The 571,503-nt window shown below is 49.8% G+C and overlaps 4 protein-coding genes across 19 annotated transcripts; all 4 read left to right on the top strand.

Moving 5' to 3' along the window:
• Positions 1–114,214: 114,214 nt before the first annotated feature.
• On the top strand, positions 114,215–480,102 carry CUX1 (cut like homeobox 1). 8 transcript variants are annotated; one of them, XM_045819302.1, is made up of 24 exons: positions 114,215–114,499; positions 192,752–192,862; positions 281,204–281,251; positions 312,164–312,242; positions 334,183–334,320; positions 338,337–338,460; positions 342,401–342,477; positions 343,826–343,892; positions 379,760–379,808; positions 387,349–387,453; positions 394,322–394,504; positions 403,239–403,297; positions 407,203–407,251; positions 407,997–408,093; positions 409,103–409,771; positions 410,867–410,932; positions 412,234–412,335; positions 414,615–415,456; positions 417,301–417,466; positions 417,964–418,020; positions 437,423–437,725; positions 441,179–441,367; positions 448,170–448,434; positions 453,608–463,016. In XM_045819302.1, exons 1-24 carry the CDS (start codon positions 114,437–114,439, stop codon positions 454,290–454,292), a joined length of 4,593 nt encoding a protein of 1,530 aa, XP_045675258.1. In that variant the 5' UTR covers positions 114,215–114,436; the 3' UTR covers positions 454,293–463,016. The 8 variants fall into 8 exon arrangements, with proteins under 8 accessions (XP_045675258.1, XP_045675257.1, XP_045675261.1 ...); XM_045819301.1 differs by having other exon boundaries at positions 394,316–394,504; XM_045819305.1 differs by having other exon boundaries at positions 114,217–114,499; positions 409,406–409,771.
• A 2,718-nt stretch (positions 480,103–482,820) lies between these two features.
• Positions 482,821–503,822, top strand: SH2B2 (SH2B adaptor protein 2). Of its 5 annotated transcripts, XM_045819312.1 has the most exons (11): positions 483,537–483,919; positions 484,393–484,430; positions 491,359–491,491; positions 492,458–493,185; positions 496,260–496,361; positions 498,111–498,202; positions 499,258–499,349; positions 499,460–499,621; positions 500,059–500,267; positions 502,617–502,788; positions 503,308–503,822. In XM_045819312.1, the coding sequence occupies exons 4-11, from the start codon at positions 492,487–492,489 to the stop codon at positions 503,646–503,648; spliced, it is 1,869 nt and encodes a 622-aa protein (XP_045675268.1). In that variant the 5' UTR covers positions 483,537–483,919; positions 484,393–484,430; positions 491,359–491,491; positions 492,458–492,486; the 3' UTR covers positions 503,649–503,822. The 5 variants fall into 5 exon arrangements, with proteins under 5 accessions (XP_045675270.1, XP_045675267.1, XP_045675269.1 ...); XM_045819311.1 differs by lacking the exons at positions 483,537–483,919; positions 484,393–484,430 and adding an exon at positions 482,971–483,099; XM_045819313.1 differs by lacking the exons at positions 483,537–483,919; positions 484,393–484,430 and adding an exon at positions 482,976–483,095.
• Positions 503,823–526,972: 23,150 nt separating this feature from the next.
• PRKRIP1 (PRKR interacting protein 1) lies at positions 526,973–552,073 on the top strand. The gene is made up of 6 exons (XM_045819618.1): positions 526,973–527,140; positions 527,876–527,954; positions 529,272–529,372; positions 535,644–535,729; positions 536,912–536,979; positions 549,274–552,073. Exons 1-6 carry the CDS (start codon positions 527,015–527,017, stop codon positions 549,372–549,374), a joined length of 561 nt encoding a protein of 186 aa, XP_045675574.1. The 5' UTR covers positions 526,973–527,014; the 3' UTR covers positions 549,375–552,073.
• A 5,616-nt stretch (positions 552,074–557,689) lies between these two features.
• ORAI2 (ORAI calcium release-activated calcium modulator 2) lies at positions 557,690–568,385 on the top strand. Of its 5 annotated transcripts, none has more exons than XM_045819401.1 (3): positions 557,690–557,867; positions 562,161–562,448; positions 566,567–568,385. In XM_045819401.1, exons 1-3 carry the CDS (start codon positions 557,727–557,729, stop codon positions 567,104–567,106), a joined length of 969 nt encoding a protein of 322 aa, XP_045675357.1. In that variant the 5' UTR covers positions 557,690–557,726; the 3' UTR covers positions 567,107–568,385. The 5 variants fall into 5 exon arrangements, with proteins under 5 accessions (XP_045675357.1, XP_045675359.1, XP_045675358.1 ...); XM_045819403.1 differs by having other exon boundaries at positions 557,710–557,867; positions 562,211–562,448; XM_045819402.1 differs by having other exon boundaries at positions 557,710–557,924; positions 562,211–562,448.
• The last annotated feature ends 3,118 nt before the right edge of the window (positions 568,386–571,503 follow it).

Here is a 571,503-nt window from a genome sequence, read left to right as displayed (position 1 = left end):
GCAACTTCCTAATTCCATCTCCCCAAAACTTTTTATCTTTTTGAGCAAAGAACTTTTCCAGGTGCCTTTTGCAGTCTTCTAAGGAATTGAATTTTTTTTCCCATTAAGAGAATTTTGTAAAGACCAAAATAAATGGAAATCTGAATGTATAATGCCTGGTGAATACAGCAGATGAATCAGAACTTCCCAACCAAACTGTAATAATTTTTTTCTGGTCATCAAAGAAACATGCAGTCTTGCATCATCCTGATGGGAGACAATGCATTTTCTATCAATTAATTCTGAACGATTTTTGTCGAGTTCTGCTTTCAGTTGGTCTGATTGGGAGCAGTACTTGGAATTAATTGATTTGTTTTCCAGAAGGAGCTCATAATAGAGGGCTCCCTCCTGACCCCACCATACACACACCACCACCTTCTTTGGGTGAAGACTGGCCTTTGGTGTGGTTGGTGGAGGTTTACTTTGCTCACCCCATGATCTCTTCTATTCCACATTGCTGTAAAGTGCCCAATTGTTATCACCCATTACAATTTTTAATGGAACATTTTTATTATGTTTAAGTAGAGAGAATCTCATGTGGAAGTATGGTCAGGAAGGTTTTTTTCATTGAACTTAAATGGAACCCAAACATCAAAGCGATTAATGTAACCAAGCTGGTGCAAATGATTTTCAATGCTTGATTTGGATATTTGAGTATGTCGGCTATCTCCTGCTTGGTACGACGTTGGTTGTTCTCAGTTAATATCTTGATTCGATCGCTATCAACTTAAACTGATCCACCCAAGCGTGGAGCATCATCCAATGAGAGATCTCCAGCATGAAACTTTGCAGACCACTTTTGACATGTTTGATCAGTCACTGCACCTTCTCCATACACTGCACAAATCTTTTTTGTGTGTTTCAACTGTGTTTTTACCTTTCTTGAAATAATAACACATAATATGCCAAAAGTATTGCTTATTTTCTCCCATCTTCAATATTAAAATGGCTTCACAACAATTCACCAATTTTGATAAGATTTTTAAAATGCACGCTGATATGACAGCTGTCACAATACAATCTAACAAAATTATTTTGAGTGACATTAAAGACAACTAAGTACTACTAGAGTACTCTTACACAAAAGAGCTTTTTGGTGAACCCAAGAGAAGGGTCCCAGTAGAAACTGGGGACACTGTGGCTTGATGGCCCTGCCCTGGAACATCTGAAGAACTTAAGACGCAACAAATGAAAGCAAAAGAACAGGATGAGGAACTTCCAGAGAAGTAAAAGCTGGACTCTGAAAAAAGGACAGTGGGGGCCCCTCTGACTATTTACATGAACATAATAATGGAAGCACGTTACTTATTTCCAAATTTCATAATCAGGCCTGTAGGCAGAGAAGACTTCATTAGGTTTAAACATGCAAAAAGTTTAAGCCACAACAATGGAAGTGGCAGCTGTAGGGAGGGGGGTCAGGAAGGGAGCCAACATAAATGGGAGAGGCACCAGAAGCCTTATCTTGTGCGGCAGGTTGTCAGTGATGGATGGAACAATTAAAATTCTGAAGATAAGTCATAGAGTAATTGGAAGTGGGGGCTAACTATGTAAGGAGGAGAAGTGGGGCTGGAGTGGGGATAAGTAAGTTAAATCTTCAGGTCTCAGAGCAAGAGGGCTTCAGCTATCTAAAATTGATAAATCAAGAAACACCAAGGTAGTAGATATATGTCATCCTTATTGGTCACTCAGCATCTGAGCCCCTCTCCATTGTTTGGGGACCCCCTGCCCCAGAGGAGGAGAAAATGCCAATACTCTCTCCTAGCCTCCCATGCAGCCAGGGTCAGGTTCACGCCCTCGTCAGACAACAGGATGCATTCGCTCAGAGTGTGCTGCAAAAACCAGGCGATGGAGAAGCAGACACTGTGCAGATTCCATTCCCGTGAGACTGGAGGCTGCTCGGGGCAGCCCCCCTCAGCTTCCGCAGGTAGAGGGGACTGCAGAGCACGGTGTCCAGCACTGGGGTGCTGGAAACACAGGCTGCAGCATCTGGGCCCCACAGGAGTCTTCACCAGATCAATGCCAGGTGAAACCGGGGTATCCTGGCCTCCTGGATATCGAGTCTCCCGTAGACTTTGTGACTCTCTGGACAGACTTCTAACAAATGCCCTTTCTGCAGAAATGTACCCGGAGTTGGCTTCTGTGGCTGACCATTCAAACTGCTGACAGGCACAAGTGATATGACTACCTTCATAGAGAAAAGAGAGTAATCTCCAGGAAGAAGGGAAAGCAAAATAGTTATGAATGCTGTCGCTGAAGAAGGGGACATGGGCAGGGAGGAGTGGGCGGGGCTCTACTGCTTTTCCTTGTATAAGCTCCTCTGTGTGATTAAAAAAAAACAACACGTGCATGTATTACTCTGATTACAATTTAATTTATATACTTTTCTGGTTAAGTTCATGGGTCAAATTCAAGTTGATAACATGGCCAAGGTGTGTCAGTTGGAGGAAATGGCTGAGTGGCATAGAGAGGGATTCGCAGTCCAGGGCAAAGGTGGCCCAAAGGTCATGGAGGCCGCCGGGGTGGCAGCACTGGAGGAAGCCAGCAACGGAGAGGCTGACAGCCTCACTGCATGAGTGGGTGCGGGCAGGTGAATGGGGCTTCCTCAAGTCTTCAGAGAAGTGTCTGCCGCCAAGCCAGGCTGGCACCTTGCAGCCCTGGGGGACCAGGGTCTGTACTTGGTCCACTGGCCCAAGCGCCCTGAAGGCCCCCAGGCCCATGTCCCTGCTGGTCCCTCCTGCCGCATATCCACGCCCACCAAATGCAGACCAAAGCCTGTAAGGACATTCCCAGGACCTCATAAAGTCCCACACAGGCTGCAGCGGATTTAGTGTTCAGACAAGTCAGCAATGATGTGGGGAAGGGACAGAAACACAATAAATTTTCTCAGAAGGAGAAGGATTTGGGGGTGGAGGGAGGGAGGACTGGGCTGCCATAGGTGACCATCTGCAGAATACCCAAGGAAGACAAGGTGGACTGTGGTCTGGGACCGCAGAATGCTGAATCATCAGCAACGGGTGGATGCTCCCAGCTGTTAGAGTTGCGTTCAAATCAGAAGCACACTTAAGAGTGAGCTCCCTGACAGGAGAGGTATGTAAGCAGAAGCTGCACCTCTACACAGCTGGGGTTGGCAGGATGTGTACATGGAATGAGATTCTCCGGCAGCCCTGAAATTCTGAGAAAAGGAGATTAAGGAGAGGAGCAAGGGGGGAGGGGAGGGTGGGACAAACCAGGGCCCAAGGCAGGAAAGAAGACGCCACAATAACAGCTGCAGAAACAGCAGCTCGAGATGGAAAATGCCCTTATTTGCCGGGAATTTGTTTCAGCAAATGAGAGACTGCGATGATGCTCAGGCTGTCTCCTGAAATGAATACCATCTGGAAAAAAATACCGAATTTAACAAGACCAATTTTTTTTCCACTTAATGAACTAAGCCAAGTTTTGTGCCCGTCCTGATTTATCTGTTTAGAAAGAAGCTCTTTATTCCCATGAGCCAAGCCACCCTGCCGGCCAGACAAGGGCTCAAGAGCACAGAGAAGTTACATGTCTGAGCCTTTTTGGTAAATTGATGTTTACTGTGAAACATATCAGTTATACCCAGAATAGATTAAATATATAGGTACAGTTTATATGATAAACATTAACTTAACACCTGAATATTCACCTTAAGAACTAGAATATTGTTAGAAACTTAGAAGCCCCCTGTGTGTCTCTGGGAGTAACCACTGTTCCAAATTTCAGACTAATTTTTCCATCAATTTTCCTTTAAAACCACCCACATATGTATCCCTAAGTAATGTATTGTTTCATTTTGATTGTTGTGACCTTAAGGTAAATGGGCTCATACTACACACATCCTTCTGTGACTTTCTTCTTTTATTAAATATTAGTTGGAGATTCATTTATATTGATGTGTGTAACTAACTATACTTAATTTTTCTTTTTAGATTTTATGTATTTATTTTTAGAGAGGGGGGAGGGAGAAGGAGAGGGAGAAAAACATCAATGTGTGGTTGCTTCTCACACACCCCCTTACTTGAGACCTGGCCCACAACCCAGGCATGTGCCCTGATTAGGAATCGAACTGGTGACCCTTTGGTTGCAGACCGACACTTAATCCACTGAGCCACACCAGCCAGGACATTTTTCTTGTTCTCAATAATATTCCACTCAATGATCATGGATATTTTTTAATTGACTCGTGGATTAAGAGGTTTTTCTTTCTTGATTTCCAAATGTAGACTGGTTTTCTAGTTACCTATCACTGATTTCTAAATTAATGTGATTGTGGTTTTTATCATATCTTATTGTGATCATTTTATCATATAATTTTATCATCAGACTGGGATATGGGCTCATGATACACAACCTCTGAAATTTGTTGTGCTAACTTGATGAGCTACCACGTAGTTGTTTTCCCCAATGCTCATGTGCCCTTGAAAATAATACTCCCCTGTTGTTGTGTCCAGGGTTCCCTCCATATTCACTCGGCCAAGTGTGTTATACATACTATCAAGTCTTTTAACTGCTTCCTTATTTTTATCTACTTGATTTATGAGTTATTATAAGCAATAATTTAAACTCCCATTAAAACAGACTTCCATATTTCCTTTTATGTCTGTCAACTATTGCTTTAAATGTTTTAGGCTATGTTATTAATGTATAAAGATGAGAATTTTTCTCCATCTTCCTGGTGAATTAACTCTTTTGTATTCTTCATTGACCCTTTACCACTAATAAAATTTTTGGTCTTAAAGTCCAAATTTTTTCTTACTTCAATATGACCTTCCCGTTTTTCTTCTCTTGTTTCTTTTTCATTGCCTAGAATATACTTTTCCATCCTTTGATACTTGATCTCTGGGTCCTTGTGGGGTTTTTGTGTATCCCTTGCAAATAACATGTGGTTGAATTTCATCTTAATGTCTTTATCTTTTAACTAAAGAGATTAGCCATTTATATCTTAGTGATCAGTTTGGGCTTATTTCCACCATCTTATCCTGTTTTCTCATTTGCCCTGCATTTTCTGCTTCTTTAGTCTCCCTCTTTTCTTGTCTTCTTTTGATCTGTACATTAATTAAATATTACTGCAAGAATACTGAATAATAAACAATGCCAAAATCTCAGAGGATTACAAAAAAAAACGTATTTCCCCCTTTTAGGTCTGAGGCTACAGCTCTGCCTGATCTTTTCGCTATTCCATATCATGGGTAAACTCTAAGACTATTCTCGCTGGGGCTGGGTTGAAGCAGCAGAGGTTATCTGGGGCAGGTGGCAGTGACAGAAACACAGGAGACAACGCCACATCATTCAAGGACACTTAAAGCCTCAGCGTTAGTCTACTCACATTCCATTGGTTGAAACAAGTCACATGGTCAAGCTCAACGACAGTGATGTGGGGAATTAAACTCCTCCCATGGGGAGGTGGGAAGGCAGAGTGAATATTTTCTGAACAAGAACACATCCACCAAGAGTGACAGATTTTTAGGGGTTTTCTCTCTTTTTTTCTCCCATTTTGTTTTCTCACCTCACCCCCATTTGTATGAGTTATATATTGTATGTCTATTTTTCTAGCTATTGTGTTAGTTATTTTAACACGCACACTTAATAAATTCTAAAGTTATTTTCTCCTCTTGAAAAATATCACCCTGAACTCTTTAGCTTAAATCACTCTCCTTCCAATTTACGTGTTATTTCTGACGAGTATTTCGGTACTAACCTGTGTCCTCCGTGAACATCAGACGTTATTATTATTTACACAGACAGTGTTTATTCTCACCATTGCATCTACCATTGTGTTTGCCCCTCATTTCTTTTTCATCTCAGTCTCTCCCCGGAGATGAAATTCGTTCCTCAAGTACAATCAAATTTCATTTCATAAAGGTCTAGCTGAATTTTTATTTATCTGAAAATGCCACTCTCTGGCTGAGTATAGAATTGGTTTATTAATCCAACACTCTGTATTTGGGGGCCTACTATGTACCAGGACACATTCTGGACATTTGGGACACCTCAGTGAGCAGAACTCAGAACTCTCTGTCCTTGTTGGCCTTACGCTATAGAAGACAGGAGAGGAAGAATAAACAAAATGGACAAATCAAGTATCGTGTATGTGAAAGTGAAAACCTACGTCAAAAAGAAAAGTAGAGTCTTGACTCATGTAGCTCAGTGGGTTGGGTGTCATCCCACAAACCAAAAGGTCACCAGTTTGATTCCCAGTCAGGACACATGTCTGGGTTGTGGGCCAGGTCCCCAGTTGGGGAGAGCAAGAGGCAACCAATCAATGTTTCTCTGGCACATCAATATTTCTCCCTCTCTCCCCTTGCCTTCTCCTCTCTCTAAAAATGAACAAATAAAATCTTTAAAGGAAAGAAAAGTAGAGCAGGATAAAGGGAAGTCAGAAATGCCTGGGAGAGAGAGCGCATATGGCAACAGTAAATAAGATGCTCAGAGTAGACCTCACTGAGAATGCCACATGTGGGCAAAAACTGGTGAGTATCTGAGGGGTGAGTATCTGAGGGGTGAGTATTCTGGGTGGAGTGAAGAGCTGGAGCAAAAGCCCTGAGATGCGCATGTGCTTGGCATGTTCAAGAAACAGCAAGGAGGCAAGCATGGGTGGAACAGAGTATGAGAAAGAAGGAGTGCCTAAGGCAGTCAGAGATAATAGAGGAACCAAACTTCATGGGGTGCTAGGAGCTGCCCTGCCTCGTTTCAGGAGCTGTAACCCTGCATGGCTAAGGCTGAGTGAGCGATCTTCGGACCATAAGCCACTAAGGAGACAAAGCTTATCTCCCTGTCAGGAACGCTGCTTCTGCTCCTTTTTTCATAACTGGCCCCCAATGCTTGGTCGGTTAGCCAATGATGGGTAAGATTCCCCAAGGAGGGAACGATCTAAGACAGGCATGATCACGTGGAGGCCCCAGGGAAGTACTTGGGGGGCTATGGAGAGAGAGGGTGATGAACCCTTGCCCCTCGGCTTTGACTTAGCCTGAGTCTCTATCTGCAAGAAGTCTCCTAATTCCTTGGCTATCTTGCCTCCCCTGCCTGACTTAATCCTGAAACAATGACAGAGGGTGGTGCAGCCCTGTGCTAGAAAGGGCAGGTTCCCTGGGAGATCAGGCCTAAGAAAGAATACATAAAATCCTGTGAAACCTGCTTTGCTAAAAATGCTCTTAATTAAATGATAAAGGCCCGGTAGGAAATGAGTTTGTTCCCTTAAGTTTTGTAGCCTTTTAGCTGATAGACCCTGACTCAGAATGAGCACTAATAGTTCTTTGTATGTTATCTATCATTTGATCCTTCCTGCCTGACAATGATTAATAAGCTGTACCTGTATTCCTGTGCAAATTGATCCCAATTATAACCGGTGGAGGCAAGGATCAGGGCGCTCTCCCCTAGACAGAGTGGCCAGGCCAGGCCACTCCAAGGCACCCTCCCCTTGAGAGGGTAGCTGCACCGTCCCTTTTCCTCCACAGGACTCGGTAGTCCGTGTGAATGTATCTCATATCTCATCCATAACACCGTGGACACTGCTGGCCGGTGTCTGTGTCAGTGGGGCTTGTCGTCATTGTGGACTTCAAGCAAAATGAGGAGCTACTGAAAATTTTCAGGCACGATGACATTTATCTGAGTTTTTATAGTCATCATTCTGCCTTCTCTGTTGATAGCTGAATGTTATTTTGTTTCAGCACACTGAAACAGTGTGTCAGCCACTATCCTCCGGCTTCCACTGCTGCTCTCGAGAAGTCAGCTGTCATCTTAATTGCTTGCTTTGGTGATCTGTCTTTGCACTTTTCCTTTGGAGTTCTGCAGTTTGCCAGAAGTGTGTCTGAACGCATATTTCCATGCATCTTTCTTGCTTGAAAGTCATTGGAATTCCTAGATCTGAAGGTTAGTTTTTCAATAATTCAAGAAAATTTCTAACCACTACCCATTCTCCCTTCTCCCTATTTCCTCCTTCCGGAACTCTGATTAAACACATACTAGATCTTCTCACTCCATCCTTCATGTATCTTTGCTTCTCTTTCATATTTTTCCTCTCCTTTGGCCCTTTGCATTATGTTTTGAATAATTTCTTTATATCTTTCAGTTCATTGACTTTTTTCTTCAGCTGTGTTTAGTTTTCTTCATTTGTGAACATGTTTGTTTTATTTTCAGTTATTGTAATTTTTATTGGTAGAAATTCCATTTGGTTATTTGGTCTTTTTTTCAAATGCATTTGTTTCAAGTTCATATATTCAAGCTGATCTTACATTCCTTTAAACATATGGCCCTGGCTAGTGTGGCTCAGTGGGCTGAGCACTGACCTGTGAACCAAAAGGTTGCTGGTTTGACCTGTGAACCAAAAGGTTGCTGGTTTGATTCTCAGTTGGGACACATGCCTGGGTTGCAGGCCAGGTCCCCAGTTGGAGGCTTGCGAGAGGCAACTGGTTGATATTTCTCTCAAACATTGATGTTTCTCTTCTTCTTTCTCCCTCCCTTCCTCTTTCTCTAAAAATAAATAAAACCTTTAAAGAAACATATAAACATGGTTGTTATACATTTTGTTTAATAATTCCAGCATTAATATCTTTGTGAGTCCATTTTTGATATTAATATCTTTGTGAGTCCATTTTTCCTGTTAGTTCTCACTTATAGTGCTTTTACTGTCTGTGACTTTTGACCCTAAGCCGCTCGTTTCCCTTGGAAACTTGTGAAGACAGTTTGAGCATAGAAGTCGCTCACCGGGGAGTTTCTAGTGCCACGAGCTGACACTGCCCGGCTGGCATCCTACCTTCATGCTGCTCCTGCTCCGCACCTCTTTGTATCTCTTTCCAAAATTCCTTTGTCCCTCTTTTGTTGTAAATGTGAGAATAATGCAGTCAATCTTCATTATTCCTGGTAATTAAGTTCTAGAAGGTTGCCATAAACACTGAGTGAGTATCGCAACAGTGCTCCTAGGAGAAAGAGATGTGTGTGCGCGCACACACCTCACATAGATTATAGTCTTAAATCCTAAAACAACTCATCCTGGTAAATGTCTATGTTTTTATTTAAAAGAGAGAAAATGAAGTTCAGAAGTGTCCGTTGCCTTGCCTCGGGTGGCCCCACAAATGGGACTCCAGTCCCATTGGCTCGGTCCCGGAGCTGGAGCCTCTTGCACCGCCCCACACTGCCCGCCGCCTCGGTCCTCCGGGCACTGCTGAAGGGCGGCTGAAACGAGAAGGCAGCGTGGCCTCGCTCAGCCTCAGCGGGGAATGTGCCTTGATGGACAAATCAGAAGTTCCACCACTCTGCGAACATATGTGGACAACAGTAGAAGCAGTGTCCCTACTGACTTTGGGATTATGAATAAATGTCAGTGAGTAGGTGAATTTGTAAATGTGGGACTTGAAAACATCAACTGTATATAATCTTTTATCCTCTGTCACAAATACAATAATTAGTTGTCTGATTCTTTAAGCACATCTCCAGGGTGGGGGTGTTTGAGCAAAGGGGTCTACATCTCTGTGCTTCAAGTTCTTCATCTCTAAAATGGAAAGAAAAACACCAGCTTAAAGGACCAAGTAGAATAATGTAACAGTGCTTAACAAACAATAATGTATGTGAATGTGCTGAACCCACAGCGCAGTGACGACCTGGTCCGGGGCACCACTTCCAGTGATTCCCACGGACCCCGAGTGGGTGTGGTCGGTCAGTGCCCTAGGAGCTATCGAGCCTCCTCCCCTTCTCTCGCTGACCACTTGAGAAACTTTCATTGAACCTGGGTTATGAGTTGGACCCCGTGGAGCTGCTTGGTGGCAAGAAGATCAGAGCTGAACGAAAGAGGCAATCAAGTGCCAGACCCAGACCTCGAAGGGTGAGGCAAAGACAGATCCATCCACAGATGAAAAACCAAGACAGGGATCCGTCTACCCAGACTACCTAGGAGAAGCTGGAAGAACGGTCTGTCGTCCAGACAGTGCCCTGACCTGAAGTCTGTCTGCCCTGCCCACAGGGACTCTGCAGGGCAGCCACTGGAGGGGACAAGAACGCAGGGTCACCGAGGCCAAGTGGGGAATGTGCTTCCAGGAGGAGAGAGGTCGGCTGGGCCAAAAGTTACTGAGACGCCCAGTACGATGCAGACAGAGAAAGGCTCATTGGATTCAGCGTGCCACCTCATTTCATCCCCATGTGTCCCTCTGGAGGTGGGTTCAGAGGGACAAGTGTCTTGCTGATGAAAACACAGGTGGGAAGTGCCAGAGGCAGGATTTAAATGCCTCCGGCTGAGGGCTCCCCTACTGGCCCCACAACAGCGTCTGGGGCAAGAACCACACGGGCTGTGTCAGTGACTCTGAGCTGGCCATCCTAGGAGGACAGCCAGCCCTGTGGGCAGTCGTGGTAAGCTTTACCTGACCACTGACTACCCAACAGGCTTGGTTCGAAGGGCTTGGCCCATGCGGACCCTTGTTCTTCACAGGAGCTGCAGAACATGCTGTAAGGTGACACACTGGGCGATGTTGACATTGCCTTCTGAAGAGAAGTCTCAGGGTCCTGCCTGAGCCGCATGCCACAGCTGAGGAAACTGGGGCTGACGAAGTGTGATTACTTGCCCGACATCACTCAGCGTGCCAATGGCAGAGTTGGGGCTGGGGCCCAGGCAGTCTGGCTCCAGGGCTCGCCCTCATTGCCCCAAGCATCGGCCAGAAAACTTTTCGACTTGTCCTGAGTCAAAATTTTCTTACGTGGCAGAAATTCAGCCCCCACCTTGTCCTCTCGGGTCCTGAATGTCTGGGCTGCCATCTGAACCACCCAGGGGCCGGTTGGAAAAGGGGAAGGGGCTGCACACGGGAAAGAAAGCGCACTTGTCTGGAATAATCTTGGAGGCACTGTGCCGCCTGTGGTGGGAGAGGGGGAGGGCTTTAGACTCCCCCACCGGCCCTGACGGAACACTTGGGTGTTGATCTCTTGGGTTCATTTGCCTTCTTGGTAAGGTTTCATTTGAAACAAGGGTTGTTGAAGCACGGGGTGGGGAGGGGGAAGAGATCTGAAAACCAATGGCCTCATATTCATTGGTTTTGAAACTTGAATGTGATCAGGATACTTGTTAACTTGCACGAGGGATGGGAATGGTCTCTCTGCAGGGTAAGAGGCCGCAGAAGATTCTGGGAGGCTGGTTGGAGCCGCAGGTGGGGAGTGTAGCCTCTTTCCTGACGGACCCTGTAGCTGGGGATCCCTGGGTTCTGTGGGGCTTCCACCCCCAGCGCTGCCTGCCAACACCGGCATCTGAGCCCATCATCTCAACTGCACCCAGGCCTCACAGCCCTGGGGCAGAGGGTGCCCCCTTCCTCTGGCCAACCTGGCCCAGGCTCCTGCAGGTGCTCCTCATTAGTGACAGGACGCTGGCCTCGCTGCCTTCCAGGCCTAGCAGGGGCTGAGAGAAGTTGAAACAACAGCCCTGACTGCCTTCCAGCAATCCATCATTATCCCTTCCCTCCCCGGGTCCCACCACCAGGTAATTCTATTGTTAATTAAAATCCTGCAGCCTTTAATAACACAGCTCATAATTGCTGTTTTCATCAACCCTGGGTTGGCTGTGCAGGCCTTGAGGGTGACTCAGGGTTTTGTTCCCTGGGGCTTGGCTGTGATAAAGCTCCCTACTCTGTATCCACCCACTTGCCCTCGGCCAAGAGTCCTCCACAGGCTTCAACAGTGGGGTGAGGTGGCCTAGGGGCCACCCCACCACTCGCTGGATGTCCCCAAAGAAGGAGGCTGGCCCTCCACCCCCAGAGACAGGGCTCCAAGGCGCAGCCCCTGGCAACGCACTCAGTCCACACGCTGACTTTGTCTACACGCGGCCACGCTTTTTCTCCTCCATCTCCCCTCTGATGCGCCCACCGCCGAGCCCCCACCATGCAAGTGAGGAAGCTGAAGATCAGAGGGGAAGGAGAATTTCCCCAGGCCACACAGCAGGCAGGCAGCAGAGCTGGGAGGACCGGGGTCCAGACCCACTGTTCCTCGCCATGCTCCCTGCTGCTGGTTGACTTGCAGGAACTTCTCCACTTCCTGGTTCCCAGCCGCTCCCTCCTCCCCCTCCTCCCCCTCTCCCGCACACTCAGCGCCCCCCACCCCAGCCCCTGCTTCTCTTCCTCAGCCATTCTGAGTGAGGACCTGGGGTCCTGCAAATGGCTTTGGGAGAAATGGGGTGTGGGGCGGGGAGGGGGGAAAAATGGAAGGGACCAGGAGGGCCACAGCTAGAGGTCACGAAGGTCAAAGGTTGGGGGCCCTGTGGCAACAATAGAGTTAGGTCAGCCGAGTTTGGCCCTGACTTAATGACCCACTGGAGTGGACACTCTGCTGCCCCATCCAAAGTCTCCTCAAAATCTTAAGGATTACCCCCAGCTGCTGGGAAGGTGACCGAATTACCCTGTTCTGAAATCACCCCACCTGAGGCCCCCAAGGCTGGCCCTTTCCTGGGGTAACCTGCACTTGTGAGAGATGGGTGCTGGGTCCTGGGCTGTGAGGGCCCAGCCCCAGCTATGAGGTCTGACTGTGGCCCCCAGCTCTCCCTCTCCCCCCACTGCTGTCCCTCTCTCCCAGGTGCTGATCCCAGAGCACCCTGTTACGCTTCCTGCACACAGCCTTCGCCCAGAGCCTACCTCTAGGGACTGACTTCCTACAGCATTCCTGCCCTTTGGGAGTTCAGGTCCTGCTCCCTTCACCCTGCCCCTCTCCCACGGTCCCCTCCCCCAGGGTCCCCAGACGCTCAATCCCACTGCCAGTTACCCAGGCCCGGCTCATGCTCCAGGCCCCTCCAGGACAGAGGGCATGGCCAGTGTGCTTAAGCTGCAAATAACCTCAGGTACCTCCAGCCAAAAGACTCTGAAGGCCAAGGACCCCTTCAGTGTCTATTATGGCTCTGAGTTTGCTGTGTCATCCCCATTTTGAGGATGAAGGAACTGGAAAAGCGGCCACCTGCTCCAGTCTGCAGAACCGGAAAGTGCCAGGGACGGAACTCGGACCGGCCTGCTTCTCACAGCTCACGGCCTCGGCCGACCCCTTCACTCCCTGCTGGCTTTGCGAGGACATCGGTCCCCTAACCACTCAGCCTTCACTGATGCCTCGGAGGGAAGATCATATTCACTAAGGACTGCTTTCATTCATTCACTCACTTATTCATTCATTCATTCATTCATTCGGCAGATACGTTCTGAGTCCCTACCTTGTACCAGGCACTGTGTTGGTGGTGGGGACACCTCGGTGAAGTAGATGGGGGATGAAGTCCTTGTTCCCATGGAGTTCCTATTCTATGGAGGAACACACCCAATAAACAAAATAAATAAGTAAAATAAACAGATCACTGGTTAGATGGTGGCACATGCTAAGAAGAGAAAAGTGACAGGAAGAGTCTGGGGTGGGGCAGAGGGTGAAATTTAAGACAGGGTGGCTAGCAGAAGCCCCACCAGGAAGGCGACTTTGAGTACAGGGCCAGCCATGAGCCTGGCGGGAGCTGTTCTGAGCTCCTCCAGGCTGAGAGCACTGCCTCTGCACCAGCCCTGCCTCCCCATCTTGTCCTTGTGGGACAGCCAGCAGGGCGCACGGCCACACCCAGGGGAGGCTGTTTCGAGCAGGCAGAGACCCCCCCTGTCCCTGCCCAAGCCCAGCTCTCTACTCTGGGTGGCCTTTCTGACACTCAGGACCTCCAGTATGCTCTAACAAAGAAATGCTTGTGGGCTCCTTGCAGAGACCACTGTAGGACCTCAGCATACCCTGAGGTCGAGATGCAAAGAATCACAGAGCAGAGGTTGCCTGTTCCCTGGAGCAGATTCCAACCGGCCCCAGCTACTCGGCTTCAGCCAGTCACACTCGCCTCCGTGAGGAACGTGCCTGGCACTGGCATCCTGGCTGGGGTTCCTTCGAGGCCTGTGAGTGAGTCAGCACATTCTGCAAATCTGATTAGCTAGTTTCCATGTCTTCACCTCTGTGAAGGCGCCCACTGACAAGGCCCAGTCCCAGACTAGAGCCCAGTGGCCTGACACTGGAGACCTTTGGTGAAGCGGTGCTGGCTGCCCCTCTGGTAGCTAACAAGCCTTCTTCCTCGGGGTCAGGGACGAACACCAAGCTCTGCCCAGTGTGTGACCAGGACATCTCTTCGGCTCTTACGTGTGGAGGAAAGGATTGGAAAGGTGGCAGTGGAGGTCAAAACAGAGGAATGAAAGTGTGACAAATGCAAGACAAACTGCCTGGGGTCTTTTTGGAACCGTGGCTGGGAGGCATCTGATTCCACAAGGCAGATTCAGTGGGAGTTACAGGAAGCACTCTGCTCAAGACGGGAGGGCAACGGGGGAGGTTACGTCAGAGCTGACGACAGTTACAAATGCATGGAAAAGGGAGCTGCCTCGGACTGGGCAGCGGGGACCTTGCCTCACTCGGGGTCGGTCCTGATGGAGAGTGGGCCCCCTTTGATTCACGAGGAAGCTGGGACTCCGAGAGAGTCAGCACCTTCTCCCCGTGGTGCAGCGGGATTCACCTGCATCTCCCCGACTCTCAAGAGGTGTCTTCTTTCCAAGAGTCGGCCAGCCCCGCCAAGGGATAAGTCCCTGTGGGTCGGTGGGCCCTGGTCTCTGACACTGACCCTGCTGTGAACCTTCCTCGTTTGGGGTTGCAGTGAGCGGCCTGAAGACTTGAGGAAATGTTCTGTTCAGAGCTGTCGCTGAAAGGGAGGCCCTCCTATTGGCCAACAGGGTCACAGATGCCTCTTCACTCCATTTGTGTTTCTTTTCTCCATTCCCTCGGACACCCAGTGCCTGGATCTCCCCCCTCTCCCCCCTCTACACCAAGGCCACCTAGAGTGCCAGCAGGGGGCAGTGTGAAGTGGAGGGAAAGAGCAAGAGCTCTGGAATCGGTCGGACCTGGCTCAACGCTGTGCCATCTTGGGCAAGTTACGGAGCCTCTCTGAACCCCATTGTACTAGCTTCCTATCGCTGTTGTAACAAGTTGCCACAAATTTAACAGCTTAAAACAACACAAATTTACTATCTTGTAGTTCTGGAATCGGAAGTTTGTGATGGGTCTCACGGGGCTAAAGTCGGGGCTGCGTTTCCTTCTGGAGGCTCCAGGGAGAAGGTTTCCCTACTTTTTCCTTGGACTTTCCTCGTCCCTCAGCCACAGCCCCTTCCATCCTCAAAGCCAGCAAGTGGCATCTTCCAATCTCTAACTCTGACTTCCCCTTTGTTTTAAAGGGCCCTGTGATTACGTTGGGCCCACCCAGAAAATGCAGGATAATCTCCTGATCTCCGTGGTATCACTCTGCCCACCACACCCACTTTCCTGCCTGAGGCTGTAAAGTCCAGATGCGATTGTGCGATGAGGGCCCCAAGCACAGGGCCCGTCCCAGGCAGATGTTTAATAGATGGTCCCTGTGAGTATATGCTTTAATGCTACATTATTTCAGTAAAAAAAACGGTTTAGAGAGAAATGTAAATGCATCAGGGAAATGCAAATAAAAGCCACAGTGTGATACCACCTCAGACCGAAGCCAGCTGGCTCCTGGTGTCCGGAAGTTTTAGTACCTGGGGTCTCTCCGTTGAGCCTTCTAACTCTTCCTCGGATATTTCAAAAAACCCTGTTCTAAGTGAATTTGCTAACTTGAGGTCTTGGGCATTTAAGGGAAATTCATGCCATTGTCACCAGGTTGTTTTACAAAAAGACATGCAAAGTCCTTGAATCCTTCAGCTCTTTTTCTTAAGAGACAGGACATCAGATTTCTCTTGTGAGGCGAGCCCAGAGCCGCCAAAGGTCTAGCTTCAGGGAGGAAGGGGAGCTTTAGGCTGCTCCGGCTCTTACCGAAGGGTCAAGCGTCTGCCCGTGGCTACCACGGACAGTCAGGCAGCTGGTGCCAGCACAGACACCCCCCCCCCACTGGGTGTCGGGGCCTGAGCATGGGGACTGGGGTTCAGCCCACACTGCACTAGCCAATGGCATTTGTGCCCCTGGGCCGGGCCCTCCCAGAAGGGGATGCCTGAAGGCACAGAACAAGCTCAAACTCTGCCTCTCAAGCTAGACTGTCCATCTCGGGCAGTATGTGGTTCCTGCGCACACGGCCAGGGTGCTTCTCGGGGCCATTGTGACACATCTCGCAAGTGGACAATGCTCAGTGTCATTGTGCACTATTCTGTATTCAAGGAGACAGGTTCATGCCTCCAAGCTTAGTTGTCATGGCAATGTTCAATTTCTCTCCAGGTGTCTAGCCATGCTCGGTACCTGCTTGTCTGGTCTTGACCAGTCAACTGTTTGCATAGCCTGGGCCTGGAAGCAGCCCTGTTCCCACCCATTGGGGGTCCCCCAGGGATACCCTGGGGCCTCCCGACCACACTTTTCGGGAGCTAGTCAGAAACCGAGGGCAGAGGTAAGGCCTGCGAAGGACTTGAGGTGAGGGAGGGCCGTCCAGAAGAGAAGGGCAGCGAGGCCCTCCTTCCACAGGTCCCCTGCACATGCTCTCAGGGGCTTCTCAGCTGGCCGGGAGAGGCCATCTCAGAGGAAACACAGGCCCTCGGGGCTCTTGGCGGCTTCCTGGCTTATGTCCCGTTTGGGAGAAGGCTGATGTTAAAACCTCCACATGACCTTGGACCTCTGGTCCAGAGCGAGATGACATCAGCAAAGCAAGGTGTTCTGGTTACCTATTGCTGTATAGCAAAGTCACCTTAAAGCATAATAGCTTTAAATGTTATATTATTATCTCTCTCATGATTCTGTAGAGCTGACCGGGGTTCAGCTGGGGTGGTGGCTCTGGCCTGGGGTTGCTTGTGTTATTGCACGTAGGTGGCAGCAGTGGCTGGAGTCATCTACATGCTCAGCTGGGCTGAGAGTCCAGGACGGTTTCCTCACTCACATGAGGCCCGGCCAGATCTCTCCGTCTCCCCTCCAGATGTCCCCATGTGGCAAGCTTGGGCTTCCTCACAGTACGGAAGTCTCAGAGCAGTCAGACTCAGAGCAACCCCTAGCTGAGAGCCAGGTGAGAGCTGCAAAGCTTTCTTCTGATGTGGCCTTCGACGTCACTCAGTTGTGTCCTCCACATTCTATTGGTGCACACAGGGCCAGCCCATACTCAAGGGGAGGGGCTATCCAAGGGTGTGAGCAGCAGGAAGCCTGTGGTTCATTGTGGGGGCCATCTCTGAAGATTATCTACCACTAGGGGGCTTCCCATGGCAGGGGCAGGGCTGAGGGAACAAGGCCAAAGAGCCAAGACGCCAAGACGGGAAGACAGCCCGACTATTCCTTCTGACTCAGGACTGAGCTGGACCCTTTTAGGAATGTTGTCATTCATTGATATCATAACAATTCTCTGTCTCGTGCCACATTGATGATGACTCAGAGCCAGCCCTGCCCTCAGGATGCCCAGAGTCACCAACTCTTAGGAACATAAGTGCCTTTTTCCCATTGCCCTATATTCCTGTCTTCCCCGCTTAATGCCAACCACTGACTCAAATCTATGTTTTATTAACTGAAGCCTATGCCGTGGTCCAGCTATCTTAGAAATTACTCAGGAATTTTTTCCCCTCAAGCACATTCTCAAAATCCTTTAACTCACTAGCAGATTCACAACCAGACCAAGGAGGCACACAGCTCTATATCCGTCCACCCCTGTGATTCTGGCCAAGCTCCTCCCTTTCCAGGTCTCAGTTTCCTCCTGTAAGAGAAGAGGTTTGGGGAGATAGGTGAGGCTTACCAGAAGACTAGACTCTGAGAGACACTGTCGTGACCAATGGGTTCCAACTATCCCTATGGCCTTGGACAAGTCCCTGTTACACTCCTAACCTCCCACCTGTAATGTGGGACATCAGACAAGATGCCTCTACACATTCTTTGGGCACCATCGTTCTCGGATTCAGACTCCTGTCTGGACCCACTTAAGCACCTGCAAGAATGTATCCATCAAGTTAGGTTTGGGAGTCCAGCCCTGCTGCTGAACACAGATTGTTATTCCCGGACCCAAGCGCCCAGCAGTTCAAACACTGCAGACAGGCAGACGCTGCCTTGGAAACTGACCTGGAATCCACTTGCTGGCTCCCAGCTGCAGGTGAGTGATGGGCCGGGATGGGTGGCAGGTTGGTGTAGGAGAAAAGATTAAGATGAGGGGTCAACCAGGCTGGGTAAAAATCCAGGCTCCTATTTGGTTATGGTATGGCCTCAAGAAATCCCTTAACCTTTCAGAGCCTCAGTTTCCCCATCTGTAAAGTGAAAGCTATGATGCACACTTCCCAGGAAAGGCCCAAGGATTCAAGATCACATCTGAGAGGGTCTGATATAGTGTTTGTTATTATTCAGACTGCACGCTGGGAAGCAACGTCTGTTTCAAAGGCAGTGGTGCTGAATCTTGTCACCAGCGCAGAGCCTTCCCAGAGATAATTTAGGAGGTCTGGGTTTGGGAGCGCTCCCCGGCCGAGCTGCCGTCCCCCCTGCCGGCCAGGGGATGGATAGGCTCCGCAGCCAGGCTGGAAGGGCTGGCGGTGCCGCTGCCTCCGAAGGCGCCCTGGGCTGTCGCACTCTCCGTCACGCGGCGCTAAAAAATGACTCCGAAGAAAAGTAAGCAGACACTCCAGGCCATAAATATTTCAGAGCAAAATGAACGTCCTCTCCCCAGCACTGACTTGCCATATATATTATTTATAAATCCATAACTTGAGTTGAAAGGTAGTCGTCGAAAGAACAGGCAGTCTCAGATTCACTTGGTGATTGGAAAAACTATCCGGAAGAGGGGAAATTGTGTCTTGGCTAGATGAGGTCAGAGGAGGTCGTCTGGCCAGCCTCCAGCCTGGCCCAGAGGGAGTCTGGCCAGAGCGGCTGGTCCACACAGTTGGGAGAGGCCCTGGACGCCAGCAAACGCCTGGGTTCACACAGCCTAGGGCCTCACTGGCTTTGGGGGAAGCTTCCATTCAATTACAAACGAAAGTCCCCAACTTTAAAACAAAACAAAACAAAACAAAAAACCCTTTCGCCCACCTCAGTAACACGGAATGGAGCTGTCATGAAAGTAGAGGTTGACAAAAGCTACCAAAAGCCACTGAGTGAGCAGAAAGAGCCCTGGACCAGGAAGAGGAAGATCAGGGTTCTAATCCCGGGCCTGCTCATTCACGGTGTGACGTCTGGCAGGTCACTGTGCCTCCCTGGGCCCATTGTTCCCATCTGTGAAGTGGGGGGCTCAGGAGTCCTCGCTCTGTTAGACTCAGCACCCTGCTCCTATTAGAGAAGCCTTGTAATGTCTCCTTTTCTCTCCAGAAATAAAGCTCATCGATGATGCAACCTCTCTACATACACAATTTTACAAATTAGTAAAGCGACACCTTAACCTGCATATAAAGAAAAAATAAAAGGAAAGTGATGTATAAGCTAACAATATTTGAATAATGTGTAAATGCTGGGCATGTTGACCCCAGAGGATAGAAGGAAGCGGTGGGATCAGGCACCTGTTCACATGCTCGCCACCAGCACGGCATCTCAGACACAGGCCAACCGTGCCGCTGCACCGGCCACTCGGACACCACGGGCAGTCTTGTGCTGGGGGTGCAGCTGTCTGAAACCTCTGTGACAAAACGAAGGGCAACCTTCCCTCTGTTTTCACCACCGCTGCATTCTGGAGAGAGTCCGTGTATGTTAAAACTGTGCAAAGAAAACACGGTGTTAATGTGTAAAACAGACTTTGGTTCTAGGCTCAAATTATTTTAAACAGGGTTTTCACCCACTGGCATGTCTGGTGGGATCTCTGCTGTTTGAGTGAGAGGTAGCGACCACTCCTCACGAAGGGCGCCACTGGGCACACGAGGGTCCTGAGCATCCCGCCCACCCGATGCCAGCCCCTCCACGCAGGGTTGTGATGACCGATCACACCCTCACGCACGTCCAACCCCCCGGGATGGAACAAGCCCACACAGAGCCACTGGATGATGATCTGTCCCCAAGGCCTTTCTGCTCTGCGCTGATTCTGTGACACCACCCACCAATGGCTTGATGGCAGACACTAACCTAAAGGCCAGATCAGCCTCAAGGTGACCACATCGTCTCTGCCCTGCTGTCACACTCGGTAGCAGGGCGGCCAGACTTGCCAGACACACCCAGCACTGCCTGGACGGAGCCTGGAACCAGCCGCTGTGGGAGAGGTCCCTGATCCTATCCCTCTTCCCCTCCCTGCTCGGGAGGCCGGCATCTGATGGGCACGGAGGGCGTCCAGCACCCCACAGGCCTGGATTACAAGCTGTCTAAATAGTGTGCTCGGAGGAGGTGAGGAGCCCAAGCCGGTGTCCTGGGCTGTGAACACCCACACTGTCCACCCCTCACCCTGCCCCGACTGTCAGCCAGTGGGAGAGAGGGCAGGTGCCACGAAGGGACGACACAGAGAGTGTGAGTCTCACCCTGAGCCCTGGCTTCCTGCTCGATTGAGAATGAGCTGCAGCCAACTCGCTCTCAGAGTCCAGGTGTCTTGAAGACAACCATAAATGTGCTCTAGAAGGTCCGGGGGGCTATGGCATTCTTCCTAAGAGCATGCACCTCCCCCACCGCCCCACCACCCTATCACCCCACCACCCCACAACCCCACCACCCCAGTCACGTCCACAGCCCCCAGCTGCCTTCCCTCCCGCAGATGGGGCCAGACACACAGAACCCTGGGGGCCATTGTTCAGGCGCAGGAAAGGCTTCCCTGCTCACTGCCTCGGATGGCCGGGTCTGGTTTTACTTTTTCTATTATGTGCTCATTGTAAGAAACTTAGAAAATGCAGAAAAGTATAAAGTAGAAACAAAAGTCACCAGTAATTCCATAACCTAGAGGTAGCTCCAGTTACCATCTGGGGTATGCGTGTGTGTGGGTGTGCGCACACCTATGTAGGTGCATATGTGGGTGCCTGCCTCTACATATACACATGTATGTATATACACATACATACACATAGATATCCTACAGGATAGTCAGCGTGAACTTGAATTAGTATGAACTGTCCCCTACTTTTGTTCCCATCTAAGGAGATGGTCCCCCAGGAAAACCCTGTGGAGGCCATCAGACTGGCGAGCGCAGCAGGAATGAGGGCCTCCTGGCAGGAAGTGGGGGGCTCAGCAGACCCAGAAAAAAGTGCTGGCGCCGAGGCCTGGCCCAGCTGCTGGGGAGCTGCACGATGCATGGGGGCTGGCTGAGGAGGGATCAGGACCCAGTGGGTTCTCCTGGTGGCGTCCTGCTAAAAGTGAACAGGGACCAGGCTCAGCTTCCTGGCCAAAGTCGCTGCCCCGCACTTGCTGTCCTGTGCCGGTGGTCGGCGAGCACTCAGGACTCGGGGCACCGTCGGAGAGGATCCGGGGCTCCAGGAGCCACTGGACAGTCACCTGGCCCATGCCAGGAACCAAGAGGGTCCCAAAACTCTGAGGGTCTTCAGCCCTGGGGCTCACAGCTACATCAGGGAGGTGATGCATCCACGAAGCCATGGAATGACGGCAGGCATGTGCCACCATGGGCAGCCAGTATGGGGTTTGCTGTCTGATGCCCTGCCAGCCACTGGTCACCCTTGAAGCCTCAGTTTGTTTTAGTCAACTTTAAAACGGGCATAAAAGTTGTGCCCACACTCTAAGTTTATTGGGAAGACCATGCATATAAACTGCTCAGTAAATGGTCTCTCTTGTAGTGATCACATCCAGAATTTCCCCATGCCTCACCAGCCAGTTTCTTGTGAGAAGTCCTATGTGCATGACTCTGGCCCCCACCCCTGACCATAGGACCGCCCTCCCAAAGCCTCGCCCAATAGCAGGGAGCACCACAGCGCGTCTCACAAGGCTCCTGGCTCCTCTGCCACCGACAAAGCCGTCATGGATGCTGCTTCGCACCCCCCCCAATCAAGACCACCTGTCTATGCAGAGGCCCCTTTCTCACTGCTAGAGAAAAGGCCTGCCTCCCAGGGCACCCCATCTCTCGGCCACGGTTGGGGATGCCTCCCCATTCTAAGCTGTCCTCTTCTGGCATTCCGGCCCTGGGCAGAAGGCCTGTACCCGGCTCCTCAGGGTCTGGTGTCCCAGGTCTTGCCTGCAGCTGCCTCTACGCAGACCGGACCCCAGGCCAGGGGCCAGGCTGGGTGTAGATTTCTCCTTCACCCCCCTGCTCAGACTGATGACTCCAGATGGGGGGCCCACGCACCTGCATCCCAAGGGTGCTGAGACATTTGACCATGCCAGTGGACACAAATCTGACACCCAAGGTTAGCGTATCGCGGTACAGAGTGGCGGGGGGCGGGGGGGGGGGGGAAGGTGGCGGAAGGTGCATGGGCTGCGAACAGTTTGAAGGCTTCTCAGAGAACCTGGGCTGGGGAAGCCTGGGCACTGGTGGGGCCTGCTGCTGAGAGAGGGTGGACCTCCCAGGAGAGGAAGGATGTTTACCCAGCCCCCAACCAGAGACAGATGTCGGCCGGCCAGCTGGCAGCCCGCAAGGCCACAACATCCCCCAGGGGCTTGAACTCACAGGCTCTCTAAGATCAAACACCTTCCGTGCCCTGCTGAGGGTGCTGGGAGCAGGGTCCCGCCCACCGTGCCACTTCTCCAGGGGCAGAGGCCCCTCACCTGAGACATGCACGGAGTCTGCCATCGCGGACCCTGGGGCAGGTTTGGAGGTGGAGGCAGCGTGAATGTGAAAGCCGTAGAGGCAGGGCCAGGCCCCGCAGGGCCCGTGCCAGTGACCACAGGCTGGTCACTCACACACAGGCAGGCCTGGGGAAACTTCCAGACTGCTATCTCCGGGCAACGGGTCCCAGGGGGCCTGCTCAGGGCCCCAGGAAGCCACACCCACTTGCTCTCACATGCTTCTAGTCGGTGGGCACAGAAACAAAAAAAGCGTCCAGGAAATGTGCTTTGTGAGCAAGGACGTTCTTCAAACGTGCATTTCCACGCCCCACCCCCACCCCAGCAGGACCGGAGATCACGTCCTCTGCCGGAGTCTGCTCCCGGCAGCCCTCACGGCCTTCTCACGGCAGCTGTCTCCGTCCATCCACCTCTCCCGACCTCCTCCCCATCTGTACCCACCCACCCCCAAATTAAAAAAAAAAAAAGAAATAAAAAACTGGACAAGTTAATTTGCTCAAATGGAACAGAGTGCAATAACTGATTACATTTTCCCCCAAAGGAAACGAGTTAATTTGGCTGGTGACTCATATGCCAGGCTGCCAGTTACGACACCCCATCCCAGACACAACTCCTCACTGGGCCCAGCTGGCAGCGCCCGCCGCTCCCCGCTGCAGCCCCGGCTTCCCTCCTGTGCGGGGCGGGGGCAGGAGCAGAGTGCCCACGGGAGAAAGAGCCGTTTGTGGCACTTCTGAAAGTGTAGCACACACATGCACATGTGTCTGTACAGAAGCACGAGCTACGGCGAAACTCCGCTTGGGCCACTCAGTAAGTAACTCACTCGGTGATAACCTCTGAATACCATACTGGGGGAAATCCAATTAAACAAACTCATTACTAAGTCATTCCTATTTTCCCAGCATCTTAAAGCTTCTGGGGAGAGCTTTAAGGGGAAGGATAAGCAGGATGCTGAAGTGACCCTTAGATGGAAATCCCTGGCTCAGGATCCTGTGGGCGGAGGCCCCGGATGAGCTTCAGTGTCTAGGCGGCACACAGGGGACATTGGGACCCCACTCCCACCACTGACACTCCTCACGTGGCCGTGTGGACCAGGGAAGCAGCACCCTGCTTGGGAGGAAGCCCTCAAGGAAGGCCTGAGACTGAAGACGCAGTAGGCCCGATCTCGTCACTCACAAGCTGTGTGGTCTTGAGCAAGACACCCTCTCTGAGCCTCATTTCCTTCCGTAAATTATCTTGGCGAAGAACAGGCTCCCAGTGGGTCTGGTGGCGGTCAGGAGCAGGGAGGGCAGAGGGAGGCACAGCACCCAGTACCTGGTCCTTTGGCTAAGCCCATTACGGAAGAGAAAGCTGAGAGAGATGGAGGAGGCCTGAGAGGTCGGCCAGAGCCTTGGGCCAGCCAGGAAGAGGCAGAGGCTGGGAGGCCCACAACGCAAGCCCCTTCGCACAGGCACAGGTGGTCAGCACTCACCCCCTCACTCCCAGATGAGAGGACGGAGGCAAAGCCCACCCCTGAGTCCAGGGCTTTGTGTGGCCTTCCTGCCCATATTGTCTCTTGGGCCCCTCTGTTTGAGGTCACGATGTGGGTCTCCCTGGGGCCTTCGGGGGACTGGCCAATCTCCTAGAGGAAGACAGGAAGGACCTCAGTGACCAGTCCCAGCCCTTAGAGTGCACGTAGGGGAGCGGACAGGGAGTGCTGGGAAGGGAGAAGGGTGGGGAATGCCCGCTGCCTTCCCAGGAGGGCCTCTTGCCTCCTTGGGAAACCCAGGAGCTGTTATCAAGGATGAAGGGCAGAGACGCCGGTCCCAGAGTAAGCTCTAAGAAAATCTCTCCCTGGGGGCTGGCTTGTGTGGACAGATCCAGGAGGCAAGGCCCCACCCTAGACTCCTGCCTCAGCTCGGGACCCAAGGCCGAAGCACAGAACAGCGGTTCCCCATGATATCACGGCCCCGGGGGAGCAGCGGCCAGATTTCTGGACAGCAGGCACCAGCTGTGCCCACTCTGAGGCATTTCCAGGCCCTACCCTGCCATCGGTATTGGTCACCGTCCCTGCCTCTAGGAATCTGCACAGCCTGAAGGTCGGTCAAGGCTGGGTCAAATCCTCCCTCTGTCCCTTACAGAGGGACCTTGGGCAAGGAGGTTGGATGGCCACCCTAAGGCGTGGCCCCTGACACTGAAAGGAAATACCGCACTGGGGGCTTCATGAGCTCGCAGCCCTCAATCAGCGGGGGCCCCCCTCCCTCTGCCGTGGACACCAGTGGCCTGCGGGCTTCTGGGAAGGGCACAACAGAAGGACACACGACGCCAATGAATCTGTGCTCCACATCCTCCAGTGTCCACCACATTGTCATCTGAAGATATAAAACACGTGCCGACGTGTCCCTTCTTCTCCAAAAAACAGGCTCTGAGTGTGGTCACAAAATAAACAGGCACATAGCTGCCTGTGTCCATGAGGCCCTACTGTGCGTCTGGGTCTCCTTTCCTTCTCATCTCAGGTCTGGAGGGGCAGACTCCAGCCTGTTTCAGGCCCCAGACACGGCAGAAAAAATACTCTTACACCTGGCTTTTGAGAGCACACAACATATGGCTGCCCAATGTCCTCGTATTTCCCACCTGAGTGTCCTCAGACAGGGTGCTTGGGCCGAAGGCAGACAACCAGGTGGCCCCAGAGTCCGGCTCTAAGGAGAAAGTCCCCCTAGCCAAGGGCCAATGCGAGCTCCTGCTGAGAGTGAGCCTGTGGGCAGGGGCTGAGGCATGGGCCAGGTGGGGTGGAGAGGAGCCCCCACCTGGATGGAGTTTGTAGGTCCTTCTGGGGGACATAGGAGGGCGCCCAGCTGCTCCAAGAAGGGGTGCAGGGCAGGGAGAGCAGGTTGCCCCAAAACGCATAGTCAAAGGGATGTCTCTGCCTGGTGCTTCACTCACAGGTACGCAGATGTGCCTTTGCACACATACGGACACACATTCACACACACAGACACCATCAGACTAATGTCCTAAAGCAGGTGTGTGCGGCCTCGCCTTTCACTGCGGCTCCAGCAGTAACGGGCTCCCATTCACCCCTAGGCCCCTGCCACAGGCACGTGCAGCCTTAGCAGCAGGGATTACCCAGCACCACACGCAGGGACTTTGCTAGGGAGGAACTGTGCTTGCCCCAGGTCACGGGCAAATTCAGGGCAGAGCCGGAACAACCTCCCCCCACGTGGGAGACAGAGCATCCCCCTCCCCCCATGACCCCCGGTACCATGCGGGCTGTGCAGCTCCCATCATTGGCCTCGGTGAAGATGTGTCCGTGTTTCTTGACTCAAATGTGGTGAGTTCCTTGTGTAGGGAACAGAGGAGGGGCCAGCATAGGGCAGGAGGATCAGGACAGAGAAGGGGCCATCTCAGAGCGGGCTTCTGTTGGAGGGGAGTGGGGGAGCACCTCCAGTCTCTGGCCTCTGGCAGCCAGCCATCCCCCAGCAGGTCCTTGTCCTCCCTGCCACCACTACCACCACACCCTCTGCCCCGCTGCAGCCTGACTCCCCTCTGCTTCCAGCCTCACTCTGGGTCCCGGCTTCTGTTCAGACCTCCCCCAGCCCTGCTGCATCCTCAGAGCCTTTCTTCCTCCTTGACCCGTCTGGACAACTTCCCTTTTCTCTCTCCTCCTCCTGCAGCCCAGAGGTTGAGGAGAAGGCAAACTACCCAGACTGGGGTCAAGGTCAAAGCCTAGTGAGCCATCGAGCCTCCCTCCAGCCTCCTCCTCCAACCTCCAGCCATCCAGCCCTTTAGAAGTCAAGTGTCACCTCCTACTCTTTAGGTGAGGTTGAGGGCAGCCCCTATCTCCTTGTATCTCCACCCCTCTTTTTGTCCCTGGGGGCGCAGGAGCCAGAGGAACCAGGGACCCGCCAGCGGGGAGGGACGATGTCATGCGGCCGCTTCCACAGGACTCCGCTAGGTGGCGCCGCGCTAACGAAGATCGGGACAGAAGGGACCCACAGCGACCAAGCAGCTACCGACTGAGAGCTAGGCCCTCCGCTCACCCCTCCCTCGCGCCTGCACCCACCTGGGTCCTCCTGCCTCAGGGTCCCCATGTCAGTGACCCCAGCCCTAGCCCCACTCTAGGCCCCATGCTCGCCCCAAGTTTCAGGGCACACACCCTGGGGCCCCCTCCAGGACTTCCATTCCTGTCCGTCCCTTTCCCCTGAGTGCCCCAGGGCCTGGCCACCGCCCCAGCCTCACGGCCCCTGCAAGGGGCGCAGTGCAGTGGTGGAAAAATAGGAAACTTGGTGAGGGAGATGAGCCTGAGAGTCTGGGATGGGGCTCCCCACCCCCACCCCGGTGGGTCATTCTCTCTCTAAACCTTGCTTCCTTTATCAGTAAAGTGGGGTTGATCCAGTCCACAGCGTAGATGGAGTCAGCATGCACGAGTCCCAGCACCAGGCAGGGCACAGACTTGGTGCTCAGTAAGGGCAGCGCCTCTGTTTTCCCTCTGCATCTCCCCAGATTGTACCTTACCTCTGCCGTGGCCCCCTCAACTTCAGGGTGCTGGTGCCCCCAGCCTTTCTCAGGGCAGTACAGGCTGCAGCCCAGGAGCACCTAATGAACAGCTACCTGCACCCCACTTTGCCACCTCTATTCTCCTTAACAAAATTGGCCGATTCCCACCCCCTCCAGACTCCAGAGAGACAGAGGGAGGCCTTTCGGACACCACCCCCACTCACCAAACTCATCCCGGCCTCTGAGTCTATCCATCCGCACCTCAGGCCACACGCCCCTGGGACAGACATCCATCCACTCAGCATGGCCTGGCACAGGGAGGAGGACACAGTAAATGCTCCATAAATGCTTGAAATGGATTCACGTGACAAAGAGACAGGGCACTAACAAAACATATGGGCCCCACTCTGTGCCAGGCACCGTGCGTGCGAAGGGCTTCTTTAATGTATTCCTCATGAACATTCGGTGAGTGGTTGGCCGACCAGGAAGCCCCACCACAGAGAGCCCCAGGTCTCACGGGGGATTGATGACAGAAACGGGATTGGAGCTCAGGTCTGGCTGATGCCACTTCCTCCCCTGCGGTCATTTTCGGAGCCCCAGATGCTGCTGCCAAGAACCCCTCCTTCCCTGCCTGAGACTGAACCGCGCGAGGCCCGGCCACCGGGCCACTCTTGGACTTCCCAGCCTGCATTCCACTCTGTCCTTCAGGGGCTCCTGCTGTCCTCAGAGCATCTCCGGGCCTTTGCAGGGGCTCGTCCTCCACCGGGAAAGAGGCCTGCCCAGCCTCAGCACCTGCAGCAGGAAGCCTCCTAGGACTAGTCCCCAAGTGGCAGCTTCAGTGGGCCCCCTGCAGGGCCTTAGCGCCTTGCTGGGGTCCCTGGCACAGACACATCGTGGACCCTGCCAGCAGTCAGGGACCAGCTGATGCGGTTTTGTGGCGTGGTCCACCCCGCACCCCAAACCCAATTTACAAAGAAGCTTTTAGAAAGGCATTTAGGGTATGGACAGGTTGTGCCCCACCCCGCCCCCACCCCAACCCAAATTCCTACGCTGAAGCCCTAAGCCCCTGTGTGATGGTATTAGGAGGTAGGGCCTCTGAGAGGTAATTGGGTTTAGATGAGGTCCTAAGGGTGGAGCCCTCCTCATGGGATTAGTGCCTTTATAAAAAGAAGAAGAAGAGAGACCAAAGCTCTCTCTTCCCATGCACACAAAGAAGAGGTCAGGTGAGGACACAGCAAAAAGGTGGCCATCTGTAAGCCAGGAGAAGAGTTCTCACCAGGAACTGAATCTGCCAGCACCTTCATCTTGGACTTCCCAGCCTTCAGAACTGTGAGAAATAAACGTCTGTTGTTAAGTCGTCCAGTCTAAGATGTCTTATTATAGCAGTCGGAGCTGACTGAGCCGGGGAGATGATGAAACTAGGGCCCAGAGGGAATAGGTGAGCAGCGCAGTCCCACAGCACCCAGAGCAAAGACTAGACACAAACCAAGGTCTGCCACTATGTTTAGTGAAGAAAAAAAAAAGTGGAGAAAAAGAAAGATGGAAAGGGATGGATTTAAACCACACGCACTCTCAAGGAGCAAGACAAAGTTGAGTTGTAGAATGCGCTGGGTGAGGGGGTGACTCAGTGCCGGAGTCCCAAGCCTCCATCACCGCACACACCTGCCACCGTCTGGCTTGTGTAACAGAGAAAGCTCTGCCTTGCCGTCACCGCCGGGACTTGTGCCCTTGAACACCTGGGGCTGGGCCAGCCCAGGCAGCCCACCAGCACCCGCACTCTCGGGGTGGCGCAGGCGGCGTCACTGGGCACCCGGGACATCCTGGAGCCAGCCCTGGATTGGGGTTGGAAGCCTAGGTTCACGTCCAGCTTTGCTCCTGCCCCTGTTGTAGCCTAGGGCTCTGCTTCGAGCTTCATCAACACGACAGACAATGGGCTTGGAGAGCGTGGGCTGGAGGCGGCTCACACTGCCCTAGAGAGAGACTGCGTACATCTGGTTTTGGCAGGAGAATTTACACCATGAAAAGGAGCAAAACCCCGCTGCTCCCTCCCCCCTCTCCCTTCCTTCCTCGCTTCCTTCCCTTCTTTCTCTCCTTCTCTGCCTCTGTCTCTCTTTTTAGAGCCAGTGTTATTCATTTACCTTCAGGGGCTGGGTGGGGGGGTGCAGCACATTCCTCCTCCACCGACAGGACAGGCCAGCCCAGGAAACAAGCCAGCGCCTCCCAACCGCAGGCCTGGCCCCTCTGGTGCCTTGCAGCCCACCGGGCTGCGCAGAGGAAGGCGGCAACATCTGTTCTTCCACTTGCTTGATTTCTTCTTTTCTTTGCACAAGGATGGGAAACCGTGCCGATCCCCCCGCCCTGTTTGAGATCTGCCTCAAGCATGTCTGGTCCCAAAGTGCCCCTGGAGGAGATAATATTTTAACTGAGTCACCTCTGGGCCTCTTGGGGACCATCAATAACAAGGGGAGGATGGTTTCTGAGGTTCAACGCAGGGGACGAAGCAGCAAGCCCAAGCCAAGGATAGTCGCACACACTGCCCCGGGCGATCACAGAGCTGATCAACCAGTGAGGGCAGCAGGCAGGGCTGTCAGGAGTTTGGGCGGCACTAGTATGGAGTTGGCCTAATTTGGCCATGGGTTCAGCTCAAGCTGGCCTTTTTGAACAATCTAAGGGGGAAAAAAAGGCTTTGCTAAGCTATAAGCAGGATCACAACAGAGATGCTTAACCTACTTAAGGAAAGTGATTGCTTTCAAACACTTCTATTTTAATGCAAGCGTTCAGGTACACCAGAAGCAGACACCCAGTTATGTTCTGCCCTTTGTTCCTCGAGACTGACACCCTCCTCAGCGCTACCTAGGAGTCAGCATTGCTGCCTGCGCTGAGCAGTAAGAGAACCCTGTCTAAGAATATCCAGCCACCCATGCAGCCAGCGTCCTTCCTCTCATTTGCTTAGCAGCATTCACTAAACCACAGCTGTGCCAAGCCCCGTTGCACCCACATGCTCAGACACCGTCTCTGCCACCCGGGCCTGCCGCCCCCTGCATGGGGCATGACTGCAGGGGCCCTGGAGGTGGGACATCATGGGACCACACATGTCCCCAGTTGGCACAGGTGCCGTGTCTGACTCCCCACCCGAGTGTCGCTTCACCTGGAGGCTGCTCCTTCAGTGCTCTCGGGGTGAGCACGGACTGCTGCTGCTGCTGCTGCTGCCGCTGCCGCTGCCCGCACGCCAGGCAGGTGGCTGGCAGGGAGGCCGGGGGAGGAAGCCGGCAAATGCCGGCTCTGGACTCAATCTGCAGCTTTCGTCGGCTCAGCAGCAGAACTCGCCGTACAAGTGAGGTCACAGCAGAAACCCAGGATGCGAAAGGACCGAGAACAGAGCAGCTCCAGCGAGGTGCATCAGCCAGCTGCCCCCTCTTCCTGGACCTTCCCTGGTTCTTTCAGCTGCGACGTCTTGGGTTTCCACTGAAGTCGGATCTTCTCTTCATCTGGAAGCCAGGTGTAGAAGTCACTCTAACCCAGGGATGTTTAAAAAATATGAGGAACAAAAACAAGGTTACAACAATAACCCCAAAACACCACGTTCTGCGTGCCACCCTCATCTGCTTCACCCTCATTCACTCCGTGGATACTCCGGCTCCCGGGAGGCCCCAGGAAGAAGAATCCTCTTGGTTCTCCCCTGATGGAGCCCTCTGCCTGGACTGCCACAGGTCGCTGTGGCACTGATGTTTCTGGTTACAGCCTCTGCCATACTGATGACTGGGGCACTGACGCCTGCAGGAGACACCATGGCCTGCACCTGGGACAGACTGAGCCGAGGAGCCAACACCCAGGACCACCCAAATAACAATACATCACTCAGTCTTTCATTCCTTCGACAACACCCACATGTGAGGCCCTGTGCTGGGCACCAGGGACACAGCGGGGCCCAGGTTAGACAGAGATACTGCCCCCGTGGAATATCAAATGGGTGCCAGGAAGGATGCAGGCAATCACATCCTGGAGTCTTATGTGCACCTGTGAGGGCAGGAGGAGAGATTTGGAGCACAAGAGAGGAGCCTGACTCAATCTGAGAGGGAGGGTAGGCTTCTTTGAGGAGGTAGCCTCTGTGCCGATGCCTGGAGAGTTAGCCAGAGCAGAAGGTGCAGGTGAACTGGGTTCTGGGAAAGATAAAAGCATGTACAAAGGCCCAGGGGCAAGCACAAGTTAGAGAAACCTCGCCAGGCATGTGGGGGCTAGAGTTTGGTGTGGATTAGAATGAGAAGGCAGGACAAAGGGCAAGGCCAGGAAGGCAGAGAGGGGCCTGCAGGCAGCCTGGGCAGATGGCCTGGGGAAGGCGGAACCAGCCTTTGCAGTCAGTTATTCTCTTAGGGCTGGAGTCAGGGTGGCAGTGGGGAAGCCAAGTGTTGTGCTGAGCCGGGTGTGCCTGAGGAAGGACAAAGAAGGACCTCACCCTTTGTGCTCCCAAGTCCCAGAGCCCTTGGGGAGCCGGCCTCCAAGTGCGTGCCGCTCTTCACCACAGCCCTCCCCTGTGCCTCGGCACTGACCCCTGGGCTCCGGGGCACAGCCACACTGCAGGCCCTGAGCACTTGCCCGTGGGCGAGGCTGGCCCTCGCTGCTCCAGGATTCCCAGCATTACCAGCCAAGGCACTGTGGCCACCGGGTTAGGCCCCCACGGAGTGCCTTCTCCTGGGCTGCTGTGGGCAGGGACTGCTCGTGCCCCCTGCAACGGGAATGTTGTCTGGGACGCTGTGCTCCGCCTGTCCCGGGCTTGCCTGTGGGGATGCACAGCAGGTCCTTCTCACAGGCCTCAGTCCCTGGAAGGAATGTCCCCCTCCCTGGCTGCTGCCTGGGTCCCCACGGACCTGTGGACGTAACGACTGATCGAGTTCCCCTAATCGTCAGGCCCAGCAACTGGCATGCAATGATCACAGTTTTAGGGACTGACTATTGATTGATTATTGGCTATGTATTGAAGGCTATGTGGACTGCTTTACAGGCTTCATCTTGTTTGATCCTCACAACAGCCCCAGGCTCCATGTCACCCACATTTTGGAGACGAGGGAGCGGAAACCACAGGACTTTGTGGACCCGGGACTCCAAGCAGCCCCTCGGCCTTCTGCCTTCTTTGGCGCCTGGGGGCCTTCTCTGTCTTTTACCCTGTATGCATTTCTATATGTGTCTATCTGCATTTCTGTGTGACTGGTGAAATTCTTTTCCAGACCAGCAGATATAACTAGGCAGACAAACAATTACATTTAAAATGACCACCCCCCCCCACCACCACCACCAAGCACTGACCGAACCATCGTCCCCCGCCCACAGGTGTGTGTCTACAAGCCCAGGTGACTTCATTCCCAGGGAGCTCCAGGCTTCTCACACGGACGAGCCCAGAGCAGGCCTGACCTCAGGTGTCTGTGTGCCCTGACAGCTCAGGGGGACAAGGCTTGGGACCAAGCTAGGATCTGCCTGCCCGAGCCATCCATTCATTCACTCGGTCATTCACTTGCACAGCACAAGGCTGGCCTGGGGCTCCAGTGCGATCACTGCTCTGGCGAACCCGTGTCCAGGGGGTTGGGCTTCAGCGGTTGACTGATGGGGACAGTGCGGGCAACACTGCAGCCTGAGACAAGATCACTGCGAGCCTCCAGGACCGGGGTCTGTCCGGACCACAACCTGAAGCAGCCCCCGGGTCGGGCCCCAGAGTCACTAGTCCTGCTCCCTGCACGCACCTCCCTCACCTGCTCGGGCAGCCCCGGGGCCTCGCTGCACACACTGCACCGACTCCCCGGAGTGCCGCGGCAAGGCTTCCCCGGGGCGGCTGCCGCTGCAGCCTACACGCAGCCTGCCAGGATCCAGAGCCAAAGCTCTTGAGGAGGATTTGAGACCCCCACCTTGCACCCTCCTTCATCAGCCTGGCCTCCATCCTCAGCAGAGAGAGGTAGTGGGAGAAGAAGAGACCTCGTTTTCCCCGTTGTGTCAACATGCAGGCAAACTGGCTCTCGGCACTGCAGGACCGACTTCCAGGACTGGTGAGGACGCTCTCACAGAACAGGGTGCCACCTTCCCTGGGGCTCCCCCGACTGTGGCGATGAAGGCTGGGGAGAGGTCTCGGGACGGGCAAAACAAAGGCAGGCAAGGTGCTGCCCAGGTCTCACGCCGGTCCGCCCGGGCTGCCCGGGCCACCGCCGCAGGACGCTGTGCTGGCCCGTGAACTCTGCGTGGCTCCTGGAGGAGCCATTGCCCTCATTTTCCAGAAGGGCGCCTTGCAGGCTGAGAGGTGGGGAAAGAGTGGCGCATTATTGTGCACTTTTTCTTAAGTCTGTGATAAGCTCCTTCTATTAGACTATAGATCTCGTCACATAAAATAGATTTGTGGACTCGCAGCCAGGGAGAGCCACGCTCCTGAGCTGCGGAAATGGCTCATTTTTTCCCCTCTTCCTCGAGTAACTGATGGTCATGAATTTTTCACCCAAATGTCGCCACTAAAGATGTCACCAGCCTCCCACCCCTAGAGATTTTATGATCTGGCTCTAATGGGGTGGGGGTGGGGGCATGAGGAGAGGGGACGGCTGTTGTCCTGGAGCCGGAAAGGGGACTCTGCCTGCAGGGGAGTGGGGACTGAGGGCAGAGGCCGGGGTTTCGGTTCCGGAGACAACGGAGCTCCGTTTGCTGAGCAGGTGCTCTGGGCCGACCCACGCCGAGCACTTGACACCCACGATCTCCGCTTCATCTTCACAGCAACCTGTAGAGGCAGGTGGCAGGTGGGCTGGGACTCAGAGAGGCTGAGAAACTTGCCCAAGGTCACAAAGCTTATTAAAGCAGCGGAACCACAGGCAAAGCCCCCTCTGAAGGGCTCCAGAGTCTGGGCCATTGATGATTGTCGTTTCCCGACCTCAGTCACAGCCTCAGGACCAGGGGCTCAGGATCTTGATGAACAAATCAGACAATCTATGGAACAGCAAGGCCCAGAGTTGAAACTTGCACTTGCACTTCAGCTGGGGAAGGGGCAGGGGATGAACTTTTCACAGGGAGCACATCAAAGTCACATTCCATGGAGAAATAGGCTTCCCTCCTGCAGGGCTGAACTCTGAGGGCCTGAGAGGTTCCCTGTGGCAAGGTGTGTTTGCCTGTTGGGTAACTCCTTAGGGTGACCTCCACAGCTGTTGCTGAGGAGGGGACGGAATCAGAACTGGAAACACCATCTTCCTGCTCTGGGGACCATAGGCAGACTCCCCCACACCAGGGGGAGCAGTGAGGGGCCTTCATCAGCTCCTGGCCAACTGCTGCAGCACCAGAAAGGAGGGAGCCCTGACTCTCCATCCACTGGGGAGGGGCAGATTGCCGGATTGAAAGAGAGGATCCTAGGAAACAGGAGGAGAGAGCTGGGTATGGGGAGGAAAGATGTCTTTGGGGTACAGCTCCCCCCAAAGGTTGCCACCCACTATATAATCCTTTGAGGTAGGAACTGCAGGTCAGGATTACTGTCCCATTTTCCAGATGTGGACATTGGAGGTAGCGGAGGAGGGGGCTGGGAGAGCAGGGCTCTCTCCCCTGTCCCAGAGAGCCATGCCCAGCTCCCGCCACCTCCTCTTCCCAGTTGGTTTCTGGCCCTGCCGTGTGGCCGTGCAGACCATTCTGCACCCTCCGGTCACGCTTTCCCAGGCCTCAGGCCCCAGAGCACTGGCTGGGAAGTCAGTTACCCAAGGAGGCCTGGGACAAGAGCCGGGGCACTGCCCAAACCTCCCCTCACCCTGCCCAGACTGAAGAGTAGAGGCCCTTGTTCTAGTCCCCTTCTGTCCCTCCACAACTCACCTTGGCTTCCTCCTCTGAAAGATGAAGGAAGGGGCTTCAACAAAGTGAGACCCCTCACCTGCATCCTCTCTGTCTCAGTAGCAACCCACACAGTAGCCCTTTGTGACCTGTTGCCCCTGAAGCTGCCAGGGCCTGGTGCTGGGGGTAGGGATGTGTCACCTGAACCTGTGGGACCCTGGGTATGCCTGGGGGGCTGCAGTGAGGCACCCAGGAGGGAATGATGGCAGCCCCTCAGCTCTCCAGGACGAAGACCCAAGACAAGCAGAGGTCCAGGCCTTCAGACCCCTTGCAAAGCCTTCTCCCCAAAGGTGAGGAGGCTCATCTGGGGTCTGCTTGGAGCCTGTGGTAGGGGGCAGCAAGGCTGAGGGGTGGGGACAATGGGAAGGAGGAGACAAATCCAGCACCCACCCCTAAAGGGAACTAGAAAACGTCCTGGATTGATTGACACTTTACAAGAATCAAACACTTTGCACGTGGCACTCCAGGCTGCAGCCGTGTTATTGCCCTATAAATGAGTAAGAAGAATGTTGACTGATTCACGACCAGGAGGGATTGAGCCCGTGACAAGTAAACATGCGATTACAATGTAGCCCAATAGCTCTAATAAGTGCTCCAGAGAAAGGTAGTGCAGGGTGTTGCTGAGCAAGTTACTAACCTGCCCAGGGCGAGGAGATGGCTAGGAATACTTCCTGGGAGAGCGGACAAGTCAGCTAATAAACATGAGGGGCACTTGGGCTGCAGCCGCCCTGATGGCAGAGAGTGATTCACACCCTGAGGTGGGCCGGGTGGGTGGTGGAGAGAGGGGCTGAAGGAGGGAGGGAGGGCGGGGCCGAGGGCAAGTTCAGACTGCTTGAAAGCTTTGAGTTTTATCTTGAAAATACATTTTGTCATTACTTATCAAAGTTGTAAGTAGACAGATCAATGGGACAGAGAGAAAGCCCAGGAACAGACGCAAAAACACACTGGAACTTAGTGTTGATGGAGGTGGCCTCTTATATCAGGGAGGTAAAGATGAAAATTTGGGTGTCTTTTTAAAAATTTTTATGTATTGATTAGAGAGAGAGAGAGAGACTGATATTGATTTGTTGTCCCACTTATTTATGATTCATTGGTTGATTTTTATAGGTGCCCTGACTGGGGATCAAACCTGCAGCCTTGGCATATAGGGGCAATGCTCTAACCAAATGAGCTGCCCAGCCAGGGTCAAAGTTCAGGGTTTTATTTTTTAATTTTTATAAGAGTTTATTTGGGTGAAACTGATGACATAGGCCAGGGAGCAAGATCTCAAACACTCCCAAGAGGAGAGTGTTAATAAATGGTGTCGGCACACCTGGGACACTGCCCGAAGACCAGCTCACCTGGAGACCAGGACACGGAACTCCAACGGACCCCACACCGAGATGCAGAGATTAAAACTGTGACAGAACCAGAGGAAAGCATGAGGGAACGAACCCCTTTATGATTGGAGTGTGGGAAAGTCTTCCAATAATAACTCAAAATCCAAAAACCAGAAAAAGGACAGTGAATTAATGTAATAATAAAGTTCTACATGATAAAGAACACCTTAAACAAATTCAAAAGACAAACAGGGAGAAAAATCTTCACAACTCACATCATAGCCAAGGGGCTGATCTCCCTACAATGTAAAGAGTTCCTAGAAAACAAGAAGAAAAAGATTAACCACCCCATAGAAAAGTGGGCAAAAGATTTGAACAGAGCATTCCAAGGAGAAAGACATCTGAGTGGCCCTTAAACATACTAAAATGTAGTCTACCCCGTTTGCACTAAGAGTTACAAGATTTAAAACCAAACCAGGATGCCTTGTCTTACCTATCAGATCGGCAGACACCCAAGAGCATGACAGCAGAGCCTGCTGGCGGGCCTGCCGTGTTGGGAAACTGCCTCCCTCGCGTGTTGCTGGTAGGAATGAAAAAAGGGCCCTGATGAAAGGTGGTTTAGTCATTTCTTATCACAGTTACAGAGGCATTTACCCCGCGACCCAGCGATCCCACTTCTGGGAACTTACTCGACAGATGCACCTTGAACATGTGAGAAATGACGCTCATTGCTGCAGCTGGGTGGAAGAGCAAAAACCTGGCACCAGGCAAGTGTCCATCCGAAAGGCGAGTGACACAGACAACGGTACATCCACACAACGGAATACTATGCAGCTGTTGGAGAAGAAGGAGAGGAGGAGGGAAGGGAGAGGAGAGGAGAGAGGAGGTGGAGAAGGGGCAAAAGTCTCCCATCTGTGTCACTTGGTAAAAACCTGAGAAGTGGAACGGAGCATGTGTATACAAATGCATGTCGTTTTTTACATTCACATAAAGGGCACTGGACGGATACACAAGGAACGAGTTAAGTGTTTCTCTAGGATCAGGGGGTCGTGGCTAGGACATGAGGAGAAATGGGACTTGCAATGCCTTTCAACAGCAGTTTGGATTTTGAACCACGTGAGTGTATTACACATTGGAACTTTGATAATGATGTTAACGCAAACAACTTGCCACGTATTGTAAGTAAGCATTGATGTTTATCAGGTATGTGTCTGGTGGCTTGTTAATCTCTAAATACCAAGGCCTAGACCCGTAACAACCTGCCCTCCCCCAGATTTGGGAAAAAGGGCTGTAGTCACTACAGTGACTGACGGGCTCTGAGCAGGGCAGGCACCCAGCACCCCAGGGAAGCCCCAGGCTCGGGACCACCAAACATCCATAGGGCAAAGGGACTGTGGCCGGAGCCCTGAGGTAGAGTTGAGTCAAAGTGGGACCGCCTGGGGGCCCAAGCCCCCACACCCAGCATGTTCAATGTCCAAGCTCCCAGGAAGCAGCTTGGCACCCAGCTCCTGGCTTCTCTGCAGTCTGCTTTCTGCACAAGAAGAGGGTTCCCTGATTTGGGGAGAGAGGAGCTACCTCAGTGGGCTTAAGTAAGCCCAGGGTCCAGGGCCTGGGCTGGCCGGGTCCCAGGCCCTCAGCCCATACGATAGCAGGTGGCCAGAGAAGCAGCTCTGGTGCTCAGTGGGGACCTAGTGGGTGTCCTTCTCCTCCCTCCCTTTCAAGATCAAGACTTCCTTCCAGCTGCAGACAAGGGATAGGCAGGGAAGAAGGGAGTCCTAGTGGGTTCTCCACACCCCGCCTCCTTCAGGAAATCTTCCTGGGTCCATTGGGCTGGTGAGACACCTCTTTGAACGCCCTCTGCTGGGCCACAACTGGTCCAGGGATGGAACCCTTGGTCCTGATGGCGCCCCACCCCATGAACGCCACCTCAGCACTGGCCTGTTGGTCTCCTGACGTGGAGCACCCACCCCCTCACCAGGGTGGGTAGGGCTCTGTCCTTACAAACACTCAAGCAAGAACAATTTGCAGACTGTAAAGAGCTTTGCATGGACAGTATCTCCTTGGGGTGGGAGGGAGGGAGAGGAGGGGCTGTCTGACTGTGGGTCCCCACCACAGGCCTGGGTTTTACTGCCTGCATTAAATGCCATGTTTGCTGGCACCCCACCCAGCGGCCTGTACACACCTGTACATGGAAGGCTATAATTTTTCTGCGTGAGTCACAGGTAGGATCACACCCAAATTACCGGCACTCCGCTCCTTAGGGCGGGCTGGCCAGGCAGTCGCCTTTGTCTTCCAATTATGCTGTTTTTTATTGCTCTTTTAACTATAACAGAAACACCCAGAGAGGCAAGGTCTGGAGGGCAATTAATGACATATGGAAAATCCAGCCAAAGCCACCAGATTTGGCACCCACTGGAAGCCCTGTGTCTGGCCCCAGCACCAGCCACGTAGTTGGGAATAAAGAGGCTCCACGGTGTAGTGGCTAGTGAGTGCGCTCTGACCTCCTGCAGGCTCGGGGGGTTCAGGTCTTGGCTCTGGTCTAATCAGCTGTGTGACCCTGCCCAAGCCCCTCTACCTCTCTGGGCCTCCGTCTCCTTTCCTACAGAACAACTGCTGGTGGGTAACTAGGCCGACACTCCACCAGCGCCAAGTCCTCCACAGGCCCTCGCACAGTTGGTGCTTTCAGTTTTGGGGGGCATATTTCTTTTCCTCCAACTTCCCCTCATTTTCTACAGCCCCTGACACACAGCCACACACAATCGGCACACAGGACAGCTGAACGAGCACGGGTTTGGGAGTCCGGTTTTCACCCATGTTGCAAATATTAACCAAAGATCTTGATGTGTCCAGTGCTGGGGGTCCTGAGATCCCATCTCTGCCCACAAGAGGCTCGCCCTCCCTGACAGAGAGGAGACCACGAGCAGCAGCAAGTGAGACAATGCAGGGGGCAAGCACCGCCACCCTGGGGAGCGGGAAGGCATGCCTAGAGTGATGCATGCCTGAGTCCTAGCCCTGGAGGAAGAGTCAGAGCGAGGCAGACTAGGACGGCTGTGCTCTCAGCAGCAGAACGTGTGCGAAGGTCTGGAGGCAAGACTCAGCCGGGGGACGTCTGGAAACAGCCGGAGCCTGGAAGGAAGGACAGGGAAAGATGGGGTTCCAGGAGCCACCGAAGTCCGACCTGAAAGGGCCTTTACACCCAAGCTAAGGACTTTGAACTCAACTGAAAGGACAGGAGGAGCTCCTGGATTTCAAGTGTTCTCAGGCTCTGATGTTGAGGGTGGGAGAAATGTGTATTAGGAGGCGGGTGGCAGAGGCCATTCAGAAGCCGCAGCCGTGATCCAGGCAAAAGATGGACAGAGCCTGAATCTGGAGCGACTTGCAATCTCTCCTCAGCCCCTTCCCAGCTGGGAGACCTTAGGAGAGTGATTTACATACTCCTGGCCAGGGTTCCTCACTCCTAAATCACAGTAGAGATACCTACTTCCCAAGATAGCAAGATTTAATAGAGATTAAAAGCAGGACTATGCCACACTGATATAAAAAAAATGGATAAATAAATAAATGGAGGAGAAAAGACAGCTCTTCCATCCACCAGACTGCCAATTAACACTGTAGAAGAAAATGGGAAAGGCATCTTCAGACAAATGCCTGGTCATAATTGTTGCAAATGATACCTGCCAGCGGCGGCTACACGTGATGCCCAGACGTGTGAAGGAACACGACGTGCTTGGTGCCAATCACGCTGCGCTCAGCCTCACACGATGGTTCTCCCATTACTGTGAAGTGACGAGGGAAGGAGGTCAGCGCCTGCGCGGGACAAACCCGGCGGGTGCCCCGGAGCCGGGCGGTCAGGCTGACGCTCCAGGACGCGCTGCCGTGGCCGCGGAGAAGGGCGCCACACTGCTCTGCCGCCTCCTCGCCCCAAACGCGTGGCCTCGCTCCAGCCGTGAGAAAACACGGGACAAACTAAGATTGAGGGGAATTCGACGAAATAACCGATCGGTATTTTTCAAAACTGCCAAGGTTGTGAAAGATGAAGGAAGGCCAAGGAACAGCTCGAGACACAAGGAGAGTGAGGGAAAGTGACAGTGGGGGCGGCGTGGGGCCCTGGATGGGACTCTGGGACCCGACGGGACAGCAGTGGAGAGACTAGTGAAATTCAAGCAAGATCTGCAGTTTGCTTAATAGTGTTGTGCCAACATTAATTTCCTGTTTTCGATAATTGTGCTGTGGTTGTGGGAGATGCTAACTTTAGGGAAAGCTGGGGGAGGGGTCTGTAGGAACTCCGCGACTATTTTTGCAACTTTCGGTAAAACTAAAATTAGCTTAAAATAAAAAGTTTTGTTGTTGTTATTTCTTTCGGGGCTATATCAGCGGTTTTTAACCTTGGAGACACACTGGAATTAGCTAAAGATTTTTAATGACGATGCCCGGGAACCTCCTCAGACCAGCTGGACCAGCGCCTCGGGGGCGGAGCTCAGGCACGGGCAGCCTTTGGAAGACCCCGGTGGTGCCAGCGGCAGCCCCGGGTGAAGGGCGCCCTCTCTGTAAGTCGCCCCGCCCACATAGTAGGCCTTTAGTAAACCATCCTCCATATACATGAGTCGGTTCACCAACTGACACTTTTGTGCAGTCAACAAATATTGTTGAGTACCTACTATGTGCACAGTTAGGGATGAGCAAGAAAGACAAGATCTCCATGTTCTAGTGGGGGAGACAAACAATAAGTGTCAGATTATTACACATGCGACAGGGACTTCTAAAGGAACAAGGGGATAGGATAGGGAGGAAGTGAGGGGTGGGAGCTCCATCAGACCGGCGGTTCAGAAAGGCCTCCCTGAGGGTTTGACATTTAAGGAGACGTTCTCATTGGCCAGATGGAGTGAGAAGAAGAGCTGTGGGGTGGGAGAGTACCTGTATTTTGCTGTGTATAATGTGCACTTCCTTGTCCAAATATTTAGAGGAAAAATAAGGATGCTCATTATACATGAGTAGTACTAATAATGTATCTTATAAATATTTCTTTTTTTTTACTGTTGCTCAAGTACAATTGACTCCATTTCCCCCCACCCTCTTATAAATGTTTCTAAATCTTTTATTTTTTGCTTATGCATTAAAAGTATAATGGTAGAAAGCAACAATTATATCTGTATGCAAAATAATACCCCAGAAAACAATAGTTGGGTTTGTTTCTAAACATAAATATATAAATAATTGAATTAAAAAAATTAAAATGAAAGATTTCTTTCCTGAAAGTTGGGGCCAAAAATGTGGGGGTGCATTATACACGGCAACCTACAAGGTGGGATACCCGGAGAACAGCCTGTGCCAGAGCCCTGAGGCAGCCTCGCAGCCACAGGGCGGGAGGGGCACAGAAGAAGGACCATGATGAGGAGCCTGGTTTTCACATTCGGTGCAGTGGAAAAACTTCAGCAAGGGCTTAAGCAGGGTGGGATAGGGGAATGTTCTTTTCTCTGATTTAGGATTTTAAAAGGCCTCTGGAAAACAAAAGGATCACTCTGGCTCCCGGGGAAGAGGATGAGTAGAGGACCCGTTAGGAGGCTCCTAGCTCTGTTTGTGAGAGAGGTGGGGGTGGCCTGGACCAGGGGGTGGCCTGGACCAGGAAGGTGGCCACAGAGGAACTGAGATGCCAAGTCATTGAAACAGGCCTCTGTGTTGAGCCCAGGTTTGGGGTGAGCAGCCCCCTGGCTGCCCAGTCCCCTTCAGCCCCTTTGCTGGGCAACTGAGCCAGTCTTCCTTCCAGATGCAGTCAGAACATGCTGTCAGAGCGCCACTGTGCCTCAGACCAGCGCTGCATGGCCATGCAACCCCCTCCTGCAGAGGCACGCACATCCCACATTAACCCCCTAAGTCACATGCTCTCTGAGTCCATGGTACCAATAGGGAAACTGAACTCAGAGAGGGGAAGGCATTGACTCAACATCACACAGCACATGGAAGCCAGGCGGACTGGCCCACTGGCCTAGACTGGGTCCCTGATTGGGGCCCACTTCTTCCCCTGAGCCAGGAGTCTGGGGGAAGCAAAGGGACTGGCAGAAAGCTGCCCTGATGCCCTTGGCAAGCAAGGCCAGACTGACAGCCTGAGACAGGCAGGGTCAACACAGCCTGAAGATGGCAGGACTGAGATCCCAGAGATGTGGCTGTGGGCTGGTCTCAGATCCCTTGACACCCTAGCCCTGAGAGACCAAGCTCCCAGGAAAGTCATTCTCACTAAGGTGTGAATGACTGATAGACTGTCCTTTCCTGAAAGGAGAGAGCCCATGAAAACACACATTGGGTTCCAGAAGCAGGAGAAAGGGAAGGCACTAAAGATCATAACTTTGTCCCCCCACCCAGTTGTAAGCTCTTGGCAGCTGTAGGCCCTTCGGGCTCAGTTACTAGCTGCAAACTCCTCCACTTAATTCTCCAAATCAACAACAGATGCAGGAACTCGGCCTCTCATCCACCTCCCACTAATGCTGGAGTCCCCTCCACTGTCGGTGGTGGCTGTCCTTCCCCTGGCTTTAGATTCTTATGTTGTATGACAACTACTAGAAAAGTCTCTTTGTGCAGGAGGGCAACAGGGAGAGAGGTATAAAGCAAATGCAGGACGCTCTATTAATTTCCCTTTTATCGATGAGGGAGCTGAGGCACAACATCACACAGAAAAGAGCAGAGCTCGGACGCAAACCCGGGCCATACGCCAGACTCCAGAAACCTGTCCAGTAGATGGTGTGAGGGGTCCAGCCTGGCCTACTTACCCCATCATTAGCAACCCCTCTGGTGGCAGGGCGCTCTCCCAAAAGCCACTGCGAGGTGGGGGGGGGGGCGGGGCATGACGGTGGCACAGGTCCAAGGTCACAGGCCCGGGTCCAGAGGAGACAAGGCAGGGTTGCAGTCCTCAGGATACCACTTCTCCTCTCTGAGCCACACTCTGAGCAAGGCTGGGCCTATATGCCTGGCTCCCCGTGAGCCAGATAGGACATTCCCTCCTAACCTTCCCCCTTCCCACCATGTGGAGCACACATAGGGCTCCCTGGTAGAGATTCTGGGACTCTGTGATGAAGGGGCAACGGAGGCCCCGACCTCCCCTCTGCGCATTCCCACATTCCTCCAAGGCTGACCCAGCCCCTGCCCTGTTCTCCTGGGGACTCCACCCGCCCCCAGACCCAGCCTCCCACCCAGGCTCCAGCTACCTCGGTCCAGGCCCCCTCCCTCCCTGCAAAAGGCTGCGAATGCTTCTGAGGGCTGGAACATCTGGCTAATGACGGGGAAAGTGCTGAGACGACAGGTTATTTCAACACTGTCATCATCCGTTGGGTATTTCAACACTCAGTGCTTGTGCAAGAGACATAATGGGACCTATCATAAACTCGCACTGTCTCGAAGCTCGGGCACGTCGCGGCGGGGATGCTGGGTAGTTGCTGGGGTTTAGCAACAGGCACCGTCTTGGGGCCCGCAGCCACCTCAGGGTTATTTTGGCTCCTCCATGGAAGGCCCCGGAGAAAAATCTCAAGATGTCAGAGAAAACCCAGCGCAATTACCTCGGGGGTAATTAGATGGTGGCAGAGATAGACAGCCCACCTTACTGCCTTTCCGCTTCCCTCTGCCTGCCAAGGAGAGGGACAGGAAGAAGAAAGGACCAGCAGCCCCATCCCACTGGGCCAGCCCCCACCCAGGCAGCCTTGTGCATGTGGGGACGAGGCTGAATGAAGATGACCTCATGGAAGCAGCAGCTGTGAATCACGGCCCTGACCACAACTTCCCTGGGGGGGGGGGGTGGACAAGCCTGTGGGTCCTCAGAGGTGCAGCTCAACACCCACAGCTGGCTGCCCTCCGACTATGGCGGCTTCCCCGGAGCTGTGGGGAGGCTCCAGGAACCCGCTGAACTCTCTGCAGCACACCAGAGTCAGGGCTTGGGCTCAGAACCCTTGATTCAGCTCCTCCCCAACCCAAGATTTCACCTGGTTCCTGACCACCCCTTTAGGAGGCTAAGTGGAAGGTGGAGGTAGCTTAGCACCAGCTGCAACAGGAAAGTGAGGTCCAGAGGAGGGCGCTGCCAACCACATGAAACAGCTGCAGCTGGGAGCAATGCTGGGCTCCCCGCGCCACCACCACATGGGGCAACAGAGTCAAGGCCCCAGACTGGAGAAGCTGGAGGGATGAGTGGTCAGAGGCCCCCCAGCCAAGTGAAGCCTGAACACGGCACATCCAGGCTGAGAACCAGCCCACACCCTCATCCTGACCCTCCAAGCCATGTCCACCTTACCCCCAACATATGTCTCCAGAATGTTCCGGGGGAGATGGTTCTGGCTGGGGACCTGGAGAGAGCCCGTGGGGATTGGGCTGGGATGGGAGCCGAGGATTTCTACCCCTGGAGATGAGGTGTGGGAGGTGCCGGAAGAGAAGGCCCAGGGAGAGGGAAGAGTGTGGAGGGAAACACGGGGCCTGGAGAAACGTGATGCTGAGCCCAGGCGGGGAGGCCCAGGAGCGTGGGTCCCTGTGAGGAGGGAGCCACAGAAGGGCTTTGATCACGGGAGTCCCAAGTGCACCACAGAGCTCTAAGCCCCTCATAGACTCCGGCTGGCAGCAAGAAGCAGGCAGAGAGTTCTGGGGAGGGGAGAGGAAGGCGGGAGGCACAGAGCACGACCGTTAGTCCGGACTATAGCCATAGGGGGACAGTGGTCGGAACGAGGGGTGGAGGAGGAGGCAAGAGCGGCTGTGGGCCTGAGGACGAGCGAGTCCACTCCCCAGGACTCAGTTCCATGCTGGGGGACTGGGGCGGTAAGGGGTCCTTCTCAGACACGGGCTGAGCAGGTGGAAAGGGTTCCCGTGGGACCCTGGGTCCGCATGGGAACGGGCCCTCCACCAGCAAGGATGCTGGTTCTCTGCTCCAGTCAGAACTTTCAGGGCCAGTCAGACGTTCTCTCAAGGGGACACACCATCCAAGAAAACGATTCTATAGGGTTCTTGGCTCGTGCTCCAGGACGCAAACTGCAAACTCCTTCCCTGTGAACCCCTCTCCCCTGGTCCCACCTCCCGGCCTGTCTCCTCTTTCTCCAGTTTCCCCTCCTTGGCCTCCCCTGGGCTGTACTCAAGGTCCTCCATAAGGTCACTAGGGCAGCCCCCCACCCAATCCCCTGGCTGAACCCCACTGAGTCCTCAACGCAGCCCATGCCTGTCCCTCCCCTGGTGTACCCACTGCTCGGCCCCCACCAGGCCACCTGCTCCTCCCTGGGCTCCCGCTGCAGCCTCCTGCCCTCCCCTGGCGGGGCTGCAGCCAAGCCCCTCCCCACAGCCCCTAGCCTCCGCCCCACCCCGCTCCCCTGCGGGAAGAGCAGCCATCTTGCCCCCTCGTCCACAGGGCTGTCCCATCCCCTCTGCCAGCGGCTCTTTTCCAAGTGCTGCTTTTACAAGGAGAGTGTCACCACCTTCAGACATAAAAGGCTGGGGAGAGGGACAGTTTCCTCTCACTGGTGACCGGGTTTCAGTGATGCTTACTCCCATCCTGTGTGGCAGGTGCCACCATTCCATTGTACAGGTGAGGGTCCCGCTGCCCCTCATTTGTTTCCTGGGTGGGCGGTCACCCAGGCCCACCCTCCCCAGCACCTCAGCCTGGCTTCCTCTCAGGCCCCTGTGGCCCCTCCTTGCCCAACACCACCCTTGCCCACACTCACAGGCCCACAGCAAAGCTGCTCTGAAGTGGAGCACCCTGGCCTTGGGCTGGCAGGCATGGCGTGCTGGCAGTCCCAGCTCCACCCTGGACTTTCGCCTTATCACCTTGGGGAGCGTGTAGCTATCCCTGGGCTTTTTCTTCTGCATGAAAAGGAGGCAGTGGTCTCTGTCTCCGGCCGAGGTCATGCATGGTGGAAAAACACCTCTGAGTGCAGGCAGCTCTGCTGGTGTGCAGTGCAGCTCTGCCCCTGCGAGCTGGGCCCCTCACGGCTCTGGGCCATGTTTGCTCATCTGTACATGGGGTATAGTAACATCACTTTTACACAGAGCCCCAGGAAGGTGTGATGGGGGTGCTGTGCAATGTTTTCAGTGCCATGGTCATGGTTCCATCTGGCTCCAGAACTGTCTCTTGTTTCTTGACAGACGGTCTCCCCGGAGCACTCAGCAGCTCTGAGGCTGGACCCCCCCAGTGCCTTGACAAAAACAGATCTGTGGTCTCAGTAAAGCCACAGCTGCAAACCCAGAAATGAGTCCATTTCCCAGAAGCCTGCAGAGAGATGCTGGGGCCAAGCCTAGAAGGCTGACACCACTGAGGCCGGGCAATGGCTCGGCAGCAGCTCAAGCCCCGGCCCACCCAGCAGGGCCGACTAACTCCAACACACTCTCCCGCTCTCACTCACCATCTCTCCCACTCCTCCCACCCCAATGGATGCCTTACTTAGAGCCCCTTCTCAGAACGTGACCTACCCCTTCTCAACGTAAGGCACCTTTGAGGGATTCGAGGCTGATTCACATAATGACAGGATACCAGACACTAGGAACTTGGGGTAGGGATCAGAGAAGGAAGAGCCAGCCCCCCACAGGGTAGGGATGGTGGTGGACAGGAATGGCCACATTCCTTCCTGCTGGCTCCACTCAGGTGCACGCTGGGCCCCGGTGCCAGAGGTCCCTGCTCCCACCAGCCCAGGAGACATTCTCAGCCCACAGGCAGCTGTACACAGCGTAAGAGAGGCCCCCAGCCCCATCGGAGTGGGGCCTGCAGAGCAGCCGTGGTGCCATGGGAGTCTAAGAGGGCATCCAGGCTGCCCCGAGTCCCTGGGCATAGGAGGAGCCTCACTGCCCAGCCTCCAGCTTGGCGAGGGGCAGCCGAGATGCCGCCGGTGGTCCAGGCTGCGGGCCTCCCATTGTCGCTTCCCCCACTGCTCTGCCGGATGGCATCGTCTCCTAATGCATCTGCCTGTTTACATTCCCCCAACGAAAAGCAGCTTTGTTTATGGAAAAAAGGCTATTTTGGTTCCACGTTTTCTCTCTCAACTCCTCCGACTCTCAGGCAGAATGGCTGCTGCTCTCTTGGGGAGCTGAGAGGAGCCTTGGAGCCATCCCCACCTCCTTGGGGAAGTGCCCCAGGGCTTCCGCAGGTGGAGACCCAGGACAGGGGACTGGGGCACAGTGCCATCCCTCCCTTCCAAGGCTCCAGGGAAAGGACCACTCTGAGAGCCAACCTTCTGCACAGGGCAAGCAAGTGTTCTCCGGGGGGCAAGAGAACAGGGTCCAGAAAGCTGGTGACTGGGGACACCACTCCGCCAGCCCTGCGCTCACCACACAGGCCCTTCTCCCCTGCTGGGCATGTGACATCATCCCCATTATACGAGTGAGAAACCGAGGTTCCCAGAGGTGAAGTGGCATCTCCAAAGTCACAAAGCTAGTGAGGCCCAGGAGTTTCCCCCCAGATATCATGCCCATTCCCCAACATGTGCCCTGGGATGCAGGGAGATGTGCACGTCTAAAGAGGAAGTCCACGGACACGGCCATCTCTATAAAAAGCCACAGCAAACATTGCGTTCCGGGCTCAGGAAACAGTGAACCAAGTGGGAGCAGGCATGATCGAGTCCTATGACACGGGCACTTCTCCAGAGGGAAGTGGCCACTTTCCAGATGGGGAACCCAGAGCTCGGCAGGGGTAAGGGAAAACAAGTCACAACATCCTTCCGAGACAAAAACAGGAGGTGAGCTCCCGAGGCCCGTGCACCTGCCACCCTGGTGGGAGAAGGTAAGCGGGGTGGCGGCAGAGGGCTCCACTGAACATTCGCCACACTCCGCGCAGAACACCTCTCCCGTCCTCCCACCCTTTACGGCCATGCTCCCTTCCTCTGCAGAATGTGTGATTTTTGGTGCATGCACATCACCGGGACCGCCAAAGCAGGTCAACAGCTGTCACCATGACAACAAAGAAAATGAAAAAGAAAAGCTGACAGAGGTGGCACACCCCCTATGAGAGACTACAGGACACCTTCCCCAGCCCTAACTGCCTGTGGCGAGAGCAGTGATATAGGCCTGGGGTCACCTGCTCTAGAATAAGGCCATCGGCTCTAAGCCTTGGGGGACACTGCTCCCCTCAGAGCCTTCCACCCCTGGGCTCCTCTCGCCCTGCCTTGCCCACTGAACCACGTGCAAAACCACAAAGAGAACTTCCAGACCCTGGGTGGAGGGATACACAGAACTCCTGTTCCTTGGGCAGATGGGTGTGTACTCCATAAAGGTGCCTGGAAGCCACCCTGGTACCAAAGCACTGCCACTTTGAACACCTTTTTGCCATCCTCAGGTTAACCCCTGGAGGGAGAGGAACTGTATATCAGGGTGACCCCACCCCCGCCACCACCAGGCGGGGGGCAAGCCTGAAGGGGAAGCTCTGAGCTCATCTGAGGGGTGGTCAGGGCTTGCTCGGTGGGACCCCAGGAGGTCACTGTGACCGAGGCAGCACCCAGGGCCTCTGGGAGTGACTTCCAGAAGAGGAAAAAGTGGCCGCCTGGCCTAGTGGCCTCCTGCCCCAGAAATCCTCCCCAACAGTGATTTTTTTCAGTCTAACAGTGGGAACAGGCAACTTGACCCAGGCCTCCCCAACTCCGTGAAAGCGCTGTGTGGTTTATAAGTCACAGTCAGAGTCTCCGCCAGCCCCGGCCCCCTCTTGCATCGCCATGCATGGGGAGAAGTCCTGTGACCTGAGAGGCAATGGGGCCCACCCACACCCCATAGGCCCAGGGCCTTGGTTCGAAGGACCCCTAAACCTGAGCACAGCCCTCTGCAGTTACCAAAAGGCTTTCCCCTGCCTCCTCCCAATGCACCCTTCGAGCTGAATGAGGAAACAGAGAGAGGATGTCACACACCTGGAAAGCACAGCGCCAGAACCCAGCTGCCTTCATTCTTCACCTCAGCCCACAAGCAAGTGCCCACGTGCCCCCTCCGTGCCTCTGTGCCCAGTGCTGGGGAGTAGAGGCCTGAGGTGGGTGCGGACCTGGCCCTGCTCCTGGCCCCAGCCCAGGCCATCCAACCCTGCATTCATCAGGGGGATCCTGCCAAGATCTAGATCAAATCCCACCCCTGGCCTGCCCAGATCCTTCAATGCATAGTTCCCGCTGCCGAGGTGATCCACTGCGTCCTCGGCCTGGTGTGTGGAGGCCCAACACAAAATCGCCCCTGCCTGCCTCCCCCTCTCTGATTCCTCTTCATCACTTCACACTCTCTTTATTTTGGCCCAACAGACCCAATTCTTCCTTCCTGAGAACTGCTGACATATGGCAAGCACACCCTATTTCCTGTCCACCAGGACTATATTAAGCTGCCAGAACATTCCCTGTACACACTCAGTGTGCTGCCCTCCAGGCCTTTGCCTGGGGTTTCGTGTTCCCCATCCATGCATCCATCCATAAACCCCACACGCACTCTGATGGCCAGCTCAAAATTCTACCCTCCACCAAGTCCGCCCGCAATGCACGCAACCACTCCCCTACCTCACAGCGGAAGTGGGTCACTCTCTGCCTGGCGTCAGAGTTGCCAGCCTGTCTCTTATTCCCCCACCAGATGGTGAGCTCCTGGGGTGGCAGTGGGGCCCACGATGAAGGGTGTGATTCATCCCAGAGACCCTAATACTGAGCACATGGTCCTCCAGAGCACGACTGTTCCTGATGATTGACCGACTGAAGGAAGGAAGGAATGGGCAAAAGGACAAATGAAAGAAGAGGAAGTAGAGTGGCCTTGGGCAGGACTTTGGGGTGTCCGTCATACTCAGATCATGCTGAACAGAGGGCCCCCCACCCTCTGCGTTACAGAGCACCTGTGCATCATTCTTTTCCTTCCCCAAGCCTCTGAACCCTCCCCCAATGTCTGGAGAACTCCCCACCTTATGAGTTCCCATCTTCCCTTGCAGAGGCCAGTCGTGTGCCTTCTGGCCTCACTTGCAGCTAGGGTTTATTTAATCATGTGGCCTGGGCTCCACCAATCACACACCCACCAGACTCAGGAAGGGGTGACCTGGGAGACAGATGCCACATGGAATTCATTCTGGCTGGCAAGGGTCAGCTCCCATGTCCAGTTTCCAAAGGCAGTGCCATGACTGGTGTGGGAGGGAATGCACGGGGGCCAGCCCACAGTGCCCAGCACAGCAATTCTGCAGTGGGAACTGGGGCCCCACTCCTGGTTCCGGTACCCCGGCTTTCCCAGAAACCTGGTGCTATGGAGTGTCCTTGAATAAATGTCTGTCTGCCTAACATGGCCAGAGGTGGCCTCTGTGTCTGAAATTCCATGAAAGTGGCCCAGGAAGCCTCTGCCGAGCCCAGCTCAGAGAGGCATTTGTGCTTGAGCAAGACGTCAAGCCGGGCCCTGTGCGGCACAGCGGGCTGGGCAAGGAGGGAGGCCAGGCCCTCCCTGGCCTGTACGTGCCTACCCACCAAAGTGGGACCAGGACAGGGGTCCGAGAGGGGGTGCCAGAAATCCTGAAGTTGCCTCACTGCTGTGGGCCTTGGCTCCCCCCTCTGTGCCTTCACCCCTGCTCTTGCCTCTGCCTAAAGACCCTCTCGGCCTCTGCTAACTCCTTCTCATTATCCTTTAAGACTCAGCTTCTCATCGTCTCTTTCAGGAAGCTTCCAGCCCCACCTCTCTTGGGCTAGGTGCCTCCTTGGTGGTCTCAGAGCCCCCAGCCAAATCTGCCAGTGCCCTTCCACACCTAGGATAACTGTCCATCACCATGTCCATCTGTGTCCCTACTGGATGGTGACCCCTAGGAGCAGGGGTCCTGCCTGGGCCATTCTGAACCGTCCACGCCAAGTATGGTCTGGACACACAGGGGATGCTCGGGAAATGTTTGCTGAGTGAGTGAGTGAGTGAGTGAGTGAACATGCTCACCAGTGGGAGGAGCGAGAGGTCTCAGCTCAGTGAGAACTGGGTGAGAGGCAGTTGCCAGGGTGGCCCTGGGGCTTGGTGGGCGCACCCACCCCTTCCTGACCCGCCAGGCCAGCGATAGCCTGCTCGGCTTTGTCTGTGCAGAGCGGACACGTACAGCTGGTCAATGCTGGCTGGTCGATGCCCGCCGCTCAAGCTACCATGGGTTTCTTAGCAAATCCAATGGAAAAAATATTTCCCAAGAAACAAATCTGGAGCTTCCAGCTGGCTTCAAAGCCCCACTTATCCCACACTTATTTGTATCTTACAGGTTTAAACCTCTCCATTGGTTTGCTTGGGACCCTCGTTCAACAGACGTCAAGGAGGGAGGCAGCAATGGTGGTTCCCTGGGCAGCTGTGAGTGGAAGTCAACCCCTCGGGATAGCTCTCATCACTTCTCGGACTGTTGGCGAACAAAGGTCATGTGTGAAAGAGCTCTTCTCCCCCTGACGTGGGCAGGCGAGGGAAGTTCCCAAGGGGCTCCTCGGGAGCATCGGGCCGCCCCACTCTGCCAGCCCTGCCGCCATGGTCGGTGCAAGAGCCCACGTGCGAGGGCACTGACGCCCTGGTGTTGCAAGCCGGGGTCAGCAGGGTCGTGCTGACGTCGCGAGGCTGCACCAGCGTGACTCACAGCCCACCCCAGCTGTGGATGGTGGAACACTCTGCGCTCCTTTCCCAAGACATCTGAGGAGTCTTGAGGTGGGGGCAAGACTGGTCACATCTCACGGTTGCCCATGACCTGAAGCCCTGCTCCTACTGAATTTCGGTTTAGAGACATTCTCGGCGTCTTGCTCAAGATCCCGTAGACCTCCGCCACAGCCTTGCAGATGTCCCTTAGATTCCACCCCCAGCCCACTTCCACCAGGCGTTGTGTGGCTAGACGTTTACTGGCAGCTGGAGAGACAGAGAGACCTGCTTCGCAATGAGGAGACTCTTTCTCCCTCCATGTGTCTCTGCCGTCCTGCCCTGCGTCCCACTTCTGCATCCTCCCGCCTCTCAAAATCGGGTCTGCTGTCCCAGTACAACTGTCCAACCCCTGTGGTCCTGCTTTCTCCCCCAGGAAGTCTAAACAATTTTCCAAAGCAGGGACAACTCCTTTCTAAGGGGTGTTTGGTGCCACTTTTTGAAGCGATGGTTTTTACCCCACTCCACTGGTACTGGACTCCCCCTCACAGCTGATGCCGTTCCTGGCATCCCTTGCATTCCCGGGACCCAGAACTGAGTGGGCAGAAATCTGGACCCCGCAGAGTCCAGGGGACAGGAAGGGGAGCCCTAAGGAGACACGATAGGGTGGACAGGGAAATGCTGGGAGGGCCAAGCACAACACAGACTCAGAGAGGGCCATGGGGGCAGCTCCTTCTACCAGGTGGAGCCAGAAATGGCTTCACCAAAGAGGTGACAGGAACGGTGGCCTTACAGGGGAGGAGGCAGCTGGAACAGAATCCGCCATCAGTACCTCTCTAAGATGCACTGCTCAGGCTGGGCTATGGGTCGTTGGTTCTTGTGTCTGCCTTCCCCATCGGACTGGGAGCTCCTGAAAGGTGATCTCCCTTCAAAGGCCAAGTTCAAGCAATCTCGGCCTGGGAGGAAGACAACTGGAGGTGGGAGCAGTGGCAGCGGCATAGAATCCCTGGGCACCCAAAGCCACAGAGCCCCTGACACTGTGGCAGAGACAAGAGGTGGCATTGGATGGATTTGCATCCTACACAGGGCAGAGGACACGGTCACTTCACACTGAAGGTCAGCAGGATGGGGGCTGTGGGCCCTTGGGCCCCTCCTATGAGGCTTTCCTACCAAGCACTTGTGAGCCACCGACAATCCCACCACAAGCTCCCTGTTCTGACACGAGCCACAAGCTCACATCTGTCCAGCACTCTACACTTAGAAAAGTATTTCCAAACCCATGAATTCAGTAGAATCAAGATGTGAACCGTATAGTCCACTTATGACCCACAGAATTGAGGAAGGAGAGGAACAGGAAATGCTGTTAGTCAGTAGGTTCTCTGGAACTTATTCCTGGAACTCCCAAATGAGAGTGGGCAGCGCGCAGTGTGACAGTTAATTGCAGGCTGCCTTGCCTTGTTCTCTAATCACTGTTTCAGGCCTGGGAGGCTCCTCACCTGCACTGGATCCTCGAGCACAGAGGAGGTACTTTCTGCATCTTCTCCGTGCCCACCAGCCCCGCAGTGCCAGCCCAGCCCCGAACCAGGTCCACCCACACCCTCAGAACCAACAGGCTCGGCTGATTCCTCTACACACTGGCTATACATTAGTATCATTTGGGAGGTTTGATAAAATACTGACGCCCAGGCCCCACCTCCCAGGAGACTGATTTAACTGGTCTGAAGTGGGGCTTGAGCATCGGTATTTTATTAAAACTGAAATGATCAGTTTAATGTGCAGTGGGGGCTGAGAGCCTCTGCGGCTGCACCTTGTGCAACAAATGCAGCAGACGCCACTGGGAAGCACGTGCCTGGAAGGCTGACTCGATACTGTTTCACCTCTTTTCTGATCTTACTCACCTCGGTGGCTTCAGTTCCCCCCACCACATCGGATGGCTCCTAAACCTCGGTGTCCCACCAGGGAGATTTTAGGCTCCAAAGTAAACCCCACAGAGACAGACACACACAGTATGAAGCCCCCTCAGTACTAGAGCCTGGGCGAAGGGCACCACCCCCGTGATACACAGCTGCTTGCATTGTACCCTTTAGGCTATCAGCAACGGGACACCAACTTGAACTAGTTCAGGCAATGGAAGGACTTGGGGTATCGTCTGTCGCTGTGGGTTTAAGGATCATTAGCACCACCAAGAACCATATCTCTTTATGGTGAAACATCCCAGAGAAGAGCCCTGTTGACCTGGTCGTGCCTGCCCTGCGCCAGCTCGCTGAGACCGGGGGCAGAGGTCGCACGGCATGGGCACAGCCGATGGAGACGGGGACACCGTACAAGATGGGGAAGGAGGCGGGGCTCCACAATCTCTCTTCCGCCCAAGACTAACCACGTACAGTTTAGATGAGTAACAACAATAATGACACAATACAGAGAGGGCATTTTTGCTAACTTGTGGACTAGGGACCGGGTAAGAAACAGACCTCACACTCAAATGGGGAAACTGAAGAAATGTAATAAGGAGACTAGTTACAAAGCGGAGAGCTAAGAGAATCAGCACGGGTGGCGGGGCACCCACGGATTAGACGTTACACCCCCTTCCCAGGCATGAAAGGGCACGGGGAGGCCGGCTGCCCTGCAGCCACGGACAAACTCGGAAGAGTGGGCACTGGGGAGACACCACAACCTCTCTCTCTGCCCGGCTTCTAATTTCCTTCTGGGGCCTCATTGGCTGAACATCCCTGGAAGCCAGTGGGAGCGCAAGTGCCGCCACCAGGAGCCGCCGGCCTTCCGGGCGGGCGCGGAGCAGCGGGAGAAGCAGGGAGAGCACGTCTGCAGGAACTAACGTGAGGCACCTGCGCGGGGGCAGCCGCCCGGGCAGATTCCGCTCTCTGGCCTCCAGTCTCCCAGCAGCTGTAACTCTAAGGTCGCTCTTGCGTCCCCCGTGTGGCTTCCACCCTATTCCATCTCTGAGTCCTACTGATGTCACCTCCCAAACACTTCTGGAGTCTGCCCCTCCTCTGTCATTATTCCCTCTCCCTTGGACAATTGCAAATTATTTCTCAACTGGCTGGCTTCTCTGTGTCCAAACAAATCCGCCCACCAAGAGGCAATTGACTCGACTATGGCCCGCGCCCACTGAGGCCCCTCCCAGACCCTCACTGCCCTCAGAGTCACAGAGCCACCGGCCTGCTCCAGGCGGGTCAGAGACGTGGCAATCTGACTAAGGAACTGGATCTCCTGCTTTGGGCAATGGGAAATAAAGGGAGCTTTTTGAAAGCAGGATTTTGTTGTTGTTAACTTTTCATTTTGAAATAAGATGATCTAAATGTTAACATCTTACACAACACAATAATCAAATCAGGAAATAGTACCCCCTAACCCATAAACCTCGCTCGAATTTCCCAGGGAGTCCCACTAGTGTCTGTTTTCTGATCCAGGATTCAGTCCAGGATCCCTTGCTTTTCGTCGTCACGAGTCCGCAGCCTCCTTTAACCAGGCACCGTTCCTCGTCTTGGCCTCAGCACTTTTAAACGGTTCTGGTCGGTAGTTTTGTCTGGTGTGTCCTCATCGTAAATTCACGGTATTCATTTTTGGTGAGAAAACCACAAAAATGCCGTTGTATCTCTTTCTCAGTGCCTCATACCAGGGGGCGCATGGCGTCGGTTTCCCCAGTGTTGTTGATGTGAATTCTGACTGTCTGACCAGGACATCGCCTGCCCGGCCCCCCAGCGTGGCGTTGCCCTTCCCCTGTGTTGTTGACAAGTGCCCTGTGGAGGAAGTACTTTAGGACATAAATACCCTGTTTCTTAGTATACTTTTTGCCCACCAGTTTTAACACCCATTCATGATTCCTACCTGAAACAATTCCTACTGTGGCATTTGCCAAACGGTGATTTTCAAGCCCGTCATTCCTTCCACATTTATTAGTTGAAATTCCACCGTAAAGGGGAAAAAAGGCAAGATATCCATTCAGCAGAAGATGATCTCCGGGGATTAAAACAGCTCGCTCAATGTATTGCAAATCATTTGCCTGATAAAGGACTTGTATCTAGAATATATAAAGAACCATTACAATTCAATAATAAAAAGGCAAAATAACCCAATTTTAAAGTGAGCAAAGGATATGAAGAGACATTTCTCAAAAAAAATTACAAGTGACCAATAAGCACATGAAAAGATTTTCCACATCATCAGGCATTCGGGAAATGAAAGCTAAAACCACAGTGAGATGTTGCTTCACACCCAGCTAGATGGCGACAATGAGAAGGAAAAAGACAGATAATGAGACGGGTTGGAGGGGTTGGTGGCAAAGGCTGCAGGGGTCGACCTTGCGGGGACAGAAGGGGAGATTCAGCTCGGGGTGGTGGGTGCACCACGCGGTATACAGATGGAGCATCCCAGAACTGAACATGAAAACTGTCTGCTTTTATTAACCAATGTCACCCCAAGAAATTGAAAAGAAGGAGCGTTGTGAGGACATGGAGAAATTGGACCCCTCGTATGCAGCTGGTGGGAAAGTAAAAGATGCAGTTGCTCTGGCAAACAGCCTTTCCTCAAAAGGTTAAATGTAGAGTTACCACCTGACCCAGCAATTCCCCTCCTCGGTGTGTACCCAAGAGAAATAAAAACACACGTCCACACAAAAACACGTACACAAAGTTCACAGTGGTATATTCACGTCAAAAAGAAGGAACGATCCAATGTCCATCACGCGATAACGGGGACAATAAGGTGTGGTCTATCCGTACAATGGATATTATCCCGAGACACCAAGCAGTGGCGCACTGGCACATGCTGCAGCGCGGATGAGCCTCGGGAGCATTGTGATCGGTGAGAGAAGCCAGACACAAAGGACCACACATTGAATGAGCCCATTTATGAAATATCCAGAATCAGCAAATTTATAGAGGCAAGTAGATTAGTGGTTACCAGAGGCTGGGGTTGGGGAAGGAATGGGGAATGACTGTTAATGGGTACAGGATTTCTTTTAGGGGTGATGAAAATTTCCTGAAATTGTGGTAATAGTTGCACAACTCCATGAATACACTGAAAACCATTAAATTGTGTAGCTTAAATGGGTGAGTTGCATGGTATGTGAGTTATATCTCAAAAAGCTGTTTTTTTCAAAACCACACACACACAAAACAATAACCACCCACCCTCCTACATCCACACTTGGCCTGAGTTCTGCCTCCAGTGATTCTTTGCATGCTAAGGTGTTTGCACCCAACAAGCCAAGCAGAAAAACAGCATTCTCTCAGGCCGGGCAAGCCCAGTGCCAAGTTGACAGAGTTTCCTGTGATTAAGACGGGGAGATTCGTGGCTGCATTATGACCAGCTATCTCCTTACTCCTGAGTGAAATACACTGAGCCAGACTGTGGTTTTGTGACTTGAAGTCCAAGGCCATGAATCAACATAATCTACTTATCAAGACCAAAGGCTGTGGTTGCCATGCATGTAAAAGAAACAAGTGGTGCTTCTTGGCGCCTTCATGCCAGAGGGCTGGGCTGCATGCACTCTGGCGCCCACTGGGAGCCGTGCCCATGGGTCCTGCTGGACTGACCACATGCCACCCTGGCAGTACCTGTTCCGCAGCTGCCATGGCTGTGCCGCTCAGAGCCTGACATTCTGACTTCCCGTTTGCCTGGTCAGCCACTCCCGGTGGGTCAGCCAGGCCTGGCCTGGCCCATGCCGGATCCTCTGGCTTTGGTTTTCTTGTCTTGATTACATCATGGTGTAAAACACGACTCCGTACGGGGCAGGCAGAGTGGGAGACGGGTTAAAAAGCACAAATTCCCAGCTGTAAAATAAATATGCCCCAGGGTCTAATGTGTGGCATGGTGACTGCAGCTAACAACACTGTCCTGCATGTGTGGAAGATGCTAAGAGAGTAGATCTTAAACATTCTCATCACAAGAAAAACAAAATTGTAACGGTGTGGTGGCAGATATTAACTTGACCCCTGTGGTGATCATTTCACTATCTATACAAATATTGAATCACTATGTGGTATACCTGAAACTAATATGTCAATCATATCTTAAAAAAAAACAATGCAATCCCAATCAGGGGCCCTTCCTTTGGCCAAAAGCCTTCCCAGGATAAAGACAGAGCCCCCAACCTGGCCCTGTCCTCGCGGAGCCTTTGCCAGCTCAGGGTCACCATGGTGCCCTCACTCCCAACCACACGGGCCTCATTGCAGCTTCTCCAAGGCCTCTGTCCCCCTAACCTCCCAGCCTCTGGATAACCTCCCCACCGTGCTTTTCTTGTACCTAGTTTATTACTTCACTGTGTCTTGAGGTCTCTGCTGAAACCCATCCTTTGAGGGAGCCTTCCCTGCTGCATTGGGATGCTTGCACATCTCTCTCCAGCACTGGTCAGCGTGTTGACATGGGTGAGATTATTGAACTAATGTCTGCCTCCCCTCTAGGTCGTGCACCCCCCAAGAACAGGGGCCTGTCTGCTTCACTCATGCTGACGCCTCCCAGAGCCAGCCCAGGGCCCAGCCCAGGGCAGACGCTGGAAAAGCTTTGCAGGTAGAATGGAGGAATGCTGTTCTGAAGTCTCACTGGAGCCCATTCCTGTGCTCAGCTTCCTGAATCACCCCAGTCTTCCCAAACTTAAATCAGATCAGGCCTCCTCAGCCAAGACCCCTCCAAGAGCTTCCCGCTATGATTATTACAATCAAATCTAAACTCCGCAGGGCCTAGCCCCTGCACAGGGGAAGCGCCTGGAGGGTCATAAGCAGAGAAAGGCCTGGGCTTCTGAGCTGGCACTTCAACCTCTTTGTGTCCCTGAACCCCTCCAAGTTCATTTCCATCTCAACCTTGTGCAGTTGAGATGGAAATCAATCAAAAAGGAGGGCCAGCCCTGAGCACAAGCTGAAGAGTCCCTGCAGCCGCCCAGGGATCTGCACCTCCGGTCACAGCAACAGGCAGAGGGAGGGCGCCTGCCATCCCAGCGCAAGGAGTGTCTCATTTCCCATGCAGCTTAAAGTTGCCAGCACGGTGAACCTACGAGCAGGCTGAGTCCCAATTGGATTTATTGCTGATATTCAGTTCATTATGGTGACGTACCCCCTTACTGCCTGCACCCAGGCAGGGCCGTCCACACGCCTGCCCCACTGGCACACTACTGCTCTGCCGAACGTCATCCCCCAGTCACTGCCCTCTTGGTCAGGGGCAGGGAGAGGAGGGATGCAACCTCCTCATGTTCACCCCGTAGTGGCTACTTGATATAGGTGAGGCAGACACGGGTGTGACTTTGATGTCACCCTACACGGCTGGGCAGGACAGTCCTTTCCTGCCAGGCAGAGTAGTGAGGACTCAGCCACTGGGTCACACTGCAGGGATTTAAGCAGTCTTCACATGACAGGCTTTCTGGATTGGGACTTGGGAAGGTCTATGCCATTCACATAGGACCTATGGGCTTTCCCTGTGATAAGCATGAACATTCTAGATGCTTCCTTGAGCCTCTGTAGAAGTTAGGCTGCTGGAGGCCATGAGAGACACTGTTCATGGGGTGGGGTGGAGGACAGGAAGAGCCTCTGAACACTCTTCCTGGTCATTCCCTCTGCCCAGCCTCCACCCCGCCCCCCTTCCTGACCTACACAAATCTCACCCTCGTGTCCGGGAGGCCGAGTTCCTTGCTTCTTTTTAAATGAGTAAACTGGGCATAGTTGCTGCCCATGAGAAGCAGCTGGTCAGACTCCAGTGGGGACCTGCGCAGTTTGTCCAACTGCCCCCACCAGGGCCTGCCCCGCCCCTGTCCCCCTGCCACCCCGCTGCCTCACTTCCTGCATCAACAGAGAGGGGATAAATGACAACAGGAGAAGAGGCAGGATTGGGGTCTGATTCTCAGAAAGGCTCGAACAAGGTCCTGTTTAACGCCGGTCAGTTGCGCAGTGGAAATCCCTGTGAACTGTAACATTTCAGCAGAAGCTCCAGGGAAGAAAACTCTGGCCAAGTGAGCAGAGAAACGTTGGCCAGGAAAACAGCCTCTCTGTTCCACTTCAGCAGGGGGATTAAAGAGCGATTTGGCTGCTCATATCCACCCCTTGTCAGAGGCCGGCCACTGTCCCAGGCATGAGCGTCCACGTCATGATTCATTTCATCCTCATCGAAACCCCTGGGGGAGGGTGAAGTGTGCCCATCTTACAGGTGACGGAACTGAGAGAGGCAATAACTGTAAGGAAGCCGAGCTCTCTGCCTTCCAGCCCAGAGCTGTTTTCAGGGAAACCGAACCCTGACCTGCCTGCCCACCCTCTCTCCCCACTCTGGCACCCAGCACAAGTCCCCAAGTCTTCCGCTTCACCCACCTGCCTGCAGGCCCATGGCTGGCCACTGCAGGAGAAATTTCAGGCCCCATCCCCAAATATTTTGTAAGAAGAGAGCTGCCAGAACTTTGGGTCCAACATGAAGGACATTAGTAAGTGCTAGAAAAAATAGTAAAGTGTGAAATGAATTCCTGCAACCTCCCGGGCATGCTGAGAACCTTCATTTCGCCATCTGACAATCCCACAGCCAATAACTCAAAGAGGGAGGCCAGGGCTGGAACAACCAGAACAGAGCTGGGGCCAGATCCGCACGGAGCTGCTGAAGGGCCAGAGGGACTGTGCTGGCTGAGGTCCTTTCCTCTTTATCTCCGGCTTCCTGCGCTTTCTCAGTTGGAGGCCTTGCTCTCACAGGTGAACCCAGAAGTGAGACAGCCAGGGCTAGGGGCTCCCATCACAATGGGGTGTCAGGGCTTCTGGACGGACAGATCAGTTTGAGGGCCCTGAAGAGGGCACACCTCCCCCCAACACACACATACTCACACAGTCTCCTGAGACCTCAGCTCCTACTACTCGTACTCCTAGTTGACTAAGCCCCACCCTGTCCCTTCTCACTGTAAGCCCGTCTAAGTCCCTGAGGCACAGATTTCAGCCATGGAACCAAAGAGACTTATTCAGAAACTTACTTTGAGTTCCTTCACTCTCTGAGCCCTGGCATGCAGGGCCTGAGCCTCAAGGGTGCATTTCCAAGCTGACTTTTCCTGTGGACAGATGAATTCCATCCTGCTGGCCCACCCAGAATCTAAGCTCTGTGAAGGCAAGCCTCAGGTGTGACCTAGTTTTTGCATGCTAGAATGCTAGCTAGGGGCCAGGCTGTAGAAAGAAAGAAGAAAGCAAGAAGGAGGAAAGCAGGAGACAAAACAAGGCAGGTGGCTTCCTGCAGCCTGTGCTTCTGTTCAGTTAGGGCCGTTCGAACACTAGAAACCATCTACTCAGCAAGTATTCACTGAGCGCCTGCTGTAAGTTTCGGCATTCTGGGGGTGCTGAGGTGACAGCAGAGGACAGCAAGAAGTTACTGTTCTCTTGGTGCTTATATTCTAGTGGAACTTCCCAAGGGGGCAGCAGTTAAAACTCTTTAGGTGCAAGTGACAGAAACCTAACTGGAATAAGTGTAAGCAAAAGTGGGGAATCTATCGACGCCATTGACCCTTATGTGGGCCAGGCAGGGAGGTGCTGGCCCCCTGGACGCAGGGCCTTGCAGGTTTCAGGCTCTGCCTCTCTCAGTGGGCCAGCCCGATCCACTCTCACCACAGACCCCTGGATCCATGAAGTGGGGGGTGTGACCATCGGAAGCCTTAGACTCATTTCTGCAAGCTCTGTGACCGGAACACAGAAGGATTTTGGTCTCTCCACTCTAGATATTAAAGTCCCAGGAAAGGATGGTGATAGGTCCAGACAGTGTCATGTGAAAACCCCTTGGACCAATCATGATGGCCAAAAGAACCGGATCAGTTAGAAATAGCAAGGAAAGGGTACAGGGCAGACAGACTAACACATGCCCACACCCAGGGATATTATTTAGTATGTGCCTCATGTCATCTCTTAGTGCATTCTGACTGATATAACAAAAATACCATAGGCTGAATGGCTCATAAACAACAGAAATTCATTTACCACAGTTCTGGAGGCTGGGAAGTTCAAGATCAAGGCACTGCAGATTCCGTGTTTGGTGGAAACCTGTTTCCTGGTTCAAGTACAGCCTTCTCAATATGTCCTCACATGGAGGAAGGGGCAAGGGAGCGCTCTGGGGCCTCTTTTATAAGACCACTAATCACACTCAGGAGGGCTCCCCCTCGTGACCTAATCATCCCCAAAGGCCCCGTTTCAAATATGACATTGGGGGTTAGGATGCAATATATGAATTTGCGGGGCTGGCGCAGGGGAACACAAACATTCAGACCATAGCAGAAAGCAAGAAAAAAAGTACCGGGGCCCCCATTTTCTGCCTGAGAAATTGAGGCCTTGAGAGCCCTTTCCTGCTACACTGGGCGGAGCCCGTGCCTGTGTCAGACCCAGCCCCCGCTGGCCAGGCCCCTGAAGAGAAATCATCTGGGACACAACTCCTTCTGCAACTGCAGTAAGAGAAGGGAAAATGGATTTCAAGTATGTTTTGAGAAAATTCACCAAAGTCAAAGTGGCATTTTCTAGCACACATCTCAGCACAAATGTAAACAGAGAGAAGGAGAAAGTCTCATTCAGATCAGCATCTCAGAGCCATGGATGTTAGAATCAGAAGGGTTTTAGCAATAATACTGTGGGTAGCATAGCACATTTAGGGATAATACTATCATGTTGTGCAATAGATAATACTATTATATATTCTATATAATAATGTATGTGGGTGGCCAAGGAAGTCCATGCAAAGCTGGAAATAGGATAATAGCAGATACTATTTATTGAGTGCTGGATCCCCTATGTACTGGGGGAGCTCTTACCACCCACCCCTGAAGTTTCACTGAGAGTACGGAACTCTCTTCACTTCCTGCTCTTCGTCCACTCGGTGAAAAGGATGGACTCACCAGACTGGTGGGCTTGGTAGAAAGAAGCGACTTTGTACACTTAGTCCCTTCTGGGCATGCTCCATTCTAATCAGCTGCCCCCAGAGAGGGTCTAACTCCTAAGTATTTCAATCAACTGGGTTCTGAACTTGGGAGGGGAAGAAGTTGTGTTTATTGGTGTCCCTAAATCTCTGGGCCTGTCTAGAGCTTAGCCTTTATTCTCTCTCCATGGCTCCTGCTCAGCTCCTCTCATAGAACAGAACTCAGAGAAGAACATCAGATGTCACTACTGCCTTCTAGAGCCTTGCAATGAAAACAGACACGATGACAGAAGTAGTATCAGAAGACTGCCTGAGATGCTGTGTCCAACCTTGTATAAAAACAGCCTCCTAGCTAAACACTTAGAAATAGCCCTGGCTGGTGTGGCTCAGTGGACTGAGTGCAGACCTGTGAACCAAAGGGTCGCCAGTTTGATTCCCAGTCAGGGCACATGCCTGGGTTGTGGGCCAGGTCCCCAGTGGGCATGTGAGAGACAACCACACACTGATGTTTCTCTCCCTCTTTTTCTCCCTCCCTTCTCCTCTCTCTAAAAATAAATAAATTAATTAAAAAATAAATCAATAGAAATAACTCTACTTACCTCACAGGGTAGTATATGAGTGTTCATTATAAAAATTCACACAGAATGATCAGATCTAGGCATGTTATGCAGTAAACATTCAATACAATCTGGCTCTTGCAATTATTACCTGTGTGGCCTTGGACAAGTCCCTTGCCCTCTCAGAACCTTAGTTCTCCTCCTGCACAATCTGTGCAGTAACAGCCCCCAGTGAAGTGGGATATATGGGGGTCCTACAGAGGAAAGGGTGAAGTTCTTTGCAATGTGTTCAGTTCAGGGCAACAATAGAGGGTTGGAATTCTCCCGTATGCCCTACAGCATTGTTCTGCCTCACAGAGGGCCAGACAGCCACAGCCCGGTGAGTGTGGGTGATACTGATGCTCAGAGCACTGTGACTTGGGAGCACTCCGTGTCATTCCATCCTCCAACCCGGGAATGCCAGCAGGCGATTACAGCCCTCTGATTCACTTTGGTTTCCCAAACCAGTGCGGGACCTGGCGCCAAGGAAGGGCTGGGTGAATAGCTGTGAGTGAACACATGGATGAGCTGTCAGTAAAGACTTAGATCCACAAATATTTGCTGAATGCCTATTATGTGCCAGGCATTTTGAAGTAAGAAGTGAGTGAAAATGGCCCTGTCCTTGCTCTCATGGAGCTTACAGTCTGCTGGGGTGGGATATAAAACAACGCAAATAGATATATCATGGAAGCCTTGTTTCTACGGCAAGTAATTCAGATTTCACTGTAAGTCTAATGGAAAAGTTCTAGGCTGGGAAAGGTGCCATCTGATTGACATCTCTTTTAATAGGAGCTGGGGCCACTATGGGTGTCCAGATGCTGGAGGATGGCAGCTGAGAAAGGGAAGGTGGCCGTGCGGGTGCTGACCAAGGGTATATGTGTCTTGTTGCTGGAAGGTGAGGGAGAGGGAGGTGTCAAGGATTCTCAGGCTTCTGGCCTGAGCAAGGGGGTAGAGGGTGGTGATATTTCCCAAGAGGAGAAAGAGTGAGAGTTGACTATGGGGCCTGGGAACTGGGCAAGCCCTGCAGACAGACAGCCAGGCAGAGGTGCTGGGGGCAGCGGGCACATGGATGTCTGTCTGGTGCTCAGGGGTGAGTGCCAATGGGCAAGAAGATGAATGAATAACCAAAGGAATTTAAGGGGGGATAGATGAGTGGGTACCATTGCTAGAGCCCAAGGGGGGAGCCTGCTGTCCTTGGAATCAACTCTTCAGAGAACCTACGAGGTGAGACTCTCCAGTGAAAGAGACTTGGTGGCCCTCACCCCTCCTGCCACATCCCACTCCTCACAGTCTAGGAGAACTCTGGATCCCACTGGGGACTTCTTCTACCATAGCGGTGCACATTCTACCATTTTGGGGAGAGAAGAGGCACTGACTGGACGGAAGACAGTGTGGGACCGACTCCAGGGGCAGAGGGAGGAGGAGAAAGGGACATGGAGTGGGCCTAGAAGCCCCTCCCTCAGTCTCTTTCTTAGCTGTCCAGGCCTGTGGCTTGCACTTCATTCCCTGTAGCTCCAGGGGAGAGCAACTTGGTGACCCTGGCCCTGGGGACCCTCTTCCTCTCTTCCCCACTTCTCTGAGCCCCTCACACTGCCCCTCTGTGCCTAGAAACCCTCTCCTCCCTGCCCTCTTCCACTCACCTCCCAAGGCCTAGATCCCTTTCCCTCCTTTCTGTCACTTTCCTGCCTGAATGCAAGCCCCCTTCTCCATGCCCCCAGTGTAGCCTGTATGAGAGCCACCTGTTCCTAGTTCTCCATCAGACGGTGAGCAGTTGAGGACGCAGTCTGGGTAGCCCTGCCATCTTTTTAACATCTCATCCCACACACACTGGGTGCTTAATGAGCGTTGGTGAATGGAATTAAAACTGCTTGCTTTATACTTCCCTAGTTATGACTCAAATACTCCCCCCCTCTCTTTCTCTGATAAGGTGGTGTTCAGGTGAGGTGGCTTCTCCAAGAGACCTGCCCAACCTCTGGATGGCTGCGGAAATTTTTTTTGGTTTCTTAAGATTTTATTTTATTTTTAGAGAGAGGGGAAAGGAGGAAGAGAAACATTGATGTGTGAGAGATACACCAGTTGGTTGCCTCTCGAGCGTCCCCTACTGGGGACCTGGCCTGCAACCCAGGCATGTGCCCTGACAGGGAATCAAACTGGTGACCTTTCAGTTCACAGGCCAGCACTCAATCCACTGAGGCACACCAGCCAGGGTGAAAGTTTTTTGTTTTTTGTTTCACCAGATTCTGGGTCTGAAAAATGTACAAACCAGCCTACCTCCAGCCCCAAGCTTCACTTAGCCATGTCTGAAAAGGATGGCAAGTGCCCTTTGCTGGGCACTCTGAGTATGGCAGGCGCTGTGCTAACCTCTTCACCTGCATTATGTTGGCAAATCCTCCCAACAACCCTGTGACACGAGCACTCTTATCACCTTTGCACAGTTTAGGAGGCACATTCCAAAGGGTCAGGGGACTCAGGAGAGCCATGGTGAGCCTGTCTGACCTCAGGGTCTCTGTTCCTGGTAACTTTGCCTCCTGACTGCATGCCCCTCAGGAAGCCCCTCAGGAGGGGTCACATTGAAGGGCCTGGGCAAGACCCAGAGGGTCACTGGAGGAAATAACATCACTTGGTGATTGGGCTCCCTAGAAGCCCTCCCCCAGGTGCACAGAGATCTCCCCTCTGTGACTCCCCACCACGACAGCTTGGGAGCCAAAGGCACAGCTTCTCTTGCCTGGGAAAGAGAGACATCAATGCCAGTAACGGTTTACCCACTTGGCTTCCTGTTAGGTTTTTTCTTCCTTCCCTGCAGGGGTGTCTCTTATCTTAAGTTTCTTGGGGGGTAGGGTTGTGCTGGGCTGTTTACCATTTGGTGACAGTTGGTGCCAGAACCAGCCTCTTGGGAAAACTGAGGTGGAGAAAAGCCAGCCCAGGTGGGCCCGCAGCCATCCACACGGCACAGGGTCCAGGACAAGTAGGCTTCTCACAGTCAATGCCAAAGCCATGTCCAACTGTCCTGCTGGTGTCCCACTCCATCTGCACGTGGGGCCTACTTAGGCAAGTGGAAGTGAGCTAGCTTGTCCTGAGCTCCCTTTGACTACAGGGAAGGGACAGGGAGCTGCGAATAATTCACCAAACAGACAACCAAGGGGTGTGGCTGGGTCTGCTGGGCTAAGGGGCTTGCTCTGGTCTCTGAATTAGGATCTCTGGGTTATTCATGACTAATGCAAAGTGAGAGAATCTGCTGCAGAAACTGACCCTGCCTCATCTTCCCTCTCGGGTAAAGACCACCTGTTGCCCCCCGTCCCTGGAGTGAGCTCTGTCTGACCTGTGACCCAGTTCTAAGTATCCTGCGTCCTCCTGGGGGCGCTAAGGTATAGTCCAGCTCCCAGCCCTGGGCCCATATCACCCTGGGTCCCAACTTGACCTTGTCAACCTGCCCAGCACCCTTGGCAGTTTGGGACCCTGTCACTCATTCATTTTCCCATTCCTTCTTCCACAAATACTTACTGAGCATCTTCTATGTACACAGTGCAGTGCAGAAATAAGAACACAGATTCCAGGGCCAAATAACCCAAGTTCAAATCCTTACTCTGCTTCTTTCTTTTCAATTTTTTACAGCAAAATACACACAACATAAAATTTACTATGTTAGCCCTGGCTGGTGTAGCTCAGTGGATTGAGCGCGGGCTGCAAACCAAAGTGTCGCAGGTTCGATTCCCAGTCAGGGTACACACCTGGGTTGCAGGCCATGACCCCCAGCAACCGCACATTGATGTTTCTCTCTCTCTCTATCTCCCTCCCTTTCCTCTCTAAAAATAAAAAAATAAAATCTTTTAAAAAATTTACTATGTTAACTATTTTGAAGCGAGCACTTGACCACTATCTGTGCCAAGGGACGGTCTGGCTCCCCCTAACAATATCTTTCAAGTGCTTTCTGTCTCCTGGTGGGCAAAGGCTGGGAATGACATATTATGGGTAGAAATCCTGGACCTTGGGAATGCTCTAGCTCTGCCCCGTTCTTGGGCAAGTGGGGTAGTGAGTGAGTGAGCGTGTGTGAGTGTGTGCTCGAGTGCACACGTGCATACGAGGTGGGGCGGGGGTGCCTGCACTTCACTCCTACATCTCTCCAGCCCTCCACAGCCCACCTAACTTCTTAAAAACTAACTTTGAAGAGCTCAGAGGCTCTGTTGGATGCCTGAGTCAGCCCCCGATCTGCTTCTGCTCTGGAGGCAAAACCAGCCCCTGGGACGTGAAGGTGAGGAGACACGGGCCAACTTCAATGGGGCAAGGGAAGGGGAATGAAGAGGGCTGGCCCACTCCGGGAGGGAAATCTCCAAAGGGAAGGTGGAGGGGCAGTAAATAACAGAGCAAAGGGGCTTTAGGAGAGACAGGCATGTTCAGGGCCTAAGGGAGGGAGGGTCTTGTTGAACACTCAAGAGGAGAACGACTAGGAATGAGAATGTTGGAGGGGCACAGCTCCTCTTTCCCCCAAAAGCAGGGCTCCTTGCAACCCTTCGCATGAACGGAGCGCTGACTGTCCAGGAAGGTGGATTTAGCCTCACTTGGGAGACAGACACTCACCCAGAAGACATCATTGGCTCTGGAATGTACCAAGAAGGCTGGGAAGGCAACCACAGGACTAGAGGAGGGCTCCTCCCTCCTTGCCTGTTCCCCACCCTAGGGCTGGCCCCTCTCCCTCCATCAGGGACACACCAGAAGAGACTTTTAGAGCGTCCTCAATGGAAGTGTCCTTAAAATCCAGCCACCTGTTTGTACAGACTGGGAAACTGGACTCAGAGAGTTGGCCCCCACCCTCAACCCCTTGCCACCCTACCCCAGCAAGCGTCTCCGCTCCGCCCCTGCCAGGCAGGGGGCGCCCTTCCCCGCCGCCCGGGCCCGCGGCCGCCCGCGCCAGGCAAGTCCCCTAAGGAAAGCCTCTTAAAGAGTTTTTCCTTTCGCGTGAACTCACCGCCTCCATCCAGCCGCGCGGTCTCAAAGGTGAACATCACAGAAATGCGTTACAGATGTGCTTCCTCCCATTTTTGGCTACCGCGGCGCGCCTGGAGCGGCGGCGGCGGCGGCGGCGGCGGCAACAGCATAATCCAGACCAGGTTTTCCATCCCGCCCGCCAACTTTTTCAGGCTGTAGTTATTTGATAATGATTTTTTTTAACCTCTCCCAATAATTGTTATCCAACCCGCCGGTGCAGCTCAGGTGATGGGCACAGACTGCAGATACGTCCTCCTCTGGGGGTACACGGCTGCTGCCCGGGGGTAAAAAGCCACAGCCCAGGCAGAAGGACTCCCAACAGCCCCCCATGAGTCCTCTGCACAATCACACTCCCCACCTTCCCCCCAAAGCAACCTTCCCAAACCCCACTCTGCAGGGGCCACAGCTGTCTAATGGATGACTGAACAGAGAGGGTGTGCTGGGCACAGAGTTCCACACTGCATTTATTGGGCACCCACTGTATTTATAGGTCCTAAGCAAAATGATGGTCTCAAAAACAGCCACTACCCTCAAAGCTCCCAGTTGGGAGGAAACTGGGGCCACACATCCATTATCTGGGCAGTTGAGAGGGATTTCCAGGGTGGGATTCTTGCTCAAAGTGGCAAGGCTGGACGAGAAGGGCCCAGCTCACTGCAGACCATTGCAAAGCTCTCTTCCACTCCCATAACCCTCATCCCTTCCTTCAGCCCCTGCAAAGTGTCACCACCGGCCTGGATGAAGGCTCCTCAGAGCCTCATAAAAAAACTACAGAGCTCAGAAAATTGGACCCAGGTTGCTGGGGTCTCTGAAGCCATTCTAGCAGGTGGCTGAGAAGCAGGTCCCCAACAGATGCACTAAAGCCCTTTAGAGTTCACCCCCCAAGGGGAGGGGCAGGCTGGTGAGCATGTGGGTGAGCTCTCCTGCATCCCACCTGAGGGTCACAGGTGTTGGATAGAGCAGAGCCCTTTGCTGGGCTAAATGAGTGGACCCTCAGCTTGGTTACACTCCCAGAAAGTGCAAAATTCTTTAGGTAAACCTAAGTTAATTTTAATTTTTTTTTAGATTTTATTTATTTATTCTTAGAGAGATGGGAAGGGAAGGAGAAAGAGAGGGAGAGAAACATCAATTGGTTGCCTCTTGCATGCCCCCAACTGGGGACCCAGTCCACAGCCCAGGCATGTGGCCTGACTGGGAATCAAACCAGTGACCTTTAGGTTTTCAGGCCAGTGCTCAATCCACTGAACCACACGAACCAGGGCTAATTTTTTTAAATGAATACATATGAGGTGGAATTTGGGAAGCCAGCAACAGGGGTGAAGGAGGAAGAAGTGAAAGAGATTAAGAAAGCAGAAGGGTAGGGTTGGGGCACTGGGAAGAAAGGGGCACTGTCTGGGAAGGTGTCCTCTTCAGAAAAGAGTGTCATTGGGTAGAATCGAATAGTCCTGCCCCTCCACCCCTCTCACCCCTGACCCTGACAAAAGCCCCCCACCCTTTGGAGGCATGGCACTCACCATTCCCCATCCAGTGGCCTGGCTCAGAGACAGAATGTCCTCAAGAGAGACCAACCAATCCCAATGTGTCCAACGGTAGCTAGGGAACACAATGGGAGGTATGTCAGCAGCCCCAAGGATCATCGTGGGTTACCTGGGGGGCTTGGGAAGACCCCAACTTGCTATCTGATGGCTCCTGATCCTTCGCTAAATAAATCCAATGTGGCTTCCTAGGCCCCTCTTCCATCTGTCCCTTAGACCTGTACCAGCTCCTGGCTAGTCAGTGCAGTAGAGTGATGAATCCCTTGCCCTGGAGTCGCACTGAATTCGGGGAAGGCCATAGAGTTACAAGAGCCAGTTACCACCTGAGTGGCACCTTTTTCCTGGGCATACCTGCATCATCACCCACTTCCAGGAGCCCAGAACTCCAGCTACAAGCTGGAGATGCCTGCTCAAACACCTCTGTGTTGCATTTCCTCAGCTCCTCAGGGCCAGATCAGGGCTACTTGCTCCAGGAAGCTTTGCAGGCTCCCCAGGCTACGTCAGGTCCTCTCTCCGTGCCCACAGTCCCCAGGCTTCCGCCATGGCCACCCCAGCACACAGTATTGCAGTTGTGTGTTTTCCCATCCCTCTCCCTCACTCCTAAGCCCCTAGGAGTGGGAGGGGGGGTCTCATTCCTCCATGTCCCCATTAACACAAGAAAACTGCCAGGGACTGCTGTGGAACCGAGCCTGATGATCAGGCAGGCCTAAGTGATTGCCACTTGCTCCAGCTTGCACTTTGTGTCTTGCTGAGATAAGGTGTGCTCAACTGGCCCTTTCACAGCCTGCCAACTCCCCCTAGTGAGTGGTGGGACCCTGTTCAGAGCCTTGGAGAAATCCCTCACTTCCTGTCTCCCGGGTTCCAGCTGTGGCCCTCACTGCCCTCCAGGGGGGGTCTCCCAGGGACGCCTCCCCCCACCTCCCGCAGTCCAGCCTGGAGGAGTGGGATCAGATGCTGGGCTGGAGGCCCCTTGTCTGTGTAGAAGCAGGATTTATCTCAGTTTGGGGAGGTCGGGGGCCCCAGAGCCCTAGATCATCATTAGTTCCATCAAAGAGGCGGCTATGATCTGAAGGGGCAAGATGCATGGCGCCCAAATTGAAAACAGCCTGGTAGGCTACGGGGCAGAAGCCGAGCGGGAGAGGGCCCAGCCGCCCCGGGGGAGCCCTGGGACACTGGAGGAGTCCCATAGACAGTGCACAGGAAGAGGAGGAGGAGGGAAGAGAAAACATTCCACTCGGGCTCCAGGGAAGAAAGCCGTGTGCAGTGGAGCGAAGCCAAGTCTGCGAGTCAACGTGACCTCCCCAAGGAGGCTGGGGAAGAAGGAGGCCAACCCCGCTCACGACACGCAGGGCCTCCCTCATCTGGCCCCATGCCACACACCTGCGTGCGCCCTGTCTCACCTCCTGCAGAAGTAGAAAGCATCCCCTTTGCTTTTTGGATGGGGAAACTGAGGCTAAGGAGGGCGATCTGATGTGCCCAAGGTCACCCAGGGCCCCTCGCAGAGCTGGGGCCCTGGCCCAGGTGGCTGATTTCCAGGACTTGACCACCTCTCTGAAAAAGCAGAGAGAGCAAGAGGAATATTGTTTGTAAGGTTCTTCATCCTTTTCTCTTGCTGTTTGTGCCCAGCATGGAGGCAGTGGTTCAATTTTAAACTCCAGGTTTAACATAGAGAAATAAGACAGAAATATCTTCTAGATATAAGGAAATGGCAATACTAGTGGGCAGAAATGGAATTTAAAGAACACATTCAACTATAAAAACACGTTTAAAGATCTCTCCCACCCTACTGCTCCTTGATGGTGACTACCCTACGTGTAGACACCCCATTCACTGCAGAGGATGTCCTCTAAGCCCTGCAGCTAACAGGCCTCCAGACATCCGACCCTCCCCTCGTCATCTCTCTACATCCCCTCTCTCCCAGGGACAGAGAGCATGACTATGCGACAACCCTCAGCACTACCTGGGTGCCACCTGGGTGCCGCCCCGTGCCTTCCTGGGCTTCAGTGCCCTTCTTGGGAGGGAGGGGCTCTGTCTTAGTGAGTTCCCCCCCAGCTCCAAAGGGGCCCCAGGAGGGAGCCCAGGAAAACTATTAAAATGTCTGCAAGGCAAGGTGATGACTCTTGAATGAGAGATACAGCCAGAGAAATGCTCTCCAGTAGCCATCTGGAGGGAAGGGGTACAGGGCTAAGTAACAAGACTTCTGCCGAAGGGTGTTCCAGAGCTTTATTTATAGTGGCGAAAAATGGACTGGTCCCAACTTTGTAAAACAACCATCACAACAAATGCACAGAAAAAGGCAGGAAGGAAATCTAACAAAATATTGCTGAGTTGTGAGACTTAGGAGTTCATTTTTCTCTATTTTCCAATTTTTCTATAAGGAGGGAATTTTTAAAATTCATTTTCATTAGTTACATTTCCCCCAATATTTTATTATGAACAATTTCCAATGTACAGCAAAGTTGAAATGATGTCATAGGGAATAAACATACCTCTCCCTACATTCTACCAATAACATTTCTTTATATTATACTTTATCACATATCCATCTATCTATCCCCACCTCCATCCACCCATAAATCCACCTCGTTTTCTCTTATGCATTTTAAAGTAAATTGCAGACAACAATATATGAAGTCTGTCTGGAAAAAGTCCAACCATTGTTAATATAATGAGAACCATTTGTGTGACATTGATATAACCTGACAGCCAAGGCGAGTGGATGGGAGTCTGCATGTGTGAACAATGATGACTTCACTATGTTAATCAGCGGGGGTGGTAGACACCATTGAGTGAGCATGTGTACTGTGTGGCTGTCGCATTCAAAATAACTGAGCAAGTAGAGCAATGAATCTGCATCACATTTTGTGTTAAGCCACGGAAACTATTAGGATGATTCAGAAGGTCGTAGTTATGGGCAACTGGTGATTGGCAGCTTCATCACGACAATGTTCCTGCTCATGCCTCATGTGCAGAGTTTTTTGGAGAAACATCAAATCACCCAGGTGACTCAGACCCCCTACAGCCCAGATTTGACACTCTGTGACTTCTGACTTCTCCCAAAACTAAAATCACTTTGAAAGGGAAGAGATTTCAGACTGTTGATGAGATTCAGAAAAATACTACGGGGCAGCTGATGGTGACTGGGAGAACTGTGTGAGGTCCCAAGGTGCCTACAATTGAAAGGGACTGAGGTGTCATTGTCGTTCATACAATGTTTCTTGTATCTTGTATCTTCTTTAATAAATGTCTCTATTTTTCATAGTGTGTGGCTGGATACTTTCCAGACAGACCTCTCATACGTCCCCCTGACGCAGGGCAGGAACCATTGTTTTTATTAGTCATCTAGAGGGCAGAGGCTGCCCTTACCTCTGAGGAAGGCAGCCCCCAAGCCCACCCTCCTTGCAGCAGGCTGGTCAGGAGCAGCCAGGGCGAGACTGGAGCGGGGCCCAGCCCTCCTGCCTTACTCTTTAGGTGAGCTGGTCAGTCCCTGGAGCCCTGTGACTTCCTCCCACCCCAGACAGGGGGACTCTCCCCTCCCAACCACCCGAGGCTGTGGTGAAAGTCCCCTGAGAAAAGGCCTGTACTCACCTTGGTTTCTTGCGGGGATAGAATGGTCAGAGTTAACAAATAAAAATACAAGACACCCATTAAACCTGAATTTCAGACAGACAACACATTTCTAGTGTGAGTATGTCCCCAGCAATGTGTGGGACACACTTATACTAAATAAAATATTATTTAGTCTGTGTTTTACTAGCCACCCTGTGCAAGATGGGGAAATGAAAACCCCAGGGAGGGAAATGGGTCAGAACTCAGGAATCAGGCTGGGGTTTCTGAGAGTGTAGTCTCCCATTTGTGCTATACTTGATGAAGTGGTTTTCTGTCAGCCAACTCACTGGACACTCACTATTACTCTCCAGGAGAGTATTTTTATTCCCATTTTGGAGTTAGACAAACTGAGGCTTGGGAAGTCCAAGGTCCCCACTCAGTTGACAAGGTGCAGAGTTAGCGGGCCGCTGTCAGGGGAGGCTCACCCCCAGCCTCGTTCCTGGTTTTGGGACCTCTGCAGACCCCCCATTTCCACACTATAACCTGCCCAAACTGGCCTGCACCATCTCTGTGATGGTTAATTTTACGTGTCAATCTGGCTAAGGTATGGGGTACCCAGAAACTCGGCTAAACCTTATTTCTGGGTGTGTCTGTGAGGGTGTTTCCAGATGAGATTAGCATTTGAATCAGTAGGCTGAGTACAGCAACTTGCCCTCCCCAGGGTAGGTGGCCTCATTCAGTCGGTTGAGGGGCCCAAGAGAACAAAAAGGCAGAGGAAGAAAGAACAGGCTCTCTCCCTGACACCTGGAGCTGTTGGGACAGTGGTCTTCTCGAGCACTCAAATGGGGACTTACCACTGGCTGCCCTGGTTCTCAGACCCGCAGGCTCGGACTAGAACTTACACCACCCATGCCCCGGGGTCTCAGGCCTCTGGGTCAGACTGAGACTGCACCAGTGGCTCTCCTGGGCCTCCAGGTCTCAGGCAGCAGATCTCGGGACTTCTCAGGCCTCTGTAATCACATGACTCAAGTCCTAAAATAAATCTCTTTCTATCTCTTTATATATGCATCCTATTGGTTCAGTCTCTCTGGATAATGCTAATACGATCTCCCTCAGAGGGAGGGAGGTCTCTGGGGGCCGGTTGCTGGTCCCACCCTAGGGAGCTAGGAGAAACAGGTGTGTGTTAACAATGTCCGCAGAGGCCTTGGCAGGTCACCTGCCACACGGTAGGGCTGAGACTCCAGAGGTCATGGGGCAAGCCTACAGCAGGACAGAGGGCACATCCCAGCTTCCCATGTCATCAACACTATGTTCAGGACGCCCTCAGGCCCAGAATGTGGGTTCTGTGGGAGGACACAGCTGGAGGTGGTAGCAATGTGGAGTGACAGGAGCTATGTGCCAAGGGCATGCAAGCAGGCACTGCAAATGGAAAGTGGGTATCCCTCAGGTGGTAAGTCCTGCTGAGTCCTCCTCTGAACTCCCCGAGCCTGCTCTGTCCTATCCAATGGCCGACACTGCCTGGAGCCCAGGGCAGCACCCTTGTAGGAGTCAGACCCAAAATGTTGAGTCTGTGGAAAGGAGGGTGGGCCAGTCCTGCCCAGCCAGCCCGACTCTCCTCCTGGGCCCAGGCTCTTTGGTCTCCAGCTCACCAGTCCTTTCTACCTGCCTGCAGCCATCTGGGGGACTCATCCATCCATCCATCCATTCATTCATTCATTCATTCAGTAGAATTTGTGTTTGACAGGCAGAAAATGACCATTAACTTGGACATAGTGCAACTACCCTCTCCACCAGTAGATCTAAGTGAGAGGTAAACAAGATGTCTCTGATTAACTATTTTTCCAAATAGTTAACTTATTTGTTTATTAATAAACTGGAAACACGTTCACAAAATAACATGGTGATTTCTATTATGTCATTCCCACAACTACACCTCGTTTACCTGAATCTGGGACAGTCCATCTGGGGAAGTGTGAGTTAAAGTTTAAAGGATAAAATATGAAAAAGCAACCCAGCTCCAGCTTCCCAGGTGAGGCGGCATTCACAAAGCCCCCCGCCTCTCAGACAGTTCCGCCAAGTTCTCCAAGGCACAACAGAGCTTCTATATCATGCCCCTCGTTTTGCTACCAACCCCTGCCCAGCTGTTCTCGGTGTCAGCTACCAACTCTAACACGGGGTTGGAAACAAGCCTCTTCACCTTGGTCAAGCCAGGGCCAAGTGCAGAGCCAGGATGCAGGCATAACTGCTTAAGGGTGTTGACTCCCAGCCCAGACCAGCCATCATGGCACGGGCTGAACTCTGTGCAGCTCTGGTAAGACTCAAGTTCTAGGCTCTTTCTTACATCAGGTCTGCAAATGTATCCCATATGTCTGGTTAACTGCATTTAAACAGTTATTTAAAATATAATTTGTTTTACTATAATCATTTGCTGAAAAGCATACATTTAAATTTAGCAATACAGTAACAAAACATTTATGGGTTGAATATTGTTGGATACTGTTCTGACAAAGTAGAGAAAAATTTACTATCTGCATTTCCAGGGTCTCCCCACCGCCACACACACAAGCATACACCCTACCCCGCACCAAAATTTTTCTTCTCTGAAAGGAGGTTTTTTTGTTTTGCTTTGTTTTTGCTTTGAACCCAAGAGATTAGTTTTTGGCAAGTTTCCTTTGCTCTCTGCCCAATGGTTTTCAAAGAGTCATCATTTCTCTGAGATGATAAACAGTGAAGATTGCTTTTACTTTTGAACACTATGAAAACATGCCTATGGTTTCACTTTGAAGCTCATCAGGAAAAAAAAAACCCTCCTGTAACATTTAGCACATGTACAGGAATTCTTGATTCAGGGGCCACCTGCGTGCCTGATAATCATTAAACGCTGCTTCCGAAGTTTCAATAATCTCTGGAAGCCACTCAATCACAGCAGATAAAGCCTGGTGATGTATGACCCAATGTGACTCCAGCAAACTCTCCGGCGTCCTGCACGTTGCTCCACAACTCCTGTTACATGTGTTTTGGGTAACCGCCAATCTTTTCACAGATGAATGGATAGTGTAGAACAAAGAATTGAACACAGTGAAAGCACTTCGCATCATTTTCATTTTTTCGGCAAAGGCCTCACCTTCTCAAAGTCTGACTGACGGGCACAACAATATGCCTAAACAGCTTTGGCTCTTCCTCCCTATGCCACCGCTGTGCGGCCAAATGTCCCCACGTTTGTCAAGCCTCCAGTCGTGGGTCTAACCACCTGTGTTATGAACCCCTCTCTGGTTTGCTGCAGATGTCTTTATGACCACAGAGAGGTTGATCTTAATCATCTTTTCAATACTAGCAAAATACATGCACCTCTATAATTGATAGTGATTAGGGTTTTTCTTACCTAAACTTACTGTGGTTCTTTCACTGCCCAACCCATGGCCTTGGCCTTGCCACATTATCGAATGAAGAAACATTGATTTCATCTGGCATGTCCTAAAGCATTTCAGGTTTTATTTTTATTGTGATTTCATGTTTTCGAATATTTATTTATTTAATTATTTTTAGACAGAGGGGAAAGGAGGGAGAAAGAGTAAGAGAAACATCAATGTGTGGTTGTCTCTCTCACACCTCCTAGTGGAGACCTGGCCCACAACCCAGACATGTGTCCTGACTGGGAATAGAACCGGCAACCCTTTGGTTCACAGGGCAACACTCAATCCACCAAGCTACATCAGCCAGGGCCTATAGTGATTTCATTTTAAATGACTAACTTTTATAGGCATCAACAGATTCATAAGTTAGTATACCTCACCTTATCTCTTCTAGCAACTCCCTCCAAATTGCCTTTATTCACAGATAAAATACACTTGTCATGACTTAATGATAAACACTATTTTCCAAGGAATAAAATATGTTTAACTCTAAATTTCAGGTATATTCTAGTTTCCTCCAGCTGTTATGAGTGAGTAGATAATTTGTTAGTGACAGTTTCACCAGGAAATCAATATTCTCTGCTCCGCCCAATTGCAATGATTTCAGATGCATTTTACATCTTCTGTGTTTCTGAAGTTTTACAGAAATTTTTCTTTTTCCCAAACAGAAACTCCTCATATGTGAATGGTTTTCTTCTGCAGGTGTATTTTGTCGACAAAACATTGGCATGAGTAAGAGCATGCTCTATCATCCATTTCCTACCCTTGCAAATCCAAATACCAGGAGTCCTCAACATTTCTAGATTTACCTTAAACTTCTCATATATTAAAAATAAAATTTAGGCTCTGGCCAGGTGGTTCGGTTGGTTGGGCTTCGTCCCACAAAGCAAAAGCTCACTGGTTCAACTCCTGGTCAGGGCACACACTTGGGTCGTCTGTTCGGTCCCTGGTTGGGGCGCGTACAAGAGGCAACCGATCGATGTTTCTCTCTCACATCAACATTTCTCTCCCTTTCTTTCTCCCTTCATTCCCCTATAGGGAATTTCTCCCCTCTCTCTAAAAATAAACAAATAATATATACATACATACACACTCACACACATAACATTTTTTAAAAAATAAAATTTAATGTACCAGTCACAAATTTCCAACTATGTGTGGTCTCCTAGCTTGACACCATATTATTTTCTATATCTATATTGGCATCATTTGTATAGAAATTAATTATCGGTGATAAGGACATACTTGAAGCACTGGGTCCCACCGTTTGGACTTCGTCATTGAAGAGTGAGAAACCGACATGTGATATATTATGGGTATTCCTGAGCAAGGGGTGCAACCCTCGGGGTCCACCGCTCAGGGTCAGACTCAATATACGCATTGGAGCCACATTCCAACCGTGCGCATGCGTTTTAGATGGCCTGCGCCAAACCCTTAGAAATATGAACGCAGACTGTGATTTTCACATCTTTTTCCAATCATCGCACTTACCAAGACAGAAACCATAGCTGACCATGACCAATATACCTAATAATTGAAGGAGAGTAAGACATTTGTCTTTCCCGCAACACAAAGCTGTGTCCTTGTCAACATGCACGCGGGGTGCACGTGAGCGCGGGCGGAGTGTTTGCCGGGGGAGGGGGCATAACTGATGGATTCTGCTGCCGCGCACGTGGTAGTGTTAGCTTTCATCTTCTGTGTTGTTGAGAAGATTGCCATTTTTTATACTACTACAGCGTAAAGAGAAGCACGAATTGTGTTTCACGTGTATGTAGCTAATTCCATGTCTTTTTGACTCTTCTCTGTCATATTTCTGACAGTTCCAGCCGTTTTTCCTCCTCTCTCTTTGGGAAGCTGGGGGAACCTCTGTTCGTTCTCTCGCTCCCTGGGCTTTTACAAAGCACTCCCATGCCAGGCCCACAGCTGGGCCCTGGGCATGCTGGTGAACTGTCCATCTCACGCCCTGGGAAGCTCATTGCTCAGAGAAAGACAGATGGTGATGATTTGAAACCATTTTTACCTACAACCCTGACACCAAATGTGTGTGTGGTTTCTTTCCTACAACAACCAGTTCTTTGAATTTCTGCATGCCAATGGGGTGTCCTACAATTCAATTCAATTCTGACGCTGACTACCTGGAGTCAGGGCAGACCCCACAGGTTTAGGGCTCAGTCCCACAAGACTGCCCCCACTTCAGATGTCAATTGTTAAGTGTTGGGTGCCCAGGGTACCTATGCTTCTGTCGGAGGGGCCTCCCATGATCCCTCCTCGGATTCAATAATCTGTTGAAAAGGCCTTGTTATGAATAAAAAGATGGTCCTATCTCTTTCACCACTCAGGAAATTCCAAAGGTTTAGAAGCTCAGCATCAAGTACCAGGTATGGAAACCAAATACGGCCCTGGCTGGTGTGGCTCAGTGGATTGAGCGCAGGCCTGTGAGCCAAAGGGTTGCCTGTTCGGTTCCCAGTCAGGGCATATGCCTGGGTTGCAGGCCAGGTCCCTAGTGGGGGGCACGTGAGAGGCAACCACACATTGATGTTTCTCTCCCTCTCTTTCTCCTTCCCTTCCCCTCTAAAACTAAAAATAAATAAAATCTAAAAAAAAAAGAAACCAAATATGTACTATATATTTCTTGCTGTGTCCTTGTGATAACTGCAGAAGACAGGTCAGTCACTCCTTTTTCTTTTTTCTTTCTTTTTTTATTTTTAAATTATATTTTGTTGTTTATGCTATTACAATTGACCCAGTTTTTCCCCTTCGCTGTCCTCCAGCCAGTCCCCCACTCCCTCAGGCAATCCCCACACCATTATCCATGTCCATGGGTCATGGATATGTTCTTTGCGCATATGTTCTTTGGCTCCTGTGTTCCCTATGCTGTACTCTTTACATCCCCACGGCTGTTCTGCAACAACCAAGAGGTGTGTCATTTCTTCCCTGGCTAAGATAGGGAAGGACGAATGAGCCAACGTTGCACAGAAGTGATTGGCAGCGTTGTCATCCATGATCCTACCAGGACCCCCCAAAAACCTAGGACCGAAGTAAAAGGAGCATGTACATTCAGTTTCAAGACAAGTTCCCAGTCCCTTCAGCCAACCTGGTTTTGGCTCTCGAGGCTCTCCCAAATACTCATCTGGGAGGAGAGTGGCTGTCTTTCTCAGGACCTTCTGCCCACCACTGGGAAGAAACAGGCTCCTCTGCTGGTACTAGGAAGGTGCTAGTGTCAGTTCACTTCATCCTTTATATCCAGAGAGGACCTCTGGCCCCCAGCCTGCAAGGGGGGCCTTGGCCAATGTAAGGATGTGAAGGTCATATTACAAACACCTGGCCTGTCCCCAGGCTCAGACACTGCAGCAGGATCTCCGGGCATGGGACCCGGGTGTCCGCACTTTAAACAACTGCCCAATTACAGGTTATACCAGCCAAAGTGTGAGAACCTCTGCACAGGGCATTCTGTTTTGAAAGGTGAGGTGGATTCCCTGGGAAGCCCCAGGACTGCCACTTAGGGTGAGTGACTCCCATTCAAAGGCTGGGGCCTGCCCGGTAATAGAAAAGCCTGCCTGGTTGTAACCTTGGGCTCTGCCCAGCGGCCATACCAGGGAGAGTGTCCTCCATCTGGCCAGCCTGACCTCTACCCAAGTCAATCCACAGGGAAGGAGGAAACTAAACGCAGTGTCTGGATCCCTCTTGCAGCTGGGCAGCTGGAGACCTTACCCACATAGTGATGCATTTACCATGCTTCTAACTGGCCCTTCCCCCCATTTCCCTCAATGCCGCCTGGGTCAGGCCTCATCATCTCCTCCTCCTCAGCCCCCATCTTCTCCTCCTAGGCCCCTCTGCCCCTGGCCTTTGCCCCTCTGATCCGTACATCATGCTACTGCCTTGGCAATCATCCATAGTACAAACTGATCTCATTTCTCCCCCATCTAAGTCCTTAAGTGACTCCCCATTGTCTACATGGAGATGTCCAGACTCACCAGCCTGACATTCAAGACCTTTCAAAATTCCAAAAGACCTTCCTTGTCTCTTAATAACCCCATTTGTGCCCCAACCCCTACTTACGGCTCCCCCGACGTGGCATCTTCCAGCACTGCCCAGGTAGTGCAGGGCAGCGGTCAGGAGCTCAGCTCTGGAGCCAGACTGCTTGGGTCCACATCCTGGAATGCCAGTTACAAGTCTGAAATTCACTTTGCCTCGCTGCCACACCTATAAAACGAGGATAGATTTTCCTGCCTCATGTGGAATGGTGAGGGCTAAAACACAGACGAAGCCCGGGGAAGCATGCCTGACACACGGCAAGCATCTAACAAGTTCTTGTTACTATTGTGCCTTTGATCACATTGCTCTGCTATGTACATGCCTTTCCCTATTTCTCACTTTGTGAACCTCTCTTCTTCCTTCAAAGCAAACGCAAGGTCCAGCAGAGCCCTCTTTGACTCCTCTGGGGTATCCACTCCTCACTCCGTGTGTCCTTCACCTCCCGGGCTGACCTCTACCCCAGCACATGTCACCCTGAGGCCCGAGTGCAGTTGCTTATCTGCCTCCTCTTCTGGACTGTGTCCTACATGCCCCCCCCCCCCCAGTGCCCACAGAGCCAGTTTGATGGATGAAAGGATAAAGTTTCAGAAGTGGCGGTAGTAGCAGATTTTTCGTAGTATCATCTTTGAGAACAAGCACCACGAAAGACCACATTACAAGGGAGAAAAAGGATTTCTATTCACGCAATCTTTCTTCGAACCATAAAAGACTATTAATGTTTCCAAAAACAAGAAAAATGTGAACTGAATAAAAGGTTGGACTTTTTCTTCTATCAGAGAGATAATAAAAGAGAAAGCCTTTGTTGTTTGTCATTATGGTCAAGGATCTGTGGGAAACCGATGTTCACACTCACGGTAGAGACCCATCTATTCACTTAACAACACACAGTCAATGCGAAGGTCGGAGCCTCGAGAGATGGCCTTCGTCCCTTCAGCCAGGGCTTGTTGACCCTGAGTGATATGATGAGAACACAAACTCAGCCTCTGCCTTGAAAGGCACCCCCAGTGAACAGGCAACTGAAGCCTACCTGTTCTGACATGGAGGTGCACGGGGTCAAGGGAGCGGCTACCGGGGCATCTATGCACACCAGTGGGAAGGACTTAGCATAAAGGGAGATGAGATGGAAAAGAAAGAAGAAAAATGTAGGGGCAAAGCCCTTGAGAAGGTTGGCTTGGAGGAGTGGGGGGTGTCCAACAACAAAAGAGCATGAGGGAAATTTGGGGGTTGTGGAAAGTTCTAGAACTGAGTACGGGGAAAGTTCTAGAACTTGATGGGATGATGGTTACATGAGTGTGTACCACTGTTAAAAAGCACTTAAAATGGGTATGTTTTATTGTGTATAAATTACATGTCAATAAAGCTAGTTTTTTAAAAAAGTTTTTGAGAGGAAGAGAAAGATGGTGGTTTACCAGTGCTGTGGGGAGTACAGGACAAGAGCAGGAGGGTGTGGAAGGGAAGACATGGATTCTGTTTCCAGCATGCTGAGTGTCAGTTCCTTGGTCTTCTACTACAAGAGCTGTCCCTGGACCCACAGCATCAGCCTCACCCAGGGACAAAGATTCCACCCTTGACCAAAGTCCCCTCGGACTCCCCTGAACTCTTTCAACTAGGCTCTGATGTTTGGACTTCCATGTTTGTCTCTTCTGCATCCAATATTAGCACACATTTTGCTAAGTCAATTTAACCAGAATCCCGCATCCTCCGTATCTGATCCCCCTCCAGCTCTGACCAGTCCTCATCCTCTACCATCTCCGGGGGATGCCTGCCTTCAGCAAGAACCCTGCTGGGTTCAGTGAGCCAGAACCCCGTCCCCACCACTTACCCCTGGTGTTTCCTCTCAGAAATTTTCCACCCACTGACCCTACCCTGCTTCTTGGCCATAAAGTCCCACATTTCCTTGTTGTGTTAGGAGCTGAGCCCAATCCCTCTCTCCTACTGCAAGCCTACATTGCAGCGGTCTGTACACCCAGCTCAACAGTGCCCCCTTGAATAAAGTCTTCCTGACCATCTGTAACAAGTGTCGCTAAATAATCTTTCCTTTAACACTGGGAGCTCTTTAGAAATTTGGGATCTCAGGCACCACCCAGGCCTACTGAGCCAGAGTGATCACATGAACGAGATCACCAGGTGATTCATGCACACATTGAATTCTGAGAAGCACTAAGTAAAAGGGTCCTGGAGTGGCTCCTTAAAGGGAAACACACACAGCTATGAAAACTTAAGGCTGGTTAGACCCTGGCTGGGTAGCTCAGTTGGTTAGAGTGTCGTCCTGATGCACCAAGGTTTCGGGTTCAATCACCAGTCAGGGCACATAGAAGAATCAACCAATGAATGCATCAGTAAGTGGAACAGCAAATTGATGTCTCTCTCTCTCTCTCTAAAATCAGTCAATAAAAAAATTTTAAATCCCTCCCCCAAAAGAAAGAAAAGAAAATGTAAGACCACGAGAAAAGCAAAAAAACCCAGACAGGCCTACGTGGGCACCCAGCCCTCGGGTGGCAGCCTGGTCGAAGGGAGTGGGCAGAGTATGGAGCCCAGGCTCCTGCTTGGGTCCCGGTCATTTTCCCAGTAAAAACCAAGCCGGGCATAGGACGGTTAACTTCACCAAGGGCTTTCCACATATGTGGTCACATTCGAGTCTGACTTAACCCTGCGAGATCAGAAGGAGCCTTTTTGTCAGCTTTACAGATCAAGGCGATTCAGCTCAGATAGTAGGGGACTTCTCAAAGGGCCCAGTCAGGGTGGCTGGGTGCTTTGCTGCAAAAGCTGAGAGGTGGGGCCCAGTGGTCCTCACTGGGACTCTGGGAGGAAGGATCCAGCCCTGGCTTGGAGGCCTCCCTGGAATAAGTCCTTGCTTGCCCAGTTGGCTTGCACCAGCTGCCTGGATTTCCAGGAATACCAGGGCAGCTGGTTCCAACCCCACTCAGAGCAAGAAGGCTTGCAGGCATCAGGCCTGATCTGAGCAAACTGCACACCTGTCACCTGGGTGTACAGGGGACCTGTGGGAGCTTTACCTCAGCCTCCAACGCGTGCTCGGAGGCCCGGCCCGCAGCAGCTGAAACCTGGGAAAGGGTGGGGCTGGACTCTCAGGCACCATGGGGCATCTCTGTTACTGCTGAGCGTTAGAGTCCCGTTTCAGCCTCAGCAGGGATGCATCACACTGTCCACTCCACTCCTAATCCCAGTGCCACAGGTCCATCTGCCGGTCTCCAGGTTTCAAGTTCGCACATGCAAGAACTCACCCTCGGAGCTCAGAAAGGCAGAGTAGAGGCTTCGATGTGCAGAGACAGAAACAGCCCAGGAACGTAAAGGAGCTGTGTCTGGCACACAGTGAGCTGGTGGCAGAGCCAGCCCTGCAGCCAGGCTTTCCCTTTCACGGCTCCTGTCTGCACGTGCGCCCAGAGCCAGGCACCGCCAGGGCCCTGCTCGTGGGAAGCACTCTGTGGGTGGTGTCAGCGACAGCAAAGTTTCCTTCTCCAAGCCAACGCCTGCCTCAGGGCCCTCGCACCTCTCATTGCCTCCTTCTCCCAGCATCCCCAGCACTTATTTATCTTCTCAGGGCTCACAGGTCTCTGCTCACAAAGTCAGCTCACCGGAGAGGTGTGTTCTCCTCCCGCTCTGCAAAACAGCCCCCTCACCCAGTGCTCTTGCTCTTCTCATCTCTGAACCCTCCCAGATATTATGTTTTATAGTAATCATTTCATTTTGTTTCTTTTCAGTCTTCCCTGACCTGAATATGAAAGGCAGAGTGGCAGGACTTTGTTTCGTTAATTGCCATATCCCCACAATGCCCGAACAGTACCTAATTTAGGAGGTGCTTACTGAATATTTGCCCAACGAATGAATGAATTCAACTGCCAGGGTCGGAGGGCAGAGGGGAATTCCTTCCCTGTTGTGTCAGGAGACCTGTGAGCACATCCCCGCTTCCTCTCTCCATTCCTTCCACAGTTTGCAGACCCGGCCTCTCACACCTCATCATTCCCTGGGGACTGCATGTGGGAGCGGGCCACGTCTCCGTCCTGCCCTCAGATGGCTGGTCTTTGCCTTCCCCACACAGCCCTGACCACCAGCACTACACCATCCCCTGGGTTCTTTTAATTAATTACTCATCGGAGACGGTCCTTCCTGCTTCCCCCAGTGAAGTAGCAGACAGTTTGTAGTTCTGTCTTATTGCCTGTTTAATCCTCACAACCCCTCAAGGAGGCAGACACAATTACACTGAGAATCTGAAGCTCAGGAAGGTTAAGTAACTTCCCTGAGACCACACAGCTAGTAAAGAGCAGAGTGGAGACTCAAACCTAAGTCCCTGATTCCGAGTTCTATTGTCTGTCCTTGTCTATGCCAGCTCTGGGGTCTGGCGTGGAGGAAAGAACGCCACACTGAATCATCAGTGAGATGATAAAAGTGAAGTGCTTAGGAAGTAGTTAGCGCGCAGTGAGGACCTGAGAACCCAGACAGGGCTCAGCTCCTCCAGTCGGGTTCTCGTGGAATGTTGCCTGACAGGTCTGGCAGCCTCTTCAGCCCCTTCCTTGAGAACCCCCACCAGGGGCAGGTGGCACACTGGTAAGCACTTGGCAGGAGGCTGTGAGCTTATTCCGCACCATACCGGGTGCTGCCCTGCTGCTTCTGTAGATGATTCCAGTGGTCAGGAGCACAGTGACCCCGGCTACTTCTGGGGTCAGTTGATTAACCAGGCAGCCCAAGAGGGAGCCTGGCTGCTCTCCTGAGCTCCCTGGGTTCTCACACTGCAGAAAGGAGCTCCTGCCACACCTCCGTGACTAGCCCGTCCTCAGCCTCTCCAGAGTAAGCAGTGACAGACAACTCATCACCCCATCACACTTCCCAGCAGCTCTGGGGGGAAAGAATGTTCTTCCTTTTACTGGACTGAAGTCCTCCTTCCCAGAAGCTGTGCCCGTGGGCGGGCCCTTTGTGGCCTCAGGGGCGGGAGGGCCCCACTGGGTTTTCTCCAGGGGACTTGACCCTGGGTCCCCTAATCATTCCATACACGACCGAGCTCCCTCCTCAGCCTGCTTTTCCTCTGAGAACACCCAAGCATTCTAGAGAACAGGACTGTCACCTCCCTCTTTATGGACACTAGGCCTCTAGAAATGCCACCTAAATTCATGCTTGCTCTTTGGGCAGCCATCTCCTAGACCGTGAAAGGTGTGAACTGAGCTTTGCAGAAGGACGGGGTTTTAATCCCGTGTCTAACACAGTGGTGAGCAGGGGGTGAGCCTCGGAAGCGCATGGAAACTAGGCAGAGGGGAGGATGGTGTGGCCAAAGCTATGAAGCTGGAATGAACATGCCTGTTTGGAGGAAAAGTAGGTCTGGCTGAGCCAAAGTTTCATGGTGGGGATCCCAAATTGAACAGGGGAGTTGGGACAGAGCATGCAAAGCCTTGAATCACAGGCAGGGAGGTTTGGACTCCTTGCAGGCAGAGGGATGTGACCGAAGGTTTGTCAGCAAAGTGACACATCGGCCCTTGGTACAGGTTTATGGGAGGGACCGGAGGGTGGGTAGGGGAGGAAGGGAGCCCACAGGAGGAGGCTGTCCTGCCATCCAAGTGAAAGGTAAGAAGTTAAAAAATGTCACTCTGGGAGACCATCTGTATCTCCCTTCATCCATAGGTGAAAAAAAATCAGGGCCCAGAGAGAGAAAGTGACTTGTCACAAGGTCACACAGCAATCAAAGAACAGAGAGCCTGGACCAGACTTGATATTTTTTAAAAATTTCAGCCCAGTTGTTTTTCTATTACATCAGGCCCTCCCAGGGGGCTACTCAGAGTCTGGCATCCAGTAGGAGTTTAAAAAACAAATGTGGGCTTGGTTCCATGTGTCACATGGCCTAGGTTGGTGGCAATAAGGAGGCCTTCCTGAATGGGTGGCAATGAGAAGAGGTCAGGGCAGCACTTCACTTGTCTATTCAAGGGCAAACCCATCCCAGAGGGTCTCCTCCAGGGATCAAGTTGCTAAGAGCCCGTGTGGGTCCAGATAGCCTCAGGGACCTCCCAAGGCCATAGGACCGGAGTGTGGGCACACAAGGGGACATCCAGCTGACCTCTGGAAGGAGGCAACTCACGCACGCCCCGGAGGGCCTGCGGAGGGACGTCCCAGGGCCTCTGCAACCCTCCCTCCACGGCGGGGACGCAGCAGGGGAGAATGGACTTCCGCCAGCTGAACCAGTGGGCTCTCTGGGTGATCTGGAGCTAATCACTTACCTTCTTTGCATCTTGGCTTTCTCATCCGTGAAATGGGGATGATGATACTTACCTACCTCATCGCCGAGTTATGGGAATTAATTAATGTTTATAAAGGACTTGGAGATCCACAGATGAAAGGCACTATAGAACTACAAAGTATCATTACTGTAATTACATTACACTATTATATCTCGGGCCAAAGGCTCTCTGCAGCTTCGCTTTATTACTGAGAATGGGCGATGGGGTGCAGATAAAACCCAATCTCCCCCAACCATCGCTCCAAACTCCAACCAAACTCCTTCCAGATCTAAACTCCTGGAGATTCCATCAGGCTTGGAAGACACGACAAGCGTCTCCAGCCCCAGAACTCCCCCAGGGGCTGAGAGACCTCGAGAAAGACTGGCTTCTTAGTCTTCTCCCGAAAGCAGCAGCTCTGGGGATCTCAGGAGACCGAGGGCTGTTCTGAATTCATCCTGAGGCTGCACCCCACCAGCCAGATGGACCCTGGGCCGTCTGGCCATTCCCTTTTGTGGGGGGCCTTCTTTGTGCTAAGTTGGTGCCTCTGTGGGGTCCCATCCCACAGCTTTCCTGGCCTCAAGTCAGACTTGACTTCTGGAGGAGGGCAAAAAAAAGGCCTCTTGGCCTCGAATGGTAAGCTCTCCCGTGTTTACTGAACCAAACCTCCAACGATTCCTGCACTCACCATCATCACTCATTTCACAGTACCCCAGCCTGCCCGAGTAGGCGAAAGCTAGATCAGAAAGAAATATAATTACCTTTTTACAAGCTTATGACACGGTTGCACACTCCTTGCCTGCCAGCTTGTCCAGTCACTCACAAATGATGATATACATACTATAAATTATATCATTATCGACCTATAATTACAGGCAACATATATATGAATCCCCCTGAAGGAGTCCGAGGCTCCAAGATTACGTACCCTCACCCCTCAGTCCCTTGGGAAAAAGCTGGCTGCCAGGAGGAGAGGTTATTTCCAAATTTCAAAGACGCTTGGTTAAAACAACAGAGACGGAGACACCCCCTCCCACTTCATGCACACACCCCCGTGCTCCCCCAGAACATATCAGCTCTCCCCACGGATCGCACAAAGCTCGAGGCGCTGGCACGAACCAATCTGGACATGTGAGGGCAAACTCTCAGGGGGAGAGCAGACGCAGAAGTACCTGGCTCAGGAAACTCCAGGAGGAGGGCCTGCCATCCAGACAGCAGCAGGAGACCCTAGGACACTCCAGCCGGGTAGCCAGGAGGCCTGGCACTCCCCTCAAGCCTTGAAGGACACCTTCAAGGACACCTCTGGCTCCCAGGACGCCCAGAGCTAGCTGAGCATTTGTGCCCGCAGAGATGTCCTCACTCCACTGGGGCAATTCCCAAGGCCTGGCAGTGGTGTGGCCTCAGCCGCATCCCTTCAGCGTGGTCAGGGCCAGCTCTGGCTGGGGTGGGTTATGGACGCTCCTGGCCCCTTGGCTGATGGCAGGGAGCCGGGAGTCACTGAGCCTGGCTCTGTTCTCATGGGACCCCCTGGGCAGGAAGAAGATGATAAGATGGGTGTGGGAACAAGATAAGGACTGCTCTTCTAGGCGGTACCCTCAGCTCTCTGCCAGGCTCAGGAGCCAGCTATCCACTCCTTCCTCCCTCCCTCCCTCCCTCCCTCCCTCCCTCCTTCCCTCCCTTCTTCCCTTCCTTCCTTCCTTCCTTCCTTCCACAGGCCTCTTTCCAGCTCTGGGCCAGGCTCCGGGGGGCAGACATGGAAAGGACACAGGCCCATCCTTAAGGAGCTCAGAGGGACTCGGTGAGAGGCTTGTGGCCACAGTCTCACTTACACTGACATAAACGTGATATCAGAGCTCCTGGACAGGACTCAGGGTCAGGAAAGGGGGAGGTGGGAGGCACCTTTCAGGGGAGGCAGAGGCTGGGATCTGAAAGATCTGTAGGAATTTTCCAGGTGGGAAGGACATTTGGAAGAGCGAGAACAACCCCATAAAGGCATGGAGGGGTGGATGAAAGAGCAGGGGGTGTTTAGGTGTCAGGGAGAATTCCTGCAGGACTCACAGGGCAGCAGGGAGCAGAGGGTGGGGCGGCTGCCTCCTTGAGCCAGGCCCACCCTGCCCACCTTGCCTGCTCTTCCTCAGGGAAACCTCCACTCAGCCGACCTCAGCATCCCCTCACTTCCCCTCTGACTCCGCTGGTTGTTCCTCCTTCCTCCTCCTACCAACTCTACCTGTGGCCCCTTCAGGCCCCAGCCCAGGGACCCCCTCTTCTGAGACATTTGCTCCTCTGGGCCCCACCTGCATGTCTGGTCCCACTTGGCGTGTGAGGCCCTAGGCAGTCCTCTGCTCTGATCCGCAAATAGCTGGGTGCTGGTCAGCTGCTGGAGCTGGCCCCCCACCCCATCCGCCCACGGCGAGGAGCCGGCCAGCAGCGCTTTGCCTGGAGTCACAAGTGGCAGGCTCAGGGTAACCGAAAGCCTCCTCCATCTGGATGGCAGAAGACCCCAACTGTGGTTCGTCCTCGAATCACATCTTGTAAAAAATCATTTGCACATTTGAATTCAAAGCGTCTTAAAACAGTATAAACACCACCATTCTGAGTACCATAAAAACCCCGTTGAGCATTTATGGAAACTAAAACATGTGTATTAACATATGGCAAAAATTTCACTTACTGCATCTTTTTAGCATTGGACTGATGCATGAGGCATCTGTGCTAAAAAACATTTGAATGGAAGCTTCAGAAAAGAGCAGAACGAGAAAAAGGCTGTCGCGAAGCCTGGGCTGTTGGCAGGACTGCGGGGAAGCCTGAGGACTGGTCCCTGGCGAGGGCTGGGGCTTTGGCAGGGAGGCGGGGCGGCCCACCAAAGGGGAGGACTGCGTGCCTGCAGCACGTGGCGGCCCGTTCAGCCCAAACCCTCTGAGGCAGGCCCTCCCCACCCTCTGCCCACCCTCCTTCCTCTTTCTCTTCTCTCATTTTCTTCTCGCACCTCAGAGAGCAGATGGGTCTGAGGGGAGACGGTGGTCAGATTCGGGAACAGGAGAGGAAAGCTCTCCTGGTTCTTTTCTCCCATCTCAGGTCCAGCAGGAGAGAGCTGAGCCTTCCAGGCAGGCCCGCAGCCCCCAGACCCTGCTCTGCTGAGGGTCCCAGAGCAGAGCTTTCCATCAGCTTCCATCTGGAACCAACAGTCCTTGCGACTTTCCAGGTCGCTGCAGCCCCTCCAGTCGTCTGCCCCAAAGCCCAGTCATGAGCATTCCTTTCATGGCTTAGAGGAGCTTTCAGGTTCTAGGGGACATGGGGTCCCCCTTACCAGGTGAGGCTCCTCATGGTAAGCTGTTTCCCGGTGTGTCAGGTCCAGGTCAGAATGTCAAGGCCCTGGCAGAACCCAACATTGTCTTGGTCAGTGGGTCTGGAGCGCCCTCCCCACACCAGCCTCAGCCTCAGCTTGGCACCTGGGGCCCCACCAGCCTTGCAAATGGAGGTGTGACCTGATTCCTCAGGCCGGAACGCGGGCAGGGATGCTGTGGTCAGGCTGGTCCCTCAGAATTGCTTAGGAGGGATGAGCCACCCTTGTAAACACTGGCCCAGAGTGAGTTATGGCTGTGATGAGGCAATTTTTAAAACTCCCTTTGATTTATTTTGTTACTATGTGCCTTTGAGAAGAGGCCAGGTGGGCTTTCAACTTCCCGCTAAGTGAGGGGCCACCCCAAAAAAGGTGCAAAGAGTACTGCCGCCAGCAGAGCCTGCGTGCTGAGGGCTTTACAGCAGATTTGTTCTTCCATTTACATGGACCTCACGCATGGAGGTCCTGGAGCCTCAACACCTCAGTTTACACCTGGGGGTGGCGCTCTGCCATTTGATTACCATCTCTCTTTATTTGAGGGGGAGTGTGGGGAGGCAGCCAGTGAAAAACATGATCTCGGTAACACGCTGGAGCACCATCACCATTTCACGCTAACTGCCCAGAAGGGCCCCTTCCATGTGGGTGTCGGTGGGCCCTTGGGTTGTCTTGTCCAGGGCTGAGCAAGTCTGTCTCTCTCAGGTGACAAGATCACCACCTAAGGCAGGCAGTGTGGGGTGGCCAAGCCAGTCTGAACTGGAATCCTCCACTGATTCTCCGTGGCGGCAGCTTTCCAGGTCCACCCTGATGATTTGTCCACGCTGGTGCCCTGTGTGTCAGCTGACGGGGCGGACTCGGGACTGCTGCTAGCTGCCCGGCGCCTGGCAATGGACACGGAGGCACTCCTGGCTGTGAGAACCATCCTCACTGCACCTGGACATGCAGTTCGAAAAGTTTCACACTCAGGGTCACAGCTAAGATGTGCAGCCACCCTGTGAGGGAGGCACCCGATGGTCCTCTCTTCCTTACACCGACGAAACTAAGAATCAGAGAATTAAAGTGACTGGCCTCAGGCCACATGGTTGATGGGTGGGCAGGGGACAGCACTAAGAAATGCAAACGTTGTGCCTGATCCCTAGCCCCTGGGCCCCTCTCTCCACAGATGACCCCCAGACAGGACATCTTAGCTCTCTCGCTGCACACCTGTCTCCAGAGAGTGGATCTCGGTCTTCCTTCCACGCACAGTGGGTGCCGGCTGGGTGCTTGCTAACTCCACGCCAGGAAGGGGGCTCTCGTAGTCAACCTGACTGCCCGGCGCACCATCTCTTCCGCCATCAGAACCTGACCCTGAGACAAAATATCCAGCTTTCTTCCATGCTTCGATAAAGACCAAAGCCCCAAAGATCAAGTCAAAGATCGCCACCACTCACCCTGAGCCAGGCTCATGGACTTGGGGTTTACTCCAGCCCTATGAGGTCTCTGGCCAAGCAAGAGAGACACAGGGCTTCCCGCTCACTCTCTTTCTTGTTCCAGAGACAGACAGACAGACAGGCAGACTTGGGGCATAAGCAAGCTGTGAGGAGATAAGATGATACCCTCTTGTCATCCTCCTGGTGCTCTGATGTCCAAAGATGGAGGCCCAGTGCTTACACTGGCACAGAAAGTGGGGTGATTGATCCCCCTTACAACACTTTTCAGAATGTGCTCCTCCCTGCTTTGGTTTCAGCCTCAAGGTGTGGAGAAGCAGGCTGTTCTCTGAAAAACAAGAAAAACACATCCTCCCATTAACCAGTGCTCAACAAAAGGGCAGCTGGCCTTTCTCCCACCTACAGCCTGAGAAGACTGCCAGGAGTCCCCTAGTTGTCCAGGGGCCTTTCCAACTGGACCTGTCCCTGCTTCTTCCTGCTGGGGGTTTTGTCCAGAGCAGTCATGGGAAGCCACGCCGTGGCCCCTGGAACGAAGGTCGGAGGCAAATGCACGGAAGGAGGAAGACAAATGTGGGATGGGGGGGTGGCAGTGGCTGTGTCTCTGGAGTTTCATGTCCCCTGTGGTGGGACGACACATCGGGAAATCAAGGGGGATGCCCTCCTGATTTCTGAAGGAAACTTCGTGTGACCTCATTGGAGGTGGGCACACAGGTGTCCAGTGGGTGTTTGCCTCGAGACTGCATGAGGCAGAGACTGGACCTGGGGTGTAGGAGGTGCTTCCTGGGACACTCACGCTGGAAGAGGGGTGCTGCACAGTAGCTAGGCGGGCTGGAGGACCTACCCAAAACAGTGCGCACTGTTCCATGGACGTGACATGATAGAAAAAAGGCCACATTAAGAACCACTGCTGACCACCGCTGGCAGGTTGGGTTTCTGGCCTCGGTGACCTGCTCTGTAGATGGTAACTGACCTTCTGGAGTCCCTAGGAAGCACAAGGGTGGTGGTGGGCGTGCAGGGGACTTACATACTGCAAAGCCCTCTTCGCAAGTCAGGAGGAAGCCAGGGTGCATAGGCTTCGGTCGAGACTGGAGTGACATCTCTGGAGCTCCCCGGAGGGTCCACCACCGTCGGTATTCCTTCAGGAAGACCATGTGTCCTAGGCCAGTTATTGAGAAATGGTCGGGAGTGGGCGCATTTGTACTTTTCAGAGGAAAAAGATAAGATTGTCTGTGCTGGCTCATGGTCACACGAAATTTCTGGGTCCTTCCCCAGCAGGCAGCAGCATCTGGTAACCCATTGTCTGCTATCTGCAGGGAAGAAAGTGTTAGACACGAGGGGCAGATGGAGTTTGCCTAACGTGTCTGTTCTCTTCTTTGCTGCCTTTTCAACTCTTCTTGGGAATGCGGCAAAATAGCAGCTGTTCATAATTTCATGAATAAAGAACTATGTAAATTTTGACTATGAAAATGTGTTGCATCTCTTGTGGGCAAAGTGTGGTGTATGCTCCCGCGCCGTCTCTATTTCCATCTCGTGTGCATCTTGGGGTTGATCTAAACTGCATTCTCGGGGCCACCGCTCAGTTTCAGAAGCAGCTGTGGCCGGCTGGTGACAAAAGGCATCACTACCTCTCCTGACTGGCCGGAGCTAGAGCCTCGTGGGCCGGGCTTCTCGGTTCCAATTCCCGCTCCATTACCTTTAGGAAGGCTGTCAGTCTCTGTGTGTGTTCTTTTAACTGATCTGTAAAATGGGTATAATGACTTTTCTCTCATTCACAGAACACATGCATAATAATTATGTATTTGTGAACTAACTTCCAGCAGACTTTGGAAGGGGAAGCCAAATATGTTTACAGTTTTCTTCTAAATACCTGCATGAGGCCAAACTTGCCAGCAAAGGATTCCAGCCCTGTTTGTGCAAAGCCTTGATTAGGTCTAGACAGGTACACGCAGCTCTCGAGCGGTTTCCCACCCATCTCCTCTACTCCTGGGGGCCCCAGGCAGCCTCCAGACACTGTGCTCACACTGGGTTTCTGAAAAGCACGCCGCACCCTTCAGGAGCAGCCTTACCAGCTCACCCCCCAGGTGGCAGGGCGTCTCGCTTTCTCTGATGGCTGTCATGTGCCAAAGATGCGGAGCTTACCACGAATGGGTCCCAGGTGTGGAGCTAGGATTCATGAGCAGAAGCTGTAGGGAATCCCGTTTCAGCTACCTAGAATGGGGGTTTTCTGGTAACATGTCCTAAGAGATGGACTGGGCTACTCTGGAAGGATGAGGGTGGGGGACTGACGGTAGTTGGTCAGGGTGCTGTGGGGAAGTACTTGTCTTCAGAAGTGCACGTGAGTCACCTGGGGACCTTGCTAACATGCAGATTCTGACTCAGCAGGTCCAAGGTGGGGCCTGAGACTCTGCATTTCCCGCCGGGCCCCACGTGATACACATGCTGTTGGTCCCAGGACCACGCTTAGGGCTGGCTGGCCTTGGACATCTCTTCCAGCCCCACCGTCCTACGTTCTGTGGTCTGTGACTGGGTGGCCTGGGGATGTTCCTGGCGGCGTGGGCAAGAGAAGTCAGAAACAGGGGGACACCAGTTTCTTCTGAGCCTCCTCACTGAAGCCATCTGGGAACTCCTGGAGTCTGGTGGCTTCGGAAAGTTCGGCCCCAGAAGGTTTCCACTGAGGCTGGGGCTGGTGTGCTCAGTCTGCTTCGGAGAACGGAGAACACAGACCGAAGTCCCACAGTCAAGGTGAACCAAAGAGAGTAACCGGCTGGCCGGGCCAGGAGACTTTCTAAATAGATGCTGTTTTTGCCAGTTGTCCTTTGCTGCCTGAGGCTCCCTCTGTTCTCCAAGCCCCCTCCCTGTCAGCGTTGAACTCCATCACACTGGTTGAAGCAAGCATTTTCCAAAGGTTTCCCTCCTCTTGCCAGGTGTCAGGTCTGGTGCAGGGAGCACAGAGGTGGGCCAGGCACTGGGCACGTGGCGATATTGTACCAGAAAGACAAAGCAACCAGTACACAGAAAGAGGGAAGAAGATTCCTGTGGACTGGAATAATCAAGGAGGACTTCCCAGAGGAAAGGAGGTTTCAGGTGGGGCTTATGGATGATAAAAATCAAGATCATTGGAAATGCATCAGAGGTGAGGAACGAGGGGAGGGAATGCAGATGCACATCCCAGAAGACCTCCTCGGGACAAGCCTATTCAGGAAGCATGAGGGTTACCCTGCTGGTGGAAACATCAAATGGTCTGGAAAAGAGTCTGCAGTTCCTCAGAAGGTTAAACATAGAGTTAACCTATCACCCAGCAATTCCACTCTTGGCTATGTACCCAAGAGAAAGAAAACATATGGTCCCACAGAAACTTATACACAAGTGTCCGCAGCAGCATTATTTACAATGGCCAAACAGCGGAAACAACCCAAATGTCCATCACCTAACGGATGGGTAAACACATTGTGTATCTAGACACTGCAATGTTATTCGGCCGGAAAAAGGAATGAAGTTCTGATTCATGCTACAACATGGATGAGTCTTGAAAACATTGTGCCAAGTGAAAGAAGCCGCATAACAAACTACCATGTATTGTGTGATTCCATTTATATGAAATGCCCAGAATAGGCAAATCCATAGAGACAGAAAGTAGGTTGGTGTTGCCAAGGGCGGGGCGGGGGGCTGGAGTTGGGGAGGAATAGGGAGTGACTGCTGGTTGATGCGGGGTTTCTCTTGGGGGTGATGGAACTGTTTTAAAGCCGATTGACGTAATGGTTGAGTAGTTGGATGAGCATGCCAAGAATCACTGAATGGCACAATCTAAATGGGTAGATTGCATGGTCTCGACATATGAATTGTATCTCAATAAAGCTGTTAAAAAAGAAAAGAAGCAAAGGGTTGTTCTTGGCCCGAGTCACCACTTGTGCTCTTAGAACTTTACCCCTGACAAGCACATTTGTCCCCTCAGCAGCCAGTTCCCAGGCACCTCCCCTCCCACCTCCCTGCTTATATCCGGTCGGGTTTCCCAGGAAGCAGGCTCTGCGGCAGAGACTAGTGTGCAGGAAATCTATTGGGAACGGATCAGTACTTCTGGATTGATATTTTTAAGGGAAGTAAATTTGAACAGAGGGAAGGGTTGAACTGTGATACAGCCACAAAAAGGCCTCAGCCAACACTTGGGGTTCCCTGGGACTGGAATGGCCCATCAGAACTGCCCCCACTGGAGGCAAGGGGGCTGGGCCTCCACACCCTCTACACTGACCGCCATGGGATTGGGCTGCTCCCACCCACACACACAGAGGGGCGTGACCTTGAGCAACGTGGCCGTCTGTGAGGAAGGGTGGTCTTTGGATAGGGTTCCGCGGAGCACTGTCAGCCACCAGCACTTGCGGTAGCGAGGGGGTGGAGGGTGTCCTCCCTCCAGGAGGGGCCTGGGCAGCGCTCCCCATCACGTACCCCTTCGCTCTTCCTACAGGCTGGCCGAGCCACTCTCCTCGCCTCTGAGGCACTAGTGGGCTTGTGCCCTGGGCCGCACAGCACAAGTAGAACAAAAGAAAGGAACTTGTTTTGGAAGGTCCGTCCATAACAGGGATGTTCTCCAAGAGTTGCATTGTGCGACACTTCTGGAACCCAATCTTTGAATTCTGTCCAGTTTCTCTGTAGTTTTATTCTTAAATCTTTATAGTTGAGATAAAATCCACATAACATAAAATGTATTCCTTCATGTTTTAAAATATTTTTTAGCTTTTCCCCTTCTGCTGTTTGAAGGCATTTTGGCACAAGGCTCACCCTTGAAGCAGCAGCAACTCGTTACAGAAGGAGGATCAATGGAGAGCCTTGCAAGGGCGTCAACAGCGACGACACGGAGCCGTCTTGCTGGTGCTGGAGAACTGGTGAGGTTGCTCTGTATGCACGAGATGCAATTCTCGGCAAGGCTATGATATGTCCCTCGCAGGTATGTTTATAGCCCCCTGAAACACATCAATGTAAATGAAAAGAAACGGCCTATTACTTTGCATACTCTTTCAGAGGGAAAGAGGCGAAACTGACTTAGTATATTGTTGCAACTTTAAAAAAAACAATACATGATGTTTGTTCCACAAATGAAAGCAAATTGGATCATCAAATTGCCTGAGTCACCTGAGAAACCACAATTTAATGCCATCTTTTAATACCCAGGGTTCTTATCTCCAAGTCAAATTAAGTAGAAAAACAAGTTTAAAAAATCCTTCAATAATTATGGAAGTGGGCAGAAGTTTTTTTTGTGATTGAAATGGCTGATAACGCTTGTATGAGGAGCGAAAAACATCTCATACAAAAATTTAATCTGAGTGTTTTTGTTGTTAAAAATCTCATGTGAATCATGAATTATGAAAAACATGACTGGGGAAAGCTGTGAACAAGTTGATTCAAGTATCTCAGGCATCCGATGATCTCACGCCCCAGTCCAGCTTGGCTGCTGGGACCGTCGGGATTTTATCAGGTTCAGAGCTCCCGATGGCCTAATGCTGGCTCCAGGCCCCACCCGGCTCCTTTCGCACCGGCGCCAGATGTTTGGAAAGTGCTCAGGAAGCTGTGGAAGAGCCAGAGCTGGGGCTGGTCACCCACGAACACAGTGAGCAGTGGCTGGCATCTCTCCCCCACTCTTCCATAAGAAGAGAGAGAGAGACTTTGAAAATGAAGGGCATGGCGAGATTGACCTAGACCTCATGACCCTTGACCTTCAACTCTTAACTGAGGAGTGAACCTGGCTCCTTCCTTCCTTCATCAAAATTTGTTAATTACCTATTATGTGCCAGGCCTATAGGTGATAGGAATGCCGAGTGAAATAAGACAAGGTCTCTATCTTCAAACAGCTCAGGACAGTGGGAAAAACTGAAAAATAGTCTAAATATGGCCAAACAGATTGCAGGTAGCTTTTGATTATAAGATGCAATCTGTGTGACCTGCATTAGGTGCCAAAGATGGCCTTGACCTTTAGAGTCAGGACCTCCTGCCTATCCCAGAGAGTGGCTAGCCAAGTACCTTGTGAAGGGGGAGGGAAGACTTGCCTGCCCCTTAAAGGGGGCGGTTAAACTCTGGGCAAAGAAAAGAAGTCGGTGGTAAATCTAGTGCCTGGTGCTAGAAAACTCCAGCAATTAACCAATCCAAATAGATGAGCCCTGACAAATCAGAGTGGACACTGGCCACTCCGGGACCATCGGGGCCACACTGGTGAGCATGTTGGGGAAGCAGGGAAGAGTCTGGTATGGCTGGAGCATTGGCTACGGGACAGGGAAGGCAAGACGAAGACTGAGATGACAGGTGGGGGCTAAGAGTGTTAACTCCCAAGGAAAATGGGGGAGAGGCTGAAAAATTAGCAGCAGAGAGGCCGGAAAAAAGCGTTTCAGTGTGCCCACCCAGGTGGACCTGTGGAGTTTTGAGTGGATGATTTGGTCACTGTGTCCTGTGTATTGGAGAATGAACACAAAAGACAAGACTGAGGGAATGAAGATGTGAAGAGCAGAGGGGCCAGGGCCATCAGTCCCCAACTTCCTCCCTTTCTGAATGCAAAGCCAGCGGCCAGTCACTAGAGGCCCACTTCCATCACACCGCCCTTGTCCCTGACTTAGAGCCAAAAGCAAGAGTGAGGCCTCTGCAGACCTTTTTTCTGCATCACTTTTTAATCCTCTTTTTTCCCAGCCCCACCTAACAACTGGTGTATAGCTCAGCCCAACCTAGAGGAGAAGTCCACACCAATTGTGCCCTCTGGGGGGCGCTGCCTTTACCAAGGAGTGGGTCCATAGAGCCTGGCCTCCTCTAAGAGTGTGGCCAGAGGGGCTTGAGACAGCTCCCAGCACACCTTGAGCAGACATCAAAGTGGAACCAGAATGATAAGTCCTAGCTCTAAGAATTTAAGCTTCTATCATGTTTAATTATTTCCCCCACTACACATTTTAAGTAGTCACGCCTCCAAATCACAAAGTCACAATATATACTGTAGCATACTCCTAATAGGTACACAGTGTGAGTGGAGCCCAATAAGGATGCTGGACCATATGCTAGATAACTCTTTGGCAAAATGACCAGCTCCTGCGCACTTGCCTGCTGGCGTCCAGTGAAACTACAAATTAGCACAGATCACAGAGCTTCAGGTTGGTCCCAAACCCTGGAATGCACTAACATGAAGTCACCAGTGCTAAGGGTCTATAGAATTATTGCCATTTTATACATAAGGATACTTCCACTAGTATCAGCAATTTGGGCACGGTCACCCAGCTAGACAGGGGTGGGGCCAGGTTCATACTGGGTCCTGCCTGGTCTGAAGCCGGTGCAATTTTCAATCCCCTGACCCTTCCCTGTGGGTGATTTCCTACCCAAGTGTTCTCAATGTCCAAGATTTAAGGTACACGAAATCTCACAGGAGCTGGGTTGCTTGCTACTCTTTTTCTCCTCCAACGGGGACTGTTAAGATTCAATTTGACCAAGTTCCTGTCTTGAATAGACAGCTCACACGTGCCTCATCTTCAGATCAACTCTCCCAGGCTAAGAGCTGTTACCCCACTCTTCAAGTGGAGAACCCGGAGGTCACTCAGCTGGGTGCTGGGCTTCCTTCTCCCTGACACAGCTCCCCAGTGATGGGGGCAGTTGTGCACTCCACCTCCGGGCCTGTGTGAAACTTCAGCTACAGCCTTTCTTTGCAGAAGTATCTTTCTCAATCACCAGGCAGGCTCAGAAACCGCAAGCTTCCCTGGAGAGCAAGGGTGCAGAGGGGAGAGGGGTGCGGGGGTATTCTGTAAGACTTTCCAGGGTACCTCGTGAACCACTTGCAAGAGAGCATATAATCCTTAACTGCCCTTTTCTTCTCTCTGTGCTTCAGGAAACAGGGTCAAACTGTCTTACCCTCCAAGCACAGGCTTTCGTGGCTTCTTCCTTAATCCTCAGAGCTAAATGCTCTCAGATCAGAACTGCAAACGACCGTGCCTCAGCCCCAGTAAGAGATGGTGCTTTGTATGAGACCAGCCACTGATGACTTCATTCATTCAGCATGTTGTTGCTGACAGAGCCAGGCCCTGGAGACAAACCAGGGAGAGGGAGGAAGATGGATCTGTTCCCTATCTCCCCACTCTTAGAGGTTAGCAGAGAAGACAAGCCATCCAGAGGTGCTTTAAAAATGTGATGTTATACACATAGACAACAGGACAAAAATGAACCAAAGCTTAACTGAATTCCACTCTGCAGAATTGCATAGATGTTTTCTTTATTCATTTTCATTCACTTATATGTATAAATTAAACGTATATTCTGAAATTCCTGCTGTGTCAGTCAGGGGCCTAGCAGGAAACAAGAATCAAATGTAGATGACTCAGGATGATTTTGGTATGGCCAAAACTGAGGGAGCCAATCAGGGATGTGGAGGTTCCCCACAATTAGCAACAGCAGAAAGCTGGTGCTCCCTCTAGGCCAGAAGGGGCAGCGAGGGGTTGTGACAGCTGGGGCCACAGTGGAGGAGGGATGACCCAGTGAGCCAAGGGCCTGGTAGAAGCCCTATGGTGAGAGGATGCAGACTCCAGTGGCAAAGCAGGAGGGAGGGAGTGGGCAAGAAAGCCCCCGCCTCTCCTTCCTCTCACTCTACAGTCTTCTACAAAGCAGGAGCCCCTTTAGCCTAATGCAGGGGGAAGACGGAATGCAAGGGATCCTGCAAATGGTCTCCCTGGGGCCCAGGGCAGGAGATTAAAGGGCGGAGAGTGGCTGTCAGGGTGCAAGGAGGTGACGGGGGAGCAGCCACAGCTGTGCAAGGGGCAGAGGAGGGACTTCCAGGGAAGCAGGCTAAGAGGTCCAGGGGCTCACGGACCAGGGGGATCTCGTTCCTCCCAGGTGAAAGCTGCTGGGAGGGTGGTGGTGTTGATGGAGGAAGAGTCTTAGCACAGGAGGAAAAAGGAAGTGAGGATAGCTGGTTAACCTGTGCTGTTTAGGTAGTCAGAGTGCACTATTTAGTCTCAAAACGGGAGAAGGGGGAGGGCGGGGTGGCGGTGGGGGTGGTCCCTCCCCCTCCTGTCCATATTGATCAACTAAACCAGTAACTGACAGCTGTGCCATCCCGTGTGCTATGAATTCACAACCGCAGTGTGTGTGCATCTGGCCCTCACCGAGAGTCTTGGAGGCTCAGAAATGTTTGGATGGAGAAAAAAAATTCTTGTATTCAGCAATATGATCTTCAGCAATCGACAGCTGGTAATAGAGGAGCTTTCAATCTCTTACTTTATCTCAGGCTGAACAGCTCAGTCTGCTGCTTAGCTGTATTTTGTATTGATTTACAAAATGACAAAGAAAATTTCCGAAGCTGTCAAACAAACATGAGGAGTTTATGAAATGAAGTTGTATTTCATTGCGATTTATGCTTTCTTCCTCATCTATTATGGGTATTTCATTAGTGATTAGTCAGAAACTTTTGAAGTTAGCCTTGGAGTTTGTCATTTAGAGTTTTCATATCAATTTCCTTAAAACACAAGAAATAACATTCCTATAAATAAAGCAGAAGGCTAAGCATGTGGGCAGACAATGCAGGGCAGAAAGGAAAACATAATTTCCAAACACATACAATTATGAAAAATAGAATAACAAAGTAGGCAATATTTCAAATTAAGCTCCTAAATGTACATTTCATTTAAGCTTAACAAACTATCATTTATATTGCAGTAATACCATTTAATTATTAAAAACCCTATCCAACCAGATTAATAACTATGTAAAAGATGCTTGTCTAAATTTTAAATTTTCCCCTGCTCCTCGTTATGAAGACTATTCCTCATTTTAGAAAGTATTTTCTTCTGTCCCTCAAAGACCCGCTGCTAACTCATTTTTAATGCTGTAAATTATTTACAATGCAAGGCAAAACAGAGAAGATGTCATGGATGCATCATTTTATGTTTTTTACCTACTTGATCTTCTGGGACTCAGGCAAACCTTAGAAGAACACTTATCAAGATCTAAACCCTTGTCTTAAGGAAGGAAACCAGTCTGTTCGAGGTACCTTCCCAGATGCTGGGCATGCTTTATCTTAAATACTCTTTGCAATAAGTCTGAGACAAGTATTATTGCCCCATTTTACAGATAAGAAAAGAGGGGTTTGAGGAGCTGACACAGCCGGTGAGCAGCATGGCCTGATCTGACGCCACACACTCTGCTTCACCATTTTGTGCTTTCTCCGCTATCACACTGCTAAGACAACTTGTACCAATTACTCACCATAGTTTCCAATATTGCTGTTCACATCACATTCCATTGCCTCACGTTTGACTTTTGCCGGATCATCAACCTTAGCTCCTGATAACAGCAGTAGGGCCAGCCCCCTCCATGACACACTGTGTGCATGTATTTAAATCGATGGTTTTATTAATCCGTGATGTGACATGGAAATTCAATCTCACAGGGAAGAGTCTGGGAACTTGGCAATCAGACAGGATGTGCTGGGGAATTTCTGTCTGTCTTTAAAAGGTTTTTGAAGTTTCTGCTTGCTTTATGTTTGTTTTTACTCCACGGTTATCTTGGCCTCAGGACACTAGACCATCAGACCTCCATTGCTCAGGGGAATTTGCATTTGGTGGGGAAGCTGTTTTTATTCTGTGGGATCCATTGCTTCTTTCACTGAGTTTGGCCTTCGGAGCCTTTGGATTCAGAGAGAAGCTTCAGAGACTCACTGGACCACTATACCACGTCTGGCAAGTCAGAATGATGAGGCCAGTGGCTCAGGGGTGGAGGCCCAAAAGCCTGGGAAAGACAAGTCCATTACTGTGGTTACGGCAGAGCCCAGGACTGAAAAGGTTGTATATGTGTTTGTGGAGGATGGGGGATGGGAAATAACAGTTCCCCTCTCTCTGTGAACTCAGTGACAAGGAGGTAAAGGCAGTCCACTCCCAACACCGTTTACTCCAAAACGTAGGAGACATTGAAGGCGCCTTGCAGAGACAACCCCCCCCCCCACCCCCAGGCCCTCAGATTTGCTTCTATCTGGTTGGCTACCAGCCAGGGACAAAGGTGGCTCGTTGTAGCTCATTAGCATATGACCTGAGGACAAGATCACTGTTGTTAATTTCAGGTCATCTTCGAAGGGATACTTTCACTTCCTGGCTGCTGGCCATTATTTGTGAGTGTGTTGGGAGCAGGCAGAGGCATCCGAAAGCACCTTCTTTCCTTTTTGTTTTTTTTTTTTTAATTACTATGCCGTATTTTTTAGAAGTTGTGGATATACAGAAAAATTGAGCAGATAGTACAGAGAATTCCATATACCCGCCCCCAGCACACATAGTTTCCCCTATCATTAACATCTTGCATTAGTATTGTACATTTGATACAATTAATGACTCATATTGATGTGTTACTATTAACTAAATGCCATAGTTTACACTAGGTTTCACTCTCTGTGCTGTATAGTCTATGGGCTTGGGGAAATACATACTGTCACATAACTACAACTACAGCACCATGCAGAATAGTTTCCCCACCCTAAAACTACAGTGCTGTGGATCCATTCCTCGGGCATTTTCATCATCCCAAAGTTACACAAAAACCAGACTCCTGGATGGATCTGGGTGGCTGAACAAGACTGTGATAGTTATGAAAAGCATTAGAGCAGAAGAGTGTCAAATAGAGTGGTTGAGTGAGAGTGGAGTCCAAGACCCCTTGTGGAGTGAGGGATGAGGAGGAGGAGGAAGAAAATCTCTACTGTGTGTTGCCCCAGCCCAAGTCTAACACATTCTACGTGCTAACTCCCGAATCCTACAAGGTAGGTACAATAATTATTCTATTTCACAGGGGAGGAAGTGCAGGCACAGAGTTTAAGCAGCTTATGCCCAAGGACACAGACAGAGAACATGTTGAAACTCGGGTTTGAATCCAGGCAACCTGGAATCAAGGAATGTACTACTAACCTGCACCATTAGGCAGGAGTTCGCGATATCATTTCATCTCATCTCACCGCAGCCCTATGCAACCAGTTAGCTGTGGTTCAGAGGTAGAGCCTCAGAGAGGTTAGGTAGCCAGCTCGAAGCTGCCCAGCTTCACAGCTGCAGAGCCTCATGTTTACACAGAGGTTTGTCCCGTCTGATGTCCTTACCTGCGACCTTTTCTGCCCCATGGCCCGTCTCTGAGACGAGGGTGGGTGAGGATTTAGCTCATTTCTTCATCTGTAAATGGCCCCTGCAATTGTTCCAGGGGGCGTGAGGGAGGCAGTTTTTAAGAGAAGCAGAGACAGGAAATTTGGTCTATTGTTTGAAACAAGAGGTGCAAACAAGTCTCCGCTTTGAAGTGCTGAATAACAAATTCCGTGGGGAATGGAAAGGCGAGAAGCTACAAGATTCTTGAGCTGGTGTCAAATGCGCCCAGCGGAGGGCAGGAGGGGAAGAAGGCCCTGGCGAAACTGGGGCAGGATTTGTTTGAAGAAAATGTGTCTTAAATAGATCAGGCTACAGAGGACAGGAGCGGGGGGGAGCCAGGGGGGTCATTTCTTTTTGTTTTCTAAGGGAGCCCATTTTGACGGAAAACACAGCATCTAAAGGTGGGGGTGGGAACTCACTGGCTCAGCAGTGAAAGGCAGAGCAGTTCCAAAAGAAAACAAAACCAAACCCCACCACCTGGTCCGACTCGGTTGGTAATAAAATGCTATCGGATAAACCGAACTTGTGTAAACTAATCCCACCTCCCACTCACAAGTCAGTATTAAATTTAGGAATGAGAGAGGGTAAGATACTGAACAGGGAATGGCTGGCAATCGCTTTACTAAACTGCACGCCTTAGATTAATCACTATCCCTGACCCCACCCTCCCAAGCAGACCTGTAGCCAGAATGGGATTGTTAATCAGATACTTCCCCAGACAGTCTATTAGACCAGACTCCCCTCAAGTGAAGAAGAACCCTGGGCAATTAATTAGCAAGGAGATTCCCAATGATGACTAGGAAAACACATCCTTCTCCAACTGCTTAGATCGCCAAACATCCCGTCTGCCTGTACTTGAGAGAGACTCTTTGTACTTCTTAGATTCCCTCCATTGTCTCTTATTTGCAATAGATGTCTCATTCAAGACCAAGGCCAGGTTATCAATTTTTATTATAGATGCGCTGGAACAGGGGGTCTGGGGCCTCCGCTGTTACAGAGAAATGTCTGGAGACAAAACCTCCACTGGGAAGGACTGCTGGCGAGCAGGCTGCTGCAAGGTAAGATGGAGGGATCCCTCCTGGGTGAGCAATACCCAGGACTTCCTGAAGGGGTGAAAGAGAGGCTACCTGTGCTGTGTCCCAGGTAGGTTCCGATCAGATTGGTGCCCAGGTGTGACAGAACAGCTGTATGTTGTTCTGGGGTGGTGCAGAAAGCCCAGGCTTTGACTTACCAGTGAGTAAGTCCAACTGGAGAAGTCTCTACCTCTCCGAGCCAAAGTGTATATAAAAGGTTAATAATGCTTCCTGCCTTGCAAGCCTGCTGCTAGGTTTATAGGTAAAGCTGTATAAAGCACGGGACAGATGGCAGGTGCCCAGTGGATCATAGTTGTTGCTATTAGATGCTTTTACAGACAAAGGTGACTCTTCCAGTGTTGTGACTTTCAACCTAGCCTTTGGAGGTCCCTCATGACTCTCTTCCCAATTCCCTTCCAAGAGGTTCCGTAATAGGTTTTACTTGCGGGAGGCCTGACCTCAGAAGTCCACAAAGGAGAAAGAGGTATAAGAGGGTCCATGACTAAGTCACATGGGGTTGGGTGCCTTGGACCTTGATGTCTCAAGAGCAGAATCAACCAGCTATAGCAATGGACCTGCGCACGGTTGAGGTTCACAGGGTCCTTACCTCCATTGGATAGTGTTTTCTTGTTGATAGCGAATAATGTAAAGGATGAAACCAACTGTGTGTTTCCAGAGTCTTCTCAGCTCATTTTAAAACTCCCTTCAGGACAAACATTATGCATTTTATTTGGCTTTATATATACCCCCACCTTGCCTTTCCTATCCCACCCCCCAACCCCCCACATGCATGCGTTCATGTGTTCCCCCTCCTCCCCATAACAGGAGCTCTGGGAACAGTTGCAGATTTGAGCTGCCTTTATTTCTCATCACATTTAGGAAAGCAGGAAACTCTGCCTCTCTGTATGCGGTTCTGGTCTAGCCCTGATTTCTGAAATAAAAGGTCTGGGATAAACAGACCTCCGAGCTGAGTATGAGAATAGCTCTTGCCAAGGTCAGACCTACCAAAGATTTCATTCTGGTAATAAGTGCTTCCATTGCCAAAACAAAGAAGGCTGAAGGATTACAACGCTCGATGGCATGAAGAGTGTGTTTCAGGGAGGCGAGAAGTATTTAATAACCAGCAGTGACATGGCGCAGGACGAGAAGGCTGTGAGGGGTGCTCTTCTCTGGCTCTGGGATTTCTTCTCACTGCTCAGCCCTCCAGTGGAGAAGGAGCAAAGAACTCTCTCAGGCTCCAAACTGGGCACAGAGCAGACGTTCCATAAATATTTGTTGGAGGAAAGGAAATAAAAGCATCAATTGCTTTGGAAAGGCATTTAGGAGGGGGCAGCTGAGATCACATCATTCAGGTGGTCAGAAAGTTGAGCAGGTATTTGCCGGCCTGGTTGAGAAAGCAACTTTTTGGTGCTCTGAATCTCAGTCTGCTTGTCTGTGAAATGATATGAAAATACCCATAAGAATACACAGAAGCAAAGTCAGGTATGCGGATGTAATGCAGTTGAATGAGATTAAACAATAACAGTTGACTTTTATTGGGCTTTTACTATATGCAGGTAGTGATGATAGCATTTCGTGCAAATTTTCTCATTTAATCCTTACGCACACAATAAAGTGCACACTTCTATTATGGAAACTGAGACTCAGCAAGGTTAGCTAACATGCTCAAGGTCAAACTGTTCTTCATCAGAATTTGAACACACATCTCGCTCTGTGGTTGTACCCTGTTTAAATGCGGACTGGGCGGTTCAGGCCAGGGTCCTTTCTGACACAGTGAGTTAGAAATGGGTGCTGACATAGGAACAGGTCATCTGCAGGAACCACACATCTCTTGCAGCACTGTGGCACATCATCCAGAATGGCAGTCTCCCCACTTTCCCCTTCACAGATGCCAGCTGCGTCTTGCCAGCTAGCTGGCCTTTAAGGTGCCAGCCCAATCTCCGCCTCCTGGGCTCCCAGCTGCACAGCCCACTCACTGCGTCTCCTTCCTGCCTTCTTTCCTCTTTCTTTTTTAATGGAAGCTTGTTTTTTTAATTGACATTAGAGAGAGAGAGGGAGAGAGAGAGAAACATCGATTTGTTGTTCCACTTATTTATGCATTCATTGATTGATTCTTGTATGTGTCCTGGCCGGGGATCAAACCACAACCTTGGCTTATCGAGATGATGTTCTAACTCTAACCAGTGGAGCTACCCGGCCAGGGAACTGTGTCCCTTCTTGTATGGGTTTAGTCAGTGCTGCCTTGTGCATGCTTTACCTGACCCCAAACACCCTTTACCTTTCTTTCCACACCTTACATCCTGCTCCGGACAAGACTCCATCATTTCTGAAATCTTTTACTCATCTAAACTGAGAACAAATCTCAGTTCGTTGCTCAGATCAACACTAATGCTGTGGAATTCATTAGTATTTCATCAGTTTCTTTCCTGAATATTATTTGCCATGTGCTTAAATTGAAACTTTTTTTTCACCTGTTATTGCCCTATTGCCAAGAGAATTGTACGCTTCTAAGGGCAGGGACCTTGTTTACTGCTTCTGTGTTTCCTTATAGTGTCTGACACAGCACTTTGTTCAAGATGTAGTGTCTAGTGATTGGACGGTGGACGTTCCGACATTACTGGTGACATCCTAATACACCCCCCAAAAAATCTTTCTAAAGAACACAAGGATCCCAGTCACAATGTAGCACTTGGCATTGTATCCCCTGTGCCTTTCTCCTTTAGACCATAATGGTTTCAGTTTCTCTCAAATGCCTTTGTACTTTATATTCATTTCAATTAGCGTTAATAGAACAACACTTTCCACCTTTACAGCATCTTTGTTGGAGAGCTCAAAAGCATTTTACAAGAAAGTATTAATTATTCCCATTTTATAGGCAGGAAACAGAGGCAAAGTTAAACAGTGACTCAGTTGCAAAATTAGGACATGATTTTTCCTCTCTGTTTTCAATTGTCTATTATAATTACTTGATCACGCTATCCCTTCTAGGTTAGAATTAAATTACTATTTAAAGAAACGACATAGACTTTTTCACATCCTTAGTTTAAGTGATATCTGCTGTCTTCCTGCATTATAATGGTAGCATATGCTCATGTAGAATTCATATTTTATAATGTTAAAAAAGACAAAACTTACCCATACATTCATGGCTCAGAGACACACACTGCTAATGTTTTAATGTTTTCTTTCAACATTCTACATGTATACAGAATATGCTATTTTTTTGTAGTGCAGTTCGTGTCATGTCCCATTTTCCTCTTATACAATAAACATTTTCTCTTGTCACTACATATTTTACCAAACACAGTTTTTAATGGCTACACACTATCTCACCATTTATTTAATAATGTCTATATTGTTGGGCATTAGGTCATTTCATTTTGTTGTTGTTTTTTTTGTTTGCTTGGTTTGTTACCAGAAATACCTTCATGATGAAAATATTTGCATTTTATTCCTTTATTTAGCATTTATGCTTTTCAGAGTTTACGTGTGTATAGATATTTTACTAAGAAAAAAAATGTTGGTAGATTAGAGGCCCACTTTCCTGGCTTCTTCTTTCTATCTCACACACAAACAAAATTTTGACATCTGATGAGATTCTGCTAGCTACTTAAACCTCTAAAGATATTATAATACAGATTCGCAGAAACTGACACTAAATCAAATATTTAACATGAGTGAAGCTTGAGGGAATGAAAAATGTCTTCTACTCACCGCTAGAAATATCAGCTTTCCTATTTTTTGTTGGAGCAAGCTTTCAAAATCTTACAAACCACACTTATCCAGGAAAAAAATAATATACAAATCTGACAATGCTTATGACAAAAGAAAATCTAATTACATTTCTTGAAAACAAATCTTCATTCAACTCCAACCATACAACTGCAAAGATGTGTCATAAAAGATCTTGTAGAGAAACAAGACAATATTTTGCTTAATGTTTTGAATACAATTTTTAAGAACTATGTGTCTGCCCTGTCTGTACTGACTGGAGCCAGGGACATGGTTGCATATTTAAAATATTGGAAGTAAACTGATAGCGTAAGGTGATATTAATAATGAAAGGTCAATATAAATAGAATGTATGCGGCTCATAGCCCCCAGAAGTGAAGAAAAGGAATTAATCTAAGGTTTTAGCACAGAACTTGAAGTTTACATTAAGCACAATAACAATAATGTTTATATAGTACTTTACATATTTCAAGCTACTGACAATATACACTATTAATTTCTAGTGATTCATCCATGACACCATTGAGAATTATCCAGAATGGTGTTTATTTCAACGGTATGCAGGAAATACGTACCATGACATTTACAAGCACATCTTATGATAAGGAGGAGATAAAAAGGGGAAATGAGATGTGATACTCCAATAGACTCTAAATTTCAAGAAAATTGATATTAGACTATAAGTTCCTTAAAAGAGATTGAGATGGGGTGTGTGCGGCTGGTGGGGTGGGGTCGGAGAACTTGTGGGGTTACGAGAAGACTCAGGTCCCACTCGGGGGCTTGAAAGTCCCAGAGCAGTCAGAGTGGCTCAGTCCGTTAGGCTAGATGTCTTTTCCAAGTATGAGCCACCTCCATCTGAAAGACAGAGGTGCAAGTTTCCTTGTTTCAGACAAGCGAAGGAGAACAGAACATAATCATTAGAGGTGTAGAAAGACAGCAAGAGAGAGCCAGTGGCATCAACATATGCCGTCCAGAAGTGGAAGGCAGAATTAAATGGTGGGCCTGAAACTAAGTCTTTGAAGATTCCAAAAAGGGTCTTAGAGACTGAGAGATGCTGTCACCAGGCAGAGGCTGAGAAGGTGGTGAATAGGAGAGTCTACTGTTCAGAAATCATTATAGTTTGTTCTTACAAGTTTGGCAGGTTCTTGGTGCAATTATATAACTACACATACATTTGGCGTATAGAGATGAATTATGTACTATGCATGTAATTACATGTAGCAAAATGTGTACTTTTATTTGGTTGGTATTTATATAGTACAGGGAATAGTGTACTTAGAAATAATTAACATAAAGTATTATTTAAAACACAAAACACATAAAAGTAGTTTGGTTTGCTTGAGAGAGAAAGAGAGAGAGAGAGAGAAAGAGAAAGAGAGACAGAGAGAGGCTGGAATCTTCCTTTTATTTATTCCTGTAATCTATGCCAAGTTGTTCTGGAAGGTAGTCACCAAAGACAAAAGGAAGAGAGCATAATTCCCCTCTGTTATTCATAATTTTTAAAGGTTTTATTTATTCATTTCAGAGAGAGGGGAAGGGAGTGAGAAAGAGAGGGAAAGAAACATCCATGTGTGAGAGAATCCTCAACTAACTGGCTGCCACTCTCACATGCCCCAACCAGGAACCTGGCCCACAAACCAGGCTTGTGTCCTGACCAGGACTCAAACTGCAACCTTTAGCTTTGCAGCACAATGCTCAACCAACTGAGCCATGCCGATCAGGGCTCCCAAGCCTTAGATTTAAGGAAAAGATCTTTTCAAATTTAAAGTGTGTCAAAACTTCTGTCTGGCCTTAGCTATTTCTAGATTTAAAATGTACAAATTCAGTCAACTTGAATTAATACCTTGATATAATTTTCAATTTCTATATTTGCAAAATTGAGATTTCTGTATGACTTATTGGGAATATGACGTATTTTTACCATGCATGAGAAAGTAGCCATGCCTTTACGTTTATTTGCGAACAAATTATGTGACCATTTGGCATTATGTATTGTCTCTGGTTATCTGAAACTTTTCATGTTGAAAACTATTCAAAACCAGTCTAATTTGAATACAAAAATATTCAGAAAGTGAATTAAGGTTTTAGAATGAATTTTTAGGTTTTCTTTTTAAGCATACTATGTAGGCTTCAGACTTATGATTTTTTTCATTGTGCTTGGACTGGGCTCAAACACTCCAGATTATTCTTCAACTTTCTCCAGATTATTTCGCAACTTCTCCAGTATAAATAAGATCTCAGAACATAAAGACTCTTTTGCGAAGGATTTTCTTTTGTTTTTTTATCATACCCTACATTGTAAGACATTTTTCAGCTTAGAAGAAGTTCTTGATGGTTAATTCCTTCAAGGAATTGGGTTAAGTGTATCAGAATAATTACTAAATTAGAATCCTTAAAAAACAAGGTAATGTGTTTTCCTTTCTTAGTGCTACCAAAGGAGGACCAATTTTGTAATAATCAACCCATATGGCATTTTAGAGAATTTTCGCCCTAACAGAGTTAATCAACTGTATGTAGATGTTGGGAGACGGGAGCATCCACCAAATGGCAGGAGGGTAGGAATGTGTGAACTCTGAAAAGTGCCTTACAATTTTCTGTAAGTTACATGCATCAGTATTATTGCATCCCAATATGGCCACTGAACTTTTCTTAGGCAGAAGAAAATGGGTCAGAAAAGAAATTTAGGAATTCCGGGCACCTATATTAGTTATTTAGTTGCTTTATTTGGTGCTAAGTTGTATTTCATTTAAAGATGTCAGGAACAGATATTATTTTGGTCAGTCCTTCCCATCTGATTACTTGGAATTTGATTTTTAGAAGCTGGGGACTTTAGTCATATACGTGGGGACTGGGAGTTTTCTTTTGCTAAAGGGAGAGCCTGAACGTCAGAAAGTGAAAAGAATGCCTCTGGATTGTTTTTCCTGTGCTTCACTCTAACATCAATTTTGAATCAAGATGCTTCTTGGTACTGGACCAATTCTCTTGCTAACCTGCCTGTTTCTCACACTCACACTTTGTTCGGTACGATTACAGCTATTATTCTATTGTCTTTGTAGGTGCTGATAGAGATCTGTGCCTTAAAACCTTTCCATTTTCTGAATGTTTTATACAGTATACAACTTTGTGGACTCACTACATTTGGATGGCAGCGGGTCTTCCTGACCTTCTACAGTGGTGAAACTGAAAGTCAGTCAGAGGGGGAAAGAAGGAAAAGAAAATAGCCTCTAAAAACAGATATAATTTGTTCTTACTCTGTCTATGCTCAAGAACAATAAAATGTACTTTAAAATGTTTTATAGGTCCCTGTTGATGAATTCACTAAGTTAAGATAATTTCTGATCAGTGGTTTATCTTGATGCCATTTTCAAGAGGTAACGTTTCGTGGTGCTGGCAAAGTTATTCTAACTTCCCTGCCTCCACCCCATAGACACCAAGAAGCCTGTATAACCCAAAACTTTGGCACAAGAAATCTAAATTTTATTTAGAGTTTAACCTCTGAGCTATTCAATGTAATGTTTTTCTAAGTCAAGTTAGCATGTAAATAATGTAAATATAACCAGAAATGTACCAAGGGTATTTAATACTCATCAAATTTATTTCTAAAATATTGCACTGGATTATTCGGAATCCTGAATTCCAACCAGATGTACTTCTGGAGTATTACACAGACCATATATATTTCACTTTTTTTTTTTTGTTGGTTCAAACCCAGGGGATTGACACGATAATTAGATTGAGAACATCTGCACCAAATCCAAACCATTTCCCTGATCCTTCCTTGAGCCTTCCCCAGGGAGGATTTTTTTTTATATAAGTCCCTGCACATTTTATTTGTCTAGCCATCGTTAAGGCAACCCCGAGGTCTCATCTGCCTGCCACCACACAAACAGGAGGGGAGGGCATCCGTACTCGCAAGTGTGGGATAAGGGAGGAATCGTTAGATGCAGCTTTTTTTCGGGCCTGGAATCGCCAGAGGTGGCAATGCCGTTTCCCGCCAGGGGCCTAACTATGGGACAGGGCGTGGCCAGGCGCGCGGCGCGCCGGTGGGCACGTGCGCGGGGACCGGAGGACATGGGAGTCAGGGCGCCGCTGCCCTCTACCGGGCGGCGCTGTGTGAGCTTGCAGCACGGCCGCGGGCCGACAGCTTGCGGGCTCCGTCGCCCCACACCCAGGCGGCCCTCGGCATCCGAGGTCCGGGTTGCTCTGCAAGGCGCGGCATCAAGGCACTTGGGGCCCAGGCTCCCACGCGCCCCCTGGGCGCCCGCGCGCTTCTACCCTCCAATCCGATTTTGCCGTTTCTGGTGGTCAAGGACGCAAGGATGGGGACGCCAGGAGAACCCCTCTCCAGATGTTCCTCCACTGCAGGAACCACATGTTGACTCAAGTGAAGCTTCTGGTCAGCAGTACGAGACCAGGGGGCTCCTGTGTTCTCTAAATCCTAGGCACTTTCATTTCCAGCACTTTCATTCCAAAATGCTGAATTCGCTCCAATGTTCAGCGCCAAACTTTCGAACTCAGTTGAACAGCAATTATATCTCATGTTTTATTTTGTATTCCACACATATTTTATTTACATATAAATTTCAAGATTAAGGAGTTTGGGGATTTAACTAATTACACTTTAAATGAAGTGCGGGAGTAAAAGTACAGTATTCCTACTGGAAACTCTAAAAACTCACACGTGTATATAATCAATTAAAGATGATGATCATAAAACGTGTGTTTTGCCTGGTTTCTGCGACGAAAAAAATTTCTAGAGAGTTGACTTTTTGGTTTAAATTTCAGCATTTCTGTAGACTAAGGACTATGCTTTCTGTTATAAGTGCACCCACGCTTTTCAAGTTTCTGCACCCATAGGAGTGAAAACCGAGGTGTCTAAACTACAGGAAGTTTCAGGGCTATTCCGCTGAAGTGGTGTGGGGGGAATACGGAGCTGGGCTTCAAGACTTTTCCTGTCGTGGCCTAAACTGGCGTAGCTCAGACGCGCTGGCCACCCGGGTTTGCGGTGCGGTGCGGTACTGTGAGGCGCGCTGGCCACTCGAGTTGCAGTGAGGGGGCCGCACTGCCACTGCTGCTGCCACTGTGCGGGCCATTAACTTGTGTGGCTACTAGGGTCAAGGGTGCTTTCCCTCAACTCCAGTCCTCCCAGCATGAAACGCTGTCCCTGGCCGGCTCAGTCTTTGAGTCCCGCTGAGGTACACCTGGTGGGTGTGCGGCCAGCTCTCCCCGCACACGCCAGCCACGGTGGGCCCCCGCGGCATGGAGTGGGGACTCGGGCAGGTGGTCGCGGCAGCTCGGCGCGCTCGGCGTCCAGCTGGAGGGCGACCAAAGCGGCGCTGTTTCCTAGCCCGCAGCCCCCAACCTAAGGCACTGAAGGGGCGGCCCTCTGCAGCAACCGCGACCCCCGGGGGCCCAATACTCAGTCCAGGTGAGCCGGGCCCCGAGCCTCCAGCGGGGACTCGGAGCACCCCTCCCGCTGCCCTTCAGCGCCCCCTCGGGGCCGGGACCGCGGCAGCGCCCGCTGGGGCTGGGGGCCCGGGAGGGGCGGGGGTCTCTGGCTAGGTGTGGGACGCGGGGGGAGGGGGCAGCGGCCGCGCGCGCCAGGCCGGGCGGCGGCCGCCGCGCCCTTGGGCTCTGACTCCGGCTCCGGCTCGGGCTCGCTATGGCTACGGCGGCGCCGTGAGGAGGAGTCCGCGTCCTCCGTGGCGGCGGCGGCGGCCGGCTCCAGGCCGGGTTTTGGCGCCGCCCGCCTGCTGCCTCCTGGCGGCTCCTGAACTCCAGCCCCCTCTCTATCAGCCTCTCACTCCGTCTCAATATGTCTCAAGATGGCGGCCAATGTGGGATCGATGTTTCAATATTGGAAGCGCTTTGATTTACAGCAGCTGCAGGTCAGGCTTCTCCGCGCTCGGCCTCTCGCCCGGGGGTGGGGGCTGCGGGCGGTCGCGGCCTCCCCCGGGGCCCCGGGCTGCCCGGTCGCCGGGGGGCCGCGGCGGCGGGGAGGAGGGGGGTGCCGGGGAAAGCCGGGCCGAGTCGGGGACAAGTCCCTCTCTCTCCCCGGCCCCCATTGATAACTCGCTTGATCAGAAATTGATCCTCTTTGTTCAATTCATCGATCAGCCCAAGATGGCGCCGGGAGCCGCCGCCGCCACCGCTGCCCCCGGGGTCGGCCCCCACCCCGGGCGCCCCCCCGGCCCTGAGCCGCCGCCGCCACCGCCGCCGCCGCGGGACCGGGGAGGGGGCGGCCCCGGCGGCCCGCGGGGTGCGCACGCGAGCGGTGAGCGGGTGGCGGGCGGCCGCGCCGCGCCGCGCCGGGAGGGGGCTGCGGCCCGTCGGCGGCCCCCGGCCGCACGCCCCGCGCCCCCAGCCCGCCGTATTCCTGGGGAAAGTTTGTGGGGAGTTGCTGTGGGGGGTGAAGCGCCTGCTTCTCCAGGAGGAGCCGCCGCCGCCACTGCCGCCGGCGCGGCGGAGCTGGGGCTGGTGGCGCTGTGGTGCCGCCGGCTCGGGGGAGGGTCAGAGCGGCCACCGGCGGCGGCGGCGGCGCGGCCCGGCTCCGGCCAGGCGGGCGGGTGGCCCGGCGTGCGGGCGTCGTTGCTCCACGGCCCCGGCCGGCCGGCCCCGGTCCCGGCCGCTGTCCCAGGCTGTCAGCGGGCGGGCCGCGCTGCCGCTCCCGCATTAGGCGTTGGGCTCCTAGCATGGACCCCGGGGTTTGTTTACGCCCGGGCGGACGCCGGGGTCCACCCGCAGACCCCGCAGCCGCCCCGCTCTTTTGTGTTCCTATAAAAGTAGCGCGGACCGACTCCTCGGCGGGGGAGCCGGGTAGGGACGCTTTGGGGAAACTTGCGAGGTGTGGCGGGAGCGCCCCGCGTGCGGACCCCGTGTGTCAGGGAGTCCGGGAGCGCCTGGCGGTCACCCGTGCGGGCACGGGCGGGGGTCTGCAACTTTTTCGTAGCGCAGGCCCGGCGCTGAGTCCCGACGCGCCGTTTGCCCGTGCGAGAGTCACCTCCTCCCTGCCGCCTGTCCCGGCGGCCCTTGCTCGGCGCCGAGTCTATAGCGGCCCTCAGTAACTCTCCCACTCCCCTCTGGCCCTCTCCTCCCCGGCCCTGCCCTTTCAGCGGGTCCGCGGTGCGATGGAGCGCGCGGCGGATAGACTCCGAAATGCCTTTTCGGGTCGGGTTCTGTAAAGCAAAGCCCCGGGGGACCCCCCGGACTGTGGTGTGCGGTGTCGTGGTCTGCGCTCCGAGTCCTGGACGCCGCGGGGGGACCATGCCGCGGCTCCCCAGCAGGCTCCCAAGCTGCCGCTGTACCCAGGGGGCGCGCGTTCTTGCCATCCACCTCCCACCCGGAGGAGCGGCGCACCCTCGGAGTCCACCCCGAACCTGCCAGCTCCGCGCTCGCGGCGCCTGGACAGCTTCGGTACTCTGCCAGGTGGATGTTGTGCGTAGCAGGAGCCAAGTTGAAGGTGAGCGGCTTGTGCGCCAGAAGCTCCGTGAGCGTTGGGGACAATCTGCGGCTTAGAAGGGCCCCGGGAAGCCTTGCGCTCCGGGGGGGTCTCTCGGCGTCCCTGGGGGCCGGCTACTGCTCCCAGCTCGAAGGTGTGCGTGAAGGTAAACTTGGCCGAACTTTCCTAACCTGGAGGACTGGTGATTGTGACCTACAATACTTTTAGGAAGAAAGCAAATGAAATCCAGATGCCGGCTTGTATGAAATCAAGCGGATTGGATTAAAACATATATAAATGGAGTCTGACAACTTTAATTGTATATGCTTGTTTTCTGCCCTTGCCTACATAAGGACGATAACGCAGACTCATCGTCGTTATGAAATTTCTTCAGATTTCTCGCTTAACTAGGAAGAAGACTATGTGAAATATGTATTTCCGATAAGATTAAAACTTAAAGGAGTTTGAGTATTTATTGACTAAAATAGATTACTCCAAAGTGTCTATTGTGTAAATTAGATTCCTGAATGTAATGAACACAGCCAAATGGCATTTTTGATAAATTGGTCTACCCTGTTTTAGTAAAAATAGCTCCCTTTTACCATAATTTAATTCTTGTGCTTAAAGTAAAACCCGTTGTGGAGTTTTAAGAGACAAAGCTTAATTTTCTTTTTTCCTTTCCTTCTTTCTTTTTTTCTTTTTCTTCTGGTCTTCCTGATTGTGACATTCTTTTTTAAGCATTCTGGCAAAACTGCCTGGGAAATGGACTTGGTTTCTAGAGAGTTATTAGATCTTACTAACTCTTTGACAATTGCCCCCTGCCCGCCAAGTGGTTAGCTACTTGTTCAGGATAGCATAAGGACATTTGACTGTGTAACTCTAGGATTCGATGGAAAGTTTCCCTGTCAGTTTATGTGAATGAACAATCAGATGTTGATCTTGAATTTTAAATTAAAAAACATTATTTTGTTTCCTGAGCACTCACTGACTTTTGATGTTAGATATGATTTGGCCTTAGATGATTTTCTGTTGCTGCCTCATCGCATGTTTGAAAAGTTTCAGTTGACTATGGACTGCCAAAATTCAAAGTATAAGGCTGAACTGGTTCTTTCTCTGGGCCCTGAAGAGGCCTTTTGAGTTGATATCTCATTTAGCGTCATCTCTATTCCCACAGACAGTAAGTGACCCAATGAGACTGCAGTTTGAGAAGAGAGAATTCATTAGTTTCAGATTCTTCTCATCTTTCCAGAACCCCTTCCATTGCGATCAGGTTGCCTGTAGAGCCCAGTGTGGGCTGTGGCATTGATACCTGAGGGTGAAGAGGCTGGTCTTAACTAGACCCAGATCCATGTTTGAGACTTCAGTGGGTCTGGGCAACGTAAGGCCAGATGTGTGCCTCCCACAACCGTGAGCCAGGGCTGTGCTCTTGACCCTCTACTTGGTCTGTCCAGCTGCCTTGGGTGGCGGAGTGAGTGCCCAGGAAGAGAGTTTCTGAACATTGAGCTCTATTTCATTTCCTTTTTAGTCCCAAAGGCTGTGGTATGGAAGTTTCTGTGCTCTTGTGTTGCGAAGACTAGTTGGACAAGTTTTTATCCTATCCTACACTTGTAAAAACCAGGCTTTTTTTAAAAAATTAAAACATGATTGTATAAATTTGCTGTTTAAACATACATTTGAAAAGAGGACACCTAAAACAAGCTATTGTAACCCTGTATGTTAGTGTAGCTTTTTGGGATGGGGTCTACCAGTGACTTGCTTTCCTTTGGGGTATTATTCCTGCATGGTGACTAGTGTCCTCTAAGGAGCTTCTCTGTAAAAATTAACTTTAAACGTTTTCCTCTTTTTCAAAGCAAGAAAGCAGTTTCAGTTTTGCTCTAAGTCCATTTATTTTGTTTTCTCCTGTTAAGGAAGTGTGTATGTTACCTGTCACCCCTTGACTGTTCCCATAAGAAGTATATTATTTTGATTGAAATTATGTATCTCATCGAGTAGCTTTCATGAAACAATGAGTAAACTAATCATGGGTTTCTATGCTGCTGCTGTCTTTGTTTTCCTGGTTCTTTTAACATTGGTGTCTTTGAGATTGGGTAATGGGAGGGGCCGTTATCAATTGATTAAAGTTTTTCTCTGTGACATGTGTAGGGGTTGTGTGTGTGTGTGTGTGTGCAAGTCAGTGAAGATGAACTTGGGCAACAACTTCTGACACTGTTGGGTCCGTCAGAAGTTCATCTGCTTCCCCAATTTTCCCCATCTCCTGCCAGGAGTTAGTTGCATGAGAAAATTGGAAGGGGAAAGGGACAGATTGCCAATTACCTCAGGAATTATTCTCTCCTAATCCACAGAGCTAACCTTAAAAGTGCTGTCTGGTGAGCTGATTGAGCCTAAGATCTTTAATGGCTATTGAAAAAGCCCTCCCCACTGATGTGTACAATTAGAGCAAATACACCAGGGTTTGTGTGGGAGCTGTGGGGAAACAGTAGTCTGTGCCCCCGTGGCCCGCTCCCCACATCTACCTGGAGCAGTCAGCAGTCAAAATTGCTCCTCAGGCTGGCTCACAGTCTGTCTTAGGAGAGAAAACAGGTTCGAAGTAGAAAAAGCCATATTCATTTCAGCTGGTTTACAAAGCCCCAGACGCATTTGCAGAAAACTGAAGGAAGGACAAAATTGTTAGAGGAAAACTTGCCCTATTTAAAAAAAAAGATTTTATTGATTTATTTTTAGAGAGAGGGGAAGGCAGGGAGAAAGAAGGGAGGGAAACATTGATCTGTTGCCCCTGGATAGGTTGTATCTTGGTTGCCTTTCTTAAGTACCCAGACCAGGGACTGAACTCGAAACCCAGGCTTATGCTGTGACCGGGAATCGAACCTGTAACCTTTTGCTTTGTGGGATGATGCCCAACCAAGTGAGCCATGCCAGGCAGGGTACAAATCATTCTTTTTTTTTTCTTAAGGGGAAAATAAGTTCTCTTAAACGTGTCCTTTTTTAAAAAGATAAATTTAACATGTGAAAAATCCTACAGAGCTAGGCCAAATTCCCATTTGCGCTTCCATTATGTAGTTCACAGATTTGGCCCCGTGTAAATTTCATGTATTTAAAAGACAGATGTATCTGATGGACTGTAAAACAAGCACTATCTAAACATTTTTATAGAAGTTATTCTAACATTATAAGATTATGCATAATTTTAGAAATTATTTTGAAACCTATTTAAAATTAATGGGTAACTTTAAAAAATATAATTGCTTTTCCTTTGAAAGGTCTGATTTTTACAAGTAATTGTCAAAGATAGACATTCGTATATCTTGTCCTGTTGTTTTGTCTGAAGCTCTGCATTATGGCTGCAGATAGTTTTGGTTTCAACTGAAATTCCCCTGCCTCTGATTGTTTAAACCAGACCCGTAATCTTATTTTAACATACTTAAAATGTTCAAAAAACCCGGAAGAATTGTTTTGTATAAGTAGCAAGTGAATGTAGTTTAAACACTCAAGCAATTCTGCTATCTAATTGGAAACAGGTGGAATTCTTGGAATCCTGTGTTTAAATCTTATTATAGCAAAGCACAGAGACATTTTTCACTTAAGGCCATTTGTTTTGTTGAAGCCGTTTGAAGAGGAGCCCCATGACCTCTCATTGGGCCCATGGCCGTTTACCTGGACGTTGCGGTCACACTGGGGGCATCCTAGGAGCTGGATGCCCAGACACCCGAGAGAACTGCGTGTGCAGCTCATGGAGCAACACGGAACTTTAATAGCATAAGTAGACGAGCGATTCAATATCTGTATTATGTAACTTTTACGGCAAAAGGGTTGTGAATTCATTTGTGATTTCTTATTTAATAAACATTTATTGTCAAGAGCATTTGAGTACATTTATTAGACCCTGACAATGATTTGGAATTCAGAGAGTAACTGCTTCCCTAAGTGTTCTACATTTAGAGATATAACACTAAATAGCACTACCCCCTAAGACAAACTAACGGTTAGGAGGAGATTTCAGTAATGGTGGGGTGCTCTGAATTGTCTGTCGTTTTTCCTATTCTAGTTTTCAAAGCCAGTGAATAGCCCGGGTTCTGCTTTATGTTTAAGAACGAAGTTTTGCTGGTATCTGGGTATTGATTTTACTGGAGGACGACTAAGATTTGTACTGAGGTCTTGGTCCTGTTACACTTTTGGGTTTGCTGAGCTGTAATCAGTCCTGCTTTTCAGCTGTCTTCTGAGAAAGTTGGCAGAGGAGACTGATCTTTGGCTGGGCAGGAGGTGCCCCTGAGGAGGTTACCTGGGCTTGAGGAGGAGCCGAGGGCATCGCCCTCCTTTGTGCCACACCTGAAGCAGTTATGAAGCACACAGTTGAGGGTGAACAACTCTTTCTGAAAGATGTGTAATTTGTTGCAAAACCCATCAAGAATCTTTCCTGTGAAAAGTAAACAGCTCTATAATAAAAATAATTCCAGTCCTTGTTATAATTAAATTCTGATAGGGTGATGTTAGTGCCCAGAGTAAATGTCAGTTTCTTCACTTGAATCTGAAGGCTTTCTTTACTGCAGAGCAGAATTTTTGTGTTTACTATAGAGCCCTTATATCATGGGCAGCCTGGGAAAGTTCGTCAAACGTGATCCGTGTGGATTTTTATTCAGAGGACTCCTCTTACCCTGCCCCATGCCCCCATCCTCAGAAACACAAAACATGGTCAGCGGGAAAGGCATGCTGTTGGGAGTGTTCATTCCTCCTAAGAATTTACTTAACACCTGGGAGCCACTGGAAAAATAGCCAGATAGATTTCACATGAAACTGACTGGATTCTTGAACAGACTGGCCCCACACCTTTATAAAACGCAAGAGGCCACCACAGGCCTCTTGCTCATGACCTGTCAGAGTCAGTCAGCTGACAGTGGAAATCCTGGTTGCTTTTTACTCTGAATTAGGAAGGTAACTTGGAGGAAATCAGCAGAGCTTACTCAGAAGCTTGTTTTTTCTTAGCGTTACCCTGAGTATATCAGCATGGGGTCTGTTTTCTTAAAGATGTTTTTCTATTTGGCTGTAAGTTAAAAGCATTTACTTTTTTTAAAGTTTTATTAGGTTGGCCAGAAAGCAATGCTCAGTTGTCTTTAATTTCATCGAAACAATTTTGTTTGATTTTACTGGGACAGCTGTCATATCAGCATGCATTAAAAAGAAACTTATTGGTGAATGATTGTGCAGCTATTTTAATATTGAAGATGGAAGAAAATATGCAACATATTTGGTGTATTATGCTTTATTATTTCAAGAAAGGTAAAAACACAACTGAAACACAAAAAGATCTGTGTAGTACTTGGAGAAGGTGCTGTGACCGATCGCATGTATCAAAAGTGGTTTGCGAAGTTTCTTGGTACTACTGAGATTTTGGCCAAATAACTCTTTGCTGCGGGGCTGTCTGATGCATTGGAAAATGTTTAGCAGCACCCTGGGCCTCTACCCACTAGAAGCCAATTGAGGGAGATAGCCGACATGCTCAAAATATCTAAATCAATAAAGTTATTGGTGGAAAATGTCTTTTATTTTATGGAAAAAACTAAACAGACTTTTTGGCCAACCCAGTATATGGTAGTGAGGTGTTTTGAGTTTGGTTAAGGGAAAAACAGATAGAACAATTAGTTCTTAAGTGAATATTGTGACATTGGGAGACACAGAATGCCATTCTCACTGTCCTAAAGTTTCACTTGGGTGTTAACAGCTTTTGGTTAAAGGTAAGGCATTCAGATCGTGTCCACCTAGCTGTTTAAAAAAAAATAGCCCTGAAAAGCTTCCTCCCAATTTCCTCCTAAATGTAAGACAGGCTCTTTTTACATTGGGTCTTTCCCCCCAGTTGTTAATATTCTATTTTCTAATATAATTTTATGTGTTAAATACTGAAAAGAATGTGAATTCATTATAGGAATTTTGGTTCATTTGCTGTTTTGGACTTGTGAAGGTCTTTGGTTTATTGCCAATTTCCCTCCTGTTTTTTAGGCAAGAGATTGGTATTTAGATAAAAATAATTTGATTAAAGTTTGTAAAGGACACCAAAGGTAAATGACTCCTTGTCTCAAAGAGCCTGAAGCTGCAGACAGAAGCAAGGCGTGTGGGGCGGTTGGTACGGGAGGGGCCTCCGTGGAGCCACTGTCCGCTCGCTGCGGCCGGCGCCTGCGGCTGTCCCGGCCTGCCGCTGCTTGTCCCCTTCGGAGCTCCCGCCCTGCCAGGCCTGTCCCTTCCTTTGTTGTGACAACTTTTTTTTTTAAAGTATTTATGGAGCTCTATTATTTTGAGATTCTTGGAAGAAAGATACTATGTAAATGAAAATTAAAAATAAAATTGTTGCTGGAGGGAATTGTACATTTAATTTTTGATTAGGTTTGGAAAGGACTTTTTTCTTACCTTAAAATAGGAACATTCTGTTGCTCCTATCATTATTTTTGCTTCATTCTGAAAGGTGTGGCAGATAATGACGAGACTCTCCTTTATTTTCTGTTTTTCACTATGGTACTTGACCTAGAACTTGAACCCATACAGATTTGTATACAGTGAATTATTTCTGTTTCACATTGTTCTGCTCTGCTCTCACCAAGCATGTAGATAGCAATTGCCCATAAGACATAAACCTTTTAAAGGGAAAAGATTTTGAGTCACCAACATAAATTACAACAAAAATTGTAAGTAGGCCTGCAAATCAAGTTCCATCTTCCTCCCCTGTTCACACAGCAAAAACGTAAGTAGTATAGTTCTGAAACAGAAAACTGAGTACAGGAGCATCCGTGTAAACCAGTATAGAGACGTGAATTTCCTGGAGTTGCATCGTTTCAGCTGTACCTCGATTCCTTGCTTATGTAATGCTGTGTGCTGTCACATCACTCAGCCAAGCAGGAGACAAGGTCAGGTTTGGAGGCATGAGTGGGACCCAGGAGCCAGACAGGAAGCTCAGACTATTGCAAGGCGCCTGTCCAGATGCCTTGGTCTCCCACAGGCCTCAGCCACAGGCAAGTGCAGAGGACCATGGAGGTGGCCAGGGCCTGGCGAGCATTTGCCTTGGAGAGCAGTTGGGCCATCCCGATTGAGAGGTACACAATTGGGACATCCCCATCTGGAGCCGGCCGTCCTGGAGGGAATGCTGTCATCTCTCCTCTCCCCCACCCACTCCTCAGCCCGGCACTCCAACTTGTCAGCATTGACGTGGGATTGGAAGAGGAAGGATATTGCCAGTTATGGTTGAATGTCATTGCCAGGGGAGTGTGAAGTGGCTTGCTATTGTTGTACATTGCTCTGTGTTGGTATATAATTATGCTGTCATTTTTAAATGAACTGATACCTTAATAAATCTTTTGTATGTGTTTATGCAGTTAGTTTTGGGGGTTGCTTGTCGTATCTGAGAGCCAAATCTTCCTAACACATAAGAGCTGAGTGTAGCTTTACTTGCTTCAAAACTGTCCCTTCGATACAGGTTGCAATCCATCATAGATGTGGCTGCCAGATTAATCTTCCCAAACCGTTGATTTCATCATGTCATTCCTCTCCTTAAACACCCACAGAGGCTCAGTTTAGCACATGGAGACCACATTCTTCAGGCCAGCAGACAGAGTTTCTGATGGTTGTCTTTACCTTACCTAAACCTTGCCTCACTTAGGGATCCCGGATTCGTCAACTTCCCTGTGCACATCTGAGTATCAGGCGTTACTGCACACATTCTTCCTTTCCTTCATTTTAAAACCAGGGCTGCTGGAGAGCCCCCATGTGCCAGACACCACGGTGCAGGGCAGGACGGCCACCTTCTATGGGAGAGGTGGATGGGACAGCTGGGGTTTGGCTGTGACACGACTGTGTGCCTGAGCTGTTGGAGGGCTGCAGAGGAAGGCTGTCAAAATAGGGGGTGGGGTTGTGGGGTTGGGGTGGTGTGCAAGAAAGTCCCCAGAGGGAAGGGAAAGCTGGAGCTGATTTCTGTACAACCCGGGGGGAGAATGGGAGAGAGGGCCTTCCAGCAGCACAGTTGGGGTGTGTGGCTGGTAGTTTCTGAGACCTCCTCTCTGAGCTCTGGCTTCCCTCTTGGCTCTTTCTGACCTCTTGCACCCACCATACCTTCCAGCTGTCCTTACCACTCATGCTCCTGCTTGCTACCTTCTGTTGTTATGCACCTGCTGTTTCATCCTGGCCTGGACACCCAGAAAGTCCTGCTGCGTGAGAACTGTGGACTGCATTTAAGGGGATAGTTCCGTGTGTTCTGATTCAGGACTCATTCAGCTAGTTTAAAGAATGCAAATAGGATTCTTTGTAGGATTGTCAGAGGTGGGTACGTTATATAAAAATGGCTGTGTTTTGACAGCTGACGATAGGTACACATTCATAGAACATGCATTTCTTTTTTATTTCCATTTATTAAATTCTGTCTTTGCAAGGTGACATATACATTAGTTAAAATATACACAATTGTAGTTGTGGTTCATAAAACAAAAAATTCACATTTTTAAAACTAGAATTGGGCAAAACAATTCTTTGACAGATTTTCCTTTGACTTGGCTCGCAGCCTACATGGGAGGAAGGGTCCCCACACTGACGGGGAAGACGTGTATTGGAAGGATCAGAACCCACCCGATACAAGAGAATGAGTGGGAAGAAACATGAAGGTCTGGATGTCAGCACTGGAGAGATGTGTCGTGTGTGCTCAGCCCCCAGAACTGCCTGTGGGCCTGGGCAGAGGCTCTGGGCCAGCCCCATTTCAGAGCAGTGGCCTTCCTAGCCTGCATGCTTTCTCTGCTTCTTCATTTGCAAAGAAAGTACCTAGGATATTTTTGTAAGAGGTGACGTCACTGTCTGGCTGCATGATCATTTGCATGGATTTGGGGAAGTGAGGGCTGCTGGGACTTCACTGAGAGAGGGGGGCTGAGAGGAGCCACAGACCGAGGTCCAGCGTGGGTGGGGGTGGAGCCTGGCATCCACAGGGACAGGGAGGAGGAAGAGGAGCCACCCCAGGTCAGGGGAGAGGGTGTGCTCCTCATGGGGTACACAGGGTTTGGGGTCTGCTGGGTGATCAGGGGCTGGGTCCTGGGGAAAGGAGAGGTGCAGCTCAATAGGGAGGTTGGCGTTGCAGTCTAAAAGATGAGCCGAAACCTGGGGCATGAAGCCTGTGGTGGATTTATCTGTGTTTTGCTTGGTGCTTGAGAGTTTGGTATTATTTGAGGTGGGGAGGGCTGGCGGTCTAGTCTTAACTAGGGGACCCCACCCTCACGTCTAACTTTGCCAGTCCCAGAGCGAGGACTGCATGCTGTTTTAGTAAAAGAAGAGAGGGAGAGCCTTGTTGGTAGTGTTGGACACTCCACACGTTGTAGCTGGTTTTGTGTTCACTGGTGGCAAGGCAGATACTTTTCAAAAAGGGTTTTTTGGTGTATACACTAACAGCTATCGTGTCCTGAGTATTGACAGCAGGCGGTGTCGGTTTAGGGGTTTAGGCTCTTGATTTCTTTCCTGTCATGCCCACAACAGCCTAGGAAGGAGATACAGCACAGGTAGTAGGTGAGAAGCCAGCAAGTAGAAGGTGGATACCTGGGTCTCCTGCGCTCCAGTCCCTGCGTTTTCTGCCATCCTTGCTGTTCCCGGGACCAACTCTCGGTTGAAGTGGTGGGGTCCTTGTGATGAGGCTATGGGGGGATTCAGAAGGGGGCCCATATCTATGGGCCACCCAAGATGAGCTTGGCGATGGGCGAGTCTGAACGTGAGCAGCTGAAGAGGGAAATAAAGCCTGTTGTGAGGTGGATGTGATGGGCCCTGGGTTGATGGTAGATGGGGAGCTTCTGGTTGAGGCCTTGCTGGATCCAAGCCTCCCCTGCGCTGAGACTCCAGAGTCAGCTCATAGATGGACTCCAAAGAGAAGGGTTATCTGACAGATTATCCTTCCCCAGGCCATGAATATGCTGTCAGCAAACTTTATCTGATAATTGAGGTGCAGTTTTGGTGTCAGGCTGAAGGCAGCCCTCTGTATTGTGTCCCTTGCTACCCTCCGGGCCCCACACAGCAAAATTGGAAGAGTTTTGAGGGTATAGTAGGCAGCAGAGAGGCCGATTGGGGGACTGGGGCTGGAGGCAGGAAGGGAGCAGGCTGGCAGAACAGTCGCGCACTGTCCAGCTGAGGCTTGTGCTGTGAGCACCAGACTGGGGGAGCGTGAGTCTGAACCAGGACTTTTTTCTGAGACACCTGGCCTGATGCTGGTGCTGGGGAGCAGTTTACCGTTAGATGCTACTCTTATTTAGCCCCTTGATCACCAAGGCAAAACTCGGCTCTCTCAGCACCGGGGAGGCTGGTTGAATTAGTCACTGCAGTGATACTGGATTCAAACCCATGCGCGTCACTTGGAAGCACTTACTACACTGGGCTTTGTTCTCCGCCACGCCTGAAGGTGGAGTTTGGTGAGTTCAGTGGGAGACTGGTTTCATGAGGGGTCTGCGGGTGGGCATCTCTCCTGAGAGGACACATCTACCTGGTCAGATGACACTTCTTAGATCTTAGCTTATGTTCCTCAAGGAATTCTCATGGAAAAATGGAACTTTAGGATTTAGATGATGCTTTTACATGCTTGATTTTTTGTGATGATGTAGCTTGTTTTGTAATAAAGTTACAAATTTTTAAAAATATGTAAAAAGGTGTGCAGGTCTTGGAAATAATATGCATTTCAATGAAGTTTGTAGTTTTGTTTGTTTTTGGAGATCTCATTTTTTTTTAAAGAGGCTATTGGGGCAATTCATTCATTCATTCATTCATCAATCAATCAATCATGTCTCCATGGTGCCTTGATCACTGCTGCAGCTCCTATTTAAGTCTCTGGGTGCTGAAGGGAGCAAATCCGTGGGGTACACAGAGTATCCCAGGCATCATTTTATAAGGGCCGAGACATCTGCATGAGGAGGGCAGGGCAGGGAACTGGAAAAATGGGCCTGGGCCATCTTGCTCCATCGACTTACGTCATCTTTGGCCCAGGTGCACTTCTAGCACAGCATCCTCCTGTCTGAGCAGCAGGAAATCCCTGCCCTCAAGGAACTTTAATTCTAGTAGGAGAGACAGAAAGTAAATGCAGAAATGAGTCGTTTAAAGAGAGCCAGTGCTCAGGGCCTGGGAACACACAGAACAGGACCTCTGTGCAAAGCCCTGGGCAGTCAGTTCTGGTTCTGAAGGCCCTGAGGAGTAACTGCTTTTTAAATTGAAGAGAGACAACTTAGTCCTCAGAGTTGTGTTTAGGAAGGTCTTTCTGGAATCCCAATAAGAAAGGCTGGTCGGAATGTGGAGGGAAGGATGGTAAAGAATGGAGTCAGAGGGTGTGGCAGGCATAGTTCCTTCCGTCAGAGGTGGAGATGGACTGGGCCGGGAGAGAAGACGTCAGACTGAGTGCTTGGGGTGAGGGCGAGGGAGGTGCCCTGGCCCTGGTGTTTCGGGGAGGGCCTCTGAGGTCAGAGTGGCTGTGGCAGAGATGGGGCTGGGGGAGTGGCATTTAGGCCACCTGCAGGAGAGGCAACAGTGGAGGAAACCGAGGCTGGGGAAAGCCTCTGAGAGGGGCAGGGAGCAGTGCACTGAATGGGTGGCCTTCGGGGCCCCGTTGACACTGAGCACCCAGCAGAGCAGCGCCATTTGGTGCTGGCCGTTCCAGAGGCGGCCTGTGCATGCGGCTGCCGGGCTGGGCCCCGCAGGTTTATTAAAAGCAGGTGGGGTGACTGCCCTGTACTTGACAGTCACCCCACCTGGGCGAGTGACTCAGCTATGCATGGAGCCAGCCTGGGGTTTCCCTCTTCCACCCTATTTGCTTTTTGTTGGTAATCCTTTGTTAATTCCCCAGTTTCATGATGTAATTTTAATGGACTTAAACTTGAATACTTAAAAATTATGTAGTTAATTGCATTGGGCTTCAATTACAACTAATTATAGTGTGGTACCTGGTGGCAAGTCTGGTGCTCACTGGAGGGGGAGGGGCTCAGGACGGCCATCTTCTGTTCAGCATCTCCGTGACTGCACCCTCGGGTCAGGCCAGCGGCCCTTTGGGCTGCCCGGGAGGCAGCTCCCTGCCCTGCCTCACCAGGAGCAGCTCTTGGAACATGCTAAGGTGTGAGACGAGTGGGAAGTGTGAGGAGGGCGGGAGGGGAGGGTGACAGTGTGCTTTCTTCAGGAAAGGTTGTTTTAGGAGATGCGAAGGCTGGAGCTGGTTTGCAGGTTGGAGAGAAGGTCTGATACTAGGACAGTGGGTTTGGGGTGGCTGGAGGGCATTGTGTGTGATTCTCTATTTTCTCCGTGACGTGGGAGGGAGGTTGCCTTCAAGTGAAAGTGAAGGCTTCAGGAACGGAAGACACTGTTATTGGAGGAAGGAAAAGGTGCAAAAACCACCTTGGGGTAAAAGAAGAAGGTGGGAGCCAGCTTTAAACATGTTACTGTACGTTCCTAACTCTAGGAGGTCAGGGCACAGGGCTTTTGGGACTAGTGAACGGAGCCTCAGACGCCAAGACAGCTTTATGTTTCCAGACTTCCTCTTTGCAAATAGTGGTGGTTTTATGTTGTCTTGGGAGGAGGGGTCTTGCTAAGAAATCTTCACCTCAGTTGACCATTATCCCTGAAGCTGGGCACTCCCGTCTCCCCCCCGATACAGGGACCAGCAGCCCATCTCAGAACAGGGTTGCTCAGCGCTCAGTAGGCTGCAGTGCCCAGGGCCTCCTGTCCTGCCTCTGGGCAGCCACCTACTTGCCCTTCCTTGCATAAAGAGGATAGACACACCTGTCATCTCACTGTTCAAGGAAGCTTCTGGAATGGACTTTAAACAGTGGTGCCCACATGTGGTATTCCGTGGCCCGTGTCCTGTTTTCTGCGAGATACATTGATTTGTTTTTCCACTTACTTATACATTCATTGGTTGCTTCTTGTATGTGCCCTGACCGGGGATTGAACCTGCAACCTTGGTGTGCCGGGACGATGCTCTACAAGTTTTCCACAGTGTTTCCCTGTTGAATGTGCAAAGCAGACTACCCTGACAAAGGAGCCTCCAGCTTCTGAAGCACAAGCTGGGGCCCGTGTTTGAGTTGGGGCCATGAGGAGGGCCTAGAAGTCTTCATCGGTGTTCTGTTTTTCAAGGGAGAGTGGGACTTGAAAACATTTGAGTATACAACTATTTTAAATTTCGGGGGCATGATGGTGCAGAGCACTCTTGGGAAAATTTTTTCTGTTGAATATGCTCCTTGTTGACTTGGTGCAAAGTGCTGCTCCGATGTAATGCTTGATACCTCTGTTTTGTTACTTTTTATTTTTTAAGATAAAATTCATATAAAATTCATGATTTTACTCTTTTTAAAGTGTACCGTTCATTAGTTGTTGGTGCATTCACAGTGTTGCGCATCCGTCACCACAGCCTGCTGGAGAGCATTCCCAGCGCCCCGACAGGAAAGCCCCCGCACGGTAACATCACTCCCCTGCCCCTGCGTAAGCGTTAGTGCCCGTTCTGTCTCCGCATTTGCCTATTCTGGACACTTCATGTGAGAATGGAGTCGCACACTGTGTGGCTTCTTCCACTCAGTGCAGTGTCTTCCAGGTCCATCTGTCTGGTAGCGTGTGCCGGTGCTCCGTTCCTTTTTGTGGCTGAATAATGTCCCGTGGGGTGGTCATCCAGCATTTTGTTTATTCTTGCATGGTTCAGTGGGTATTTAGATTGTTTTTTTTGGTGGGGGAGCTATTATGAATAATGATGCTGTGAATATCAGTGTACATGTTTTTGTGTGAAGGTATGTGTTCAGTTTTCTCGGAATATACTTAGGAGTAGAGTTGCTAGGTCATATTTTTTGAATTTGTTACTTTTCTGACCTCATACGTGTTAACTCCTGTTTTTTTCTGCAGGGTGCTCATTTTAATGCCAGATGGTTGTCCCTCCTGTCTTCTCCATGGGTTCCCCACAAGCGGGGCAGCCCTGCTTTGGAGTCACTGGTACTTATGATGGGATTTTGAGAAGCCCTGGGAGAGCAGACACTGTTGGTTGGTCTCTCCCCTCCCTGCCTTCCTTCCTTGCTCACCACCAAGGGGCCTCTCCCCTGCTGGGGTCAAAACTTGAAGGTCGTCTAAACTAATTCTGGTGTTCCGGTATTTCCCCCTCCCCCACTTCCCACCAGGTGCGGTGGGCATTTCTTTTTGTTTTGGCTGAAGAGACCGGGAATGTCTGGTAGAGTTGCTTATGAGACAGAAGTGCTGCTTCTCTGACGAAAGTTGATGAGCCAGGACAAACTGCCATCTTCTGCCTGCAAACACTCCTGTGTGGGGAGAGGCTTTCCAGGCCTGCCACCCCCGTCTTAGTCCTGCCGGGCGGCCCGAAACACAGTGCACCCGCGGAGGACGCAGAGCGAAAGGTGCAGGGGGCCTGGTCCTCAGCCCTGCATCGCCCTGCCTCCAGCTTCTGTGCTGGCAACCAGGACCATTACAGTTAAAATCCAGATCATGGAGCGTTTCTCTTGACTGCGTTGTGGATTACAAGCAATGTTTTTGAGACGCACCAGGCCTGGGTGAATGCAGACTTGGGAGTGTGAGGAGGACATGTATGCTCCAAGCGCTCTTTCCTCATAGCAGGCAGAACTCCATTTGCCAAGCCAGATGTCCCTTAGTACTTTACATCTAGCCAATAAAGCATTAAGCAATTAGAATCGTTAATATTTAGTTAAGTATAATTAGAAGCTGGTGTAAATTGTGAATGAAATTGACAGGTTCCATAAGTTGCAGCAAAATACCAAATCTTACTCGGCCGTGTGTGTGTATCTGTGCAGCTGTCACTTCAGGTAGGTGGATCACCTTACCTCCCTGGTGGAGTAGAAGTGAGGGGCCATTACCAACCTAGTGCACTATGATTTTGAAACTTGAGCAGCATCTTGCCGGTTGTTTTTATCATGTTAAAGATTGAAATCCATAAGTCAAATTGTAAGAGTTTTAATTTTAGCACCCTTCATTTCTACCTCGTGCTCAGGAAAAGCCGAATCTCTCCTTTCTGTTTGCCCACAGGGTGGGTTGTGTGCCCTGTGTGTCTGCGCACTCGGGTCTCACCCTACACACGTTGTATTAAGCAGTCACTCCTCAATTCACCACACATCATTATTCATCTTATTAAATTTTTTCTCCCTTATGCTTATTCCCATTTCCAGTCCCCTTCTCTCCTCATTCTACTGTGTTTAATGTGCCTTTATATGGATGTATTCTTGTAAAGTATGTGGCCTCTTTTGTGTGTGTAAGTACTTTTAATTCATAAGTGTGGCATTGTGCTATAAACCTTTCAGTCCTTCCTTTTCACTTATCACTGTTTTTGAGATCTGTTCATATTACTCCCTACAAATTTTGTTCATATTTCATGATAGCTGCATTGGATTCCATCTCAAGAATCCACTTATCTTAGTCAGCTCGGACTGCTGTAACAAATGCCACAGACTGGGTGGCTTAAACACAGGCCTTGATTGCTTCTAGTTCTGGAGGCTGCGGAGTCCGAGGTCAGACTGCCTGCTGACTCTGTTCGTGGTGAGAACCTTTGTTTCTGAGCCTGTAGTAGACAGCTGTCTTCCTACTGAACCCTCACATACTCTGCCGTGATGGAGGGTGTTGAGAGGGAGCGTGGGAGCTCCCTGGCATCTCTTCTAGGAGCACTCATCCCACCGTGGGGGCCTCACCCTCATGACTCGCCACCTCATCTAAACTAAACACCTCCCAAAGGCCCCACCTCCAAGTGCCATCATGTTGGGGTTAGGGCTTCAGCATATGAGTTTGAGAGGACACGATTTAGCTCGCAGCACCACCCTAGTTCACGTATCCATTTCCCTGTGGATGGTCCCCCCTGGTGGCCTCTAACATCCCTAACACCCCTGTGCCTCCGCCACCTTCACATCTCTTGACTGATGTTCAGGACTGGACTGTTGAGTCCAGGGTGAAATTGTTCTATTTTTTTTTCCCTTTCTTTTTTTTAGATTTTATTTATATATTTTAGAGAGAGAGGGAGGGATTGAGAAGCACATCGATGTGTGAGAGACACATCAATTGGTTGCCTCTTGCATGCCCCTATTTGGGAACCTGGCTCACAACCCAGGCACATGCCCTGTCCCGGAATCCGACTGGTGACCTTTCTGTCTGCACGCTGGCACTCAGTCCACTGAGCCACACCAGTCAGGGCTGAAATTGTTCTTAATTCACCAAGGACTGCCAAGTGGCTTCCCAAAGTGGCATGTTACTTCACTATCCCCACAATCTCATCAGTACTTCCCAGAAACTGTTGCCATTCTTCCTGGTGGTTTTAAAGGGGTGCTTCAATGAGGTGTAATTTTTCTCTAATCACTGGTAGGGTTTATACTTGTTATAAATCTCATTTTTATACTTGTTAGATTCTCAGATTTCCTCTTTCATAAAGGGTTTGGTTGTATATTTTGTCCTTTTAAAAAAATGGTTTACCATCTTTTTATTGATTTGTAAGAATTCCTTGTATGTTTTACATGCTAATCTTCCGTTGGCTTTCACTGTTGCAACTATCTTTCCCAGTCCTTACGTTGTTTGTTTACTGTCTTCAGTGTCCTTTCATAAATAGAAAACTTGTTTTTTTTAGATTTTTTAAAAAGTTACTTATTTTTAGACAGAGGGGAAGGGAAGGATAAAGAAAAGGAAACATCAGTGTGTGGTTGCCTCTTGCACACCCCCAACTGGGGACCTGTCTCGCAACCCAGGCATGTGCCCTGACTGGGAATCAAACTGGCAATCCTTTGATTCTCAGACCAGCACTCAATCCACTGAGCCACACCAGTCAGGGCGAAAAAACTTAATTTTGATGAAGTCAAATTTGTCAGTTTTTACACTAGTGTCTTGTGTCATTTCAGTCTTGTTCAAGAAACTCTTTCAGCAGTCAAGATCACAAGGATGTTTATATTTTGATAGTCTTACAGATTTGTCTTTCACATTTAGGTTGAGTTGGTGTTTTGTAAAGAGGGAGAGTAGTGAGTTTTTCCAACACTACCTGCTGCTTTGGGAAGGTCCTTTTGTGGTACTCCAAGTCCCCGTATATAGGCGTGGGTATGTGTCTGAGGTCGTTCTTTTGTTCCACTGCTCTATTTGTTTCTTCTTGGACAGATGCCTACCACACACCATTTTAATATCTGTGGCTTTATGCCGATTCTTTGTTTCTGATTGAGTGAATTTATCCTCTTTGCTCTTCTATTTTTTTTTCTTATTGTTCAGTTGCAGTTGTCCCCATTTTCTCCTGTTACTCTCCCCTGCCCTACCAACCCCCTGCTTCCCACATTCATCCTTCCCTTGCCCCCACTCCCTTGTCTTTATCCATAGGTCCCTTATACACACGTTCCTTGACTTGACCCTTCCCCTTCCCCCCTCTCGCAAGCCCCCTCCCCCTTCCCCTGTCTGTGGTCACTGTCAGTTTTTAAAAATACCTTGCCCTGACCAGCATGACTCAGTTGGTTAAGCATCATCCTGCAAAGCCAAAGGTCACCAGTTCGATACCTGGTCAGGGCAAGTGCCTCTGTTTGCTGCCTGGTCCCCGATTGGGGCGACTGCGAGAGGCAACAGATCAATGTTTCTCTCACACATCAGTGTGTCTCTCCCTCTCCTTCTTCCTCCCTTTCCTGTCTCTAAAAATAACTACAGTCTTTAAAAAAAATCTTAGCTACTCAAGGTCCATTATTCATTCATGCACATTTCTGCCCATTTCCCAATAAGTACTATACTGCTGGGATTTTTTTATGGTATTTTGATTAAATATACAGATTAATTTGGGGAAGTTAATAAATTTAAGTTGTCACATCCTTGAACAAGGATATTTCTCCATTTATTTAGGTCTTGTTTCTCTCCATAAAGGTTTTGTGTATTCTTTATTTTTTATTAGTCTAATCTCTATTAGATTAATTCCTAGTTCTTTACAATTTTTGTAGCATTGTGAATAGTGTCTTATTGTTTAAAATATTTTTTTCTTAATTGATTATTGTAGTAGAGAGGAAAGATACTGGTTTTATTTACTGATTTTGAAACGGATGAGCTTGATGAATCTTTCATTAGTTTTACTGGCTAACTTGATTCTGTTGTATTTCTCAGGAGACAATAGCATATGTAAAAAAAGCGACACTCTTTTTGGTCCTTTTCCTTCCACTCCTTGCTCTGGAGTGACTTGTCTTGTCCTCCAGGGCCTGAAGGGCTCTTGAATGGCAGTGGTGACGGCCTGTCTCTTTCCTCATGTTAAAGGTAATGGGTCAAAAGGAGATTTTTGGTAGAAGCTTTAATCAGGTTAAGGAACTATCTTAACTCCTTTTTTCTCTAATTTTCTGAGAGTTTTTGCTATAAACAAGCATTAACCCTTAGCAAATACTTTTTTTTTTAAAATCTATTCATGTCCATGCAGTTTTATCCCTCAGTTCATGTACATGTTAAATTAAATGTATTGATTGATGCTCTGGTGTTGAATCACCCTCACCTCCTGGGATAAACTCTTCGTTGTCTTGTATTTAAAAAATATTGATGGTTTGATACACAGTTTTGACATTTGTGCTACTACATGAAGTTGGCCAATAATTTTCTTACCCAGTTAATTGAGGTATACTTGTCCCATAAAATGGGTTAGAATTGCTTTGCAGTCATTTGTATAAGATGAGGATTGTTTGTATCTTAAATTCGATGGGGCTCGCCTGTGCAGCCATCGGGTCTGAGAGCGGCTGGGAGGTGTTCACCATTGCACTTCTTGTTGCTGGGCAAACCACGTTTTCTACTCTTAGGCCAGTTTTGGCATTTTATAGTTTTCTACAAATGTACCCATTTCATCTGGGTTTTAAAAGTTGTATGCCTGTTCATATCCTCATTAAGTTTGTAAATCTCTTTTTTAGCTCCAGTTATTTCTCATTTTCTTTCTACACTCTGTATTTGTGAATTCGTCTGACACTTGTCAGTCTTATTAATTCTAAAAAACAGCTTTTACTTTTTAAAATCTCTTTGCTTTGTTTTTTTATTTTTATTTTTTGGTTTATGTGTCTGAATTCCCACCTTTATTTTACAATCTCTTTGAGGCCACTCTCTTTTCATAATTTACTTGGCATGTTCAGCTTTTAAATTTCATTTCTTTCTCATTTTCTAATAAATATATTCTAAGTATTATTTTAGTTGTGCCCCATAAATTTTGACATGTAGTGCTTTCATTTTTATTCATTTTATAATTCTGTATTAGTTTTGTAATTTCCCTTATAATTTTCTCTTTGACCCAAGGGTTATTTAATAGCATATATATATATGAGATATCTCATATATATGTATTTTTTAGATTTTTGACATTTAAAAAAGTGACTTTTGTTATTGATATTGATTTTCATTATATATAGTCAGAGAACACAGTTAACATGCTGCCAGTTCTTTGAAATATATGAGACTTTTTGGTGCATCGCACACAGTGGATTTTGGTGAATGTTCTCAAAAAGAATGTGCTGTTTGGGCATACATTTTTCTCCATATGTATTATTTTGAGCCTGTTCATATTACATAACTCTTCTGTGTCTTTGCTGGCTTTCTTCCCGCAGTTCTGGCAGCCGCTACCTGGTGTTCAGGCTATACTGTTAGATGCATGTATGGTCATCTTTTATATCTTCCTCACTTATTGTTCCGTTTTTGTGTGTGTCATATATAGACTCTTTCTTCATCATTTATGATGTTTTTCCACCTTAAATTTTATTTGTTTTGATGTTAGAATTAATCTCCTGTTTTGTTTTCTTCCTTCTGTTTTGGCTTCTGTTTTCCTGATGCTTTTTTCTTTCATTGTTTCTAATTTCTCTGTGCCTGTTTGCTTTCAGTGTCCTAGTTCACACACACACACACACACACGACGCAGGGCCTTGTTTTTTAAACCCAGATTGAGAGTCTGATTTGTGCATTTAACTGGTGTACACTTACGGTGATTGTGATTATATTAGGACTGCCACAATTTTATTTTGTTTTTACCGTTACTTTTTTGGGGTACCTTTTTGTGTGAGGTTTTGTTGGGTTGAATTTTTCTCTGCTGGATTTTAAAATTCTGCAGTATATTTTATTCTTCTGGAATTCAGAGTCTGGATTATTCCCAAAATTATTAAGACCCAGGATGTGTTTATTTTTTCCTATCAGTTTCTAAAGTTTGTCAATAGCTCTGTCCTATTTCCTGTTTCCAACCTCTCTCCTCTCCTGCTTTTTACTGTGTTCATTTTAAGTTCTTGTTCAGTGGGGTTGGTTCAGTCTGCTTTTTCTGTGCAGGTTTTGGGGCAAGTTGGTCCTCTATTCTAGTATTTACTCTCTGGCTGTTTTTGCCTGTGACCTGTGTGGTCTCCTAGGCCCTAGGCCCCTGCTGGGGGAGTTAAGGCAACAGCATGATCAGCTTGGTGGAGAGGGGCAGTCCTGGGGTTGGGTGTGGTGTGAGGGGTGCAGTAGGCCCCTCAGGGAACCTCCTGGTGCCTTGCTCCAGTCACACCTGCTTTCTCAGGGCTACCTCTTTCTGATGTTGTCTGATGGTACAACTCTCATTGCATTTCAGGACCCCCTGGGGTGGGGGAGTCACCCTAAGATTCTGATTATGGAGTGGAGTATGGTATAGACTGGCCATGGCCTCATAATTGGTGAGCTGAGAGATGGTACCTAGGGGTTCATCATACTGTTGTGTACATCTGAGGTACTGTGTCCAGCTAAAATTTTGGTTACCTCCTGGCTAAGACCCATTGGCCCTAGTCTGTGGTGTGGGGACAGAGATGAGGAGGGAATAAAGGAGGCTTGCGTAGGCCTGAAGCTGGCTGCCAGAACATTTAAAATGACGTATGTGGCATGTATTATGTTTCTGTCGGAGTTCTAATCTAGACCATTGCAGCTCAGGGTGGTCCATGGACCAGCAGCAAGGACAGAACCTGGGATCTTGTTAGAAATGCGGAATCTTAGGCTCCACCCCAGACGACTGAGTTAGAACCTACATTTTTATGAGATCCCCAAGTGATCATGTGCACATTAAAGTTAGAGAATCACTGGTCTAGATCCTTTTAAAAGGGATGGTTGGTTTTATTTAATTCATATGTTAAAAGAATGACTCCTCCCTTATCTTCCAAGTTGAGCTTTCCAGAGGATGGTTAACAACCAAGGGGCTGAGCTGCCAGGGAGGGAATAGCACCCCCAGTCTGTGTGGTTGTGTGAGGGAGGTGCCTGTGCCCTCTGAGGCCTGAGCCTATTCTAAACCTAGCTCTCTTTCACACACAATTCTAATAGTACTGGTTATCTGCTTTCCAGTGTCCTAGCATACTAAAACAGCACATTGGAAGAAAAAAGGGAAGTTCTAGAGGCAGGACTAGCTGTCAGCGCCAGAGCAGGAGAGCAGAAGGACACAAGAGTTGGCAGACTGGGGCTGTCTGCACATGTAGATTGTAGGGATTCACTGTAGATTTCAGCATTGACGTTCTTTCCGATTAGCCTGAGCCACTAAGAAATGACCAAATTAAGTACTGATTATAAGTCTCCTGTAGCTACCCCATGGAGAGGGTAGTATTTTCACCAATGCCTTAGCAAACGTCAGGGCCAAGTCTGGAGACTTGTTTGGAAAATGAACGTTGGGGAGCTTTTCCTTTGCTCCTTGTGCTGGATCCATAGTACAGGGCCCGGCAGAAGTAATGCCTGCTTGAGTGTGGTTGGCAGGGTAATAATATGGGTGTAATAATTTGTAGTTTTAATTTGAACATTTCACCTACAATGTCAAATGGTGTGCTTGAGTGTGATCTAGTTATGTTACAGAATTACATGCTTATGACTTTGTAATAAAAGATTTTATAATAAAAAAGGGGCATTATTTGTGTGGGACCGTATATTACCACCTGGAAATGTCAGCTCTCGGTGTGTGAGAACGTGGGGTTTTCCAGATGGTGGGCCTCTGGATGTCCCCTGAACCTGTCAGCTGCCCGCTGACTGTCTGGCTGAGGGCACTCTGGCGGGGGCTGCAGAGGACCCGTATGACTGGAATCTTGGCTCTTCCATTTATTAGCTGTGTGACTTTGGGTATTTAACCTGCTTCCTCTGTAACAGTGATAATAAAGCAGCTTGCTTTATAGGGGCTTTACTACGACTCAGCTTAGGACAGTGCCTGTAATACTGTCCCAATGTTTTTTAGCCTCAAAATGAAAAAGTCAAGGGAAGCACTGTGTTGGCAGCTCACCAGCAGAGCCTGCCTTATAGTAAAAGGGTAATAGCAGCAGTAGCCCAGACTGAGATGTCACAGTGTCACTACTGATCCCTGGGCCATGGGTTGCTGGGTATATATTGATGAGTTGTTTACTATTTATTTCTTTTATGCTCCCCCCTGTATATGATTAAAAATAACTGGTTACACGTTAAGGCAAAAGCCTGCTTTTGGGTGTAACTTCTACATCAAATGTTCAGTGGGTAAATGAAAAATGTGAGTCATGCAATACTTGGCACCTTCAGCTTTTAATATTTGGTGACAAACTTCCGATAGAGAGGAGGAATTTCAAAGTGGAAGTCCTTCCAGATCCAGATGGCAGAAGGCTTCTTCAGATGAAGCAACTTGATTCTTAATGTTGATTGGGACTAGTCATTGTTTGAATGTTCTCCGATTTTCTCAGCCTGCTAGGCCTCCGTGGGGGCCAGATTTAGTTCTGAATTTACCACTTTCGTGCAGAGTGAGCCTCCGCTTGTGGAATGTGCTCAACTTGAAGGATATGAATTATTTCCAGTAGCTTTTTTAATTTACAGCAAATAGAAGACAAAATGTGTGTAGACCAACAGAACACTTGCAAGGCGTCTTTCTGCCTATTCGGAGAGCTCGGGTTTGCTTTCTCTAGTGACTGTTGACAGCCACGAACAGGATGCAGCAGTTGTGCCATGTGATTTACATGTCTGAGCTTTGTTTTCTTGGCCAGGATCTTGAAGACTGTTTCCAAAATAGGTGTTTCTTCCTTGGCAGCAGATTTGAGTTCTTACATTGTCAGTCCTGTCTTTTTCTGAAGTGGAGTGGAGTTGGGGGTACGGGAGAAGGGCAGAGTGGCTAATATTAGCACCCCCTCATATATCACATAATTTTGAATGCAGTGGAACTATTGCCTGAATTGCAAATGTAGGAAATTCCCATAAAACACACCTTGACCCGATTTGTAGATATATACTGGAGAGAAATATGAAATTTGGAGAACACGGTGAAATAGTTGTATAGAATATGCTTCAGCAAGGATTTCAGAAGCAAAGTCAGAAAGTTCATTGATAAAATATCTTGGATAACAAGGAAGAAAGAAAACGTCTGGTAACGGCCTGATGCTTCCTTGCAGCGCTGGTGATTCTGGGTGCCCGATGAGCCCGGGTTTGCTGGGCCTCCGGGCGGTGGCTGTTAATCCCAGCAACTGCAGGCAGCCTCTGGGGAGGCCTGAGGTCAGGCTTGTGAGTAAAACAGTTATAAGGCAGGATAAACACTTTTCTGTGTGGTCCTTAAGGTTGCCACAGTGTGGAATTGTTCAAGAAACTAAAAAAAGGAAGTTGTACATCTTAAATACATTTTATTTTAAAATAAAAATTGTCTAAAGGTAGTTACTGTTTTTGCAGGTTAGGTTTTTTTCTTTCAAAAGACTTTATTTTCATTTTTTATCAAAATTATATAAGGCTTGGTGTTAAAGAACCAGCCCCTGCCTCACCCTGAGCTAAGCTCCTACACCCCAGAGCAGCCTCTGTTTGTCTAAGTGCAGGATCATGCATCTGGCAGCGCCGGACCTCGCTTACAGAAGTGGAACTACAGGACTTGTGTGGGCAATAGGCCCCCTCCTCTCCTTTTCTCAGAGTAGTCACATTTCTCTTTTTGGCTTAACCCATTTTAGGTATTCAGGATTTGGATGGCTATGCCTATGTAAGTACTAGTTTTCTGTGCACAATATCTCATTTATCCCTAAATTCTCTTCCAGCAATGTACCAGTATATCTCTTAAAACATGGGAACCTGTCAAATAGTAGGTAGGTTTTTACTTCTTGGCAACATCCCTTCTGGTCTCTCATCTTTCTGCTCTTTCCAGGACTGGCTGCTGCCAACCCCTTCCCCATCATTTGGGGCTTCCTTTCCTCCTTTCCTGCTTTGGGACCTCCTGTCCTCTGAATTCTGTGGTTCTTCTTCCTTGGTTAATCTCTCATTTGTGGGGATCTTCTCTGGTAGCTTCCTGAAAAAGGGCATTCATACCTGTGGATCTTCATTCTGGCCTCCTGTGGTCATTGCCAAGTTTAAAATTCAACTGGAAAGCAGTGCCCTTGGAAATGGAAAGACACGGTGTGCAGGGCTCGCCTTGTGGAGGGTGTTCTGGCTTCCTGGCGTTGTGCTGTTTCTCTCCAGCGCCTTCTAGAGCTGTTGCCTTACTCTCATTCTCAGGCATGAAAATGTGCCTCGGTGTGTGTCTTTTTTTCCCTGCCTCTGTTTTCTGCCCTCCGGAACTTGTTATTCAGATGCTGGGCCTCGTGGACACATCTGCTGATTTTTGCTGCCTTTCACTTTTCATGTCTGTCTTTTTTGATGTACTTTCTTCTAATCTTTCTGATATTTTATGTTGTATTTTTAACTTAAGAGTTTCCTTTCTTGTCCTCTGAATGTCCCATTCTTATGACCTGTCCTTATTTCATAGATGCAGTGTCTTCTTTATTCACTGCCTACATTTGCCAGTTTTTTAAGTTTTCTTGTTTCTTGCATTGACTGCTCTTTGTTTTCACTTTTTAAAAATCTTTATGAGAAGGTATTATTATTGTTTTTTAAAAGATTTTATTCATTTACTTTTAGAGAGAGAGGAAGAGAGTGAGAAAGAGAGGGAGAGAAACATGTGAGAGATACATCGATAAGTTGCCTCTTACACACCCCCAACTGGGTCCCTGGCCTGCAACCCAGGCATGTGCCCTGACTGGGAATCGAACTGGTGACCTTTCGATATACAGGCCAGTACTCAGTCCATTGAGCCACACCAGCCAGGGCTGAAAAAGTATTATTTAATACATGTAAACAATTGTATATAACACATTTTGGTTACAAAATGTAGTAATGTGACTAATACCTGTGAACTCTCTCCCCTCAACCCAACCTCAAACCAAGAACCGGAATGTTCCCGATAATTCACATCAGCCTGGATGCTCTCACCCACTTTTCTGCCGCCCTACCCAGGACAGGTAGCCACTGTCCTCAATTTTGTATTCATTGTGTTACAGCCTTAAAATAATGTTTTTTTTTTATCACAGTTGTATATAGGGTGGGGTAAAAGTAGGTTTATAGTTGTTCTTATGGGAAATAATACAATAATTAATAAATAACAATATAAGAATAACACTTTGATATAATTTGAATACAATTGTAAGCCTACTTTTGCTCTATGTTCTACATGCTTAAATACTATATTATTTACTCCTGCTTGGTTTTGATCTCTCTAAAAATGGTATTGTCATTCTGCATGTAGACTTCCAGAACTTGCTGTCTTGACTCAAGTTATGCTTGGAGATTCACCTGCGATGTAGTAGTAAACCTTGTCTATTTTCTCTGGTATTGATGCCTAATTGTGTGACTAGACCAATTTTATTTATCTTTTCTCCTGTTGATTTGTTTCTTTTTGTCTTGTTTTAGTCCCATTTACAGGTTTCCCTTAAATGGTGACATTTCATTGTGCCTAAGAACAAGGCACTAGCGTGTTTACCTGGAAGGGGTGAAGGTGTGTGTGTGTGTGTGTGTGTGTGTGTGTGTGTGTGTATTTGTGTTGGGGGTGGTTTTGGGGGCAGTATCCTGGTGACTCTCACTGTAAGTGATCAGCCCAGGTGCTTTGTTGAAGGAAGTCCCCAGGTGTCAGTGTCTGTGGCTCTTTTCTCTCAGCCTGACAGTTTCTCCAGTGAGAAGCCCTTTGTTACCTTGCTGGGGGGAGTGGTTGGGGGCTACATGTCTGACCACCTGTTTTCTAGGAGCCAGGCTGGGGAAAGGGCTTGGCATGGTCACGCAGTCCCCCTGCACATGACTTAGAGAAACCCTACGTTCTGCCTACCATGGGGCAGGGGTCTCTAGGCTGTGTGAGGTGGGGATGGGTATGACTGCTTCTGTTACTGGCATTTTGCTCACCTTGCACCCCTACCTTCTGAAATCCTTACTGCTTCCCCTGTCTGAGCCTTTCTAAATTCTGTGGCAGGAGTTAGCCTGCTGCTTGTGGGCCTCCCATCTTGAGGCTGGGCTGTGAAGGCTGCTGTGGTGGGTACAACTTCCCAGCTTCTGAGAGTTAGAAGGCTGTTCCTTTGCTCTCCCCTTTCTTTTTCTCTTTGTCCTGTGAGTTTAGGGCATGCTGTTCTGGAGGGACTAGAGATGATTCAGGTGTCAATCTGCCATATTAACTTGGAAGTCACACGTTTTCAGATTGCCTAAATTTATGTATGGGGTAAGGCTATATATGACAACACCAGTTTTATAGATAACACATTAGTTTTGTCTTTCAAAGAAACTTTTTGGGAGCTCCTTCCAACGAGGCTGCCAGTGAGTGACACATGATTAACATACGCTGGGGATCATCTTCAGAGCGACTTCATGAAACACCAGGAACACCAGTCTCTGTGGTGGAGGAGCCTTGGTTGTGTTGGGAAGCAGCAGCAGCAGCATGACTCTGGAGACCTGGGTTCAAATGCTGTCTCTGTCATTGAGTGCATTGGATGTCTCCACTGTCCCGCCTGCGAGAGGTGACGCCTTCCTAACTGGCTCGTTACAAAAACACAATGAGGGAATAGATGTGAGGTGCCTGTGGGTAGCTGCTCTGTAAATGGGAGCTATTATTAACTGTAACACCTTTATTGGACAAGGAAATGACACCCCCATTTCACCTTTATGTGGCACCTCATTCTGCGTAGTGGTTCTCCCACCCGTTTTTACACGCTGACTCTCAGAAGGACTAAAAACAGACTCAACTTGGATTGCAGTGATTTGCTGTGATGGTTACGTGCCTCCCTGTCTGTTATTTTGCCTCCACCCCTCCTGCTTGTTATCTTCCCCAACACTTTGAGGTTCAATTTCCTGCCTCAGAAATCACTTTTCTCCCCTTGTACAGGGAGTGGACCTGTCCCTTGGAGACCCCACCTCAGGCCCTGCCTCCCCGAAAAACCCTCTCTGCCTGCCCAGCCCCAGGAGAGGAGCCCCGCCCGCTCCGAAACCCCACAGCCTTCACAGGCCGTCGTGTCCTCTGTGGGACTGCTGACTCCCATGAAGTCGGCCCTGGTGCTCTTGCCTGGCAGGGGCTGTCCTGGGCTGAGGGACCACGCCTGGTGTGTCTGTGGTCTCTTTTCTCCACAGCACCTGGCTTTTCCCCATTGGGAAATGGCAGACAAGGCTGAGGATTTTACTTGAATTTACAGGTGGCACAGTAGGAGAGTCATCAGGGTTTTGCAGGTGTTTTATCACCTAAGTCACAACATTCAGTCTGGCGCTTTTTCTGTGTTCTCGCCCTGTGTTAAGGAACAGCTTGGGTCAGCTGGAAGTGTGCAAGTAAGGCATGCTTTAGTCCTCACCAATACGTACTGACCAGAATGTTATTCCACAGTTGCAGTGTTTACTGCATTAGCATTGAATCTTCATCCATTCTCCTCCCTAACCTTAATTGTTTCTCTGAGCTGGTGTTTTCCATTCTGTAATTGAAGGCTCTAAAAATGGGGCTGTCACCAAGTCTGGTGGATGTGGAAAATGAAGTGAGCTTCACAGAGAGACGGCACGAGCAGACGGGTTTTGTTCCCTCTAGATGGAAACCCCAGAGGGCTGTGCCTCTCCCAGCCAGGACAGACACAGCGACGCAATCTGTTTCCTGCAGGCCTGAAGAAATGCTTCCTCCTTGTGGTTAGTGACTTCAAAAGCTGCCCCAGTTAGATGAAGTTCAACTGTTTCTCCAATTCCGACAACGCTGGGGTGGCCAGTCGCTGCTGTGCCACTGCTGCTTGTGCATTTGAGGAAAAGCCTCCTCCTGACCTCCACGAGGCATCTACAAGGTTTCCTCTTCTCTCTGGTTCCCTCGTCATCATTAACTGAAACTGCTTTCTTGAAGCCAAGTTAATTCTGTGATCCCTCTTTGGGCCTCATCCTCCTTGACTTGTCCATGTCCCCTTGCTCTGCTGCTTGCTGCTGCCTCCTGGGACTCCCACACATGCCTGCCAGCCAGACCAGGCCCCTGGGTGTTTGAGCCCGCCCCCTCAGTCACGCTGTCTGTGCCTTCTGCCCGGAGCACCCTCTCCATCCTTCTCCTTCAGCCTCTGAAGTCTTGCCCAGCTCAAGTTCCTGTTTCTGTTTGAAGGAAGCCTTTCGGATCCCCTCCAGCAATGGAATCTGTCCTTCTTTGAACCCCCCAGGGCACACTGGGCCTGCCCTATATTTCTGCCCTCACTGCACCTAGTGTTTCAGTCATCTGGGTCCCGGTTTTGTCCCTCTTCTAGGCGGTCAGCTTATCAGCGCAGGGACTGTGCTTGACTCTGAAACTCCAGCACCTCCCACAGTGCCTTGCATATAATAGGCATAGCATTCAATAAATGTCATATTTTTGAAATATCTGTAGAAATAAAAAGAAATGCTTTTTTTTTAGGAGTCAAAATGCATGGCTTTCATCCATTTTCAATACATAAAAGATGTTTTCAACACAAAAAGGCCTTTCACTGCTCTTACTTAATAGTCGGCTTTTGGAATGGTGTGGACTAGAATGAAAAATGAGGATGAGCGCCTCTGCAATCAGCTGTTTTGAATTAAAGCTGAATGAGTTGGACTCAGGTGAAGCAAAAGGATGGGATTCAACCAGTTGAGGATTAATATGTTGGGCTCCTTTAAACTCTGAGGACTGTCTCCCTGTAAATGAGCAGGAAGGGGTGGACAGAGCTTGTCTGGCCCCCACCCCTACCCTAACAAGGCTGTGTGTGGCCCCTTACCTTGACTTAGCTCAGAATGACTTAGCCTTCCTGTGGCTTTGCATAGTTGCAGGGAGGTTTTATTTATTTATTTACTTCCTAGCTGTTCTTCCTGGTGATTTTCAGAGATCATCTTCATCAGGTTTACTTAATAGTAAGGATGCCGAGGCAGGGAGCAAATTGCCCTAACAGTGAGGCTGCATGAGCTGGCTTGGAGGCCCCGGCTGCTCTCTGGAAATCTTTGCTCCCGTTGGGTGGATGTGTGGCCAGTCCAGTGCTCTCAGTTTGCCTGCCTGCCTGCCTGCCTGCTCCATGCTGATCACGGTGGTTTGGATGTTCTGTATGCGGCAGCCCTACAGCTGACTTTGCAGAGAGGCCGGTATGTTCAGCTAGCCGTGTGAAAGCCGACTAAAACTGGATATGAAGCAAATTCCACCAAGTCCTTACAAGATGTGCTGGATTTCACCAACAGAGGAGGGGTTCTGGTCTCCATTCTGGCTGTGGACATGACAGACCTTTGGCTAGCTGATAGAACTAATCCTGGGCAATTTAATTTTGGGTGATATGTAATGAATCATATAGACAGTGGTACAGCTGAATTTGTTCCCACATTTTCTCCAGTCAGCCTTGTCCCCTGTGGGCTGTGGGCAGGTGGGCACCTGGTGCTCACAGGTCTTGCAGGAGCTGCCTTAGACCCGTCCATTCCCTAGGCGCTGCCTGGACAGTCACTCAAGGCCATTCCAGATAGCTTGGTCTAGTACAGATCACATCATGTGTCAGTGACCCCAGCCTGATGTTAGAACTGAATGCCGAGAGCACAGCCCAGGCGCTCTGCTCAGTACGGACCTAATGCCAGAATAAAGAGTATTTTGAAAACCAGACACTGTATTTCAGTTGTTGCTGAGGAGTAGAGCTCATTACCAGGGAGCTTGGTATATATTGAAAAAAGAAAGGTATCTAGATTCCTCAAGGTTATGACAAAGCTAAAGCAGCTTGTAACCAAGTAAATAGACAAAATTGTTGCCACAAGTGTTTCAGCTTCTGTTTTGGGGGGCGGTGGTGGGCGGTTCCATTGTAGTGGGTGACTTTGGTTTGCCTTGGTTGGTTTTACTTGCTTCAGGTCTCAGCTCAGAGGCCCCCTCCCATCCCTTTTAAAATAGCACCCCTCCTGGCCCCTCTCGCCCCTCTCCCAGGCTTTTTTGTTTTCAGTGACTTATCACGTGAACCACTATTTATAAAGCCGCTGCTCTCTATGTGAACTGCAGTGCCTTAATGAAGGTACACTTAGGCCCTTAGAATGGGAATGGCTTTTTAATCACAAGAAAGTCTTCCTGCTTATTCATGGATTGCGAAAATCAGTGCACTAATAACTTTTTAAAAAATACTTTATTTATTTATTTTTAGAGAGAAGGAAGAGAGGGAGGAGAGGAAGAGAAACATCAGTGTGTGAGTCATTGATCCACTGCCCCTTGCAGTCCCCCAGCTGGGGATCAAAGCTACAACCCAGGCACATGCCCTGGTGCCCTGACAGGGAATTGAACTGACAACCCTTCATCCTACAGGACAATGCCACACCAGTCAGGGCCAACTGATACTTTTCTTGTTGTTGAAGAAATCCATTAGCATTAAGCCTTGTAGATTCAAGTAGGTCAGATGGCTAATGGCTGAAAATGGATTGGCATCCATTGTCTTTGGAAATGTAAAGCTAGACTCGAGCCCTGGCTGGTGTGACTCAGTGGATCGAGTGCCAGCCTGCAAACTGAAAGGTCATTGGTTTGATTCCCAGGGCACACGCCTGGGTTGTGGGCCAGGTCCCCAGTTGGGGGTGTGCTAGAGGCAACCGATTGATGTATCTCTCACACAATGCTGTTTCTCTCTCTCTCCCCCTCCCTTCTCTCTCTAAAAGCAAAATAAATAAAATCTTAAAAAAATAATAAGAATAATAGAATGATCTTTGAAAAATGCAGAAAATTTTTAAAAAAACTAGACTCGAGGTCGTATTTTTGTTCATCTTCATTGTTATTGAAGTGACTCCGGTGGAAGCTGAGTTTGCAATTGTCCAACCAGGGGTTAAGGGCAGAGCTCCAGTGAAACTTAAGTCCAGGCGTTCTTCCCGCCACCTGAGCTGGGAGAGAGGAGGGTTTATGATTAACTCAGCGATGTCTGAAATGCAGTGTCTGGGGGCTGAAAACATTAACTTTAAAAAAAAGATTTAAAATTACCAATTGACCATATCCTGGGCTGAACCTACATGATTCAGCTCCTTTTAAAAATATCTTTTCTCAACAAATTGCTTCCTTAACATTTTAATTTGTTGATCATAAAGGAAGCTTGCCAAATATTAGCCGTTCTTTTCCATTTCCTACAGCTTCAAGCTTTCCTTATTTGGCATGTTTCAGTGGAACTGTAAGGTCACTCCCTATTTTTCTTCCCAAATAACTATATTTATTACTGTCAAGTATTGGCGGGTTTGATCCAGCTGTCATCAGAATGTTTGGAAATAGTGTTTTTTGCCAGAATGCTGATTTAATGATCTAACACTGACACGGCTTGTTTTCTCTGCTGACTTGATAACTTGTTTGATCAATAAGCCCCCCGCTTCGGGAGCCACGCTGCTCCTCTTGCCCTGCCATAGCTCTGTGGGCAGTGTCTTGAAGACCGTAGTAGGAGGGTGCTTTTTCCTTTCCTTCCTCTTTTTCCTCCCATTTTCTCTTTCTTCCTCTTTCCCTGTCTCTCATTCTTTATCTTCATTCTTCCTTTTTTCTTTCTTTTTTTTTTTTTTTGGAGGAGAGAAGACCTGGATGGTGACAAAGACTCTCCTTGAAGAAGCTAGCATTGCTGCTGCTTGGTATTTTGAAAAGGACTTAAGACAGATTTTTGCCTTATGAAAAATTTCAAACATACTCCAAATTAGAGAGAGAACTGTAATGCACCCCCACGTGCTGCCCCCAGCTTTAGCAGTTAGCAGCTCATGGCCAGTCTAGTTTCCTCTCTACCCCTGCCTGCTTCTGGAACTTTGAAAAGGACATCAAATTATTTTATTCATAAATGTTATAATATATATCTCTAAAAGATAATGTCTGTATTTTGAAGAAACACCAAAGCACCATTATCACACCTAAAGAAGAAAATGAAGAAGACGGAGAAAGAGTTTTGACTGTGTGCCACTGCGGGAAGGCAGCCTGTGGCGGCACCTGGGAGAGGCGGCCCGAGGCAGCGCTCCGCCCCAGGTCCTGCTCCGCTCTCTCGCTCCCGCCTCCCCAGGGCCTGGGGCTGGCAACTGCTCCTCTGAGCCCCCGTTTTCTCACCTATAAAACCAGCCTGTTGCATTAGTTCTCTGACTCTCCATTCTTGAGTCTCTGAATGTGTGAGGTGCTGACTCACTTGAGAAGTGGTCTGTCACGCAGCACCCTGGAGGAGGAGGTAGGCAGGCATTTTGTGTTGACTGTGTCAGGTTCCGGTGTGGGAGTTCGCGTGTTTTACTTTAGCTGCATCTACCTGCTAGTAAACGGTCATCTTTTACGTCCTGGCCGATTGTTCCATGTGGCATAGGTTCTGTGTTGTTGCTTGTGCTGAGCATCTGAAACTCCGCTCAATAGTCGACTCTTGAAGTGGAAGACCTGGTTCCACATTTAGTAGTTAGCTGTTAAGGGTCAGTAACAGGTGTTAGATTTGAAACCCATTTTTTGCCCCAGTCTTTTGGAACTAAAATCATTGGGTCATTTGAATTTAACAAACTGCCTGGCATTGCACCAGATGCTGGGGCAACAAAGCTCCTTCACCGCTGGCTGGACCTCCAGGAGCTCCCACACGGCAGGAAGGGAGGAGGGCACAGGTCCAGCACCGTAACTACAGTGGGGCTGTGCCAGGTGTAGGACGAGGGGCTCAGTGCTGGGAGGTCGGGGGAGGGGTGGGGTGGAGAGCAGGCACTGACCTGGCCTGATTTGGTGGTAATGGTACTGCTGAGCCTTGAAGCTCAGTTCATGAGTGGGATTTCACCATGTCCAGGCTGGTAGGGAAGGGCAGGCTGTCATGTGTCAGTCACCCAGAATCCCACTCACAGAGTTATAATCACTGTGAAGGTTGTGATTAATTTCCTTTGGATATTTTTCTGTGGATATGTGGCTTTATGATATCTGTTCATTTAGTTAGTGACTCAAAAAGCACATATTGAGCATCTGGCCACGTCCCAGACACTCTGCTTGGTTCTGAGGTTGGCCAGTAGAGGTCAAGACACTTCTTGCCCTTAAGGAGCTTACATTCTGGTAGGTTTTATATAGTAAGTCATACTGTATGATAGATGGACGATGTTTGTATTCTGTTCAGTTCACTTTACAAATCACACCAGGCCATCCATGGAATTATTTGCCTGCCATTCCAGCCTGTGATGGCCCTTCAACTTGACAGAGAACAGCTGCCTGTGAAATGTGACCCTCTCAGCGCCAGCTCTTAAGGCAGGCGCAGGAGGTGCTCAGGGAAGGCTTTCTGCTGGGCTGGCTCATGACTTGCCAGCCTTTTCCCTTTGAGTTGCCTGTAAAGGGGTTGGGGGATGTTCCTCTTTTTGAGTAAGTCTGTTGACCTAATTTGCATTGGGGACATCTTGGTATAATTTGCAACCCAGGTATGCCCCTTAAACTGTTTTCATTACCAGGGTTGGCGTAGGGGCAATTGTTGTGTTGATTTTCTTACAGTTCATAAGTGCTCAGTATGTGTTTGGAAATGCCAAACCTGAAGTTTAAAGTTCAGGAAGGATAAAGACCTTTTATTGTTCAGTGTATCTAGAACATGTTGCTCCTGATTCAAGTATATACCCAAACAACAGAGTATAAGGAATCCTTTTGTATCTGTTATCAGCTTCAGTAGTTACTTGCCTATAGCTAACCTTGTTTTAGCTGTATTTTCTCATTCTCCTGCCCCAACTTAATTTTGAAACAGACCCCAGACCTTGTTTCATCCGTAAATATTGCAGTATCTCTAAGAGATATGGACTTTTTTTTAAACACATCCACAATACCATTATCATATTCCCCCCAAAGACAAAAATTTGCTAATATCAACTCTCTAGTCATTATTCAAATTTTCATTACTCAAAATATCATAATTTTTAAAAATTTGAATCAGTGGGGACTTCCTGCAAGATGGAGGCATAGGTGGACGCACTGTACCTTCATGCACAACCAAGGTTAGAACAATAACAATTTAGAGCCAGAATAACACCCAGAACTGACAGAGAATTTATCTAAATGGAAGTCGGACAGCCAAGAAGTTGAAGTAGACCCGTTCATCCAGACAGGTAGGTGGGGCGGAGCCGGGCGGGCTCAGGTCAGCAGCAGTGTGCGGTGATCGGGGAGAACTCGGTGTGCACTGGGCGCGAACTCGGCGTGTAAGCCAGCCGGGGCACACAAGATCGCAGCGGTGGACCCTGAGTACACAAGCAGCGGCTGGCGGACCCAGTGAAGCAGCGATTGTGGACCAGGGAAGAGTGTACAACCCAGGATCCCAGAGAAGGGACTGAGATCCCAGGAGAATGGAACTACCGCCATTGTTCCCTCCCGCCCCCGCACCCGTCCCCACATACAACGTCACAATCTAGCGACTGGGGTGCCCAGCCCAGGTAAACACCTAAGGCTCCGCCCCTCACTGTAACACGAGCGACCAGACAGGGAAGAAAAAAAAAAAATGGAGAGACATGTCTCCATCAGAAGAACAGATCAGTCCCCCAGGACTCATCTTTTTGAGCGACTAAGAAATAGCCAATCTATCAGATGCACAGTTCAAAACACTGGTTATCAGGAAGCTCACAGAATTGGTTGATTTTGGGCACAAATTACATGAAAAAATGCAGGTTACCATAAAAGAGATGAGGGAAGATGCACGGAGAGCCAATAGTGATGGGAAGGAAACTGGGTCTCAAAACAATAGAGTGGACCAGAAGGAAGAAAAAAACAACCAAGCAGGAAAGAATGAAGAAATAAGAATTCAAAAAAATGAGGAGAAGCTTAGGAGCCTCCAGGATATCTTTAAACGTTCCAACATCCGAATTATAGGGGTACCAGAAGGAGAAGAGGAAAAGCAACAAGTGGAAAAGTTATTTGAACAAATAATAAAGGAGAACTTCCCCAATCTTGCAAAGGGAATAGACTTCAAAGAAATCCAGGAAGCACAGAGAGCCCCAAAGAAGTTGGACCCAAGAAGAAACATACCGAGGCACATCATAACTACATTAGCCAAGGTAAAAATGAAGGAGAGAATCCTAGAAGGAGCAAGAGATAAGGGGACAGTAACCTACAAAGTAGTTCCCATCAGACTGTCAGCTGATTTCTCAAAAGAGAACTTATGGGCAAGAAGGGGCTGGAAAGAAATATTCCAAGTCATGAAAGATGACCTACACCCCAGATTGCTCTATCCAGCAAAGCTCTCATTTAGAATGGAAGGGCAGAGAAAGTGCTTCTCAGATAAGGTCAAGTTAAAGGAGTTCATCACCACCAAGCCCTTATTTTATGAAATGTTAAAGGGACTTATCTAAGAAAAGAAGATAAAGAAAAAACATGTATAGTAAAAGGACAGCAAAGTCACAATTATTAACAACCACACCTAAAGCAAAACCAAAAGAAACTAAGCAAACAACTAGAACAGGAACAGAACCACAGAAATGGAGATCACATGGAGGGTTAGCAACAGGGGGAGTGGGAGGAGGAGAGAGGGGGAAAAGGTACAGAGAATAAGTAGCATAGAATGTAGGTTGAAAATAGATAGGGGGAGGGTAAGAATAGTATGGGAAATGTAGAAGCTAAAGAACTCATAAGTATGACACATGGACATGAACTAAAGGGGGGGATATGGGTGGGAGAGGGTCTATGGGGGGAGGGGAGTGAAGGGGGAAAACGGGACAACTGTAATAGCATAATCAATAAAATATATTAAAAAAACTTGAATCAGAATCCAAGTAAGATTCTTACATTGTGATTGATTCATAGGTCTTTAAGTCTTTTAAGTTTCTTAATTGACCAGTTACCCTCTACCTCTCTCCCCCTTTTAATCTATTTCTGAATCTGAAGATTTGATTTGGGTCTCTTTATTTTTTGGATAGATTCCTTCCTAAGTGATGAGTATTTCTATTAGGAGGTCAGAAGGCATGTAATGTGTATGTGATTGCAAGGGTTTTTTTTCCTGATTTTTAAACTTGTAAAATGCACATGAAATTTACTACCTTAACTGTTTTTAAGTGCACAGTTCAGTGGTACTAAGTACATTGACATTGTTGTGACGGTGTTGTAGCACCGTCCCTCCACAGCACTCTTCTAGCTTTCCAGGCCCAAACTCCACCTCCACTAGGCGCTAACACTCCATCCCCCACCCCGCCCAGCCCCTGGCAGCCCCGGTCTGCTCTGTACCTCCTAGCAGTGCAATCGCATAATACTTGTCTTTCGGTGACTGGTGTATTTTGCTCAATATAATGTCCTTGAAGTTTCAGCCATGTTGTGGTATACGTCAGATTGTCCTTCCTTTTTAAGACTGAACAATGAATGTTCCATTGTATGGATAGACCACATTTTGTATATCCGTTCACCCATGGGTGGACATTCGGGTTGCTTCCAGGTTTTAGCTATTGAGTACGGATAACTGTTAGAGGCCCCACTTTGTGTTCTTTTGAGTGTGTACCCAGAAGTAGGATACTTTTAATGTTCTGAAGAACTGCATACTGTTTTCCGTAGTGGCTGTACTAGTTTACTCCCCCACCCACAACGTGTAAGGGTTCTGATTCCTCACCAACACTTGTTTTCTGTTTTTTTGTTTTTCTGATGGAACCCATTCTAATGGGTGTAATGTAGTATTTCACTGTAGTTTTGATTTTCACTTTTCTAATAATGATAGGTATTTTTAATAACTTATTTAAAGTTTATATTTCTTAGGTATGCTTCCTGATAAATATATTTAGTGAACCACCTTAATAATTTCTTTAAAAATGGGAACTACTATTTCCCACACAATATTCACAATGTATACCATGTGTTTGAATTGTTTTGTAGAATCACCAAAATTGGACCAGTCCTCTCAATCATGGGGAAGAAACTGACGCCCAGAGAGGCTGAGTCTTTGCCCATGACCTCAGCCCTGTGAGATAGAAGAGGAGGCTGGGGCCCAAGTTCCTGGGATCTGAGGTCCCAGTGCTGCCCTGGCCCCGGCTGACTTGACCTTCCACCCCATTTCCAGCCTTCCCTGCGGCACCGCAGCGGGGAGAACCAGGTGCACAAAGCCCTGTTTGTCTGGCTGTGCGCGCCCACCAGCAGTTGCTCTTATTACAGAGTGGTTATTCTTATTTGTCAAGAAACCCAGAACAACTGTTTTTATTCTTCACAGTGGATGCTTATGCGTATGACCTTTTGAGAACATATTTCTGGATCCTGTAGAGGCACTAATGTTCATGAAGATTAGCGAAGTTGAATCTTTTATTTCTTTCAGCTGAAATTGTCTGTTTCTTTAAGAATTTCACTTTGTAGAGTTAAATTGTGTTTCTCACGCTGTTAAATGTTTATTAGTAATCCTGTATAATTCAATGTATTATTTGCAGATGACAGAAGAGCCCCTTGACAGAGAGTGATATTAAAGTCTGATGTTAGTTAAACCTTTCCCTCCTGGTCGTGGTGGGTGACGCGCAATGCGGGGGGTCTGACGCATACGAGCAGGCAGGCGGAGTGGAGTCTGACAGTGCAGCTGCGAGCAGCCCTGTGGCACGTGGCATGCGCGTTCCCCAGGGGGCAGCTGGCTTTCGCTTACACACTTGTATGTAGCCTGTAAGCACAGATGTTTGTGCCTGTAGGAAGTGTGTGCACGTGCCTTGCAAGTGCAGAGGTGTGTGGAGCATTATTTATGATGACCGTGTCGGACAGTGTGATCGCGCCTTATTAAACTGGTCCTCCTTGGTTCAGTGAGGGCCAAGCCCAGCACCAGGGGCTGGAGATAGTGACAACCCCTGCCCTCATGGGACTTATATTTGAATGGTTTCAAGGGGAAGCAAAACCTGTTTTTGAGAGACCTTGGCAAAGTACTCGTAGGTGACCTTGAAATCTACCAAAGGAAGAGATACTTAGAATGCTTGTTTTATAGTCTCTAGACAATAGAGTCATATCAAACCCTTTATTGTAGACATGAACATTTATCTTAAGGACTCAAATTAAACTAGAGTAGATAATGAGCAGGCATAGTTGTTTACTGATTATTCATGATTGATATAGTGAGTAACTCATTAAATTGTTGGTAACAAATGAAATCACGAGAATTTTAACCCTGAGACAGTCTAAATGAGACAAGCCATAACCATTGAGTTAAGTGTGGTTCTACTTTGTCCTTGAAGCATTGATTTCAAATATAGAGAAGGCACCACTGGGGCCTTTGGGGAAATTGCCATATAAGCAGTTTCATGAAACTTATATTTGAAATTTAGTGTGATTTGACTTTCCTTGGTGATAATTAGTGTGTGCTGTATTACCACAGCATTTCTGTTTTTTTTTTGGTTTTTTTTTGTTTTTTCTGTGTGCTTAATTTTACAAGGTGGAGAGGAGTCAGCAACTGTGGATGAAATGATGGTGGTGGTTCTTTACACAGAGGTACATTCTAGAAAGTGTGTGATGGAGCCATTCAAGCAGCAGCATCCTGGTTGTTCAGGAGGCTCCTTGGATGCTCAGTTTTAATGGCAGACTGTTTCTCCAGTCTGGCGAACAAGCCATGCGTCCCATAGCCAGAGCCACACAGAAGCCCTGATCATGCTGGGGTGCTGGCAGTGACCAGGATGAAGTCACAGCCAAGTGGCAAGGCAGGCCTAAGGCTCTGTCTCTGGGGAGAAAGAGGGAGGCAGGGAGTGAGGACAGGCGTGCAGTGCACTGTGCTCAGCAGCCCCTGACACCTGGGTGGCGGGGGCGGGACACACGGGAGCCAGCGAGTGTGTCAGCTGACCCACACTTAACCTGCTGACTTCTCCTTTTGCCCCTTATGTCTCTGGGTGCCTCCAACAGCTCAGACATCAGATGACTTGCTCTTCTCTTTTAAAGCCGATCTCTTTGTAGGGTCAGCTTTGTAGGGCACCTTTAACCTTTGCCTCAATGTTGAGGCGTCAGAAGTCCAGTTCTGCTGGACTTGGTCACTTGGTGGCCTAACCTCCCTTCAGTCCAGTTGAGACCAGTCTCATCTGTTTGTGTTTCCCTTTGTAGAACCGGCTCGTGCCCATGCCGAGCTGGCCTCTGCCCTCTGCTTGCTCTGGCCTTGTTACGGCCTGGCATTTCCTCTGGCCGGCTGCTCCTATGTTGCTCTTCCCCTCCAGTCGGGCGGCTCTCTCAGTTGCAGGCAGACCACCTGCCTCCTTGGTCTGTCTTGCAGTGTGGACGTGCAAGCTGTTGATGCTCCCAAGGCGTAGCGCTTACTGGCTGCACAGTGCTGTGATCTATGACTGCAGCCTTGACCTGCTCTTCAGGGGACCCCGCACTTAACTGGACAATAGGACATTTATGGGAAAACTTAGCTATGTAGAACTTGGTGTACATTAACTGCAGGAAATATCACGGGCAGTGCAGAACTCAGAGCAGACAGAGAGTGCTTTAGGAATCTGCAGTAGAACGGTCACTGAACTTAAGGATCTGGATTGTGGCTAGATCTGGAAGGGAGTCAGGGAGAGAGGGCTGGCAGCATGAGTAGGAGTGTGAGACTGAAGGGCCTGAATTGCCAGGCACAGTGATTTAGGTCTGACCTGCTTGGAGGTGCCTCTGGAGATTTTCTGCAATGATGTGTTATGGTTCCAACGAGGTGTCAGGAAGACCTCCCTGCTTGGAGAGTCGAGTGGCTGGATGGTCTGGGGCCTGTACTCCAGGGTTATGAGGGCTTGTGTCAGGTGTCAAGAGTGAGAAGGAGTTAAGAGGAACTCCACCCAGGAGTTGGTAACTGGGTAACTGTAGTTTGGGAGCTGGAGGGAGGAGTCTAGGGTGAGCCCGAGTGTGTACTTGGGCATGACTGGAATGTGAATTAAGTTCTTCAAAACCCCAGATGGACCCTGGCTGGGTGGCTTGGTTGGTTGGAACATCTCCCCATACACTAAAAAGGTTATGGGTTCTGTCCTGTCAGGGGCCACATAGAAGACAGCCATGATCAATGTTTGATCTGGTTTCTCTCTCACATTGAGGTGTGTCTGCCTGCCTGTCTCTCTCTCCCCCTCCCTCCCCCCTCTCCCTCTTCCTCCCTGTTCCCCTCTCCTTTCCTCTAAAATCAATTTAAGAAAACATACCGTTGGGTGAGGATTAAAGAGAAACCCCCAGATGGCGGAGGGGTGGGGGTTGGGGTGGGCATTAGTATGTGGGGAGGGTGTGCTGCCTTTCAGGCATTCTGAACAAATAGAAGTGTTCCAGGACAGGGTGGGTCTGTCCTATCTGAGCTGAATCCCCAGCGCCCAGAACAGTGCCTGGCACTTAGTAGGTGCTTAACAAATGCATGGACCAAATGCATGAGGTTGAAGGGAACTCCAAACCAGCCACAGGTCTTCCTAACTCCTGGCAGAGTCCCGTTGTTGACACCATGTAAAAGAATGAGTTCCCTGAGGGATAGAATTTAACGGGAAAGGTTGCCAAGGGCTGAGTGCTGCCATGGGAGTGCTGCAGTTAGGGCTCAGCAGAGGGAGACACCAGCGAAGGAGGCGGGAAGGGAATGAGCAGGGGTAGGAGGGAATCCACATGGCACAAGGTCAGCCAAGGTCAAAAGGCTCCTGGGAGGCTGTGGTTTCTGTGCACCGGGGAAGCCTCGGGTCCTGGCTCAGGGAGTCTTAGTGCCCTCACGGTGGAGGGGGTGCGCAAGTGAGCAGGCCAGAGAAGGTAGGGGAAAGGCTCGTCAGGCATGACTGGAAGGCTGTGCTGCGTTCAGGCTTCTGGTTGCTTCCCCCTGCTTGTGTTTAGAGCTCTGCAGATCTGTCCCCTCTAGTCCCTCTCCTTCACCACCTCATTTCCCGCTTCTGTTTAGAGGCTCTGCTTCGTGACTTGCAGTGGACTGTCTACCCCTCCATGTGCTCCCACCAACCTCACACTCCACCTCCAGGACCACCACCACCTGGGAGGCCAGGTCCTCATCCTGCCTGGCTTGAGCCCAAGTCCCCAGACACCCTCTCTGAGCCCAAATGCAGAAGGCAGTGTTGACTGAAGGCTGCATCCCCTGCCTTCCTTTGCCCTGTGGTCCTTTGGAGCACCCTGTTGTTGTTGGATGCCTGCATTCTCATCCTCTTACCGCTCCTTTTGAGGTCACCTAGGCCTGGAGCAGCAGCCCAGGCCTCAAGGTTACTTTTGCAGACGGGGTCGTGCTGTTCACTCCCACTGGGCCTCGGCTGGGGTGTCCCAGTGAATGGAGAGTGCCACGGATTCAGTCACAGCTGTGTCTGCACTACCTTTCCTGAAACTCTCCTCTCAGACTTAGTGGATGAGAGAGTCTAGGGAATCTTGTCATATTATTTCTTGAAGAAACCTCCAGAATATGTCTTGAACAGAAACATCATCACTGCAATCTTGATGAGACTGTAGGATGGTAAATACCTTAATCTTAAGTGGCAGAACTGGTTTAACAAGATTTTTCTCTTTGTATTATGTAGTTTTTACTTTTCCTTTTTCAAAGTTCAGATAAAGCTGGGAGGGTTTTATAAAGTTTTGCTTTTTTAGGCTGGTAATGAATAATTTGGGGGTAGACACTTATGTCTTTAAATAATTTTTAAAAACCCTTGCCTAGTGCCATGCGTGTATCAGTTTTATAAATATTTATGGAGCTGGGCCCACCTGACTACGCTGTGGGGGCGCTGAGGTACCCAGCTGTGGGTGTCGCTCAGAGCAGTGTGGGAGCTGACGTGCTCTCGCTGACATTTCTCGGGAACTGGCAGCACATCATCATTGCAGGTGTTCTCTGTACCCCCCCTATTATTATTATTATTATTATTATTATTATTATTATTATTATCTGATCATAGTATCCAAGGCTGGGGCGATTGTAGGGTTAATCCTCCTGCATTCTGATTTGCTGACGCTGTTGGGGAATCCTGGACTCATCAGCAGAATACAGACCTCAGCTCAACTTAACTTGGTCCAATAAATTGGTGGAGATGAAGAGGGGTTGTTCTCAGTTACATAATGGCTTTCAAAAGGAAAAGCCTGGGTTTTGCACTCATCAACGTGGCGAGATTTTAAGTCAGCCTATATCAAGGGTTTGCCCTGTGAACTCTGTCCCACTGGTGGACGTGCAGACCAGAGCGACTCTCGGTGAGCACTCATTGAGGGCGCCTGCAGGAGGATGACACAGGCTCCCTCCCAGATGAAATCAGTGTGATCTGAGAGATGTCCTTGGCCGTGTGCACAGGGAAATGTGTACAGGGAGACACGTGCAGGAACATTCCTGGCAGTGCACCCTACAGGAGAGAACACCCGGGAAGGATGTGAAGGTCCACAGGGCGCTCTGGGGGCAGCCGGCCACACGCCCCTCAGGGGCTGGGCCTCCTGAATGCAGAGCAGAGCAGAAAAGGCCAGTGGAAGGGTGTGTGCCGTGTAATCCTATTCATGTGGAGTTACATACGCACGACCATGCCTTACCTTGTTATGGCACCACAAAGAGCTAGTAATTTTAGAAAGATTTTTTGGAAAAGGAATGCCAAACTTTGGAGAGTGGTTATTGGAAGTGGGAGGGGAGAAAATGGGACTGAAGAAGGTTTAATGGCTGTTCCAACTATAATATTGTATTCCTTTAAAAATAACAAATATGGCAAGGTGTTCAAGTTTGAGGAAGCTGGGTAGTAGGTACATAGGATTTTATGATTTTATGTATTCTTGAAATATGTCATTATGAAAAAGCAGTATCTACTGTCTTAGCATGTGTATGAACAGGCTTTAGTAACCTATTGTACTGACAGCTGAACTTTTTCAAGATTAGAGTGTTTTATGTGGGATGTGTCTCTTTTTCCTGCTAATTTATAGAATACTAAAATTATGGTGGCTTTAATTTTATTTGTTGGAGAACTTTTATGTTCTCTTATTTTAAACATTAGAAGGTAGATGAAACCCTCCAGGTTCCTCTACAATTTTAAGACAATTTTAAGTTGTATTTTCTCTTTTGGATTATGCCTTTTGGTAGAAAAGTGAGCAATTGCTTATTTCTGTTCAATATCAGTGAATTTTCTGCAGAAAAACGAGGACAGGAGAACTGCTGAAGCAAAGAGACCCATAATGCCCACATTTCCGTATGTAGTCTTTAGAATATTCAGAATGCCTTGACAAAGGTTAAACCAAAAGTTACATTTAATATTATCTAGGCCATGCATCTGGAACGGTTATATATTGTCCCTGAAACGAGATGCATCCAGAATGAGATTCTGGCTTAATTGAATTAGGATTATTACAGGCAGGGTGGGAGTGAAATGGTACATTCCTTTCGTGCCAGTCGTGGGGGATGTTATTAAAGCAGGCCGTTGATGGAGTAATATCCTGTACTTAACTCGGTGTCTCTCTCTGAGGAAATAAGAGCTTAATATGCCCCATTCAATTAATCCTGACAACATCCTTAAAGGTGTATAGGAGGCAGGTCGTGTTATCTCCATTTTACTTAAAAAGCAGCTGAAACATGAAGAGTCTGAGCTTCCCCAAGTACTAGTCAAGAGCTCGTTACCTCGGCCCGGGGCTGAGAGGAGTGAGACTCGCAAAGGAGGAAGGACGTGCTCATGACGTGTCACCTTGGTGCGGGCTCTGTTGGGAACTTTTAGGATTGTGATCTGTTTTGGTCCTAAGCACAGTTCCGTAAGGGCTGTGATGGTCTTGTCCTGGGGTCTCCCCGAAAGGTCCGTTCATTGGCCCAAGTCCCCAGGCTGGTCAGTGACAGGTTTGGCTCTGACCCACCAGACTCCAAGTTCATGCCTTCTCACTGGCCATGTTTCCAGCCCGGTGGTGGGAAAGAAATGATGGGGGTCTGTGGCTGTGGAAGACAGGGGTTCAGTGTGTTTGCAGCAAAATGGACAAATTCTGTTGTAGAAGCCCACCGACAACAATTTTACCTAAACGAAAAAATTTGGGATCATTGAGTAGAGTTCCACGGCACTTGAACTCACACTCTTGATACTTGTGGGGTGCCCACCTTAGAACTTCAGAAACAGGTGCGCCTTTCATCGTGTCTGTCGGGAGCTACTGTGCTGCCGCTTTAACCACGGGGTCCTACCGTGTGCTAGGGGCTAGATGACTTTAATTTCTAACAGTTCTGCTTGATGATAGGGAGAGGTCCCCAAGAGGAAATAAGGCTACTGGGGACCTGTTGTCATTTTTGCTGCTGTATCCTTTGCCATACTCAGAGCCTTGCGTACATCTTGCTTTGCGGGCAAGAAGAGGGAGGGTGAGGAGAACGAGCTTGCCCAGGACCACTCTCTGTTAAATGGCAGAGTTCGGATCCGAGCCCAGACCTCTTTGATTATGTGGTTCCCCCTCTTTCAGATACAATAAACTGTGTGCCATGGCTTTGGTGAGCGGATGTGTTTTGTTGTTTTTAAAAAATACTGCTAATCACTCATAAGAAATATGGATGAGGGCTTAGATTTCAGCTGTTTTGAATTAGACAATGAGTTCTCTTATTATAAGCAGAGCTCCTTATTAACCGAAAACACTTGGCTGTGAGTTGCGGTGTTTAATTGCTGTTAGAATGTATTTTTGTCACACTGCCCTATAATAAGCTGAGGAACTGTTTGTGCCAAACATAGAAGGGAGGACGAAAACCCTTCTCCAGCTCCCCGTCTGAGCCTGCGGTGTTCTGTTTGCTATTTTGGTTCTGGTTTCTGTTTACCACTCCTACCTTGCACAGAAAGAACACCTGGTCTGGAGGCTGCTGGCCAGAGCCTGGGCGGGGGCAGACCCTTCCCCGGACAGGGACAGGGACACTCGGGTGCGGCGGGCTCTGTGCCCTGGTGGAGTGCGCTTCATTGTGGCCTAAGAGGTTTGTTCCGTTCGCTGTTGTGTAGGCCTTAACGTTTTGCCTAAGAGAGGAAAACAACGACTGATCTGGCTTTTCCCCCCCTAAAATGGAAATGCTTTTCTCTCTCGTTTTAAAAAGCAAGAAGTGCTGCTAGTAAAGTGAAGAAACTGCAGGTGACGGAAGATGACCTGACTTTTGGGGGTGGGCGCACAATGCAATATACAGATCATGTGTCTTAGAGTGTACGCCTGAAGCCTGGATGCTCCTAGTGACTGATGTCACCCCAGCAAACTGAGTTTAAAAATTAAAAAAACAGTATAATGAAGGAAGTAAAGATCACCATGGGGCCTGTTACTGCTGACCCTTTGGTCTGAGTCCTTCAGGGTCCACCCGCCCTCCCTGGAGTGGGGGCAGGGTGGGGAAGTGACACTTGGGATGCTGTTTTGTAACAGCCTGTTTCAACCCAGAGTTGACTGTGTTGTTAATATCTTTTCAATGTTACTTAAAAAATGTTATTTCTTAAAGTTATGTTTTACATAGTATTCCAGTGTATGATTTCCTGTATTTCATTAAATTTACCTTCTCTTTCTCAACTTTTCACTTCTCTAGACTGCATTGGAATGAACATTCTTGTACACACATGCATGTCTTTTATAATTACTTTTAATGTAGGAGTATGTCCTTAGGTTAAATTTCTTATTTAACTGTTGAGTGCACAGTGTGCGTATATATTTTAAGACTTTTGGGTACATATTACCCAGGGTGTCCAGAAAAGATGAACCAACTGATAGCAGCAGTTGTGCCAGATCCCTTGTTACTTAATTCCGAATAAGTAACATAATCTCCTAGTTCGCCCTCTCCCCTTCCCCGCCCAAAAAGGCATAAAGAGGAGTCTCCTGTCAAAGCCTGCCCCCTCCCTACTATTGCTGTGTCTTTTCTGTGTGTCCTTCTGGTTTGTTTGCATGCACAGAAATGAATACGTGTCATTTCCCCTTCTATACACACAGTCTAGCATGTTACGCATACTCTTGTGCACCTCGCTTTAAACTTTTTTAGATTTCCCTAATCAGTTCATGAAGGCTTAGAAATTCTTATTCCCTCTCCCTCCCTGCCCCCCTCACACACACACACACACACACACACACTCTCTCTCTCTCTCAGGGAAACATGATATTCCATATTGTGGACGGCCGTGTTTGATGTACCCAGTTTCCACTGATAGATATTTGGGTTGCATCCAGTTTTTGCTCTTACAACAATGCCATCTGAAGAACTTCACCTTTGTACACACGCTGTTTGACAGTGGCACACAAATATCTGCGGGGTGCTTTCCTGCGAGGGGAGTTGTAGGGCCCGTGGGCATATGTGTTTGTGAATGTGGTAGGTACAGCCAGCCTACCCTCACTCTCCATTTAGATTCCCCGCGTCGATGGAGAGGGGCTTGTTCTCCACAGCCCTAACACAGAGTCCACATGTAGTTCTAATTCTTTCTTGATCACTCTGGTTGTGCAGAAAGTGTGTACAGAAGGAATGCAAAAAAAAAAAAAAAAGGAAAAACCAACCACTCTCTCTCAAGGGCTTGAGTGTAAGTGCCCCTTGAAACAAGCAGTCAGAAGAGAGAATAAAATTGGTCACCATGGGATACCCCCCCATTTGTGATCTACTTCCTCCCCTCCTCTGCCCCTCCTCTCCAACCTGAAGTAATGCCACCCCCTTTTATGAAATGGCCAGTGGTTCTCCATGTGTGCCGCCAGAAAGGCAGTAAGCCCTTCAGGGAGTGGCCTCACAACTAGCAAGTAACTTGCTAAAGCTTCACTAAGTGGTGTTGGAGGTGAACATTCTACCAATGAAAAGCTTGAGGAACCTAAATGATTGCAGCCTAGACTGACAAAGTGTAGGAGGGGCCAATGAAGAAAAGCCTGGCCCTCTAATTTGGCTGAAGCTGTTGCCCCCGCTTGAGCCAGGTGCAGGCGGAGCCAGCGATGCCGCTGCAGCCAGCATCTGGGGGGACTAGACAAGCCCACCTTCATGCAGTTTTGCTCCAGCTAGCGTGGTTCCTAAACCACAGAAACAAACTGCTGCTTTTGAATACAGTGTGATTTTTTAAAATTCTATTAATAAAGATAAAACACCAACCAGTGGCTTACAAGTTTTTTAGTAAAAGAAACTATTTTCTTCAAAATACTGTTAGGGTAAAAAGATTGTTTACGTTGGGCTATGGGCTCTGACCCTATATTTCCAGTCTGTAATTTTCTGTAGTGATGCAAGCCTACATGTCTGAAGTTTGCATGTCAGGGCTTTTAAAAACTCCTATGGGGACAAAGTGGGGCTGACTTGTGCTGCTGAGCTGAGCCCCGGAGGAGTTGTCGGGTCTGCCTGTGGGGGTGGGGGGGGTGGGAATACAGGGCACCAGTGGTAGCTTCGGTGGCTTTGGCTCCTCCCTGCACCTCCCCACATCCCCTTCTGTTGGCTTTAACATATGTTTATAAGTCATCTACCTTGCGTAGGAGTGGTCTCCCCTAAACCATTTGAAATTAGGGTGGATCCCTCCTTTCTTTCTGTTTTATTTCTCAGTTTCTAGCCCTTTAACTTTTTGCTTCATTCTTTTAGATAAATACATTCTAACCATTGATGTTTCAATGTTTCTTTTCTCAGGGGCTTAATGTTGAGCCCCTTCTTGGCTAAGGCTGGGCTTACTGTGGCTCTGGTAGTCTAAAGCCTTCTTCTTGGGCTTGCTGCCTCCTGCTCTGGAGGCCCAGTCAGCTGTCAGTCTCCTTGGGCACTGTGACCCCCACAGTGGCTTCCTGAGGGGTGGTGTGCTTTCTTCTGATACCTGGTGTGGTTCACTTCTTCCATAGCCCAGCCTTGCTGGGAAATAAAAGTGGGCTCACCGGGCGCTTAGGGGGCCACCTGCAGGGTTCCTGGTGATGTTCCAGAGGTAGGCATTATTCATCTGTAGGATCAGCTACTGCACAGAAGCACCCCACTGGCTCCATGGACGGCATCCAGCTGGGTGAGCCGTGGTCACTTGTGGTCATTAAGTGCAGGCCAGACCACTTCCTCCTTGGAGTGTGTGTGTGTGTGTCTGTTTGCACTACTACAGGGTCAGTCAGGATCAACTGGGGCTGGAAGGGAAGGTGACGGTGTGGGGGGAGGAGAGGGTGTGTTTCTGGACTGCAGTGAGCGCCTTGTCCAGAATTGTACAAAAACCTGCAGGAAAAGGCTTGCTTTAAAAAAACAACTAAAGTCACATTAGACTTGAAGCACAAGAACGTCCGGAATGCATTGTAAAGTGCTCCTCTGTAAAAGCATTTTGAACAAACTTAGGCAAAAGATTTTTTTAAAAATGGCTTTCATAAAAACCCTACTGGGAATGGGTCATGGGACTTGGAGAACTTGCCTTCAGAGAGGCCCGTCCCTGTGTGTGGTTGTTGGTTGGGGCTTGTTTTGGAACGTTCAGAAGTCCTCCTGCCACAGAAACGGCCGTGTTGGGCGTGACTGCGCCGCGAGTGTAGGGGTTGGGGGGGGGGTGTGCGTCCCCTGCAAGAATGGGCTTTGGGGGCCCGTTTCTCCTTATCACACATCCCCCAGACCCCTCTCTCTGGCCTCATAAAGAAACAGATGGTGAACCAGAAGTAGCTCCAAAATCACATTGGCTCATGGCTATATAAAGAGAAAGGACTGGGACCATAAAAATTTGAAATCTCCCAGGAAGGGAAATCATTCCCTCAATGAAATATTGATGTAAGGGGAACATTTAAAATGACAAAAATTATGAAACCAGATTCAAGTTGAACCACATACTATACTTTAACCTTTCTGAGAATTGTTATATAAAAGCAAATAGGATGAGATATAGAGTATAAAAGCAAATTAAGTCATTTTTATGCTTCCTGGGTTTTTATGTCAGAACATGCAAAAGAGCTAATGGAAAGAAAAGTAGGTTTTGGAACGAGGACCTTGGGGGCCGTGGCCCTTTGACGACAGGAAGGAGCCAGGCAAGGGCCAGGGGTTGGCAGCCACGGATTTAGAAGAGGCCCGCGGGACGGAATTCTCTGTCAGGAGCATTTTGTAGAGCAGAAACTGCCTGTCCCATGTCCAACCAGAGGCATCAGATGTTTGAGAAAGGTGCCTTTGTCTGATTGATTTGAGGGGAGCCCCCCAGCAGTTGACGTTTTATGTGGAGGTGGGGGAAGCTGGAGCTGGGTTACATGTATCTACCTGCAGGAATAAACAATTCTTTTGAAACATCAGTAGGGCAGGGGAAAAAAGCAGCTTAAGATTTATCTGAAAAGGAAGTGGGAAGTTAAAGTTGCTGGAGATCTCATTACTGTCTGTCTCGCTAACCGTAATTAAAAAATGCCTGAATGATCTTAATAACACATGATTCAGCTGACAAGCACTAATTGCCCTGTATCAGGCCAAGAGAAGATGAATGTTGTCAAGAAAACCACAAGTCAGACAAGCTGATTCTCTCTTAGTCTGACACCGTGTTCCCTTGTACAGACCAGTTTTTACTGGAGCCCTTCCAGCATCAAAAGAAGCTCCTCACCTTCCCATTAATTTCCATCGCTGGCAGGCCCGAGTTGTTTGTGATGCGCTGTTCTCATTACTCCCGCTCGCCTGCTCGAGATCTTGGTTCTGCAGACAAAATGTAAATATGTTTCTTGCTCTTATCTTGGTCCTTTTTTAAGAAAAGAAATCCGTTCTCATTCAATACTAATGCCCCTGTGGGCTTGTCAGTGAATTACATGGCATTTGGGAATTGATTTTCTGACGCCACCGATTTGTCAAGAATTTCTTCTGCCTTTTCAGCCATTTGACAGAACCTGTTGGGCCACTGAGTCATGTGATCGGGTGTTCTGCCTGCAAAGAAAAGGGAACCAACGACTCTGTGATGGCACCCAGACCTCCCTGAAGGGGGGTGACTTTGAGGAAGGGGGAGGGATGTTGGCATTGGCTTTATCCTACACTTCTGTAGGATGGCTGAGTCATTTCTTCATGCCGAATCAGAGTCTGAATGCAATACTGAAACTCAGTTCCAAAAAAAAAAGAAGGCTGCATGTGCCTCTGAGCCCTGGCGGCAGTGTGTGGGACAGAGGCCTGCAGCGATGCAGAGGCCTTGCTGGCCCTGGTCGTCCCCCACAAACTGTGTGCATCAGTCTCTGTGCGGGGTGGGGGGGAGGCTCCCTACAACAGGGAGGGAGGCGGACACAGCACCTGCCCTCACGCACGTGGGGTGGACCTTTATAGGATACACAGTGGCAGAGGGTGCTGACCGGTGTCTTCTGTGACAGCTCTCTCCCTGCCCTCCTGAAAGGCAGGCCAACCGGGAATGGAGAGAGAGGTTGGCTCGGAAACCCTCGAAGGGCTCTGACTGTGGGCTGAGGAGCGGGTTCTCAACCTCTAGGAGCTAGTGTCCTGGTCTGAGAAAGGACCTCCGCGGGCCTGGCGGAGTGCTTGGTGTAATGCTGCTGAGCACAGTGCTCAACACGCACGGGGCAGTGTCAGCGTCAGTCTGTTGCTATTGCTTCTAAGGGTTGGGACATTAGAGGAGAGGGTTCAAACTGTCTACTACAGTGAGTGGCACGTTAGGAGCACAGTAAATTGCTGAAAAAGGAACTTCTGTCCTAGTAGAAAGAGGCGGGTAAGGCTAGTAAACAAATAAGCATAACACAGTAAATCAGCTCGTCCACTAAGCTGGTAGACGAGGAGGGCGAGTCACTGAGTGTGCCCTGCTTGAGAGGCGGTGGCCATGCCATCTGACAGGGGCACTGGGGAGCCGCCCCCTCCACAGCTTTTGGTTTAGCCTAGTTAGCAGAAGTGCCTTTTCAGAGACCTATTTTCCTGAAATTAGAATATAGTAAAAGTTTGTGATGATTATCAGACACTGGCAACGGGGCTTCGTTGTAGAAAAAGCGCCATAAAGGAAGGTGTGCGTGGGAATAAAGCCGGCGTGCCCTTTTTGGTCTCCCATGCAGAACCCCTGTTTGGTGGCCTCTCTTGTTACCTTTTGGCCTTGAAACTCACGGCCTTGCACAGGCCCCCCCGCCCCGTGGTTGTGGCTACTGTTAATGGCCATGATCCAGGAAGAACTAACGGAGAAGCCTGCATGTGGGTCCCTCCCTGCTCGGAGCTGGGCTCCTGACAGGGGTCTTCCTTTCTCGATGACCTGGTGACCTCCAGAGTCGCTGGAGGGCTGGACTCCCACACAAGCAGTGGACAGGCTGGCCTCTTTCCCCCACCCTCAGGTTGTCTGGGGATTTGAAAAGCAGGGATAAAGACTTTGCGGACTTCTAAGGCCCAACTGGCTCTGCACGTTCCAAGTAGCAGCACCTCTGTGTGGTGGTATGTCTCCTTTGTTGTTTCATGTGTGAGTAGCCCTGAGTTACTGGAGATGGGACTAGAGAATTCAGATCACTGACTGATTCCAAAGCTCAGCCTTGCTGGCTCAGTTTTTAAATTTCAGGCTGCGAAGGGGACGGTTGTTCATTTGCTCTTTACCTTGTGCTGATTTTTCATAGGTAGGACTGGTGCCCATCACCCTGATTTTTTTTAATCATGTTATTTATTTGATGGGGTGAATCTGTCACACAGTCCACATGCAGAATATTGCCATCCTTTTCATCAGAACCCTGCCAATAATCTCTGTTTACAGTGGGCGTATTGAAAATTATATTGGGACAAAACCAGCACAGCATAGCAATTGTTGGCTTGTGTGAGATTTTTATAATATGTACATAGAGACAAAGTTGGCCTTAGTTCAGAAGGCTATTCCTGTCTATGTTGTGTTCTTATTAGCTAATGTGACAGAGCCCCCCCTGGCATGCCAGATGCTGTGGAGAAACACCGGGAAGGAGGTCCCTGGCCACGGCCTCGAGATCTCCTGTCTTATCTGTAGAATCCTCCAGATGGATTCCCAGAAATACCTAATCCCAGAACTCCTTTCTCCTTTCCCATGGTTCTACATGTGCTTTCTCTCCGGTAATTGCTGCAGCACTAGTTTGTGGATGGGGTGGGAAGGCGGTGTGTGCCAGTGGGGGCCTCATCCCGAAGGCCCAGTGCTGTTTGGACAGGCAATTGCTTAAGCCCCCTGCGGGTAGGTGAGTGTTAAACTCCCCATCTCCAGCCTGGGAAAGCAGGCTTCTCCAAGAAGGCAGAATAGTAATAGGTGGGGCTTTGAGTCAAAAATACATGTGATTGTCAATTTTATGGATTATAGTTAATTCTGTTTAATGTCCTTTTTTTTCCCTTTTGCAAAGTTGTGCATGATAGTACATTGACTTTCGCGTACAAGTGCTTAATACTTGATTTGGCACTTTAATGGGTATTTACACAGTGACACCACAAATGTTGGATAAACAGGGGATTTGTTCTAATGGGATCTTCAGCATTTCAAAGCCGCCACTCCCCACCCGCCTTCCCGTCTGTTCTGGAATCCTGGACTCCACTTCTGCCTGGTTTTGATGCTGCTTTAGCAGCCAGAACACTCTTCTCTGGAGCGCTCCACTCACTCCTCATTTCCTCACTAGGTTTCAGGCCCTTTGAAGCTCTTCCTTCCTCCCCTTTCTCTCTGTGCCCTCTGCAGCGCCTATTTTTGTGATTTGCATGTAGCGGAAATATTTGTGGAACCGAATTATTTTTACACACAAGCCTTTTCATGTGGCCAGTGTTTTGAGGTCTCTTTCCTTTGGCTGGAGGCTGGTAGAGGTCTGTTCACTGAGGAGTGTTGAGAGCTTCAGGTACTGGGGTACCCTGCTCTGGGCTGGATACTTCTCTTCTTGCCCAGGGGATTTCCAGCCAGGAGAGGGGGATGAGGCTAGTGTTTAGGTAGAGATGAGTGTGACAGTCAGTAGGGAGGTCCAGAAGGCCCTGGACTGACACCGTGAAAGGGGCAGGTTCCTGCTACAGGCCAGAGTGGGAGGAGGGAGGAGCAGAGGAATCTGCCCAGGGAACCCCAGACCTCAGAGGCCCATTGTCTCTCAAGGCCCAGCTTAGTGCTGTTGAGGTTTCCTCTGCATCTTGTAAATTAGTCAAGAAACATTCATGTTTTCCAACTATACTTTCTCTGGCTTTTTCTAATGAGGCTGTTGGCTTCAAGGAATAATAATAATAGCTTCCATTTATGGAATATTTACTCTGTGCCAGGGACAGTTCTGAGCTCTCGGTCAGGCCTCACAAGCTTCATTCACAGAGGAGGAAAGAGAGATGAGCCGCCTTCCTGCCGCGAGCAGGTGGCAGGTCTGAGTGTAAGGTCCCCATTCCTCCAGGGAGGACACTTCGGTAGTGAAAACAGAAGAGTTGACCAGGTCTCTCCCATCTCTTGATAGATCCAAGTGTCTGTGCTGCTGTGAGCCCAGATGTGCATGTTTACCTTCCTAAATGTCAGTCTCAGCTTTCGGGAGCCTGCAGGGACTTCCCGGGAAAGGGGTGCTGGCTTTTCCCTCGACTCAGCCACACGTGGTACTTATTGACACCCCTAAGAGCTCATGGTCCATGGCAAGGACCCACATCTACAGCATGCGTTTGGAAAGTCCTGTTTGAGTAAGTCTCCACACCAGCCTGGCTGAAGGTGGATCTTGTCCACTAGTGTGCTGCAGCGCTGTGGCAGTCAGGAGAGGCCCTGACCTTTGGGCGAGGCCCTGCACAACCGCTCCCACCCCTTTCCTCCTACCTGCTCCAGTCAGGGTCACCTCGTTGCAATTTGGAGGCAGTTTGAGAGCTCAAAGGTTTTCTGTCTGGGTTTACTGCTACTCCACAGTAGCAGTAAAAGGAGCCCCAGGATTCAGCCACAGTGAGCCCTCACCCCTTCCCAAGCACAGATCAGGGGCATCAGTTGTGCCTAAGAACGTGTGTGTTCTTTTGAATGGAGTCAGTGATGAATGCTGCTGAGAGTCACCTCCGGGTTGGTGGACACTGGGGGTGGCTTTGGCAGAGGCTCTGCTGGCAGGAAAATTTCTAGGAGGCAGCCTGCACAGGGCAGCTAAGGTGCTAGTGTTAGCGTCATCTCCTCCCTTCTTTCTGGCATGGGCACACTCTTACCCAGTCACTCCGTGTCTCCTCCTCCTCTCTTTCTGAATTGTGTATTCCCAGGGAGGGTGAGAGCCCCTGGGACACCAGTGTCAGTGTTGAACCCATGGCAGCGGGTATCCCCTGGCCCTGGTGGGGTCCCCTGGGAGGAGCCAGTGGGCAGGGTAGAATCCATATCTACTCATGGCACAAGCCAGTGAAACAGTGTCTTCTGCTGGGATTCTGCAAGAGGTGTCTGTGGCACCTCTTGCTCTCAGTATCCAGGGATTGAAAAACCAAATCCTGCAACTGCATCTGGTAATGAAAATGACCTTAATTTTGCCCAGAACTTACAATTCTTAGGTGTCTTTTGGTTTAGGTTCAGCCCAGTGGTTGTGGAGATAGTTGCATGCTTCTCTGGGAGAACACATCTAACACTAGGAAACTCCGAGGTGTAAAGTCGAAGTTAGGAACTTCCAGGATAAGGCTCACTGAGGGTCCTAAGTTCAGTAACATTTTAAAGTGTTTTCCTTATGCCTGGCATTTGTGCTTTATCTCATTTAATTCTATTGGATAATAAATTCATATTTGTCTTTATATATATATATATGCATACTCATTTACTTATAAATAAATTTATTTAATATATTGGTTTATTGTCCTCCCTGTCTATACTGCCATCTTGAATATCTTGTTCATTGTGGTAATTTCAAATCCTAAACTGTTTGCATGGATGAATGAATGAGTGAATGAATGAATCAGGCTCATTTGCTCCTTTCTCCCCAGGGTCTGGCCCCTAGACAGTCATTAAAGGTTGCTGAATTTATTTAATCCGTTCTCACAAAACTCTACCAAGTTGGTATCGCCCTTATTTTGCAGATTAGAAAATTAATGCTCAGAGAGGAAAAAAATTTCCCCTGAGGATCGCTTGTTCAAGAAACATCCCCTTCCTCACAGCTTTGTCTCCAGGGACACATTAGTTTTTCTTTTTTTCTTCTTTAGTTGTTCTAATATACTGTAAGCTTTAAAGAATTCATAAAATAGACTTGAGAAGACTAAAGTAGCTTTTTCTTCTAAAACATACAGTGCATGTGACATGTTCGGGAAATAATTTCTTAGAAGAAGAAAGTCCGAAGCTGCAAATGCAGTATTTTTGCTGGTTGAATGCAAGGTACTGGAACTCTCCTTTACTCCAAATGTTTGGAGATGCTCTATTTTCTGGAAATTTAAGCTTTTCTAGCCTCACTTAGCTTAGCCAGCGTTCCCGGGTCTGGGAAGCAGAGACCCAGTTGCTCTGAAAGATGACCATTCCTGCAGGTGTGTGGCGGATGTGGGAAGAGGGCAAGCCGGTGGCAGAAACCCTCTGGGAGAAGAGAGTGCTAGGGAAAGCATGGGCCACAGATCAACAGGTGTAAGTGTGGGGGGTGGTCACTCGGGATGGCAGGCAGGCCTGGCATTGCTCACAGTGGGTGACCGGGAGTCTGTTTGCTCAGAGCAGGAACCCCACAGTGGAGTGAGAGGCCGCTGGTCAGAGAGGGACAGGGTGTCATTTCCAGAGATCCCAGAGGCGCAGAAACCCTAGACAGGTCACAGGAGGGCTCCATCCCGTCCCCATCGTCTCTCTTTCCCCTCCATTTCTCCTTCCTGCCTTGGGTCAGAGCTGGCTGGACAGCTAGCCCTGTGTCTGTCCTGGCCAGAGTGCCCCGAAAATCCTTGCATTAGATTTATTCTTGGGATCAGGGTGAAACCTGTGCCTTACGTTTTTGGCTGCTGCTTCTGTGGGTGGGCATGGAGCAAAATGGCGGGTTCTCTTATAAAACATACATAAAACTTGGTTGGAAAAATAGCTTTATTCTACTTCATGTATTTTCACTTACCGCAGGAACACAAATCTGCCTTTCTACTTTCTGCATTGTATTTTTTTGGAACTGTCACTTAATCATTATGTGCTTAATGAATTGGGTAGGTTAATCTTAAGTCTTTTCATGTCTGTGGTTATTGCCATTTACCCCGTCTCACTTTACATGCTAACAGGATCTTTTTTTGTTTCTGAAGTGTGGTTTGACATTGTTTAAGCTGTTGCTTGCTTCTTATTTTTGACTCTTTTGTCACTTAAGTAAGATGTCTTCATTCTTATTTAGTGTTAGATCATTTAGCAGAATTTTTTGCATGCTTTTTTTTTTTTTTTACTTATTAATGTTTCTATTTTGTGTTTCAAACCCTTTCCTGTGGAGGTATCTTTTAGAATTACTGTAGATCCTGTGGTTCTGTTCTCAAAGACATTTAGCTGTTAGATATAGATGCTCAAGCCACTTTCACCATCTCACTGAGAACTGCAGTCCAGGGAAGCTGGCTGCTGGCAGCGAGCTCCGGAGTCTGGGGCTGGCTCCTCTGAGAACGCGGAGCAGAAGTGGAGGTGCACTTACCACTCAGATGCGTGCACTTCCGACTGCTGTAGGTGCTGCCGGGGGTCCGAAGGCAACTGAGACAGCTGCTGTCCTCTAGGAGCTGTGCTGTCGGAGGGTCAGGAAGGCCCACTGATAACTGAAAACCACACAGAGTCTGACGCGGGCTCGAGAGAGCACAGCTGAGGGAGAGAGAGTTCTGACCGGCGTGAGAGAGCAGGGAAAGAGTTGTGGAGACAGTGGCATTTGAATTCCAGATTTGGAGTTGTGCCTTCAAATATTAATTTGGGGGTAGGAATACTTTACTTTCCCCCCTAAACTCAAAGAAATTGTGATATTTTGATTTTTCAACCAATTGGTCGGGGTGTTGAATTTCTGTATGAAGGCTGTCTGCTAATTTTTTTCATTGTCTCTTCCATTGCATTGTATCAATAGATGTTAACTTGAATTACTTTTTAAGGCTTTGTGGTTGCTGCTGTTAACGATCTGGGCTGCTCTACCCTCCTGTGCACGGACTGTAGACTGGAAGCCCTGGATAGGCAGGGGCAGTGCTCGTTTTCGTTCTTTTGTTCCTGTATACCAGCCTGTCGGAGGTGGGGACTCATTACATGCTTGCTGAATGAGTCAGGTCCCTGGCACGTTTTTTGAATTTGTCCCCATCCTGTGGCCCTCCTTGCCCTGAGCTGGCTGGTGGCAAGCTGTGGATAGTTGGACTTCTTAAGAAAACTGCCTCTAGAAGCAGTTCGCTGGTCAGATTCTTTTAATTTTAGGTCTAGTATTGTTCCTTTTTTCTCCCATTTGGTGAAGTGGTGTAATGCTTTAGCACATTTTAAATAAGATCACACAAGCTGCTGTTAGTTGGCATCAAGTGTCTTTTAATCTGGAGAGAAAATGTTACCTCCTTCATTTGCAAAACAGAGTGTTTCTGGCACCATATTTCAGAGTGTCTTCTGGTTGTTCAGTTTTTCAGAACTTACTGTGGGCCTCTAATTACCCTCATTTAGTTGTCCAGGGCAGAAATTGCCACTTCAACAAGAAAATTTTGTAATGAGCTGGAGGAAATGGGCTTGTCATTACTATGTTATACGCAGCCTAAAAAATCTATGTGGATTTTTATTTCATGAGAATGTGACGGTTTAATTGAAAAATGTTGTTAAAATGTGCTTTCCCCTCCCAACAGTCTGTTGTTAATGCTTATATATTCAAGCTAGAGTCAGTTAAAATTGGTGCCCTTTGCCAAAATACTTCTTTTATTTTCATTTTTTGTGCAGAATTTTGTGATGCTAGATCTATTTTTGTTTAATTAGGCCCTGGAAGAAATCGAAGGAGAGCTGTATTTAAATTTTCAGACCATTACAGCCCCTAAAACTATCCTAGATGAAAGGCACAAAAATTAACTTGAGTATTTATTATACGAATAAAACCAATAGGGAGACCATTTACAGAAAGAAACCCTTTCCTTTTCCTTCTTCAGACGACTGGCTAAGATTAATCGCAGGCCTGAAAGCAGGCATGTTTGCTGCTTTTCCTCGTCCTGTTATTAGGAAATAACTGCGAGAGGGAATAGAAACTCTCAGTCTCCTCGTAATTTGGGGCCAGGCTGTAAACTTTACAACTCACTAATGCAATAAAGTATTTGTTGATAACATTATCATATTTTGCTCTCTGATAGAACAGTCCTAATTCCAACTTTTATTGGGATTCCTTTAAAATTTTTAATGTCAAAGACAAAACCATGTGCAAAATGCGTGCCTTATAAACGGAAAGTTCCTAAAACCCCAGTTCTAGGGCTGTGGGACCGAGCTGGCTGGCTGCTGGCCCGGAGGAGCGTGGTAGGAAGCGCCTTCTGGGAGCGGCCTCTGGATGTCTTTCACCTTTTGAGCAGCCGTACCCCATGTGGGCTGTAAGCCTTTTAGTAGAAAAGTGGACAGACCCAGTTGCATCAGATGAAGACGATGGGCAGAAAGAAGGAAAGATCTCCGCCTGGCTTGAACGCCAGTGTTCTCTTGTACGTGTGATTTCCCAAATTGGATTGGCTGTTGTGATGGAGAAGATTGTCAGCACTATGTAAATGAGAAGTGAAAGTGCATCTCATGCAGATAATTTCTATGTAGATAATTTGCCATAAAAATTTATATTGCAGTCCTTAAAACCTTCAGAGATTTAGTCTGTCTAGGGAAAGGTGATTTATATGGTATTAAAACACTTTTTATGTTCTAGTCCTTTAGATTTAATGTTTATTGCCTATAAAAATGAAATCTTCTTGTGGATATTTAAAAGTTTTGGTACTGTGTGAAATATATATTCAAGTTTGAATCTGAAACGCTTTGGAGATGTAAATAAGCAGCACATTCTTTGCTCTCAAGTCCGTGCTGCCATTGGGGCCCGTGTCTCCGCTTTGTACACAGAGGAGGCTGCACAGGTACGTGTCTTATTATCATGGTGGTATTGCCAGGTAGGAAATGTCTTAATGTGGGGTTGTGTGTGTGTGTTTTAAAAAATTAAATTAGTGTAGAAGTATTATAATTCCTCAGAAGGTTAAGCAAGGTATGATCAGAATTTTATTCAAATCTGCAGAGCTGCATAAATTATGGCCCCTGTTCTGAAGGATGGAAATGCTTTGGCAATGCTGTATCAAATGCAGAGCCGTTCTGGGACTTTCACAGGCTCTCACAGTCAAGCAAATGCTGTGCTTTACTGCCAGTCTTCAGTGAAACTCTTATGGAGGAATCCAGTGGGGGAGTGCTGCTGGGGAGGCAAACCATTTAAACATTTTGGGGCTCCTGAACGGATAGCCCTGAAGACAAGGACCTGGTTTGATTGTAAGATAAAGCAGAGCTTCTGAAGACCTAGAGTGTGCTTTGCTGGGCTGTCTCATCCAGATGCCATCTGGCTAGCCACCAGAGTGCAGGGATGGTGGCCTTGCTGTGCCTTATGACCCAAGCTTCTGTCCCAGGTTGAGCTCTATTCAGCTTTCCAGGTTTCTTAGATACTGGACATTTCAGGAATTATCTGGGAAATGCATTTCTTGGAGATTTGAAGGAAAAGGTAGGACTTAATTAGCAGGGCCACCCCATTATAGCCACAGTGGGATTTCCATCTGCAGGGCCTCTGGAAAACTAAGCCCAGTAGTTGGGATGAGGCTGCCCGGGGCACTGACTGCTGGCTGAGGACCAGAGTGGCAGGGAGAAGACAGACACTAGGTGTGGAGACTACTGTCCGGCTGCTGGGTGTGGATACTGTTGGCTGTAACAGAACCTGAGATTTTGAAATTGCTGTGGTGGGTTAGTCTCACTGTACAGTGGAGAATATTCCTCCACGGGTCAGGGGTGTCGGTAAGTTTCACTGAGTGACTTCCTCAGAGAAGGTTTTGGCCCTGCCTCCAAGGGCAGGAGGAACCTGCATTCTTAAGGAAATCTAGGGAAGATAGACTGAGAGAGCCACTAAAATTCTGGCCCCACAAGATGGAACTCAAGTGGTTTTCCGCAGTAATCGGATAGTCCGAGCCTGTCCTAGTCTCGGAGGTGCTGCAGCAATGAGCCTTCAGGCAGAGCCGGTCAAGCACAGGTATTGACGGTCGCTCAGCTGTTGCAGTGGTGGAACTGGTGGCAGCGTGAAAGGGGATGAACTACTGATGGCTTGGGGGCCACATTTTTTTGTATCACAAGTAAAATAAAGCAAGATACATGTTTCAGGATGGCAGACTATAACCCACGGCCTCCCGACTTTCAGCTTGCCTTAACACACACGGTTGGCTTTCCGGGCTCGACAGCTTAGTGTGTGACAGGTGAGGTTGGAGAAGGACATCAGTGGGAGCGCATGTGTAAAGATAACCACCAGACGCCTGGGAACGGTCCTGACCAGAGACAGTGTGTGATCAATGTGCATTTGTTGAAAGGCAGACCGTGTAGAATCAATATGTACGCGGTGACAGTCACCTCCCTCTGTAGGGAAGGGGACGAAGCAATGCCACAGTCAGTTCTGTGTAAAAAGGGCCAGTGACCAGATTGCTAGCATGGCTCCCGACAGCTCTATGTGCTTCCCGAGAAGGAGTTGTGAGCTCACCAACTTTAGAGCGCTTTTTGTCAGCGTGAACTGTACTATCTGGAAGGAATTCGAACATGCAGACTTTCAGTGACAGTGTGTGAAGTGAGGCCAGTTACACAGCTACATCTACTAATATTTTTGGTATAAAGCAGTTGCTAAAATTAATTCCAGTCTGAAGCTTGATGGATTCTCAGTCATGGAATTAACAGGTTTCAAATGAAAAATAAATGAGCTGGATTAAAAATAAATGTTTGTGTCGGAAATTTGGAGCCTGTCCCTAACAAGCTGAATACGAAGTTTTTCGTCTCAGAGGATTTGTCTGCCTTTTTGTACTCATGGAAGCAGTGCAGACCACTCACTGTCACCCACCCCTGACAGTCTCTTATGAGCAGTCAGTACTGTCCTTTATGCCTCAGGCCAGCGGTCAGTGCACATGAAGAATAAGATGCGCCCTGGCTCCTGGGCCCTCTGAGCTGACTTTGAGAGTCAGGGAGTCATGCACCTGCTACTGCATGTGAAGCACACCACACACGGGGCGGCCCCCTTGCAGCCAGCACGCACGAAGCCTCTGGTCTTATTGGGCCTTCCTCTGAGTGTATTTTGGGGAAACTAGTGAGGGCGCCTGTGTGGGTTTCATCTCGTTCTCAGTGTACCACTGCCTGTCTCTGTCCTCGCAGCGACAGTGTGGAGTTTCACACTGTACGGTACTAAGCATTTGTGGTTTAATGCCTTTAGAAGGCTTGCCCACTCCTGGGTGTGTCGGGTTAACGTAGCAAGAAAAGAACAAGGGGCTCTTTGTTTGGAATTTGGAGGTTTGGAGATTCTGCACTCAGTGCATTAGCAGATTTCTAACAGTGACAAGTGAATTAGGCTCTCTTACTTTTTGCTGGTTTAAGGATCACACGAGGGTCATTGTAGTTTACTATTTTCATGTCTAGCATCAGTGTTGAAGAAGACTCGGAGTGTGGCATGATCAGCCCACTACTACCCCCACATCCCAGTAGGTTTAACTGTAGGAACTGAGTGTTGAGCAACCAAGTTTGTTTTAGTGTGTGTGTGTGCATTTCAAGAGAAACTTGTGTTTCTGGATTCATTTAAGTAGCAATAGTAATGCAAAAGCTGGATTTTATCAAAAGTTTTTGTTTTAAAAAACTTACCCATGTATCACTGTAGCACCGGTGCTATGAAATAAATAGCTGCCAGTTCTGGTAGCACACCCCGATCTGCCCCGGCAGACCGTTCTGGCAGCTGGTGGCTGGGTTAGGGATCCAGCAGGGTGAGGTCACCGTGGGAAGGGCAGATGTACTGGGAGGGAAAAGCCCATTCCCCGCTTTCAACCACAAATGTCTTTTGATAACTAGTAAAATTGGCAAGCAGAGTGATTGAAAACATGTGAGAGGTAACTGGATCTAAGTTTCAAGTAGTACATATTTGAAAAGTTTTCCCCAATGTAAAAGTTACTCTTTAAGAGCCTTAAACTAATAAAAACAAGGAAATTCCATGTTACGGCTGCCACTCGGCCTTTCCATTTTTATTCCAGCAGTCAGATTTGACAGGTCTGATGCTGATTGGTTCTGGGACCTCTGTGAGCATTTAAAGCAGGGGGGCTGCAAGCAAAAGCCGGCAACAGCTGGGATGGAGAAAGTCTCCACCGCTGTTCAGTGCCAGGCTCATAATTCCATTTTAGTGTATCCTATTTTCTCTTCTTGTGGCTGCTTCCTGTGTTTATTCACTGAAGCGGGGTCAGGATTCTTTCAGAGACAAGTGGTGTTTCTCTTCTTTCCTTTTTCTCGCTCTCCTTGCACATATTACTGGGTGGCTCTCCTCTCGTCAGGTGTTAAGTCTGGACCGCTCTGGTCCTTGGTGACCCTCTTTCTCATCCCATGGCCCCTTTGCTGAAATGCTGACTTGCATGACCTGCTCTTAGCCTCTTCTCCCCCAACTCATTCTTCAGTCACTGCCAGAACGGCCTTTCTAAAGACCTGCCGTGATTGCCGGGAGCTCAGAGAGTCAACAGTACTGTGACCCAACACAGACTCAAATGCACCATCAGAGCTCCAGTTAGAGCTGTCACCACCTTTCTTAGTGACCCAATAAATAATTAGTAACTTTGGCCCTGGAGACCCCACTGTCTTGCCTTTTTTCAAAGCAGACTTGGTACCAGACACCTGAAGGAACTGCCCCTGCCCCCTGTGAGGAGGAGAGAGAGCACAGACTACGGAGAAGGAGAGCTGAAGGGCATGAAGACCACCTTCACCTGCTCCATGGCTAAGCTGTCATCACAGAACCTTAGAAGGGAAAGGAAGCCTAGAGTTCTTTCTCCCTATGTCCCTGGAGCCCACTGTCCCCAAGCCTTTTGCAGTTTTGAAAGCATTCTTCAGCAGTGAAGAGCGGATTTAGGAGTAGAAATACTGCCTTCTAAATCTCACTTCCTAAATGTGTGATCTTGGTCAGGTGGCCTTTACCTCTGAACTTGTGTCCTCATCGGTGGAATGGGCGTACTGACCACATTAGCGCCATAAGAATGACAAGAGTTGTGAAGCAGGAGTCAGTAAACTAGCTGCAGCCGTTTTTATTGCCTGTGCTCATCCTGTACATTCTGGAACTCTCCCTCCTTCCTCCTTTCCCCCACGTGAAATTTCACCTATCCTTTAAGGCAGGGGTGTCAAACTCATTTTCACTGGGGGCCACATCAGCCTCATGGTTGCCTTCAGAGGTCTGAATGTAATTGTAGGACTACATAAATGTAACTACTCCTTAACAGTTAAGCGAGAGCTCAGTGCTGCTGCCAGGTAGAAACAAGGTGGAGGGCTGGATTCGGCCGGAGAGCCTCGTATTTGCCTCCTGTGCTTTAAGGCCATCTCTTCCTCCCTTTCCTAGGAAGTCTTCCCTGACCCTCTCAGCAGAAAGTCATCTCTCTTCCCCTCGATTCCCAGTAGTCTTGGTACCTCTCTTGTAGCATCCCACCTTATAGTTGTCCAGTTATTTTAGCAAGCCGTAAGCTTTTGGACACCAGTGTGCTTTTATGCCCTGGCTGGCCCTGTCCCCTACAATGAGTGCAGGGGGAGGATGCCTCTGATCAGTGGACAGAGTTGACCAAGGGGCTGAGTGGTGGAGGGGTGGTTTCCGGGAGCATTTGGGCTTCACAGCTGCCCCTGGGAGTGAAACCTTGGGTTTCCTCGGGCCATAGTTTCACATTGTCAGATTTAAACTGGCGCTGTCTTTTCTTCTGAGAGTCTTTGGGATGCAGGCAGATTTTTCATGATCCCATTGGAGCTCCATAATTCAGGTGTTCCTGCTGTAGCTGAGTTTTTACTCTCGGTGACCACGTGCAGTTTCTTTAGTATAATACAGGTGTGCAGGAGTCCAGTGAAACCCATTGAGCAGACACTTGGGGGTCGGGGTGTAGGTAGGAGTCAACAAGGGAATCGCCTTTTGTCTCAGGTTTTGTTGAAAATCTTGATAAAATAAATATGTTACTAGACATAATTGGTAGTTTTTATTTTTGATGATTGGAGATCTGGGTTATCATGTCAGATATATGGCAGTAGTTTCTTTACATTCACATTAGCTTGGTGGAATCAGACATTCGCCCTCTTAGAAGGCAGTGGCTACTGCTTATACATCACGCCTGTGGCTTCCTGCCTGTGATGGGATGACGTGGGCAGAGAAACAGCCAGGGAGTGTACCCAAGGGCACTTGCCAGAGTCGTTTCCTGATGCTGTAGGGGCAGTGTCTTGGTCCAGGCCTCTGGCAGGTGCTGCTGAGAGGATGAGGGGTGGGGTAGGAGGTGGCCCTTTGTCGCCTGCATTCTGCTGGGGGAGCTGCCTTTTGTCCCGGAACAAGATCAGAATTCTCTCCTCCCCCTTAATCCCTCGAGAAGTTACAAGAGGCACAAACATAGAGGACCAAGAACACAGGGTATGGAGAGATGTCATTCCTGGGCCAAAACAAATGACATCATTTTGCTGAGTTTCATAGAGAAAAATCTCCTTGATATCTGTCTATTTAAGAAAGAGCATCTAGAGTTAGGGAAAAACAGGTGATGTAAACCTGAACTGGAGCAGTCACAGAGAGATCGGGAATTCTGTGTGATTGTCATTAATATTCTGCCCCAAGAACTACCTCCCCCCTTCTGTGCCTCTCCCCATGGGCCCTGAGGAGACCATAGTGTCAAGACCCTCGATGAATGGGGACTGTCCACGCTGGGACAGAGCTTGGAGGGTACTGGGAACTGCAGGGCTGAGGGTACTGCATGCAATTGAGTATCAGAATCCACTTACATAGTTGGTAGCATTTTTTTGTTATTGTTCTCATCAATTGTGTTTTCATCCCTTAGTGTGAGTTTAGATAGTTAGCAATAGCTCTCCAGCTGGCTTTTTAAAGTCTGAGTTAAAGAGCCCCTCCAACTGCTTTTTAGAAAGCTCCCTGGATAGGGTGGGGTGCAGCCGGTAACTGGAGTCACGATTTCAGGGCCTGGAGTGGGCAGACTAGCAGCAGCACTTCCGGGGCAGCTCGTGAAGCAACAACCCCTTTTCTTACCTGAGTGTTCCTCACACCTAGTATAGCTAGAGGTGAAGCTCTTTTGAGGATTTAAATGGTCCCTTTAAAGTCATATCTCTGCTCTTGGCACCCGGAGCCCTCAGGCAGTGTCACCTGTTGGCACCCGGTGCCCAGGTTTCCTGATAGTGGCCCGCAGCACTGGTGCCAGGAGAGAGTGAAGGAATCACATGGGACGTTCACATTCCCTGCCATACGAGTGTCATTCTGCTGGGCCATCTGGCTGGCAGCAGCTCTCAGCCGATGGCAGGATGTTACAAACCATGCTCACTGAACACCCGAAATCTTGAAAATTAACTGCAAAAATAAAATCAAAGCTGGCTCAGAGGTGGCATCTCTTGGCCTGACATTGGCTCAAATAAACCTGCTCTGTGTTGTTGATGGATTGCTGGTAACTTGTTTGGTTTTCCCCAGCTCTTTGGTATCTTTTGAATTTTACTTATTCTAGACAAAAACATTTTGAGAGATTTTGGAGTTTTTATTTGCTAATTAAAATGTGAGAAGGAAATGCAGCTACAGGTAGCGTTCTAGTGCAAGCCACAGCTGTGATTTAAAAAAAAACAAACCTGACAGTTTCAAAATGAAGTTATTAGCACTTCACCTATAACTGTGATAGCTTTTAACTTTCATGATCTGTCTCTTAAGTGCCCCCACCCTCAGAGTATGCTGAAAGGGAGCTAAGTGAGGAAGTTGGAGGATATCTTACCCTTGCAGAAGATAAGAACAACTACCATTTCTATGGAATTTTTTCTTTAACTTACAAGAGTTATTCTTTATGTCATGCAGTTTCCCAAGAACCCTGTGAGCCTGGGTCGGCAGTGCATTTTATAGATGAGAAAACCAAGGCTCAGGGCATCTTGGTGACCTGTCTAATTCCTGTAGCCAGGGTGAAGCTGCATCTTCCCCAAATCCTGCTGCTTGCTTTGCGGACTTCACGAATACCAGAAGAGACAGGGCTGTGTGAAAAATCACCTAATATTGCATCACAAGTCTTCTACTACTTGCAAAATAATGAAATAAAATATACTCGGATCCTGAAAATCACGTTCAGTCGATTGCCCACCAGCCCACTTCTGCGTTTCTAATAACCCCCAGAACGACTCTGTTGTAGCACAGACAATGATGGTCAGCCTGATTCACAGCCATGGCTGTGCTGGCAGATGTTTATGGCTGGGATAGCCGAGAGAGAGAGAGAGAGAGAGAGAGAGAGAGAGAGAGAGAGAGAGAGAGAGAGGGAGGGAGGGAGGGAGGGAGGGAGGGAGGGAGGGAGGGAGGGGGAGGGAGAGAGAGGGGGGAGGGGGGAGGGAGAGGGAGGGAGGGAGAGAGAGAAAACGCACGCTTTAGGGCAGTGGGTAATTTTGCAGCAAAGCGTTTTCCCAGAGAAATGGAAGGGAACCTTTGCCAGAGTGGCTGGTGCCCTAACAAATTGATTCCTGCCAAACAATAGAAATAAATATTTTCAACTGAGAGAAATTTTGGCTCCAAAGTATTCAAATTAAAGGCTTATTTATGAAACAAATACTTTAGGAGGAAAACATTTACCAGTGTAGAGGAGATCAGAGTTATTCCTTTTGTCAGTGGCATAATTGTTTTTGGTACTAAAACACATTTTTTTTGTTGCCCCTGCCTCATTTTTAGCCTCCCGTTTCCGGGGAAAGTCAAATGCGTTAAGCTGGCGTGCAGGAAGGAGGCGTGGTAACGGTTTACTGCAGAACCTCAGCTTCCCCAGAGCCAGTTATCCAGATCTGGGTTGGAATCCTGGCTCGACCCCTCCGTGCTGTGGTTTAGGCAGAGCCTGTCAGCTAACCGTCTGCTCCTTCAGTGTGTGAAATGAGGCAGCAGTGTCTGCTTTGTATCAGTTACTAATGTCACCTGTAGAACCTGGAGGTCATTCTAGACCAGCACTGTGCAATAGAACGTCCTGTGTTGGCGGAATGGTTTCTGTCTGCTCCATCATACACAGTTACTAGCCCTCAAAACGTGGCTACTGCAAAGAAGAAACTGAATTTTAATTTCATATAAATTTCCATGGTCATATGTGGCTGGTGGCTACCGTTTTAGATAGTGCAGTTCCCATTCATCCCCCCTCATTTAATTAATTGGTCCCTGGTTCCCATTCGTTGGTTGACAGGCCAGCCCACTGAAGATCTCTCCAGTGCCCCCCTCACGCCTTTCCCCCTGCAGCAGCGGGACTGGGTGCGTCTCTCCCTGTCATCGGTCCGAGGTCCCACAGCCAGAGTGGCAGGGCAGCAACACTGAGCTTGACAGAGGAGTGGCTATTTTAGCCACAGACAGCCCCACCTCCCACATCAACCTTCATGGACAGGCAAACATTTTAACAAGTTTCCATTTGGTTCTTTTTATTATTATTATTTTTTACAATTGTCCCCATTTCCCCCCATTGCTCTCCCCGGCCCTGCCCACCCTGCCTCCCACATTCAGTCCTCCCCTTACCCCCTGTTGTCCTTGTCCATGGGTCCTTTATACTTGTTCCTTGACTTGGTTTTAAGATTTGTCTAATAATGTATACAAAGTACAAGAAGAAATGATAAATGCCATGGAGTCAAGGCACCTATTCCCTGAGCATTTGTTAGCAGGCAAATCACACACGAGCCCAACCTTGGTTTCTTCATTTGTGACATGAGACTAGCAAAGCTCCTGTGGCCATTTGCCTCCCAAGTTCATCCTGAGGCCCGTGGGACTGTTAGTACCAACAGGTCAGACCTTGGCACCCCCTCCCTGGTCCCCAGTGTGGGTCCTGCAGAGGAAGGTGTGGGCTGTGGGGAACACAGCAGAAGCAGAAGACAAGGGACCCAGCCAAGGGGCCCCTACTTCAACCCGAGAACAAGACAGAGAAGAAAGCTCTAGAGAGCCCAGGCAAATGAGATGGCCAGGCAGCAGAACCAACCCAGACGGTGCGGCGGAGGGGGAAGGGAGGCTCACGAGAGGGAGTAGGGTCTTTGGGCCCCAGGAGGAGTACAAGAGCACAGAGGGGCGAGGCACTCCTGCTGTTTGGAGCCCAGTGTGTCTGAAAGGCTGCGACTGGCAGGCAAACTGAGTTTTGTTTTGCGATCCAGACAAAGAGTGCAACAGTAAAGAGTGCTACTTAAGGAACAGATATTTTTGTAGCTCAAAACTGGTCGGATGTCAGCAACTTCATGTGGTTCAATTAGTAGGGAAAACTGAGTTCTCATTAGGGTTAAAAGACATCTTTTCCCCCTCCTGCAACAGCCCTGGGCTGCCTGCGCCTCCTTTCAGCGACATGGGTCTCTCCGCGCCGAACTCCATTATGCAGCACCGAGACTGTCTCTCACGTCTCCCTGTTTAAATGGGAGTCTGGCGAGTGCTGTGCGCAGTGCGATGCTTGTTGGATGCATCTGGCATTCTTGTCTCTGCGCAGTGGGTTTTCGAAAAACAGTCGAAAACAAAATCTTGGTTCTGTTGAAATTCCTTAATACTGAGGACTTCACAAAAGGGCTGTATGAAAACTTTGTGCTCATAGCTTTTGTTAGGCCAGTTTATTGATTTTTACTCAATTTTATTTTCTGAGTATGCCCCCATTTGATCCAAAATCAAAGTTCTATTAAAAAACATACACTGAGAATCCCACTCCCACCTCTGTCCCTCCCTACCTGCACCACCCACGGTCATTCAGCCTTTGGACGGAAAGGCCACAGGTAGCAAGCATATGTTGGAGTGAATTGTTGCACTTGAATTTCCTAGATTGGGAATTAATATCAAATCGTCTCCCAGCATCATGAAATATTGAGTACATACTGGATGTATACTGTTTTAAGAGTTAAAGGGGTATGAGAAAATAATCTTTATTCGAGATGAGGTCAGGTTGAATAGTGAGAGGAACAATGAAACTAACATTATCACTCATGGTACCAGCACTTTATCTCCTCTAATCCTCATAACAGCTCTACGAGGCACGTATGAGTGTCCCCATCGTAGGTTGGGCAGCTGGGCTGGTCACAGCTGACATGCAGCGAGAGTCCACATGCACACTGGTCTCCCTCTACCTGCACCCACTGCAGCACCTATTCCTGGTCCCAAGCACTCTCTGCTTTCTCTGGAGTACTGGGGAAGAGGACCTGCCCTCATGCTGGAAATACAGCCACTGCACTCTGTGAGGTCTGGCCAGGAGGTTGCGTGGTTACATTTTTATCATTTGACTCTAACCGCCAAGATAGCAGAAGATGGCTGGGTGTGCTGGACAGATTTCAGCGAGGGCTGAAACCCAGTATTTCTGATTAAGCCTCGGCTAACTAGAAACTTGAACTATAAGGCCATCCTTGCTTGTCCACACACCCACGTTTTTGTTCCCTGAGTCAGAGCACTGCAGGGAGTGCTTAACCCAGAGAGCTCACTTCTTGTCCACCCAGTTCAGCCAGCGTGTGCTGTGCACCTACTGCGTGGTGGGCTCTGTACTGGGCACTTCAGGAACCTTGCTTTCTCTGCTCTCGGAAAAGCACTTCTTCCCTGAGTACCCCCTACTGGGATCTCCCTCTGGGGTCTCAGAAATGAAGCAGTTGTGGACCACCTAACGGGAAGAACCTCAGCAGTGAACCCCATGTCTGCTTTGCTGCTCCCTTTTTCCCTAAAAGTGCTGTTGGCATGGCCTTTTCCAGTTCCTGTTCCCCCTTTCCCATTCTGAGGGTGGAGCTGTGATGAAAGTTACTTTCTGGGCTACTTCAGCAGGGAGGGGCCCCACTTAACCATATACTCCTAATTCACAAGAATAGCACCACTCTGTAACGTGACCCACGATCCTTTGAGGGTGAGAGACAGTGTGTGTCTCCTCCAGGTTCCCCTTTCCTCTTCCTCTCAGCCGTCCTTGCCTTCCAGAGCCGACTCTGTCCACCTTTCCTCTTCTGCCTCCTGGACTGTTCCAGACTACCCTCTGCCATTCAAGGCCTCACTGCCTGTTTTATTTACTGTATTTTATTTGCAGCCATCTCTGTTTCCTACTAGAAAGAAGTCTTGCCAGTCTGCGGAGTTCTTCAATTTGTCCCCTTTCTGCTTATATTGGTCCCTCTGCCCAGAGTCCATCCCAGCTGGCCTGCAGGCTCTTCTTCAATGTCCTGTTATTTTCACGAATTTTCTCCCTAGGAGAAGTAATTTTCCTCCTCTGAGCCTTTTAGCACTTTTTCCTGGACTTCTGTTATAGCATTTAGTTTATTTTGCCTTTTATTTTTAGCTTATTCTTTCATTTGTTAAATTTTGACTACCCACCTGTGATATGCCCCAGCACCCTGTCCAGTGCTGAGAACCCCCCTGGTGAGCAAAACGCAGGCCTTGCCAGAGCAAATGGCCCCCGGGATGTGGAACTGCAAACCAGGGTCCCTGCCAGAGGCACAGTTTATGGGGTGGGGCACACACTCACTGCTTCTTCTGGGCGAGGGATGGGGGTAGGGAAGTGGTGTTGGAGCTGAGGTCTGACAGTTGCATGGAAGAGAGAAAGGAAAGGCGTAGCAGAGGAAACAGCGTGCTGAGGGTCTGAGGGAAGGGCGTAGACCCAGCCCTCCGGGGGCACGAGAGGAAGACCCATGTGCCTGAGTAGGAGCCTGGTGGGCCCTCGGTGGTCTCATCCCAAGCCCCCCTCAGAAGCCATGGAAGGCATTCAGGCAAGAAGGACCAGCTCTGATTTGGGTTATGGCGTGGCATGCCCCCTCTCGTAGGGAAAGGGTGTGTATCCGATCACCTTTCCAGTTGTGGTAATTACTACCCACCAGGGAACGAAGGGCGCCCTAATCTTGCATCAAACCGAACTCCTTGCAGCTCCCTGTACACACTCCTATACCTCCTTCTTTCCTGCCTTTACTCAGTGTTGTTTTCCTCCACTTAGGTTTGCTTTTCCCTGCTTGCCTTCTGTTGAGATTCTCCTGGGCTGCATGCAAGGTGTGTGGGAGCTCACAGTTCAGGGTAGGGTGGGGAGGGGTGGGGTGGGTCTCTCCCTGTGTTCCATCTGTCCATCTGCCACTGGGCCACTAGGGTCTCTATTGGAGATCTATCTGATTCTGTGGGAACTATGGCTTCCTGAGGAGAAGTGCTCGCTGCTGACCCACATGACTGACCTCACCTGATAGAATACTGTAGCCATAATTCAGTTTTTTGTATTACCTGTTGGTGAGATTGTGAGTGGGAAAGTGGTGAGCAAGGATTAAGTATCTGAAAAGAAGACCACTTGGGAAATACGGGGTCAGACTTGGTTCTCTACTTAAACTTATAAAGTAAGTGAAAACATTAACATTGATTTTGGGAATTCTGCAGGGTTCTTCTTTAGATAGAGATCATTGCCAGTCCACAGACCCATGCACAGAACAAAATGCACTTCCCTTAGTGCCACGTAGGAGCACCTTTCTGGGAATGAGGCATTCATAGGTCCTTATCAGCCCTTTAGAACCTACCTTGTGTCATTATAGGGAAAAAATTAGATTTTAAAATATAAATGTTTACTTTTTAGGAGTAGTCATTGCATTTACATGCTGAGAGTTCAGCCTGTACAAAGGTAGACTGTGAGAAACCTCCCCGCCCCCAGTGCCCCTCCTGTTCGTTCTCCCCCGCAGCATACGGAATGGCAGCTGCCTCTGTCACCTGCGGGCCCCTCAGGGAGATCTTGTGTGTGAGCACAGTATGTGCGTGTGTAGATCTGTGCACTCACAGTGGACGTTTGGGTCACTGTTTGGAGACATGTCTGGGAATGGCTTTTACATTTCTAATTGAACACAGTTGTTTTCACGTTGCTACCAAGCAGCCTGCCTCTCAGCATGCCCAAGCCGTTCTGGCCTCTGCTCACTGATGGCACTTCCCATTCATGTGCCCCCACCCCATCCCCACCCTCCCCCTGGGGAGCCCTGACCAGGCTCCTGGCTCCTCTGAGCCCTCCTTCTGGGTCTCTGATAGTACCTACCCCACAGGTTGTGCCAGGTGCTCCGTGAGCCCAGTTGAGGAGGAGGGTGATGGGGACTGAGCCAGTCTCGCCCACAGGCCGAAGCCAAGATGGGCATCTTTCACAAAAACTCAAAGAGCTTCCTTGCTGACAGTGTGTTCACCCTCTTCTATCTTCTGCTTCTGTTTTTGTTCCACCGGCCTGGTCCCTTCTGTCTAGTCACTCTTCCATGCCTGCCTAGTTTCTTCGGCTGGACCGTGGGCACCTGGGTTCAAGGTCAGCTCTCAATCCATCTGTTCATCCCTGGTGCCCCCAGCCTAGTTGGGGAACTGGTGGCAGAAAGAATTGAGGCCTGAGGTCAGGTGCATGGCTCTGATAGTACAGAAAGCTATACCTTGATGGAGGACTTAACATGCATTATCCTAGAGAATGTTATTTGAACAAAACTACACAGGTTGCAGCAGAGGCAGAGCCTCGATCCCAAGGCAGGATTCTCTGAGGCTGCTGTCTGAGGGCTGGCAATGTTCTGTGTAGGGGGCCAGGGAGAGGGTAGGCTGGTAGGTGGGCTTGGGCCCTTCAGCTCTTTCTAGCCAGAGGAGCTGATATTTGTCCAAATGATTCTGTTGCTGGAAACAAAATAGGAAATGTCACATGGACTACCTGGTGCAGAACTGTGGCTGGCCTTTCTCTTTTTGCACAAGTATTCCTTGTTTTCACTAATCTTTTAAATTCTTTTATAGGATTTGCTGTTTGATTAGTTTTACCAGTCCCTAAGGAAACATCAGATGAATGAACCCTTTGGTCTGAAGTTATCGACAATAAAAAGGCAGTGCTGGCATTGCCAGTGCAGTTGGCTGGTGATTTCTCTGTGGGCCCAGGGTGCTGGGGGGCGGGGCCTCTCTATGGGCCTGGCCTGGGCAGAGAGTCTCACAAAAGTGGCACTGCAGATAGCTCCCAATTTAAAACAGGCAGCCGACACACACACTGTAAAGGCAAGCAATTCCAAACTGATCATTGACATTATTGAAAGACTTGTTTTATTTGGGAAAGATTTTCCCCACAGTTTCTTTTAAATAGGCTGTTTTGTGGTTGCTGTTTATTTTTTGTGTTTAATAAATCTTTAATACTTGTCTAAGAGACTGAGGTTCAGGCAGAGAGATCCTTTTAGGATCTGTCAGCAGTGGAGAAAAAGCATGCCAGAAGTTACCGTCCACAAGGAAAACAGGACTGTAGCCACCGCACCTCTTCGGCAGTTCCCGCTTTACAGGGAGAGGTGTCCCTGTGCGGCTGAGCCCGTGGTCCCACAGCCAGGGGTCTTTCCGTGGATCTTGCCGCTTCCTGACGTCAGGTGTCCCCTGGTCACTTAGAAAGAAAACCCCGCAGTTTCTCCAGGTGCCATCCTGGCAAGACGCTTTCCAGTACTTTCTCCAGCTCTCCCGGCCCACTTGGAAGTGCCTCTGTGTGCAGGGCCTGCGGGTTTGCTGCCAGCCCTGCCAGCTTCCCGTCACTTCAGATCCGGGGCCGTCAGGTGCTTCCAGCAGCAGAAGAGTTCCCGGCAGTTCTGAGGGGACACCCTCCTCTGCCCTTCCTCGGGAAAGCCTGGCTTGGCCGAGCGGCGTTTTCTGTGCCTGGCCAGCACGCAGTGCACTGGGCAAGAAACAGCTGTTGTTTTGACAAAGGATGTGCTTGCCTCACTTTTCCCATCAGCAGAGTGAGTGAGGAGGTCATCGCCAACCCCGGGCAGGTGGACATGCAGACCGTGAACACTCTTCTGTGTGGGGCACTGTGTAAAATACATTTCTATAATTATATGTTGTGTGTTTTATCACATTAGCAGGATTTTTTAAATTAATGTATATTGTAGATTTTTCCAGTTACGTAATCCGAGCACATGGCAAAATGACCAGAAGATACACACACGCACACAGAAGAGCAAGTCCCTTCCCTCTTTCCCCCGGTGCCCCCTTAGAGCCAAGGACAGCTACAGGTGCTTTCTGTGACTTGCCAGCAATCGTCGGTGGAAGCTCGTGCGGGCGAGTGTATAGAGGCTGTCCTATGCGGTGTTGGCACTGTTCTGCACTTGGCTTTCCTCGCTTCAGCGTGTCTTGAGGACCTCATGTCGTGTGTGTAGGGCTGTATTTATTTTTAACCATTGCAGAATAATCCTCGAGTGGACATGCTAGTATGGCATTGCTGGGTATTTAGGGTTTTGTTTTCCATTTCACTCTTTGCAAGTATTTAATGCCTTTCAGATGTGGGGACTCGCCGTGCTCCTTTTTCACATGTGACCAGTGACTCAGGGGCTGAGGGTTCTGTATTTTAGACCCCACTGCCACCCTCCCAAACACATCAAATTCCCTTGTTAATGTGTCGTTATATTTGACACTTGGAGTGTAGGCCAGCTAGGTAGGTAATAAAACAGTCTTTGGCTTATGTTTAATAGCTGTCTTCTCCCTCTGTGCTGCCCCCACAGCCTGAGAAAGCCTTGGTGTCCTCCAGGATACAGTGGTGTTTTCTCAAGGGACTAGGTCAGAGATTCTGAGGCTTACATCTGACCAACCAAACCCAGGGAGGTGACAGCTCCCCCTGCCCCCCAACCCCCCCAAGCCCCCCACCCCCCCGCCCGCCCACCCAGTGATGCGGACGCTCAGCCTCTCCTCCTCATGGTGCCAGTCTGTTTTCCTGGTGGCAGGTGGCAGCGAGGTATTAAATTTGGAGACCCCCGTCGGTTTCTCCGTGTGTCCGCATGGGTGGGGGAGGGAGTGGGGCAGGCCCCCGGAGGGCTCCTGACTGCCAGCAGCAGGTCTCCTCGGGCTCGCTGGCCCTGCAGCCCTGTGATAACGGCGGGCTGTCCTTCCAGCAAGCGACCTGTCCCGGGCTCAGTCAGGCGAGGGCTCGGGGGTCAGAGGGTCTCACACACCAGACGTCCTGCCCTCCAACGTCTTCAAAGTGGCTCCCCACCGCCGCTGTCTCTGAGCTCTTCCCACCGGTGAGCCCCCAGCCCCCGGCACTGCTGACTCTGTGCCCCTCCCCCGCCCCTCTCCAGCCTGGTCTGGAAGCAGGGCCCCACTGAAAGCAGTCGGGGCTCTTTGTTTTTCTCCGAGTTCCTGCATCCGTGTGTGATTGGAACGAGACGTCAACTTTACATTTTTTGTCATATTTCAGTATTGGCTTTTTTCCCCTCTTCTTGAAGTCTCCCTTTATAACTTCTGCTGCTGCTGCTTAAATATAGATGTCTAAGTCCTCCTCCTACCAGATTGTTTATATTTTTGAAAAGCCTTCTGCTTATCTGTGACTGCTCTCTCTCCTCTCTCTCCATCCCCGTGTTACTGCATTGGTTTCGGTTGCTCTTTTTTTCCTGCCTTCACTCGACTGGGTTGTGTTTCAAATGTGGTCTATCAAAATGTGCAGTGTTTCCCTCTTTTCTGCAGTAGCTTTGACATCTGTTCTTGAATTCTAGCCCACGTTATTCTTTTGGACTTGTTTGCTCAAGATTTGCTGTAATGCCAGAAACACTAAAGGGGAAAGTATGGTGTGGTGTTCTCCCCTCACCCCCACAGCCCCCCCCGCCCCCCGCCTCCCCGGCCCCACCATTAGAACTGTCCGCAGTTTCCGAGTCGACAGCACACTGGATGTTGGTTTCAGCGCTCTGCCATCCCATCTGGCAGTGGCGCACCCCACAAGTGAAGTGTTCACCAGCGGGCTTACAGACTACCTCAGTATTTCCACCAAAAAGGACAGCAGGTGGAATGGAACTTCATGCAGTGGATGGAGGGTGGGTGGAGAAGCTCTCACCTGCTTCCCAGACGGCTCTGGATGGGTTTTCACTTTGATTTTCCTTGCCTTTCAGCCTTTGAAGGGCTCTTTACTCTGCTGTGCCTGCGGCCTGGGGGGAGAGACAGTCCAGACCATTGAGAAGACACTTGGGGCAGTTACTTTAATCCTAAGCAGAATGTGCTAGCCTGTCTCCTTAAAATAGGCCTCTCGGTGGCTGTGGGAATGTGCCCTTGAACCCCTGCTGTCAGCCTGGAACACGTTTCTGGGCTCGTCTGCTTCGGGCTTTTGTGAGACAGATCCTTTTGGTGGCTCCTCCCAGAATTGTGGGTCTGAGGTCAGGGCGCAAGCTCTCCAATGCTCTGAGTGTCAGTTTGTCATGTGTAGCAGAGCCTGGAACCCTTAGTCCGGGACAGGTCCTCTCACAGGGAACCCACTCCTGGAGTCTCTCAGAGTTCCAATGCAAGTGGAAGAGTTCGAGAATGCCCACTGTTTCTAGGCGCCGCATTTCTGAAAGTTAGCCAGATATGGGAAATCATTATTCTTGGAATTTGCCTTATGAAGGTTCCTCTGGGAAACAAATGTCAGGTTAACTTTAATGGTCTCGGGGACAATGTCTAGCCCCACAATAAATATTTATTTCTTGCATGAAAGAAAATGAAGTGTCATTACAGAAGACCCTGGGCCCACACTGTTGAAGGACAGCCACACAGAATGCCCCGATGAGGAGAGTGCAGGGCGAGTCGGGAGGACAGAGCACAGAGCACAGGGATGTGACAAGAAGAGATACTTGTTAAGAACAGAAGCAAGTGACTCCAGGGAGGCATGGCGTTTAGGCACTGGCCTGGCTCTGGTCTTAGCAAAGAAAAATGTGTCTGCGTGTACTGTTATAGAAACAGTCATTTGTGAGGTAGTGTTAGTACACACATCAGAGCTGAGCGAGTGCGGTGCTCTCAAACCAGCAGATGGGGCAGGATGGGAACCCCGTGACTGTGTCCCTTTCCCTGCCGGCCGCCCCAGCGCCTCCTCTGCCGAGGAGCGACAGTCCCCAGGGTGCAGGGGCTCTCCCCAGTGATCTGGTCAAATGCAAATGTGATTTCCCCTGGTACAAAGTGCAACTACAATCTTATCTTCCCTTTTTTTGTTTCTCTCAACAGAGGGAACTCGATGCCACCGCAACAGTATTGGCGAACCGGCAAGATGAAAGCGAGCAGTCCAGAAAGCGGCTCATCGAGCAGAGCCGAGAGTTCAAGAAGAACACTCCAGAGGTGAGGCAGTGTTTCGTCCAGGTCTCCTTGAAGGGGTCTCAGTATCCTGGTACATATTCAGAAGACATGTTGTAAGCACTTCATCTCTCTCAGACAGACATCTGCCTCTTGCTTTTAGTTGCCCTCAGCCCCATACCAGCAGACTGCCTGCATGCTTCCATGCGGGCTGGGGGATGCGGGCGCTGATAGGTTGTCTGAGCAAATTAAAGTATGAGCTAATTCCAGATGCACATACAGGTGTGTGGCCAGGTCAGCTCCTCGGGCTGCCTTGGCCTCTGGCCCCTGTGCTCCCGCTCATGCCACCCTGAGGCCACGGAGGATCACTGAGTATGAGGACGTAGGGGCGGAGGGGAGGTGGGCTGTCCCAGAATGCAGTGTGCCAATCCTTCTTGTAAATCAGACATTTAATCTGGTAAGGCCTTTAAAATGCCTGTGATTCCTGCAATATGCTTTAAAGGGCACTGGAAATGTGCTTTTCATGCGCTCCTATTTTTATTTTTTGTAAGTTTGTGTTTCGGAGAACAGTGTTTGGAGTAGTTGGGGCAGCATTTTCCTGGCCTGCTTTCTAGGTCCATTTTACCCTCAGTCCCTACCAGAGGCTAAGTAAGAAATAAAAAGAGTTTTACAGACAGTTGCACAGATGTGGGAATTGCTTTTCGGGGAGCTTCTGCCAGTTTGGCCCACGATGGTTCTTGTGCTGTGGGCTCTTCCAGCCTCCTGCACCCCCTCTCAGGGGTGAGTGAGCTGCAGCTGCTCATGGCTTTGGCCCCGGCTCCCAGGCCTCCGGGTTCTTCCACACAGGACAAAGGAACAGGCCTGGAAGAAAAGCTGCTTTCTGGGAATGATGCCTCCAGCTTTTATAATATACCTCATTTACAATGTACAGAAATCCTGAGAAATGATGTGTACATTGAATTTTTAAAAGTGGACCCATTTTAAAGTGTTCCCGAGGAGCTTGCTATTTAGGGAAGAGCTACTGTGAATCATTTGGGGGAACTAGCTAACCCTCATTTTCAGAATAAATATGTTGGGAGAGAACATGATATTTCAGGGGAAAGAAAGAGGACTCTAGGGTCAGACCTACCTAAAGGTTTTAAATTTGAGACCTACCACTTACCCTTTTCACCCCACCCTGACCTTAAGCATGGATCTCCCGTATTTTATCCGACCAAAAATGCAGATCAGAGTAATTTGTGCCTGGGGGTTGCACCCTTTGTGCAGTTTTGGGGGGAGCTTGTGCCCTCCATGTTCCACCTTGTCCTGAGGAAAGATAGGAGTGAAGAAAGGAACCAAGGGCGGGACTTCCTTCTGTTGCTGTCCTCCTCTCAGGGAGGAGAGGAGGACACAAGCTGCCTCTCTGGCTGCGCTGGAGGAGGCCTTCCCAGAGGGCCTAGCTGTGGGCTTTCCCGAGCTTTCATCCCTTACTTTGCTCCCCCTGGCCCACGCATCATGTTTATCTCTTGAGCCACTCTCAGCACTGCTGCAGTAAGCAGCTGTCACCTACTCTCCTGTGTTCTGACTGCCCCTCCTTTGGTGACTGTGTGTGCAGGAGTGTTCGTAGAAAATCTGAGAAAGAAAGTTAAGGTCATCCTTCTGATGGGCCAGACAGTAATAAGTAAATCTAATCAGTCATACGACAAGCCCTGTGGAGAGGACGGAGCAGAGAACTGGATTCTTGGGTATTCCTCTGGAGTCGAAGACTCCGGTTAGCTGCTAGGGGCGTGTTCCCCCCCGGCCGCTGAGATCTGCCTGGGCTGGTAAACTGATTGGACCGAACTGGGCCCAGTCTCTCTACTGACATTTAAACAGGCCTCGTTTTGCAGGAACTGGGGACCAACTCTCATGGCTTGTGTTGAATCCCATGCTAGTTACTTGAAGAGACCCAGCCTTAAACTGCAATTAGTCTTCTAATCCCAATAAATAGAAGAGGCTTGGGAAGGAACAGCCTGGTTGGTAAATGCCATTTGGGGCACTGCTTCTCAGGGCACATTTTCAGACATTGTCTTCTGCGGACAAGGGTACCCAGAAACCCTCCTGGAAGGGGATGGAAGTTGTCATCCTGCTTGTTTCTGGCCTCTGCCAGTTGTTCAAGGCCGTACCCACTTGGGCTGCGTCTACTGCAGTGGGTCTTGCTCAAATCTCCAGCAAATGTGGGAGGGTGATGCTGCTGGCAGGCTCCCCCCGCTCCTCCCTTGCATTTTCCTATCCCAGGTCCATCCCAGAAATCTGTGTGGGCCCCTGCGGGAACCCTGAGGTGAGACCCAGTGGAGGAGACAGTCAGGTTCATTTATGCCACCAACCACAACCTTCTTTTTGAAATTTTGAAGCCACCTAAAGCCATAGTGGAGGTGGGGGAGAGGTAGCTGCAGCAGCCGGGGTCCTCTGGGCCCCCCAGAGGAGAGTGTGTGGGGACTGGCCTGGTGATAAACGTGGGTGCTCTGGTGAATATGGGGCCTGGGGTCTGGAGAGGATACTGGATTCTCACTGTGTTGGGGTTTCAGTTCAGAGGGGCCCAACTTCTCTTCGACAGCAGCCACTTCCCTGACTCTACTGCCAGACAGATTATTAAAAAAGGGAAGAAACAAATTACCACTTACTGTAGAGGGAAATTCTAGAAAAATGGACCTGTGAAAATGAAGTTTGCTTAGAACTTTGTTCTCAGGAGTAAAAAAGAAACTGGCTTGTTGGCAGAAAGGCGTCTTTTCACGTGGACCCAGAGTAGGAGGCAGGCCCAGTGAGGGCTGCCTTGCGCCGGGGGAGCAACTGAGGCAGGCCAGGGCCAGGGGTGTTCTTGCTCGTGTTGCATCAGGTGTGTTGATTCTCAGCAAGAAAGCTGGCGGTCCTCTTTGTTCTGGGAAAGAAGAAAATGTCCTCCCAGTGTCTGTTGAATATCCAGTAAGTTTAATAGGCAGGATTGGTTAGTGGGGCAAAGGCCGAGGTGAGTGAGGTTTTCTCTCGGCAGAGAATTTGTGTTTTCCTGGGCTCATCCTGCCCAAGGGCATCTGGGAAACCTCCAGCCCCGACGGACTGATGGGCTGTGACGACAGGCGGCCTCCGGGATGGCCATTCCCTGGGACCAGCCTCAGGAACACAGAGAGGCTGGCACCAGGGTGACCAGAGCCTTGAATATCTTTTGCTTAGAATAATTGTTTTAATTTCAGTTTTATGTCATTAGATTAATACATACATAGTCAGTTGATATTATTGCTTATGTCTTTTAATCTCAAAATTGTAGTTAGTTTGAAGGATATTGTAATGACTTTGCAAATACTCATGAAGTTTTATGCATTTCTTTGATTCAAAGTAGTAAGTTCCTTTCAAAGAAAAACATTTTTTTCATTTTAATTTTGTGACTAATCATTCATTTACTTTTGAATTAATAGTTGACATTTGAATGTAAAAAACTGTGGGGGTATTTCTACGTTGTGTCGCTTTCCATGTTATGTCTGCAGGTGACGTACCTGCAGAAACCGCATGGCTGTTGCCGTGGGGCTGATTGCTCAGCCTCCCAAAGTCTCAGCTTCATCATCTGTAAAAATGTGAATCCAGCCCGCATTTGTCACTAGTACTAATTTAAAATGTTTACCGTGGAACACATGAGATGTAGCTTTCTGTTCCTCCAAGCTAGTTCAGGGAACTTTTTTTAAAAAAGCAACAAATACAGGTAGTTTCAACCAAGGTGTTTCAAAAGTTGCCTCATGATAACGCTTCATTTCCTGAGTTCATTTCCAGTCTGTCATTTTACAGACACCTTTGAACACCTTCCGTGCGTCAGACGGTTTGGTCCTGGGGGTAGAATCCTGTCCCTGTTCTTACAAAATTTCTCGTCTTCATACCACGGAAGTGGAACGTTCTGTCACAGCGTGTCAAGTGCCAGGATGCTAAAACTGGAATCTCCTGAATGCATACCACCCCCCAGAAACACTTGCACATCCTTGGCATGAGGTTCCAAGCCACATGCACCTCAGGAACTCTTACTCTAGGCACACAGGGCTGCTTTTAGGCCTTGGTTCTCAACCTCTGAAATATTGGTGAGTGTTAAGGACTCACTCCTCTGAAAAACACACGTATTTGCGTGTGGTTCCTGTTGGACTCTGAGACTCATGTGGACCCCTGGCTCAGAGGACAGCTCTGGGGAACACATTGGCGGTTGTGGCATGCCACTCTGGGAGCATCCTACGCGTCTCCTCCTTCTCCCTCCTCCTAGTTGTGCTCAGATGGGAGGGATGAAAGGTGGAGCAGGGCCGCCTGAGAGATCAGTGCCAACGCCCTTACCTCTGGGCAGAGGCCACCGTGCTCCCACCTGCAGTCTGGGCACTGAGGTGGAGGAACTGGGCCACCCACGTTGTGATGAGGGTCCCGCAGGCTGGCAGCAGGCACAGGCACCTCTGCGTTGATGACGTTTTTCTTCTGCCCGAGGCTGGTGAAAGGCAAGGCCAGGCAGGTGGCAGTGTGTGCAGGGGAGGGGGAGGCAGTAGCTTTCTCGAGTGAGGCCTGGCGGTGGTAGAACTCTGCCTTGTAGGCAAAAGCCCTTGCCTTCTGCTCTTCCGTTGCTTTGATCAGAGATCTGAGGCACAGGCAGGCCAGGATTACCTTTGATGCCCCAAATGGCATCTGTACCGATGACATCTGTATTGATAAAGCTGATGGCAGACTGGATCAGTGGGGACATGGAAGTATGCAGGTGCCATGGCCTAGAAACCCCCAGGGAACTGGGCCAACTCCTCACTTCTGGAAACTGAGTTATTTCCCATCAGGGCCATGAAAGGGACAGCACTAGGGCTCATGGTTCTGCCTAGGAATTGCTTTTTACTTGCTCTTTCATTTGGTTAATTTTTATGTTTGCTCCTCAGACCAAAATTTGACTCGAGGTTCTCACAGCTACTGCTCAGCCAGGCTGAGACTGGATTCCAGGCAGTCTGGGTGCAGAGTCGATGCTCTCAATTCTCAGACCGCGCTGCCTCCCCAGCCGGCCCAGAGGTGGAGTGAACGCCGATGGGGCTCAGTGCAGCATGGGCCCTGAGGTGGAGTCACAGGATGTCGCAGGGGAGCATTCCCGCGCACCGTCCTGTGCTCGTTGAAGGAGATGCTCGACTATCAGAAGAAAAGTCTTCAGTGCTGGACTTGCTTCCAGAAAGAGCACAGGGATGTTGATGTTTTTTGTTTTGTTACAGTATTTTTCCCCCAGTAAGGGCAGAACCACCCTTTATGGGGGGAGATGAAAGGAGGAGAACCACAAACCCGAGACACAGTGGTTTTTGTCGTAAAACCACCCTCCGGGTTCATTTTTGTCTTGTCACTGTGTCCGACTCCTTCCCCAGAATGTGTCTTAGGCACCTCTCCCTCTGACTTTGCAAGGTTCATTTGTGTTCCTGTAGAGGGGACCACAGCTCTTCCGTGAGATTTAAAACTGAGCTGCAGTTCTGGAGCTCTCATTGGTCATTTTTCCCCCTGATGTATTTTTGCCTAAACTCGTCTTGCTCTGGCGTGTTAATCCTCATGACACCTAGTCTACCATGCTCACAGCCCGGGTTAGTGTTTTCTGCATCTATCCTGCCCGAGTGCAGGTGGCTTCTTTCCATGTCACCGTCTTTCACCTCTGCCATTATCAGCAGGGCTTAGCCCCAACCCTGACCGTTTGGGGCGTGGCTCCTCGGGGTCAGCGCCAGGACTGACCACCCCTTCCTCACTCGCTGTTCCCGCCAGGGCAGGTGGCCCTGGGCCTGACGCCAGCCGCACCCTCACAGCCCGCCCCCTGGATCGGCATGCCTGACAGTGACAGGGAGTGTTCTCGTTACTGCTGACATAACTGCCTGTTCCCTGGCGTTCATTTCCTGAGTGCCAGAATCTTAATTTGCCCTTTCTGTCTCAGGCTAGAGTGTTTTTCTGAGTTTTACGTTCTTGGGAAACTGTTGTAAAAAATCAGGAGTCGCCTGGAGGTATGACTTGGGATGAAATCTCGTGCCGTCATTGGAATGGGCCTGATGCGTAGATTCCTTCAGACTCCGACAGGTGGGCGGGGATGCGGGCGTCCTCCTCGGGAAGGCCACGGTCACCTTTGTATGGACTGTGGTGGACCGTTTCTGAGAAAGATGAAATCACATGCCCACACTGTCTCCTTCACACGTAAGCCACCTGCTCCCCTTTTACTGATGTGAAGAGGACAAAACGCTGGGAGGATGCCACAAAGTTTTGACTCTTTTTTTTTTCTCTCCCTGTGAGAAAAGGAGTCAGCAGGCTGGGGGAGAGTGGGGGGAGTAATATATAGTTGTGGCCCAGGCCCAAAGCATTTAGTCATTGCCTCTCCAGCCTTTATATAGACACTGTAGGGAGTGACTCAGCCTGGAAAAAGAGAGTCACTTAAAAATAAAGTCGCAATTCAAATGGACACGTCCTACACAGGCTGCCTTGAGACAGCATGGCTGGGGCCTGGTGAGAAGCCTGGAGGGCATCTTCACGCTGCAGGACCCTGCTGGTTCCCCAGGTCGGCCAGGCAGCTGAGGTGAGGACAGTCGTTCCAGCTGCATCGTGGAACTGCAGTGAGGGTTCAAGGAGCCCACGTCCTCGCTGTGCTTTCTGAACCCTGAGGCAGCGCTCACACGTTTTCGCTGTGACTGGACAAGTGTGTGATCGGTAGTAACTGAACTCTCAGCCCTTCCCCTGCTTTAAACAGATTGACAGACTGTGGGAGCCTGTATGGCTCTCCAGGTCACCACACAGCTTTTGTTTTTGCTTCTGTTCTCATAAGAATCTAAAATCGATGTACACGAAAGACTCAAAACACCAGCATAATGTTTCTTATATCTCATTGGACACTCGAGTGAGTTAGTTGAAACCCACAGGACTGACTTGAAAAACTGCGACTTTTAAAGAGGAGAGCAGAGCAGACATGCCCCTAGGGACTCAGGCCTTTTAGGGAGGGCAGTGGTGGGAGGGAGGGGCTGCAAGTTTAGAAGACTGGGGGTGCAGCTGGACCCTAGCTAGGAATATAGGTATCCCCTGTCATCCAACCAATTGCTCATGTTGGAGGTCCAGGAATCTAGCCTCAGCCGGCACCTCAGCCAGATCTGAGGCGCATCGACAGCTCTGGTACAAGGGCTTTCTCCCCCTGGCGAAGGGTGAGGGCCTGCCGGGCAGCGCAGCTGTGCTTCCACTGTGTTTTAACTCAGCCGCCGACCGTGAATACTGTGGACACTTTATGATGCCTGTAGTATAGAAGGTCCTGTCGTATCTACAGTGTGGATTTAGGGGTCTTTCCTTTACAAAACAGAATCTTCTAAAATGTAAGTTATATCACTCTGTAAGATTTGTTTCTTAAGTAGGCAGATAATAGCCCTGATCGGCATAGCTCAGTTGGCTGAGTGTCATCCGGCAGAGCGAAAGGTCACCAGTTCGATTCCCAATCAGGGCACATGCCTGTGTTGTGGGCCAGGTTCCCAGTTGGGAGCATGCAAGAGGCAACCACACATTGATGTTTCTCTCCCCCTTTCTCTCTCCCTTCTCTCTCTAAAAATAAATAAATAAACTCCTTTGAAAAAACAGGCAGATAATAAATAAAACTTTATTTGGCACGTAAGTTTTATTTTATTTTTTTGTACAGAATTAAATGAAAAAGAATTCAAGAAATGCCTTCTTTTGGCAGTTCTTCGAAAAGTTAAACATGGAGTTACCCTATGAACTAGCACGTCCACTCCTAGGTACATATCCAGAAGGACCGAAGCCACGGCCACACAGAGACTTGTGGACAGGTGTTCATGGCAGCATTATTCAGAATAACCAAAAAGTAGCAGCAGCCCGACTGGAATATTGTTCAGCTATGAAAAGGAGTGAAGCGCTGACACATGGTACAACACAGATGAACTTGGAAAACATTATGCCAAGTGCAAGAAGCCAGACACAAAAAGACCACATGATATGCAATGTCTAGAATCCGTAGAGACAGAAAGTGGACCACTGGTTGCCAGGGGCTAGGGTGAGAAACAGGGAGTGGCTACCAGTGCTTTCAGGGTTTCTTCTGGGGGTGGAAATGTCCTGGAGTTTGTAACTGGTGACGGGCACACCAGTGCCTCTCTCCGCAGGGTGTGGGAAAGCGCTGCCCAGGTTTTCCCTGTTGTTCTCTAGGCTCTGAAGAAAATCCCCACCGAAAGGCATCGTGTGAATTTTCATTTTGGCAGTAACAGCTTAGTGTTCAAAGGCTACTCCAGTATTTGGCAAAATTATAAAGCCCAAATAATCAACTTGGATGTTAATCATTCTAGAATTACCCACCGTTAAGTTATAATAAGACTTTAACTAGAAAACGTTTAAAAATTAAAAGTGAACTTTTTAACTGTTACCAATTAAACTCTTGAAGACAACTTATCAACCCAATAGGTTACTTTCTTGTTTCTTTTGGGTGCCTAGGAGAGAGAACCTGCCTGGCGTGTGATAGAGTAACGAATGTAACTCAAACCTAAATCAACCCCAAGTCAGTGGGTGGCCAGTGGCCACATTCTCCCTCCACGTTCCAGAGGGACACTGAGCATGCTTTGGGGGAAACCCAGAGGCCTGTGGAGCAGAGGAATTCGCTCAGGTTTGGGCAGATTAAGCCAAGTCCTGGCTCCATGGCTCAGTAGCTTTGGGACAGAAACTTAATCTCAGTTCCATTACCAGCAAAACTGTACTCTGCCTCCTTCAAGGGATCCTGGTGAGGAATGGATGAGATTTCTGGGAGGTAAATGTCCCCCCCCAGGCTGGGAGTGGAGTTGATAGCTAGTAAGTGGTGACGTGGATGTTCAGGCAGAGTGTGACCTTGAGCGAGGAGGTCACTGAGCAGTCTGAGAGTAGCACCCTGTATATGTAAATAAGCAGAGCCAGTAATGAATGTCCCGGAAATGAATTCATATGCACAGAGCATGTAGTAGCTACTCAATGAACACTTTTCTTCCTGTGGTTTTTTCCCCCTCCCATTCTTCTAGAGGTAGTTCTGTACCCTTCTCAGGGAGGGACCAGGGGCAGTTTGAGGTGCTGAGATACCACAGACTCTGAGAGAAAAGGTTCCAGTTCTCATAGAGGGGCAGGCAGACAGTGACCAAGTAAACAAAAGACGCAGATAATTTCAGGTGGTGATAAGAACTAAAACAGGACAATATGGCAGTGAGTGTGGATGGGTGGAGGTTCTTCCGGAAGTCAGGGGAAGTTTTTTGAGTCAAAGAATGGGAAATGTCCCCTTGCATATCCCGCCCCGTTGATGAATTTAACAGGTTGTTGAGCACTGGGGTCCCTGACATGTCTTTCTCCTAAAGGCCTGATTGTCTTGGTTTGCCTGTACCACCCGCTTTCTTTCGGACACCAGGTCCAGTCCCTCTGCTTTCAAAGACCGGGGATGCTGTTTAATTTTGGATGTTAGAAAGTTTAGTTAAGAAACACAGGTTGGAGGGAGACCTTATTGAAAAGTGATTTCTTGGGTAATCGATGAAGAGTTAGTGTATCAGTTTCTTGTTCTGTGACGCAGGAACCAGAGCCCTGACCTTGGGCAGCGTGGTGGCTCTGGACGCCCAGGCCGCACTTCTTCCTGCGCGCCCCGAAGGGCGGCCTGTCCAAGCTCACCGAGACGTCGACAGGGCTGGCGTTCCCTTTCCTTCCTGAGCTCGTGTGCCGCTTCCTTCGTGTGTCTAGCAGCTTTTAAAGGGCTATTTTAAGCACAACAGACAAAGTATCTGAGAGTTTAATAACTGTCAGAAGGAACAGACTGCTAGATTGGTATGGTGTGGAAGTTCAGTCGAGACCAGGCTGAGTTGTGTAATCTCTCTGAGCCCCCATTTTCCCATCCGGGGAATGGGAGTGAAGCAACTGTTTTGGTGTTGTTGTGAGTTGTAGACTATCCGGCATAACCCTGGCAAGTAGTAGAAGCTCAATAAATGGCACACTGTGTGTATGTTCTTAATATCTAGTCTTTTGAGTGGAGAAATTGTGTTCATGAATGGATTCTAAAGCTATGAAAGAATATTAAAATTCTAAAAAGCAGTCTTAAAGCATAGAGTAGGCCAATAGGTCTGTAAATTATAGAACTAGTTTCTACTGCAGACCTGAACAGAGTCAGTAAAATAAAAATGTGTCCCTTTCATGTGTCCGGCTAGCCATTTTTTCTCCCTTTGCTTCAGCTGTACTGCTTGTGGAGTGGAAATATTTGCTGCTGGGCTCTCTGTGGAAGCTGTTCTTTGTGAGTGGCCAGTAACTTAACTTTCTGGTCAATAACTTCAACTGCCGCGCGTCGTGAATGGAGAAAGCCATGCTATGTAATAACAACTTGGGTGTAGAAAGGAGCCCACAGCTTCTTCTCAAGAAATATCCTTGGAAGGTATAATGGCTGAATGTGAAAGCCATAAAATCTGGTAGAAATCGTGGTGAACTGTTACGTATTAATATTTACTGAGTACTGACTAAGAGCCAGGCATTATGCTAAGTGCCCCAGACGGCTCGCTGTCCCTCGCAGCTGCCCAAGCAGGTGGGTGTCATTAGTGTCACATCACAGAGCGCGAGCCACCCACCTACCAGGCAGACGGGCTCCCACGAACCAGGCCATAACCACGGTACCAAGCTATCTCTGTTTAGCTTCCAGAAGTCAATTTTTATTCATGTAATTATAAGTGGTTTCCTCTTCTTTAGATTGAAAACAAGGATTTTGAGTATTACTTTGAAGTGACATATTCATTTAAAGGATTTTTTTGTTGTTGGGAGGTACATTTAGTTGGGAGTATACCCAGGGAGGAACAATTAAGCTAAAATCTGACATTTGCTTGGGAATGCTGGTTAACTTGTGGGAATTATTATAAGCCAAAGCACAGGGAAATCTCCCCTTTAGTTTGGAGATTATGTTAGTCAAGGAAGAGACAATGGAATAACAAGTCCCACTGATCCTGAGATTTGTTGGCTTAGGTTTTTTTTCCTCCCTTTGGCCAGGAGCCTGTGGGTGGGGTTAATCACTGAACATTGATTACTGACTAATATGTTGATTCTTGGTTTCAACTTGCAAATGTGAGTTTCATAAAAAGTATGGTTGCAAGGAGCATTATGTGCCTGCCATGCAAAGTATAATAATTTTGTCTGTGGCCCAGTACTTTAACAAGAAGGCAGACTCCCGGCGTAGTGGACATAATTAAAGGAGCGTTGTACTGGGATTCAGGTCACACGGACTCAGCCTCTGGGCCTGCCGCTGACTGGGTGTGAGTTCTGAGCAAGCCGGGTCCCGCTGGTGTTTGGTTTGAGAAAGGAGGTGGTGACACTGTGCTGGGGGGCCGGGAACCCAGGGCCCTGGTGCTTGGCCCTCTCCCTCCTCAGGCTCGCTCGGGTCTGTCCTCCCCTTGGGCCCAAAATGTAGGTGTTGCCCTTCTCAGTGGGCCTCACCTACTTTACCTCTTGGGGTTGTTCTGCTCAGAATCCATTCTGTGTGCAGCAGTCAGCCCATGGAGATCCCATCTTGTGTTGGGCAGTATGTACTGGGGTGGCTCTGTGTGCAGGGCTCAGGGACACTGCAGCCATAGCTAATGACAGCAGCTGACACTCACTGAGCACTTCCTGTGTGCCAAGCATTGCTCTACACACTTTAAATGTGTTGGCTGGTTTAACGGTCACAGGATGCCTATGAAATAGATACAGTATTGACCTTATTTTATTTTAAAGGAAGGAAACTGAGGCCGGAGAGGAGGAGGAAGTCCTCTAGGATGTCACAGCCAATGGCCAGTGGCACTGGCTGGAGGTTTCTTACCCAGGCCGACCAGCTGCAGGTCTGTGCTGCAGCAGCTCTGCTCTGCGGGGAGTGCTGACCGAGTTCCGGGGCCGTTGTCCAGCGCACAGAACCCGCTTGTGCCTCACAAGAGGGGTCAGCCACATGCGGTCACCCTCCCTGTCTCCCCAGCGGACAGACTTTCCAGTGCATGCAGGGGAGAGAACAGTCTGGGTTCCTTCTCAAGGGGGGGGTAACTTACCCACTGAGCACCCCAGCGGCAGGACTCCAGTCTTGGTGTGTCCCTGCTTTCCATTCTAAAGGTCGCCATTTTAGTTCAGAAGGCCAGTGGGGGCCCCAATTTCACCCCATATTTATTCATTTATTTACTGACTCCACACTGGGGACACTTTAAAGAGGGCCAGCTGCAAAGAGGTCTGTGATCAAGTCTCCTGAGATTGGACAGTGGACACAGCTTTCTCCTGGGGTCTCCAGCCTCAGGGGTGGGGGTGACCTCAGCTCCTGACACCTCCCACTCTGCCTTCCCTGCTGGGCACTAAACGTTGCATTTTTAAGGTGTCTGATACTTTTCCATCCTAAAAACGACTTGTCAGACAGACCCTGTTCTTGTCCCAGGGAGTGGTGGCTCAGACAAAGACTCAGGAGGTCCAGCCCCCTCTGCCTCCCCTGAGGAGGCTCCGGGCCTCCTGCGGGACTTCACCTGCAGTAGTGCTTTTGTGTATGAAGCTCTGCAGCCAGGGTTGATTTTTATAGTATGAAATGTTGCTAGCACGCTGAAAAGTATCGAAAACAAAACAAAGGTATCCGTGTCCTTCATGAAGACTAGATAGATGTTGACATTCTGTTGCTTCAGATGCCTCTTTTTTCAAATAGAAATGAAAGAAAAGGTTACACTGAAAAATCCCACTTCCCTGCCCCCCCTCCCTCTTCTTCCTCAGATGTGAACCCTGTCCTAAAACTGATCTGTGTACTTTTTGCAGTTGTAACAATGCTTACACATTTACAAACAATAGTGTTTTAGATATACATGTATTTTATTATTTATGCAAAGTTTTATGCAAATGTATCTTGATATATGTAAAATATCTTAATATATATATTTAATAGGTACATGATATATCCTTGACACCTTGTCATCTTCACCCAGCGTTACCTTTTAGTGATGCAGCTGAGTGTGTGCACGCACCTCGTTTATTCATTGAAGCTGGGACACACTGTTCCTCTGTGTTGTGAACTGCAGAAGATGCATCCATTGCCCTGTTAGATGGCAAGTGGATTTTTGGTTGTGACATTTATTATCATATGTGTCCTGGGGAGTGGGCTCAGGGGTTTCCATGTATTCTCTTCTTTCTAATGTGGGCAAACATCCTTTTGTACAAAGACAGGCCAGTGTGGTTTTCTTTTTTGTGTGTCTGAACTGCTCAATATCCTTTGCCCATTTTACTACTGGGCTGTTTTGCTGTTTTCTTACCAACTTGTAGGAAATTTTAATATTCTGAATCTAGACCCTTCGTTGCAGGTGTACATTGCCGATTCCCCCTCCCAGGTCACGGCCTGTCTTTTCACTGTGTTTACAGTGTCACTTGTCACGTGGAAGATTTTAATTTTAATGCAGGTGAATTTTTTCCATTTTTGATACAAAGTTTGTTTTAAATTTAATCTCATCTCAGAAATTGCCCCTATGTTGGCGTTACAGAGACAGTCTCATGTTTTCTTACAGTAGTTTTTTGGTTTTGTTTGTTACATTAGGCCCCTAATGCTTTCATGTGGGTGGTGAGGATCTGATTTATCTTTGTCCATTGAGAGCCTTTTGTCCCCAAACCATTACCGTCCAGTCTACCTTTCCCCAGTGGTTACCAGCAATCCCCCCACCTCTTCACCCCACCACCTGCCTCCCCGCCCCCCCCCCCCCCCCCCCGCAAGCTCCTGGTCTGCCCCTATCGCCTGCCTGTTTGTTCCTGCACAGACCCTATCCATGCTGGTGACTGTTGTTACATAACTGTCATAATTATTTCCATGTCACTACTAAGTCTTGATTTCTGGTAAGGGAAGGCCCCCATATCATTGCTCTTCAAAATTATCCAGACTATTCTTTCATGTCTTTTAGAACCATTTGGTTCCATTTAAAAAAATCTGTTGGGGTTTTTATTGGAATTTCATTGAATTTGTAGGTTAGTGTGGAGAGACTTTACAGAGTGTTTAGAGTTTTGATGGAGTTATTTTAGATCTTATTCTTGGATGAATTTCATTCCATGTGTGACTCCAGGGATCCATGAAAACCACACACTCTGAGCTTACTCTAGGTCATTGTGTGGACACAAAATAGTCAGCACTGAAGGATTGATCATTGTAGTCTGGAGCCAGGCACAGAAATAACCCCCCTCTGTTATCATAGGTGGCTGTGATTAAGATCAGGGGGAAAGGTCGGCCGTGGGCCTCCTAACATTGACAGTTTCCTTCAGAAGATTAAGTGGTTCTTCATTTTTGGCCCAGGTCATCAGTAGCTTAAAGCCATTACTGTCTATTGGCTGTTTGGTTTGTCTGAAATATGGGGCTGGTCGCAGCCTACTTCCCTGGGGTCAGGTGTGTTCACATAATCAAAGTGCCAGGAACTCATATCGTGTGTGTGTGTGTGTGTGTGTGTGTGTACACAAATTAGCCTTCTGGGGAGGAATGCACAGTGCCAGAATGCAGTGGTGTTCTTTTGTGCTTTTGCATTTAAAATGTGTGTTCTTTCTTAAAGAGTGTTTGCAAGCAACATCATTGTTGAGATAGGCTTGTTCAGCCACGCAGTTCCATGTGCTTTTGAAAACGACCATTTGTGAAGCTGTTTACCATCGGCAAAATGAAGAAAAAGAAAGATTCCTTTTCTCTTGATGTGTGTTCGGGGATTTTCTTCAGCCCAATGCAGTTCCCATGACCTACTCAGAGAAGGGCGGTAGCTTCTGTTCCCTTTAGTTAAAAGTTGACGACAAGGGTGTTTTTATTTATTTTGCTTATATATAAACAAACCATGAAAAGTATTTCATATATATTTAAGTGATGACTTTGCCACGGTGAAGAAAAATATACTGGTTCTGACAGTGATGCCCTGCCCACCCCCAAAGCAAGCAGCCTGTGAACAGGGATGAAGAAATCAAGGAAAAACACGATGGGCGCAGGCTGTGTTAACAAAGTGGGGGTTGGAACCTGCGGTTCAACGCTTTTTGCCGCTATAAGATAAGGGAAATATTTATATTTCTTTCTTTTCTTTCAGATCCATTTGTACTTGAAACTAGATTAAATGTTTTAACTGATTTATTATTGATTATAATGGTGGGAAATGAGTTCCATGGATACGCTTCTTAAGTGAATGAACTGATATGTTAGAACCAGAAAAGTTGAGAGTGATTTTTATTTTAAAATTCTTTTTGCATTAGCACATCTGCAGTGTTGAGGAATATGTGGAAAATTGAAATAGTGCTTCTATCCTGCCGTGTCTCCAGCACGTCAATAAATCACCTTTTTTTCCTTTTAAAATGTCTGGCCTTGTAATTTATGTTTGCATAACCCATTACTAAATTCATAGTAGGTGTTTTAGTTGGCAGGCATTAGTCCAGGGGTTCTGAGGATCTTTAAAAAATACAGAGCCTTTGTTAGTATTTGTATTTAAGTGGACATTTTCCTTTAAGAAAATAATGAAGTGGATTTTTAAAATAGAATTTGGAGCTAGCTATTTACCTTTTTCTTAAGCAAACAATATTAAGTCCATATTCCCACATTATCCATTGTCATGGATTTCTTAATAGACTTTATGGTTTTCCTTTTTAAAATTAAAATCAGAAGAAAATTATTCTAATAATGAGATCATAGCAATTTCTCTGATTTTTTCAGTAGCTTTCATGTTGCATAGAAAATAAAAATTTCTGTTTTAGCAATTTTTGATTTTGTAAATGCAGTTGACTGTTTTAGTTAACACGCAAAGACAGATATGTCCCTGTCCCGACGACACGGTGTGGTTCATGGACGGAAATAGAAATACTCAGGGACAGTCCGTGGGTCTGTGGCTTACCTTTGAGACTTCATAATTTTTAACCAGGCATTTAAAAATAATCATCATGTCTTCTAGCCCTAATTTAGGAAAACTTTTAGAGCTCTATTTTGAAATGATGAAAAAAAAGTTACTTCTGTTTTCTGTTGTAAAAATTTTAAGTGATTTTTATGGTAGTTAGAAAGCCGGAAGGGCCATTTATGGTTTTCTGAAGAAGTTTGCTTTATTTGATCAACCCACCTCCTTTCTCTTTCTTCCAGCCCCATCAGCTGGTAATAATGTTCAATATAAAACATGCATCTCCGCCCATTGAAGTCACTATAGCCAATAGAAGAGGACTTTGTCTCCCCTAGGGAGCTTTAATATATTTATCAGGAAGTCTGTAGCCTCCTCAGTCTCTTTGTGAAACAGAATGCATGTTATTGTTCAAAGGATATGGGTATGTTTAAAAATTCAGAATTCAGCATGTTCAGACTGCGATCTCCAAGTCCAGTAGTGCTGTACAAGTTAGAAAATCTATCTGACTTGCTCCTATTTAAGTTAGGGATTAAAAAATGTTTTGTTTTGTTTTCATTTATTTTAAAAACAACTAATTTGACATTTTTAAAGTACCTATTTGCATTATAATATTTCATTATCAGGGATGTGTATTCTGTTGTGTTGCTCTGACAGCCTTCTTCAGTTACAGAATAATTTCTGTTGAGTTCAAAAGGTGCCTCTTCTATTTCTGCATTTATTTCTGGAAACTGGGGGTATTAGTCTCTCTTCCTGGTGAGGGGTATGGTTTAGAAATCTGTCTGAGTTTTAAAAACTCAGCTCCCAGACTAGAGAGAGCCTCTACTGACTCTTACAAGAACCATGGAAGTAGATTACAGAAGTGGTATTGCAGCCTTCAGAAGACAAGAACCACATTTTATGGCTTTCTGTGAAGTTTTCTCCTCCCGCCCCACCATCCCTGGAGTCGGTGGCCCCTTAGTCATGAGCCTTGTGGTTGTGTCCCAGAAAGCATTTCCACTCGGGGAAGGTGCTGTGCCAGAAGCTGGAAGAAAGGAAGAAGGAGGTGTTTATCGTCCTGAAGATGTCTTCCAACTTTTATTATTAACTCCCTTCCAAAGTAAACTTTCGGGTTTGTTTCAAGTCACTTCTGGCCAAAGTGCTGTTGGGTTTGCCGTGTCCTCTAGGAGTAGAGGCGAAAACAGCATCGCTCTGGGCGAGGGGGCAGGCGGGGATTGTTCACCTAGTGAGTGACAGCTGTGGGACAGTTTGGACTGGAGAGGCATGAGTGGCTGAGGCCCATCTCACTGCGCTTTTCACAGATTATGCCCTGCGGTTGTCTGGGTCCTTGACCCTCCGAGAGGCCCCCGGTACCCAGAGCTCCCCTGAGGCACTCGTGGCCCAGCAGGAGATTGGCGAGGTAATAGTGTTTTGATAAAGAGCAGTCGTTGACAATATGGAGACAGCAGTGCTCCCTGGCTGCCTGGTGCAGAGGGGAGGGGCTCTGGGGGAGATGTAGGAGCCCTGGTCTGGCCCGGAGCCAGGGAGGGGTTTCACCTAGAGTAAAGAGTCCACAAGGTAGGGGTAGGGCTGCTTTGGTGGGGAAGCCCAGGCCACTGCTGGAGAGGTCAACAGCAAGGCCAAGGAACATGGACTTCGGTCCACCTAAGGCCCTGCCAAGTTTTCACAAGGCAAGGGCTTTGGGGTGACCTGGCCCCGTTTACACCTCGCACAGTTGGAGCTGCACACTGTGGTGTGGAGGATCAGGGGCATGGTGGGCAGAGGTGGAGCCGGGCCTGCTGGACCCTGCTGGAGGGGACTAGGTGAGAACAAGCAAGTGTTGGTTATGTCAGTTATTCAGCGAACACTGGTTGTGCGCCTTCTCTGGGCAAGGCGTTATTCTCGTCCCTGAGGACACAGCAGTGAACGGAATAGCAAGAATTCCTGCCCTCTCCGTGCTTACATTCAGGTGAAGGAGACACAACAAACCAAAAGATGAGAACAAGTTCCAGGGGGTGCGGGCATGGCACTCTGATGGTGGAATTGGGGAAGTACAGGCGTGAACTCTGAAACTGCTCGGCTGGGACAGGAAGGAGATGGGATGGTAGCCACAGAAGGACAAGGTTTAAGAGGGTGGTTTTCCCCACCCTGGGGGACTTTCCCCCAACCCCAGTCCACTGATCTCTTTTCTGTTCCCACATTTTTGCATTTTCCAGAATACTGTATAAATGGACCCTGAAGCTTTTCAGTCTGGCGCAGAGGAAAGGCTTTGGCGCAGTGCCTCTAAATGCACCGTGCTGTTGTGTGTTTCGGTCGGTCCTTCCTTTTAGTGCCAAGTAGAATCCCCTCGTGCAGACGTGCCCCAGTGGAGAGGGGTTTGTAAAAGTGGCTGGACCGCACTTATCCCGGGATCCCCAACACCCAGTCAGTCCCCCAGGACTTTGAAGCCTCACACTACTCGATACCCCGATTGGTCTAACAGGGAGGCTGACTCTTACAAGAACCATGGAAGTAGATTACAGAAGTGGTATCGCAGCCTTCAGAAGACAAGACAAGAAAGTGCACTTTCCATTTTTACCAAGAACCAACGTGTGTAAAGCCTCCTATTTCTCCTCTGTTTGCGTTGCCTACTCGCCCTCCCTCTGAACTTGAGTGGTCCTCCTTGAAGAAGAAAGGGTTAGCTTAGTGTTGGTAAAGCTGACTAATTTCTGGTCCTGCGTCCCAAAGAGAGAATGGATTTGAAAGTGGTTGGGGGACAAGCTCACCCAGAGATACACTTCAGGAAGATGTCCGTCCTCCCCACCCTAGCGCTGGAGACCACGGTGAGGCCAGGAGGCATGCCTGCCCTGAGCACACGTGTGGCCAGGTGGAAGGTTGCAGTCTCTTAGTGACTCTGAGTGGCAGCACTAGGCTACAGTGAACCGTGAACTGGAGGCTCAGTCCCTTTGTTCTTTGAATTGCAGATGCCCTTCTAGTATTTCCTTATGTTGTTATTTAATATCTCTGTCCTTGAGCTCTTCTGTGAATGTGCTTTCTCCTCAGGTTGTGAGATAGGAGCTATACCTCGGATCCTCCTTAGTTCTGATGAGAGTTGTTGATTGGTCCATCGATTGAATGCTGTGATGCTGCTGTGCACTGGGTCAGACAGATGCCATCACGGCTGGGGCGGGGTGGGCAGACTTAGCAATCAGTGGCCCATTCTGTCATATTATCCAGAAGAAAACTAAGGCCCAGAGAGGGACACTGACTTGTACAGAGTCACAAGGGATACATGGGAAGGGTTTGCTTTCTCCTCAGTCCACAGCTCTGCACACCTCATCTTCATGCTATAAATTTGAAAGTCGGGAGGAAAAGGGCAGCGTGCCGGGCTTCCTTGAGGCAGGTGGCTCTTTTAAAGCTGGGGCTTATTGCCAATCTGACCTTGTTTCCATGGAAGCAGCCAGCAGGGCAGCTTGTTCCTGTCAACCTGAGGCCAGGCTCCTGGCCAACTCTCTTGGAGCCCGGTGGGGGGGGTGGGGGGGTGGACCTGGGAACCCTGCTAGAGTCTCTCCTGCTTACTTTTTGCTATAGGAGTTCAGTTTGAAGGGAAAGTCATTGAATTGCTAGTCCCAGCCTACACTTTCCCCAGAACTTGCACAGAGGTGGCCTTTGTCACTGCACTGGGGATCTCTCCTGTGAGGCCCCTGCTTAGTAGTGGGGTACTCCTGTAGACTGTATGGCTTTTCTCATACTTCCTGGAGAACCTTAAAGATGAACATAGAGGAAATACCTAGTATCTCTATTTTGTAACACAGGGGAACTCTTCCAGAAAAACAAAACAAAAAACCTGAGTATCTCAGTGGAATCCATTCTTTGAAATTAGTTTTAGACTACTGGGTCTTCTCTCTTGCTGAGATTACAGTACAGCAGTTTCGGTTTGATGACCCAGTGGTGAGAGTAGGCTTGTCTCCTGACTTGTCCGGTAGTTTTAATGTTCTGGCATTCCTGAGCTTGGTCTGCTTCATTTCATGCTGGATCACAGCTCAGTAATGACGACTTTATTATATGAACTAGTCAACAGATACATTCTTTGAAGAATTCTGAATTTTTAATGACTTCACTTAAGCCTTTAGACACATTGGTTCTAAGGGGCGTTTTGCATTGCTAAATTCCAGAGTTCATTGCAAACCTTAAAAGACTAGAAAACTCTGAGAACAACTTGTTAAATCACAGACCTGGGAAAGGTCCCCATCCCCCGGTCCCTCCCCGTTCCTCCTGTTTGTCAGCCTGTCGGGTTGGTGGTGGTGAGTGCAGTTTGTCAGACATGCCAGCACACATTGTTTCCCAGGTCTGTTTTTGCACTAGTTTGGGTAGAAACATACCCAACTTTGGTTCCAGTAGGTGGGGAAAGACGCTTAAATCCTAGAAGCATGCTCACCTACCTTTTTAGGGTATTGCAGGTTTAGCTCGAGGGCTGGAGGACTTCCAAAAAAGTATGACTAAGGGAGAAAAAGACTACTCCCAAAGCGAACAGGGTGGAGCACCCGGCCAGGACAGGAAAATTCCCAGTGGGGAAGTTGCATGTCTATAACATAGACATATTGGGTCATAGATTTGCTTTCACAGAATAAGTGAAACGGAACAAAAGTTTTTTGAATTCTCTTTCCAAAAGACCTAGTTCTGCAGGTGTGTCTCAGTCTCCACTTGTATTCAGTATTATTTCAAAGGATTTTCACTTAAGACGGTGTCTACTCCAAACCAAACAGCTGGCTGAAAAAGAGAGACATTCTGTCTCCCAATCACTCTGCCAACCACTTGTCTTAGAGTAGCATCTTTCCCTAAAGATCCTGGCCACCTGGCTTTTCTTTCCCCTGCTGTTGTTCCTCCTGTGCCCATTAGTTGCCGATGGCAGTGCACCCTGGCTCCCTGAGAACCAGCGTGTGTTAGGTACTGTGTGTTGTGTGTGACTTTGCTGCAACACAGACCTGGGTTCAAGTCTTGCCTCCACTGGCTGCTGGTGGATCACTTAACTGCTCTGCACCTCAGTTCAGTTGAAGCAGGAACCTGCCCTTTGAATGGTTGCGATTAAATATCTGAGCTCACATCCCTGCCCAGTGTCACTTCGCACCCTGTGTGCAGGTGTCTGGTGAACGCTACTTTCCTTCCCAGCCTGGTAAATGCTTATATACTGAGTTGCAGACAAATGAACAATTTATCTAACTCTGAGCAAGTAGATAGATGCTTTGCTACACATGCATGGCTTAACTCATCCTGTCTTTGAATATTTTTTGGCTCCGTTTTAGTGCTTTCTCTCAAGTTGGCTCTTTTCAGTGTTATGAGTCGGCAGGATGCAGAGTGAAGAGCCAGGTTCAGAGATAACGGGAGCCGAAGGAGCAGCGGGGCCGGAAGTGGGGTGGGAGCGATGTTCCTCAATAGTATGAAGTTTTTTTAAGAGCAGTGATTATGTTTGTAGGCACCTTTTGACTTTTCGGAGGTTTAGATTCTATTTTGGTTGCTGGCACGTCCACAGCATAATGCCTGCTACATAGGCAATCAGTAAATATCGTTAAATAAAGAATAAGCGACTTATGAAAACACTGTTGATGCTCTTGCATTTGCACAGACAGACCTAACTGCAGCTCTCTGCTGACGACATCTCTGTTGTACTTATTCTCGTCCTGAAGTGGCATATGAAACATCTGCACATAGCATCGCCTGTAGAGCACACTTTTGCTTTTTCAAAACAGAAAAAAAAAGCTTTGGTTTTTCTCTCATTATTAAAATAATATAGGTTAGCTGTAAAACATTTAACAAATGAAGAAATAAAAAGTCACCCGAAATTCTGTCTTTCCAAGATAACTTACTACTTTAACATTTTTCAAATAGTGTTTCAGATATCTCTGTGTACTTAAATGCATACATAGGCTCAGTTCTGTTCAGTGATATTGAAAAGTGTGTGCTATGTGCTAGGGACTTTGAGGCCATACCACATACATTCCCTTTTGTGAGCTTATGTGTCAGGGACATCTGTCCAGTCCATCTGTACTGGCCTGGCCTGGCCTGGTCTGTACTTTTTATTGCTGTGTAGTGTGCCCGTGTTTGTCTTGCCCTGGTGCATTTAGCCCATCCTTTTTTGATGCAAGTTCAGGTTGCCAGTTATTTTAACTAAACCACGTCTCGTTAAGCAACACAACAACTTGAGCCCCGCACAGGTTTTTGCCAAACCATCCATCAGTGCCTTGACTCAGGAAAGAAAACTTGTTTTTTCTTTAGTTACCAGACTTCGCAGTTCCCATGTGTGAGAGCAGATCATTGACTCATCAGAGGCATGGAAGGGACCCCTGTCCCCACTGCCTAGGCCCTACTGTGGCTTTTTCTGGACAGGGGCAGTGGGCAGTGGGAGTGACCACTTCAGAGGGTCCTTTGTGGTGGCATGGGATGAGCCCTGCAAAGCCTGGTCTTCAGCTTCAGCTTTTCCTCAGCCCAGCACGAAGAAAACAGAACTCCTGCTGGTCCCCAGGAGGATGTTGGTAAGTTGATAGGAGGCATTTAACTGTAAGTGGTGTACCTGGTGGTCTCGGTGGCGTTAAGTGCTAGGTGTTATTGCCCCAGCTCACTCACCAGAGGCTCCAGGGAGATGGGTGCTTGGGGCCCATGGCCCCTGTGGAGCCAAGGAGAGTGACTGCCTGTCACTGTGAGGGACAATCTGTTCTGCCCATACTCAACTCTGTTTCCTAGTGGTGGCCCGTGAACTCCCGGTGAGTTCACTGGAGTGAGTCCACCCCTCTCACCCCACAGATGAGAGAAACAGGATCTGCTCACGATTGCTGTTCAGTGAGTCAGTACACCTAGTCTGACAGCTGGTCCTGGATCTTTCCACCGAGCTCCCGCTAGTAGGGTGGTGTCTCCACATCTCCCTGCCTTGTCACTGTCATCTGGCACGCTGTGTCTGTCTGTTGGTGATCCTGTTTTTATTTTGAATAAAACCCTGTGCTTCTTGGTTGGTGCTTCTACCCTCAAGGGTTTCACTGACCTCTAGCAGACACCTTGACCTACCCAGAGAGTAGGTGGCCATACTCAGGTTGCACCTGGGACAGCCAGAGTCCCCACATTGCCACGTCAGGTACATACTGTGCCCACACTTTTGCCTGCCAGGTGTGAGGTAAGAGAGTTTCTTTTCTGGAGGAAGGTGCTGTGGTTTGGCCTGGGGCCGAGCATGTGGGTCAGGGTCAGCCCTGCTGCTTCTGGTACCCCGTGTAAAGACCAAGTGCCATAAGGGTGAGAAAACAAGGGAGAGTCACATTTTTCCAAAGTACCATCACTCCTGGGCTCGCCCTCACCCCTGAGCTGCTTTGGGACTTCAGGGATGCCGAGAGACTAGTGAGTCCATGGGGCAGCTGCCAGGTATGTGCCGTGACTGGGGTCTTCATGGGATCTCCGGAGCACACGGCACACAGCCACCGAAGGCCTTGGGCCGCAGCCTCCTCCAGCCCAGGCTGGGCCCGGTTCTGCAAGTTTAGCTTCAGGATGTTTGCTTTCACCACATCCACTATCATTTAGATACAAAGCATAACATGGCTGAAACCATTCAGTGGAATTTGGAGTTCATTGCCAGGAAAATAAAACAGTCATTAATATCTAAATTGTGAGTAAATTCCCTCTGTTGCACTTTGTAAGTTATATGTAGGAATTAATTTATTGCTATTTCAAATTGTACTCATGGAAACCCTGCATTTTGGGAGTGTCCTCTCTGTGCCAGGTGCTGTGCTCGGAGCTGGGCTACAGGGAAAGGGCTTGCCTCACAAAGCTAGCGTTCTGCACGGGAGAGGAGACCCTGGGGGCGTCCTGAGAGCCTGGTTCAGACCTGGGCTACCGGGCTGAGGGGTGTCACTGGGTGTTAGCAGAAGGAGGGGCAGAGTCCACAGGGTTCTAAACTCAGGGCTTTGGGCCAGAGGGAGGAGCTGAGGGTGCGGGCCTGGGGCTGGCTCAGGGAGGGCAGCCTGTCCACGCACCCTGTTTCTGTGGTCCAGGGCTGCCTGTGCACAGGAGAATGGTTCTGACTCTGGAAGTCGTTTCTAGGGTATTCCCTTTTTTTTTTTCCCTTCACCCATGGGGCTCTGGGAACACCAGAGGCAAAGGACATGGTCTGGAAGTCAAGATGAGACATTTGCTTATTTAAAGAATGGGTTCTAGATGTTTCCACATGGGTCTGTGCCCAGGGGATGGGGCTCGGAGGAACACAAACTAGAGTTGTAGGTCTGGACGGGGAATGGCATGAGAGGCCCCAGATGAAGCCAGTGGTTGGGGGCTGGGGAGGTGCTGGCGTTCTCTAGCATGAAGCAGAGACTGGACGGCATCACAAGAGCCAGAGACCAGCTGTGAAGTGGCTGATGGCAATTCTCTGAGGACCGAGTTGCTTAGGAAGAGGAGGGTTTCAGGAGGGCTCTCAGTGGTGCCAGTGCTGCAGCGGCAAATGTTGGATTTAGAGTTGGGAGAATCACTGGGGAGTGGGAAGCGAGGCTATACTTAGTGCAGAGGGGCAAGGGAAGGAAGGGCCACTCATCTGTCAAGCACCAAAGCCAAGGGCTGTGCTAGACCTATTGCATGTGTTCCCCCTTGGTCATCTGAGGTAGGCCCTGGCACCTTAACTTTACAGATGAGGAAAACCAAGAGTTTGCCCAGGTCCCTCAGCTGGAATCAGACTTAGTCTGACCCCAGCGTTGCTGCCCTCCCCACCGGGGAGGGTGGGGGCAAGTGACACCCAAGAAGCAGAGCCCTGCACCAGTCTCTCCACAGGCTTGGTGGCAAACAGAAGAAGATAGAGAGCACAGGGAACCATGCCAGCATGGGGATGTGTTGTTGTCCATGTTTTCGTTTGGGAGGATGGTGCCCGTGAGGGGAAGGTAGATGGAAGCAGGTCTGAAGAGCAACAAAGCAGCGACTGGCCTGTATTTTCAATGCTCGAGTGACAGATTTACAACTTGACTAACTTCACTCCAAACTAATTTCACTATCCCAGGAATGACCCCAAGTTTGAATATTTTCTCTATAAATCTCTAAGTTAGTGCTGTGCACAGATCCATCCATTTTACAGTGAAAGGAGCTGCTGGGCAGGGGGCATGCTGCTACATCAGTGAGGCAGTGACTTAGACACGGGGGCAGAAAGAATTCAATCTTAAATTGGAAAGTAGGCAATAAAATCTTGAAGATTAAAAAAAAAGCCTACAGTGAAGTAATTGTGTCAGTCTGCGGATAGAGCTAATATGGGGAGAATCATGTATTTTGATTTCTGGAATTTTATTAAAGGAAACTTTTCAAACAGTAAGTGAAGTATTTTTGGAGTTAGATTAAGATGACTTAGCCGTATGACGCTGCCAACATGGAAAGTATGAAGACACGTTTTAGGTTAGCAAGGGCACCTCCACAAAGCCTGGCTCTTGCAGATTGTTGACCACTGGCAGTGAAATACCTGTATTTTCTTAGGGCCACTGCTTCAGAAATTAATTGAGAATAATGTCTTATGTACCAGATCTGTAACCAAAACATTCATATTTTGCCTCATCTGCAGAGAGACCTGAACTGAGTTTTATCTCTGTGTCGTTTTGCTAAGTGTTCCCGCTCTATTAACAGAGCTATAATTAACTCACAGGACGCCAGGCAGCCAGATTCGGCCAGGCGCCAAGAAATCAGCCCCAATTACTATATTCACATTGTCAGTAATGCCCACTTCACAGCTTCTGCTAATTCGAAATGGCAAGTTCCAACTTTCCATAGTAAAATTACCATTTTTGTACTGTTCTATTACATGGTGACATTTGTCCATTATTTTGACTATGTAAACTTGGTATTATAATGACAATTAGCTGTTGAGTATTTTTCTGAAATGATTTGCACATCTCTTAAACGCAGAAACTCACGTCTGCTCTGTTAGAGTAGGCAGTGTGTTCCCTCTGTGCTCTGGGCACCACTTACAAATCAGCTTCTCGAAGAGCGGTAAAATGCCTTGAGTTTTTTAAAATAACAGTGAGCATTTGAGATAAGGGGTGGCCTTCAAGTGTTACCCGTTTGTAGATGTTCCGTGTTAGGGTTGTCTGCTCTCTGGTACAACAGAGGAGTGTCCCTGCCCCTCTGTTTCCCTGAGATCCGTCAAGGCTGGAGCTCTGGCTGCTTTGCTGGGCCCACTCTTTTCTGCTGCACTGCACCACCCCAGCCTCTGGGTTCTGACCTATGCCCTAGACAGAGGTGCACAGTGTCTCTTCTCTAGCCTTTGCTGACCTTCGCCCTGCTGCTGTGTAGTAGTAGCGAGTGGTTTTCCTTCTAGTGCATAGGAAGGTCCTCAGTTTCCCAGAGAGGCTTGTCCCTGGGGAATCAGGCTTGCTGGCCTGGTTGGGTTGTACATTTTGCTCTGTTTTCAATAGAGAATCTTCAGGAAGCATGATCCAGGCCAGTGTGCCACTCAGAGTGTGTCAGAGTGCAGCCAGAGGACCAGTAAACTGGTCTTTACTGGCCTGTAATGCTCAGAAGTTCAGAGCAGGCATTTAGAAATGCTTATAGCAGCTTGACATTACAGTGACACGCAAGTGGCACTTTTATTGTATTTTATAATAATACCAGTCCACAGCAGATTGGAAATTTAGAAATCCATGGAGTGACCTTCCCTACAGATTGACAGGTGTTGATCATTATTTAATCCCTAATCCATGATTGGATTTCATGAGAATAATTTACTCCGGATGAGGCAGAATTATTTCCCCCTGCGGGGCAGTACATTGCAGGGTACAGTTACTAAGGGAAAGAATTCTAAAAGGAGAAGGCAGGAATCCTCGGGGGCAGGCAGGGCCCCTAGGGAGAGGCTGATGACCCTGAGTGGCTGGCAGCCCAAAGTGTGGGCCTCCCTGGGGGTTCTGGCATCTCCCAGGTGTGTCTCCCAAGACCTGACAGCTCAGTACAAGCTTCCCTCTTGAGCTGCACACCTGCCCTTTCACATGCTGGCTGGGCATCTCGACCCCACTTGCTTACCTGCCTACCCTGCCTGCTTGCCGTCCTGTTAATCCCTTCCACAATTCCCTGATCCCAGTGGGGAGGATGGGGAGCAGAAGCCCAGTTCCTCTTGTCCCTCAGGCAGAGTCACCAGTTCCTGATCTGAGCTCCTGACGGGCTTTTGCAACTGTGCTCTCCTCTTCATGCCCACTGCTCTAGTGCAGGGATCGGCAAGCCGTGTGCAGCCCACCACCTGTGTTTGCGTGCCCTGCCAGCTAAGTATGGTGTTTATATTTTTAAATAGTTAAAACAAAAGACAAAGATTTTGATACATGAAAATTATATGAAATTCAAATTTTAGTGTCCATAAGTAGGGTTCTTTTTTTATTAATGTGGTAAAATATAGCTAACAAATTTTACCATGTTGACCATTTTTCAGAACATGATTTGGTGGCATTGAGAACATTTGCATTGTTGTGCCCCGCCCCCACCATCCATCAACCTGTACTGAAACTCCGTAAATAAAGTTTTGTTGGAGCACGGCAAAGCTCATTTACCTGTTCTGTGCCTGCTTGCATGCTGTCAGAGCAGAGCTGAGTACTTGCAACAGAGACCAAATGGCCTGCAAAGGCAAAATATTTACTATCTGGCCCTTTTCAGAAAAAGTTTGCTGACCACTACCCTAGTGCATATTCTTGTCAGGTCCTGTGTAGTTACCATAGCAACCATCTAACCAGTCAGTCTCCTTACTGCCAGTTCATTCCTTTTCAGTCTGTCTGCCCCTAGAGTGGTTTTCTAAAGCACAGTTCTATCAATGAGTTCATCGGTTAAAATCCTTTAGTGTCATCCCATAGACTAATTATGTGTTCCTGGGAACACCAGTCCTAGAATATTAACATTAGTTACTAAAGGCTCTGCAAAGTCCAGCAGTAAAGAAAATTATTGTTTTTCTATTCGCCCATGGACATCCTGCAGCGGGGGTTGGCAAGCTTTCACTGGACAGTGGCAGATAGTAAAATACTCTAGGTTTTGCGGGTCATACCCTCTTTTGCAGCTACTCATTTCTGCTATAAAGTAGCCTGAGACAACACATAAATGGTGGACATGTTCCAAGACAATTTTATTTAGAAAAATAAAACAGGCCATAGGCCAGATTTGGCGTGCTGGCCCCTGTTGCATGGAACAGTGGTTCTCAAAATGTGGTCCCAGACCGGCAGCATCACAGCACCTGGGAACCTGTTAGAAGTGCAGATTCTTGGGTCTCCTTCAGACCTCCTGAATGGGAAGCTCTGGGTGTGGCCCACCGTCTGTGTCTTAGCCAGCCCTACCTACCTGTTAAGGTGTGAGAACCCTGCTAGAGAACCACAGAACACACTTCAGGGAATGTCAGCCTCAAGAATGAAAGCCCTTTAAGATCTCTGACCAGTTTCCCTCCCTCATTTATTTAGCAGATACAGTGCTCAGGCCGAGCTACCTGTAGGTTCCAGAACATGCCATCCTTCTCGCAGCCCATACATTTGCACAGGTGTCCCTCAGTACAGAATGGCTCCCTTCTCCTGCCACCACCTTTGTCTTCTCTAACTTCTGCAGGTCATTTGACTCAGCCGTGGTGTTAACTGTCGTGGAGGTATGTTTGGAGCCTCCCAGCTCCACCGCTACCCCCGCCCATCAGGTATGCCTCCTCTGCACTTGCGCAGCTGCCAGTGCGTCCCTGAGCAGGGCACTTCTCGTACGCGCAGCACTGCAGTTGTTGGCTCTCCAGTCTGCCTTTCCCACTTGGATGTGGGCTCCTTGGATGGGGCCATTTTATTCATCTCTGTACTCCAGAGTCCAGAGTCCAGAGTACTCAACCTCAAAATGTATGTTGAGTACTTCAGTGAATGAGCAAAGGAACACGGTACTTTCAGCGTGATTCCCAGTTCCTGGTCAAGGCGCCTGGTCTGCGTGTGTGAGAAGCTGGGAAATCGAGTCAGCACCGGGGGTTCCAGTGGTTTCCTCTTCCCCCCTTCTGACTCACTGATTGATTGGTGTTTAGAAATTGAGACTCATCTCATTAGAGAAGAAGAGGAAATTTTGTTCTCCTCATTCTCCTTCATTTTCAAATAAGTGATAAATAAAAGTGGCTGACATTCCACTTGGTGCAATGAGAAGCATTTAAATGCATTTCTGGTTTTCATAATTGGTACCTTCTTGTAGAAAGGTGCTTATTAGAAGAAAAAAAACCTTCTTGTGTATTTGTTTTCAGCCTTCTTGTCTGTAAAATCAGAAAGCGAATCCGTGTGGGAATTGGCCCTCGCTCTTTTTAAAGATATTTGTGGCAGTTCATGTTTTACCAGTGGAGAGTTAAGCAACTTCTCTTTTAGTAAGAAACATGAGGTGTACCCTCTCCGCCTTCAGAGTTTCAAAATGAGTTTACCAGAGTGGTGTGTAATGATGTCTTAAGCTGGTTTATTAAATGCGAAAGAATAAGATGTTCTGGGCTGACATCATGTACCAAATATAGAGGAGAGCCAGATCAGCTGGACTCGAGGCTTGGGGCCCGTGCTGGTGCCAACGCACAGTCGGACCTGGTGGTGTCCACTTGGTCCCCTGAGGCTGACGATCGAAACGGATGCACTGCTTCGCCTCCTAACAGTCTTCCCCTGGGAAATCCAGAAGGTGTTAGTTCACTTCTTCACTTACCACTGGAATATTGGAATTAGAGCTTGGCATTTCATATTGACTTTTATTTTCTTTATGTTTAACATGTTCTAAATGTCTTAGGCTCTTGGTTCTGGAGAACATACCAATGAAGTCAACCTCTTTTCAGATTGTAACTCCACATAAGGGCTTAATACGTGCTAGCCATTGTAATTATTTTATTATTGCCATCCTTGTTTTTTGTTAGACATAATGCCTAGTGTCTTAGGTAGTACTTTCGTGTGTTATCTAATTAAAGTGCTCAGCGGCCTTATGACGCAGGTGCCACGCCATCTCCATTGGAGAGAGAGGCCACCACAGCAAAGAGGGACTTCCGGAATCACGTGCTTTCAGTCACACAGTTGTCACAGGAGAGGGCAGGACACACACCTGGGTGCTCTCTACTAAGCGGTGACTAATGCTTTAGCCTACAGATTTCCCTTTCCCTGGTGGTGACGCCGGGAGTCTTACCAAGTAAGACATGTAGTACAGATAGTGTTTGAACTCAGAAGCTATTTAAATGCAGGTTGCAGGAAGGGAGATGATGACTTGGGGTCTGCTCCGTGCCTTCTCTCTGGCGGGTCTGCTCTCCCACTTGTGCTGTTACTGTAAGTTGTGTGGGAGGAGGAACTTCTCACTTCTCAGTAATAATATTAGCAAGCCCTTGCTGAGATTTTTACATTAGGTAGTTCTTATAACTCCCCACGAGGTAGGCATAATGCCTGTTTTACAGATGAAGAAACTGAAGGGCCTGCCCAGGCCACTCAGCTGGTGACCAGCAGAGCTGGGATCTGACCCAGGTCAGTCTGCTCCCACGGCCAGTGTACCCAACTCTCAATCCACCCTCCTCCACAGCCTGGTGTGTCCTAGGCTTGGCCTTTCCTGGGTCAGTTCAGAAGTCCCAAAACTGCATCCTTCCTGCTGGCCCAGTTGCCAGGCCCCTCTTGCCATGTGGCTGAGAGCTGTGTTGGCCTGGGGGACAGGCCAAAGGCTGTTCCCACTTAGCGGAAGTCAGACGAAGGAACGTAGCAAGAATACAGGCCCAAGGCTGGGGCCCCGGGGTCTGCAGCTGCCCACGGGACACCACTGTGAGACAGAGGTGAGAGTCACGGCTTGTGTCCGCCCCACAAAGCAATCTAATACTTGCCAGGCCTTGTTTCTAAAGTTGAAAGGAAAAGAGGGCAGCTTTGGAGTGGAGAAAGCACCGCCATCTGTCTGTCTGTCTGTCTGTCCACATGGGACAGAGGGACGAAACGTACAGTCACACTTGACATGAGACTGGCAGTGCCTCCGTCACATTGTGCCCTCAATGGTGCCAGGCTGAGGTCATTTCCATTTCTGTGTTGGGAGCAGCCTTTTGCAGATACTGGTTATATTTATCACCAGCTAACTTATCAGCTATGACACCAGACACGCAGAATTGTATTCTGACTCATGAAAGAATAGATAGTTCATGACTCGATGGTGAAGTGAATCAGTTTTAGCAAATCAAATGGGTCATCAAAAGGAATGAACTTTTTCCTCAGAAAACTTGATGTGATGAATGTTAAGAAAAACCTGCACCATGAATACTTGCACATACAGTGCAATGTGTGTAAATACTGTCACGCACACACAGAAGTTGGTGTGTGTAAGTCCACAGAATAAAGACCGAAGGAAATAGTTCTAGGTCAGACAGGGATCATTTCTGGATGTTGTGAGATTGTTTCATTTAAAAATTTTTTTTGTTATTTTGCTATGCTTTCCCATGAAATTTTCCAAACTTTAGTAACTAAGAAAATGTTCAACTTTGCAAAAGAGAAAAGAGTCTTTTTGAAAGGCTCTGCTGTTTATTTATCTATTCACCAGGCATGTTTAAGTGGGGAAACAGAGGTGGCGTCCGACAGACAGGAATCCTAGCCTGTCTTTTACATGCTGCTGTCCCCAGGCAAGAAGTCTAGCCTCTCTAAATCTCAGTGTCCCCACCCGTAAAGCTGGGGGAGCATGACCTCCCCCAATTAAATGAGACAAGGGACGTGAGCCCCTGGCTGGGGCATGTGTCTGGAACATCTGCTATTATTACTCCTGCTATTGTTGTGATTAGTGAAGTCCCAGCCGTGTGCCAGACTCCTCGTGAAGGGTGAGGAGGAGTGTCCCGGTGGGTAAAAATAGTCCTGCTCCTCCAGGAGCCTCTGGTTTGGAGGTGGGAGGGGTCACTGAAGTCTGGTAGGTGCTCTGTAAGTTAGGGTGTGTGTGCCAAGCCCTGGGGGTCTCCGGGAGGGCGGGAGTGGAGGTACTGTGGGAACTGGGCCAGCGTCGAGGGTGGGAGCTTGCAGGAGAGCCAGCCGAGGGACCTCCTGAGGCCACAGCAAGGTTTGAGAGCATTTAGGAGACTGAAGAACCCAGAGAGCTTGGTTCAGTGAGAGGGGTGACCAAGAGGGTATCTAGGGCGACACTGAGGTTTTAAATGGGCCCTCTTTCCATGAAGGTTGTCTTTACATCATAAAATAAAATACCTTTATTTTAAGGAAAAACAGACTTCCAGCGCATTCACTTGACCTGGGCTGTGTGTGTAATGGGGTGAGGGGTGGGGCGAGCATGGCTGTGACAAGGCTCTCTCCACTTTTGAGTTGCAATACCATGCCCCCAGCCCCCAACTCTCTTTGACTCTCAGTGGGGTCTCTCTGGCACTCCTTTTACCCCATCCTGTCTAAGAAGATTCTTCTTCTGTTCTCCTGAGCACCTTGCTTTTCCAGTCACTCATTGTTTGGCAAGACCAGCGGGCACGGAGGCTGGGCAGCTCTGCCTCCCCAGGGGCCATCAGGAGGTTCTTTCTGCATTTTAGAGCAGGGTGAAGAAACCATGGAAGCCCAAGTAAGATCTCTAATTATTTCTGTTGAAACTGATTATATTGAGGGTGGAGTGCATTGCCTTTAATTTCTTTGCGTGCATGTATTTTTTTCCCCTCACAAGAAGTATATTCTTTTCTTTCCTGTTTGTTCCTGCTTGATTTGGGGAGGCTGCTGTTGTCATTGCCTAATTAATGGGAAACGCTCTGTTGAGGATTCCGTCGTGTACGTGTTCTCTGTTTGAACATGGCACAACCTGCGGACCCTTTAAAACATAGTTACATGCTTCACTCTTTATAGGGCAATAACCAGATTAATTTTGCAGTGCTTTTCAGAATACCATTGTTCTTTTTAAGAGAATAGGTTTGCTGTTTTAATAAGACTTAAATGCCATCAAGACGCCGTAAATTGGCACAGTTGCTTTATAATAGCATGGTCCCTTAAAATGAATTTTAGAGGACGTTTTATGGCTGCCTGCTTGTTTAAGACTGCCTCAGCTAGATGCTGCTTCCGCCGACCACAGTTACTAATCGCGTTTTATCCTAATGCTCTTTTCAAGTGCATCATTCACTCTCTTTCAAGCTGATGGCGAGTTCATTGTGTTTGTCTCGCCCCATTCCAGGTTTCACTAATGAGATTCATTTTGTAAAGGAGAATTGAAAATTAATTGGATGATTAATTGTAAGATTCTAGTTCTTACCAAGGAAAGCTAGAGAAGTCCTGGTTTCAGATAAAATTCTCAATGAACCCTTACTATGCACTTTTTTGTTTGCTATTTTTAAGAACCTCATCTTGTAAAGTGAATTCAGTGAGATGGAAGATTTTTTTCTGCACATTTGCCACTTTAATTCTGTTGCAAGGCAGTGCATTGTTTTAACAAAGTAAAGTGTATGGAGTTAAGAGTATTCCTCCCTCCCTCTCAATGTCCATTAAAGGTCTCTTTGCCGGTTGCTGTACCCTATGGTAAGAAGGGTGAGCTTAACCAAGGCCTTTTCTCTTAATGGGGACTGAGCCTTGGGGATGGCTAGATGTAGCGGTGAGGGAGGGGCAGGAGCTTTCTGTCTAGAGCTACTGGGAGTGGTGCTGTTAAATGAGGACCCAGAAGGGATTAGTTTGGGGTACTGTCAAGAATGAGATTGATGTTCAGAGAGTTTGAAATGCTAGTGGGATACTAGATAGATAAATAGATGGAGATCTGTAGTGATATTGAGGTTCTGGTGTTACTAGGTACCTCAAGGGTGATATTGAGGTACTCCAAGATACCTCCAAGCGGAGCTGCCCAGTAAATAGGCTGGCCCTCAGGAGAGTGGTGTAGATATGGGAACCACTGACCTGGAGACAGGTCCCACCTCTTGTGACCTGTGTCACTTCCTGCAGTATGATCCCAGGAAAATCGTTCAACCTCTCATCTTTGGTTTTCTCTGTCTGTAACTACACGTAGAAAGAACTTCTGTACAAGGTTGCTGGGAGGGTTGAAGGAGCTTAATGCACATGAAAATGCTTCCTAAACTCTAAGCCAGCAACAAATATTAGTTATTATTATTATGTTAAAATATTCTTATGTTAAAATATAATTTGGGAACCTTTCGGGAAGCCCGGCACACTGTAGATAGCCCCACATGGAGATTCGCAGTGCGAGGTATTATCTGTTTGCTCAGTTGTTTGTTCATTCAGTCACGGTATTGATTAGTATAAGAACAACTAAGGCAGCATACTTGAGAAGCAACAGAAGCAGTCACTGATGTTTGCAGACAGAGTTTGCAGTGTCTGGGCAGGCTTAAACAGAACAAACAGCTCTTAGGAGGTATATAGAGTTACTACAATTATAAAAGAAACAGAAAAAAATACTGGAGGGAACTACGCCAAAATAGTGAGTACAGGTATACTTCATTTTATTGTGCTTTATTCTATTTCATGCTACAGATGTTACATTTTTACAAATTGAAGGGAAGACCGTCCACCAGCAAAAAGATTAGGACTCGCTTAATTAAGACGATCTGGAACCGAACCCGCCGTGTCTCTGGTGTATGACTGTGCCTTAGGAGGTGGGGCTTGGGGTAATTTTTCTTCTTTATTATGGTTTTTTATGCTTCAGATATACATTACCATGGCATACATTACTTCTCTAACCAGAAAATAAGGTAATTAACAGTAATGACAGCTTTTCTCCTCCAAAGTTTCCTCCTCCAAAAAAAAAAATACCGGTAGGAATTAGATGTCTGAGGAACTAACTGAAAGGACATGTGTATTGATTTTATCTTTTTAATATTCTCCTGTGTTTATCTTTCTTTAATACCATTTTTTTATCTGGCAGTGAAAACATGAATCTGGCCACACAAACTGTAGGAACAAAACTGAATGTCCCCAAGCAGATTCTCAAATTACTCTGCCCTTTTGGGATCTGCTATTTAAATTTTTTGGATAATGAAATTTGATCTTGATTTCAGCTAAAGTTATTGTGTATTAATCTAACATTTCTATTTAGTGCGTGTTTTCCGCAGCCTGTAGAGACCAGAGATAATGAATTGTTTTTTATCTTCTATTTTGCCCCTGGGTGCTGTGGAATTCGGTTTGCAGGCATATATAAATGCATGTATTTCTGTGTGCCCTTATCAAGCATCAGAAGATGGTAGAAGTGTGCTGAATATTCTTTTCTGGGAGAAGTAGATTTCTCTAGTGCTTTCATAATCCTTGACTCCTTTCTTTTATTATGGATAACCTTACTTACCAATTTCGGATTTTCATGTGGCCCGAGGTACTTACTATTAAGGTGTAGCTGTAACTTTTGCCTCTCTTTTTGCATTTGAAGTCTCCTGGTTCACCCCCTTCTGGGACTCTTGCCCCTGCCTTTGCTCTTGCCACCTACACCTTCTGGTTCTGTCTGTTGATGCTGGCTCTGTGCCACCTGCCCCTTTCTCCACGACCTTGCAGGAGAACTTCTCATATAGCCCTCACTCCAGCTACTCATTTTAGTGCCAGAAAACATGCTGTCCTCACTGCATTTGGATAGCTAGTCTTCCCTGAAACTGGTGTTTTGCTGCTAATTAGGAGGGGGTCCTGTTGGTCTATTCATCTGTTCATTGCACACCACAGCGGGGCTCCCATTTTGGGTGCTGGTATGGTTGGTAATGGTAAATGACACAGAGATCCTGCCCTCCACCCACTCCTGTGAGCCTGGTGTTTCACCCTTGGATCTTAGTTCTTTCCCCTCGCCTCTTCCCCACTCTTCAGAGGTCATTGCTGCCGTTCATGGGGTGGAAAGTAGAAGTGGGACGGCATTGCATGAGGGAAGGAGCAGCAGGGGTCAGGATGGAGCAGCGGCCCTGAGCCTAGTCCCATTGGTCACTAACCTGCCGGTGTCCCCATCTGAAATGGCATAATAACCATAGTAAGGCTACCGGTTACTTATTACCAGTTAGCACAGACCAATATTTTGACAGGCCCTTTGCCTCAGCAGCCCCATGACCCAGGCTGGCTATTTTTGTCCTTATCTCACATACAGAGTACCTGAAGCTCAAAAACATATCATGAAATGATAGAGCAGGAAGTCGGGTCCAGGTGTGGTGAGCAGGGAGCAAAGCCTGTACTCTTTTCTTTGCACTGAACAGATGGCCTCGAGCTGTCGCTTCCTGAAGCACGCTGCGGAGAGCACACTCTGTGGAGGCTATTCCTGGGAAAGGAAGAAACCAGTTGACTTCAGGAAAAACTGAGTTCCCCCAAGTTTCATGTCCATGATCGTGCTACTCCTTCACTTAGTGCTTCTTCCTCCCACTCAGCACATACTCCCTAGGCACTCGGGGTTGTGCACAGATGTGGTTAGAGTGCACGTGGGGCGCCAGACCATCTAGGTGTGGGTTCTGGTCCCCACACTTACGGTGTGACCTTGGGCAAGCCACTTACCCTCTCCACATCTCAGCCATCTCAACTGTAAAGACACGGCTTCATTGGGTTATTATGAGAATTAGATGAGTTAATATAAATAAAGTACCCAGAACAGCTGGCACAGGGTTATTGCTGGTGTTGGCTCAGGGCTGGCCAAGGTATGGAACACATCCAGGTTTGAAGAAGTCAAAAAAAGAGAAAGCTGGTTCTGTTTTATTTAGTGTTTCCCGTTCTCTTTTGCCATTATACTCTTGATCACAAACACGCCCACCTGATCCTAGAAACCATGCTTTCACGGACACTTTGGAAATGCTGGTTCAGGTTGCTGTGGTGGCCTTGCACGGAGCCAGAACCCAGCATGCCAGCCTCAGTGCTTTCAGTCCGTCTCCTGTCAGTGGAATGTCGTCATGTCAGAGTTGGAGGGGGCTGCATCAGCCCACCCTGTCTGGTTCCAGGCCTCATGTGAGGATGGTTTTGTTTGTACCAGAGCAGAGGAGGAGATCCTTTTCCTTCTATAAGCCCAGTAATGAAATAGGAGGGCTTGTGAAGCAGGCTTCTTGTCTAATCATTACCCCAAGTCTCAAGTCACAGGAGAGGGGGGTCTTTCCCTTCCGTGTGTGTGTGTGTGTGTGTGTGTGTGTGTGTGCGCGCGCGTGCTCGAGCATTGTGTGTGTGAAGAGGGCGGGGTTTAACGGTGGTGGTAGATTTCAACAGAGCCCCCGTCGCTTTTTGTTCCATGCAGGCCTAACTAGGAGCACCTGACAACAATGAACCTCTTTCCAGCCAAGTGGAAAAGTCCTTCTAGTGCTTTCATCACTGGGCATCCTCAGAAATGGCAGATCTGTGCCTGAGGGGCTGGCCCCCCCTCAAACAGCAGCATGTGGTTGGGGTTACTTTCTTGCCTCAGCTTTCTGGAACTCACCAAAAAATGTCCCAAGAAGCAGAGTTGTAACATCCACCAAACCTCTGCAGTAGCCTGACATAATCAAATCATGTTCCAAATTCATGAAAACAGGCATCGGTGTTGTGTCCACAGCAATTACACAGTGGGCCCTAAGGAGCTATCCATTATATATGGAATCCACAAAGAGCATAACTTTAATGTGCCACAATTGTGACCTAAAGCAGGTCTGTTGAGACAGAATAAATATTAGATATTTAGTCATATTGGAAGCTGCCTTAGAGTTTTGAAGTATCAGTGGTCTCACATCTCTGGGGAGAGAATACTTCTGTATTCCTTAAGCAGTGAAGATACAAGGTCATTCTTCCAGCTTTTAACGTGTTCCCAAAATTTGGATCCTCCTTTACCAAAATGTCATTTTGAGGCTGTGAACAAGGGACTGTCCGTGAGGAAGAGTTTGTGGCACCTGGTTTCATTGGGATGTTCTGGGCATCAGTGAGGGCGCAGGTCTGACACTCTCCGAGGGCATCGGTGCTTCTCTGTCGTCGTACGAGGAGCCAGTTCACCTCAGTTTGCACCGGCTCCAGCACTTTTGAGGCACTGTGTTCTGAGCGAGTCACTGTGCCTCAGTGCCTCCACTGAAAAGGAGGGTGACTAAGGTGTTGTTGTGTGCTTTTAGTGAGTCAGTGCAGGTGACATGTTTAGAACAGAGTATTGCATGGAGTGAGCCAGGTAAGGCTCACTCCATTGGTTGCCAACATTGGTGGCTAATGTGGTAGAGGCTTGATATAACATTAGCAGGGCTCCCAGGTCAGCAGAGAAGGCCGTGAGGATGTGCAGGAAAGATGCACCGCTTGCCACTGAGGTTCAGAGAGAAGCCAGGAGCCCAGGGAAGCACCTCTGTGTGTGTTCTGTGTCTCGTGGTCACTGGTAGTTTTCCATGCCAGATATCAGGTTCTCTGGGTCCAGAATCACTCACTGTTCTTGCAGCACCCACAGTGCTGGGTAGGGGGTAGGCCTGAAAACAGACATGTGTTTTTAAGAAATATAGTATATTATAGTACAAATATATGCCATTGCAATGTACTGAGCAATGGAATAGTATTGAAACTCTAAAATGAGAGGTTAATTCAACAGGAAGATCTGAGAAGGTAATGTTTGAGTTACACCTTCAGGGTGAGCAGCCCCTGTGGCGGTGCTCCAGTTAGGGGGTGTCTGTGGGGCCGTTATCCTAAGACACTGCCCAGGAAATACATTTTCTCTCCCTGATTTCGAGCCAACGGGTCCCTCAGGAGTAGATTCAGGCCACCCAGACTCACACAAGAGCCTCACTCACAGCCTGGTGGTTCAGTCCGCAGCCTGTCCTTCCCTCGCCTCCTCCAGGCTGGCCTTCCCTCCCCCCAGGTGGGTCTGAGGGAAATCAGCCCAGGGCCAGCAGGCTGCACAGGCCCGAGGACCTCGGTGGCCCGGGGCCTGGAGCTGGGATTATTGGGGGCCAGATCACCTCCCCGCAGTGCCCACCACCCTGGCCAGGACTGGAAGACCTGCTGTGCCTTCTGTCTGCTGGCACCTGCCCCCAGCACCCAGTGAGGTCAGCTCAGTGCCCGCTCTGCCTCAGTGGCTACACCCGGTTCACCTCGGTTGGACATTTCAGGTTCCTCTGAAAGTTTTCAGCCACACATTCTCAGATATGGCCTAGGTTACATCTCTTTAATGGCTACTCTCACTCATTTTCACAGTTTTGATCTTAGAAGATAAGCTTGCCTTCTGTGCTTTGGGGCTGTGTTACCCTTGTTCCCTTTGTGCCATTGGCTGGGGACGTTTAAAAATGGGGGGCGTTCCACAGAAAGGGAGACGGTCTTCAGGGGATGGTGAGCAGCCCTGCATTGCAAGGTATGGACAATACATGAAGTAATGTATGTTACATTATAAAAATTATTTATGAAGCAAGAGTAGGAGGAGAGGGCGAGCCAGAAGGCAGGTAGGGGTGAGTGAGTATGCAGGGTTGTCGAGGGGAGGGGAGATGTTTTGTGGGATGGCTGTGCGGGTCAGTAGGGCCCCTGTCTTGGTGGCACAGTCTGTGTCCTCAGAAGAAACTGGAATGAGGAGGAGGAGGAATGAAAGGGGAGAACTGCCTGTGCTTGGGTTTCTGGGTGCTAGCCCTAAGAGCCATCCTAACGGTCATCACGATTGTCCTGTGTCTGTCATCTGCCATTTCATGCACCGTTTGTCTGGAGCGCCCACGGTGACCAGAGACTGTGTGCTCAGTGGCAGGGCCTCAGTATCAGGACCTGGTTTCTCTGTCGTGCGTGGTAGTGGCACGATTCAGTTTGTGCTCTGGAAAGGCCACTCTGGCCACACTGCAGACGTGGGTGGTGCACCTGAGGAGCAGTGAAGGAAGACTTGCCTGGCGTCACGCGGCTGGTAACCGACAGGGCCTGGCTGGCAGCTCCCACCGTGCCATTTCTCTGGGGCCCCTGGTGCTGCCATGTGCCGCCGCACCTGTGTTCTGAAGTCCCCTCTGAGACGAGGTTGAGAAGGGTGGCTCTTTGCGGCTGCCCAGGTTAACCTGTGCACTCCAGGGGCTCATTACCCACCAGTCACTGCTCTCTGCCTATTTTAATTGTAATCAATCCTACAAAGCTCCCCTCTGACCAGGTCACACAGTCAGTATCTGCATGATCCCCTGGGGCAAGCGGATCTGCCAGGGCAATGCTTGAGGGTGGGCCAGATGGGCGGGCAGAGGGACTTCCCTACAGAAGGACAAGGGCACAGACTGCTTCTTGAACATTTACTTTGTAAAACATTTGTAGAACATTTCTGCCTCTTTGAGAGGGACTTGATAAGACCATCCCAGCCTCAACACCCACCCCCACCCATGACTTGGGTCTCAGCTGCCTTTGGAAAGGAAGGGACTATTTGGAATCTTTTTTCATTTAACACATTTGCAACTTAGCTAAGTGTCTTTTTCAGAGGCTAATAAAGCTATAACAGCTTCTGAAACACCACACTAGACCTGATAGTAGCTGACAATTTGGATTCTGTCTCCAGTGGGAAAGATTCAAAACTGCAGGTTTTAGAAGCTTTTAAAAGCTTGTAGGTGTAATGTTCATTGAACACAAATTCTTTTGCAAATAATGGTCTGCAACTACTTTAAAGAAATAAACTCCACTGCTTAGCTGGGGTTTGCATCTGTCATTGGTAAAACCACAAACACACATTCTATTAGCTGAATTGTTCAATTAAACCACATCCTTGAAACAATCCACACCCTGTGAAGGGATGATATGTGTACCACCCTTTCTGAAAAGATGTAAAGGGTCCCCAGAAACAAATAATCAGAATTTATCCTAGACAAGTCATTTCCTCTCTCCGGACCTGTTTTCTCATCTGTAAAAAGAGGTAGTAGGCCTGGGAAGCCCACTAAATCCTTGGGCTAATGCAGTTTGAAGATTCAGTGTTACTTGAAGTAATTGTAATGCCTTAGGGTTTTATCCATTTTCTCCCATCTATCTTAACATAAAAATTAAATGGTAGGAGATTCCCATATCAAATGGATATTTAAATATGAGGCTCAAGATTCCGATACTGTGGCCCAAGTACACTTTCTCATCAACCCTGTCCAAGCTTGTGATTGCTTTTTTTTTTTTTTTACTTTAGAGTTTTGGGGTTTTTTAAAATTCTATTTTAATCATTGTTCAAGTACAGTTTTCTCCCTTTTACTCCCATTCCAGCCCGCCCACCCATCCCTCCCCACTTCCCTCCCATTACCACCCTCCCCCTAGTTTTTGTCCATGTGTCCTTTAAATTTGTTCCTGTAAACCCTTCCCATTCTCCCTTGAAATTCCCTCTTCTCTCCCCTCTGGTCACTGTCAGCCTGTCCTCTATTTCAGTGTCTTTGGTTATATTTTGCTTGTTTCTTTGTTTTGTTGTTTAGGTTCCTGTTAAAGGTGAGATCATATGGTATTTGTCTTTCACTGCCTGGCTTATTTCGCTTAGCATAATGCTTTCCAGCTCCATCCAAGCTGTTGCAAAGGGTGATTGCTTTTAAAGGGGCTCAGCACCCTGGGCGTGTGGGTGTTCGAGCACAGGAAGAGTCTAGACTCGTTCACCCCTTTCCAGGATGTTCCTGTTGCCCACGTGGGAGGCAGAGGGGAGTCAGGGGAGGGCGGCTATGAGCGGAGGAGCAGCAGACCCCCGAGGCTGACTGCAGCTCTGCAACCCATTAGCTGGATAGCCTTGGCCTCCCTGAGCCCCCCTTTCCTCACTGGTAAAGAGCGCAGGCCAGGTCACCTAAAGGGCTGATGCTGAGAATTCATGGAGACAGAGCCTGTGTGTTAGAGTGAGCACCCAAAAGTGAGTCTGTCGTCACCCTAAGGACCTTAGACCACCTAGACTGAGTTATGGAGGTACCCAGATTTCCCTGAGCCTTAAAGAGGGAAAGCTTATGTTTAGGTTAGGGAGGCCAAAATTTGTTACCCACAAAAGTGACCAAATCATACATTTTGAAATTTTACCTCCATTTTTATAAAACATGGGTCCTCACAATAAAGTAAACTCTGATGTCAAATTAGTCATGAATTTTCAGCTTGTCCAACATGTGGGCTTATAGATTCATACACTGTCAGTGGTTAGAGGAACTTAAGATGTACCAGTTATTTCGAAGTTGTAAAGCGGAGACTAAAATAGTTGGGAGCTGAATTTTAAGCCTCTTTTGGCCGGATCAAAGAAACCCAAACTTCTAAAAATACCAAATTAGCTTTTTAAGCATAGTTTCTATCTTTAGTTGGAAAATGTGTGCAGTGGGTGCTCCCGGAGCCTACTTAAATGTGTCCGTTGAAATTAGCCTTTATCTTGAAAAATGAGGCCTTTGGCCTGCACTAATACAGTTACTTTCTCTGCCCTTGACCTCCTCTCTCCCCGAGTCAGGGTTTCTCAGGACAGATCCGGGCCGCCTCTTTTTTTCTTTCTTGGGTCATCCCTGTCTTCTCACTGCAGTCAGTTGTGGTTAAATCATACTCTTGAAAACCAAGATAAATAAATGGGGAATAGAACTTTCAGTTTACCTGTCATAAATAAAAATGCACATTCCAACATAGGGCAGAACCTGAACTATTTGGATTGAGATTTCAAATGTGTAATGTGATGCTCTTTGCAGCAGATTGGCCTTTCTAATTGCTGGGCTTGTTAAAAATTTAAATTAGTTTTTACTTTCCCAGAAGACATTGACTGACAGCCACAAAAAGTGGCCCAGAATCCTGTTGAGTGATGGGGGGGCCAGGCAGCCTGGGGTAGAAAATGTGGGACAATTCCAGTACTTCCACTGTAGATACTCTGGAGACATAGTGTCTTGCCATGTCTAGTTCGAGGGGTTGGGGTGGGATGGAGGAGGCAGCCCTCTCCTTGCTGTCTGTGATGGAAACACTATCCTGGATACAAACTTCTGTGGGCAGGCCATACCACCCCCCCCCACACACACACCCCGACCCCCCCGCCGGGTTGGGGATAGTAGGAATGTCAGCAGCGGGCCACACTCAGGGCTGCAGGGTCCAGTCTTCAAGAGTGGGCAAGGTCTCCCCAGACCTCAGCTGAGCATCTTAGACCTTCACACTCCTGGTTTTATTGCCTACAAATTTCTAGCAACCTAATGCCATTGGTGTGTAGCTTCTGGGTTAATAGAGGTAGCATCACATTTATCTGACGGAAGAAAAGAAAATTGCAGGCACACTGTTCAGAGTGTACACTTATTACTAAAGATAGAAGAACTGCCTGCATTTATGAGGTGTGGATAACACATTTTTATTTCAGATACAGGGCAAATGTGGTATGTAAACTATTGATCATTAGAAGCAGAGGATCCTCTTTCCCTGTTAAACCTGCTTGGTTCTGTCTTGAGAGACATACTGTTTGGAGACAAGGAAGTCTGTATAGGGGTTTTCTTGGCTACAAGTAACAGCCTCTGATGCTGGCTGGGTTAAGGGGATCTGTTGGAGGGAGGCTGTTCTCCTTTAGCCCATGCTCCAAAGAGCCTGGAAGAGGGCCCAGAGCTCAGCTGCTCTCCCTGACTCTCCCTTGACTGGCTCTGCCAGTGGCCTGTTCTGCTGCATTCACGTGGCGGAACACGCCCTCAGCACGTCCTGTGCATTCATGTGCTTGGGTGCAGCCTCAGATAGGGAGAGGGGTTCCTTACTCCTCACAGCCCTTAACTTAAAGTTCTAAAACTTCAGCAAAGGACTGGCTCCATGCAGTTTTGATGTTATTTATTTATTTATCTATTCTCACCCGAGGACATGCTTATTGATTTTAGAGTTAGGGGAAGGGAGAGAGAGAAACATTGATGGGTTGTCTCTAGCATGCACACTGATGGGGACCAAACCTGCAACCTAGGCATGTGCTTTGACCAGGAATCGAACCCACAGCCCTTCAGTTTATGGGACAACACTCCAACCATCTGAGCCATACTTGCCAGGGCTAATGTCTCCTTTAGACCAAGGTGCTGTGGCCAGTGGAAAGGTCAAGTGCTGGCGTGGTGGGAGTGGGGAGGAGCAGCTCCCAGAGAAGCCTCCGTGGCCCAGGACCCCTCCCAGGCACTGTCTGTACAGGTGTGGGTGGGTGTCTGGAGGGGCCCTGGAGCCTGTTGTGGAGTGACCAACAGACACCATCCCTTAGTGGCCCGAAGCCTTTGTGGAGTCGTGACTTCCTGTCACCACTGACCTGAACAGGGTTCTCATCAGTGACCTTACAGTGCAAAGCTCCAGGTCTTATTACTGACCAGTCCAGCCAGTCACCACCTTTCTTTATTTGAATCTATAGAGGCGACTTGGGTTTTAGAGGATTGTTTTTCAGGCAGCTGAAATCACTGCTTGTATATTCTGGTATGCTCCAGCAGAGAAGAATCAGATTGCTTCATTTTGTCCTTGTCCAGTCACTCTAATCCATCAGAGTGCCTTTGGGTTTCAGCAAAACTGGGCCTGCTCCTCAGCAGAGGCTAGGCGGCTGTGGTTTCCTCATAGGCTGAACTCACCCCCCAGCCCTCCCCTGCCCGACACACATGGCCCCAGGATGAGCTGGGCCCACTCGCATGGCTCCGTGGTCTCCGCAGGACTCACCTCACACGGATGTCACAACCCCTAGAAAACACGTTTTCCGTGAGACCCCTCCCCATCAAGCCTGTGCCAGGACGCAGTCTGCTGTTGGGAGAACTGGGGACAGGAAGAAGTACGTTCTTTTTCACTTAGACCATAATGAACAAGTTTGATAAACCCACAAAAAGGCTCACACGTCCTTAAGTGTGCATCTTTCCCAGCTGAGCTCATCCATGTCACCAGCACCCCGATCAGACACTCTCCTCTTGGGACCCCCTGAGTGGAAAAAAGTTCTAAAGAAAGAGGAAAGCAGAACAACATTTACTAATTAGCTTTTATGGGACAGGTTTTTTGCATACTTTTCATGTAGCCCAGCCCCAAATCCTCATTGTAAAGACTGGGAATCAGACCCTGAAAGGCTGAAGGACTTGGCGGAAGCCAAGGGGAGACTTGGGTCCCCTAAAATCTCAGTGCGGTGGGTGCCGCACTGAGCCGTGCAGAATGTCGGCTTTCATTTTCTCCCCGCCTCATACAGATTTTTAGGAAATGAAATACTACATTAATATTTTCATAACTTCTTACAAAATTTGAAATGTTGTATAATGATTGAGATGAGGAAATGAGAGCTTTTAATCCTAGCTTACAGGAAATTCTAACTGATAGGAAATCTAATTCAGGCAGTCCTGGGAAACATCACACGCTTTGAGATGAAAGTCAACTAAATTGGGATCTAATTCTACAATCTAAATATAGATGTAGATATATTACAGGTTGGCTTTTTCAGCTTGGGAGAGGATCATTCACCCTAAAAAGTGCCTTTTGTGTCATAGAGAGCAGCAGCTGGCTGGCTGTGGTAACAGCTCAGGAAGTCAAGGGAGGGATTTTACTTTTTTATTCTTTAGTCTTTATTTTCTTAAATTTTATAATAACAATGTATTTGTGTACCACATGTGAAATAAACAAGTTGAAAGGACAAGAGGGAAGGCGTCGCAGCGAGTGTCTTCGGTGTGGACGGGGGTCATCTGCCGGCAGTGCTGGCCTTCCCTGGCCTTCGTCCCTTCAGCGGCCGAGGCCGTGGAGGAGGAGGGCAGTTGGCTGCCGTCCCCGTCTGTGGGACGGAGACCCTGCGTGCGTTGACTAGAACGTTGGCCTTTTTGTGGCAGTCGCTCTTTTATTTTTTAAAATGTTTTGTTACCGGATTGATACAGTAGTCTCTTCCTCATCCATGCGGGATCCATTTCAAGACTCTCCCCGCCCCCCAGTCCATGCCTGAAACCATGGATGGCACTCTGTGGGATGAGCTCTGTCTGCTGTGTTTTCTTACACATGCACACCTGTGGCAAAGTTCAGCTTACAAATTGGGCACAGTAAGAGATGAGCAACAATAACTAATAATAAAATAGAACAATTACAACAATATACTGTAATTAATTTCTCAAAGCCTCTTGTACTGTAGGTCCAGCACGGGTATGCTGGACAAATGGCCGACTCGCATCCCGGGCAGGATGGAGTGGGGACAGGATGGGACTTTGTCATGCTGCTCAGACCAGTGCCCAAGTTAAAGCTTATGGCTTGTTTGTTTCTGGAATTTTCCATTTAATATTTTAGGACCGCAGTTGACTGAGGGTAACTACAGCCATGGATAAAGGAGAACTACTGTATGCTCATAAAAATTAAACCACCTTAGACATGCGTAACTTAAAAAAATTTAGAGTTCCTCCTCTCTCCCACATTTCAGAGGTCACCACTATAAATTACATAGCATATAATTAAATTTGATGATTGTTTTTTCCCCATTAGGATGTAAGGACAGGACTCTCTGCCTGTTTTATTCACTGATGTTTCTCAAGCCCTGAGAATAGTATTGCAGGTGGTGCCTGCATGTCTGTGGGATGAGTGAGGCCACAGAAGACTCCTCTGTCCACGAGTCCTGACCCACGGGGCAGGGATCACTGTGAGAGGGATTCTTAGGTGTGAAATCGCTGGGCCACCGGGTGAAATCGCTTGTTCCCCTTTTGCTGCTCCTGCCCATGTGGCGTCAGAAATGGCGACCTTCACTCTTCATCAGGTGACGAGAAGTGCAGTCAGACTGTTCTGTCTATCACAACCTCACCGGCACTCGATAAGTCAGTTGTTAAATCTTCCACTGGTAGAGAACATACCACTGTAGTTCACATGTCCTCAGTCAACAGTAAGGTTGGCCGTTCATTTGCATGTTTGTTAGCCAATAGTATCTCTTGTGGAAATTTTCTTTTGACATCCTTTGCCCATTTTTCTCATGGGTTGCTTGCCTTGTCTTTGGTTTTTAATGGTTTGTAGGAGTGTGTGGTTATTCGTTCTTCCTCTCTTATATGTTGCAAATATTTTCCCCAAATCTGTCATTTGTCTTGTAAATATATATCTGTTTTTGTGTATCCTCTTGTAGTAATTGAAACATTTTGGTTTTTCACTTGATTTTTAAAAATCTGACAGCAGTTTTGTGTATGTGGTGTGAAGTATAGGGAATCGAACTTTTTTCCCCAAGTCGATAGTTAATTTTCTCAGTGTAATATTTTTTAAATACTCTGAATAAAAGAGAATAAAAATTTGTCTTTGAGAGATGGGGATTGTGAATCAAAACCATGCATAGCAATTTTTATTTAAAAACCCAGATTGGAAACAGGAGTTTGAAATTTTCCTTAAAGGCCAAAACTTGTAGAAGTGGTAGCCCGAGAACTTTCCAGGTCTCTGGAATTGAAGGTCTACACCATGAGCTCTTCCTCCCCTTTCCCTTGCTTTTTCTGAGCAGCCTCTAAGGCTCCGATGACTAGTGTGAGTGTGGCAGCGCTCTGGCATTTAGGGTGGCGGCATGTGCACACAGAGTGACAGCTGGAATTTGCATTCCTTGGTCTGCTGTGTCTCATTGCACTGGGGGCGTAGTGATTCCGTGTGCTTCTGCGTAACTGCCCTGTTCTCTCACAGTTCAGGGGAAACAGAAGTAACTGTAACTCACATTACAGAGAATTATTTAAATTAGACTTTATTCCATTTCGTTGGTGCTAAAATAAGAATTTGAGTATCCTATTCCTTTTCTTCTTTTCACTTCCCCCTGATAAATGCTGCTCAGGTCAGGCAGCCACCCAGCTTGGACCCTGGACGCTTTCTTGCCTAACCCAGGCCGCGTGGGCACAACTACTTCAGCTCAGTCAGCAGTGTTTTGAACTTGCCTCTGTCTGTACCCTGGGCTTCCTCCCCCCTGGCCTGCCAAGGAATCCCAAGCACTCACATCCCAATCTAAGGCCATTCTATGCCGGTCATACATTGTCTGGTGTATTTTTTTCCTTCCTTTTCTGCCTGTCTCTCCCTACTAGAATGTTAGTCCCAGGAAACCAGGGACCCTTATTGGTCATCTCAGGCTGTACCTCCAATCCTCGGCACAGAGCCTGGGACTTAATAGGTGCTCAGTAAACATCTGTTGACTGGCTGGCCAGCTATTCTTGTGGGCAGAATAATGACCAGTGATCACAAGTTATAGTGGGGCTGCCCACCCTTTCCCATAAAGTCAGGAGTGTCCATTTAATCAGTGAGGAACTTAACTCCTGGACAAGCTGTACAGATGTAAGCTCTCAGAAGAACATTTTTACTACTTAGAAAATGTTCCAGGAGGTGACTGGAGAGACACTGACGTGTCCCAGCCTGTAAGGCTGGGAGATGGGTTCTGGGCTGGAAAAGCAGTCTCCCTGTGGAGCAGGCCAGTGCAAGGGGCCCTGGGGCAGGAGAGGGGCATTGGTGGAGGCTGCTGGGGCTCTCCCCCCGGAGCAGGTCATCAGACACAGAGGCGGGGTCAGGCTTGAGTCGGGTAATGCTTACAAGTCAGTATTTTGTGGCAAAAGCCCAAGTTAATGAAATAGCACAGAAAATTGATGTTACTAGATTTCAAATTATAATTAGACAAATCACATAACTAATTCTTGCCATACAGTTAAAGTCAAACATTAGGTGAAAAGGATCACTTCTAGGATGTTATACTCATACAACAGTAACTCAGAAACAGCCCCCAAAGTGAAAGAGATCTTGGGATGGACTCCCAGTGGCCCCTGGTGTAGTGAATAGGCCTGAGACTTTGGACAGATAGCCCTGCCCCACTAACCCCAGGCCTGGGTTTCTTACGTCTTCATTCCCACGTTCATTCAGGGAGCAGGGCCTCACTGGGGAGCTGCTGAAAGGGGGGGCTTCTGCCCAGCGCTGAGCTAATGAAGCAGGGACCAGCGGCGGCACTCCAGGCTGGGGAGATGGTAACAAATACTGTGATAAAAAAGGGCTGCCCAGGGCAGTGAGGTAAGGACAAGATCTTACAAAGTAAGAACTTTTTACATGAACAGATCTGACCAGTTCCCCACCTCTCACTGGAGCAGAAAATGCCAACACAAAGGGAGCTGTAGGTTGGCTCCCAGGCAGCCCTCGACAGTCTCTCTCATCCCCTCTGCTGGACCAAGGGGCTGTTGCTGTGATGTTCACAGCCTCCTCCTGTTCTTAGTCAGCTGTTGACCGGTTTTGTTCCCAGCCAGCCAGCCAGCCAGGCCTCCGAGTAACCCTGTGATCCTTGAGGGCCCGGAAGCCCTGGCTCTCTCCCCAAGGCGAGGGCTTGTGCCCTTTCTCTTCTGCCTGAATCCAGCCTTTGCATCCAGTTTCCTCCGTACTCAACTCTAGAGAGTCTTTGTTTAAAAAAAAAAAAAGTTTACCCACCAGATTACATGCTGTATCTTTTGGAATTTTGAGAAGAAAAGGAAAGTTAATGTGTAGACATCAGGTTTGTCTAGGGAGCACCGTAGTTCTGTGATGAGCAGGTCCCCGGCCCCTTCCTTTCGAGAACCCTGCCCCAGAGCTGTCCACCTTCCCCCGCACCTGGCTCCTGTGCTCTGCTCAGTCTCCTCCGCAGCACTCATTGTCTTCCCGCTCGTCTCTTCGTGCGTCACCTGTCTTTTCCCATTAGGATAAAAGTTCCATGAATACTTGTTTTGTTTCTGTGTCCCCTGGAGTGACTGGCTCGTCGTCGACATTGAGCGAGTGATGACCCTCAGCTCAGAGCACTCAGAGTCACTCTGGCCTAGGCTTCGTGAACCACCGATTTGTGGCCAAACAAGGGTGGTGAGCCATTCCTAGCAGGGGCTGTCAGTCACTCTCTTTGACAGATATGCATTTATTAAATTACATCTAAAGGGTTCAGAATGGTATTTAAATTGTGAATGCAAATGTCAGAGACTCTGAACTTTTAAGTATTGACTCTGATGAAAGCAGGGAGGTGTTGCTTGGTCACACACACTCAGGAGAGAAAGTCAACTGTTTTCCGTGTTCACCAGAATGACCTGAAATAATAAAGTAGCAAAGTAAAGAAGGAAAACTTCAGACCTTGTGAAGCTGTGCAACTATATCTTTGGTGGTGTCTTCTTGACTGTTGATTGCTGGATTTTCTTTTAGTGTTTCTGGCTAAAAGGTATGACTCAACTATGGCCAATAGGGCACCAATAAAAAGTCGTTTACCCTTAGAGGAGCCTTTTCTTCTTCCATAGTTGGAAGTGCAGACAGCGTCCACAGTGAGGAGAGACTGGATTGGCCCTGGCCACCTCCTTTTTTCACTGAAGTGCTATGGGCTGGAGGGGCCGGGGAAGGCTGGGAGCTGCGGTGGCTGTGTGCCTTTGGCGGGCTCCATGTTTTCGGGTGTGGGAGCCCATGCCCAGGACCTGTCAGCCTTCTTCTCCTCTGTCCAGCAGCAGCACCTCAGCCCCCGAAAATACTCCCAGCTCCTAGACAGCCCTGGAATTAGTGTCAGGACAGGGGAGGAGAAGTCCCATGGCCTCCTGAGTTTCCTCGTCCACCAAACAGGAATGGTGCTAATCCCCCCGGGCGCTGACAGAGTGCCCATGGAGGCATGTGGCTGAGCGTTCAGTGGATGTCAGTGTACTGTGCCCAAGTACAGCACTTACCACCAGCTAGTCTGTTTATTCATTCAACCAATAGTCACTGACAGCCTACCTTAACGGGAAGGACTGTTACACAACCACTAAAAACTAAAATCATGAATACTGTGTAGGAACACGGGAATGGTTATGTTAGGGATAATGAGGCGGGCCCCTGTGTTGGCAGGAGGTCAAGGCCTGTGAGCTCTGCTAGGGACTCCCGATGGATTCTGGGGGTTTTGAATATAAAATATTTTTCTAATGTTATATATGTATTCTTAAAATAACTATTATGTTAGCATGGCAATCTGTATCTTAGAAATTAAACCTTAAAATAAAGGGCAAAACATGTTTGCATAAAACTCAGCCCAGGTGCAGTCTCCTCCCGCAGGAGCCCTCCCTGGCACCCTCTGCAGTCATTCCTCCACTCTCCGTGGGGTGTGTGAGGGGTGAAGCCCTTTCCTCCGTGCCCCCGCTGCCCCGGCCTGGTGCTGCTGACTGCTGACTGCTGACTGCTGACTGCGTACGTGTTGGCGGCCAGGACGGCCAGTGTTGGAGATGAGCACTGTGTCTTATTTGTCTTCATTTCCTTGTTGGTGAGCACACAGCTGTACCTCCTAGGGAAAGAGGTGAGAGGGTAGGGTGATTCACCTTTCTAAACCTGTTTTCTAATCTGTAGAGTGTACCTACCCAGGATTGCTGCAAAATGATGCATATAAAAACCTCAGCACAGGTCCTCATACACAAAGGGCACTCAGTAATATTCTCTTCCATCTTTGTGGCTTCATTTTCAAATGCTCAGATTGTTCCCTTAAAAAAATCTCTTGTAACAAGAGTCTGCCCTGCACTGTATCGGGCTATTTTTACTTAGCTGTTTTGTGAGTGTCCCATGGGACTGGGTTTTGAAGGCCATGCACTCTCTCAGCTGCACTTTGCAAATGCCACCCCGTCTGGCACAGGCTCAGCGGCAGGAGGTGGCTTCAGCCTGGGAAAACTAGATGTCAGTGAAAAATGCTGGAGGTGGTTGGCATCTGCAGAAGCTGCTCATAAAACCAGTTCGTTCTCGGTACAAAATGAGCACTGTTAAAAATAAAACGTACAAGAAGAAATATATTTGAATATGAGGGCACTGCAAACAGTTTCGCAAGGTATTAAGATCACATTAATCTTAATTTTATTATATATTAAAGTTTCCAACTTTTCAAATAATGCAGTTTTCGTTGTTTTAAAATGTCTGAGAATTATAGAGCTATTTGGTGTGGCTGTCAGGCAAGGACTCCTGCCATTTATTGGGGCCCTGGTTTTATTTAATAGCCAGATGAATGGAACAGTTAATAAAAGAAATATTGCTTTATTCCCTGACATTTATGTCCTTGGTTTCCAATAAAGAATTGAAATTATGAATAGTTGATGGTTTAAATTGATGTTTTATGTTGAACGCTAGCTATAATTTGCCCTCTGAGGATTGTAATACCGAGAAACAGATGGTTTTTCACAGTAACAAATTGCTATGTGTATACAGTCTATAGTCTTGGCTTTCAGATACTTTCACCTTCGGTTCTGAGCTGCCCTGCTGCCGGCGGGCCAGGCGAGCCGCAGCGTCTCTGGAAGGGGCTTCCTGTGCTGGGGGAGACACAGCCAGGCCCCCTGGGTTCAAGCTGAGGTTCAGCCCGGAATACTGGGCAGTGCTGTGCACCAGGCACTGCTGGTGACCTTCAGTTCAGGCCTAGTGTTGGGAACAGGGGCCAAGAGGAGTGGTCTGTTTTTGGAAGTGACTTATCAAAGGTCAGAGCGGTGGCTGTGAGGCAGTGCCCGCAGCATCGCTGTCTGTGACAGTCGGATACGATGCACGTTGCAGAGTTCACGGCCCTTCTAGACCCGGCAGAGAAATGCAGTGGAGATGGGTGGTTGTGTTTCGTGGACGTCCTGAAGTAGAGAGATCTGGAGCCAGATGGCCTGAGTCCCAGGCTGGATAGCCTCTGGCCAGCCAGGCAGCCTTGGGGAGGTTTCCTGAGGTCCCCCTCTCAGTTTCTTCATCTGTAAATGACAGCAGAAACCGCCTCCTTGTTGTGGGGATTGAATGAAATGACCCCATAAAACAGCACTTAGCACAGCGCAGGGGACAAAGTATGGTGCCCATTCAATGGTGGTGATGGTGCCGAGTGCGAGAAACAGAATCACAAAGCAGACTGAAGTGGCGTCGTTGTTAGGGTTACAGAAGCTTTCTTATTCTTCAGGGCGAGTTCCCACAGGGGTTCTTGAAACAGGTAGGCACTATGGCTGCAGAAATGTACTTTCCAGAACCTTTTAAAGGAACATAGCTTCCATAGATCACGGCATCTGGAGCAGTAACACTCCGGAGTGTCTCGCTGTGTTGGCCTCTGAGGCGCCCTCCTGGGAGGAGGACCTGGGCTGTCGTGGGCCTGAGGGCTGCTGAGACAAATGCATCTCCAGCAGAAGCTTTGAGCTTGTTAGACTATTGATATGTGAACCAGAGCCCCTGGTTGACAATTCAGGGACACTTACAGTTAGAAAATGGTGCCTGGTTTCATGTGTAATTTTGCACGAGTGATAATAATGCTTGGTAATTGGAATTAGTAATGATGCACTTGGGGTTAGATCTTAATATTTTTGTAAAATTTAATCAGTTGAGATTGGTGCTTCTGTCTTCTCCAAGAATGTTGAATTTAGTCTTTTTCCTAGTTTGGGTCGCAATTCCAGAGCTTGTTTTCAAGGCATTTATTTATTACTTAGAATGTGAAGCCCTTTTCCACAAGGAAAGAAAATATCATCAAAGAATTTGAGCTCTTGGTTGATGAATAAAAATCCTATTCATCTTATGACTCACTTCAGAGAGAGTTAGCAGCATTTCCTGAACACCTGTTACGTGCTGCACTTTATCCTTCCTCTTAATCCCCGAGGTGGATGAGCGGTGGGGCCTTCCGCGGCCCCATCACTGTGCCGGTGAGTGGCAGCCTGGATCAGAACCCGTCCCTGCTCACACTCCGCCTCTTCCACCTCCATGAAGGACCCCAGGGTGAGCTGTGGAGGCCACCCTCAGTGGGCACCATCGCCTGAAGCCTGCCTCTAGATTGGGTTCTGGCTCCAGCACAGAACTGAGCGAATGGCCACTGTTCTCCAAATTCCTGTGACTCAGTGGTGGCTTGGAGACTGGCAGTGCTGGGTGGTGTGAGGAGACCAGGGCCCAACTGTGGACCTTACTATTCTAGAGCAGATGCCTTTCTGCACAGCTTCCCCGTGTGGAGCACAAGGCTATTGACCCGGCGTGCTTTTTCTTCAGCCCTAAGCTGATCCTCTCAGGGACTTCTGCTTCAGATCCTTCAGCATCTCCCTGCAGCCTATAGGACAAGTCCAGCCCTTCCTGGGAGCCATGGTGACATGGCCCTAGCCTGACTCCAGCCTTGCAGAGCTTGATGGAATCCCAAGTCTGTCCCTTCTGGCTCTTCCTGTGCCCCATTCCTTCCTCTCCCTGCCCCGACCCCACTTTGCTTTGCTTACAGCTCAGGCCAGAGTCCTTCCCAGCTGGATCAGATGCTTCTGAGGAATGCCTTGGCATTTCAACCCTCTGCTTACCTTCAGGTGAATCCACCTCACGCTAATGCACTGCACAGCACATAGCAGACATCAACACGTAGAATGGATGCATGTACAAATGCACTCACATGAGCTGCTGGAGTAGACCAAGAGGTGCTTCTTTTATCCTAACCCTGAGATTCTGAAGAGGCGGAGGGGTGTGCATGTGGTTCAGCTATGACTCAGATACTCTGAGCTTGGTCATTTACTGCACTTACCAGCAATAGTTACTAATAGACATTCATATCTTCAGGGGGAAGAAATGATAAATGGGGGAACTGCTGCTTGTTTTGAAGTCCATTACAGATTTATGTTACAGAGATTTTGAAAAAAAATTTACTTAAAAGAAATTTGTTTTATAAGTTAGTGTCAGGGGCCTCTGTCTTTGTTCCTCTGTGTGACAGTGGTGTCTCTCGTGGTCACTCTAATGTTCTGGCACAGGGGCGATCGGAGGCCCAGGAGTGCAGGTCTGGCAGGAAAGGGCAAATTGACAGCATCAGTTTGGCTCGCTGTTACTCCTCACATGGGGCAGAAACAAATACGCAGCACGTTTCATACTGGGAGGAGGTCTGCATTAACTGTTGACGAGAAAACCAAGGTCAGAAGAGGCGAAGGTCTTGGTGGCAGAAGCTGTTCCCTGTGAGTCAGCTCTGGTGTCTCCTGAGTGTCCCTGCTTATGCCCTGCAGCTTGTGTCGTCCCGGTTTGGAGGCTGGGGCGGGAGGTGAGAACTCCAGGCTGAACCCCCAGAGTTCTCAGTGAGCTGTGAAGACAGTGTCACCTCTCCCTGGCTGCGAAAGCTCGAAGCGCTATTTGTGGTGTCCACACCATGGTGTGGCTTACCTTTTTGAAAACTCTTTCATCAGCTGCTGCCCTCTCCGATGAGTCAGCACCAGCTTTTCCTCCTCTTCGGCCCCTGCCTCTGGTCCCTTTCCAAAGCCTCATGTCTCCCTACTGCTGGTTTTCTGTCATTCCAAGTCCACAGCCCTGCTCAGGTTTCCAATCTCTTGTGTGGCCTGCCCTGAAGACTTCTGACAGCCTCCCTGTGTCCGGGGCATGACCTGGCCAACCCTTTCCGTCACCATGGCCCTCAGGATCCCCTGGCTTCCCCGGGCATTGGGGGTGAGGCCTCCAAACCCTAACACACACACCCTTCTCTCTGTGACGGGCCCCACACCCTGCCACAGACAGACACAGCTTCTGTCTGAATGCCTCAGACATTCCATTCTCAGGACATCGGGATCTCCTCCGGAAGCGAGGGCTCCCCTGTCCTGGGGCTTGGGGCCTGCTCGTCCTTCTCTTTTTGCCTATCACTGTCCTGCTCATCTTCTAAGGCCCAGATCGGAGGCCTGCCCCTCTGTGAATTTTCCCAGGCCCTCTTCCCTACCCCCACCCCACCCCCCACAGCACCTTCCTGACTTTGTCTTGTCTCCCCGAGTGGTGCAGGTCCCATTCCCCCAAACTGGGGAGCCAGAGAGCCCGGATGGCGTCTGATGCCACACGTTGTCCCCAGTGGTGCCACACCAGAACCGCCCATGCTCTGAGCAGTGGTAATGGCAGTAAGCGGGAGTAGCTAGCTTTACAGTGAGACCCAGCACTCCCCTGCCTACAGGCATTACTTCATTTAACCTCACAGCGCCCCAGTGGGCTAGGTAATCATATCTTTATTTCACAGATAGGAAAACATAGGCTCAGAAGCATTAACAATGTTCCCAGGCTCTCACAGAGCTGCCAAGGGGCAGAGCCCAGACTCAAACCCAGACCTAAGCTTTCCACCCTCCACTGGCCATGCTCGGCATTAATTTTAGGTAAAGATCTAGAGTCTGAGTTCAAAGGCACTTTGGGAGGCCATGAGGCTCTGTCTGATGGAAGCAAAGACTGGCATGGCTCTTGCAGTGAGTTGGGGCAAAGCTAGAAGGCAGGCGCAGACGATCCGATCCCGGCGGCGTTTCCTCCAGTGGGTCCACGTTCTCAGTTTCTGCCCCACCCTCTGCCATTCCCACTACACAGACTCCAGGCACGTGGAGGTCAAGAACGCAGCAACGCGGGCAGAGTGGGGCAGGAATGTGACCCCCGCCCAAGCCTCACCCCGTAGGAGACACCTGTAGTGTCTCTGCACACTTTCTGTGGCTGTAATTTATATGTGTGTTCTTAAGTTCTGAGGAGTAACTCTAAATGGAATGATGGCCTTACCACAGTGGAGGCAAGACTTGATGGGGAGAGGCTGGGAGGCAGAAGGCAGCCGTCCTCGTCAGGGGTCCTGCGGCCACGGCCCTGCCAGGAAGAGCAGGTACAAATAACAGTTGCTTAAGCCCCATTCCACATACATCCCCGCTAATCTGCCCCGTAGTTTCTCCAAGCACATACCCATATGTCCTCTTTGACCGCCGAGGAACCCTAAGGCTTCACGGGGCCCAGGGCCATGCAGTGAGTTAGAAGAAAAGCCTGTTTGGACCCTTGGCTCTGGTTCTTCCTTTTCATAGATGGACTGGGTCTATCCATAGGAGATAAATGAGGAAAAGGTTGTCATGTGGGAATAGCACCTGCATACAAATAAGAGTCAATGGAGTAGCTGGAGAAAATGAACTTGAAACAAGACCAGATAAGTAAAAGCTGCTGCGCGTAAAAACGGACCAGGGTTTCCTATGTGTGGTTGGGGAGGAACACGTGGCTGTATTTCTTCTGTCATTATCCCCCAGCTCTTAGCCTTTGCACCCAGTAATGCTGCCAGAGTTCCTGGTGGCAAGTGCTGGGGAGAGGGTGGCCGGTTGTAGTAATAGGCCACAGTGGGATTTTGAAATGCCCTCTTCCTTTCAGTATGTACTTTCCATCATTACTGAGCCTATCATTGCTTTTTAAACTTCCCACTGCTGTGAACTGGTGCATGAAGAAACAGGTGGCTGCTCGGGCCGTCTAGGTACTGTTGAGGCAGCCCCTCAACCCCGCCCCCCAGTTCAGAAGGGAAGTGCTTCTCCAGGTGGTTCATGAGGTCCAGCACTCCTGGTCTCACTTCATTAAAAACACAGTACAGAAACAAAAGGCTGCCGAAACACAAGCAATATTTGAAACAAGCATTGGATCCCCCACTGCCACCGTGGGCAGAATAGTTTTAAGTGCCCTAGAATACCAGCTAAAATGTTGTGTCCCTGAGAGGCCAGGCACCTGGGCCATGTGGCTGAGGACATGGCTGAGACCGAAGCTGTGCTCTGTGTCCCACGTAAGTGCAGCCTCAATCACAGGGTCGGGGGAGAAAGGGGCCCAGGAGGCCAGCTCCTCCTGTCCAGAGATTTCATGCTAAGCAAGTCCCTTATTAAAGCTCAAGAGGAGTTCCTGTCTTCAACCAGAGTGACTCTGTCTTCATTTGTCCTACAGTATTTCACAGCCGCGTAAAGTTTCGTTTGAAAATAGTCTTCTACCACTGAAAACACAGGAAAGTTTGAAAATTATAAACTTAAACTCCAGCCTCGTTGGTTTTTGATTTGGGAAGCTCAGGCCCACAGAAGAGAGGTTATAAGAAGAGAGCAACTAACTGGTGACCTGGGTCCAGGCTGTCACCCTACCTCAGATGCTGCCCGTGGCTGGTGGGTCCTGAGGGCCAGGCAGCATCCTGTGTACCTGGTTCCCAGCAAGGGGACTCAGTGTCTGTTTGTAAAGTGAAATAAATAGCCGTTTGCTGAGCGACCATATGGCCTATAGGTTGACGCTGATTTAGGTGTGCTTATTTCTGCCTGCCTAGAGAGCTAGGCCCAGACGCGAGCGAGCGGAAACCTGACCGTCATGGCCGCGTCTGGAAGACGGTGCCTCAGACCAACTACAAGGGCCAAATCTGGGGTGGGGGCTGCCAGAGTTTTCATCTTTTCTGGTATTATTGAGGGGGGTTTGTTTACAGCAATTATATATTATTAGAAAACAACATAGTTCCCTTTAATAGAAGATAATATATATTAGTATATATAGCAATATATTTATTAATTCCTCCAGTCTTCAGACTTGGAGAATGCCCTCGTCCTGCCCCAAGGAGGACCCAGGCTCACCCTGCCATGTCCAGTTCAGGGTTTCATCTGCCTGGGCTTCAGCTTTTCCCTTTTGAGAAGAACTCAGTCCCAAGTCCTTACCTCTCTGCCTTCTGTACATGGCAGACTTGTAAGAAAGCTTTCATGATCTGGAGAATACAGTTGGCTGGTCCAGTGTAGCTAGTAAGCAGAGTTGCAGGTCAGAATCAGCGGTGTGCTCTAAGGGGTTGGGAGCTGAGAGCTGCAGCTGCTCTGGTGGGGGTCTCGAGAGTATTCAGGGTCCTCTGGGGTGGTTCCCAGGGGAGCACTTACTCTTCCATTTCACAGTATGTCAGAGAACTGCTGAGGCAAAAAAGAAGCAAATTGCCACTCAGAGAAACTGTTGTTTGTTTATTAGTTAATTTATTCATCCTTTCTGCACACCTAGGGCAGATTAAAAGAAGCAGCTCCTCCACTTCCTAACTGTGTGGCCCACGCAGGTGTGTGACCCTCTCTGAGCAGTTTGGATGGGGCTGGTCTTCTAGCTGTCATTCTGTCCACACTGCCCACTCCTTACCCAGTATCTTTAGTCTGGCCCCGGCTGCAGTGTCTCTAAGACAGTTCTCTTAGGCCTTGTCTTAGTCACCCCTTCGTCTGGAAATGCATTCCTCCCTTGGCTACTAGGACTGCTTCAGACCCTCCCTCCATCACCATGGTGCTCCTGGGTCACTGCATTGGCCCCTTACACGCTCATTCTCTGTCTGGGGGGCCAGACCGTCCTCAAAGCTCCACTTATTCTCTCTGTCCTTTCAGCTCCCAACCCAGCCAGCACTGGATCCCATTGTCCCAGCCGCCCCTGTGCATCCAATACAGCATGTTCAAAGCCAATTTAGTGAATTCCTGTTGCTCAGGCTCGGTGGAGGCCCCACTGTCCACTGAGCTGCTGCAGCCTGCAGTCTGGGAGTGACCACCTGACAGCCCTCTTCCTCTGTCTCACCTCCCTTTATCAACACCTCACCAAGATCTGCCCATTTTATCTCCTAAAGACCGTGGGTTTGTTCATGTTCTCTCCATCATACCTTAGGGGTTGCCATTTTTTTTATCCTATATCTCTGCTGGTTTACCTTGGCAGCAATCTCTGTGAGACATCTCGGCCAGCCTTGCATACCTTTAATTGGCTTTCTCTGCCCAGGTTCTTGCATTTGAATCTGGGCTAAAGGCTTCAGCTTCCTCTGATGTTGCCTTCAAGAACCTACTTACTACTCACCTTCCAAGAATATTACAGAAGGTTTTGGTTTTGTTTTGGAGGGCATTTGAGAACTCAGAGAGCTGTCCGTTTGTCCAGAGAGAAACTGTAGAATGCCTGCGGACCATTACTAGGAATCATTGTGGGGACTGGGGTTCCCAGGCACATCTTCCCCTGGATTGCGTGGGACCCCTGCTCACATTCTTCTGAGAAGACCCTCTGAAGCCACCCTGGCTTGCTTATTGCTGCCACATGGAACTGAGGAAACTGTGTGTGAACCATGGCAACCATGCGCGTTGACAGAGCACGTTGTTTACCTTATCAGGTTCTCCCTGTTCTTGCTGTCATTCTTTTCAGAATTAATGAGTCCGGATCCCTTCTTGTAAGAAAACATCTGAACCTGCTTGGCTTAAATTATGGTCTCATGTCTTTTGATTAAATGACCTTAACCAAATATCTCTGAGAGCAGGGTCATTTATGATAAACATTGTCAGAACTTAAGGTAACAGTTTACTTGGCAAATAATTTTCATCACAAAATAGAAAAACAAGTGTAAAAAATAATCCTGCAGAGTACTAGAAAATGTCTCTAGACAGTAGTCATCAGACATTAGATTTACTTGCACAAAACTCATGTTGATGTTTAAAAAGCACATTGGTCTGGCCCTGGTCCCGTAGGCAAGACGACACCCTGGTGAACACAGAACGATTTGTGTTTATGGGGACTTAGCAGATTGGTGGGTAGTTTGCAGTCAGCTTGGCAGCGCTTGTTCATATTTATCCAAGAACTGCAGGGCCATCTGCCTATTTTACATTTGGTGGAGAAGTCTGACCTTCTGATGGGGGAGAACTCCCAGGGAGGCCGCACACGTGAGGACGGCTGGAAGACAAACTGTGGGCACTTCCTGAGCCACTGTCGTCTGTTTTAGTCAGCAGCGGGCAAGAGGCAGGAAGGAAGGCTGTTCAGACTTGGGTCTCATGCTCTTGAGCCTGGCTGACCCTCCTGGAATCCCCCTTCCAGGCCTTGGAAGTGGGGTACAGCCCATTCACTCCGGGCAGCCGAGCCCAGCTGCTCAGGCCTACTGCAGCACGTCACTTTTCCCTGGCTTGTCTCTGCCCCGCCTGCCGTGACCAAGTCTGGAGGGGCCCCAAGCAGTTCTGGAGGTGGCAGTACCAAGGTGAATGCAGGAGCTGCGTGGTTTCTAAGGGAGAAGGTGAAATGATGATCACCAAATGCAAGGCTTTAATTATGACTCCCTCCCTCCCTTCTCACCATCCTTTTTCCCTTCCTTCTTTCTGTGCCTTATCAATATGGCCCCTTACTGTCATCTCTTTCTCCTCTACTATGGCCCTGTACTTACCTTGCCATAAAATGGTGTATTTCCTTCAGTGTTCTGTCCAAAACAGCCTCCTGCAGGAACTTGTCTGACATGTTTACCTAGATGGGACCGCCCCAGAGATCTCTCCTCAACACACCTTGTGCACTTCAGGCCTGTCCTGGGCACCGGTCTTATTTTCTCCCCATTTTGCAGACTGCCACCTGGCCCAGGAATAAAGGAGGCTGGCTGAGCACAGCTTAGAGCCCATGTTTGGGGCAAGGCTTCCTGGCAGTCCTCAGGCTCCCCCCTTTCTGGGATGAGGATCTCAAGGAGGGTTCACTGTGGGTCGCTGTCCAGTCATAAGGGCCCCCAGCTCCTACCCCAACCCCACCCAGTGCCACTGGACCCTGCCAGCACCCACTGATCAGTTCTCACTGGCCTGGCTCTCGTCTCCCAGTCTCAGGGACTCCCATGCCACAGGAGCATAGGCTGCCCCAGTGTGTCCCAACCAGGTACCTGCAGCAGGACTGCCTCTTGGGGCCGTGTGCCCTCCTGCCCCAACCCTAGGACCTAGCACAGAGCCAGGTGCTGTGCCATTGTGAGCTTCAGCAAAGGTTACCCTCTGCTTCACCACATTTCCTGGGCATTTGTGCCCATTGCAGAGCTGAACCTGGGGTGCAGAGGTAAGGTGGGCAGTTCCTGCCTGGGGCAGGGGGTGGGGGGAGAATGACCAACCCAGCACAGGACACACCCCAGCCCAAGGTTCACCCAGGATTGCCTGGAAGGCATTTGTCATCCTGACCTGAGGCAAGCACCGCCAGTCCTGAGAAGAGCAGTTTTTCCACATCCCACTTGGGCCTGTGGCGTTCCAGGAAGGACGGTGGTGGGCTTCCCTGACATCAGTTCTCTTGAAGGTAAACCCATCACTGGTGAAAGATTGGCCTTTTGGAACGAAGAGAGCAGCCTGGGTATCTGGGCTCCTGTCTGGTCTCTGAGCAGGCCCTGGTCGGGTGGAGGACCCACTTCCCAGCAGGCTCTGCAGCGTATGTGGGCAGGGAGCTGCTTCCTTATCTAAATATCAAGGTCCAGCTTTCTTCCTCCGTTTCTTAAGTAGAGTGGTTATGTCAAGGGCATTATAGGTAAAGGCCGCTGAACTCTCAGGTTTATAGTGGGGCTTTGAAGTATGTTTCTCATGGCCCTCGGGCCACACCTCTGAGCAGTGCCCCCTGCAGTGTTTTCCTCCTCTAGAGCCTGACCTGCTCGCAGAGAACCCCGCAGCTTCCTCCGGGTTTTGCGGACAGGCAGGAAAGACACTTTGGCCTCCACCATACCACCAAATCCTGCATCTTAGAGCATCTGCTGTCCCTGTGCTGGCTTGAGGCAGGGTGGTCTGACCGTCGGCATACAGAAAGGGGGTCTGTTCCTAGGGTCTCCATCTGTCTCCTGAGTGTGCTTCAGGAGAAGCAGCTCTTACCTCCCCTCCCTGAGGCGTCTCCTCCGGCCTCATCACAGCTGCACCTATGCATGGCCCTCTTAACTTCACTGACGATGAGCATTAGAGGATTGCTTTGAAATCCCAGTTCTCTAGCAAACACAGCAACTTGGGAGCTGCCTTTTCTTTGATTTATGTTGGCTATAGCCAGACAGCAGGATTGCCACCTCTCACAGAGAGCACCCCACAATTAGAGGGTTCGAGTGTGATTCCTGCTCCGCCGAGGCCAGTGACAGATTGCCCGGGAAGACCCCGTGACAGAGTACGATGTGTTCATCTGCAGCAGGGCCACTCGTGGCCCAACTGCTTCCAAGACTGAAATTTCCCGAGGGGTCTGTACTGCCCTGTGAGTGGGCCGGCTGCCTGGTTCAAGATTACTGACGAGTGGATGGAATTGGATCTCGTTTAAAAATATATAGGTTTTGAAGTATTTAGGTTTGGTAAGAAAATGGAATCCCTTCTGCCCACCCCGGGCCCATTGGTTTGTCAGTGTTGTGTGTGCGTGTTTTGGAGTCTCTATTTTGAGCCGTTTGGAAAAGCAGCTGCCCCGACTTGAGACACACGTGTCTTAAGCTTGTTTCCTGACGTTAGCACTGAAATAGAAGCCGGACTCTGCAGCCTCTCTCACAGGCAACTTGTCAATGAAACCTCTTCCAAACGTTCTTCCAGACCCGCTGGTTTGACCCAGCTCTTTCTCATCCGTCTTATATGGGAGATAACGTTTTCAGTTCTAAAGATTCTTAAACAGTTTTCAGACCCAGAGAGCAACGTATATTCTGTGTACGTTGACATCTGCAAACGTGCTTGTGCGGATGGCCACCCTCACCCTGCGTTAGACTCCTCCAGAAATAGCCAGGTTGTGGGCACATAAAGGCTACGGCCGAGCAAGCAGCCTTGCCTCACATGCACGTGATTCTCTCCTTCAGACATTTGTCCACACTTTAGCAAACTGCTTATTTGTCAGCGAATGTGCAGCTTCCCAAGGCTGGTGGGATGGCCGAGTGTTTGTCAGGATTAAGGGGAAGTTAATCAACATTTTGTACTTTTGCCCCATGCCTGTGGTCTTTACTCAGAGAATTCCCGGGGTAGCCCAGGGTCTTCTTAAAACGACAGAGCTGCCCACGCACCAGGCTCCTGCTGGAGGCCCCGTTCACCTTAGGTGGTTCCCAAGAGCTCTCGCCACCGCTCCCTCCTGAGCAAAATTACATTTAAGTTTTTGATTCCTTGTCTTTTAATGGAAAAGCTCTTATTTGTTTAGCCGTGAATGAGGGGAAGAGTAGAGAATAGAAATACTTTCTCTGCCTTTAAGTTCTTTAGTAAACATTTATAACAAACGTGTCCTCTTTGCCAGGCCCTGCGCTAGGAACAGAAGCATCAGTAAGGCATGGCCCCACCCACAGGGGACTGTCAGGGGGGTCTCAGACCTTCAAACAGGTTTTCTTAGGGGTTGGGGACACCGGGCCAGCACTCCGTTCTCCCTGGAGTGGGGAGGTGAGGTCCTGTGTGGGCTTCGTGCAGGTGATGATCTGGAGCAGCCCAGGCGTGTCTCAGACCTGCCCCCTGTAACCCTGTGTGTCTTGGACAGGCTCCTGTTTTGCCTTTTCGTGCTGTTATGTTGCCATTATTTTGTGTTTATCTTCCTTGCGGAGCTGCAGCTTATGAGTCCCGGGCAGTCTTCCTGTCCACGTAGTCACAGGGCTCGCAGCAGGCTCTCAGTACGTGTGTGCTGAGCAAAAATCACTCCTTCCTCCTGGAGAGAGAGAGCACAGGTGTGCCTGAAGTCACAGACCCTTGCCCCTGCTCTGACATGCCTGCGTTCTTGTTGTTTTTACTGAGTATACTAAAGTTTGAGATATCGCTGCTCATTTTTCAGTTATGTCAATGGAAAAATGTGATTAATTTATACAAATTTGACTAAAAAGATGGTCAGAGAACTATTTATAAAATTAGAATAGTGTGTGGTTTTGAGTTTTACATGTCGCCTTGAATTCTGGGTTTGGTTGGGGGTGGAGATTTGGTTTGGTCCTTTCTCTCTTGTGCTGATGGCTCAAGACTTGGGGTTGGTTCCTTTGCTTTGTGGCACATTCCACCTCATATTTTCTTGCAGGTTTTACCCCATTAGGGGTTTCAGGTCTCGTCTGGCTCTTACCAGCATGAGCAGAATTTCGGGGGTGGCCTCCCTGGCTATCCCATTCCAAAGAAGCTCTGCTGTTGGGCTGCAGCCTTGCAGGAGCTCAGCTGCGTCTTTGCTTGAGGCTGACGGGAGGTCCGCTTGGGTGTGTTGGATGAGGCCGCAGTGAGTTTGCAGGCCTTCAGGGAAATGGGCAAGCTCTGTGCATCTGAGAACAGCTCTGGGCCATCCCAGCCTCTGCCACCTGTAGCAGCTTATTATTAAAAGCTCTCCCCTTGGGGAGAGTTCTTTCACTCCTCAGGAAGGGAACTGTTAGTTGCTGCCACGTATTGAGGGACTCCTCAGTACTGAGGGGCTTGTAGAGAGGGTCCTTTGATCCTTGAAGGGAGGAACTCTGTCCCGCCCCACCCTACCAGGCTCACCAACTGGGGCAGGCTCCTTCCTAGCAACTGGGGGAAGCTATCATAATAAAGGAGGTTACTTCTCAGCTGCCTGAAAAGTGACCCGAGGGGCACAGACCACCAGCCTTGTAGCTGTACATGACAACCTTATTGTCTTACTGAAAGGTGCCTGGGGCTGGAGGGAAGGGGCTTTTGTGTGGCAGACAGGGCTGGGCCCTTCCCGGGGTCAGAGGCCTGGGTTCCCTGTCAGCATCAGGTCACTCAGGTTTTTTAAGGCTCAGATTCCTCATTCTCAGAGTGGCACACTTGTCCTCCTCATAGCTGTTAAATGTTAGGGATTCACGAGGTATTAAGATCACCACAGTGTCACTTAAGTTAGACTGAATTTGCGACTTCAGTTAGAATGACGTTGGATGTGACATATCACCCTTGTCCCTGAACTACTACTTGCTTTGTGTTGTAAGATGTTTGGATAGTCTGGGTTTCCTAAAAAGTATGGCTTAATCCTTTGTCACCCTTCACATACATCTGGATGCAGAGCCGGAAAGGGTTTCCAAATGGCAGCATGTAGCCTGGGTGAGCTATCTCCAGCAGGCCGGTGGCTTCTCCCCGAGGTGGGTCAGTTTATCGGGGTGCAAACAGAGAGGTTAGCCTGTCCTGGTGATGAAACTGGAGCGTGGGAGCACGAGTTGGACTGTTCGGGCTGTCTGTTCGGCAGCTAAGCAAGTCCCCCCATGCCGTCACTATTCCTGTGACCAGAAGAGAATGCCAGGCTTTGTTTACGGGAAAAGAGAATAAATTTTTGGTGATGATAAACCAACTCGGTAACCACAAATGACAATAAACTTTCATCACCAAAGTGATCTGAATTTTTTAAAAAGTAGATTCGTATTTCACATCTCATTTGATGTTTATAGCAACACTTTAACTTGAGTCATTCCCCGGGTGGAGACTGAGCGGCAGGTGATGCCCGCCGGCGCACAGGCGGGGAGTGGCAAGGCCGACGTGGCTCTGGCCCCTGGCTCCTTCCACTTGGCCTGATTTCCCGGATGTGAGGCCGTGCTCGGCCTTCTCACAGGTACACACGCCTGCGACAGTAGACTCATGAGGACAGTCAAAGAGAACAAGGGAATAAACAGCTCAGGGTGGCCCCAAACTTTCTCTTCAAGGGCCAGATACTTAATATTTTAGGCCTGGCCTGCCAAGCGGCAAAATCAGTTGTTAGGTAAGTACTCATCTAACCTTTTAAAATGTAACCATTTAAAGATGTAGAAACCATTCTTAGCTCACAGTTCATAAAAACACCGCAGCCACTGGATTGCTCAGACTGGCTGTAGTTTGTGACCCCCAGGTAGGTGGCCTGCTGCTTCTCTTGGGCAGAATTCTGCAGGCTGTGTTCCCCCCACACCCCTCCTTTACTTCCCGCAGAAGGCTTCTGACCAGACATCACTGGGAGTCATGCAGTGTCCCTGTTCCACGGAGAACTGGGCCTTTAATAGAGTCAGGAAGGACGCGTGGAAATCTCCTGTGGATGCACCAGAACAACCTCTTTCTGACATCATTCTTCTCTGAGCCTGGCTGCTCTACTTGGTACTGGGCCCCAGGTCCAGAGTCCTCTACTTCTAAAAGGAGGAGTTCTTTCGACCCTTTTCTCGGTGCCTACCTGCACCATCCTTTCCAGTGCTTTGTTCACCTCAAAGCTCAGCACTGCCCCGTGGAGCCACCTTTGCATCATCTAAGTCCTGTGCCTGGGCTTCTGGTCTCTTTCCTCTCGAGGGCAGTTTTCCTGCCCTGTGGTTTGCAAAGCTCTGCCCCGTTGAGTCCGGGTGTGCCCCCTCTTCGATCCATCCACTGTGGGCTCTCAGCCCACCTTCTGACGGAGGGTCTGGGCGCTCGAGGAGACCACACAGCCTGTGGGAAGCACATAGCTCATTTTACCTTCTGAAAAGCTCGTGTCCCTTCTGGAAACTGCTTCTGGAGGTGCAGGTGGTGCAGCCTCTGTTAGGTCCTTTCCCTGAAGAAAGAGCAGCTTAGAGGTAGGTCCCCAAAGAGAAAAATGGTGAGGAATCAGGATACGTAGGTAAGTTTAACCAGCCAGTCAGGTCTTGGAGATGATGGAAGATTAGCTTGGGAACATCAGGCCACAGGAGTTGGAGTTTGTGGTTGTTAGTCAGGGACCTCAGAAAGCAGTAGGTGCAAGATTTCCAGGTGGAGCTGCAGCCTTTCAGAAGGAAAGCCACCACCTGTGTTTTGTTCCATTCTTCCTTTTACCCTGGGAGCAACACAGGAAAAGGTGGTCAGGAGTTAACTGGCATGCAAGTAGATCTTCGTTGGTTTGAACCCGTTTTGGAGGCTCCAGTTGGTAACCCTTTTTTAAAAACAACCAGGCCAGTTGTCTAGTTAATGTTTGGGGTTGGGTTTTTTGTTTGTTTGTATTTTGTCTAGTTACTGTTTAAAAGGGGAAGCCTCATTAGTGATCTCTCGGCTGCTAAACACACCACACTTTTCCCTTAAAGGAGAACCCTGGAATGCCAGTGCCTGTTAGAATCCAGGTAGAATGAATTTTTCCCCCCAGGGAAAATAAGGTTCTCAGTGAAGGCGTTTGGCTCTTCATCTTCAGAAACTGATTTAATCTAGAAGGAAATAACTGTGGCAGGCACGAAAACCACTCGGTACGTCAGCCTAAGCGCCATTGCAGAGACCACAGCTGTTGGGGACACGAGCAGTGAGAGGTGCCCCCTGCCTTGCCAGCCTGGACTAGGCTGCACTGGAAAGCCTCCGCTTTTCCAGATGTTCCACGTGCAGCTGTGTCCCTTGTCGGTCTCGTTGACGACGTCGTTATCCCTGCAGTTGCTCCCCGCCAGGTGCCTTGGGGTTGCTCTCTCTGCCTCTGCCACTGACCTTTTCAGGGGCATGGACTCTGCTCACAGGCTTTACTAGCTCCCTCAGTCCGAAACGTTTTAAGTCTGCTTGGTGGCTTTTACCCTCTGCTCTCTCTCGGGTTATACTGCTCACCCAGGCCTTTGGCTTTTTCATAGGCCTTATCCTGGTGTCCCTTTTGGTGCCTGTGGCTTTTCCATCCAGTGTCCTCGTTCTGTCTCCTGATACGCGGATGTCCCTCTCCAGGGCTCTGTGCACAGGCCTTGCTCCCGGCCCACCTCTGATTCCACCGCCTGGGTCCCAGGGCCTCGTTCCTCCAGACCACGGTCTCCATTGGAAAGGCCTGCCACTCTCGGGGGCGGGTTCTCATGGGGGCCACGCCACCGTTCTGGGCCTGCCCCCGCCCTCTGCTCCCCGTTCCTGGCTTGAGGGCCACTGGCCCTGTCACACAGACTCGAACCTTCACCCTGAGTTTATCTCCACTGTCTCTTTCGTCTTCTTGCCACCTCCTCTGCCGGGTCCTGTCCGTCTCGGTTCCAGAGAACACTGTGTTCCTCCTCCCTCTCCGTCGCCATCGCCCCAGTTCTGGTTTTACCACCTCTGCCCAGAATACCTTTCCCAATCAGTGTCCTCACCTTCATGCTTTCTCGCCTCCAGCTCATTCTGTCACCTCTCTCAGGCGAGCCTTCCTAAAGCACACCCTGATCCAACCCTTCGTTCCTCTGCCATGGGCGGTGGCCCCGGGGCCCTGGCTCAGCAGGCTCGGTCTCCCTCATGTCTCACCCTGTGTTGGTTTTCCTTGAATGTACCTTTGACTCACGTCTTTCTCCCCTTTGGTTATGCTGTGGCCTTTTTCTAGAAGCACCTGCCCCCACCCCACCTCACATGCTCACTCCTCCTCACGACCTTCCTTGATCCAGCAACAGGAAAGGCCTTCTCTCACTCGAGCATCTGTCGCATTTTACCTGTGCCTTTCTTTCGTCCCATGCTATGTCACTTGCATGCACATCGTTCTCTTCCTGCCTAAGGTTTGACGTGAATGAGCAAGCCCTGCATGCTGCGCGCTCACCCCTGCAGTTAGAGTGTCAGGCAGCACTGGCCAGGAGCGCCGGAACGCCGGTTCTCTCTCTGTCCTGCTTTGCTGTGAGCACGCCTGTCTGGAGACAAGGCCCTCTTCCTTCCCTCGAGTAGAACAAGATGTATAGGAACGTAATAACATCAAATTGCACATTTAAGGTGAACAAAAAAAAACATTTTCAAGAAGAAGAGATGAAGGTACATTTATGTGAAACCATGACTCTGCACAGGCAGGTGGTATCGGGATTTTTCTTTTCTTTTTGTTCTTTCTGGTGAGCATAGGTTCATGTGTGGCCTATCAGAACTGTACTGGGCTCCTGATGGCTCACCACAGTTCAGGCTTGCCAGAAGTGAGGTCAGGGTTCCAGAAGGCCAGGGGAGGGAAGCAGGCACAGGGAGTCCTTGGCCACGTGCTCCAGCAGGTTCGAGTGAGTAACCTGCCTGTAGTGTACGAAGACTCGCCCACCACCCGTGGATCCGCCACGGGTGGTGGGCGAAGATGAAAGATAGCTTAGGAGACAGCACTGTGTCGTAGCTTTGGCGCCAGGCAGCCCCTGAGTTTGCACTGTAGCTAGATAGGCTCAACTGAAACGCCACCTTGCCCAGCCCCGGATTTCTTATTTCCACAGTGAGGGTGTCCATCTGAAGGGCTGCTCTGACACTCCATGAGATGGCGTAGTGTAGCACCAGCTGTGATGCCGGCCTTGTGGACGATGCCCTTAGACTTGCCCTGGGGGTGGGGCCAGGCATCACCCATCACCCTGGAGTACCTGCTACGAGAAGTGTTCCCAAGCAGGCAGCAGAGCAGCTGAGTTCTGAGAATGCCAAGGAAATGGCTCAGCCCAGACCAGGGAGGCGAGCCTCTTTCCAAAAGCGAGCCCCAGGCTTTTGCTCTTTGCCCTCCACCCTTCACCCATTCTCTCCCACCACAGGCTCCTTCTGCTTCCCCACGCTGGGATGGGGGGTGGTTTGGCCTTGGCCAGCCTTCCTGACCTTCTTTATCTATAGTGTGTGTTTCTGTAAATTTAAACTCTCTTACTTGGGTAAAAGCTTTAGAATTACTAAGATTCCTTTTGTATTGCATAATGTTCTTGCCATTTAAAAGATTAACAGGCATAATTTCTGTGAGCCTTCGTGAATGGCATGCCTCACTTAGTTTAATCTCTCTTCGGTACATGTTAAAACACATAAAGAGCGTCTCTAGCACACAAGGGGAGCTTGAAGATAAAAGGTCACTCTCATCCAACCTCTCAGAATGGTGGACTTCTTAAAAAAGAAGAAACACCACTGTGAACAGCCTCCCTTGCTGGCAGCGTCAGATTCCCTGCTGTAAAAATGCCAGGTGCCCACAGGGTGGACATAGAAAGTCACACCTGCGCCACCTGGGAGAAGAGGGGCAAGGCACCGAGCTTAGGGTAACAATGGAGGAAACCAGTGACATTAATGGGCCTTCCCTGCCTACAAACTAGCAGGCAGAGATCACCTTTGGAAGTTTCTGTTTGTGAAGAGCCCTCTCTGTCGAGGCATCATGAGCTGCGTCTGGCAGCCTGAGGGACAGAGGAGGGGAGAGCCTGGGACGGCAGGGGTTCCTGAGAACACGCTGCTGGCCAAAGTCAGCAGCACGGGGGGAACACCGGGTAAAAGCCGAGCCCGTGCCTAAGTGCACAGGAAGAAATACAGCTTGCCATCAACCAGGTCAGACACCTGAGTATCTGCCTGTGACAAAGGACCACTTTGCAGACCACTTAGGTAAAAGACACAGAGGGTCAGGGGCTCTGAGTGGTGCATAGATAGTTGGTTATAATGTCATGCTCATTGTCGTCACTGTCATGGTTATAGTTACATTGAGGACCTACTGTGTTCACTGTCATGGTTATAGTTAGTTACATTGAGGACCTGCTGTGTTTGTTCATTCAAAACTATTTACTGGATGCCTACTGTGTGCTGGACATTGTTCTTATAAGACTAGTAGCATCATTCCCAACTAACAACAGAGAAAACCGAGGTTCAGAAAGGTGAACGTTTAAGAAAGCAGTCTAACTCACCCAGTTGTTAAATGGCAGGGCTAGGGTTTCAACCCAGGTCAGTTTGAACTTTTGTTAGGATGACTGTGCAGCTTTGCTTACATAAGAAAGGGATTCACAGTGACTGAGCCGGGCGCGTGCGTGTGTCTGTAGGTGTGCACAAGTGTGTGATGAAGAGTGTCCCGCAGAGTCTCGGGTGAAGTCCTGGTGGGGTTCTGCGGGGGTTGCGTGTGCACACCAGTGACTTGCTGACTTGTCCAGATGATGCAATCAAAGGCTTTCCACTTACATTGCCCAGCCCCAGGCATGTATTATGTTTTAATTTATTGAACTTTATTTCTACAACCCCTGAAAAGAATACTTTGTTTGGAAGACGCCCTCCCTGGATATATCGTTTTATGGTATATTCACGCTGCCATCTGTTTTCATAGCATTCCTGTCAAGTAGTGCGGATCAGATACGGCCTCGAGTTACAAAGAGTCAGGAGAGGGTGACATGTCAAAGCCCCACCACACCCAGGACTCGACCTTCAGGGAGCGTTGGAGGAAGGCGCACTGAGTCCATGATTCTCTGCCTGGCAGAAGCCATTAATTCCCCTCAACTCTGTTCCTAAGACCATCAGGAAATGCCCTTCTGGAAAGGGCTGCCGTCTCCTTGGGCGGCGATGGTGTTTGTGAGGTGGCCCTTCTGCCTGTGCTGTGAACTCCCCTCGTGGAGGCCGTGAACACCTTGTGGAGCTGGCGCTCACCCCCGGCAGCACCCAGAGTGTGCCCCCTTGTTCGAGGGGGCAGTTTTTATTATTTTACTGAGACCCTTGAATTTAAATCACACATTTTGTGAACAGATAAGTATGGACCACAGAAAGGACTCTTTTAAAAGGTATTCCCAAGTAGTTTCATCAAATGAACTTTTAAGCATTGGTTGCCATATTGTTGACCCCGAGTTGTTTTTCTAAATGGGCCTTCAGGTGGTCGGTCCTCCAAGTATATGAACATTCCCAGCAAAACCCCCTTTTGTTTGCACGGAGCCTCCAGGAGCCACTGACAGAAGTGATTACGTTCCTTAAGCTGCTGTGCATGTCTGCAGGTGAGTCCTTTCAGCCTGAGGTTGGACAGCTGGGTGTTTGAACCCTGGGCTCTACAGCCAGTTTTCTTCACTTATCTTTTGTGGGCATTCAGCAACTTTTAAAGGTTATATCTGCAGTCTTTGCACTTCCCACAAGGGGAATATGAAAGTAAAAGGGGAAGATAGACTGATAACTAACTGTACTTTACCCTGCAGCCTCTCTAGCTGCTAGATCCCCTGAAGTTACTGTCTGGGGTCACAGAGAGGCCAGGCCTTGGCTGCCTTCAGCAGCATGCGGATCCCCTCTGCCCCGGAGGACACCTAGCCCATTCCATCCCTCTGGGCAGCTGCAGCAGCCTCACTGTTCCCGTCCCACAGGTCCCTGAACCCCTGCCCACTTTCCTCTCCATGCCCACCTTCGTTTACTCACTCAGCCCAACTAAACCCACCCGTCACCCCAACCCCAACCAAAGCCATCTCCCTCTGAAACCTGGAGCACTCGGTGCCCCCTTCCCATGTGTCCCACTGTGTGCTCTTGGGGGCGGGGCCGACCTGGGGCCATCCATCTTCACTTCTTTATAAACTCGACTTTCAGTGCATGCTTATTTATTTATTGAGTTGAGTGAGTGAGTGAATGACTCAGTGAATGAATGTAGTAAGCTTTCCCCAGGGAATTCTTAAACTGTCGTAACCAGTCATGGACTTTCCCTGCAGCCAGCTTCTAGAACCCTAAAAATATTTCTATTTACGTCTTTAAAGAATATATGAAAAAAATCATCACTGACCACTATTTTTCAGCTCATTTCTGTATGTGTGATAAGAAATATGATTCCTTGGGCAAGAAAATGTGTTCAGGTTAAATTCTTGTGGAAATCCTTATACCCTGTGTTGCTCAGCTAAGATATAGCAAGAATGTAAATAATTAGGTACTACGACCTACCTCAAATATTTACCAATGTAAAACATGCTGTCCTCATACATAAAAGAAAACCAAAACAAAACACCCCAGCCTGGGGTTATAAATGTCAGCGCTGTGCTCAGGTGTTCTTCCTTATGCAACTGAGTCATAGAGTAAGAGAAATTTTTAAGAAAGGCAATAAGGTAAGAAAAATGCTCAAGCTCAAGTTGAGATGATTGGAGATAAATAGATCTATATTTGCCGTATATGGTAAGAAAAGAAAAGTCTGTGCAAATGCCTTGACATTTATGGACTTCTCTATGATTCATCCAGCAGGACCAGCAGCTCCAGCCAAGAGATATAGAACTTGTTAAACTGTATCTCTTCCCTGAATTGTTTCACTACAAAGTAGCCATACTGTGTATTCAAAAGAAAATTCCAGGACTGTACAAAAGTTAGTATTTGGTAACAGGCCGGAGAAGGATTGCTAGAGGAATTCCAAAACTATTTTAAAGCCATTTGTTTACCAAAAACATGGAATAATTCTCCCTACATTAGCACTTTTCTGCAGACCCAAGTCCGCATACCCAGCGCATTTTCTGTGGCTAGTTCCTCTCCCTCCCATACTGGGCATCAAGGGATCTGTGCTTTTTCCGCTGAGCTGCTCATGTGCACACACGTTCTTGTAGCTTTAAGCTATGATGGAATTGGGTGTAATTTGTTGTCATTCATAGTTCCATTCCCTGGGACAGGATTAAAAATGAATGCCCAGCCCTCTGATTCCCTAAGTCCAGTGGTTTCCAAGCTGTGCCTGGCTCTTGCCATGCAGGACCCTGGCACCTCATGGGCAGCCGGCCCAGAGGAGACAGACTCCTATGGCCTTCATAGTGGAGTACTGTTCTGAGTGCCTTTAGGCGTTTCGTGTACAGCCTTCCGAAGGAACACTCAGTACACTGTTTACTCCCACCACAAAGCCACTCTTCCCCACCGAGGATTTCCCATGAAGTGTGCTAATTTTGAAAGTGCATGCAAGCTTTGAACTACAAAGTTGGGTATACACATCAGTACTTAGTACTCAGTACTAAGTCTTCTCAGTACATCAGTACTAAGAAGACTGCTTTGCAGACATACTCCTTGAGCTATGGAGACTAACAAGAGTGAAAAGTCAATGCGTGAAGTATCTTTCGGACCTTGAGGCCATAGCATAACCAGCATGGTGAGTCACTCACCTTTTCTCCCCACCCTTGCGGCGGGGCATCATGAACCTCATCCCCGGCCTCTAGGATCTCCATGGCCTGGGACCTCCTGAATGAGACCGTTAAAGCTAAGGAGGTGGTTCCTGGTGCCCTCAGATGGACTTCCTGAGGTGTGCAGTGCAGGGTGGGGGAGTGGTTCCCTTCCCGGCAGCATGCGAGTCTGCTGCGTGGCGTGCGAAAGTGGACGAGGGCCAGGAAGCTCCCAGGAAGCCTTTCTTTGCCCTGAAAACTTCTGTTTCTCCTTAATTGCTAGGTCAAGGTAGTCCACTGGGAGGCCTCTGACTGCCTTTAAACCAGATCTCATCCAAAGGTTTAAATTCCTTCGTTTCCCACTGAGTCACATGTTTCTTGGACTTGGTTTCCAACCGTATGATAGAAATGATTCCATTTAGAAATGGAGACATTGGAGTTTACCTTTCATATTTCCGTGGTTCTATAGTATTTTCTAAAAGAAAAAATGTGTGTAAAAATTGTAAGGTCCCTGTTTGGACCCCATACCTGTAGGGTCTTCTGGTTGCTTAGGGTTCCGCCTGGTACCTTGTTCTACTGCTAAAGATGGGACCCTGCCAGGCAAGGACCCCGACTCTGTTTCCACTTGTGCTTTGGAGTGAGTGTGTGAGAAAGCACTGATGGCATGCCCAGTGTCTACAAGTAGGTTTTCCCATCATTTATTATTAATTCCTCCTCTGAGCATCTCTGCAGGAGTGAGGTGAGTAAATATTAATAAACAATATGTGCTGGTTATTCAGCTAAGACGAAGGTGTATCTTTCCCACGTTGCTTAGTTTTAAGTAAGCTGGTTGCACACAAGTGATGAACAAACTTAAAGGATGGCCTTCGGGTGGGAGCCAGAGAAAACTGAGAGCAGGACTGGGAAGGACCGAGTCTCAGATCAGACTGTGAATCCCCTCTGTCTCCTTGGCAGAATCGTCCTCGTTCTGTGACTTGCCTGCTGAGTCCAGCATCTCCTGTGGGATCTGTGTGTGGGCTGTCCCTGCCTCTTCGGTGTTGGTTTGAGATGTTATTTTGAAGTCTCCCCAACATTGTCTAAGATCTGTGATTTTGTCCCCTGGCTGTACAAAGTACAAATGTTTGTTATAGGAATTTGCATAAAGCCTAAAGGAGATCTAAGACACAAATGTTAGCATGTTACCTTAGATCTTTCTAACCGTTTTTTGTTCATAAATTTTAATATATTTTAAAACTGAAGATTATGCTGTACGTATTGTTTGGTAGCATGATTTTTCCCCAACCTTAGTATTTTGCATAAATTTAAAAAATATAATGCTAACGATTGTCCAGTGTGTTTCCTGCCACCACTCATTGTACTTATAAAATAACTCTTCTCTGGAGAAATATGCATGTTTGGCCGTGCATCAGCAGGTGCAGCGCGCATGGCCCCTGGGGGCCCTGCGCAGGCTGGGACGGTGCCGGCTGCGTGCTGGCCGTGTGTGGGGACTCCGGCACTGAGAAGCTACGGTCACTCTGTAACCCTTCAAAGAGTCATCTTACTTTTTAAAACTATCACTTCATCCCTATCCTCTGTTTTCAAAAGAATGTTTTTGGTATCAAAGGATACAACTTAACTTAAAGACAAGAGAAATTAAAAATTTGCCATAATTCCATTCATCTACCACTTAACACTGACACAGTTTTTGCCATTCTCGTCCAAATACATATCTCTGTTCATTCATTTTTTTACCACGTGGGGGTCATACTGTAAACTCATTTTGTAGTTTGTGGCCTCCTTGTCCCTCTTCCTCGAATATAGTCTGTACTCCCACTCCAGATGTGGGGTCATGGGTCTTTCTCAGAGGAGCCCCCCTGCTGTCCTGGACCAGGCCTACCTCATAAATGTTTTCTCTTCACCATGCTGTGGAGTGTTCTTCCGTGGGTGGGGGTTTGACTGATGTCTCGCACCCCACTAAAAGGAGAGCCTGTTACCTGCGGGCCTGTAAGAGGTACCCCACAAATACTTGTTGAGTAATTGGTGTGTGCATTATTCCATGGTATTAGCTACTCTTTGAAGATAATCTTACTACCTAATACACCATTGTATTCCTTTACTAAGTTTATTTAATAATTTAGTAAACAGTTATCCGCTACTGTTGGCATCTATGTCATTTCTTATTTTTCTATTATAAACACATGGTAAGTATTTTATGCATGAATTTCTGCCTACATCTCTGATCATCCTTATAGGTGAATTTCTAGAAGTAGAAGCACTGCCCTGGAGTTGACTCTGCAGTCCAGTTTGAAATAGCCTATTTGTCTGAATGTCAGGAGGACCTAGGATCTGGAGCGTGGTGAAGCAGGAGGCACGTGCCCTGGTTTCTCTCAGAGAGCCCCAGGGCAAAAAGGCACCTCTGGGACACGTGCCTCGTCTAGCACATGAATCCCCTTTGCAGCGGTTCCCATGAAAGGTCAGCTTGCTGATGAGTCTAGAAAGAGCATCTGTTCACTCGTTCAATCCGCAAGTACTCACTGACCGTCTGCTGTGGACCGAGCACCATCAGTCGCCCCAAGAATGGCCCCTCAATAGTCTGTCAGGAGTCCAGCCTTGGTTCGTCATTCACACGAGGCTGTAAGGTCCCCGAGGGCAGGGGACAGAGGCCACCTTATTTACTGCATATAGTAAATACTCCAACGGTTTTGTAATACATTATGTGTATGCCATGTCATTTCTCTCTTTGGACAAACTTAAAACCTATTGATGTGTAGATACAGAAACAAATCACAGCAGTATTTTCAAAGTTCTGAAATAAAACTAAAAGTTTAGACATAAGCATTTATTCAGAAAGTGACCTGGAAGAATGTTTTAAAATCAGACCAAATGGCAAGTCAGATGCATTTAGAAAGTTAGTCACAGGAACCTGGGCTGCCTCCTTCCCTGCCCTACCACTGAACCCTTGGCCACCGAGAGTCCTACGGGAAGCCCTTGTGCCACCAGGCAGGGGTGATGGCAGCCCAAGCTCCAAGAGCCCGTGCTTCCGACCCCTCAGGCCCCCACAGACTCCATGAGACATGGCCGGGTGGGGGCTGCCATGCCCAGAGGCGGCTGCTGGCAGTCCCAGCCACTTCCCGGGGCACTGGCGGTTCGTCAGGGGACCAACCAACAGCCTTGACGTCCTGACAACGGTTGGATGCGGTCTCTGCTCCCAGACCAGAAACCTTTAGAGCGGCCATGTCTCTAACATTCTGGTCTCTGAAAAAGGAGGACTCCAGAGAGCCTTTGTGTCTGTCAGTACTGACAGTTAGAAATTACAGCAGACTTATAAAGCACAAGAATACACAAGCACCTAATGACATCATCACGTGTCACATGGCACCTGGACAATTTCACTGTACATCTGTGAGAAAATGAGAGTAGGAAAGACAAAACCAATTTTGACCTTGGGGACCCCTGGGAGGGGCTGAGGGAGCCAGGAGTCCCAGACAATACACCGAGGACCACTGGCTCAGTGACATTTGGCCTCTCCCGTGCTGCTAAGGTGCTGCCACATGCTGCTGCTAGATCTTCCTTTCCACCAGAGCCCCTGTCCTGGGCACCGTCCTCAGCCTTTATCACCTTAGGTCCAAGTTCCAGCATTACCAATCTGATAATCCTGCCACTTTTCACCATCAAATGAGTGATTCTGAAGAACACTACCATTTGCTTTTGCCCAGAACTCAGGGGTCCTCCCCTCTGCATTCCAGTGCCCCGAGGCTTGGCCCTTGCTGCAAACCACCAGGAGTCCTCTGCTCGAGCCTCGCACTCTACCCCACCCCACCCCCCGCCCCGTGCTCCCGCCTTGCTCCAGCTGCACAGACCCAGGCCTTCCCGGTACGCAGTTTCATTAGACACAGTGCTGGAGGCACATCCATCAGTATTAGAGACTTTCTGCCAAGAAACAGAACATGTTTTAAATGGAGCAAAGAAATTTAAATGGGAAGAAATTATAGCATGAGTGAGTTTATCCCTTTCAAGATAATCTTATTTAATAACCAAAAAACTCACAAAGATATGCATTTTATCCAGCTACAAAGGCAGTGTGGCAGGTTATATATTGTGGTAATTATATGTTTGGGGTTTCATTCCTTCTTTAAACTAGATTTCTATTATTTCAGAAAATCAACCATTGTAGAAAAGGACTATTCATTTATTTCATTGCTGGGTGGCCCGTACACTGTAAAAATAGGTCAAGAACAGTAATGTAAATTGACTGCTGATAAATAATTAAAGCTAATGGAATTTTCTCAAATCTGTGAACTAAAATCTTTTGAGAAATTGCAGGAACATACTGTCTGCTGTTGTATAGAAAGATATTCTTTATTTAACACTTCAGTTGAAAATCTCTCTTTTCTGTCACAAAGGACTGGAAGGAGTCTGTGTTATATAAAAGTAACCAGAACTGCGGTGCCCCACCCGTGGGTGGCTGCATGCCGCATCTCCAGGTGATGAGAGGGATGGGAAGCAAAGGCTTCAGTGCCCCGGAACAAAAAGAAACCTCAGTTTTCACTGAGCTGTATTTTCAAGTTGAGCTCTGGTATCTGTGCATCATATAATATATCTTGTCTTATTTTTAAAAAACTCCACGCCTGGTCTGTGCTCCTTCCTATGTACATGATAAGGGAGAATTCTAGCTCTCTGAAATGATATCCAGGCATATAAGAACCAAGAGCAATCTTTCTCTTATAGATAATTGTGATTATCTTATCGGTGCCCCCAGGACGTTATAAAAATCCACTTGACAAGTAGGCGTAAACTTATTCTCAGAGGAGATGGCTTGTCAATAAGAAAGCAAACTGTTACATTAGATATGGTATACTGTGTAGGTTTTTCTTTATTAATAAGTATAATTCTATCATCAACCAGATACTTTAGAGTTCTAAAGACATTAGAAAAATCAGTAGCTAGTTGCTTTCAAACAATTTGTCTTTGGTATTTTGGCTTTAAGTTGTAGAACAGAGGTAATTTTCTCATTTCAGTTTGTCTTGGTTTAAAAACAAATTACTAATTTGCTATTACTTTTAGAAAAGTTGTAGTTTTTTAACTGCAAACTTGTATCTAATGTTGTATTTATTATGTTTTAATATACTTGTAAATAGTGGACTTCGTTTCTGAAATTAATCTTGTTTGCATTTTTCTTTAAGAAAATTATATAGAAATTTCTTTAAAAGGAAATGACCGTATTTTTGGACTATAAGACGCACCCCCACAATTTGGGAGTAATAATGGTTGTTAGTGCTGCTGTTGAGTTCTGTTTACATTTACATTGGTGAAATATTATGTTATTCATGTTAAATATTTTACCACATCTTTTTGCTTCAAAATTTTTTTCCTATTTCCTCTAAAACCTAGGCGTGTCTTATGGTCCAAAAAATACGGCATTCCATTCAGATTGCCCTAATCTGGCATCTGTACAATCTGGAATCTGAGTATTTGTATTTTTAAAGATCTTTAGAATCCTTTCTTTGGGGCAGCTCAGCTAGCTGAGGAGAGGGAGTGAATATAATTCAGTGGCTCTTATTAGAATCCCCTTTCTTCTCTAGAACTTTGTTCTAACACAACCGAGGGTTTTCTGGTGGCTCCTTACACAATGTGAATCTTGAGAGTGAAATTTGGGCATTAGAGACACTGACGAGGGCTTAGAACAACGAACAGATGCCGTGCGTCTAGAGCGAGAGAGGGACTCGAGGCTGGGCGTGGCCCAAGGAGCAAGGATCCCGGGCAGGAGGACATTGCCTAGGAGGTCACAGGAATGGGTAGAGTGGTGTTGGGTCCAGAGAGAAACACCAGTGGAGAAGAAGGTGCATGGAGAGGTGAGTGGGCTTGTCAGATACTTAGAAGGGCTGAAGGGAGAGCTGAACTCCACTCACCAGACATCATCGGAGGACAAGCGGGGGCCTGGGAGAGAAGGTTCAGCCATTCGAGTTCCCGTGGGCGGACCCAGGTCGCTGCTGCTTTAATCTTGCACTCCACAAAATGCGTTATAAAGCAAGTCAGTGGGAGTGGAACCACTTTGAATCTGCTTTCCTTTTTTTTTTTTTTTTTTAATTATTCACCAATGAACTGTTACTGGTAGTAGACCTAAAAACATTTTCAAGTTAGAATTTTCTTGCTCTGAGGCCTGAGTGATGAGGGGAAAACCGGGGGGTTAGTAGGCTCATTTGGAGATAACTTTTTTAGCCCTGGGTATAACATGTAACCTCCTCATGCACAAACATTTCCTAGGGGTTTCAGTGCAAGCCAGTCATTTGTGTTTTGCCTGGCCCCTCTCAAGGGCTACCACCCTCTACCTCCCAGACACAATGAAGAAAATGTGAACTGGGGCCAGGGGAGAGGGGGAGCTGAGTGTACTGGGGCCCAGGCAGCTCAAAAACAGGAGCCGGAGGGGTGAAGCCTCTGCCGCCAGTGCCTCCAGTGCCTCGGGGCTGGGCTTCTACCAGTTCCTGCAGCCACGCCAGGGGCAGGGGGTGGCAGCCCTGTGCCAGTTGCTGAGTGGAGCCTTTCAGAGGTGGCCTAGTCCAGCCCCCAGTGCTCTTGAGGAGGCCATGTTGTCCCCGAAGAAGACAGGACCCCAGCCTGGGCTGCCCCCACAGAGGGTGAGGCACCGCCAAGAGCTGCAGCTGTGCACTTCACCGTAGGCATCGTTTCACAGGCGTGCGCGTGAACTACCGTGGAACAAAAGTGAAATCGTAAAATTCCGTCAAACATCCCCAGAAATCTGGATTACAAAATACTTCAAAGATAGAGACATTTTATGACTTCAAAAATGCCTTTGTAGTTCCTAGCTCCTTTGGGTTTTGCATAATGCCCGGGCCATTCCCCTGCATCTGCTTGTCCTTCCAAACCTGAACGGCATGTCCTGGGCACCAGTCTTTCCTGGACACTCCCACACCTTGGTGGCCACCAGCTCTGAATCCATGGTACGGGAGAGACATCATAGGGTGTTTTCAGTGCCAGGCCCCAAGGTGGGAACAGAGTCTTCCAGAAACCGCATAAGCGCCCACCCAGAGTGGGCCAAAAGCCAAAGGTTCACACTGTATGAGTCCACAGACTGTTTATTTTGGGACGTCTCCTGCTTGCACCTCACAGGTACACCTGAGTGCTGTGTGGCAATTTTGTGTTTTTGTTTCTCTTTTGCTTTTAAATCAGAGTAGTTTTCTCCCACACCCATCATTACATAGAAAAATTCCTGAATAGCATTCTTCTTTTCAGTGTTTTAATCTAAAAACTGAGCTGTGAATCAGTGGTTTGGAGGATAATGAAAATTCATTTCACACACAACCTTCTCTCTATAAACATTGCTTATTGTTTGCACTGTACTTGAGGGGGAGGAGGTGGAAATGCACTCTTCTGACTTCACCAACAGACCTCCAGTATTAATCATCTCAAAGATACCACTTCTGCATGCCAAGGTATTTGTTGCTTTTTGCTCAATAAATGCAACAGGGGGGAAGCAAATTTAAAATAGTGTTGAAAAACCCATCACTGAATTGTGTGTAACCAAGTTATTAAGTTTTGTAATTGTGTTATATCCCTAATTACAATTCACACCAGTGTGGTTTTGAGTGGCCTGGACCCTACTTTCTTCAGCTTGGGACCGCACACGGCAGCCGGGGTGGCTGCAGCGGCAGCGCTGTCCAGACAGCAAAGGGTGCTCAGTTCTAACGGGGCAGTGAGTTGTGTCTGTCCTCTCTGCTGGGTGATGGAGTGGCCCACGGGTCAGCAGTGAGCGTTCTTGGTTTAGTATCAAACCATGTAATAATCGCAGGTAGAAGAATTAGATGAGGAATTTCTCAAGCTGCCAAAAATAAAATTGGAACAGGTAATTTTTTATCAGTTTGTGTGGGTATGGGTGTGAATATTTAGTGCTTTTTTTCTCTTCAGCTGTCTTCAAATTTGTGTGTGTGTGAGTAGGGACACACACCCAGCTTTAATATCTAAAAGGTTATTTTAGCAGGTCTGTCATGAGGCGTGAAAATGCCCAAAGAAATGACTTGTGAAGTATTAATATATAGTGTGTTGGTTATGGCAGGGACAGCAGAGGTGCGTTTATTTACAATCATTACAAGAGGTGTGGTTCTCCTGCCTTCCGAGGCGCTGTCATCGAAAGTACCTTTGTCACCTTCTACACTTCTCAAAGCTGGTGTTCTCGGGAGACTGGCCCTGTGCCAGTCGGCAGGGATGAGCCTAGTTGGGTAAGAGTCACTGTTTTGTGGGCCGAGCTCCAAGGCACCAGAGACTTGTGCCTGCACCCAGGCACCCCTACTCGTGCTGTCCCTAATCTGCTCCCACGGTAGTCTCAGATGCCTTGGCCCCACCACCTTCACCTCCTGTGACCCCATCCAGCTTTGCCATTTCCCCTCTGAGTTGGGGCCTGTTGTAAGTCTTTTCAGTGATATGCATTCGGGGTCGTCCCCCCCGCCCCCCGCCAAGTTGCTGTCCAGGTGGCCCCTATATGTCATCCCTACACCAAAACCTGGTCAAAGTGACTGATTTCTTTATAGAGTCTTGTGACCTTGGACGAATGTCCTTCCTTTTCTGAGCCTAAAGTGTCCTTATCTAGGAAATATTGGCTGTTGTGAAAAGCAAATGAGACCAGTACCCTGCGGCCGCACTCGGCGCGTGATGGACACTCACCGAGTGATAACTACAGCAGTCCCCCCTCATCCACGGTTTTGTTCACTGAGGTTGCAACTGCAGTCGCCCTGGGTCTGAAAATATTAAATGGAAAGTTCCAGAAATAAACAGTTTATAAATTTTAAATTGCTCACTTTTCTGAGTAGTGTGATGCAATCTCACACCATTCTACTCTGTACTGCCTGAGACACGAATCACCCCTTTGTCCGGCGCTTCCACACTGTATACACCACCCACCCGCCAGTCACTTACTTAGTAGCTGTTTCGGTTACCAGATCAACTGTCTTGGTATCACAGTGCTGATTTTCAAGTAACCCTTATTTTACTTAATAATGGCCCCAAAGCGCAAGAGTAATGATGCTGGCCGTTCAGATATGCCAAACAGAAGCTGCAAGGTGCTTCCTTTTAAGTGAAAAGCTATGTATGTATAAGAAAAAACATAGTATGTATAAGGATTCAGAACAATAACAGTTTCAGGCATCCCCTGGGGGTCTGGAATGTAGCCCCCACGGATAAGGGGAGTTGCTGCATTGTTAACTTCTGCCAGAGACGCTCTGCCACATGGCGCTCCCCAAACCTCTCTACCTTCCCTTTCCTAATGCTTACTACAGCCTCTTCCTCAGAACCCCCTCAGCCCCTCACAGGCTGGTTTCCAGCCCCAGTGCTACTCAAGGTCTTCTCGGTGCCACCAAAACTCCCTGCTACTAAATCCAGTAGTTTTCTCCAGCCTCTGTGGCAGCATTTAATAAAGCACCTCTTCCCTCTTGAGACTGCCTCTTCTTAACCCTCCGTTCTCCCAGCTCTCCTCCTGCTTCTCTTGATCCTGTCCTTTCCCCTCCCCCTCTGACTGTCCAAGAGGGGGCTTCCAGGAGACCCCTGGCTTGAGAAGGCCTCTCTTAGTCCCCAGCTGCAAAGACGGTGACTTTGTGACCAAGCGCACCTGGGTGAGAGGGGACAGGTGACATGTGACATGTGGCCAGTCCAAAGGGAGATGTGCTGAAGTGTAAAATCCACACCAAATTTCAAAGACCTAATAACCAGAAAAAGAATGTAAACTATCTTGTTAATAACTTTTCTCTGAATTACATGGTGAGTGATAGTATCGTAGATATATTGGGTTAAATGAAATTAAAATGAATTTCATCTGTTTCTTTTTGCTTTTTAAATATAGCCATAGAAAACTTTAAGCTTATATAGGTGATTGGCGCTCACGTTTGCTGGGCAGTGCTGCTTTGGAGTAGGAGCCAGCCTTTAGGAGGGCTCACTTGCCCAGTTACTGATACTCTTTGAGAGACTGGTTATTCTTCGTTTATTTACTCATGCACCCATTCTGTGTCTTTTTTTTCTTTTTTATTATATGTTACTGATTGTTATTACAGTTGTCCCAATTTTTCCTCCTTTACCCCCTTCACCCAGCACCCCCCAGTCCCTCAGGCAATCCCCACACCATTGTTCATGTCCGTGGGTCATGTGTATAAGTTCTGTGGCTACTCCATTTCCTACACTGTACTCTACATCCCCATGGCTATTCTGTAACTACCTGTTTATACTTCTTAATCCCCTCACATCTTCACCCATTTACCCACACCCCTCTCCCACTAGGCAACCATGAAAATGCTCTATGTATCCATGATTCTGTCTCTGTTCTTCTCATTTGCTTAGTTTGTTTTTTAGATTCAGTTGTTAACAGTTATGTATTTATGACCATTTTATGGTAGATAACTAACTTCTCTCTTGCCGCTTTTAAGATTCCCTCTTTATCTTTAACCTTTGGCATTTTAATTACTGTGTGTGTTGGAATGTGCATCTTTGCATCCATCTTGTTTGGGCCTCTCTGTGCTTCTTGGACTTGCATGTCTATTTCCTTCACCAAATTAGGAAAGTTTTCTTTCATTATTTTTTCAAATAGATTTCCAATTTACTACTCTTTCCCTTCTCCTTCTGGCACCTCTGTGATGCAAATGTTGGACTTCTTGAAATTGTCCCAGAGGCTGCTTATAGTATCCTTACTTTTTTTTATTTTTTTCTTCTTGTTGTTCTGATTGATTGTTTTTTTTTGGTTCCTTGCATTCCATATCATTGATTTGGTTCTCAGCTTTATACTGTACTATTGTTTCTCTAAATTGGTCTTTATTCCAATTAGTGTATCATTTCTTTGTAACTTAATCTTTTTCATGCTGTTGAGGTCCTCACTAAGTTCCTTGAGCATCCTTGTAACCAGGGTTTTGATCTCTTCATCTGATAGATTGCTTATCTCCATTTTGTTTCATTCTTTTTCTGGAGTTTTGATATGTTCTTTCATTTGGGCCATGTTTCTTTATCTCCTCATTTTGGCAGCTGCCCTCTGTTTGTTTCTATGTGTTAGGTAGAGCTGCTATGATTCCATGACTTGTTAGTGTGGCCTAATGTAGTAGGTATCCTGTAGGGTCCAGTGGCACAGCCTCCCCTATCACCCAAGCTGGGTACTCAAGGTACACCCTTTGGGTGGGCTGAGTACACCTTCCTCTTGTAGTTGAGCCTTGTTTGATTTTGGCAGGTCAATGGGAGGGATGTACCCGGGCCAGTCAGCTGCAAGGGCTATCTGTGACCACTAACCACCAACTTCCTCCCTCCATGGAGAATCAGCTATGCAGGGGCTGGGTGGTGGTGCCCCCAACGTGGCCTATAGTTGTCCACTGGGTGTGAAGGCCCTGGGTTTCCTGGGTGGTACAGGCCAAGGTCAGCCCCCACCTGTGTATTGCCTGGGGCCACCATACCTGAGCTACAGAGCAATCTGAGATGGCTGCTACTTGTTCTGGGCTGGAGATTCTCAGGTGAAGCCAAGCTCTGAGTCTAGGCTGGCTGCTGCTAGTGTCAGGCCTAGGGCCACTTAGCAAGGGGTACAGTTGCTGGGGCCTCACTGAAGCTGGCAGTTGCTTATTTGAGAGGATTTAGGAAGTTATAAAGCCTGAGCCAAGACCAGCAATTCATATGGAAAAGCCACTGTTAACAAATAAATTGGGTAGGTCAGAGACTCAGGGAATCTCCAGAGTAGGGTAAACAGTGTTAGCCAGTTTGATGGAGTCTCAGATATGGCACCTGCCTGCTGGCTCTGTGGCTCTGAGCAGGGAGGGCTCAGCAAAGGGTAATGGCCTCTGCCTACCTCTCTGTCGGGAAGGATGCTGTCCCCCAGCTCTCACCTTGATGCCAGACACTTCACTTCCTCCCCATATTCCACTGGTGCCTTTCAAGCTGCTACCTGGTGCTAGAGCTCAGAGGTAGTGAGTCTGAGTAAGTTAGTTTGTGGGTTCTTTAAGAGGAACTGCTTCAGACTCCAGCAGTTTCTTCCCCCAATTCAATCCTTGCTGGTTTTTGCAGCCAGAAGTTATGGGGACTTATCTTCCTGGCCCTGGCACCCTGGTCTGCGGGCCTGGTGTGGGTCTAGGACTCCTTGCTCCTGAGATAGCCCTCCTAAATTTTTATCTATCACACATCAGTGAGGGACAAGCCTGTTCCGTGTCTCCGCCTCTCCCACCAGTCTAGATGGATGTGGCTTCTTTAATTCCGTAGTTGTCAGACTTCCATTCAACTCAATTTCTGCTGGTTCTGAGTGATGGTTATTCTATCATTTAGTTGTAATTCTGACGTGGTTATGTAAGGAGACAAGCCATGTTTACTTACATCTCCATCTTGATCAGAAGTCGCCATGTCATTTGGTTCTCCCTGTGCATGAGAAGGGGGAGACAGAGGTTAACACGCCCATAAGTGCATCCCAAGGCCATACTCACTCTCTCAACAGCAATTCCCTGTTGATGCTCAAGTCAGTCTTGACCGTCAAGTAAGGACAGTATAAGCAGCCTCTGGGACAACTTCAAGAGGTCCAACATTTGCATCATAGGGCTGCCAGAAGAGCAAGGGAAACAGCATTTCTGCTGACCAGTCAGTCCATGGGCCACAGAGAACACCTTGTGCCCCAAGCCAGTACCCACACCTGCAGCCTCCCTGCTGTACAGTATGGGGACTGGGCCACTGTGCGGTAGGATCAGCCCCTGCAGTAAAAGAGAACATCAGACCTGGCATGAGATGTGACCGGCTTCCATTGCTCACCTTTCTGAAGTTTTAAGGCCTCTTGTGCCTAGGTTTCCTCAGCAAAATATCACCTAGCCCTGCATTGGATGCTAGAAAGGGGGTTGGGGGACTAACACCCATTCCATGCCCTCACGCAGCCCCCAGCCTGGAGGGAAGAGGATGCACGCCTGACTGCGCACAGCCTCCTTTATAGACTCGGGGAGGAACAGGAAGGAGAGCCCGTGACATTGGGCCTGGCTGCGTTCAGTTGTGCAGTATCCCACCCAGACCTGCTGGAAGCCTTAGGGGCCCCTCTCAAGAGCCACCAGGTGCTACAAGCTGTCAGATATAGCGAGGCAGGCCTGCAGCCCACCTGCAGGGCTCCCAGACTCCCTTTGCCTGCTGTGGGGCTCGGCTATAGCTCCCTGAGAAGGGAAGGGCTGTTCCCAAAGCCCAGGCCTGAGAGGGGCTATCATTCTCACCGACAGGTGGAAGGCACATGTCACATTGAGATAATTGTCTTTGAACTGTTCACATCTTATTTTTAAAAATTAGATTAATACAGGGTTGTGGCCTTCTGAGAGGTAGGTTCTCCACTCGCCTGTGCAAGCCAGGCTTCCACCCCACGGACATCCTGTTGGAACCAGCTCCATGGAAGTGTGTTAGCTCTTTACCCACTTGGATCTGCACGTTGGCACCACACTGCTTAGTGAGAACACAGGGGAATACAGCCACACCTCCTTAACGAATTGTCTTCATCAAAGTCAGCAACTTTAGAAAACAACAAATTCCATCTATCATCTTGTGTTTGCAGTGTGACCAACTCAGTGTGACCGTCCTGCCTGTTTGTCCTTCCCCAGGAGAGCGAGCGGGAGGGAAGGGTAGCCAGCCCACCAGCCCAGAGTCCCGAGGGCTCTTTCTGTCCTCACCCTCCCCTCCACAGAGTCCAGGCCATGTCATGCCCTCCACCCCGCTGCACATTGAAATCGAGTGTGTTTAGACTTCCTGCCTCAATACCTGTAGTTGCCAAGTTTCTGACCAAGAAGCGTGGCTTATTCCTTGTGATTAAAGCATAGGCTGTACCGCTGACCCTGCCTGGGATCAAGCTGTGATCTCTCTTCCATGATTCTTCTCCCTTTTTATCCTCTTCTCCCTCACTTCCCCTTCAGGTGTGTATTGTGTCCTCTGTCTCTCTGAAAAGACAGCAGGCTACATCGAATCATGTGTTTCCTGTTGCTGCTATAACAAACTGTCATGGACTTGGTGGCTTAAAACAGCAAATACTTATCATCCGACCATGGTGGAGGTCAGAATCCAGAATGGGTCTTACTGGGCTGAAATGAAGTGTTGGCAGAGTTGTCTTAGAAACTCCAGGGGAGAATGGTTTCTTTGCCTTCTCCAGCTTCCTGGGGTTGCCTGTTTGCCTCGGCCTCAGTCCCGGTCCCTACATCGTTCTCACCCCTGCTTCTGCCTCGTGTCCTCTCCCACCCTCGCACCCCTGCCCGCCTCTCTCATAGAAGGACCTGGATCCGCTTAGATGATCCAGGAGAAGCTTCCCAGCTCGATCCCTGACTTAGTCACATCTGCGACACCCCTTTTACCATGTGATCTACTGCAGTCACGAGTTCCGGGAATCAGGATGTGGGCATCTTTGGGGGTCATTATTGTGCCATATTTGTTTAAGACAAGACTGGTAAAAAGTGGTTTTGTGTTTTTTTTTTGTCATTGAATTTGGTACAAAAATGTGGAAAGTGGTCCAAAGGAGGAACAAAAAGTATTTCCCTCTGACTTCTCCAAGTGGGTGCTGCTGGCTGGGGATAAAATTCTCAGTGACTGCATCAAACGTGGGTCCAAAACGGATGTCTCTCCTGAGACTTGTGCGCTCAGAAGTGACGCTGGGATGCAGGTCCATGCCCCAAATCCGCTTCAGACACAAACAAGTCAAACCTTCATCGTTTTCTATTTTATTGTAGTAAATTATTTCAGACTGACATTAGCAAAAACTTGAGTCCATAGCACATTCCAAATGAGGAACAGTATATATAACCAGAATTTAGTAGAAATAAATCTAGTGGTATCGTCAAATTCACGGAAACTGTGGGGCACCAATTGGCATGGTGTTGTATGAATCAAGGGACAAGGCAGGAGCGGGGCCGAGATTGCTTTCTGTAATGACAGTTATCACTGAGTTCAAAGCTGTTTTTAGGAGGCCTTAACAAATGTTTCCTTCTCTTTCCTTCTCAAATGGCTGTGTCCTGACCCACTCCTCTCGCTCCAGGATTTGCGCAAGCAGGTAGCGCCGCTGCTGAAGAGCTTCCAAGGGGAGGTAAGCGTTTGTATTTATTTGTGTCCCAAGCCACCCTTCTTAGTTTATCGCGCTTTCTTTTATTCTCATTAAGTAAATGCCATTAACAGAAGGTGCTTACCCAGATGGAGCCTCCCCAGCTGCACCCACCCAATGCCGTGCTGATTTTGCACTTCCCAGTGTGTCGTGGCCACTGGGTGGGCAGAGCTTGTTTAGACTGCGGCCCCCAAGAGCCCCTGGGCCCCCTCAGGCTCTCTGGCCCCCTGCTCGCCTGGGGCCACTGCTGCCAGGGGACCTCCTGTGCTGTGCTTTCAGGGGCAGCTGTTGGGGGGAAGAGGAATTTCATTTGATTGAGGTTTGAACAAAGAACAACAGGCAGAAGTCTCAAGGGGTAAGTTTGGACTCAGTGTAGGGAAAAGTTTTCTAACACACCCTTCCAGGGAAGGACAGGGCGGGCTGGTGGGCCGGCTGCCCCTCACCTGGGATGTGTGCCCTGGCCACCGTAGAGTTACATCCGTGAGAAGGACGGGCAGTGGAGGTGGGTGACACCCCAGCTCCTTCTCAGCCCTTTGTGCAGAGACTTGGTGGGCCTTGGAAAGCCAGAAATTTTGTTACTGTTTGGTGTGGAGTTACTCACTTGGCCCTCAGCTTCTCCTGTTGCAATGATGAAAATAGTAACAATGCTGAAGAAAGGAAGCGAGACTTTAAAAGTCCTCTAGAGACCTGGGTCGGTAGAACCGTAGAGATTCATGGAGAACAGGGGCAAGGACAGGAGTCAGAGAGGTGAGATGGCCCGTTCGGGAGTGACGTGGGCTACAAAGTGCCTCCTGGAACACACACATTGCTAAGGGGGCAGGAATCCTGGGCCCAGAGCGCCACAGTATGAGGTGAGGGCCACTGTTTGGCAAATCCTTTAGCATGTGGGCCACAGCAGAGGGTGAGGGGAGGGATGAGGTTAGTCAGGAGGACGGTGAGAGAGGAGATTCCAGGGCAGTGAGGGGCTCTCGTAGGAAGCTGAAGCTGCAGGGGCTGCTGGTGATGGTGAAGGTTTTAGAATAGCACAGTGGCGCTATCCTCCCTGTGCATGACGCCCTGCGTAGGGAGCCCCCTGGACTTAGCTCCCTGAGGCACAGAGGACATGGATATCCCAGGCCTGGGAAGGACATTAGTTGCCTCTTCCTCAGAAGTCCATCTCCCAACCCTCATTCTGTGGAGTGAAACTGTCACCTTACACCTGCCCACATTTGATTTGATCTCTTTCTTTTGCCTGTTCAGCAGCTTTCGTGAGGCCTGCTGGCTTAGTGTTTCTCTAGCTGAAATAGCTCAGTGTGCTGTTTCTGTTGTTTGCTTGTTTTTCTTTCTGTTCGGAAAGTTTCAAATCTATATAAAAATAGAAAGATTACTATGATGAACCACCTGTACACCCTGTGACCAGACTCACCACTTGCTAACGTTTTGCCACATCGGCTCCCACCCTGGTGTTAGACACCAGAGAGAGAGTAGCAGGCAGCTCGGCACTGTGCCCTTAAACATGCATGTGCATCTCCTAAAATTGAGGACGCTCCCCAACATTTTCACAGCAACTCCGAGTATCACACCTGGGAAAATGAACATTAATTCCATGATATATAATATTCAGCCCAAAAATCAAATTTCCCCAGTTATCCCCAAATTGCATCTTATAACTGCCTTGCCCCCACCCAGGTTCAGTCAGGTGCATGCATTGCATTTGGGGGGTGTGTGTGTGTGTGTGTGTGTGTATCTCCATTCCCTCTCACCTTTGTTATTGTTTTCATTACATTGAGTTTTATGTTGTTTTTTTTTTTGAAGACTTTATTTAGTTTTAGAGAGGGAAAAGGAGGGAGAAAGAGAGGGAGAAAAACATCAGTGTGTGGTTGCCTCTCACAAGCCCCCACTGGGGACCTGGCCCACAACCCAGGCATGTGCTCTGACTAGGAATCGAACCTGTGACCCTTTGGTTCATGGGCCAGTACTCAATCCACTGAGTTACACCAGCCAGGGCTGTGTAGGGGTGGGGTTTTTTTATTTGTTTGTTTGTTTTGGGTTTTTTTGAGAATCTAAGTTATCTTAGACATTATCTCACACTCTGGATAGGGTGATAGGTTTGGTTCTGGATATATGAAATTTGAAATGCCTGAGAAGCAGCTAGGCTTCCTATTTTGCCCGTTTTTTAAAAGGCTATTCATGAAGTAAATATTTTTATATACCATTAATTAATATTTACCAAGTCTTTGCTAATTCCCATATTTAGTAAGTAATTTCTGCTTACTAGTAAGCTGATTTCAGTAGAAGGGACTAAGTCCTCCTTGTTTCTGAAGAACGCGCTTCATAGCAGAGGGCAGCCGCAGACGGACCGCCCACGTGCGGGCGGTGTTCTGCTGAGGGGGGCCGGGAGGCGGCACATTCTCTGTGCTCCGATGGGCAAGATCCACTCAACTTGTTTTCCTATAACACACCTTCTCTAATCAGACGTGTGTTCTCGTACCCTTCCCTAGTGTTTACTGAACACAATTTTATTTATCAGATACGTATTTTTAAGTTCATCCCAAGGTGCTTGAGTTCCCCTTGGAAAAATGTATGGTATTAGTGAACATGTGTTCTTTGCCTCAGAATTCGTATAGATTACTTGTCTATTTGAGATCCCCAAAAAGGAATAAACAAACAAACAAACAAACAGTTTTCAGGCAGATAGATATTTCCATAGGTCTTTAACATCCCTGCAGTGACATGCCTTTTTAGTATGTTTTAATGTCGTGGGAAACATTGACATCGCCGGGTGCCACTTACGCCCCTCAGTGTTTTCTTGCGGTTCTCAGGGTAGATCCAGACGCCTTCCTTCCTGTGGTTTAGGAGACCCGGTGATCTAGCTGCTTACCTTTGTCAACTGGTCTCACTGCTCACCGCCCAACACTGGACGCACAGCCAGTCTGCATTTCTTCCAGGCCCTTATGCCTTGGGTGTGCTCGCCGGCCTCCCAGCCTTTGCACGGGCCAGCCTCTTCCTCAGACACTCCTTCCTCCTCTCACTTCACCTGGCTCACTTCTGCTTGGTGTCACTTCCCCAGGAAGGGTCTCCGCTGAGCCCCAGTGATAGGCCAGGTCCCTGTACCGTGTGATCCCACTGCACCCCCCATTGTTTGCAACGTATTTGTCACCGTGCCTGAGAGCTGCCTGTGACTTTGTTTCTGTTCCCCATGAGTCTGTACGTGTGTGAAGGCAACCTCTGTGCCCTGCCTTGTGGGCCCTGTGCATTCCTGGCGCCTGGCATGTCCACTGGAACTAAAGTGTTTGGGCTCTTAAAAATAGTTATTGAGTAAATGCTTGAGCAGTGAGGTTCCTCTGGAGGCAGTTTTTAAAACATTTGCCTCTGTCCTTTCTCCAGCATATGTTGCTATTAATAAGGTGACAAGGACCCCAGAATATATGCTTGGGAAATACCTTAGAAAAAATAGTAGATGACTATATTTGTTGTCCTTGATTGAAAAGTTTGGAATACTATAATTGTAACAGTTACTCATAATTGTAATAGCAAAGTCCTCAAATTTAACTCCCACTGAAATTAGATTTGCGGCGTATTTATTTCTCTATCTAAGCTAATGTGCTGCACAAGCCCAGCCGACTGATTAGTGGGAGCAGGGGAAGTAACCTAAATGACCAATCCAATTTGAGGCATATTTTAGTTTAGTGAAATGACACTCCCACTCCCTAGAAAAATGTTAAATCTTTCAAATTATTTCACTGTCTCCTGGCTTCTCTCCCCTAGGAGGATCATACTATATCAGGTTGAGGGGTAAGGAGTTGGCGTAGGCCCCACTCCTCTTGGTAGGGGTGCTGGCAGCCTAAACCAGGTATCCTCCGGGAGGAAAATCCTCTTAAATAGCTTAGGCGCTTATATCAGAGGGGAAATAAAGGCTGAAAATTCATGAGCTTAGCATCCAGTTTAAATAGTTGTAAAAGTACAACAAAATAACCTCAACGAAAATAGGAAGATGGAACCAATCAAAATAATTAATAACAAAAATGTATGAGAATAAAAATGAATGAGAAAGAAAACAAAGACCTGAGAAACAACCCAAAAGCTAATTCATTGCAAAGATTACTACAATACACAAACTGCCTCCCTAATAAAGAAAAAAATGATTAGGAATGATAATAGTGATAACTTTGCAGCTATAGCAAATAAAAAGATAGGGGAATATTATAATCAATTTTATGCCAATTTAATTAAAAACCTAGACAAAATGGACAGATTTCTAGAATACTGTATCCTATCAAAGCTGATTAAAGAAGAGGTAGAAAACCTGAATGGCCTTACACCTGTTACAGAAATATTTCTACAAGGTCTAGATATTTTTATGGGGAGTTCTGTCAGTCATTCATGAAATAGTTCTAATCTTTTGCAAGCTCCTTCAGAAAATAGAAAAAGAGAACAATTTCTAACTCATTTTATGGAGCTAGTTTAACCTTGATGTCAAAATCATATAAGAACAGTAAAAGAAAGGAATATTAAAGATTTTATTTATTTATTTTTAGAGAGAGGGGAAGGGAGGGAGAAAGAGAGGTAGAGAAACATCAGTATGTGGTTGCCTCTTGCGTACCCCCTATTGGGGACCTGGCCCATAACCCAGGTATGTGCCCTGACTGGGATTGAACCGGCCACCCTTTGGTTCATAGGCCGGCACTCAATCCACTGAGCCACATCAGCCAGGGCAAAGGAAGGAATATTGAAGTAGTCTAATTTATGAATAGATATACGGAAGTCCTTTAAAAGGTATTAGTAAATTGAATCTATCAAGCTCTGTGTATCCCAAGGATGTTTTTTGTTTTAATATTAGAAAAGTGTATTAATGCAAATTAACCTCATTAACAGATTAAAGAAGAAAATACTATCTCAATAGTTATAGGAAAAGAATTTTATAAAACTCAATATTCATTCATGATTAAAAAATTATCAGCAAATTAGGAATAGAAGAGAACTTCTTTAAGCTGGGTAAAGGTATTTATCAAAAACTTACATCAATCATCATACTCAGTGATGCTGAAAACATGCCCTTTAAAATCAGAAACAAGACAAGAATGCCTGCTAATGCTGCTTTTTATTTAACATTGTAGTTAGTATGAAGACAAAAAAGGAAATAGAATATAAATATTATAACAGAAGCAATACAGTTCATTTTTCAAGTGAGCCTCTGTTATTTAACAAGGTTGCTAGATACAAAATCAATATACAAAAGTAAATACATACTTCTACATCAATAGCAAACTGAGGAAGGGCAAACTGGAAACAGCAACAAAAATATAAAGGATACCTAGATATAATGATAGCAATGCATAGAAATTCTTTTGGAAAAAAGAATAACATTTATATTAAAGGATATTAAAGAATTACATAGAGAGAGGTAAGGCAGTCAATGATAGAAATTCCCACTACTATCAAAGATATCAGTTTCCCCCAAATTGATTACGTAGTGAGTCATTGTAGGTCCAGTCAAAATTCCAACAGGATCTTTCACAAAACTTGAAAAACTGATTCCAGAATTTATATGAGGCTGACAATGGAGGGTTGGACCTACCAGATTATCAGAGCTACAGTAATTGGCACAAGGATAGATAAATATACCCATGGAACATAATAAAAAATCAGAACTGATTTGTGCATACATAAAAGCTAAATACATTGCAAAGAGAGCATTACAGATCGGTGAGCAAAGGGTGGGCTTTTCAATAAATGGTCCTCTGACAATTGGTTATCCTTATGGAATTACATGAAACTAGTTCCCTACCTCAAACCATATGCAAACATAGATTACAGGTAAAGATGTAAGGTAAAACTTTGAACCCTTTAGAAGAAAATACACAATATGATAACTTTGGGTAAAATAGGATTTCTTAAACAGGAAACCATAAAGGAAGAAATTGTTACATTCAAGTACATTAAAATTTAAAAGTAAAAGCTTATTTTTTTTTAATTTTCCCATGGAAAGGCATCCTAGAGAAAATGAAAAGATAATCCCACTGCTGGATCCGTTTTACCTTTTCATGAACTAGTAGAAGGATCTACTTTCTCAAGACATTTTATATTATGTGTTGGAGACCTGTCATAATAAAGATTCTGACCTATCTGAACCTTTTTCATAATAAAGATTCAAATCCCTCTCATGTGCATCGTGCCCCCTAGGGCCGTACTGGAAACAGATCATATTTTGGGTGACCTTGGCTGCAAGCCACAAACAAGGAGGAAACAGTTGCCACATACAGAGCTGACAAAGGGTTAGTATTTTTAAAACATTTTAAAAAATTACCTATTAATAAGAAAAAGACAAACGTCTCAACAGGAAAATGGGCAAAACCCATGAATGGCATTCTCACGAGAGATAGTCAGAATGGTCAGTATATATGTAAAATATGCTCAACCCTCACAGTCAGAGAAATGCAAATTAAAGTGACCTCAGTGCAGCCTCCTTGTGCCTACCAGGTTGGCCAAAATTCAAGGGTTAATGTAGGAGTGTAAATTTGTGTAACCTTTTGAAATCCAATCTGGCATTAGGTACTAAAGCTAAAGAAGAAGGTATACCTTGACAGAGCGGTTTTGCTCCAAGTATATACCCTAAATAAACGGAAACATGGGCCCCCGGAAGCAAGTGCAGGAATGTTTGAGAGAAGTAAACAAGTAGGAACAGCCCGTTTCCATCTGCACTAGACAGAGCAAGCAAAGGGTGGTGTAGTCATGCAGTGGGACACAGCATACCAGGGGAACATGAATGAAGTCCCAAACTGCAATGCTGAGCTACTTTTGTTTGGGGATGCAGATATTTATTATAAAATAGAACCATGAGGAAAAGATTTAACAGAAAGTTCAGAATAGCAGGTATCACAGGCACAAAGGAGATTTCTAATGTCATGGGAATGTCCCTACTCACAGGTGTTTCTTTTGTTATTTTTATAAGTATGAATTATTTTCAAAAATAATTCAGAAATATGAATGCTCACAAGGCAGTAGCTACATAATTCTATTTTTGCATGTCAGAAACTAAATATTATCTTCTCCCTTCTCTTTGCATTTCATCTGTGACAAATTTTACTCTCCAGGCAAATGGATGCTTCCAGTGAGGCCGAGCACTTGGGCAGGCTGAGGGGAGCAGCACATCTGTAACAATGTTCAAAATGGCATTTGTGGGACACTTAGCAAGTTCAAGCGCTGTGCCAGATGCTTTTCAAGCTTATGCTGGCCCAGTCCTCACAATACTGGAAAGTAGTGCTGCTTCGACCTCCCTTCCACCGGGTCTCCAAAACTGCATCCATCTTCTCCGTTGGCTTTTACTGTGAGAGGAAGCGCCCCTTCCTCAAGCACCTGGCTCTTCCTTATGGATGCCGGAGCCCACCTTCTGCTTTCTCCAGTAGCTTCATCTCCACTGGTTACTGGATTCTTGTCTGCAACATTTCTACAAGTGCTAATATGTTCCATCTTGAGAGAGAGAGAGACAGAGAAAGACACCAGTCCTTCTCTGTTACCCAGCCCGCTTAGGCAGGCTTCTCCAAAGAGCTCTCTCCATCCCGTGTGTGTTCTTCAACCCACCCCAGCCTGATGTCCGCCCCAGTCTCCCTTGACCCTTTTAGCACCACCACCACCCGCCCCCACCCCTCAGCGACATGCGGCACACCTGTCCATCCTTCTCATTGTAGGTTCTCTTCTCTTGACAGCCTGTGACATTTTGCCTTATGGGTTCTCTCCGGCTATTGATTTTTAGTTTCCTTGGGCAGTTCCTTCTTTACCTCCTGACCTCTGAATCACTGCATTCTTTGCTCTATAACCTCTTGGTACCTCTGTGCTACAAACTCAAATTTCTCCTAATCTTCCCTGTTGTATTCCAGGGTCATCTAAGACTGCCTATTTATCGCCTTTTAGGTATTCCACAGGAAACAACTCATAATCCATAATCCCCCCCACAACCTCCACATTGCTGAAGTATCCTTCTCCATCATTTCCCTTCTTAGGAATAAGTCCCCAGTCCACCCAGTCACCTCAACTAGAAATCTAGCTCTCTGTGCACCCACATCTTCTCCATCCTTCCTCTGAAGGGTACTCAGATCCTTTCGATTCTTTCCATCCCTACCACCCACACTTGTCCAAAGCCACTGTGTGTCACTGAGGCCGCTGCAGTGGTTCCCTAACAGAACTCTGGTGCAGCTCTTACCCACTCACCCCTACCTTTCCTGCATGCATCAGCCGGGACCGGGTCACTTCCTTGCTCACAGCCTTTCAGTGGCTCCCCAGGGCCCTTGAGGTGGGCACAGAACCCTGACCTCAGCCTTCAGGGTGCACGGACGGGCCGCAGCTCGCCTCCCTCTGCCCCACCTCGTTCCCCAAGCCCCCTGCCCGGCTCTCCTACTCATCCTTTAGGACTCACCTCAGATGTCACACCCTCAAAGAGGTCTCTGACCCTCAGGCCAAACCACCACCCGTTTACTACTTCTCCTGTAGCACCGTGTGCTGTTGTTCCGAGTCAGTGTTGTTCATTGTGGTTGTGAGCTGTTACTCTCTCTAGATTTTCTGTGTCTGCATACTCAGGGCCTCCATTGTGTGCATACCCAGTACTTGGCCCCCATGAACATGCAGTAGGTGTCCATTGGGTGGGGGGAAAAGCAGCAGCCCATTTTATAGGTGAAGAAACTAAGCCCAGAGAGGGCAAGTAAATTACCCAAAGTCACACAGATGACAGTAGCAGGCCTGGGCTGTCTGCACCGAAGACATGTCCTTTAATGTTGGTGCAGTGTGCTCTGATGAGCTTGGGGTGTGGGAGGACCCCTTCCATCCCTCCATCATCTTAGTCAGCCTCCCTAAGTCTTGGATAAGGGCCACTGGTGTTCATTTTTGTGTAAAGTGCTTGGCAAACTCAGTTTCAGGCTCCTCCCCTTCTCACCAGCCCTCCCATATCAGACCTTGTCCTGCATAAATATTCACACCTTGTCCTGCATAAATATTCATGACTGTGGACACACCTTCTGCTGTGACCCGGTCTGTGCCCCTTAGGAGAGTGGGAAGCAGGTTTACTGCAGGCTGTGACTTCATCCTGGTATCACCTGCCGACATGGCCCACACGAGGGGCCAAGGAATCGTTTGCAGCTTCCCTGCGAACTGAAGGCCCACGGCAGATGTAGCAGACCGACAGCGTTCAGAGCTGCAGTCAGGCCGTGTGAAGCCCCACATTGCCTCTGATGCTGGGTTTTTCTCTCTGATGTTTGTTCATTTTTTCCATCAGTAAAACCTTGAGAGCCAACTAAGTGTAGCTCTGGGCCAAGTAGGAGCTAAGGATGTAGTCACGGATACAGCCAATAAGGCCTCTGCTGTCTTAAAGCCTGTGTCCCGGTGAAGAGAAAGAGATAATAAACACGAGGAGTAATGTCAGATGGTGACAGGTGCTGTGAGGGAAACATGGGAAAGTGGAGTAGAGTGGGGAGAGTAGGGCAGCTTCTGCAGAGATCGTTGTCCTGGGAGGCCTCCCCCAGCCGGCGGTCGAGGTAAGACCTGAGCGATGAGAACCAGCCAAGCAGAGCCCAGGCCAGTGTCAGGCTGAGCAGGGCAATGCCAAGGCTCTGAAGAGGGACAGTGCGCGGGATGACTAGGAGCCCAAAAGAAGGCCAAGGGGCTGGGGCTGAAGGAGGGAGGGAGGAGGGCAGGCCAGTGTGGCCAGGGAGGGCTGGGCAGGCGGCGGTCTGGTGGGCCCCAGTGTTAAGTTTCTGTGAAAGGCCCTAGTCCAGAGGAGAGGTCTGAGTGCAGTGGAAAGCAAAGGCCCCGTGCACACTTGACGGATTTTAATCAAATAATAGTTGAATGGATTAAGCTGGGTAAATATTCCATGAATTAGTTGAAAGTGACTGAGAGTTTCAAGGATGTCCTGTGGCCCATATCTGTTGTGCTATAACGTATTTAAGTGTTCAGATCTAAAGGCCATGTCTAAATAAAGCCAGGGTGTCCAAGTGCTTTACTTCAAAGAACATTTCACAGGGAGTTAGAGGACCTGGGAGCCTGCCCAGGCGCTGCCACTCACTCTCCTGTGACCTCGGGCAGCTCCTGGGCCTCTATCTGCCTGACTTTGCTCATCTGTACAATGAGTGGGTGAGCGAGGTAGTCAGCAGGGAGCCCCATAGCTCTGGAGTCCAGTGTGGGCCAGTGGGCTGTCATCAGCAGATAGAAGAGGACTTTTCTAGCAATTAGAGCTGTTCAAAAATGGCATGAGCTGCCATCTAAGGTAGTGACTTTCCCATCACTGAGGGTGTTCAGACAAGGGCCAGAGGACCACCTGTCAGGGATGCGGTCAGCTCTTACCCATTTTTCAAGGCCCAACCTAAATGCTGTACCCTCCAGGTCATCCCCAAGTACCTACCAGAAACAAACTTCCCCTTCTGATCTCTGGGAGGGCTTCCTTTATGTTTCTCTTTTGATTTTGAGCCTGAGGACATTTCTGCCTTATATTTCAGATATTGGAACATAGTTTAACTTGTCCTATACTAAGCCTTACGCTTCTGAAACCTAGAGAGTAGGGACTGTGTGTGTGCATGCGCACATGCATGTACACATATATTCATGTCTCCAGCATGCCTGTACTTAGCAAGTCCTGCATTAAGTGTCATGGGCAGGATGGTATTGGAGAAGATTGGGCCATATCAGTGGTTTCTAAAGCTGACACTCAGATGGAGCAACTGGCTGCATGAGAATTGACCATGTTTCCAAAAATTTAGCTCCCTGCACTCACCCCCTACCCCCACAGGGTTCTGATTCATCAAGTCTAGGGTGGGACCTAAGAGTCTAATTTTACGAAGTCCACCCTGAATCTCGTTTGTAGGTGATTGTAGGAACCACTAGTCTAGGTTCCCTCCAAGGGCAATTGCTCTCAGTTAAATTCTGTGACTCAGCACCCACTCTAGTACCTTAGATGGTATGTTAGGAGCTCTGTGATTTAGTTTAAAATGTATTTTCAGGTGTCACATTTTTGGCTTTTGTTCCCTCCAGGCTGGTCTGTTTACTGTACCCTGAACATTCGTGTGGTTTCTTGCTTCTAACCTTTTTCTGAAGTCATGGCCTTCGTTATTATAACCTTTTGCCCTTCCTCGCCTGTAAAAATCATTTCCATACTTTCCTGGTCGAGTATCTCAGTTGGTTAGAGCATCTTCCCGACACACCAAGGTTGTGGGTTCTGTCCCGTCAGGGCACATACACAAATCAACCAATGAGTGCATAAATAAGTGGAACAACAGATCTCTCTCTCTCTTTCTCGTCAATAAATTTTAAAAAATCATTTTCATCCTTTAGGACCTAGTGAAAGTTTGCCTCCCTCATTCCTTTTCCTTACCATCTCAGCCCATTTTAATTTTCTCTCAGGGGTCCACATTATCTTGTAGGTCTGCATTATTTCCCTTCCAAGCTGTTTAGTAAGGCGTTCTCAGCTGAATCTCTCTCCCCCTTGCCTTCTCCTTCATTGACAAGTACTCACTGAGCACTGAGTGGAAGGCTCTGCCCTAGGTTCCTAGTGACCCACAACAAAGCATAAGGCTGATTTCCCTCCTCGGGGGCCTCAAAGGTATCTGGCGAGTTTGGGACCCAGAGTCCCTCACAGGCACATACGGAGCAGACCAGGCCCTGAGGACACGAGTGGCACTGGCTGGAAGGTGGACCCCACAAGGACCGCAACACAGCCTGTTGTCCTGACTGACCCCTTTCCTGGTCAGGACTGACTTCCCTCTCATGCAGCACACCATCTTCGGACTCTCAGGCCTTTTCACACATGACAGTTGGGGGGGTGGTGGTGGTGGTGGTGATGGTGCGTTCTAATTATCTCACAGTAAAGCCCAAAGGCCTGGTGATACAGCATCTATCCATGCGCCTGCTCCATGATGGCTCAATTAGGGGAGCAGTAGGACTGTGGTTCAATATCCAGGCCAGTTTCCTAATTGAAAACACATTTTCCTCTCCAAAGCTGCAGCTGGTTTGGTTCTGCTCATGCAGAAAAGGGTATAACCTTGCATAACATAGGAAATGAACGGTTGAGAGAGAAGCCAAATTCAATTTCAGTCAGATATGTTGAGGCTAAGCCCATGATCTATGGAAGCAGGGGAGCGAGCCGCGTGCATGTGGAAAGGGGCGCACTCAGCAGTCTATTAATCACGGCTGCCCGCCCGGCGCTGCCGCCACTGCCGGTGCCACCATGCCAGCGCCGCTCCTCCGACGGGCTGGAGAGCAGCCAAGCACTCCAGAAGTTAACCTCTTAAAGACCCAGAGCTGCTTTCTGTTGAATAAATGTAATTTTGTGGTCAGAAATAAATGCTTGTGATGTAGCAGGAGCTTTGAAAACAACAGAGAGCCAAAGCTATTACAAATTGCTTCGTGTTGTGGAAGTCAACAGCATACATCAAAATTCCGAGTGTACGGCAAATTGATTTCGGCCCAGAGCTCTGCAGCTATTCAATAAAAGTCCTATTAAGCCATTGTATGTAATGAACAATCCAGAGCAAATCTAATATTTTCAGTAGATAATGATTTTTAACATCCTCTCAGTAACCATCACTCGAGTTCTTGGATGTTTACAGCATGTAGCCACGTGCGGTGGGCGCTCCTCGGCTCTCGTTTGCCTCTCCGCTGGAGGACCCGCGCCAGGCACCCCTGAACTCACCTCCCCGGGTTCCACGGCAGGTCCTGCTCCTGGAGAAGGGCACAGAGGGTTCTGGTGTCCCAGCATCTGGAACATGGTCGGTGCCTGGAAAACGCTTGTTGAAGTGAAATAACTGAGTTGAAATGGAGAAAAGGAGCTCAAAGAGCTCTAGAATAAATTAGCAAAATGATATGTTGGCAGAGTTGACCAGAGGCTTTAAAGACTAGAGGGTCACAAGTAAGGAATTCAAGGTCCCGCATGACGAAGAGACTGGTGCCAGTGCCCAGAGGGAGCCCCAGGACTCACCCATTGTCCCTTGACAGCTCAGGAAACAGGTTCTGTGTCAGGGAACCCACGTTGACAGAGCCCCAAAGTGATCCTGTGGCCAGCTAATCAGAGTCACTTCAGTGGGGGCCACCACGCCTTCTCAGCTGCTGTACTGCTCTGTTTACAGCTGTGCCCCTGGTCACGCTGCATTATGCCCCACTCTTCATGTCAGTCTGCCCTTCCAGACCGTAAGCTTCTAAAGAACAAGGTTTAGTGTTTCATTCTGTCATCCAGTATTTACTGAACATCTACTGCGTGCCAGGCTAGACCTGACCTAGACCCTGGCGCTTGACAGTGAGTAATTAATGCAGACACTGCTTTCATGGAGCTTAACAGCAGTAGAGCAGGAGCTGTATCCTCATGTGGCTCATAGCAGGCCTTTGATAAAGGATGGACAGGTGGATGACGGGTACGTGGGTAGATGAATGGACGGATGGGTGTTTGGGTGGGGATGGATACATGGATGGATTGCATGAGCAGGTGGGGGGTGGGGGGAGCATAGGGAGTTAATACCCCCAGTTTATAAATCAGAAGCATTCTCTATCAATAAAAAAAGCTCTGCTCTGCCTGTTTATACTCCCAGCCCCATTTAGGGGACCAGGTGACACCTGGAGGCAGTTGTGATACGAAGGCAAGAGCACGAGGCCTGGACTTGGTGGGACTAGGTCTGAGGCCCGACTTGCCTTACGTCAGTAACCTTGGCCTTCACTACATCAACTCACTTCTCAATGCCTCTGTTCCCCTATATGATAAATGTGATGTGGGAATAGATTTGAATGAGGATTAGAAGTACTGTTTGTAAGAATAGACTTACTAATAGTTTTTTTTCCTGGGCTAAAATTATTCAGCTTGTAATGTTCAGTCATGTAGTATTTACTTGAATACCATGGAATTTAAATTACTAGGGTATTTTGTTTTTCTGCAGATCTTGCTTCCCTTAGAAAAACTTAATCTGGATGTTAATTAAGTTTTACTAATGTTCCATCAATTTAATGCAGTAATTCCTTAAATGGAACTGACACCAAGGACCAGACGGTCAGGAGGAGGGCTGTGGCCGTGTGTGTATGACTCTGGCAGCGAGCTCGGGGACACTGGTGGTGATAGCTGAGTACCCAGAGGGGTTCTGTTGCTTGTATATGGATGTTCCCCGTTCCACCACTCCCCAGTCTGTTTCAGACTGCAGCCTTTCTCCCTGTGCTAATAATTACTTACACAGCATTTTACATCTCCAAACCACCATGTCTATGACTTTGTGCTGCCTTCCCCACCGCCCTGTGCTGGAGATGTTACCGCCACCAGAGCAAGTGGCTGGGAGGGCAGTCATGGGTTTGAAGAGCAGAGTAGGCCCCTGGAGGTGAGGCCTGCCTGTTGCCCCAAGGCCCAGCCCTTGGTTCCCTCCAACCTCGTTATGTCCAGCCACATGCCACCCTCTTGTCACTACATACTCGCCACCTCCAGCAGGTATTCCCAGCCTGAGGAGCCCACCCCCGGAACTCGCAGGCACGGGTTGGTTGCCTTGGGCACAGACGAGCCACACAGCCACCGTCACGATCAGAAGTGGACTGAGCACTGTCATGGGTTGGAGCCCAGTTGTGTGGACATGGTCAAATACTTACTCCACTCACCTCTGTGGAAGGGGCATGACCACAGCTAATTTAAAAATAAATTCAGGCTTGGTTTTGTTTCATCTTTGCCCCTCTAAGTAACAACTTCCAGAGCCTTCTAAGTTGCCAGCCAGGAAGAAGCAAGCTGGCCTGGTGGGCCAACAGACTCCCAGCTCCCTTCTTCCCCACGGACTGGCACTGACTTTGCCCTCTTGTTCTGCTACTGCTTGGGGCTGCTCCTTGGCCTCGTCCCTCGCCCCCTCCCCCAGGCCGTCTGTGAGGACCTAAAGTGGCGGGGCTGGATGTAAGTCCCAGGCCTCTAGTAGGAAATGGAGACCAAGCTGGAGAGCAGGTTGATCTGAAACATGGCAGACTCTGAGTGCAGCCCTCCGGGGAAATGAAGGAGAGTGTCTCTTTAGCTCCGGCCGTGTGCCAGAAGCTTCACATAAGTTATCTCATGTAGTCCGCACAGCAGCTCAGCCCAGAGAGCTTTACATGATCACTTCTGTGGAGAGGATAAAATGAGCCCAGGGAAGTCAAGCAACTTGCCTGGAGCCACACAGCTCATGAGCCTTAGAGCTGAGACTTGAACTCCAATATCTGAGTCCAAAGCCTGAAAGCTTAAGAGTGTCTTCAGGTTGCTCCAGAAGTAGGAGCAGAGGGGCAGACCTGTGAGGTTACACTTTATTCTCCAGCATAACGAGGAAAGAGAAACCTACCAGATTACAATAAGAACATGAAAAGGAAAGAGACTGGTTTGTAGGGCTGTTTGGGGAAGGAGCCCAGGGACTGACCTGGGACAGGGCAGTGCTCCTCAGTGAGCCCTTCCACTCCTGGTTCAGAGCCCCCCGTCCCCACAGCACCCCCAGTCCCCAAGCCCCATTCATCCTCAGGCCTGAGACCATTGGTGTCTGGGGACTTGGACTCTGGCCTGGGCACATAGGGCCTGGCATCCTCCCCAGCAAACTAAGCATGTGTTCTCTGGAAGAGCGGCAGACCAGTGCCATGGCCCTCGGAGCACGGTAGCGTCCTGCGGTGGGCACCGGGGCACGCCTCGGAGCACTTCCTAGCAGCATCCGTGTTGGGCCCAGACCCTGGGGCGTGGGGCACATACCATGCTCCTTCCTTCCTCACCCCCTGTCCTGGCTGCTCTCCAGCGTTCCCTCCTGCCCCTGGGGTGGCTCCTTCCTGAGGAGGCAGCTTAGAGTAACGGAGAAAACCAAACAGACAAATCATAGGTTTTGAAACTAGACATCTCTAGATTTGAATCTTGACATCATCATTTACCAGTGTGACCTTAAATGAGTCATTTTAGCTTCTCTGTGCCTCTTCCTTGTAGTAAAACATCTGCCCTGCAGAGCAGAGACATACGTATATGTTTAAAGGTCATGCTATAGAGCAGTGCTGGAGACAGGTTGTTCTAGTTCGACCTCTTAAGTACTGGTGGTCCCCTAGGAATCAGCCCCAGCCTTCTGGGGCACTCACTGCACACCTCTCCATCTGTGTTCCCGGAGTAACCTCATCTGGACCACTCAGAGGCTGATGGTCCCAAACCTTTGCCTTGGGCCTGGGCCTCCCTTCCAACTTCATGTCCCCTGGAGCTCCCCCTTTGGGCCTCTCACAAACTTAAAACTTTCACCCCCCTACCCAAACACACTCACCTCTGTGTTCCACGTCTCAAGGGAGGTGACCAGCCCCTAGTCACCCTGTCCAGAACTCTGGGAGGACCCGTGCCTGCCTTCAAGTCCTGTGAATTCTGCTTTCCTCGCCTCATTCAGATTGGCCCCCTCCTTTCTGACACATGGATTTCCGAATCTCTCCCTTCACTGCCACCGTTCACCGTCTCCGAACCTCCTATGGAGTTGCCTGCCCCTCCACAGGGATCACTTCATGTCACTGCTGACTGACATTCTCAGGGATTCCCAGTGCCTTTCAGTGTAAAGCTGCTGCCCCCTTGCTTAGCCGTCCAGCCTCTGCCTGCTGCTCTTCAGCCTCCTGGCTCCCCACTCAGCTCCTCTGCTCCAGGCACAGAGGATCCTGCACTTCTCTGAACAGGCTGTTCTGTGTCAGCGAGTCTGCCTTTTCTCGGACTCCCCTTCCCCGCAAAGCCTCCCCCCCTCCCCCCATGAAGGAGGCTGATGGTCTGTCATCTTGGAAACTGCCTTAAGTGCATACAACACAATGTGTGGAACAATATCTATAATATTCTACCATATCTAAAGGAAGTGTGTGTATACAGATGCTTATAAATGCATAAAATATTTCCAGAAAGACACACAAGAGAATCTTTGCCTGTAGGCCAAGCAGCTGGGTGACAGGAACGTGGATAGGAAGGAGACCTACTCTTCACTGTGGACTTGTGCTTTGGGGGGCAGGTGCATTTATTTTCTTTTACAATTAAACGGTTTTTAGTATATTCATAAAGATGCACAACCATCACCACCATCTAATTCCAGAACATTTTTGTCACCTCAAAAAGAAGTCCATACCCCTTAGCAGTCGCTCCCCATTCACCCCACTCCCTGGCAACCACTGATTCACTCATCCACCTCCGTAGATGTGACCACTGTCAACATTTCATATAAACAAAACCATATGGTAGTACGTGGTCTTTTGTGATTGATTTCTTTCGCTCAGCGTATTGTTTTCAAGATTTATCAACACTGTAACATGTATCAGTACTTCATTCCTTTTCATGGCTGAAAAATAATCCATTGTGCACACGCAACATTTGTTTATCTGTTATCAATTGATGGCCATTTAGGTTTTTGCCACCTTTAACTACTATGAGTAATGCTGCTGTGAACATTCATACACAATTTTGTGCATAGATGTATGTTTTCGTTTTTATGTGCTCATTTGCCATTTGTATGTCTTCCTTAGAGAAATGCTCATTCAGATCCTTTGTCTATTTTTAATTTAGTTATTTGTCTTCTTATTGTCGAGTTACAAGAGATCTTTACGTGTTCTGGGTACTAATACTTTATCAGATAAATAAATGATTTGCAGAAATTTTCTTTCTTTCTGTGGGGTATCTTTTTCGTTTTCCTGATGGTGTCCTTTGCAGCACAAAGTTTTAAATTTGATGAAATCCAGTTTGCTTATTTTTCTTCTGTTGTTTATGCTTTTGCTGTCATGTCTAAGGTCATGAAGGTCATTTACACCTGTGTTCCCTTTTAAGAGTTTCGTAGTTTTGGCTCTGACATTTTGGTCTTTGATTCACTTTGAGTTGATTTTTATACACTGTGAGAGGGAGGGGTCCAACCGTGTTCTTTTGCATGTGGACCACAGGTTGTCCCGGCGCCGTCTACTGCAAACTCCTCTCTCCCCCACTGGATTGTGTTTTCCCTGGTCTGGAACCCGGGAACCATAACGTGAGGTTTTGTTTCAGGACCCGCTATCCCATCGGTCTGTGTGTCTGTCCTGGTGTCAGTGCCGCCATTTGGTAGCTTTGTACTTAGTTTTGAAATTGTTAAGTGTGAATCCTCAACTTTGTTTTTCAAAAGAAGTTTATTTTGTCTGTTTTGGATCCTTTGCATTTCCCTGTGAATCTCAGAATCAACTTACTAATTTCTGCAGTGAAGCCAGTTGGGATTTTGGTAGGCCTCGCACTGAACCTGTAGATCGATTTGGGACTTTGGCCATTTTGACAATGTTAAGTCTTCCAATCCATGAACATTTCCTAATTTCACTTTCAGGTGGTTTATGGCTGGTGCAGAGAGAGATTATTGCTATTTGTGTATTGATCTTGTATTCTGCAGCCTCGCTGCATGCTGCATATGTTTTTATACCTTAAAATTTTCTACTATATACATGTATCATCTGTTCCCAAAAATGGTGTCTTAAAAATTCATCATCTGTGTTTACCTGTGGAGGGGCAGGGGGACAGCACCCACCCCCCCAGGCCTCCCGAGAGTGGAAGTGGGCTTTGGCCCAAGAGGATAGAGTAGTGTGCCTCCAGGCCCATTTTAGCCATCTGGGAAATAATTTTATCGACAGAGGGAGGGAGTGAACGAACTAGTCAGTGAGACAGGCGGGCAGCACGTTCCGCCTCTGAAGCACTCAGCTGTTCGTAGAGATTTTCCTGCCGCGAAGCTGTGACCTGCCTTCCTGTCCTTCTACCTGTTGATTCTGGTTTTGCACTCTGGGGAGGGAGCAGATAGTTCATCCTTCTTCCCCAAAGAACCCTTCGGATACTTGTCGACAGCCAGATGCAAGAGGTACGTGAAAGATGTGCCTGTAAAGGAAGGTAGAAGTGCTTGTTGCCGTTCCTGTTGTCTTCACTATTATTGTCATACTGTCCTCTGCCACAGGGCTTCTCTCCGTGGCCTCATGTCCTCAGTCCCCACTCATTCTTCATGGTGCTGTCCCTTCTTCTGGACTTCTCCAGTTTTCGTTTCTTAGAAACTTTGGGGGTAGTTAAGAAATACTTCTGTTGGTGTATGTAAGGTGCAATTTTGTGCATCTTACACACTGCCCAGGTCTGCACTGCCTTTGTAACGAAAACTAGCCTGCAGGGTTGGTCTGTCTGCTTTGGGCAGTGCAGGGAGTTCTAGTAAGTCCTGTTCAGTTCTCTGTGACGGGGGGTATCATGGACATGATTCTTCCTCACTGAGTTTCACCTGGGTGTCACTGATCATGAAGGAGCATGACCTTGAGAAACAAAGCTGGCCGTGGCAGTGGGCTCCCGTACATGTCTGCGACCACTCTTCTCTCCACATTGCTCCAGAGGTGGCCAGCGTCCTGAGAGAAGGGCTCGCCCGCTCCACACCGTGTCTTCTCTGGTCTCCTCACGGAACTCTCACACTGGCAGGAGGAGTACTTGCCCAGCGTTAAGTAAATGTGTACCTAGCAGAGAATTGCTGGGCTCTGCTACTGTGATCTTCCTTCAGAAAATATGCCTGCTCCTTTTACGTGGCCATGGTCAGTTAAAATTAGAACTTCCAAGCTGTGGCCGCATCCACGCCTGGTTTGGACAGGAGCTTGGTGATTCTCTGACGACTTCTGTAGTCCACGTGGCTCTTCAAATCATGTTTTGCTCTTGAAAGAATTCTGCAGCCAGACATAGAGTGAGACAAAACTCTTCTCCCACATTGCTGCAGCTCTTGCTGATCTTATTGGCCTGTAGTCCAGCAGAGCACATCGATTTGAAAATTATGTTAATGGGCCATGTTTATTTCTAAATCATTAGCTTGTAAATTCCCAGGGTATGTATAGTCTAGTGGATTGTTTCTGATTGCACCGTTGCCACTGTGGTATATTAAATGTTGTTTAAGTGTCTGTGTCCCCCAAGACTTTTAATCATTTTGGCTTGGCGCTTGGTTTGATAGCAAAGGGGAGCAACCTGTGATGTAGTGGAAAGAGAATTCTGGATCTGGATTTTTTTGATGTTTACTCAGTTTCTGTATATTTTATACTGTCCCAGATACTTGATGTGGGAGGGTCTTACATTTTATTTTCATGACACCTCAGCAAGGAGGGAATTATTCACCAAACCAATGAAGAGACCAAGGCAGAAAGAACGTAAGTAACCAGCCTTCAGGTCATTCAGCAAGCAGGGCTGGATTCAAACCCAAGGCTCTGTTCCCTCAAAACACACATTCTTTCTACTGACTATGCAGCCTTGGGCCGCGTCCCCAGCCTCTATGCACAGTGCTGGGGCGTCCTCATACCCTTGGGGTGGGAGGAGTCACATTCTTGCTGAAGGGCCTGGTTCTGGGTGGCGTCATTGGCTTCTGCATCTGAGAAGTGGTACTGCCGATATGGCGGCTCCTTCACCATTCAGAGCAACCAAGATTTATTGTCCCCACTTTGCAGACAGAGAAACTGAGGCACAGAGAGGTTAATTCAGTGGCTGAGGTACTATTCCGTTTGTGCTGGAGCTGGGACTCAACCCTGCTCTCCTGACATTGTATCCAGGCTCTTGGCCTGTGTGGCACTGTCCTGCCCGTGCCTGGCAAGGCTCTGGCAACACTCTGGAAAGATGAGCCTTTGCCGTTTCCAAATACACAGCCGTGGGCAAGCATCAAAGCCAGTCTTTCTTTTCATACTTTTTTGGTGATTCCAGGGTCCTTGTAAAAGTCCACGCCATTGTCTGTATCTGTGCCTCACAGCTGAAGTGACAGGGCACCCCGTGTGCGGCCAGTGGGGGCTGACCAGCCAGGCAGCCCGCCTGTGGTGCCATGGTGCGCGTGTGAAAGCACCCTCTCACTGTGCACTGAGTGCGCGGCAGGTGTGGCCCCCAGACTCGGGAGGTTGGGAGTCGCCAGTGTACAGACAGAGCGTTCCGTAATAAAAGCAGCTGCAGGAGCGTTCTGTGCCCACCAAGTGCCAGGCCCAGTTGTAGGCACTTTGCACACATTCCCTGTTAGTACAGTGAACCACAGTTTCACCTCCTGTGGTTTCAGTTACCTGAGGTCAGCCACAGTCCAAAAACTTTGAATGAAAAAGTCCAGAAACAAACAATTCATAAGTTTTCAGTGTTGCGCCATTCTGAGTGGCATGAGCACTGCCCTGACCCTCCCGGGACTCAGACGACCCCTTTCCCAGCTGTGTGCTGTGTCTGTGTGCTGTAGACCCCTGCGCGTTTAGTCACTCAGCAGTTGTCTCGGTTACCAGATCGACCGTCGCAGTAGCCCGGTGCTGGTGTTCAAGTAACCCTCATTGACTTAACAGAACATTTTCACGTGACTTTCATTGCAGTGTATTGTTATAGTTGTCATGTTTTATTATTGCTGGTAGTATCTTGTGTGATTTATAAATTAAACTTTATCATGGGTATGTATGTACAGGGGGAAAACATGGTATGTATGGGGCTCAGTACTATCTGCCATTGCAGGCATCCACTAGGGATCTTAGAACAGATCCCCCATAGGATATGGGGGGGGAGGGCTGTATTTACCAAAAACCCATGAAGAGGTCTCATTTTTCTCCTCTTTAGAGATGACATCACCTGGCTACTTCATCTCCAACCCCTAAGCCCCTCCCAGCTGACGTGGCCTCGCCAGGGCTCTCTTGTTCTGACAAGAACAGTTTGTTCTTCCCCAAACTAGATCAGAGCTGGGCTGTCATGACTTCCCACTTTTTAGACTAGACTAAACTCTGGTGGGCAGTAAAAGCTTTTCTTAAAGCTTTTAATTATAGGAAACTGCCGCCTTCACTCTGATCTTCCAAAGTAATCAATGCTGCAGAATTCAGCAGTAAGTTTCAGGGAGTCCCTTGGCCTGTGCAGCCGGCTCTGCCTCGAATCCACCCGCGTCCATTCACAGACACTCCCCAGGCAGCCTCCGGTGCTAGTTAAGACCTGGGTGCTGAGGACCAAGGAAAAGGTGCTGCTCCCTGGGCCTGGGACAGACCACAGGGAGGTGGAGAGGAAGCTCACGGGCGTGAGTCATCATCACGCAGTGTGAGAAGTGGGCAGAGAGGGAGTTCCAGAGAGCTCAGGTGGCACAAGGACCAAGTGACCAGCGGTGCCTGGGGAAGTCTGGGGGACACCACAAAGGAGGCAGCACTGAGACTGACTCATGAAGGGAGAACTGGATTCCCTGTGCCTAGGGCGGAGGTCAGAGGACCTAGGGTGTAAAGCCCTGGAGTCGTGGGTGAGGGACAGGGCATGTCTGCAACGGCCACGTGGGAGGGGCCTGGAACCCCAGCCTGAGGGCGCGGGTTATAGTCTGGGAGTGAGGGGAAGCCATTAGGGAGTGGTGGCCACATGTCCTCTTGGGGCTCTAGAGTAATGACCACCGTGAAGGACGCGTCATGCTCCGTGGTAAGGAGAGGCTGCAGTTAGGGAGGTCCACTGGGCGCTGCGCTGTAGCGTCCAAACTGGAAATCACGGGGAGCTGCGGTCAAGGCTGAAGCATCAGAGGAGGGAAAGGGATTTTCATGCTGAAATCTGACTTCTGAGGCCAAACGAACAGGATTTCTTGGTTGATTGGTGGTTAGGGCTGGAGGAGAAGGAAGATTTACACATTTGTAAATATTATACTATTTTCTCTTCAGTTCTAAGCAAAGTGTCTTCCAGCTAAAATTCAGGCTTGTACCTGTTCTCCCCACATTTCCTTCTGCAGGAAACTGGAGACTCCTATTGAAAATTTGAAAAACAACCCCCACAGCCTCAAAACCATTCATTCTCTGATTTATAGGTGGATGGGGGTTTTCTCCAGGGAATATCTTAAATGATTTTTAAGAAGAAGCATACCCCTAAAAATGTAGCAGCCACTATAAATGCTGTGTAAGAGACAGTCTTAACAGGTTAATTCTTTTAAGAATGTCAGGTTCTTTTGTTCTATGAGACTTTGACTGAGTTCTCTTCTAACTGGTCCTCTGAAATTTTGATGCTTAGTTTAAAAATATTTGCATGATGTTTCCCCTTCTAAATACATCATGGGTCAATAATTAATCACAATTATTGAAAACTGGCTGCTGAGTAGCTCCGAACTATTGTCACATCTTCTGTCTCATGCTCTTCTCCCAGGTTCCTACAAGGCAAGCATTCCTGTCACTTCATTTTCCTAGACATAGAAAATAGACTTTGAAGGGGCAGAGGGTTCATAGCTGGCTCAGTATCCCCAAAGGCATGGTGTGGCCATGTCTTCAGCCCAGCCTTCTGATTTCCCACCCTGTGCCCGTCCTGTGCCTTTCTTCTCCTGCCCTTCCCCGGCAGAAATAATCAAACTGCAAAACAAACAAAAACCCTTTGACCTTCATGATATTGGTCGTTTATTATTTCTTTTTCCTCTGTGCTCTCTTCTTAGACATGTATCGGTCTCCTAGGGTTTGAAATAGGCTGCTTTACCCAGTCATGCTGCAGTAACAAGCAGCCCCCATCTCAGTGGCCTATGGAAGTGGAAGATTGTTTACCCTTCGTAGTTCACATGTGGCTGTGGGTTGGCTGTGGTGGCTCTGGCTCCATGTGTTGTCTTCGTTCCAGATCCCAGTGGAAGAAGCAGCTCCTGTCAGGTCACACTGGACTCACAGCAGAGGGAGAACATGCAGTAGCTGAACCATGCAGTCACTCTTATATCTTAAGCTCATATGTGGCATATGGCACAGTCACTTGTATTCTGTTGGTCACAGCAATTCACGTAGTCAAGCCTGGTATCAGCGGGGCAGGAAAGCACCCACATGGAAGGTGCTGTTATAGCACAAGTCCTGTGGCAGTGGGCAGAGGTGTGCAATGACTCCTACAAGGAGGGTGGACTGTGCCTGGGAGCAGTAATTCAGCACACCATGTGACTCCCCAAACTCCGCAGAGCAGCTCTGCAGGCACCCAGATGGTTGGGCACTTTCTCACCCCTTCTAAATCTCAGGGCTCTTGCAGTTGATTTCCATGACTTGTCTGCAGACATGTCCTCTGAGTTTTCATATACTGTAAGCAAATATTGATTGCTTGAAATTTAGAGCTTTTAAATAGACCTTTATTTTTTAATTTAATTGATATTACAGAAAAACCAAACTCAGGATTATAATGTGATGTTGCTGGAAGGGTAGCTGAGGGATCCAGGAAGCTTGCAGTAGAAGCCCCTGGGCATCTTGGGGGAGTGAGGCCGTGGCTTACCCAGCACTCTCGGGTGTGTGCAGTGGGAAAGATGCCTCCAGTGTGCTCGCTCCACCCAAGAGGCTGTTGTCATAGCAGCATGTGAAACAAATGCTTGCTGAACAGAGAACTCTTTACATGTTAAGCATTTTCTTTATTTTTTCTTTTTACAAATCTGTATTTCTTTTTTAATTTAATCTTTATTATATTTTTTCCATTACCATTTAGCCCCCTAATACCCCATTCCCCCCAGCAATCACCACACTGTTGTCCATGTCCATGAGCTCTTTTTCCTTTTTGCTCAGTCCCTCCACCTCCTAACCTCCCTCCCCACCCCAACTAGCTGTCATGAGTGAGTCTCTCTGTTTTGCCTGTTAGTTCAGTTTGTTCATTAGACTCCACATATGAGTGAAATCATATAATATTTGTCTTTCTCTGACTGGCTTATTTCACTTAGCATAGTGTTCTCCAGGTCCATCCATACTGTTGTAAAGGGTAAAATTTTCTTCTTTTTTAAGGCCGAGTAGAATTGCATTGTGTAAACGTCCCATAGTTGTTTTATCCACTCATCTAATGATGGACACTTGGGCTGCTTCCATGCCTTAACGATTGTAAATAACGCTGCAGTGAACATAGTGTTGCTTATGTTCTTTCAGATTAGTGTTTGGGGTTCCTTCAGATTTGTTCCCAGAAGTGGGATCGCTGGATCAAAAGGCAGATCCATTTTTTAATTTTTTGAGATATCTCCACACTTCTTTCTACAGTGTCTGCACCAGTCTGCATTCCCACCAACAGTGCAGAAGCGTTCCCCCTTCTCCACATCCTCGCCAGCACTTGCTGTTTGTGGATCTGTTGATGATAGCTATTCTGACAGGTGTGAGATGGTATCTCATTGTGGTTTTAATTTGCATTTCTCTGATGATTACTGACGTTGAACATCTTTTTGTACGTCTAATGGCCAGATGTCCTCTTTGGAGAAGTGCCTGTTCAGGTCCTTTGCCCATTTTTTAATTGGGTTTTTGTGGGGGTTTTTTGTTTTTTTTGCTGTTGAGTTTTGTAAGTTCCTTCTAAATTTTGGATACTAACCCCTTATCAGATGTGTGGGTGAATATGTCCTCTCATTCTGTGGGTTCTTTTTATTTTATTGATTGCCTTTGCTAAAAGTTGTTTCTTTTGGAAAAAATCTTTTTAGTTTGCTATAGTTCCATTTGTTTATTTTTTCATTTGTTTCCCTTGCCTTGGGGAGATATATCCGCTAAAAATTTTTTATAAGCAATATCTGAAATTTGCTGCCTATGTTTTCTTCTAGGATTTTTATAGTTTTGGGTCTAACATTTAAGACTTTGATCCATTTTGAATTTACTCTTGTGTGTGGTGCAAGAAAGTGGTCTAGTTTCATTTCTCTGCATGTATCTAATTTTCTCAACACCATTTATTGAATAAACTATCTTTAGCCCATTGTATGTACTTGCTTCCTCTGTCAGATATTAATTGACTATAAAGGTGTGGGTTTCTTTCTGGGCTCTCTATTCTGGTCCCTTGATCTATGTGTCTGCTTTTTTGACAGTACCAGGCTGTTTTGATTATTATGGCCTTGTAGTATAGTTTGATATTAGGTAGCATGATTCCTCCAATTTTGTTCTTCTCTCTCAGGATCACTGTTGCTGTGTGGGGCCTTTTGTAGTTCCATATTAACTTTTGAAATATTTGTTCTAGTTCTGTAAAACATGTCATTGGAATCTTGAAAGCGGTTGCATTGAATCTGTAGGTTGCTTTGGGTTGTATGGACATTTTAATGATGTTAATTCTTCTTATCCATGAACACAGTAGGTGCTTCCATTAATTTGTACCTTCTTCAATTTCTTTCTTCAGTGTCTTATAGTTTCTCACGTACATGTCTTTTACATCCTTGATTAGGTTTATTCCTAGGTATTTTATTCTTTTGGAAGCAATTATGAATGGGATTGTTTTCTTAATTTCCCTTTCTGCTCATTAGTGGCATATAAAATGCAACTGACTTCTGGATATTAATATTGTATCCTGCTACATTGCTGAGTTCATTTATCAGTTTTAGTAGTTTCTTGGTGGAATCTTTGGGGTTCTCTCTATATAAGCATTTTCATCAAGATTTTAAAATGGATACCCTAACTAGTTGCTTACTTTTGACCAATTTAGATAACTGTTTATTCACAATAAAAATGTATCAAACACCTACTATATTCTGATCTTTGGGAAATAAGGTTTATGAGATGAAAGCATAATTTGGGCTTTCAAGGAATTTAGGATTTTCCAAGGGAGTGTTATCTGCAGTTCTGGAACAATCCCATGTGGTGATGGGAGTGGCTGCAGCCAAGAGACGGATCAGCTGAGTCTCAAGGATCAGAGGAACATTCCTAGGAGGCGCCTTCCAGGCTGCGGGGAAATTGCTCATTTATTCAGGGAACTGGGAGTAACTGGGTGTGGCTGGAGTGTGAGGTGTGGCAGGAGGAGAGGCTGATCCCTTGAGCAGAACAGGTTTTACCCAGGGCCAGGTCCTGGGCACAGTCAGAGCTTCTCCAGATTTGTCCCAGTCCTGCCCCCTGTCCTTGCCCTTTCTCAGAATGACTTTTAAGAGTGGGAATTGTAGGCAGAGTCTCTACACAGGCTGTCTTTGCACATTAAGTAGCCAGAATGTCTAACTTCAGTTCCTACTTTTAACCATCCATGTCTTAAGACCTCACCCCGAACCTCTTCTTATTCACAGACTTCTGCCCCCCGTGTGAGGGGGCTGCCAAAATGAGCCCTGGCGCACCATCTCAAAGATGCCAGCACAGGGGCCCAAGCACCTGCAGTAGGCAGGCACGGAGGGTGAAGGACATGGAGATGAGGATGATATTCTATTTCCACCTAACTCACAGAGCGATGAAAGGACAGGCAGGGCTCCCTTCCCAGGCTGTAGCCTTGGACGCAGAGGAAAGCTCTTGGATATGACAAAGTCACTGTCACGGAGCCCTTCCCTGTCCAAGCATAAGAGCTCATCTAACCACTCAGCCCTGGGAGGTGGGTGTGGGCCACCAGCCTGGCTCCAGAGTCCACCTTCCTCCCTCCAAACTCAGAACCCTGCCAGCTGGAGGGAGCCCAGCACGCTTATTCTGGCGGAAGGTGGGCTCACACCGGGCCTCAGTACACGGATAGGTCTTCAGCAGGCAGAGATGTGAGTGAAGGGCATTAAGTAAGTGAACACACAAAAATAGCACATCCCAGGCGGCAGCAAAGGAGAGTGCCCCACAGAGAAGAGGGCATTGCCAGAGGGTAGACCAAAAGTCCAACTCCAAGGCCAAGCCCTGGGCATCAGGAGGAGTCAAAAGTGAAAAAATATAGAAACTATCAAAATTCCCAGAATCCACAAATTATTCTGGGTTTGAAAACCTTATAAGGGGTCTGGAGGGACCTCTTCAACGAGAACCTCAACCTCATGGAGTGCTTGTTGCCTCTCAAGAAGCCTCATAGTCCAGGAAAAGGGAACAGGAAGAGGACTCAGAATCATGGTTCCTGTACTAATTTGCTAGGGCTGCTGTAACAGAGTAAGTGACTTAAACAACATTGCTCTCCCAGTTCTGGAGACTGGAAGGCTGGGGTCAAGGTGTTGGCCTGATTGGTTCATTCTGAGGGCTGTGAGGGAGAGTCTGTTCTCCTCTGGTTTTCTGGTGATCTTCGAGAGTCCTTGGTTTGTGGACACATCACCCCAATCTCCACCTTGATGTTCACATAGAGTTTTCCGTGTGTGGACGACTTTGTGTCTAAATTTCCCCTTTTTATAAGGACACAGCCATATTGGATTAGGGCCCATCCTAATAACCTCGTCTTTATTTGATCACCTGCAAAGACCTGAATGTAAGGTTATATTCACAGGTATTGGGCCGGGGCACAATTCAACCAGAACAGTCCCCAAATGTGCTGTGCAGATTGCCAGTCCCCCATTCCCCCTCTCCCCCCATTCATGTCACATCGACACACAGATGGGATTGAAGATGCTGTTCAGGATCCTTGCGGATCCCACCCTCTGTCCGCCGCAGAGGCAACCACCTGTGTGTGCTCAGTCAGAGTGCCTGAGAAGCAAGGGCCTCTGTGTCAAGAGATGCAGGGGCAGCCAGGGCAAATGCCCTGCGTTCTGGCAGACACTCTGCTCCCCACAGGCACGCACTCTCACAGCATGTGTTCCAGACAACTGGAGAGGCAACTCCAAATCCACTGTCACTCAAAACATCTACAGGAGTGGGCAAAGTAGGTTTACAGTTGTTGGTATGGAAGAAGACATGCAACTTACGATTATTGCAGTAGCTTATTAACTCTATTTCACGTACTCACAACTGTCACCTGCTGTGCTCACTTCATGTGTGTGTGCATAGGGTGGTTAGCTGCAGTTGAAATAGTACTATTAAGACATTTTCCAAAATTTGTAATAGATATTTTAAAAGATTAGTGATATATTAGTGAAGGAAAGCACAGTATGAAGTTTTACAGATGGTTTCATTCAAACACACATACATTTTTAAAAGCTTTATTGAGACAATTCACAAATCATACAATCTACCCATTTGAAGTCTGCAGTTTACTGATCTTCACTGCATTCACGACGTTGCACGACCATCACCACAGTCGGCTGTAGAACTTTTCATCGCCCCAGAAAGAAGCCCAGCACCCCTCAGTCGTCATCCTCCGGGCCCGTCCCTCCCTGTCCCCAGCCCTAGCTGGAGAGCCACCACGCTGTCTTCAGGCTCCATGGTTTCCCTACATGCCTACATTTGGTTCAACTGTGTATTTCCTAAATTAGAAAAAAAAAAAATGAAGGGAACTACAGGTCCGAGGGTGACCTTCACCAGTGCTTATCAGAATTATAATTTTAATCCCTTTATTTGTAGTATTTTTCTAATTATACAGTGAGCATGAATTGCTAATCAGAGGGGGAAACATTTTATTTTAAAAATAAAGACAACTATCTTGTCATATTTAAGTAGTCCCTACGGATTATTCTGAAAACCTCTTCAACACCTAAATCACAACCTTATTTTATGGAGGGGAAAAGGTGTCCGAGCTCCAAACAACCGACTTTAAATAACAGCCGTGGAGCGCAGTTGTTAGACGTGAGACGCTGGCATTGCGCTGGTTTGCTCTGCGCTGGATTTCCTACAGCCCAGCCCCCTCCAGCCTTGTGTCCCGCCCCTCAGGGTCTTCCCATCCTTAATCAGGTGACCTCTCTCAGCCTTCAACAAATTGTTGCTTGTCTCAGGTGAGAGGCCCTGTAATTAAACCACATCCTTTTGCCTCTTTAATAACATTGGAGACAGAGTATAATTCTGAGAGGGGACGGAAGGAATATATAATTTAGTGTCCTTTTCCTGAGCCAGTATGGACTCTGTGCATGTAGCATCTTGCATTCTTCGGGTGTAAAAAGTGATCTGTTGTCTCAGCAAATGTGTTATGTGAGCACCATGCATACTGAGTCCGTCTAACAGTCAGAGCCTCTGTGGGTCTGTGTCTGGTGTACTCGGGGGTTCCAGAAGCCACCTTTCTTTGATGAGTAGACTTGACACTGGAGGGAAACGAGCTTAGCTAGGTTAGTTCATGAGACAGATCGGTCCTGGCCACTGCCACAGAAACTTATCTGTTGCCCTAGCTAGAAACCCAGGCTTCATCCTTGACTCCCCTCGTTCCTCTGGGCCTCGCACCAACTCAGCTGGGCTATAGTCTCTCTGATTGCCCTGCTCTTCTCAATCCCACCCCTGCACAGCACTCACCGGGGTAGGGGCAGCTTCTGCTCGACAGCCTCCTTCTTGCCCCCTCCGTCCTTATGCTCTGGCATGACTAATGAAGTTCATCCTCCGCATGCCCCGACGGCACTTCGTGATCTCATCCCCTCCTTTGTGCAGTCTCACCACCCTCCAATGCTCCCCATGTTTCCAAGTTCCTACCCTCTGAGACCCCCATATTCCCTGGTAGGTTACAGCCCCATTCATGGATTCTTTATCTGAGTTCTATGGACAGGATACTAGCGGATGTGTGAGAGTCCTAACATAGAATGGATAACTGTGGGGTGTGTGTGTGTGTGTACAGGGGTGTATTGCTGGGAGGACAGTTCTTGGCTTTCGTAAAATTCTTCTGGATGACCTGTGAATCCCCAGCTTTAAGAGCTGTGTTCTGGGTGTTTGCATGTGTTCTTCCCGTTCACGTAGTTTCTCACCTCTCCACCCTGGTGGGCAGCTCCTGAGGACTGCTCAAACATCACCTACTTTCCTGCCTGATGTCCCTTCTCTGCATCCCCATGGCTCTGTTTACGTAGTGCTTTCCCAGCTGCGGTTTCATCACTTCTTCGCATACCTACTGCCCCTCCTGGCGCACATGCTCCTGGGGCTGGGAACTGACCCTTTCTGCCCCACTTCCCGCACAGTGCCCAGCACACAGTCAGCTCTTAGTAAATACTGGCAGAAGAGGAAAGAGACCAGGAAGGTGCTGGACTGTTTTCTCTACGGAATGCCCACGCTCGTTGGGTGATGGGACACAGCATAGCCAATGGCTTCATCTCAAAGTGCTGCCCCTGGCTTACACACCGTTAGGCGCTGGGCCCTCATGGGTCATCTCCCTTTGTCTGTTCGCAGACATTTTCTTGGAGAGGTTGAAGGCCCAGCTGTCTGGCAGTTACATGGAGAAGTCAGACTTCCATTTGTTGTGGGAACTTACTAGATGTGTAATGATTTTTAAATTACCTCTTGACAAATTTTGAGCTCTTTGTTTTTTTTTTTTCTTCCATTCCCTTTCAGATTGATGCACTGAGTAAAAGAAGCAAAGAAGCTGAGGCAGCCTTCTTGAACGTCTACAAAAGATTGATTGATGTTCCAGGTAAGCCCATGCCCTATTCCGTAACCCATCACCAGGCATTGTGTCTGGAGAGTGGTTTGGCTTCAGCCTTTTCTAAGAGAATTCCACCATCAATGGCAACTTCCCCATGAAATCGAAGAGTTCTGGGAAGGTGATTTCTCCAACACCCAGCATTTGGGTAGATATGGAAACTAGACGCACTTTTGTTAAAATCATCACATAACCTCTAGTTAATGCTTTTGCAGATACAGAAACTCAAATCTGTGGGGCTGCCTCTAGTATTGGTATAAAATGCTGCCCATTTCACTGGAAGAAATAGAACCTGTGTGTGTGCTCTGCAGACAGCGCGGATGTTCATGGTTCTGGGCTGACTGATTCCACTCTCAGGAACAGCCCTTATATAGGGTACCTAGAATGCCTCACTCCCCTCCCAGTCATCCAGGGAACCAGTGACCTCTGGCCAAGTCTTTCCCTTAAAGTTTATAGCCAAGGGCAAGTGGTAGCCCAGTTAGCTACAACCAAGTATGTGGATTACTGACATTACTAGAACTACTGTAACAAAGCAAAGCAGAAACAGGTCTGAACTTGCATTCTAATTTAGGTCAACTGTGGGCCTTGCAGTCCCCTCTGGGAGCTGGGGTTAATAGAGGTCACCCCAAGCAACAGACAGCAGAATGCACTTCGGACAAGGAGTAGGGAGATTCAGGTTCTCTTGCCAGGGCCTTGTTGTATGGTTTTCATCATATTCTTTTTCCTTTCTAAACCTCAATTTTCTTGTCTTTGAAATGGAAGAGTGTAGGAGTATAGCCTAGTGATGAAGAATGGTTTTCTTTGTACTCAACTTATGCTGTTGTAGGAGCTTACCTAGCACTTGGTTCCAAATTCTGGCCTTTTGACTTCCTGCAAGAGTTTGTAACCAACTAGGGGTCCCCTGAAGACTGACCGAGGCTTGGGGGAAGGCTTCTTCACAGTTAGGGGCTCATTTGATGCCCAGGGTGCAGTCTTTCTCCAGTCCTGGCACCTTGGTGGCCCCGCTGGCGTGATCTTGTGCAAATGCAGGTTTTGTGTTGGGGACTTAGTTGAAAGGGGGGCTGGCTTACTTCATCTGTGCCAAAGACCTAGAGAGCCTTCGGCTGCTGTTTTCTAAATAGCCTACACTCTCCTTCTTAAAAGTCCAGTTTTTATCTAGGTTTTCCCTTAGTGAATTTCTCAGCTGGGCAGCCACTTTAACAAATTGTTGGGTTTCTTTTTCTGCAATTATTTTCCATCCTAATTTACCATAGAAAAAGACGAGACCATTTTTTTCCATCACCACTCTTCTTCTCCTAAGCAGACTTTATTCATGCGCGTATATAAGTTTTATAGAATTTTTTATCATAATATGAGCACATATTTACATTCTGCTTTTTTCACTTAACATCACACCATTCGCATTTTTCCCCATATTGGTGATATTCTCTGTACTTACCATTTTTGCCTGGAGAAGTAAAGTTTGCACTCTCAATGTAAGATAGTGGGAGCAAATAACATTTGATGTTTTCTGTAATAATAAAAATCAGTCAGAACCCATCTGCATGCCACATAGATCACTTGTACCCACATCCCGGGTACTTCTTTCTCACAAAGGCTGTGGTCTGGCTGGTCTAACAAGTTCCTTGCAGAGCTCGGCGCACTCTCCCTGCTTTTCGAAGCCTTACTGCTCAGATGAAGTAATGCTGCGGCTGAGGTTTACAGGAAGGGCCTGGTCAATAGCGTTGCATTTACTGACAGTCACACCGTTGTGGGGAGTCAGGTGCCTTAACTGTCTACGTGCCTCTGGCCTCGGGCCCACCAAACCCAAAAACAATGATGGGGGTGCACTAGGTCTTCTAGTTCAAGAAACATCAACTCACGCTGTCTCAGAAAACTGTAGGAAGCTCTTAGGAATAACGGGACCAGTATTTCAGCTCTGTGCCATGTGGCCCGGCTCCAGGAGCCCAGGAGAGCCAACCAGCTGCCCCAGGAAGAGCCAGAGCCAGAGTCCCATTGGCCTTGGAGACTGGCAAGGGAGCCTGACTGAACTAGTCCCCACTTGCCACCCTTCCAGAAATTTTTTTGTCTATTATCTGCTGGCCCCACTAGAACGAAAGCTTCTTGGGGGCAGCTGGGTTTATCACTCTACACCCAGCACCAGGAACAGGGCCTGGCATACTGCAGTTGTGACACGTTGGCGTCACACAGCCCAGTGAGTCCATCGACCTAGAGCTACCCTGGAGCCCTCCACAGCAGAATTCACGAAAGGTCATGTTAGTAGCTCTGAAAGCTTTATCTCTGTCCAGGGCTCACTTTTGAGCGTCAGCTTTCATATCCAGTGACCTCCTGGACATCCCCCCTGGGGTGGCTGACAGGCACCCTGAAACCACCCAGTGTGTCCAGAGGAAACCATCTTCTTCCAGAGTTCTTCTCTTAGGGAGCAACACCACCTTCTGCCCAGCTGCTCACACCGAGCCACCTACCTTCAGAATAGTCTCGATTCTATCCACTTCTCTGTGTCCCAACTTCTGCCCTCCACAGTTCAGACCCCCCTCTCGCGTCTGCAGTGTTGTGACTTGAGGCTTCCTACTCGCCTCCTTCCAGCCCACGTTCCTCACCGCCAGCGGGCCAGGCCCCTTCTCAATGCATCCCATCTCACCTCTGTAGGCCAGCTTGTTCCGATGCGGCTTCCTGACCTCCCAGGTTCAGTCAGGTTGCCCTGTCACGCGCTCGCTCCCCTCCCAGGAGCCTGTGTTTCCCTCTGTCACTTCTTGGGATTCAGCTGCTTTCCTGTCTGGCTGGGCAGAGTGACTGGGGCAACGTGGTCTTGCCCCTGCGCATTTCTTGAGTGTCTATCCCAGTGCTTGCCACGTAGGAGAAACTCCATAAATATTTGCCAGATGAATTAATGGATCAAGTTATTTCTTCACATGCTTTCTGACGTTTTTGGGGGCTCAGGCTTTAATTGTTCACAGTGAACTATACTCCAGAGATTGACACTTTCCACTGAGGGAGAGCACACTGGAGCATTCTATCAACTGAAATAGCAAGGGAACAGAATGTATCTTTCATTGAGTCGCAGCCATTTAATAGCTCTCTGAACAAATTTTGCTCGGTGTCACCCTATAAAGATTTACCTGCCTGCGCAGACATTTATATGACACTTAGCATTTGGGGTTCATCAGAACAACATATGTGCCTCAGAGCCTTCAGTTTTGTGGCTGGTACTGACGTCCAAAATCTGTGTTTGATTTAGCAGCTGCCCTGCTGGCTTCCCAAGCTTTTAAACCCAGCACCACGCAGAGACCCCCTCCACCCCACCACACTCCCCTGCTGCCCTGCTCGCCTTCCGTGGTGTGACTCAGCTGTGCATGGGAGAAGCATCAGAGTTACCCAGCTCTTCCCCCTTCTTCATCTCCCAAACCCAGTATCCCAAACAATGTTATTTTTCCTTTTAAAAGCTCCATCTTATTAAAGACACTGAATAAACATTTACATACATACTCATCCTGGTAAGTCCTCTGAACAGTCAAAATAGTTAAGATCTCACATGTATGTTCTTTTTCATTTGCTACCCGATTGCTCCGCATTCCTCAGTTAATTTTAGGGCATTTTAAGATGCTTTTTATCATAGATATTCTGCCTCTATAGCCAAAGCACACTGTCCTTCCACGCTGCTGTGACCCTTCCCCCCTGGGATGTCTCAGTCAGCACCTTGCACGCCGCCCCTCGCTCTGTCTCAGGGACCGTGCCGAGCTGCAGGATAAGGCAGGGAGCAGATCAGCCAGAGAACTTGCTGTTCTCATGGACTTCAGAGCCTGGTGGGAATGTGGGCATTAAAAAGTAATTGCACAAGTAATTATTGAATTTTAGGTGTAGTAAGTGCTTGTAAGGCAGAGCCCACTGGGCATAGGAGTGTAGAATGGGTAGGATTGGGCAGGCTCAGAGGCAGATGCCCTGGGGCAGTGAGCTTAGTGAGCAGGAAGAGGAGAGGGCAGTGAGGAGAGTGGCCTGGTACACTGCATCTTCCAAAGCAAGGCACTGCCAGTAGTCAAGGGGGCACTGTTAATAGGACACCTGAGTAGAGGGCATATGCCAGTGTGGCCACCTAGCTGCAAAGACAGGTGGGGGCCTGGTAGAGTATGTGCAAGATCCTGGACTTCAACAGACAAACCATGAATGAGTTTTAAGCAGAGAAGTAACACGATCAGGTATGTGTAATGAAAAAGTCATCCTGGCTGCAGTTTGGAAGGTAGATTTGGAAAGGGATCCAAGGTGAGGTGGGAAGGGAGAGGGGGTCACATGGTTCGAATGGCAGGCGTGGAGCCGGAAAGGAATCTCGGCTGTATGCGGAGTGGAGAGGTAGAGCAGGTGGTCGGGAGGCAATGAGGGCAGCTGTGCCAGAGCTCGGTTAACATGGCGTCACTCCTTCATTTCTGGGTAGCAGTTCTTATTCACCAGGCTTGCTTGTTTACATGGCTTACGTAATTGAAAGGAAGACCAACAAACAGTTTGGAGAATTAGCCTCTTGATCCTAGTTGTTATCTCTAATTGTTGTTCTAATTGAAAATGTTCTTCGCCTTCGTTGTCAACATGATAGCAGTTGGAGAGTAGTTTTAGATTCATAAGTAAGTTACAAAATTTGATGTCATTAACCTAGATGTCAGTTTTATCACAGACAGATTTTTATATTGTAATGTATATGATCAATAGGGATAGCTTAAACTCGCAAATGTTTAAGTTTTTTATGTTAATGCACCTCTGATTGAGATTTGTATTTACAAATTCGCTAACAGTCAGCCGTGAGGAAAGCAGTGCAGCCGTCTGCCAACAACACGACTTGGTGGGGGTGCCGGGGCCAGGCCCCGCGACGGGAGTTCCTCTAGTAAGCAGGCCAGTGTCCGTCTGCACTGGCATCTATACTCATGGGTAAGAGCAAGAGTTCAGGGATTATCTGTGAACAACAGTGATGCCAGGTATGCAAGAAAAGGTTCAGGTGTGTTGTTGAGTCATTTTCACACATCCCCTCAGCCAGCACTTGCCTAGAGTCCCTTGTGTGCCACGCCCTGGACCGAGCACCTAAGATACAAATGCAGTTGAGACTTGGCTGCTGGGCTCCCTCAGGTGGTTTCTGTTCGGCTGTTGGGAGACTCTTTGCACTTTTGAGAAAATATTCCATAATTAAACAGGTTAAACAGGCAGCCTCCATCCCTTACTGTAATGAAACAAGAAATAAATAAATCTGCTCTTAAAATGTGACCCCCTCAGATAGCTGGAAATATTCTGGAATGACTTCCTCGTAAAGGCTCTTGCATAGCTGGAATTTTCCTGTGCCCCGAGCACAGCTATGATGGCATGCATAATCCGCCAGAAGTTAACCTCGCGTGGGTGCCTTGCTCTTGCTTCTTGATACTTTTCAGATTTTTCACAATGAGCATGTATTTATTTCAACAACCATGGGAGGGAAGCTTAAATCAGTAAAATACTCAACTTGCACTCTTAGTTTCTGAATAGCCCTTATTAATGGATTACAGATAAGTCAAACAGTGGTCATTTGAGTTTTTGTCTACACTTAATAATTTCTATGAAAGACAACTGTGACCTTTTTGCCCCCAAAATATCTCAGTCCTGGTATTTTCTTTTTAAGTTCCTAGGGAGGAGAAAAAGAGACCAAGTTGGTGGAGCTGCCACCTGTGCGGTTGGTGTTGCAGAGCTCTGCTTTGGTGGCGGAGCTCACGGGAGAACCGCTTTGCAAGTTCTCCTTGCCTCTGTCTGTGGCCCCGTAGAAAGAGAATCATCTTTCACTTCTTGCTAAGATGTGGTGTTTCTCCTGCAGACGCAAACTCTTCAAACACAAAGGCAGTGCCTAGAAGAGTTTATTTTAAGATTTAAATCTTAGGAAGCACATTAGCAATAGTATAAAATATTCATCCATTCATGTAACACAGCTAGAACTCAGTGTTTCCTGACTGATTTCTCTCACTTTGTGTCCTCAGAGCAAGCGCCTGCAGTCGTAGGTAGCAGGTGTTAGTTTTCCAAAGTCCTGGGAGAGAGCTGGCTGAAGAGGGCTGTTGTGTAGGCTCCCATTTCAGGTCCCACTCCGGAGTTCCAGGCATGCCCTGCTCTAGGTGCTCCTGGGGCCACGTGTCAGCTGGGTTCAGGAAAGCCTCCTCTCCTGGTGAATATCCTGTTGGCCTAGCATTTGAAAATCCAGAAATAAAGAGGATCATCAGTGTTGAGAACTGTCTTTTTTAAAAAAGAAAAAAGATTTATTTATGTATGTATGTTTGTATGTATGTATCTATTTATTTCTTAGGGAAAGGGGGAGGGAAGGAGAAAGAGGGAAAGAAACATCAACCAGTTGCGTCTTGCACGCACCCCAACTGGGGACCAAACCACCACCCAGGCATGTACCCTGACCAGAATCGAATCGGTGACCTTCCGCTGTGTGGGAAGATGCCCAACCAACTGAGCCACACTGACCAGGGCAAGAACTGCTTTCTAATGCTCCTCCATAAGAATAAAATAGTAATCAGGCCTTTGTACTCCTCGTGCTGGTTTCAAGTGAGGGCACCCTTATTGGTTACAATTAGAAAACACCGTCTTTTCATTTTTTTCTTCCCTGTCTGTCCTCCATTCCAGGATCCATAGCAAGACTCCTAGAAAAAAGTGTCAAAAGCTTAGGATTTGGTTGAACATACCCCTTGCTTCTCACACCAGGGTTTTCATCGACAGGCCATTTGGCGGCATTTTTGAAGGCTGTAGAAATAATGGCGGCTGCACCGGATCCTGAAAGGCCGTGCCGGTCCGCGTGTTCTGGGCCTCCTGGCGTTGGCAGAGGAGCCAGTACCCCGGCCCCTCCCGAGAGAGCTCTGTGACCTCAAGTGCCCCGATGTCAGGATTCCCTTTACACATTCTCAGTTTACCTTCATGAAACATTTTCCTTCTAAGAACCAACCACCAGCATCTTAACGGGACCAAGGTGGGACCAGGGCTGCAGCCTCAGAATGAAGGCTGTGGGTCGCAGATGCCCTGCGGTCGGTCGTTGTTGTCCTGTCTCCTGCCCCCGCCCCTTCCCCCCCCCCTCCCCGCAGGCTCTGGGACAGAGCGGCTCCAAAGCAGCCTCCCGCACCCGAGCACAGGGACGCTGTGCTCCACCCAACACTGGAGCCCAGGCCAGGGGGCCACTTTCCTCATTCTCCTTGACCAGGTTAAATCAAGTATGGGGCCTGACCAGCCTCTCCGTTCTGTGCGCCATGTGTCTGCAGGCTGAGGAAATAGCTATAAACGTTTTAAAGAAAGGCAAACGTGACAGGATGGGTGTCTGAACTGCTCATCCCCATTTTTGCATGCTGCCCCATCTTCAGGGCCATCCCTCTGCCCCTCGACATGCGACTGCAGTGTGAGAACTGTCTAGCCAAGACGCGGGGAATCCTTGGTTCGCTTGCGTGGGGCAGTGTGTCGCCTCTATCCCACTTTGCCATAACTGGGGTGGTCCTGGCACACTTGATATCTAGACAGCTTTTCATCAGTTGCTCATCAGCATGCTAATTGCTGTGTGACTAATTATGCTCTGAATTCCAGTTGATTTTCTTAATGAGACAGCTGGGTTAATTATGTAATCGTATGATTACATTAGCCTAGAGTGCCCTGGCAAAAAGTAACGTCTGCTGCGCTGTGATGTCATCGCAGGGATGGCACTCACAACGGGCACATTCAACCTCTGGCTGATGGCAGGAGACAGCCCCGTAGCCTGCAGAGCACTCTGTGCAAACATGGGCTTGGATCTCGTGAGGCTGGTCTTCTCAGCTCTCACAGTGTATGGAAAAGCAGCTCACCACTGGCCCGGCCTTCTCTCCAGCCCGCCAGCCTCCCCAGCCCCTCCCAGCACACCTTGGCCCCACCCAATCATCCACCGAATCTGAAGCCCTGCTTTTCAGCCTCTGTGGCTCTGTATGAAGTCAGCAGTGTCCTCTGCACCAAGATGGTGGGCTTACCAGTGTGTGATAGTGACCCAGGGAATCCAAAACAAGACATACCGAAGTACCAGGAGGACTGCAGTAACTTAGTTTACATAAAGTCTACACTGCATAGCCTGGCCCCAACCTTATGCCCACTGTCCACTTCAGATTTTCTCCCCACTCTGATCCCCACACTGCTTACATTTTACTAAGGACATACATGTGGTCAGACAAGGATGACATCTTCCAGTTCCCTACTCCCCGTCATAGCCATAGTCCTCTGAGAGCCAATCATGCTGCTAAACCCACCCCCCACCTGGTTACACTCCTCCTCCTCAGATCCCCATGGCTACCTCTCCACCTCTGCAGGACTCTCAGCTTTTGTTCCTCCACTACATTCTCCACCTAGGTGACTTCTCACGTCTGTTAGGCTCTCAAACACCACGTGACCACAAGAGAACGGTTGATTTCCCCCAAGCCTTCCCGGGAAGGTAAATGGCACTGCCATTCACGCAGTGGCTCAGGCCACAAGGGAATTCAGGAGTCCGCATGAATTCTTCCCCTCACACCTTGTAGCCAGTATATCAGTAAGTCCTACTGACCCAGCCTCCAGAATGTATCCCAGATTTGACCACATCCTCATCCACCACCACCACCCTCATCCAAACCACCATCACCTCCCATCTCACCAGCCCACCACCTTCACTCCACAGCCTCCTGTCCACCCTTTGCACAGCAGCCAAATGGGTCTGAGTCAGTGGTCTGCAAACTACTTTTATTCATATACCCCAACAGTGAAAAGTTTTGAATTTGTAACTGTAATGTGTCATTCCTTCCTTCCTTCCTTCCTTCCTATCTGATACACATGTGTAATTACAATGTATATTTAATGCATTGTAAATCATACTAACAATAGAATTAAAGGGGATGATGAAAAATAAAAAGGACTTAAACTTTATATTTTATTAGAAGTACAGAAAACTCACTAAAATACTGTATTTCAAAATCAACTTTATTGAGGCATAATTTACATATAAAATACACCCATTTTAGGTGTATAATTTGGTACGATGGCCACCTTCACAATCAAGATATAGAATGCCTCTATCACCTCAAAAGTTCCCTCATGATCCCAAATGCCAGCCACCACTGACATGCTTTCTGTCACTGGAGATGAGATTCGTCGGTTCTGGAGTTTCAGATAAATGGAGTCTTTGTGTCTGTGCCTCTTTGTGTCTGGCTTCTGTCCCTCCGCAGAGTGTGTTGGGGATTCGTCTTGTTGCTAGTATCATGGTCCTTCCTGTTGAAGAATGGCACCCACTGTACGGGTGTGCAGTAGTTGCTCACCACCACCCCGCTCGCTGATGGGCATTTGGGTTGTTTCCTTTGTGGCTCTTACAAATAAACCCACTATAAGCATTCATGGACATAGATTTTCATTTTTCTCAGGTAAATACCCAGGACTGGCATCGCTGGGGCAGGGCTAGGTGCGAGTGCAGCTTGACAAGAAGTTGCCAGGCTGTTTCTCGAGGTCGTTGTGTCACTTACCCTCCCCCAAGGGCCCACAAGAGCTCTGGTTCCTCCGTGTCATCTCTGTCGTTCGGCGGTGTCAGTCTTTTCCACTTTAGACTCTCTAGGGAGTGTAAAGCATATTTTGTCATGATTTTAATTTGCATTTTCCTAGTGACTGATGATGCTGGATATTTTTTCATGTGCTTTTTGGTCATTCATAGGTCTTCACTTAGAAAGTGTCTATTTAACTCTGTTACCTATCTTTTAATGGTTATTTTGCAAATATTTCCTCCCAGTTTGTTGTCATATGAAGAGCATGAATTTTTTTTATTTCAAAAGCCCAATTTATTGTTTTTTTTTTCTTTTGGGGGGTGGGTTCTTCCTTCTTATGTCCTAAGAAATTATTGCCTAGCCCAAGGCCATAAATTTTTTCCCCTGTGTTTTTCAGTGAAGTTGTGTGGTGTTATCTTTTACCTTTAGGCCTGTGACCCAGTTGGAGTTCATTTTGCTGTGTGGCATAAGGTGAGGGTCGGGTTTGGTTGGAAAATTAATGGATGGTGTATGTGAGTGTGTGGGGGGTTTGTTCTTTTTGATCTTCTTTTATTTCATTGATCTGTGTGTCTATCCTTATGTTGATATACTATCTCAATTACTGTAGCTATCTAATCAGTCTTGAAATCAAGTAATACATATGTTTTATCTTTGGTCTTATTTTTCAGCATTGTTTTGGCTAGTTGAGTTGGTATATAAATTTTAGATCTAACTTGTCAATCTACCTGTACTATTAATCAGAGAGAACAGAGTTTTGAAATCTTTATTATTGTGAACTTTTTCTTTTCCTTCTTTCAGTTCTGTTAGTTTTTAATCCATGTTTGTTGAAGCTTTATTTTGGAGTATCTGTACTTTTAAGAATGGCACATCTTCTCAGTGATCGATGCTTCTAGGTTAAACAGTGGTCTACTTCATTTCTAGGAATATTCCTTGCACAAGGGTTCCTTCCTCTCACTCTAGTGTAGTAGGCACTCGAGCGTTCTTTTGATTAGTGTCTCCTCCTGTCCTTATTAACATACCTTTGTTGCTGTATTTAAGTTGTATTTCTTGTAAATGGCTGTGTCTTGTTTTTTAATTCAGTTTGACAGTCTGCCTTTTAAGTGGAATGTTAGATTTTTTTACATTTAATATAATGATATAGATGGGTTTAAGTCTAACATCTTGCTGTTTGTTTCATATTTGTCTTACCTGTTTTTTGTTGTATTTTTCCCACTTTATTTTGATTATTTTTTATGATCTTATTTTATCTTCCCACTTGTCTTATTGGCTATGTAACTCTTTTCCCTTTTTTTTTTTAATTTTCTTAGTGGTTACTTTAAGGTTTACATTAAGCATCTTTAATTTATCATACTATACCTTCAAATAATAATATACTACTTCACATGTAAGAGTTATTGTACATTTTCATTTTCTCCCTTTTATCCTTTGTGTATTATTATTCATTTTACTTCTACATGTTTTAACACTTTAATATATTATACTGTTTTTGTTTTCAAGTATCAGTTATCTTTTAATGAGATTTATAATGAGAAAAATAGTATTTTATTTTTACCCCATATTTACCATTTGGATGTTTTTTATTCCTTTGTGTAGATCCAGGTTCCATAAGTCTATAACATTTCCTTTAAAATTTCTTACAGTGCGGGTACGCTGGCAATGAATTCTGCCAGCTTTTGTTCACCTGAAACAAACAAAAAAAATTTTTTTGTCTCACTCTGATATTGGAAGGTTATTATTTTGTTGGGTATAAAATTCTATGTTGGTGTTTTTTGTATTGGTTTTTCTCTATGACAGGTCTCCAGGTAATCTTATCTTTCTTCCTCTATATATTGTATAGTGACTCTTCTTTTCTCTGGCTTTTAGGATTTTAAGGGTTTGGGGTTTTTTAATTCTCATTTTCAGCAGTTTGACTTTGTTTGTGTCCTGTATTGGATTTTATTAAATCCTGCTTGGATTTTATTGAGGGTTTTGTTTGTTTGTTTGGGTGTTTTTTGTTTGTTTTTGTTTTGTTTTGTTTTTTATTGTTGTTTTTTAATATTTAGGTTTATTGCTTTTTACCAAATTTGGAAATTTAGCTGCTGTTTCCCCAAATACACCCCTAGCCTCTTTCTAGAATATGCATGTCAGATTGCTTGATGTTGTTTCACAAGTGGCCTAGGTTTTAGTGACTTTTTTTCAGTCTCTTCTCCGTGCCCCTGTTCAGACAGTTTTTGTGACTGTCTCTTCAGAGTCACTGGTTTTTCTTCTGTAGTGTCTAATCTGCTGTTAAGCCAGTCTAGGGAGTTTTTTCATCTCAGATACTGTATTTTAAGCTCTAGAATTCCATTAGATTCTTCTTTATATCTTCTTTCCTTACTGTGTTTGTGCCTTTCTTTAAATCCTTGAGTATGCTTCTAACTTTTTAACTTTGTCAACTACTCTCATGATCTCATGTCACTTCTGGTTTTGTTTTTATTAACAGATTCCATTTCCCCACCGCCATTATTCTGCTTCTTTGCATGTGTAGTAATTTTTTATTGGATATTGGACATTGTAATTGCTAACTGGATTTTGTTGTCTTTCTCAAGAGTGTTGAAGTTCATTTTGTCCATTGGTTAAATTATTTGCAGATCAGCCTGATCATTCTGATGCTTATTTTTAAGGTTTAGGTGCTGGGTCTGGAGCAGCCTTTACTTTAGGATTAACATAGACCTCCATTCTGGTATGGCCCTTCTGGTGTTTCTACTAAACATCCTGGCTGTTAAATAAATCTCTCTCCACTGTGGCTGGTTGCAGCTCAAAAGTCTCTTAACCTTCTGTGAACTCTGGGATTGTTTCTTTAGGCTTCCCTGTAGTTCTTTGCCCAGACTCCGAGAGTTTCACCCCATGTGTGCTATGCACCTTGTCTTTCAGCAACAGACTCGCACTCACTCTCCTGCAGATTTCTCTAGCTCTCTCTCTCTGCAGAGCTTTCCTTTTGCCAGTGCTCAGCCCTACCAATTCCAGAGACTTCTGCCTCCCAGTCTTCTGATCACTGTCTTCTTAATGCAGGAAGACTCTCACTGTGCTTGGGTTTGCCCTTCCCAGTGCTGCAGTCTGGAAGGTGTTCCCTGGCAGAAAGTCAGGGTGGTCCCCGGGCTCGTCTCACTTGTTTTCCTGCTCCAGAGGCCCCCGTCTTGCTCTGCCAGTTGTCCAGTAACTGTGAATGGCTGTTCCATATAGTTTGCCTAGTATTCTAGTTGTTTATGACCAGAAGGCAAGTCCAGTACCAGCTCATTTGTCATGCCCAGAAGCAGAAGTCTCCCAGTTTTGTTATTTTTATTCTTGGTTTTAGGAGCTGTTGTAAATGGCTGGAAAAGATAAATCACAAAGATGCATAGATCTAAACAAAAGTAGTGCATTATTGGTTAGCGTTACAAAAAGATGATTTATACCTTTGAAACCCAAGTACCAGTTATAGGATGATGCAATATTTATTGAAATTCAGCCAGTAAATTCTGATTTTTCCTGACATTCTATTTTTCTCGTTAACTAATAAGAAGATAACTGTATTTTTTATATTCATAACAAATAGTTTGAAAATCCTTTTGGCAAGTACATCAGTTTGAGTCAGTTGACAATAGGTAACATTTCTTTTTTATTTTCCACCACCCAAAGTCAAATCATCTTCTGTCACCATGTATTTGACCCACTTTCCCTTTCACTACTCCCTCCCCCTTCTCTCGGGTAACCGCCGTGCTGTTGTTCATGTGTACGAGTTTAAGTTTTATGTCCCATGTATGAGTGAAGTCGTACGGTTCTAGGCTTTTTCTGACTGACTTGTTTAACTTAGCGTAGTGTCCTCCAGGTCCATCCATGTTGTCACAAATGGCAGTGTTTCATCTTCTTCTGTGGCTGAGTGGTCTTCCGCTGTGTGTGTGCCACATCCACTTTGTCCGAGAGTCTGTCGAGGGACACCATGGTTGTCCCTATGTCTTGGCCACTGGGAATAATGCTGCAGTGAACATAGGGTGCACATATGCGAATAAACATTTGTGAGGTTTCTGGGGTAGAAACCTCTGGTAGATACCCAGAAAAGGGATAGCTGGGTCACATGGTAACTCTGTTCTTGAGGAACCACCACACTGTTTTCCATGGTGGCTATACCAGTTTATGTTCCCACCAGCAGTGAACGAGCGTTTCTTTCTCTCCACAACCTCGCCAACGCTCACTGCCTGTCTTGTTGGTAAGAGCCATTCTAACAGGTGTTAGGTGGTAGTTGTGACTTGCATTTCCCTGGTAGCTAGTGAAGTTGAACACCCTTTCCTGTATCTATAGGATTGTTCGTTTCTTTGTTTGGTGTTGATTTGTGTGAGTTCTTTCCATGTTTTGGATATTAACCCCTTGTTGGAGCTGCTATTTGCAAATATCGTTCAGTTGGTTGCCTTTTTGTTGTGTCGATGGTTTCTTTTGCTGTGCGGAAGAAGCCTTTTGGTTTGATATAGTCCCATTTGCTTATTTTTACCTTTACTTCCCTTGCCTTTGGGGTCAGGTTCATAAAATGTTCTCTATGACCAAGGTCCATAAGTTTATAGCTGTGTTTTCTCCTATGCAATTTATTGTTTCAGGTCTTTGATTCATTTTCAGTTGATTTTTATACATGGAGACAAACTATAATCTAGCTTCATTCTTTTCCATATAATATTCCCATTTTTCCAGCACTAGTTATTGAAGAGGCTTTCTTTTCTCCATTTTGTGTTTTTGGCTCCTTTGTCAAAAATTATTTGCCCATATATACAGGGTTTTATTTCTGAACTCTCAATTCTGTTCCATTGGTCTGTGTACTTTTTTTCTTCCGGGATCATGCTGTTTTGATTTTCGTAGTTCTTTAGTGTAATTTAAAGTCAGGTAGTGTGGTGCCTTTGGCTTTGTTCTTTTTTTCTTAGGATTGCTTTGGCTATTTGGGGTCTTTTGTGGCTTCACACAAATCTGCTGATTTTGTTCTATTTCTTTAAAAAATGACATTTGGGATTTTGATGGGGATTGCATCAAATAAAATGCCTAGAACTAAACTTTAAAAAAGGATGTGAAGGACCTGTATGCTGAAAAGTACAAAGGATTATTAAGAGAGATTGAAGAAGATACAATGAAATGGAAAGATACTTTGTGTTCAGGGATTGGAAGAATCAAGCACTGTTAAAGTGACCGTATTACCCAGAGCAATAAACAGATTTAAGGTAACATTTATTGAGTGTTAACTCCATGTCTGGCAGTTTTCTAACTGTATGCACATATTGTCTAGTAACTCAATATTAAGTAATTTGTCTAAGGTTGCACAACCAGTTAAATGACCGTGGGATTTTGTTACAGAACAAAAAAGGGGGGCCTGGGAAGATATACTATTACTGAAAGAAGCCCCCAGGTCCGTTATGTCCACCGCCAAAGGAAAGACGTCTCTCAATGCTAGAGATTCATGAAAAGGAAAGGAAATGTTTATTTAATGCTATACAAACTTAAAGTAGTGACCTGGTGTCTTTATCAAAAATCCCAAAGTCCCTTTAAAACACCCACAGACAGACACAGTCCTTCCTTCCTTCCCCCTTTGCCCAGTCCGGAATATCCATGGCTCAGGCAGTCCTCTGGTTCTTCCCAGTTAGTATTCCATCTCGACTGGGAGACCTCCCTGGGTTCCCAGCACCCTCAGTTGAGTCGCCGGGATCTCTGCTAAAACCAGGTGGTGGCTCCCCCTTCTAAAGCCTCAGGGGTCCCCACTCTGCCAAAGCCGCATGCTTCTCCCCCTGCACAATGGCTGCAAGCTGGGGGGGGTGAGGGGGTCGCCACTCTGCCAAAGCCGCATGGTGATTCTCTCTCTCAGGGCTGCGGGAGTCTCCACTCTGCTAAAGCTGTGTGGTTCTCCCTCCAATGGCTGCTGCATCTCGGTTTAAATCCCCGTGCCAATCTTCCTCTGCAGCCCCATTTCCGACTCCTCCCACACTCGGCTTCATATGCCATAACTCATACCCTTCCAGCTTTACTGGACTGCCATCCTGAGTCTGGGCAGGTGTGGCCCCATGTCATGGAGCCAATCATCTCCAAGCTCCCACACAGGTGCTGTAACTCGGGGGACCTGCCCCCCAGTTATGTCTTGGTGGGGAAGTTACTTCCATTCCCTTGGCTCTGAGCATGGCCACAGCTATTTAACATATCTAAGCGACCAGCCAAAGGCTATAGATGTGTTAAATGACCACGCCACAGGTTAGCTGCAAGGCTGTTGCTATGAGAAACAGCTTTCAAAGGCCCTGCTCCACGTGACCCTTCCCCCAGCCCACACCTGGGGAGTGGGGGTGAGGACATCCAAAAATCTCCTGGGCACCTTGAGTTCTGGACCCCATTTTAAATGCCCATTTGGGGTCCCCCTCTTGGCTGCACCCTGTAACAATTTGAACACATGCAGTCTGCCCCACACTCTAAACCATTATGCTATACTCTCTCTCATATGATAAAAGGCATTGAGACTTTTTTGTAGAGGATGTTGTCTTTGCCCATAAGTTTATATAATGATGGGAACATTTCCAAATATCCACTTTTAGAATGCTGTCGCTATAAATGAGTTTCTTTCAAGAAGTAATATTTTTCCCACTAAGTATTAAAACATCACATTGACTTCAAAGACATAGATGGTGTTTACTTTTTTTTAATGTTTGCCAGACAACATGTGGCTGATAGCCATCTGCTGTCACAGAACAGAGCAGCTAATTTAGAACACTTAACTTTTTAAAAGAAAATTGTATAACTCATCTTTAAGCTTAAAACTCTTAAATACTTTGCAACTGGAAAACTAACACACCTGTTTATGGTTCAAATAATTGCAGGTTTTTTCCTTCATTCCCCAGTCCCCTGTCTCGAAAGAGTCCTAGTCTCTGAAGGCTCTTCCCATCAAGAGTAGAACTGGCCCTGGCCAGCATGGCTCGGTTGGTTGGAGTGTTGGGATGCGGGTTCGATCCCCAGCCAGGGCACAGGCGTGTGTGACCTCCGGTCCAATCGCTTACAATACCAGGCCCGCCCGCTTACCAGAGGTGGCCAATTGATGCTGTTACAGAACACAACAAGGGGGGCCTGGGACGATATACTATTATTTAAAAGGCCCCCAGGTCCGTCATGTCCGCTGCCCTAGGAAAGACGTCTCTCAATGCCAGAGATTTGTGAAAAGGAAAGGAAATGTTTATTTAATGCTATACAGACTTCAAGTTGTGACCTAATGTCTTCATCAAAAATCCTAAAGTCCCTAAAAAAACACCCACAAACACACAGTCTTTCCTTCCTTCCCCCTTTGCCCAGTCCAGAGTACCATATCTCAGGAAAGGAAATAGAAGTCCATGGCTCAGGCAGTCCTCTGGTTCTTAGTTAGTCCTCCATCTCGACTGGGAGACCTCCCTGGGTTCCCGGCACCCTCGGCTGAGTCGCCAGGATCTCTGCTAAAACCAGGTGGTGGTTCCCCCTTCTAAAGCTGTGGGGGTCCCCACTCTGGCACAGGCATGTGGTCCTCTCTCCCAGGGCCACGGGAGTCTCCACTCTGTCAAGGCCGCGTGGTTCTCCTCCTCTGGGATGCGGGAGGGGAGAGTCCCCACTCTGTCCAAAGCCACGTGGTTCCCCCTCAATGGCTGCCGTGTCTGGGTTTAAATCCCCCACGCCAATCTTCTTCTGCAGCCCCATTTCCGACTCCTCCTACACTTGGGCACACTTGCCCTCAATCTGCTGTCTTCTCCAGCTTTTCTGGTCGCCATCGTGGGTCTGGGCAGGTGTCACCCCATGTCATGGAGCCAATCTTCTCCCAGCTCCCACGCAGGCGCTGTAACTCAGGGGACCTGCCCCCTAGTCACATCTTGGGGGGAGATCCCTTTCCATCCCCCTGGCCTTGAGCATGGCCATAGCTATTTAGCATATCTAAGTGACCAGCCAAAGGCTATAGGTATGCTAAATGACCATGCCATGGATTAGCTGCAAAGCTGCCCTGCATGTTCTTGCTCTGTGTGCCCCTTCCTCCAACTCACACCTGTGGGGGAAGGGGTGAAGACACCTTAAAATCTCCTGGACACCTTGAGTTCTGGACCCCATTTCAAATGCCTATTTGGGGTCCTCCCTCTTGGCTGCACCCTGTAACAATGCTTCTCTCTCTCATCGATGTTTCTCTCCCTTCCTCCCCTCTAAAAGCAATGGGGGAAAAAAAAAGTCCTGGGGGAGGATGAAAACAAACAAAAGAGGAGAATTTAATTGAACTCAAAGTCGGTCCCTCGGCTTTCTTCAGCATTGTATTTTTTGTGACTGGTGCGCTGCCTACTGCACAACAAGGCAATTCAGACCATTTACTTTCAGCTCTAGAATTCTCTTACTCTTCCTTATATATATTCTGTTTCTCTCCTTAATTGTGCCCACATTTTTGTTTAAATCCTGAGCACAGGCTCCCTCCCTGACCACGTGGGCTGTGCCACCCTCCCTTCCTTTTGTTACAGCCTTCCCGGCTCCGCCCTCTGCCCGGAACAGGCCACATTCACACCCAGCCCTGGGCCTTTGCAGTGCTGCTTCTCTGCCAGAACTTCCGCAGTCCCTCCTCCTCTCCCTCCAGACCCAGGCCAGTTGTCCCAGAGACCCTCCCTGACAGTCATCTCCATTCCCCTTCTCCACACCCCGTTTTTTCTTTCATGCTTGGCGGTCCTTAAAAGAGTTCTATTTTATGTGGTTCTGCTTTTTGTCTACCTCACTCACTTCAGAATATGAAGTCTGCGAGAACAAGGTTTTGTCGTGATCAGCTTCGTGTCCCCCAGCACCTAAAATGGTCCTGGTGTCTTAGAACGTGTACTTGGGCTCCAGCCAGCAATAGACCGAACTGCACGCACCTGGCTTTTCCCTGCTCCTTTTCCCCTGGCTTTCTGCATCTGCCACGTGGACTGGCTGCCCCACCGCCTCCATGAGCCTAAACTCTGTCTCCTCTTTTAAAAAAAAAATCTACTTTTCCCAGTCTTTCTATTCGGGAGTGGTCCTCCACTCCTCTCATCTGTGTGGCCCATCTTGTCTCACTCTTGTTATTTGCAAACGTGGTTTATCTCCACGTGGCTGCGTGTTCATCCCATTGCCTCACTTGGGACTTACCAGGAGCAGAGAGGTGCTTACCTCATTAAATTAGGACTTGAAGAGAGGATGATTTAGTTGGCTGCTAGCTCAGGAAGGAGAAATCTTCATAAGAATTTTGCATACCCGTTTGCCTGGCCGACTTCTCCCCAACCCCCGGCCCCGTGAGTGAGAAGCCAGCACCAGACGTGTTGTGGAGCACCCCCCAGCCCTGACTGTGATGGCTGGAAATGAGGTAATGTTACAGGTCCTTAGGAGAAGGTGCTGAGTGCCCGTGTTGTTGTTTGTTGTAATTATGTCCTTTGAGTCCTGTGTCACATAAAGAGTTCTATAGTGCCTCAAAGAGTGTTTCAGGCATTAACTATTAGATGATTTTAAAGCACATTGCAAGTTTGTCACATTGTGTGGATGGAACTGGCAGTAAAGCACGTTAAGTTGGAGGAGGCAAGGAAGACAGGGTGAGGGTTTTGTGTGTTCCTGTTCCACGTATGGGTGTGTTCCCGCGCCTCCCCCAGACAATTCCTTAATTGAGCTGCTGAGATCGGAGGCTTGTGACATTCAGAATAAGGCCTAACAATACTTGTGTGGGGTTTAAATGGCATTGGAAATCATTAACGAGACAAAAAAGCTATGATTTCCCCTAGATTAACATGCAGGTTGGGGTTTGGCATGCCGAAAGTCGTTGTTTTGGTCTCTAGCCCAAACACGCTGGAGTCATTATATTGTCATGTGGTAATTAGCTGTTCCTTTAATGCAAGTAATAAAAATTAAGCCTAAGAGGTACTTTAGCAATGCCTTTTACATAATCCAAAACAATATTCAAATGCTGTAGGCATTTAGTCATTCAACTGTACTGTAGTAAAGTTTGAAGTTTAATGCATAGAGATGTTTGAACACTCAGTTCATTCTCTATTCTGTGACCAGTTTTGCTACTTAGGCATTAACCTTTAATAGTGTTAAATTAAATATATATGCCATAATGGATAATTACAAGATTGCCAGAATTTTCGTCTACAATACAATGCTTTGAAACTTTGTCTAAAGGTCCAGAGTTACCATCCACTTGATAATGTGCATGTTATTTTTATGTCACTGAATTTTTTGCTGAATCAAACAAGGGAAGCTATTTTGTATTCTAAGCAGACACAGTGGGTACTGGCCTTTTAAAAGGTATGGACTGGAAAAGTTGTCAACAGAAATTTTAGGGGCGAACAGCAGTATACCAGCTTAGCTCTTCAAAGAGCAGTTGTGCCGGAAAGCCACTTGAACAGACACTGGTAGAATTTTACACAAGGGCAGGGGTTCTCCTTCTCCTCGATCTTTCCCTGACCTCTGTTTCAAGTTCAGTTTGTCGTTCTCTATGAAGGGGACCGTGTGGGCACACCATTTATTTCCTTCAGGCCATTTGCCCAGCACGAGGCCATGGAGAGAGGGGTGGAGGGTGGGAAGGTACCCTGGAAAGATATTAAACGGAAAAAACCTACACCTGAAATGTTCTGAGTAATTCAGTCTGTAGTGTTATTACCGCTCCTACTTACAAGGAACTATCTCCACAAAATAGCTTTTGAAATCTAATTTAATATAAATATTTTAATGGTGATTAAAATAACAATGAAAAGCCACAAATGAAAAAGTGATAGAGTTATACACTGTATATACACACAGAATGAATGCCCCGCGGCCAGGGGCTCCACGTGACGGGCAGTGTCAGTGTGAAACCCCACGCACAGGTCTGCTGCCGTGCTGGACATACCCCAGTGCGCGCCTTCTGTAAACTCTGTAAAGACGTTGGCATCTCTGAGGGCTCCTGGCTCCTGGTAGACGCGTCAACAGAAACATGGTGGATCTAGCCCTCGTTTCCAGGAACCAGGGGTGGTCTGAAAAATTAATGACTCTGGTATTTGAAAATTAAGTGAGCTCTTGAACATATACCCTTGTTGATCCACTGAGCTCGGTGTTTAGCATTCCTCAGCTGAGACTAAATCCTTGCAGCCATTTCATAAGTGATGCTGGCGTCCATACCAGAAATATCTTCAATAATCTTTTCTAAGCCTGGAGGACTAGGGTATTCTACTCTGGTGGAGCCCAGGCGTTCTAGAGGAAGTGCTCCACTGGTGCCCAGCAGGTGGATTATAAGTGCCTTTTAAGCAGCAGAAGAAAAAAATAAAGATCAACTTGATGCCAGGAGAACGTTGAATGCCTCTCTATTTTGTGTTGAAGGCCAAGAGTCAATACCATAAATTCTGTGTCTGCAATCTCTAACGTTAGATTAGAATTCAGGTTTTTGTAAGTAAATCTGACAGCAGATAGTATGTTGAACTGGCCACAATGCCTCACGTAACTGGCCCAGGTGCCGTCTCCTGCTGTTCACACTGTAATTGGAGTGTGGGGGCCTACTGGCTGCCTGGCTTAATGGCCTCGGACAGGTCACAGTGGGTCAGCTCACCAGCTGTGCCTCTGGGGACAGCAGAACTTCCCAAGGCAGAAACCCAGCAGTCTCCAGTCTTCAGCTCACCTGACTCCCTGTCAGTGTCCTTGATTAGTAAAGGTTTGTGATGAAAAGTGAGCATGTCCTAAATAGGGGGCCTCTTACAAAGGCTGTGTTTCTCTCCTCTGCTCCATCAGGGCATCTTCCTTGTTGGAACAGCAGTCACTGGGGGTTAACAGTCTTGGGTTCGAGTCCTCTCTCCCCACTGACTAGCCTTGGACAAGTCTCTTGGCTTCCCCCAGCTTTCGTTTCCACTTCCGTGAAAGGATCTAGCACAAGTCTCCCATCTCCTTCCCAGCATTATTTTGAGGCTCAAATGAGAAAATGTCTGTGAAGGTGTATCGTGACAGTGAGCCACTCTCAGAGAATCGGGTGTTTTTTCCAACTTCATAGGAATTGTTGTGAAGTTGTGGCTTATGGCACCCCCCCACCCCAACCAAGTGCAGCTCTAGGTGCATGGAGGCTTTTCCCAGGGCCTCTCCCCTTGCTGCCAGCACACGTACCTCTCTTCTTTTCAGCTCGGAGACTCAGCGTCATGCTATGCCAGAGCAGTGGGCAAACCCCAGTGAGCACGTAGCCATCTGCATTCCGTGTTCATGCTTGGGGGCCCTGGGGTGGGTCTGCATTCACGTCCTTTGTAGGCAACAAAGAAGTGCCCGGATTTTAGCCACGGGGCGCCCAGGGACTTGGAAAGAGGTGGCAAGGCCACAGGTGCCCCAACTTCTGGTGGCATCCCCAGGCCTGGAGGCCAACTTCTCAGGCACCCCAAGAGATCTGCCTGAGCCCCCGTGAGACCATGAGGGTGGCTTGTCTGTGTCCACCGGAAGGTTATGTGTCTTTTTCTCTCGTGCAGATCCCGTGCCGGCTCTGGACCTCGGGCAGCAGCTCCAGCTCAAAGTGCAGCGCCTGCACGACATTGAGACAGAGAACCAGAAGCTTAGGGAAACTCTTGAAGAATACAACAAGGAGTTTGCTGAAGTGAAAAATCAAGGTTGGTGGAAGATGCATTCTTTGCTTGGCTTTTTCTTTCTTTTCATTTTTTAATTGCCTTCCCCATACTGTTGGGACTAGCTCTAATTGTCATATACGTCATAAAGTCAGGGTGGGGTAAGAATCAGAATCATTAAAGAGAGATAATAACAATGCTCAGCTATTTAGAAGTAAGACTTTTCCTCTGCACAGTAACTACATATGATTTTATTGCTCTGTGACGGGACTGATCAGGATTCTTTTAAAATTCTTCCTGTGTCATCATGTGATAGGATCTGCCTTTTAAAAGAGTGATGCGTTGCCTGAGGGCGACACCCGTCAGGGAGCCAGCTCGTGATCAAAGGGTCACGGACAGTAAGTCACTTAATCATTGCTGCCGATACATTAAGGCTTTAGATGCGTCCTACAAGTCTGCATGTTTAAGCACTACTGTTTCCTTGTCAGCGTCACCTATTCATTATGGATTTAATGAAAGAAAACGACCTCTTGGTGTGGTTGCCCAGCCGTCGACAAGACGGAGAGGGCAAAGGTTGCCTGGCGTTTCCTGTCAGGGAAGAACAAAGGAATCGCTCCTGCACCTAAAACCTAGATGTGTTCAGATTCCGGGAACCTGATGACTTCCTTGTCTCGAAGAAAAATTACAGCCTTATCTGGCAGCAGCTGTGGGATTTTCAGGCAACTCCAAGTAGAAATGCAGCCTCTTCGGTTTTGTGTGGGTTTGAGTGAGGAAGGAGCTGGAAAGGAAAGGTAAACCGCTTGGATGACCTCCTCCAAGTGGCCTTCAATTTAATGTTCTTCAAGGGTGCATAAGAATTAACTGATGATGATTTTTAAAAGTGTCCTTGGGCTTTGAGACCATTGAAGACAGGCTTGTGAGGAGGGACTGTGCGTGGAGAGGCTCCAGGGAGAGACTGTGACGAGCAGCTGGAACATGCGGCCTGAGCAGCCTGGGCAGTCCCGTGGTTGCCCTTCCTTGGGGGACTAGAGCTCGGGGACAGCTGAGACCCCCCCCCAAACACACACACCCATCTGGTGCCACAAGGAGCAGTGAGTCACTGGGACTCAGGGACAGCTTTGTCCTGCCGGAACATGAGCTGTTGGACTCACGAGGCTGGGGTCTGGGTGGGAGAAGGTGCTGCCTTCCCCCTAAGGGGAGCTGTTTCTTTTCAGAACCACCCAAATGCCCAGGTGGAAGATAACCTGTAAATTCTCACAACTGGGTTTCATTGCTGCCCTACCCAAAAGGAGTGAGCTTTGTTTTTGTTTTTTGCCTCCTAGCAACCTCCAGCATCTTACTCTGACAGATCCACTCTGTTTTGTGGGAGGCGGTGCAGGTGCTAGTGCCCTGCCCCCACCTTGCTCTGTCAGCGCCTCCATGCCCAGTTGCCCAGTGAGGACCACAGCCAGGTGCAAGGGGTTCTGCTCCCCAAAGGCCCCATCTGATGGTCATTTATAAATGAAACCATTTGTTACATAGTCAGAGACTTAACAATGAAGGAACCGGGGGTCTGCAGGCCCGGTTTGAGTCCCTTCACTGGCACTGCTTAGCTGTGCAATGTTGAATAAGGGGTCTCACTTTGTTATAAGCCTCCTCTTTTCGGATGGGGGATTCTCCCACTAACCTCATAGGGTCGTTGTAGGTGAAATGAGATGCAGGTGAGACGTTGGAGCTATTCCTGACACTCAGTAAAGGTCGGCTGCTCCTCGTGAGCACTGTTGTTTTTCTCTAGAACTATCCCCGCTCCCGCCTTTTCTTTAGCTGTTGATATCTTAACAGATTTTCCAACCTCCAGAAAAATGTCAAGTTCCTCTCTTTTCTTCCCAGTATAAAAATGATTTTAACTTGGAAGGATTGAGGTGCACGTCACTAGTTTTAATTAGCACAGCCATATTGTAAATTGATGAAAAGTTAGAGCAGGAAAGGAATTTATTATGTGCTGATATTCTTCCCCCCATTTAAAGATGTGTGAATTGGGGGCCCAGGTACAGTTAATTAGAGCAGGGCCTACAGCACCCTTTCTGCCACCGTGTTCTCTTCCCTCACTGGCTCCCCTGTAGGGGACGCCAGCCCGGGAACAGGAGGACCGGAGTCAGAGGCTCCAGGACAAGTCAGCTCCTGGCTTAGGCTCAGCCGAGCAGTGAGCAGCTCACCCAGGGTTGATGGGTGGCAAAGAGACTTCATGAGACAGAGTGGGAGCCCCCAGCTAGTGCCCCAGAGTCCCCTGGAGAAGCACAGGGGCGTCACACTGAGAAGCCCCATTGGAAGGAGCACCGGGGTCCAAGGGCTGTGCAGGTCTTTCCAACCAGTTGTTAGACGCAGAAATGTTTTGTGTTCACATCATTGCATAGACCATTGACTTTAAGAATATGCAAGCGTTTTCAGAGGTGATCCATCTCAGAGTTCATTTTGGAAGTGTTCCACTGATGCTCAGCTTTGGACCTGTCAGTGTGTCTGACAGTAATGCGTGCCGCTAACCATTATGCTCACAGAGCATTTCTTTCGGGCCCAAAATAACCAGTCCAAAAGGCAGAAATCCCCATTCTTCTTTCAAATGCTCTGACAGGGTCATTAGTTTTAATTCTCTCTCTTTTCCTCTAAGGAGAACCTTCCAGGTTCCACTTAATAAAAAGGGCCAAATTCTTCTTTTAACAAAAGAGCCTTTAGCTTTTATCCACTAAGCCGCATAGATACTAGGTGCCCAGTCGGTGTGCTCCTGCCTTGCCCAGCCCACCAGTGCAGCTCAGGCAGTCAAGGTGGATACAAGTTACAGCCTGAAGGACAAGGGCCACATTTCCAAGCTCTTCCTTGGGCAAAGGTCTAGCGGTGGCATCGTCCCATGAGCCTGGAACTCCATTATCACATTGTGTGGACCTCACCCTGTCAGCCCAGCCTGGTCTCCTTCATTTATTTGTGTCTCAGCCATTTCCAGAGTTCCCGTTGCTGGGGCCACAAAGAACCTCAGCTTTACCTTCTAAGAGATGGATTCGTGCACAGCAGGTGTACTTCCCCAAGCACTCCACTCTCCTTGGAGTTGGGACCACAGTGCTGTGCCGGGGACTGTCCAGCATGCAGGGTGGCATGGCAGGATCTATGGGAGGGAACCTGTGGAGCAGTCCTGCCCTAAGCCACCCATGGGTCTGAGTAAGGATCTCACCCCATTCATTGTATCTGCTTTGGCATTCCCATTTGGGGTAACTGAAATGACAGCTGTAAACATGCCATCCCTGGTGGTGTGGCCTGAACTTTCCAGAGACAGCCTGCCCTCCCAATGGGCCCTGTGTCCTGAACCTGGGCATTACAGGGCTCATTCTCTGCACAGCACCGCTGCCCACATCCTTGACCCTCACCCTCCCTCAAGAGCAGCTCCCCCATCCCCCATTAGTCTGCGGTGCACACAGCCTTAGTCTGCCAGGCTCTGGCCTGGGCAGAAGGTGTACCCTAGGCACAGGGTGGGTCCCTTCCAGCCAAGGAGATCCACCCGGTACCCACAGAGCACTTCCGTGGTGCATCACCGTGGCACAGCAAAGTTGTGCCCACCACCGGGGGACCTGTAGGTAGGTATGTGACTTTGGCTGAGACGGTGTCTCCCAAAATGTGCACGCAGTTATGATCTGGGCTGGGTTTTTTGTTTTTTTTTTTTGTAAGAAAATACTTAAACCCACACTAAACTTTATTAATTTCCCTCAGTAGAGGACTAATTTAAGACCCATCAATAAGATAATGTTATATTTTACCATGATTCCTCCCCCCACCCTTTTCTAAGTTGTATCAGAGAAACCATAGCTCTTCTTCCCAGCAAAATCCATTGATCCTCCTCAACCTAAACGTTTAAAGTTCAATTTAACATTTAGGGAGTAAAAGGTCTCTGAAGGGACTCGTAACCATTGATTTTGTGTCAGAGTTGAAGAGCTAAAGTTTAAAGCACACCAGTCCTGCTCAGTTACGAAAGCCTGTATATATAGCCACATGGAACTGTGCTTCTCCTACGGTAGTTTTTTTTTTTTTTCTTTCTGCAGAGGTTACGATAAAAGCACTTAAAGAGAAAATCCGAGAATATGAACAGACTCTGAAGAATCAAGCCGAGACTATAGCTCTCGAAAAGGAACAAAAGTTACAAAATGATTTTGCAGAAAAGGAGAGGTGAGCATGTGTTGGGGTTTGCACGTAATGAACTTTTATGGTTTACCTCTAAACTTCACACAACAAGACAGTTTTTAAAATGTACCTGTGAAATATGCCCAAGTTGTAAACCAACATCCTGTGGATTCTCGGCAAAATTTTGTTTGGAAAATAAAGGCATCCCTTATTCTGTAGTGTATGAGGGTATCTTGAGTGAAATGCATCGGTCTTTCCCCGCTGGTGGGCAGTGTCAGTCATTGGACCAGGGTGTGTCTATCCAGGCCACGTGGGCCAGGTTGAGCATGAAGTGTGCATGGTTGACACATGGCAATTATACATCTTTTTTTTTTAAGATTTTATTTATTTATTTATGTTTAGAGAGGGGGGAAGGGAAGGAGAAAGAGAGGGAGAGAAACATCAGTGTGTGGTTGTCTCTCACACGCCCCCTAATGGGGACCTGAACTGCAACCCAGGCATGTGCCCTGACTGGGAATCAAACCTGCCACCTTTTGGTTTTCAGGCCGGCACTCAATCCACTGAGCCACACTGGCTAGGGCCAATTCATCTTTTTACTACCTCACAGTGCTTCAGGGAGGAGCTGATATCAGTAAAACATGTTAATGACCCATCCAACTGCTATGAATTTTAGTTCTCTGATGGCCTACTTCACCCAAAACTTTTCCACAAATAGTGGAATGGTTTTTCACTATTGTAATGATTTAATGAAAGTTAGATTTCTCGTAAAAACTGTAAGCACTGTTGATGTTACCAATTCAGGTGACGTAAGTTGGGTTTTAGGAGCTTTGGTGAAATGCAGATTTTCTGTTTTAAACCCATCATGAAGAAATCTGTGTACCCATTAACAAGAAGCACTAAGGGTATGGTTCCAGGTGAGAGGCCAGGCCTGATGTTGTGTGTGGTAGACTCTGAGGTCACAGGAGCTTTTGGAGGAGGGCTCCATGCAGGTCGTGTGTATCACAGAGTCCTCTCCGGAGTACTGCTAAGCCAACTTCATTTAGGAAAGAAGACCCACTCCATTCACCTAGTGCCTTCTCCGCACCTGCGAAGCCTTCTTGGAACATACTGTTGAGCCCAGAACAGACCTGCAGATTGGACATCTCATTTTACAGATGGAGAAACTGGGCCTCGGATTAGGTGCCCTCCCACCTTGTCAGCCTGAGGTGGGCCCAGGCCTGATCCCCCACTGCAGCCCTGGCCTCCCTGTGCTCAGACGTGGCTTCACTGAAGCCTGACTCCGTGCGGGGCCACTACACCCACCCTGCTGGGAGTGTGGGGCTGGCACAGGCTCCAGCAAAGGAGTCAGGGTGCTCAAAGATGAGGAGACTCTTACTGCCTCCTAGAAAAGCAATTTGTGCCCAAAGAGATTGCTCACCATATTATTGATAATGAATGGAGGGGGAATATAAGCAATTGAAATGCTTGCCAACAAGAAATGGGTCAGTAAAAGATGGGCCATCCCTAACTGGAACATTATGCAGCCATTAAACTAATAGTTACATAGAGTTTGCAGTAACACCAGAAATGTATCCAGCATAACATAAAGTGAAAAATGCATGATTAAATATGTACAGTGCAATTCCATCTGTACAGCGCAAACCTCATACATTACGAAAGTGTGGAAATAAACTCATATGGCAATTTAATACTTTTAAGTTGACTTTTCTAATTAGGTAAAGGATTTATTTTATTAAAAGATGTAAATAGCCTGGCTGGTGTAGCTTAGTGGATTGAGTGTGGGCTGTGAGCCAAAGGGTCACTGGTTCGATTCCCAGTCAGGGCACATGCCTAGGTTGTGGGCCAGGTCCCCAGTAGGGAGCACGTGAGAGGCAACCGCACATTGCTGCTTTTCTCCCTTTCTTTCCCCCTCCTTTCCCCTCTCTCTAAAAAAATAAATAAAATCTTTTAAAAAAAAAGATGTAAGTAGCCCTGACTGGTGTAGCTAGTGGATTGGGTGTCAGCCTGCAAACCAAAGGGTTGTTGGTTCGATCCCCAGTCAGGGCACACACCGGATTGGTGGGCCAGGTCCCCAGGTGGGGGCATGTGAGAGGCAACCAATTGATGTGTCTTTCACACATCAGTGTTTCTCTCGCTCTCTTTCACCCTCCCTTCCCCTCTCTCTAAAAATGAATAAATAAAATCTTTTTTAAAAAAAGATGTAATAAACTGACTGACCATTGGGGGTGGAGGACAAAGCTAGTTCTTTACCTCATTCTTTATGTGAAAAAGTTGAAATGTATCTAGGATTTAAATATTAATGATTAAATCATGTATATAATGAAAGTAAACTTGGGCAAATGTTTTGTTTTTAATAATTTAGAGTGCAGAGATCTCTGTAAACATAAAAGGGAAATTATCTAAATGTGACTACCTAAAATTTAAAACATTTTTAAACAAATACCAAGTATTGGCCCCATTTAAAAAGGGGGGGCTAATTTCCTTTGTATACAAAGATTCTTACAAATTAATAAGGCAAAATCAAAGGACCATAAAAAGTGGGCAAAGGCAGTAAGCAGACCATTCATACAACAGAAATGCTCAGCTTTACTTGGCAGTAAAATTAAGTTTCATTTTATTCAGTGTCGGAATAGGAAAACAGAATCTCACATACTGTTGAAGGGCGTTTAAATTGGTGAGGTTTGCTTTGTTGGGAAGTTTCTCAATATCAAAACAAAAAAAATTGCACATATCATTTGACCATTTTTATCTAACAGATGTACTCTCAGAATTATGCAGCAAACCTACATGATGATCACTGCAGAATTATTCAGTGGAAATAAATGAGAAACCATCGAAATGTTTGTAGAGGCCTGGTTATGTCAATTATCTAGTAAGAATGAAGAAGAACTATATATGCTGGAGTAGAATCTCTCCAAAGTCTGAGGATCCATGAACAGCAAGCTTCGGAATAGCTCGTGCGCTGTCACCCTTCCTGTCCCAAGAGAAGGGGCGGGCAGTGTGTGTTACACTACAGTGTCTAGTACGTGAGTTTACACTACACTGTAGGATATCACATGAGTGTATATTACACTGTTGTACAGTGTGTGTTACATTATATTTCTGTACATGTAGAAAAATTTCAGAGGCTGTGAAAGAGCTCTGTCTTAGAAAGAAATGGAACCAAGGAAGGGAAAGGGCATTTTACCTTCCGTGCTCTCACAGTATTTGTGTGTGTGTTAACTTCAGGGCATATATTAGTTTTATAACTGAAGTATGTGAAAATGTGAGCAATCCATTTCCATAGGTGATGGAAATTTGGGTGATTTTTTTAAACTTATTTCTACTTGTCTGGATTCCCAGGTTTATTATTATGAGAGTATGTAATATTGTATCCCTATGATGTAAAAATAACGAACTTGTTTTGGGAGAATTTTCTGCAGATTGGGAGGAAGGAATTCTCCCAATTGACCAGAGAATTCATTTGGAGATCCTGGGAAATGTAAATATGTAGAATGTAGTTTTTAAAACACTCAGATTTCCCCATTAGGTATGGCAGTTGCATTCGCATTCCATTATAACAGAAGTGGAACAGCTGTCACATCTACTTAGTACATCCTTTATTCCAACAAATTCCTTCATTGTGTCAGCAAAATGTAAATGTATCATTCTTCTTGGGCTAACTTCAGAAAACAATGAGTGCATGATGATGATTTTTTTTTAATATCTGGCATTTCAAGAACAAATTCTCCATCAGTTACCACCCATCAAGCCCCACAGGGTGCATGCCTCACTTTATGTGACACATGGGTGCAGAGCTGGGGTGCACACGATCACTTGGCAGGCTCCGCAGCGCTCGTGGCGGACGAGCAGCATCTGACTGTGGGCCTGTCGCTGTCTGCACGTGTCACAGTGAAGACAGCCAATCGGCACAGCTCCAGGGCACACGAGATGTTTATGTTGGTCAACAAGATGACCAGTTTGGCGTTGTTCTCTCCCTGTTCAGAAAGCTGCACGAGACGCAGATGTCCACCACCTCAAAGCTGGAGGAAGCGGAACACAAAGTTCAGACCCTGCAAACAGGTGTGATATTCTTCATCTCTGTCAGGTTGATGCCAGGAGGACTGAAGGGGGTACAGTTAAGTCCATCTCCAAGTCCCCCCAGGCCCCTGCTGATACCTGCTGTTCTGCCCTGAGGAGCCTGGGGGAGGAGCGGGAGCCCACACCCAGAGTACCCCAGAGAGCACCAGCTTCTCTGCCTTGGCTTCTTGTACCACCCACACCAAGTCGTCAGTGTCGGGGAGGAGGGTCCGAGTTACGTTCTCATCCCTTCTGCGAGCCTTGCTTTCTTCCTGCTCCTTCTCCAACAAACACTTCTAAATCACCCAAGTGTCAAGGACTGATGTTTCATTGGGAGCAATATTAGGAAAAGAAAGACTTATTTCTACCCTTAGTGAAGTTAAGGAGAACAGTAATAACAGACCTTAAAATTTTAAAAGATAGCAAAAAAGGTTTTGCTAAATTTTGTGTTACTTTCTTTGTTTTTCTTTTTATTCTTAAAGGGAAACAGCACTATATATTTAATTTAAATGTGGAAGATAATCACAACACATTTAACAGACAAATGAATAATACTGAAAATATATAAAGACTTCCTGCAAATCAGTGAAAATAAACAAACTGTCCAGTAGAGCAGTGGGGAGGGGATGTGCACAGGCGGCTTGCAGGAGAAACGCACACGGCTGGTACACATGTGAAAACAGTGTTAACGATTTTTAAGAGTCTGGGAGAGGCTAATTAAATCACTGAAAGATTAGTTTGCCTATCGGACTGTCAAACAAAATTTTAATTGATAATCTTCGGTGTTGGTGAGAGGATAGGAAAATAGTCACACTCACAGTATTAATGGGAATGTAATTCACCCCTTGGGAGGCCAGCGGGATGGAATCGGTCTGCAGGTGGAATGTTGACGCCCCTCACCCCGGGCTGGCACTTCTAGGCCTGGGGGGCCTGACCGGTGGCAGGCGGGCTCCGCACTGGGGCGTGTGGTCACTGACCCTGCCTGTGTCCTCACGGGAAGACAGTCTCACTCCACTCTGCTGAGGCAAGTCTCAGGGAATATTTGTATCACCCTATTTATGGGGGATGAAAAACATACATATATGTGCAACTATGCATGGCAGTACTTTAACAATATATTTAAAGGAAGAAAATCTGCACACTAAACTATAATAAACAATGGTTATCTCTGAGGAGGTGCATGGAATGAGATGAGGTAGAGGTGAAAGGGGATTTTCTGTTCCATTCTATGTACTTTTGTAATTTTTGACTCTTTTAAAATGAGTATATGTGACTTGTATACTGTTCCTTTTTAAATTTAACTTAAACAATTAGTATCTTATATTATGGTTTTATGTCCTCTGCCTTTCAGCCCTGGAAAAAACTCGAACAGAATTATTTGACCTGAAAACCAAATACGATGAAGAAATCACTGCCAAGTAAGTCTCCTCCTGGCTGCAGGTCTCACCCAACTGTGCTGATCCGTAAAAGATTTCCCTGCTTCTCCCTGCTGTCTGTGGGCTTTGCGAAGTGGTGCAGGGTTTAGAAGGTCCTTGGCCTCTGAACTGCCATGAGACATGCAGTGTCACACCCACGGCTTGTGTCAGTTTAATACCCAAGTTCTGGTGCTCTCGGAACAGTCCTCCCACCTAAAACTTTCTTCCTTAATTTCTGTGAAGCCGGGTTAACACTCTGGAAGGTGGGATCCATGGGACCTGCTTCATCTGTATGAATCACATCGCCTTTCACCTGGGTCCTTCATTCCCACGTGGGTTTATTTGTGCAAGTGGCACCTTGGAACACCGGGTGTCCCTGTGCAGGTGTGCACATGTAGCGAGTGTGCATGTTTGGTCATGTGTGTCACACGAGGCTCTTGTGAGAAGGAAATCAGTGGTCTGGCATAGGATCACTTCTTGTCAGCCTGCCCTCCATACAGAATACCAGAAAATAAATAATTTCAACATAAATCAAGAAAGGTGGAGAAGCCACAAAGATTGTTCGTAGCCAAGGCCTTCTCTTCCAAAGTCCAGACAAGCAATGCCAGGCTAGGGTTTGAGCCATCTTTTCCTGCTCTGGGAGCCTCTTCCTGTCTCCCCCCAAAACCCACGTGCCCCTGCCTGTGTCTCTTAGGCAGCCCGTTCCAGTAAGAAAGTTCCAGTGTGCTCACTCACACGGGGCCCCGGGGTTGGTGGGGGGATGCCGCTAAATAGTGCTGCCCTCCTCCCAGGATCTCGAGGTAAAGTAGTTATTCCTGTAGATCCCAACCACAACCATTCTGAAAAAACACTGTTTTGAGAGTGTTACAAAAATTCAGCTTCCGGAAGGCCACGCCTCCTGCCGTGCTTTCCCCACACACGTGACAGGTGCTGTCGGCCGTGGGCGTGTGCTACTTGGGGGAAGAAACTGCCTGATGACAGAGTGTCCGCTGAGGCCGTTCCGACTTGGCAGCGAAGAACGCCACTTGTCACATGGTGGCTAATACTGTCCCTGGTTTAGAACCATCATTATTTTTCTTACTGGGCTTTTAAAGAGCTGCACAGAAAATTTGTCTCCGTCTGATCACCCTGTTTTAGGGACTGGGAAGCAACAGAGAACAGCCATCTAGTGAGAACTGAAATTTTCCTCTACTCTCAGGTTTTCACTTTCTCCAGGTAGGGAACATGGTGGCTGGGGAAGTGACTGGGAGACAGAACCAGAGAGGAAGGGACGTCTTAACCCCTGTCCCCATCCTCTCCCTGGCTTCGCGATAGGTCTGGCTAATGCTGGGGGACAACTCACTCCTCTCAGCCAGAACCGGAAAATTGAATCAGAATGTAGGGAGTCGATTGCTCATCACGAAAATGCTTAAGGACTGGCTGTTGTCAGAAACTGCAGACAGGGCACGGGTGCTGCTGGGGTGGGTCCCTTCCTGAGATCATAGCAGGAAATTCTCTTGTCCTCCCCAGTGATGAGTGGGGAGGCAGGGTGTGGCGTGCACATGTGCGTGTGGAGAGAACAAACCTGGCGGGTACATGATGGACGTGATCCAAAGGTAACAGGTCCACTCACCAACCCAGCAGCCCCTCCTGGGGGCCTGCTCTGAGCCCAGCCCTGTGCTGGGCTCTGGAATGGTTGGGATGAGAGGCTCAGAGGAGTGAAAAACCATTGCCCTACAGTGCGGTCACTGCTGTGACAGAGGGGACCAGTTAGCATGGGCACCCTGCCCGTCAGGGTCTCTACAGAAGACACACAGCACATGCCAATTAGTGCAATCAGAGTTTAACATTCGGACTGTTTGTCGTGGCATGGGCTGGGAGGAGGGGGACCAGAGAGGGAATGCAGCATCCCTAGCAAGCACTTGCCGAGGCCACCATGCCCAGCTTGATGGGCACCTTGAGAGTTGTGGTGGCCTTTGGGAGGGTTGAGAGATCCAGGGCAGCACCAGCAACCCCTGGCCTTACCCTCCTCCCCGTCCCTGCCAGTACTCCTCATGGTGAACTGAGAAGCCCGGGGGCAGGCCTCAGGAGATGGGGGAGGGAGCTGGAGATGGAAATGGCGGGTGTCCAGAACAGGACCCCACCCAGCTGCAGCAAAAGGCACAAACTGTCCAGGAAGACTTTCTGAAGGGGCCAATGTGTGATTTGAGGTTGAAAGATGAGTCAAGGTGAGGGGTTTCTGGAGGCCAGAGAAGGCCCTGGAGGCAGTTTGTGAAAACACAAGGCTGGAGGGGCTGCTCTTCTACAGGACCCACCAGAAGCCCCGAATCACTTCTCTGTAGGGTCAAGGTGGGCACGGGGGTGCCGAGGGCCGGACTTAGGCGCAGACAGGGATCGAGCACGTCACAATTTGGAGATTGACACTACTAATAAAGGGGAGCCTGGTACCAAACACTTACTGCAAATGGTTCCCAGAGTAAGTAATCCACAAAAAATGTAGAGAATGGACTGAGATAATAATTGCTACTTTCTTTTAACTTTGGAGGCAATGGCCTCAGTCTTGGAGATCCCACATGAAGCTTCCCCCTCCACATTCCTCTCCCCCGTTATTTCCTGGGAAAGGTTTGTCCCTCCGCCATCTGCTTCAGCCGCAAGCCACGTGTATTTTATTAGACGAGACGTCTTTTCACTGATACATATGAATATAAACCCTCCAGGGGCAAATCTTTTCACAAACGGTCTTAAAACATTTCAAAACAATTTCTTTTCTGTCTTCAAAAAGAGGTATTCTTATATATTTGTTGACAGAAAACATAGGAAGGGGGTGGGGAAAGCATGGGGGAACTCGGGCTGTGGAGAAGGCTGACCTGGGAGTAGACCTTGGAGGTCCACTGCCGGCTCCCTGTGTGACCTTGGATGAGCTCTGACCTGTACGTCGCACGTTCCTCACCTGTTCAGTGGGCATCAGAGTCGAAGCCTGGGGTGCTGGTGGACCGGGATGAGAAGGTGTGTGTGTCGCGCCTGGCACACAGTAACAGCCCTGTAGGCAACAGAAGCTTTTCCTGGCAATCTCACAGGAGGACTTGGGTGCATTTCTGAAATTCGCAGGCCTTGAACAAGACCGGCCTTAAAGGCGTCATCTCCGCCATGAGATTTAAAGAGCATGCGTTGCCTCTGCCTCTCTGTCCCTGGGAGATGTGCTAGAGGTGACTGTCCCCCCCCCACCCCACATCTTGTAAAGAAGCCTGCGGTCAATGGCAGCAAGGCTGTCCCAAGACCCCTGCTTATCGTGTACAGTCATCACCCTGCGTCAGCCGGGACAGCGCGGGCTGACTGTGATGGGGATGGCAGCGGTAAAGTTTTCCGTGTGTAGGCTTGAAGCGAAATGTAATTAGCCTTTATGTGCAGAACAAGGACCCATTGATGAATACAGCTGGTCTTTGTTTGGTCCTGTCATTGAGAGTGGGAGGTAAAAGTGTTCTTCTTCATGTTTATTAATGCAAGATTCCTCAGACAAATGGCAAGCACAGTTTAATATTTGTTCGAACATAGCGGCATTTGCCAAAACAGTTGTTGTGTAATAGGATTGCAGGGTTTCAGATTATAACCATTTCTGGGTTAAATAAATGAATTATTTCTCTGCTTTTTTTGCTGCTGTTGTTAAAAAAGTACCTCCTTCTCAGACGGTCACCCTGTGTACAGCTCTTCCCACCTCTTAGCAGATGGAGACTGACTTAGCACCCTAATGACTCCAACTAGGAGATCCCAGCAAAGCAGAGTGATGTGCAGTGGTTCCCCAGGTGGACCTGGGGGTGGACAGGCTGCCTTTGGCGCGCAGCAGGGGCCCTGGAGAGAGGCCTGGGCCCATCTTTTGCAGCTGCTCGAGGTGCTTAGGTTTTGGTTGCTGCTGCATACTGCAGGAGGGGTGTGGCTCCCTAGGTCAGGATCCTCCTTGTGTCCTGAGCAAAAGTGCAGGAATTCCCATTTTAGCTCAAGTCCACGGCCACCTCTTTGCTCTGTCCCCCAGGATGCTGGTTGTAAAAGGAGCTTCAGTTATAACACATACAGTCAGCTTATTACATTCCTCTTAACTTGTGGGCTGAGGCCCTGAGCCTCTGATGAAAGAAAATATTGAATTGCACTGAAATACTACATTTTTTATAGCTAATGTTAGTCTTAGGAGAATTTGCACCTCCCAAACCTTTCCTGCTAGTAAAATTCATATTTTAAGGCTACTCATGTTGTATTCCTTTTTAAAAAGAGCTATATTGTGTGTACATGTACTTACACACTACATTACAAAAGAGACATTTATGACGAACTTCACTTGGATTAATTTTAGAGTGCTTTCTTTATTTCAAGGATATGCGTATAACCAGTATTTTACCACAAAATGCAATGTGCTCTGAAGAAAGCAGAAAACTTTCCCATGTGAGCTTGGCTTATGGCTTCACTGAAATTGTTTCGGGGAGCCTGCGCCCTGCATTGTGGAGACAGGGAATTCCGTGCCCAGCAGTGGGGCATGGAGGACCTGAAATGCAATTTGAAAAGGTGACAAAACTGACAGCTCAAGACAGGACCCCCAGGTGTGAAACGCCATGAACGGCGGTAGGGCGGATACCTTCTGCGCATACCGATCACTCTGGCCTGTGTCGCGGTGGTTTCTTACACGGCATCTTGTTTGCTCTCTTCGACAATCACTGAGGAAGCTCTTACTGTGCTCACCGCACAGACGAGGGAACAGTCCTAGTACGCACAGTCAGGCCCCAAGTCTGGTGCTTTGGACTCAAAATGCAGCGCTGCCATGGAGGCCTGTGTGGTGCCTTTATGGTGCTTCTGTGTTGCCTGCGTGACAGGCTTCCCTGAGGGTTTCTAGTCTCTGCCCCTCTCCCACGAGCCCCGTTGGCTTTATCTGAGCAGACTGATTTCTCTTTTCTCTTCCTTTTTGCAGTTCCACATGAAAGACTTGGGCCGCCAGGCCAGACAGAGCCCTGGTGACGAAGCCTGAGACTCACACACTATTGTAATAATCTCATTAGACCAATTTTGCTTCCCCCAATCGAATTTGAAAAGACCACCTTCACTGTCCTGAACTAGAATCTCTCTGCTAGACCTTTAAGATTGTAACATTTTCTATTTCCTGGTCTTTTGATTAGTCATCGGTTTCCAGTATGGGCTGCTGTAATTATCCTGGTTAGATTTTCCCCTAAAAATAGCAAAGCATCTACTTTTATGATTTCCAGGGCATAGACTTGTGTAAAGAACCTACTGTCCCTTAACCTTAGTAATAACTAAAGCAGGTTGGAGGGAACACTGAAGACTCCCCCTCCCCATATCTTATCTTTGAAAGAGTGTGCACATTTTGTAAAATTCTGGGATTTTTCCCTGTACAAGTATTGTGCTTCACACCTAGAACCCAATGCCCAGGTGAGCCCCAAAGCGCTTTCCTTGGCTTTTGCGCTGGTGGCAGCTGTTCTGTCTTTTCTGAGCAGCACGGCCCTGGTCTGGACTCGTCTTCAGTCCAGGGGATTGTGCAGGCAGAAGGGGGCAGCCTCATGTTTTCAAATTCAAGTAGAAATTCCTCTGAGTGCCAAGGAGTCTTCACCTGTTCTGTGGACCCACACAGGTCTAGAAGCTACGTGGCATCCATGAGAATCGGCCCCCTTTACACCTCCTCCTTTCAGCTAAGCTTACTGAAGGCCCACGCTGTACTGGTGCGAGGACGATGGAGAAAAGGGGGTGGGCTAGTTACAGGTGTAATGTGCATGTGGACATGTGGGCTCTGTGCACAAAACACATGTATGTAGATGTACATACATCTGCCTTGTATGTGTGGGCATATGTAAGCATATTTACAAATTAGAGATAAAAATCATTCATCCAGCATCTTTGAAGGGGGTATTGTAGACCAAAGCATTGTTCGTGGACTGTTACCTGGGTTTGACATGGTTTTATAAAAATTGTGCTCTTTTAGAAATCTTCAAAGTTTTTCTGATTCACTATAAAGGTAGATCTTGGAGAACTCACAATTTGAAGCTAAAGGAAATGGATAAGGGGCTGTTGGGAGAAAACGTCAGTGTTGATGCAGACACCGGCCCGCAGTGTCCACGTCATTATGGATGAAATGAGACATTCACACGGACTACCGGGTCCGATGGAGGGAAAGGGACAGCATGGCTTTTCTCTCAAGGGAACAAAAGCCTCAGCCTCTGCCATGACAGGCCTTTATTGGGTTTCTCTTCTCATTACATGATGGTCCTCATTTACTATGCACAGGCTCACTTTAGGTGGTTACCTTTTACAGAAAACAAAGGAGCCAATGCTGCTAATCACATCACAGAAGAGGGATATTTGCAAATGAAAAGGCAGAAGTAGTTGGACCCCTTACACTCATCCTTGGAAGGTTTAGCATGGTTTTTAGGAAGTTGCTTTGCAGTAAATGTCCTCAATTCAGAGTGAGGGAGTTTTAGCAAAAAGCAAGACTCACAGCGGCCTAGGTACATTGCAGGCCTGATTCCCCACGGGAGAACCTATCCGTGGGCGTGGGTCCTGTGCATCTCCTAGTGGGAGCTGGGCCCACGCCACACAGAACGGTCTCCTACACAGTGTGTACATCATAGTTACTCTAGTGATCTGCAAGATGAGCCTCCTGCTTCCCAGACTGTGGAGACCTGGTAAGACCCCCACAAAACTGCGTAGAGTTGGCAAGTGCCAACTAAACTCCCTTAGACAAGGACCCTTGTCTTATTTTTTGTCTACCACATGCACATTAGCATGGCTGCTGGTGCATCATCTACTTTTATTGACTTAATAAATCAGTGGGAGCCTTTACTGTGAAGACAGGTGGATCAGGGGCACAGAGGTGGTGAATGACCAGTGAGGTTGTTTGCTCTCTACAAAGTCAAACCTAGGAAGCTGTTGGCCTCTAAGAAGAAAGCAGGAGCCATCTGAACCTTTAAAGTGCTTTGAAAAGGAAGAATTATGATGGAGGCCCAGCCTGGAATGTTCACTCCACCTTTTGCCCCCAGTAAACTTCCTACAAAAGCCATGTGTTTCTGACTCACCATGGGACCTAGGTGCTGCTGAGGGCTGTGGCCATGCAGGTCTTTGTGACACGGCACATCTTCTCCTCTGCTTCTCCTACCACACAAAGGAGAGTGTGGTTTGATGCATACTGACCAGTCAGGCCCTTTTGAAGGGAGGCAGGAAGACCTGCAGAATGAAGAACTATCTTTGCCATTGAATACCCTTAAGTCAATGAAGACTGATAGCTTTTATTCTTTTTAATCTAAAGTGTCCTGTTTATTATACAAAGTTTAGAAAATTCTGAAGTATTTGAAAAGGCAGATCATCCCTCGTTATCTCGTAACACAGAGATACCTGATGTTAACATTTTGGCGTAGTTCTTTGCACTGTTTTTTTTTTTCTCTATACAGTATTTTTTTTCTTTTTCACAAATGGCATCAAACTGATAGGCAGTTTTCATTTCTTTTATTTTTCACTACATATGTAAATATTTCTTTTGTCATGAGTGTTCTTCAGAAACTGAGCACCATGCTGCACGGTGTTCCACCGAATAGGCATGTCACGGGGGGTCCTGGATTTTCTTGTTGTTCCGGGAATTTATTATCACCCTACTGTTCATGCCCTCCAGAGTTTCAACTAGGGAGTTTTGCACTAGCTTGATCATTTTGTGTGTTTACAGCCTGCCAGTGGCTATGGCATCTTGAGGGGCCTCCCTTGTGACATCATCAGATGAGAGAATTTGGACCCCAGAATACTCGGAGGGCCCCCAGTGGCACTGGCACGCAGCCTCATTACCAGACTACTACTCTGTGACATTTTAGACATCACAGCCTCCCCTGGCCAGTGGATATAAAGATCAGTCTCCAGCTCTGTCACCAGTTGTGGCCTTACAAAATTCCCACTTTGGCAGTGGCAGTGTCCTCATTAGCAAAACAAAGGGATTAGCCGGAATGATGGGCATAATCTAAGAGTCTGTGCAGCCTGTGTGTGGAGTGGCCTTCAGGAGAGGTGCTCTCTCCAGGATGTGGGCGGACTGCGTGAGTGTGGGGGAAGAGCACAGTGCTCCCGCGTCACTGGAGGGCTTGAGTCCTGACTGTGTGAGTGGAGGCACCTTGGGCAGGGCAGTGTTTCTTCCCTCGGGCCTGAGTGTCTGAATAAGTGAGATGAAGCAGTGCTACATGAAGTTCCTGGCACAGGGTCTGCATGCATCCCATCACTTTTCAGGCCAAATTTGTGCAAGTTGGTCCATCTGCACCACAGGACCTGCTCTTTGTGTTTGCACCCTGCAGCTGTTGGAGCAGCACATTGCATTAGCTTCCCAAGGGACTCTGAATATATAACTCCCAAGTGGTTACCATTTGGGTGCTGCTAATATGGGAGGCAAAAAATGCAAATCACCGTGGAGCTGTTACTTCCTTCATAAATGGGTCAGCTCTAGAGGTGAATACGTACAGACTAGCTCTCTTCTGATCCAAACACCGCTTGTGTGGGGTACCCACTTTCTAAAGGGAGACAAGTTGTTCATGCACAGTCCCCTCCAGCCACGTGCCCTGTGGAGTTCAGGAGAGATCTGGTACCATCTGGCTGGAGAATTTGGGGCTCTCTGGGCTGGTGTAAACCAAATTAAGAGAGGTGTCAAACATCTGGGCACCAGCAAGGATGGCTAGGGCTCTTGTTCTGGGATATCAGAGAAACTTTTTGAACCAGCCTTAAGAATGAAAAGCTTACTGGAGGAAAGCGAGTGAGAGTCAGCTAATTGAACTCATTGATTTCCTTCATGGCTTGTTTGCCCTTTCATCCTCTTCCTGAGGTGCTGTCTGTTGAGGAATGTCTCCAATTGCCAGAAAGACAGTGGGGTGTCTCATATTTCCCCTCCAGCTCTCCTTCTAGACAGAGCCAAGTTCTGAAGCAAGCCTGCAATATGAATTTTTAATGCAGAACTTTATAGCATCACTCTTGCAGCCCGGCTGCATGGCTCTCCTGAGCGTTCAGATTTAATGCTCTGATGAGCAGAGCAAAGACTCCGGGCACTCAGCGTCAGTTGAATTAACCCCTGAACGACTGCACGTGTGCCCTTTAATTTCCCTAAAGGTAAACCTAAAGGAGTTGGGGGAAAAAATTAAATTATGTACTGTTTGGAATGTTATCAAAATAGCCTGGAGCACAAAAGCAGAGCATGTTCTTGAAATTTTACTGGGTAGCATATATTTTTACCTTTTCGTGTATCTTTCCTTTGACTATTTTCACACTGATGCATTTCTGTGGCTTTTCTACCCTTCAAGAAGCTGTACAATTTGTAAGATTTAGAAAATATGAAGACTATTGGATACTCTTCATTTTCCATAGAAAGTACAAATAGAGTTTGAAATCCAAATTTGTCATTGATAATGGATAATATACCAGTGTTTAACTTTGTGTGTAGACATATGTTTGATTGGGTTTTTTCCTTAGGTAGCTTTCTATATTTTTAAAATTTAAGGAACAAAAGTTTAGATAAAAGTGTATATAAAAACTGCTTGAGTTTAAATACCTGAGAGAAGGATAGAGTCTTCAGTAAGTGGTGCCACAATAATTAACTGCCCCAAGCAAAATAAAGTATAGATGTTTAAAATATTTAAATGTAAAAAAACAAAACCATAAAAACACTAGGGAAAATTGTTAGGTGGACACTTATATAATGTGGGGTAGGAAAATCCTTTCTAAGTGAGCTGCCAAGGTAGAAATCACAAATGGAAATTCACAGCTTTCTGGTGATTGATGGATGGATTGGTGGGTGGATGGATGAACCGGCAAAAATATTTGCATTGTATATTGTATATAACAGAGAAAGAGCCTGTATATATATAAAGAACCTTTACAAAGCAATAAGAAAAAGGTTAATACCCTAAGGGCAAGTTCTGTATCTTCAGCTCCTTACCACACAATTCTACCATAGGCCTCTCAAACCAGGTGAACTCACTGTCCTTCATAACTTCCTTCTTCCCCACAAGCAGCTTTCCTTCTCTTTTCTCCCTTCTCCAGGTGTGTGTGCTCCTCCTCTATTCCAGAGACAGAGGGTCCTTCCTGCTTCTTGTTACCCCTCCTGCCTAGTCCATATTAATTCCACCTCTTTGAGACATTCTGCATCCCACACTTTTTTGTCTCCACTACCAGTAACGAGATTGAGCTCTTTTCATCTCTTAGCCTGGATGCTTCGGTACCTTTATAACAGTTTCTACCTGGACTGATCCATCGGCCAAGCATGCCAAAGTATCTTTCTAAAATATAAATCTGATTCTGTCAAAATCTGTCCTCCTTAAAATTTTTCCATGACTCTTTTTTTGCTCCCATTGAAAAATCATGGCATAGCGCACAAGGTGCTTCGTGATGCAGCTCTGCCTTCTTAGCTTCATTTCACACCGAATCTAACTCCCCCCTGGAATTGTGGGCCTTTTCCCAAGCTCCCTGCCCCTTTACATCCCAGTTAATAGTTAACAGCCTTTTCACCAGCCCCTCTGTGCCCCAGTCCTGCCCCCACACTTACCCTCACAAGCTGCTGCGTGCATGTGAGGGGTCTCAGGCCCTCCACCCCATGGAGAGAATTCAGGAGAATCATGAATTTGAACCTGGAAAACATATATCTTTATTTTCACTAAAGTCTGGCTGTGAGGTAGCATTTTCTTCTATTGCAAATAAAGCCAACAAACCAGAATAAGTACAGATCTGTGATTCTGTTGCAAGTGGAAATCATAGCTATCTCTACCTCACATTAGTATAATTGTTGCAAATCCTCAATTACTGCTCATATTTATTGCCTCTTCAAAATGTAAGTATAGGTTTTAGGCCTGTCACTAGATTTGTTACTTAGTGCACAAGAACATGTGTTTCTATATCACAAATTTTGGATTTTCAGTATTATAATACCTGCACTTCAGAATACTTGTTTCCCTGTGCGTTGAAAACATTCTCCTAGGAAGAGGTCCATACCTTCACCAGCCTGCCGGAAGGGACCGTGGCACAAGAAAGCTTTAGTATCCACATTAGGTCAGCACATCTTGCCAGCCGAGACGACCCTCCTAACTTCCTGCCCTATTACTTTGCACAGTGCTCACCACATTACACAGGCTTTTAATAATAGTTCACTTGTGTGGTTTTCATAAAACCCACCTCTTCCTGTGTGAAACAGTTACGGCTGGAGGTGGGCATGGGCAGGTATTGTCCAGTCCTTGGACGCAGTGAGGCAGTGGGTCACTGCCGACTATACCAGAGGAACCCTTCCACCAGGGACAGAGGACGCCCGCTTGCCCCTTTGAGTCTGTACCGCACACGGTTAGACACCTGTGTGAAGCAATGTGGGATTTAGGTCTCAGCCAGGCAAAGCCCATTATGTTGAGCAGCACATGCCGTTAGCATAACACGAAGTTAAGTAAGCCAGGGTAAAAGAACCACTTCAGAAAATCTGGGTCTGACTTTGATAATGAACAGAAGGCATAAGAGTGCCTTCAGTCTAAGCTAAGGGACATTTCTCCTTCCATAAAAATGGAGGCAGTGCCACCTGTGTCACAGGTTAATTTGAACATCCAGCCATCCATCCATCCATCCATTCATTCAGTGAGCACCTACTGAGTGCCTGCAGTGTGTTCGCACTGTTGTGGGCACTGGTGGTGCCTCAGTGTCTCCGTCTCAGTCTTTGCACTTGCTCACCTCAGTTTCTAGGAGGTTCGCTTGCCACCCAACTTGAAATTCTTCTCTGTGCTGATGACTCCCGAGGTGTGTTTCCAGCCCAGTCCTCTCCCCCAGCACCAGCTGTCCTTAAAGACCTGCCAAGCCTCACCTGGGCAAAACCAAACTTCTGATCTTTCCCATCAAACCTGGCAAAACAGCACCTGAAGCGAGCCCCTCACATTGTAAGCTGTTGGTTTCACTCTTCACAGAAGTTTGAAGTGGCTCCCACTTCTCCAGGAACCAAAGGCAGAGTCCGTACAGCGCCTGTGGCTCGCCACGCAGTTGGCCTCCCCGCCCTGGCCATCTCTCTCCTCTTCCCACTCTGTTTCCCTGGGGCACACCCTGTGCTTCCTGACCTTCTGGTCTCTCTCCTCACCAGAATCTAAGTTCCGTGAGTCTTACTTCGTTCACCACTGTACCCTCAGCGCCTAAAAAAGGGGAAATAGAAATCTTCCTTGAATGAATAAAACTGAAGTCCCTGCCCTCCTGGAGCCAGTCTCCAAGCAAACAAGCAAATTGTCATATCATAGAAGTTCAAGTGGTGTCAGATGCTGCCAAGAAAATGAAAGCAAGTGAAAGGAACGGAGTGAGGGGAAGAGAGTTGCTGGCTTAGTTGGATGGTCTGGGAAAGCCACTTAGTTGAAAATTAATTGAAAAGCCTATAGCAGGGCCTCTGTTCTGTATGGTTATTAAATCAAGTCCATGTGTGCTTGCTCTGCTGTTTGCCTTACAATATGAGCATTTACTCATAGATTATTTCAAATGAGAGGGAACCAGCCCCTGTATGAGAAGGTTCATGCTGAAAGGTAGAACTCCCCTAATTTGTTTCAATCAGGAAATGCAGGGTAATTCCAGATGTCTTCCAGGAGGGCCAGGATATATGGTGTGAGGGCAAAGCCAAGCACATCTGTAACTTCAGATATTGTAAAATGGTCAGTCCTCCCAGCTCCAGTCCCAACTCCAGGAACAGTAGACTTAGGTAAAGTGCCCCTCGTCACATAGGTGGGTGACTCCTGAACTTGAGTGGGATTCTTCGGACCATTGGTTTCAAACAACATTCCTGGGTCCCACCCTTGAGTATCCGACTCAGGGGATCTGGGTTGGGACCCCAGACTCTGCAGCCCTCCATATGCATGGGGGCTGGTGACCACACGTCGGAAAACTCCTGTCCAGTTATTCTGTCTGAGAACTGATGCTTGGTTTAAGAAGAGAGTTGTCCAAACAAGGGGAAAAGGACAGCGCTGCACTGGGTCTCCTGGAGCCCCAATCCCTGCCCCACGTATCAGACTTGGGAATTTGACCATGGCACCTGCTGCACCAGACTTCGAGCTCCTCAGGGGCTCGCCTCTGGGTTCCAAGGGTCAGTACACCCAGCATGCAGCAGAAGGTCGGTCAGTGTTTGAATAATCCGTGAGTTAATATGCCAGGAGGTGTGGGCATCCCCCTATGCTATCTGAAGTCATGCCTTTAGGACTCTCACACAGTCACTATGTCCCACCCCTTACTGAAAAGTCTAAAGAGCAAGGTTCTTGGAATATTAGCATATCCTACGAGCCAACAAAGGTGGGCGTGCGGGTGGAAGGTAAGCACTCAGGGTGTGGGCAAGGGCCACAGTTGGCACTGTCACCGCACCTGCCTCCGCCAACTCCACTCTGTGAGGCTCTGCTTTGCTATCTCTGGCACTCTTTGGACTTCTCCCAAGGGATTCTCAATGCCAAGTTTAAAAGTACCAAATTAAGAGTTTTCTGATTCATAATTCTCAGGACACGTAGCCAGGTTGCTGGTTCAAGACTGATGGAATGTACTTGGCCTGTGAGAGTCTCAGCAACCGAGTGTCTCCAAAGCTGTGTGAGGAGCTGATCAGGGCAGGGCAGGGCGAAGCCTACTAAAGTCCTCCTGCTTCTGGTCCTCTAGAACTCACCTTCGCTGGGACTGCTAAATTAGTCTGCCTGCATATATTACTCTTTAAAGAATGAATGCAAAATCTCCTTATGTACTAATATGGAAAGATCTTCAACATATGTAATTAAGTGAAAAAGCAAGGGTCAAAATCATCTATGCTGTGTCTGCTTGTAAATTAAAAAACAAAATCTCTGGAAGGACATCTGGGGACAGGGGAGAGAGGTGCTCTTTCACAGTAACCTTTTTTAAATTTTGAACGTCAGATTAAATTAGAACTTAATTAGTGCTTCTGTAGCCTTTACGTTGATAAGTCTGCTGGAGCCTTGGTGGCCATCAGGACCCACCTCTTCGCAGGCAGGTCCCCACGGGGCCTCTCTAGAATCACTTGTGTTGTCTATCTAGTTCCCAGCTCTCTCTAGCGTAGAATCACCGGGATTCAATAGGCTTTTTGGAGACACCTCCATGAACATGTGTATCTTTAAGGCAGTTTGTACTTCTGTGCTGACGTTTTAGTTAAACAGAGCTCTCAGCCCGGCAGAGAGAAGGTGGAATGTGCAGAGGCCAAATCTGGGGGCCGACCTGATTCTGTTTTCCAATGAACAGCAGGTCTTCGGGCAGGTCAGTTAACCTCTCCTGGCCTGGATTTTGTGTTCTGTGATCAAGTCTGCCCCCACATTGGGTTCTGATGAGTTAATAGGCAGGAAGTGCTCAGCGACGCCTGCGCCAGGGTTCAGGCAGCGTTAGCCGCCATCCTCGTCATGAGTATCTCAGATGCCCTCTAGTCTGGCTCCCGTCAGGGAGCTAGCAGCTACCTACCATGCAAGTGAACGTCCACTGAGTCTGTCTCTGTTAATTGCTATTAAGTAATTAGCCATATGTATAGTAAAAAGTAAAATCGGAGATGTGTTTTTTCACTGCCTAACCAGTTTCACTGTCAAGACCGCGCATTCATACACATTTCAGGTGTGCACAGCTGTGCACACGCGCGAGACCCGCTGTGCGCAAACTGTGCTCCCACTGGGCTTGTTTGGGAGAGGCCACTCGGTGTGCAGTGCTGTGTTGTTTTTCTTGATAAGATTTCATATGTTTTTTACATTTTGATGGCAAATCTTATTTTCTTCTTTTGATGAATTAGGATTTTCTTAACCAGTCTTTATTTGTGGGCATTTTTGTTATCTTAGTTTTTTATAATAAATTTTTGTTTAGGAAAATAATTCCTTAAAATATTTTTCAGAAAAATAGGTCATAAGAGCAAAAGAGATGATATTTCAAGGCTCCTTCACTTATTGCTTTGCAGAGGGATGAGCCCACCCCCAAGTTCAGAGGTTAAACCCAGGGCCAGCTCCAGGTCTGCCCTAGGGAACAAATTTGTCTCCGACTTTCTGTGCCAAATCCGGAAAGTGAGGTGTAGGTTGCGGTGATTTCTGCTGTTCTCTCTGCCGTGCTGGGTGGAACCTCAGATGGTTCACTTGGTAGTTGTTAGCACAGAACTGACCGTTTGCTCATCCACTTCTTTACCCTGTATGTTTCCTCACGTCCCATGAACAAGGAACAAGGGTACGGTGAGAACTGATTAGTAGTAATTCTACATGTGTTATGGGTTTTAACTACCCACTCACATATATCATTACTTTTACTTAACAATTGCTTTTCTTTTCGTGTGTGTTTTAATGGTTGTTATTGTCCAGTGTTATATATGTGTGTAATTTTAATACATGAAATAGGTCCCACCAACCTTACTATTAATCATTTTTAATATAGTCCCAATAATAGAAAGTAGTCTTTCCTTCCAAGTCCATTTTCTTCTTACTTTTTAATGATTTATTATATCTTTAACCTGTCTGGAATTTATTGTAGCATATATGATATGTGTCTATATATTATTATTATTATTATGTTAGTACCCACTTTACCCAAACATATTTATGATTTCTTCCTTTACCGTTTAACATTTGACATCAGGTGTAAATAATTATATATATCTATGGATTTCTGTTTGGAATTTCATTCCATTGACGTAACTTTTCACTCTAGTATAAACACCGTGCTGTTTTGATGATGTCTCTTTGTTTTCTGTTTTGGAATCTTACACAACCAGTTTACTACCCTTGGGGGAGGTATTTTGTTTGCTTGTTTTAAAAAGAAAAATCATTTGGTGTTTTGGTCACCTGATTTTTTTTAGGCGTCTTGTCATTTTACCAAGTTTTATAAGTCAACTTGGGAGATAAATTTATATTTATTTATCTTAATGCAGCTGCAAATTAGAAATATTATCATTAGCTTTCTTTGCCACTAGCATTTTGTAATTCAATTTTCCATAGCTGGAATTTATGCCATATTTTAATTCCCACATGTTTAATATTTATATCCCTTTGGTAGATGAGATAGCTATTATATTTCATTTTCTAGATATTTATTACTGGTACGTGGGAGTGTATTGCTTTCATGTCTTTACCAAAAACATGGGGCTTTGCTGAATTCATGGGTCCTCTCTACCCATTCGCTCATGTGAAACTCTGGAATCTGGTGAGCATGTGACCGTATTCCCTGCAAGTCATGAACTTGGCCCTTTTGTGACAGCCAGAACATCTGATCCTCTTCTTTCATTCCCGGTTTTAAAAGAAACATCCTTCTTTTTTCTCTTTGAAAAATGATGAAGAATAACAATGGTTCTAAGTGTCTGCCCTGTTCATATAAACCAAGGCCTCTAGTCATTCCCCCTGTTGAAGTTCAATTGCAGTCTGGTTTTCAGAGTCCATGTGACTGGAACCCCCTAACTGTCATGGCCTCGGAGCAGTGCAGTGTGTTTCTAGTAGGGTTATATTTCTTCCTATTGTATTTCTTTCCATTTTTGTATTAACGCATTTTATAAATTTTCCTTTTTGGGGATTTAATCTTTATTGTATTTTTTCCATTACCATTTAGTCCCCTTATACCCCCACTCCCAGCAATCACCACACTGTTGTTATGTATATGAGCCTTTTATTTTTTAGCTCAAATGCTCCTCCCCTATTCCCCCCCACCCCCGCCCCCGCTTCATTAGCTGTTGTCTGCTCTCCATCTATGAGTCTGTCTCTGTTTTGCTTGTTAGTTCAGTTTGTTCATTAGATTCCACATATGAGTGAAATCATATGGTATTTGTCTTTTCTCTGACTGGCTTATTTCACTTAGCATAATGTTCTCCAGGTCCATCCATACTGTTGCAAAGGGTAAAAGTTTCTTCTTTTTTATGGTTGAGTAGAATTCCATTGTGTAAATGTCCCATAGTTGTTTTATCCACTCATCTATTGATGAGCACAGGGGCTGCTTCCATATCTTAGCGATTGTTAATAACGCTGCAATGAACATAGGGGTGCTTATGTTCTTTTGAATTAGTGTTTTGGGTTCCTTCAGATATATTCCCAGAAGTGGGATCACTGGGTCAAAACGTAGATCCATTTTTAATTTTTTGAGGTATCTCAACACTTCTTTCCATAGTGTCTGCACCAGTCTGCATTCCCATCAACAGTGCAAAAGCTTTCCCCTTTCTGCACATCCTCACCAGCACTTATTATTTGTTGATTTATTGATGACAGTTATTCTGACTAATGTGAGATGGTATCTCACTGGTTTTAATTTGTCTGTCTCTGATGATTAGTGACATTGAGCATCTTCATATGTCTAATGGCCATCTGTACGTTCTCTTTGGAGAAGTGTCTGTTCAGGTCCTTTGTCCATTTTTTAATCGGGTTGGTTTTTTTGATGTTGGGTTTTGTAAGTTCCTTATAAATTTTGGATACTAGCCCCTTATCAGATGTGCAGATGAATATGTTCTCCCATTCTGTGGGTTGTCTTTTTATTTTGTTAATGACTTCTTTTGCTGTGCAAAAACTTTTTTGCTTGATGAAGTCCCATTTGTTTCTTTTTTTTTCTTTTGTTTCCCTTGCCTGGGGAGATATATCCAATAAATATTGCTATGAACAATGTCTGAGATTTTGCTGCCTATGTTTTCTTCTAGGATTTTTATGGTTTTGGGTCTAACATTTAAGTGTTTGAACCATTTTGAATTTATTCTTGTGTGTGGTGTCAGAAGGTGGTATAGTTTTATTTTTGCACGTATCTGTCCAATTTTACAACACCATTTATTGAATAAACTGTCTTTAGCCCGTTGTATGTGCTTGCTTCCTCTGTTAAATTTAATTGACTAAAGGTGTGGGCTTGTTTTTGTGCTCTTTATTCTGTTCCATTGATCTATGTGTCTGCTTTTATGCCAGTACCATGCTGTTTTGATTGCTGTGGCCTTTTAGTATAGTTTGATATTAGGTAGCATGATTCCTCCAATTTTGTTCTTCTCTCTCAGGATTGCTATTGCTATATGGCCTTTTGTGGTTCCATATAAATTTTTGAAATGTTTGTTTTAGTTCTGTGAAATACATCATTGGAATCTTGATAGGAATTGCATTGAATCTATAGATTGCTTTGGGTTGTATGGACATTTTAGTGATGTTAATTTTTCTTACCCATGAACACAGTATGTGTTTCCATTTATTTATATATTCTTCAGTTTCTTTCTTCAGTGTCTTATAATTTTCCAAGTACTGATCTTTTATGTCCTTGGTTAGGTTTATTCCTAGGTATTTTATTCTTTTTGTAGCCATTGTGATTAGGATTGTTTTCTTAATTTCCTTTTCTATTGGTTCATTATTGGCGTATAAAAATGCAACTGATTTCTGGATATTAATTTTGTATCCTGCTACTTTGCCAAATTTATTTATCAGTTCTAGTAGTTTCTTGGTGTATCATGTCATCTGCAAATAATGACAGTTTTACTTCTTCCTTTACAATTTGGATGCCTTTTATTTCTTGTCTGATTGCTGTGGCTAGGACTTCCAGTACTATTTTGAATGAGAGGTGAAAGCAGACATCCCTGTCTTGTTCCTGATCTTAAGGGGAACGATTGTAGTTTTTGCCCATTGAGTATGATGCTGGCAATGGGTTGTCATATATAGCCTTTATTATATTTAGGTATGTTCCCTCTAATTCCCCTTTGCTAAGAGTTCTTATCAGTGGCTGCTGGATTTTATCAAATGGTTTTTCTGTGTCTATTGATATGATTGTGTGGTTTTTATCCTTCATTTTATTTGTGTGATGCATCACATTTATTGATTTGTGAATCTTTCACCAACCTTGCATTCCTGGAATAAATCACACTTGATTATAGTGTATGATCTTTTTGATGCACTGCTGTATTCAGTTTGCTAGGATTTTGTTGAGGATTTTAGCATCTAGGTTCATGGGGATACTGGTGTATAATTTTCTTTCTTTGTAGTGTCTTTATCAGGTTTTAGAATTAGGATAATGCTGGCCTGGTAAAATGAGTTTGGGAGACTTCCCTTGCCTTGAATTTTATGAAATAGTTTGAGAAGGAGAGGTTGTTAGTTCTTCTTGGAATGTTTGGTAAAATTCACCTGTGAAGCCATCCATCTGGTCCAGGCTTTCGTTTATTGGGAGTTTTTTTATTACTGCATCAATTTCACTAGGTGTAATCTGTCTATTCATATTCTCTGATTCTTCCTGGCTTAGTTTTGGAAGACTATACGTTTCTAGGAATTTATTCATTTTGTCCAGGTTGTCCAGTTTGTTGGCATATAGTTGTTCATAATATTTTCTTACAATCATTTATAGTTCTTTGGTGTCAGTTGTTATTTCTCCTCTTTCAGTTCTAATTTTATTTATTTGGGTCCTTTCTCTTTTTTTCTTGATGAGTCTGGTTAAAGGTTTGTCAATCTTATTTATCTTTTCGAAGAACCAGCTCTTAGATTCATTGATCTTTTGTATCATTGTTTTTTAGACTCTCTTTCATTTATTTCTACTCTGATCTTAATTATTTCCTTCCTTCTACTCACTTTGGGCTTTGTTTGTTGTTGTTCTTCAAGTTCCTTTAAATGTGAAGTTAGACTCTTCTTTATTTGAGCTTTTTCTTGTTTTTTGAGATAGGCCTGTAATGCTATGAATTTCCCTCTTAGGATTGTTTTCCCAGTATCCCACAGATTTTGGATTATTGTAAACTCATTTTCATTTGTTTCAAGGTATCTTTTGATTTCTTTCTTGATCTCATTGTTGACTCATTCATTGTTTAATAAAATGTTATTTAGCTTCCATGTCTCTGTGTGTTTTTCATTGTTCTTCTTGTGATTGATTTCTAGTTTCATAGTATTGTGGTCAGAGAAGATACTTGATATGATTTCAGGCTTCTTAAATTTATTGAGACTTGTTTTTGTGTCCTACATGTGGTTTATCCTAGAAAATGTTCCATGTGCACTTGAAAAGTATGTGTGTTCTGCTGCTTTGGGGCGAAATGCTCTGAAGATACCAATTAAATGCACCTGATCTAGTGTGTCATTTAAGGTCACAGTTTTCTTGTTGATTTTCTGCCTGGAAGATCTATCCATTGAAGTCAATTGGGGTGTTAAGATCCCCATCTATGACTGTATTTCTGTTGATCTCTCTCAGTACGTCCATCAGGATTTGCTTCACACATTTAGGTGCTCCTAGGTGGGTATGTAAATGTTTACAGGGTTATATCCTTTCATTGGGTTGTCCCCTTTGTCATTAGGTCCTGTCCTTCTTTGTCTTTTACTATAGCCTTGGTTCTAAAGTCTATTTTGTTGGATATAAGTACTGCTACCCCAGCCTTTTTTTCCTTTCCATTTGCATGAAATATCTTTTTTCATCTCTTTACGTTTAGTCTGTGTATATCTTTCAATCTGAAATGGGTCTCTTGGAGGCAGCATATATATATGGGTTTTGTTTTCTTTTTCATTCAGGTATGCTAAGTCTTTTGGTTGGGGTATTTAAGCCATTTACATTTAAGGTAATTATTGATAAATACATATTTAGTGTCATTTTATTGTTAGACTGTTTTCCTCTGGTTTTTTTTTTCTTTTTTTTCTTCTTAAAGCAAGCCCTTTAACATTTATTGCAGTACTGGTTTGGTATTAACAAACTTCTTTAGCTTTTTCTTCTCTGGGAAGCTCCTTATTTCTCCTTCCATTTTAAATGGCAACTTTGCTGGGTAAAATAGTTTTGGTCGTAGGTCCTTGCTTTTCATCACCTTGAATATTTTCACATCACTCTCTTCTGGCCTAAAATGTTTCTGTTGATTAATCAGATGATAATCTAATCGGTCCTTCCTTGTAGGTAACTATCTGCTTTTCTCTTGTGGCTTTTAGGATCCTCTCCTTGTCTTTAAGCCTTGTCATTTTAATTATAATGTGTCTAGTTGTAGGCCTCTTTGGGTCCAACTTGTCTGGGACTCTCTGAGCTCCCTGGACTTTTGTGTCTTTTTCCTCTACCAGATTAGGGACGTTTTTGGTCATTATCTTTTCAAATAGGGCCTCAATCCCTTGCTCGCTGTCTTCTCCTTCTGATATTCCCATGATGTGGATGTTGTTACACTTCATGTTGTCCAAAGTGTTTCTTAAGCTCTCCTCGTTTTTTTTATTCTTTTTCTTTTTGCTGCTCTGCCTGGGTGTTTTTCTGTACCTTGTCTTTCAAATCACTGGTTTGATTCTCTGCTTCGTCTAACCTACTATTTATTCCTTCCAGTGTATTATTTATTTCAGATGTTTCATTCTTTATTTCTGACAGGTCCTTTTTTATGGTTTCTGTGTCTTTTTTTCATGTTGTTGAATATCCTTATAATCATTACTCTAAACTCTCTGATAAATTGCTTGCTTCCATTTCATCTGGTTCTTCTGAAGAATTCTCTTGTTCTTCCGTTTGGAGTATGTTTGTCTTCCCATTTTGGCAGCTTCTTTGTTCAGCCTTAGTTGTTAAACTAATCAGTAATATACCCTCTAGCTGTAATCAGCAGCCTGGTTTAAGCACCTGGGGTAGAGTAATTCCTCTGGGCAGGGATTGCTTCCCCTCAGGGTAATGCAACTTGGAGAGGAGTGCTCTGCCTGAGAAAGAGGGCTTCTGCTGTATGGGAAATGACTCAGCACAGGGGTCTTAGCAATTGTTCCTTCAGTTTTCTCCCCAGAGCTACCAGCTCCAGGCTCTCCTCAAGCGGTCTCTAGTCCACTCTGCCCTGCCTTTGCCAGAGCCCAGGGTGAGTGGCTACAAATGAAATTTTGTGCATTGGCTCCCTTAGAGGCTCTCTGTAACTCCAGCTGTCTCTGGTGCTGTAGGCTGGGGAGCCCGGCTTGGGGTTTAGACCACACACTTCTCAGGGGGAACCTCTTGGCTGCTGAAATATCCCTCTGTAACCTTAGCTGCCCAGCTAAGGGCAGCCCAGCCAGCTGGGCTTGTGGGAGCCCAGCCAGCCCTCTCGTTCCTCCTCTGCACTCCCTACCAGTCTTGCTGTGGTGAAGTGGTTTCTTCTGTCTGTCCTTGGTTATAAGTCTTCTCTCAGCTAATGTTCAGTTAGTTTTATTCAGGATGATTTCTCTACGGTTTAGTTGTAATTCCAGATTCGTCCTGGGAGGAGTTTAGTGTAGCTTCCACTTACTCCTCTGCCATCTTGGGTCCTCTAAATTTTCTTGGTTTGGGATTTAAGACAAGGTCAAGCTTGCTGTGCTTTATTATTCACTGTGCTTTTTAATATGACTTATTTCTCCATAATTTTTGGTTTGCTACATGTTATATTGTCAAGTGTGGCTTAAAACCTTACCTTAGCCCTTTAGAAATATCAAGTTAGTCTGTGCCTTGAAGTTTGTTTCTACTACATTTTGTTAGATTTGGAGTTTTTGTCACATATGCAATTTATTTTTATAGGGAATTTGGCCTGGTTACATTTACTGATATAACTCTTCACTTACATTCTTCTTCATTGTTGATACTTTTTTTCTAATTCATAATATCTCTGCCATAAACTTTCTGGTTTATTTAAGGAAAGCAGACCAAAACCTCAACCAACCCTGCCTGCCCTGTCCAGTGCAGCCCTGTCTCTTGTACTGAAGTTCACTGTCAGACACAGAGCCATTGAGCCGTCTGACACCTTTGAAGAAACCGTATCTTTATTTTCTATTCCTCACCATACTGTACTGTCACTATATCATATGCAACCATGCAGCAACTTATACTTCCCTACTTTATTTTTTTTAATCTTTATAAGAGTTTATGTGCACCAGCACTGAAGACAGTTGTCATGGAGCAAGATTTCAAATGCTCTCTTCCCTACATTGCTAACTCTGCTGTTTCCCTCTGCAGTGAAACCCAGTCCTTTATACAATGCTCTGAACCTCCAGATTCCTGCTGATGAATTCTTTCAAGTTACTTGGATTTTCCAATAATTCTCTACTGCCTCCACAAAGTGTAGCTACTGTTGTTTAGCAGGATTATCAACTGGTGATGAGTTCTTTATTCCCTAGAATATGGTAAATATTTTTTAAAGATTTTATTTATTTATTTTCAGAGGGAAAGGGAAGGAGAAAGAGAGAAAGAGAAACATCAGTCGGTTGCCTCTAGCATGCCCCCAACTGGGGACCTACCACACAACCCAGCCATGTGCCCTGACAGGGAATCGAACCAGCCACCTTTCAATTCACAGGCTGGTGCTCGGTCCACTGATCCACACCAGCCAGGGTACATACAGTAAATTTTTTTTTTAACAAACTTGAAGTCTGCCATGTAGATCCCAAGGGGTGACACACATAGGCAAAGACGCTCTTGTCATCCCATCGTTTAACTTTTGCTGAACTCAGCGATTTATCACCTGGCCATCCGGAGTTCTTCTCTAAGGGTTAAATCTGGGGAGCACCCTCCCCGTCATTTGAAAAGTGAATAAATCCAGTTTCCTGTCCAGAATTACAACATTATGCATCCATAATCGCAAGCATGGCTGAGCTGCAAGGCAGTCATCTGCTGTGTGTGTCTTCCTGGGGGAGGGGCCTCAGGACTGTCAGCTGACATTTCCCGGCCATGAATGTACCAAAGACGGTTTGGCTTCTCCAGTAAGCAAATTGAATTCTCCCAAAATGAATTCTGTGATAAAACCAAAAGGTGGTTTGTTTAACTTAAACTTTTCATCACACCTATCTCCAAAAAGTATTCTTTTTTTTTTTAAAGAAATTCCTTTCTTTTTTTTTTTTAAGATTTTATTTATTTTTAGAGAGGGAAGGGGGAGAGAGAGAGAGAGAGAGAGAGAGAGAGAGAGAGAGAGAGAGAGAGAAACATCAATGTGCGGTTGCTGGGGGGTTATGGCCTGCAACCCAGGCATGTACCCTGGCTGGGAATCGAACCTGGGACACTTTGGTTCCCAGCCCGCGCTCAATCCACTGAGCTACGCCAGCCAGGTCCAAAAAGTATTCTAAGTGTTTCGATACAAGATGCAGAATCAGTAAGTGTCCTAAAGATGGACCTTGAAAGTTCAAGGGTAAAGCTCCATAAGGAAGATACTTTTAAAGCTTGGGTTTGAATAAAAAGCTCAACTATTTAATAACCTGATGCGACTAAGACATTCTATACGCAGGATTTTTAAAAGTGCAGTCTTCCTGGGATGCCCTGAAGTGCTTGCTGTTTGCTTGGCTACAGAGAAAACTTTATATGTTTCAATTAACCTTTCTATTTTTTTCCCTATGTCTGAGTATTGTGAACTTCCTTTGTGGTATTTTAGTGATTAGACAGGATGGAGGGTGTTCTTAAAGATTCATGGCCAAGTCAGATGATGTCAGAATGAAGGGAAGGGACGGTCTTCATGGGGCCAGCAAGTCTGGCCCCATCTGAATTGTTTGTCTAACACTTCACAAGTAGAATAGGAACCGCTGAATTATTCATGTTTAAGTTGCCCTAAAAAAGGCACTTAGGCTCCCGAAATGCAGACATTTGGTGCCAGTGAGAAGAGGAAGGATGCTGTCTTTCCTCTGAATGTGCCGTTGCCCTCACTGCCTTGTCCTCCAGTTTCACTTCCCAGCCCACAGAGTGAAGGAAACCGCCAGCTGATTTCAATGTGAGGCCATGGGGGGTGGGGAGAGGGTGGGCAAATACAGTGAGGGCCTCTGAAGCCACAGGTAAGCTGAGCATTAAATTTGCTGGAGAAAGCCCAGGAGAAGAAGGAGCTTTGGGTTCATGGGGAGCTGAGTGGTCAGAAGGCCTCCAGGTGGGGTGTGGTGGGAGGACAGCTAGAGCCCCCCACAGGGGCCCAGGACCCAGGAAGTCACTGCGGGCTCGAGCTTAGAGGTAAGGAGGGGGCAGGAACTGAGAGTAATAACTGGTATGCAACCGGAGTCTTTTTTTATTCTTAGTGTTAGCTTCTCTGTCACCAAACCTTTTCTTAACAGTTCTATCAAGTAGTACTTAAGGGAGAAAGGGGGCAATTAGAATCCCTTACAGTTGGGAGGAAAAAGCAGGGTTCTTACTCTAGACCAGCTGCTCACAGTGGCCTTGAGTTCTTTGTCAGTACTCCGCCCTGCACCTCAGTTTCCCCACCTACGACACCAGAGCAGTTTCTCCGGGAATGCCAGCAGCGCATCCTCTGTACGCTGCAGGAGACACTGAGAGACACAGGTGCGATGCCTGGAGTCCTGTGGGTTCTCTTGCACAGCCACTTGGTCAGCACCTGTTGGCCGTAGGCAGTGTGTTTACAGGGTACAGCAAATGGGAAGGGAAACAAGATCTGAAAGGCAGTCAGTTCCAAGAGAGCAGACACTCACATGGGGCAAGCAGTGCTCCAGCCTCTGGAAAGATGTGCTGACAAATTTTACACCAAGTACATGAAGGAGACTTTAAAAATATATATCAAAAGCCCTCCCAAAACATTTTTTTTAAATCTAAAGAATCAGCAGCCTCAGCCTGCCGGTATTGTTCAAAGATTCTGGAACAGTCGGTGCAAGCTCCCTGGGGACAGAGGCACTTGGGGAAATGCAGCAGGTGGGCCTCAGTTTCCCTCATTGTCCACGTGGGAGCAGCTCCTGAGAGCCCCTTTCCCAGTGGGATGAAGAATGGGCCTTATGTCTCCTCCAGAGTGTCCCCTCCAGAATCCATTCTCCTCCCAGACTCTGTTCTCAGCAAACAATCTTTTTCTTTACCAAAGAAAAATACCCATATGTGATTTTTTTTTCAATCACATTCTTTTTACAGAGAGGTACTTTTCATATATACTTTTTTTCTCCTTTTTGATAAGTGAGTAAATTGACATCTGAGAAGTTAACTGTCTTAACTAAAGTTTACCAAGTACTGAGTCTCAGGCAGAGCTGGACTTCCATCAGGGGGCGCCCTCTACCCCCGATTCCTTCCCAGGGGCCTCCCTGCAGCCTCCCGGGCGCTGGCCCGCTCGTGGCCTCAGTGCTGTGCAGACGGAATGGAGCACAGCACTCAGCACCAGCACAGGCTTAAGAGTCAGCAAGTGGTGACGGAGGGCTTCAAAACCACCGTGGTGGCCTTTGCTTTTTTATCATCTTTTTTTCCCTTGCCGTGTTAAATTTCCCACATACAGTCGAGGGAGGGCCCCAGGTGCCTCTTCTGCGGCTCCTGCCGTGTTGCTCACAGCTGATCCTGTCTCACCTGTCCCCGCTCTGCTCCCATTTTATCATGAAGCTACTTTCAGAATCCTTTCATTTTACCTGTAAATGTTTAAGCATGTATATCTGTACAGTAAGGACTCTTATGTTTAATAGAGCCACAATACTATTACCACATCAAAAACTAATTTCTTAATATCATTGGTACTTAAATTTCTAACTACCCCTAAATGTCATCATGGTTTTATTGTTTAAATTTGTTCAAATCCAGATCCAAATAAGATCCACATGTTGCGATTGGTTAGTATGCCTTTTAAGTCTTGTTCATTTTATAGATTCCTCTTCTTCTCTTTTTCTTTTCCTTGTGATTTATTTGTGTGCAAAACTGGTTCATATGTCTTGAAGACTTCCCCAAGTCTGGGTTCTGCCTACAGAATCCTCAGATGTAGTTGAGCATGTTCTCTGTAATTCCTGTAAGTTCATAGTTGAACCTAGAAGCTTGAACAGATTCAGGCTGGAAATTTTGGGCAAAGGCTACTTAGTGTCATGAGTGGTTAGGAGTATCATCTAATGATCTCAGGTATTGAAAATTAGCTGTGACCAGAAGAGAAAGGTTTTTTCACATGTGGCAGTAATAATGAATATGTGCACAGGTTGAGGGGCTTGTTAGATTTTTTTTTTATTTATTTTTAGGGAGGAAGAGGGAAGGGAGAAAAATCAATATGTAGTTGCATCTCTCATGCCCTTCACTGGGGAGGCAGCCCATAACCCAGGCATGTGCCATGACTGGGAATTGAACCAGCAACCCTTTGGTTCACAGGCCGGCATTCAATCCACTGAGCTACACCAGCCAGGGCTCTTTATGGTTTATGAAGTCCTGTTCTAGTCCTTTAATGTTCTTATTTTATCCTACGCCAGTTTCTCTGAGGAAGATTGTTCTGTTTCCCCGTGCACGCAGCTCTCGAGCTCTAAGGTCTGCTCGAAGTCACAGGACTGAAAGGCTGTGCAGGAGAATGCTCTGCCGCGGTGCCCTGCCGGTTCTCTAGACCACCATTTCTTAATTTCACCTCCAGTCCCTCGGTCCCACTTGTAACCCCATGGCACCTGATTTAAGGAAAGAATAGGATCTTCACATCCAACCTACTCTCCATTGTTTTTAAAGCAACAGTGTTAGAACTGGAGAGAAATGGCAGGAAGCATCTGAAGATTAATCCAGACGCTTATCCCCAAAGGCTTTGAGTGGTCTCATAGCAGAATGAATTATGCAATCTCATAAGCTAATTCTCTGGCAACAGCTGTCCCATGTCCCTGCTCAAAGAAGATGGAAGCCTGAGTGATGATCACTCAGGGTCAGAGGTCAAAGGATCATACTCTGGTGAGTGACTGGCCTGCTAGAGCTGCCCTATTGGTGTGGTGCAGGAGGAAAGTCAACCCCATGTGGGCTACAGAAGACCACTTCTACACTCGGATTGTCAGCTACACTCGGATTAAACTAAAGGAGGATATTATTTACGTCATTTTATATAAACAAGTCGGCTAAATAGTGGAGCAAGAAGGGAAATTTTCTTCCCATTTGAGATTGAAAAGAGGAGGCTTAACTAAAATTGATTTTATTGTTACTGTTGTATCATTTAAATTAACATGATGGTCATAAAAAAATGAACAAATTGCGGTTGGTTTCTAAGCAGGCAGAGGTGACATTCTGGCCACTTAACGATCTCAACACAGTGTCATTTCCAACAAGAATACAAACCGTAATTCCCAGAAAGTTATCCCTAAGGATCAAGCTCTCCCACTGTCTCTGCCCAGGACCTCGGTGGATCAGGGAGGAGTGGGTCCACTCTAGAGTGGCATGTTTACTGGGGGCTCAGAAGGATGCTGGGCAACTTTGCCTCTGCCCTTCCCTCCCACCAGTGCAGAGGTGGCTTAACCCAGGTGGGAAAGGAAAGATAAGGCTTGTCATACAGGGAGCACTGTCAAGAAAACTTTTCCCCAAGTGACACTTGCTCCACCCCTCCTCCCTCCTTGCCCTCCCAGTCGGGTTTGCTAAGACCCCAGTTTGTGGCCAGCTCTGTGCTGAGCACGAGGACCCCAGCTGAGCCAGACCGATTGGGCCTTCCCTCCAGGAGCTCACAGTCGGTGGAGCAAAGGAAGCCTAACTCGGGTTTTATTTTTATAATGTTTGCATGCTCCAGCAATGGGTCTTTAAGTACCTTTTTCTAAGGAGATTGTTGCCTTCTTTTTCAAAGGCTATTAAAAGTAATAAGAGGAGAGAATTATTTTCCCTCTGCAAAAACAACTTACAGACTGTTTCCTTAAAAGTCATATTTACAACTTGGCAGAATACCCCTACACTTTTTGCTCTTTAACACACCAGCCAGTGAATTATTTGTCCAGAGCAGAGTGGACATGAGTAGCACAGATGTTAGTTTGTATATTTGATTAATCAGTATTTAGTGGGCGCCTCCTTTGTTCCTCTGGGATTATAGCAGTAAATCAACAAGTAATCAATGTGTGAACAAGATACGCTGAGACAGGTATAGTAAGTGCAATAAAAACTAAAACAAGTGGACGATGGGGAGTGAGGCCACCAGGAGACCTTTCAGAGGATGGCCACAGGAGCGGAGCCCTGGATGGTGACAGCAGCTGCCGTGGGGACCTCAGCAGAGAGGCAAACGTGAGGACAAGCATGGTGGTCTCAGGGAACAGAGTAGGACTCAAGAATTGGTGAAGAGTATTGATTGAGCCACAGAAGGAAATTTACACGGAATGTGTATTACTAATAAACTGTAAAAAAGCACATCTGCAAGAAACAAAATAAATCTCAGTACAATGGCTCTGATGAGGAACCAGTTGTGCACTTAGGCGTCTTTGTTTGAAAGACTAGGTTGTTTGGCACTTGGGAAATAAAGCTGGAAAAAGAAGATGTTTACAGGAGGTCATTCTGTAATCAGCTGTTGATCCCCTGCTTCCTGCAGAATCGGCCCCACAGTGAGGATGAGAGGATCCTGACCCAAAGGACACTTGGGGTCTAACCGGGAGGGAGGGAGCCAAAAGAAGCTCTTGGAATCCACTAAGCCATCTGAGGCCGACTGGATTCAAATGCCAGCCCCCCTGGGGTGTCGTCCAGGGGAAGGACGTGTCCAGGCAGAAGAGGCCACAGGCCTCACGGGAGAGGAGGTGTTGAGAAATACAGGCTGGGGGTGACGGAGAGGCGGCCTGGAGGAGCCCTGCCTGGGAACAGACACCGAAAGGCCCGCCCGCCTGGCAGCGCTGTTCCGGCCAGCCGTACAGCTGGGGTGCAGGCCGGGGTTTCTAAGAGTGACGTTGTCAGATCCGTGATTGCTCACTTGGTCTACAAAAAGAAGGGAATGCTTTAAAAGTTTTTATATGACTTAGCCTGACAAAAGATAAGACAAAGGTCAATCCCATATATAAATATTTATGGAAAAAGCACTAATTAAAATATTATCAAACAGAATTCAAGAGAACATTGAATGTGTTATACACCACAACCAATCAGAGAGCAAATAACTATAATTTACCATTTTAGTGGGTCAGAGGAGAAAAACCATTTAATTAGCTCCATAAGTACTTAAAAGGTACTTAATGAGATCAATATCCATCTTTTATTAAAAAATCTTAATAAAATGGAAACCACTGCATATTTCATTAACAAAAGAGAAACATTTATATTTAAAGTTGAAAATCAGCAACATGCTTAACAGTGAAACTTCTGGTGCATTGCCATTGAAGTCGGACACCAGGCAGGGACCCCTCCGTCACTCTCGCTGTGACGCGGCTGTGGAAGCACCAGTCAGGGCCGGCACCCTAGAGAAAGAAACAAGAGGCGTGAGACGGGCAGGAAGAACCTAGACTGTCATCGTGCACAGGTGCAGGCACGGGGAGCCCCGAAGGCCCCAGACACAAGCGTGAAGCTGTGACAGAATGTAACGGGCACCACCATGTGGGATTTCTTTCTCTGTCCAGGCATTCCTCTCAGCCCCGCTATTCTCTGCCCAGCAAGCTGGCCTTCATCTTCCAGGACACAGACTCCATTCTCTCCTTGGTGAGACTGTGACTCCGTTTGTTTGCAAAGCTTTTTGTCCCTCGTTCTGGGCTGCCACTGGACTGAAATTACTTGGGTCTCTTCACCTCCCTGTGCCCACCACTGGGAAGGCAGTAACAGGGCCCCTGCTGCCTTCTTACACTCCGTGCTATTTGTGAGCTCCTGGGACATACAGGGTACAGCCAGTGTGCTGGCGATAAGGCAGATGCCACTGCTGCTAAGCATTGCCGACTCCACCTGGGACCTTTGTTTCCCATCAGCTAGGGCACATAGTGTTCAGTAAGCGAGCCCAGATTGTCCCCCTACCCCCTTCCCAGTCTGTGACCCACCCCCATCACGGGAGGTCGGTGCCTGTGCAGGAGGAGGGCACAGCATCACTTTCTCTGGGTGCAGTCCTGCTTGGCTGTCACATGGGGCTGCAAACCAGCCTTTCCTTGCAGAGACCACGCTTCTGCATTGTGCCCAGCTCCTCACCTCTGTGCCCATGTAGGGGCAGAGAGAAATACCCCTCCTAGGGATCCCTTCCATTATTAAGGGTATTCCAGACCTGTAGCCAAGAAAGCTTCCTCAGCACCTGACCCTCTGGCCACCTCCTTTTCCTACCTGCTCTTTCTGATGCTGGCCCAGTGAACCCTGCTTCAGTGTCTCCTCTGCCTGCCTGTGCTAAGTGAGCCTGTTCTGATGTGTGAGTTGTCGGGAAAGCGATCCGCCTTCCTGGCAAACAAGGCCACAAAACACCCCCCAGGCGGAGGGGGTAGATTTCACTTTATTACACATTTCTACTGAAGCTTTTGTTTTCAAAATTTTTAAATCAGAGAGAATTAATCTTTAGGTATTTCTTCTTTTGATGCTCAAGAACTTTACAACCTACTATTGAGACTTGGCTTTTGACTTGGATCCAAGAAGATGCACTGATCTTCGAAGGCAGCCGGGACACCTCTTTAACTGCTAGTAGATGTACTTTGTTTTAACAGCTCCTGGTGGCAATGTGAGTGTTTGGGCATTGAAATATGCACCAGCCTTGCCCTGGTGCCATCCCTTAGCACTCAGGGGGCTAGTGTGAAAGTAAATACAGAGTTTCTAGTGTGGATGTAATTCCCTTCCATCGACCTTGGCCATGTCCTTTTAAGTTCCTCATAAAAATTGTGTGCTAGTGCAGAGAATACCCTGAAACGATCTGTAGGGAACTGATTGAATGAACCAAGTATTCTAGGCCAGGCTGAAATTTTTCACTCTTTGACGTTGGAGCGGAGCATAATGCTGTGCAGGTTAATAGATCAGTGAAAGCTGTTTTGTCAGCTCATAAAAAGGTGAGAGGACTAAATTTTTTAAATAAATAGTTTTGCTGAGCAAACAATATGTGTGGTTATTCAGAACTTGGGAAATACGTGATTTTAGACTTGTGTCAGGCTCCAGATCCTGATGTGGTGGTTGAGCCTTCAAAACGAAAAGAATGAAGCACCTTCGGAATATTGTTGACATGCTGCTATGAAAGCACATGGCATTTAATTCATTACAGCACTTTTCAGATAACATGTACAGTTGTAGCATTAACCTCTGGGCATTTTTGTATTATTGAGGGCAGTTTATCTGGGAGGACTGATTTTGCTGGGCGGGCGGGGACAGAGGTTTGGAGAGGAGTGGGCTGAACAGACTCAGCGGCAGGCGTGTGTTCTATGCTGAGACCAGCACAGGTGGTCGAAGACCCCGCCATCCTGGCCCTGAGCTGCAAGTGCCAGTGGTACACTTCACATCTTCAAAAGCCTCAATCGCATTTGAATACTTTTCCAGATGTATTTTTGATCTTTCAAAAAGCATGCCCCTTGAAAACAATCACCAGCCTACAGACTTTCAAAATAATAATTTGAACTTTTCCTTGCCCACTGTTCCCTGGTTCCTTCCATTGTCCCCTTCTCTGGTTTCTGGCCCGTTCTGTGAATGGGCGCCGCAGCCCCTCTGGGCCCCACTGGCATGGGGTGGGGCGGGGGGTGGCGGGGCTGGTGTTGAGTAGCCCTGCTTTTGGGCAGCAGAGCTCAGTGTTGTCTTTAGCATTTGAAAGCTTTGGAAATATGAGAGTTGCTCTCCTAATGAAAGGTAAGCGCAGTAGTTGTTATCACATTCAATGTTTTGGTCAGTTTAGCGGTTGCTTAGTAACTCAAGTTAAACCAACTGCAAGATGGAAAAACTTGAAATTCATTTCCAGGGATTGCCTCAGACTGCTGAGAAGGCATCTTCCTTTTTAATTGTAAGTGATTCGTTATAAGTGACTTGAAACCTTTTGGAAATGGTGCATTATTTTCTGGATATTAAGCATACTAATGAGTATCTGAAACCATCCACTGTCTAAGGAGACCTCAAGCCCACCCAGATGCCCTAAGTCTGGCAAAATCTGGACACCACTTCCCAGGCCCCACGGGTCCCAGCCTTGCTGATCCAGCTTCTAGGTGAAACCAGGCCCCTGGGAGCTCCTCTCTTATACAGCCTTGGCTTGTGTCTGACCCTGTACCTGCCCTTTGGCCAATGGCAGAGCCAGGCAAGGATTGAAGAGTGGATAAAAACAGGCAAGAATGGGCCAGTGCCCCACCCCCCACAGGCAGCCATACCTCCACCCCTGATCTCTCGACCCACAGGATGGGGGACTCCAGAGAACTGATGATGAGGCTCTGGCCAGAAGATCTTCCTGGGGTCATCCCCTCCCTCCTCTTTCTTCCTTCATTCAGCAAAATACATTGAACACCTGCCATGTGACTTTCTTCTTCACTTCATCCCAAGAGACACACAGCAGGGCCTGCCTCTCTGTCCTCCCTCATATTCACTGCGAGAAAGTCGCTGACGCCCCCAAGGAAAAACAGGCCCCAGAAAAGAACATCCCTCTGGAAGATAGACACCTGCTCCACACGCAACAGTTGATGTGATCTGACACCAAACAGATGGGTACAGAGGAAGCGTGAGAAATAGACTCAGAAAAAGAAGGGAGGATAACGGCAGTGTAAAGCAAAAATAAGGGATAACTTTTTTTTAAATGAATAAAGTAGAACAGGTATGAAAAGCAGAATAGCTGAGCTAAGGGACAGAAGAAAAGGTAAATTGCAGAATGAATGCAGCTGCAGCTGAGTCACACGGAAGAACCGTCCAGAACACAGCAAGAAAGGATAAAGAAATGCTGAACGATGTGTAGCACAGAAGTAGATGTGCAGACGATATCCAAATAATAGAGTTCCAAACAGAGCAGAAGACATATTCGAAGGACAAAGAGAAATTCTCCAGAGTTACAGGAAGATGAAAGGGCCCGCCGAGGCCCAAACAGGAGGGATCAGGAGAGCCCCTCCCCAAGGCCCACGCTCGGGAGCTCTGCCCACTCAGCCCTGCCGTTGCCCCCTCCAGCTGCCAGGTCCCGCCGCCAGCTCCCCTGGTCTCGAGAGGGAAGCGAGATGCCACCTATAAATCTTATTTTAGGTATTCAGCAGCTAAGCATTTCCATCCTTCTCTTGTAAATATGCAGTGCTGGCAAGGTCTGCAGGAGCCACGTCTGTATGTGCCCGTCCCACAGCCCCTGCCCAAGGCCAGGAGCTCGGGGGCGTCAGAAACATTCATGGGATGAGAGCGGATGAATGACTGATGCCACTGAGGGGGAGGTTTGCTGTGTATATGTCTGGAGTTTGTAAATATATAGGTATGACTGTTTGATTAAAGTTCAAAACTGTGTTTAAAAGTTGTGACTTGCCTTTAGAAAAAGTTTGTTCACTTTTTATTTCATCTCGTAACCAGTGAGGTTTGCGCTGCACCAGCAGCTTGTCAAGATAGCAGCTTTCTGTACAGACTGTCAGTCAGGCGTCCTTTCCTGTCGTGTTTCAGACCCCTAATACCTTTTATGACTTTTTTTATCTTTTGTCGTCATTAGACTGTCTTCTCTTTGTTCAGCATTTTTTCTGAGATCTTGGAGGTTTCCGTTTCAGATGATGCGGTGAGATGTTTAGTAATTCAAGCTGCCCCCGGCCTTCCCCCCTGCACTCAGCATTGCACTGCAGAGGCCCTGCTGGGGGGTGTGTCTTCTAGAGACACTGCCTTCTTCAGGAAGCCATCCTAAAAATAACCTCATTTAACTGGGCCATTTTATGAGTTGTTTCAGACTTGTCTCAGCCCAGTCTGAAGGCAGGATACTATTTCAGACAGATACAATGAGCCTTGAACCTGATCACAAGGCATCTGTTACCCCATTCGGGCTGCTGGGAGTTGATAGGATTGCTTCCAGTCGCACTGTGCAGTTAAGGCTAGAAAAGCCTTGGGTACAGAAGATGGCAAAAAACAGCCACCTGGAGCCTGAATATAGTTTGTATAACTCTCGGTATTGAGGGTAATATCAGAGAAGCAGGTTTGGGGGGCAAAAGTCTGGGTGCCTCTGGCTGTCCCAGGGAATAGACTGACCCCTCACTGGCAAGACAGGCTGCAATCAGGACTCTGGCCTCCAGCCTGATGCCAAGCCCTGTGCAGCCACCAGGGATGGGAGCAAAGGGGACATACAGAGGGGAGGAGGGCAGGGAGGGAACTGGGCTATGCTGCTCCCTTAGATAGAGCCACTGGGCAGATTTGGGAAAGGCTGGGGAGGGGGTGGAAGTAGGAGATTAGGTTCCCCGGGGCGGGGGCGGGGGGAGGGGTGTAATCCAGGCAGATAGCACAGGTCAAGGCTGTTTAGGGGCCCACAGTGGTGGGACTTGTTGGAGCACAGGACCATTGGATTGGGTGGTGGGCTGAGGTGGGAGGTGACAAGAGACTCCATGGAGAAAGGCTAAATGCGTGGCACCAAGGGGTAGGACTGAGCCCTGTGGGCAGTAGAGATTCAGGCCCACACAGAATGCAGCATCAGAAGGCCCCAGCAGGAGGGGGCCCTGAACCCCACTGTGGATCTGTGGCTGTAACATTCCATTCTGTCCTCCATGGGTGTGCGAAACCTTCCTTGGTTGCAGCCAGTCTTGGCGTCAGCCCCCTGACAGGGGTGCCGTCATCAGAGCCTGTCCTAACAGAAGTTTGGACCAGTGGCTTGCCCGGGTATCCAGTCCTACCCTCCCATAGACTTTGGAAGTTAACCACGCTCTTCTCAGTAGGATTCTCAGCATTATTCTCTCTCTCATGATGTTGTATGTTGGAACCACATTATTACCTTCAAATTACTCAAGGACAAGCTTTCAAAATTGAAAATAAAAGCACCTGGAAACTGCCTGTGTGTGAGCAGGCCAGATGATGATGGGGACCCAGTGGTTTACAGAGCAGACTGCAGTGCCCTCTGACCTGGGTTTCCATCCTCCCTCCACCTTCTCATGGTCTCCTCGACCCTAGCAAACTTTTGCTCGTCCTTCAAAGCCTAGTTCACACGTGACCTCCTCTGAAGCCTTTCCAGATCCCCTCTCCCAAGGAGAATTCACCTGTCCCTCCTGTTTTTCCAGAGTATTCTGTTCAGAGCTCTATTCAGTCTCTTGGCAGAACACTGTATTTTATCTCTTTATGGTTCTCTGTCACTGACAACACAGGGAGCACCACAAGGGCAGGTGCTTTGTACGCCCTTCCGCAGTGCAAGCCCATCCCCGCTCAGCCGGCAGCAGTGCCCCTCACAGCTGTGCACGGCTCCTCTCCCCCGAACCGGGGACTCTGCCTGGAATATGCACCTACGGGCCACTCTGCCGAGCTCAGAGTCATGGGCACCCCCGAGCCCGTCTCACTATTGACTAACGCACTCTCTTCCTCTCGCCTCCTAGGGCCGATGAAATCGAAATGATCATGACGGACCTTGAAAGAGCAAACCAGGTAGGATGTTTGATAGCTTCAGGCATAAAATTGCAATAGTGTAGTCATTTGTAATCTTAGAAAATGCTTCTCTCTACGTTGGAAGGCCAGTTATTCTCATATTTTTACATACAGCCATCAATGGTGATACCTTTCCTGATGTCATAAGAAGTGCATGAAAAGTCACAGGCAAACTCTTGGATGCGGCCCTAGCATCCCCTGGTGAACGTTCACTGCAAAGTGACCGCCCCTTGTTCTTTTTCTTCATTCACATCCTCAACACCCACCTCTGTTCATGTGGCAGCTGTCACACTGTGGAGCTCACACCTGTGGGTTATGCTGTAGAGAAGCCTGTCACCCCCTTCCACTGGGTTGTAGCCACTTGTCTGGAGAGGGCCTCCAGCTGACAGCCTCCCCTTGGCCGGCACTTAGTTGGCACTAGTGCCTTGTGGGAAGCACCCCACATGGTGTCTGACATGAAGTAGGCCCACACTATTGAGTGGCTCCAAACACTCAGCTGCCTAAAAAATTTGGCCGCCTCGTAGAACCTCTTCCTTCCCCAAGGACTCTGTAGAACACTAAAACATTTTGCTTCAGCAAACAGTACTGCTGTTTTGGAAAGAAAGAGGTCTCCCTATTTATTTTCTCTGTGGGGAGAAGCAGCCAGAGCCGTGATGCCTCTCAGCCCCAAAAGGCCACAGGCAATGGCCTCGCCCACTCAATTTTAGGGCAGCCACAAGCACAGGAGAGCTGAGCGGTGTGCCTCTGTGGCCCAGGTGAGCCCAGCCCCCCGCAGGATGAAAGTCCTTCCTGGGTCTGTGGTCTCCACTTCCCCCTTTGGGAAGTTCCACGGGGTGCCCACCCCTTGGCTGAATTGCTTACCCAGAGGTTGGCAAATGCAGAAAGAGTGTAGTTATTCTTTGACCAACAAAACCATTCTCAAGTCTATTGGAATGTGAAAGTCAGTTTATGCATAAGAATGGCCCCAGGAGATGTGTGGATTTCCTTTTTTCTTTAAGAAGAACTTTGTGGGTTCTATGTCGCGTGACCAGACTCACCCCTGAGGATCCTGGGCCTGGCCCATGCAAGAGGCCAGGAGAGATGCATGGAGTGAACCCCCTGAGACAGCAGCTTCACACAATAGTTATCCTGGCAGTAGGAGAAAGAGCTGCCAATTCTTGAGTAACTAACTTTGTGCCCAGCTCTGTTCTAAGCACCTCACATGAACAGGGTCACTTAAACCTCACCGCAGACCACTGAGGTCAGTGCTGTTATGGCCCCACTGTACAGATGCGGAAACTGAGGTGCGAGGCTGGTCCTTGTGGGACCAGGACTGGAGCCTGTGCTGTCACTAGCACACTGGGGAGCAGGCACAGAACAAGGGCCGCCTTGGCCTTTCTTTCGGACCGTCTTGTTTCCTAGCTGCACTCATCCACACAGCTCCCTGCTGTAAAAGCACTGCTTCTGCTTCACCTCACAAAGGTGCTGAAATACTTATTCACCTTTACTTGCTAATTTACTTTGGGTCTTTGTTTTCACTCAGTTAGCACTACGCAACTTTGCAAAAACCTTAACTCAAAAGTAGTTACCAGTGGCAGTTAACCTTCTCTGTCACAGGATTGCCATTTGCATTTCTAGAATTTCCACCCCTCCCCTCTCCCCCAGGCCAGTCATGAGAGTGCCTCCTCTTTTGATGGCCCTTTGGGGTTAGTGCTATTGTTCAGGCAGATAGCCCTATTCTGTGAACATCACATGTGGGCTCTGAGGCAGTCCCCAGGTACTGACGAAGTTGGGCAGAGTTGATGCAGCTCTCGAGGGCCGAGGCCACTTGGGTGGGTCTCTATCCTACCAGACATCAGACAGGATTATAGAGGAAGGTGCCACCTCCAAGTGACATTTTGAGGACATTGTGCTAAGGGAAGTAAGCCAGTCGTAAAAGGACAAACACTGTGCAATGCCACTGACACGAGGCTCCCAGAGCAGTCCCCCTCACAGGCGGAGTGCGGCGCCGTGTGCTGGGGGCCGGGGAAGCAGGGCGGGCGGCTGCTGTTCGGTGGGTCGGAGTGTCTGGTGGGAAAATGACAAGGTCGTGGAGACTGGTTGCCCGGCATTGTAAATATGCTCGGCTGTGCTGAACTGTATGCTTAGAAAAGGTTAAGGTGGTGAATTTTATGTTATATGTATTTTGCCATAATTCAGTTTTAAGTGAGAGAAGGGAAGGGAGGGAGTGATAACTAGTACTTCCTTTACAAGATAGTTTTGAGGATTAAAGTTGAAGTGCCTGGGTAAGAAGTGGGTGTTTCCATAAATATTCACTCTGTAGTTTCTAAAGGAGCAAAGATTTGGTGGGAGAATTACAAAGCCCTATCCTAGGGAAATGCCAGCATGGTGGGGTATGGAAAGGCATAGGTGAGTTCCACCAACAACCAGGGGGAGTTAACAGCCTGATGTGGCTGCCACAAGAAATTACTGCAGCGTCAGGCTACATTAATAGAAATAGTTTCTAGAATGAAGGAGGTGGTGATTCTACACCATCTGCAATAATTGGTCCATCCCTGGAGAGTAAAAATTTATCCTGGAAACCACACTGAAAAGAAGGCAGGTACCCAGAGTTCATTCCGAGTCCCCTCCAAGGCCAGAACACAGAAGGGACCCTAACACAAAAGACGGTGGGGGTTGGAGATATTCCTAATCTTTGGGGAGCAGGGAAAGAGGACAGAGGGACTGCACACCAAGCACCAGGAATGTGGGATGTTACGTGATTACACAAGGGAAGGACTAGGGCCAGGGCATGGGGAATTCTGTCCTTGTAGCTCCTCAGGGCCGGTCAGGAGAAGGGGTCTTCCCTTTTCATGGCTGAGTTCAGGGGCTGGTGGAAGGGAAGCTTACACTCAGTTCTGTCTGTCCGGAGGAGCCTAGAGCTGCCACCAAAGCAAGTGTGCTCCGGGAGCTGTGCAGGCAGATGCTGACCGACCCTTGCTGAGAGTATGAGACCGGGCATCACACAGAGTGAATTGAAAATTGAACTAGGTGGCTCAGTGGGTCAACAGGGATGACCCGCAAGGAGAAAATCTTCCCGTGTGGTCATGAGGACGCATTCCAGGCAGGCGAGGCGGGGCATAACGAGCTCTGGGTGTTTTGGACCATTCCATAAGGCTAGAACCAGCAGGTTCAGAGGAAGAGTGGACCTGTAGGAAGGGATCCAGCTAGGTGTGTGGAGGACCTCTCCCTGAGAACAGTGGAGAATCACAGGTGGAAGTAAGATACCAGATGAGTTCTAGAGGGATCACTCTGGCTAAACATTGGGGAATGTATGGGAGTAGAAAGACTGGAAGCCAGGGGAGCAATAAGCAGCTGTTGTGATGGGTCGGGGCCGAGAAGGCCCGGGCCTGAAATGCGGTGGTCCCAGGGGAGAGGAGGCGGAGGTGGGCTGGGCAGAAGGAGGGGGACCGGGGGCTGCACACCAGCATGGGCACAGCCCGCCATCTGTCTCAGCCGCCTTTCCCATCAGGGGAAATCCCCAGGAGGTGCAATTTCCTAGTTCATTGGCATATAACATTATTTTTGCACGAGGTTTACAGCAGTGTTCTACTGAGACCTGAAGCTCTGTTTTGTTGCGAGAGCACTTGAGCTTCTGTTGTGGAGAAGTGGAAGAGTGATCCGCCACCGACTGGCAGTGAGGCCCAGGTTTCATTCACCCCTGCCTGGTAAACGTCAAGGCACTTGCATTAATACTGTCTCAGCTGGTGACAGTAAAGATTCAGAACTTTTGAGGCTTCATAGGAAATAAGAAACCACAACTGTGCACTCTGCAACCACATGAAACCTGTCTGTGGGCCTAGTAACTCGGTCAGCTCCTCTGGCTGAGCCTTCCCCACCCCTCCTTGCAGAGCAGCCCTGATTTGAGCTGTCAGGGCCCAAAACCGCAGCGGGAGTGGGAAGAAGTTCTTTCAGGGAGTGGGCCTCCCCCTGCCAGCCTGCCTGTCTCTTAAGGGGGAGGCTACCCTAACAGAAGACCCTTCAGGTTGAAGTTACGTTGGAAACCACACTTGAACTTCACTGAAGAGACGGAATCAAATTTGAGAAAAATGCAAACAGCAAAAAGAACTCAGAGCAAGACATGGCCTTTTCTTTGACCAAGGCTTCTGTGTTATGAGGGGAGAGCATCTGAGTTTGAATCCCAGGTCTCCCACTTCCCACCCACGTGGCCTGGAACACAGCCGTAGTCCCCCAGCCCCTGCCTCCCCATCATAGACAGGGGTCATCACTTGCACCTCCGAGAGAGCCCCCATTCATCAAACCCACATCCACATAGCGAATATTTGTGAGTGTTTGCTGCGAGCAGGCACTGTTGAGATGCAGCCCATCCCTGTGGGCACCTCCTGGGCACTGAGGAGGTGCTGGCTTCATCTGGGCTCATTGCCTGTGGGAGAGCCATGGCTGTGTCTCCGGTCACTCCTTGGGTCTCCTGGGAACCCCGGTCTCTCTGTGTAAGAACTGTACTCCCAGCCCACATCAGGTGGGCCAGCAAGGTCTGGAGAGAGTCCCTGGGGCCACCCCTTGTGGCAGGAGGACACAGGGAAATTTGCTCTTCTGTCTTTCCTGAAACCGTGATTCAGGCTGTGACAAGCAAGGTTTCCACGGGTGGCCTTGTGTGGTTCCAGCTTTCGGCCTGGCTGACCTGAGAAAGAAATTCCAAGCCGCCGTGCACTGCGTCCCGGAAACACAGGCAGCAGGTCCGAACGGGGACTTTGGTCAGGGCCAGTTTGGGACACATGGCAGTAAATTTCTTGATGGAGCTTTTGACCTCCTTCCTGTAGAATCACTGAAATGAGGTCACCTCAGGGCTCTAGCTGCTTCTTTACTTATCCTGTGTTTCCAGCACTTACTCTTCTCAGAAAAGTAAAGAAAGTAAGCAACAGCCAGCAAGAGAAATCTCCCAGGAGAGCAGCTGAGGCTTGGCAAGGCGCTATTTTCTTCGTAGGGTGGCGGCTGAATCACACCCAGGGCTGTTGCCAGCTGCCTGTGGGAACCCTGGCTCCAGTCCCCAGGCTCTGCCTCTGGAGGGACAGGGGAGGAGGAAGGGACCCTATCCACGGAAACAGAATTCAGTGTCTCCCATGGCGGCTGCATCTCCATGTCTGAGGTTCCAGACATGAAAACAGCACCCAAGTTTTCCGCCTCCTGTCCCTGATTCCAGTTTCAGAAACAACCACATGTCACCTGGTGGAACTGTGGGCATCAGGGGATGAGAGACCCTGGAAACAAGCGGCACCGTGGTGTGGCCCGGCACTGTGCCCTTTGTTTGATTCCCGCCTCAGCTGCAAGAGCCAGGCTGAACACACAGCTGCAGAATCAGCCACTCCCGCCGTTTTTATTTTTAATTGTTGAGCTTTGTCCATGTTTAGCTGCATAAACCACCTCAATTTATTTTGTTGGGTTTTTTTTTATGAACTCAGGTATAAAGCCAAAATAAATCACATAAATCAAACAATCAAAAAGTTGCACTGGAGTAACCAAGTCAGGCCAAATGTGATATAAGTCTATGACCACCACGGGTGGGTCACAGAGCTACTCTGCACATGAACTTGGAAACTGAATAAAGTACAGAAGCTTTAGAGAAGTGAAGCAAACCAAAGGTGAAATCATTAACAGCTAGATCCCTTCTTCTGTGAGCCACGGGCCTTTGACGAGAGAGCACTCTGCTCCGAACAGACGAGCACCTGCCCGAGCCTGGGGGTCCCGGAGCCCCCCGAGCCAGCATTTCCAGGCAGGGCGGCCAGGGGCACTGCTGCTTGGCTGCTGCCAGAGCAGCTTCTCCACCAGGCTGAGAAGCATTTTTTCTAGTCAGCGAGACTAGAACTATGTCAAAATGCACCTTATTCCTGGCAGTCATGGAGACATTGTGCCCAAGGGTTTAGCTAACTAGAAAGCAAAGAGTAAACTTTTCCTTAGCATGAACCAGAAATCACCCCTGCCAGCTTCACCTCACCCGTCACATTGCCGCCTTTCCTGACGGGTGCTTCTCTTCTAGATTCTGTTTGGGGCAGAGAGGGTGGGAGGCGACTGCCCGAGCACAGACAGGCCTGGCCAGGCGCCGTGTGAATTAGATTGAGCACAATTCCAAGGGCTCCTGGAGAAGCAGGGCAGGCAGCCACCAGCACCACCCTGGGCAGAAGTAACTGCTCTTAGAAATATCCTAATTTGTCTGTATGCAGAGCAGATAGGTTTGCACTGCCGTCACATGATTGCGTAAAGCTGCCGGGCCCATTCTTGGGCAGCTAGATTGATCAGCAAGTACTGGGGCAGGCTAACTTCTTGTTTCTGTTTTTCGGTCTTTCTTAGCGATCAGTAGACACATAACATCACACCACAAAATGCGAAAACACATGAAATATCTCTGCTCAGCCAGGCTTTTTTTGTTCATTGTTTCTGTTAGTAGAATGTAAGTCCAGTAGAAAGAATAAGCACGATACTTTTCAGCCTACATGCCCAATGTCAGTTTAGCTACTGTTTCTCACCCATCGTAGAGCTTCATCTCAATTACAATTGTAAAATCAGGACGAGCCCATTAATAAAACACTTCTGAATGAGCTCTGTGTCCAGCGCACTTCCTCGGGTGTTAACCCTCGAGATCCGTGCGAGGGAGGCGGTGCTCCCACGTGGAGGCGGGAGGGGGAGGTTTAGTGAGCTGAGTCAGGTAATGTGCCCTGGTCCCTCTGCCCCACGTGCCCAGCCCTGCCCACCACACCACTGTGCCCGCTCGGGTAGCAGGCCCCAGGGTGCCCTGTTCTCACTATTCAATGGGAAATCCTGATTTGCTCTCCAGTGGTATTGGTTTGCTTGGCCAGGAGTTACATGCAAACAATAGAAATGTCTGCTCGTTTCTCTCTGGCCCTCCTTCCTGTGGTCAGCTGCGCTCCCCACCACGCCCCAGTGGGTCTGGGCCACCCTCCCACCTCTGGCCCCAAGTCGGCCAGCTGGCTGGAATGCCAGCATCGGCATTTGAAGACTTTGTTGAGTGAAGGGTTAAATATGTTGACATAAGCCTGGCCCTCACAAAAGAAGCAGCATTTACACCCTGTACATTTATGGAAATACTTGCAGAAGGAAAACAACCACAATATTGTGCATGTTTTTAGGAAGAGAATAGCCAGAGTGTCTTTAATTCACTGTTTACCCGTGAGAATTACTCCCAGGAGTAATCCTGCAATAAAATCTTCTTGGTCTATGAGAATAGGAAGAAATTGAATCAAAAGACTCTATTTCCACTTGTATTTATTCAGTCTGGGAAATTCAGTGGGCCGGAGCATTACTATCAGCAGGGGATTCCTTGCTCCTAGCGTTAAATTACTGTCATAATCGCTCAATTATTTCTTCCTTGTACTGTTTAAAATAAAAATCCATCACATTCTATGTTTTTTTTCTAGCATTTATTAGGTTGAGTGTTTAGGAAAATCAATTATAGTCAGTCAGGCATGAATTGATGAATGTTCTTGTAATAATTGTCAGTTGTTAAACTGAATGTACTTTCTCTTCTCACCCTTTTCATTTCCTTCAGAGGGCAGAGGTGGCCCAGAGAGAGGCAGAGACCTTAAGGGAGCAGCTCTCATCAGCCAACCACTCTCTCCAGCTGGCCTCGCAGATCCAGAAGGCGCCGGACGTGGTGGGTAGCGGGGCCCTATGGGGACTCTGTCTGCCTGGCATCTGTAGCTCCACGTTGCAGCTGTTTTCTCCCTTCACTTTTTAACATCCCTCTCTGGAATATTTTAAGCAGTACTGCTGTCCCTGTGGGGAATGCTTTTAACAATTTGGGGATGGAACTTGGTAGAGAGTTTCCCTGCTTATGTATCGATGCTCTGTGGTCAGCGCGACGCCCGCCCAGTGTGGAGGTAGAGACAGATCCCATCACCAAAGGGAGCGTCTTCCTGGCTAGGCCTGTGGGGTAGCAGCTGGCAGCGGGGTGGGATCTGAAACTGGAGCCTCACCAGAATTACATGGGAAAATTGGAGGTGTGGTCTTCTCCTGAATGTGTCTTTCCAGAGTGAAAAGAACTTTGCGCTGAGCTTGGAAGGCCAAAGAGGTAATAAGGTAACATTCCTCTCCGAGTCTGTGTAATCGCCAGAGTCTTGCCTAAAGTGTAGGCATTCTGGGGCCATATGTTCCAGCCCTTTGGCCTCTTGGCTTTTCTGATATTAATTAAAGTTGCTCTTAGTTGGAACTTTCCCAGCTTCACTGAGGCAGCTTACAACTATCGGATTCCAGACTCTTTCCTTCCATGCTGTGCAGTTGTATGTATGGAGCAGCATATAGTTAAGACCTGGATATTGGAGCCACACCCCTGGACTCAGACCCCTCCTCTGCGGTTGTCAGCTCTGACTTTGGGTGATTCACTTAACCTCCCCAAGTCTCAGTTTCATCATCCATTAAATGGGTTTTTACAAGGGCTTCAGAAATCTGAGCACAGCACTTAGAGTAAGACCTAACACATAATAAGCCCTCAGGAAACCTTAGCAATTACTCTTATTGTGGTTGGCATCATCATCCCTGGTTCAGGAACCCTGGTTTGGAAGCTAAGCTCCATTTTACACTTGTTTTACACATCAGAGCAGCGAAACTTCTAGCCTCGGCTTTCTTGCGTGTAGCATGAGGAGTAAATGATCCTGAGGTCCCTTCAGCTCTGACAGCCAGTGGTGATGAGTGAATTGCACGCATAGGTGCTTGTGTGTTTGTTACGTAACAAGAGTCACAGAGCTCTTACCGTGTGCCAGGGCCCATAGTGGACACTGGGAGAGCAAGGGGAAGGAGCCAGGCCCTTCCCGGAGAGTGCGCTTTCAGACCGGGGAAGCTCGCTGCTCGCTGCTGTTGTCTGTTCACGTGTCGGTTGGGCAGCCGTCGTTCCACCTCACCTGTCCAGCGGGCCTTGTTACTCCCTTGTACGATGAAGAAGCAGGAGTTCCACGAGTTCAAACCCCTTGCTCCAGAGCACCTGCTCAGTCCCGTGGCCAAGCCAGGACTCGACTAGAGGGCCCTCTGCCCCCTTAGAATGGGAATTGAATCTAAATTATTCCTCAGGAATGAATCTAAAGCAAATTTTTGGTGCCGGAACCCCTTTTAACAATGTTTTTTTTCTTTACCCCTTTGTAACAATGTTTTCTTTCTTTATGTTAACATTAAGTAAAACATGATTTAAGTATCTTGGGATATGGAACAAAGTTTTCCAATTTAAGAACCATTGCATCCCTCATATTTCAAGCTCGCTGGTTTTCCTTTTACCTGGAATGGCCCCTTGGCTCTGTGCAGCGTCCCCCCTCCCAGCGCACCTGCACTAGACCCAGCGTCTCGGCAGGAGGAGGCCCTGGAGGACAGAGGGGGAGTACGGCTTCTCCTGGCCTTTGTAGTGGATCCTGGTCCTCTGGAGAAAGTCATCCATCCTCATATGTCCACACAGGGCTCCTAAGCTAAATGCTTCAATTGAAAGGATTTCTGGCACCATCCCGGACTGTGGCAACCAAAACATTTCAGAAAGAAATGAATGTTTTTGCAGGTAGAGTAAGTTGTGGATCCTAGGGGTGCTTAAACACTTCATCATCGGCTAAGTGCAGTGTTTACATGGCACAGGTTCCGTCTTCCAGGAGGGGCCCTGCCAGCGGCCCTCGGGGGTGCGTTCCCACAGTCCGTCGGCTCCAGCCAGCCAGGGAGCAAGCGCAGGAAACTGGGCCAGCAGGAGAATGGCTGTTGGGCTTGGCTGGCAGCACTCGAAAGAAAAACAGTAGACTCCATAGATCTGGCAAAGGCCAAAACCGATCTGCTGGGTGTCTTACGGGAATCGCAGGTTTTGGAAGGCGAGCTGCCCCTCAGAGAGTGCCTGCTGTGCGTGAGGGCTGGGCTGGGGCTTTACAGGGTTCCTTCATTTCTGCCTCATGACACCGTGGTCATTAGAGGCAGGGTTTAGTATCCCCATTTTACAGGGAAGGGAAGTGAGGGGCCCAGAGGAGTTAAAGAATTTGCCAAAGGTCACACAGCTAGAAAATGATCAGGCTGGCATTTGTCCTAAGTTTGTCCTACTTCAAAGTCCACTTTTCTCCCCACATCCAGTCATCCCGCCTCCATGTGCATTAGATGAAACAGGGTACGTGCAGGTCCCTCATCAGGTATTACAAACAAGTATCATTAGTTCGGGCTCTGGCGTACCACACCAGGCCACCTTCTTGAACCGAAACAAGCAGTGGCATTAGAAAAAGACACCTGTCTGTCTCTCAGGTGAGCCTGTCAGGTGCATACACCACATAGATCCTGCCTACTTCGGCCGCTAGGAGTTGGCAGGAGTAGAGGTGGCTGTGAGGGAGGGGAGTAAAGCTGAGGTTCCCACTCCCGCATGCTTCCCCTGCTGGAGGAAATAAAACTAAGGTCAGCCTTGACTTCACGTGTCTGTCTCACAGGCTGGGGTCCTGGGCACACCATCATTTCACAATTAGGCTTTCCTCACAGAGTCTCGATCCTGCATCTCATTCATATTTAATGTGAAAATGGCTGCAGGATAAAAGAGATGATTATCTGGCTTATGTCAGCCTGGATGTTCTAATCTCAGTAGGAGGACTCACTAGACAGTTACACAATCGGGATGTTTCACACGAGCAGGTTGGGGGAGAGGGGCGGCAAATGGGTTCAAAGGGACAGAACTTAATGGATGACTACTCAGTAACTTCTGCTTTTACGTTCACCTTTCCCTTTGGAAACACCCCCACCACTGTCATCTTCGCAAGCCCTTCCTTTTTTTTTTTTTAATACAATGTTTTTAGACCCAACAAAGCATTTCCAGGTTTCCTCTCCCGGCTCCCGGGCCGACAGAGCCCCAGCCCCCGCGAGGACTGCAGGGCGTCCTCACACGCCTTGGAGCCTGGAGACTCCGGACCTCGTTCTGGTGCCCCCGGGGGGCTCTTTCACACTTGTTCACATGCGAAAAGAAGCCAGCCCCTCTTTAGGGGCTATAGTCTGAGCCAGGGCCCTGACTCCGAACGCCATCAAAATCACCAGGGAGCCCTGACCCTCTGAACCATGGTTTCCAGGGTGGGGCCCGGGACCCACATGTTCTAAAGCTCCCAGGTGATTCAGGTACAGCTGAGTGGAGGCCTGGGTGAATAAGAGGGCGCTCACGGTCCTGGCCCTCTGTAAATCTGTGGCTGCTTCGCCTCTCAGGTAATTATCTCAACAGCATCCGAGCCTCCGGACAGGGACCTCCCCTCCTCCGTGAAGGCCGCCCCTCCTCTCACACTTGTTCGCCCCATCGTACAACCTCCTCTCTGGCTGTGCCCTCAGACAGAAGCCCCAGGCCACCCCCCAGGCACAGGCCTTCCCTCCTCCTGCAGCCTGTCGGTCATTCCCGGGGCCCCTGCTCATTTCTCCCCCCGTTTCCCCGTGTGTCTTCACGGTGGGACGAGGGTGCCCTTGTGTGTGAGAGGGGAGTGAGCCACATTTGGGCTTAGAGTGGGGTGATCTTTTCTATCTCACTTCCAAGGCCTTACTACCTTGGGGTGTGTTATCTCATTTAGTTTATGCAGAACACAGATGATTTTTGCCACATTATAAGTGAAGAATCTGTGGTCCAGTTTCCTGAGTTAGTTGATGTGCCCAAGGTCCCTTGGTCAACGTGTGGCCAGGCCACAGCGGGCCTTAGCAGTTGAGCAGGTGGCCCTCTGGGACTGCCTGCCCCTGGGTTCTCATCCTGGGCCCACAGCACTGGAAGCTGCAGCTTTTGCAGATACAGGATGGGGCTAAAGTAGGTTTACAGTTCTTCACATGGCAAATACTACAATGGTTAATAAATAATAATACAAGACTAAGCTCTATTTCACATACGACCATAAACCACTTTTGCCCTGCCCTGTGGTATTTGAGCCACTTGTCCCTGATAACAGTAACTTGCACTTGCCTGTTTAAAAACCCAGATCGGCCCTGACTGGTGTGGCTCAGTGGACTGAGTGCGGGCCTGCAAACCAAAGGGTCGCCAGTTCGATCTCTAGTCAGGGCACATGCCTGGGATGCAGGACAAGTCCCCAGTTTGGGGCACACGAGAGGCAACCACACACTGATGTTTCTCTCTCTCTTTCTCCTTCTCTTCCCTTCTCTCTAAAAATAAATAAATAAAATCTTTTTAAAAAGCAAAACAAAACAAAAAACCCAGATCGCCTTTTGGCTTGTTTTACAGACTCTTTCCCTAAGAGCACTTGAAACCATTAGTGTGGCTGGCATCTCTCAGGTTGGAAACTTAACAACAAGTTAAATTAGATAACACGGCTCCTCCTATGTCCACCGTAAGACCACCCTCCCTGAATACCACTGCCTCTGAGTCTCCATGTCTCTGCAGCTCAAGTGCAGGCACCTCTGGCCACCCTTCTGAGCGTTCACCATCAGTCCCCAACATGCCTCTCCTTTCATGAGCTGGCCTCTCATCATCGCTGCCTCCTTGTGCCCTGCTCCCTGCCCCTTCTAGCCGCTGTGCCCACCTGTGGAATTCGAGCCCCTCTTCCTCTGGACGAGAGACCCAGCAGCCTTTTCCTGCTGTACCTGTGCCTCCTCCTCAGGGGGCACCTCCTCCTGCTTCTCTCACTGTTATCTCAGGCACTAGCCCCCTGGCGCTGCTGGAGGATGTGTCTTGGGCCCCCTGACCTTGACCCACCCAGTGTTCTCTAGGGCAGTGCTTCTCATTCTCTCCATGGGAAAGGACAGTCTTGTGATTTTTAAACTTCCAATCTGTCATATACTAATGGTTTTATAAAAGACAGTAAAAATGTCACGGCAATGTGAATTGCTGTAAGCATTTCTAAGCACTCAGTTTCTGTCCTTGTCTGTGCAACGGCAATGGTGGTGAGCTGGCACCTGTCCTTGGAGCACGCTCTCACCCAAACTGGTCTGGACAGCGTGTGCCTTTTAAATAAGCTGGCAGGAAGGTGCTCAGGGGAGCCCAGGGTCATGTGCAGATCTTCCAGAAGGCAGAAGGAATGAAAATCTCCTTTTATGATATTACACAAATCAAGGAAACAGAAAGGAGTCACTTCTTTGCACGTAGAGGCCTTAGTTCCCTAGGAGGGAGATGTGAAAAATGATCTGTCTAAGCGACTGACGGCCCCAAATGTGAGGAAGCCTGTGACAGGAACATCATACATGGAGGGGCATGGCTGCCTCCGCCACCTGGGGCTGTAGCTCCCATTGTCCATGCTCTGTGCGGGCACGACCAAGACAGGAATCGAGTGACTGCGAGGCTGGTGGCACTGCGGCTGCAGTGTGAGCCACCCCAGGGTCTGTTGTCAGAGACCCCTGTGCAGTTCCATCTCCCCGGTCCCATCAGTCACGCCCAAACATGCACCTGCCCCGCAGAAAAGTTTTCAGAATTCTTTCAGGAGCCGTTACTACTTTCAGAACTTGAAGAAAAGTACAGCTTTACCCCTGATATGTGTGGCGCGATGGGGTGGGCGTTGTCCCACAAACTGAAAGATCACTGGTTCAATTCCCAGTCAGGGCACGTGACTGGGTTGCGGCCAGGTCCCCAGTGGGGGGTGCATGAGAGGCAACCACACATTTATGTTTCTCTCCCTCTCTTTCTGCCTCCCTTCCCCTCTCTCTAAAAGTAAATAAATAAAATCTTCTTTTTAGATGCTACTTTAATCTTTGGGAAGTAGAATTACAGATGTAACTTTTTCTTTTTTTTTAATACCCTTTCCCTGTTTTGCCTATTTTCCACTATGAACAAATTAGGGAAGGGGATAAGTTTTTTAAAAATATCAGTCAGTATATGAATTTCTAAGCAGAGGGACTCCAAATGTGCATCTTCTACATCTTTTAACTCTTTTTTAAATGCTGACTCTGAAAATCAATTTGTCAGACAACATAGCACCTAGGTAGTTTAGTGATGAACTGAAAGGACATTAAATTCCATCTGGTGGGAAAAGACCGGAACACTTTGGAACCTTCCAGAGCCTTCCCGTTGCCCGGTCCACTCATCCCCCAGCCACCAGCCGGGCCCTTTCTGTCGCCTCCCTCAGATCTCTGCTCGGATATCACCGTCTCATGAGGCTTTTCCTGACCATCTTATTAAAAACCCTAGTCGCCTCTCAAGTCCGACCCCATGACCCCTTCTTGCTTCAGCTTTTCTCTGGCGCTTATCACCACCTAACACACTTTATGCTGCTAATAAATGCAGTAGTGCATCTCACCTACCCACCCATCCCACTGATGAGAAGCCCTGTGAAGAAAGGGACTTCCACCCTTTTGTCCCCCGCTGCGTGCCCGGTACTCATAAATGCTTGTTGAATGGACAGATCATGGTGGCGGCTCACTGCGGGTGGAACGGTGGTGTGGGGAGGGCAGTCAGCTGGTCCCATCCAAGCAGAGGCAGGAAGTAATGTCTGACCATGAGCTCACCGTCACATCCTCCCATCTGCTGGTTTTGGCAACGGTTGACCACACACCTAACCCTGAGCACCTGCCTGAAGCTGGTGCAGTTTTGTCATTTCCTTTCTCCTTCCTAGGAGCAGGCCATAGAGGTGCTGACCCGCTCCAGCCTGGAAGTTGAGTTGGCCGCCAAAGAGCGGGAGATCGCCCAGCTGGTGGAGGACGTGCAGAGACTCCAGGCCAGCCTCACCAAGCTGCGGGAGAACTCAGCCAGCCAGATCTCCCAGCTCGAGCAGCAGCTGAGTGCCAAGAACAGCACACTCAAAGTAAGGGCGCCCTGGGGGCCAGTGGGCAAGGGAGGGTGGGATGCACACACGCACACCCTTGGTCTTCCTCCACATGTGGCCCCGGAGGGAGCCCGGGTTCTGCACGGCGGTCTGGCTCCCCACTGACGCCCTGAGCTCTTCAGTGGGTTGCTTCTGCCCTCCAGCATCTGGGATGCCTGATGGGTGTAGTAACCGTGGCAGAGGCCTTATCTCAGAGGCTGCCTCCTTGGCCCTGCCTTGGCCCTTCCACAAGGTATTCTCATTTTTGTGGTCTGTAAAGATAATGGTTAAAATTTGATCTCCTTTAAAAACAAAAATGACTGCTTGGATATTTCTCAGCCTAATCGCCAGCCATCAACAACAGTTTTTGCCTCCAGCGAGAACAGTGGAACAGGCATGAGGCTCCCCTGGGCACCTCAGTCAGAAGCACGGGTGAATAAGCTCTGTCAGAGTTCTTTTTCAGAGGGCACCACATCTAGAATTGTCCATATGTCAGCATTGAACCTCTGCAGAATAGAGTCCTGGAGCCCAGGAAAGGAGACAGACTTTGAACCCCCTCTGCCAGCTCCAGCCTGGCAGCGCCTCCCTCTTGACCGACCGTTGTTTGCACTCAGCACTTGGTGGAAATCCCCATCTCAGTGCCCGCCCGCCCACCCACGGCTCTGCTTCACCACCTGGGAGCTGGGGCTGACGGAGTGGACCTGGAGATTCTGTGTGCTTCTTGGGCTAACGTGATTGTCAAGTCCGCAGGCCATCTGCATAAACATGCCATTAGAGGAGGCTGCCCATGGGAAGACCCAGCACACTGAAATTCAGGCTCTCCTTGTGCCCTAATGAAATGAAAGCAAGAGGCGCTACAGACCCTGTGGGCCACGCTCTCGAGCTGCAAGACCACTTTTGGCCCCTCGGGCCTGAGCCGTGCCACAGGCAGCCCAAAAGCTCACAGTTGGTCTCTTCCCTCCCAGAGGGAACCACAGCAGCCCAGCCAAAAGCTAGATCCTCCTGGGGTTTCTCATAACCTTATATCCCAAACGCAGAACCTGAAACCTTTTTCATTATGTTAAAATATATGTATATATTATCTAATGTATTTTCAGTCTGTTGAAGTTACTAGTATAATTTGAAGATAGTCCTGGGACCCTCTTAGCATGTCAGCCAGAAGGGCCTTCTCATAGCATCTTATTTGACCTTAAAGATACAGGACCAGGAAAGGCTCAGGATCCCTGCTTGCAGGCCAGAGTGATGCCCTGCCTTCCCTCCCCAGCCTGAGCCATGCCCACTTGGGCCTCCTGCCCTGACTCAGCGTCCATCTGTGGGGTGTGTGCGTGCGTGAGTGACTGACTGACTGCCAAGTGTAGTCACTGTACACTAAATAAGGTGGATTGAGATTAGTAATAAAAATGTCGGGACACCTTTTTCTTATATAAAACAATTCTAGAATGTAGTTAGGTTCATTTTGATTTTTTTTTTCATTGAAATTTTTCTGCTTAACATATGACCACGTGTCTGACCCAGACCTCAGCAAGGTGCCCGCAGGCCTGCCCTTGCTGGTACTGGCGGGCCCGCGGCTCTCCCTCACCGGTTTCCCCTTTGCCCCCTTGGGGCGGGTCTCCCCCGCTGCCCGGGAAACTGCCAGGTGCGGGGCCCTCGGGTAAGATGGTCCTGCGACTGTGGGGAGCTGGTGGAGACCTGGTCACCTTTGTCATCAGCGACGGTGTTTGTTTCTTCAGTGTGTCTTTTTCTCTCATCAGCCTACCCGGAGAGCACCAGGGCTCATTTTTTATTTCTAGATTAAATCTAATTTTCTCATGTTACAGCCGTTTCTGACCCCAGCATTGGCATTATTATTAGATAATTCGCCTTCCTCTCCTCTGTTACCATTAAAGGGTTTGACTCAAATGCATTCTGCATTTGACTATGTGAGAGGGAGGCTGTAGACCTTACATTTTTTATTATAGAGCAATTTCTTCTAAATCAGTTAAGGTTTTAATGTTTGCCTTCACAAAAAATGAAACGCAGTTTTCACAAATTAATGTTCTTTATCCGTATCTTGGGGGAATTCTTTAATACTGTGCAGTTAATGAAACAATTCAGCAATACTTCTTCCAAAATTATTGCTCCCTTATCTTCATCTGATCTAATAATCAAAACATATCCTCTAGTAACAAGACTTCTCTGATTTTAATTATCTTAACCCCTCGTCGCCAGGAGTGGAGCTCTCCCCAGTATCGAACCCACACACAGGAGGCATTAGCCTTCCCCAAAGGAATAAGGTTAATTGAATGAGATACCTTCCCAGGGCTTTTTTCCCCCTAATGTGTATAATTTATAGTCTCATGTCCAAACTAAGCAGCGATACAATTATTAGGAAAATATTTTATGAATGAGACCTGTCAAATTGACAGCCTGATGCTTTTGCAACTAGCTCTCTGACCCAGCAGTGGTGGCCTCACAGAAGTAGCAGCGAGCCGTACCTGCACTTCCCAGGGCCTCCCCTCTCCTCCCGCTCCTCCCTCCCCCACCCTTCCTCGCCTTGCCCCCAGCCCTCTCCTCCTTGGACTACTTCGGCCAGCAGCAGAGACTCTGGGACGTTCTGCTCGGGGCTCAAATGAGGATCCGTTTGCAGATGCTGCAGCTTCTCGCTCCCTCACCATCTTGGAACTGCGGCTGCTTTGCAGGAACATTAGCAGTAGTCTCGGAGACAAATGCTAATGACAGTCACCCGTGGGGTGTGGGAGGTGGGTCTCACGAGAATCTTGAGATTATTGAGAGGGCGGAGCGTGCAGGGGTCCCCCCGCCAACACACTGTGGCGGGGCACTCTGCAGGGGAGTGGACCTGGGGGCTCATTGGTCGCCTTCTCTAGCACCTCGAAACTCTCTGTCTCTTTGTGATTGATATTTCTTCCCTTCCCTTAAACAACTGATTCATAATTTTTTGAGAATAAATTGACAGTTGGGTGTTTCCCAGTCTTTCCCTCCCTGTGTTCCACTTCATCGAGCCAAGTTCACCGTGAACCCCTCACTCTCCACACACAGTAGTGTGTCCTCTGACCTTTGAAGAGACGTGGAAACCGACTCAGAAGTGGGAGATGTTCCTTCCTGCCCATCCCGAAACGTGCTCAAGCACAGTGCCGCTTGTAGGCGATAATTCCATATTCGTAATTAATGAAGAACCCAACTGTCGTTATAAGGCTGCTTTTCTGATAACTCTATTCTATAGTCTTCTGTTGGGACACTTTAAAACAGAGGCAGTATAATTAAGCAGTCACCTGCACTATGCTCACTGTAGCACAGAAAGCAATACTACCAAAAGCTTCAATTTAAAATGATACTTATAAGAAAAGTTAGCTAAAAGGATGCCAACCTCCCATAAGGAGAAATCACATTTGTTGGCAGGTGTATTGGAATTATGTGCAGGACTGTCTCCAAACTGTGCGTGGCTCCCCAACCCTCTGCACCCCTCACCGCACCTCCTGAGGGGCTAACAGGTCCTCTCGACCCACCGCAGAGCGTGATGTGTCCCTCAGGAGGGTGGGACAGATGATCACTGCTTCTCTAGAGTCGCTCGGTGCCTTTAATTCTGGGCGCTGCCTCTTTGGTTATGTAAGTCTCCTCACCAACAGCGTGTTTACTCCGCACAGAGGCTGCCCTCGGTAATGTTTTAACAAGCATCTTATTGACATCTCAGTGTATAAAGCTCTAACATCCACATCTCATTTGACACTTGCAGGGCAAGCAGGCGTGGTGATGGCCGCTGCCTTGTGGAGAAGGTCACTGAGATTAGGAGAGGCCAGCACCCACCCAACACCATAAGGTGTTGGCACCCTGGGTGGCATGAGTGAGTCCTAGATCAGCATCTCAGAAGCAGAGGAGCCCTGGGCCAAGCCTCCCTCCCAGGGCGAAGGTGGCCACACTCAGGGAGCAGCGGCAAGGCCCCAGGGAGGGGCCCCTGGGAAGCAGTTGACAAAATCAGGGGGCCTGGCGCTGCAGACCTCGAGGGCTGTGTTGGAATTGAGGGAAGGCTGCAGGTCACAGGTGGGCTCCTGTGAAAGCGCTGTAAACCAACAGGTGTTACTGGAGATTCATTCAGGGAGCAGATTACTTGCGGGAATCTACGATGCATCATCTTGGAGAAGCACTGGTGCCTCTGGCCGCTTGAAGAGCAGGCCCAGATGTTTCACTAGCTCAGTCCCAGCTTGCAGCACCCGCAGCTGACCGTGACTTACCTTGTCCAGGTGGCCTGTATTGGACCAGGACCCCCCTGGTTTGTGGTGACACCATTCCATGAGAAGTAGTTGGCTCCCATCTGCCCTTTGCCTGGCTCACACCTAGATCACAGCTCGTAGGAGTGAGAGGTGACTTGTGACAGGGTTGCCTACAGGGGCGCCTCTTCTGTCCAGAGTCACACTTCTCCAGCCTGCAGCAAGCCCTCCAACCTAACCACCACTCTCCCCACCAACCCCCTACCTGGCCCTGCAGTCTTCTGGCCTTGGTCTCGAGTTCTCAGCATCCATGTGCACACAGCTCCCACCCAGCCATCTCTGGGCTTCTCCTCCTTGCGCAGCATCAGTAGATTCAATATTTACATACCTGCTACCTCTCACCAAGAAACTGGGAACTGGAGTGGGACCCCCGGGTCAGGTGCACACTGCCCAGTCCTGGACCCCACAAAGGCTGTACCAACTCGAGGGGCTGTGCCTCAGTGCCCTCCCCTGGACCAGGGAACCCAGTCACACTTGCTCTGCTCCCAATGGGGGCCCCTTAGCACAGGGCCCCAAGTGAGGATCAGGTGTCACACACCGACACCTGAGCTGTCAGTCTTCAGACAGCACTGGCAAGAGCCTGGTTCTGACCCCTGGAGGAGAAAGGTGGAGCTGTGTACACACTGGAACACAGTCACCTCTCTGGCCCAGAGTTTGCTTTATTGCAAAAAAGTATTGCTACCCTCACTGCGATACCTAGAGAACGATGCCTTTCCAAGGGTCTCTGCGTTAGTCTCCCGTGCCAGAGGTCCCTGCATTTGATATCCCTAGATACAGAAAGCCCTATGTTACAACTTGACGAGACAGACATCTTTTATAAATGCAGTGCCTAATTTGCTGCACCCCAAGATACTTTGCATTTTAAATTAAATGTCCTTATCGTTTGACTCTTAGCCAGGATTTTAAGAACTTAATATAGATAACTCTTATAGCAATTCAAGAAAGATTTGATGAGCAGCTACTAAGTTCCTGGAACTGCATGCATACTCTCTATTATTGAATACATGGGGCCTATATTATAAAGCAGTCATGTTTGAGGGGCATTTGGCAGTCTGCGTTTGCTTGCCCCACATTTCCTTACTGCCGTTGTTTGAAAACCCACCCCTTTTTCATATGAGGAGCACGGAGGTCACACTCGGGCCGGAGCTGGGCCAGCAGCCTGTCTCCGACATTTGGCTGTGTCTCACATGTCGGTGTCAAGCCCACGTGTGTTCTTAGATAAATACCTTTCCAGGCGGATAATCTGGTTTCCAAATTCTGCATTCGTGGCACAGAATCTGGGGCTGCCTTTTCCTGCCATCAGCATTTAACAATCAGAATTTTTCCCAGTACCTGTGTTCCTTCTCCGTGGACCTGCCACAGGACAGTGGGGCCACTGGGAGATGACAAATTGGGATGTGGAGAGCTTCACAAACAGGCCCTGGATTCAGAACCTCTGAGTCTCTCCAGAAACAGTTCAGTCATATTCAGGATCACCCACCAAGGACAAAGTAATAATAACCAGAGTAACACTAATAACCGCCCTCACAGAGTGCTCTGCTATGTGCCGAGCGCCACACTAAGCACTTAATAGGCATTATTTCACGTAAAAGCGCTGTACTTTATGCAGCACTACCCCCATTTACAGATGGGCACACTGAGGCTTAGAGAAGTGAAGTGTCTTGTAGGTCTCCCTGCCTCTATGTGGCTCCGCCCCACCGGCCAGGCGCAGAGCGCAGCAGGCATTGGCCTGACCTCCACACACAAGCCTTTCGCTTCCTCCTGAAAGTGCTGCCAGCAGGTCTGATCGTAGAACTCAGTGATTGTGTTTCTGTCTTTGTGCAGACAGTTTGCCTCTGCAGGGTGTTGCAACAATTAAGTAAGACAGCAGGATGCAGAACCAAGCATAGAATGGGGCCCACCCCATGAGTGTGAGCAAAATCTGAGAGAAGAGTCTTTCTCCAGCAAGAATGACAGGCGGGAGCATCTGTTGCCCTTTCCAGACTGAGTCTTCAAAAGTAGACTTTCCGAGTACTCAGCAAGGAGTTTCAGGTCAAAGAACCAAGCTGAGGGTGCTCGGTCTTGTGCCGTGATGGGCATTCTCAGCATCAGAGCCAGTGCTCAGCCCTGCGCCTTCTGCTTCGTGGCGCTCTGCAGGGACTTCTGTGAGGACGGGCCCAAGGTTCTCAGGTCGGGAAAAGCTTGGTCAGACCTCCATCCATTTGTTCCCCCAACGAGCCAGAGACATCGTTAGAGGCACGGGCACGGTCTTGGGTTCTTAATAAAGCCACCCCCAAGTAGGTGGCAGAAATTCCAGTGGAAGCTATTTAGTTCCCTGTGCATACTCCCATGCAGCCAAATCACAGGCTCCGGTCCTAAAGCCTTCTGATCGGGGCCCATCTCGGGTCTGCAGAAAAGGCCTACAGCTGTGCTCTCAGGGAGAGGAACTGGGACTTGGTGGTGATAATGGTCCCGCATCCAAGGCCTCACAGTGCCAACATCTGCACCTTGTCCTTGCCTTGTGCCCTGTAGCTCAGCCCTTTAAGGTAATTGCTGCTATCACGTTTTACAGATGACAAGTTCATTAACATGTCCAAAGTTACACAGCTTATAAGGGACAGAATTGACTACAGGTTCAATGCCATGCTGAGTTCTGAAGTGCCCCATATTTCCTCCTCTCACTGGCTTTCTTCCTTTCTCCTGATCTCTGAACATGAGCAAGTTTTATGTGTGTTTCGTGTCCAGCATCAGTGAATTCCTCAATCGGAAAGGTGTTTCTGTGTCCCAGCAGCGGTGGATAATCTTTTGTTAGGGAAGGCTGGCGCATTAGTGCTTCCTGCTATTCCACTATAGGGAGAAGAATGAAATAATCACTTTTTCATGAGCACCTTCTGAGAATCTTTTGTCGGGAAATGAGTGCATGCTACCCCCTGTTTGATTATGGCTCAGAAACCATTATAATACATAACATTGGCAAGAGGTCTTAAAAAGGAACTAGGACAGCGCAATTTTACACGATGGAAAATACACAAAACTGCCAGGAAATGCAATAGAAAAGATGGACTAAATGAATTTTATTTACAGAACAGCTGAATCCTTGAAACAGCGAACAGGGTGGGATTCAGGCAAATGTCCAGGCTGCTGGCCAGAGGAGCAGCTGCTCCCTCAACTCTAGAACATCCCCGGTTGGCTTTGAACTGTGGTTGTCGTTGTGGCCCGTCGAGCAGATGGCAACTGGAAGCCCGTGGATGGGAAGGGGCTCTGATTCAGGCACTGGAATTTGTTCACTCCAGGCTTGAAAACAGTTAAATCATTAGAAAACCACCCCCACCCTCCAGCAGGCTGGGTCTTCGTGTTTTGTATTAAGCTGCCTTATTTCCCCCACAGAGCTCCCTTTGTGGGAGGAAAAAGGCAAACTAGTCCAAACACCTTTGTGAGGGGAGCGCCTCTGCTGACTAGCTGGTGCCCAAGGCCCTTCCCGGCAAGCGGGCCTGCGGAGCTCGTGCAGAACCAGTTCCCCGAATCCGCACATCCGCGCGAGCGAGCGCAGGCTTCCCTGGAGCGTGTCAGGGCGCCACTCGGTCTGGGAAGTGTGCTGTCTGTCGCCCCTCGGGCCCCCGGGCCAGGGTCCCTACCTTTCCTCCGAAGGGCCATCGGGGGTCAGGCCTCCGCCCCTAAGATCCTTACCAGTGCTTTTTCCTGGTGCCCGTCTGACGAGCATCTCTACGACAAAGGTGCCCACAGCTTCCGTTTGCAGAGTTCCACCAAAGGTGTCAGCAACTGAGCATATGCATCAGCGAGCCAAACATACTCTGTTCAGAATATTAGGAGAGCTTCTCTTCTCTTCATTCTGTTTGCCATTTCATGGTATTCCTACAAAATGGCCTTTTCCTCAGTGTTTTCCAAATTTTATCTGGCAGCCTTATATTGCTGTGTGTGTGTGTGTGTGTGTGTGAGAGAGAGAGAGAGAGAGAGAGAGAGAGAGAGAGAGAATGCCTGTGCCCGCTGACAGGCATGCTCACGGCAGAGCAGAGAGTGACCACCGGACGATTTACAGGGAATGTAGTCAGTGAAGTCTTTTTAGCGCATTCAGGCTGCAGTAACAGGATACTATAGACTGGAGCACTTACAGGAAACACTCATTTCTCACAGTTCAGGAGGCTGGGAAGTCCAGGATCAAGGGACTAGCAAGCTTGGTGTCTGGCGAGAGCTCCCTTCCTGACTGTTCTCGCTCTGTCTTCCCAGGGCAGAATCGAATAGGCAAGGGAGCTCCCTGGGACCTCTCTGAGGGCACTGCTCCCACTCCTGAGGGTCCCACCCTCATGAGCAAACCACCCCCAAAGGCCCCGTGTCCAGATATCATCACAGAGGGAGTCGGGATCTCAACACACCCAGTACCAGGAAGGGGAGAGGAGGGCACCAACACTCAGTTCACAGCAGAGTCTATTGACCTATTTCAGTCACAGCAACTAATGAAACCCCTCTGTTTTCAGCAACTGGAAGAAAAACTCAAAGGACAGGCTGACTATGAAGAAGTGAAGAAAGAACTAAAGTAAGTGTGGAGATGCCTGCTCAGCCACTCACAAGCCAGAGCTCACTGGGGACACGTGCTAAGAAATGCCGTGGCAGCAAGGGAGCAGCCCCGGGTCCTGGGTCTTGGCCTCAGCAGACGCTGCCCCACGGGGTCTGCTGCCCCACGGGGCACGTCCGGGCTGCCTGGCGCTGCGGGTGTTCACACGTAGGCCTGTGCCTAGGTCCTTTGGACTTCTTATGGAACTATACATTTAATTACTCCAGTATGCACAGAATCAGGGCAGACATCACCATTTTAGAAATTACAAAATACAAACTTGTTTTTCAGCCGTAACTTCCCCCAAGCAGAAGCAGAGCAGAGCAGGGAAACATTTTCCCGGTGAAAGAGTGCACCTGGCCTCACGCCTCCCCGGGCACCGAGACTCCAGCGCTTTCTTCTCCCAACCTCCAGCTCCCCGTCTGAGAAGCAGCATTAGAAAGCGCGTTGTCCCTTCAGTGCTGATTTACATGCTCAGGCTCAGACATTCCCTCTCAGGCCCCACCACCCGGCCTGGCCCTCCTGCCTCAGATTCCTTCCCCAGGGCCTGCCCTTGGCCCTCCTGCAGCTCCCAGGCTCTGGCCCCTAACCTGTCCCCCAGTTCTAGCACCCTCCAAGTTCATGACCTCTTCCCTTAGCCTGGAGCTCTTGGGCAGCCCCCTGTAGAGCACACGGCCCCCTCATCCTCCAGCCTGGCCTCACAGTCTCCTCCGGCTGCCCCCCACTTCCATGGCCAGGTTATCAAATCCTGCCAGGAAGTCACTGGTGTGCTGACCGGGTCCCTGCAGGCTTTTCTTTCCCCTGCTTCTTGTAGGCACCGTGCTGCCCCAGGGGATCCCTCTATGCCCCCAGCAGCCTCCTCTGTCCCCACCCGAGCCCTGAACCCCTAGCAGCCATCCTGGTGCTCTGCCCACAGAGGAGACAGACATACCGTGTCTTTCCCCTTTGCCTCAAAATCACTACTGCTGTCGTTGGCTTCTCCAGTCTCTCCAGGCTGCACCCTCCACCTGGACCCCAGCTCCCTTCCTTCCTACTCCTTCATGCTATTCTGTCAGCTTCTTTCTCTCTTACTGACATTTTTAATTTCCCCTTTTAAAGTAAGCATACACCAACCAACTTACCATGCTGTTCTTCATATTCTCAATTCCGTTCCCTCGGGTTTGCTAGAAAAGCCCATTAGAAAGCCTCTTGGACCTTCTTGCCACCATGCCCAGGGCCTTCCCTCAGTCATGACGCCCTCCCCCCCCCCCCTCAGCCTCCCTGATAAGGTGCCTCCAGGCCCAGTCCTGCCCACTCTCACCGCCCCCCCCCCCCCGCCCACATCCAGCCTCTGCCGGATCTTCTTGGGCGGCCCCTAACCCTCTCTACAGCTCCAGCTTCTCCAAGCCCTATTTTTTTTTACCTGGTGGACCTTCTGTACCTGCCTCTGTCACAGTCTTCTTCCCTTTCCCTCTTTGTCCCCCCTCAAAAGAAGGAAAGTGTGTGCCATCTCCTAGTGTGGAATCAGAGGACCTTGGGCCTCCACCCAAGCTCCCCTCCGTCCCCACGCTGAGAGCAGCCGCACACCTTCACTCCCAAGGCTCCTGGATTCAAGCCTGCAGCACACCCGGTCTGGTCCTCCCAGCTGTGGGCCTGCCTTGCTGGCCCCGCCCTCCTCCCAGAGCATCCTTCCCGCCTTCCTGCTGCCCTTTCCTTTCATCTGCACACCCCAGCCCCCACCACCACATCAGCATCTGAAAGCCACCCCACTCGGTGGCTTTTCTGATAAAATGTGACCTTGGCCTCCCACTTGTTAGCGATCAAATGCTTTTTCAGACACGTGCTCACATCTCCTCCCCATCTCTGCCCTGAGACCCCATCCCCCATGGTCTGTAAAGCATCCTGCGCCTTCGAGGCCCGCCTCAGAATCTAACTGCTCAACACACAGACCCTGTCTGCAGACCAGTCAGGTCTGTCCCAGGGCCCCCGCAGGGTTCCTCCTCCCCGTGCTCTCTGGACTTGGTCTGCTCTGAAAGAGCCCGTGATGTTCTCGAGGATGAGAAGCCGAGTGGCTCTGATTCTCCAGTGCCGGGCGCATAACGGGTCGTCGGTAAACATCTGTTGACCAAATGAAAAGACCTGATGCTTTTGGTATAAACTCCAAGACTCTGTCTTCTCTTACACGAGCTAAAGAAACTCGCAGACAGAATGTGGTGGTGAGCGGTGTGGAGGTCACCGAGAAAGGACAAGCCCCAGGCTTCTGCCTGCTGTGACAGGGCCTAGTCCTTTTAGTATTTCCCACAGCCTGCTGTGAAATAAAATTGTTGAGTTGGCCAAAAAGTCTATTTAGGTTTTTCCCATAAAATGAAAGACACATTTTTTTTATTTTCACCAATAACTCTATTGATTTGGATATTTTGAGCATGTCGGCCATCTCCCACTATTGGCTTCTAGTGGGCAGAGGCCAGGGGTGCGGCTGAACACCTTCCAATGCATCAGACAGCCCCACAGTAGAGAATTATCTGGCCAAAATGTCAACAGTACCAAGAGACTTCGCAAACCACTTTTGACACGTTCTATCAGTCACAGCACCTATATACACTGCACAATTTTTTTTTTGCATTTCAGTGGCTTTTTTACCTTTTCTTAAAATGATAAAGCGTAATGTGCCAAAAATGTTGCATATCTTCTTCCACCTTCAGTATTAAAATGGTTACACAAAAATAAACCAATTTTGATAAGTCTTTTTTAATGCACACTAATATGACAGCTGTCACAATATAGTCTAACAAAATTGTTTCAAATGAAGTTGACAGAAACTAAGCACTAGTAGGGCCATCATATGGAAAAAAAAAAATAAAACTTTTTGGCCAACCCAGCACACGGTTTACTCCCACTAGCCCCTCTTTGCTCTGTTTTGTTGGTTTACATGAGGAAGGCCACTGAACAAGTACAACCACAGAGAAACTACGAGCAGTCAGCTGCTCACTGAACCGGACCTTGTAGTGGCCATGGCAGAAAGAGGTCTCCCGGGGCCTTGGGCATTTTTATGCGGCGTGCTCTCCTGGTGACACTCCCATGGAGCTTAGAGAGAGCAGAGGCTAAAGTTGTGGCTTCAGGAGTGCTGGGGGAACTGGGGTGGCCCCTGCCTGGGATGCATATCGTGCTCTTTCCCACCTTCCCTCCGTGTGTGTGAGGGGCCACCCGCATGGACTCGCCCACTCCTCCCCGACAGCTCACAGAAAGACAGCAGTACACATGCTAAAGGAGCACCAGAAGCATCAGCTCTGGGCACCTGGACTCACTCAGCTCTCAGATATGTTGAGACAGGCCAGAGACTGATGTGATTTCAATGATAAGGAGAACAAAGGAGAAATAATCTTGCTCTCCCACACCTATGCCAGGGTGCTCCTTCCCCGTCCCGGGGCGGTAGAGCGGTCTGTGCCAGCTTTTGAGCCATCCAGCCGTGGGCGTGTGCTCTTTGCCCATGTCCCCGTCCCCAGTACCAGCTCCCAGTTGAGCATATGGGGTGGAGGCCCTGGGGTGCTGAGGTTTCTCTCTGAGGTTGGCTTCTTGTACCAGCTCTTTCCTTCTCTCTAAGCTTTACAAATACATTCCGCTTGCATCAATGTTATGTCTGCGTTCAACTTTAAAATTATACTCTGAGCAGACCTGGTGTGATTCCATATGGAGTGATTTACATGCCGGGCAAGAAACTTTTGCTGGCCAACTGCTAGTTGAATAGTTATTCTAGAGACATTATCAGATGATAATGCTGCCAGGGAAGTTGTTAAAGTTGTCAGATCCTCCGTTCCTGGAGAGCGGGAAGTGGTGATGCTGGTGCTTATTAGAAGGGCCGCTACCAAAAGTACGAGTAGGAGATAACCACCCTGTCTTGCTCTTCGCAGCATTCTGAAGTCCATGGAGTTCGCACCGTCCGAAGGAGCTGGGACACAGGTACATGGTCTCACTTCGCTGTGGGCGTGTGGGGGCATCGGCACGGCCACGGTCCTTGTCTGTCCCCAGGCGAGTGTCTGTCACCGTCTCTGCATTTCTGAGACCGCTCGCCCACAGCTGACTGGCCACTCCTCAAGAACATTTGACCAAGTTAAAGCAACTTATCTTTACTTAAAAAGGAAAGTTAGTGTTTTCCAAACTGGTAACTCAATTTAAATGAAATTGTGATGTAAGCTAGTACTTGCCAACTTGAACCTGAATAAAAACTACTTCAGATTGTATTGAAGATCAGCCCCAAAAGTGCCAGCTTAGGAACCTGTATTACCTGTGGAGGCCAGGTAACAGTGGCACGTGGTAACCTGGTAGCCAGTTAAAGTTCAAGTCCTGTAACGGAGTCCTGCCCCTGGTGCCTGGAACTCTGTGTGGCCGGCTCCTTTCCAGTGGTTTTCTGACAGGTGTACGGCTCTGCAGCCAGTCCTGTCGGCAGATGAGGCTTAGGTTCAGACAGTTTGAATTAGGAGACAGAAGAGAGAATAATTGTCTAAAAGAAGAAAAATTACTTCAACCGAAATGAATTCTCTTGGAAAGGGTTCCCACACGTGTCCCCACACGTGTCCGCGTCTGGAACAGGCCAGAGTGGGGTAGAGAGTCAGGCGGGAAGCCGTAGGAGCGGGGCTGCAAGGTCTGGGGGCCTGGGGCGCCGGAGCGTGGCCACCCGCAGTGAGCCCCACTCCGCCTCGTCTAGGACGCGTCCAAGCCCCTGGAGGTGCTGCTGCTGGAGAAGAACCGCTCGCTGCAGTCTGAGAACGCCGCACTGCGCATCTCCAACAGCGACCTGAGCGGTAGGTTGACAGGGTCTCGCGTGCCATGCTCGGCCCCTTCCAGGGGTCGAGGAAGAGGAAGGTGAACCGTGAGTCTGGGCCAATGCATGACGGGAACATCACCGGTTGATGAGAACCTTGACTAATAAGTGTTTGGTCTCCTCCTCGTCCTCACTGCTCCTCTCCCTCCCTCCCCACCTGCTTAAAGACGGTCACGGTGAGAGCTGTGGCTGCGGAGTGTCTGCGGCGGTCAGTCAGAGCCAGTGTTGTAGGAGGTGGCAGGAGGGACACTCGGAGGATGTTGGCTTTCTGATCTTTTCCTAGTCGTGCGGCCTCTCTCTCGTGGTGTGTTCGGGGGCTGCTGCCAGGGTTGGCCCTGCCCTTCCAGGCTCAGTGGAGCTTTTCTTCCTTTGTCAGGTTTTCCTTGGGAACGCCTCCCCCATCCTTAGCCTTTCTTTGCTCATCCCAAAGTGGTGGCGTCACTGACTGCTTCTGGTTTTGGCAGCTGGTAAACAGTTTAAAAGTGTCTCGGTCTCCGATGATATTTCATTCTTAAAATGTGCGTGCCTTCGATCGAGTGGACTCGGTGCAGTGCATTCATTCGCCTCAGAGCAAGTGGTGTGAGAGAATCCGTTGGTCCCAAAATGTCAGTGTTTGCTGCTCCTCAGGTGGGGCCCTCCTGGTAATAGCTCGAATGCCAGAGGCCTGATCAGAGGCCTGCGACTTGTCGACTCTTTACTGTGTGTGGTACCGGCTCCTTGTCACTTTAGGAGTTTGAATCTATGTCAAGGGGACTCTCCAGGCTGCAACGTACAAGAAAGGTGCAAACATGAAATGCATGTTGCTTGTTTCCGGGGGGCCTCGTTTGGCTGATTTAAAAATTCAATTGAAAAACAAACCAACACTCCTCATTGGCCCTTGTAAAATCTGCACTTTTTTTCCCTTTTGTGGGGCAAACTTTGCATTTTGGTCTTGGTTTTTTTTCCCTTTTGAATCCCCCATAATGCATTATGTTTGCCCTTCCTTGTAGGGTCAGCCAGGAGAAAAGGGAAAGACCAGCCTGAGAGTCGGCGTCCTGGACCTTTGCCGGCGCCCCCTCCTCAGTTGCCCCGCAACACGGGGGAGCAGGCTTCCAATACTAATGGTACACACCAGTTCTCACCAGCGGGGTTAACTCAAGACTTTTTCAGCTCATCCCTGGCAAGCCCCAGCCTACCCCTGGCTTCTACGGGAAAATTTGCACTAAACTCTCTCCTCCAACGACAGCTAATGCAGTCCTTCTACTCCAAGGCCATGCAGGAAGCAGGAAGCACAAGCATGATTTTTTCAACAGGTCCATACAGCACAAACTCCATATCATCCCAAAGCCCATTACAACAAAGCCCAGATGTAAATGGCATGGCCCCGTCTCCCAGCCAGTCAGAAAGTGCTGGGAGTGCCTCCGAGGGCGAGGAGATAGACACTGCAGAAATCGCCCGGCAGGTGAAAGAGCAGTTGATCAAGCACAATATCGGACAGCGCATTTTCGGACATTATGTCTTGGGACTGTCTCAAGGGTCCGTGAGCGAGATCCTGGCCCGGCCCAAGCCATGGAATAAACTGACCGTTCGTGGCAAGGAGCCTTTTCACAAGATGAAGCAGTTCCTCTCGGATGAGCAGAACATCTTGGCTCTTCGCAGCATCCAAGGCAGACAAAGAGGTGAGAGACTTTCGTGGGTTGGTGCCAGCCTGTCAGCCCGTCACTGAGTTGTGTGTGCGTGTCTGTGTGCGATGAAACATGTGCACATCACGTCAGGTAAAGCTCTCTTCGGTTCTACCATTTCTGGAGTTCAAGGGTCGACTGGCATGCACAAAAGCTGTTAGATTTGGGAGGTCTGGCCTCTGAAACCCGCTCAGCACCTCACACATAGTGAACTCAGTATCTCAGTACTGTGGGTTGAATTGAGGGAACTCCATTACGTACAATATCCTGTCATGTTTAGTGTCCAGTGGTCCGACTGGCCCTGGCCCCCACATGAGGAGGAGTCCCTAGGTGCCGTCCAGCCCTAGAGCAGCAGCAGCACCGGGGTCGGTCCTCGCATGGGGCTGATTCCCTGGGGGGAGTGTGTCCTGTGGTCAGCTCCCTCCCAGTGCTTATGTTCCGCTAGTGATGTGTTTAGTGTCGTAAGCAAAACATACCTGCCTTGAGCTCAGAACATGAAAGTTTTGTTAAAACACCCTTCCTACCCCACCCTCCATAAAAAGGTAAAAGGTCAGCATGGCCCCTAATTGAAAGAGTTCCTTCCCTCCCTGACGACAGGGGATCATTCTGCCAAATCAGCAGTGATAGGGAGAGGCAATCTTGTCAGGCGCATGTGGAAAACCTTGAAGTGCAGCCTCAAAACAAACAGAAGGGAGACGGTTGAACAACAACATCAATTTGCACAAAGCACATCGAGCTTTTTATGGCGATGTTAACTGAAATTGACTGTCTTTGGATGATTAATGTGAGCTTTGTCCCGGGGGCTGGTGGGCGATTTGCTTAGTGGCAGGGCTCCCTCCATCTGCCCCTGGTGGCGTTGGTGCCGCAGGCCGCAGGTCTGTCTGATCACCTTTTGCAGCAGAGCCACGGCCTCTGAGGCCAGCCAGCCAGGGAAGGGCCTCTCAGAACCTTCCAGTAGCTCCCAAGTTGCACAGGAAGCCCTGAGCCCTCTCAGTAGTGACAGGTGGCTCAGATTTCATGTCACGCAGCCCATATCGTCAACACCACCATCCCCCTGATTGTTTTGTTCTTACCACACTTGTTTTTCAACAGAGAATCCAGGCCAGAGCCTGAACAGACTATTTCAGGAAGTACCGAAACGAAGAAATGGGTCTGAAGGTATGTCGCAGGCAGGTGTTTTTCTTTGCAGTTAGTAACCTAGGAAGCAGCATGTCCTTAGCTGTGTATTTGGGTTAAAACTGTGCAGTGTGATTCTGGCCTGGAACCTGATGGAAAAACAGAGCTAGTAAGTATAAAACAAAGCACGGGTTCAAGTACGCAAGGCCTCTTCCTCCCGAGCTGCTTGCACTGTACCGAGTGCAGAAGCGGTGAGAAGTGGGCTCCACCACTAAGAAATAGTGCCCAAGTCTGAGTCCCAGCCTCTGTAGATTCCAGTTGTGCCTGTCCCCTTTTCTCAGGAGCAGGCGAGAGAATAACAGTTGCTACTCTGAGAAAAATCAGGTGACTGAGTCCGATGAGATACTGCTGCTTCCTTGTACTTTCTTTTAACTCTGAAATGCGTGGAAGGTGCTGCGAAGTGGACAGATGCCCATCACAGTCAGCATCCTGTGGGCCCCAGCCCGCCAGCCCCGGCTGCACTCCCTAGAGCTGCATCTTTAATGGGGCCTGGTCCCAGTGGCGTGTGGGTTTTAAATGGTTTGGTGCGGCGGTTCCTATTTTAGTAAGGCAGTGAAGGATTAAAATGTGGACGGCTTCCAAAAAGAACTGGGGCCAGCCCCCGGGCCATAGTAGCTTCAGTGCATCTGTACTTGTGGCTACTCTGCAAAGCATCACCATGTGACCAAAAGACTGAATTCTCATCCTTTAGGGATTTCTCTCCTCGTTTGTAAATTTTTAAAAGACAATACATGATAACAGATTGAAAATTTTAAGTTAAGCCTTCAGCCTCTTCACCTTGTACATCCAAATGATTGACAGGTAACCAGCCTCAACCCTTCTTTCCCACTTTCCCTTTTGAGATGCCAGCCTCAAACACACGTGTAGACCCTTGAACATAGCCCCACGCCAAAGCAGTTGTTGGAGTTGCTTTTAAATGACTTGTGAAAACCATTGCGCTTTTTTCCTTCATCTTTTTTTTATGCCAGATTAAATGATTTGCTCTCCCTGGTCCCAACCCGTGGGTGTCCAGCTTGGGTAAATGTGAGAGCTCGTCCCACTGGCCGAGTAGCATCTAGTGGCAGGCAGATTCCGCAGGAAGCCCTTCCTGCTCGGGGTCACGGTACCTGCTGTGAAGTTGCACGCACAGCAGGTACAGGTAATGGGAGGCCGCGCCTGCCTCCTCCCTGTCACTGCCTCCACTCTGGTGAGAGCTATTTATCTATCAGAGTGACCTCTTCGTGCAGCGCTGTTTCCTGCCCGAGGTGTGGGTGTGATGTCATTGGCGTGGCTTCTCCTTGCAGGTAACATCACCACCCGGATCCGCGCCTCAGAGACTGGGTCCGACGAAGCGATCAAGTCCATCCTGGAGCAAGCCAAACGGGAGCTGCAGGTGCAGAAAACCGGTACGGGTTCCTCTCCTTCAACCGCTGCTTCCCGGACTTAATTAGAATGTTGTCATGGGTGTTTGGGTCAGCAGTAGTTAACTTTTTATTTAAAAAAAATAGAATGTACATTTTCCAGCATTTAAGCAAGTGCAGAAGGGATTGGTCTGTGTAACATGCATTTTGCTAAGAGTTACCATTCTTTCCATGATGTCATTCTCCACCACTGACTCATGAATACATCCATGGCCTAGGGTGTTCCTGACTTACATTAACTGGTAGTTTGAATCAAATTTCTTCTTTAAATGCAATATAGCCTTTTGTTATTTGGATATATACCCAACCAAACACTACTGAAAAAGAATAAATTCTTAATAGTTGCTTTATGGAACGAGTGTTGCTATGGAGGAGCGGGAAGTTTTGAAGGATAGGTGTCCACGTCTGTGGTTCATCCACCTCGGGAGTCGGCCCCGGAGCTCTCTGAGAGCTGCCTCCTCTAAAAGGGGAGAACTCCCACTTTTTGGCGATTCTGTGGTTAAGCTTTGCGCCACGCCATAGACTCAGCTCAGACCTACTGGAGAGGAAACCGCGTGCCCGAGTCCTCTTCCCAGGGTTCCGCACACACCTGCCCTGTGCCCGGGAAGCCCTGCTCTGCAGAGCCCCTCTGTGAAGCCAGTCACAGTGCTCCTGCCACCCCTGCCCTTAGGGAGCTATGGCAGCTGAGGGTGGGCCACCTCCTTGGTCACTGGATGCTCTCCCCAGGCTGCCGGCTCCCACGCGGCTTGTTCAGTGGGTGAGCTCAGTGCTTGCTGCTGTGGGGCAGGCCTGGGCTGGGCGTTTTCACCTCCCTTCCTTAAACTAGCTCTTCAAACTGGTTCCTCACCACAACCCTGGACGATAGATTTGTTATCCTATTATCCCTGGTTAATGTGCTGAAAGTTAGAATAATTTGCCCAAACTCACTAACTGGTGTACCCTAAAGGGGACCCTGATCTCCCAACTCTCATCCCAGCACTTTCCCTCTGTTGCCATCTGCCTCCTTCCAGAGACTCGGGGGTCGGGAACGATTCTTTGTGGTGTCTCACCTGGCGATGAATGGAGCCTTCATTTTGGCGTGGTTCTCACCCTCAAGGCCAGAGTTGAAGTTTAAGCCCTCAACTCTGGGTAGCTGAACAAACAGAAAGCTTGCCAGGGTAGCCGACACCCCAAGTTGGGAGTGGAGAGGCCCACCTCCAGGTGTCGCTCCAGGGCTCGCCTCTCCCCTCCCGGGTGCGGTTTCTGCTGCAGAGCGCGGGTGCTGCTTGCCCCTGAGGAGGCTGTGGGAGTCACGTGGGCTGGCCGAGGGAGGCTTCCTGTTAACCAGTAAAGTCGGGTCCTACAGAGGCATTAAAGATCATTGTTGTTTGAGGCATTTGTCAGCCTCATTTGAAGGAGAAGAGCCAGCTTGTATGATTTCCTCCCCCAGATGTGAAGGCATATTGCATAGCTGACACACCTGGAGGGAGCATTTAGCCCAGCACCTCTCCACCAAGGCCTCCCTCCACAGTTACCTGGGAGCTGGTTGAAAATGCAGGTGCTGGTCCAGACCCACACTGGCTTCTCTGTCGGACACTCCAGGGCTGGGGCCTGGGCATGTGCATCTTAACAAGCCCAGCAGGTGATTCTAGTGCACAGCCCTAGTTAAGAATCTTTCACCTCATCCATCATCCACCCCTAGTTTGCAGATGGAGATCCTGAGGCCCAGCCATGCTTTCAACTCCCCCGGGGGTCACAGCCCTGGGACCCTGTCCATTGCCCTTTATTGCGGGGCTCAGGGTTACTGGCCACACGACAGTCACACACCCAGAAGGCAACCTGCAACTTACACTGGGAGACTGGTCTCTCACCACCACTGTTAACAGAAATTACATTTCCAAAACTTGACAAAACCACTGGAACTTTGGAAGATAATACACAAGGATATTGTTTAAAAATTGTCAGGGAGAGGAAGTCCAGAATGGGTATCACTGAACATACTCCCTCCCTCTTATCACGCTCCCTGACAGTGAGTCTTCTCGGTTCGTGAGAGAGGCGGGCTGGGTGGGGGTCGCCAAGCAGTAGGGTTAGCTCTTCCTCACTGCACGGACTAGACGCACGAATGTCTCACTGTGGGGACGTGTGGGACGAGAGAGCTGTGCAGTCCTCCCCGGTGTTCCGCATTTCAGGGTAGGCCAAGTTAGGAAGAAGTGGGGTGACAGAAGCATGTCCCCGCCACAGGTGGCAGCCCCACCACGTCTAACCTCTGTGTTTGCTCCGTGCAGCAGAGCCGGCCCAGCCTTCCTCCACGTCCAGCAGCGGGAGCTCTGACGACGCCATCCGTTCTATCCTCCAGCAAGCCCGCCGAGAGATGGAGGCCCAGCAAGCCGCCCTCGACCCCGCCTTAAAACAAGCACCACTGTCACAGACTGACATCACCATCCTGACCCCCAAGTTAATTTCCACCTCGCCCATGTCCTCGGTGTCCAGCTACTCTCCTCTAGCCATTTCTTTGAAGAAGCCCCCCTCTGCCCCTGATTCCAACACCTCGGCTCTACCCAACCCCCCGGCCCTCAAAAAGGAGTCCCAGGACACACCTGGGCTGGACCTCCAGGGGGCGGCCGACGCTGCACAGGGCGTCCTCCGACACGTGAAGAACGAGCTGGGCCGCAGCGGCGGGTGGAAGGACCACTGGTGGAGCACAGTGCAGCCGGAGAGAAAGAGCAGCGCTGCTTCCGAGGAGACTAAGGTTGAGGAAGCCGGCGGCGGGAAAGAGAAAGGCGGTGGCAGCGGCAGCGGCAGCCAGGCGCGGGCGGACCGCGGCCAGCTCCAGGGACCCCCCTCCTCCGAGTACTGGAAAGAGTGGCCCAGCGCGGAGTCCCCGTACTCCCAGAGCTCGGAGCTGAGCCTCACCGGAGCCAGCCGCAGCGAGACGCCCCAGAACAGCCCTCTGCCCTCCTCCCCGATCGTGCCCCTGGCCAAGCCCGCCAAGCCCTCCGTGCCCCCACTGACGCCCGAGCAGTATGAGATCTACATGTACCAGGAGGTGGACACCATTGAGCTCACCCGGCAGGTGAAAGAGAAGCTGGCCAAGAATGGCATTTGTCAAAGGATCTTCGGGGAGAAGGTGAGGGGTTGGGGGCTTGGGTTTTCTTATCTCTCTTCATTGCTTAGCAATTAGTACCTGCAGGACATTGCCATGACCCATGAATTAAGCGACCACAGAGCATAGTGGGCTGTCGCTCCCAAACATCTGGGAAGGCTGGCTGGTGGATGTTTTCATTTGTTGCATCCAAGTCAGGGACCAGGTTCCGGGCCAGACCTCCTCACCCACTGTGCTCCTTCAGACCACTCAGTGACACTGCGAGGGGGCCGGTAAAGTTGCCCTTTGACAGCTAAGGAAAGTAGGGCTCAGGGAAGTTAACTAAGTGCCCGAGCTGGTGGGCAACTGAACACTAGTCCCACCTCTGCTGTCCAGTGCAGCCCAGAGGCCCCTCTGCAGGCTGTGGTGGCCAAAACAAGATCTGATCCCAATGTGCAGAGAACACGAAGGCCATGTAAAGAATAACTGTACCTTTCTCATTATTCACTAGGCGCTTGGGTGTTATCCAGCCGAAGGTGAAGTGGCTGGCCCAGGAATGCACGGCCAGAGGTGGCCAAAACCCTGAAAGCCCTTGTGTCCATGCCGTCCTTCCCTGGTTCCCAGCAGTGCGTGGATGAGCCCCCAGGCCCTTTCTGTTCTTGCCACTTCCTGGTAACGAGATTCTGGATCATGGGAATTCACCAGGCCTATAAAATACAACATGACCAGGATGCCCCAGGATCGTTTTAAGTAATGGGTGCTGAGCCTAATGAGAAGTGCTCCATTCCCTTAAAAGGCAGCCACCCTGAGAGGCACATGGCTGGGGCAGCAGTGGCCCCCAAGGGGGCTGCCTGCCTAGCTCTTACCCCCCCGCCCCACTGTCCTGCCTCCAGGTCACCATTTGCAGTGTTCAGTGCTGTGAACCCTTGCAATATCTGACTGTGATCTCTTCGTCCTGGTTTTGCAAAAGGTGATGGGAGGAATAGAAATGAGGATGAGAATTTCAAGTCCCTTGAAATTTCTAGTTCAGTGTTGTAAAAATATCATTTGAGAACATTTAAATAGACATTTGTGCTCATGCCTTAAATTTAGCAGACTTAATAGTGTTGAACTTGTTTGGCCCGTGAGTGCAGTTTATTCTGGAACTTGAGAACTTTTCAAAGAGTGATCGGATGCAGCCCCTAAATATCTCTGGGCTGCATCTGTGTCCTGTGGGGGGTGTTTGTGCCCATACATATGTATGGCCATATGTGAGCATAAGAAAACTCAGGAATGTATGTGCAACTTGTCCACCGTCTGCAGTGAGTTTTACTCCCCGGCTGGCTCCCCCGTTGCCACCAGCTCACCTCTGGGCCGGGCCCCCACCATAGAGCAGGATGTGATCAGAGAGAACGAATCTTTCTAAATGCCACCTTGGCACAGCACCAGTAAAGGAGACTGGCTTCCAGCATCCCGCCAGCATCCACCGCCTCTGCCTCTAAAGGGGTCCTTGGCTCCAGCACCTCAGCCTTTCCTGGCGCCACCAGGCAAAGAGCAAGATGGTTTCAGTGTTTCCTCCTCGGTTGTCAAGACGACAACCCTGCAGCCCTGGCAGGATGGGGACCCCACCCCTCTCCCAACCTGCCTCTCCCAGGGAGCTGAAAGCAGTGACTATGAGTATGGCTCTCGGTGCCCGGGCAGCAGCCCACCAGTGACCTTGAAAAGCTTGTTCACCCGCCCCAGGCTGCCACTGACCTTCAGGCAGTGGTTCTCTGCTCCGCCAGAAGCCCTCCCTGCGTTTCCTCAGACTCTCACACCTCCCGCACTTTTCTTACATATCACTAAAACGTTTCTGCAGCCTCCCACTCAGCACTGGGTGCTGATGCAGAGGTCTTTGTCTGCCACCCCAGGTGCTGGGCCTGTCCCAGGGCAGTGTCAGTGACATGCTGTCTCGGCCGAAGCCATGGAGCAAGCTGACGCAGAAAGGCCGTGAACCCTTCATCCGGATGCAGCTCTGGCTGAACGGCGAGCTGGGCCAGGGCGTCCTGCCGGTCCAAGGGCAGCAGCAGGGCCCAGGTGAGGGCGGCCCCAGGCTGCCGCAGGCGCAGAGGAGGGGCACCTGTGCTGGGAGGTGGGCGGCCCCACAGCACTGGAGGCAGAGAACTGTCTCTCTTCCTCCACCACCTGTTGCCATGGGGCCACCTTTAGTTTTTAGGAGCAAGAAGATTGTGCCTAGCTAATTTTATAAGCAGCAGAAAATGAGTTACCAATTAAGAAAACGCTGTTTATACATAAATATAGGTTAAAGTCAAGTAGCTAAATCAGGGAATCAGGAAAGAAAATCAGCCACAGGCACAGAGGTGAAACATCATAGCTTCCGCCTGTTCCCCCAGCAGCACTCTGCCTGCCCACGTGGACCCCGTGTTCTGGCCCCTCCCCATTACCAGCGGGGAATCCTCCCTCAGGCCTTTGGGACCTTATGCTGTCCCCCCTCGCTACACTTAGTGTATTAGGAAGCTTTAAACCCTTGGGGTTTTTTTCCTGATTTAATTGTACTCCTTTTTCTTGTTTAGTCCTCCATTCGGTGACGTCACTACAGGACCCCCTGCAGCAGGGCTGTGTGAGCTCAGGTAACTAGCCGGTTCCTCTTGTTTTTTATGAAATGCCACGTATGTTTCCCTGTCCTCTGGTCTGCAGCGGAGAGACTCAAAGGATCCCTTGTTCCATATCAGGGAGCTGAAACCATGCTGTCCTGTTGGCAAACTGCTTTCCTTGTGCTTGTATTTCCTGACAGGGAGAGAGGTCGACAGCTGAGTGCGGAGTTCCTCCAGCGTTGACTTGCTTCTCGCTACATTCGTTCATCAGTCTGTCGGCCTCTAGATATGAAGCCCTGTATTCAGAACTGAGGGCTATGGTTCGAGTCCGGGACGGATTCTGTACTCGGGTCTTCCATTAATAGGAGGGCACAAGGCATGGTCAGGGTAGGGGCAGCCGAGTTCCTCTGGAAGACCCTGGGCTGCCTTCACGCAAGAGGGAAATGAAGGCAGGTGGAGCCGTAGCTCAGTAACTGGACGGATAGAGTCAGGGACACTCAGCAGAGTGAGGCTGAGCCTGGGGGGTCCAGCCTGGGAGTAGTTGATAGAGGGCGTGGAATGTGGGCAGAGACAGCATCTGAGAACTCCAAGGTCCTTGAGGTGGCACTGGTGCCCGTAGGGCCCCCTAACTGTAGCACTTGGGTGCAGCCAGCCGGGCTGGTTCACATGCCCACGCTCCACTCCTAGACCCCTTTCCATGTCCTGCCGGGGCTCCCACACGGGCAGAGCTCTTCTCACCCAGCTTTCAGGAACAGCCAGCATCACGAGCTGTTCTCTTTTTTTGTTTCTTTATTTTTCTAAACATCTTGATTAGTCTCCATATCCCATTGATTCATCGAAAACACAAACAAAGCTAAGTGAGGAGCGCAAAGCCTGCCAGCCTGCTGGAAGTTTTACGAGGGAAAACATGTGTAGTGAGGGAACAGCTGGGCGGCGGCCGCTACTGCTGCAAGATGCCAAGCCCACGCACAGATGCAGCCAGAGCGTGTCAGTTGCAGCGAAGTTCTTGGTTGGGCTTTTTTTGTTTCGGGTGTCCCATTCTGATTCAGGCCGGAATGGGGGTTGGAAGGCTGTGTGTTGCCCAAGCTGTAGGTGTGTTGGCTGCACATCTAAATGGAGTGGTTGGCCGTCTGAGGAAGGCTCAGGTGGACTCCCTTCTCCCTTCTTCTGGGCTGGCCGATTTGATTAGCAAGTGCTGGAGAACTTGGGCAGTACTGGCCCACATTCAAAAGTCAGCTGGGAACATACTGGGCGCCGTTGTTTGTACTCGAGGTTTGCAGGCGTTTGCGTGGAAAATCCACCTGGCCTCTCGCTCTCACAGAACACTGGCCGCCTCTTCAACTCCCAGAGACCGTTTGCTGCCCCATCAGAGTCGGAGCCAAATTTGGCAGAATGTGACTAATGTTTCTTAAATCCAAACCCCTTGTTCCCAAATAAAACGGGAAGGCCCCTGCAGTTCCAGGTCAGTTAACAATCGATGCCAAAACCTTCTCCATGTCCGGACAGACTGGTAAAGAACAGCATTTTGCTTTTTACTGTGTGGCGGCTGATCGCCGCCACCACTTGGGAACACGCCCACAACAGTCACACTCCCGACCTTAGGAAAGCACACAGGCTCCTGGGGGGATGCAAGCGATATCTGTAGGGTATCAAATTACTTTATAAAATGAAGTGACGTAACACTCTCGGGGAGTCTGCAGGCTGGAGAAGGGAGGAGGGCGGAGGCAGCGAGCCCCTGGGTGGCAGTGAGCCCTGCAGAGCTTCCTGGTGGCTTCTGTGGACAGAGCCTTCCCCGCAGACCCGGGTGGAGTGCAGACCGCTCACCTGGCGCACCCCTTTGGTGGTGGGTGGGAGGGAAGTCGTCAGTCGAAGCAGTAACCGTGGGGCCTGGAGAAATGTGAAAATATTTCTATATCCTATGAAAATACAGACTTTTAAGTATCTTCATGGTAGCTAGGGAGAATTTTGTCTGGATTAAAAAAGTCTAGAAAATGCTTCAAAATGGAATGAAAGAAAGATTATCGCACGATGGCAAGATTGTGGCTGGTAGTTTTCCTTGTGTGAAGTGTCTTTACTGTCAGTGTTCTCCTTTCAGGAGTGTTTCTAAAAATTAAAGCAGCTGTGCTTTTCAGCAGGTGGAATTTAGATTCAAAAATAGAATTTTAACGATGATAACTCATTGGGATGAATGACTGTAAGAGACTCCAGAACCTTCCTTGACAACTTAAAAAACAGTGTCTCTGAGGAAGCATCAGCACTGCTCCCCCAAAAGCAGGGGAGTAAAGCCTCTGGTCCTAGGATTTCGCCAGGATTCTGAGTCCCTGTTCTCACCATGGCTACCTCGGAATCCTTCCAAGAAGCCCCCGGCCCCAGAAGGGGGCTGTGTCCTTGGCAGTGGCTCCATGAGACCTCTGCCCCGAGGCAGCTCGGTTCAGGAAGGTGATTCCAGCGCTGGGTTGGTTCGGTCCTGAATGTTGGTGAGAAACACGCGTGTCTGAGAATCCAGGCCATTGGACTGGCCTGGAGGTCAGTTTAGACTCCCAGGTGTAGAAGGACTTTGGAAGACTTGCCTTCTGTCCATTGCCTTTCAGTAAGAGCTACAGATTTGTTGCTGAGATGGTGTGGACCTAATGGGCTCGGTGCTTGGTTACCATGGCGATAAGGTGCCCCAGGAGTGGAATGGCCTCACTCATCTAAACGGCAAACTGCTGACACAAGAATCTATTTTCCTCACTAAAGAATTCCTGTCTGGCTCTTTCTGCCCAACTCTGTTGCCCTCGGCGTCTCCATTTTCCTTAATGATTTGTATGTCAAACTTGCTGATCAGTTTTACGATAAGGAGAGAGAAATGAAACTGAAGTTTCGATTGCATCATTTTTTTCTTCTTGGTGGATATAACCGTTTCCGAATGCCCCTCTAATGATCTGAGCATTGGGGTGATGGCCTTGGGCATTAAGGAAAGTTAGTGCCATTTTCAGCTAGTGACCTGTGCTTTTTCTTGGAAGCTGTTGTGGCCTTGGAGAATAAGGACCGTGAAGGGTTCTGTGCCAATCATATGAGTAACTTTTTTCTTAAAGTTTTTAAAGGACAGAACTTCAGATCAGCTAGCTCTTCGTATATATCCTGGTAGTCCAGTTTTCTACAAACATTTTTATGCTGGCTGCTTTCAAATTCCCAGTGTCCAGTGTTGGGGTGGGAGTGGTCAGTGGTTATAGACAGGGTCTCTTTGATCTAACAGGGCAAACCTACCTGAAGGTGGAGTCACAGCCAGCCCTTTGGGGATCGGTTCTCTAAGTCTCCCTCTTGTTTGCCTTCCACCCCAGGCATCACCCCTCCCTGTGTTTCCTGAGCACTGCTCAGCAATAGCAATGCCTGGAGGTAGCGCAGGAAGCACTTACACAGGAGAGGGAGGGGCCTAGCAAGGCTTGTGTTCTCTGAGTGTGGCCTGCAGTTATTGCTTACCAGTTAGTGGCGTTTTTAAAGGGAAGAAAACCTTGAGCTATAATGAAGGGATGGGTGGGTGTGTTTGTGGGTAGGTACATAGGTAAGTAGATATGATCTAGTAAACCACTGGATTTTTTTTTCCTTTTTATTCCTTAAAGCTCATTTCATATTCATAGTTCCTTGGTGTGATTAATCTTTTTGCCTCTAGGGAAGGAAGAAGACAAGAGACAACTCTAAAGGGGGGTTGGGGGGAGGAACAGAGTTTGCTGGCTGCCACCTCCGTTGTTACAGACAGAAATCTGATAGAGGAGCTGCCCGGTGTGCTCAGCTCTGCCACTTTCTCACGTGGGAGCCTTCCATTACTGCAGCCAACAAGTGTGCACCCCAGCTTCCGGTGCATCATTGCAAGCTGTACACGCAAAAGAATAGCCCCTTCTCCTCAGAGTGGTCATCAGATGGCCGGCTTTTTCCCAGCTTGTCATTCAGGAACTGCAGGTTCCAAGTCTCCTCCGCCCTTGGAGAACTCCCTGTTGTTATTGCTAATCCACGGAGTGTCAGCTGCCTCCGGAGAAGGCAGCTGCTGCAGTCCCTCTAATGCGGTGGTCCCACGTGCGCCCCTCCCTGACGTGTGACCACAGGGCTGTGTGCCGTGCAGGCCTCACAGGGGAAGTTCTAGTGGCCACAGCCCCTCCCTGCGAGGGACAGGCCAGTGCTCCTCTCGCTGCGCGCCGTGGCTCTTGCCCTGTGCTGCCGACAGGACCCGGGAGATGTGCCCAGGGTTTTGGTGCTCTGAATTCTGCGTTCGGGTTTGACTCAGCCTCCTTGAATAAGCAGTTAGTTCCTTGATTTCAGGGACTAAATCAGGGTGGGGCATTTGGGTGCCTTACTAGGAAATAGAGGGGCCAGTGCACCCCTAGAAAATTCCACAGCACTTTCTAAAGCAAGCAAAACCCTATTCAATGCCTTAGACTAGCTTTCATCCGAATAAATCAGTGAAAGTAACTATTGGTTGTTTCCGAAAAGAATTACCCAAACCTTTGTTTATTTTGAATAGTAGAAAAGGTTTGGATGTAACTGACGTACACGTAGCTGTAGACAGCAGAGGACAGAAACAGGAAAAAAAAAAAAAAAAAAAACAGGAAAGTGCATGTGAACTAGACAGGGGCCCTCCCTAAGCAACCGCCGCTGCTCGCTGTTCGGACGGGGGTTCAGCCTTCTGCACCCACTGAATATGGTGGCCAGGAGAACTGAGTCACCTCATCATTCCTTCTTACTTAGTTGTAACCTGCACTAGGGCTTTTTTCATCAAGAGTGCCATAATAAGGGGATCTTCTACTCTGGGGTCAGAAAGGACGGGTTTGTGGATTCAGACACAACCTACCTTCCTGTTGTCTATTGTCGAGTATGCGTCGCCACTGCTCTGCAGGTGGGCCCCTCGGCACTAAAGGCGCCCCAAGGAGAGGGCCAAGGGCAGGGGCGCAACGTGGAGGGCAGAGGAGTCAGGAGGAAGGGGGTCGTTCTACAAGGAGAGCTCTGCAGATACAAAGTTCGCCAACAGGGAACTGTTGAAAAAGGTAAAAACATTAGAAGCCTGGAATTCAGAGGCCTTTTATTTTTCTTTTAAAGTGACAGTAGGAAGGTGGATTGTGGATGAAGTTTGTCTTTTCTTTATGTGCAACACTGTTGCTGTGGCCCCTTAGTCTTGTGTATTAAGAAAAGTATACACAGCAGACAGAAGAGAGGGTCCTTGCTCTCTGAGGGCAACCTCTGTAACCTGCCTGTGGTGGCATTGGCTCCCCCCAAAGCTCTCCTTCCCCCTGTGGGGGCTCTCTCTTGAGAGGAGATAAGCCTTGGCCAGCGACTGGTGGCACAGCCCACCGGGGTTCTCACCAGTCCCTCTGTGAAGAGAAAACAGGACAGAAGCCAGAAGCTGAAGAGGGTATTTGGAGTTCTGAGGCGAAACACCTTGCCTACAAACAGAGCAGGTGGACCGCCAGGAGCTAGGCTGTGACCAGGGAAAGGGCTTCCTCTGCTTGATCATGGAGAGGCGGGTCTTGAGGCTCAACAGGCGGCAGCATGGCCTCTGGTGCACGCAGTGCGGACACCACCTGGCACACTGAGACGACGCCAACAACTGCAAATGTGCCCCAGGCCACCCGGATGGCTAAGGAGAAATTGTCTGGTGCTGCAGGGTGGGGCTTGTGGGGCTCGGAAAACCTTAGCAGAGAAGCAAAGATGGCACACAGGGAAGGATGTGTATTCGTCGGTGGTCTCTGATGGCCCAAAGGGCGGGTTCTTCAGCCCCACATGGAGAAAGACCTTGTTCAAGTAGAGAGAGGGATGAGGAGGCTGAGTTGGGAAGAAGGACTCTCGGCTCAGGCAGGGGTTAGGGCATATCCCCCCCAAGGGTCTTAGTGGGTCCTTTTCACCTCGCTGCAGTGTGGTATCTTACTCTGCCACCAGTGAGGTGTCTCCTCGGTGCCTGCCAAGGTGGTCCAGAAAACCATGCTCTGTGTATTTATTTCTAACGCTTCAAGAACAATGAGAGGCAGCCCATACTGTCCAGCAGCCCCACAAGCAGCCTCAGAGGAGAGCGAGGCAGTGCATGGGCAGCCTCCGCCAAGCCTGCCAACTGCAGGAGTGGAGGATGCGCTTGTCAGGAGGTCCTTTGAAAGGTGATTGGTCGGGATGACCTCCCGATATTCCCTGTGTGCGGATGCTGCTTCATCAGCTCTCCCAGCCATCCCCGGCATTTGTGGGATTCACGGTGGGGACTGGTCATGTGATCCTGAAGCAGCCGCCCTGCAGCATCAACACAGGAGGGCAGAGGGAGAAGGGAGGCCTTTCACACCTACTACACCGGGGTGGGACAAGCGAGCCCACCCCCGACCCAGCCTGTCCTCCCCTGGAGCACACAGCACTTGCAGACCCCACACAGACACGCCCAGGCGGCCGGCCACTGAGCGAGACCGCTGCTCAGCGTCTTGTCTCAAAGCAGCAGGTCGTCACAATCCCTGCGAAAGGCTGCTCCAGCGTAAATCAGCCCCCAAAGATGTCTGTTGCAGGAGTGAAATTTGTTGCTGTGCCTCTCAAAAAAAGGAGAGAGTTAGAATAAGAAATTTAGATGACTGATTTTTCCTATTATTTGTGGGAGTTTTCTAAATAGGAGAAGTGCGCCATGGTTACAAAATGCAAGGTTTAAAAGGGGGTATATCTTTTTTAAAAATATGTCGCCCCCCACACTTATCCACCAGCCCCAGCTGCCCTCCCCAGAAGCGACCCTGCTCCCCGCTTCTTGCAGAGCCCTGGGTCTAGGTGTTTGTCCCACGCGGAAGGAGCATGCAGGACCCAGGCACTGGGCTTGCTTTTCTCACCTGGCAGTGTGCAGTGGACACGTTACAAGGCCAGTGCATAAGGGCGTTCTTCCTCTTCTCACAGCTGCAGGGGATTCCTGAATCTGGACATACCATATTTTATTTAACCAGTTACTCATGAGAGAGGTTTAGATGGATTTTCACAGCAAAGCATGAACTGTCTGGCCGTAGCCAGCACACGTGAGCAGCAGTGAGACACAGCGGTGCCCACATACTGCCACGGGCTCACCCCGCCTCTGCCACCGGTGACAGGGTGGACTTGGAAGTAACTTCACCTCTTGGGGTCTCAGCTGCTTCTATAAGATAGGAAAAATAAAGTACCTGTGTCCGAGGCTGTGGGCGGTTTAAATGCATTTATGTATAAAGCTCCCAGGGCAGCAGCTGCCACTGCAGCCACTCCCATTACATGTTTGTGCGCACGCAGATAGCTGTAGGCTAATGTGTCCGCACAGGCCTCGGTCTGGAAGACAGAAAAGAAGTCCAGCCACCCAGTCCTTGGGTGGAGATACCCAGTACGAACGCTGTTGGGTGGCTGCCAGCACCCAGGGCCACTGAAGGACCTACACTCGGCTCCCCGATTCCTGGCCTGTCCAAAGTGCTGTCCATCTTTGGGCATCACCTCTCCATCTACCGTTCCTTAAAGCCGGCCCGAAACCTTGACCTTTAAGAGTGAGACGGCAGGTCATCGCCCAGGCCATTGGGGCAAGCTGGTGCGGAGCCAAGCCTTCTTGTCTGGATGTAGGAGTGACTCTTGGCTTGGGTGAGCGGCAGTACCATCCCAATGGAGTCCTCTCCGTGGCTTGGCTTTGCCTGGACCCTTGGTGCTGGCACGCCCTAGCTCCCCTTTCGGGGAGGCCCCAGCCGCTCCAGCCACAGGCCTCTAGATGCGTCTCCTTCCTCTCCCTTTTAAACTCTTTGGAAAATTGAATTTACAGTACATTGCGCATTTAGTACAGGAGGCAAAAATAGGTCATAGGAGCAAATGAGGACTTCAGCTTTCAGTGGTCTGGTTCTAGAGAAGGGACAACGAAGCTTAAATGCCTAAAAACCCAAAGGTAATCTTTAAAAGGTGTTGGAATGCAATGAGAAAACTGGCAGTGTTGCATCGTTTGTGTGCCCTGCACTGTGCTAATTAATACCTTTCATCCTTAATCAGTAAGTGGGCATGATGTCCCCCGTCTGACAGATTGAGAAAACCGAAGCTCAGGATAAGAGGCAGTTTGCCCCTAGTCAGGAAGGAGGTGGGAGAATCACACATGGTCCTGAGACCAGTGGCCTCAAGGCCATGGAGATGTCACAGAGCACCCAGGTCCAGGCAGGTCATCACTCAGCCCTGAGGATTTGATTCCCCCATGGTGGGTGAAGGGGTGGTCCTTGGAACAACACCGAGGAAAGTCAAGGCCATGTTGCAAAACAGGGCACAAAATTGGATTTAAATTGTAAATGGACAGATAGCAAAAGTCAAATCCAAGACAGAACCAACAATGAACAGAAAATCAGACACCTCAGTTGCCCTGGGGTGCAGCCTTGTGTCTGCTCTGTGGAGCCGAGCAGGAGGAGGGGACAGAACCGGCAAGAGCTCAGCGGCAGAGTCGGACTATCGAGTTCTGCCCCAGAAAGGGTTTCGTTCACGCAGCCTGTGAGGCAGGTCCATGCTGCTTTGCAACCCCTTCCCGTCTAAATCCCAGGAAAGCGCACAGGGGCCTGAGGTCCTTCCTCTGCTACAGGATCGTGCCCGTTCGCTGTCATGGCTTCTCCCTGCCTGTGGCCCTGCGCCGGCCCAGGACCCCAACCTCAACCCGGTGTGGACTGGCCCGGGGGCCCCACTCGGGCGGGCTGCCCCAGGAAGGGGACCCGGATAGACCGGAGCACCCAGGAGGCCCCTCGCCGACTTCATCTTGATTTCGTTTCATTCTTCCCTTTGGAACTGGGTCCCTAAATATAGCCAAAGTCTGAATTGGCAGATGTTGCGTCTGTCCTTTACAAGAGGACCAAAATTAGTCTGTCATTTGGCTCCTAAATAAAGCAGCCAAACTGCCTTTGTACCAACTTCTCAACGAGAAGAGACTGAAGTTGTAGCATTTCATTTGGTACTTTCTCAGAAGCCCGAGCAGCCCCCCCAAAACCAGACAACTGAGGAGAGAAGACACTCAGAGTCCAGAGGGACACTGCCCCCCAGCTAGACCCTCTCCTTCCCGAGTCACCCTCAGTTTTGTCCCATGCGGTTCAAACACCTCACAAAATTGGGAGGAAGGATCAATACTTGGCAGAAATAGCTCTCAGCCAGCAGCAGTGGCTCCTCTGATTTGGGGAGGAGGAGAACAGCCTGTCCAGAGTGCCGGGAGCTGGGTTAGCAGAGGGGCTCCCTGGGGGCAGCAGAAAGATGTTATAATCAATTACCACATCATAACACTGATGTATGATAATTACTGCATGTTTCTCCTGAGATAGTGCAGCATTTGGCTGGGATGCAGTTCTTTCACGGTCCACTGCCTGATTAATATGCAAATAATAGGCTGATTGCATGATGAATGCAGAAAATGAGTTCACTGATAACGTGAGCACTGAAGCGGGAAGATGATAAATTACTTTTACTGACTGTCCTACATTAAGTACTCTTTCTCAACAATTTCATCACAAATTAAGTAAAGCAGTATGGAGAGATTGGGAGGATGCGTAAAATAATGTACCTTAATAGCTTTTGTGATACCACTGCGGAGGACAGAACGTCACTTGGTCTAATCCGCACGGCCCTGGCCCCTGGGGGGCCAGACCAGTTCACGCACCTGCCTATTGTTGGGAAGCCGGCAGGCCCACCACAGCAGCGGGTTCAGTGTCCGTAGTCAGCCATGGACTCTCCAAGGAACATGCCATCACAGCCCCAGGCGTCACCACCCGCACGCCAGGCGGCCTGGCGGTGTTAGGAGAGGGGACAGGCTGCTCTTGGGGTGGACGCTGGAGCCTCAGTGCAGATTGACATTTCGAAGCCTGGTGTCCACTGTGTTCCTGAGAGTTTCTGAGCTGCAGGCCTACAAGGCTCAGAAGGCTCGGAAAGAATACCTCTTCTTAGCCCCTGCAGCTCTTGGACATCTAGGAAAATTAATTCTGCTATTAGGTGTGAGCTGCCTGCCAGGGTGTAACTGTTGGTGAAGAATGGGCAGGTTTGCCCAAAGCCAGAGAGGAACCCTGAAAAGCAGAGGACCGTGCACACTGGCACGCACGCACGCACACTCACGCAGTGATTAATCTTTGGTTACTGCAAAGCAGTTAACTAGAGGGTTGTTTTTTCCCATCTCAGTAATATATATGTTTAGACTGTTTGTATGACATACACTTTCTCCTAACACACAGGGACACATTGGTAAGTGTTAATACACACAGCTGGTTTGGTAATAAGGTTATTGGAGGTAATTTGAAAGTATTATTTCTAAATCAGTATGGGTCTGTGTAGAAAAGCTGGGAACAGCGTGAGCACTGTGCCCCTGAAGCAGGGCCAACTCTGTCACCCTGTGTCACTTCTGCAACTTTGCCAGACTGAACTCACTGCAAAAGTTGAATTGTAATTTACCATATTTTTGGACCATAAGACGCACCTAGGTTTTAGAGGAGGAAAATGGGGGCGGGGGGATTTTGAAGCAAAAAATGTAGTAAAATATTTAATAACATGAATAGCATAATACTTCACCAATGTAAATGTAAACAGAACCCAATGGCAGCATTAATAACCATTGGGGGCGGGGGGAGGGCGTCTTATAGTCTGAAAAATGCGGGTATTTTGAAATATTCCGACTCTCCTTTTCATGTGCATATTTTCTTAAGAGCCTATGAAAGATACACAAGAAAAACAGTGACACCTGTGGGGGAGCAAATTTACATCCTGAACCCCTTGCAGTGCCCCACCCACAGGTGAGCTCTCACTCAGCCGAGGCCCCAGGACCACGCCCCTCCGCAGCTCCTGGTGCAGGTCGGTGCAGGTTTGCTGAGATCGTTGCCCCCAGTGTGCTTTCCCCGCCTGGGTAGTAAATGGGAAAGTGAAAAGTAACCCCAAGAATGAGGGAAGCGTCGGGTGGCATAAGATGTTTATGATGGGAGGAGCCCCCGTGTCTGGAGACCCCTGAGGGACCGCAGTAGCAGTCCTGGGGCCTCCCTGGACGTGCTGGCCTCCGTCACCAGACCTCCCACCAGACCCCTGCATTCATCACCACTTCCGATGAAACACACCCAAAACTGAGCTTGGCCTTTCTGCCCAGAGCAACTCTCCCGCCAGCGTTCCTTGTCCCAGTGGGAGCTCTCCTGACGACCTGATGGCCTAGGCTGGAAGCCTGGCAGCCCACCCCCACTCCTCTCTCCGTCTTGCACACCCAGTTTCTATTTCCTAAACGCCTGTCAGATTGATCATTTTTCAGTGTCCACAGCCCCTCCGCCTGGCTCACGACTCAGGGCATTCCTTTATCTGCAGTATTACACCCAAAACCTTGCGTCCAGACTGCATGTCCAGCTGGGGCCCGCCCCCAACCTCAGGCCCGCCTCTCTGCTTCCCCGCACCTCAGGTCTTGGCACCCCTCCGTGCCCAACCCAGCCTCACCCTTCAGTGACGGTGCTGGGAGCACCCACCACCCTCACTACATCCCTGGCCTCGCCCTCGTCACAGGGCCTTTGTGACAGTGACTTAAGGACACCTGCCTGGTTTACCCCTGTGCCTGGACACCAGGCACTTAGCAGTTCGCCTTTCTGCATGAAAGACACGGGCCCTACCTTCAAGGGGTTTAGGAGTCAGGTCTGGGGAGATAAGCTAGAAATGGCACAAGTTCAATAGAAACCTGCTTTTATTAAACAGATTTCCTTTGTTAATGAAGGTTTGTATGTTGGCTTCTATGTTACTGTAGGAGTTCCTTGTGGGTGCTGTGTGCCGCTGAGTTGGCTCTGGCCCCTGGCAGCCCTGCGAATGAGCGGTGTGCAAGCGTCCCCTGCCAGCGGCCCTGCTCAGCGGCCCGCAGCTTCTTCCATGGAGTCAGTCCGTCTCCTGTTTGGCCTTCCTCTTTGCCTGCCGCCTTCCGTTCTTTCCCAGCACTATCATCTTTTCCAAAGAACAGTTCCTTAGGCAGACTTAAAAATGTGTGTTCACGCACATGCACCAGCACCTGCTGTGTGCCCGGCACTTTCATCTCGTTTTGTGCTAGCCTCGCTTCAGTCCTGGCAGGGGCTAGGCTGTGCGCAGGAGGGAAGTCACTGCTCCTCCACTTACAGAAGAAACTAGAGCTGACAGGTGGCATCTACCCTTCCAGGGACCAGAGAGGGTCCTACCCAGCCCCCTGGCTGCCCACCCCCCCACTCAGGTTTTCCGTCCAGCCCACCCCCAACCTTTCTCAGGTTACTCTTTTCTGCTATTGGGGAAAAAAGAATGATTTAGTAGGTTTGCTGAGATTTTTGGTGATTTAAGGCAACCCCCAGGCTGGCTGAGGACCAAGAGTATTGCCCACCCCAGGCGGCAAGAAGGGGTGGCACAAGCTGGGGTGGGGAGGGGTGTGTGGTTGCCCCTTCTTTGTTGTGGGGGAGCCTCCCCCAGTCATCTGGAGCCCTTGGGAATGGGACCTGGGGCAGCGAGGCCACTCCCTCCTCTCCCCAAGGGCATCAGGTGCGAGCCCTGGGAAGGAAGGCAGTTTTGTGGCACGGCCACTGTGGGTGCATCTTCTGATACTCCCTGCTGTGTTGTTAGATCACTCCTGTGTCTCTCTGCTCTGGGAGGTATCCAGTGGCATGGCAGAAGGGGGTGGAAAGCTCCTGCGTGTGTGACATCTATTCAAGTGTCCAGGTATTTTGTTTCAAGTTCCTGATAACCAGTCAAAATACCACTCACATTCAAAAGTAAAAACCTCCATGTGTTTATGTGGGTTGTGTCTAACAAAGACACGTGACTGTGGAAACGGTGTGGTCCTCAGGGGCATGAGTGTCTGTTGTTGGCCTCTGAGGCGGCGTCCGGGCCCTGAGGAGCCCACCAGTGCTGCCACCTCCACCGGTGAGAGGTTTGGTGTTCAGAGGTGTTGGAACTTGTCAGTGAGAGGGCCTCGAAATCCTGGGTGGCACAGGCCTGGCTAATTTGTGACTAAATTAGGTGGCTGTTCATTTTTGAAGCCAAGAACCTCTTTATTTCTATAGAGGCTATTTGGCCAAAAGCCCTCAGGTGACGGCTCTCTTCAGAGAAGAGCCGCAGGAGCATGCCATCAGGTCTCCCCCGTCCGGCCCAGGGTTAGTGTCTCTATCACAATCTACATCCGAGCTCGGCTGGGAAGCGGTCCAGCCTGTTGTGGCTTTTGAAGCTGTCAGCACTGTCAGCCGGAAAGGCCCTCAAGCTGGGCAGGGTCCTTCCAGGCCACCAGGGCTTCTGTTGGACAGCGAACGCCAGCAACGGGCACTTCAGAACATTCTGCACACCCTGGCACCATCGTGCCACTTGCAGCTGCCAAGGCTTCTGTCCCATCCGGCCCCATCTATCTCTGTCTGCCTCTCTCTGCTCTCCCTTTTCTCGTCCTTGATCTCCTCCCTCGTTCACGTTCACGTTCACATTCACACGTGCCGGGCCGGGGCCCTGCTGCACCCGGCTCTGTTCGCTGACGCACTCCCAGCCCAGTCTCCTGCCTTCTCTCTCCCATCCTTCCAGACTTGTCTGTCTTTACGGGCACTTGGAATTTCCTGGTTTGGCACAAGCTTGAAGCCTAAACTATGGACATAATGAAAAGTGGTACATCAGACCGGCCGCCAGTTAAATAATGTTTGGGTTCTTGTCAGAATGTCACAGAGTACCCTGTCATTTTGTTTCAGCAACTTGTCCTTCTGAATGCACAGTTCGCCTTATGGCATGCCAGCAGTAAAAATGTCACTTACAATAATTACTTTTTGGTGAAAATGCTTGCTGACTTCCTACCTTCAAGCTGTTTTTTACACAGTGGGGAGATAATAAGAAATGACTTTATCCTGACTGCTCAAATGAACACTAAATGGAATTTGGATTATTATTACTGCAGATAGAGGGCTGGGTATGGAAATTTAAACAGATCGGATAAACTGTAGAGATTTGCCTCTGAAAATTATGGTGGGTGTGCATTTTCAGTTGGCTTCTATTGAAAACTTAAGGCAGCTGTTGTTTGCCTGCTGTTTTTGGAATGTAATATTTTTCATAATCCTTGTATAGTTCCTGAATGGCTTGTGTGTTTCAGAGGGCCTTGAGTCCCTCTCCCTGCTTTCTGTATCTTACTGACCAGGCGGCTCTTATGCAAAATTCTAAGCCTTACCAAAAAATGAATCCACACGAATCACTTTTTAAATGTAACACCTCACTGTTGCTGCCAAAATTGAATAGATGGGACGTTGGCTGGGCTTTTCAAATATGCAAATTACCTATTTTCAGTTGTTCCCGTCCTACACACTGCAGACTCTCTAAAAACAAGGTTTGTATCTAATTTACCTTCACTGTCTAGCAGAGTGCATGTCACAGAGTAGGTGCTTTAAAAATGTTTGAGTGAGTGAGTGAAGAGAAAGCAGGCAGGCTGCCGTGCACTGCAGTGATTGGCAGGCGAAGGACGGACAGAGGCGTGGAGGCTCTCCACCGCTGATCTGACACAGGTCCTTATTCCATCCATTTGACCCGAATAAGTCACACTGCTCTCTGAACCAGTCTCCTCACCTGGAGTGCAGGGTTTATATTTCTGCCTCAGCGCTGTTATGGGAGTTGAGTGAAACTGCGTCAGTACCCTTTGTGCACTGCCACATTCATGCATGGTACTAAATGCACTGTGTCCCTCCCCTCACAGTGGTAGTGGACTGGCTTTATGTGGCTCACCATCAGGTTTTTGGAACTTGTGCACCCTGGTGTGTGGAGTGTGGAGAAACCATGTCCAGTTGCACCACCACTAACAGCTGCATGGATGCGGGCATCACCCAGCTGTATGGGTGGGCTGCTTAGACTATGGAACATCTGGCTAGCTCCTGGCTATGTAGCTCTGGGCACAGTATCTTGTGTCTCTCAAAAGAGGGAAGTGGCCCTGGCCGGTGTGGCTCGTTGGTTGGAACATCGCCCCATACACCAAAGGCTGAGGTTTCTACCCCAGTCAGGGCACATGCCTAGTGGCAGGTGTGATCCCCAGTTGGAGTGTGATTGACGGGCAACTGATTAATCTCTCTCCCCTGCCCCCGCCATCTCCCTCCCTCCCTCTCCCCTCCCCTCTCACCTCCCTCCCTCCCTCCCTCCCTCCTTCTCTTTTCCTCTCTAAAATCAATAAATATGTCCTCAGGTGAGGGTTTAAAAAAAATAAGAGGAAAATGGATATGTCTACCTCACATAGTGAGGTTGTCATAAGGGTTAAATTAGTCCATTCTCACGAGCCTTATCACAATGCCTGGCACACAGTGAGTGCACAAGAGATGTTAGCTTAAGTAGGAGCTGCTGTTACAAATGATGACAAAATGGGGTTTCTTAATCATTGTCTTCTAATTACCCCAAGACTCCCTGCGGCAGTGCAGCCTCTCCCAGAATGGCACCCGTTTACCCAGTTGCCCAAGGCCCAGTGTGGAAAGCAAGCATCGTCTCTCCCTTCCTCTGCCCTCCCCACGTTCACTCCGCCCCAAGTCCTGTGGAAGCTACCTCCTGAGTCTCTCTTGAACCTGTCTACTTCTCGCCACCCCACTCCCTGCCCTCCTCCAGGCCACCGTCCACTGTCCCCAGACAGCACCACTGCCCCCTCAGGACCTCCTGGCCCCGACCTTGCTATTGGCAGGTTTGTTCCTCTACTGAAATGGCAGTGCTCTTACTCGCTTTCTGACTTTTTGATGTTAGGTCTGTAACATTTGAAACATAAAATTCCTGAATAGTATAATGAATGACAGGTACTAGTCATAATTCAGTACTATGTTTTTAAAAGAAAGAAAACATTAAAGATAGCGCCAAAGCCCCCTCCCAAAGTTCATCCCTCCTAGAAGTCAACATCCTGAATCTGCCCTTTATCACCCCTGCGCTTGACTTTCACCCTTGCTGTGCGTCCAGGTAGGCACCACAACACACCGCACGGGCCAGCTTCCAACCCGGACACAGACGTCAGACTCAGTTTTGCCCCACGCTTTGCTCTGGGGGCTTGCCGTCGTGCTCTGGGTGCTGGTGCCTGGGGCTCCGGTCCCAACGTTCTCGCTGCCGTCTGTAGCAGGTAGTATGTTGTATGATGGGTCACAATGCAGAGACCTGGTCGCCTAGTGATAGGCACTCTTTCCAGATTTTTGCTCTTTCAGACAAGGCCTCAATGCCCCTTCTAGTGCCCGCTTTGTGTCACCCAAAGAGAAGCGTTGCCCGGGTGAAGGACCTTTCCCCAGCACCCCAGCACAGGAAGCCAATTCAGAGGCCCTGCACAACCCAGCCCCTCGGGGCCTCTCTCTGCCTGGTGTTCTTGGTACGCTCAGTTTCATGCCTCAAGCCTACCAGATGTCTGGAAGAATCTACCTCCCTTTCTTTGCTACTCCTGCTCTTCCTGACTTACCTGGCTGATTCCTGTTCATGCCTGAAGTCCACCTAAACGTCATCTACCCGGAGGTTTCTCTGACCCCTGGGCCACATCAGCATCTCCCACCACCTTGCTGGTTGCTCCCCCATCCGTCCCCCTCTGGACGCTCATGCCTTTGGGTGCTTCGGTTTAATGACCACCTGCCTTCCCTACAGTGTGAGCTCCAACAGGGCGGGGCCGCCTCTGCCCATTCACGGCCACGGTGCCAAAGGCCTGGCTCAGCAGGCTGAGGGAATGAGTGAAAAAAATGGATGGAATGACACATCTTCATTTGTTCTTCCCACTAGCACTTTTTCCCTAAGTTTATGTTGGAATTTAATTTACATGAGTTTTGGCAATTGAGACATAGAGTAATTCCATCTTCTCCCCAGAATTCCCTCGTGCCCCTTTGAAGTCAACTCCTGCCCCTCACCCCAAGTAGCAACTGATCAGTTTTCTGTCCTTAGTGTTTCACCTTTTCCAGAATGTCGCCTACATGGTATCATACAAGACATAGCTGTTGAGACCATCACCAGCACTTCGGTCTTGTGCCAGGCATTGTGGGACAAATAGCAATAAATTATGAGGAGATTTATGTTGGATGTAGAGACCTTTATATAACAAATATATTTGATACAATTTAATAACTGTTCTTTTTCTTACCATCAAATTTAGATTGTGTTTCTTAGCAACAACTATACGGCAGGTATGCTCCTCACTACGGCCCTGTCTGCATTTTTCGAGCACAGAAGCCAGGGTGTCCCGAGAGGTCAAGAACGGTGTTCCAGTTACCAGAGCTGGCTCAGAGAGGCAGCTTCCACCCCCGAGTTCAGGGCCTTAGTGCCAGTCGCAGGACTACTCATTTATTTCTTTTCTTAATTATCTTTAAGTACATAGTGTAGAGCAAAGCCTTGTTCTTTCAAAAAAAAAAATATTGTTGTAATCAGAAGGTTTCATCTTTTCTGTTGACTAACGTTTCTTGTTCTGTGATGATGCTGAATCAGACAGGCAAGCACCTGTGCTCCCACACCAGGGACCCGCCACCTTGCCAGGGGCTGTGGGAGCTTGTTAATAGGCCCGGCCTTGCCATGCCAGTCCTGCCCCTGGAGCTGCGGTGCTACTGGAAATGGCTTTCTGAAGAATGACCCTCTTTCCAACATGATGTTCTGGGCATGTGGATTCCTGGTATCTCCAGTGAGCCTGTTTGCTGTTTAATTGGTCCGTGACTATCCAAAAGGGTGTCCCAGCCCTGATCAGTGGGGCTGTTGGTTGGAGCATTGTCCCACAATCCAAAAAAGTCACAGGTTTGATTCCTAACCAGGGCACATACCTAGGTTGCGGGTTCAATCCCCAGCCAGGGTGCATACAAAAAGTAACCAATCAGTGTTTCTCTCCCTTTCTCTCCTTCCCTTCACCTCTCTCTAAAATAAGTAAGCATGTCTTCAAGGGAGGATTGGGGGAAAATAACCAAAACATGGCCCAGATTCTGCTTTCTGTGACCTGAGACGATGGTGGCATCTGTGTGCACACATGTCTATTAGTGAGTAAGAGTCCCCCAAAAGCACACTAGGCTTCAAGTTGCCTGTTAGACAGACTCGGAGTGGAGGTGCAGGCACCAGCTGGCCCAGTGCACTGTAAGGCCCACGCCGGGTTTTGATCTTGAGGATTTGCCTTTGTCTGCAGCCACGATCTGGAGCACAGAGGGACGTTGGTCACATGTGGTGAGCGCCTCTGTTCTTTCAAGGGTTCTTTATGGCAAAAATGCATGTGAGCAGCTTGCTGAGAATTCCTGAAAGAAGGGAATGCACCGCCGCTTGAGTTATTCGGGGAGAGTTTGAGGGCAGCGGCACCGAGCGGTTTGTTAGCCAGGCAGCCATGATTTTGACCTTGCTGTAGGTTAAAGGACACAAACCTGAGAAGAAATCTGTTTATCATGTGGGAAATTCTTGCCATCCTTGACAGTATACAGTGAGCAAGATGGATGATCTGCCAAATTGGTCCCTCGCATGGGTGAATCAGGGCAAATTTACAGTACAATTCCTTTGCTGCTTCAGATACAAAAATAACATTTGCTGGGTTTTATATCCAGTTGTCTGATGACCTGGAGGTGAGAGAGAGAAGAAATCCGATTTGCAGGATCCACATTGCCTTAAAGATTTATACGGACCATTTCTGCTGTTGCGTCCGTCTCTCTCACATCTTTCACAAGCCAGTGTTGCTTCCTAACCTGGTTTTCCAGGTTGAGGACACAGGTTTATGCGCTGTTGGAACTCTGTTGCAGTCTGGGACAATAAATCGGTTTACCAATTGAATTGCAGTTGTTTTTCTGGGGGGATTTTATCTTTCTAAGTAGTATACAAAATATGCCTGATGTTTAGAATACATTCTTCATTCTTTTGGGTTCAAAATAGGTTGTTATCCTGCATATAATATATTTAGCAAAGGGAACTGTCATTATACGGCCAATTGTAGTTCCCTTATTATTTGGTGTTATGTTTTGTTTAATGAAGCAGTGAGTCTTTTGGGGACCACCTGTATGCGCCGATGTTCACTGAGTCCACTCTGGCGGCTGGGGGAGCCTTTGGGGGTCACAGTGGGAACCCTCCTGGGGTCCTGAGACTCAGCGCTGGGCTGCCAGGGTCCAGCTTGGAGCTTCAGGTCTCTTTGTCAAGGGTCATCACTGTGGTGACCACACATCATAGGCAGTGTTCATGTAAAATAACATGTCCATTTGTTTTGTCTGGGAAACTGGACAAATCGGTATGTGAGTCACAGTGTAGGCAAGGTGCTTCTGCATTAGAGAGCTGTGAGGCAGCGTTAGGGGAGATCACGACAGCAACAGCACAGGGTTGCTGCCACATTTCTAACTGTACTGAGTCCTCAGAAACTTTTTCTTTAAACCTGCAGTTCCTCTTCTATTGCTACTTTTTTTAATACCTCGGCCAAAAAACTATAAAACAATTCTCAAAGATTCATAGATTGCCATACTGTACTCCTCTTATACAGGACATTTATTTACTGTCCTAGGTGAGGAAAGTGGGTGTACATGGTGACATAAGGTTTTCAGCCTCAGTTTTCCGTGTGCCTTAATTACAGAAAGCACGCCAAAGACCTCTGCCAGCTGCAGCCCCGCGCCCGAATCACCAATGAGCTCCAGTGAATCGGTGAAGAGTTTGACTGAACTGGTCCAGCAGCCCTGTCCCGCCATTGAAACAAGTAAGGACGGCAAACCGCCAGAACCCAGCGACCCGCCTGCTTCAGACTCCCAGCCTACCACCCCGCTGCCTCTCTCCGGACACTCAGCCCTCAGCATTCAAGAGCTGGTAGCCATGTCTCCAGAGCTGGACACCTACGGAATAACCAAGAGGGTCAAGGAGGTGCTGACTGACAACAACCTTGGTAAGTTCTCTTCTGAACGGCCAAGTCCAGGGGTGGCAGGTCACATCCAGCTGGAGTTCTTAGGAAGAACAGGTGAAGGGGCCTCAGGCTGAGCCAGCAAAGGTTTTAAACATTCGTAGAACACTCCAGAGTCGTGGACACTCAGGATGCTACAATTCCACTGGTCGGTCCCAGCTGGCTCCTCACCACTGCACCAGTGCAGACGGTCACTCGAGCTACCTTGATTGGAGAATGCCCAGTAGGGCTCCAAATCCTTGTGGGCACCAGGGCTGGGCATGATCAGCCTCAGCCCAGCAGCATCTGGATGGCATGGTGGAAGAGTGTTACAGACTGGGTTCAAATTCTAACTCTTCTACTAGTGTCTGTCTGTGATGCTGAGCAGGCTGCTCTCTGAGCCCTCAGTAAAACTGGAGCAACAGTGCCCGCCGTGGGGTTGTGAGTAGCGGCAGTTTCTAGCACTCTGCCTGGCAGCTAATGGTCTGTTGCTGTCATCCCTCCTGCCTCATGAGGCGGGCTCAGGGCCCTGGGCCTCCCACTGGGTGTCACACCCAGGGTGCATTGCTCTGCCCAAGGGGGCTCTCGGGGAGGGCTCTGTGGCACCACTGATGAGTGTCCGCAGCTCTGAGATTGTTAGGGTGTTGAGTCATTTCAGACCACCCTGCTCCTGCAGGACAGTACTGACCAGGTAGGGTTCTCCTGGTTTGGGCATCCAGACAACAGAAATAGCCACTCCCCAAACACTTCTGACGTTCTTACTGCCCGGGTGTAGAAGTCAACTGAAAGAGCATTGTTCTCTGCAGTGCAGGTTAAGACGGCCCCCAGGAGTTCTCAGAATCTGCCGGGCACCGTCAGGAGGGGCCTTGTGTGCCCATCTTCCCCAGGGGGTGGGAAAGAAAGGAGAAGCGGTGACATGAGCTCTGGGAAATTTCAAAGAGTGACCTCACAGCCTGGGGGTCAGGCCGCTTGTCTGCTTGAGGCCTTCTACCTGACTGCTTGTGCAAAACAGAACGAGAGAGAAGGGATATCCACTGAGAACATTTTTAATTAGTTCATAAAAATAAAAACTTAGCTGTGGACTTAAAAATGGCCAAGTCCCGCCACATGTCCATTGATTACTAAGATGTGCGGGGTTCCTGGACTTGTGTCGCCCCCGCCTTACTTACACTCTTATGGCGAGTCCGCGGAAGCAGGTCCGGCGGAGTGCTGCTGCCCGCTCCCTTGTAGAACATAGCATAGCACATAAAGGTTGAACATCGGCTGAAGAAAACTCTGATTTTCAAACACTGATAAGTTGCAGGATCGCAGGTATGAGATTATGAACCTTAAAATCTCCTTGGCCTCCTACCCTTTCCCCCGTCGGCGATAGAGTCGTAGCTGACAAGGTTCACCCGCAGCCACGGCTTGTGGGACTTCGTTTTCAAACACTGTGAAGCATACACCGGTGCTCTGAGGGGCGAAACTTCTCATGCCACGCAGATAATGTAAGCCTCTGAGCAGTAACTTCCAGAAGGCTCCATGGCAGTGTCACCCTTGACCCAGAGATGAGAAGTGGTCTCTACGGTCGCTCTCACTGGTCTCAGCTTCTCCAGCAGAGGAGCTACCTCCCCTGTTGGAATCTCTTAATGAGTTAATAAATGTAGAGGGAGCCAGACTACAGCTGAATTGGGCAGCAAAGACGACCCTTAACTGAGAGTCAACTAAGACAGTCTCTTAACCTTTGGCCTGGGATCTTGGGGTATTCATTTGTCAATCTCTTGAAATCAAATGCAGAATGTGTAGTTTTCTTCCAGTTCTCAAATAGGTCCATGACCCAAAAACAATCAAGAGTCACTGCTCTGAAACCTCTAAAACTAATACAGATAATTTTGCATTTGAGCCCTGACCAGTATGGCTCAGTTGATTGGGCATTGTCCCACAAAGCAAAGTCACCAGTTTGATTCCTGGTGAGGGCACATGCCTGGGTTGCAAGTTTGGTTCCCAGTCAGGGCATGTACAAGAGGCAGCTGATAAATGTTTCTCTCTCACATCGATGTTTCTCTCCCCGTTTCTAGGGAGGGAGGGAAGAAGGGAGGGAGGAAGGAAAGAAAAGAAGGGAAGGAAGGAAGGAAGGGAAATCACTTCCCCCCATACAACTAGATGTATCAAGCAAATAGTACTAGCTGTATATCACTTTCCTGAACATAGCAAGCTTCTTGAATGAAATGAGATCCATTTGCCAGATGAGAATTAGGAAAAATTTATTTTCACAACCACGTCAAAAAATGGGTAAAAGCTTGGGACATTTGTAGCCTCAACTAACAGTTTAAAAAGCAGAGAAACCACAAGTTTACAAATTCAGTAAATGTGTCTCTAAGTTCAAATGAGTGATATAAAAAAATTAATTTCTCAAGTCCAGAGCCTTCCACGCCCTAGACTTGACTGGAGCCCCGGTTTTCACAAGGCAGCCCTCCCCCGTTGTCCCACAGCAGCCCTACGAGCGCAGGGGATGGTGTTCCCCTCTCACAGATGGCGGGCGTGAGGCACAGCGGGAGGAAGCCAGTCCACGGCCCCATCCGCCCAGCTGTCATGTCGTGGGCTCCACAGGACCACACACTGGCCTCTCTGATCCCAGTCTCCATTTCTGCCTAATGAGTCCTGTCCATTTAACTTGTCCCATCAAGTCGTTCTAATTGTACCTGATTCACATCTGTATCTTTAAAAGTGGTGGTTCCTCTTAACATGCAGCTGAGTGGCTCTCAGAGAAGAGAAATTTTCTTTTTAAGCCTCTGATGAGCACTCCCCTGTGCGTTCCAGAGCAGTCTGCCCTCTGATCAGCCTGGGGAGCCCGCTGCCCACCATGGCCCCAGGGGAAAGGCATCCAGAAAAGGCACTTTGAGCTCCAGGCAGCAGAGGCAGCTTAGACTGCGGGGACAGACTTCAGAATTGAAAATGGCCTGCTTTTCAGAAAAACAGAGCTGAGGAGCTCTTTCTCCTTCTCTTTCCTGCTGTGACCTTGGGTCAAGTGGCCTGTTTTCTCAGCAGGTCCTCATAACCTTGCAAATCGTGAAAGGAGCTGGTGCAGACAGCCCTGTGGTTTGAGATTGTACAAGAGAGATCTCCCCGTGTGCTACTTAAACCTCCCAAGCTTGGGTTTGGGATTAACCCCCTCTGATAAATGCAGCAGGTGTTATTTTCCAGGCCTCAGTTCATCCAAAGCCTGAAGGCTTTCTGACAGAAACATGGTTGTATATCAGCAGAATGCAAGAGCAAAACTGGCTCTGTTTGCAGTGGAGTTTGTCACAAGTCCGGTTGAAGAAATGCTTCTACAAAGTGCATGCCCCAAGCTGAGACCCAGCTGACCAGATTCTGGGTCTTTAAACCCTGTGTCTGATTTTAACCTTGACACATACTTATCCTTCCAGATGCCTGGGTCTCAGTGATGACATCTCTCTTGGTTCTTTTTTTTCTCTCTAGGTCAGCGCTTATTTGGGGAGACCATTCTAGGGCTCACCCAAGGCTCCGTCTCGGACCTCCTCGCTCGCCCGAAGCCCTGGCACAAGCTCAGCCTGAAGGGGCGGGAGCCCTTTGTCCGAATGCAGCTGTGGCTTAATGACCCCAACAACGTGGAGAAGCTGATGGACATGAAACGGATGGAAAAGAAAGGTAACTGCCCTGGCCAGCTGCTTTCCCATTTATAAATGCGCTATTTCTTTCAAAGCCTGCGTGCAGAGCTGAGGAGGGACACCGATCCATGACCAAGGGGCTGTAAGGCAGGACAGAGGGATTTTTGACAGTCATCCGCCAAGGATGGGAAGATCTGTGTCTTTTGCTACCTGGCAGCCCTAACTTAAGGACATTTGAGCATTGGGGAGCACTTGGACAGTTTCTGATAGCCACCCTGATGGTCAGTGTGCCCTTTTTCTTCTCTCAGGAGAGGAAGGTCGCCAAGAAATGAGTTCCAGCACTTAGTGGTGGCTTGTGTTTGCTGTCCTTCATCTTGTGGGTGAGCGGGATATCTCAGCATTGCTGTGCATGTGCCACATGCCAGGGGCTTTCATGCTATATTACTGGCGAGATCACTAATAAACGCCTTTGTAGATAAGGACACTCTGATTCAGAGAAGTTAGGTGCCTCCATTAAGGTCACCCAGCCTGGAAAATGCCAGAGCAAATTCCTGCCAGAACAGCTCTCCTGCTGCGACTTGACAGTCTCCACCCATAGAGGACATGGCCTCCCAGAGGGCTAAGCGCCACACTCCCCTCGGTGCCTCTGCACCCTCTCGAGTGTGTTGAGCGGCATTCCCCTTATGCTCTGGAGGCTACCGCACAGGAGAAATTCTGAAGGATTTCCATGGTGGTGGAAAAGTAATGCCCGTTCCATCTCATGGTTTGCACTCACTCCTACTGCTGCTTCTCATTAGTGAGTCCTCCCCTCAGAGGGGCAGTCCTGGGTCACTCAGCTGCAGTATTGTGAACTCACTCAGTGGCTGAATTCACATCCCTTGGATGTGGAGATTTGGTACCAGCTGCTGGCCTGCGACTGCCCTCCTTAAATCAGCTTTTGCAGAGGAGTTGGCCCAACAACCACCCACGTGGCTGTCCCTGGCCTCACCCACAGCTCCTCTGAGCCCAGGCCTGCATCCCCTGCATTCACCAGGAGAGGCTGCTGTTCACCACCTGCCAAGCATCACTGTTCTCACTCAACCAGGAAAAGAGCTGGAGCTCCAAAAAGAAGCAAGGGTCTCTGATACCTCCCCTAGGAACTCGTGGACTGGCTCTTGTATCACAATTCATGCTTCCAGTTCCTGGGTGCCAGGCGCTGTGCTGGGACTTCCCTTAATCCACACATTCCATACAGATGTCATTATCTGGGGAAGATGAGTTTCTGGCATTGTGAAACTTACCTGATTTATTTATTTTCAGAAAAGAGGGAAAGAAAGAGAGGGAGAGAAATCTCAATTGGCTGCCTCTCGCACACCCCAACTGGGGACCTGGCCTGCAACCCAGGCATGTGTTCTAATCAGGAATAGAACCTACGACCTTTCAGTTCTCAGTCCCACACTTAATCCACTGAGCCATAGCAGCCAGGGTGAAACTTTCCTGATTTTGAGAGCTGGCATAAGTAAGGAGCAGGAATCCAGACTCAGTGTTATTAGATTCAAAGCTGACGCTCTCAGATACGTTCTGTGCCGGGAGCTGAGTGCCTGCCACACAGGACCATGTGCCCAGGCAGCAGCCTTCCGCCCACCTGGGACCCTCCGGTGGGCTCCTGCCCTCAGGTGTGCAGAGCAAGGCTCTGAACAGGCCACAGCCTCTCAGGCAACTCGAGGCAGTGCTGCAAGCCCGAAGCCTGGTGCCACAGCACCCCCCAAAGTTTTTTAACTTCTTGTTATGGGAAATTTCAAACATAAAAATAGAAAGAATGGCGTATGAACCCAACATCTCCATCTCTGAGTTTCAGCAATTATCAGTGCTCACCCAGGCAATTTTAAAGTGTTCTGCATGCTGTCAAAGGGCACTGCCTTTCCTCCTTGGGCTTGCTCAGCGCCAGGAGCTCCCTCATCCAGGGGCAGGTCTGCACGTCTGGGCCAGCCCTCCCGAAAGCCACCTCTTGAGCAGCCTCCTGTTGCTGCAGACGTCAGCAGAGTCGAGCCCTGTTTCCGACACTCCCCGGTGTATTTCTCCTCCTGGGTCAGTGGAAAAGGACCTCATCCCCCATAAATAGATCCTAGGATTCACCAGGGGTTGTGGGGGAGGTTTCCACTCCTCCTTCAGCACGGGCTCTGGGCGCCATCTTGTGTTGCAGAAGGGTTACTGCTTCAGTGGGGCCCAGCCCTCCTCACATCCCAAGGTCCCTAAGCAGCTGTGGCCCCACTGTCTTCTCTCCCTGGTGGGGATGCTCACTAGAGGAACCTTCAGCAGCCCTAGTGGGAGACCAAGGCCCCTGACCCATCAGACTCAGCAGCAGCGGCCTGGGGCGCAGTGTGTCCCGTGATCTCCGCAGACTGCTGGTCGTCCGCCCGACAGGATGGGGCTGGCCGGACAGACCAGGCTCATTTCTTTCTAGCCTCTTAACTCTGTCATTTTAATTTGGGGGGTGGGGGGGTGGCAATTGGCCTTCTCAGTTGTTTCCTAGTTATAATAATAAAATGGCAAGTTAGGTAACTCCCCAGCCCAAGTTTCTACATCTGTAAAGTGAGGGTGATAATGCTAACCTTTTCTGGTTATGAGGATTAGAACGAATGTACCTAGCATAATGACCAGCACACGTAAGTGCTCAGTAAATGGTAGTTATTAAAATAATACCTGTCCCTTTAAAATCGATGAAAAGAAGTTGTACTACTATTCTGGCCTAGATTGATAATTCCACACCAGGCTGTCTAGACCAGGCTTCATGCACACACTGTGCTCCCTTCTCTCCCATGAGGCTTTGCTTCTCCCTTTAGCTTGAATCTTTTATCACTCTGCCTGCCTGCCTCTGTCCTTCCTTTCTTCTCTAGAAACCTTTCTCTACCCCAGTCTGCCTTCTGCTTTGTGTTCCCTTCATGAGATGATCCTTGAACCAACCTGTGCACACAGTTACAGGCACACGGATGCACATGCATGTGCAGCCTCCACTAGCTCACGGGCACGGCTCCTCTCCCTGGAGGGTACAGATGCACCTCAACAGTTCATAATCTACTCCTGAGACATTGGAGACCCATCTGTCAGTGCTGCCAAAGGGTGACTCCCTGGCTGTCGGTGGCTCCCACAGACACAGCCCCGGGCCCCCCACACACACTGCAGCCAGAGGGGGCCGCCACTGAGCGTGGCAGCCTATGCTTCTGGGAACGTGCTTAGGCCAGGCCTCAGTGCTGCCACTTCATACCTGTGTGACCTCAGACGAGTCGTTCAGCCAACCTTCAGTTCCTTCATCTGTACAAAGGGCTGACAGTGGTCTCTCCCACTGTGTAACTGTCATAGTTAATGATGTTAGCTGCTGATGATGATACTGCCACTCTTAATACTACGTACCATTTGAATTAAATAATAATATTCCCCATCGTCCATCAGTATTAAGAAGTTTTAATCCCTGGCTGGCATAGCTCAGTGGATTGAGCTCGGGCTGCGAACCAAAGCATCGCAGGTTCGATTCCCAGTGAGGGCACATGCCTGGGTTGCAGGCCACAGCCCCCAGCAACCACACATTGATGTTTCTCTCTCTCTCTCTCTTTCTCCCTCCCTTCCCTCTCTAAAGATGGGTAAATAAAATCTTTAAAAAAATTCTCTTGGTGGGAGGGGGGAATGGATTGGGAGTAAAAAGGAGAAAACTGTATTTGAACAATGATAAAAATATAAATAAATAAATAAATAAATAAAAACTCAAATATGGAAAAAAATTCTCTTAAAAAAAGGTGTTTGTTTATGGAAAAAAAAGAAGTTTTAAAGATTTTTTAGACCATAGTCCAAACTACTAGTCCACTAGAAAGATCACTGTGGATGATTTATTTGTGTGAAAAGCTTTATTTGTGTGAAAAGCTAGTCAGTGATTACTGACGTGTTACAATAAGCAGAGCAGGCGATGCCCAGATAGTACTGACAGAACCAAGAGAACTTGAACTCCAGGAATCGCCTCCTGTCCACTCAGCACATCCCCAGGCGAGAGCCACACACTGAGCCCCTGAGCCTGTGGCAGCCTGCCCGCTCCCCACCGCCCCTCCCAACCGTTACTCCACAGTGAAAACACACGGCATCTCCACATACAGTCCCCTCAGCTCCAGCTTCTGTGCCAGCCTGCTCTCCTGTGCCCTGCTTTTGCCCCTGGTCCCCCTCCTCCTGTCAGACCCTGCCTCCCCGAAGCTCTTCCCAGCAGGCTCTACTGTAAGCCCCTTCTCATGTCCATCGCCTGCCAGCCTCCTGCTCACTCGACACCTTCTCACCGTGGCCCCTGGATTACGGTCTTCTCCGTGGTCACATTCTGCCTCACCCGGGGAGATGTTAGGACCCATCTGACTTGTATATCACCCGGGCTGCAAGCTCTTTGACCTCCTCAACCCTCGGATGTTCCCCAAATTTTGTTATCACCCACAACCATTCTACCTCTCAAAGCCTAAATTCAGATACCGCACTCACCACATTCCACTGTCCTTCCATCTTTCCGTGTTTCTCTGCTCATTCCACCTCACCCAGGCTGGCCCCCAGACACCCCTCCGCGTTTCCCCATCAGTTTGCCTCCTCTGCCTTTAGCCCCTTCCTCAGACGTCCCAGGCTCTGTGATCCGTCACTTCATTGCTCTCGGGCTGTGGCACTGTCTCTCTCTCACCTTTCCGTCCTCGTCCCTCCACAACTCCCAGCCTTGGGTTAGTGCCCTGCCAGTTTTTTCCACCCATCCTTCTTGGCATCTGGGACCTGCTAGAGAATACCCCAGACCCTGTGGGCTGGCGCCCCCTCAGATTTGTGTCTCCAGCATCAGTAGGGTCCTCTGTCTTCTCTCCCCACCCCAGCCATCCCTCTCTGCCGTCCCCTGCCACCATCTCCCATGACTCCTCCACTCGCCAGACTCCTTTCCCGTCACCTCAGACCACCCTTCTCCTGTCTTCCTGCTTCACAGAGAAAGCGAAGGCCGTGGACTTGCCCCACTAGCCCCTGTGGACTTCTCTGTGCCTCCGCCTGTCCCTGCGCACCTCCAGCAACCGTCATCTCCCTCACCTCCATCACCAGCTTTCTTCGTCCCCTTGGCTCAGAGCTTTTCCAGCGCTCTCTCATTTTTATAGAGACCCACCCTCAATCCGAGATTTCCCTTCTAGAAGCCATCCTGTCTGTCTCTTTCCTGTTATGGTTAGGCTTCTTAAAACAGTAATTCATTCTCACTGCCTTCACTTCTCACCTCCCATTTCCTGTCAGACCTACCACAGTCCGGCTGCTGCTCCCACAGCCCCACTCTCTGTTCGTCAAGGTCCCCAGTCACCTCCTGGTCACTAAACCCACAGGACCTGCTGGGTCCCTGTCAGACTGTCCTTTCTGCAGCACAGATGCTGTTGACCCTCACCCTCCACTCATCCCCTGCCGCACCACCGTCTCCCGGTTTTCCTCCCGCCCCTGTTTCATTCATGGCCACCGCTTCCTGGGAGGGTCCCTGCGTGTGGCTGTTTTCCACACCCTTGTCCTCAGCGCTTCTCTGTCTCAGTAATGCCATTGACTTCAACTGTCGTTTCTATTCAGGTGGGTCCAGATTCCTCTCTCTAGCCCAGACCAGTCTTCTGAGCTTAATACCAACCTACCCAACTGCTTACTGAGCATCTCGATGTGGAGGGCCCAGAGGGCCCTCAGACATCACACCTCTAAGACACACCATCATCTTATCCCTTCAATCTGTTCCTTCCCTGGTGCCTAACCCAAAGACACCACCACCCACCTCATCCCCCTGAGACCACAGAGCCACCTCAGCTCTCTCTGTCTGTTCCGGGGTGTCAGACTCATCTTCACCGGGGCCACATCAGCCTCGAGATTGCCTTCAAAGGGCTGAATGTAATTTCATCTCCTTAACAGTTAAGGAGTGGTCACATTTACACAGCCATAAAATTATTTTGCCCTTTAAAGGCAGCCGCGAGGCTGACGTGGCCCCCGGTGAAGATGAGTCTGACACCCCTGGTATAGTTCATTGAATCAGCTGCCGAGTCCTGTCAGTTCTACCCCTTAACACCTCCCCCACCCACCTGCTCTTCTCCCAGCCCGTCACTGCTGCCTTATCTCAGCTCTTTATCACTTTCTGCCTTTTAGCCCTTCTCCCTCCCAAGTGTAGCCAGAACAGCCTTTCAGAAACATACAGCTGATCACATCATTCCCCTTGATGAAAATCTTTTTGTTCCACTGCCTTTAAGACACAGTCCAACCTTTGTCCTGCCCTTTGCCCGTGTCTCCAGCTGTGAGTCGGCCAGCTTCTCCTGCACCAGTGCCCCTTTCACCTACGCGCACACAGCACACCTTAACTGTGCTGTCGTGTGGCTCCACGCCTCTGCCCATGCTGCTCCCGCTTTCTGCAGCAGCCTCGCACCACTTTCTACCTCATTACCTGTATTTCCTGATTAACCCCTCCCTGCCCTTCAAGACTCGGGTTAAACATTATCTGTCCAGAGAAGACTTCCCCGACCCTCCCCAGGCTGGCCTGCATGCCTCCCCTCGGTTCCCCTACTGGGGTCCTCTGTCTGTGCACCTGTCTGTGTCCCCCACTGAACTGCCAGCGATGCAGGGCTAGGCGGGAGCCTCCCATTACAGCAGAACCAGTCCTCCTTGAGTGCATGTTGGGTTTCAGAGTGGTTCTAGTGCACGTGTTTTGAGATGCTCTTGGAAGAGCGGAGTAGAACAGCCTGATGCCACAATCTTGTGATCTCAATCCAGGGGTATACCATGTACTGTGGGGCCAGGGGCGTGGACAGATCTCTCGGCTGGGCCTGCCCCTGAGTCTGACCTCTCTCTCTCTTCCTCAGCCTACATGAAGCGACGACACAGCTCTGTCAGCGACAGTCAGCCCTGCGAGCCCCCCTCTGTCGGCATTGACTACAGCCAAGGTGCGAGCCCCCAGCCGCAGCACCAGCTGAAGAAACCCCGTGTGGTGCTGGCTCCTGAAGAGAAAGAAGCTCTGAAACGAGCATATCAGCAAAAGCCATACCCGTCACCAAAAACCATCGAAGAACTTGCCACTCAGCTCAACTTGAAAACCAGCACTGTCATCAACTGGTTCCACAATTACAGGTGTGCCCCTGCTCTCAGCCCAGTGAGCCCGGCTCCCAGAGGACAGGCTGCAGCCCTGCGCAGGAGTCTGTCCTGCAGAGCGTGGCTGATAAGGGTCCATGGGAATGACGTTCAGTGCGCCCCGCACACAGGGGACTGAGAACTTGGTTACTTCTCAGTGCTTTGGTTAGCCGGATGGGTTTTTACGCTGTTCTATTGGCCTTCCTAACTCCAAAGAGGGTTATGTGGTTAGAGAAAATCTACATCTATGACCCCCCAAAATTCCCTCTAATTTATATCATTTAATAAGGGACAGTATAGGTATTCATGGTTCCGTAGCAGTGGACATTTCTTAAGTGATTTTTTTAGTGCTTTCTCGGGGTCTTTTACTATATCGTTTTCCAAATTAGTTTTATTAGTTTTGTGATTAAATAAATTCAGTAGTGTAAAATGCTTTCTTTTGGGAAAGCTCCAAGCGAATAAAGATTTATTGAGCATCTACTAGACCTCCAGACACTGAAATAAGTGTTTTAACCAACACTGTATTACTTGATCCTCACAACTGTATGATCCTGCACATAGTGTGACCAACATCCTACAGGTGCAAATACAAAACTCAGAAGGGAGTAGGGGGTGCTGAGTGCTCTCCTTGTAGAGCAGAGTAAGCTGAGGTGACATGCTTGGATTAGATCACGGAAATTCACTGAAAGATAATGAATTATTGATCATAGCTGTAATCAAGACTCCCTACCACCAGAAACCAAGAATTTCCAGGGGCCTGATGGAAATTCCTGCTTGTTTCATGTCTTGTGAGGGGTCATCTCAATTGCCAGTGCTCATCAGAACATCGTTTTCTCTAGGGATCAGTACACCAAAGTGACGAGGAGCTAGTGTGGGTAAGAGCCTCAGTTGCTCACCTGAAACAAGTGGCAGGCAGTAGATCACAGCTAGTCAGGGGCCAGGACTGCGGGAGGTGTTGTGTCTCTGACTGGGCCCTGCCTCATCTGACAGGTTCTGCTGGTGCTTCTGAAGGGGCCCAATAAGCCTCCCAGGTTCTGAACAAAGTGGGAAAATTTTAAATATTAGATGGGAGCCAAATATCACCTTTACTGCTAAAAGAAAAAAAAAAGCTAAGTTAATAGTTGAAGCTTAGTGTGAGAGCCAGATAGACCTGCTACCTGACCCCTAAATCCACGCAGATCTACCCGTTGTGGCAGCACTGGCCCCAGGCCGACCTCCCCATGTGTGGGCTAGCTCCCGTGAGGACAAAGAAAGGACGTGAGCTGAGCATAACCAGCTTAGTCATCATTTACCAATCAGACAAAAACAGGCAAAGTGGGGCCAGCAGTTACAATATTGGAGCTCCCGCTACATGGAAGGAAACCTCAACAGTAGTGAATAAGCGAGATGGAGGAAAATGACTGGAAGTGTGGACAGAGGTTCACCGGAGCCTCTCCCTGCCAGGCATTGTATCACCCCATTTTCACTTTCTAGACCCAAAGGTGCGTTTGAATATGTAATTTCAAGTTAGGTCCATATTAATGCAGGTGTTATAACTCTGGACAACAGTGCATGAAGCTGTAGATTACTGAAATCTGGGTAAAGGTGCTACTAATTACACAAAACATCTCCAAAACCATCTCCCCTGGTCCTGCTGGGGCCACCTTTTTCTTAAGATTCCCCTTCAGGCTTCAGTTGAGTGTCCATCATTGCCTCCTGTCCAGGGCATTCTCTCTTCCGGTTTCTGAGCTGCTGTCACGCATCCTGCTGGCCTCCTGACAACCACGGTGATGCCCACCACATGGTGGGCAGTGGGTCATTGTGGAGAAGCAAACTCAGTTTACACCCTTGGCTAAAACAGAGAAAGGGGAGAGACGGAGAATAGCAATAGGCTGTCAAAACTTAGTAAATGAGCTCAGGTCTGGGTCTAGAGTAGGTGCTTCATAAATGCTTTCTTTTGAAAGGAACTCCACAACAAAACAGGCTGGGCTATGGGAGAGCAAAGGACAGAGACTGGTTTCAGCTGTGGAGATCTGGAAAAATATCATGAGATGTGCAGGGTCTTGAAAGAAGAATGAGAATGTTGTAAGCCACAAAATAGGTCTGAGAAGAAGTCAGCACCGTCAGACTATTGAGATCCTGCTTTGAGGTGTATCCTCTTTTGGCTCAAATAGACTTTTTTTAAGTGAGCATGAAGTCATTCAGAATTAGCATAAAGCCCACAGCACTGAAGTTATTTGCCTAAGGTCACCCAGGAGGTAAAGTGCCAAGCATTAACTCAGTCAGAGCAAGGCTGCCCCCCTGGCTTCGGTTCTTCCCTTAAATGCCGGTGCAGGCCGACTTAACACGCCACAAAATAAGCCTGGTGAGAAGTGAGCGCCATCACTCTGTTGAAATCTTGCTCCCAGGTAGGTGTGTCCTCTTTTTGGCTCAAATAAAACTTACCCACAGAGCTTCACACAAGGTCCGGCACACAGTAGTACTCACTCCACACACATCACTGAATGGGCTTAATTCCTAAGCAAGAAGGCAGTCTCTTACATTCTTTCTTCAGGAGTTAAACAGCAGACAGTGAATTTATTTTCTCCTGCCCCACTGGAACCCTCAGGGAATAATGTTTGGATCAATTTTTGCCAAAAATAAAACTTTGCTTCCTCTTACCCTTTTCCCTAAAGAAGTTGGAAGTAACTTAGAGTGACCATTTACTAGGAATGGGACCAGGAATGCCAGAAAAACATACCACAACACTCCTGGTCTCCTGGAAGGTCAGGTCCACCCTGTAGAAACTGTTTTGAGAGTATTTGTAGAAACTGTTTTTGAGAGTTTGCATGACTTGTATGAAAACCAGATCTGCTCCTGGGACCTGGTCTTTCTAGACCAGAAGACAATATTCCTCATAGACATAGAGACAATTCTAGGCTAAGAAGGAGGATGTCTCATATCTTTTGAGCACATAATACAGAGTGGGGCAAAAGTAGTTTTACAATTGTTTATGGAAAATAATACAATAGTCCTGGCTAGTGTGGCTCAGTGGATTGAGCACCAGACTGCCAACCAAATGGCCACCAGTTCAATTCCCAGTCAGGGCACATGCCTGGGTTGCAGGCCAGGTCCCCAGTAGGGGGCACTCAAGAGGCAACCACACATTGATGTTTCTCTCAGTCTCTTTCTCCCTCCCTTCCCCTCTCTAAAAATAAATAAATCTTTAAAAAATAATACAATAAAGGATATATAATAAACTCTGTTTTATGTACTCACAACTGTGAACCTACTTTTGTCCCACCCTGTATGTGCCAGACACTGAGCCACAAGCTTTATAGGTGTGTCATCTCGTTAGACCCTCCAATCAGCAGTCAAGTACAGTGCTGCCAGCCCCATTTTACAGAGAAAGGTTGCACATGCTAACTGAGCTTGTGAGGGCGGCAGCCTGGATCCCATGCCACAGGCATGAGGTTGTTCCTTCCCACCCCCAACCCAACCTGTCTGCCTCAGCCTTAACACTTGTATTTCTGTCATTCAAAAGGCACCTCCATGGTAACAATAGTTTGTTGGGGCGGGGGCGGCGTCTACTTTGTGTCCTGTATTATACTTTTAATATTTTATTTAACCTTCTTATCTCGGCAAAGAAGATACAGTTCTCTACATTTTGCTCAAAAACATTAAGGAAATTATCCAAGCTGTATGGGTAGTAAGTGACAAAGGCAGATTTCAAACCCAGTTTGCCTGGTTCTAAAAGCCTGTGCCCTCTTCTGGGCCAATCTGCCCCCAGACTCAGAGTTAGTACTTGGTGGGCCTGTGACCTGGCTAGGACCAAACCCGCAGCTGCCCGTCTAGCCCCCGACTTACCTAAACAGGGTGGAGTGGGCTTGTGTATTTATCCCAACTGGTGGTTTCAACTGCCGGTAAAGAGCAGGTTTACCCTCCCAGCATAGTGCCCAGGAGCCTGTTGACAGAACCGTCATTTCACAGGCTCCTGCAGTAGCCCCAGGGAAGGAGGAAAGCCAGTGTTACCCCTAGGGACCTCCAGGGGTGTTCAGGACCTCATGCTGCAACTCAGGCTCCGAAATCGTCTTCAGGACAAGAGTCTTAGAGCTCACCCTGTACCAGGAACGATCATGTAGCAGACAGCCACCAGCAGAGTTGATACACTGGACTAAGCTACAGCCAGATTCTCCCTGGTCCCAGCATTTCCCACATCCAACACAAGGCGTGACATAGAGTGCATGCTCTAAAAAACATTACCTATATTGAGTTATATGTACTGCAGAAAATATTTTCCTGCATTCCTAATCCAAAGGCTTTCTGCAGGCTAATCTCTGCAGGACGCTAGACTTGATGCTAATTTACCTGAAGATGCTTTGCCATTAACAGTTGGCCTTTTCAACTCTGGAATAAACACCTAGAGAGACTTCTGATTGAGGCTCGGACTGTCAGCATGATGGGGGGAGAAACTTCGGCACAAAAAGACTTAATGGGAGCCCTTCAGTGATGTCTCCAAGGGCTCCCAAACAGGGACGGCCAGGGCCCCAGTCGTTTCCTTCAGACCCAGCAAAGCACTGGAGCACATTTCCCTCCGTCTGCTGCACTCAGGTTGATTAATGGGTGGAGCACATGTTTGGCCTGCCTTCTGCTTGATCAGACATCACCCTTTGTGACCCTTCTCTGGTCTTCTTTCAAAGAAGGACATCAGTTGAAACATAATTTGATGGAATTCCACTTCACTAATAATTGCTTCTCTGTCATGAAGTCCTCATGAGGAAGCAGTGGTTACTGTTCATCCTGCATTGGCAACTCCTCAGCATTCATTACTGTACACCAGTAAGACCCTCGCTGGGCCAGGGCCTGTGCACAGAGTAACAGGACCCCGCCATTCGCAGCTGGTCAGAGGCCCAGCAGGGTCAGGACGCAGGTGCCATTGGATAAGTGACATCCATGCTCCATCCTAGTGGATGGAAGACTGGCATTCCAACCAGGGGACGGCTTATGCTGAGGCGCACAGTGTGGGGCACATCGAGTGGGCGGGGCCTTTGCAGCGGCCCCGGGCTAGGCTGGGGTGGACGTGTGAGACTCAGTGCGCAGGAGCGACGGGGCCGGAACTGGGGCAGCGGGGGGCCGGCGGGCCCCAGGGAAGGGGCCTGTGTCCACCTGTGCTCAGCGGCCACCTCACGGTGCTCTCCCTGCTTGTGTCTCCTAGGTCTCGGATCCGCAGAGAACTGTTCATTGAGGAGATTCAGGCCGGGAGCCAGGGCCAGGCGGGGGCCAGCGACTCCCCGTCGGCCCGAAGCAGCCGGCCGGCGCCCAGCTCCGAGGGCGACAGCTGTGACGGCGTGGAGGCCGCCGAGGGCCCGGGCGCCGCGGACGCTGAGGAGTCGGGTGGCCCCGCGGCCGCCACCAAGTCTCAGGGAGGGCCTGCGGAGGCCGTCGCGGCCCCGGAGGAGCGGGAGGAAGCGCCGCGGCCGTCGGAGAAGGCGGAGGCGCCGCCCTCGGGGACCCTGGCCCCGGACGACGACGCGGACGAGGGCCAAGCCCGGGCCCCGCCGCCGCCGCCGCCCGAAGGCCCCGCGGAAGGCCGGAGGCCTGTGCCAAAACCCGCCGCCGCCCCCAGGGAGGACGCCGCTACCTCAGCCGCCCCGCCGGCGGAGGGCCCCTGCAGGGCCCGGGACGCCGACGGGGGTTCCGCTTTGCCAAGCACCAGTGCGCCCGCAGCCGCCCGCAGGCCCAGCTCGCTGCAGAGCCTCTTCGGCCTCCCCGAGGCGGCGGGCGCCAGGGACTCGCGCGACAACCCCTTGAGGAAGAAGAAGGCCGCGAACTTGAACAGCATCATTCACCGCCTGGAGAAGGCCGCCAGCCGGGAGGAGCCCATCGAATGGGAGTTCTGAGAGGCGCCGCCCGCCCACCCGCGCCCCGGGCCCGGGCCCGAGCAGGGCCGCGCCGCGTCGGGGCCGGCCGAGCCCGCCGAGCGGGGCGGAGGGGCGGCGCCGAGCCCGCGGCCCGGACCGCGTTGCGCACTTACTGCCCTGCGGGCCACAGGGCAAAATCGCCATAGGCCAAGGTGCATATAGAAAACAAAGGAGCATTAAGCCCAATCTATGTTGTGTTTTCAAGGAAGAAAACGGAAATGTGTAGTCGAGCTTTTTTGTACCCTGAAGTGTTTTTTTTATTGCCCTAAGTGATTTCCACAGGTTCTGGAATAACTCTTACAGCTTTGCCTTGCGCCCTCCTCTTTCGTGTGGGCTTTAAAAAAAAAAAAATCAAACCCACATATTAAAAGGGGGCTTTTTATCTGCCATCTAATGGCTTCAGAGCGATAATACACTATTATCTTCTTAAACCAGGAAAAGGGGGGGATTTTTCAGAAAAATTAAAAAAGAAAGTTTTTGTAGCTGTTCAGTTGCCACTAAGAGATTGCACAGTCAAACCGACTCTAAACACACTAGTTTGGATTCCTGAATATTTTCAAGTAAAGAATCTTCTCGTTTGAAGCTTTGAATTGAAATAAAACACATTTACTCCACATATTTTTTAACAAAAAGAAAAGTCACATCAGGAAAATAACCAATTTTGTGGTAGCTGACGTAGTGTTTTCTTGTACGTGAATAGAACCTGACATGTAGTGCACATCAATCCATAGCTTTAACTGGCTCTGGGCTTTTGCTGACCAGGGTCTGTTTAATACACTCCATTCTAGGCCAAATCAGGACAAAAAGAAAAGATCCGAATCTAGGTATTTTATAATCTGCTTTTTAACCTCTAACCGCAGAGCACGCTGATCAGACCTCATATCTCGGAGGTTTAGGAGACAAGTTAGAACTGTAGCATGTACCCGTTCATTTTGTTTAATTTATGGTGTCTACGTCTGTGTTAGTGCGTCTGCACATGTGTGAGCATTTAAAGAAAGGAGGAAAGAGTAGGCCACTGAGGTCACGGCAGACAGTTCTGGGGCCAAACGGGGCCCACTCCGCGTAGGCAGCAGTCTCTCCTTGGCACAGAAGGCACCACACCTCACACCACTCTCCCAGGCGCCTGATGGACTGAGCCCCACCAGGGGACGCCACTCCCCGGGCCTGGGCAGGGCTCCCGCGCACTCTCTCTCTCCCTTCCTTCCCACCACAAGCACTGATGACTGTCGAAGTCGTGGGAAGTGTCCTTCCCTGCAGAAGAGAGAACGTGGCAATCTGGGCTCTGCTCCCACCCCCACAGAGATGGCCCAAACTGACACCAAAATGTTGATACTCTTCACTTCCAGACCAGACCATTCACTCTTCACTCATATTGCCTCTCGGGACGTTCTTTTACGCAGTCTTTTACTGAATCTTTTAGGTCAGTCTAAGTACAAATCAGAAGTCTAACTTGTCTCTGATTCCTCCTGTTGTCTATGTGTATATGCGTGAGAATAGAGGTGGATGCGAGTGTGCGTGTGTGCGTGTGTGCAATTTTATACGTCTGTGTATTTTCTTAAGTACCTGTGCACACATAGAGTGCATTACTGCCACCTTTTTTCAATAAGCTGTTCAGTTATGGCTTCTACAAGTTTGCTAATTTAGACTCCTTTATTGCCATATCTTTAAACTAACAATAGATGATTTCGGTATATATATATTTTTTTTTGCTTATTTATAGGTGCTGTATTTTATTATCTGATTGTTAGGAAGGGATGAAAGGGGCAAATATTCTTTAGAGGGATAGACTGCCGGCAGTATTGGGTATAATTTACAAGATGTAGTTGTCATACTGTATATTACTGATTGAAAACTTTTTGACCGTATTGTGTATCATTGAAACCTTTGTCTTAGGTCAACATCTTTGGATGACATTTTAATGGTGCATTCATTATTTCTTAAGTTTAATTAATATTATCTTTTTTGATTCGGGGGTGGGAGGGAGTTACAAGTTTAGAGGTGTGCTCCCGCTGTGGCACCTCAGTGTGCTTGTGTTAATTAACTTGTAGGACTTTGACTGTAAGATGCGAAACCACATTTCTTGCATGACATTTTAGAAATTGTATATTTCATTTACAGTCTTTTAACCTGCAACTGCAGCACTTAGTTCAAGTTTTCACAGATTTAAGAGTCACTACACTAAAGACAATGCCTTTCATGAATGAGAAGTTCTCAGAAGGCTCTAGGAGGCTGTGAGGCAGGCCGCTTGTCTTTCGGTGGTTGGACCGTCTCTGGACCTGAGGTCTGGTTCAGCAGAGGAGAATTCAAAATGGAGGAGCTCAAGGGGAAACAGGTTACCATCCGGCTCAGTGCAGGCGCATTAAGAAGAGCGAGTTGGCGTTAGTGACCCTTAGGACAGCGAGGAGCAGAGCCCCTGACAGTACTGTGGTGTCCTCTCCACAAAAACCTCGAGGGAATTCTGTCATCGTGTGTGATGAATCACTAAATATCTGATTTTCATCAGAATCAAAAGCAGGGAGTTAACAGGAAATGTTAGGGTAGTGTTTTAGTTTTAAAGGCATGACTGTTATTTATAGAGGTATTAAATGCGAGGAAATTGAAAAATTATAAATTTGTTCATTCTAGTGGCCAAATAGTAACAGTCTAAAATAGCCACTTTGGCTCTTCCAAGCAATTTAGTCGTTTTTGTTGTGCTGGGGTTTTTTAACTAGGTTATTGTTGATTTCCACTTTGTCTCTTTTGCCAGACTCACATCTGGGTGCTCGATACAATCAGTTGGTTAAATTTTTGCTTGCAGTTCTGTATTTGTATTTTTTCTCTATTTATTTTTTTCTATTGCCATCCCAGCCCTGTTCTCTTTTGTGTTGAAGCTATCACTGTCTGCAATACTTCTTAGAGCTGCCACTAAGTAACAGAAACGTGTCGGCGGGGGCGGGCGTCCCCCTCCTCGTTGCGCCCCTCAGTTTGAGTCTAAGGGTTGAGCTTTCATCTTGAGAAGCAATATTCAAGTGCCTTGAACAGCATCCCCTCCATAGGGTTTTACCTTCAGCGGGCAGGCGTTCCAAGCAGTAGCTCCCACAAGCAGCCAACCTCCTCCTCTTTACGCTCCATCGGTTTAAAAAGCTGATTTGTACCTCTCTCCTGGGGAAAACGGTTCCATATAAAACACTAACACTTAATTACAAGCTCCATTATACCATTTTAAATGGCTTCTTTTTGTTAATTGGAGGCAGTGTTCATAACTTAAGGTTTTTGCCATTACTTAGCTGGCTAAGTGGAGGCTCAGCATAAAATCAGTGTTCGCAGTTGGCCTCTTGACCCCGGCTCCCGCCCACGCTCTCCCCGCGGTGTCTGCGGTGGGAGGCATGGGTTCTGGCCCAGACCCGTGCCCGCTCGCTTCCACCACCCGGCTCCCCGGTGACCAGCTCTCTAGAACTTCCAGATCGGTCAGGACATCTCTGACTTCTGTCCACCAGACTGCTCTCCTTTAAAAAAAGATGACCACAGCCATTACTTCGAGTCAGTTATTCTCAGAGCCACCCCGCCTGAGGAACACCACAGTGCGCAGTGGCTTATGGTCAGCAGGCGGCCCTGAGACGCAGGCTTGGGAGAAGTCTCCAGGAAATGCTAGGGTCTTGACTCGCATGAGTACTCTCAAACCCTGGCCACTGTGTCTGGGAAAGTGACTGAGGTGACAAATAACCGTGCATGGCCCCCCTCTACTTCCTAAGCACAAATGCCTCCCTGCCCAGTTTCCTTCCTGTTGGCATCTTTGTTCTCTCCCCATTTTGAAACCATCCTGTCTGATGTGGACATTTAGGTCTGCCAGTTGGTGGTCTGGTGGTCCAGACCCAGAGTGCTGTTGAGCTTTGGGTTAAATGTCACTCTGTGCTCTCTCTGGCACGAGAGACCCTCCCCACCCTGGGTCCAGCTGGCCAGCTCCAGGAGGAAGGAGACACCCCAGCTGCCTCCTGGGCCAGGGTGCATCAGTCGTGCAGTTCGTGAGCTGCCCAGGCAGAAGGCGGGTCGTGTGGGCTGACTTCCCTAAGATCAGCAGCAGTCACGCCCTGAGAGACGGGAGTGCAAGTCAGCAGACGGCTCAGGCTGCAGGAGGGCGCCTCCCCAGCTACAGCTGGGTGGGTTTCTCTGTCCCTCCTAAAGTCGTGCCCTTTCACACAGGAGTGATCAATGAACTCAGCTGGCATTCTGTGTGTCGTTTTTCATTCCCCTGATTTTAAAGAAACAAACCTCACTGAAAATAGCAGAGGAGCAGGGGAGTAGATGCACATCCTGGGGTCAGCTCACAGTGAAACGGCGATCGACTTAGTAGATCTGGAGCCGGGGACCAGCAGCCTCTGCCTTAAATGCACTGTGACAGGCACCTCCCACAGGCCCACAAAAACAAGGGTCTGCTTGCGGCCTTCACAGGCCCTGCTCTTGGAGGCCAGCGCACCAGCTGTACGGCCGGCAGTGTGGCAAGGCAGGGTTCTGGCCTGTGTGGTGGGTGTTGGCCACGTCCCTTCAGGCTAGAGGTTTGGCTCCCTCCCTGCATATCCTCAGTTGTCAGGACCCTCAGGCGCCCCGTCTACCTCACTGGCCCACGCTGCTGTCTGACGTCACTCCTCAGCCCACACCCGTCAGAACCCTGCAGTGGGTGGGCTGCGGGGGGAGAGAAAGCTAGAAGGGTGGCATCCACGACCTTGGCCTGGTGGGCAGGCATCTTCTCTCTTCTGAGCACGACACGGACAGACAGCTGTGTTCTGTGAGGCACACGGGTTTTTCTCTGTACTTCCACCTGTTCTGGAAGATCTGTCAGCTGTTTCCTTGGCAGACAGGGCCAGTCTCAGGCCTCAGAGGGGCTTGTCTTCGCCTGCCTTCGTTTCTGCCCATTCCTGTTCAGCTGTTCAGCTCCATCCCAGGCGTTTTCCTTGCCCTGGGCTGCCCTTAAATGGCCACGTGAGGACACTTCCCCAGGGTTCCGACCTGGTATCGGGGAGCTCTGTCTCTGTTGTGTCTGGGAGGTTGTGACTTCAGCTCCACTGTGACACTCCTTTGGAAGCATCTCAAAGACAGGAAAGGATATGGCATTCTCCAGTCCACTTGCCCAATCTCCAGTCACATGTCCCTTTCTTTCCCAAAGAGTTTGCCAGTTTCTACCCAGTGCTAATGAAAACCAGCTCTTAGGGCTGCTGGTTGGAATTGGGACCATCCATTTTGGTGGCGAAAGTGTTTTGATGGAAAGAATTTGGAAACGGGAGCCTAAGATTTGTGCCATCATCGTGCACTTGGGCATTTACCAGGAAAAGCTCACATGTAGAAATGCCCACAGTGTTCCGGGGGTTTCATTTGGGCCTTGGTGGCATTAAGAGAGCCTTCGTGGCCCACGAGGCAGAGCTCCTGCCCTGAGTGGCACAATGATGGCCTGGGACTCCGACGGGACAGGGTTCTACTTCCCAGTGCATTGGACGACAGGCTGACCGGCGTGCCACTTGCTAAGAGAGTGGTCCTGGTGCACAGTATCATTTCCATTTCCATCCGGGTGAATCCAGACAGTAGAGGACGGGGTGTGGGGAACAGCCAGCTGGACGAAAATGGGCCCCGCCCCAGAACCTTGCTGCCCCAGCAGCCCTACTCCCTGAGAGCTCACGCCTGGTCAGGGAAGAAAGAAATGCAATCCCCTCTCATCGGCCCCATCGGGAGCTGATCCCACCCACCCAGGCCTGGCTTCTGCCCTTCCGCCACCCCCCCTCCAAAGATACTGCGTCCACACTGGCAGTGGCATCACCTCCATTCTCATTTTTGGATGAAGTGACATTTAGCTTTAACAAGACATTTCCAAAGCGCCTAGTCTCCTCCAAAATGCTAACTTCAAAAGTTGGGCATCGTGGGCAAAGAATCCTAAAAAAAAAAAGGCTAGTGAGAGAAAGACATTAGGCTATGCATAAATGTGCACTTCCCCAAAGCCCCTGTTATTAAACTTAAAATGCCTTTGAGTTGCTTTTCGTGATCATTTTAATTTATCCAACACTGTTAAGAAGTATAGTCTGTTACTGTAACTTTTGTAGCGTTTAGGCTTTAATTTCTTACCACAAAATATGCTGTTTGCTATGTATCAAGCTTTCTGTGAGCAGAAAGGAAAGGTGCCTTATATCCCAATGTCACGGCCACATCCCTGTGGGAAACAGTCAGAAGCACAGTGAGCACGGAAGCACTGGGACTTCCGTCGGCGAACTCAGACTCCCGTCAGCAAGACAGACGGAAGTGGCACGGGGCTGCTTTTGTTTCAGAGTCCTCTTTCCCCCGCCTTTTCATTTTCCTTTTGTCTTCTTTTGTAGCTTGCTTTAAACAGAAAGCACTTAAATAGATGACTATGTGTGAAAGCTCTGTGCAATAGAAATCATTTTTCTTCATTTTTAAGAGATAATGTATTGCACACCAAATGAACTCAAAGTAAGCTTTAGACCAGGACGATTCAGGTTGTGGATCAGTACGTTCACTGTAGTTCCACGTGTTCCCGAACTGAAGGGAAAGCAGGTGGCCCCGCCCCACCCCCCTAGCCTGCCTCTGGCTCTGACCACTGAGCTCGGCCTGCGGAGCACATGGCCAGAACCGCTGGGGGGCGGGGCGGGCGTGTGCGCCTCCGCTGCTGAGAACCTCTGCCGTGTGAGACCACAGCCATCCCTTCCAGCACTTAACCTTTTCTTGTTGAGATGGATTGACTGCTACTGACCTGCCAGTGTGCATGAGGATAATTATAAAAGGATATTTCCTTGAGAAAAAAAAAATTATTTCTATCCTCTTCTATTTATTATTAGGTTAATCATTTAAGTACTTATCAGGAGTATATTGTTGTTTTGTGTTGTTTTGTTGTTGTTATAAATGCTTTTTGCTATCACTCCAGTGGTTACTGTCTTCTGCCTCCTGCCCTCCCCATCCCACCTCCCAAAAAAGAACTGAAGGGCCTGGGGACCTGACTGGGGGCACAGGGGGCTTCTCCAGCAGAATCAGACATCTGCCTCCAGAGTAGCCACTCAGAAACCAGTGGTCTCCACGTGTCTGACTTTTTAAATGAGAGTTGATGAACAAAAATCTGCCAGTGTGAGGAAACGCCGAGGTGAAGAACACTCATGTGAGAAGCTGCAGAGGAGACTTAAGCAAAATTCAGTTCCCCAAAGCCTCCTAGAGCCTCTGTAAGACTTCTGGGTTCATGAAGTTTCCGCGAGGGCGCGGCGGCCTGGCCCAGGCTGTGGCTTCCGAGTGAGAGAGTGGTTTCTTGCCAGGCTCACGTGGGTTGGCGTGTTTTAGTTGGCTTTTGTCGTTGTTGTTGTTGTTGTTTTTCTTGCATACTAATTTGGTCAAAACCATCTTTTAAAGCAACAGTGTTTCTTCGTTCGGCTGTCGCTTGAGGACCCGCACCAAGGAGGTCGAGGGGAGCCTCTCCTCCCCTCAGTGTGGCTGAATGCAGAGGGAGGTTAGATGTGGACAGAGCTTTCTGAGGCAAGCAGCACAGCCAGCAAGATACCCGGCTGCTTGCACTGGGCTGTGAGGCTGAAGTGGGGCTGCTCTGGGGCCTGTGGGCTCACCCTCGTGGGCGCCAGAGAAGGAAGCCCTTCCGGGTCGAGGCAGGGGCCCTGCCCGCCCCAGGTGGAGCCAGGCACCTGCCTCTGCCTCTGCCTCCGCCTCCGCCTCCGCCCCCATGGGGCCCGCCGACTCCCGACCTACTTTTCATGCCACGACTTTTCCCCTTCTCTGAAAACCATCGAAGGTCCTGATTTTGTTCTCATCTCTCTGAAAGAATGCCCTCCAATGAAATAACTGCCCTCATCCCCCCAAAAGGGTTTGCATTTCTCTCTAATTAGTCTATGCATTTCTCTCTCGAGCCGTTTTCTGCCTCCTTCCTTGAGAAAACGGGCATCTCATGTCCCACCATCTGAGACCCCCTCAGAAAATGCTGTGCATTTTGGAGATGTGAGGATTCGTTCAAACTTCATAAAGCATTTGAGGATAGCTTGTTGTAACGGTGGGAAAAGAAAAGGTGGTTTTCCCACGCCCCTGTCCACTGAGGAAGACCTAGCTCTTTGCGATTGTGCAATAACTACTTGCCTGCGAGCGGGCAGCCACGCCCCGTCCAGACTACTAAACACAGCACAGGCCCAGCGCTCTCGAAGCGGCGGGCTTCTTCCGGAGAATTCTCAATAAGCTCAGCTCCCCCCAGCATATCGTGGTGTCTTACATTTTAGCAGTATTTTATATTTTCTGTAACGCACTAAGTCTTAGATGTTTTTAGAGCTCATTTGTTAATGCTCACAATCACAGACTTTTTTTAAAATCCTCACAGAGACCCAATTGACCAAAAAAAGAAAAAAAGGCATCATTTTTTTATACAAATAGCTTTGAGAAGCCTCTGCTGTGTTGCTGTGACCCATCTCTAGTACCATTTTTATTTCTTGCTATCTGTTTTCAACATTAAGAGTCAGAAGCTGATCCGGCTGGCATGGGGGTGGGTGAGGCGCCCGTCGGCCCCTCGGTGTTGTCCCTTCTGTCTTTGGTTAGCCATACGATGTTCGTTCTCAGCACTGTACAACGGTCCCTATATGATATGGAGAAGCAATATCACTGTATGAAACTCACACCATGTATTATTATTATTCACTAGCACCCTAGGTGTGATAATTGAAGTAAATATCTTTTATACAAACACAAGAACGTGTGGGTCGTTTTTATTTAAAATGCTCTGGCCTGAGAAGCAGCAAACACTGTAATTCGGGGTCGAAAGGCACCTCAAGCTTTGCCGTTCCGAGGCAGCCATTCCTCCGCCTTCCCGTGCTCCCGGCGGTGCGTGGCATCCTGGCAGGCGGCGGCAGAAAGCCAGGTCTGGGCAAGGTGCGTGGGGATCGGGGCGCCAGCAGGCCGCACTGCCCAGTCTTCCGTCCAGACACACAGTCTCTGCTCACTCGTGTCACCCTGACCGTGTGGGCACCTTTGAGGCGCCAAGTCTCCCGGCACCCACTCCGCCGTCTGTGAAATGGGGGCCCGCAGCACTGTGTGTGGCACTGGGCTGTGGCAGCAGCACGGTGTATGGGCTTGGGTGCCCAGGGCCATGGCCAGCCATCTCTGCCTGGCGTCCTCCGCCTGCTCTGTGAGGGTCTCTCGGTGCATCCTTGACTCCTGGTGTGAAGAAGGACCAGCTGAGGGTGTCTGTTAACGCGGACGGGTGCGTTCCCACTCCAGAAGGAGGGAACGGTGTCATGTGGGTTTCTGCGATGGTCCGGCCCCTGGAGGGGGTCTCTCCCCCGCCTGCTCAGAGCTGGGATGGGAGAGCTCTGAGAGTCGGCCCGCTGGTGGTCCACAGGCTTGCGACTGATGTTCCTCATCTCGAGAGCTGCAGGGTTGGAGAAGAGCCGCCATCCTTACTGACGTGTGACTGGGAGGTGTTCGTTCCTTGTGCGTTAGTGTGTAGTTTTTGGCTGTGAAGCTCCCACGTGTGACACAGAAGTATGAATTACACGGGACTCAAGCCTCCCTCCAGTGGGAGGTCCCAGAGCCTGGCACAGTCTCCCACCAGAGCCCGGCGCCCTGGCCTGGCAGCCCCAAGTTTCACGGGGTCACTCAAGGGCATGGGTATGTCTAAAGCTGCCCCCAAATTTCTGCCCCTCTCCTACCAAGATGGGAGAAATGAGCATGAAACCACTAGAGCTCCATCAGTTTGACAAACTAAGGTCTAACTCAGCTCACATTCTGCTGCTTTTCTGTTTGCTAGTATAGGTACGCCCCCACTTTTTAAAGATCTACTGGCTAAGTCAAAAAGTAAAATGTAAAAAACAAAACAAATCCACTTAGCACCAAGTCCTTATACCCAGAAAGTCTCCCTAAGCGCTTTTCAAGTGAGATTTAACTAAGCAAAGCAGCAGTCGCCCGGGGTTTGCAAGCCTGGCTCTAAGTCTGTGAACTGCCAGCTCCAGGGCAGCCGAGGAAGCAAGATGTTGCGGCTGCAAGTGGGCGATGCCCCACCCAGGCCGAGCTCAGCCGCCCAGGGGGGCTCCCTCCTTGCCCCGTGGTGAAGTGGGTCTGGCCAGGTGATGTGCTGTTTGATGCCCTGAGGAATCAATTGCAGGTGGACAAGGCAGGGCAGAGCGACCAGACAGAGTCGCCAGGATGAGGGAGTGAGCCATCCGCCTGCCGCGGTCCCGTCTGCTGCATTTCCGAGAGCCCCCGGCAGGCTGGGGTGGGGGGGGCTGCCGTGGCTCCCGCGTGGAGGCTCCGGGAGGCACGCAGGCTGCTTGCTGCTCTCTACTTCAGCACGGGGTTGGCTCCTGAAGGGTGTGGGTGTTGGTAGCTAATGGGAAAGTTAGGAGTGTGATATTGGGGTGGGGGTGGGCTGGGCTCCACGCTCTTGATGGGAGTCTGGCCCACCCAGCGTGGGCTGAGCTGTGTTAATGGGAGTGGGAGGTGCAGCCCCCACCCAGCCTGGGGCAGACACTCAGGAGTTTCTGTCTCTTCCAAGAAGCTTGGACTCTCAGGGCGTCAGTAGAAAGGACCTTTTTGTTTTTCTCAAGCAAAATTATTTGTGAACAGGTGAAGCAGAGCTGCCCTGTTGGAGGCGGAGGGCGGAGCTCCAGGGAGTTAGGCGTGAGGACCCCACCCCACTCACCTTACAGGGGGGCATCGGGGCCCTTCCTTACGGTCAAACGGCATTGGAGTCAAGTCCCAGCATCTCTCACCAGCTGGTGACCTTGGGCAAGTCTCAGACAATGCTCAGGAAATGTTTTCTGAAAGAATGAATGAATTTCGCTTCTTTGAGTCCTGTTCCCATCTCTGGAACGAACGGGAATATCACGACGCCAGACTCACGGGGCTGCTGAGAGCACTAAGCGGCAGTGCCCGCGAGCCGCGGTGAGCGCTCGGCACGCGCTCGTTGTGCCTGCCGGTGCGGGTGACACTTCATCAAGTTTGGTGGCTGCCGCAGCCGCCTCCACCCAAGGTTGTTTCGGCCTTGTGCCAGCGCAGGAGGGGCCCCGCGCAGGCCAGGCGCTCCCACAGGTTCGCCAGAGCCCGCAGCCGCCAGCCTCGCAGCTCAGGCAGCGAAGTCCCCCACGCCCCGCAGCTCTCCCTTCAGCCCCCTGCTGAAGACTCCAGTCTCGGGCTCCTCGGGTGGCTGAGGCTGCCACCCCGGACTCGGTCACACACAGGAAGGAAGGTCCCAACCTGCCCCTCGCCCTCGTGGAGAGAGGGCTGCGCCTTCCGCAGAGGCAGTCTGCTCTTAGGGACCCCTCTGAGTGAAGCATCTGCCAAGGCTGAACCCCGCCCCTTCACGGCCGAGCCCAGAAGCCTCCCACGTCTGAGGAGACCAGATCCTCTGGGACCTTGGTTCTCAATGCGGGGTGACTTTGTCCTCAACACATTCGGCGATGTCTGGAGACATTTTGGTCTGTCACAAGTGGACAGGGGTGCTACTGGCATCTCAAGAGTGGCCAGAGACACTGATAAACTCCCTACAATGTATAGGAGAGTCCACCCCACACCCACGAAGAATGACCTGTCCCAGGTAGCAATAGCGCTGAGGTCAGCGTGACGGAGCTCCCTCACGGATCTAGTCGGCAGACGACCACTGAGAAATGCTCTGTGCCGGGGACACAGGAATGCTCCGTGCGCCAGCCTAGGTGTCCGCTGGCCTCAAGTCACTCACAGCCCAGAGGGGAGGCAGGCCCAGTGCAGAACCACAGCCTGGGCTGGGCCTCATTGGTACTGTGGGGCCTGTGGCCAGCTACTTGGGAAAGGGTGGGGCTTCCAGAGGGCGGCCCTGAAAGGGGCAGAGACATGTTGGAGGGACAGCATGTGCCGTGCTGGGGACGGGCGCACGGAACCCCGTTGTCGATGAGAGCGAAGCCAGGAGGGGGCAGCTGTGGGCGAGGCCTGTCCTGTCTGACGTCTGGAAGGGCTCCGGTGGGGCGGAGAGCATCTGCCAGCAGGCGGGGGTGCCCCCAACCGCTCCACGAAGTGCGCGTTCCTCCGCAAGGTGCAGGTCACCCCGGGGCTTTGCGCTGGCACGTGTGCGGCCCCAGTGGCGGGGCCTGGCTGGTGCCGTCGGGTGGTGGGACCGGCAGAGGCGGCTGGGCCCTGCCGGGCCCTCGCTGACGGGCCCAGCCAGCAGTGCCCCGTGCCGGGCAGAACCCACTCAGCCAGTCAGCTGACACTCAGGAAGGGCCGGCGTGCACTGCTGCTCTGGGCCCTGGCCGGGGCACTGCAGGGGGCAGACCTGGAACTTCCCTTCTAGAGGGGAGACAAGCGGCAATCATAAGTGAGCAAATTACATAGTGGCTTTGACAGTGGTAAATGTCATGGGGGGAAATAAGCTGTGGGGCCTGGGGGAGCAAGTGGGCGGGTTAACGTGTTCAGCCGGGTGGGCGGGCTGGGCCTCACTGTGCAGGTAGCACCCGAGCAGTCTGATGGGTGAGGAGCGAACCGTGCAAACCCAAGGGAAGAACACCCCAGGCAGGGGAACAGCGAGTGCAAAGGCCCCGTGGCGCGCACATGCCAGGAGCCGGTGTAGCTGGAACCGAGGAGCCAAAGGGCAGACCAGCGGGGCCTTGGGGGCCATGGCGGGGCCTTGGCTGTTGCACCGAGGGCTGTGGGGGCCGCTGGAGGGTTTGAACAGAGTGTGATCCGATCCTGCTGTTTAAAAGGTTCTCTGGTGGCGGCTGTGTGACTCAGTTTTGGGGGTGAGGGCGGGAAAGGGGGACCAGTGAGGAGGCTGTTGCCATAATTGAGATGAGAGCTTGTGACTTGGACCAGGTGGCGGCAGTGGCGAAAAGTGGCTGGTTCTGGATGTACTCTCTGAAGGTAGAGCCAAAAACAGGACTTGGGACAGGTTCCGTGCAAGAAAGGAAAGACAAGGTGGACACCCCCCAAGGGATAGGTCTGGGCCGCTGGAGGATGGCCTTGCACCCTGGGGCTGTGCAACGGGGGCTGTGCGACGGCGGCCCTGCGGCCGTGAAGCAGGCTGGGGCGGGCAGCGGGGGCAGGGCGGTGTCGGGCTTCAGTTCATACCCGTTCGTTTGAGTTACCATCCCAGTAGAGAGTGAGCCCGGCAAAGGTGTGTGCTGGAGCGATGCTTGGAGAGTCACCGGCTTATCCAGGGCCCTCGAGGTGCAGAGTGAGCGGGAGGAGAGAGGCGTGTGCAGGCACAGTGCCCCCGGGCAGCAGGGTTCCCAGCTTCGGAGGAGTAGAACCAGGGAGGGAAGCTGAGGAGGAGCGGCGAGCCAGACAGGAGGCCCGGGAGGGCACAGGGACCTGGAGCCGGGTGCTGATGGGTCAGCAAGACGAGGGCTCAGCACACAGCAGTGTGTGACCTTGGCACAGACCGTTGACCCTGACAGGAAGGGCCTAGAGGAGTGAACACAGAATAGACGGCTCCTTCAGGCAGTTTGCTGAAGGGGGCGGCGGAGCCCAGAGGAAGGGTCGGGCAGGAGAACATGGCCGTGTGCCTGTGGAAAGAAGAGGCCAGAGCTGAGGCCACAGGAGAGAGGGCACTTGCTGGGGGACCCCCTGCGTGGGAGTGAGGGGCTGGCACCTGCGGGCACGGACAGGTGCAGAGGCAGGGCCGGGTGGCTGTGTGAGTGGCTCGGCTGCCCTCAGAGCTGTCCCGGCGGAGAGGCGATGTGTTTGAGCAGCTGCAGAGCGCCTGCCTGGCTTGCCCACGGCCCACGATGGAATGACGCAGGGCCCCACTCTCAGGAAAACTGTGGACACAGTGCCCCAGGCCCTGCCGTTGTGATACGTCCAGTCGAGATAAGGTTCTGTGTGTAATCAGTCTGCAGTCAGAAATAGTGCCTTGTTCTTAAGTTATAGTCCCGTCTTCTAAGTCTTGACCTTGACCTCGCTTTGATGTTTCTCCCCTTTGTGAAATGTATCCTCTAGGGAGCCTTCTCAGATTCTCCCAGAAGGGCATGATTCCATGGACTCTCTTAAGGATAGAAGGCTGCCATGGGCCCATCTCAAAGGGGCCCTGCCACCTTGAAGAGGCCAAGAGATCTCTCTCCACTCCCCCCCGCCAAGGAGCAGCCTCTCCCCCTCCACAGGCCCCTCCCCACTGCAGATACCCTGTTCTGCTTGTTCTATACTCCCGAAGACCCTCCCCCTTGAGCACACCCCTCCCACCAGGCTCGCCCATCATGCAGCCCAGTGGGGCGTCTGTCCCCAGTGGTCCCCGGGTCCCTCCTCCACGCCCCTACTGCTTCTGGCCCACTGCTCCCTGGACCGAATGCTCACCAGCAGATTCACTCCAGCCCTTACCTCACTCAGTCTGTCTTTTCTTTTTTTTCTTTTTTTAATTGATTTGAGAGAGAGAAACACTTGTTATTCCACTTATTCATGCGTTTTTCTTGGTTGCTTCTTGTATGTGCCCTGACCAGGGAGCCCACCCGCAACCCTGGCGTATTGAAACAAAGCTCTGACCAACTGCACTACCTGGCCAGGGCCGCATGCAGCCTTTCTAGGGAAACCGGTGACCCCTCCTTGCCCACTGATGGCCCCTGTTCAACTCGGAGCCTTAGCACATTCTCTCAATTTCCATCCCGCCTCCTGCCTCCTCTTTTCCGGGTGTATTCCAGGTCACCCCTGAGAACGTGGGCGTTCCAGGAGGTTCTGGCCATTCTTGCCGCAGCACTCAGTGCGCTCCACGTCTGCTGCTGGGACGGGGCGGGGGCGGAGGGGGTGGAGGGGGCAGTGCTCAGCCAGCCCCGTGCAGGGAGCTCCCACCGGCCTGCATCTCCGGCCTCAGGCCCACGTGTCCAACTCCCCACACTCAGGCTCCCTGAGCTGCTGCTCTTCCCTTCCCTGGGTGGGAGGCTGAGCACAGCGGGGGCACCCCTCCATCAGGGGTGCCCATGTGGTCAGTCTCCTGGCCGCCTCATCCCCCCAGCATGGAACGACAGGTCGTGGCTGGGATCCAGCCGGGCTCCCGGACAATGTCCAGGTCTCCTCGGGTCTTCTGCCCGTGCCCAGCTTCTTTGCTGGGACTCACGGGAAGCTGTCCTCCAGGTCTGCTGGGAACCACAGCCAGCCGGCCCTCAGTTTCACCCAGCACCACCCCTTCAGGGATAGCTACCCCAACACTCAGCCTTGCACCCCAGAGATCAGTTTAGCAGCTAACCCCGTGCTCGTGTGTGTTGGAGCGTGTGCCACAGCGGCAGCAGGCTCCCCAGGCCAGCGTAACAAAGTGTCCCGGCACTGGCTGGCTGGGGCTGCCTAGGACGGGGAGTCTGCTGTCCGGGACCTGTGTGCCCAACCCCTTACCTGCAGGTGCAGACACAGGTACACAGAAAAACCAGCCTGGGGACCCCCACGTCTCCCCCATGCCCACAGGTGGCTCCAGGAGCTGCAAGTTGCTCCTACCACAGGGTCCTGGCTGAGGCCATGCTGGGGTGGCCACAGACCGATGACAGACAAAATAAAATGCTGTCATCTCACGGCATTGCGTCCAACCCTCGCCATGCTTCCCCTCTGCGCCGCACTGCGTGCGGGCCTCTGGGGACAGGGCTCGCCCTGCTGGGCCGCCTCTCATAGGCTCTCCCCCTCAGCCCTGTCCCCCTGCCCCTGAGGCCCCCGTCCCTGGAAGCGGGGTGCTTCTCACCTGAGCCTTCTCTGGGTTCCACGCCCTCCACTTGTGCTGGGGCCTGTCTGCCCACCCCACGGGATCGGTCCCAACACCACTTTTGGAAGTGCTCCTGTTTGCGGCCGTCCTTATGGGTACCCAGTGGCCGGAACTGAACCTGTCCCCTCCCAAGGTCCCTCTCCCACATCTCACCACGACTCCCGTCCACCTCACCTCCTAAGCACGGGTCCTGCGGCAAGGTGACTCTGCTCTTCAGGCCCATCCCACAGACCTGGCGCCAAGGACGCCACCCCAGGCCAGCGGGCTCTGGCGCTCGGGCCTCTCGCCCACGGGGTCTGCATGGAGCTCTTGCAGGCCAGACCCCAGCCCTGCCACCCACAGGCCTCCCTTCTTTACTTGGCCCTGCCCTAGGGTCCAGCCTCTTCCCCCAGCCCTACCTCAGACCCCTCACGTCTGCCGACACCACCTGCTTGCCAGATACAAAGAGGGCCCAGTGATACCTGAAGGAAGGAAGCTATTCAGGTTCTGAACCAGCAGGGCCTTCCCTGGGGAAGGGCTCGGACATGGCTGGGGTGGACACCCCAGGGCCTGGCCTCAGTTTGTCTGTAGAACGGGGATCATCTGTCCAGACTGACCAAGCTATTGTGAGGTGTGTAAAGTGTTTGGCATACAGCAGGCACCTAGGAGATGGAGCAGGTAGGGCTGAAGCCGGTGCCCCAGCCCGGACCAGGGGCCTGAGCCCAGCCAGGCCTGGGTTGGCCGCTGGCCAGCAGGGTGCACAGTGAAGGGTGAGTCCACCAGGAAGGCTCAGAGCCTGTCTTGCACTGCACAGCCTGGAACATTTCTGAGGCCACAGTGCCCTCTGGTGGCCATGCTGTCCACAGCCCCCCCCCCCCCACCCCGCAAAGGACAGCATCCTGTGCCTCAGAGCTTACGCCTCCCTCTCTAGGGCCCTGAAAAAGGTTTGTTGTCCTCCCATTTTACAAGTGAGGCCCAGACCAAGGGGTTTAGCTGCCCAGAGCCACACAGCCAACCAGAAGCAGAGGCAGAGCTGACATTCAGGTCTGCCTGGCCCCCAGGCCACCACGGTCCTCCCTGCCAGTAGCTGCTGAAGGCTCCCGCGGGGGCTGGGCTGGGAGGCCTCCCCAACATCTCCCACCTCCCGAAAGGGCAGGAACGTCTCCACACAGAATTATTTTGGATTTGCTATGTGGTAAAGACAGATAGCACTCAGGTGGAGAAGAGGGACAGAGCCGTGAGTCAGGGGATTCCTGGGGCTCCACCCCATCCCCACCAGTGTACAGGGGCCCATGGGTGAGAGGCACTGGTGTTGGCTCCAGAGGCGGGGCCCCTTGCCCCCTCCCCCCACCGGCACCTCCTGTACCTCTCTCCACCTCTGCGACCCCTGAGGCCTCCTCTGGGCATTGACCCAGGGCAGCAGCCTGGGAGAAAACTGGGACTTGTGTTCAACCTCTTTTCCCTGGGGACAGGGCAGAGTGAGGCCTGGAGAGGGAGGCGGCTGGCCAGGCTCACCCAGCTGGTCGTGGCAGAGCCGGGGTCGACCCGTTCCTCCTAAATCCTTGCCCTGGGCACCTTCCCCTACCCAGGGAAGTTTGTGGGCATAGAGAGTTCTTGGGGCCAGTGGTGCCCCTGACCCTGCTGGCCTCTCGGATGGTGGTCTCGTGGACAGTGGAAGGTGGGGAAGGAGCCGCCGGCACTTCCCTGAGGCCCCCAGGAGTCCCACTCGCTGGCTGGTGGTTGGAGAGGCAGGCCGGGCGGATGGCACCGAGGTCCCACCAGGCTCCCTCTGATGACCACGTCTTCCTTTGGCAACAGGACGCTGTGCGGAGCTGCAGGTCCACGTCACCGAGGCTGTGGCCACAGCGGCTGAGCAGAGGGAGCTGATCGCCCGCCTGGAGCAAGATCTCAGCACCATCCAGTCCATCCAGCGGCCAGATGCCGAGGTGAGCCCACCCTCCACGCCCTCCCCCTCACCACCTGCTCGGGCTCTTCCTCTGGGTTTTGCCTGTTCCCTTCACCTGAAGGCCCGATTCAGGAGGCCAGGACACAGGGCAGAGAGGCAGGCACTGGCTTGGACGTCTGCCCTGGAGCTCTGGACAGAAGCGAGGCCAGGGTTACCACCCATCTCACAGCAAGAAGACATGAGGCCTCAACATCATGAGTGGCTGGAACCCAAAGCGTCCTTGGAGGTCATCATGTCACCGCCCCCCACTTTATAAATGAAGAAAAGGGGCTCAGGGGAGAAGCTGGACTGGCTCAGGACACGCAGCAGGCTGGCTGGCAGGCCAGGGTCACCCTGCCTTCCTTTGGTGGCCCATGCTTAGCGGCCTCTCCAGGCCCTCCTGCGGCCACCACTATGCCCGCCCCTACCAGCAGACCAGCCAACTGCTCCTCATCCCCCACTTTGCTTGGCACCTTGGAAGGATGTTTCAATGCCGCACATGAAGGTGCCTCCCCCACCCCTTCCTCTCACTGCAGGGTGCGGCTGAGCACAGCCTGGAGAAGATCCCAGAGCCCATCAAAGAGGCCACAGCCCTGTTCTATGGTGAGGAGGGGCCGACCCAGCGCCCCATGCAGCCCGGGCCAGCTGGGAGCAGGGAAGGGGGAGGAGGTGGTGCAGCCGGAGCCCTGGTACCACTTGCCTTTCTAGGCTTCAGCCTGACACACTGCCCCCTTGAGGCCTTGACGCCCTCTGACCCTGCCAGTGGCTTGTAGAGGGCTGGTGGGTGGGGGCCGCTCCCCAGGGAGGCCTTGGCGTGGAAATGCAGCCAGAGAGCTCCCGGAGCTGGAAGGGAGGCGGCCTCCTGCAGTGCAGAGGCCAGAACTCGGGGCAGGAGACTCACCGCCTCCGAGCACCCTCGGAGTCCCCGTGCTCCCCCTGGAGCTGGGGTGCCCAGTCTGACGTGTGCAGGGTCTTCGATCCAAGTACAGAGTACGGGTGGAAGCTTGGAGCCGACCCTCCGACAGCGTGGGCAGGGCCTCCCCTTCCGGGGCCTCCCTTCTCCTGTCCTACTCCTCCCTGTCCCCCAGGCGGAGCTTCCTCGGGACTGGGACCCCCAATCTGAGGGCGCCTGCTAGGCTTTGACTCCTGCCACCCCAAGACACTGTCCCCTCCTCCCTAGGACCTGCAGCACCAGCCAGCGGCACCCTCCCCGAGGGCCAGGTGGACTCTCTGCTCTCCATCATCTCCAGCCAACGGGAGCGCTTCCGGGCCCGGAACCAGGAGCTGGAGGCTGTGAGTCCCGGGCTTCGCTTCCCTACAGTCCTTGGCCCTGAAGACACAGTGGGGGACACTCAGGCTTGGGGGAGAAGACGTGTCACAGCCCATAAACTGCAGTGGGACTAGACTTGTTTTGTGTAGTCGGGGAGGGTTTCCTGGAGGAGGCTTTGCCACACTGGGCTTTGAAAGAGGAGTCGGACATCCCAGGTGGAGGTGACTACCTGAGCAGAGACATGAGACAAGCCAGCGGGGAGGGCAAGTCATTCTAGGTCATTCCAGGGCGGCAATGGGAAACAGAGTTGCCAGGCGAGCGCCTCACCGCCAGGTTGGGGCACCAGTGAAGCAGTTAAGCAGAGGAACCACACTACCAGTCGGACAGACAGCTCAGGACAGAAGCCTGGCCCCAGGCGGTGTCTGGGGAGTGGTTGCCACCCTCCGGGAAGAACCACGTGAACCAGATGGGGGAGTGGAGACAGGGGGGCAGGTTGGAGACAGGAGGGTCTGTTGAGATCTATAGAGATGAACGGTCTAAGGACGCCACGGGCTCTGTGGGGCTGAGAGAGCGAGCTGGCAGCCTTCCTGGAGGGGCGCCATGAGAAAGGGGCGGTCTGCAAAGGTGGCTGGTCCCGTGGCATCTGGGCCTTTAACGTGAGGCGCTTCCGCGCAGGCGCAGTTGGTGCGTCGGTGGTGACGGCACCAGCAGGAGGGCAGTGGTCCTGGAGGAGTAGGGGACTGGGGACCGGAGAGGGTCGGGGACGGAGTCAAAGGAGCAGGAGCACACAGTTTCTTGTAAAGCCTCCAGGGCGTCCCCACTGGATCCAGAGTGCAGAAGGCCAGCGACAGACCAGGGGAACACCCAGAGGTGGCACCATCCTAGCCTTTGGGACTCTGCAGACCCCCCATCCTGTAGAGCCAAGTCCCCCTGATCATCCTCCCAGGAGGGACAGGAACCAGGAAGAGCTCCATTCTTCTCCAAGAGCCACTGCTTGCCCTGGTGATACAAGTTCTAGACCCTTCCTCTCCAAACTCACAGTTCCCCTCCGTGGGGTTTCCAGGCTCAGACCGGGGCAGACAGACATTTACTGAGCGCCCCCTGCAGGCCAGGCCCAGTGCTGGTCCGGCGACGAGAGTGGGCCCCATCCAGGGGAACCCCCTGTGACCCAGGCTCATGAGGCTTCACACAAGGGCTGGCCAAGGATGCGCTCCTCACAGCTGCCCCTCACAGGCCGTGGGCGGGAGCACCCACACACCCACCCCGGCCCGCGGACGGCATGCTGGAATGCTGTGCGGCCCTTAAAAGAAAGCCTTCAAACTAAATTAGGTGGGAGGGGGAAAAGTGCCAAGTATTCTATCTTCTGCTTTAAAAATCTAGACTTTTGATCACACACCTTTTAAAATTTGAGGCAAAACACATATGACATAAAATTTACCATCTTAACCATTTCTAAGTGTGTGGTTCAGTGGCATTAAATGCACTCACCATCATCCACGTGTAGAACCCTTTCCCAACCTGGGACTCCACGCCCGCGAACACTGACGCCCCTCCCCCGCCCCCGCCCCGCCCCATTCTGCCCTCTCTGTCTCTCTGAATGACCACTCTAAGTACCTCACAGGAGCAGAATCACACGGTATCGCTCTTTTCGTGACTGATTTATTTCGCTCAGCACAGTGTCCTCCAGCTTTCTCCACGTTGCAGCAGGTGTCAGCATTTCCGTCTCCTTTAGCTGAGACACATTGCATTGCGTACAGACCACCCTCATTTACCCATTTGTCTGTCGCCGACCACTTGGGTCGCCCACCTCTTGACCACTGTGCATAAAGCTGCTAGGAACGTGGGGGTACAGATATCTCTTCAAGGCCCTGCTTTCAGTCCTTGGGGCTGTATCCCCAGACGTGGAATTGCTGGATCACTTGGTAATTCCGTGTTTAATCTGGGGGGAATCGCCATCCTGCCACATCCTTTTCTAGTCCTGTTTGAATGTTCGACAATGTGAAGGAAAAGCCTATTTAAGGACTTGAATGAGTTGAAAGCTGAGATCCCATTTCGCTGTGCCCCTGGATCAGCAAACTAAAATCACACGGCGTCCGACTCCCTTTACGTGCAGCGTCCAGAGCAGGCGGAGGCGCTGAGCCAGCAGTGGGACAGCGGCTGCGTGGGCGGGGGCGGCGGACCTGCTCACAGACTAGGCTTCTTACTGGGAGGATGAGGCGTTCTGGGAGTGGTGGGGATGGAATGGTGAAGATACTAAAAAAGAAATACAGAACTGTGAACTTAAAAACAGTGATGTTTACATTATATGTATTCTATGTCAATAATAATTATTTTTTTAAGATTTTATTTATTTATTTTTAGAGAGGGGAAGGGAGGGATAAAGAGAGGGAGAGAAACATCAACGTGTGGTTGCCCCTCAAGTGCCCCCTACTGGGGACCGGGCCCACAACCCAGGCATGTGCCCGGACCAGGAATCAAACCAACGACCCCTTGGTTCACAGGCCAGTGCTCAATCCACTGAGCCACAGCAGCCAATAATAATTTTTAAAAGCTGAGAATGGGGTCTCAGTAGGTCAAAGAGATGGCCCAGGCAAAGAGGCCACTCCAGGCAGCAGAGCAGCACCTGTACCTGCGTGAAGGTCTCTCCTGCCACCCCACCACCATGGTCCCGGCCTGCCTGCCCACCCGCCCTGCCTCCCACAGGAGAACCGCATGGCCCAGCACACCATCCAAGCCCTGCAGAGTGAGCTGGACAGCCTGCGCGCCGACAACATCAAGCTCTTTGAGAAAATCAAGTTCCTGCAGAGCTACCCTGGCCGGGTGAGTGCTCTCCGCAGTTTCAGCCCCACAGATACCATGCCGGGAGAGAGGGGGCCGGGCACTCCAAGGCAGGGGGCGGGGTAGTGACCCACTGGGCGGTACCAGGACACTTGACCCCTCTGCCTGCCAGGGCCCGCAGGAGCTAGGGAGACCCCGGCAGTGGGGCCCTGGTAGAGAGGTTCATCCATCAGAACCAGCCAGGAGGGGGTGAGGTACACCGAGAGGCAGGGGACACACACTGACATTTGTTGGAAAACCATACCAGAATTTGGTCCAATATCAAAAACCACGAGAACAGAGCAGAAAACTACTCACTTTGTTCTGAGCCCAGGAGGGCTGCCGCTGGCTTCGCTAAGACCTCAGGCCTCACAGGGGGCTACCTCATGCAAGGAAACCCTTCTGTGACTGTGGAGACACTGGCAGGCAGTAGAAGGGCGGGACCGTCACACTTCTGGCTGGGTGTCTCCCGGAGACCTGACCCTCAGCCACTAGCCCCAATTTCACCCGTTGGAGCCCTTCTCTGGCCACCAGAGGGCGCCCATACTCTACAGACTGGTAACACACGGGAGGCTGGCTGGGCTTCCTCTGGTTGTTCAGGGGCATGTCTGCTCCCCACAGCCACCCCACACACTCCCATCCAGTCCCCTCGAAACCCACCTCCCCACTTGCGGCCCAGCCCTGTCTGTGTTATACATCCCAGTACCTGCCCTGAGGCACTGAGGCCCTGACCTTGGGGGAGAACTCTGACCCCAGATAGTGCCCCCGGACTTCTGTCCCCAGCCACATTCACCGTCACCGTGGGCCCCCTTCCCCACCTTCCTTGTGCTGCTGAGGCTCCCGCGTGACCCTGCTAGCTTGCTGTCCCTCTGCCCAGGCCTTCCTGTTGGGCCCCATGACTGGTCTCTCCTCCCCCCACCCCACAGGGCGGCAGCAGCGACGACACAGAGCTGCGGTACTCATCCCAGTATGAGGAGCGCCTGGACCCCTTCTCCTCCTTCAGCAAGCGGGTGTGTGAGCTGGGCCTCCAGGCCGGACCGGGCAGGGATGTCTGGAGAAGCCACCCATGCCCCTGGCCTCAGCCTCCCCGATCCACCAGCCCCAGTCCATTCAGGCAGCCCAGGCCCCCGCTGCACCCACACAGCAGACCACCAGGGCAGCCTGCGTGCCCACGGTGGTCCATGAAGGCCTAGGGTCCACCCCAGGCAGGCCCAGAGTTCTAGAACACCTGCCTGGCAGCCAGGTGAGGGTGCATGACAGCAAATGGACTAACCCAGGTGTACGCCCTGGGGGTGCAGGCAGCCAAGCAAAGAATTCCCGGTGGAATCCCCAGTGCCCTACAGCAGCCTCCCCATCCTTGTAACTCCCCTCCCGCACCTCTCAGGCCGCAGAAGCCCTGCCCGGGAAGACTGTCCCGTGGTGGGATGGGCCACCACTAAAAGCAGGAGGCAGCTGTCCCTGGGTGCAGCCTGGGGCGTCATGCCGCGTAGGACTGGGCACCAGGGAGGCCCCTGGCAGCCCCCTGGCATTCTGCAGGGACAGCGGGGCAGGGTCCCTTCTGCAGTGAGCCCAGGCTTTGGGGTCCTTTGGGGTCCTCTCCACATTATCCCTCCCACTTCAGGAGCGGCAGCGGAAGTACCTGAGCCTCAGCCCCTGGGACAAGGCCACACTCAGCATGGTGAGACCCCTCCCCTGTGCCCACCTGGGAGAGGCCTGAGCTCTGTCTCTGGCCCCCTGAGACACCAACCCTGACGGGCCACCTCATCACCTGTGCCCTCCAGCCCAGCCTGGAGGAGCCCCAGGGACACCACCAACCCCTCACATGCCCTGCCAAGAGAAGCTGTGTGACCCAGAGCAGGGCCCTTCCCCACTGGGACAGCTCCTCTCAGAGCACCATTTGTGGTAGATTCTGGAGTCCTGCTGGGGGAGGGGAGCATTCCTTAGAATTCCTGGAGCCTGAACTCCCGGCCGAATGGGAGCCCACAGCCCTCCCTTCCCTGCCCCTGCTGCCCCGGGGCCTTTCCACAGGAGCCCGGGGCAGCCCTGCCAGAGGTGAGGCCTGTCCCGTGCCCATCCCACACCTTGCTTGCTCCTCAGGGGCGGCTGGTTCTCTCAAACAAGATGGCACGCACCATCGGCTTCTTCTACACGCTGTTCCTGCACTGCTTGGTCTTCCTGGTGAGCATCTGGCCGGTGGTCAGGGAGCACCCACCATGCCCCCACCCCCGACTCCCAGGGGCAGAAGGGACCCTGGTACTGTGACCTGGCACCCAGGCCATCCCCAAGCCCCACCCTCTGCTCTTGGCCACTTCTCTCCCCTTCGAGGGCCTCAGCCCACCCTGGGGGTGACAAGCCCACCCATCGGGCCCTCTGGCTGGGGCAGCAGCCCTGCCCTGCACAGAAGAGGCCTGGCCACTCCATCCGGGACCTGGGCCTGGACGGGCCTGATGGACGGGAAGGCTGCTGTCTGGAGCCTGAGGGTCTCACTAACTCCTCTAAGGGACAGCCAGGTGGGCTGCACAAAGAAGGCACCTTTTGAAGTGAATCTGCTCGGGTGCAGAGGCCCGTTCCTGTCAGTGGGCGTGGCACATCCAGCCCCTAGTGACACTACATGAGCTGGGGGAGCGGAGAGCACAGGGCTGGCTGCAGAGGGCTCCAGCCTCGGAGACCCCCAGCCCCAGCGAGGCCACAGCCAAGATGGCCCCTGTATGGCTGGCCTGAGCTCCCAGTCTGACCCCGGAGCCCAGCGTGCCCTGGCCCTGCTGGCGGTGCACCCAAAACTGTCAGGGGTGGCACATCCACACGCAGGCCTGTCTGGCCGTCTCTGCCACAGGCAGGCACAGGAGCATCTCCAAGGCCCGGCCGCCCTGGGGCCATGAGAGCCTCCCAAGGCCGCAGGGCCTGCGGGACGGGCAGCTCACAGGGTCTCTGCCCGGCCAGGTTCTCTACAAGCTGGCGTGGAGCGAGAGCGTGGAGAGGGACTGCACCACCTTCTGCGCCAAGAAGTGAGGACACCCGCCAATCCCGCCACAGCCCCCCAGAGCTCCTCCTCTGTCCTCTGTTCCCCTAGGCCCCCACCACTGCCCCCCCACTCAGGTCCACCCCACAGCCCCCCACATGCCCACTCTGCTCAGCCCCCACCCCATCACACGGTGCACAACCCCTGGAGATCTCTATGCCTCCCACTCCCGCCCCCCCACACGCACACACACACTTCTCTCCTTTTTACGCCTGATGACAGCAAAGGTTTCTGTGCCCCACAGGTTTGCCGATCACCTGCACAAGTTCCACGAGAATGACAACGGGGCCGCAGCCGGGGACTTGTGGCAGTGACACCCCGGGGCCGCCCCGCTCACACCAGTGATGACAGCACCCCCACCCCCTGCTTATTCAGCCGCTTCTAATCACTTAGACTTCCCTGGAGAATCCCCCGAGGAAACTGCCCTTGCCCTCTGCCCAAGAGTTCCAGGGGTCCCAGGTCCCCGTGGGCCCCTTTAAAAGAATGTCTCTGCCACTTCAGGCCTCCTAGGCCCAGAAAGTCCCAAGGCCTGGCCCAGCTGGGCCCCGTCTCAGCCAGTGCTCCAGTCTGGGCCCTCCCCCCAGCCTGACCACCAGCTCTGATGGCAGAGGTGCCGAGACTCTGACTTCCCACTGTCTCTGGCCATGGTTAATCCAGCTGGGATCCCCTGGCCTCTCTGTGCCAGGCTCTGGGATCCCCTAGGGCTCCCCGAGGACCCACCACCACCTCCAAGAGATAGAGGACCCTTCCTTGCAGGCCAGCAGCCTTTGAGTCCATCCCCTCAGCCTGCCTTTGTCACATTCCACCCCACCCCTGAGGAGCCCCAGAGGGCATGAGTTTCTGTTACCCACTCCCTGCCCCCAGACCACTGATTTTTGCTTTATTCTTTAGCAAGGTATTCTGGCCTCCAGGCGAGGAGGCTCCAGTGGGCACCCCATGCCACAGGCTCTTCAGACCCACGGGCTGGTCTGAGCGGCCAGGTGCTCCTTAGCCAAGCAGAACATCTCAGCACGCCACCTCAGGGCCACAGGCAGACCTTCCTAAGTTCAGTTTGCACTTGCACGTTCAGCTTTGCACGCTTTGAATAAACACACGGTTGCAACCACACTGGTGCTAGCGCCCTGTGACTGGGGCTGTGGGAGGCTGGTGGGCGCCTGCAGCAGCGCACACGAGGAGCTGGGGCTCTGCGTGGCCCCTGGCACACAGCAGGTCTCTGCCCCTTCTTCCATCCAGGAATCCCACAACTGGGTCCAGAGCTTTGCTGAAACCTAAACCCAGTGTCTCGGTTCTCGTGGGCAGACCAGCAACCCAATCAGAAAGAGAAATCCATTCCTTCTTTGAAAGACCCATCAGACTGTGGTTGAATGTGTGACGTGTGTTGGATGTGACGTCAGCTCCTGGGGAATCCCTGCTTCCGTCTGGGCGCCCTGGAGCTGTGCTCTCCCGTCACGCCCTGTCTGTCTGTGTCCCTTCCCTTGGGGCCCTGCTTGCCAGGCACTGTGGAGCCCATGCCCACCAAGCCCCCTGAGTGCCAGCCTTGCATAGGGGCACCTCTGAGCCATAGATTCCAGGCTGCCTGGCCCCCAGCCCAGCCCCACCCATGCAGATCCCCACCCACCCAGACGAGGAGCTTCCTCTTAGTCTGTGGTGGCTGGCATTCCCTCACTGGCCAGGTGGCCTGAAACTCTGGCTCCAAACCCAGCTCCCACCCTGCAGCCCACCTAGGCAGAGTCCTCCGTGCTAATCCCTGTCTCAGCCCTAAACACTCTAGAGTTTGTGCATCCAGGGGCCCCCTTTGGGGGCATCCCACCCCCACTCCCCTCATCATCTGCCCCATCACAACTTCCTCCAAGACCTCGGAACCTCCTGCCCTCAGGGACACCAGATAAACCGATCCTCCCGACCCTCATTCCCGTCCCCAGGACAAATGTGCTCTTGACTAATCAGCCCCTCCTCTCCTCACTACCCCTCCCGACCCTAGTCACTTCCACTTCTCCCACTAGTTCCTCCTCCTCCGTCAGAGTCCCGTCAGAGTCACTAAACAACTTGCTCCTCCTCACTTCCTCCTCCCTGGGGATCAGACTTACCAGCGTTCCCAGGGTTCTGTTTCCCAGGACCCTCTCTGACCAATGACAGCCCATCAGTGGACCTCAGCCTACTACTTGGGACCAGGTTAGTCCACTGGGGGCCAGGTTCTTCCATCTCCCAGGAGGGTGGGGTCCACAGCCCCATCACCCAGTGCAGAGCCTCCCTCTCTTCTCTCACACCCCACAGGCGGTCTCCCTCCCCCCTCTCACATTCCTAAGTCCCTCCCAGCCTCATTCACAGGTCTCCTGGTTCCCGGCCAGCGCGGAGCTCCAGTCTATGGCTGGTCCACACCTAAGCTTTCGTTAAATGTTTGCTGGCCATGTCCTGCCGAGAGTGCAGCTTGTATGCGTGTGGAAGGGGAGGGGCTCAGTTTCAGGGCCTCAGACAAGGCCTGCCTTGCTTCAGTGCCCATGTGGAGGGCGCCCCAGGGCTCGGGGGCAGGAGGTCCAGGCAGGCTCCAGGCCAGTCTTCACCTTCACCAACCCACTGTCCCTCTCAAGGCCCCACACCTTCCATCCACAAGACTGGGATAAAAACCCTTCCTTGCCTGCCCTGCTTCCTGGGAAATTAGGTGCGAAATGGCTTTGGGAAAGGTTAAGGGCACTCTGCAAGAGGAAAGCAACAGATGGAGGCGCTCCCTGGCAGACCACAGAACTGCCAGAGGTAGGGCTGCAGAGGGTTTAGCTGGAGCAGGGAAGAGCTGCTCTAACTGCTTGTGGAGGCTGAGGGCCTGGGGCTGGGGGCAAGAGGGAGAGGAGGGGAGAAGGTGCTTCGGCACCCGCACCTCTCTGCAGGAGCCTCAGTGGGTCACATCACTGAGCAACACTTCCACACTTCTGTTCACACGCAGTGATGCCTTCCCTCTCCCCTCAGACCCCTTCCGGGCCTGCTGGAGTCCCTCCACCTTCTGGGAAGTCTACTGCAGGCACCCAGGTGCCCACAAAGGCCAGCAAAAGTCTTGTTTTCTTAGCCAGACTGGACTCTACCCTAACCTATGCCCTGGTTCTGGGGCCGTAGAGCGGGACAGGGGTGAAGAAGCCAGGGCTGTAGACCCCTCTCAGCCCCCTATGACCTCTTAACAACGGGGGTGGGAGGAGGAGCCGCCTCAGTCTCCGCAGCACGGTGAAGATGGGGAGGTGGGGACCTGCTCAGGTCTTCCCAGCCCTGTAGCCTCGGGGCGATTTCCGGCACCGAAAGGGCTGGAGGAAGGGGGCGTGGTGCTCACCCTCGGGATTTTTGAAAAGCAGACGTCGACTTCCCCCGTTGCGACATCTGGGCCTCTTCGAGGCTCCCATTGCCCTGGCGTCTGAAAGTCTGGGACAGTGGCGAACCCCATCGGGCAACCATCACCAACGGGCGCCCACGACCCACCACGCAGGCTACCCACCCGGGCTCCACCCGCCGTGCTCCAGGAGCCACCACCCCGGGCTCCGGGGGCGCTTCCACGACGGTGGGATTCCAGCGCTTGGCCTGGGGCCGACTCCGTGAGATGAGGCGGTCAAGTACTCGCGCCCCAAACGGGGTGGCTGCAGGCTGTTTCCTAATCCCTCTGGGCCCCAGAGCTCCGCCGCCCCGCCGCTGCTGCCTCCCGAAGGAAGTGAGCAGCAGCCGCGGGTACAGCTCGGATTCCACAAGGGGCCGGGGGCGCAGTGGGGGCGGGGCCGGCGAGGCGGGTGGGAGGCGGGACTCCCTCCGGGGGCGGGGCCGGGGAGGCGCGCAACGCGCGGGCTAGGGGCACAGGGGCGAGCGGGCAGAGCGCGCGCGTCGCGGAGCTGGGCTCGGAGAGCGCGGGGCTTGGCAGCCTGGAGATCCAAGCCGGGGCCGCCCGCGAGGAGCGCACTAGCCTCGGAGGTTGTGGACGAAGGAGTGAGGAGCCACCTCCAACGCCGACTCTCGCTGGGAGGGAGCATAAACCCGCCGTAGGCCATGAGCCGCCGGGCCCCGGGAGCCCCTCCGAGGTCCGGGCAGCGCTCCACCGGTGCCCTGGCCCGCCCAGCCGCAGCTGCGCGCCTGTAGGTACGGCCTGCTTGTCCTCAGTTACCTCGTCCCCCCCTCCCCTTGTCCATCATCCTGGACCCCGTCAGTCCCTGAGGGCTTGCGTGTGTGTGCGCACCGCTGCCCCGAGGAGCGCGGCCGCACGCGCCCCGGTCCGCGCGTGTCGTCTTTGTGTGCGCGGGTGAGAGGGAGCTTGACCGGGGACGTGCGCCCCCTGCGGGAATCGGCTCTCCTACCCCCATCCCAGGCTGAGCGGGAGTAACGGGAGGGGCCAAACCGCCTCCGGAGCAGCTGCGCCCCCGCCCCCTCCTAGGGCCCAGGGCCAGGGTTGGGGAGAACGCAGCGGGCCCCCTAGAGGAGGGGGTCCCAGGCTGGGGCGGAGGGGCGCGCGGTCTTTTCCCTAGGCTGTGGGTCTGGGGCGGGGCGGGGCGGGGCGGGGAGGGCCTACCTGGAATGAGGGTGGGGACCACGCGCCCTCGGTTCTGCCCAGGCCTTCTTTCTTACGAGCACCATTCTCTACCCGCCCACCCCGGAGCTCTTCGGCAGCCCTGGATAGTGGGGAGGACCACTGAGAGTGCCCGAGAGGCCGGCGCCTTTAAGAAGGGGCGGGTTCGTGCCCTCCATTCAGGCCTTTTCGGCCTTGGCCATTGATGAACCTGCGGGCAGCGCGGGCCCCAGAACCGCGCCAGCCCATCAGGCCAAGGCCGGACATGGGCAGGAATCCGCCTGGGCCCCCAGCAGCCTACGAAGTGAGCTCTTCAGGGGGAGGAGTCTGCAGCGACTGGCCCCTCGGGAGCCGAGAAGGGGGGGACGAGCAGCCGCGGGAGTGACCGTAAGCATGGTAAACCAAGCTGGTGCAGGGGAGAGCCCCAGGGTCTGGACTCAAACCTGGGTTGAACCCTACCTCTGCATCTTTGAGCCTCCATTATCTGCTCTGTAAAATGGGGGTGATGCTGCCTACAGCCTAGCTGGGTGACCAGCAAGAGTCGCCCACTCCGATGCAGGTCACTGGGTGTGGGGGAGTGAGTCCTTCTGGGAGGGCAGGAGCAGGGATTGGTTATCCCAAGAGGCTTTGGCTGCTTTTGGGGGGTACGATCTGAACTCCCCCCTATTCTGGCCCTCATTTTGAACAAATCTCTTCCCTCCAGCCACCCTGCTCTATCCAGGAGGTTGGGTGGGACGAACCTAGAACCTTTCAGCTCTAGAAACCTAGAGAGAGGTCTGGGGGTGGGGGCAGTGCTGTTAGGCTAGTGTGTGGGTCTCAGAGGCAGCGTTCCCCGCGAGCTGCTTCCTTCTACCCCTCTCACCTTCTAGAGGGCGTGAATGATGGTGGGCAAGACGTTCTGATGCAGGTTAGTTGAATGTTCTAAGTGATGGAGAGTTAATGCCTTTATTCTTACCCGTATTGTGAAAAATCTGTCTAAAGTTTCTAAACATAGTTCTCCTAAGGAGAACCCCCACACTCACACCCCAGGGTAGACTTCCCGAGGGAGAACTGGAGGTAAGACCCCCATCCCAAGCCAGGTGGAGCCAGGCTTCTGCCAAGACTGAGCGGCTGGCTTCAAGCTGACGGCCGCCGGGCTAAAGGCAGCATGCTGTGTCTCCTGTAGTCTGCACAACAACCCTGTGGGTTTTATATTCTTATTACCCCCACTTTACAGAGAAAAAAAGAGAGGTGAGGAGGCGAAATGACTTGCCCAAAGTCACTCAACCAACAAGAAGCCAGCTCTGTAGAGCACTTTCCTCAGGCAAGAACCAGGTTGATACCTCTTGCACTGTCTGCCTGTCCCGTATTGCAGGGAATTGGGGATTAGGTGCCTCCAACCTCTTCTTGGATGCTGTCCCCATGGGGTTCCGAAGGTCCAGTCTCGGAGCCTGCCTCACTTCCTGCTCCTTACTGTCCACGTGGGACTCGAAGGGTGGTGGCAGCTTTGGAGTCTGAGGAAGTTTCTCTCCCCTCCACCCCCTCACCTGGCTGGATCTGTTTTTATGGCTGTGCTCTGTCCCAGCAGATGTGACTCCTCAAATCTGGAGGTGATCACAGCCTGAACCCGGCTGGGCAGCGTGAGACAGGGCATCAGTGTGTGGGAGCACAACATTTTCGGGCCCCTCTGGGTGGAGCAGGGTCTGGGCTCTCTCGCCAGCTACCGCCCACCCTCTGTTTGTAGGGCCCCCCTGGCTCCTATGGTGGGTACACCACTCAACTCTCTGCTCGCAGTCCGATGAAGACAGGCCACAGCGCAGTGGTGTTGTGGAGGTGGAGGGGGCCAAGCAGAGGCAGGGACAGGATAAAGGGGGTGTTCCCAAGGCCTCTGTGGCCTCGAGGCCTGTCAACTACTGGGGCAGAGGAGTGGAGCAGCTGGGGTGATGCCAGGCTGGGTGCTAAGACTCTGAGCTGAGGACAAGCAGGGGTTGGAGGAAGAGGATGTACTAGAACTTGGATGTGGTGAGTTTGCGGTCCTGGATATCAGGCAGGCAGGGAGTTCGCTTGCTTGGAGGAAGGCCCAGGGAAACTTTACCAGCATCCATAATACCCAGGGTTCTGGGGTGCTCAGCACTGAGGGGGAGGCACGGTATGAGTGTCATGAAAAAGCCAGAACGCACACTGGTGGGCTGAGTGGTAGGGGTTGAGAATGGTGTCCTGTGAGTTTGGGGGGCTGAGTCAGGGGCCAGGGAGGCCTGGGAGGGGTATGAATCAGGGCCAAGGCGAGATCCATGTCACTGGGAGAGAGGGAGAGACTGCAAGGCTCAGGCCAAGGCTGGAGAGGGGAAGCCTCTGCTCTGCAACCCCAGGAGGGCAAGGCTGGTGCAGCGAGAGCCAGAGCCATGCCAGCCTGCTTGCCGACCGCAGAGCCTGGCCAGGAACTGTCCAGCACCAGGTGCTCCTGAAGAAGGACGGGCTTTCCTCCTCAGCCCCCAGGCCTGGGTGTAGCTCATCGTTCTGGGCCCCACTCCCTGCTTGTCTGACATCTAAATCCCAGCTCTGGATGTGCCTGCCCTCCAGCCTGTCGGGGTGCCCCCTCCTCTGTGGGTGGGCACCTCCATCTCTGAGTCAGGGCCCAGGTAATCCCACTGTGCCCTCAGAGGGAGAGCTCTCCAGGGCTCCGTGGGGAGTAGCATCCGCCACAGAAAGGGGCAGATCTGAGCATGGCCCCTCGGTCCCCTCCCACCCACCTGCAACCCTGGCTCCTGACACATAGTGGGAGCCCGGTGTAAATCCAGTGGCTTCCCGGCAGGGAAGATGTGAGAGGAAGAGGGTTTTCAACAGGGGCCGAGCCCAGTGGGAGCTGGGCTCTAGAAAGACGGGCTTGGCTGCACGGAGAAGCCTGGATTTGTCGGGGGGTGGGGGGCTGGGGGGGCAGGGGAAGTAAGGAGGCCTCTGCCGCCCTCTGCCCGGAGCAGTTGGAAGGAAAGAGGGGATGAAGGCAAGACATTTAGGAACTGGGAGCTGAGGAACTTTATTTTTATTTTTATTTTTTTAAGATTTTATTTATTTATTTTTAGAGAGGGAAAGGAGGGAGAAAGAGAGAGAGAGAGAAACATCAATGTGCGGTTGCTGGGGGCCATGGCCTGCAACCCAGGCATGTGCTCTGGCTGGGAATCGAACCTATGATGCTTTGGTTTGCAGCTCACGCTCAATCCACTGAGCTATACCAGCCAGGGCAGGAACTTTATTTTTAAACAAATTACTTCTTTAATCCTCACGACAGCCTGTTGATAGCCGTCAGTGCTGGTGTCGCCCTGTTACAGATGAGGAAACTGAGGCCCCGGGCATCTGAGTCGCCCACCCACAGCGACACGGCTAGGAAGCAGAGGAGTGGGGATTCCAGTGCAGGAGGTCTGGCTCCAGATCTCAGGCTTATAAGCACTCCTCTGCCCCGTGTGTCAGATGTCCAGATGTGGAGGTAGGGAGACACCGGGCAGTGGGCCTGTGATGGGAACATCTGTCGGATGCAGCTGTGGGGCCCCTTAGGGCTGAGGGTTTGCAGGTCCGAGCCAACAGGGCCTGCCAAGGCTCCAGGTGTCTGTGAAAGCTAGAGGGCCCAGCAGAAGGCCATCTGCTCTCCCACAGTGACAAAGGGTGGGGCTGTGTCCAAGGCGTGAGAACACACGGGGCACAGAGCTGCCCCAGCAGCTTTAACAGCTGCCTCCCAGCGATGCTCTCCACGCTCCTCTGCACAGGCCTTGGGCCCTGCAGCGGTCTGCGTGGGAGAGCAGGTGGCCCACCTTGAAGCTCTGGCAAGTGATGCTCAGGGAAGCCAGGACCCCCGGAGCACCCCCCTCCCACCACCCATTCAGAGGCAAAGTCCCAGGGGCGTTCAGTCTGCACCTGTCCCAGTCACAGGTCAGTGTCCTCCTCCCACACCCACTTCTGCCTTCTGGCAGGGTCATGCGGTGAGCACAGATATTTTGGGGAGGAAGGGTAGGGGAATTCCAGCCACACCTCACTCTCACAGGAAGCCTTGGTTCAAAACCTACCCAATGGGGACACTTCTGGGGGGTGGTAGGTAAGGTGGGCTGTAGGCTTGAGAACCGACACCCAAGGAGCCAACAGAGAAAGAGAAAAATGTGCCCGCCCGGTTGACTCCGCGCCTCCTCCTGCAGGGGACAGAGGTTCAGGCAGCCTGCCCGCAGGGGCGCTCCTGGCTAACGCAGCAGCCTCCCCGAAGTTTGTGTCCTGCAGGGGGCCGGAGGGGACTGTCCCGCAGAGGCCAGGAGGGCAGCTGGAAGCACAGCCGGATGGAGGACGGGCGGAGCTCTGTAGAGTGCAGGACTGGCCTGGCCAGGCCAGTGGTCCTGAGAACCCCAGAGGAGAGGACATCAGTGTGCACCGCTCGGGCAAGCTTCCCAGGGGCAGGGAAGAGCCAAATGAGTTATTGTCTCCTCTTCTTGTATTGGAGGACCCCAAGAAGAGGCCCCAGTTTCCCCAGCATGAATGGTTTATGGGGGTGGGCGCCCCAGCCAGAATAGAGCACCCTTAGATCTGATCTTCACCCGTGCGCGTACCTTTCCGAGCACGCAGCTACGTGAGGTGTGGGAGGAGGATGCTGCCAGGGTCCTGCCTGGGTGCATCCCTGGCTGGCAGCCTTTCAGGGTGCTGCTCGTTTGCACTGCAGGGAGTCCTTCGCTTTCCTGGGGCTCCCCAGAAACACTGTTGGTGGGGAGAATGCCTGCGGGTGTGGGCCAGACGCCCTCCCCCTGCCCCCGCCTCCCCGGCCCCAAGCAACTGCCCTCTGTGTGGTAGATCGATTGGTCGTCTGCACATTAGTGGGGGCGGCTAAGACGCCTCATTAATATTTTAAGGAATGACCTGGCGGTGGGATCCGGAACTGCGTGCCGCGGAGGCCGACGGCTGGTCTTTTTCTTTTCCAATTGTCAGCTCTATTTTTACCACCGGAAGGCCAGCTGCCCCCTCTCCCAGGCCTCTGCTCGGGTAGGGGTGGGGGAGCGTCTTCTCTCTGGGTTCCTGGCGGAGGGGTTCGGAGAGTCCGTGGCTTGGAAAGGCAAGGGGCCCGAGACTCTGCTGGGCTTCCTGTGCCCCGCCTCCCTGAAGCCCCGTCCCATCTCGCTCCGGTCCTGGTGAGATGGGAACAAAAAAACAGTTTTCCGGGAGAAGCCAGAAAGCCCAGCTAAGCCTAACAAATACAACCAAACAAAAACCCTGTGATGATGGAGGGAGGTGGCCTGCCCCGCGGGGCTCCGGGGAGCCAGCGCCTGGTGCCCATACCCTGCAGGCCACTTGTCTCCATCCCAATCCTCAGAGAAGACGAAAGGGGAAAGGCCACGCCCTGCCTGCCCCCATGCCTGTGCCTCCTCCCCCGGTAGCCCCAGTCTAAAGTTTCCTGCGCCGTTTTATTGGTGGGGTGCCGGGACCTGGGGAGACCCAAGGCCTGGCCAGAGGCAGAGCCCAGGCCTCCCCTCACCCCATCTTGCGCTGTCTTGCCCTGGCCCACGGGTCTCTTCTGCCTCCCTGGGGCCATAGGAAGAGGTGCTCACCCAGCCAGCTGTGGGGTCAGGCCTCGAGCCCAGGTGCGCCAAGGCCCCTGTACGCGGCCTCATCCCAGGACTGGCCCACAGCTCACCCTTGCCCCTGCTGGGCCTGAGCCCTCTTCCGTGTGACCTCCCACCTCCCCTTTGCAGAGAGCCCTTTGCAGAGGTCCCCAGTCCCCCTATCTGTAACGAAGTATGGGGCTTGCCGATCTGGTTGCTTGTGACTTTTACCTTTGGCTTCCCAACCTCTGCCACTTCTTTGTAGCCCTGGCCAGACCCAGGGGACACTGAGGGCTGCTGTGCCGGGCATCGGGCCAGCCGGCAAGGGTGGGTGGGGAAGGTCAAGACAGAGCCAGCCTCCCAGGCCAGTCCCTGCCCCGGACGTGGCCACAGCCACCATATGCTTGGAGGGTTCCTCTCTGAGCGCCACCTCTACCTCCAGGGAGGACACACTGGGACCCCCTCCCCACCCCCTGCCATGAGAGAGCCCCTCTCCAGGGTCCTGTCTCTCCACTCTGCCACTTCTCCTTGGGAATGTTGTCAGCAAGAAGAGCAGAGAGGACAGGGATTACGGCCAAAGGATGGAGAACTGGGACTGACTTCTCCCCGTCCCCACCTGCCACATTGGGGAGCAAAATTATGTCAAGCAGGGGCATCCACACTTGGCGCTGGCTCCAGTGCGAGCCTTTCTGAGGCTGGCGTGTCACCTGGCAGTCTCAGCGGTCCAGGGGGAGGCGGCCACTTTGGGGAGCACTGCCGTGCCGGGTAAAATAGACGGGCTTGGAGCGTGGGGACAGGCTCAGCTGCGGGGCTTCCTCTCGCTCCCACCTCCCAGGGGGCGGCTGAGGCCTCAGCTCATTTTCTCTGCAGGACTTGATGGTGGCAGCAGGTGCATCTCTGCCTCCACTTCCATTACCAACGTGACTCAGGCCTACCTCCTGCCCCCAGAGAGGGCCTGTGCCAGGTTAGGGGAGAGACACGGAAGCACACCTGGAGCACCCTGCTGTCTGCACCCTGCTAGAGGGGCGTGAGGAAGGGACTGGGAGCTCAGGGGAGACACTCATGCCAGCTGGCAGAGGGGGCAGAGGTCAGGGAAAGCTTCCTGGAGGAAGTAGACCTCAATTAACTATTGAAGGATAAGTAGGGTTTAGCCAGATGAAGGGAGGAGGAAGAGCAGGGCATTAAAAAGGCCCAGCATGAGCCAAGTTCACGGGCGCCTCAGCCCCCATTCTCCCCAACCCCTCTTCCCTTGTCCTGGTGAGTCTGCCTCCAAGGTCATGCTCAGGCCTACAGGGAGGGCCCTCGGCATCCTCTTGAGGCATGAAGCCCAAGGCAGGCCCCGCCTCCTTCAGGAAGTCTCCGCAGCTCCTCACGGCCCTCTCCCCCAGTACCAGGGCAGGAGTCTGAGGAGACCTGCGGGCTTGGAAAACTGTCATCTATGCTCAGTGGCCTGTTTCCTCCCTGGGGCCGTCCCGTGGTTACTGACTGCAGCCCAGGTCCCAGGCTGCCCCGAGGTGAGAGGGAATTCCCACAGTGCCCTACGGCCCAGAGGCCCTGCACATGAGCTCACAGAAGTGGAGCAGCTATTTTTACCTGGCTTTAATTAGAGTCTGGATCCCAGAGGAGAGATGAGATGGTACTCCCAAGAGCTGCAAGGGCCATGCCGGGAAATGTGGGATCCTGGGAGGGCAGCTGAGGGCATGACCCTCTGCCTCAGTTCCCCTGACAGTGGGCTGACCCCCTAAGATGGGCTCCTCAAGGCAGGGCAGGACCGCATCACCCCTCTTGTTCTCCATTAGTAAATGCCCCCTGGCCTTGGGAGGGGGTTGCAGAAACCCAGCGACTGTGCCCATGCCCCAGGGGCAATGGCCACGTTGGGGGACAAGGAGGCAAAGCTCCCAAGCACCAGGTGGTTTGGCAACCCAGAAGGAGAGACGGGGGTCACCTAGGAATGAGGAGGAAGCTGGGGTCGGGAGACAGCTGGATTCCTGCATTGGGGCCTCTTCAAGAGGCTGGGTTTGGATGGGCGCTGGGGACAGAGCCCGGCTCCGGGAGGTGGAGACACAAGCTTGGGGTGCGGGCCGTTGTGATGGGGAGAAGTCGGAGGAGGCAGCACCTTCAATGACATTGCAGTCAGATTTGATTCACACTAGGAGGGGATCCCCAAGTCCTGAGGTCAGGGTGAGAATCCCAGGCCTCGCGTGAGAGTTTGGGTGGTGACTGCTGTGACATGCCCAGAACGCAAAACACATTCACTTGTTCATCCGGTCGTTCGTTCATTGTTTACAGGGCGCCTGCCATGTGCCAAACACTGGGGACACGGCCACTTTTAAGACTGTTAAAATACCCGCCTTGTGGAGCCGACATTCCCGGGGGAAGGGGCGAGGAGAGGGGAGAGCACAACCAAGCAAGTGAATAAATGGTACGTCAGAGGGGTAAACCCTATGGAGAAAAGTGAGCAGGCAAAGGGCAGGAGACGCCGGCGCGGGGGGGAGTGGGAGCATTTCTTACTCTCAGCAGAGTGGGGGTCAGGGAAGGCCACCAGACAAGGTAGCGTTGGAGCAGAAACCTCAAGGAGGTGACAGAGTGTGGAGGAGAGAACATTCCAGGAGAGTGCGAAGGGCCCGAGGTGGGAATGGTGACTGGCCTGCTTTCACAACAAGGAGCCCAATGTGGCCAGAGAGGTCAATGGAGGCAGGTCACGTGAGGCCAGCGGGGCCAGGGTGGGACTTGGGCATTTACCATGAGCAGAATGGGAGCCATCGCAGGACTTTGAGCAGAGCGGGGACCCGATGTGTCTTGTGTTGTAGAAGTGATGACTGGGTTCCTGGGTGAAGAACCGGCTCCAGAGTGAGGTCAGATTCGGGGGTACCAGTGAAGAGGCTGCTAAAGTACTGCCTGCAAAAGCATGGGTTATGTGGGTCCCTGGATGGCCTCGAGTGGAGGAGGGGTTGGGTTCCCGGCATATTTCAAAAGTGGACCCCAGAAGGTTGCACGTGACTTCTTGTCCACGGGGCTTTGGCGGCCCTCAGAAGAGGTTACTTGAGGAAGTGAGGTCACTGGAGGCTTGTGGGGCCTTCACTTCAAGGCACCTGTCATCCCGTCATCCCAGCCTCCTTTGGCTGGCCCAGGATTGACTTGGGGTTCCCTAACTGAGGTTGCTGTTTGAAAAGAGTGAGTGGGGTCTCCACCCCTGCAGATACTGCCCCCTACCTCCCTAGTGAGCCTCTTCACACACTGGTCCTGCTCCGAAAGGCCGCGGGTTGTAGAACCGCCCCGCCCCAACGCACAACTTCAGGGGGCCCTTAAGGGAGGGGGGCCAGAGAGAGGGCAGGTGGGTGCTCTGTTGGGAGGTCACAAAGTTACCAAGAACTCTTCTAACCTGCAGCTGCAGAGGGCTGCGATGGGACGGAAGCCATGAATGGTGCCGCCTCCGGCCCCGCCGCCGCCTCCGCCGCCCCAGTCCCGGACTGGCGGCAGTTCTGTGAGCTGCATGCGCAGGCTGCCGCCGTGGACTTCGCGCACAAGTTCTGCCGCTTCCTGCGGGACAACCCGGCCTACGACACACCGGACGCCGGGGCCTCCTTCTCCCGCCACTTTGCCAGCAACTTCCTGGACGTGTTCAGCGAGGAGGTGCGCCGCATGCTGGTGGCCGGAGAGGCTGAGCACCCTGATGCTATGGAGCCGGAGCCGGTGGCGCCCAAGGCGGCATCATGCAGCCACTCTCGGAGCTCCGAGGACGTGTCGGCCCAAGCGGCAGCCAAGGCTCGCGTCCGCAAGGGCTTCTCACTGCGCAACATGAGCCTGTGCGTGGTGGACGGCATGCGCGACATATGGCACCGGCGCGCCTCTCCCGAGCCTGACGCCACCCCACGTGCCACCGAGCAGCCGGCTGAGCCACGCGACAAGTGGACTCGGCGCTTGCGGCTGTCACGGACGCTGGCGGCCAAGGTGGAGCTGGTGGACATCCAGCGCGAGGGTGCACTGCGCTTCATGGTGGCGGATGATGCGGCCACGGGCCCGGGAGGCGCCGCCCAGTGGCAGAAGTGCCGCCTGCTCCTGCGCAGGGCCGTGGCAGGCGAGCGCTTCCGCCTAGAGTTCTTCGTGCCACCCAAGGTGAGCGCAAACCCCTACCTGGGAGATGGTGTAATGCCGTGGGCACAGGATAGGGTGCCGGTAGCTGGCTTTGGCATTGCCCGGTCTGGTTGGCAAGATGGAGTACTGAGTGTCAGGATCCTGGGATGTGGGCGCTCTGCTAGTCCCGCAAGTCACTCCTCAAGGCCTCTCTGGCTACGGGACAGGTTCTGGGGTGCTGTTCTTCACGGCGTTGGAAAGCCTGACTCCCTGCCCTACCCTCTTCCTTACCTTACACCCCAGGTGGCTGGAGCCACCCAGAGAGGAGGCCTGTGGGTCAAGGGCAGGGAGTGACAGTGACACTCCAAGGTGCCACTCCTGGGGAGGTCTGCATCTATGCTGGTAGAAATCCGTGAATCCCCAGTTTGGCTGCCACGCTGCAGCTTAGCCCCTGCCCAGGTGGCCCTTTTTTGGCCTGGATTTCAAAAGCTAAGTTCTAGTTGTCACTACCATTTCCCCTCATGTGAGTACACTGTCCCCTCCCCCTCTTAAAGGCTCACCAAAAGAGCCCTAGGCAAAGCTTTGGGTCTCCTCCGGGGTGATGAAACAAACCTGCCTTGTTTAGAAAGTGGGAGTAACTGCAACAATAGTGCCGGGTTCTGAGAGCCCGCTGAGTGCGGGGCCTGGTGGGCAGTCTCCTCCGGTACTCCAGCAGGGTGGGCCTCCTGGTTTCAAGGTCATAGGAGAGAAAATAAATGGGGGCGGGGGGTGGGTGGCCTGCTGGAAGTCACACAGCTTGTGGGTGGCAGAGCTGGACCAATTATACCCACCCCCCCGGGGGTCCCAGGAATGAAGGGAACATCGAGGTGGGAGCTCCTTGTGCACTGGGAGGTTCAGAGAGGTGGGACGTTGGGCTGGTGCGGCAGCTGGCAGCACCCCCAAGAGCCACCCAGGGCTGCCGCCTACCCCTGGACCCACTCCACCCCAGTGCCTTTAGTCAGCCTGAGCCTCTCACCTCTGCCCCCGTCTCTCCCTCTCTCCGTCTGCCAGAACTGCAGGTCCCGTGGGAGGGGCGGGGCATGGGCTCCCCAGGACTGCGTGCCCACGAGCTGCATGAAAAGTGACTTCCTAGGGACATGCTCACTGTACAAAGAGCTTTCTCCCCAAGTCCCAGGACCCCTGCCCCAGACTTCCCAAGGGCTGTGTGCTTGCCCAGGCCCCACTATTAGTTCCCAGAGAGAAATCATAGACTATGAAGCTCAACTCTACCCCTTGTCAGACAGGGAGCCCAAGGTCCAGCAGGGGGTGGGAATGAGGTGGAGCTCGCCCAGGGTCACCCAAAGGGCAGAAGCAGAGACCTAGGCCTTCAAGGCCTCCAGGTCCTGAGTGGCAGTCACAGCTGCCCGGCTGTAAATAGCAGCGGCTGCTGCCCTCAGAGGCGGGGAAGTGGCAGCTGGTGCCTTCCTGGTTATCCCTCTGAGCCCACCACTCACCCCTGGCAGAAGGCAGGGTTCCTGAGGGGTCCCCTCCCCAACCCCTGAGGAAAGCTAGTGGTCTCCTACCCCTACCCTGTAATCAGGCCTTCAGTCCTGCGTTTGTCATGCAAATGTTCAGGATTCCGGAGTGAGCCGGCAGGAACTGCTCCCTACCGTGGTGAGGGCTCAGGTCGGGTTTCCCTAACTTCCTAAGGTTCCCCTAACTTTCCAGCAAGTGCCCCTGCTGACAGGCCCCACTGCCTCTCAGTCCCGGAGGCCTGACCACGCCCCTGGAGCAGACAGGAGCTCAAGGGCTGTTTCCTGGGGCCCCAGAGAGCAGCGCGGCTGGCCCCCTGCCCCGGTGGAAGCCACTGGCAGGCTGGTGCTTGCAGCACTGGATGATGACCCTCAACGGGCTGAGCGCTGGGTGCTCCACGGGCACCAAGGAAGTGAAGCCCGGGCCGCATAAGTGCTCACCAGGCCACAGGGCCCCAGGACAGGCACTTTGGGGGCACAAGCCCAGTGACAAGGGTCTGGGTCGTGTAACAGCCTCATGGCTCTGTCCGGAGAAGTGGGAACAGTGCGGTGTGGCTGGAGTGGGGTGAAAGGCAGCTGGGCCTAGACAGATCGGCCTCAAATGCCAGCCAGGGAGTCAGCACCTCCAGCCAGCAGGAGCCCAGCCAAAACAGCCAGTCCGGGCCTTCACTGCAGGCCTCTGCCTGCTCCACCCACTCGACCACCCAACCCCAGTGGCTGGCACAGTGGCCTGCCATGGTCAGCGACCCCTCCGTCACCACTCCAAGCCCGCTGGATGATAGCCAGTGCTGCCGGGAATTCCCATTCGCCTGCCCACCCAGCGTGCGGCCCTTCCCTTTCCTCCTGAGAAAGTCCCTGTCCCAGAGCCCAAGCCCTGCCGGGAATCTCAGTCTCCAGCCAGCCCCAGTGGGCCTTCGGGTCATGGCCAGGAGCTTTGGGGCAGAGCAGGGAGGGCCGGGCACAGGGCAGCCCTCCCTGGGAGTTCCGCCAGCTCACCTGGGTTGAACCCCACACTGGCCCCTCTTCCTCCACTGGGAAGATGCTGCCCTGCCCGGCTCCAGGGGCTCCGAGTCAGGGACCCTAGAGCCCTGTGCTCTGGGACATCTAGTCTTAAGGGGGAGACCAGCATTTTTTTTTAATGAACCAGAATAAGATAGAAAATACCACACTCCATCACACAGAGTAAATAACGTCTGCTGACACATTCATTTCAGAGATGTAGACTGTGTGTCCTGGGCCACAATATCCAATATGTTTCTTACTGTGGATCAAGTTCAAAAATGGGGAAGCCGCAGGTCCGGTGGGTGCGCCGGGTGGAAGGGCAGCCCAGGCACCGTTCACTCCGTAGGGCTGGGGCTCGAGGAAGGGGGGAGACTCAGATGCCAGCCCGGCTCTGCCCCAACTTGCTGTGTGACTGTGGGGAGTCCCTTTGTTTCCCAAAGACTCCCCCACTCACCTGCCTGTGAAGCGGGGTCGGAGCGCCTCGCTGCCCGCGGGGCTGCTGTGCCCCCGAAGCTGAGGGCTGCTCGGGGAGGTGGGGAGCTTTGAAGAGGGTTTCCGGAGGCCCTGTGGTGACCCTCGCTACCCCTTCCTCTGGCCTCCCAGGCCTCCAGGCCCAAGGTCAGCATCCCCCTCTCAGCCATTATCGAGGTCCGCACCACCATGCCCCTGGAGATGCCAGAGAAGGACAACACGTTTGTGCTCAAGGTGAGTCCCGCCCTGGCCCCGCAGGTCCTTGGGCTGCCCCGGCCACCTCTCTCACGGGCCACCTCTCTCACGGGCGGCACAGCGTGAGGCCATTGCAGGGGAGGGAAAGGGGCCAGCAGCAGGGCAGCGAGAGGGATCCCTGGTTGAGAGTCTTAGGACCCTACACAGGTGGCGAGCACCCAGCTGGGACTTAAATCCTGGCCTGGGCTCTGGAGCCAAGGGCCCCGGGAATCACCCCCCACCTGGGGCCCGTTCCTGTTTCCTCCTGGGCCTCGGTGAAGCTCCTGGGTTTCACTTCTCCCCCCTCCCCTCCCCCTCCCCCACAGGCGCCAGCACATGCCCACCCCCTGGGCCGGCGAGCTGGTCGCCAGCCTGCAGCAGTTACACTCACGCTCCTGTCTCAGAGCCCTGGAGCGTGGGAAGCCACCTGGTCCCACAGAGGGCCCAGAGGCTCTAAGGGTGGATGGTGGGGGCAGGGGGTAGGCACCCTGCTGGGGCTGAGCGCAGCTCTTCCCCTTGCCGGGACCGTGTCATGGGGGCGGTCTGCTCAGCTTGCTGAGGACAGACAGGCTGCCGGCCACCAGGACTGTGCCCTGTGCCTCTTCCTCAGAGGATGAGAGGACATTTGTGAGGCCCACTCCCGGGAACCTGGTCCCACCCACCCAAAGCTGCATGGAGCCCCCACCCTCCCCTCCAGGCTCCCGGCTGGGTTTATGCTTTGTTCGCCCTTATTTATTCAGTCACGAACTCCCTTATTCTAAATGAAACATTTGCCAACCCCACACCCTGAGTCACCCTGGCTGGGGGCTGAGGATGCAGTCCCTCCCTGCCTGGCTCGCTCTTCTGCTGGGGAGATGGGTCCAGAGCCTCGTTCCCGACAGCCGAGTGGCCGCTGTGCTACTGATTACACTGCGGAGCCCTGAGGCCGAGGAGTTCGGAGCCAGCCCCTCTCTGGGCCTCAGTTTCCCCATCTGTTCAGAGAGGGGCTGGAGGTGGTCTCCAAGAACCCTCCCAGCTCGGCGATGCTGGGAAGCCGAGGGCACACAGCCTCTCAGAGACCCCGGTTCACATCCCGCCACTGCCACAGAGTGCTAGTGGGACTTGAACCCTGTTGCCTGACCTCTCTGGGCCTATTTGCTCACCTGTACGACGGGGAGCACACACTGCCTCCCTCCTGTTGGAGTGAGGCCATCAGACAACAAACAGGCAGAGGGACACTCCAGCCTGCCCCAGGCGAGGGCTAGGCCTGTCCTCTTTCCCCCGTGGGGTCCGCGGGTCCCAGGGGTGTGGCTTCAGAGGCAGAGCTCCAGGCACTCGGCAGGGGAGCCCTCAACCAGAGTGCTGAGCCAGCTGGCCCCTCGGCTGCCCAGAGGGCTGCGGGGTCCTTTCAGCCCAAGTCCAGGGTGCCGGCCCGCCGCTCCCCAGCCAGCACGGCCCGCTCTGAGGCCACACATCCAGTGCCTGGGGACTTGAGGTCAGCAGAGCTGAGCGTCATCCCCAGTCATCCCCAGCGGTGGGCCCAGAGGAAGGGGCTGCTGAGGGCTCAGGGTGGGGGCTCCACCCAGGACCTTGGCTCGGGTTCAGGGTGGTGCTTGGTGGTGACGCCCTGCCCTCCCTGCCGCTCACACCCATGAGCCTCGGTGGGAGAGGGGCAGGGTGAGCTGCCTATCTCGGGTCTAGAGCCCCCACCGTGGGTGGAGGGGGCTGGGGTACCGACCGCTTTCTGGACTCCTGGCCCCGCTTCCCCAGGTGGAGAATGGAGCAGAGTACATCCTGGAGACCATCGACTCCCTGCAGAAGCACTCGTGGGTGGCGGACATCCAGGGCTGCGTGGATCCCGGGTGAGTGCCCGAGCAACCCTGGGACGGGTGAGCAGGAGAGGGCAGCGCTCTGGTGCTGAGCTCCAGAGACGGCTCTCCTCGTGGCCGCTCATCTGTCCCCACCCTGGGGCTCAGAAGCCGTGCCGGTAGAAGGGCTCACCATCTCCAAGGCTGAAAGAAACTGTGGACTAGGGGCAGGAGAGGGCGGAGAAAACCGCCCAGCAAAGGGCATGGAGCTGTGGGTGAACTGGGGCCTGCCGGGAACACCGAGGCCTTCAAGCAGTTAGAATTAGAGCTGGTGAAGAGGGGACTTTGATGAGAGCCGGGGAGGCTGGCACGTCGGGGCAGCGGGGAGCCATGCACGGCTGGCAGTGAGCAGAGGGCAGCCACGGTCAGCCACGGTCAGCCGCGTGCAGGAAGAGCGACGGGGAGGCTGGCTGTGCCGTGCAGGAGAGGCCTCGAGGCCCAGGGTAGGAGGGGCGGGCGGACCAGCAGCAGAGCATTTGGCAGCAGCTCCCCTGGCTAATGGGGTGAGCCAAGCCCCGGGGGGGAGGGGCTGCTGCTTTCTAATTAACAGCTTCATTTAAGGAAGCACGATTAAAGTCCTGAGCGCCTCCCCGGCCCCCTGATTCCCAAAGTGGTTATAATCCCTCCCCTGCCACCCTCCCAACCATCTGCTCTGCAGACCCTTTCCCTGGACCCTGTGAAGGTGAGCCTTGCAGCATGTTAGAGCTGGCAGGGTCCCGGGCACCCCGGGTTGCAGATGGGGAGACAAAGGCCTTGGGCCGGGAGGGGAGCTGCCCTGGTCCCATTTGTGGGGCTCCATGGGGTCCGAGGAGGAGGCCAGCCCTTTGTAGGTTAGTGGGGCAGGGGTCATGTGACCTCTAGGAGGACTGCACCCACTTGGAGATCTCTCTTATATGCCCATTCACCCATGGTGGCCACAGAACAAGCTGAGGGTGTGACAGAGGGACATGGAGGCACAGGGACCTCAGATGAGCTGCCGCCCAGTTCTGTGAGGAGCCCACAGTCCAAATCCCACAGCTGAGCACAGTTTTGCTTTCTCGTCTCCACAGGGACAGCGAGGAAGACACAGAGCTCTCCTGCGCCCGGGGGGGCTGTCTGGCCAGCCGAGTGGCCTCCTGCAGCTGTGAGCTCCTCACGGAGGGTAGGCGGGTACAGAGCTGACTGGCCTCATGGGAGGCAGGGCTGGAGGGGTGGTCACTCCCCACATGGCCAGACAGGCAGACATGCTTCTTACTGCCACTTCTCCCGCAGTGGACCTGCCCCGGCCCTCAGAGACAACGGCAGCTGTGGTGACGGCCCCACACAGCCGAGCTCGAGACGCCATCAGCGAGTCACTAGTCCACGTCCCACTGGAGTCCTTCCTGGAGACCCTGGAATCCCCGGGCGGCAGCAGTGACGACGGCAATAACACAGGTGCGGTGGGGCAGCCTGCGTCCCCAGCCCGCCTTCCTGCGCCCCCAGCCCGGGGCACAGGCACCCCAGCTCCCTCCGGAGCCCCTCCTGGGCCTCAGAAGCTGGGACATTTCCTCCCACCGGGGCCTGTGCACAGCAGCTCAGAATTCGGGCTTTGTAGGCAAGTCCCGGAACAAGACCCTGGTCTCGATAGAAAATGCTCGCAGAAGGGGTGTGGGGGTCAGAACCAGGGATTGTGGCAAGCGGACTGGACTTGTTCCCAGGTCTGTTGCTCCTCTCTGTGCCTCAGCTGGCGGAGCAGGTTTCACTAGTGGGAGGGGCCCGCTCCGGCCCCAACAGCGTTATCCAAACAGCATTCTACCTGTAAAAACCCAACAAGATACTGCACATCCTTGTCCTCCTGCCCCTCACGCCCCTCCCTCTGTCATCCTCTCCAGGGGAGGAGGGAGCGGAGCCTGAGCCCAAAGAGGCACCGGAGCTGGAGCTCGCTGACTACCCCTGGTTCCACGGGACCCTGTCCAGGGTCAGGGCGGCGCAGCTGGTGCTGGCAGGCGGGTCCCGCAGCCATGGCCTCTTCGTGATCCGCCAGAGTGAGACTCGGCCTGGGGAGTACGTGCTGACTTTCAACTTCCAAGGCAAGGCCAAGGCAAGTGTGCAGAGGGACCATGGGGGAGAGGGGGTGACCCTGGTCCTGAGGCCGCGCCCACACCCCAGCAGCAGGCTCCATGGGTGCAGGTGCGGCTGAGCCCGGCCTCCCTGGACACGCTCTCTGAACCACCTGGGCCCCTCCACCCTCTCTGCTCCAGATCCGGCTTCTCCATTATCCAGAGAGGGAGTCACCTCCTGGTGGCCTAGCACTCAGGAGGCCAGGCCCTTCTGAGAACCTAGCTTTGACCCCTCAGAAGCACAGGGGCTTCTGCAGGTCTGTGCCAAGAGCCACCTCAGTGCAGAGCCGGGGTCAACCAAGACCCTTTGGCCCCTCCTACTCCCAGACAGCCCCACCTCTAGCCTCCTCAGGTCAGGTCACCACCCCTTCCTGCGCCCCAGCCCCAGGCCAGGCCTGTGCTCAGGCCAAGGGACGCGGAAGGGAACCACACACAGGCCCCTAGAAGACGAAACAGGGGAGGAGGAGCTGGGCCGGGCAGGAGGGCCGTGGGTCTGGAGGGCCAGGAGAGGCCCCTGACCCTGCCAGCGGGAGTAGCGGGAGGCCGTGACCCGGAATGTGCAGTGGAGGGAGAATGTTTACAGTGCCGGGGAAGAGCAGTCCAGACAGGGCCCGGTGCAGGTGCGACGGTGCACCCAAAGACTGGGCTGTCTCAGACGGACGTTGCGTGCTAATGTGCTGGCCTGAGGCACACAGGGAAACGCGACCGTGGGGAGCTCCAGTGTGACCAGAATGGGCAGGAACCTCAACCCCCGCCCCCACACCATCCTGAGTTTGTGATAAGGAAACAGACCTAACCCTGGATTCCTTCCCACCCCACACACAGCTCCTGCCAGTTCCTGCTGGAGGAGGGGCACTCCAGCACTCCCGGCCCAGGCCTACCCTGGTGGTCAGTGCCCCCGCCCCCAGCTGACCCAGTGCCAGCCCTCCCCTCGCTCCCTGGGCCTATGTCCTTGCGGTGTTGTCACTTTGCGGAGGAGGCAGCCCCTCTCCAGGGACACCTCCTTGGAAAGCAGCCGCCCTTACCAGTTCCTCTGACAACCAGGCACTTAACACCGCCCCTGGCAACCCCAAGTTTACTTCCTGCCAGCACCGCCCCTGGCAGCCTCCCTGAAGGGCCTGGATCGGACTCGTGCCCGAGCCGGAGACCAGGATGGTGCCCAGCCAATCCAGGGGCACGGGTGGCATGGGAGGAGGAAGCGCTGGACACTCCTGTCCTTCCGGGGGCAAGTCCCAGCATCGAACTCACTCACACTAGCTCCCGCCCCGTCAGAGCGGTCCGAGATAAGTTAGTAGCGGGGTACAGCAGGACCCCCTGCCTTCTGCTCGCACTCCCCCCGAGAAGAGGGACCTTGGCCTTCTTTTCACCTCCAGTAGTAAATGTCTGAAGTGTTTTCCCGGAGATCGAGATGCACCCCTTGCTTCGGGCTCCACCCTGGGGCCCTGGGTCTCCACCCCCGGAGGCTCTGCCCTGGGTGCTGTTAGGCCCCCAGGTTTGCTCTCACCGTTGTGTCGACTTCTGGCCCTGCGGGTGGGCAGGTCAATGGTGGAGCCAGCCCACCATCCTAGCCCTGGGCTTCTGTCCTTTATACGGGGCTAGGCCAGCACCCCACACCCCCCGCCCCCCCGGGCTTGAGGCCCTGAAACCTTCCTATCACTTCCCCTCTTGCCATACACACCCAGGACAGCCACTCTCCCTCCTGTGGGGTGCGTACTGAGCACAGTAAGGCTCGCCCTAGAGACCACAGGCTGTGGCTCACCCGCCCGAGGCAGCTGCCCCGTGTGGGCCCTGGGGCAGCAGCCTGTGCCCCACGCTCCGCGTGCAGCCACTTCGGCCACATCGGGAAGCACACACCGTCACCCCCCGCCAGCCCGCCTCAGCGCGGTTTCCAGCCCTCTGGGCTCTGGCCCTGTGGGGACAGCAGGGTGGAGAGTCACACAGACGTGAGCTCTGTGCCTCGTGACAGTGGCCGAGTCACTCCTTCCCTGTGCCGCAGTTCCCCCCCCCCCCCCCGTCTCTGATATGGGGGCTGTGAAGTCTGCCTCGTTAGGGCTCTGGGAGACTCTACATGGGGAGCGTGAGGGGCGCGATGTGGGTGCTTCCAACAGAGGAGCAGAGGTCTACGCCCCTCAGCCCCAGCCCGTGTCTGCTGCCCACCCATTCCCCACCCCCACCCCAGGAGTGACCCCACCCTGAGGTGGGGCTCACAGGGTAGGTGCCTGCTCTGACATGCCCCCCGGGGGTCTCTGTGAGACTCGGTCCTCCCCGTGGCCCCCAGAGGCACTTGCCAGTGCGGGGCCCCAGCGCTGACTGTGCATCTGTGCCCACAGCACTTGCGCCTGTCCCTGAATGGCCACGGGCAGTGCCACGTGCAGCACCTGTGGTTCCAGTCCGTGCTCGACATGCTGCGGCACTTCCACACCCACCCCATCCCATTGGAGTCCGGTGGCTCGGCAGACATCACCCTGCGCAGCTACGTGCGGGCCCAGGGCCCCCCACCCGGTAAGACGCCCCGCCGGCGGGAGCGATGGCTCAAGGGGGCAGACAGATGGGCAGTGGGAGACGGGGGTCGCCCTGCAGCGCATCCTGGCTGGGCTAGCTCCAGTGGGGTGAGGGCCAGGACTCCCGTGGGCAGCTGTAAGCAATCCGGGCCATCAGGATTGGACACGGGCGTGTCCCGAGTGATTCCTGGCGGCGGGCGGAGGGAAGTTGCTGGGAGGCAGCACCCGGCAGTCCCTGGACACAGGTGGGGCTCTGCGCTGAGCTGCGGATGGAGGGCGCGGCGGAGGGGCGAGTGCGGGTGTCCCTCGCGTGCGGGTTGAGCACCATGGTGCGTGCGCAGTGCCGCCTGTACCCGTGATACTGTCCGGGGGCGTGGGCTGGAACCTGGAGGGCTGAATTCGGGTCCTGACTCCCTGTGTGACCCCAGGCCACCCCATTCCTCCGGGTCTCTGGTCCCAGTCTGACACGCTGTGACTAGGGAACCCAGCCTGGGCACTGATGCGCTGGGTCCCATTGCAGAGCCGGGGCCCTCGCCCAGCGCCGTGCCTGCGCCCCCCGCCTGCTGGAACGAGCCGGCAGGCCAGCATTACTTCGCCAGCCTCGCTGCCACCTGCCCGCCTGCCTCGCCCTCGGAGGCCGGTGGCGCCTCGTCCTCCTCCGCCTCGTCATCCTCAGCTGCATCCCTGCCCGCCGCCCCGCGCGCCGCCGCGGAGGGCCCGCCGAGCGCGCGCAGCCGCAGCAACAGCGCGGAGCGGCTGCTGGAGGCGGCGAGCGCTGCAGAGGAGCCCCCTGAGGCCGCGCCCGGCGAAGGATCGCGCGGCCGCACGCGTGCGGTGGAGAACCAGTACTCCTTCTACTAGCCCGGCGGCGCGGGCGGCGCCCAGACCCTGGGGCCTCCCGGACCCGCCCGCGGCCGCCCCCGTGTCCATCCGTCCAGCGGACCCTGTCGGCCCCAGTCTGGGCGCTGGGTGGGAAAAGCGAAGCTCTTCAATGAAGACATAAATGTTATTAAAGAGCCTGTTTTAGGGACTGCACCTGGCTCTCCTGTGGTCTTTTCTCTTGCCTTGGCCGTGGGCACCGCTCCTTCTGGCACTGCAGGGGAGAGGGGGAAACCACACGTGGGTATGCCGTGGCCTGACGCCGAGTGCTTCCCACCCAGCTCAGTCTTGGGTGGGACCCTGCTCCCCATTAGCAAGGAGACAGTCTTAGCGAAAAGACAGTCGGCAGTCCTCGAATGAGTCACAGAGATAAAGCACGAAGTCAAAGACTCCGAGACTGCCTCGGGCTGGGAGGGGCGGGGGTGGAGGAGGGGGCTTTACAGTGGAGCTGTGAGAGAGGGGTTGGGGAAGGGGTGGCCTGAGCAGAGGCTCAGGGGCAAGAACAGTGCCACAGAGGGTAGGGGAAGAAGAATGGAGAGGGGGCCAGATCCTGGGACTTGAATACCGGCATGAGATGGACTGTGGCTAAGAAATAGTAAGAGGATCCTTGGGCAGGTCAGTGGGGTGGTAGGCGGGATTCCTGCACAGGGGCCCATTTGGGGGTTGGACATTGGGACAGCTGGTTTCCCAACTTTGACCTAGACTCGAACTTGGAAGTGGCCTAGAGGGCCCTCTTCCCACCTTTACCTCCACCACCAATCCCTGCCTCCTTGCAGGTGAAGGAGGCTCAGCTGTGGCTCCAATGTCCCCAGGCCCTGGAGACACAGCCTGGTCAGGGTCCCAGCACTCCCTCTGAGGAGGATCTTGCTCCTGCTGAGCCGAGGAGCACCTCCGCCTCTCCCAACCCAAGCTCTGCCTCCCGACCTGGCGTCACAGACCCGTGGTTCCCCTGACCTGGAGCGAGCGCCCTTGCAGAGCCTGCGTCTGTGATGTGCATTTCACAGTGGGCTCCCAGGGCTCTGCTGCTCCAGCCTCCCGGTCCTGACCCACAGAATGACAGGGGGAATGGCCGAGCTGGCACTCCTGCGGCAGCCCTGGACAGGGAGGACACAAGGCCAGCGCTCCGGCCAGCAGCCTGTACCTTGGCTTCTGGCATCTCCATCCGTGTGGCTGGAGCCTCTCTGCACTGTCGCCCCTGTGCTCTCATGGCTTGGGGTCCATGCCAAGCCAAGTGCAAGCCCCCAGCCCACCCTGACAGGAGCAGAGATGGCTCTGGAGTGAGGCTCAGACTGGGCAGAGGCCCAGGGACTGGCGAAAGCTCTGTTTGGCCACCTCTGCCTCAGTCAGCTGGACTACAGTTCCCCACTCCCGCAAGACGGCTGAGTGGCAGACATTGCCCCCAATCCTGAGGCTTCATCCTCTCCCTCAGTGGACCTGCCCCTTGGAAGTGTTCAGGGTGGCCTCAAGGGTGGGGTTAAGACGACACACAGAGTGTACGTCATCCCTCAGGTTCTACCACCGCTTCTTCCTGAGACACAGCCAGCCGCTGGGGGGTCACTTTCCCTGCTGAGCGCCCGGAGCAGACACCTAGGCACGGAAGTGCGCGAGGCACTGGCAGCTGTTGCTTTGCCGAACTGGGGGTCCAGGGCGTGGGAACGTCGGAGAGTCGGCGCCAGCTCCAGGGTGGCAGTCAGGCGTTGTTCCTAGGGTTTTCCCAGTTAAAGTGAATTCAGGAGAGAGTAGAAGAGCAGACGACAGCCACCACCCCAGGCTCTCCCGGGGACATTGCACTAAGACCCAGCAGCAGGAGGTCAAGTGAAAAGCAGGCTGTCCTCACAGGGTGGTCCCACAACAGAACGCTCAGGCCCGTCACTCAAAGTGGTGCTTCCAGAAAGCCAGACTCAGCAGGACCCTGGAGAAACCACAGCCGGTGCACACACGGCCGCAGCTTTTTCAGGGGGTTTCCTTTATTCCTCAGCAAGCGTTTCAGGTGCCCACTCTGTGCCAGGCCAGCCCGTGGGGTAGCTGGGCAGGCAGCCAGGCAGGTCCATCACAGAGGGCTGGCCCCGCACTGAGGCCATATGGAGGCCGTGCCCCAGCTGACTGAGGGCACTGGGGTGGGAGAAGGGCTGCAAGGGATGGGAGCGGGACACGAGACCAGCTCGGCTGAAAGGGCCTCGAGCGCCAGACCAGAACCAGAGCCAGAGCCAGTTTGAAATGGAAGCCGGAATGGGGTCAGTGTTGTGTTTTAAGTAGATCACTCTGGGGTCAGGGTTAGGGGTGGGCGGATGGATTGAGGTCAGGGGTCCAGGGAGGCTGGGTTGAGTCTGGGGGAGGGGCGATGTGCTGGGCCGGGCAAAGGAGGAGGACGAGAACACGGATGGAGGACAGAGCATCCGCAGGCTGAGGGTGGGGAGAGTGGAAAAGATGGAGGATCTCTGGCTGGAGGACAGTAGGACCCCTGCTGGGTTCCCTTGGGTAGCTCCACTGGAGAAGTGCTGCGGAGAACCCGGAATTCAGTCCCACATGTGGGAGAGGAGACACATCTTGCCGTCTCCATCAGGGGACCCCCAGGGACTGTCAGCGTCTCTCTAGCCTTGGACCACCCCATCCAACACTGCTGTCAGATCCCCCAGTTCTTTCCTCGGGAAGGAAGTGGGGCTAGGTGTCCCTTGCCCTCAGACGGGTAATTTTAGCAACCCGAAGTCTCCAAGGTGAAGAGCCCAGAGCCATGGACAGGTACGCCACTGCCATGGACGCACTCTCCTGGGAGGGGCCCTCGACCCACAGTGAGGCTAGGATTGGGCCCATGGGCTTGACCAAGGGTGACCTGGTCTCGGGGGGGCTACAGGGTGAACAGATGGTACAGGGTCTCCCTGGGAGAGCCCCCAGGCCTGACCACACAAAAGGGTTTTCCCTTTCTCAGCCCACCAGCCAGACAAAGAAATGGGAAAGTGCTCTGCGTCCCACTCCCAGACATGGAGCTAAACTTGCTCCAAGGAGGCCATTGCCATGAGAATGCAGGCGTGTGTGCAGGGGGCGGGGTGGGGTGGGCAGGGTGTCCACACCTGTGTCTGCCCCATCGCAATGCAGAGCCGGGTATTTTATGGCCCTGGAAGTGAACGTTCCTTCAGAAATGAAATTGACGTACCAATTCAAAGAAACAATTTCAAATAAATGACTTGAATAGATAGTTTTCTCTGGCAGGTGCCCTAACTCAAGCAAGTTTGAGGCTTTGGGGGTAAAAGAAACAGAATTCCTGGGACCTAGAGGGGTTCTTACATGCTTAGTGTTAAGAGATAGTAAAGCAATGCCCTAATACAAATTTTGAGCAATATATCTCATTCTCCCCAAATCCTTTAAAAATAGGGTGCGGGGAGCTGCATCTGACCGAAACTGCCACGCTTTGGGGAGCAAGTCGCTGCAGTGACCTCCCCCAAAAGGTCAGGGGTTCTTAGTCCCTTTTGTGCCTCAGACCCCTTGGTGGTCCGGCGAAGCCTAGGGACCCTCGCTCCGAACCAGGTCTTAACACTTGGGAAGTAAAACTTAGGAAGTAAACACATAGAGTTGCCTAGAAAACCACTTCTACTGAAATTCGGTCAAAACATCAAATATAATAAAAAGTAATTAAAATATACTTTGACTTGCGATGTGGTAAAATGTGTGCTTCTTTATTAGCACTCTAAACAGCAAGCTCTAGCAGCGGCTCTAATAACTAGCAGTGTCCAAGAGCGACGGGTGTGAGCGGTGTGAGCGACACTTCAAAGCCTCTGCAACAACCGAGATGTGACGGGGAGACATTCTTGATTCCTACTCGTGGCAAAGTGACACGTGCTTCTAATACAGCTGTGGCTCCTCCTCCAATGAAAGAAATACAGCTTTTAGTTAGAGGTTAATTAGAATAAAGACAGACTTTTATTCCCATTCAAATGCATGGGCTTAGTGAATGGTTTCCTCCATGAACCATCTCAGGACCTCAGGCTAACAATTCTATTCTACCCCTGGCTGCTGTGGCTCAGTGGATTGAGTGCCAGCCTGAGAACTGAAAGGTCACAAGTTCGAGTCCTGGTAAGGCCACATGCCTGGGTTGCAGGCCAGGTCCCTATCTCTGGCACATTGAAGTTTTTTTTTTCTCTCTCCCTGTCTCCAAAAATAAATAAATTAATTTTTTTTTTTTTTAAAAGTCCTGGCTGGTGTGGCTCAGTGAATTGAACACTGGCCTGTGAACCAAAAGGTCGCTGGTTTGAGTCCTGGTCAGGACACATGCCCAGGTTGTGAGCCAAATCCTTTCCCTCTCTCTAAAAATAAGTAAAATAAAATATTTTTAAATAAATGAATAAATAAATAAACAACCCTGCTCTAAAGAATGAAGACAAGTTGCATGTGCTTGAACTACCATGTTCAGAATGACAGAGACGATGGTGTGAAGCCAGACAGGCTAGCTGGTCCCTAGCCTGACAGCTCGCAGCATAAATTAACCTCCTGATCTTCTTTAACATGATCAACAATATTGATTTTGCAAAATAAACTGCACAAGGACCCAGGTCTCAGAGGTGAGAGGAGGGTTCTGGAAAATTCTCTATTACTGAACTTATTCTCCCTCTTTTGTGCTGCATGGAGAGAGCTAATTAAAAGAAAAAATTAAAGGTTTTTATGCCCCTGTAGATCTTTGCATTATAACTTTTAACTTGGAGCTTTGTCCATTGGAAAGATGTTTAGAATTTAATTAAGATTAAAGTTTAGGGGTGGGCTGGGATGGGAGTAAAAGACTGAAAGCTGTACTTGAACAACAAATTAAAAAATAAAAAAGTAAAAAATTTTAAAAAATTAAGGTTTAGTGCCTGGGAGCTTTAAAGAATACCATGAAATTCACGGAAACTGAAAGCAGGTTAGAGGTTCCTGGGGGCTCTGGGGAGGGGGCGGGGGGTTACTGCTTCATGGGCACAGAATTCCTATGTGGGGCGATGGGAAAGTTTTAGAAAGAGACACGGTGATGATTGCGGGACACTGTGAATGCCATTGATGCCACTGAATTAGACACTTAAGATGACTAAAGTGGCAAATTTCATTATTTATATTTTAACACACACACACCCTCCTAACAAACGACTGTGAACTATACACAGAACAGATTGGCAACAATTAAAGCTACTCAGTGCTGTGTGTGGTCAAAATGGAATCAATGAGAACTTTTAGGGCAGGGGAAGAGGCATGGATCCACACAGTCACTTGGAAAAGCTTTCGGCATTATGCGGTAACGTTGAAGAAGCATACCTTTCACCCAGAAGTTTCATTCATATATATATGGGTGATTTAAACAAATCTCAAATAATTTACACCTTGTTCTTAATCACTGTTCTTTCTTTTATTACTTTACTAATTTCAGCACCTAATTAGGTACCTTAGAACTTACCATTTCCTGGTGTCCCCTTAGAGGAAGACTAGAAATGTTTTTTCTTTCCAAATAACCAAGCTATAGACTTATATGCTGTAAATCTTATTCCAGAGTATTTAGGCTAAGAATAAATTCCATAACACACACTGTGTGAATTTAACCAAATATTAGATCACATTAGTTCTTGTAAAGCTTCGAATGCAATGGCACATAGAGGAAAGGACGAAGTTAAGGGTCTAGACTTCGGCTTCAGTCAGGAGGAGGTAACTCGGACCAAATGTACCCTCCGTCGTGAAGCAACGGCACTGAGAGCACCCGACGAACGCGGGGCAGTGAGGAACTGCGACGTCCATCCGAAAGGCAGGAAGCAAATGAGGTGAGCCGGCACTGCCCCCAGCTTACTGCCTGGAGCAAGTTTCCAGGCCGTGGGGCAGGAGTGGGAAAGCCAGCAAGCGCGCAGCAGTCTCGTGAAGTTGCGTAGACATACCAGGGGTCCTGGAAGTCAAAACGACTGGAGTTTGCAGGGGACGGAACAGAGGGAAAGAGCTGCGCAGTGGGAGAGCTCTGGAGGCCTGCAGGACCCCTCCCCGGCATTCAGCCGAGGGTTCGCGTGCACACAGCAGCACTGTGTGTGGGCAGAAACCGCCGGAGGCCAGGAGGAGAGCCCCGGGGTGGGGGGGTGGGGGCGGCGGCAACTGCACCCTGCGCTCCCGGTAGCCAGAGGGCAAACCCCAAACTCAGAGAATGTTGGTTCCATGTGTGAAGAAGTGTCCTGCCTCATTAGTGCGGAGATTCAGACAAAACAGCTCTGGTTCCACATGACAAGGTTTAAAAGCAAGACCTGAAAGGAACAAAATTCTCCAAGTAACTTAAATGTGTTCCAGAACAAAACTCAAGGATATTTAGGAGAACACAAAAATATCCAGCATACAACAAGATAAAAATTACAAGGTCTTGCTTCCAATTAAAAATGACCAAGCATGTGGAGAAAAAGGAAAACATAACCCATAATGAGGAGAAAAATCACTCAACCAAACTGCCCCAGAAATGACACTGATGATAGAATTAGTAGACAAGGACATTAAGACAGCCGTTATGACCACACTCCATATGCTCTGGAAGCTGGAGAAAGGATGGGACCGTCAAGTAGAAATATAGAAGACACAGCCAAGTCCCCAAATCTAGCTTCTGGCGATGAAAACTACCATGACTGGAAAGAGAAATACCCAAGGTCAGACTGATGGCAGATTGGGCACTGCGGAAGAAAAGATAAGTAAACCTGAACAGCAATAGAAACTACCCAGAGTGAAACACAGAAAACAAAAAGACTGAATCAAATGAACAGACGAAACACAAAAGGACAAATATTGTATGATTCCATTTATGTAAAGTATCTAGAATAGATTCTGGCTGGTGTAGCTCAGGGGATTGAGTGTGGACTGTGAATCAAAGGGTTGCTGGTTCGATTCCCAGTAGGGGCACATGCCTGGGTTGTGGATCAGATCTCCAGTGGGGGTCATGTGACAGGCAACCACACACTGATGTTTCTCTCTCTCTCTTTCTCCCTCCCTCTAAAAATAAATAAATAAAATATTTAAAATAACAACAACAACAATAAAGTATCTAGAATAGGCAAATACATAGAGATAGAAAGTAGGTTAGTGGTTACTAGGGGAAGAGGGAATGGGGGTTATTGCTTACTGGTTGCAGAGTTTCTGTTTGGGGTGATAAAAAAGTTGGAAATGAGTAACGATGATAGTTGTACAGCATTGTGAGTGTACTTAATGCCATTGAATCGTACATTAAAAAATGGTTAAAATGCAAATTTTGTAACATATTTTCACCAAAAAAAAAGAAATTAAATAAGTTGTTTTAAAAATAAACAAAGCAGCCGTGGCTGGGTAGCTCAGTTGGTTAGAGCATCATCCCAATACACCAAGGTTGTGGGTTTGATCCCCAGTCAGAGCACATACAAGAATCAACCAATGAGTGCATAAATAAGTAGACAGCAAATTGCTGTTAAGCCCTGGCTGATGTGGCTCAGTGGGTTGACCTCTGGCCCATGGACCAAAGTGTCACCGGTTCGGTTCCCAATCAGGGCACATGCTGATGTTTCTCTCCCCCACTCTTTCTCCCTCCTTTCCCCTTTCTCTAAAAATAAGTAATTTTTTAAATAAAAAATGAACAAACAGAGCCCCAGTGAACTGGAGTAACTTCAAGCAGCTAAATCTACATATAATTGGAGTCCCCAAAGGAAGGGAAAGAAGAGAAAGAAGGGAACCAAAAATTTGAAAAAATAATAGCTAAAAGTTTTCCAAATTTGATACAAACCGTACATCTATAGATCCAAGAAACTCAGCAAATCCTAAGTGGGAGAAACACGAAGAAAAGTATATCAAGACGCTTCATAATCAAATTGCATAAAGTCAGTCATAAAAAGAAAACCTTCAAAACAGCCATAATGAGAAGGACACATGAGGTCCCCAGAAACAGAAGTGAGGCGGAAACAACCCAAGCGCACATCAAGGGATGAATGGAAGGAGGACTGTCCATACGATGGAATATGACTCTGCCTTTTTAAAGAGGAAAACATCCTGCTACATGCTGCAACGTAATGAAACTTGAAGCATCATGCTCAGGGGAATAAGGCAGACACAAAAAGACAGGTATTACATGACTCTACTTGTATGAGGGGTCTGGCATAAGTAGAGGCACAGAGACAGAAAGTAGGAGACCAGAGGCTGGGGATGACGGGAATGGGGAGTCACCGGTTACCAGTTTCAGAGTTTATGCTGGGGGTGGGACAGTTTTGGGTATGGACAGTGGTGATGGGTACTCCACATGAGCAATGCATTTAATGACATTGACTTGTACTTACAGATAGTTGAAATGATAAATGTTATGTTATGTATATTTTACCATAATTTTAAAAAGAGACAAAATGAAACTATTTCAGACATATCAAGACTAAAATAATTCATCACACCCTGGCTGGCATAGCTCAGTGGATTGAGTGCGGGCTTGTGAACCAAAGTGTCGCAGGTTCGATTCCCAGCCAGGGTACATTCCTGGGTTGCAGGCCATAACCCCCAGCAAATGCACATTGATGTCTCTCTCTCTATCTCCCTCCCTTCCCTCTCCAAAAATAAATAAATAAAATCTTTTTAAAAAATTAAAAAAGGAAAAAAAAAAATAATTCATCAGCAGCATCTCTGCCCTGCTTGAAATAAGAATGTTCCTCACGCAGGAGGGAAATGACACTTTGGAGACTGGGCTCTGTGCACGGGAATGAAGGGCACCAAGTGTGGAGGTTATGTGAACACAGAGGTGTTTCCTGATTACTTACAGCTCTTTAAAAGGCCACCAACTGCCCTGGCTGGTGTGACTCAGCGGACTGATCTCTGGCCTGTGAACTGAAAGGTCGCTGGTTCGATTCCCAGTCAGGGCATGTGCCAGGTCCCCTGTTGGGGGCGTGCAAGAGGCAACTGATAGATGTCTCTCACACAGCAATACTTCTCTCCCTCTCTATTTCCCTCCCTTTGCCTCTCTCTAAAAAAATTAATAAAATGTTTTAAATAAGTAAAAGTCACCAACTATTCAAAGCAAACGCAATAATGCATCGTGGAGTTTACAACAGAAGTTTATAAGAGATGTAGAAATAAAATGTATGGCAACAGAACACTGGCTGGGGGGTGGGAAACGGGAGTGCCCTGCTGTGAAGCTGCTAGAACGCACGAGTTTGTGACACTAACAGGCTGTGAGGAGTTGTATCCCAACACAAGCACTAAAATAGCACAACGGTTGTATCTAAAATGTCAGGGAAGGAGACAGAATAGAATAACAGAAAATATTCAATTCATCCAAAGAAGGAGAAAACAAATTAAAAGACTCATATCAGCACAAAAAGGGGCTTAGTAAATGATAATTGTGTTTAAAATATCTATGTAAATTCATTATCTTTTTGTTTTTGAATAAAATGTAATGTTTTTGTTTTGTCATCCTGCCAGGCCTCCATACCAATAAGAAACCGTGAAAACATTTGCATTCCCATGGCCCGAATGTTGGTCTCAAATACAGTGTTTGAACACCCAGGGCCAAGGCTCCTTGCAAAGAGTAGCTGATTCCAGATTTAAGTAAGAAAACCTCAGACCGGGCCTGAAAAATCCTGCCATCAGGAAGATAGGATGCTTTCCAGGCTGACTGGGGCTACCTCCCCGCAAAGAACAAGGAGCCGGCTTAAAGGGACAGCCAGCGCTGGGCAAAGCGTGGCAATTGCACACCGAAAACAAAAATTATAATAAAGTTATAGTCAATGAAGTAAGCTGCGTCTGTAAAAGACCACAAGTCTATGATACTCAAAAGGGACAAGTGTTTTAGGATGTGAGTAACGTGATGTTAACAATTTCCACTGAGACTAAAAACTGTGACAGAGATGAAATTCCAGCGGCAGACTGTAGACTAGAGGATTTGCAGAGGAATGGTAGGGGGCTGACTCCGTCTCCTGAATCCGGGGGAAGAGTTGAGAGAATGGAAGAGGGGAAGGGGGCTGGAGCTGCTGAGCTCCTCCCTCGGAGGCAGGTGAGGGTGGTGCTCTGCACGCTGGCTGGCTGTAGATCAGGAAGAGTGAACTGTTCTCTTATCAATGTCTGGGAAAAAACAAAAACGAAACCAGCCCCAGCTGGCGTGGCTCAGTGGATTGAGCGCTGGCCTGCGAACCCAAAGGTCGCTGGTTGGTTCCCAGTCAGGGCACATGCCTGGGTTGCAGGCCAGGACCCCCACTGGGGGCATGTGAGAAGCAACCACACATTGATGTTTATCTCCCTCTCTTTCTCCCTCCCTTCCCCGTCTTTGAAAATAAATAAATAAAATCTTTAAAAATATGTAAATAAATAAAATGAAAAACAAAAAAAACTGAAGCAGTCTTCAACCTCAGGGTAGAGGAGGCTGCCCTTCTGCAGCTCTTCTGGGAAGAGAAACATAAGCACTTCCTGTGGGTCACAGAGTGACCAGTGCTGGGTCCCCTGAGGGACATGAGAAAATGCCCACAACAGGACTCATCTCTAGACTCTGGCCAGGCTCAACAATGCCACAGCAGCCAGCCATGACGGAGCCATCTCCTTGCCTTACGTCTCCTACATTCTATCTTTTTTTACCTTACCAGGTTCTCTAATGAGCGGGGAAGGATGTGAGCAAGGAGATGGGGCAGAATCCACCCACAGTCTCCTTCCTGGACTGAAGGCTCTCTCTCTGCCCCCAGCCTGAGCCAGGGGAGGAAGAGAAGTCTTAACACTCAGAAGGAAAACGTGCCCTGGTGACCGCGCACGTCCCTACTTGGGCCAGGTAGACAAGCTTAACCGCAGCTGACCTGAACCATGGTAGAATGCCCATGGCCCTCCCAGGACCCGAGAACTTAGGAAGAGTGTGAAGAGCTGCCTCCTATCTTCCAGGAAGGCTGGCCTGAGCCAGATTTCCATCCGCCGTTCTGGGTTCTGACGAGGCCTGAGGTTTTCTGCCTCCCCCCCGCCCTAAGGCGTAGCAGTGGAGCTGCTGGGCGGAGCGGGAATTGGCCCCTCAGCAGCAGGGCGCCCGGCCTCCTGTAGCATCATCACGGCGTGTGTCCGTGTTATCCTGCTACACAGGGGGCTCAGGGAGCTGATGTCTGAGCTGGTCTCGTTTCTGCTCTCTATGTAAATGAGAAACTGTCCGAATCTAAAAAGGTCTTGTTTTTTCTTTAGCAACAAATCTGTCAGCCTTGCTTGATACCCCTCAGTGAGTTTGAGGTTGAGTCATAACTTGATCTAAATCAGGACTGTGTTTTGTGACTTACATTGACAAGAGGACCCTTTAGGGGCAAACAGGAAAATGGCACCTGCTTAAGTTTTCATTCTGCAGCAGGGACAGATGACCTGCTGGATAGGTCTTTATCATTCAGCTCTGTCATCAGATCTCCTGGAATTCCTCCTTGAGAAACAAAAGTGATGTTAAATGTTTCAGAAAGCATGTTCTCAGACAAAGCACAGTGGTTTTGTTCTCTTGTGCATAGTAATTTTTTCATCCTCACCATAGGATATGTTCACTGATTTTAGAGAGAGAGGAAAGCAGAAAGGGAGAGAGACTTACCCACAGCCTAGGTATGGCCAAGAATCGAACCTGCCACCTTTGGTGCACAGGACAACGCTCCAACCAACTGAGCCACCCAGCCAGGGCACACAGTGTTTTCATTCAGAGTTGTGTTTAGGCTGACACTAAATCCTCCTCTAGGACTCACCTTCACTGCCCACCTCGGAGGAACCTTGTCTCCAGAGGCCGAGTCTTGGGAGGGCACTGATCGGAGAGTGCTTCCTCTGTGAACTGAGAGTTAAAAGGCTCCTTCAGCAAGCACCTCAGGCTAGCAGTTCAAGCCTGTTTCCCATCTCTCTGGATATCCACAAAAAAGAGAAACACCACAGAGCAATCCCTAAAAGTGGACAAAAAATGAAACAGATACTCTATGCGTCAGGCCAGTGGCATAACTAAACACAGTAATTTGCTGGCACACTCCCAGAGGACTCTATCCTAAGGATAAAAGAATTACAAGGAACTAGTTTTTTTTATTTTAATCAAATTTTATTTTTCAATACAATTGGCATACAATATGATATTAGTTTCAGGTGTACACCCCAGTATTTAGACATTATTTTTAAAAATATTTTGTTTACTTTTTAGAAAGGGGAAGGGAGGGAGAAAGAGAGAGAGAGAGAGGGAAACAGCGATGTGTGAGAGAAATATCAATCAGTTGCCTCTCATGCACCCGCTACTGGGGACCTGGCCCTAAACCCAGGCATTTGCCCTGAGTGGGATTCGAACTGGTGACCTTTTGCTTTCCAGGCTAGCACTCAATCCACTAAGCCACACCCACCAGGGCTAGACATGATATAACTTACTATTGATGATCCTGGTAAATCTAGTACCCATCTGATACCATACATAGTTATTAGAATATTATTGACTATATTCTCATGCTGTACTTTACATCCCCATGACTATTCTGTAACAACCAATTTACACTTCCTAATTCCTTCACCTTTTTTTACCCATCCTTCCCAAATCCCTCCTATCTGGCAACCATCAGAATGTTCTCTGATCTATGAGTCTGTTTCTGTTCTGCTTCTTCATTTATTTTTTAAGATTCACTTGTTTATAGATATGTATTTATTGCCATTTAATTGTTCATATTTTTTATCTTTCTTCTTTTTCTTAAAGAAGGCCCTTTAACAATGCATGCAAAATCGGTTTGGGGGTGATGGACTCCTTTAGCCTTTCCTTGTCTGGGAAGCTCTTTATCTGTCCTTAGATTTGAAATAATAGCTTTGCTGGGTAGAGTAATTTTTATTGTAGGCCCTTGCTTTTCATCATTTTGAATATCTCTTGCCAATCCCTCTGGCCTCCAAAGTTTCTGTTGAGAAATCAGCTGACAGTCTTATGGGAGCTTCCTTGTAGGTAACTAACTGCTTTTCTCTGGCTGCTTTTAAGAATCTCTCTTTATCTTTAACCTTTGGCATTTTACCTATGTTGTGCCTTGGTGTGGGCCTCTTTGGGTTCATCTTGTTTGGGACTCTTTGTACTTCCTGGACTTGTATGACTATTTCCTTAACTAAGTTAGGGAAGTTTTCTGTCATTATTTTTTAAAATAGATTCTCAAATTCTTTCTCTCTCTTTTCTGCTTCTACCACCCCCATGATCAAATGCTGCTACATTTGAAGTTGTCCTGGAGGCTCTTTACACTATCTCCATTCTTTTGGATTGTGTTTCTTCTTGCTGTTTCTTTTTTAATTGGGTGTTTTGCTTCCTTATATTCCAAATCACTGTTTTGATTCTTGGCTTCATCTACTCTACTGTTGATTCCCTGTAAATTATCCTTCATTTCAGTTAGTGTATCATTCATTTCTGACTGATTCCTTTTTATGGTTTCCATGTCCTTATTTTATGCTGTTGAAGTTCTCACTAAGTTCAACTACTCTTCCCATAAGTTCATTGAGCCTCCCAGCAGGTGTAGGCCAAGGTCAGCTGCCACTTGTGTTCTGCCCAGGGACACCTGGCTTAAACTACCAAGTGATCTACAGCTGGCTGCTACTTGTTCTAAGTTTGTAGGTGCCCAGGAGAGGCCAAGCTGCAAACCACAGCCAGCTGCTGCTGGTGCCAGGCCTGCAGCCATTTGGTGAGAGACACAGGAAACACTGAGGCCAGGTGCTGCTTGCTCAGGAGATTTTAGGAAAGTCTGAAGCATGAGCCAAGAAATGAACTAAATATATAATCCAACTGTAAAACCACTTTTGAGATAATTAGGCAAATCACAACATTGACTGGGTATTGGATGATGCTAAGGAATTACTGTTAATCTTTAGATGGCTTATGTGTTTTTTAAAGGATCTTGTTTGTTAGGGACACATCCAGAGGTGTTTACAGGTGAAACAATATGATAGCTGAATTTGCTTTATGGTACTCGCACAGGGTGGGGCAGGAGGGCAGAACAAAGAAATGTGGATAATCGTGGTAAGGTGATGGGTACATGGAATTACTTTGTAGTCTCTCTTCTTAAGATTATTTTTATATCCATAATTAAAAATTTTTCAAAAGCAGAAGTCTGATGGTGAAGAGAAGTGAGTACCCGGAGAAAATGTAGGGTCTGGGAAGACGGAACATGTCTGTGTGCTGAGGGAGACAGCGAGAGTACTGGGAGGAGAACAAACTGCTGGTGGTGCCGGTCCTGGAGGGTCCTGGGGAACAGGATGCAGAGCTCAGGCGGAAAGCTCAGCCATGGCCAGGGTGACCGTGACATACCAGCTTCCATTCGTTGAATTCTAGCTTGCGTTCTGTTCACACATTTGATCTTAATTGGCCCTTACAACTATTGCACAAGATAAGTATAATCATCCCCATTTTAGAGATAGGAAACTGAGGCCCAGAAAGACTGATGACTCACTCAGGGTCAAATAACCTGTCAATGTCAGAGTCAGGATTTAAACCAAAGTTGCTGTGCTTCCAGAGCTTGTGGTCTTTATAGCTGTGAGAAGGACAGATAGGGAGTGATGAAATGTCAGCCACTGGAGGGGAAAGAGGAGGCAGAGAAAGCATCCTTCAAGACTGATGGCCTCTTGTCCTTGTGAAGTTGAATGGGACATTCTCAAGGACAACAGTGCAGGCCCTGCTGATGACATTGGGGCTTCCAGAGAACTGAAGGGGAGGGAGTCACATTTCTGGTCCAAGATTATATGGGCCAGCCAGTAAGACAGAGATGTCCCAACAAGGAAATTCAACCAAGAGAATGATCAGGCCCCTCACGCGGCCCCCTCCCACTCTGCAGCAGCTTCAGAAGACGTAGATGCCATGGCAGACAGTGTGAGTTGACCCAAGCTGCCTATGAGTCAGCAAAGGGCGGAAGGCTTCCAAATAAAGCTCAAGCTAACTCAGCTGCTATCCAGAGCCCCAGTAAGGGGAAGCAAGGTCTAGGCCTGCCCCCATCGCATCGTGCTCCACTGCACCTGAACTTCTGTGCTCTGCACAGGTCTGCCCTGCCCCCGGGTAGAGGCCTGCATGAAGGGACATGAGGCCAAAGGAGTAGCCAGGGAGTCATGGCTGGGTTCCGTGGGAGTCGTGGGCATTAGAGAAAGGAGGGGTGAGGCAAGCTGCAGGGGAGAAGCAGAGCCTAATGCATCAAAAACTTTAAGCTAAGGAATTTGGTTGCCTAGTGGCATTAGAGCACGCAAGTTAAGAACACAGGCTTTGGGGTCAGACTCTGTGGGATTATCCCAGCCCTGTCACGTACTGCAGTGCAACCTGGTGCAAGTTACTCAACCTCTGGGCATCTGGTTTCTTTATCTGAAAATACGAAGATAAAAAATAGTATCTATTACTAAGATTTTCATTCCTGGTAAGGACACATTAACTTCAACCAACCCCCTCAGTAAGGCAGTTAGAAAAGCTGACCAAAATATTTGTTTAAATCTGCTCAAAGCACCGGAGTGGTAAGGAGGTAGGAAAGAATGATGAGGCTAAGGTCTGGGAGACATCAGAAATCCAGAGATGAGCCCAGCATTTCTCCAAAAATTGCCAATTTGGAAACAGAGGATGAATGTCTGAGTGCCTAAGGGGCTTTTCGACAGCATTGTTGTTCTAGGAAACAGTTATTTGAATATAGGACCCGCCAAGACAGGAGTTGCTATTAAAGTCTCTTTGCTTTGGAGTGAAAGTCACAGAGGGCTACATCTTAGGAGTCAGAGTGAACCAGAAATAAACTAGCTCTGCATGGACTGAAGTCTAGCTCCCAGTCGCCTTAGTTCCTGAAACTGAGCTGTAATAAGCATGGACTGCTAGAGCTCTCAAGCACTAGCAGCGTGTACCCAGGGGGAAGCAAATATAAATCCTCTCTGGAGGCAGTCAACCTAATCCTAAATATCCATTTAAAAATAACCAGGCATACTAGGAGATAAGATATCACGGAGGAAATCCAGAAGAAACAACTGATAATAGAAACAGATGCACGGGGCCTTTGGATATTGGAATTATCAGCACACACACAAAAATTTCAATATGCTATGTAAGATGAAATTGGAAACTTCAGCAGAGAACTGGACACTGTAAAAAATACATAGCAAACTGAAAAAGAATCAAACAAAACTTAGAACCAAAAAAATTATGACTTAAATTAAGAATTCCATGAATGGGCTTCATGACAAATTATATGCATATGAAGAGAGTATAGGTCAGCTGAAAAATATATATATCACAAGACAATATACAGATAAAACATGGAGAAATAAAATTACAGAAAATACAAAAGTGAAGATGCAATATATGGAGGTAAAGTTTTCTAAGGTCTTTGCATTATTCTAAAGAGGGTAAAACTATACCATTTAAGTTTAGACGAGTCTGTTGTATACTGCAATCTCTAGGACAACCACTAAAGGAACAATAAAGGTATATAAATTCCAAACTGCCCTGGTCTGGTAGTTCCGTTGGTTAGAGTGTCGTCTCAATACACCAAGGTTTGGGTTCGATCCCTGGTCAGGGCACAGACGAGAAGCAACTAATGAATGCATAAATAAGTGGAACAACAAAATAGTGTTCCTCTTTCTCTCTAAAGTCAATAAACAAAAACTTCTTTTATTGTTAAGTACAATTGTCTCCATTTTCAACCCAATAAACAAAAACTTTTAAAAATTCCAAACTAACAGAGGAGGAAAGATGAAATGAAGTGAAAATGCAATAAACACTAGGCAAGAAAACAAGTTAAATAAAAAGAAACATAGAACTACAAGGATAAATAAAAAGTACATACAGGGTAAAATAATAATTTTTAAAGTCTATAAATTTGTATTGCACAAATTTAATCTCCAGTTAAAAGACAAAGCTTGTGCCCTCAGCCCCACACACAGCCACTCCGTTCCTGGGCCAGCTGCGCAGGCAGAGGAGCGGCGCAGGGCGAGGGCTGGACGACCTCCATGGGACACGGCATCCTGTCCACCTGGCGTCGAAGGCCTCCTCTGATTACCACCTCGGATGCCTTCTGACTTGCAGAGCCTCCCCTGAGGCGACGCCTGGCTAACCTGAGCCTTCATTCCCTCCTTTCGAGCCCCTAAAGCGCGCAGCCGGCAGCACGGTTTTTGCACTCTCTGTTGCCCCCTGCCTTTCGAGCGTCATCAGTGCACGTGAGCCAAGGTATCACCTTCTACCTGAATCTCAACTCAATCACAGCAGTCAGTATCAGTGATCATGTTGCTGCTGCAGGCCGGGAGGGTCACCAAGCCAGCTACCCCCAGCACAGGGGCCCTCACTGCAGCCTGGCCACTGAGTGACCCAATCCCACAATCCCACCCGAAGGGACTGCTTTCTTGGGTCATTCCCAGTACCAACTACCTCAGCCTGGGTTCCCTCCAGAAGACTGAGGGGTTTATTCTGGGAGGTGATCCCAAAGGGACAGAAAGTACAAGACTAAGATTAAAACGGTGAAGGGAGAAGAAGCCAACACAAGAAGGAATTATGGAGCTGTTCACTGCTATGAGCATTCTGGGCCTCAAGTCAATGGAGACCCTCTGAGAGGCCATGCAGAATACGTTTCAGAATTTTCCACCTGGGGAGGGGGAGAGAGAAGCACTCGCCCACCAGTTCCTGTCCTCACTGGTGAAGCACTCCACATGTAATGTTCACCTCCTCGCATGGCCGGCTCTGGGTACGTGTGAGTGCCCAGCGGACCCCAGGGCATAAAGCAAGAGATGTGCAGCGCACCTGAAGCACGGTGCTGTGAGAAATGCCCAGAATAAAAGTTGGATTGAGAAGATTTCGAGCGAAGCACAAGAGCAGTGAAGACAGGCAATTTTTCCAATAAATAGTTCTGGACCCGTGGCTGGTGTGGCTCAGGTGGTTGGGTGTGGTCCAGAAAATCCGACAGCTGCTGGTTTGATTCCCCGTCAGGGCACAGGCCTGGGTTTCAGGTTCAGTCCCCAGCTGGGGAGCATGTGAGAGGCAATCGGTCAATGTTTCTCTCTCACATTAATGTTTCTCTCCCTCTCTCCCTCCTGTCCTCTCTCTAAAATAAATAAGTAGTTTTGGGAAAATTAGATATCGATATGGAAAGAAATGAAATTAGGCCCTTATTTTACACCAAACCCCCAAAACAACTGGAGGTGAATGGTACATCTTGACAACCTTGGGGTAAGAAAAGATTTTTAAAACTAGTATACAAACAGTTCCAAGCAAAGGAAATGGTGATAAATTGGATTGCATTCAAATGAAGAGCTTGTTTTTGAGGCTTGTAAGATAGCAAGCAGGTGAGCCACAGAGTAAAAGGAAGATACTTAAAGGTACAGGGAATAAGAAGCATAGTTGGTAGGTACAAAATAGACAGGGGGAGAGTAAGAATGGTATAGGAAATGGAGAAGCCAGAGAACTTATATGTACAACTTAGTTCATGGGCGTGAACTAGGGGGAGGGGGGATGCTGGAAGGAGGTGGAGGGCGGAGGGGGATGAAGGAGAGAAAAAAATGGGACAACTGTAATAGCATAATCAATAAAACATACTTTAAAAACAATAAAAATAATGTATTCTGATTGAGTGTAAGTATGTAGCGTTCCCCAAACAGTACAAACTAAATGAGCTTTAGAGGTTCATGTTTTGGTGGTAAACATTAAAAAATATAAAGAAAAGCAAGGACGCAATTACCATTCAGACCAGGAGAGAGCCTGCCCCCGGAAGAGAGGCACAGAGCCGTGGTTCGGGGGTCAGCAGTGGGCTCCGGGGCCGGCCGGGTTTCACTTTGTGGCCCGAATGGTTTTGCACTGGTGTTTGCTTGTGACCATTCATTGAACTGTAAGCTTTGTTTTTGTACATTTTTCTGTATGTACATTTTATTCCATGATATAAAAGTTTAAAACAGTCTCTATCTCATAAGAGTCTTTGAGATCTCTCATAGGATCCAGCTGCAGAGAGCCTGGCATACAAGAAGTGCCCACTAAAGCCAGTGACTCGGATTTTCATCGGATTGCGGGCGTTTTGAATGTGACCTGCTCGAGCGTGTGGAGCTCACCAGAGGGTTTGTGGGTAGCCCACATAGTCATGGGAGGTCACCACAGGCAGATGTGTGAGGCACAGGTGGGGTGCGCAATGTCGGGGGCTGAAGATCATGGGCCAGCCTGGACAGGGTGATGCATCTCTCCCACTGAATCTTTCAACCAGCAGACCATGGAGTCCCCCAAACATAGGGGTCCAAGTTCAGGGACAGGAAGGTACTTTAGTGAGTCAAACTGAAAGCTCTGAAGGATGGGATCGGGCCAGTTGTAGCTCTAGCTACCTCTCACCATTGCTCAGTGAGGCCTGCTTCAGAAAGAGCCCTGGCCTGTGCGTGCTAACCAGCCTTGGCCAGAGCAGCCCGGACCCCGTCCTCGGCGTGGTCATTCATTGAGCTGTGTGCATTGTGAGTCCAGAGGCAGAAGTGTGGGGGCTTCATCCACATTTGCCTCTAGGCTTTGGAGAGCCTCTCACTTCCACCCCACGCTGGACAAAGCAGGGCAGGGAAGATTCGCAGGGTGTGCGCTGCCGCAGGCAGGCACAATGGGCTAATGGCTTGCAGTGCTCCCCAAATCCACCCAGATAATGAGGGGTTAGCTCTCCTGTAACCTAGCAAGGCAACCTTTGTTTATTATGTCAAGTGTATGGAGGTATAATTTGTATACAATTAAATACACCCTTTTGAAGCATATAGTTCAATGAGTTTGACAAATAGGTGTGTTCATATAACTACCACCCTAATCCAGATGTACACATCTGTCACCCACAGATTTTCCTCAGCTGTTTACAGCCAATCCCCTCCTCCAGCCCTTGGCCTTGGCAACTGCTGGTCTGTGTTCTGTCCTTATCATTTTGTCTTTTCCAGAATGCCAACTAATAGAATCATTCAGGTTGCAGCCTTTTGAATCTGGCTTTATTCACTAAACATATTTGCTTTTGAGAATCATCTGTGTGGTTGCAAGTATCAATAATCCCTTCCTTTTTATTACTCAGTGGTGTATCGCTGTGTGCATATATCACAATTAGGTGGACATTTGGACTGTTTTCCGTTTTGGCCATTATGTATCGAGCTGCTCCTTGCATTCACATACAGGCCTTTCAGTGGACACGTATTTTCATTTCTCTTGGGTAAATAGCCAGGAGTGAGACTGCCAGGTCGTATGGTGCACGTGTCTGCATCTCTCACGGAAACTCACAAGCTCTTTGCCGAAGCGGGCATGTTCCATCTTCGTTTTTATTCCCGTTGGTGGAACTGAGCTCCTGTCATCAACAGCAGGACCACTGTGGAAAGACCACCAACTCGCTAATTCAGTGAGAAACTCAAGTTAAGAAACAGTTGTAAAAATTTTTTCTGTTTTAGTTTTTTAAGTACCAACCACAGCCTTAAGGATTGAGGAAGGAGTGCCCATCCCTCCTGGGTGACCAACTGTCCCTGTTTGGCCAAGGCTCTCCTGGTTTTAGCACGGAAAGTCTTATGTCCTGGGGAACCCCTCAGTCCTAGGACCAAACTGGGACAGGTGGTCACTCTAACTATGGGGTGTCAGGTGCTGTGCCAGGCACTGTACTTCCATCACATCATTTCATTCACAGGCTAGTGTCAAGGGTAGGGTTTCTTGTCCCATCTCGAGCATAAGGAAATAGACTTTGAGAGGTTAAGGTGATCCTCCAGCTCACACTCCAGAATACATAGAACCAAACGTTGACAACAGGCCTGCCAGACTCCAAAGCACTGCTGTCCTCCGAGGAAGGAGACCTCATTGCCGAGGTGCTGAGGTTTGGGCCTCATAGGTATGGGCCCGCAGGCGAGCCTGGGCAGAGCTTTGCTGCCCTCTGGTGGCAGATATGGTAGCACTCTGGGTATGAGTCCGTTCTTGTGGGGCAGAGAGGCTGGGAAGGCACCCTTTCCTCCCAGGGAGCAGGACCTCAGATCTGGCCTCAGCCCTAGAAGGATGCCACATGGATGGCTCCCCCCAGTGTCTGCTGGGGGTCTTGGTCCAGCCATCCGTAAGTCACATGATGACTTAGGGCCCAGGGCCAGACTGTTGGGTTTGAGTCTGTGTGACCCTGAGTGTCACTGACACCTCTGGGCTTCAGTTCCTTCTCTATAAATAAGGAAGACAAACATGTTGACACATTTAGACTAGGCGTAGACTGAGGTTGTTACCAGCTCCTCCATACCCACATGCCCTAACTCTTCCCCGCCTTTGTGCACTCATTCACTTCATTCGGTCACTTCACTTCCGTCCAGCAGTTGTCTATTGTACCAAGCACCACCTCTGTGCCAGGGTGTGCCCTGAGCTGGGGGTGCCAGGGAGACGGCTGCCCTCCTGCCTCTGTAATTTTCCACTAACCATCTTATGTGTTTATTCCTCCTTCTTTCATTCATTCACCATGATACATCCATTTATTTATTGTGTTCATTGTTTTCCATTACAATTGACAGTCAATATTACTTTATAGAGTGTTCATTTTTGTCTCATATTTTCATTCATTTAACTTCCTTTCATTCATTCATTCATTCATCATTTGATCATCTCATTTACATGTTCATTCATTCTTTTTTTTCAGGCAGTTGTTGACTCCCTCCCTTCCTCCCGCCTCATTCCCCAGTTCTGCAAGCACTCTGGAAGCACCACTGTACTCTAGGCCAGGATTAGATGCTGGGACTCAGCTCTCCCCCCCAGACCTGGGGAAGACAGATGGTGAGGACACACCTGCCACAGGGACCCAGATCAGAGTAGAGCACTAAGAAGAAAGCAACTGTCTGCCTAGAGGAGGGGGCTGGGGAAGAGGTTTCAAGGAGGAAGTAGGGTTTCAGCTGAGCTAAGAAGGGTGCGTGGGAGTTCTCCAGGGAGGAAAGGACACTCCCGGTAAAGCATTTGTTTTTTTTGTTTGTGGGTTTTTGGTGTGTTTGGAGAAAAGTGAGGTGCCTGGGTGGCTAGAGTTGGTGATATAGGCTCATGTGTCCCTGACCACACCTAGGCCAAGCCCTTCCTAGGTTCTAGTGACAGACCTAGGTCACTCAAGAATTTCCCCTAATTCATCACTCTTGGCCCCTGGAAAACCACCCACTGTCAGGCAGCCAAGAATGGTCCGAGAGTGCTAATACAGCACCCTGTCACAGGAGTCAACTGTTCCACCCCTGGACCCTCAGTGGGCGAGCTATCCTGGGCTGAGCAGGCTAAGCAGGCCACAGCATCGACAGTATCTGATTCCCGGCCGCCAAGATCTCATGGCCATCCAGCAAATGTCTGAGCACCTTACCATGAGGTAGGTCTTGCCCCAGACACTGGGAATACAGCAGTGAACAAGACAAAACTTTCACTCTCTAGCAGGCAACAAATGATAAATGAGAAAACCAGTTGTGAAGGCCACCAAGAACATACCTGTGGCCGAACAAGTTGGGTTTACTGTCTCTCTCTAGGAAGACTGCACTAACTTCAGCAGGTGAGTGGTAAAGAGGACTGACAGGAGTTAGACTTAGGTTAAGTGATTTGGGTGAGGGTTCAAGTAAGTGCGTTGCTATTCTGGATTAGATGCTCTCAGGAAGCAGATACAATTCTATGGTTGGATGTCTTAAATATCTAAAGTTAGAAGAATGAATTGAGGCCAATGCTGCAAAGAAGCAGCAGTTACTCATATTAGCCAGAGTGGTGAAAATGTTCGGTCTTTTTCTTAGCTCCAAAGATATTCTTGTTTTCTTCTGAGTTCAAACACGATTACAGAGCATTCTTGTTTATGTCTTGCTCCATCACTGTCACAGAATGGCCTAGCGTGATGTCGGTGTTCTGGAAAACTGTTGACGTCCAACAGGAGAGCACCAAGGCCTAGCTGTGAGGGCCTGGTCGGCTCCTGGATGTGAGGAGCAGCTTTTCTCTTTCTCCTACAGAAGTCTCCTTCACTCCATATAGGTATGTTGGCAGGGTGCCAGATGCAAAGTAATTCGAGGTGGGCAAAAGACACAGGCCTCAGTCTTTAGGGAGCTGTTTGCGCTATCTTATATAAACAGATTGTCAGAAACGGATAGGGGAAGTGGACCAAACCCAAGGATCAGGATAAAGGTCCAGGGCGGGAGGGGAGGCAGAGAGACATTAGCAGGACAGCCAACAGAGCCCTGACAGCAGGCGACTGGAGAGGTCGATTAAGAAGGCAGGACCTCCTCTCGCCCAGGACTGTGGGCGTTCCGCTGCCGGGATTTGCCAAGAAACAGGAAATGAAATCAAGCAGCGAAGATCAAAACAACCTACTCGGACTCCCACTCATGAATATTCAGCAGCCTATTTCTAGCGTGCGACTTTGTCCCAGTCCCGCCCAGCTGGGAGACTGCGCCTGCGTAGCTGGCTCTCGGCTCTGTCGTCATATGTGAGCGCCGTTGCCGCCACCGTCCGCTAGGGAAGCAGGAGCGCAGTCATGGCGAGTTCTGCAGCCTCCGCAGTGCGACCGCCGAGGCCCAAGAAAGAGCCGCAGGCGCTCATTATCCCCAAGAATGCGGCGGAGGAGCAGAAGCTCAAGCTGGAGCGGCTCATGAAAAACCCGGTGAGACGAGGCGCGGGCTCGTCGGCCCCTCCGAGTCCCAGCCCCTTCCATTCAGGCGCTTCTGGGGATCCCCTGGCCTACCTCCCCCGCCTCCAAACTCAGGAATTCAGTGTCCGGGCCCCAGAGTCAGTCCCCCGGAGTAGGCTGCTCCGGAGACAGTGAGCTCCCTTCTGCCCAGCCACGATTGCGGGGTGGGAGGGGGGCGCTGTGGAGCGGCTTTCCTTGTTCCAAGACCTTTTCCAGTTTAACCTTTTGTGAACAGAGGCGGCAGAAACTTTAGACTGGAAAGATAGAGCCCTTGAATTAGTAAAGGGTTATTTTTTTCTAAACAGCACCTTGTTAGAGGTATTGGGGGAAGTCACTCCCCCCGCCCAGGCTTCAGTTCCCTCAGGCATAAAAACAAGTGGATGAGGTCTCATCTTTGACCAGAAAGGACTGACTTTTCTCGTGTAATAGGGTTTAAGTTGGAGGCTTGCAGCCGTGCGTGGTGACTAAACGTTTCTGAGTTCTTCTCTGGAAAGTTAAGTATAGCTTGGCAAGGCTGTGGCCTGTGATAGACCCCAAAGTATACAGGATGAAGTAAAGGTAAGACCGAGGGAAGGAAATGAAACAAGCTTTGAGTCCAAGGAGCAAAGCAGTCTTACTCCATTGTCTATTAAAATTCTTTGGTTGTAAGAGATGTGACTTTGTCCGCAGGTTTATACTTAAAAATACTCTCCTGTTTAAATGTTTCAGGACAAAACAGTTCCGATTCCAGAAAAAATGAGTGAATGGGCACCTCGGCCTCCCCCAGAATTTGTCCGAGATGTAATGGGTAATGTCTTTTGGGGAGTATGTGTTTATGTAAATATACTTTTTGAAGTGTAGATATAAAAACCCTGCAGTTAGTGTATGTTAATTAGATCTCTAACAGGGAAAAATGTAGTTTGCTTTCACAATGAAGGAGTTTGGCACTAGAGAATTTTCTTATGCATTGTTTTAGCAATGTCTTGTATTGGTTATTTCTAAATGAAAGTAGTTTTATTTTGTTGGGTTGTAAATTAGAAAAATAGCCCTGGCTGGTGTGGCTCAGTGGATTGAGCGCCGGCTTGGGAACCCAAGGGTCGCAGGTTTGATTCTCAGGACACGAGCCTGGGTTGCAGGCCAGGTACCCAGTAGGGAGCATGTGAGAGGCAACCACACATTGATGTTTCTCTCCTTGTCTTTCTGTCCCTTTCTCAAAAAAGAAAGAAATAAAATCTTTTTTAAAAGGACAGAAAAAGAAAGAATTGTTAAAGTTTGAACCACCTATAATTTCATTATTCTACTTGTAACATTCTGATATAGCCTTCCAAACATTTTTATAGCCAAAACCACTGCTGCTTAGGAAAAAATGTTTTTAGAAAAATATGATTGTTTTTACAAATACTAATAGTAACCAAATTTTGTCAATACGTCATGGACATCTTCAGCGTAGCAGAAATTTAACATGTCAAATGTCAGATCATCTGGCGAGGAAGGAAGGGGCATAGCCCTCAACTAGGTTTTCAGTCACTGAATTGCATTCTGTTTGTCCTCTTACTAGTGCATTAGCGTGGAATTTTTAATGACTTCACATTCACCATTCGTGCAACAAGTATTTAATAAGCTAGATTCTGTGGTACAGTGGAGAAAAGGACAGGCTGCTCTTTACATTATTTGAGTTTCTTTGGTCACTTTTATTTTTATTTTTTGCTACTTATTGATTTTTAGAGAGGAGTAGGGAGGGAGAAACATCAATTTGTTTTCCACTTGTTTGTGCACTCATTGGTTAATTTCTTGTGTGTGTCCTGACCAGGGATCTGACCTGCAACCTTGGCCAGGTAGATCCTCTAACCAGCTGATCTACCTGGGCAGGGCCCTCTTTGGCGACTTTATTATTATTATTATTATTTTAATTGAGAAACATTGCTTTGTTGTTGTACCTACCCATGCCTTCACCAGCTGTCTCTTGTATGTGCCCTGACCAGGGATTGAACCTGCCACTTTTTGGTGTACCAGACGACGCTCCAACCAAGCCACCCCATCCAGGGATCTCTGGTCACTTTTAATGACACGTAGCCTGTGTTGATAACTGGAGCTCACTAAGAACTCTGAACTCTCCTGGCTGTAGGTTCAAGCGCTGGGGCTGGAAGCGGAGAGTTCCACGTGTACAGGCATCTACGCCGGCGAGAGTATCAGCGACAGGACTACATGGATGCCATGGCCGAGAAGGTCAGTGAGCAAGGAGGCTGGCTGAACCCTTGGGTTCGGACAATGTGTACTTATAACTTTTAGGAAAAAAGCTTTTGAAACAGAGTAGATACATCTGGTTTGTGTACGAGCTACCTTTTTAAGTCAGCACCAGCAACAGACATCAAATAGAGTGCAGGTTACTCCTAGGTCAGACTCAGCACAAGATAACGACACTAGGAAATGAATAAGGGGGGGCGAGAGCCCCCTTTCCCATCCAGGTCTTTTGGCATGAGATGGAATAGAAAGCAGGATCGCCCACACACCACTGTTCTCTCTCTCTTGGCTGCATACCTGTAATTCCACTCAGCAGTGTTTTTGTGAACAGTAGTGTACTTACAGGTGTCTGCTGCTTTTAGTTTTCCAGCTTGGAGGCTGGCATTTCTTCATGATGAGTGTCAAATTAAAAATTGAGAGTTGCTTTTGAGATTGTACTATAAGAACGATTAAGCTTTTTATTACTTGATTGGAAGGGCCAGAAGTCTTTCTCCTGTTCATAAAAATACTGTTTTGGACAGATTGCTTTGTTTTATTTTCTAACTAAATTTTGGAGTTATTTTACCCACACTAAAAATCTTGTTGGATTTTTTACTAGAATTGAGTTGAATCTGTAATTTAATTTGAATGAGAATGGATGTTATAGTGTTTAGTTGTCCCTTCAAGAAACTTTCTCTTCATTTGTTTAAATCTTCTATCTCTCAGTGATGATTTATGGAGACTTTATGTATCTCACCTCATTTGTTCAAAGATATTTTGACTGCAGTAGCTAGCTGATCCTTTATTTTATTATTTGATATTAGTGAGATGCAGAAAAAAATACTTTTTTAAAAGATTTTATTTATTTATCTTTAGAGGGGGGAAGGGCGGGAGAAATAGAGGAAGAAAAACATCAGTGTGTGGTTGCCTCTTGCACACCCACTACCAGGGACCTGGCCCCCAACCCAGGCATATACCCTGCTAGACTGGGAATCGAACTGGTGACCCTTTAGTTCATAGGCCCACACTCAGTCCACTGAGCTACACCAGCGGGGGCAAAATACTGACTTTTATATAGTGCTCCTATATTTACCCACCTTACTGTTAATAAAAATCAAATATTATTTGGCTGTTTTTTTGAGATTTTTCCAATCTGATTTCTCCTCTTAACACTATGCATGAGAGATTGTCCCTTGTTCTTAATCTTACAATATGAGCTGGAAAAGTCTTCCTCAGTCTTACCATAATGGCTATTATTTCATGGAATACATTTGTACATTTAGAGAGGTTCATATTTTTTTTTAAAGATTTTTATTTATTTTCAGAGAGAGGAGAAGGGAGGTAGAAAGGGAGAGAAACATCGATCTGTAAGAAAAACATGGTTGGGTTGCCTCTCGCCCGCTCCCAAATGGGGACTCAGCCCACAACCCGGGCATGTGCCCTGACTGGGAATCAAACTGGTGACTTTCAGTTCACAGGGCAGTGCTCAACCCACTGAGCCACACCAGCCAGGGCAGATACTTTAAAATTATATTTATTTATCTGCTTTTTATAAAAGAGGAAACTACCCAATAGCATTTGATTTTCTAATAATTTAGTTAAAAAAATTAGAATCTTTGCAGAATTTATTTCTATACGAAGGAATAAAATACATTTTAAAGTTAAACAACATTCATAAAAATAGAATACTACTTAGCAATAAAAAGGGACAAACTATTGATACATGCAACAACATGGATAATTCTTAAAAACATGATGCTGAGTGAAAGAAGTCTTGCACAAAAGAGACCATACCATATGATTCCATCTACATAGAAACTAATTTATGGGGGGAAGACTCAGAACAGTAGTCCTCTCTGGGAGCTGGAAGAGGGGTTAACTGGGAAGAGGTATAAGGGAACTTCTGGGGTGATCAAGTTGTACACTCAAGATTTGGGCATTTCGTTGTGTGGAGTATTACTTTACATAGGAAAAGACAAATATTATACTTTAGTTAATGATCCATATACTTAAAACCTTAGAAATGAAATGCCCTGATGACTACAACTTACTTTGAAATGTACCAAAAACAGTAAGATGGATTAATGAATGGCTAGAGGCATAGATAGGTAGATACATTGTGATAAAGCATGTAGCCAAACGTCAATGGTGTAGAATCTTGGTGGTGAGTATATGCACTGTATAATTCTTTCAGCTTTTCTGTGTTTGAAATTTTTCAGTGTAAAACACTAGGGAAAATATTGAACCAAAGGAACAAACAAGATACAGAAGAAAATGTGTAAAAATGTATTGGCATGGCAAAAAAAATGAATTGAAAAATGTCTTTATGATTTGGACATTATTGTGGTGTTTTTCAGCTGGTGTGTGCTGCCTGCAGCCTTTCTCAGCCCCCACATGTTGGTGGTTCTTCTCTAGCTACTGCTGCCCCTGGTTGTAACATTCTTAATTTTAGGGGGAAGTTTCAGCTGGCTTGTCACACAGCTGTACCAGGTCACTGTGATGGGTTTGCCCCGGTCAGGAATGAACAAGTCTGTATATAGAAAGTATCAGAAGCACTTTTTATTTTTAAACTATTTTAGAGGGGAGGAAAGAAATAGATCAGGCTGTTGTCTCAAGTACCATCAGTCTGAAGTTTTTATATATTGATTAAAGACCCAGAGAAAATAAAATGTTTTACAAACCTTGAAACCATGCAAAAGCAAAGGTTTCTATTTCACATAGTGAAAGGCTCTGATGTTAGAAGAAGGGAAGAGAGGCGAGAGGATGCCCCATCACTCACAGGGGCCTCCGGCAGAGCACCTCCCACTTTGGTCCTGGCCTCCACCAGGGGCCGGCAGCCTGCCCTGCCAGGGCTCTGTTTAGTTCACTTGCTGAAGGTGGATGCTTTAGCTGCACAGAGTAAGGCATCTACAGCTTGGCTTCTAAACAAACTGGTCCTTTTAACTTTAAGCCCTTTGCTTTCTAGTTGTTCTCTAGTTAAAGCTGATTTTCTTCTTGAAGAAAGACCCTTTTTTATTTTATAATTTTTTTAAAGATTTATTTACTTCTTTTTAGAGAGGGAAGGGAAGGAGAAAGAGAGAGAGAGAAACATCAATGTGCGGTTGCTGGGGGCTGTGGCCTGCAACCCAGGCATGTGCCCTGACTGGGAATCGAACCTGTGATGCTTTGGTTCGCAGCCCGCGCTCAGTCCACTGAGCTACGCCAGCCAGGGCTTATTTTATAATTTTTTATCACTCTAAGTAGACCCACAGAGGCTTGGCAGTGCAGACCAACAGAGGTGATGTCACCTCTTCCTCCTTCACTGGCTTCTTTTTGTCCCATTGACCTTTATGGCTATGACTAGAAGAAATAGAGATGACACTTTATGTCAGTAGATGTCTGTAATTTACTAGGGCTTTCCTATAGGTTATCTGTTGCGTTTCATTCTTTTTAAAGATTTTTATTTATTTTTAGAGAGAGGGGAAGGAAGGGAGAAGAGAGAAACAGCAGTGTGTGGTTGCCTCTCGCAGCACCCCCTCCCTCCAACCTGTCCTGCAATCCAGGCATGTATGTGCCCTGACTGGGAGTTGAACTGGCAACCCTTTGGTTTGCAGGCCTGCACTCAGTCCACTGAGCCACACTAGCTGGGGCTATCTGTTGCATTTCATTATTCTTCCTAAAGGCTTTGGGGGAGAAGCATTATTTCACCCATGTTTCTAAGCTGCAGATTAGGAAACTGCAGCTTAGAAACAGGCAACTTCTGGGAAGAATTTCCAGAAGGGATGGAGTACATACTTGTGCATGTGTGTGTTTACTAGCAGGTGGTGGCAGTATGTGTCATGCTGCTGAAGAGCAGGTCATACGATAGCCAGAGCTGGTTAGGATGCGAAAATTCCATGGTTGCAGCCAGAGAGGCCAGTTCATCTAATGAGTTCCTGTCACTGTAAAGAAAAAACACACTTGCATGTCTCCTCTATTCTCAGTACTCTACTGTACTTCTGACACTTCTGATCACCAAGTATGTGGGAGTTCCCGAACCACACGATTCTGTGACACCAGCCAAGAGTTGTACAATTTATCTTAATTCTGCTGCGGTCTGCCTGGAGGTGGCGGTAGATCCCTCAGATTAAGGGCTCGGTCCCACAAGACAGCCCCCCATCCCCCTTCAGGAGCCAGTCAGAAGTCCAGGTTGTCATCTGTGCTTCTGACCAATTGTAAATGTGATGTTTCCCTGACCTGCTCCTCGAGTTCAGTTAATTTGCTTAGAGGGGCTCACAGAACTCGGGAAAACACCTTACTGCCCAGATTAAAGGTGTATTATAGAGGAATGTTATTCAGGAACAGCCGGGTGAAAGGAGGAGGGAGGAGCTTCCGCACCATCTCAGCGTTTCCACGTATTCGCCAACCTGGAAGCTATCCAAACTCCATCCTTCTGGATTTTTTGGAGACTTCATTATGTAGACTCCACGGATTAAATCATTGACCTTTAGTGTTTGATTCAGCCTTGGCCCTCTTCCTGAAGGGTTTTCCTGAAAGTCACTCATTAACGTAAACTTGCATTTGAAAGGGGCTTATTATGAATAACAAAAGACACCCTTTCACATTTATCTCGAGCTCTTGTAGGAACTGGCAACAAAGCTAATACTAAAATAGAAGTTGTCCCTGTGGCTCTTATGTGGGAAATTTATAAGAGTTTTAAGATCTACTTGTCAGTAACAGCAGGTGAAGATCATGTAAGCCATAATATCGCACTAAGGCCCTGGCTAAATGGCGGGTAGTGCTGCCTCTTCCCTCAAGAAATAGTGCTTTCTCTCCCACAGTTTTGTAACAGTGGGGAATTGAAACCCACCCCACCGTTATTTTGACGTTTCTGTAAATGCTGACTCTGACTAATATGTAGCTTGTAGACAACAGCATGCTTTTATAGGAATCCTAGGAACTAACCTCAAAAGATGCAGACTCTGACCTTCAGGCATCCCAGTTCCAGGAGATTTGCTGACCTTCAGCCGTGGAGCCAGGATGACTAAGCCAGCATGATGCACACCGGCCCCTCTCTTGCCTTATTGGAATGGACTGTGCTCCTGTGCTCGTCTGCGTGTAGAGAACTTTTCAACCCCCTTCCTTGATCTCTTTGTTCTCTGTTCCCTTCTCCTTATAAAAACCTTTGTCTCCACTGAGAAGTGCAGATGGGCTTTAAGACAAGAGTCCCCATTTCCCAGAGGCTGTCATTTGAATAAACCACTTTTTTTTTTTTTTTTGCATCAAGACCTGCCTGTCGAATATTGGCCTTCTGGCCTTCGTAGCAGCAGGCAGCTGGACCTGCGTTTGGTTTCATTTTCTCTTAAATTTGCTTGTGCATGGGTAGTATTGTTACCAAACTGCTCCCGGGCTGGGGGCTGGCGCTGCCCCTGCGTAGTTCAGTACCTTTTGGGACCTTTTGCAAATCAGGCGACCTCCAAGATCTTGACTAATGCAGGAGCAGTTTCAAGACACAAGTCCAGGTGAAAGTGACAGTAAGTTTATTAAAGCTTAGGACAGCCTGGCTGGTGTGGCTCAGTGGATTGAGTGTCACCAGTTCAGGTCCCAGTAAAGGCACATGCCTTGGGTGTGGGCCAGGTCCCCAGTAGGGGGTGCGCGAGTGCAACCACACATCAATGTTTCTCTCTTCCCCCCGCCCCCTTGCCCTCTGTGTAAAAATAAATACATAAAATCTTTTTTTTTTAAAAGTTTGGGACAGTAAGGGAAAGTAAGGGCCCCTGATGACAGGATGGGGGTAAGCCTGGGACAAGTATTAGAATTCTGGTGTGTCCTTAAGTCTGCTGATGCATTAAAATGAGCGTACAGTGGGGTCTGGATCATTTTCTGGTTAATTTTACCTTATGTTGGATTAGCCTGGCTCTAGTTGGTTTTTGTTATCTGGCTCCTGGCCGGTGATTCAAACCCCCTGCTCTTAGGCATCGTCAGTTAGGGAGGATTGGGTCAGGTGACTTATTAGCTGGCTGTTAATTGCTCAGACATTCCCACCACGCATTCAACTATTTGTCTCAGTTTTCTCATTCCACTTGCCAGGGAATCTCCTAGTTTCTTGATAATCTGCCTTAGTATCTTAATGAATTGGAAGAGTTACTTCACCATCAGAGAGACTTGTATTGATTTCCCACCCCCACCTGTGGGGCAACCACTTAAAGTGGCTCTGGAGACCTGGACATACACCTGTGGACTCCCACTGGTGTGACTGACTTCTGTAGCTCCCATACTCCGCTCATGGTGTGTTTAAGTGCTATGGGGTTTTTTGCAGCAAAAATTGGATGTCGAGTTTCAGAAGAGACTGGAAAGGAATAAAATTGCTGCAGAGGAGCAGACTGCAAAGCGTCGAAAAAAGCGGTAAGGGCTCTGTGGCCTCCCATAACTAATGAGACTTAAGGGCAGGGGATGGGAAAGCCAGGTGGTTGGCGGTGAATAGTCCTTATGGTCAGAAGTTCACCCGTATGACCTGTAAAGGTCTTGGGTGTTACAGCCCACCATGGAGCAGTCCAGAAGAGGAATGGCTTTCCCCCAGTACCTGGGGAGAAATCAAGTCACTGATGGTGCTCCTCCCCAGCTTGTTGCAAAGTCTCCAACGTTTGGAGGTTAGCACTTCTGTGATCGCATGAATTTCTGTCTTCACCTCTGTGTTTTAACATCAGGTTTAACTGAGTGCTGTGAATGAACTTCTCATTTAGCTTCTCCCTAGGGTCTCTGACCTCCCTGTGTGACTGCGTGCGTGTACAGGGTGCATGTGTATGTGTTAATAAACGCTCTCTTGTTGATGTAGGAAACCCATGTCCTATTCCAGACCTGTAGGGAATTTTTATAAGAATGTATTTGAGCCAAACTGATGACAGTTGCTGGGAAGCAAGATCTTAAGTGCTCCCCAGAATGACAGTTTGCCGCTTCTTTTATGCATTTGAAATTAAGGAGGGAAGGAAGGTTAAATGAAGATGGAAGAAAGCAAAGTGGAGACTGGATTGGTTGCAGGATATTTGCCAGGTTATGTGCTCTTTTGAGCAGGAATTACTTCTAAAAAGAGGCATTCCAAAGTTATGTTCACTTAGATACACTGAAACAATGGACAGGACTTGCTTAAGGCAAAGATAAACCTTTTACTAAAGAAGTTATGTGCCTGGGGCCTGACTACCCACCTGACCTGCCTGATTAGGAAATTATGATCAAATCACCCTATGGTGTTAGCTGCAGTGGAACCCCTTTTTATCCGCTCCCACAACTCTGAGAGAGCTGAACAGGATTTTTTTAAACAGTCTCTACATATCTTGGAAGGAGGAAGCATCCGCCAGTATTTCTAGATTGCTTTAAGCACCTCAGGACTCCTGAGGATTTATCTTGATGCATGAAGAAAACCACTTGATCGTGTTGATGTTAGAGTAGCAGAATCAAAAGAAAGTATTTCTTTCATTTTATTGTTGGTGTTTGTGTGATTATAAAGTGTTTAAAGGTCCTATAAGTAGATGTTCCTAAAATACACAATAAGCTGGCTAAGGAATTAACATATTTACATTACAATTGTAGCCAGAAGTTAAAAGAGAAGAAATTACTGGCAAAAAAGATGAAACTTGAACAGAAGAAACAAAAAGAAGGTGAGTGGTACCCACTTTTCTTGGTCGTGACCTTTGTTGGTGTTGCTCACAGAGGCTGACCTGTCAAGAATGAGATCTAGAATTTGAAACTGAGTGGCTGGCCGGTGAAGAAATGAGGCCTTATTTCTGTTAGGGCTCATTTAATTGCAAGTGTCAGAAAGCCAAACTGGGTTAGGCACAAAAGAAAGATACCAGCTCACGGCAAGTCCAGGACAGAGCTTTCTTCGGGCGGGACTAGTCAAAGAGCTTCGCCTAGGTCTCCTCTGTCTCCTGGCACCCTGTCCTCAGGGTGTCCTCCCTCTGGTGGTGAGGTCCCCGGAAGCTGTAAGCATGCCTCATTCTGGTCCAGCAGGAAAAAGTAAGGGGATGTCCCTAACAGAAGTGTTTTTGTGTCCCTTTGCCTCTGATTGAGTCACGTGGCAAGTCAGTTAAGAATGCTTTTGGCTAGAAGAAACAGAAGTCCCAACTAGCAGTGGGTAAAAAGGAGTTCATTTTTCGTACATGACAGGAAACCTGGTCGTAGGTGGCACGTTGAGGCTCTGATCTTGCTGATACTCAATTTAGCAGGCCAGGGGCCTGGCTGCGTTTGAAGCATAGGTTCTGCCCAGCCTTCGTGGGCTGTGGTTCCAGCATCCGCTCGGTCTTCGGTCTTTGTCGTGCTCTCCAGGTGCGTCCTGCCAGGGCTGCCCAGTACCCAGTCAGGGTTGAGTTCTTTTTGAGTTCGGTCCTCAAAGTGCTGGGTGTGGTGATTAGGGCCAGGCTCATGCACACACTGTCTGCATGAGCCCAAGGGTTCATCCACAGCTCCGTGGGGTCTCGTCTAATCTCCCCCATCCCTGATCTGCCCGGTAGGTCTGGTCTCTCAGGCGGAAAACTGGGGCCTTAGTTACTCTACCACACACTCTACCACCACAGTGGCGCCAGGGCCAAGCAGTGGGGTGACAGAGAGGGAAAGGCCACAGGCGCTTGCCCAGCCATCTTAGGACCACAGCTCCTTTGGTAAAGGTTCCCCTCCAGAGTTTGCCTGCAAGCTCGTACTGCTGTGGCAGTCGCTGCTGTCACTGTGACCCCAGTGGGATTGCCTGGGAGGCCAGGGTGTGGGAGTGCAGAAAAGAGAGTCAATGCAAGAATTTCTTACTGTTGAACCGGAACTGGGGAGTTTCTCTTGGATCTCTGTCTGTGCCCAGTCCCCACTTCTGAGTGCTGGGTCACCCTGAGTGCAGGCTGGGGGACAGTAGGGGGAAAAGTAAAGAACTGCAAACCGTTTCTGGGCACTTTATATTCTTACCTCTTTCTCCAGTCTGCTTGCTTTTCAGAACCCATGCTTCCTGTCCAGGTTCTGTGGTTGTGTTCAGTGGAGAGACGGAGTTGGATGTGCTTCCTGTGTCTTACCTGGGACCCTGTTGTGGTTTTCTGAATCCAAACTCAGGACTTTACATTGACCTCTTTTGCATTTTAACTTGATGTTATTGGCTCTTTTGATTCAGGTCCCTGAAATCCTTTTGGATTCTGAAATTCGTCATGTTACTCTTTCTGATGTTATGGGTGGGTTTGATACACATGCCTCCAAAATGTTGAGCCAGAGTGGGCCAGGGCCAGAGCCCCCCAGCATCTACCAGAAAGTTCCATGTAGGCTGGCCCAGACCTTTTTATGAAACTCGTTTGGTGGAGTTAGTCTCCCGCTAAGAGTCAGCTAGACTCTTACTCCCTCTGACCCGCAGAGGTGCCCTGAGAAACAAAGAGGTGATTGGAGGGTGTGGAATGAGGACAGTGGATAGGAGTTCTACGCTCAGCTCGCACTCTGGCTCATCCTGGCCTCTTCTGTTTGAGCAGCTTTTTATGTTTTGTTTTTCAGCTTGTAAAATGATAAGCTCTTTTTAGGTCTAAAATCCTGCAATTTAGTAACTTTGCCATATGCCTTGCTGTAACGAAGATAAGCTGCACTGCAGAGGGGGTCTTCCCTCACCAGTGTGTCTAAGGCCCTTTCAGAACAAGATACTTGGGTATTTTGCTCTGAGTTTGTGCTTAACCCGTGCTGGATCTTTGGAATTGCATATTAACTTTTTAGTAGTTGGTCCTAGAATTGAAAGAGACAGGTGGCAACATCACAAAACTGGGTTTCTTAAATTCTCGTCTCCCAACTTTTTTAGACATTAATTTGCCTGATGATGTAAAGAATATTTGAGATTATGTAACAGGTTTTAGTACTTTGCAGTAGATTTTACCCAGAGCCTTCAGCTCGTTTAAAACGGCCACGTGCCCTCTCACTGCGTCCCCCCGGTCTGAGTTCCATCACATCGTGGAGTCACGCTGTGGTGGCAGAGCGCTGCTTCCACACTGAGGGCTGTGACCCTTGACTCACTGGGGCATGAAATGGTTTCAGAGGTTGCAGCTACAGTTGTTCTCAAACATGAAACAGGTGAGAAGGTGTCAGAGTGCTTACACTCGGATTCAGTATTTTGTGAACATTTCTTTCCATTTGGGCTACGGGGTTCAGTCAAACAGACCTGACCGTCATTGGTGTAGCGCATGGTCCCTGCCTGCTCTTACACTTAATTGTGAAGTTGGCACCTGCACGTATTTTTAAACGATTAGTGATCATGCGTGGTTGCACATGCTTCATACCCAATGAGCGGCGCAGAGAGTGCTGTAGGGATAACCGTCATGGAGACAACGGTCTGTGTGCTTTTTACCTCGCCGTCTTAGTTTCCTTCCTTAGTTTTCATTTTGTGAAACAATACAGATTTTCTAGCTGTTGGAAATGAATAGAAACTCAATGTTGTGGTACTCTGTTGAGCCACAAGGTGGCTTCGGTGGGCTGCTGGCTTCTTGGACTTGGAGGTAAACCACTCAAGCTTTTTTGGAAGCGGTAAGGGGCAGGCAGCTGGCTAGGAGTTCCGTTCTGTTGTAGGAGCGGAAGTGTCCCCACTTCTTGTTGGTGCTGGTCCAGTAATCTAGTGAAGACTCCATGCAGCACGGGACTTGTTTCTGGAGGACACCATGGGATCGCATTCAGCCAATGTGGATTATTATGAAGCCTTGAACTTCCAAGACGATGTATTCTAACACCAGTGTTACTTATCCTAGCATAGGCCTGCCTACCAAAAAAACCCAGGGTGACCTTAAGGTGATTTATTAGTAGGTGCCTTGAGAGCAGCTTCTCAGCTTCTCAGCCTCAGCACTGTGGAATTGACATTTTGGGCCAGGTTGTTCTTTGCTGCGAGGGGCAATGTCCTGTGTCACTGTAGTATATTTAATAACATCCTGGCCTCTGTCCACTAGATGGCAGTAGGACCCATCCTCCCCTCTGTCATTGACAGGCAAAAATAGCTTTAGACATTGCCAAATGCTCCCTGGGTGGGGGAAGGATACAAAATTACCTCCAGTGGAAACTCAGTTGGTATCTGGAGTTCAGAAAGCACTCAGTAATATGTTTTGGATAGAACTGTTTGCTTCAAGTGACAAAATTCGGGTCCATGTTGGAAAACTATTCATATCCTTTGTATCTTTTGAAAATAAAGGTAATGATCATTTGATAATTTTTGAATATGCCAAAAATAAAATATAAAAATTATCCATAATTCTTACTAAAAATACTTTAATATTTTAATGACATTTTTTAAATCTCAATTTTCAAATATATGTTATATAAACCTGTTTGTACACTACATTTATGGTTGTCCTAATTTTATAATTAAAACTGTATCAAAAATATTTTCCAGCCCTGGCTGTTGTGGCTCAGTGGACTCAGTGCCAGCCTGTGAACCAAAGGGTCGCTGGTTCAATTCCCACTTAGGGCACATGCCTGGGTATGGGCCAGGTCCCCAGTTGAGGGTGTGTGAGTGGCAACCACTCATTGATGTTTCTCTCCCTCTCTTCCTTCCTCCCTTCCCCTTTGTCTAAGAATAAATACAAATTGAAATAAAGAAATAGCAGTTAATAGAGTAATAGAAAAGCTCAAATATTCTAACATCACATTTTTATTTTCTTTTAATCTCGTCATATGCATACATCATTTGTATATAGTTATAACTTGTATGAACAGTTTTCCAATTTTATTTAACAGTATAAGCATAATCCAGTCCTATATAATTTTCCGAGTGACTGATAATGTCCAGCAGTTGACATGGCAAGGTATACATAATTTTTCCTTTTTGTTAGACATTAGATTGGTTCCATTTTTCTCTCCTTTAGAAGATACTTGAGTGAGTATTATCTACCTGTCTCCCTTCCCCCCTTTCTGGGCGTTTTCCTTAGGACAGATTCCCAGCAGTAGGGATGATGAGGTCAGAGGAGAGCAAGGGTTCATGGCTCTTGAAACACAGCACGTTCCCTGTCAGAGAAGCAGCACCGGTTTTTACTGCCGTCGGCAGCGTGCAGCTGTGCGCACTTTCCCACATCCTTGAAGGCACTGGCTTTTAACAGCCATTTCTCCATAGGGGTGAGCATGTGACTTCAGAGGAAGTTACAGTCCCAGTGAGAATTTAGTAAAAACCATACAAAAATACAGATTGACTTGCTCTGGCCGGGTAGCTCAGCTGTTAGAGCATTGTCCTGATAAGCCAAGGTTGTGGGTTCAATTCTCCAGTTAGGGCACATGCAAGAATCAACCAGTGAGTGTATCAGTAGGCTGAGCAACAAATCTACCTCTCTTTCTCTCCCCCTCCCCTCCCCCTCCTTTGTCTTCTCTCTTTCTAAAATCAATAAGTGAAAAAAAAAAAACTTTAGCTTTGGCTGGTGTGGCTCAGTGGTTTGAGTGCCAGCCTGCGAACCTAAACGTCACTGGTTTGATTCCCCATCAGGGCACGTGCCTGGGTTGTAGGCCACGTCCCCAGTTGGGCCATGCAAAAGGCAACCTATCGATGTGTTTTTCTCCCTCTCTCCCTCCCTTCTCTAAGAATAAATAAAGTATTTTTTTAAATATTATATATATGTACACACACACACATATATACGTATGTACATGTATATATCTCCAGATCTGCAGGACCACAGTAGCTTCCACTCTCTTCCCACCTTGCCACCCACCTGTGTACAGCCTCCAAAGCTCTTTTTAAAACATAGGTTGGATTGTCGTTTGCTCTTTTGCTTATGTAATAACAGTAGCTAATATTTGTTGAACATGCATTACGTGTGTCCCCCAGCTCCACATGTTTCGCAGGTATTAGGTAACACACACTTCACAGCAGCCCCGTGATAGTGGTGGTACCCCACAGTGATGATGCCCGCAGAGCTAGAGGAGCAAGTGACGGGGTGGGGTTTGATCCCAGGTAATGTGTCCCCACTGGCTATGGGCTTACCCACAGGTGATTCTGCTTAAAACCTAGTCATCAGCCCTTGCATTTCTGACACTCCCAGTCCGGCCCCTTCTGGTCTCTCTGCTCCACCAGTTTGGGCTAGTCACTGCCTGCCACACGTCCCCTGCTCTTGCCAAGCTCACAGATGTGCTCTCCCGCTTTGCCCTTCCGCTTTGCCGTGCGTGTCCAGGCCTCTGTGCTCTTTCTGTGCTACCTAACTCTCCACCCTCTTGGAGACATCTGCTCGCCCTGCACCTTCCGCTTGGAATGATTTCTCTCTTTGTAAAGCCTTTCCTGACCTCCCTCTCACCCCAACCAATGTGACCCAGCCTTCCCCTCTGCCTTGTTTTGGTCAGAATCTGCTAAGTCATGTAACATGCTTATCTTTTCAGCTGTAATCTCAGTTCCATGAGGGTAGAAGAGTGTCTTCTTTCAGTAAAAAGTTTTTTGTTTTAGAATGGTTTTAGATTTATAGAAACCTGACAAAGATAGTATAGTACAAAGATTTCCCATACACCCAGTTTCCCCTAGTGTTAATATCTTAACATGGTTCATTCGTCACAGTAATGAACCAACATTGATACATGTATTAGCTAAAGTCCATACTTCATTCACATTTCCTTAGTTTTCACCAAATGCCTTTTTCTTGTTCCAGAATTCTGTCCAGGGTATCACGTTACATTTAGTCATCATGTTTCCTTAGGCCCCTGTTAGCCGTGATAGCTCTTAGATTTTGCTTATTTTTGATGACCTTGGGAGTTTTGAGGGTCAGGTGCTCTGCAGAGTGTCCCTCAGTTGAGATTTTTCAGATGTTTTTCTCATGGTCAGACTGGAGGTACGTCTCTGTGGGTGGAAGACCACAGAGATAAAGCACAATTGTCATCACATCAGGGCTGTGCACTTCAACGTGACTTCCCACCATGGTGGTGGCCTTGATCACCCCGCTGAGCCAGTGCTCATCGGGGTTTTCTACTGAAATCCGTCTACACAGATTTGTTTCTTCTCCCATTTGTTTGTTTATATCAGTATGGACTCGCGGGTGATTATACTTTAGATTTAACCTAGTACTACTTTATTTTGTTGCTCAAATTGTTCCAGCCGGGCCATTGGGAGCACTTTCATTTGGCCCCCATGTTCCTTTTGCATAGGCCTGTCATTGTCGGGTTTTGGGGGGGAGGGAATTGGTGCTTGTTTTGTAGTAGTTTTTTAGCATTTCCTTACTCTGGCACTGTAAGACATCCCAGGCTTAACCTTGTATGTTGCCTGCCCCAATCTGAAAACAGCCATTTCTCCAAGAAGTCTTGGTTCCCTTTGTTGGAGACTGGTGTTAGAAACCAAGATCTGGGGACTGAGAACTCTTTACTACTAGGGTGCTGTCATTTTGAGGCCCTCTTAACTGATAGAGGAAGGAAGTAGATACTGCTCCACGTAACCATCAGTGAGCTGAACATGGGTTCGTGCTGTCGCCTCCAGCTCTCCTCTGCCACATGGACTCACTCCAGCCTGTTGAGCTTGTTTGCCTGGAACCTTCCACTCTGACAGTCAGTAACCTAGCTCCCACCATCCACCATCCATTCATTTGATTGTTCATCGCCGGCGTACATGGGTAGTGGTTTCCAAATTGGTAACCTGTTACCTGTGAGGAACAACTTGATCAACTACAGTTCAGTGCCACGTACTCTTCCTTTTGCCTCAGTCTTACAGACTCCAGCGTCTCTAAAATTATTTAGGTCAGCAACCCCTTCACAGAGGACGTAATACAGTTGGATTCATGTGTCACATTTTGCATTCCATCCTGGGATCCTTGACATCCTAAAATTTGCATACATTAAGGTTTATTCTTTGTGCTGTGAAGTTCTGTGAATTTTGACAAATGTATAGTATGTATCCATCATTACAGTATTAATGTACAATAGTTTCATTGCCTTGAAAAAGATACTATATTTTGCCCTGGCTGTTGTGGCTCAGTGGATTGAGCACCAGACAGTGAACAAAAGGGTTGCTGGTTCGATTCCTAGTCAGGGCACATGCCTGGGTTGCAGGGGGCATGGGAGGCATGGGAGGCAACTGATCACTGTTTCTCTCACACATCATATTTTTCTCCCTCCTTTCCCCTCTCTCTAAAAACAAATAAAATCTTTTTTAAAAAAAGATACTATATATTGCCATGTATAATGCACTCCCACGTATAATGTATACCCACATTTTTGGCCCAAATTTTCAGGAAAAAATAATTTTAATATTTTAATTCAGTTTTTATTTATTTATATTTAGCAACAAAACTAATTATCATATTCCAGAGTATTATTTTGCATATGGATGTCATTATCATTATCTATCATGTAGGTAGCATATGCTTCTAGAGTTACACTTTCCATGCATAACCATAAATAAAAGGATTAAAAACATTTATATAGGTATGGAATTAGTGCTACCCATGTATAATGTGCATCCTTATTTTTCACTTAAAAATTTGGGCAAAAAATTAGGCATTATACACGGCAAATGCGGTACCCCATGCTTCACTATCCAGCCTTCTCCCTGCTCCCAATTCCCAGCAACCACTGATCTGTGTACCCGCCCTAGAATTTTGCCTTATCCACAGTGTCATTGGGTTGGAATCGTGCAGGATGAGCCCTTTTCAGGCTGGCTTCTTTCACTTAGCACAGTGCATTTAAGATCCATTCATGTCTGTGTGTCTCTATAGCTCATTTCTTTTTATTGTTGAGTAGTATTTCTTTTTTTTTTTAGATTATTTATTTTTAGAGAGGGAAGGAAGGACAAAAGAGAGAGAGAAACATCAATGTGTGGTTGCTGGGGGCCATGGCCTGCAACCCAGGAACGTGCCCTGGCTGGGAATCGAACCTGCGATGCTTTGGTTCACAGCCCACACTCAATCCACTGAGCTACGCCAGCCAGGGCTTATAGTGTGCATTTTTTATTGTGATAAAATGCATACATATATATATATATTTAAAATTTACCATCTTAACTATTTTAACTGTTGGGTTCATTGCTGTTGAATACGTTCAAGTCATGCCACCCACCATCGCCAGCATCAGGTCCCTATAACGCTCTCCATCTTGTAAAACAGAAATTACACCTGTCCATCGGTAACTCCCGTTCTCCTCCCCCAGCCCCTGGCAGCCCCACTTTATTTTCTGTCTCTCTGATTTCGACTGTCCCAGATACCTCTTATCAGAGGAATTATAGGAAATTCATCTTTCTGTGACTGGCCTGCTTCACTTAGCCTAATGTCCGTAAGGTTCATCTGTGTTGTAGCACATGTCAGAATTTCCCCGCCCCCTTCTTTTTTATCCTCGCCCAAAGACATTATTGATTTCAGAGAGGGAGGAAGTGGCGGGGAGGGGTGGTGGAGAGAAATACCAATGAGAGAGAGAAACAGCAATCAGTTGCCTCTCCTACATGCCCCAACTGGGGACCGAAACTACAGCCTTGGCATATGCCCTGACCGGGCAGTCAAACCCGTGACCTTTCTGTTCACAGCAGGACGCTCCAGCGCCCGAGGCACACCGGCCAGGGTGCCTTCCTGTTTAAGGCTGGACAGTACTCCAGTGTATGGCTGGACCGCGTTTTGCTTGTCCCCCCGGTGTGATCGCCTCACTGCTCCACCTCGTTTTTCTTTTGCCTGAGTTCCCTTATGTATTTGTGCTGACAGGGTGGTTAGAGGCCTAGAGAGTCAAATACCCCAGGTCTGAATCCTGGATCCTTGTTTTACTGGTTATGAGACCCTCACAATCAGTAATAATAAACAATAAATCCCTGCACTTTATCCCTCACCTGTAAAATGGGTGTGTGGTGGTGGTGCTTAGAGTTAGACAGACAGTAACGACTTAGCACGGTGCCTGGCATCTATTAGGTGTAACAACAAACATTAGTTATTAAAACATGATCATCATTTGTACTTTTATTTTTTGTGGTTTTTTAGTATATTTTATTGATTGTGCTATTAGAGTTGCCCCATGTTTTCTCCCCTTTGTTCCCCTCTGCCCTGCATTTCTCCTCCCACCCCCCTTTGCCCCCCCAGCATTCCTCTTATCCCTTAGTTCATGTCCATGGGTCGTATATAAAAGTTCTTTGGCTTCTCCATTTCCTATACTGTTCTTAATCTCCCCGTCTGTTTTCTACCTACCATTTATGCTTCTTGTTCCCTGTACCTTTTCCCCTCTTCTCCCCCCTTCCCTTCCCCACTGATTACCCTCCTTGTGATCTCAATTTCTGTGACTCTGTTCCTATTCTAGTTGTTTGCTTAGTTCATTTTGTTTTTGTTTAGGTTCAGTTATTGATAGTTGTGAGTTTGTTGTCATTTTACTGTTCATAGTTTTGATCATCTTTTTTTTTTTCTTAAAGAAGTCCCTTTAATCATATAATAAAAGCTTCGTGATGATGAACTCCTTTAATTTGACCTTCTCTGGGAAGCACTATATTTGCCCTTTCCTTTTAAATGATAGCTTTGCTGGATAGAGTAATCTTACATGTGGGCCCTTGCCTTTCATGACTTTGAATACTTCTTTCCAGCCCCTTCTTGCCTACGAAATTTCTTTTGAGAAATCAGTTGATAGTTGTATGGGCACTCCTTTGTAGTAACCGTCTCCTTTTCTCTTGCTGCTTTAAGATTCTCTCCTTATCTCTTATCTCGGCTAATGTAATTATGATGTGCCTCGGTTTGGTCCTCCTTGGGTCCAACTTCTTTGGGACTCTCTGGGCTTCCCATACTTCATGGAAGTCTGTTTTCCTTTGCCAGATTGGGGGAGTTCTCCTTCATTATTTTTTCAAACAAGTTTTCCATTTCTTACTCTTCCTGTTCTCCTTCTGGCACCCCTACAATTCGAACGTTGGAACATTTAAAGTTGTCCTGCAGGTTTCTAAGCCTCTCCTCATTTTTAAAAAAATTCTTGTTTCTTCATTCTGTTCTGTGTGAATGTTTATGTCTTCCTTCTGTTCCACGCCATTGATTTGAGTCCTGGTTTCCTTCATTTCCTGTTGGTTCCCTATATATTTTGCTTCATTTCACTTAGCATAGCCTTCACCTTTTTCTCTATTTTGTAACCATACTCAACCATTTCTGTTACCAGTGTTTTGAACTGTGCATCTGATGGGTTGGCCGTCTCTTCATCACTTGGTTCTATTTTTGGAGCTTTGATTTGTTCTTTCATTTGGGCCATATTTCTTTGTCTCTTGAGTAGCTGTTACATTATGAGGGGCAGAGCCTTAGGTATTCGCCAGAGCGGGGCAACCTACGTTGTGGCACTGTCTGTGGGAGAGGGGTCCGAGAGGGAACAGTGCCACTTGCTGGGTTCTTGGCAGGCTTTCAGTCACTTCCCCCACTACTCACAATCACATTGGACCTTCTGGTGCTGATTCCCAGGTCGGTGGGTTTGTGTACATTCTAGGACCCTATGGGTCTCTGTAACAAACTCTTATGTGAGGCTGGGAGTTTCTCCCACTTCTGCAACCCCCAGAGGTTTTGAGGCTTTATTTCCCTGTGCTGGAACCCCGGGTTACGGCATCTATCTCGCTCCCCAGGTGCTCCTCCTAGTTTATCCGCACACAAATGTGGGACTGCCAGTGCCACCAGCTGTCACCTTTCCATGCCTCTCTCCATCCTAGCTGCCCATCTCCACCCCTCTTACTGGTCTGGATGAACGTTTCTTCTTTCTTTAACTCCTTGGTTGTTGGACTTCCATACAGTTCGATTTTCTGGCAGTTCTGGTTCCTTTTTGTTTTTAAATGTTGATGGTGTCCTTCTTTTGGTTGTGTGAGGAAGCAGAGTGTATCAACCCTTGCCTCCATCTTGGCCAGAAGTCATCATTTGTACTTTTAAAACTTCTCATTCTTTTTGGCATGAAGTTGAGGAGGAGGAATATCCTAAATTAATTGAATTAAAATTTAGAGACAATTTCATTGCCGTGAGTGTTTTTTAGTGTCTCATCCTAGGTGTGAAGGTGATGTTTAGAACATACTGTGCCTGAGCACCGCAAGGCCTGCTGCCTTGAGCCCTTCGGCCTGGTGACGCCAGCGGGAGGAACTCTCTGGGTGCCTGTGGGCGCCGGGGCCCCTGCACGTCCACAGGGAGGAGACCCGTCAGTGGGCCTGCAGGTGGCCACGTGGGCTGGGCTGGGAGCTGGAGGGCTGGTGCTGCCTCTGAGGGCTCTGGCTGCGCCTTGTTCCAGCTCTCGCCCGCTGCCCTGCTCCCAAGAAGAGGGAGGAGGAGGGACCGGGAACAAGTTGTCTTTATGCTCTGCTTTTGGGTAGCTCAGTGGCACTGTGGGTATTGACAGTCATGCCAGGGAAGACACTGGAATTTAGAGCTACACGTGGAGTGTCAAGAGAGGGTTTCTGGGTCTGTGGGAAGAGCTGGGAAGCTGGCATATTGGTGTGGGCAGAGCCCTCTGCCGCACGGGTTTAGAAAATCCTCTTGCCGGCTGTGGTGTGAGAGCTTGAGACATCAGCAGCAGTACTGTCACCATTGAGTGTTAAATCTTAAAGATCTGGTTGGGGGCGTTGCCCTGCCATGTGAAAGCAGTGAGGCTCAATTTGCGGGGCATCAGGCTCTTCATATGCTGCTGGACCTTCTTAATAAGGATGAGATCCACCCGCCAGCAGTGGTAGATAAGTTCTGTGACTGGCTCTTTGATCTTAGAGAAAAGAAGGTAGGGGGAGAGGGGAACGTTGATTTTTGTTGTTCCATTTATTTGTGCCTTCATTGGTTGATTCTTGCATGTGCCCTGACCGGGGATCAAACCCGCATCCTTGGTGTGTCAGGATGATGCTCTAACCAACCGAGCTCCCCGGCCAGGGCCGTGACTGACGCTTTGCCCTGGGCAGTGGCACTGAGGACTGGTGGATGTGAGGACCTCCTTGCGCTCCTCACCATCTGTTCCTGATGTTGTCACAGTGCCTCTCCTTTTCTGAAGTGCCCTTGATTGTCTGAGTAAGTTTGGCCGTCACTTGTCTGAATGTTTTGTGATTGCAGGACCCAGTCAGCCCCAAGAGCAGCCGTCCAGTAGCTCTGAGGAGGCATCCGGGACAGAGGAGGAGGAAGAGGAGGAGCCCAGCTTCATCATGCGGCGATGACTGCAGGTCACAGTGGCTACCTGCAGCCAGGGCCTCAGAAAACCCTCCACACGAACCAAGGAGAATGGAGGCTGTTTGAACTCGGTTTCTACCCCAAGCCTCGCTGGACACAACCAAGTGGGGAGCCATCCCGACTGCCCGCGGCCCCGCCAGTAGGCAGGGCTCGGAGCCTGGGGGACAGAAAAGACTGTCTCCTGGACACTCAAGGGCAGTGCCAAGGAGAGCTCACTGATGTTTCCGCTAAAAGCGGGGAAATGTTTAACCTTCTTCTTCTCCTGGTGCTTGTTCCCACGTACTTAGACATTGATGAGTTTTGGGCTGATTTCTATGAAAGGAATGTTTATTTAGTAAAGAGCAGGAGAACTTTGGGTTTTGTTTGGACCTGTGAAATGTCGAAGCTGTGGGGAAGGCTGTGAAAGAGGTGATGGGCCTTTTCCCAGACTCACCGAGGGTGCTGGCCATGGTTCTGCCACTGACTCACACTGCGGAGCACCTGACCCTCATTTCCTCTGGCCCAGGGTGCAGACTGCACCCCAGAACACATGCTCCCGCCCGGGCGAGCTCCCTGTACACACTGTTTTGGGAAGCCCTGGGCACATGCAGAGGGAGGTAGATGTAGGACGTGACCAGAGGGCTGGGCCAGAAGAACGGGGGCTGGGTGTGTGAAAAGAGCTTTCAGGGAAGAATTGGAGACCAGAAAAAGCAGCAGATGGCGCATCCAGGCTGGGCCGAGCCGGAGGAGAGGGCATGGGAACCCCAGCCAAGCCGGGAGCCGGACCGTTGGCTGGGAGCTGCGGTTCTGTCCCGAGGTCGAAGGGGCTCTAAACAGAAAGTTGGAGGCCGCCTTGCAGGCAGCAGGGGGGCAGAGATGGCTTCTGATTAGGGCCTCTGGTCCCTATTTGGATTAGTTTTCCCCATCTCCAAGTTTCTAAGACTATTCTGTGGCTTTTATGGAATTGGATACAGTTATGGAAATTAGGGTTTTGTGTGACCGTTCCACCCTTCTTTCACTTTTGTGGTGCTGATTTCCCTGGCACTGCTGCCCTAAGCCAGGTGGCATCTGCGTGACTTCTGTCCTTTCAGCAGTGAAGTTACGAGTTTGGTTTTGTTTTTTAAACAGTTCCTTTAAATTGCGATACATCAAAGTCCAGTTAATATTTATTAAGTGATTCACAGGAATTTCTGTTTCCCAGGAAGCTGGAAGGGAAAGCTAACTCTGGTAATCGGGCACACACCCTGGCTGCACATCCGGAAACCCCTTTGTCTTCGGTCAGGGACTGGCTGGTCGGTTTGCATTTTGTCTTTTGTTCCCTGCCTGTGACTCGCTGGTCTCCCTGTCTCCCTGCAGAGTGTGTGTGTGTCACAGCTCTTGCTCTGAGTCCAGCCTGGATCTCTCGGCTATTGTCTCTCCCTGGAGACTGGGGAGCGTGCCAGAGGTCGGAGCCGGAAGTGGGGAACTCGGGGCGAGTCACTTCCTGCCTCTGCCTGGTGCACCTGGCCAGGAGCTTTAGCGAGACACGTGCTGGGCAGGTGGGCAGAAGACCAAACAAATAGGGGTGTGTATATTTTATGCCTTTACTAGGTACCAGAAGATGGTGTTTAGGTAGGAAACACCCTGTAGCAGTTTCTGACAGTTTTGAAGGGGTCATCTGTACCTTAGATTGAGTGACTCAGTCTTCCTTCTTTAAAGTGTTACTTGGGAAAGGGAACAATTAGATGTCCTCAGTGAGAAGGCAGTGGGTGATACTGAGAGGACAGTCCCCCCTAAAGAACGCCACAATTGGGGGGAATCATGAAATAATGCCCTTATTGACTAGCTTGTGGGGGGGAGAAGTTAGACGACAAGGGTGTGCACAGCTTGGTTGTCTCAGCAGACCTGTGTGAAGAGGGTTCTGACGCACTGGACACTGGACCGTCCTTCGGTCAGTGCATCACCAGACATTTGCTGAGCATAAACACTCGGTGGCAGCCCTGCGCCTAGTTATTTGTATCAGAAGACTGTTTGCCCTTTAATTGGAGATCCAGTATAGATTTACCAAACAAGATTTATAAACAGAGTTCTGGAAACTTGCCCAGGTCAGCCAGCAAATAAGTGGTAGAGCTGGCCTTTGAACCCACTCAGTGTGACTCCAGAATCCATCACCCTCGTCCCTACAACCTAGCACTGCGAGCTCTGCTCTGGGGGAGGAGCCTTGCAGCCTCACCTGGTGGGGCGGGGCTCCCAGGGCTGCGCAGGGCTGTAGGCTGCAGGCCCCACCTCTAATATGACGCGCGTGCGTGCGTGCGTGCGTACACAATAATCATAAAATGTAGTTTTACGTATATAACTGATTATCATTTTCCACAAATGCCATGTTTGTGACTTCACTAAAATTTATTTGTAATCCCAAAATTAATATTCGGGCTTTTGCTGTTATTTTCAGACATGCACAGAGTAGTAAAAATTTGAGTTGCCAGCTGAGGTTAAACAAGGCTTTGCCTTCTTGTTCTGTCTCAAACTTACCTATTTAATGGCAAGTTTTTTCCATTTTTTGCTAATTGTTGGTGGTTGCTGTTTCAAATGGCCCCCAATTTCACCATGTAAGTACACAGGAAATGAGTCTCCCCAGACACCTAATCTGCCAGCACCCTGACCTTGGACTTCCAAGCTTCAGAACTATGAAAAGTAAATTTCTGTCACTTAAAATAAATATGTAAAATAAAATGGCCCCCAAATGTTGTGCTGAAGTTCCAGCTAGTGTTATGAAGATTTATTTATTTTTAGAGAGAGGCGAAGGGAGGGAGAATGGGAGAGAAACATCGATCAGTTGCCTCTTGTGTGCACCGCTGTGAGGGACTGAACGTGCAACCCAGGCATGTGCCCTGACCAGGAATCGAACCAGCGACCTTTCACTTTGCGGGACGATGCAAACAACTGAGCATCTGTCGGGTGGTGGGGGGGGTGTTTAAATCCTCACCTGAGGATATGTTTATTGATGTTAAAGAGTGGAGAGAGAGAAAACAACATTGATTGCCTCCCGTACAGCCCCCAACTGGGACTGAACCCACAGTCTGTGTCCCCTGGCCAGAAGTCAGACCCACAGCCTTTGGTGCACAGGCTGATGCCACAACTCACTAAGCCACCCGGCCAGGGCCAGCCGTCTTGTGTTTAAGTCCAAGAAGGCTGTGATGAGCCTTAGATGACCTTCAGGCATGAGTTACAGCACCGTTGGCTGTGAGCTCAAGGTTAATGATATATATTTATTACTGACAAAGGTGTCTTTAAACATAAACACAAAGTAAGGCTATGTGTTGATCAGCCGATGTGACTAGAGGCTCATGGGAACCCAGCCCTCTGTTTCCTGATCAGCAGTGGTTTGGTGCTTGCTGCTTCAGTGTCCGCAGCGACTTCATGTAACATAACTCCCGTGAATAGTGACAGCCGGGTGTGTGTGTGTGTGTGTGTGTGTGTGTGTGTGTGTGTGTGTGTGTGTGTGTGTGTGTGTGTGTGTGTGTGTGTGTGTGTGTGTGTGTGTGTGTGTGTGTGTGTGTGTGTGTGTGTGTGTGTGTGTGTGTGTGTGTGTGTAGAGTAAATGAGCAATCCTGGAATGACAGGCACGTTTCCCGAAGCAAGGAGTGGCACCGTGTGTCTGTGTTCCCAGTGCTAGCAGTACTGTGTCTCACCTGCAGAACGGCCGTCGGACGGCCCACCCTGTGTTTGAATGTAGGGTCACAGGTGTCACGGAGAGCTCCTCACCTCTTCCTAGATCTTCCCTAGTATAGTAACTGTCCGACTTTCTGAAAGGCATTTTTTACGGGTCCTCTCTCCTTAGACCCCCACTGCCATCCACCAGCACCTGCACTAGAGCTGGGCCTGCCGGCGCGACGTCTCTCCCTTTGGCAACCCTCTGCAGGCGCCTGTGGTGGAAAAACAAAGCAGAAGCCTGTCTTCATGTCCTCCTACCACCACCATTTCTCGCCTTCCTTCTCAGCAACGCACCCTAGGAGTTCTCTGCTCACTTCCACCTCTTCTCCCTCATCTCCCTCAAGTTTTCCTCCCCATCACTCCACTGAAACCCTCATCTTGCCCACTCCGGCCTTCAGTGTCTGTCTGTGCAGTGTTCCAAACTCCTCTCCGCATTCTTGACAGGACTGTCTGTCCCTTGCTTCTCTACCCATACTCCACGTGCTGGGGTGACCCAGAGGGCTGTCTTCTGTCGTTCACCAAATTGAGGCTCCAGAAGATTCTGTCCAGCCCATGGCTTTACCCGCCGTCCTCACGGATGCCTGCTGGGCTTGTGCTTCAGCCCCCATTCGGAGTCTCGGACACACGTCCACTTGCCACCTCCCCTTGGGTGTCTCATGGGCACCTTGCACTTCATATAAGAAAAGAAAGCTTTTCACCCCCTAAGTGCATTGCTCTTCCTTCTTCCTACTTGGTAAACTGTGTCGCCATCCACCCAGAGGCTCGACGCCGGGTCTGGGAGTGGAGCTCATCCTTGTTTCCGGTTTCCCTCACCCCTCCCCACACCCTCCATCACCACGTCCTGGAGCGGCCCCCTCATACTTCCTTGTCCGTCCGTCCCCCCCCCCCCCCACAGCCTACACCACTGTGTCTCTTGGGCTTGGGTGGATGCCATGGCCTTTTTCTACCTGTGTGCCCCCCACCCCCCACCCCCCAACCACCACCACAACATACAGCAGTCAGAGTGATCTTTTAAAAGCAGAAACCAGACCTTGTCACTCCTCTCTGTGTTAAGCCCCTGACAGCTCCCCTCACACTTTCAGGCTCTGCTCTCCACCCCTGCCTTTCTCACGCCCTGCTGCCCTGCTTCCAGGACCCCCTGTTGGAGCTGTTCCTGCCTCAGGAGCCTGCCCTGGTTCTGCCTCTTCCATCAGGCCTCAGCGCTCCACCTTCCTGCCACCACCGTTTCATTTTCTTCATTGCACCCTTCACCTGTTTACTTACCCTCCTCGCCCTGTCCCATGGGCGCCCTGGCCCAGACTCAGCTCTGAGTTCCACCAGGGCAAGGCTCTGCCCGTCCTGCTCTCTGCTGCGCCCCTATGCCCGCACAGTGCTTAGGTCATAGTAGATGCTCAGTAAATGTCACACGATGGAACAAATTCCAGTGACGGACACAAATGCGTAAGTCGTTCATACCTGCAAAGGCGCTTCTGTGGCAGGAAGAACCCAAGAGAAGAGGTATGCAGGTTGGTTACGCTCGCTGGGGACCGCTGCAGTGACGCCCCCAGTGCCGGTGCGGCTGGCCCGCCGAGGGGCCTGCCCGAAACTCCAGACTCCCTGCCCAAGCATGTTATTTCTTTTAAAGATTTTATGTATTTACTTTTAGAGAGGAAGGGAGAAAGAGAGGGAGAGAAACATTGATCGCTTGCTTCTCACAGGCCCCCAACTGGGGACCTGTAACCCAGGCATGGGCCCTGACTGGGAATCGAACCAATGACCTTTTGGTTCGCAGGTCGCTGTTCAGTGCACTGAGCCACACCAGCCAGGGCCCTGCCCGTGCATTCTGAACAGGCACCTGAGGAAACTGCACTATGAACCCCCCCACCCCAGCCTGTACCCTGGGAAACTGGTTTGGAGCACGTTAAATGTCATTACTATTTTTTAAATTTACTTCTCTGCTTCCAACATTTATCTTTTAGAAAAAATAAAAATTACTGACCTGAGTTAGAGGAGTGATGTTCTATTGTTGACTTTTGGAAATAGGACTATAACTAAATCCTGTTTCCAGACTACATGGAAAGAGCTGCGTGGAAATATTTCCTTTGGAATTGTCACTGGAAAAAGTCATGTTTCCTCTTCTCTCTGTAAGCTGATTGATGTTTGCTGTTACGCGTACGTCACTGGAGTGGGCTACACTGACCGTGTATTAACATCTCAGTGAGGACAACACCCGCAGAAACTAACGTAGGACAGGACCTGTCTGGCAGTGTTCAGTTTTCTGTTTTCTTTTTTTCAAGATTACGTGTATTCATTTTTAGAGAGAAGGGAAGGGAGGAAGAAACAACATTTGGTTGCCTCTCACATGCCCCCAAATGGGGACCTGGCCCACAACCCAGGCATGTGCTCTGACTGGGAATTGAGTCTGTGACCTTTCAGTTTGCAGAACAATGCCCAGTCCACCACGCTGCACCAGTCAGGGCAAGTTCAGTTTTCTTGTTCCATAGAATGTAGCGAATGTTTACTGGTCACCTACTAAATCCAAAAGGATTCCTAAGTGGGAATGATGGCGAGCAAGACACGGCCCTCATCTTCAAGAAACTCCAGATCTGGTCAGAGAAAAAAGGCCAGTGCAGGCAGCATGCAGTGCTGTGTGGGCATGTGACTCAGGCCTCCACGGCAGGATTGCGAAGAAAGCAAGCTGAGCAGGAGCAGATGCTCTGCCTCTAAAGCACATTAAGGGGCCAAGTGGATCCAAGGCCCCAGGGAAATGAAAGGGCTGGGAGTAAAGGGTGGAGTGGGGAGACACAAGGGGGTTTTTCACCTTGCAGTGTGGAGAATAGATTGGAAGGGGGCAGGTGGAAGCCTCTTGCAATAATGCAGAGTGGAGGTGATGGCCTGAATTAGGATTGAGGTCACCGGGGACAGGGAGAGATGGGGGAAATTCCAGAGACATGTAGGCAGGAGAATTCACAGCACTTGATGGGAAGGGGAGGAGTCAGGAAGGACACCAGATCTATAGTAGTGTCACCAGCTGATGGATGGATGACAAAATAGCCCCTGAGACAGGTGATCCAGGAGGTAAGAGGAATTCAGCTGTGGACATGGTGAAGTTTGGGGCTCCCCTTGACAGGCTGGGAAAAGGTCAGGGCTGGAGGTGATGATTTGAGTCACCAGGCTCCTGAGATAAGGGAAGTGGGCAAGACCAATCAGGAAGGGGTATACAGAGGGGGACCCAGACAACCCTGAGAAATACCCACGTCTAGGGGACAGGCAGCAGTGGACCCTGCACCGGGGTGGTGGTCGGGGGGAGAGTCAGGTGGGGTCACCAGAACAACAAAAAAAAAGTGTCTCCAGGTAGAGGGAGAAATGACAGGAAAGGCCAGGGTGGAAATCTCTTCTGATGTAGCAACACAGAGTCAGTGGACCACAGCAAAGAAGGAAGTGGTGATGACAGCTCCCTTCCGAAGTTTGGCCTGAAGTGGGGAAGACGGAGGCAAGAAGGGGTGGGGCTGAAGATGGAAGGAGGCTGAGAGGGAGAAAGGCGGGTCTCAGGGGGTGCAGGAAGGGAGGCAGGGGGCAGAGAACTAAGTGAGAAAGGGTCAGAAAGCAGGGTATTTGAGTTGAAGATTTCACAGAGGGTAATGACAAGGGCTAGACCATAAGAGTGAATGACCGAGGGGATACCTGATGTGTCAGGGGACTGGATACGTTGTTCACACCAGTGGGGTGGGCGTGCTGGATGCTGAGATCTGGGGCGGAGAGGAAAGCAGGGACCACAGTCTTCACTGAAGGGAGGGCATCTGTGCATGAGGAAGACTAGCGGGTGGTTGACCCCGGTGGGAATGCCTCAAAGAACTGGTCTTTTTCAAGTGTGGGGTAGCTTAGGCCTTGGGGGAGGAAGCCACTTGCCAAGGTCAACCAACTAGGAAAATAACAGCCCAAACTGTAGCGCAGGCGTATGCTGGGGGACCAGTACTTGTGGACCTTCGTTTGAACCTCCTAGCCCCTCATGCAGCTCTCACTCAACTGCCTGGGCACCTCCAACCACTAGCACTGTGATCGGTGCATCTCTCTCAACAGGGCGCCATCACCTTCCTGAACCTGCTGGGGGTGGGGGGAAGCAGTTTCTCTGTGGCGGGAAGCTAGCCCTGAAAAGCACTGGTGACTGTGACACATGTGGCTTCTGCTCTCGTGTGCTGGATAAGTGTGCTGGGGACGGGGGGGCCCACTAGCACAGGACTTTGTGGGGGATGTGCGCTCTGGCTGCAAGGCTGAGAACTCATTAGGCAAATGGTCTTGTTGCTGAAAGAATTCTCGTCTATGACACAACTTCTGTAGTTTACAATGTTTTTCTTGTTTTTCAGGTCATCTAATGCAGGGCTTTGAGGTGTGAAAGCCACAGTATGGTTGCTTTCTGAGGATTTTGCCCTCTGAAACTCAGATGACCCCTCCCCTGTAGCCACCGAGGCGGGGCAGTAATCAGATCCTGATTCTCCTATAACCTTTGTTAGGGCAGTAACCAGAGGGGGACTGGCTTAGTCTGCTTTGTAAGCGTCCTCCTGGATCAAAAGGCATCATTTCTGGAGAAATGTGTCACGGTGCAGTGCAGTGTGATAGATGGAAAAATCCTATGTAGGGCATGCAGGAAAGACTCTGAGGGGCTGTCTGGGCTCGCCTCGTAGTGAATCATGCGTGTGCACTTCCTGAAAAGAACGTTCTTGTTCGAATATCTCGGTTGTAACACCGCGGAGTTGACCATTGCGGACAAGAGGTTCCCTGCAGCAGCGGATGGAAGGCGCAGGGGCACCGAAGAGACACGTTCACCCCAGGTGCCAGCTCTCCGCGCGCGTTCACCAGGGTTGGAATTCCCAGAGTGCGGTACCCAGGTTAGGTCCCCGCGGATTTCAAAGGGCCTGGGAGAGGGGAGAGTGCTTTGGGTGACCACCTGACAGCTCCAGCTAGCAATCTGCGCAGTGTCACAGTCCACCTAAATTCGCGCGTGGTCGCCTCGACCCTTCCCAAAGAGTCTGCCCTCCACCCGTCTCCCCACGTTCCCTACCTCACCCCACCCGCCCTGTAGTCAGATAATGGGATCCCTGTTCCCTCTCTTTGCAGGATGCGCACTTTTGGTCTCTCTCCACCCCTCCGCACAGCCAATGATCGGTCCCGGGCATCTTCTGGAACTCACCCTGAAAACCCCGTTCTGGTCTTAGACCCTCACACCTCGGGTCGGGCAGGGCCTACCCTTTCCTGGACTTGCCTCCCGGATCTAGGGTGGGACAGCGCAGCTTCATAGTTCTGTTACTGGGCCTAGGACTGCCGCGCGGCCGGCCAGTGAGCGAGAGAACGAGAGATGCCCGGGCTTCCGGCTCATCTGGCAGCCACTGCGCCAGTATCTGTCCCGTGCTACCTGAGGCGCGCCCGGGGACAGGAGAGATGCGCACCTTTTGAGGGTTTTTGCACCTAGGAGGGATCACGGCCACCAGGCAGGGGGTCTCCGGACCCCCAGGGAGGGCCGCAAGCACCGCCCCTCCCCGCCCACCGGGTCACGTGGCCTGCAGCGCCCCTGCAGGCGGGTCACGTGACGGTAGCGCGCTGTTGCCTTGGCAGCGGCTGGGGCCTGCCCACTGGACGGGGCAGCTGGTGGAGGCGGGGCCGAGGGGTATTCCGCGGGACCGGCGGAAGAAGAGAGGTATATGTGCTCTGCGCCCTGGCCGGGACGCGGGGCAGCCCTGTAGCCGCCGGCACCGAGAGGGCCGGATGGGCAGAGCAGCTCGGTGAGTGCGCGTCGCTGGGGGTCCGGAGGAGACAGCTGGGTCCCCGCCTCAACGGCGGAATCCGAATTGCACCAGGAGACTCGGCTGGGGAGGGGACGCGCTTTCCCTTGGGCAGGCTCAGAATGGGACGGCTGTGGGGTGCGGGGGCGGCCAGGTGACCCAATCCCACTAGATCCTCGGGCGGGGTGCGGCGCCGGGAGGACTGGGAGGTTGGGGGCGTGGGCTGAGTCTGGGTCCTACGGCCGCTGGGGCTTCCCTGGGGGAGGAACGGAGATGCAGATGGATGCCTCTGGGAGACCCCTGTGGGGACTGCTGGGCCCCCGCTCACCACGGGTATGACAAAGAGAGAATGAGAAACAGGCGTTTCTGCGGGACACTCGCCGTTGCTCACGCCCCAGATGCTTAAACGAAGTTAAGACCGCCAAACCCACCCCCTGTATGTTTCAAGCAGGCCTGCCAAGGAGAGTAACTAATGCGGAGGGAGTCCCTGTTAGTGTACCAGACCTCCTTTCTCTGACTTCCCGTATATAGAAACAAACGAAAACCCTTCCAGATTCCGCCAGGAGAGCATCCTTTGGAGCCTCTGCCACCTGACTGAAATGCCGGGCTCCATCTTGCCCCTCCCTACCCGCATCCTGAGTTGAGTGTGAGAACCAGACTCTGCCCCTCCTCGGCCAGGGGACGCCTGGCACAAGGGAGGGCGGTGGGACTGGCAGGGATAGGGTGAATTTGAATCAGGTCTAGGCTGCTCCCTCTTCAGGAAGTGGCTTTTCTATCTTCAGGACCCAGGCTCCAAGCAGACAGGCAGCCCTCCTTCCTTCCCATCCCTGCCATTCTGAGGATGTTTACAGGGCTTCTGGGACTGCCCTGGACACTCCCAGGAGGTCACCGGCAGACCTCACTGCCCTGAAAACTCTCCATCTCCACTTCAGAGCTTGAGCCCAGCCCCCTGCTCAATGATGGCCCCAGGCCTTTCCTCCCCTTCACCACATGCTTGCCTTTCTTTTGGGAGGCCACCAGGCCTTCCTGCCATTTCACTGGGCATACAGACTAGGCTGGCCCCAGATTCTTCCCCTCAATTAACTCCTTCCCTGACTCACACCATGCACTGCCAGACAAAGTCTGGCACAGTCACACTGCCCGGGCCTCCCTGGAGTCCGGCAGTCCCTGTATTCCGTGCTCCCCACCCCCCATTTCCATGACCCCCTCTGCAGCCAGCCTTCCTGCCGTGTCCCCTGCCTCTCAGAACCCTCTCACTGGAGAGCTTCTTGTCTCTGAGGGAGGTTCCCTCTTTGCCAATGTTGCCTTCACTGCCTATGTCTTGTGCCCTATCTTTGCTCCCTAAAAGTGACCTTCTCCCTGCCCAAAGCTGAGGCAGCCAGCACCTCCTCTGCTCCCTCGGCCCTCACACCCGCTCCACTAAAGCATTTAGGTTGTTGGATGAGAATCACCCCCTTATCTTGCTGCCACAGTGGGCGCATGAGCTCACAGAGTCCTCACCTTTTTCATCTTTGATGCCTAGATACCAAGTGCTGTCTTACTTCAGGGCCCAGTAAGTGTCGCTTCGGTGCAGGATGTTGGATGGAGAGACAGGTGCTCCGAGGGGGCAAAGGGTTTGCCTTCAGCCCTCCACAGGCAGTACACTGTCTTTGTCATGCCTGTAGGCCCACTTCTTTACATAAAGAAAAAAGAAAGAAAAAGTACGTTTCCAAATGATGCCATTATAAATTATTTGGAGCTAACCAAGGGCTTGGTTGGTGAGCAACATTACTCTGAATTCTCCCCCAGGGAAGGGACCTGCCGGTGACTGCAGACGTGGGCAAGGGGACAGTGACCAAGGCTGACCCAGTAATTGACATCCCTAGCAGAAATAGGAGAGCACAGAACTGTTCCCCGGGGTCCTGTTGGCCAGTAAAAGCTGTGCCTCTACAGCCTGGCAGTGAACAAAGAGGAAAGCACACCGGAACAGAGCCCTTCTGACTTCCAGGACCTTCCCATAGTTTTAGAGAGTGGCATGGATGGATCAGATGTGGGTTATGTTCTCAGCTGCTGGCCCTGGCGAACACCCCTGACCCCACCCACCCATCCCCAGCCACACTCCTTGGTCTGTTTGTAAGAGCTTTAAGTAGGCTTTTCATGGGGCCTTTTGGGGGCCCTAAATGCACAAGTTCATGCCTGATGCCAGCTGAGCTGTGAGGTGCCTGTGTCCTTGAAGCTTGCCCTGCAGATTAATTAGAGCCGATCCCTGTGTGCACCCACACAGCCAGCCCCGGGGCCACACGAGACTACCAGTCCCTGTCTGCTTTAGGGGAGATTCAGGTTCAGATTCACAAATCTGAACAGGTCAGTCTTTGCAGTCTTCATTCGTATTACCGTCACACCAGATGTCTCCCTGGGATAACTCCAGGGGTCTCCAGTCTCCACTCTTCGTAAACATTCTTATGTCAGTTGGTGGATTTAATTCTTTGTAAAGATTTTGTTTATTTACTTTTAGAGAGAGGGGAAGGGAGGGAGAAAGAGAAGAAGAGAAACAGCAATGTGTGAGAGATACATCAATCGGTTGCCTCTCGCACGCCCCCACCTGGGGACCTGGCGCACAGCCCAGGCATGTGCCCTCACTGGGAATCAAACTGGCGATATTTCTGTTTGCAGGCCAGCACTCAGTCCACTGAGCCATGCCACCAGGGCTAATTTTTCATTTTGCTAAATGTTTCCATCTCAGCCTGGATGTGGCTGTACTTTAGGTTTATAACCAAGTGTTTTTTAGGGTGAACCATGCTGATTAAAATTTAAATTGGGTTTGAGAAACTAGCAGCTGCTTGGAAAGGTATATTTCACTGTTGATCCTTGAACACTGAAAAACAGTTCTGAGTCCATTATCTTGTTTAAGAGCCCTATGGGGTGGGGATGTCCTCATTTGAAGATGAGTGAGGTCAGCAAGGTCAGGTGTGGCACCCAGCCTCACACCATCGGGGTCAAATCCAGACTTGGTAACTTGAGGTCCTAGGATCTTTGTAAATGCCACAGCGCACTAGTCCCTGGTGATAAGTACAAATGGGAGAATTGTCTTAGGCTCTTGACCCACCTTGGAATTCCATTCAGCCGAGAGCTCGGGATGGGAGGCCGAATTCCTGCTTTGCGGAGGAACAATGTTGGATGCTGTGGCGGTTCTCGGAAATGCACCCCCAACCCTCTGGTCCTAGATGGTCCCCATGTTCCAGTGTGGGGACTGTGTCGGAGAGCAGGCCCCCCACGCATACACCCCGGGCCCCCGCAGCTGCAGTGTAAGGTGCATACAGTGGGCCGCAGAGAAGATGAACTGGGCTTGGATTCTGGATTTTCCAGGCCCTGGAACCGTTCGGGATGCCTGACTGTGTTCCTGCCCTGCCCCCCAGCCTGGCCGCTGTCATGAGTGCTGAGCTCAGCGTGCCCGTGGACCCCTCCACTCCCGTCTGCTCAGAGCCGGCCCACAAGGGCATGGATTACCGGGACTGGGTGCGCCGCAGCTACCTGGAGCTGGTCACCTCCAACCACCACTCCGTGCAGGCCCTCTCCTGGAGGAAGCTCTACCTGAGCAGGGCCAAACTGAAAGCCTCCAGCCGAACGTCCGCCCTCCTCTCGGGCTTTGCCATGGTAAGTGCAAACACTTGGTGGGAACGGAGCCTGCAAAATGGGCTCTGGCTAATCAGTATCCTGCGATGCTTCAGGGAGCAAAGCAGTCCCTCTGGGCCTCATCGGCAGCCAGGATGGACCTTGAGGAGGTTTCCCTGCATCCCATCTCCTCCACAGCGACTGCTCTGTCAACCAGAGGGCTTGCTGGGAGATATGGGGGAGTTCTCAAGCCTCAGAGCCCACAGGAAGCACTGCTCTCACATCTACATCAAATGCTTGGCAAAGAAGTTAGGGCGGTAATTAAAATAGCTTCAGGGTATAGGGTTTCCTGGAGAAAAGTACCCACATCTGCCCATCTCGGGCACCACCCAAGAGTCTGGAAATCTCAAGGGCTTGAGCAGGAACTGTGGGCTTGCTTGGGGTTTGCACAGTGTAGCCCACCGGGGGACAGATGCACTCAGATGTGGCCTCCGGGTGACTAAGCAGAGCCTCTGGCCTCCTTCCCAGTCGCCCAGCTGTGACTTTCCTTCTGAGTCATCCTCCAAGACAAGAGTCCTGCTCAGGCACTGTTGACTTTAAAGCCCTCAGCCCTCATCCCTTTAGGGAATTATCCCCTGGGGGCACACATGTCAGGAGTCAGAATTCCTGGGGCTGCAGCCACGTCTCTCTCTTGTATGCTTAGAGGTCCTTTTGGGCCGGAAGTGGGTTTTTCTGAAATGCAAAAGTAGTTGTTGTTTCACCGTAGTCCAGAGGCTCAGCTGTCAGATTGCTCATGTGGAAAAGACAAGGCTGTGGGAGTGAGCCCCTGTGGCTGCTCTGACAAGGGTCTGCTTGGTCGTTGGTGGGGCCACCCTTGGAAAAATGACATCCAGGGTGCAGCGGAGGTCACCCAACTGAGAGGCAGTAAATTTGTGTTTAGGTCTAGTTAAAACAAAGGCTTAACTAGGCCTCACATGTTCTGTTTTTAAAGCATTATTGCAAAAGTGTACAACCCCATGGTGTCCGACTCTGGCTCATAGTGACTTTCTTCCTGTGGCTCCTGCCATGTGGAAAAGACAGTTTTCTTGAGCTTAATCTTAAGGGATGTGTGTGAGAAGTTTACACATCACTATCAAGATTAGTGCTTGTTTTCCACGCCACAGGAGAGTTGTGGTGCAGCATTACGCTATGCTGGCCTGTGCTGCATTATCTTTTCAACTCGAGAAACACGGGCTCCGCGGAGCCCCTGGCACGGCGAGGACACCCTGCCCGCGTGGGGCCCGATCTTGGGGTCACTTCCTGTCTGCACCTGTCTTTTCCACCCTGGCCTTCCAGACCTTGGGATTTCCAAACCTAGGGCAACGTCTCTGCTTTCCAGCCAACAAAATGCTCATCCAAGTTGAAGTCTTTAAAACCACTCGTTCAAAATTTGAAAACAAGCTCTTGAATGAAGTTATCAAACAATGAGTGAATTCCAGAGGAGTAGTTGAGATGCACTGGCCGCCTCCAGGGGTCTGAAGGGGTCTTAGAATGAGAATAGTGACCACTGAGAGACGAAGACCCTGGACGCGGGCCCAGAGTGCCTGCCGTCCTCAGCACTGCAGGGGCAGTCACGCCTCCCAGGAGTGCGTCGCTTCTGCAGCACTGATGGGGAATCGCCTGTGTGCCGGCAAGGGCTTCAGTCAGCAGCCGGGGGCACCTTTTAGAAGCCGCGCAGTGTCTTTGCCTTCTCTTCTAGAAGGTCCCTTTCAGGGAGGCTGCCCCAGCCTCACGCGCACCAGAGACTCCACAGGACAGTGAGAACTGGGAAGCCAGGGAAACAGCATGGAGCCAGGACGGGGTGGGGCAAGCAGCGGCAACGCTCGATTAGTTCAGCAGACCACCAGTGAGTCAGGCTGCTGCTCAGACCGTGGGCGGAGCAGCCCGGGAGAAGGAGGCGACCGGGCGACTGTCAGCCGGCACTTAGGCCGCAGGAACCTGGCCAGATAAGGGCTGGGACCCAGAGGAAGGAGGCGGGCTGCTCTGAGGAGGGCCCTCTTTATGTCGTGTGCTCCCTCGGTAGGACCAAGGTTAGAACCAAGGAGTTGTTTCCTTGTCCAACGGTGAGGGCTTGTGCCCAACCTGTGGCTTATTTCTTCACGTTAGCCTTCTTCTGACACACAGAACCAGAGAGCTGAGGCCCCCTCTTAAAATCTTCACACAAACACAAGGGAAGGTGGCCTTTCGGCCTTTTCTCCTGAGGCGGAACAAAACTGCTTCCTCGTAGGCCTTTCGATCATCTTGGCTTCTTATCTTGGTGCTCTCTGTGGTTTACAACATCCTCTTGGGGGCCTTATCCTTTGTGGCAACAAGAGCCCGCCCAGGCCACAGGGGCACCAAGAAGAGACCCCTCAACTCCTGCTGTCAGCTGCCGTCCTGCAGGACAGTGATCGCTGCTGGTTCCCGTTCCGGCACGGCCCCTGGGGCTGCCATCTCTTCCCTGTTACCGCCCAGCCTTCCATCTCCTCTGAGGGGGCGAGGTGCTCGCTGGAAGAGGGGGCAGTTGCTAGAAGTTGTGAAATCTTTCTTGGTAGTTTTTAAAAACAGGGATGGCTCAGATCTGGGAGGCAAACACAGTGGGGAGCGGGCAGGGGGCAGGGTGCGGGGGAGCCTTCTCCAGCCTCTTTCTGCCTCCTGCCTCCTTGCTGGTCTGGTGTTTACCTGGGAGGAGGCCTTCCCTTGGCGAGCCCAGAGCCCTTGCTGGGCCTGGACTAAACCCTCCACTGGCAGGTCCGCAGTGCTGAGAGCTGGGATGGGGGCGGTGGTGGGGGCTGGGCCTCCCAGGGAGCTATTCCGGATGGGCGGCTCCTGACCGGGCAGGGGCAGGGGCACAGTGGTTTGAAAGCCCCTTAGGCCCGGGGTGAGCAGGCACGGTGTGAATGGCTGTAGGCATTCACTGCTCCAGCTAAGCTGGGGCTTCTTCTGGTTCCCTTTGTGAGTCTTCCCTGCCCTTTCATTTAAAAATAATTTTTATTTTGTCAGTTATTATATGCTCAGGGTTTAAAAATTAAGAACAGGTGACTCTTAAACAGCATGGGTTCGAGCTGCACGAGCCCACTCACACTGCCCGGTGCCCCAGCGCTCCTGCACTGCTCAGGGGCCCAGTGCGCCGGGATGAGACCTGCAGCAGCCCCAGCGGGGCCCTGTCCCCACTGCCCGAGGGCAGCTGCTTGCAGCTTTCTCGGTCTCCATGTTCCCAGGAAGCCCATTAGGAGACTGCTGTTTCTTGGTTTGTGCCTTTAGATGTCACCTGTTGGCATCCTGTGACTGTGGTCAGTGGCTCAGCTCGCTGTCCCCTCCCGGCCTCCTCCCCACGGCCGTGCCTCCTGCCCACAGTCCTCGAGGCCGCCACCTCCCTGGCCCTCAGACACGCAGGTGCCCTCGCCGGCTGTTGGCGTCAGCAGGGAGACGCACCCATGGGCTCGGAGAGGCTGGCTCGGTGTGCAGCTCTGAATCTGGGCACCCTCCGGAACCTCTGTTTTCACTTTTTTTTACCTTTTGAAAGTTCAGTTTTTATTTTTTTAAACAGTTTTTTTCGCAGCTGAGCCCCACTGCAGCCTGGCTGTGACACCAACAGTGAAGCCACACGTTCCCAGGGGAGGGTGGCCTGTACCCTGGCCCACAGCTGAGCACCTCAGCACCTACTGTGTTCTGTGTCGCGGAGGCATCTGGGTGTGGTCCTGCCCCATCCTGTGCTTCTCCAGTCTCTTCTGTACTCTGAGATTTTTTTCCTCTGTGAGATCTTCTTTGGCTAGTCAGAAAAAAGGAAAGCTCAAAATAGTTTTTTTAACCGAATTTCTTTTTTTAACTTTAAAAAAGATTTTATTTACTTATTTTTAGAATGACAGGAAGGGGGAAAAATGGGAGAGAAACATCGATGTTTGAAAGATGCATCATTTGGTTGCCTCTCACACACCCCCTACTGGGGACCTGGCCCACCACCCAGGCATGTGTCCTGACTGGGAATCAGACCAGCAACCTTTTGGTTAGCAGGCTGGCACTCAATCCACTGAGCCACACCAGCCAGGGCCAAAATAGTTGAACAGCAAGGAGGATGTTCTGTGCTCTGTAAGGGCCTGGAACGGGGGGCCCAGCCCAACAGCACCCTGTCTGCCTTGCAGGTGGCCATGGTGGAGGTGCAGCTGGAGACGCAGTACCAGTACCCAAGGCCCCTGCTCATCGCCTTCAGCGCCTGCACCACGGTGCTGGTGGCCGTGCACCTCTTTGCCCTGCTCATCAGCACGTGCATCCTGCCCAACGTGGAGGCCGTGAGCAACATCCACAACCTCAACTCCATCAGCGAGTCGCCGCACGAGCGCATGCACCCCTACATCGAGCTGGCCTGGGGCTTCTCCACTGTTCTCGGCATCCTGCTCTTCCTGGCCGAGGTGGTGATGCTCTGCTGGATCAAGTTCCTGCCCGTGGACGCACGCCACCAGCCCGGCCCCGCACCTGGCCCCGGCAGCCACACGGGCTGGCACGCTGCCCTCGTGTCCACCATCATCATGGTACCCGTGGGTCTCATCTTCGTTGTCTTCACCCTCCACTTCTACCGCTCGTTGGTGCGCCACAAAACCGAGCGGCACAACCGAGAGATCGAGGAGCTGCACAAGCTGAAGGTGCAGCTGGACGGGCACGAGCGTAGCCTGCAGGCTGTGTGAGGGCCGGGGCGGGGCCGGGGCGGGGGCGGGGGCTGGCAGGAGCAGCCTGCAGGTGAGGGCGTTTCAGAGATGTAGACTGCCATGAGGCTGCCTGGACACTGCCAGCTAGTTCAAGACCAAAGTTTTACTCCTGTCTTCATGCTGTAAAAGCTGGATCATTTTTCCTCAGGAAGTGGGGATCCTTAAACGGGAGACTCTGTTGCTAAGAGCTCAGGGCAGAGAAAGGCTGAGCGCTCAGCGCTGGGGAATCCTGAGACAGGAGCCACAGAAGGGTCGCCCCGTGGCCAAGGGGCTGCGTGGCAGCTGGGTGGCACATATGGCAGTGCTGGCCTACTATGGTCGGGTGGGGGCTGTGGTGATCGGATGGGCCCAGGACCACGCTGGGCCTGGTGCTTCCCTCCCCTGCCCTGGGGGCGCTGGGTGGTCCGGCTTGTGGGGAAGGCTGGCACCCGGGGTATGTGTCAGCCCAGCAGGTGTGCTGGGTGCTCCAGGAGGTGGTAGACTTGTCAGGGCCTGGGGTAGACTCCCAAGGGTGGGGGTCTGGCAGGGTCGGGGAGGCACGTCTGGGAGCAGCCCCCTCGAGGAGGCTGTTAATGGAGAGGTGCTCTGAAGCATGCCAGGCTCAAATTCTTTCTTCCCGGCCTGCCTGGAGCCCTGGCCAACTAACCCAGCAGGGTCACCAGGCTGGGAAGGGCCACAGTCCAGAGCCCTCCAACTCTTGGTCCCTGGATGCTCTCTGAGCCTGAGTCAGCTGATCGTCCGGGCGGTGGCCACGGAAGGCTAAGGGCACTTGCTCAGGTGGCCGCGCCTGCCGATCCCCCTGCTGCCCCTGGTGCCAGGCAGCGGAAGGGGCAGCTTGGGGACTTCCTGCCTGTGGGTGGTGGCACCAGGGGCCAACCCTGGCCACATGCAGGTCTCACTTATGACATGAAACAACTACAGAGAAGGCACACCCCTACACAGTGCCCCCCCCCCCGGGCCCCGGGCCCCTCAGCAGCACACCGGGGACCAGCTCACACGCTCGCTGCCTTCGCAGCATGGGGGGCTGGTGTTCTCGCCACTGCTCTTCACAGGGGTGGGGCCACCTGAGCCCGTGTTCTCGACTGTTCATATGCGGCTGCAGCTCAGCTTCTGTGTGAGTGTGCTGCACCCTGAGCTGCTTTTATTTTTCCCCATTTTATTTTAATTTTATTGTTCAAGTACAGTTTTCTGCCTCATCCCTGCACCTCTCCCCCGCACCCAAGCCATCCCCACCTCTCTCCCAATTCCAGCCCCCCTTGGTTTTGTCCATGTGTCCTTTATAGTTGTTCCTGAAAACCCTTCCCCCCATTATCCCCTCCCACCTGCCCTCTGGTTACTGTCCGTTTGTTCTTAATTTCAATGTCTCTGGTTATCTGAGCTGCTTTTAAAAACCATGTTTACCACACTGGCCAGCAGCCACCTGGAGGAAACTTTGTTTTCACAAATTGTCACTGAGTCTCATGCTGTGATGGCATTTCTGTTAACAGCCCAATATCTCTGTGGGGTCTGGGTCGCCTGTGTCAAGAAATCCTGACTGGCCTGGCCGAGGTTTCTGGGGATGTGACCTACTGGTGAAAACATAAACCTTAGCCTGTGACTCGGGAATGCTGAGGGGCTCCCTGGGAGCTGTGCTGAGAGTCACCGGTGTCAGTGGTGACACTTCCAGGTGTCCTGGACAATGTCCCGCCCGGCCTCTTCTAAGGGGCTTGTTGCTCTTGCAGCTTCTGCAGACGTCTTTTCTGACTTGCTTGCTCTCCAGTGCGTGCATGTTTCCTCTTTCCCACGGCCTTGTCGAGAAGGCTCACCTGGTCTGATGTGCCTGCTGTGCGAAGGAATGTCAGCATCACAGCAAGACAGCGACTTGGGTCCCGGCAGTGACGAGACAGCTGGCTTTCCCCACAGCCAGGAGCAGGCAGCAAGCCCTCTCTCTGGTTGGAGCCTTTTGGGAGGGGCTGTGCCGGGCTCACTCCTGCTGCCCTTCCCCAGGCATCTGGTACCCCTGCCCCAAGGATGCCAGCCCCCTGAAGTGCCACGCCCCCTAGACTGGGAAGCACACTCCCAGTGCCAGTGGGGGCCTGTCGTTATGCCGGACCTGTGGGCAGTTTTGACTGTAACAGGGTCAGGTGCTCGGTGCCCAGTGATGGTGCCATGGGAGCAGGAAAGATGCCACATGCCATGTTCAAACACTGGGAGAATGGTCTTCTCGTAATTCCTCGTTTTCTCATCCAGAGTGCTTTCCCGCTCCAGCCTTCCAGAGAATTTCTGTTGGAGCTGCAGGAACAGCTCAGCAGGGCAGTGTGGGGAAGGGGCTGGCAAATGACAGGCTAGAAATGTGGATTTGGGAGGTTTAATGTGACTGCGAGTGTTCTGGTACGGCGGCCATTCTGTGGCGAGGTGCTCAGGGCCACCCAGGGGCCGGTGTGGCCTTGCCCGATTCCCTCTGAACAGACCTTCCGGTGCTCCCAACAACTGCCTGCAAGGACTGGGGGCCCATTCCAGAGTGGGGCGCAGTCTCCCTTCAGTACTGATGAGAAGCTTCAAAACTCAAGTGTTTCCATTTTAGAGACGGTGAGGGCAGAAGGTAGTCCGTGTCTTCTGGGAAGGTCTGGGGGATGAAGCCGCGGAGCCCGGGTGGAGGAGGTTCATCTGCAGTCTCACCTGTCTCGTGCTCATCAGTTCGTTATGCATGACACTGTGCAGACCACGTATGGGGTGCAGAACCACTGTCCTGTGTACAGGTTTCTAAAAGTTGGTCTGGATTGAATAAACGAACTCTGTCCTTGGTGGAATGCTGTGGGTATCCCTGTTCCTTCCTCGGTGTCTGCTGCCTCCTGGGTCCTCAAGTCCCTCCTGCCTCCTCCTAATTTTGGTCACCAGTCAGTGTCCTAACGGGCTTCCCGGGTGAGGGACTTCTCGGGCAGGGCACTAGGGCCCACACATGCCACGAGGCACCTGACAAATGGGAGTCCCCCTTCCTGCAGCTTTTGTTCCCAAGCAGGGCTCCCCTTTCCAGAGCCACCGCAAGGGGCGGCGCCTAGTACAGCCGAGTGCCGACAGGGCCACCCGGACAGGCAACTCGTGGTCCTCCAGGAGCGGAGCCATGGAAGCTCTGGCCCCACTGGGCTCCCTCCAACCCCAGGAACCTGGGGCTCTGGGGAGGCCGGTGTCCATCTGGGCAGTGGTAATGCAGGTCCCTCCCGCTGCCCTGGCACTCAGGAGGAAACGCCCAGAGCTGTCTTGTAACGGCTGCCCACTGAAGCCCCCTTTAGGAAAGAGTTTCTATCCATTAGTAATTTTCTGGCACTTCAACCTGGATGCCCCTAGGAATTAGGTGTGCAAAGCAGCCGGCACCACTACATGGAACAGTTCTGCCCATACAGGGGCCTGACTGCCTCTACAGCCCAGAGGGGACTTCCCAGACCCTAAGGCACCAAGGGCCTGGGCTCAGCACAGAGCGCCAGGCCAGCAAACTGGCTCTCTGGACCGATTCTCCAGTTCGTCTAGCAAACCTACGGTGGCCAGGCCCACTTACCACCCAGCTGACCTGCTGAGAGAAGTCATTCTAACTCAGATGCTTCTAGAAGGTTGAGGGGGAGGGCCCAGCAGAGTGAAGTGGGATGGGACTGAGTTTACTCCACTTTAGGCCCCTTCAGAACGTGCTGAACCCTTTCCTGCCCCTGCTTCCCCCACAAGGTGATGGGGCCACAGCACAGGCAGTTTCTGCACCTCTTGGCAGAACTAACCCAGAGGGTCCTCCCTGGACTGAGCTCAGCCCATTACACCAGCCTCGGCCTCACCAACCCTGTGAACAACTAACTGGCCCCAGACTTCCTCAACGTCTTTCCAAAGCGGGGCGGGCTGGGGAACACCAGCAGAGTCCCCCCAACTTGCTCGGGAAGAGGATGATTCTGTCAGCACGTTCCCACAGGCTCCTGCCTTCTAGTCTGAGGCCCGAGAGCACTGGCACAGACCAAATAGTGCGCACCACAGACGTCTGGCGTGTAAGGAGAGCAGGAACAGCTCCCTAAAATATGGGTGAGGCAGACATTGTACTGCAGGCTGTGGCTGCAGTGGTGCCTAGGAGCGGCTCTGGAGGAGACTCCCCAGCCCCATCCTAGCTGGTAGCTGAGGTGAGACACTGGCCACCTGGAGCCTGACATTCTTCATGTAGCAGCTTCAAGGACAACTGGGCCCAGGATCACCAACTGTACTAGTGAGGGAGCATTCTCTAGCATGTGCCCTGCAGGATTATGGGAAAGGCCAGAAGTCAAACACCTGACCAGCACTAGGAGATTCCAGGAGAAGCAGCTTCTCTGTGAGTGACTCCCCAGCCTTAACAGGCCTCCCAGACAGATCTTGGGGTACAGCATTTCCTG

This window comes from Phyllostomus hastatus, unplaced genomic scaffold (genome assembly GCF_019186645.2).
Source record: "Phyllostomus hastatus isolate PE091 unplaced genomic scaffold, TTU_PhHast_1.1 phas_scaffold_385, whole genome shotgun sequence".
Lineage (NCBI taxonomy): Eukaryota > Metazoa > Chordata > Mammalia > Chiroptera > Phyllostomidae > Phyllostomus > Phyllostomus hastatus.
The sequence above is the reverse complement of the archived record's forward strand: the minus strand, read 5'-3'. Positions and strand labels throughout refer to the sequence as shown.

Coding starts and splice junctions, on each gene's coding strand:
- PRKRIP1 (XM_045819618.1), top strand. CDS start 527,015: ATGGCGAGTTCTGCAGCCTCCGCAGTGCGACCGCCGAGGCCCAAGAAA. Junction 527,955..529,271: donor ATTTGTCCGAGATGTAATGG/GTAATGTCTTTT, acceptor TCCTGGCTGTAG/GTTCAAGCGCTGGGGCTGGA. Junction 536,980..549,273: donor ACAGAAGAAACAAAAAGAAG/GTGAGTGGTACC, acceptor TTGTGATTGCAG/GACCCAGTCAGCCCCAAGAG.
- SH2B2 (XM_045819314.1), top strand. CDS start 492,487: ATGAATGGTGCCGCCTCCGGCCCCGCCGCCGCCTCCGCCGCCCCAGTC. Junction 493,186..496,259: donor AGTTCTTCGTGCCACCCAAG/GTGAGCGCAAAC, acceptor CTGGCCTCCCAG/GCCTCCAGGCCCAAGGTCAG. Junction 502,789..503,307: donor GGCCCAGGGCCCCCCACCCG/GTAAGACGCCCC, acceptor GTCCCATTGCAG/AGCCGGGGCCCTCGCCCAGC.
- CUX1 (XM_045819301.1), top strand. CDS start 114,437: ATGGCGGCCAATGTGGGATCGATGTTTCAATATTGGAAGCGCTTTGAT. Junction 415,457..417,300: donor AAAGGATCTTCGGGGAGAAG/GTGAGGGGTTGG, acceptor CTGCCACCCCAG/GTGCTGGGCCTGTCCCAGGG. Junction 418,021..437,422: donor GCAGGGCTGTGTGAGCTCAG/GTAACTAGCCGG, acceptor CCTTAATTACAG/AAAGCACGCCAAAGACCTCT.
- ORAI2 (XM_045819401.1), top strand. CDS start 557,727: ATGCGTGTGCACTTCCTGAAAAGAACGTTCTTGTTCGAATATCTCGGT. Junction 557,868..562,160: donor AAGAGACACGTTCACCCCAG/GTGCCAGCTCTC, acceptor TGGATTTTCCAG/GCCCTGGAACCGTTCGGGAT. Junction 562,449..566,566: donor TCCTCTCGGGCTTTGCCATG/GTAAGTGCAAAC, acceptor TCTGCCTTGCAG/GTGGCCATGGTGGAGGTGCA.